The sequence below is a fragment of the Bos indicus x Bos taurus genome, chromosome 11, assembly GCF_003369695.1.
Source record: "Bos indicus x Bos taurus breed Angus x Brahman F1 hybrid chromosome 11, Bos_hybrid_MaternalHap_v2.0, whole genome shotgun sequence".
Lineage (NCBI taxonomy): Eukaryota > Metazoa > Chordata > Mammalia > Artiodactyla > Bovidae > Bos > Bos indicus x Bos taurus.
This window is the reverse complement of record NC_040086.1, coordinates 49831413-50408128: the sequence shown is the minus strand read 5'-3', so window position 1 is coordinate 50408128 and position 576716 is coordinate 49831413. Positions and strand designations below refer to the sequence as shown.

Sequence of the window (576716 nt, the reverse complement as noted above, 5' to 3'; positions counted from 1 at the left end):
TCTATTTCAGGTAATCCCAATCTCCCAAATCATCCTACCCTCCCCTTTTTCCCCCTTTGGTCTCCCTATGTTTTTTTTCTACATCTGTATCTCTATTTTTGATTTGTAAATAAGATCATCTCTACAATTTTTTCTAAATTCCACATGTATGCATTAATATACCAGAGAAGTCGATGGCACCCCACTCCAGTACTCTTGTCTGGAAAATCCCATGGACGGAGGAGCCTGGTAGACTGCAGTCCATGGGGTCGCAAAGAGTTGGACACAACTGAGTGAGTTATCCTTCTCTTTTCCCTTTCATGCATTGGAGAAGGAAATGGCAACCCACTCCAGTGTTCTTGCCTGGAGAATCCCAGAGATGGGGGAGCCTGGTGGGCTGCCGTCTATGGGGTCACACAGAGTCAGACATGACTGAAGTGACTTAGCAGCAGCAGAAGCGTTAATATACAATATTTGTTTTTCTCTTTCTGACTTACTTCGCTCTGTATGACAGTCTCCAGGCCTTTCCACATTTCTACAAATGATCCAAATTCATTCTAAAGAACGTAGTTTTGAATAATAGGCATACTATCAATAGATATTTATTATTCAACAAATATTTATTGGGTACTTACTCTGTGCCAGGCACTCCACTAAGCATTAAGCCATGGGACTCTGTCCCTCCAGCCAAAACTGGGCAAAATGATGAAAGAAATTCATACCCAAAATGTGCTCTTTGTATTCTTTCAATGATGCTTTAGCCAATAAAGCTATATCCTTCTACCCTGCACCCTCATTCTTTTTTTTATTTTTTAACTTAAAGAAAATTACTTTATAATGTTGTATTGGCCTCTGCCATATGACAACATGAATCAGCCATAATTATACATATATCCTCTCTCTCATAAACTTCCCTCCCCTCCCCCAATCCCACCCCTCTAGGTCATCACAGAGAGTCAGACTGAGTTCCCTGTGTTATATGGCAACTTCCCACCAACTATTTATTTTACACATGACAGTGTATATACATCAGTTCTACTTTCCCCATTCAGCCCACCTCTCCTTCCCTCACTGTGTCCACAAGTCCATTCTCTACATCTTCATCTCCATTCCTTCCCTGCAAATCGTTTCATCAGTACCATTTTTCCAGATTTCATATATATATGCATTATATATCTGTTTTTCTCTTTCTGACTTACTTCATTCTGTATAAGATGTTCTAAGTTCATCCACCTCACTACCACTGATTCAAATCTGTTCCTTTTTATGGCTGAGTAATATTCCATTGTATATATGTACCACATCTTCTTTATTCATTCATCTGTCTCTGGACATTTAGATTGCTTCTATATCCTGGCTATTGTAAATAGTGTTTCAATGAACATTGGAGTACACATGTCTTTTAGAATTCTGGTTTTCTCAGGGTATATTCATGCCCAGGCACCCTCACTCTCATATCTCTCTCAAGTAGTTTCTCCCTGGGCAGCATTCTAAAGACCTTTCCATATCCTCAGACCTCTTGCCCTGTTTCCCTCCCTTTGCTAAGTGATAGCAAGCTACTCTGGTTAAATTAGATGACAATTAGTTCTCCTCATGAAGAAAATAGATTAGGAATCAGTTAGTGTCCCAAAGGCAAGTTCAATCTAAGATTTTATGGTGACAATGGAATAGATTTCTAAACTGGATTATGACTTGGACCCTTCAAAATCTAAGACAAGTCAGTATGCTAAGATCATATTCTTGAAACTGACTCTAGTGCCGGGATTTCTTATACTGTTGGCACCTTAGAAGAAGCTGTTGGATAGAATTGAATGTTAGAGGTTACATAGCTTCAGTGTCCCTTCATCAACCATGACAGATGGCCAGCCTGCTCAGTATCTCTCATAGGGTCCATTTGAACTTGACAAAGTTAGATGCTTAGAGTTGCTATATGTTATTCTGGTAACAGAAGAGAATCTCTCTGTGGTGGATTTGATCCCACTTCTAAGTCTTAAATAATAAAATAGAAAAGTACTATGATGAGTTGAAGGCTTCCCCAAGGGTTCAGCAGTAAAGAATCCACTTGCAATGCAGAAGACACAGGAGACGCAGGTTCAATCCCTGATTCAGGAAAATCCCGTGGAGGAAAGCATGGCAACCCATTCCAGTGTTCTTGCCTGGAGAATGCCATGGACAGAGGAGCCTAGTGAGCTTAATTAAGTCTACACGGTCACAAAGAGTCAGATATGACTGAAGTGACTGATCACACATGATGAGTTGAAGACAAAAATGAAGTTCACACAGTTAAGTAAAGCCAGTTTTAGTTAAGTAACCTCACCCTTTTCCTCCAAATCCTTTAATGGTCCAATCCTCATCCAGGTTAGATAACACTCTGTGTTTTCAAATTGATCCCTTATTTCCTCTAAGCATGTTTGAATCTCTTTCCTTCTCCTCCCAGGCAAATTGTTAGAAAAAGCACTGGTTTACTGCCTTCCTTCCTCGCCTCCCTTTTACTCTTTGCTCTTCAACTGATGACAAGATCTGTCTCCCACCTCGCTTCAAGACCACTGAGTGCATTTGATATGTCATTTTATACCGCTGCTCTGCTATCTTATATGAATTGTATTTGCATCCTTTCTCTGAGCTTTTTTCAAAAATTCAGCCTTTTCATTTACATTCCTAATGCTAAAGCTATCCTTGTCAGTCCAGAGGTGCTGTTTCTCAAGTTTCTGTCATAGAGTTTGGCTACAAGTAAAAGCAGGAAAATGAAACATTAGTTGGGAGTGGGCAGTAAGGTGAAGACATAGTTTTCTTCAAAAGAGATATAAGAGATTTAGCATCTTTGATACTGGAAATGTTCCAACAGAAAATGAGAAAATTAATAATGTAGAGAGAGAGAGTTCTTGCAGGAGCAAATTTTTCACAAAAAGCAATCAGTTAAGGGGAGAAATTTAATCTTCCTCCAGAAAAATGAAAGATCTTAACCTGACAGCATCTGATATCCTGAGCAGTCTTTTAAGAATTTTTAATTTTCACAAAAAAAGTTCTTTCATCGTTGTCATAGTTTCTTTCAATGTGTCTGTACACAAAACCATTCAACCAGCTCACTCATCAAGTCTTCATAAAATGATTGCTTTCATGTTGAGAAGGGTAAAAGTCCCTCTAGAGCCCCACAGAGTTGGTTGGTTCACCCAGAATAGAGTGAAGCAAAGCCTCTGCAGTCTCAAGTTCACTGCAGTTGTCTGTGAATCCAGAGGTAAATTTGACCAGCATCCCTCCCACTCCTAGGAGAAATCAGATCGATGGTTCTTTTCCTTTGCCTCTGTCAAAACCACTAGCGTGTGCTTTCAAACATTCACATTCTTGTGCTCTTACCCCAGACTTGATGAATCAGAATCCCCAGGGAATAATGGACACAGAAGGACAAGACGTAGGTGCATGATTTTTTTTGCAAATTCCTCCAGTTATTATTATGTGCTCACGTCCATGCTCAATCGCTAAGTCTTATCCAACTCTTTCAACCCCATGGACTGGAGCCTACCAGGCTCCTCTGTCCATGGGATTTCCCAGGCAAAGAATATTGGAGTAGGTTGTCATTTTCTCCTCCAGGAACTCTTCCCAATCCAGGGATCAACCCCATATCTCGTGCATCTCCTGCATTGGCAGGTGGATTCTTTATCAGTGAGTCACGTGGGAAGCCCATTATTATGTGCACTGAAACTCAATCCTAAATAAAGAAGCACAAATGATGGTCTTTATATTCATTTTTTTTTTCCATTCTTGCTTTTCATAAGCCTGTGTGCCAGCTCTGTGTTCAGCCTCAAGTATACAATGTTAAAAACCATGGCCCCTGCCCCCAAGGAGTTCATAATATAAAGGGAGAAAAAATGGGAGCTAATCAAGGGCAACTCAACACTGTGAAGTCTTGTGACCAAGATGGTCCAGATATGCTGAGGCAGGATATCCAAACCCAGCTCAGAGCATAAGATACCGACAAAGGCCAGGAATATTCCTGAGATGAGTTCTAAAGGATGAACAAGAGTCACCTAAGAAATGTCATGAAGAAATACAAATAGATATATTTCTAGTTTTTAAATAAGAAGATTTTGGGGGGGGGCATTCCCTGGCACTCCACTGGTTAGGACTTCACATTGCCACTGTTGGAGGTACAGGTTCGATCCCTGGTCAGGAAACTAAGATCCTGCAAGCTGTGTGACACAGCCCCCAAATTCTTTTGTTTGAAATTCTGCATTTAATTGAACGAACACATATGTGAGTTCAAATCTTAAAATTGTTTGAAGCCACAAAGTCACTTTGATATCCCATCCCCAGCCCAGAAGTAATAGCTGAGGGCCTAATCCACTCTAACCGATGGGAGGCATTAAAGGGACCATAAGACACACTCCTTGTACTCATACATAGGAAGGATGGCTTTGGAGAGGAAGGGAAATTTCAGTTCCACCTTGAAGGGAAGAAAAGAACTTTTAGTTGGAGTAGAAAGAGCAAGATTGAGGTGGGGCAGGTCAAGAAAAACAAAATTTACATCCCAAGTTGAAACATCCTATTCTGTCTATGGACATAGGAGGCAAATTAACACAGAAGTTTCTTTTGAAGCTTTTGAAAGCTCAGAGGTGACAATGAAGACAAATTCCTCTTTAACCGACAGCACCCCCACCCCACAATCAACTACCCTTCCCAAGAGGCTCTGGCTGTCCTGGCAGCTGGAGTTGAGTTTCACAGGATGACCTTGAATTACTGTTGAATCCAACTGACCTTGAATTACACATCTCCAAGTTCAATTTGATTTTTCTAGGACAGACTCAGCTTTGTGGGAAATCAGTGAAAACTTATTATAATAAACTGCATTGCATAGGAGATAAGCTATTTTCACAGGTCAGAGTTAGCTAACTGTAGACAAAACTTTGTTAATCTAGTTGCAAACAATCTCTCTTAAAAAAAAATTGTGTATAAATAAAAACCTGGCTTTAAAGAGTAATGGGAGGGAGGCCTCACTCTCTTCTGCATTGTTTAGACCGCTTTTGAATTTCTATGTGCAATTTTGGAAAAGCTGGAAAAGTGCCACAGCTTGGTCACTAATAAAAATACATGACAGACAGTTAAAGACACCCTCAGGAAATAGATGGCACATTCAGAAAAGGTGAACAGAAAAGGACAGTATAAAGAGAAGAATTAAGGAAAGCAACAAGGGAGGTGAATTACTCTCAGGAGACAGATGGAGGGGTTACCAGACCCTATGAGTCCTGTAGCTCAAGGAACCTGTCCCCTGCAAAGTGGTGCCATCCCATGGCAGAGAAGGACCCAGGAGAATAAATGTCATGACTACTAGTTCCCTGCCCAGAGCTCCTGCCAGCACCTTCCATTAGTCAAGCCAGAAACCAAAGAGAAAGCAAAGCCCACTAACATCAGCCATATATGTCAGTTCCTAGGGAGCAAAGCAGATTGCAAAAGACAGAGGGTGAAATTTTTCAGATTATTTTCCATATAATCCATTATAATACCCAATACTTTGTAGGTTATTATAAGATATTGAGTATTATTCCCTGTGATATATAGTGAATCTTGCTGCTTAACTTTTATGTATAGTAGTTTGTATCTATGCATCCCATACTCCTAATTTAGCCTTCCTCCTCCTTTTCCCCTTTGGTAGCCAGGTACAAGTTAGTCTTCTATTTCTGTGAATCTGTTGCTATTTAGTAAATAGATTCATTTGTCTTATTTTTTAGATTTTACATGTATATCATATAATATTTGTATTTCTCTGATTTACTTCACTTAATATGATAATCTCTAGGTCCATGTTGCTGCAAAAGACAATTTTTTTAATTGCTGAGTAATGTTTCATTGTCCATGTGCGTGTATATATTCACATATAAAACATTTTAAGCCAGTCATCTGATGATGGGCACTTAGTTTGTTCCCATGTCTTAGCTATTGCAAACAGTGCTGCGATGATCATTGGGCTGCATGTATTGCTTTGAATTATGGTTTTCTCAAGATACACGACCAGGAATGGGATTGAAGGATCGTATGGTAGCTCTGTTTTCAATTTTTCCAGGTACCGCCATACTGTTCTCCATTATGTCTGTACCAATTTACATTCCCACCAACAGTATAGGAGGGTCCCCTATTTTCCACAAGGTAGAGGGTGGATTTGAGGAGCCAAGAGAATTTAGACAAAGGATCAAAATTTGGCTGTTGGCTAGCCATGAAAGCTGCCTTTCAGTATTTGAAATTTACACAGTTGCATCCCAAATTTATTCACATGTAAACCTCTAAATTGTCCCTCTTTGACCAACTACTATGCTCTCACCCAGAATTCCAACAGCTTGCCAGCTTGTGAGCTGATCACATACCCTGAAGCCCCTCTCCTTCCCTTGGCTTTTAAAAATGCTTTGCTGAAATCCTTCAGGGAGTTCCAGGTATTCTGAACACAGGCTACCGGTTCTTCTTGCTCAGCCCTGCATTAAATCTTTCTCTGCTCCAAACTCCAGCATTTTTTGTTGGAGGTCTGTTTGGCCTCACTATGTATCAGGCACACTAACTTGCAGTCAGGATATGTAATGGGGATGTGTTCAAGGGACATACCAAGTTTGCTTAACCATTATTTCTTTGCTGGGAAAATTATCAATCAGAACAGAGGGTAAGAGACCTTCATAGAACCAGGACCCATCTCCATGCACCAGAATTTATTATTAGACTGTGTCTCCGTAGATCATTTGTGATTCTTGGCAGGCAAGTGTTATATTGAAGTCTCTCCACTTACAGTGACTAAAGGAAAAATTTTGTAAGATTTAATAAGCATACCAACTTCTTTAATGGTTTTTCACATATGCTCAGATACTGCCATCACAGAATAAAATTCAAGATTCTTTTGAATATATTTCATGCTTCTTTTTAATGACCTCATTAGACAAATCAGATTTTTGGCAAAGAAAGGCTAAAAAAATTAATCTTACAGTGATCTGTGGTGCCCAGAGATCAGATAATACAGAATACACACTTTTAAAATTGCCAGTCTATTACAACAATGAAAGAAAAGGCACAAAAAGAATAAGAGCAAGATATTTACCTTACCCTTGAGGGGTTTTATAATCTAGGTGTAGAGATGATATGAACCCAGAATATAGCAGTGAATGATATATAATTGCTCATAACCAAGAAGTACAATGATGTGGGGTGTGGGGACGGGGGTGGGCGTGGGAGGGATGATGGCTTACAGTTAGATGAGTAAGATTGAATCCAGTTTTGTTTCTTACTTGCTGTGCATCTTCAGAACAGTTACCTAATCTCTCTGAGCTACTGAGTCCGGTTCTAGATTAATACTTTCCTTCAGTAAGTTCAGTACAGTTCAGTCACTCAGTCATGTCCGACTCTTTGCGACCCCATGAATCGCAGCACGCCAGGCCTCCCTGTCCAGCACCAACTCCCGGAGTCCACCCAAACTCACGTCCATCGAGTCAGTGATGCCATCCAGCCGTCTCATCCTCTGTCGTCCCCTTCTCCTCCTGCCCTCAATCCCTCCCAGCATCACAGTCTTTTCCAATGAGTCAACTCTTCTCATGAGGTGGCCAAAGTACTGGAGTTTCAACTTCAGCATCAGTCCTTCCAATGAACATCCAGAACCGATCTCCTTTAGGATGGACTGGTTGGATCTCCTTGCAGTCCAAGGGACTCTCAAGAGTCTTCTCCAACACCACAGTTCAAAACATCAATTCTTCGGCACTCAGCCTTCTTCACAGTCCTACTCTCACATCCATACATGACCACAGGAAAAACCATAACCTTGACTAGGCGGACCTTTGTTGGCAAAGTAATGTCTCTGCTTTTGATTATGCTATCTAGGTTGGTCATAACTTTTCTTCCAAGGAGTAAGCGTCTTTTAATTTCATGGCTGCAGTCACCATCTGCAGTGATTTTGGAGCCCAGAAAAATAAAGTCTGACACTGTTTCCACTGTTTCCCCATCTAATTCCCATGAAATGATGGGACCAGATGCCATGATCTTCGTTTTCTGAATGTTGAGCTTTAAGCCAACTTTTTCACTCTCTTCTTTCACTTTCATCAAGAGGGTTTTCAGTTCCTCTTCACTTTCTGCCATAAGGGTAGTGTCATACAGAGTCATTTTGAGAATCTAAAAGAGAAATAATGAGTGTGGGGAAAAAAAAAAAAAAAAAACTTGATAAGCTATAAACCTCCATACATACAAATCCATTCACTTCACAGACTTTATTGGAAACTCACTGTGTGCCAAATATCATTCCCAGCATTACAGAAATACGAAGATTTAAAAGCTATAGTGCTTTGCCTCAGAGAAGTCAATGAAGCCAAGTGTGTCCAACAGACTCCCTTTGGAGGAAGGACTGGGAACCGTGAGAACAGAGGTAATAAGAGGAATCAAGGAAGGAGGGTGAGACCTGAAACACGTAGGTCTTAGGATATGTATAGTATAGAGAGTTTATCAATGAAAAAGATGTTGCCTGCCATATTAATAAACAAAGGATGTTGTAGCCATCAAGCCACCACATTACAGCCACCCTGATGTGAGCCTTGAGGAAACTCAGGATAGAAATAGGATGCCGCCATTGAGCCATCAGCCCCTGCAGGCACCCCACAATGGAGCACCCTGAGGAGACTCAGGATGAGAAAGCTACTCCCTCCAAGCTATCTGAGAAGCTGCATTCTGGGTTTAAATTCTGTTTTGTCCACCAAATAAAACATAACTCTCATCTGTTAAGTTGTACAATTTCTTTTTCAGTAGACAGAATTGGGAAAAAAATAAGAGGTTTTTAAGACAAATAGACTGTTTATACTAGAGATGGGCAAGAAGTTTGGCTTTTTTTTTTTTTTGAGTGCAGATCCTGCCTAGAAGAAAGGAAATAAACTGTGTGTCTACTTTGAGACCAGGATTATTGAACTCAACCAATGCAAAGTAAAATAATTCAATTACTCAATTAAATTAATGGTAACACTTTAAGGTAAAAGCATATGAAGCAAAAGAATCTGCTGACCATGCTCAGATTTGGAGTGGCTTGCTTAGGCAAATGGAGTTCATCTCAGAAATGTGAGTGGATATTAAGAAGTTAGTCAAAAAGGGAGTTTTAGAGGACATCTGTGGCTCAGTCCCCCTAAACTGGCAAACAGACTTCATCTCAGCTGCCACTTCCCATCCACTGTTAGCATATGCCTGGAGCACCCCCTCCAGAAGAATGCTAAGGCTTTGTCTGAGCTCAGTGGGAGAGCCATGTTGTGATAAAATATTGATGGTTGCTTTGGACACTGGATGGCAGAGGTGGAAGGCACTCAAGCCTTCTCTTTGCGAGGCTTATTTATACCTGCCCCAAACCCCTCCCGAGACAAGTACAAAGAGGTGAGTTTCAGAATAATGGCTCTGAATGCTTTCACAGTCAGTTACACTAGATTAGATTCAATAAAGCTGGAAACCCTTCATATCACCTACAATGTTCACAAAAATGAAGAGAGTTTCAACTGAGCTTTCAGAAAAGCAAACCACTGCTTTCTTTAGAACCTCCTAGTAGAAGTAGAGAATAGGTAGTATAAATAGAGATTTTGCTTTTACGTAGATAGCTCATCTGAAGATGTGGATGAAGGGCTATTCCTAACCTTGGAAAGTTCACAGCCTACTGGGAGAAAACAATATGAAAACAAATAATAACATAATAAACTGTGTGGTATATAACAACATTTCTCAAAGGGATTCATGCCCTTACTTTGCTTAGGTTAATTTGAAGTGCAGTAGTACAGAAAGGAAATACCAAATCCATTTTTTATCTCCAGACAGTCTACATGCAAATGTAATATGTTTTCTAATGGGTCCTGGAGCAGATGACTTTATTTATTTAAAAGATAAAGTCACAACCTGAAAATAGAGAGTTTTATTTGGTGGAAATGTTCAGGACTCTTGAGCCTGGGAGATAGCATCTCAGTGGCTCTGAGAAAGCTGCTCCAAGGAGGCAGGAGGGGAAGTCAGGCTATGTACAAGTTTGCAGCCAAGGGAACCGGCACTCTGGACATCAAAGATCAGCTATCAAGTTAAGGAATGTAGTATTCTATGCACTGGAAGATGCAAGCCTCAGTGGATCCATTCCTTTCGTATGCACTGCAGCTACCTGGGGCCAGCTTGTTCACCTTGCTGCTTGCATTCTCCCAGCTCCTCAGCGGTCACCACGGGGGAGTCGCAGCATCTGCTGGCTCACAGTGTTGGGAGTTCTCATTCACATTTGGAGTCTAGAAATCGCTGATGGCTGTGACATTTCTTATTTATTAATATGGCAGGAGATATGTTCATTTCACAGAGTTAATAGCAAGAGTCCCTCCCATTTTCTGTTGGTCCCACTTATAACCACTTGCCAGGGAGAAGCCCTTTCTTACTCTCTTGCCAGACCACCTCCAAATTCCTAGATAACCTCAACTCCAGAGGTGTTGCAAAAAAGTTAGACTAACTAAACAACAACAGAGAGCTGATAACTCACTGCCCATGTGTGAACTTCTCAGATGTAAATTTACCATAACAGCAGGTTATGGATATAGAAGAAATGAGTTTAAAAGAGCAATATTTCCAAAAAGGCACATTTTCCCTCTTCAGAATCATGAAGGCAAAATTTCCAGGGACCCAGAATGCCTTTATTGTGGATAAGTGGGCTTTCTGATTCAGGATGATCAGTGCTGATGCACGGAGCAAGGGCTGTGGAGGAGGACAGGGAAAGGTCAGAGGATGAAGGACAGGGGGAGAAACAGATAAGTTACTGACCTGGTTGCTCCAGCAACTGCTGATCCAGCCCCTCCACAGTGGCCTTAGGCCAGGTGGGCAGTGACTGGGTAGGGAGCAGCCAGGGTCCAGCTTCAGCTGCCACTTGGTGTTCTCAAGTGAAACACCACCTGTGGCTTCTTGGTGCCTGTCTCCAGCAGAGGACAAAGGACCCTAGCAGCACTTGCATAGGCCTCAGAAAATCCCCCTAAGTTCAGTCAGCAATCACCTGAGCAAAGGCTGGAAAGGTTTCCTGCCCTTCAGAAAGAAAATAAAATGCAAGATCTCTCAGAAAAATATACTCCCCAACTGATAAAATGAAGCATGAAGAAACAAATGCCACTAGACACTGCTGCCAGCGACTAGATACCTACTATGTGCCAAGCATTTTGCTAGAAGTTTTCCACTTGTTATGTTTCATGTTTGCATGTGTGATTAACCCCATTTTGTCCGTGAAGAAACAGAAGGTGAGTGAAGTTAAGTCACATCCACCGCTGGCACGGTCAATAATGATTGACTTGGAATCTGAATCCAAAGGCAAATGATACCAAATGCTCTTTTATTTTCTTGTGTTTAATCAAGTTGCCATTTTTTTTTTTTTTTCATTTCAGGCTGAAGGACTTCCTTTAGTATTTTTTTTCTGGCAGGTCTCCCACTGATAAACTCTCAAAATTGTGGTTGGTATCAAAATTTCTTAGTTTCTTATTCATTTTTTAAAAAATTTAAATTAAAGTGTGAAAGTGTACTCAGTCATATTCAACTCTTTGAGACCCCATCAACTGTAGCCCACCAGGCTCCTCTGTCCATGGAATTCTTTAGGCAAGAATACTGGAGTGGATTGCTGTTTCCTTCTCCAAGGGATCTTCCTGACCCAGGAATCGAACCTGGGTCTCCTGTACTGCAGGCAGACTCTTTACCGTCTGTGTCACAAGGGAAGCCCTAATTGAAGTATAGTAGTTGATTTCCAATGTTGTGCCAATCTCTGCTGTACAGCAAAGTGACCCAGTTATACACATAGAGACATTCTTTTTCTAATAGTCTTTTCCACTGTGGTTTTGATCAATTGTTTTGCTGTTTATAAAACTCTTAGTTGACAGCTTTAATGCTTCTCCAACATAGATCACATTCTAGATCATTTGGTCATGGTGCATAATCTCATTTGCTAGTATTTTGTTGAGGGCTTTTATGTCTAGATATATAATATATATTTTGGTCTGTAGTTTCTAGCATTTTTGTCTGGTTTTGATATTAGGGTAATACTAGCCTCATAAAATAAGCTAGGAAGTGTTGCTTCCTCTGCTATTCTTTTGGGAGAGCTTATGAAGACAGCATTAATTCTTTAAATGTTTGCTGACATTCACCAGTGAAATCACAAAGTCACAGGTTTTTCTTTGTGGGGAGTTTCTTTTTGTTAATATTTCAATGTACTTTTAAAAGCTTCAGACTTTATATTTCTTCCTGGTTAGTTTAAGTATGTCTTTCTTTCTATGAATTTGTCCAATTCATCTAAGTTACCTAATTTTTGGCATACCATATTTTGGTTCATATTACTCCCTTGTCATTCTTCATAACTCTGTAAGTTTGATAGTAATGTTCTCTTTTATTTTTTACTTTGGTTATTCGGCTGCTCTCATCTTTCTCTTGGTCAGTCTATCTAAAGACTCATGTATTTCTTTTTCTTTTTAAAAGTCAGTTTTTGGTTTAATTAATATTCTCTACTGTTTTTTATTCTATATTTCATTTATTTCTATTGTGATTTTATTATTTTCTTTCTCCTGCTTACTAGAATTTTATTACCACTTCTTTTTCTAATTTCTGGAAATTGAAGCTTAGGTAAATAATTTGAGATCGTTCTTCTTTTCTGACACAAGTATGTACCACTACAAGCACAGCGTTAGCCGCACATTATAAGTTTACGTGTGTATGTCTTCATTTTCATTCATCTCAAAGTGTTTTCTAATTCACCTTGCCATTTCTTCTTCAACCCTTTGGTATTTTAGTTTTTCCACATATTTGTGGATTTCTCAAATTTTTTGTTACTGATGTTCAATTTCATCCATTGCAATCAGAGGACATACTTTGTAGCATCGGCATCCTGGAGAATGCTTCATGTGTACTTGAGAAGAAAGTAAATTCTAACATTATTGGGTAGAGTGCTCTAGAGATGTCTGTTAAATCTACATTGTATATAGTATCGTGAAACTTTTTATTTCATTGTTGATCTGCTTTGTCATTGTTATTTAGTCTCTAAGTCACATCTGACTCTTTGCAACCCCATGGATCTCCCAATCTTCTGCTTACTTTTTCTTTAAATATTTATTCATTTATGGCTGCTCTGGGTCTTTGTTGCTGCGTGCAGGCTTTCTTTAACTGTGATGAGCAGGGGCTATGCCTCATTGCAGTGTGCCAGCTTCCTATTTTAGGAGCTCCTCTCATCTTGGAGTACAGGCTCTAGGCAAGTAGGCTTCAGGGCCTGTGGCCCATGGACTCGTAGTTTTGGCACACGGACTTGGTTGCCCCGAGGCATTAGGGATCTTCCCCAACCAGGGATCAAACCCATACCCCTGCATTGGCAGGCGGATTCTTAACCACTGAACAACCAGGGAAGCCCATCTTCTGCTTGTGTTTTTTAAAATCATTATTGAAGTAGGGTATTGAAGTCTCTATTATTCTCTGTTTTTTCACTCAATAAAATCAGTTTTTATTTCACATATTTTGATGGTCTGTTCTCAGGTGCATATATGTTTATGGTCATTATAGATGGATTGAAACTTTTATCACTACAAAATGCCCCTTTTTAACATTTTTAAAGTCTGTGCCTGTGTGCTTAGTCACTTAGTCATGTCCAACTCTCTGCTATAGCCCATGGACTGTAGCCCACCAGGCTCCTCTATCCATGGGAATCTCCAGGCAATAATATTGGAATGGGTAGACGTTCCCTTCTCCAGGGTATTTTTCCAACACAGGGATCAAACCTGGGTCTCCTGGTTTGGAGGAGGGAGACCATTACAGGCAGATTCTTTACCATCTGAGCCACCAGGGAAGCCCTTTTAAAGTCTATGTTGTCTTACATTAGTAGAGCCACTCCAGCTTTCTTATGGTTACTGCTTGGATAATATATCTTTTCCCATTTGTTTTCTTTCAGTCTTTGAATCTAAAGTATTTCTTCTATTGATGGGATACAGATGGATCATATTTATTTATCCAAGCAGACAATGTCTTCATTATCATATTGCTTAATTCATTAACATTTAATATTGTTATTGATATAGTTTGATTTATATCTGATATTTTGCTTTTGTTTTCTAGACATCTCTGGTCTTTTTTGTTCTTCTATTTATCATTTTATGTGTTCTTTCTCATTAAGTGAATATCTTCTAGTGGAACATTTTAATTTCTTGAATGATTTTTTTCAAGTAATTTTCTTAGTGTTTGCTCCAGGGCATTTTACATATGTTTTAACTTAGTAACTCTACTTCAGATTTATACTAACTTAATTCAAATGAGATACAGAAATTTTCTCCTAATGCTTCTATTCCCTCTTAATTCTTTTTCTGCTGTTATGGGCTTTCCTGGTGCCTCAGACTATAAAGAATCCAGCTGTAATGCAGGAGACCTGGGTTTGATCCCTCGGTTAAGAAGATCCCCTGGAGAAGGGAACAGCTACCCACTCCAGTACTCTGGCCTGGAGAATTCTATGGACTGTATAATCCCTGGGGTCGCAAAGAGTCGGATATGACAACAAATATGGAAAACTCAGCAGTGGCCGCAGGATTGGAAAAGGTCAGTTTTCATTCCAATCCCAAAGAAGGGCAATGCCAAAGAATGTTCAAACTACCACACAATTACACTCATTTCACATGCTAGCAAAATAATGCTCAAATTTCTTCAAGCCAGGTTTCAATAGTACGTGGACCAAGAACTTCCAGATGTTAAAGCTGGATTTAGAAAAGGCAGAGGAACAAGAGTTTAAATTGCCAACATCTGTTGGATCATAGAATAATCAAGAGTATTCCAGAAAAACATCTACTTCTGCTTCACTGACTATGCTAAAGTCTTTGACTGTGTGGATCATAACAAACCGTGGAAAATTTTTAAAGAGATGGGAATACCAGACCACCTGATCTGCCTCCTGAGAAACCTGTATGCTGGTCAATAAGCAACAGTTAGAACTGGACATGAAACGATGGACTGGTTCAAAATTGGGAAAGGAGTACGTCAAGGCTGTATATTGTCACCTTGCCTATTTAACTTCTATGCAGAGTACATCATGTGAAATGCCAGGCTGGATGAAGCACAAGCTGGAATTAAGATTGCTGGGAGAAATACCAATAACCACAGATATCCAGAAGACACCACCTTTATGGTAGAAAGCAAAGAGGAATTAAAGAGCCTCTTAATGAAAGTGAAAAAGGAGAATGAAAAATCTGGCTTAAAACTCAACATTCAAAAACCTAAAATCATGATATCCAGTCCCATGACTTCATGGCAAATAGATAGATAAAAAATGGAAACTGAGAGACTTTATTTTCTTGGGCTTCAAAATCACTGAAGATGGTGATTGCAGCCATAAAATTAATAGACACTTACTCCTTGGAAGAAAAGTTATGACCAAACTAGACAGCATATTAAAAAGCAGAGACATTACTTTGCCAACAAAGGTCCACCTAGTCAAAGCTATGGTTTTTCAAGTAGTCATGTATGGATGTGAGAGTTGGACTATAAAGAAAGCTGAGCACGGAAGAATTGATGCTTTTGAACTGTGGTGTTGGAGAAGACTCTGAAGAGTCTCTTGGAACACAAGGAGATCAAACCAGTCAATCGTAAAAGAAATCAACCCGCATATTCATTGGAAGGACTGATGTTGAAGCTGAAACTCCAACACTTTGGCCACCTGATATGAAGAGCCAACTCATTAGAAAAGACTCTGATGCTGGGAAAGACTGAAGGCAGGAGGAGAAGGGGGTGACAGAAAACAAGATGGCATCACTGACTCAATGGACATGAGTTTGAGCAAGCTCTGGGAGATGGTGAAGGACAGGAAAGCCTGGCTTGCTGCAGTCCATGGGGTCACAAAGAGTTGGACACAGCTGAGCTACTGAACAGAAAAATATATATAAGTGAGTGTGTGTGTGTGTGTGTGTGTGTGTGTGTGTGTGTGTGGCTCAGACGGTAAAGCGTCTGTCTGCAATGCAGGAGACCCAGGTTCAATCCCTGGGTTGGGAAGATCCCCTGGAGAAGGAAATGGCAGCCCACTCCAGTATTCTTGCCTCGAAAATCCCATGGACAGCGGAGCCTGGTAGGCTACTGTCCATGGGGTCGCAAAGAGTCGGACACAACTGAGCGACAACAATTTTATATAGGCTTACCTGATATCTCAGATGGTAAAGAATCTGCCTGCAATGTGGGAAACCAAGGTTCAATCCCTGGGTTGGGAAGATCCCCTGAAGAAAGGAATGACAACCCACTGCAGTATTCTTACCTGGAAAATCCCAGAGACTGAGGAGCCTGACGGGCTATAGTCATGGGGTCACAAAGAGTTGGATGCGACTGCTGGCTAACATCTACAGATGTTACAAATCCATCAATATGTTGTCAAAATTTTGATTTCTGTGTCTATTAGAGAAATTAAGAAAAGAAAGAGGAGCAATTAGTGACAGAGTTTGATGTATTTACCTTTTTATTTACTGTTTCTCATTCTTTTCATTTGTTCTGGTGGGTTTGAGTTACCATCCAGTGTCATTTCCTTGGTCCCAAGGTAGGGCCTCTATCCTATGATTGGGAACTAGATGGAGGAAGGGAGCCTCTGACCTCATCACTATACTCACTAGGAATTAAACCTGTTTATCTTGGAGTTGAAGGGGATGGAAAATGGTCACTGCCTGCCCTTTTCAGTGAGACAGGTAAGCTTTTATTAGAGCTGAGGGAAGAGGATGCCCCATCTTCTTGAGTACCCCCACCCAGAATAGACCTTTAGTCAAGCTGAGCTGGGGTAAAGATAATGAGGGAGAGGTCCATGGTTCAAAAGCCACAGATTCTCACCATTGTTACAAGATTTTAGTAGATTTTCTTGAATATGCAATTTCTTCCTTTGTTGAATATCTGAAAGATTATTGCCAAAGACTTAAAATGTTTTCGTTTAATAGTTTTCAGCACGTGCTTAGTCGCTCAGTCATATCCAACCCTTTGCGACCCCATGGACTGTAGCCTGCCAGGCTCCAGTAGTTTTCAGTAGCTCTGCTTATTGTGCTGAGCTTCTTGTGCTATATTATTAAAAGTGAACCCTGTCCTCCTATATTCTTATTTTTTAATCATATTTGTTTTTGTTGTTTAATCACTAAGTTGTGTCCAACTCATTTGTGAACTTATGGACTATAGCCAGCCAGGGTTACTGTCCATGGGATTTCCCAGGCAAGAATACTGGAGTGGGTTGCCATTTCCTTCTCCTTCACGACCTTCACAACCCAGGGATCAAACCCATGTCTCCTGCATTGGCAGGAGGGTCCTATACCACTGAGCTACCAGGGAAGCCCTTTTTATCAGATATATTCCTTTTTTCATCTTAAACATATTTATCATTCATTTATTGCTCTCTGGCTTGATCATATTGACAAAGTTTTGAAAATTTTGTTCATTATTTCTAAGAAAAATATTTTAGTTTTATTAAATATCTTTTGGGCTTCCCTGGTAGCTTAGCCTTAAAGAGTCCTACTGCCAATTCAGGAGATGCAGTTTCAGCCCCTGGGTTGGAAAGATTCCCCGGATAAAGAAAATGGCAACCCACTCCAGTATTCTTGCCTGGAAAATCCCATGGACAGAGGAAACGAGTGGGCTATACTCTATGGGGTTGTAAAAGATTTGAACACAACTTAGTGACTAAACAACCACAACAAGATGTATCTTTTACCTTTTGTTTTCTATTTCGTTCATTTCTACATTCATCTGTACTAATTTCTTCCAGCATATGTCTATATCAGTATTTATCCTATGCATTCTTTTGATCCATTTTATTACCCTGTTTTAGCTTCTGGAGTTGAAATCTTAGCTCACTGATTTTCAGTCTTTCCTGTGTTCAATTAATTCAATAAATGGATTATTTAAAAACTATCCATTTATATATATATATATTTCTTATTATTTGTTTCCATTAAGCAATTCATAAATCCCATCTTAATTGGTCTTTAAATTGCATGATGTTCAAAGGTTTTGTTTTAGGTGAATTGACAGGACTGTCTTTTACTTCAAAAGTCAATGCATTTTAACTTTTTAAAGACTTTTTTGACATGAACCATTTGTAAAATCTTTATTAAATTTATTACAACATTGCTTCAGCTTTATGTTCTGGTTTCTTGGCTGAAAGGTATGTGGGACCTTAGCTCCCCAGCCAGGGACTGAACCCACACCACCTGCATTAGAAGGCAAAGTCTTAACTGCTGGACTGCCAGAGAAATCCCAATTCATTTAAAATAATGATTCTAACCAAATTTCTGCTTTGGGGAGTTTTTTATCATTTTATTTGCAAACATCTACATGGCTACATTTTATAAAATTAAGGTGCAGACTGTGGAGGAGTGAATTTCAATAGAATTGACTTCTGCTGCAGAGGAATTACTTTATGAATTTCTTACAATGTGCTGTGAATATAAATATTTTCCATTTTCAGAGCGTTTGCCATTCTCAGATATATATCAAAACTGACACTGTCTGTTTGCAACCTCTTTGTTACTCTTCCCCATCTCTTATACCTTTTTCTAGGGTCTAATATAGGATTGATTTTTTTAAAAATCAGTGTTATGTTTCCTTTTCTGGAATAGATCCATTATTCCTGTTTACAGTGAGACTTTAAAAGAAAGATAAAATCTTTGATTGCCTTTCACAGAGATTATAAGAATGAAATTACAAAACATTAAGCAAAATGGCTGCTGCTGTTGCTAAGTTGCTTCAGTCGTGTCCGACTCTGTGCGACCCCATAGACAGCAGCCCACCAGGCTCCCCCGTCCCTGGGAGTCTCCAGGCAAGAACACTGGAGTGGGTTGCCATTTCCTGCTCCAATGCATGAAAGTGAAAAGTGAAAGTGAAGTCGCTCAGTCGTGTCCGACTCTTCGAGACCCCATGGACTGCAGCCTACCAGGCTCCTCCATCCATGGGATTTTCCAGACAAGAGTATGGAGTGGGGTGCCATTGCCTTCTCTGAAGCAAAATGGCTAGGCATACCCTAATCCAAAGACTTCAGACATAGGATCTGTGATGAAGAATAAGTAGAAAATTCACCCATGCATCATCCCACATGCCTCAGAGCAAGCTCACATCCTTTTCTACAAACAAGAGACCAGAGAATGGAAGAGTTTATTAAGTACTTAAGCAATACCTTCTGGTCATGTTTAAGTGATTGGGCAAATAGTTTTTTCTTCAGACACCAGTAACCTGGCAGTCTTGAAAGTCGATTTCTTTGCCTAACCTACTACTTTACTTAAAAGGATTACTGTTTAAAGATCAGCACTAGACATAGCTATACTCAAAGTAAAAAAAAAAAAAAAAAAGTATAGATAAATATCTTTACATTTAAATCAAATTCGAAGGTAGTCTGGTGGCAATTTATTTTGACATCCAGAAAAGTATTAGAAATTCCTGAATAAAACTGTGTTAGAGAAAATGTTAATGCAAACAGCAAGGGTTGGGGTCTTCCCCCAGGGATGCGCTTACTAGGGTGCATTAGAGGAGAGAAGAGTTCTCAAGAACTAAGAGAACTGCTTGTAGATGTCCCCATGTCAGCTATCCAGCTCAGACTCTATCTATAAGGACTTCATTTGAATGATCTGCTCACCAGGCTGGATAGCATCACCAACTCAATGGATATGGATCTCAGCAAACTCCAGGAGATAATGAAGGACAGGGGAGCCTGACATGCTGCAGTCTATGGGGTCTCAAAGAATTGGGCCTGACTTAGTGACTGAAAAATAGCAAAGGCAACCATATAAATATTGCCTACTGTAGCTTACTTATAAATGTGTCAAAGCACCCTGGGGCATTTCCTAGGAGACAGTAAGCATCCAGCCATCCTATTTTGGCTCATTCTGAAACTTCCATCCTTTGTCCCAGTCTTCAGGATGCCATTACTATCCCATGACTGGCCGTCATTCATTTGTTTGGGCTATTAATAGTAACTTGACATCCTGGGGAAGATAAACACTTCCCGTTTTAACACAGAAATCCCAAAAGTATAGTATATCATCTCAAAGACATGAATTTCTAAAGTTAGGAGTTGGGAACACCAAAACATTTCTCGGTTGATCCTAAATCACATTGCAGAGGTTCCTTGGGACAAACACAGGGCCTCCTCTTCTGCTGGCTTCTTGCAGCTGAATTCCTCACTCACTGTCCCATGCTGCTGCTGCTAAGTTGCTTCAGTCGTGTCCGACTCTGTGCGACCCCAGAGACAACAGCCCACCAGGCTCCCCCATCCCTGGGATTCTCCAGGCAAGAACACTGGAGTGGGTTGCCATTTCCTTCTCCAATGCATGAAAGTGAAAGTGAAGTTGCTCAGTTGTGTCCGACTCTTCATGACCCCATGGACTGAAGCCTACCAGGCTCCTCCGTCCATGGGATTTTCCTGGCAAGAGTACTGGAGTGGGGTGCCATTGCCTTCTCCAATAGCAACTACTAACTCAATACACCCACCTCCAGAAGACTTGCCACTAGAATATACAGCATCACTGGCTCCAAAGCTGAACAGCTCCATTTGTGACGCATAAACCATCTACAAAGTAGGGCACTGAATTGTATTGATTGAGCAATAGGAACAACAAGCCACTTAGCATGCAGATAAGGTCCACTGGTTTTTGCATCTATAGCAAGCACTTCTCTCTTTAACTCTCTCTGTCAATGCCTAGCAGATATTTACTAGTGCTCATGCTCAGTAGCTCAATTGTATCTGACCCTTTGCAACCCCATGGACTGTAGCCCACCAAGCTCCTCTGCCCATGAAATTTTCCTTACAAGAATACCAGAGTGGGTTGCCATTTCATTCTCCAGGGGATCTTCCAGACCCAGGGACTGAACCCATATCTCCTGCATTGTCAGGAGGGTTCTTTACCACTGAGCCACCAGGGAAACCCAGTTCTCACTTTAGTCATCCCTTAGCACCCCTGTCAGTGCCATAATTCTGGATTGGTAGGACCATGGGGCATAACCAAGATGGTCATTCTGAAGGTGCATTCATCCTATTGGGAGGAACAAGATGGCAAAAAGGCATCAAAGTGGTGAAGTGATTGTTAGGGAAAGAAAGGAGTAAACTGATCAACTGGATAATGTTGATTGAATCCAATGCTCATTATATGTACCATAATGAGTATTTGTACGCTCAAAAGTGGACAGTAATCTGTTAGGCAGGCAAAAAACAAGTCATAGAAGGGAAAAGCTTCTTAAAAGGCAGGAGAATTTGTTGCAAGCATTTTGGATGAACTCATGTACCATAAGGCAGTATTGCATTTTTAGCACCTTTCTCAAGAGGAAAAAGAAAAGTAACATTCTGTAGCTCTATATCAAGAGAGTTTAGGAAGGATTGAATTATAATAAATGAATTTACATGAGGACTCGTTTTTATCAAACAGGAATGCTTAAGATGAAAGAATAAGACATTATACAACCAAAGAAAGATAAGCCTCTTTAAAATAATCCTGTTAGCATGTGAATTTTAGAATCTGATAATTTATAAATGTCACCAGTCCCTGGCCTGTCACCTGTATCTTCAACTCCATGCCAGTCTATTCAAAAGAAGCAACTGCTCATTCCCACATGTATCTGAATTTACATTTCATCTACTCTCTCATTCCAAGTCCAGTAGCATGGGCAGAAAAGACTGTCACCCTGAAATATACTCCAAGGGCTGACATGAGCTCTACAGGAGGCTGTGGCCTGAAGGATATGATATGAACAGTGTTTTAAAGGGCTTCTCACAACCACAGCCACTCACACACAGCCCCACAGGCTGACACAGAACCTGGAATGGCATCCTTCTTTTAACCCTAGCCTTGTCTCCGGAAGTTATCTGTTAACACATGCAAATAACCTTCTGTAAAGCAGTCAACTAGTAAAACAATTGCACCCACCAAAGTCAACCTTTGTTGTTGTTACTCAGTTGCTAAGTCACATCCAACTCTTTGTGACTCCATGGAGTGTACCATGCCAGGTTTCCCTGTCTGTCACTGTCTCCTGGAGTTTATGCTCAAGTTCATGTCCCTTGAGTCAGTGATACTATCTAACCATCATCCTCTGCCACCCCCTTCTCCTTTGGCCTTCAATCTTCCCCAGCATCAGGGCCTTTTCCAATGAGTCAGCTGTTTGCATCAAGTGGCCAAATTATTGGCGCTTCAGCTTTAGCATCAGTCAATCATTGATTAGTCAGTCAATCATTGATTAGTTCCTAAATAGAAATCTGAAAGAATACAACAAAGAAAACTAAGTGGTGGAGGAGGATATTGATAAAAGTCTCAAAACTTGGCTGATCATCACAGTCACCTGTAGAATGTGTTTAAAACACAGAATCCTGTACCCTCCTGGATGAAATGCTGATTCATTAGCTCTGGAGTTGGTATGAGGAATAGTATTTTAACAGGCACCCCAGATGATTTTTTTCAGTTTTAAATTTTTATTGAAGTATAGTTGATTTACAATGTTGTGTTAATTTTTGCTATATAGTAAAGTGATTCAGCTATACACATATATACATTTTTATATTCTTTTCTATTATGGTTTATCAGAGGACATTGAATACAGGTTCTCTGTGTCATACAGTAGGACCATGTTGTTATCCATTCTGCATATAAATGTTTACATCTGCTAACCCCAACCTAATGGCCACCATGATTTAGAAGCCACTGCAGGTTATTCCTGGGCTTCCCTGGTGGCTCAGAGGTAAAGAATCTGCCTGTCAATGCAGGAGACTCAGGTTCGGTCCCTGAGTAAGGAAGATCCCCTGGAGAAGGAAATGGCAATACTTTCCAGTATTCTTGCCTGGATAATCCAATGGACAGGGGAGCCTGGCTGGTTACAGTCCATGGGGTCGCAAAGAGTTGGACACGACTGAACAACAGAGCAGGCACACAAGCAGGTCAATCCTGGAAGGGTCTCAACAGTGGAGAGCCTGCACAGCCATTAGGCAGCACCTAGGCAGTGGGTACCCTGAAAACCAGTTACTCCTCTCCTCTCCCTTACAGTAGGATCAGGGCATAAACACAGGGAACTAATGATAAAATGGGAGAACAAAACACCAACCTCATAAATGAAAGCCTGAAGTGCAAGGTAAAGCCTGTTCACGAGCCTAATCAGCAAAATGAGGGTCAAAAGCACAAGTGATGGGCAAATGCTATCTTTTCAATGCATTAGCCTCCTTGCCTGGGTGATGAGGCCTGAGAGGAGTCAGCCTCCCACCATCTCACCAATCAAATAAGTCATTCTTCTTCTTGCACAAAAGACAGAGTAAAGAGTTTACAGGAAGAAACAGAAATGTCCAGTGCCACCCCTATTCTGCTGGGAGGCAAGTGGATGTCTCCTTCTAAAAAACATGAATTAACAAAATACAAATTTCTCTAACAAAAACAATCAGAGTTTAACTCTAGGATACGCCCATGGTCATATCAGCACAGCATTTTGCTTTCAATGGACATCATGGGGGGGGGGGGCGCGCGGGGCGTGGAGGGGCGGGGGGTGGCGGGCGGTGCGGGCAGGGGAAGGAGGGGAAAGGGTGATGGGTGAGCTTGGCTTTGTCTTTGATCATATCCACAATATGTAGGAGAGATACACAGCAAACACAGAGCAAAAGTGAAAACAACAAAAACAAAATGAAATTGGAAGATTTATTAGACATCTTTCATCCAGGAGTTTTTTAAATGACCACAGCCTGTATCCAAGGTGTAGGCAAGTTATTCCCCTACCCCCTTAGTCTGAAGCCTGGTCTTGCCTGTGCAGACACACCCAGCTCCAACACAGGACAAGCCCAATTCCTGCCTTGAGTATCACATTTGATCTTTCTTTTTTGTGTGTGTGCCTGTGTCTTACAAGCAGTATTTTATGATTCAGCTCAATGCATTTAAGGGGAAGATAAAACAAAAATAATGTAACATAAAATATCAAACCCTGAGGCACACCAATGTAAGCACTGAGTAGCCTGTAAATATATGTGGAAATGTGAGCCTGGGGAGAATGGGGATGCTGAGAAACATTCACACAGAGTAAACCCAGGACAGGCTCTGACTTTTGAATGTTTGGAAAGTGGTTTTGAAGATATGCAGGCTTTCTCTTGTTGTCATCCTCTCAGTCCCAACAATTTCCCAGTGACTCTCACTGCTTGTGAGATTAGTGATTGTGGCTCCTTAGTGATTGATGTGGAGAAGGCAATGGCAACCCACTCCAGTTCTTGCCTGGAGAATCCCAGGAACAGGGGAGCCTGGTGGGCTGCCGTCTATGGGGTCGCACAGAGTCAGACACAACTGAAGTTACTTAGCAGCAGCAGTGATTGATGGCTCTTCCATCTAAAACAATCTTAATAATGGTCATGTTTAAAAAAAAAAAAAAAAAAACAAGCAAAATCTAAACTTCCTAACTTCTTCAACAAATGCCAATACTAAGAGAGGCTTCTAGATTTCTATCTCTTCCATAACTGCCTTCCTCCAAACTCACTCTGTGAAAGCACGTGTCTAAATCCTCAGAATATCAATCAATAAACACAGCATCCCAGGGCGCATGTGAGCCCTGCCCTTCCTCCATGAACTGATGAATCTAGACTGGGGAGTCTAGCATATTTATTCAATGAAGTTTTCAATTAAAAACTGACAAGAAGGCCTAAGATGAACTCAAATATTAGAGAAATAAGAAACCTGTCATGGATTAAGCAAGTATTTCCAATGCAAAATGGACCATGTGACGAATGAAAATCTAAAGGCAGCAAGATGCACTAGAAGCAAATGAATTCAAAAGAAAAAGCATGTACACTTTAAAAAAAAAAAAAAAAACTGAAACAAGGAGGAAGGGGCAATTTGCTTTTGTTCTATTAGTTAAAAATAGTATCTGTTCGTAATAATACTTTGATGGTTTGGCCCTCTCAAGAGATGACAAAATGGAATTTTTATTTGATTCAGAATATATTTTAGGTGCTTTATATCTTTGGATTTTAAATATGTTTCAGTCTATGCCCCATTTAAACAATTACCCGGGTTGGTTAAGGGGCTTCACAGGTGGCTCAGCAGTAAAGAATCCGCCTGCCAATGCAGGAGACATGGTTTCGATCCCTGGGTCAGGAAGATCCCCTGGAGAAGGAAATGGCAACCCACTTCAGTATTGCTGCCTGGAGAATCCCATGGAGAGAAGAGCCTGGCGGGCTATAGTCTGAGGGGTTGCAGAGCCAGGCTCTAAGCACGCAAGCTGGTCGGTTAAAACGGACAAAAAAAAAAAAAAAAACAAGGAAGAAAACTAGGTTTTATTCCTTTGGGGGGGAAAGCATATATTTTGAGTTCATTTATAAATTCAACAAATTAATAGAGTTAGTTCAAGGGTTCAGGATACAACCCACAGTTTAATTCATGGTCAACTTCCACACAAGAATCTAAAACTTAGAAAATCGTGACCATATTTTATGCATGTCTTATTTCTTGGCCTAACATTAGCCTCATGTGATGGCTCTACCCCATTTTTATAGGAAACAATAGGTCATTTTTATTTCTCCACATAAAAGTCGCATGACTTTTTTTACTACAATGTTTTATTTATACCTGGCAATTATGATACACAACACCAGAATTGTATCTTATCCAAGAACAATTTGTAATACATGCATGTAGGCACTGACAGTTTAACTTATCTCTTTCCCAAAATACTCACATCACTGCTTTCTTGGTTGTTGCCCCGTAAGTATAGTGTCGTGTATCAGTAATTTTTAAAATATACCATGTTTCTTCTTATGATGACCACCTTACTCTACTCCTTAAATCCCTAGTTATGGACTATAAAGCTGACACAAAGCGCATCACCATCCACCAATGGATTGTAACAAAGATAAGATACACAGCCACACCACTTTTTTTCCCCCCTTTTTCCTTAAAACTGTAGGCATTGCCAGACAGGCTTTAGCAAAACATAATATGACACAAAATTCTGAGGTCTAGAAAAATACTCTTCCAAGCAGAATTTCTCCTCTTGTCTTTCATGACATATGTGAGGGTGCTTTTCTTTCAGGATCCTGGATAGCATTTCTGCCTTAGGGCATTTATCTTGTCCACATGCTCCTAGTTTGTCAAGGAAGGATTGAACAGCTCTGAAAGGCACCGTTAGTGCCTTATTGCTTGGCTGCATTCACATACAGCACGGAGACGGTAGCAGTAAACCAGGGAGAAGTCAGCAATTCTTCATATCAGTCCTTTAGGCAGGTAAAAACCACTCCACCTTAGACTGCAGAACATGCCACTACACCCTAGATTGCAGTACAAATTCAAAAGCACAGGATCACAGCTCATAAGCAATGACATGTCCAGAGCATGCACATGCTGATTGCCCTAATTTCCTCTGAAGGGATCTACAGGTCCTTGCGTTTCTCCCCAACTGAAGATGATTTCCTGAAGTTCTAAAAGACTACATATCTTCTACATGGTTAATAACCATCCCTGATTCTTACTCCATCCTTGACACTCACCCCATTGTTCAAAGGCATCCTGAGATCTACTCGAAATAGATGCTGGTTTAGCCCAAAGACTGACAATTTTTAAAAGGTGAACCTGCCTGAGTAATATTCTTTTGTATATATGGACCACAATTCTTTATCCACTCCTCTGTCAATGGACATTTAGGATGCTTCCATGACTTGGCTATTGTAAACAGTGCTGCAATGAACATTGGGGTGCATGTATCCTTTCAGATCATGTTTTTCTCCAGATTAAAAAGAAAAATGAAATAATGCTATTTGCAGCAACATGGATGGACCTAGAGAGTGTCACACTGAGTGCAGTAAGTCAGACAAAGAAAGAGAAATATTGTATGGAATTCCTTCAGCTCAGTTCAGTTGCTCAGTTGTGTCCGACTGTTTATAACCACATGGGCTGCAGCATGCCAGGCCTCCCTGTCCATCACCAACTCCTGGAGCTCACTCAAACTCATGTTCATTGAGTTGGTGATGCCATCCAACCATCTTATTCTCTGTCATCCCCTTCTTCTCCTGCCTTCAATCTTTCCCAGCATCAGGGTTTTTCAAAAGAGTCAGTTATTCGTAACAGGTGGTCAAAATATTGTAGTTTCAGCTTCAGCATCAGTCCTTCCAATGAATATTCAGGACTGATTTCCTTTAGGATTAACTGGTTGGATCTCCTTGCTGTCCAAGGGACTCTCAAGAGTCTTCTCCAATACCACAGTTCAAAAGCATCAATTCTTTGGCACTCAGCTTTCTTTATAGTCCAAATTTCACATTTATACATGACTGTATGGATCACAATAAACTGTGGGAAATTCTGGAAGAGATGGGAATACCAGACCACCTGACCTGCCTCTTGAGAAATCTGTATGCAGGTCAGGAAGCAACAGTTAGAACTGGACATGGAACAATAGACTGGTTCCAAATAGGAAAAGGAGTACGTCAAGGCTGTATATTGTCACCCTGCTTATTTAACTTCTATGCAGAGTACATCATGAGAAAGGCTGGACTGGAAGAAACACAAGCTGGAATCAAGATTGCTGGGAGAAATATTAATAACCTCAGATAGGCAGATGACACCACCCTTATGGCAGACAGTGAAGAAGAACTAAAAAGCCTCTTGATGAAAGTAAAAGAGGAGAGTGAAAAAGTTGGCTTAAAGCTCAACATTCAGAAAACGAAGATTATGGCATCCGGTCCCACCACTTCATGGGAAATAGATGAGGAAACAGTGGAAACAGTGTCAGACTTTATTTTTTGGGGCTCCAAAATCACTGCAGATGGTGACTGCAGCCATGAAATTAAAAGACGCTTACTCCTTGGAAGGAAAATTATGACCAACCTAGATAGCATATTCAAAAGCAGAGACATTACTTTGCAAACAAAGTTCCGTCTAGTCAAGGCTATGGTTTTTCCTGTGGTCATGTATGGATGTGAGAGTTGGACTGTGAAGAAGGCTGAGCGCCGAAGAATTGATGTTTTGAACTGTGGTGTTAGAGAAGACTCTTGAGAGTCCCTTGGACTGCAAGGAGATCCAACCAGTGCATTCTGAAGGAGATCAGCCCTGGGATTACTTTGGAAGGAATGACGCTAAAGCTGAAACTCCAGTACTTTGGCCACCTCATGCGAAGAGTTGACTCATTGGAAAAGACTCTGATGCTGGGAGGGATTGGGGGCAGAGGGAGAAGGGGACAACAGAGGATGAGATGGCTGGATGGCATCACTGACTCGATGGACATGAGTCTAAGTGAACTCTGGGAGTTGGTGCTGGACAGGGAGGCCTGGCGTGCTGCGATTCATGGGGTCGCAAAGAGTCGGACACGACTGATCTGATCTGATCTGACTGGAAAAATCATAGCTATGACTAAATGGACCTTTATTGGCAAAGTAATGTCTCTGCTTTTTATTATGCTATCTAGGTTGGTCATAGCTTTCCTTCCAAGGAGCAAATCTCTTTTAATTTCATGGCTTCAGTCACCATCTGCAGTGATTTTGAAGCCCAGGAAAATAAAGTCTGTCACTGTTTCCATTATTTGCCCATTTATTTGCCATGAAGTGATGGGACCGGATGCCATGATCTTAGTTTTCTGAACGTTGGCATTCCTTACATGTGAAATCTAAAAAGAAATGGTACAAATGAACTTACTCACAAAACAGAAAGAGACTCACAGACTTATAAAATGGACTTATGGTTGCCATGGGGGAAGGAATAGTTAGGGAGTTTGGGAAAGTCAAGTATACACTGCCATATTTAAAATGGAGAACCAACAAGGACCTATTGTATAGCTCATGGAATTCTATTCAGTGAATATGCCAGCCTGGATGGGTGGGAGGTCTGGGAGAGAAAGTATCCATGTATTTATATGGTTGAGCCCCTTCATTGTTTACCAGAAACTGCCACAACATTGTTAATAGGCTATACCCCAATACAAAATAAAAAGTTTAAAGATTGAAAGAAAATCAAATTAAAATATACAGAATAAAAATTCCTTCCAGAAAATGAAAGGTGAAAGTTTAGTGGTTTGTTTTTCAGATTATATCAAAATGTTTCCATGCTAAAATGACTGACTTAAATCATCACAGCAACACGCCAAAATAAACATGCTCCTGGATACAGTTGGAAGTTCTAATCATGACTGATGCTGACTGAGATATTGTACCCCAGCAACTCACCCAGATCTCCCTTACCTCCAGAATAATTCTCACCATCCTCTCTCAAAACTTACCCATCATGGGTTAGATCTGCTAGCTCAATGAATGAAGAATCTGCTTGCAATGCAGAAGATACAGGAAATGCGACTTTGATCCCTGGGTCAGAAAGATCCCCTGGAAGAGGGCATGGCAGCCCACTCCAGTATCCTTGCCTGGGAAATCCCATGGACAGAGGAGCCTAGAGGGCAACAGTCCATAGGGTTGCAAAGAGTCACACATGACTGAAGCAACTAAGCATGCACACACTGGAGACCCAGTGCTGTAGTGATATAAAAATATGATTGAAGCTGATAGTTGGGAAATCCAAAGAAGGGATCATTTTGAAACACTTTACCCTTTGCAAACATTAAATAATTTACTACACACATACCTAAAACATGTAAGATACCACGGTACTCATTTCACAGATGAGAAAACTGAGGCCAGATATTCATATTCATTCCCATAGTCACTCCTCTAATAAATGAGAGTTGCTGTTGTTGTTCAGTTGCTAAATCATGTCCAACTCTTTGCCACCCCATCAACTGCAGCATATCAGGCTTCCCTGTCCTTCACTATTTCCTGGAATTTCCTCAAACTCATGTCCATTGAGTCAATGATGCCATTCAACCATCACAACCTCTGTTGTCCCCTTCTCCTTCTGCCCTTAGCCTTCCCCAGCATCAGAGTCTTTTCCAGCAAGTCAGCTCTTCGCATCAGGTGGTTGAAGTATTGGAGCTTCAGCTTCAGCATCAGTCCTTCCAATGAATATTCAGGGTAGAGTTCCTTTAGAACTGACTGGTTTAATCTCTTTTCTGTCCAAGGGACTCTCAAGAGTCTTCTTCAGTACCACAGTTCAAAAGCATCAATAATTGAGAGAGCCAGAATTAAGTGTCAGTTCAGTTCAGTACAGTCGCTCAGTCATGCCGGACTCTTTGCAACCCCATGAATCACAGCATGCCAGGCCTCCCTGTCCATCACCAACTCCCGGAGTTCACTCAGACTCATGCCTATTGAGTCAGTGATTCCATCCAGCCATCTCATCCTCTGTCGTCCTCTTCTCCTCTTGCCTCCAACCCCCCTCCAGCATCAGAGTCTTTTCCAATGAGTCAACTCTTCACATGAGGTGGCCAGAGTACTGGAGTTTCAGCTTTAGCATCATTCCTTCCAAAGAAGTCCCAGGGCTGATCTCCTTCAGAATGGACTGGTTGGATCTCCTTGCAGTCCAAGGGACTCTCAAGAGTCTTCTCCAACACCACACTTCAAAAGCATCAATTCTTCGGCGCTCAGCCTTCTTCACAGTCCAACTCTCACATCCATACATAACCACAGGAAAAACCATAGCCTTGACTAGACGAACCTTTGTTGGCAAAGTAATGTCTCTGCTTTTGAATATGCTATCTAGGTTGGTCATAACTTTCCTTCCAAGGAGTAAGCGTCTTTTAATTTCATGGCTGCAGTCACCATCTGCCATGATTTTGGAACCCCAAAAAATAGTCTGACACTGTTTCCACTGTTTCCCCATCTATTTCCCATGAAGTGGTGGGACCGGATGCCATGATCTTCGTTTTCTGAATGTTGAACTTTAAGCCAACTTTTTCACTCTCCACTTTCACCTTCATCAAGAGGCTTTTTAGTTCCTCTTCACTGTCTGCCATAAGGGTGGTGTCACCTGCATATCTGAGGTTATTGATATTTCTCCCAGCAATCTTGATTCCAGCTTGTGTTTCTTCCAGTCCAGCGTTTCTCATGATGTAATCTGCATATAAGTTAAATAAACAGGGTGACAATATACAGCCTTGACGTACTCCTTTTCCTATTTGGAACCAGTCTGTTGTTCCATGTCCAGTTCTAACTGTTGCTTCCTGAACTGCATACAGATTTCTCAAGAGGCAGGTCAGGTGGTCTGGTATTCCCATCTCTTTCAGAATTTTCCACAGGTTATTGTGATCCACACAGTCAAAGGCTTTGACATAGTTAATAAAGCAGAAATAGATGTTTTTCTGGAACTCTCTTGCTTTTTCCATGATCCAGCGGATGTTGGCAATTTGATCTCTGGTTCCTCTGCCTTTTCTAAAACCAGCTTAACATCAGGAAGTTCACAGTTCACATATTGCTGAAGCCTGGCTTGGAGAATTTTGAGCATTACTTTACTAGCGTGTGAGGTAAGTGCAATTGTGCGGTAGTTTGAGCATTCTTTGGCATTGCCTTTCTTTGGGATTGGAATGAAAACTGACCTTTTCCAGTCCTGTGGCCACTGCTGAGTTTTCCAAATTTGCTGGCATATTGAATGCAGCACTTTCACAGCATCATCTTTCAGGATTTGGAATAGTTCAACAGGAATTCCATCACCTCCACTAGCTTTGTTTGTAGTAATGCTTTCTAAGGCCCTCTTGACTTCACATGCCAGGATGTCTGGCTCTAGGTCAATGATCACACCATTGTGATTATCTGGGTCGTGAAGATCTTTTTTGTACAGTTTTTCTGTGTATTCTTGCCATGTCTTCTTAATATCTTCTGCTTCTTTTAGGTCCATACCATTTCTGTCCTTTATCGAGCCCATCTTTGCATGAAATGTTCCTTTGGTATCTCTGATTTTCTTGAAGCGATCTCTAGTCTTTCCCATTCTGTTGTTTTCCTCTATTTCTTTGCACTGATCACTGAAGAAGGCTTTCTTATCTCTTCTTGCTATTCTTTGGAACTCTGCATTCAGATGTTTATATCTTTCCTTTTCTCCTTTGCTTTTCGCTTCTCTTCTTTTCACAGCTATTTGTAAGGCCTCCCCAGACAGCCATTTTGCTTTTTTGCATTTCTTTTCCATGGGGATGGTCTTGATCCCTGTCTCCTGTACAATGTCACGAACCTCATTCCATAGCACTCTATCATCAGGCACTCTATCTATCAGATCTAGGCCCTTAAATCTATGTCTCACTTCTACTGTATAATCACAAGGGATTTTAGAATTAAGTGTGGTTCTGTCTAATTCTAACATTTATGTCCTTTGTACTACATTATGCTAATTAATCCATTAATATTCTCAAAGAACATTTGCATTTTATCCAAAGCTTTAACATTTTAAAGAACATGAGTGGGCTCCAGCATAAATGCGGCTAAGAAGAAGAAATGTCGTTCCCCAAGGAACCAAGACGAACTTCCCCTCGGGCCAGAAGTGGGGGCAGAATATGAATGACCCTCTCTCGGCCTCATTTAGACTTTCTTCAGTGAGTTCCAACCCATGTCTCTGTGATTCATTTGAGGGATGGGGGACAATGTGTCTAAGACAGCTGGCTGACTACCAATAAACTTTCTCTTCTCTTTCATAGTTATAGAACGTTGGATTTTTTTTTAAAGCTCAGTTTCATGTCTACCCAGAGAAAGAAAAAAAAGAAAAAGAAAAAAAAAAAAACCTGTTTCTTGTGCTTCTTTGCAATTATATAGAGCCAGAGGCCTAAGTGCTGCCTGATTAGACCTAAAAAATAATGTCACACCTCCGATGACCAGTTGGCATGCACCCCTTGCCCCAGCATTCTCTCCTTTCTGTAGACTGGAATGCAAGCCTGATGACTGAAGTTGGGCAGCCATCTTGGGCCATTGTTTTGTTAGGTAGGTAGAATAGGGGAAAGGAGTCCAAAATGGCGGTGAAGGCAATGGCACCCCACTCCAGTACTCTTGCCTGGAAAATACCATGGATGGAGGAGCCTGGTCACTAAGAGTCGGGCACGACTGAGCGACTTCACTTTCACTTTTCACTTTCATGCATTGGAGAAGGAAATGGCAACCCACTCCAGTGTTCTTGCCTGGAGAATCCCAGGGACAGGGGAGCCTGGTCGGCTGCTGTCTATGGGGTCGCACAGAGTCAGACACGACTGAAGTGACTTAGCAGTAGCAGCAGCAAAAGACAAGGAAGGGAAAAGCCCGCAAAAATAGAACAAAGGAAGGTCAAAGGAAGGTCCAAGGACCAGAGTGAAGACTTCAGGTAGAACAAACAGCACTCCTGGCTAAGCCCAATTTGCATAGGGCAGGCCCAGGTGGTGGAAAAAACATATAAAAGGAGGAGCCAAAGCGCTTTCTCACTCTCTTTCTCTCCCACGTGCGTGCGCTCTTTCTCTCTCTCTCTCCCTCTCTCACTCTATCCCCCCCCCCCCCCCCGCCCAAAGCACTCCTCCACTCTCTTCTCGAGTCTTTGGGTTGGCATGCCCTCACGCTTCAAGGATGGATTCTCCTGCTATCTTCTAAATAAAATAGAGCTGTAACACTGATTTACCTAAGAGCTATAACAGGGTTTGTCCAAGATCCGAGAGCTGTGACACGTGGAGGGCTTTAATGTCCGTTGCTCCAAATCTTTGTTGTGACGAGACAAAGAACCGAGGAACATACACTCACGTGACAGTTTGATACTAGGAAGAGAAGGTACAAAAATTATATCAGTATGTTGGAGGGAGCCTGGATTGCTCACAACTTGTAGAGCAGAGGAACCATACCTTAGACTGCCTGCATGCCTCCACACTTCCAAGTCAGAGAAAAATAAACTTCTAGTTTATTTAGCTTGGATTTCCTTTCCTGGTAGATGAAACTAACAAAGAGGATTTATACTAAATATTTTCCAGTCTTGTGGGCTTTGTGAACAATGATCTAGCCTAAGAAAAAATAATTTTGTTCAATAAACACTAGCTTTGAATATGAAGATTACAAAGAACATTAATGAGGAGGAAATAATTGCAAAAATAATGAAATGAAATTACTTCATAGTGGCCTTTTCCCATTCTTAATGCAACCAGCATAATCCAAATACTGTTGTGTCATTCTTGATAACCAATGCATTAGCATAAATGGAACATTCAAGTATAAATAGTAATTATTCAATTATAATGATCAAGGGGAAGAAGCTGCTGAAAACCATCTCCTGTGCTGAATTCCTATCTAAGAAAATACCATTACATTTTAAGAAGAGACCAGTCTCAATGCCATTAACAGAAATGTGCTATATTCAGAACTGTGTGTCTACCTTCCTTAATAAAAAAGAGTAAAACGTCATTTTATCGTCTTAACAGAGAGAGATAGAATATCCCATCATCTCTGAAAGTTTTGTGCAACTTTGACTGTGACTCTGACTGCAAATCATTCACTTTACAGGCATTTAGAAACAGATATGGAGGCCTGACCCTAAAGTCACAGATGAGACTGTCTGGTTGGACAAGATTTAAAGTTCCCAAAGATGATGAAGCTTTGTCTACTGTGTCTCTGCAATTATATCTGGAACCAAGCCCAGAGGCTGTGGTTCTTCATCCTCTGGGAATATTCCCTTGCCTCAGAAAGATGTTGATTATAAGAAACTAAGAACAATGTGTATTTTTGAAACATCATGAAAGCCTCTCTCTCAGATAATGGTCCAGACGGTTCAAAATCACCTAGGAATCTGTACACGATCACTACTCCGTACACCTTCTGTTGCAGACATGTGGGGAAGCAAAGTTGTGAGATGCTCCAGGATTTCCCTGAAGCCAAAAATCTGCCCACTTCTTCTCTGGGCAGATTTTCAGCTGCTGTAGCCCAATTTAGGGAAGGCAGCTGTCAGCACATTTGGCTATACACCTAAATGGGAGCCTCCGGCACTCTGAACTAAAAAGTGACATTGCTGAGACAGCGGGAGAGAGTACACAACAATGGAGGTCTTGGTAAGGGCTTAGAAAAGCAAAGCAGTTTTTCTTGATTTTTTTTTTAAGCTGTTCAGATCAGTCAGTCAATTGTGTCCAACTCTTTGTGATTCCATGGACTGCAGGATGCCAGGCCTCCCTGTCCATCACTAACTCCCGGAGTTTACTCAAACTCATGTCCATTGAGTCGGTGATGCTACCCAACCGTCTCAACCTCTGTTGTCCCCTTTTCCTCCTGCCTTCAATCTTTCCCAGCAACAGGTTCTTTTCTAATAAGTCAGTTCTTCGCTGACTTATTGGAGCTTATTGGAGCTGAAGCTCCAATAAAATCAGAAACAATCTGAACAGAAAGAGCTTCAGTGCCTGCATTTTAGAAGGCCAACTTTCTAAAAGCATGGTAAGAGCCAGAAATAGATAATTATTAGCTTCTCCTTAAAAAAAAAAAAAAACCCTAGAAAACATTTAATGTCAAGATACCTGAAAAACTAACCACCATTTCTGGTAGGAAGATTTAGAGGACTGTCTGCTGAAAAGAACTGAGAGAAGATGACATTAAAGGGAGTAAATAGTAAATTGGAAATAATTTACAGTCAGAAAGAAACACTAGAAAGTAGGTTTCTGGAAGGAGAGGCACAGAAGAAACAGAGAGAAGAGGAAAGTATCCCCTTCACTCAGATAATAATAAGGGTTAAAAACCTCACATAGAGAACCATGAAAATCCGTCAAGGAGAAATAATCACCAATTTATAAGCATTCTAGAAGACAGTGAAAGAGAAGACAGTGAATGCTTCTAGAAGCATTATAGAAGACAGTGAAAGGGAAGACATAGAAAATATCACAACAATTATTCTTTAAAATTAAATAGGGAAGAAAGAAATCATTATTTAAAAGACTTTCAAAACACATTAAATACAGATGCTATCAGACAAATATATTTTAAATTCTTGAATTAAAAATACAAATAGTATATTGTCAGAAGCATAAAAAAGGACATGTGGTATTATGGACTTTTTTTTTAATTTGAACATTATTCTAAGTCTAAAAACAGTGTCTCTTAGGTGGGTGGAGGAATGTAAACCAATCCTCACATAGAACAAAATTTTAGAAATAGATACAAAGCCCAAGGAGAAATCTTTACCTAATACTGTGTTATTAATTAAAGAAAAAACAAAGCAATTTTAGAAACTCAATAATTATTTCTAAAAAATATATAAAGTAAGCATGGTGGTTATTTGATGTAGTAAATAAGAAAATGTTTCTAAAAGAAATTAACAATATGAAATTTAGTGTCTACAAATGTAGGATCTTGTCCTTAGATCCAAAATTTTAACTGCATGGTACAGGACAGATGTGATTTAGCATCTGAGAAAGAGGGAAAGAGGGGATTAAAAAAAAAAAAAAACTTAGTTTAATGAATACGGGATATGATTCTCCTCTGATTTGCTCTGAGCTTCCAGGTAAACCATAGCTGGAATATTGGGTTCAAATCTAGGGATGACACTAAAAGTAGATGTTATGAGTAGAATAACCAAGGTGATGGAGGTCTAGAAACTCTATCAAATGAGCAGGTGATGAAGGCAATTGGGGGTGGGGTTGATAACTGAAGTGGAGAAGAAACCTAAGGGAGAGAAAATGGTTATAATCAAGATCTGAAGAGTGGAAAGGACAAATGATAGATAAATTTCCTTATAAGGATGTACTTTCAATATCCGTAAGTACACTGCCTCCTGAAGTTTTAGGTTCCCCATCCCTGGAGCTGTTCAGACAGATGCAGAGAGATATTTTCAAGATATTAGAGTGGGGATTATACATAGAGCAAATCACTGGACTACCTGGATTCCAAGATTTCTTCCAACTCTGAGATTCTCTAATTATATGATTGGTGTGAGATTAATATACTAAGTGAATGTCTCTGCAAGATCTTCATAATGGAACTGAATTAATAGACAAAAATTTGGTTACACACATACAAAAACAGAAGTTGCCACCCTGCAGCCCATTCCTTAGGGATGGCTGATGTGCACCCATTCATTTCCAAGGATTCTGTTGTAATCAAGCATTCTTCAGTGATATCGTTCTAATGACCTTGGGGCTAATCCCTGGGAAATAATGTAGCAGCGTGTACACATCTGCAGAATCAAAGGGAAGCAGTGGATGAATCTCACCTAGGTGATTCAGTGCCCTGCTTCTGCTTGTTCTGAGGTTAGCATTTATTATTGGCATAAAACTTCACCAGAGGAAAAGATGGCTCTAAGGTCATATGGACCCAACAAAAACATTTTTGAGAATCAAAGAAACATTACAAGTGGGCCTTACATTTATTTACAAAGCCCAGATCTCAATAGGTAAACTGATAATGCAATAAACTTGAAAGAATAGAAGCTGCAATTATTCCTTAAAAAATTTAATCACAAGTCACAATTTTATCAAGGTTACGGTTGCTTTTCATCAAATATCAGATCAGATCAGTCGCTCAGTCATGTCCGACTCTTTGAGACCCCATGAATCGCAGCACGCCAGGCCTCCCTGTCCATCACCAACTCCTGGAGTTCACTCAGACTCATGTCCATCGAGTCAGTGATGCCATCCAGCCATCTCATCCTCTGTCGTCCTCTTCGCCTCTTGCCCCCAATCCCTCCCAGCATCAGAGTCTTTTACAATGAGTCAACTCTTCACATGAGGTGGCCAAAGTACTGGAGTTTCAGCTTTAGCATCATTCCTTCCAAAGCAATCCCAAGGCTGATCTCCTTCAGAATGGACTGGTTGGATCTCCTTGCAGTCCAAGGGACTCTCAAGAGTCTTCTCCAACACCACACTTCAAAAGCATCAATTCTTCAGCGCTCAGCCTTCTTCACAGTCCAACTCTCACATGACCACAGGAAAAACCATAGCCTTGACTAGACGAACCTTTGTTGGCAAAGTAATGCCTCTGCTTTGGAATATGTTATCTAGGTTGGTCATAACTTTCCTTCCAAGGAGTAAGCGTCTTTTAATTTCATGGCTGCAGTCACCATCTGCAGTGATTTTGGAGCCCAGAAAAATAAAGTCTGACACTGTTTCCACTGTTTCCCCATCTATTCCCCATGAAGTGGTGGGACCGGATGCCATAATCTTCGTTTTCTGAATGTTGAGCTTTAAGCCAACTTTTTCAGTCTCCACTTTCACTTTCATCAAGAGGCTTTTTAGTTCCTCTTCACTGTCTGCCATAAGGGTGGTGTCACCTGCATATCTGAGGTTATTAATATTTCTCCCAGCAATCTTGATTCCAGCTTGTGTTTCTTCCAGTCCAGCATTTCTCATGATGTACTCTGCATAGAAGTTAAATAAGCAGGGTGACAATATACAGCCTTGACGTACTCCTTTTCCTATTTGGAACCAGTCTGTTGTTCCATGTCCAGTTCTAACTGTTGCTTCCTGACCTGCATACAAATTTCTCAAGAGGCAGATCAGGTGGTCTGGTATTCCCATCTCTTTCAGAATTTTCCACAGGTTATTGTGATCCACAGAGTCAAAGGCTTTGGCATAGTCAATAAAGCAGAAATAGATGTTTTTCTGGAACTCTCTTGATTTTTCCATGATCCAGCAGATGTTGGCAATTTGATCTCTTGTTCCTCTGCCTTTTCTAAAACCAGCTTGAACATCAGGAAGTTCACAGTTCACATATTGCTGAAGCCTGGCTTGGAGAATTTTGAGCATTACTTTACTAGCGTGTGAGGTGAGTGCAATTGTGCGGTAGTTTGAGCATTCTTTGGCATTGCCTTTCTTTGGGATTGGAATGAAAACTGACCTTTTCCAGTCCTGTGGCCACTGCTGAGTTTTCCAAATTTGCTGGCATATTGAGTGCAGCACTTTCACAGCATCATCTTTCAGGATTTGGAGTAGCTCCACTGGAATTCCATCACCTCCACTAGCTTTGTTTGTAGTGATGCTTTCTAAGGCCCACTTGACTTCACAGTTCATTATAGGGGACTGGAATGCAAAAGTAGGAAGTCAAGAAACACCTGGAGTAAAAGGCAAATTTGGCCTTGGAATACAGAATGAAGCAGGGCAAAGACTAATAGAGTTTTGCCCAGAAAATGCACTGGTCATAACAAACACCCTCTTCCAACAACACAAGAGAAGGCTCTATACATGGACATCACCAGATGGTCAACACTGAAATCAGATTGATTATATTCTTTGCAGCCAAAGATGGAGAAGCTCTATACAGTCAGCAAAAACAAGCCCAGGAGCTGACTGTGGCTCAGACCATGAACTCCTTATTGCCAAATTCAGACTGAAATTGAAGAAAGTAGGGAAAACCACTAGACCATTCAGGTATGACCTAAATCAAATCCCTTATGATTAATACAGTGGAAGTAAGAAATAGATTTAAGGGCCTAGATCTGATAGAGTGCCTGATGAGCTATGGAATGAGGTTCGTGACATTGTACAGGAGACAGGGATCAAGACCATCCCCATGGAAAAGAAATGCAGAAAAGCAAAATGGCTGTCTGGGGAGGGCTTACAAATAGCTGTGAAAAGAAGAGAAGCGAAAAGCAAAGGAGAAAAGGAAAGATAAAAACATCTGAATGCAGAGTTCCAAAGAATAACAAGAAGAGATAAGAAAGCCTTCTTCAGCGATCAGTGCAAAGAAATAGAGGAAAACAACAGAATGGGAAAGACTAGAGATCTCTTCAAGAAAATCAGAGATACCAAAGGAACATTTCATGCAAAGATGGGCTCGATAAAGGACAGAAATGGTATGGACCTAACAGAAGCAGAAGATATTAAGAAGAGATGGCAAGAATACACAGAAGAACTGTACAAAAAAGATCTTCACGACCCAGATAATCATGATGGTGTGATCACTGACCTAGAGCCAGACATCCTGGAATGTGAAGTCATCAAATATAGGGAATCTCAACTTGCAAAGCAGATTCTATCTTTGATCTCAAGTCATCTCATATGTAGAATTCTGCATCATGCCCATTTTTGAAACCTTTCAGTATCACTTGATAGCCACATGATTCCAAAATTTTTTAAGAATCTTCCACAACTTACAAAGATTAAATGAAAAGGGATTGACAACTCAAATGTAAGCTCTGACACCATAAAAGTCTTAGGAAAAAAGAATAGTAAAAAATCTCCTTGACATTGGTTCTGGCAATGATTTCATGGATATGACATCAAAACCACAAGCAACAAAAGCAAAGGAAAAAAAAAAAAAAGTAAGTAGGACTACATCCAACCAAAAAGCTTCTGCTTAGCCAAAGAAATAATCAAGTGAATATAAAGGCAACTAATTGAATGGAAGAAAAACATTTGTAAATGATTAATCTGATAAGGGATTAATATCTAAAATATGTAAGAAATTCACAAAGCAAAAAAGCAAATAATAGAATTTTTAAATGGGCAAAGGACCTGAGTAGACATTTTTCCTAAGATACTATTCAAATGGCCAGGAGGTACACAAAAAGATGCTCACTATTATTAATAATGATGGAAGTTCAAATCAAATCCACTTTGAGATATCTGTTAGAATGACTATTACCAAAAAGACAAGTGATAACAAGTGCTGGGAAATATGTGGAGAAAAGGGAACACTTGTGTACTGTTGGTGGAAATGCAAATTGGTGCAGCCACTGTGGAAAACAGTATGAAGATTCTTCAAAAAATTTAAAATACAACTACCATGTGATCCAGCAACTCCACTTCTGATGTATATCCAAAAGAAATAAAGTCACTATCTCAAAAAGATATCTGCACTTCCATGTTTTTTGAAACATTTACAATAGCCAAGACATGAAAACAACCTAAATGTCTATCAATGGATGAACAGATGAAGAAAATGTGGGGCACATACATAATGGAATATCATTTAGCCATTAAAAAGAAAGAAATTCTACCACTTGTAAGAACATGGAAACTTGAGGGGATTATGCCTAGTGAAGTAAATCAGACAAAGAAATTCAAATACTATACAATCTTTGTATATATGCAACATTTAAAAAACGAACTATAAAAATGGAGAAGAGATCGATGGTTGGTAAGCAGTAGAGAGTAGGAATGAGAGAAATGTGTGAAGGTGGTCAAAGGGTACAAACTTCCAGTTGTAAGAAGAGTAAGTTCTGGGTAATGTAACATACAACATGGTGACCAGAGTTAAAAATCCTCTATTATATGTCTGAAAGTCACTAAGAGAGTAAATATTAAAAATTCTCACCAAAAAAGAAAACAACTATGTAAGGCAATTCTTGTATTAACTCACCTTATTGTGGTAATCATTTCACAATGTATGTGTATGATGATTTCAAAATCATCACATGTACATCTTAAACCTAGCCAATGTTATTTGTCAATTATATCTCAATAAAAGTTGGGAAAAAATCTTTTTAATTTACAAGAGAAGTTGCAGCATCATGAAAGTGATCTCTATAAAATGAAAAGAAATATTTACCACTTATCAAAAAAATTGAAACAAATTGTGCTTAAAGGAATTCAAGATTTTCTGTGCTTGGATTTAGATAAAAACAGAAGACAAAGAGCTAGACGATAGATACATACATCCATAATACATATATACATTAAACACATACATATATACATATTGGGTTGACCAAAACATTCATTTGGGTTTTCCCATAAGAGCTTACTAAAAAGCCTGGATGAACTTTTTGGTCAACCTAATATATAGATGACAGATAGATACTCTTGAGCTTAATGTGTTAATTAATTAATATTACACATTTACATAGCAATATACACAAACTCAAGAGAAATTAGGTTCTCTTCAATTTTCCTAGTTTTGACAACTAAGGTTACGGCTAAGATAGTAAAATAGTAAATGACATTCTCCTTAAAAAATAGTAGCAATATTCTCCACTTCTAAATTTAGAATATATCCACTGGGGGGCTCAGTAATCTCCTCAAAGTACTTGCTAATTTCAGCCAAAAGGTATACAGGCAGTCTGAGAAGAGGATGCTTAGGGGAAGCTTCAAGCTGAGGGTCAACCAGAGGCAGTGAACTGCCCCCAGAAGGGACCACCTGTGCCCAAAAAGTAATTTGGTTATGGACTTCTTGTCAGCAACCTGTCACATTAGCCCAGAGACAAATAACTAGATTAATGGTATGGATAAACACAGAAGAGGGTAGTAATCTTGCTGTGTAAGTAAGAACCTCAGCCTCCTCTTGAAACTGAGCTGAACCCTGTAGGCATCCAGGGCACAGAAGCTAATCAGGGAAAGGAGGGGATGCAGAGACAAGAGAGGGGCAGCCAAGAGCAATAGTGCGGTCTCGGGGCAGGGTCCTGGTTTCACCTCAAGGGATACACATAGTATCTTTAAGTTCTTCTGAAGAACTAAAACTCCCACCTCATGGAAGATGTTCCAGAGAAAAGGTCAGCTTGATAACCTCAAAGTTCATCAAGAGACTACCTGAGACCAAATTAAAGAAGCCACAGAAACTCATTAGATCACTTGAGGCCAGATTAAATAAGTGCAGGCCCTGCACACACTCTGATCCTTATCAGCAACCCTGCCCTTGAACCATTGCTATATCTCCTCACCAAATCCCTCAGGTTGGGCCACATTGCTTTTCAGGGACATGAGCCTGTTGTGTTCCCCTTTGCAGGCAAAGCAATAAAGGTATACTTTTCTACTTCACCTAAAACTGTCTTCAAGACTCAATTCAACACCACTGTACAGCAGCCGAGATTTTGACATCACTCTCTCCATCTCCTGATTCAACTTCAAGCACTGGGGAAAGAATGGCTTTGATTTATGCATGAAAATGAAGTTTTAAAATAATCAGGACTGAGTCTTACAGAGTTTACTTGAGACTGCTTTGTTAACAAAAACTATCTGAGAAGTTAAGAAAGCAGACCAAGGCCATAACAATGCTTGCTACCATGCAGAAAGGTTGGACAGTGCACAGCTGGTAGCAGTTGTTCAAAACAGCAAAACAACCTGTTTATACCCGCAATGAGGTGTGACTCTTCACTCAACTTGTCACATATATTATACATTCAGAAACTTTCCTAAACAAGTATAAGCTTTGCCTCTCCTGCTATTTCTCAATCTAATGCTATATGTATCTAACTGCATCTCCATGAAATAACTAAAAATGACTTACATTCATTTAATGTCTTCAATTTCACATGGTTCTCTCACTTTTTTAAAAAAAAATCTTACAACAGTAACTCTGGCAGTTAGAAGTGCACAGCTAGAAAACAGTAGATCAGGAGCTTATTCTCAAATCCCACAAAACTCTAAGTTGGAGTTCCCATTTCCATCTAGAGCTGACTTCCCCTCCCTGACTATCTGGTTTTGTGTTTTGAGGGGGGTGCTGATGTACCCAGTGGGGTCACTTGCTGTGCATCTCCCCCCCACCTTTCTGTTTCCTCCTTCACTGCCCCTTGGACTGCTTCCACCTCCCATTTTTTCCCTCATCGTTGCCCCTTCCCTCCCCCAACACCACTTCTGTTCAGTTCTTGTCTAATTACTCCCATCGGAAAGAAAACAGTCACTGAATCCAAATGTCATTGTCAGTGGTGGCCCCTGCAGAAAACAATCACAGAAGGAGAACTCATCACTCAACAGCGGAAAGACAAGGTTCTAAAGGGAATACTTCACAGCTGTTGAGAGAATCGAGGTTTTGGTGGGATGTTTCTCCCCCACTTCAGTGAGAAGGATAAGCTTGGCAAATCAAATCTGGCATTTCTTCTTTAGCATTTGATTTAGGAGATTACACATCAGAGGAAAGCACTTGTAAAAGGATTATAGCATTACAGAAAAATAATTGGAATGCTTCATCTCTGAATATCATATCTTGTTAAAGTTGCTGTAGGGACTAGCCAGATTAATTAGAAAGAAGGAATATTCAATTTCTCTAGCTCAACACTCTGATGGTCAGAGATATTCCTGTTTATACTATTAAATGTTAAGTCTAAAGATAAACCAAAGGAGTGAACTGAAGGAATTAGCCTGAAAAACTTGGCAGCTTCCTACCATGTATCCTCCAAAAAATGATCTATTCAGTATACATAGGGAAGAAGTTGGGTCATAATGTCCCCATTGTTCACAATTCTGTAGTCAGATATGGGAAGTAACAGAGCTAGGTACACTCAGAGCCAGACACTGACATGGGAGCTTTATTAATTTCACATCTTTTAATTCTCCTTGAAATCCCATGAGTTTATTTTCAGGGAACGAACTGACACTTGGATTTCAAACTCAGATCAATCTGATCTCATAGTGCCAGGTACCATCTAAGATAAAGGTCTTTATCATATATCCCCATCAATCATGCCACATATTCACATCATTTTCTGTCCCTGGACATTGTGCCATTTCCTTTGAACTAAAGTTGGGGTCACTGGACTTAATTCTGGCCAAGAGGAATGTAAGTGAAATGGATTCACCAGTCCCTAGTGCAGACAATTAAGGGCTTCCCTCATAGCTCAGTTGGCAAAGAATCCGCCTGCAATGCAGGAGACCCCAGTTCAATTCCTGGGTCAGAAAGATCCACTGGAGAAGGGATAGGCTACCACTCCAGTATTCTTGGGCTTCCCTTGTGGCTCAGCTGGTAAAGAATCCATTTGCAATGCGGGAGACCTGGGTTCGATCCCTGGGTGGGGAAGATCCCCTTGAGAAGGGAAGGCTACTCACTCCAGTATCCTGGCCTGGAGAATTCCGTGGACTTGTATAGTCCATGAGGTTGCAAAGAGTTGGACACAACTGAGCAAATATCACTTTCAATAGAGGCAATTAGAGTGGCTGTGTTTCCTGCATTTTACACTTCCTTTTGGGAACCACGTGGCAGTGAGATAAAGGAAGCAGACCCTAGATGACTGACTTAGCAGGTAGAAGAGAAAGCAGCTCACCTATTCACCCAAAACTCTATCTTAGAGATTTCATTCAACACCAGTGCACAGAGGCTGAGTTTTCAGCATCACCTTTGCCACACTCCAAATCACACATGAGCAGCTGCCCTCATGTCTACACCTGTGACCTCAACTGCCCTTCACAGGAAAGGCTGACCTTCTCCTCTGCGTAAGCCTTCCTGTGTGTTAGACACCTTGCCACTTGATTGGCCCTACATCTGGAAGCCTCTTACCAATGATACACAGAGAAGAAACATATCCCAAGTTCCTTTTAACTGTAGAATTATTCTCTTCCTCCCTCCCACTCCCCATAGACCAGCAATCCCAGTGAAATTCCCCTGGCTCCCTGCCCTACATTGCTCTGAAGTTTCTGTGGACCTTAGATCCCTGACTCCAAATACACAAAGTTCAAACTCTGTACTTATTTCACCTTAACAAAGGACAAGGAATGTGTCTGAGGGGTAAACATCGAACTGAAAACTAATGGAATAAAAACGACAGGAAGAATCTGAACTGCCTAAAGGCAGGATTAGAAAACTAGATGACTGAGCAGGAAAGAAGGCCACTGACAGCCAGGCTAACTACTTGACAACTTCGCCTCAGGCCAGCCCTTCCCAGACACAGGGAATGTGTCTTCTTCCATTACTGTCAAATGCTCCAATCGCTTTTTAAGATGTCTCTCTAAAGATCACGTTTTTTTTTTTTGCTTCTTAGTTAGTTCTTTTTTTTTTTTTTTTTTTTTGCTCACTCATTCAGCTATGCACAGCATGAAAGCAGTACAGAAGATGCATGGTGTTAGGATTTCATGTGGAGTGTGGTCTGCATTAGCTGTTAAGGCATAAGCTAAAGACCAGGAGCTGGGGTCTTTGATAACAGCTGACCTGGAGGGCACAGATGTGACTTCAATCATAAGTGTTCACCCCCATGTTAGAGCAGGCAGGTAGCTAGATATGAGTAAAGGGATACATGGGCCATACGGCAGGAAACCACGCATCTTCTAAACAACATCTTTGGGGTCCTTGGGCAGACAAAAGCAGAAACTTCTAGACGGACAGGAAGCCACACATTTTGGGGTGACAAGGGTCCTGGAGGCAGACAAAGAAAGGTGGGAAAAGGCAGGAATCTTTAGTATTAGAAAGTAGTCTTTTGCTCATTTTTCTCTTGTTACAAAAAAAATTAGTCTTGCACTTAAATTCCCATTATGCGCTGACACCATGGAGCTTCTGATCAAGACCAAATAAGGACAAAAATCTCTCCTCCCTTCAGGAAGGTGGCATTGGAATGAAAATCAGGGAATAAGACCCCCAAACTGCTCCCTCCCCAGTGAACATCTCACCCATTCGTTTTCACACCCCGCATAATCTATTTGCCAAAGAGACTCACTTGGGTCTGCCTCCTCTCCCCTTGAAAGCATGTGTGTGTGTTAGATGTTCAGTTGTGACTAACTCTTTGCAAACCCAAGGACTGTAGCCCGCCAGGCTCCTCTTTCCATGGAATTCTCCAGGCAACAATACCGGAGTGGGTTGCCATTCCCTCCTCCAGGGGATCTTCCTGATCCAGGGATCAAACCCAGGTCTCCTACTTTGCAGGCAGATTCTCAACTGTCTGAGCCACAGAGGAAACCCCCTTGAGAGCATACTATCACTTAATAAATCTTTGCTTTTCTTTCTTGATCTGTCTGTCTCATCTCTGAATTCTTTCTGTGATGAAACAAGAACCTACTTTCTGGTAACACACATACACACACACACACACACACACACACACACACTATTCTGTAAATGACTTCACTCCCTCCAGCACCAGAGATACTCAACTCAGGTCACAACAGAAAGAGGTCCAGAGAACCCTGGTATATAAAGTAGGAGAAAATAGCCTCCAGGTACAATTAGCACATAGGAGCAAAAAGAACCAAAGTAAGTACTGCAGCCTGTGTTGACTTTCAAAACACAGTGACTGTCCTCATAATTGATTCCCAGCCGATGAACGCTCAGAGTAGTAGACCCACCACTCTTGAGATCAGGATTGTCAATGGAAACTATCAATAAACAACCTATAATAGGAATAGAAAAGGGTTTTATTTGAACCAAAAAGAATTGGACACGACTGAGCATCTAAACAACAAGAAAGAGTTATAGCCCAGAAGACAGCCTCTTGGAAACTAAGGAACTGATGCAGAGCAGTGCGGTTTTCAGCAGTTTTATAGCTTGTCAGAACAAAGCATATTAAAGAGTCAGGGATACATTCTTTCAAGGTTCAAAGAAGAAAAAAAATAGATTAGCATGTACACAGTCAGTCATTACAGCCCTGGCACCTAGTAAGGGAGTATTATCATCAAAGGAATACCAACATTGGTGTCCCAGGAAGGGAGCCATTTAATCTTTATTTTTAACATGGACTTTTTTACTTCTGGTCAATGCACACTTTTCCTTAATAATTAAAGCAGATGTACAATGCATGCTTGATAGGCCACAAACAAGCTTTTCTAGTTAGTATCAAATTCAACTTAACTCATGTATAAGCCAGAATGACTCCATGCTCAGTTGCTCAGTCGTTCCTGGCCCTTTGTGACCCCATGGACTATAGCCCATCAGGCTCCTCAGTCCATGAAATTTTCCAGGCAAGAATACTGGAGTGGGTTGCCATGCCCTGCTTCAAGGGATCTTCCTGACCCAGGAATCAAACCCACTTCTCTTGTGTCTCCTGCATTGGTAGGTGGATTCTTTACCACTGAGCCACCTGGGAAAGCCCAAAATGACTTCCCCATACCTCAATATGTGAAAATTTCTACTATAAAAATATAGGGTAGAGGAAGGAGTCTTCCCACCTGGTGCTAGTGGTAAAGAACCTGCCTGCCAATGCAGGAGACATAAGAGATTCGGGTTCAATCCCTGGGTTAGGAAAATCCCCTGGAGGAGAAAATGGCAACCCACTCCGGTATTTTGCCTGGGCCAGCTACAGGGGAGCCTGGCTGGCTACAGTCCATGGGGTTGCAAAGAGTCGGACACGACTGAAGCAACTTAGCAGCAGCAGCATGGTGGAGGAAATGGGAAGGAAGACATGCAATGGGGAGAAGTAGGAAAGAGAGAGTGGAAAATTTGGAAGAATACACTACAGCGAAGAACAATATGGAACAGGCCCTCAAAACACCTCAAAATCAAACTGTAGCAATTATAAACAGGAAAGAATGAGAAATAGTCAATGGAAAATGAATAGAGTGTACAATAAATTCCAAGAGCTCAGAGGAAGAAGAAATCATAAAAAAAACCTGAGACAAATAATGTAGGATGATTGCTGTGAGAACTTGTGTAGATGCGACTCAGAAGTAACACTTAAAAACAGTAGTTGAAACCAGGAAAAAGATCCAGAGGTCTTGACAACCCAGGCAGGACTGGCCTTTCATCATTTCCTCCCCAGATCTGGTTTTATAAGTGCCATTAAGAACAGAAGCAACATGAGTCTATTTACCCTTCCCAGAGCTCAGCTGCTCTCCCAGTCACATTGTACGAGCCTCATCAGGGATCCAAAATGAAATAAATGCCTCTTACCAGTGCTTCTTCCATAATGGCTCAGATGATAAAGAATCTGTCTGCAATGCAGGAGACCTGGGTTCAATCCCTCGGTTGCGAAGATTTCCTGGAGGAGGGAATGGTTACCCATTCCAGTATTCTTACCTGAAGATTTCCATGGATAGAGAAGCCTTGTGAGCTCCATGGGGTTGTCCATGGGGTTGCAAAGAGTCTGATATGACTATCTAACACAGACCTTGGTTATGTGCTATGTGCTAAGTCACTTCAGTCGTGTCAGACTCTTCGTGACTCCACGGACTGCAGCCTGCCAGGCTCCTCTGTCCATGGAAGTCCCCAGGCAAGAATACTGGAGTGGATACCATTCCCTTCTCCAGGGAATCTTTGGAACCCAGGAATTGAACCCATATCATTTATGTCAGCCTTGGTTAAATAATTTTCAGTTCTCAGATGCAGAGTGGAAGGGCTTCAGCTTTCTCCATTCCCAGTTTCTTTTTTATGTCAACAAAACACATGCAGGTAGAAACTTAATAAAAGATCACATTTTGTAATTTGTTGATAAATTTTGAGAAGCAAGACCTGACTCTTTCCATCATGGCAGAACCTTAGATGTATCTGCCAAGCTAACGAAGCTCCCTCACAGACACTGACTGTGTGTTTCTAAAGCTTGTGCTCAAGGATAGTGGTGTCTGGCTTCTAATCTATTCTCTTCGTAAACCTGAATATGGGGTCGCTGTGTGCCATATTTTATTATTATTCTTAGAACTTGTATCAGAGAATATCTGGGATCAGAAGTAGGAGGTCAAGGTCAGGGTCAAAGTTGTAACAAAGTAGCTCTTGAATTCAGTGAATACTGAGATCTGAGACCTAGATGAACTGATTCAACTAGAGTAAGGATCCACAGCCAGCACTGAAATAGAAAGTGACAGAAGGGTGGGTGAACACGGCAAGTGACAGAGGTGTAATCAAGAAAATTCTCAAGTGCTATCTCTCCTTCCTTGTAGGAAAAGGAAATTGTTAGCTTGGATAGGTTGCCACCACCTCCCTGAAAGGCACACATCAGAGGGTTTTTCTGCAATGATAAGCCCATCTGTCCCTCTTGAAAAATCAACCTTATAACCATGCTATTACTTCCCTCATTACAGTAAGTCCCCTACATACAAACGTGTTTTGTTCCAAAAGCATGTTTGCAAATCCAATTTGTTTATAAGCCCAACAAAGTTAACCTGAGGACCCAACTAATACAATCAGCTATATAGTACTGCACTGTAATAGATTTATTTTTCCACAGACCCAGAGGAGGGAGGTGTTTTTGGAATGATTTCAGTGCAGTAGAGTCTGTGCTCCTATGAGATTCTGATACCTCCACTGATCTGATAGACTGCACAGCTCAGGTGGTAATGCAAGAAATAAGAAGCAGCTGTAAATACAGCTGAAGCTCTGCTCACTTGCCCACTACTAACCTTCTGCTGAGCAGCCCAGTTCCTAAGAGGCCACAGACAGGTACCAGCCTGTGGCCGGGAGGTTGGGGACCCCTGCTATACAGTACTGTACCATAAAGTGCACAAGAGCACAACCACCTGTAGAGGATGCACACATGTGACAATGTGCACCAGACATGTGAGCTAATTTACACCATTGAACATGCAAACACACATTCACATCTTTTAGAGTTCACAATTAGAGGGTTTGTATGTAAGGGACTTACCAAGAAGTAGGGCTGGTTTGACCTCCTGCCTGGTTGAACACCTAACTGTTGTTCCCAGAAGTTCCTGGGGGAGGTTGGGGGAGGAGGAGGTTTGCACAACCAACATCTGTCACCAACAGGAGCTAAATCTGAGAGAAGCAGAGAGTTCATCAAGATACTGAGGACTTGAAATGTGGAGAACAATCTACTTCCGAATCCACCAGGGACACTGTAAAGTCTGGGCCCTACCCTAGACCCATTCAATCAGAAAACCTGGATGCCAGCTCAGTAATCTGTACTTTAAGAAGCTTCCCCTACTCCTGATCCTTAATCCACTCCACTGATTTAGGGACTCATCCTGTTCTGTCTTCCCAGAATTAGCCACCTTCAAGAGAGAATCAGGTAAAATCCAACCATCTAGTTAATACCATGGGAGAGCATACATATCATTACTCATTTCATCCCTCAGGGAATAATGGGGAGGGGTGGAGGAGGGAATGCCAGGAAACCCTGGAAGAGGATAGGAGCCAATTATGAGACGCTAAAGTGCAACCTAGCCCAGAAGGATAGCTCTATTAACCTCTGAGACATTTGAAATTTGGAACCAGGTCTCCCAGGTATGGTAATATTTAGGTGCTTAATAAAATAAGGACAAGGAGAGAGAAGGAGTGGGTAGAATATGTCCAGTCTTACCCCAGTATTAACCTTAATGCCCCTGTATTCTATCCAGGTTGTACCCTCAGCTCTAACTCACTTGCAATCAACCTCTCTTTTCTCAGTGGGATTCTCATTCAGGATGCTGACTCCTTTTGAGGAAGGTCTCCTGACCTATGGAGCTAAGAGATTCTCAGTCCATGTTAATTGCTATTCCCTCTGAGTCTCCGATGTGTCAGCTGCTTAAAGAAGAAATCACTTTTCTTCTATTTTTATAGAAGATACTTCTGGAGGTCACAGCAGCTGGGGAGCATGCACAGAGAATAAGACGTGGATGGATGTGCAACCCTGGAGCTCAGAACATTCCGTGCTTCACTAGCCCTTTAGTTACCCTGCAAACCCAAAGTCCAAACCCAAAGTACAGTGGGTAGGGGGTAGGGGAAGCAGAGAACAGGAAGGGGGAGGGTGTGACTTCTGAAATGTTTCACAAATTGTCCCCACTCCTTGACCCATGAGGCCTCTGGGTCTTCCAGTCTGTCATGAATTCAGGGGCCATGGTCCTGGCATCATCCTCCCTACCACTGACATTCTTGTTTCCAGACTTTCCACTCCAATTACTAAATGTTTTAAGGCCACTGTATCTGAAAGTGCACTATGTGCTAGGCATTGAGGTTACACTGTTGAAATGGAGTACATATGTTTTAATTTTCAATTTCAAGTTTTTGGTTTCAAACTTGAAAACAACACAGAATAAAATTAAAGTAATCTCTAATCCTATCACAAGCTAGAATCAAGATTTCCAGGGGAAAAATCAATAACCTCAGATACACAGATGACACCATCCTTATGGTAGAAAGAGAAGAGGAACTAAATAGCCTCTTGATGAAAGTGAAAGAGGAGAGTAGGAAAGCTGGCTTAAAACTCAATGTTCATCGCAGCACTGTTTATAATAGCCAAGACATGGAAGCAACCTAGATGTCCATCAGCAGATGAATGGATAAGAAAGCTGTGGTACATATACACAATGGAGTATTACTCAGCCATTAAAAAGAATACATTTGAATCAGTTCTAATGAGGTGGATGAAACTGGAGCCTATTATACAGAGTGAAGTAAGCCAGAAGGAAAAACATAAATACAGTATTCTAACGCATATATATGGAATTTAGAAAGATGGTAACAATAACCCTGTGTACGAGACAGCAAAAGAGACACTGATGTATAGAACAGTCTTATGGACTCTGTGGGAGAGGGAGAGGGTGGGAAGATTTGGGAGAATGACATTGTAACATGTAAAATATCATGTAAGAAACGAGTTGCCAGTCCAGGTTCGATCCACGATACTGGATGCTTGGGGCTAGTGCACTGGGACGACCCAGAGGGATGGTATGGGGAGGGAGGAGGGAGGAGGGTTCAGGATGGGGAACACATGTATACCTGTGGTGGATTCATTTTGATATTTGTCAAAACTAATACAATTATGTAAAGTTTAAAAATAAAATAAAATTTAAAAAAAAAAAAAAACTCAACATTCAAAAAACTAAAATCATGGCATCTGGTCACATCACTTCATGGCAAATAGATGGGGAAACAACAGAAATAGTGACAGACTTTATTTTCTTGGACTTCAAAATCACTGTGATGGTGACTGCACTCATGAAATTAAAAGATGCTTGCTCTTTGGAAGAAAAGCTATGACCAACCTAGACATTATATTAAAAAGCAGAGACATTACTTTGCTGACAAAGATCCATCTAGTCAAAGCTTTGGTTTTTCCAGTAGTCATGTATGGATGGGAGAGTTGGACCATAAAGAAAGCTGAGCACCATAGAATTGATGCTTTTGAACTGTGCTATTCAATAAGACTCTTGAGAGTCCCTTGGACTGCAAGGAGATCTAACCAGTCCATCCAAAAGATCAGTCTTGGGTGTTCATTGGAAGGACTGATGTTGAAGTTGAAACTCCAATATTTTGGCCACCTGATGTGAAGAGCTGACTCATTGGAAAAGACATTGATGCTAGGAAAGATTGAAGGTGGGAGGAGAAGGGGACAACAGAGGATGAGATGGTTGGATGACATCACTGACTCGATGGACATGAGTTTCAGCAAGTTCCAGGAGTTGGTGATGCACAGGGAAGCCTGATGTGCTGCAGTCCATGGGGTTGCAAAGAGTCGGACACAACCGAGTGACTGAACTGAATCCATCAGTAATTCACTGTTAATGCAGGTCAAGAAGCAACAGTTAGAACTCGACATGGAACAACAGACTGGTTCCAGATTGGGAAAGGAGATGTCAAGGCTGTATATTGTCACCCTGCTTACTTAATTTATATGCAGAGTACATCATGGGAAATGCTGGACTGGATGAAGCACAAGCTGGAATGAAGATGGCCAGGAGAAATATCAGTAATCTCAGATATGCAGATGACACTACCCTTATGGCAGAAAGTGAAGAAGAACTAAAGAACCTCTTGATGAAAGTGAAAAAAGAGAGTGAAAAAGTTGGCTTAAAACTCAACATTCAGAAAACTAAGATCATGGCATCCAGTCCAATCACTTCATGGCAAATAGATGGGGAAACAATGGAAACAGTGACAGACTATATTTTTGGGCTTCAAAATCACTGTAGATGGTGACTGCAGCCATAAAATTGAAAGACGCTTGCTCCTTGGAAGAAAAGATATTACCAACCTAGATAGCATGTTAAAAAGCAGAGACATTACTTTCCCAACAAAGGTCCGTCTAGTCAAAGCTATGGTTTTTCCAGTAGTCATTTATGGATGTGAGAATTGGACTATAAAGAAAGCTGAATGCCAAAGAACTGATGCTTTTGAACTGTGGTGTTGGGGAAGACTCTTGAGAGTCCCTTGGATGGCAAGAAGATCCAACCAACCCATCCTAAAGGAAATCAGTCCTGAATATTCATTGGAAGGACTGATGCTGAAGCTCCAATACTTTGGCCACCTGATGTGACAAGCTGACTTATTTGAAAGAACCCTGATGCTGGGAAAGATTGAAGGTGGGAGGAGAAGGGGACGACAGAGGATGAGATGGTTGGATGGCATCACTGACTCAATGGACATGAGTTTGAGTAAGCTCCAGGAGTTGGTGATGGACAGGGTAGCCTGGCATGCTGCAGTCCATGGGGTCACAAGAGTCAGATACGACTGAGCAACTGAACTGAAATGATTCCTCCAGCAGATTTCTTACTTATGCTCTCTTCGTTGTATTCTACTGTATAAATTTATTAGACAGCCCTCTTTTCAGTGATTTGGGTAATTTCTAATTATTCATTATTATTTTTAAAACCACTGGGTAAACATATTCATTGATAAATCTTTGCAAACAATTTTGATCATTTCTCTAAGATAAACTCCTACAAGAAAAATGGGTGAATGAGCATGGCACTTTTAAAGCTTGTGATGACTATTATTAAATCACTCCTCATATGTAAGTATTTAAATTCTCATTAACACTGAAAGAGCATTCTTCTTTTCCTCACCATTATCAATACAAAATATTGCATTTTAAGTCTTTACAGATTTGTTAAATAAAACAAAAAAGACAGCATTTTTTTTCTTTGCTATCTTTTGCCAATTATCTATCCATATCTGTTGTTCATTTTCCTGATTTTTGACATTGACCTATAAACACGTTTTTATGTATTAAAGATCTAACCCTCAATTATATATATGACAAATATTTTTCTTTTTTTTCACTTAACTTATTCTCAACATTTTTGTATTAAAATATAAGCATGGTGGTCAAATCATTGATGTGATAATTTATGCCTTTGCCTTGATGTTGAAGAATAAAGGTTTTTCCCTCACACTTAGATAATTGTCTATATTTTCTTAAAATGTTATGTGATTTATTGCTTTACATTTACTCTTTAATTTGATGTTAGTATATTTTAGTGGACTGTGTGCTATAAGAATTGGACCATTTTTTCATATAAATAGTTAATTGTCTCAGCACCAGAAATTAATAAATCCTTCTTTTAACCATTAATTAGAAAACTCTCTTTAATCATATACTAAGTTCTTATGTGCAAATACTTGTTTCAGGGTCCTATTTTGTAATTTTTTCTATTCAACTGATTTATATGTATTTTTGCTTCAATATTGTAAAATTTTGTGTATTTTAGGCTTAACATATACTTTACTATCCAGTCAGGCAGCACTGCTTTTGATCTTCCAGATCCAGGGATCAAACCCAGGTCTCTTGCAATCCAGACAGATCCTTTACCCTCTGAGAACTCAGAATTATGTTTCAAAAAAACACTCCTGTTGGTATTTAATTAGAACCACATTATACCTATAAAATTTTGGGAACCTACAATATCTATACAAACTGAGGGTTCTCATTCATGAACTTTTATTTTTAATTGTTCAGTCAAATCAAACCTGTTGTAATAACTTTTATAGCATTCTGCAGTTTTCTTTAGGCTTTGCACCAAATTCATGATTGAGATAAACTCATAAATATTTTACTTTTGTACTGTTCTTATGGATAATATTTTCCCATTATACATCTAGAGGTACTAGATGTATAGATTAAAAAGATTGATTTTCCTATATTTATTTTAGATCCATTTATCTTTTTACACTCTTTTTACCCTAAATTTGTTTCCATAGCTTCCCTTAGTCTCTATTTCCTTTAGACAATTCTGTTTGCCCCAAACGTCATAAGAAAAGTTTCCTGCATATCTTTGTAGTTTGGGATGTCTGTGGTCTGTGGTCTCCTATAGCATGATTCAGTTGAGATAATCTAAAGGACCCTTTAGGTTTTCCAGGTGGTAAAAAACCTGGAAAAAACCTCGGTGGTAAAAAAAAAAAAAAAAACCCACCTGCCAATGCAGGAGATGCAGGTTCGATCCCTGGGTCAGGAAGATCTCCTGGAGAAGGAAATGGCAACCCACTTCAGTATTCTTGCCTGGAAAATCCCATGGACAGAGGATTCTCCCATTGCATGATCAGAACCACTTCTAATCCAATGCTCTGAATAAATATCTTTGTTCCTTTATTATGAATCTATTCACATATGCATATCTGTCTCCACATCAAAATCTAAACTAGAGAATGAATATTCCCAAAACCTAGCACTGTGTCTGGCACACTGAAGGTGCTCAGTAAATGTTCACTAAGTTGAATAAAACTAAGTGAAAGGCTAAGCCAGCTAAAAAGAAAATCCAATGGGATGAGAAGTGAACTCGCATATCCTTAGCCATACTGATATGTGCAAAAAAAGTTCTCTGTTTCCTTCTTCTATTCTTTTAAGCTAGTGTTTGCTTAAGTCCTATCCACCTGCTGCTCTACAGCTGTATCAGGGAATAAGTCTGTGCTCTAAATTACCAACTCAGAGCTTCCTGGTGGTTTTTCTACTAACAAGCTGCCAAGTCCAGAATGATGGGGTTTCTGTTTCAGCTGACAACCAAAACAAAATCTGGCTGCTCTAAACAGGCTTTTTTTTTTACTCCACTTGCTGCTTCTGCAGCTAAAGTGGAAAATGACATATGAACCACCGAAGTCTGAGGCCAGTATTTCTATGAAATTCCATGGGTTTTAACACAAGGAATCAAGAAGTTGTTTGCAGGTTAAGTGTTTACTTCTGTAGAAAGCACCCATGTGACGTATGAAAAATACTGAAAACCTTACACGCTGTCCAGGCACTTCCCTGGGTGTCCAGTAGCTAATACTCCATGCTTCCAATGCAGGGGACCCAGGTTCAATCCCTGATCAGGGAACTAGGTCCCATATGCTGCAGCTAAAGATCCTGCATGCCACAATGAAGACTGAAGACCTGGCACAGCCAAATAAATCAATAATTTTTAAAATAAAAATAAAAAGTGGCCCTTCCTGCCCAGGCACCCATCTCTGATAACAGTACCAAGAGCTGCGATGTAGAGGGACTCACTAGTCTGTGTGTTTTCTCACCTCTAAAAGGGAAGAACAAACTAGTCAAACTTAACATTTGCTTCTGCTAAACTTTCGTTGCCATTAGACAGAAGAGTGACCCATACTGGGAATCTCAGACACTGAGACAAATGATGAAAAGCTATTTGGGGACTAAGAGGTCTTTCAATCCCACTCACAACAATCTTGGTGTCAATTAAGACTCAATCAAAGTGTATTGAGAAAAGTATAGATGAAACGAGCATCACCTCCATATTGGATCACCTTGACACGCTTCTCATCTCCTTTGGGTGAACCCATTTGGTATGGGGACAGGGGGATAGAGGAGGGGAGACCTCAGAAGATCACAGCATTAGGGAGAGAGAGGAGACATTTTCAATTGTCAGATAGTTTTTGTGAATCATAAACAAGAATGGTGTGTCAGTAATAGCAACTTGAAAAGTATAAAACATTACATAGTATACTGAATATTTACTATGTGTCCAGCACAGTACTAGCATTTTAAATGCATTACCTTAAAATCTCACCTTGGGTTACACAATTGATAAAAATTTGAACAGAATTTGACTTAGGAAACCCTACACTCTTTGCTCTTATTTCATCTCAGGTGAGCAAAGTTAGAGGCTGTCTTCCCAGACTATCCCAAATTACACGTAGAAAAATCTACTTACTCCATAGGGAAGAATGGAAAAGAGAGGTCTAAATAGGCCAAATGAATTTTCAGGAAGAGTTCTCTTCTAGGGACACTAGAAATGCAACCTATAGGAAAAGGGCATAGACTCTGGGCTCCATCAGCCCTTGGGGACATCTGATCCTCAAATGAGTTTCTGAAAACACTTCTCCAGATATGACTCTCCCCCTTCCCAATAAAATGCCAAAATTTCCTGCCTCACTCATGGTAGACACCATCATAGATATTTTCAGTGAGTTTCAGCTTTAGATAAAGGAAGCTTTATAGTATTAAAAAGAGCATTCACAATGCTAATTTTAAAACACTGTTCATAGAAGCACGTCTTGGGTATATGATTTCTAGACTAGCCTAAGCCATTTATTTGGTTAAGTTGACAAAGATGTTTGCACATATTTTGAACAACTGTTTCCCGAAATATGTATTAATGTATTCTCCCTCAATTCTTTGTTGACTGCTGAGTCATTCTGTGTTTCCTGACAAAGAAATCTAATAGCAAAATGAATTTCCTTCCTAAAAATTTTTATTTCCAAATAATATTGTTTGAACTTAAGTGTTATCAGAATGTATTCTATCACATATTTAATAAAGGTCAGTTATTTAAAACTTCAGCTACTCAGAAGAAAATAATGTTTATCTGTTTGTTTTTAATGAGAGATAGAAAAGATAGAGGTCACAAATTTTCAAAATAGATATTATAAAGTCCATTAACTAATACTATTCATGACTTAAAGAAATGTGCCATAAGCCCTCATGCAAAGTCTGTTCACTCCTATTTTAGAGACTTTTAATAAGTTTAGTCATTTAGTATTTAATCTATACTTGGATTTTCAGCAGGAAATTCTAATAATTTTTTGACAAATTCTGACCCTAGTGAGCAACTGCCCCTAATGATAGTCAGAAGCAACTATGAGAAGCAGACACAAGAAATCCAGAAACAGGTCTGTCTGTGTCTACTGGGGGCCACGCTGTGCATACACCAAGGATCAGCAGGAGACATTCTACATCATTTCAAACACAAAACAATACAAAACAGATGGTGTTCACTGTTCAAGATCATATAAGGATTTATCCAACGGTTTGTTTTTCTTTGTTAATATTTTAAATGTTACCTAAAGGAGTGGGCTTAATTTATAAGCTCCCTGCCCCTCTTCATAATTCCCAGATCAAGCTCACTCTGAGACTTGGACATTTAGTTTTCTAATCCTCGCTGTTCCTGCTGGGTCTCAGATGCCAAATCAACATAATCTCTGCTGCCAGCCAAGATGTGGGTGGGGAGCCCTGAACGGAGGAAAGGACCGGTGTCAATTTGAAGTATGAGATTTTTAGCTAGACAAACCTTTAAACCTTCTCTTTAAAATAGCGCTAATAACTACTGATAACCAAGTCCCAAACATGCTCTTTTAAAAAAATTTTCTTCACATATACCCTGATGACCAAGGAGAATGCTGCATCTCTTAAGTGGGAACACTTGTCCCTTGTTGCCTTCTATTTCTGCCTAAGCATCACTCACTCTCCTCCCAAAGCCAGAAGAGTCCTGGTTCCCTCCCTCTTACACCGGCCTTCCAGGGGAGGGGCTCTTAGAATTAGTGACAGTGGTCACTGATTGGGCAGCAGCTCCAGGGGGCGGGGCCAGGGCGAGGTCCCCTGCACAGAAGCAGAGTGGATATGAATCCCTGGTTCTTGGCTGGCATCTGTGGGTGAATTAAGCTCAGCTCTACTGACAGGCTCCTTGGTCCAGAGTTTCAACTGTGTAAGTGGAGTGTCTATCCAGTGGGTGGAGGATACCCACTGCTTTCAGTACTCTCAGAAAAATAAATTAGAAATATAATTGCTTACTGCAGGCTGGGAGAGTTTGTTTCAAAGTCTCCTAGGCAGATCTCCCCAAACAGAATCCAAAATCATGAGGGGCAGAGGAATATAACCCCCAACTAAGCCACTAACCCTAACCCTAACATGACCAGGCATTTAGGTATGATTTTGCAATAGCCTAGATATTAACCCACAGCTTTGATCATGGTATGGCTAGTGGTTTTCATGTCTGTTATCAGTCAGAATCCAGAAAGCTGAGTATTGGGTTTCCCCAACTCAAGTCTCAAGTTCCTTACTTCGTAGGAGACCAGGAAAGAATCTGAACTTTTGTCTTCCTGTTCCAAATCCAGCTCTCTCACAAGTTGTATGTGATGCCATCAGGGTAATTTATAAGAATAAGAGGTTGAAGATGGAATGTCCCGTTTCTACTGACTGTTTTATCTAAGATTGGAGTCCCTGATTAAAACAGAGTTACCAATCTGTTTTAAAAAAAGTTTTTTTTAGAGTAACGGTTCTCAAGCATGGGTGATATTGTGCCACCCTAGGGCCATTTGGTAATGTCTTCAGACATTTGTGATATTTTTTGTTGTCCCAACTGGTAGATAAAGGATAGTAATGCTGCTAAACATCCCTACAATGTATGTAACAGCTCGCACAACAAAGAACGGTGGGCCCCAAAAGGCAATAACACTGAGACTGAGAAACCCTTGTTTAAGAGGCTCCATGAAACATGGGTGCTGACTATAAATTCAGCATCATATAAAAATGCACCAGAACCTCAGACTGTAGAGAAGGGAATTTCCCTGTAGTATGGTTCCTGCAGCTTTCTCATTAGTCACTGTGAATCTCTCAGCCTGGCCAGGTCATCACCAAAACAGTCCGGTAAGTGAAGCTTGTATCTACCCCTCTCTGCTTTATTTATCTTCTCTCCTTACAAAATCCTCAGCCCATCTGTACCTGCTACCTGTCCAGACTCTCTTTGGAGACACTAACTCTTCCATGCCTAGATTCAGTCCTCTCTAGTTTCTGAGCCAACACTGAGCAGGACAGAAAAAAAAGAAAAGAATGGCAAATTAATAGCTTTTCCCGAACAGAAACTTTCCCTAACTAGGAGGGAGTGTCTTCATTTTGCTAACTAGTGGCCTTACATATTGTAGCTTATTAAATTTAATAATAATCTTCTATAATACCCATAATTCCCATTTTAAAGTTAAGGAAACCAAGCCTCAGAGAGGTTAAATGATATGCCCACTATCTTAAAGATGGTAAGAGGCTGGTGTCTGTTCTGTATTAATTCCGAAGCATACTTTATGCCCCATTTAATCTGTACTTGCCTTTCCTGTTCTAATGTCATATCAAATTGGGCAAAGCCATTTTTCAGATTTACATTTTAAATTATTGGAAATAAATCCACGAGCCAAGTAAATCATCAGTGTCTTCTTTAAGCTGTGTTTTAGTTAGGATCCTTTGATTGTAAGTTACAGAAAACAGTTTGACCTAAGTGAAATAAATTGGGCAGTATATTACAGGGAAGTAGGTATTCTCACAAAACCCAAGGAGAAAAAAAAAGTGAAAAGCTGTTGCTGCTGCTTTTTCTGACTTCTTTACTCCAGACCAACTTTCTCAGCTTTCACTCCGTTGACTGTAGGGGAACATGGCTACCCCAAAGCCCTTGCCACTGCATATTTTATCTGTTCTCTTTCTCTCTGTGTCTCTCTCCATCTCCCTCTCTCTTCCAAACCCAGGAAAAAATATTCCCAGTTGGAGACAAATTTCAACTCCTGATAGAGTTTAGTCCTTCCCAGGGGAAAAGAGTCATGTCAAACCAATGTGGAACTGGAAGCCCATTACTATAGATAAGGAAGGGAGACTATTTCCCAGAAAATGGAAAGAGTCATTGTGCCATGGGCTCAGCTGGCCCATTACAATAACATCTAATGCTCCACAGGTCTTTTGTGGATGAACTCCAAAGCCCAGAACTGACCAGGTTTGTCTGCTTCTTTACAGAGAATCATGTAAGGTCAAAAAGAATTGACACAGTAAAAGGAGATGATAATTTATTCTAGTTTCCTCTGATTTTTGATGAGCTCAATAAACAGAACAGTTAACTGATTAGAACACCCTCTACTTTCTGAACTATGAGTCTTCTTAACTCCGCATTTCTTCAGAGGCTTAGCATTTGAACTCATGTCAGCTAATGAGCTTATTAGTCCTCTCCGGCCCTGTGTGACTCTCTGAATCAGTGTTGTTGTTGTTTAATCACTAAGTCGTATCCAGCTCTTTTGTGACCCCATGGACTGTAGCCTGCAAGGTTCCCCTATATTTGCGATTCTCCAGTCAGGAAGACTGGAGTCAGTTGCCATTTCCTTTTCCAGGGGATCTTCCCAACCCAGGGATCAAACCTGTGTCTCCTGCATTGGCAGGTGGATTCTTTGCCATTGAGACATCTGGGAAACCCTCTAAATCAGGGGAAGGGTTAATTAAGAATGAATGGAGGGTTCAGGATGGGGAACACATGTATACCTGTGGCAGATTCATTTTGATATATGGCAAAACCAATACAATATTGTAAAGTTAAATAAAATAAAATTTAAAAAAAATAAAAATAAAAAAATAAAATAAAATAAAAAGTAAAAAAAACAAATAAATAAATATTGCTAAGACTTAAAAAAAAAAAAAGAATGAATGGGTTTCTTTCTATAGGACATACAATGGCACCTTCCATAGAAAAGAGCTTTGACTATTTAAATGCAACCTGAGAGTAGCCCTAATAGTGGGCCCAGTACTTTTCCTATTTTGTAATACTACCTTATTTATTCTTTTTTTTTAATTAATTCATTTATTTTAATTGGAGGCTAATTACTTTACAATATTGTGGGTTTTGCCATACATTGACATGAATCAGCCACAGGTGTACATCTGTCTCCCCATCCGGAACCCCCTTCCACCTCCCTCCTCATCCCATTCCTCTGGGTTATCCCAGTGCACTGGCTTTGAGTGCTCTGTTTCATTCATCAAACTTGGACTGGTCATCTATTTCACATATGGTAATATACATGTTTCAGTGCTATTCTCTCAAATCATCCCACCCTCACCTTCTCCCGCAGAGTCCAAAAGTCTGTTCTTTATATCTGTGTCACTTTTGCTGTCTTGCATACAGGGTTGTCATCACCATCTTTCTAAATTCCATATATATGTCTTAATATACTGTTTTGGTGTTTTTCTTTCTGACTTAATTCATTCTGTATAATAGGCTCCAGTTTCATCCATCTCATTAGAACTGATTCAAATGCAGTCTTTTTAATAGTGAAATTTTCAGTCATCTGTTCTCATTTTTTTTCAATCTCAGTGTTGCCAAGCATTCTTATTATTCTTATTGTTATTCTTAGTAAAAATGTTTGGCAACATTGAGATTTGAAAAAAATGAGAACAAAGAACTGAAAATTTTACTTCTAGGGTTTTAGATTCACACAGATAGACATTTTGGTCAAAACTATAACACCAAGTCCTGCCTCTCCCCTATCCTCACACTCAGATTAGTCTTCTAAGCCAACCTGCTTCTTGGTCATTGTAAAAATAAAAAGAAATACATTGGACCCCAGAAAATGGTGTTGAGAGATGGAGTAAGTGCAATGAATAGAGGACATGTCAGAGCAAGTGAAGACACTTTCTCTTCTATCCTATAAAATGCAGAGAACTGAAGAGCTACTGCAGACATAAAGTGGCTATATTTTTAGCCCCTATTCATTATGGCTCTTAGTGAATAGTCTCTCTGTTGTCTTAAGCCATTCATCTTGGGAGAAATATGGCCCCATTTCTGTATTTATTTATCTCTTTAGAAATGGGAAAACATAAACTCTTGCACTATAATAAATTTTCTCACTTTTAATAGTTCAAATGATTCCACAGTAAAATGAAAGCCAAGCATTATTTTTATTCCTTGGATTTTTGTCATTTTGAGTATCCTTAGCACCAGTTAATGTCACAATCCCTAAGAATGGCCTCAATTTGATGATCTATCTTCTGAAGATGGTTTTCTCAAACTTCAGACAGTTAAAAGCGGACTAGCAAAGAACTTAATCGTCTCTGCTTTCTAAAAGTACAGAGAAAGCAGGTGTTTTTAGATAGTTTATTTCTAACTCATGCAAATTTCAAAATGTAGAAAAGCAAAAACTGAGAGGACTAAAATTATCCCAAAATAATAGTTTTATCTAGGACACAAAGAGCTAAACAACTCCCAGTTATTCTTAGCGTGACATTTAATTGGAAAATATAAACTTAACAGGATTTTGTATGTACCAAGAATATGACTTAGTGACACCTTTGCTATTAAGGAAGCGAATTGATTTTCATATGTTTTCATATGAAAAGACCAGCATTGGGTTCATCCATTCCATCTGCCTCATCTTGTTTTGTTTTTTTTTAATTTATTTATTTTAATTAGAGGCTAATTGCTTTACAATATTGTATTGGTTTTGCCATACATCAACATGAATTACAGCACAAGAGATGTTTCACATAAATGCATACTTTCTATTGCTCGGCAGAGCTTCTACCCCAAATGCCTGCCACCTTTCGTGAGCCAAGACAAACTAAAGGAGGTCTGAAAGTTCCCATCTCTTCCTTTAACTCAGTACCACAACTTAGTAGCCTACTTCCTTGTCTTTTCTGAGCTTTCCAGATTCAAAGGGGACCCTTAGGAAGAAGATTTAAACAGGTAAAATACTAAGAGTGAAAAAAATGACAGCCTCACAAAAGCATTCAGACCAAAATATTTCCAAAATTACAGGCCAATATCCACTGTCCTCCTCTCCCAAATCAAATGTCCAATTGAAATTTCTGATCCTAAATATCTTCACATTTCTATTAAAGATCTTAGATAAAACTTTGCAGTATTCAGAGAGAAGTAAAGAAAGGAAATATCTATCTCACTATTCGGGTGAAAGAATATCCTATCTCTGGATATTTCCCTGTGTAAGCCAATTTTAATGAACGTTTGATGAACTTTTTCATCTCACTTTCAATAGGCCACCAAAGTGTCACCTCATGTTGATTCAGCAAGCCAACTTTAGAGTTGTAAGCATTCATTTTTACTAGATTCTAAACTGCTGGAAGAGAGAAACTTGGTCTCCTGCAGCTCAGTAGTTAAGAGCAGACTGCCTGCTTGTTAATCATGGGTCGGCCCCTAACTAGCTGTCTGTGTTACTTTGCCTCCTGGGGTGTCAGTTTCCTCATCTGTAACATGAATGGGAATATTGCTGGTAACTGCCTCATGGCAAGGCGGAGAGGATAAAATGAAAATATGTGTAAAGAACTCAGAGCACTATGACACGTTGTTAGTGGTCACTTTACATGCTGCTGCTGCTGCTAAGTCACTTCAGTCATGTCCGACTCTGTGCGACCCCATAGACGGCAGCCCACCAGGCTCTGCCATCCCTGGGATTCTCCAGAGCTGTTCGTATTTCCTTAGTGTGTGGTGCCTAACAGCCATCTCTCGTGCATTGAAGGAATAAATGAATCCTGAGAAATGTTTGTATTCTCTCTCAGAAGAAAATTTGGCATTATTGAAAAAAACATGGGTGCTGCTAGAGAACTCTTTTGTGGCTTGAGAAAGACATATCCAGAGAGAATGGTAAAATACATATGTCTTCCCAGTCAAAGGTTTTTGACCTTTCCTAATGGGGTCCACATTTTCCCTGTTGCTTGGTTTAGCACTGTTTAGGAACCAAGGGAAATTTCCTTGAAATAAAACAGAATTCAGAGGTAGGGTGAAGTTAACAGAAAAGGAAAAACATCTTTCATAGCAGCTCTTTCTGTCCTGTCCAACCTGAAAAATGGTCTCTATCTAGGAAAGAAATGAGGTGCAGAGAAAATTAAGAATGCAAATAGTAAGTTGATTTTGGTCTTTGCGGGCATTTGAGTGGTATCTCAAAAAATTTAAAGGCCATCTAAAAGTACTTCCTCTTATTTACGGTCTTACTTCCTGAATGAAATACTGTCTGCATTAATCCCATCTGGAATTACAGGGCCTTTCTATGTTTGATGCCTCCAGAAACTTAGAACACAAACACCAACCAAAGAAAAATATATGGACAAACATAAATTAGACCTTTCCCCCATTGGGATGTATGCATGAATCGTAGCTTATAAATTTATATTATGTCTCTACTGCCATCATGTGATAGAATGGTTTTTAGTGAAGATATCCTAAAATGAGAGTCCAAAATTCAAAACACAAGGTGCTTCAAGGCAAAAAGCTGAATCCCTCTTTCCCTTGCCTATCAAACAGTATCACGGTTTCTGATGCTTGGGATCAAAGCAAAGATTTGGAAATACAGTTTTGTCATCCAGAACAGAGCAGGGAGACAATACAAGAAACTGAAAAGAACATAAAGACAAGGTCCAGCTGTTTTTCTCATTCATGTGCAATAAAAGAAAAATTCTACTTTGTCTCACTGTACATATAAAAGCTCTGATTTGATTATTTTATTTTTATTTTTTACAGTAGAAATCCTTGGCATCATTCAAAACAGGAAATAGCATTTTATGGAATTTTATTAGCTCTAGTTCCCACTTAGTCCAGGTGCATTTTTTTTCCCCCACAAAAGACTTTAAGTGATCTTTTATTGATTGATAATTTAACAAAAGGTATGAATACACATAACTATTGTAAGTATCTATTTTAAGATTGATCCCATTGTCAATTTATAACTATTGGCCTTGGTTGACTCTTCAATACTGCCCAGCCAAGGGGTCAGTGCTTAGTATTTACAAAAGATATTTCATATCTTTTTTTTATTTTATAAAAGAACTTTTTACTTTGTATTGGGGTATAGCCAATTAACAATGTTGTAATAGTTTCAGATGAACCGTGAAGGGACTCAGTCATACATATACATGTCTGCATTCTCCCCCAAACTTCCCTCCCATCGACGGCCACATAATGTTGAGTAGAGTTCCATGTGCTTTACAGTAAGTCGGTCCTTGTTGCTCACCCATTTCAAATATAGCAATGTGTACAGGCAATCATAAGTTTGTTCTCTAAGTCTGTGAGTCGCTTTCTGTTTTGTAAGTTCATTTGTGTCATTTCTTTTTAGATTCCACATGTAAGGGATGTCGAACAATGTTTTTCCTTCTCTTTCGGACTTCACTCAGTATGTATTGCTGCAAATGGCATTACTTCATCCTTTTTAATAGCTGAGTAAAATTCCATTGTATAAATGTACCACATCTTCTTTAATTCCTCCGTTGATGGACATTTGCAGACATTTACATTCATTCCTCTGTTGTGTCCGTGTCTTAGCTATTGTAAACAGTGCGTCAGTGAACATTGTGGTGCGTGTATCCTTTCGAACCATGTTTTTCTCTGGATATATGTCCATGAATGGGATTGCAGGGTCGTATGGTAGCTCTATTTTTAGTTTTTTAAGGAACCTTCACACTGTTCTCCATAGTGGTAATGGTTGTATCAACTGTTATTCCTATTAACAGTGTAGAGGGTTCCCACCTTCTGCAGCATTTATTGCTTTGGGATTTTTTGATGATAGCCATTCTGGCTGGTGTGAGGTGATATCTCATTGTAGTTTTGATTTGCATTTCTCTAATAATTAGAGATATTAGACATCTTGTCATGTGCCTTTTGGCCATCTGTATGTCTTCTTTGAGCTTTCCTGGTGGCTCAGTTGGTAAAGAGACTGTCTTCAATGCAGGAGACCCAGGTTTGATCCCTGGGACAGAAAGATCCCCTGGAGGAGAGCATGGCAATCTACTCCCGTATTCTTGCCTGGAGAATCCCATGGACAGAGGATCCTGATGGGCTACAATCCAAAGGGTCTCACAGAGTCAGACACAACTGAAGCAACTTAGCACACATGCACATGTCTTCTTTGGGAAGATCCCCTAGAGAAGGAAATGGCAACCCACTCCTGTATTCTTGCCTGGGACATCCCATGGGCAGAAGAGCCTGGTGGACTACACACTCCATGGGGTCTCAAAAGAGTCAGGCAAAACCAAGCATGCACATACGCACATATCTTCTTTGGAGAAATGTCTATTTAGGTCTTCTGCCCATTTTTTTTGATTGAGATGTTTGTTTGATGCTGTTAAGCCTAGTGTGCTGTTTGTAAATTTTGGAGACTAATCCCTTGTCAGCCACATTATTTGCAAAAGACACTCCATATCTTATCTATTCTTCCCCGAATGTTTATTTCCATTCTTTATCCCCTGACTTTGCTTACAACAGATGATTTACAGTTCTACTGTTGAAGAAAAAGATAGAAGCCTTCAGATGGACACTACCTCAGCTACATGTTTTATTATACCTGTAAATTTTATACATCTGCCTATCTCCTTCCTATTATAGTGGAAGAGGTTTTTGTCCTCTGTTGGGAGGCCAATCTTTTCACTTGTTCTTTATATGAACATCTTTGAGTTTCCTGTTCGTAATCAACTTCCCTGGTATTTCCTGTTTTTATAAATCACCTACCATTCACCCAGGTTCTCACACTGGAAAATCTGGATGTCATCCTTGACTCCATCTCTTTTCTCAATGTCGTATGTGCATAAATATTTATTGAATGCATCTTCCCCTTATCCTTATACCCACTGCCACTACATGACTCCAGGCCACTCTGATCTTCCAGCTGGATTATTGCCACAGTTTCTAATTTAAAAGCTCTAATTTTAGGATGATAACTCCCACCCAGCCCTCAGGAGTGTCCATCCTCCAGCCTAGAGCACTGCCCCATAATGGGTTCAGGTCATGCAAGAACCATTCTTCTCTCCTATGTTCCTAGACAGCCTTTCTCCTGAAGGGACCTAGGCATCCCCTTTCGTGTTCATTTTTATTTTGCTGCTTTGATGTCTGTCTTATTGGCAATTACTTCCATCACTTTCAGTCTCCTGAAAATTTGAGAAATCTGTCTCCTATGGACTTCTACAAATCATTGAGTCAATTCTTGACCTGGCTTTGAACATAGACCTCTCTCTTCCTCTGCCTGGATGTGGTGACCCCAAGTTTGCCCAGTTTTGCATAACTGGGAAATGCATGAAGATCATCTTGGGCACTCCCTCCCTTTTCCGTCTCCAAGCCTTAACTCCTGGTCACAGCCTTCCTTCCACTGCCTATAGAATGCCCCTTGGCTACTCCTTCCTACCACCTCACCTGGCCTCTCTGCTGGTGGTGGTGGTTTATTTGCTAAGTCAAGTCTGACTCTTGCAACTGCATGGACTATAGCCCACCAGGATTCCCTGTCCATGAGATTTCCCAGGCAAGAATACTGGAGTGGTTTTCTATTTCCTTCTCCGGGGGATCTTTCCGATCAAGAGGTCAAATCCAGGCCTCCTGCATTGCACTGCAGGTGGATTCTTTACTGACAAAGTCACCAGGGAAGCCTGGTCTCTCTGCTGCCCTTATCCTAAACTTGCCTCTCCACTCTCCCATGTCAAGAGCTTTCAGAACTTAGCCTCTGTAGAGAGGACAAACTAAGTCACATTAAGCTGCTAATAATGACTGATTATGAATCCTCTGTTTGTTTTGGCCATGGAAAATTTGTATCCAGCAGAGGAAAACAGACTGAAATAAATTATGCAAATTCCTGGCAGTCCAGTGGTTAAAACTCTGCACTTCCTTTGCACAAGGCGCAGGCACACGCCCTGATTGGGGAACTAAGACAACACATGCCACAAGCCGTAAGCAAAAAGAAATGTGGTATATATCCCGTTGTATGATTAGATTGGTTTAGCTCTTCCTGCACCCTCTCACTTTCACACTTTCTTATCAGATTTTTCATCTGTATCCCCTGAGTCCGTGACAAATATTACCCTCTGGGAAGAATTACCCAGAATAGAAAGAAAAAGAGTCTCATAATGCTTTTTAAAAAAAAAAAATTGGAAAATTATAGCCAAGACTTAAAAGTCATGGCTTTTTTATTTGCAAACCTTTGGGGGTTTTTAGTTTCAAGCCTAAGCCCTAAAGAATATGGAACATGAATGTTACCGTCTTCAAATAAAAAAGAATATGTGAGGTGCCAGGGTCCCCACCAATCTAGACTAGATTGGCTGAGGGAGAAATAAAGTCAGAGAGTGAAACAACAAATAGAAACTGTCTCGTGTGTCTCTTAGTCCAGTACTGAGCTGGGGGAGGGGTAGGGAGGCAAAAGGGTGTAGACGGAAGTTCCACATTTGGAACATTGTAGACAGACACATTTGGGGGATTTAAGAACACAGGACCCCAGTGCCTTACATCCTAGGGAAGAACAGCTGCCTGCACCAACCTGGTTGGAACAGCAAGTGAGAGGAGCTTAGAGTTTGATGTGGCTTGGCAGAAATGGGAATTAAGAGGGAGCCCCACCCCCTCTCCAAGAAGTGAAGGGCGGAGGATCTTGGAAGTAGGATGCAAAGAACTTTGAACCTCAGAAACAAAGAGAATGTGATTTGTTTCCCAAAAATTTACATCGTGCTTAGTCACTCAATCATGTCCGACTCTTTGTGACCCCATGGACTGTAGTCTGCCAGGCTTCCCTGTCCATGGCATTTCTCAGGCAAGAAAACTGGAATGAGTTGCCATTTCTTTCTCCAGGGGATCTTCCTGACCCAGGGGTTGAACCTGGGTCTCCTGCATTGGCAGACAGATTCTTTACCCCCTGAGCCATCAGGGAAACCCTGATTTCCATGTTAAAATCTTCATCCTCAAGGTGACAGCATTAGGAGGTGGGTTCTTGGGAGGTGATTAGGTCATGTGTAAAGGGCTTTGCCAGTGGCTCAGCAGGTAAAGAATCCACCAACAATGCAGAAGACACAGGAGATGCAGCTTCAATCCCTGTGTTGTTTATAAACCACACAGGCTCTGGTATTTTGTTATAGTACCCTGAATTGACCAAGACAGCAGCTAAAGCTACTTAAGTAATGTCTAACTGTAGAGAGGCTGCATCTCTTGCTAAGCAGCCCAGGGCTCTTTGCCCTGCTATGAGTCACCTGCATCTCACTGCCTCCTTCTGGGGCGCTATGTGTGCGCGCTCAGTCATGTCTGTCCATAGGATTTCCCAGGCAAGAGTACTGGAGTGGGTTGCCATTTCTTCCTCCAGCAAATCTTTTAGACCCAGGGACCGATCATGCATCTCTTGCATTGGCAGGCAGATTCTTTACCAATAGCGCCACCTAGGAAGCCCTCTGGTGCATTGGTTCCTATGTTATCCTTACATCACTTCTAGCATATAGCTCCTGAAACAGACATCAGCATTCATGGAGTTGGGGAAGGAGCTCAGCTGGTTCATTTTTCTGTCCGAACAAAGACTGCAATGATGGTAGAAATATGTACTTCCTACCGGAAAAGCAGGGTCCACTTTGTTACCAAGGACAAATTGGATCTTATGATTTCCAAACAGCAGGGAACAATTCCTTTCGGGCCTTCTTCCTGTAATGTCACTGTAGCCTGAAGTATCCTTCCCATCCATTACTGACAGCGGCTGACAAGCTTGCACTCCATGCAGTTATCCTTTGACCAGCTCCTGTCAGGCTGAACTGGCACTGCAGTGACCAGAGGTGCCCAGTGAGAACCGAGTGGCAAGAATGTTTGCCTCGCTCCTATTGAGAGGAGCATTAACATGTAGAATGGTACTCAGAGGCAGAAGGGAGGGGACAGTTAGTGCTGAAGTCCCTTCATCAGGCTGACAAGTCAGGACTGGAGCAGGAGAGGAAGAGGCAGGGGGAATGGAAAGATGTTGCATTAAAACAGAGGAAGGAAGCACAAACCTGGGTGTGGGGGTCCCTTATTCTCTTGACATGAACAGCCACAGTTGAGCCTCACACTTGGGGGTCCCTGCACACTCCCTTGCATCTCCATCTGGGTACCAGCTGATGTGTCAGGGAAAAGATCCATCTGTTTACCTCCACTGAGCTTGGAGTAGTTCTTGCAGGGTTTCTTGAGATAGTATCTCCTGGGCCTGGAGTCCCAAAAATTCCTACTGAATAAAACATAACTCTCGACTTCTAGGTTGTGACTATCTTTTAATAGTTATGGCGACTGACAAAGGGACCGGAGCAGATTCCTTTCTTCCGCCTGAACTCTAAGAGGATCCAGAGCCTTGGCAGCAGGGGTCCCTTGTGCCCATCCAACTGCTCTGGCAGTCTGTACAGATTTGAATGAGTCACTCCTGGTTTTTGGATATCCCGTATTGGTTGATGATCCTGAGTTTTGTTTGGTGGATTATAGTAGGTGGGCTTCCCAGGTGGCACTAGTGGTAAAGAATTCGCCTGCCAATGCATGAGATACAAGAAATGTGAGTTCGATCCCTAGGTTGGGAGAATTCCCCTGGAGTAGGAAATACTAGATCCCCGATCTAGTATTCTTGCTTGAAAAATTCCATGGACAGAAGACCTTGATGGGCTACAGACCCTGGGGTCGCAAAAGAGTCAGACACAACTGAGCAGAAGCAAGAGTTTGCGGGAAAGGACACCAGGAAATTTCCAGATCAACAGAGGCTCAGAGCCTGGAGGTCTGGCCCTCTGACACTGGGTTTATGACATTTGGACAAAGAGGAAACTGATGGATGACCAAACCACAGGAAGGATTCCGTGAAAGAAGACACCCCAGAAAGGCAGAGAGCACACTGGAAATGGGAGAGAGTCAAAGGGACCCATATGGTCTATGGGTATGAGAGTGGTTCTGATAGTGATGCAAGTGTCAAGCTCCCTTGAAAACTTGTTTGATGTTTCATAAAAGAAGGAGTAAGAAAATTTAAAGCACAGCACTTGAGATCTATCATTAATTGGATATTAGATCATACCTCGCTGGCAAAGATCTGCAGTCCCTTATAGGTGATGGAGATGGCAGTAGGGGAATGGGTTACTTTACAGTTGCAGAGCCGTGGGCTCCTGGAGGTGTAAACAGAGTCCGCTGATGAATGAAGATGCCCAGAATGACAGGAAAAAAATAGGAGAGATCACCAGCCTTTCGGTTCCTACCCAAGTCACCAGCCCCACGTGAAAGGTGCCTACCTTCTGCAGTTCTGCCTCAAAGAGCTCTCTTCCCCTGCTTAACCTCTTTGGTCAGCATGCTCTAGGTTTTGCTTCCTACCCAGATTACTAAACTCCTCTGTATTTACACTATTTCTGAGATGCTGTCTTTGGTTCCTCTTTGGTGTATAGCCCACACCTCCTGCTAACCCAGGAAGGCCAGACCTACAAGACCAGAAGATCAGGGAAAGTGGCCTACCACCAGGTTACCACAGAGGAGTAGAAAACCACACCTAAGGAGTGAGTGAACCACCAGAAACTCAAGCAGACGTAAAGAGTCCTGAGGATCAAATGGTGATGATTGTCAAGAGTCAAAAACCGTGTCATCATCAACCAAGACCAAGGCTACTTCAAGAGCGGAAAAGATCTGGGAAAACAATAATAATGTACAAAAGTATAAAGCACTCATTATGTGGGATGATCCTATCTACCCAATTTGAATTTTAGTTCCCTGAACGCATAATCCCAACCTTTAGGATGGAGTTCTACACTGTATACATAAAAAAAGTCTGTTCCTATAACAAGTACCTATTGAGTTAAACCAATTCAGTAATTTAAATAAATTAATGCTTGGACTAAGGTATTCCAAGTAGTCAGAAACAAAAGATTTTATTTTCAATTGTTTATTAGATGCCAAACAAGACTTTAGATAAAGATAAAACTGAAAATATTTAGCAGGGCACCTATCAATCACATGGATCAATCAAACTGTATGCTGACTGGTACACTGCTCTGGTACACGGGACCAGTTAAATTCTCAGGTGATGCTAGTGGTAAAGAATCCACCTGCAAGTGCAGGAGATACAAGAGAGAAGGTTTGAGTCCTGGGTCCCAAAGATCCTCTAGAGAAGGAAATGGCAACCCACTCCAGTATTCTTGCCTGCAAAATTCCAGGGACAGAGAAGAATGGCGGGCTACAGTTGGACACAACTGAGCACACACAGAGACATACATCAGTTAGATACACCTTGGTGTGGGAATCTAAGGAGAAGACTTCCTGAGTGATGAATATGTACTTATGAGTTATGGCAAATATTAACAGATGTGTCATATGACAACTGCCTACTGCCTGCCAAGTCGCATCAGTCGTGTCCAACTCTGTGAGACCCCATAGACGGCAGCCCACCAGCCTTCCCCATCCCTGGGATTCTCCAGGCAAGAACACTGGAGTGGGTTGCCATTTCCTGCTCCAATGCATGAAAGTGAAAAGTGAAAGGGAAGTCGCTCAGTCCTGTCCGACTCCCAGCGACCCCATGGACTGCCGCCCACCAGGCCCCTCCATCCATGGGATTTTCCAGGCAAGAGTACTGGAGTGGGGTGCCATCATCTTCCCTTATCATTAACAAGTATCATAATTGTTGCAAGAAGTATGAGTTACCGGGTCAGTTGTAACAGATATCACCTTGGATTAGTGAGTTCAATGGAGAAGGAAATGGCAACCCACTCCAGTATTTTTACCTAGAGAATACTGTGGACAGAGGAGCCTGGTGGGTTGCTGTCTATGGGGTTGCACAGAGTTGGACACGACTAAAGCAACTTAGCATGCGTGCATGCATTGGAGAAGGAAATGGCAACCCACTCCAGTATTCTTACGTAGAGAATCCTGTGGACAGAGGAGCCTGGTGGGCTGCCTTCTATGGGGTCACACAGAGTTGGACACGACTGAAGCGACCTAAGAGCAACAGCGGTGAGCTTAAAATATCTTTACTTATGGGCCAAAAAAAAAAAAACTGTTTGGAATGTAAAACTTGGGGTGAATGTTTATAAACTTATATGTTGTAAAGGAAAAAATGCTACCAATTTTAAATATGGAAATTAAAGGCAATCAGTTTCAGATTCTGAAGAGCATGAAAATATTCAAGGGAGAGAGGGGGAAGTTTGCTTTTCTGTTTGTTAAACATTCTGCCTGCAGTGCAGGAGATATGAGTTTGATACCTGCGTAGGGAAGATCCCCTGGAGAAGGGAATGGCTACCCACTCTAGTATTCTTGCCTGAAAAATTCCACGGACAGAGGAGCCTGGTGGGCTACAGTCCATACTGTCGCAAAAGAGTCGAACATGACTTGGTGACTGAAACAACAAACACCCTGTGGGGTTTTCTGGTGTGAAAATGAGTGAAAAGCCAAGGCTGTGCTGGAGAGAATGTTCAAGACAGAGGGAAGGATATCTACCCTGAGTAGTGCAGGACTAGGATTTGAGCTTTCTTATGAACAACCAGATAGGCAGGGGTGGGGGCTCTGAGTTCAGTAATGAACAAGGTGGAGAAGCTTTCTTTGAGAAGAAAACCCAACTCACCAATTCAGCAGCAGGGTGGGGCTCAGGTAAGACATGACTAGGGAGAGATTCTTTTGGATGGTGGCCAGCCAATTGGCGGAAGAGTTTCAAGATGCTTCTGTTCTAGAATTCTTCTTGGTGTCCTCAAGATTTCATCTAAGACTGCAAATATCAGGCTGGTGTTGCTAGAATTAAAGGAGAATTAAAGTCTGGCTCCTGTGCAGTGCATGGGAGCGGGGAACCTACCCCACACATTGGTCCCCAAACATGCTCTGTCTCTGGGAGATTAAGTATGGGGACAACAGTGTCTTACTGAGGGAGGGCTCTAGCCCTCAAGGGCCACAACATTGGTGACAAAGACCTGAAAACTGAGATGGAGAAGGGCCTGATGGTGGGGAAGTAAGCTGAGTATAAATCAGTTCAGGAACAGACGTGGAAGAAACTCATTTTACCCAGTGCATGCATACTTAGTCTCTCAGTCGAGTCCGACTCTTGCAACCCTATGGACTATATAGCCTTCCAGGCTCCTCTGTCCATGGGATTTCCCAGGCAAGAATACTGGAGTGGGTTGCCATTTTTTCCTCCAAGAGATCTTCCCAACCCCAGGGATCAAACCCGCATCTCCTGTGTCTCCTGCACTGAAGGCAGATTCTTCACATGCTGAGCCATAGGGGGAATTTTCCTGCAAATATGCTCAAAGATAGAAAAGGGACTGAATGTAGATACACTCTGCTATTACGTAGGCTGGCTACTCAGCAGCGATGGAACATATGTGATACATGTGCTTGCAAGAGAGAAAAAGACGGAGGGCCTGAGGGTGCCTACCTGGTATAAAGTAGCCAGACACCAAGTTAAAGTGAAATCTGACAAAGGGAGGATTTCAACGACTTATCAAAAAACATTCTTTCACTGAGAGGCTTTTGCAGAATTCAATCATGCCTAAAATGGAAGCAAAGGAAGTATTGAAAAAAAACTTCCTGCATCCACATGATAAGATATCAGGGCTTTCCAGGAAGACCAGAAATCCTAGGTTTGTAGAATAACTGTGTGGACAGCAGGCCATCAAAACGGCTGACAACTGTCGTGAGCAGCCCTCTCTAGCTGTGCACATAGAGGAAAGATGTGCCGCAGCTTTGGACTAAAGCAGATAGGAAGATGAAACGCCACTGGTGCCTGATGTCAAAACTGCAACCAAAGCTCCCTCAACTCTGCCACCAGTAGACTGCATCCTGGAGACATGCTGTATAACCAGTGAACAAAATTGGGACACGCTGGAACTGTGTGTAAATAGAGGAAGAGTGTGTATGTGTGGATGCGTCAGAGCAAGAACAAAATGTAGAAGCCATAAATATATTTACAAATCAGACTGTGGTTCCTATTGGTTTCTGTCAGCCGTTTTGATGGCCTGCTGTCCACACTGCTATTCTATGTCAGCTGTTTTCCTTTAGATGCTATACTGGAGGCTTCCCAGGTGGCTCAAGTAATAAATAATCCACCTGCCAATGCAGGAGACACAGTAGACATGGGTTCAATCCCTGGGTCCGGAAGAGCCCCTGGAGGAGGAAATAACAACCCACTCCAGTATTCTTGCCTGGAAAATCCCATGGACAGAGGAGTCTGACGGGCTACAGTCTATGGGGTCGTAAAGAGTCAGAAACAACTGAGAGACTTAGCACAAGTACAAGATGCTGTGTCAGACCAGATGTCAGTTACTCTACCAGGAAAGATATTAATATATTTAATTCATTTATTCATTCACTAAATTAACATATACTGAACACCCAGTAGGAGCCCAGCACTCTTCAGGCAGATTTTTATCATCACAATTAGTTTCCAGAATTCTGCAGGATGTATAAACTCCCTTTTTTTCCAACAAGGAAACCAGAGCTCAGTGAGTTAAGTGTCTGCCTGCTGTGGCAGCTACTGAGTGGCTGCAGACTGAAAGCCAGGTTTCCTAATCCAGGGGACATCAGATTGCATGCAGAGGGCACTAGACTATAGGGTGTAGGACAGCAGCTTCCAAATTTTCTCACTTGATTCCCAAATCAAGTGAACACCAGAATTGCCCAAGTTCAAAAATTACATATTATATATAAGAGCTCGTTTAAGAAACATTTGCTGAATGCCACCTATGTGACATGCATACATTTTAACATCAAGTACTTATTCTCAAATTGTTCATAGTATTGATGAGAGAGAAAAATGTAAGCAAAAACAAAATTGTGGCAACAAATCATGGTTTGAATAACTGAAATCAGTGCCAGAGACAGCATTGAATAAGTTAACGTGATAAGCTCAACTTCAGGGTTAAGAGAAGAAATAATCACAGAAAAGATAACAATTAAGCTTGTGTTCAGTCATGTCTGATTTTTCGTGACCCTTTGGGTTGGAGTCCACCAGGTTCCTCTGTCCATGGGACTTTTCAGGCAAGAATACTGGAGTGGGTTGCCTCCAGGGGATCTTCCCAACCCAGGGATTGAACCTGTGTCTCCTACATCACAGGCAGGTTCTTTACTTGCTGAGCCATTTGGAAAGCCCATAACAATTAAGCTTAGTCTTGATAGAAAAATGAGAATTTCCAAAGATAAAAATAGAAAATGAATTTTTCTGGAAGAGAGAAAGCCTTTGCAAAGGCACAGAAATATGAAACCTCTGGGCTGGAGGAATTGCAGAGAGTTCTGTTAGAAATGGAATGTGGCATGAGGGGTGGGATGAAGATGGACTGGGTAAACAGCCAAGAGTTTACAAAATGAGAGACGCGAAAGGAGCCAGGCTAGATCAGCCAGAGCTCTCAGCCCTATCTGAAGGCTGGAATTAGGTGCCTTTTCATCCCTACACAGAGGCTTAGAAAACTCCTGGGGGGAAAAAAAAATGAACCCTGTCCATTAGTGGAGGGGCCTCCCTGGTGGTTCAGATGGTAAAGAATATGCCTGCAAAGAAGGAGATGAGGGTTCAATCCCTGCATTGGGAAGATCCCCTAAAGAAGAGAATGGCTACCCACTCCAATATTCTAGTGGGTTTTGAACATGTTCAAATGTGTCTGCTATGACTTCAAAAGGCAGCAGATGGACTATAAAGTATATTTGAAAGAAGTTAAGGGATTATATTCTAAAAGTTCTGATTGCAAGGGAAAAAAATATTTTGGAATTATAGGAGAAGATGGATGTCAACTAAACTTATTGTGATAATCATTTTGCAAAAATATGCATAACAAATCATTATGTGGGACACTTTAAATTTACAAGCTGTATGGCAATTATATCTCAATAAAAGTGGAGAGAAAAAGAAAAGATTACAGATGGAATAAAGAGACTAATAAAGTAGTTTCCATCAGGGAGGAGGAGGCTGGCCAGAGCAGTCTAAAGATCAGAGCAGAGGGCAATTTGGTCATGGTGTAGCTGCTTGTTCCAGAACCTCTCTTAGCCTAGGCATCCAGTTCAGAGTTGTATCTATAAATTAAAAGAATTGGGTCACAAATTCCTGATGATGCATAAATTACTCTGAAATTTTGCTCAAATGAAGGAGACCAAGGAGCTGGTCTGTTTTTCTCTTCCTTATTCTCTATTCTTTATCCTATAAAAGCATCCTGCCTTCTACTCCATTTTGCAGCTCCCTGGACTCTTGGGAATGGAGGCTGTCTGCTTCTTGAAGTGTTAAAGTTTATTGTATCATCTCTAATCATTTTTAATGCAGACTTACACATGGAAGGAGAGCGGGAATCCACTTCCCCTGTGGCAACTCTTGACCGACAAGAGTGGAAATTCCACAGCCCAGCTTCCTGGCATCCCAAAGGATAATGCCAGGGAATCACTTACACTTCCGTGTCCCTTACAGCACCAGGCTGAACCTTCCCTGGAGGTTCCCTGAGGACAGATCTGTGCTTGTTTCTCTCCCCCTTACTATCCTACTTCCCTAAATCCTTACCTCAGGGAGCACTTGCTTTAAACCATCACTTGGGACTTCCCTAGTGGTACAGTGTAAAAGAAACTGCCTGCCAATGCAGGGGACACAGGTTCGATTCCTGGTCTGGGAAGATTTCATACGCTTAGGAGCAGCTAAGCCCGGCTGCCACAACTTCTGAGCGCACACTCCAGAGCCTGAGGTCTTCAACAAGAGAAACCACAACAATGAGAAGCCCAAGCACTACAATTAGAGAGTAGCCCACACTCACCACAACTAGAGAAAGCCCTTGCACAGCAACGAAGATCCAGTGCAACCAAAAATAAGTAAATTCTCTTTTAAAGTCACTTATCCATGAGTCCTAATATTAGAGTCAGCCTCTGAGGCTTTCAAAGTGGTCATTGTCTAGAAATGGGAGGAAGCAAGTGAACAGCAGATAGACGTGGCAGGAGAGGATGAGCTGGAGCAATGAGACTTCTGGAGATACAAAGAGCTTCCAGGAGCCTAGAAAGTCTACACTGAGGCTGCAGAGATGAATAGAGATCAGCCATGCAAAGGGAGGAGACATTCTGACACAACGTCAGAAGTAGTCCACACGAAAAAGCAGCAGAGCTAGTTGGGAAAATTGCAAATAAACCAGTATGTGTAGAGAATATATCATGAGAATATGTCATGAGAAGGGACTGGCAGGCAGTGGGCAGGGGCTGAGTTCAATGGCTTCATAAACCAGGCAAGGGGATTGGGCCATCCTGAGAGCCCAGAGGTAGTACCTTTGTGGATTTGTTTGGCAACAGTGAAGAGAGTGGATTAGAAAGGATAGGAAGAAAGGAGATAGGTGATGGAAGACCACTTAGGAAGCTTTAAAACCAGCCCAGAGATGATAGTGGCCTGAAGTAGAAGAATTGAGGCCAAAGAGAGGAAATAGATTACAACTGAGAGGCCACTAGGGATATCATAAGGTCAAGGCCAATGTACTAGTGACGGCAGAAGGTGGTCTGAGTATGTGGGCAAGTTACGGAATGTAAAAGCAGAGACAGCACGTGTAAGTTACATTTGTTTTAGAAGCTTGACAACAGGGAGAGGGAAAGGAAGTTCTGGGTTAAAGAAGGATTTGGCGGGGTGAGAAGGTATCCATGCTTTAAATGGGAGAGAGCTAAGGTAGCTTTTTAAAGTAACAAGGGAAATGAACCTTGCCTATCTTTCTTGCTCATATTTTTCTTCTCTTTTTACCCGCCTGAAGACCTGTAGTGACAGATAGTAAGTATCCTGATCTTGTGAGCAAGAAATGTCGGCAGCAAAATAGTAGTGGGACATAAAAAAAAAAAAAAAACCACTTCAAAAGTTCAGACTTACTCCTGTCTAAACATTTCTTTGCAGATAATTTGCCTTTTCCATTCTGGGCCTTGTAAAAAGGCCATAATGGCACACGCAGTCTTGCTATAGTTGCGAAGGGCAGAAGGTTGGAGGAAAAGTTCAATTAAAACCCTGCCTTCCTCAGCCTGATAATGGGTTTGACATTTGCAGAGGGTTCTTAGGCAACAACATCTACCATCGCGAACCCCACAAATTGGGAAAGGCTTTTTGTTGCAGGCTGAGAAAACACTGAATGAAAGGTCTCAGGGAGCATGGCTTTTTCATGTTCGAAGGGTCATCAGCTCAGCCCCATCTGCCTCCCCAGGCACATCACCTTCTCCTCTGAACTTCCTCTGAGATGATGCTTTGCATGGTTCCTCCCAAGTGAGCCCAAGAGAAAAAAACAACCATTTCCTGCAAGCTTGAAATAAACCCTCACTTAGATTTTGCAAAACCCAAAGCGGCTTCTGGTTACCTCAGTAAGATGCTGTGGATTCTTTGACTAATTTTCAAAAGGTGAGAGTGATTGACAGTATCAAGGAAGGAGTTCTTCAAGACAACTGAACTGGATGTTTGCCTGGGAGTTTCACAGTTTAAAAATACTTTAGACACATGATCTTCCTGGATTCTCACAGTAATTATGTATTCCTCCCATTCTAGAGATGAGTAAGAGGAGACTCAAATATTATTTTTGGACATTTGCTCTTTTTTGGTTTTTGATCTTTCATTTCACACTGCTCCTGAATGGAATAAATTGAAAATTTGAGGTGGCGTATCTCACAAAAGAGTCAGGAAGACCACTATTAAGTTTGAATGAGCCCAATCAAGGTGAGAGTTGATCTGAGACAAAATTACAAAGAATTAACTTTGTGGACATTACTCCCTATACTCTGATGCCCAGGACTCTTATTCTTCCCCTTTGCTAAACAGGGAACTCTTCTGGGTTGCCTGCATGAGTGGCAATCTGTATTCTGATGTTACTCACTCTTTCCCTCCCTTCAAACCTTACCTGTCCTTATCTGTGTCATACTGTCTCAGCCTCTCTCTAAGCAACTGATCTACTCTAATCTGATCATTAGACTTCTCAGCAAGATACTCCCACTCTGAGAATCATGATTCTCCTCTTGTGTGCTAAGATATTTAATTAAGAGGGAAAGTCACTCTAACGTTATCCCTCCCTGAGAGCTTTCCATTACTGAGGAAGGTTCTGTTGACTCAATAGGAACCCCACAGTGAGAGTTTCAGGCACTGCTGTGGCTAATGGGAATAGGTACCACTGAGTGGGAACTGAGACAGTTTCCAGCCTCCTTCAATCAGAGCATCATTACTGCCTATCCACCACTCTGACCATGATCATGGCCAATGCCCCAAAACAGTCTCAAAATAAAAACAGCCTATGAAACAAAAAAGCTAGCTGAGATAGTTTTGAGTTTGCAAAAGCTCTCCATGGCCTTTGTTGTTTCTGTTCAGAAATAGAAAGGTCACCTAAGTAATCCATGGTACCTTTCTAAATATTCATGGTGAGTTGTCATGATCAGGCCCAGCCAAGTGCTGGCCAAGAAATTAACACCTGGCCAGCTCCTGGAAGCTAGAAGTAGTTACCTGAAATAGCCAGAAACAGGTGCAGATGGGGAGGACTGTAAGCCTGTGCTAAGGAATGCCAAATCAAAATAGAATTGGTCAGATGTCACTCTTCCAAGAACTAAGGGAGAGCATGAGGTTGAGAATAAGGAATAGAGTTAATAGAGAAAGTTGCTGGGGTGAAGGAGTGGGTTCCAAGAATAAATGAGAGAGAGAGAGAGAAGTCAGCAATTTCAGAAGAATCAGTGACAATGTTGAGAGGCACACACTTGTTTTCCTGCCTGAAGGCTGGGTAGGATGTGGGACCAGGTTAGATGTGTAGGATCAGGGGACATCAACCAAAGACATACCCCCAGGATGGGCTAATAATAAGGCTACTGTCTTACTGGGGGAAATGCCCCCCAGTGGGACTAAGTGACCTTCCTCTCAGGATGTCATATGACAAAGGCTTTGCTGAGAGTCAATACCAAGAACTAGTTAAGGTGGTTAGGAGGACTCAGCCAAGTGGAGATGTTGACCCAGTATAGGCAACCCATCCCGCAGCCTGTGGTGAAGGCAGCCTTGACTATGCATCTGGGTTCAACTGTGATACTGGATCTAATGGTCCAAAGCCAATTAGAGAATAGTTCCAAAAAGTGGGATCATGAGAAGTGAATGTTCTCCTTAGGGCTCCAAGACCCTGGGAACTCAGGACCCTTGGGAGATGTATGGAGAAGGCTTTGAGCCCATCCAGAGGCCCCCAGGGCACTGCCTCCATCTAGGGCTGACCATAGCCCCCAAAACAAATCCCAGATGATTGGAATCTGTATCTGATGCTGAACTATTCTTCCTCAGAATCTGAGAAATACAAAGACAACTTTTGGAAATGAGCCATGAAGGTCAAGAAACACTGGAGGGCTTTCTCGGTGACTCAGTGGTAAAGAATCCACCTGCCAATGAAGGAGACACAGGTTCAATCCCTGATCTGGGAGGATCCCACATGCGGCAGAACAACTAAACCCATGCACCACAACTATTGAGCCTGTTCTCTTGAGCCCCTGCTCCGCAACAGGAGAAGCCGCTGCAATGAGAAGCCCACGCACCACAACTAGAGAAAAACCTGCACAGCAGTGAAGACCCAGAACAGCCAAGAAAGAAAGAAACACTGGAAAAGACGGTGAGCAGTCTCAGAGTCTGAAGTAGTGTGTTCCAGTCTCAAGTCAGCCAGTTGTCAGTGGAGAGTCCTTGGGCAACTCACAAAAACTCTCAGAGCCTCTCACTCTTCATCTAAAAGATGGAATAAAAAGGCCTTGCCTGTTCACAGGTCTGTCCTGAACTCCAAATAAGAATGGTGCATGCAAAAATGCATGGGAAATTCTACCACCACAATATACTTGCAAACTTTGCTCTTACCTAACTCGTGAGAAAGCTTCCCAGTGGTAAAGGACCCACCTGGCAATGCAAGAGATATAGAGACATGGGTTCAATCCTAGACATAAGATTCAATCCTTGGGTCAGGAAGATCCCCTGGAGGAGGGCATGGCAACCCACTCCAGTATTCTTGCCTGGAGAATCCCATGGACAGAGGAGCTTGGCAGGCTACCTTCCGCAGTGTCACAAAGAGTCGAATATGACTAAAGTGATTTAGCATGGACACACACAACAGGAGAGAAGCCAATGGCCTGAGGAAATTAAATGACACACATGCCTATTGTCTTAGTTTTGATCCCCCCAGAAGTAGACCCTGCAACAAAAGTTCAAGTGCAAATAGTTTATTTAAGAGATACAAGAAAAAACAGAGGAGGGAAGAAGTGAGCCAAGAATGAGAAGTCACCAGTAAAGGATGTCTTATCAGCCCAGCTACCACTGTGGGCAACTGAAAGTGGATTCCAAGAGGAAATTTTGGAAAAGGAGTAGAACTTGTCCAACTCCCACAGTGAGGGAACTGGAGGATTTGTACATCTACTTCCCAGAGTGGGTAGCTGAGAGCTCCTAGAACAGGGAGTGAGCAGAGTGGCCTTCCATGGCTCTTTATAGAAAGACTGCAAACCAGAGCAAAAAGATGCTGGCAGTTGGCGCTTGACCAGCATGCACTGAAGTGATAAGGCCAACTGAATATGTGTGTGGCCTCACAGTGGCTTGGACCACTGACCAGAACTCGGGTTACCTGACAGCCTCTTAGGGTCTCTCTCACCGTCCCATATCACATGCTCCTCTGACATTACTGAAGAACACTCCTGACCTCATGAGGTTTCTACCCAGATGGCTTCTTACCAGAGTCATCATTCTCATATATGGCAGCACCACTGGCTGGTCAGAGATGGGAGGCGGCATCTCTTAGCCAAACTGTTTCCTCCAGGGCTTCTGACATCAACCCAGAATGCCCACTCTTGCAAGGCCAGTACAGAATACTTGACATCAGAGTTCACAGATTTGGGGTCTGTTTCCAGGCCTAGGGATTCCAGATATCAGGGACACACTTTGACAGAAGGGAGAATGTGTGTTAGTCACTTAGTTATGTCCGACTCTTTGGGACACCATGGACTGTGGCTCACCTGGATCCTCTGTCCATGGAATTCTCCAGGCAAGAATACTGGAGTGGGTTGCCATTTTCTTCTCCAGGGAATCTTCCCGACCTAGGAGTTGAACCCGGGTCTCCTTCTGAGCCACCAGGGAAGCCCACTGTTGTTGCTGTTAAGTTTCTCAATCATGTCCAACTCTTTGCAATCCCATGGACTACAGCATGCCAGGCTTCCCTGTCCTTCACCATCTCCCAGAGTTTGCTCAAACTTATGTCCATTGAGTCAGTGATACCATCCAACCATCTCATCCTCTGTCGTCCTCTTTTCCTCCTGCCCTCAATCTTTACCAGAATCAGAGTCTTTTCCAGTGAGTCAGTTCTTCACATCAGGTGGCCAAAGTATTGGAGCTTTAGCTTTGGCATCAGTCCCTCCAATGAATATTCAGGATTGAATTTCTTTAGGATTGTCTGGTTTGATCTCCTTACAATCCAAGGGACTCTCAAGAGTCTTCTCCAACACCACAATTCAAAAGCATCAATTCTTTGACACTCAGCCTTCATTTGGGTCCAACTCTCACATCCATACATAATTACTGGAAAACCCTAGCTTTGACTATGTGGACCTTTATCAGCAAAGTGATGTCTCTGCTTTTTAATACACTGTCTAGGTTTGTCATAGCTTTTCTGGCAAGGAGCAAGCGTCTTTTAATTTCATGGCTGCAGTCACTATCTGCAGTGACTTTGGAGTCCAAGAAAATAAAATCTGTCACTATTTCCATTGTTTCCCCATCTATTTTCCGCAAGGTGATGGGACTAGATGTCATGGGACTGGGAAGCCTGAGGGGCAAGTAGACAGAAAGGCAAGTGCTTAAGTTCAAATTGCAGGACTATTAGGGCAGGAGAGGCTACAGGGGATTCAGCATCTGGTTCAGGTACTAAATCTGCAAACACTGGGCATCCCTAATGGTTCACAGAAGCACATCTGTTTGAACAAAGCTCAAAAGCCCAGAGCTAACCAGATCTGAGCTGGGCATACATGCTCAGGCATACAGGAGTGACCCAGGCTTCTGGGAGGAGAAGATGCAGATTCTGGGTCTCTCTACCCAGGCACCACAAAAGTGATCCATGATTTGCCTACCTGGCCCTGACAGTCCAAAGACTGGGTAAAAGCAAAGAGGTTCTTCAGGAAACATGCTGAAATTCTTCTCTGTTTGTGCTTTGATGGAGAATACAGGCTGAGAGGGAAAAAAGAACAAAAACAAAATCTCAAAAGCACCAAATAAGGAAAATTCTGACTTCTTAAGTCCTGACTCCTAAGTACAGTCCAGCTGCCCTGCTGCTGCATGTCATCAATTCTAAGACACGTATTATTTCACAGTTTATTATAGCATCTCTGAAGTTGAGTTGCATCTTGCAGTAACAGTGGCCTCTGTCTCTCTTCCAGCCAGAAGGCAATTATGGTGATTTTATTGCCCTCGTGCCCCATGGAGGTCAGAGCTACTCCCATTGTCTTCACTTACGTGCTGAGTCTAATTAAAATTTAAAATATCTTCAAACCAAAAGAGAAAAACGTTCGTAATTCTTAAAGTTAGAATAAAGGATTCATAGGAGTTTATTATTTTATTCTTTCCACTTTTTTATATGGTTAAACATTTCCAGAATAAAAAAAGAAAACTATCCTTCAAATACACGAGACAGCATTAAAGTAAAATGCTTATCGTGTTTTCCAGAAAAGGAAGAAATAGAGCAGCGATGTGTCACTCTGATATTGGTAAAAAGATATTTGACATTGAAGGAGTAACTGCAATTTTATATTTCTTAGAAAATAATAAGCTAGTTCTTCCTGGGATCTAAGAAAGAAAGATAACTACAAGTGGATGGGGGTCATGAAATATTTTGTTTCTGATGCTGAAAGTAGGAGAAATTCCCTAGATTTTTGAAATTTGTTAAAAAAGTTTTGAAAAAATGAGACCAGATCATGGGCCAGGCTGTCCATCTAAGACCATTTGTCATGGTTTAAATGATGCATAAACCAATGGTGCATCTTCCCATCAATGATGTCTTAGAGTCAATAAAATATAGTATTTCCAATCTAGACTATACTCAATGCTGACTATCCGGTGCAAATTTAAAAATATACATATTTATGGAAAGAGATGAAGAGGATTTCATTCACTAAAGTCCCTCCTCAGGAGAATCTTGTGTTTGTGCAGAAGAAATGCTTTCATGGGTGATGATAAAGTATTAGGGCCAAGAGCATGGACTCTGGAATCTGATTGCCTGGGTTTGAATCCCAAGTCAATGGTTTATCTGCCGTGTAACTTCCATTCAATCCCTCGGTCAGGAAGATCCCCTGGAGAAGGGAATAGCTACCCACTCCAGTATTCTTGCCTGGAGAAAATCATGGACAGAAGAGCCTGGTGGGCTACAGTCCATGGAATCACAAAAAGTCAGACATGACTGAGCAAATAACACTTTCATGTTCAACCTTAAACAAGTTCCTAGCTGCTCTCTGCCTCATTTTTCTCATCTGCAAAGAGAGAATAATGAAAGTGGATCCCTCATGAGGTTGAATGGAGATTAAATATTAATAAAATGATACATACAAAGAATGAAGACTAGTATCTGGCCCAGGGAAAGTTTTCAATAAACTGTTATGCTATGAATGTGATGAGAAGAGGAATTTATTTACTCCTAGAATAGATGTAGATGAGAGAGAGATGAGAAATTCAGAGAAGGAATCCAAGTGACGGTAAAAGTTTTTCCTGCGGTATGATGGTGCCCTCAGGATTCCCCAGGTAAAATCATGCAAGTGTATTTATTAGGAAAAATGTTAGACATGGATACTAGGTGAAACAGGGAAAGCACATGAAGACAGAGACAGAAAGCAGGGCCCTAAGAAAGTAAGTCTCCAGGAGTTCACAAAATCGAATAGAAGACTGTGAATCATCCCAGGCCATGCAATTTGGGGCTAGATTCGATTATACCCAGATTCTCTATCTGAACTAAAGGTATACACATTTTTCTTTCTCAGAGATGGAAGACCAGTTCCATCTTAGGTGCCTACCCTGGTCAGTTGACACATTATGCTAAGAAGGATTTTTCTTCTTGTTCTTAAGCCACTAGGTCATTTCTGACTCTTTGCCACTTCATGAACTGCAGCACACCGGGCTTCCCTGTCCTTCACTATCTCCCAGAATTTGCTCTAACTCATGTCCATTAAGTTGGTGATGCCATCCATCTCATCCTCTATTGCCCCCTTTTCCTCCTGCCCTCAATCTTTCCCAGCATCAGAGTCTTTTCCAATAAGTCAGGTCTTCACATCAGGTGGTCAAAGTATTGGAGCTTCAGCTTCAGCATCAGTCCTTTCAATAAATATTCAAGGCTGATTTCCTTTAGGATTGACTGGTTGATCTCCTTGCAATCCAAGGGACTCTCAAGTCTTCTCCAACACCACAATTCAAAGCATCAGTTCTTAAGTTCTCAGCCTTCTTTATGGTCCAACTCTCACATCCATACATGACTACTGGAAAAACCATAGCTTTGACTAGATGGACCTTTGTCAGCAAAGCAATGTCTCTGCTTTTGAATATGCTGTCTAGGTTCGTCATAGCTTTTCTTCCAAGCAGCAAGCATCTTTTAATTTCATGGCTGCAGTCACCATCAGCAGTGATTTTGAAGACCAAGAAAATAAAGTCTCTCACTGTTTCCATTTTTTCCCCATCTATTTGCCATGAGGTGATGGGACCTGATGACACAATCTTAGTTTTTGAATGTTGCATTTTAAGTCAGCTTTTTCGCTCTCCTATTTCACCTTCATCAAGAGATATTTTTAATTGTTCTTCACTTTCTGCCTTTAGCTTGGTGTCATCTGCATACCTGAGGTTATTGATATTTCTCCCAGCAGTCCTGATTCCAGGCTGTGCTTCATTCATCCTAGCATTTTACCTGATGTACTCTGCATAGAAGTTAAATAAGCAGGTTGACAATATATACAGCCTTGACCTACACCATTCCCAGTTTGGAACCAGTTCATTGTTCATGTCCAGTTCTAACTGTTGCTTCTTGACCTGTGTACAGGTTTCTCAGGAGGCAGGTAAGGTGGTCTGGTATTCCCATCTCTTTAAGAATTTTCCACAGCTTGTTATAATCCACACAGTCAAAGACCTTAGCATATTCAGTGAAGCAGAAGTAGATGTGTTTTTTTTGGAATTCTCTTGATTATTTTATGATCCAACAGATGTTGGCAATTTGATCTCTGGTTCCTCTGCCTTTTCCAAATCCAGCTTATACATCTGGAAGTTCTCGGTTCACATACTGTTGAAACCTTTCTTGAAGAATTTTGAGCATTACCTTGCTAGCCCGTGAAATAAGTGCAATTGTGTGGTACACATATCCAGATATAGGTCTAGAAATCTCAGCCAAGATCCAGCTATTCCATCCATTGGCAGAGAAATCAGTAGCAGCCAAATGAATTGAAAGTTGTAAAATCCACGTTGCTGGCTTGAAAAGTGTTCATTGAAATATGTAGAGAGGAAAGAGCTCAGATCAACCTTAATAGTCACTATATAAACTATATAGATGAAGAAATTAAAGCCCAAAGTTAACAGAGCATCAGAGGCAGCAGGAGAATTCTGAGCTCCTGGGTGTGCCTCGCCCAGGACCTCTCCTTCCGTAATGCTGGAAATTCAGGACATGCCAAGGGATGCAATCTCAATGCAACCTCAGCTGCAGCACCATTCTTGCTGCCTGCCCCTGAAACCCCAGGAGAAAACTGAAACAGTTGGGAAATAATTTGCTCAGAGAACACTGACTCCACTAAAATTTCAGCCACCCTCTGCCATGGCAGGCACATCCATGTGTGTTTCTTCTGAATCCCAAACCCAAAGGGATTGTCACAAATTGCATCTATTAGAACCTTATCTCAATTTAACAACAGAATGCAGAAGAGGTTTTAGATCATGCAGCCTCAAAATGAGCAAGCTGCTATTTCTGCTTGAATTGGTAGCTAGTTCTCAAGTTAATCCCCAAGTGGCCTACTGTTCTGTTTCATGCATTTTCTCCAGAAGACTCCTTTTAAATGTAAATATGATGGCTCAGCCCGTAAAGAATCTGCCTGCAATGCTGGAGATCTGGGTTTGATCCTTGATCCCTGGAGAAGGGAATGGCAACACACTCCAGTATTCTTGCCTAGAGAATTCTATGGACAGAGGAGTCTGGCGGGCTACAGTTTCAAAGGATTGCAAACAGTCAGACACAGCTGAGGAAAGAACACTTTCACTTTCATGCTACTTTCTGAGGGCACCTCCATAAACCATTTTGGACTTCTCTTGTGGCTCAGACATTAAAGAATCTGCCTTCAATGCGGGAGACCTGGTTTTGATCCCTGGATCCAGAAGATCCCCTGAAAAAAAGGGATCATTAACACTCAAGCAGGTTTCAGTTGGTGCAATTTACAGAACAGAACAGATCCACTACCTTGGGTGAGCAATCCCAGAAATTCTTGAGCGTTGCAGACTTTCTGGTTGGAGGGTACCAGAGGCTGCTTCCTGCTCCTCCTCAGCATCAGGGGAGTGGGGCAGGACTTGTGGTATTCTCAGTGGCGGAAGTGATGCCATTCATCAATCATCATTATGATTGTAATATTCATACATGTCGTTGTGTGTAGCTTTCATCCACTCCTTTTCAATGCTGGATGATATTCCATTGTATACATGCGGCACAATTCATTTATCCGCTTCTCTGTTAATAACCACTTAGGTGCTTCCAGTTGGAGTCACTTAGGAACTAAGCTGTTAAAAACATTGTGCATTGTTCATACATGTTTCCTGGTACACTTGTGCACACATCTCTGTGGGTATGGCTCCCCAGAAGGTTGCCCTGAGTGATAAGGTAAGAAGATCTTTAACTGTAGTTTTCCAAGACATTCACACCATTTTATGTTCCCTCCAGCATGAATTAGAATTTCCTCTGCTCCACATCTCACCAACATGCGGTATTGCAATGTTTTATTTTAGCTATACTGGTGAGTTTGTAATGCTAGTCCATGGTGGTTTTATTTTCCATTTCCTTGATGACTAATGAAGTTCAGCACATTCTTACATGTTTATCGGCCATTTGTATTTCCTTTATGAAAAGTGGGTGGAAATTCTCTGCTGGTTTTTCTTTTGAATTGTTTATCTTTTGTTATTGATTTGTCATCATTTATGTATTCTGGGTACTAACCTTTTGTAAATGATCATTCTTAATCTTTCCCACCCCCTCGTTGGGCTTTTCACTTTCTTGTTGATGTGTTTTGTTGAACAGAAGTCCTTAGTTTTAATAGTTGATTAGTTGAATTTATCAGTCTTTCCTTGAGAGAGATTTTGGAGTATTATTTAAGAAATCCCTCTGTACTATAAGAGCACAAAAATATTGTCCTATATTCAGTGAGAAAAGACTTAGAGTTTTACATTTCATATTTAGGTCTTTCATCCCTTAGGCATTCAACTGGAAAATGTCTCAGACTTCTTTGTCCAGTTACTATGGGGCCATAGCGTCATGGTTTGAGCACTGACTGGGAGGCAGGCTGCCTGTGTTTGAGTCTGTGTTTGGCTCAGTTACTCACTAGCTGTGTGACTCTGAGAAGCTGCTTAACTTCTCTGTGCCTCCGTTAAGCCAGCTGTAATAGTACCCACCTTATCAAGTTTTTATGAGACTTAAATGAGTTAATAAATGTACAAGAGGTTAGAATGAGGAAGGCCTGGCACATACTCAATGCTTTATGGCAGTGGTCCCCAACTTTTTTATGGGCTTCCCTTGTGGCTCAGCTGATAAAGAATCCACCTGCAATGCGGGAAACCTGGGTTCAATCCCTGAATTGGGAAGATCCCCTGGAGAAGGGAAAGGCTACCCACTCCAGTAGTCTGGCCTGGATATTCCATGGGCTGTATAGTCCATGGGGTCACAAAGAGTTGGACACGACTGAGCGACTTTCACTTTCCAACTTTTTTGGCACCAGGACCAGCTTTGTGGAAGATAATTTTTCCATGAACTGTGGTGGGGAGGGATAGTTTCAGGATGATTCAAGAGTACTACATTTAGGGTTCACGCTCCTATAAGAATCTAATGCCACCACTGATCCGACAGGAGGTAGAGCTCAGGCAGTAATGTGAGTGATGAGGAGCAGCTGTAAATACAGATGAAGCATCACCTGCTGGCCCGCCACTCACCTCTTGCTATGTGGCCCAGTTCCTAACAGGCCATGGACCAGAACCGAGTCTGTGACTCAGGAGTTGGGGACCCCCTCTTTATAGGACTCAGTGATATCTTTGTTCTGCTTTTAAAGTTCCTCTTCCAGCTCACTCAGACCCCATGATCAGTTCTGGCTACTCCCTAACAACAGCTAAGAAACAAGACCCTGTGAGGTTTCACGCTGTTGTGATAAATTTTCTGCCAGCAGCGCTTCTTCTCGCTGCATGATTTTCCTGCATGTGTCGATATTTATGTGCTTCACTTGCCATCTGCAGGTGCCTCAGCCTCCTACCAAGAGGACGGCCTAGTTCTGTAGATTTCAAGATCAGAGAGATGTGGAATTCAGTTCTCCCCAGACATTTCTTATGCTCCCTGTGAAGCAAAATAGCTCTGAAAAGAGAAAGATGTCTCAACTTTTATCAATCTGAAGTGCGCATTTGAATTTGGGGGGAGTTCACTCTGCATGATGTGTCAGTGTTTTTTTCCCATCCCTGGGTGGCACCTTTAAGACACCAAAAATGGCTTCAGGCCAGAAAAGGAGAAGAGCTAATATTTGTTGAAAGAGTTCTAAGTGCATTATACATGCTATTCATTTAATCCTCCCAATAAGTATGAAAAGAAGATAAGGGATGTGCAGACATGCTAGAACTAGTATTCAGAACAAGGTCTTTCTGGCATCAGTGTGAGAAGGTTTTATATCGTATAGCTTCCCACAGAGCCAGTGTCAGATAGAATTATTCAGAAGAATCAATCTTGCATTATTGAATGTTCTACTTTTTTTTTTTAATTCTGTCACTTCATCTGCCTCCCTGGTCACTTATCCTGGAGCCAGCTTTTGGTTGTACTTAATGCATAAGCTGGTCTCCCAGCAAAGTCAGTACCTAAATGTGAGAGTTCATCACACAACTCAGACTGGATTTAGCATCTAAGGTCTCCCTTTCCAAATTGCATGCTAGTGGTTGTCCCTGCAGTCTCTCTCCTAGGACTGGAAGCATACAAAATTCCTTTTTTTGCACAGATATACTGATGAATATAGGTCAGTTCAAATGGGTTTGTGTGCACATACATGTGTAAGCAAGGACATAAGTATAATAGCAATGACTTGATTAATACAAATGTTTGATCATTTGTTGTCATACAATTGTCTATGTGTTTGTGTATATGTGTGTGTGTATGTGACACATACAATTAAAAGTGAACAGTCAAGATGTGCACTTAATAACATTTTACATAACCTAACTAACTGGTATTAACTAATGAGAATATTTCTGCTGAACTCCACTTTTTTCTTTTAATTGAAGTATAGTTTGTTTACAATATTTTGCTAGTTTCAAGTGTATAGCAAAGTGATTCAGTGATATATTATACATATATATATATATATTCTTTTTCAGGTTCTTCCTCTTTATAGGTTAGTACAAAATATCAAATACAATTCCTAGTGTTATATAGAAGGTCCTCACTAGTTATTTTATTTATAGGAGTATAAATATAGTATATATGTTAATCCCAATCTCCCAATTTATCCCTCCCCAGTGAATTCCACTTTTAAAAGAATGGAAGTAACTGAAACACTTGCTGCCATTTTTAAGAATTCACTCCAATAAGTACGTTCCAGGTTGTGTCTTTAAACAACTCTCCAGGCTCAATATTCTCTGGCACTGTAGCCTTGGCTCTGGGGTAGGCAGATCCCAGACTACATTGCACAAGTCTGGCACACATAAGAAAATCTTCAACAAATGTTTGTTGTATAAACACTTGAAAGAATGAATTGGATTTGTTGACATGCAGCCCAACCGTCTTTCCATGGCTAGCTCCAGCGCACGCCATTAAGTCCTAGAAATAAACATTAGTGCCCCAAGGTTAGAGAAGCCAAGTCATCAGGTTCAGTCTTACAATCTAACTCAGACTCAATTAAGCAGAAAAGTCAACTCAGTCATTTCATAAATTATCTAAGTAGCAGGAGTTAAGATTGAAATTTTTCTGTACAACTCTTAACATGGGGCTTCACATGTAGCCAACATTTGATAATTATTAACTGATGACCCTTCAGAAATCTAGTAATTCTACTAACTAAATCCTTCCCTTGCTGAGTCTATTGATTAGCCAAGGTAAACACTCACAGACACACATGCGCACCATCCATCCTGCCTCCACTCTATCCTTGGCTTTCCCATCTCCATTTGGGAGCTGGTTGCTAAGGGACCAGGTCTCATTCTTAGAAACTGAGCAAATCCCTTCTCTCCAAACCATGTGAGTTTGTTTTGCTTCTTGAGAGCTTGGCAAAACTTACATTCCCACTTTACCTCTTACACAAGAAGCTGTTTCCTGCTGCAGGAACACCATAGCTTCAGCAGAGAGGGCACCAGATTGTGATGGCCTTCTGCCTCAGACCACCCTTTCCGGCCTCTTGCAGTATGCCTTCAGAAGACACTCAAGCAACCCAGTGTTATATAGAAGGTCCTCACTGGTCCTCATTGAGCCCCTCACAAAATTCATATGTTGGAATTCTAACTCTTAGTACTTAGTACTTCAGAGTATAGCCATATTTGAAGACAGAGTCTGGAAAGAGGTAATTAAGGTAAATTAACAGGAAAAGGATAAGTGGATGAGATGGTTAGACAGCATCACTGACTCATGGACATGAATCTGAGCAAAGTCCGGGAGATAGTGAAAGACAGGGTAGCCTGGCATGCTGCAGTGCATGGGGTCGCAAGGAGTCTGAACGACAACAATGAGGTCATGTGGGTGGGACCTAATCCAATCTGAAATGTGTCCTTTGAAGAAGAGAACAGGACACTTACATACACAGAGAAAGGACCATGTGATGACACATGGAGAAGTAGGCCATCTATGACAAAAAGAGAGGTCTCAGAAGAAAGCAACCCTGCTGACACCTTGATCTTGGACTTCAAACCTCCAGAATTGTGAGAAAATAAAATTCTGCTGTTTAAGCCACTTGGTCTGTAGTACTTTGTTATGGCAGTCTGGGTCGACTAATGCAGGCAACAAAGAGTCTAGGATTAATGGTGACCACCAGCACCATAAATAGACCCCAGAGGCAAAGAGTCATAATTACTAAAGAATAGAAAGTGATTAGAGGAACAGGTACCCATGTTCTTTGTTAAGAGAAGTTTCCCAATATCTCTATATCAGTTCTAGGTTGCTGGATCACAAACCACCTAAAGCTTAGACACCTTAGCAGCTCAAGTACCTACCATGGATACACTCACAAAGCTGGGGGTCAACCATGTGGGCTGAGGTCACCTGGGCAGCACTTCTGCTGGTCTCTCCTAAGGTCACTCTCAAGGCTGCAATCATCTGCAGCTAGACCAGGAAAGGATGCTAGAAGATGGCCTTGTTCACACATCTGGCAACTGCAATTGGCTATTGGCCACAGGGTGTGGGTTCTCACAGTCCAGAGAAGAGCTGCTTTCCATGGTGGTCTGGCAAAAGCAATCCAAAGGGGCAGAACCAGAAACAATAAGGTTCTTTGAGGCTTAGATTTATAAGCCTCACAATGTCAGTTGAAACACATCCACTTGGTCAACGTAAATCACAGGTTCTGATTCAACAGGAGGAGAATTAAACCCACTTCTTGATGAGAATGCAGTAAAGTTCCAGAGCAAAGGTGTATGTGCACAGGATGGAAGGTACAGCTGTAGCCATCTTTACAGACCTGTTCTTCCATTCCCTTTGGGCTGACTATCAGGATCATTTCCCTGATTATAAGGCAGGTGAAAGCTCTATGCCAAGCATTTAAAAGAACAGGTGCCAGACCCATGTGTGTGAGTGTGTCTTAAGGATTAGGAGATTGGTCATCCATCCATCCATTCTGCAAACACAAATGAAAATTAACTCTGTGCCCAAGTCCCAGGAATACAAAGATGAAAATGACATAACATTCAGCAAGGATATCAAACTAATCAATCCTAAAGGAAATCAACTCCGAATATTCATTTGAAGGACAGATGCTGAAGCTGAAGTTCAATACTATGGCCACCTGATGCAAAGAGCTGACTCATCGGAAAAGATCCTGATGCTGGGAAAGACTGAGGGATGAGGAAAAGGGGGCAACAGAGGATGAAATGGTTGGATGGCATCACTGGCTCAAAGGACATGAATTTGAGCAAACTCCTGGTGATAGTGAAGAACAGGGAAGCCTAGCATGCTGCAGTCCATGGGGTTCCAAATAGTCAGACACGACTAAATGACTGAACAACAACAACCAGGTCATAGAGATACAAATAAGTGGATCAAAGCAGATTTGCATACAAAGTAGTCAATCCTATGTGCTATATCCTCCTACGAAAGAGAAGACCAAGAAAGAGTGCATAAAGGAGGTGACTCTTGTCTTAAGTTCAGACAGATAAGGGGCCTGCTAGGTGAATTATGTAAGAGGGTAAAGGTTTGGAAGAGAGAAAATGCTTGAATAGGAGGTCATATTCATGTACTGGTAAGGTAGGCAGGAGACTTCTCTGCCATGACAAAGAGCCTGAGTTTTCTCTGTAGGCTACAGGGAAACATTACAGATACTCAGATTTGGGTTTGTTATACTCATACTTGCAATTTGGAAAATGTGCAGGGTTTCTAGGGCAAGGGGACCAGTGAAGGGGGACTTTTCATTTAAGGCATTGTGATTACAAACGACAGAATGCAACTCTGACCAACAGAAGCAGAAGGAGAATTTATAAAAGGATTTGGAGAATCTCACAGGGTTGAGGGGACTAGAGAACCAAGCTTGTAACCCCCAGAAAAGGGACAGCTGCAGAAACTGTGAAGATAAGACCTACTCAACTCTCTGCCTCCTACTGCTCATGTCTACACAAGGATTCTAGCCATTCCTCCCTTTTTGTCAATTTCCAGGCTTTGGAAGAGAAATTCCAGTTGACTGAGTTAATGTTGTATGCTACTGCCTGACTGTGCCAGGGCTTGAAAGAGAATCCCCAGGTAACTCAGAGAGGTCTGGGGTGGGAGGCTTGGTATCTACACTTTTGCTCCACAAGACAGAGAGATAATTCCCCAGAAGGAATCCAAGGTGCTCTTAGAAAGAGGAAGCTAAGCATCCCCAAATCAACAATATCCATTATAGGGTCATTCTAAGAGCCTGGGTGAGGGACATCAAGTCCCACTTGCTTCGCTGGGACAGAGGTTGTCCAGAGCAAGAGAATAAGCCCCAAAGCTGCAGGTGACCAGGACTTTAATTCAGTCCAACCTAGATGCTGTGGTCCCAACTCTAGCACCTTCCCGATGTAACTCAGAAGTCAATCAGTTTGTTCAGATTTATTTTTCTTCATCAAAACACAAAATTAAATACCTAACTCAATTTTTCCTTTGTAAGTACTTCTTTTGACAAAGTTTGAAGAGGTCACCTCTTTGTCACCAAGTTTCCCAAGGACTGGAGACTAACTTTGAACATGATCTTGTAAGTAGACACACATTCACAACCCAGGAGCTCTTCAAGGAAGAGGTTGGTACACAATATCTAGTTTTGTTGAAATTATTCTGACCTCCACCTGCAAAATAGAGCATTTATTTCTCTTAAACAATTTCCTAATACCATTCAGAAAGACAAGAGCTCAAGACCTTCCCATGAAAGTAATGAAGACAGCAGTTAATAGCCCAAGGCTATACAATGAACTGTGGTGCTAGAGAAGACTCTTGAAAGTCCCTTGGACAAAAAAAAAGAGACCAAACCAGTCAATCCTAAAGGAAACCAACCCTAACTATTTATTGGAAGGACTGATGCTCAAGTTGAATCTTCAATACTTTGGCCACCTGATGTGAAGAGATGACTCATTGGAAAAGACTCCGATGCTGAGAAAGATTGAGGGCAGGAGGAGAAGGGAATGACAGGATGAGATAGTTGGATGGCATCACCAACTCAATAGATATGAGCTTGAGTAAACTCCGGGAGATAGTGAAGGACAGGGAAGCCTGGTGTACTGCAGTCCATGGTGTCATAAAGAGTTGTTTTGTGGGCAGAGTCAGACATGGTGATTGAATAATACCATAGGTCATCAGCTCCTAATTCACCATTAATTCTCAGGCAATACCACTAATATAATGCTTTGCAATATCACTAGCTTCCCTGGTTGTTCAGACAGTATAGAATCTGCCTGCAGTGGGGGCGACCTGGGTTCGATCCTGGGTTGGGAAGAGCCCTGGAGGAGGAAATGGCAACCCACACCAGTATTCTTGCCTGGAGAATCCTCATGGACAGAGAAGCCTGGCGGGCTACAGTCTATGGAGTCGCAAAGAGTTGGACACGACTCAGCGACTAAGCACAGCACAGAGCACAGAGTGAGATTCTACAAATCATTATCTTAAGAAATGGTTTATTCCCCACTTGCCTAAAGCTGCTTTCAAGGATGCAGACAATTTCCCTCACCACAACACTCTCCAAATGTAATCAACTTGCTGAACAAGTGAGGGCAGAGCCAGTTTCTAAAGTAGATGTTATGGAACCATGGACTTTGAGTACCTGACCAACTTGTTATCACTTATGGAGTCTATGAAAGAATAGTAATGACTGATTTATAAATCTTGCTCTAATTTTAAACTTTAACACAGAGTCCCAGAAATGACTTTAGAGGTTTTTTATTTTATTTCCAACGACCTCCATTTAATAGCCATGGAATCTTGTGATAAGTATTTTGATTTTCATGTCCTTCTATTTACTAGTTTACAAAGTTAGCAATATCCATTCTGTCTACCTTAAGAAATTTCTCAAAAGGGTAAAATGAAAACAGAGTATACATACTTTATAAACTGTATCTCCCATGTGAGTGAATGAGAGGAAGCATTTGTGACTGTGCTGACATTTTCATAGCTCTATTAAGACATTTTTTAAAAACATCATATTGCTCTCGCTGAGCAGAAACTCCACATTACAGTTTCTCAATCTTAGCTTGCTAAGAAGCAAACTCTATGGCCCTAAGAATCTTGAAAGACAAAGTGGTTTAGAGTGGATTAAGCCATTTATTTGTACTTGGAAGAGCCTCCAATGAGAGCTGGTAGTAAGAACCACCCTCCTCATGAGTCTGAATTGTATCCTCCCTTCCTTCTGTCTCTCTGCTCTTACCTCCATTTTTCCCTCATTCTTTCCTGGCTTTCTCCTTTCACTCACCAATTTATGCACTCATTCACCATCTCTTGCACTGTCTATTGAGTCTCTTCCATGCTCCAGGCGCTACAACTGGCACTCAGAGGCTCACTTCATGTGGGTCAGCTGGCAAGTGTGGCAGCTGCTACTGCTGTGGCCTCTATCTTCCAAGGCTTACCAAAAATCTGATGGAGTCTGGAAAGCAGCCTGCCTATGAGGAGGGACAGGCCTTGGTTTCTGGACATCAGAGGGAGTGTCCTTTGATAACAAGGAATCTGAGTTATCTATACTTCACTAAGGCTGTTTGGCCTTTAAAACAATTTTGAAATGTCCAGAAGCTTCCCAGGTGGCACAGTGGTAAAGAGTCCTCCTGCCAATGCAAGAGATGCAGGTTCAAACCCTGGGAGATCCCCTGGAGTAGGAAATGGCAACCCACTCCAGTATTCTTGCCTGGAAAATTCCATGGACAGCGGAGCCTGGTGGACTACCGCTCAAAGGATCACAGAGTCGGACACAAGTAAGCACAGAGAAGTCGGACACAACAGAAGCCCATATTCTGAGAGGTGGTCATTTCCATACATCCTGCTGCTTCAATCCTATAAGAACAGACATCCAATCTATCAGATGTCTGGAATTCAGCCTGGAGAGAGGATCTGGATGAACATTCACAAACAATTTGAGCTTAATTGGTATACTCATATGCACACAATCTGATTTCAAGGCTAGAGATAGGTGTTAAGGCAGAGGGCAACCACCTATCATCTAACAAGTGGATATATAAGAAAAATGTATAATAAGCATATCAACAGCTGGCATGTAAATGAGAATGTAAAGGTAGTTCAAGCTCCATGGAGACAATCTGTTCTCCTAAACACTGTCTCATTCTTTAACATTCTTTTGTAGCCTCAACAAGAAAGATACCTATCTTCTATGGATATGATCACATTTAAATGAAGAAAGTGAAAATTAATGAGATTTTTTTTTCTTTAAATGACTATTTACAAACTTCAAATGGTTCTTTCGTAGTCAAATCAACCCCATGAGGAATTTTCAGACTCATAACTTTCATTCCACTGGGTTCATCTCCCAGATTAAAAGACTTGTTTATAAGACAGCATTTGTTATTTTCTTCTCTTACTAAATAAATAGTTATACGCACTTCAAAGTTAAAAAAAAATTAAAGGCACCAAGAAACAAGTTGAACTCACCCAGAAATGTTTAGGTAGAAATACAAATAAGAACAATTTGGAGTCTTTTCCTCCAGTCTTACATATTATGTAATATTTTTAGATGAATAATGATTCTGTTAAGAACCTGAATTACCCACACATCAGGGCAGAGTTCCATAATTAGTGGCGGGGTGAAGATGGAAGATGCTCTCTGACTACTGAATTGGCAAGATCAGAAATGAATGGCGCCATAAAGCTCCCAAGTCTTTCATTAATGCTTAAAGCTGAGACTTTATTTATAAGGAGATTCTAAATTCTAGTCTGGTCTCACCCGGCTGCCTTTGATAGAGGTAGCCTGCTTGTCATGCTCATGAAGAAAAAAGTCCCAAGCTCCATGAAGACTTTTCCCCCCACACCTAAAGGGGAGAGAAAGATATTGGCAAGTCAGGGGCAGAATTGGGGCAAACCCTAAAAAACTTTCCCTTTGGGATCAGCTGACCTAAAGTCAGGATTGACTATTCCAGCTGGGGTCAGAGCAGTGACTGCGCAGGGAGAGGTGATGTCCAAGGCAAAGTTGCTGTCCAGATTTTAAGCAGCCTGGACCATTGCCTATACCTTACGTGCATGCATGCTAAGTTGCTTCAGGCATGTCCAACTCTTTCAACCCTGTGGACTGTAGCCTGCCAGGCTCCTCTGTCCATGGGATCCTCCAGGCAAGAATACTGGAGTGGGTTGCCATGCCCTCCTCCAGTGGATCTTCCCAGCCCAGGGATTGAAACTGCTTCTTATAGTCTCCTGTATTGGCAGGTGGGTTCTTCACCACTAGCACCACCTGAGAAGCCCTTGTCTATAGCACTGCTTTCCAAACTTGAGCCAGCATCAAAGTGTATATGAAATACGTGTGTGCTTAGTTGCGAAGTTGTGTTTGGCTCTTTTGCGACCCCATGGACTGTAGCCCACTAGATTCTTCTGTCCATGAAATTTCCCTAACAAGAGTACTGGAGTAGCTTGCCATTTCCTTCTCTGGGATCTTCCTGGACCAAGGATAGAACCCACATCTCCTGCATTGGCAGGTGGGTTCTTTACCACTGAGCCACCAGGGAAGTATACATGATAATACATTTCTGTTTGTTTTTCTTTTGTTAAAAAAAAAAAAGAAAAGAAAAAAGACTCCCTCCGAGGGTTTTTAAACCAGAGATTGCTCAGCTCCGACCCCAGAGTCTCTGATTCAGCAGACCTTGGGCAGGGCCTGAGAATTTGCATTCCTATCAAGTCACCCCAACACCAGAGTCCCAGGACCACACTTTGAGAACCACAGGTCTACACTGACACTTGCTCTGTGGAACACAGGTTCAGAACTCAGGCTTTCAAGGCAGGCAGACCTGATTTTCATTCCTGGCTCCATCACCTATAACTATGTGAGCCTGGGTGAGTAATTTAATTAATCTGAGCCTCTGTTTCCTCATACATCAAAAAGGGATAATAAGGTTATTCCAAGAAATGGAACATATAGTTTATGTTGTGTTAAGCAGATTACCCAGCTCACAGTAAATACTCAATACATGATTTTGTATTCTTTTAAGTTTCATCTTAACACCCTCCTGGAATCTTTCTGCATCTGTTGGTACTGATCCCCCAACCCTCTAAAATGCTGGCTCACTCCCCTCCCTTTCCAACCGCCTGGTGTGAAGGAAAGCACCTGCCCCAACCAGGCCTCCCAAGTCAGCGAGCAAGTGCATATGACCAAGCTAGTCCTCTGCTGCCACCTTGTGGCCTGAACTCGCCTAACAACTTGCAGGTTAATCTGTTCAGCAGGTCCCTGGGGCTGCAATCCCAAAACAGAGGTTTTTCTTTGCAAAGGAGCCAGAGGTGGTGCCCACTCAGGCTGCAGGTGGTTAGGTGGATCCTGAGGGAGTCTTCTCAGCCAGATCAATCGAAAGTGCCATGCTTCTGGAAGACTGCAAAACAACACAGGTGCTCAGATCAGGACCAGGCAACTCGGAAGGCTACCTGCTGATCCCCAGGCAGGAATCTGGAGGCTTCCACTGACCTCACACCTGTCCTGGCCAGCAGCCTTCAGAGCAGTACCTCCCCCTGTGGTCATTTCTGAGGATTCCTGGGACCTCAGAGTTTGTCTCTTCAGATTCCTCTTGCTGCTGCCAAAGACATGTCGGGAACAAGATTATTATGGGGACCCCGGATGTCCCATGCTGGAACCCATTTCTGATGGACTGCTCATCATACTAAGTTTCTGGGATAAGCCCAATGCTTCAGTAGGAAAAGACACAGGACACAGGCATGTCGGCAGTGAAATGAATCCCCAAGGTGCTCTTGCCATCTTGTCTTTCATTCTCATTACAAGCAGTTCACTAAGGTGTCACAGCTCAACAGGAATTGTGGTTGTTCAGTCACTAAGTCATCTCCAACTCTTTGCCACCCCATGGACTGCAGCACTCCAGGCTTCCATGTCTTCCACAATCTCCTGGAATTTGCTCAAACTTATGTCCATTGAGTCGGTGATGCCATCCAACTATCTCATCCCCTACCACCCCCTTCTCCTCCTGCCCTCAATCTTTCCCAGCACCAGGGTCTTTTCCAATGAGTCAGCTCTTTGCACCAAGTGACCAAAGTATTAGAGCTTTAGCTTCCCTAATAGCTCAGTTGGTAAAGAATCCACCTGCAATGCAGGAGACCCCAGATCGATTCCTGGGTTGGGAAGATCCGCTGGAGAAGGGATAGGCCACCCACTCCAGTATACTTTGGCTTCCCTTGTGGCTCAGCTGGTAAAGAATCTGCCTGCAATATGGGATACCTGGGTTCAATCCCTGGGATGAGAAGATCCCCCGGAGAAGGGAAAGGCTACCCACTCCAGTATTCTGGCCTGGAGAACTCCATGGTCTGTATAGTCCATAGGGTCGCAAAGAGTTGGACCCGACTGAGCAAATTTCACTAATGTTTAAGATTCAGCATCAGTCCTTTCAATGAATATTCAGAGTTGATTTCCTTTAGGATTGACTGGTTTGATCTCCTTGCAGTCCAAGGGACTCTCAAGAGTCTTCTCCAACACCACAGTTCCAAAGTTTTTTCAGCGCTCAGCTTTCTTCATGGTCCAACTCTCACATCCACATATGACTACTGGAAAAACCATAACTTTGACTAGACGGACCTTCGTCGACAAAGTACTGTCTCTGCTTTTTAATACACTGTCTAGGTTTGCCATAGCTTTCCTTACAAAAAGCAAGTGTCTTTTAATTTCATGGCAGTGATTTTGGAGCCCAAGAAAATAAAATCTGTCACTGTTCACACTTTTTCCTCGTCTATTTGCCATGAAGTGATGGGACTGGATGCCATGATCTTAGTTTTTTGAATTCTCAATGGGGCAGAAAATGCAAATTGCTTTATTTCTTAACTACTTTATCCTTCCCTGCTGGAAAGCAGAGCTCTTAATGAGAGTTTGAACATAACTCATAACTTTGAGGACACTTCTGGTTATTAAAACTTACCTGGGCCAGTTTTAAACTCTTCTCATATTCTCCTATCCCATCTTTTCACTAAGTTAAGGCCCCTGACTCCTGGAGCAGAGGAAACAGAGGAAGACCTTGTCTAGCTTGGGTGCCTCCTTCCCCCTCACTCTGCAGGGCATGGGAGGAGGTAAAGATCAGAGCGCAATGTCCCTCTACTCAACTGCCATTCTCAGAGCCCTCTCTCCATTAGCAGCTTTCTTAGAAAGCACAAACTGACCCCTTGGCAGGAAGTCAAGTGCTGGCTCTTCCTTAGGGACCCAGCAGGGCTCTTTGGAGAGTGCTCTCAAGACGCCCTGGGCATAGTGCCTTGTGGGAGGGTGGGCTTCAACAGCTCCCCACCATCCATCTACCTCCACCCCTGCCTCCCAGGGACCAACAGCAGAAGTGGACCCAAGGAGAGTTTCTGCCAGGATCTCTGGCAGCCTTGGCTTGGGGTCTTGTGGATTACTTCTGTTCAGTTTCCTTTACCCACAGGAAACTCACATCGTTGCCCAAAGAGAAACATGAATGCAGGCTGTTTCCATAACCATGCTCAACCCCCCAAAACATGGCCAGACCAGATCAGTAAGGAGCGTCCTTCCAGAAAATGAAAAGCTGTCTGTCTCTTCTTGCAGGTCACCCAAAATCTTCACAGGTGATGTACTTGGAGACTTGCCTTCACCCAGCTCCCCACTTCACCTCCACTGGAGAGAGGAGAGATACACTGTCTCCTTTCCCCAACAGGGAGGGCAAGGAAGCACTCTCCTAGGGGCCCTCATGCCCTGAGGCTCTCAACACTGCTAGCTCTCCCTCCTTGCGTTCTCTCCTCCCAGAGCAATGAACTTCCCACCGAGTGGAGAATGAAGAATGTCACCCAGACAGCTGCCACCTCTCAGGAAGGCGAGGCTAGGAGTGGGGTGCACTTTGGGCTTCTCTCTTTAGAATGTGGGTTATTTGGTACCCCTTCATCCTCATTTTTTGGCCTCTAGGTACCAATTTTGGGCAATTGACAGGTCCCCTCAGCGTCTGCTCCCTAGACAGTTGGGTCCAGCACTCATGCAGGCCCTGAAAGGAGTAAAAGGCAAAGCATTGATTCTTCTCCAGTGGCTGCCACTAGTCGAACTGTTGACGACTAGTCTTTAAGACTTGGTGGTGGTGGTTGGTTTAGTCACTAAGTCATGTCCAACTCTTGCAACCCCCACCCCATGGACACCAAGCTTCACTGTCCATGGGATTCTCCAGGCGAGAATACTGGAGGGGGTTGCCATTTCCTCCTTCAGCTGATCTTCCTGACCCAGGGATTGAAGCCACGTCTCCTGCACTGGCAAGCAGGTTCTTTACCCACAGCACCACCCTCCCCAGCCTTGTGACCAAGGCTTCAAAGAGTAGGGGTGAGGATAGGTGGACATGGCACATACAATTTTGGGTGAAAGGAGGAAAGTTCCGGAATAAGAGCCCATGGTCAAGAAGAGTGCGCTCATTTCGGCAGCAGTAAGCAGTCAGAAGCATGAGTCCTGGGTGCCAGGACAGAGGGTAAGAGGAAGTTTATAGATTAACAATTAACCAACAAAAAGCACACTCATTGACTTCACATTTTTTCCTCCTTATACAGATACAACGGAGAAGGCAATAGCACCCCACTCCAGTATTCTTGCCTGGAAAATCCCATGGATGGAGGAGCCTGGTAGGCTGCAGTCCATGGGGTCGCTAAGAGTCAGACACGACTGAGCGACTTCACTTTCACTTTTCACTTTCATGCATTGGAGAAGGAAATGTCAACCCACTCCAGTGTTCTTGCCTGGAGAATCCCAGGGATGGGGGAGCCTGGTGGGCTGCCGTCCATGGGGTCGCACAGAGTCGGACACGACTGAAGTGATTTAGCATAGCATACAGATACAAACATGCCCAGGTGTAGAATGGGAAAATCTCTCCTCAATGCCAAAACTTTCTGAGGGAAAAAAAGAAAAACCTCCTGAACTAGTTTTAACCATCTTTGTATTGTTCTAATTTGTCTTAGAAGCAAAGAAACTTTCTTTTGTGAACTCAGGGCTTCAAAGCCGGCTTTGTTTTCATGCATGGTATTGATCTGGATTCTCCGGAGGGTGTCTTGACATCTCTCCACACCTTCCCTGATTAATCCAGCAACTCCAACAGGCCCTCCTCCACTGACAAGGAGAGGGAGGTACAGAGAAACTCAGAGCCTCCTCAGAGGCAACAAAACCTGTCCACAGTGGAACGTGAGCTGAATACTAAGTCAACACCAGGGCTGTGTGGGCACTTCTAAACATCTCAGCATCCCAGCTCTGAGAAAGCACTGAGGTTTCTCTGGTGAAAGGAACCATGGGATTTTCATGTTTTTTTGCTTCCTATCTGATGTCACCTCTTGGAAGGCAGCCCTTGTTTCTCTTCCCTGAGAGAGAACTGGACAAGCCGTCCAGGATCCTAGTTCCCAGCCTGGCCTCACTTACCCCATGGATGGCGCCCTGCCAGGTCCCCTCTCGTGGCATCAGTTTCCACATCTGTCAAGCAAAAGGCTGGAAGATTTCTCAAGTTCAGCTCATCTGCTGCTTCTCTCTGACGCAGTGTCTGATTGAATCCTCCCTTTGACAAGCCACTGGAGTCTTACCTCAATCATCCCAGGCTTCTAGAACAAAACAGGAGAGGCAGTGGCTTAAACAACAGGCATTTAGTCCAGGACAGGTCTTTAGACAGACATTAAACCCTGGCATGTCTGAAGGAATAGAGAGGAGAGAGAGGCTTACCAGATTGGTTTCAACAAAAATATCTTACATACCTGACAAATATTTATCAGCCCAAAAGGGATAAACTTTTTCCACTTATATGTCTGATATTTTGGCAGTTGAGTTCCTGAACATTCAAATCTGAGTTCTCAGCCTTGGATTCAGACACCTGGAAGCCAGAGCTCAGCAGAACTGTGTGATTTCCAGGTGCTCTGTTTGGCCTGGGGGTAGAGATAATGGGGTGTGAGATGATAAATCAGAGGAAAGCTTACTTTGTATCCTAAATATATTTATGAAAGTCTCATAGATACCAAGTCACAGAAGAAAGAAGAAAATACAAGAATTCTGTTGTCAGCTGTCTCCACTCGCTTCACTTAAAAAAGCAGCTGAGTCCTGAGTGAGAGGGACACTTGGCAGGTTTAACTAAGCCCGCTTATCCAAAATTTGACCCCCATCCTTCACCCCTCAAAACATATACTGTGAAGAAAGGGAGCTTAGAGTCTGTCTTAGTTGCTTCCCTGGATCCCTGTCCTTTTGGACCTGGGGTGTACTTACCTTGGGGCCTCAACAGAGTGGAAATGGAGAGAACAAGCAGAGAAGGTCAGAGAGGCTCCATGGCCTTGGAGAGGATAAAACCATGAACCCCTGGTTAGTGACTTGGGTTTCAGGCCATCTGGGGCCAGGCATTGAACCTCAGGCTTCTCATTCATAAAACAGGGACAAAAATATCCATCTCACAAGGTTAGAGTGTTTTCCTTCCTTTCCTCTTATGCCTCCATGCCTGGCATAGAGAAATAATTTGAGAGATGTTTACTGAATAAACTTCACATTTGTCCAGAGACAGCACTGAGTCTTCAGGTAAAATTTCAACTTATTAACTTATTATCACCTAAACACTGCTCAGCTATGCGTGTGTACTCAGTAGTGACTCATTCTCTGTGACTCCATGGACCGTAGCCCACCAGGCTCCTCTTTCTAAGGGATTTCCCAGGCAAGAATACTGGAGTGGGTTGCCATTTCCTCCTCCAGGGGATCTTCCCAACTTAGGGATCAAACCTGCATCTCCTGCATCTCTTGCATTGGACAGCGGATGATTCCTTACCACTGGGCCACCTGGGAATCCCTCTCACCTAAAGGTTCTCTCTCCAAGCTGAAAGATAAATCCAGAGTACCTCGATTGGAATGTTACCTAGATGTCTAGCTCCTGGCTTATCCTTTCATCTTTTGTAGTTCTAGGACCTCCCATGAGCACTGTGTTTCCCAAAACAGGCGATAGACCCACAGGCAACAGACAGGGCAGCTGCTGCTTCACTGAGAGATTGACTCTGGGATCCCACAGTCCTCATTGCTAGGATTTGGAAAAGAAGTTTTCCAGGTAATTTAAATGTACATGGAACTACCCAGGCAAGAATACTGGAGTGGGTTGCCATTTCCTTCTCCAGGGAATATAAATGCTCCACACCTCAAAACTCTCACCCACACCATAAACCTGGGATCTCAAGGACCAGCTTCTATCTAAGGGAAAAAAAGATGGACAGAAATCCCAGCTTCTTCCACTCCCTCCCCAAAGTCTCAGGAAACAGCAACTTTGGCCTGTGTCCCTTTGATTATAATTTATTTTAGTTCACTGTTTAGCAGAGACAACAGAACACCACATACAAATCTTGGACTATCCTTAGCCCTTCATCTGGAGCTGGAAATGAATTTTACTTCACTCTCTCACACTGCAGCCTGCAAGTAGAAGCAAGGGCTCTATTACAAGAAAGAGTAGGAAAGTAAGGGTGACTCTCCAGGAAGCCCTGCGGTAAAACAGCCAAGTGAGCAGGACCCAGGGCTCCATAATATAACACACAACTATAGCAGGAGATAACTCTTGTCCTCTGACTGGTCATAGCACGAAGCTTCCGGTCTTCTGCTGTGATACGATTGCTGGTAACAGAAAAACAGTGGTTCTGTTAATTTCCTTTAATTTCAATTTGCCTGTTTTCCTAAGTCACTAACACCACAGCCTTTTCTCCTCTTTACCTGGAAAACGCCTACTGCCCTTCCCTGCACTTTCCTGAACCCTTACTCTGTAGTTCCCCTAAACTCAGAACCTGGAATGGAGCACTGCCCAACAGAAATACAATACTAGACACACATGTAATTTTACATTTTTAATCACTGCATTAAAAAAAAAAAAAACTAAAAGGAATCAAGTGAACCTAATTTTAATAGTACATTTTATTCAACCCGATATATATATGTAACTATGGCCATACCACCCTGAACATGCCAGATGGCATCTGATCTCAGAAGCTAAGAAGGGTCGGGCCTGATTAATACTTGGATGGGAGACCACCTGGGAATACCTGGTGCTATAGGCTTGAAGAAGGAAATGGAAACCCACTCCAGTATTCTTGCCTGGGAAATCCCATAGACAGAGGAGCCTGGCGGGCTACAGTCCATGGTGTCACAGAGAGTCAGACACGACTTAGCAACTAAACACATAAATCTAAATGTGTGTGTGTGTGTGTGTGTGTGTATGTTTACAGGTGTGCGGGCACACCCAAACTGAGTTGTGTCTGACTCTTTAGGACCCCATGAATTGTAGCTCACCAGGCTCCTCTGTCCATGGGATTTTCTAGGCAAGAATACTGGAGCGGGTTGTCATTTCCTTCTCCAATGGATTGTTCCTGACCCAGGGATCAAACCCACATCTCTTGCATCTCCTGTGTTAGCAGGCAGGTTCTTTACCAGCTGAGCCACATGTCTTACCCATATATCTCAATATATGTATCTAGGGAAAGTCACTCAGTCGTGTCTGACTGTTTGTGACCCCATGGACTGACTGTAGCCCACCAGGCTCCTCTGTCCATGGAATTCTCCAGGCAAGAATACTGGAGTGGGTAACCATTCCCTTCTCCAGGGGATCTTCCCAACCCAGGGATTGAACCCAGGTCTCCAGCATTGCAGGTGGATTCTTTACCACCTTAGCCACCAGGGAATAGTATCAGTTCAACCTGGAATCAACATTTTTAAAATATTAATGAGATATTTTCATTCTATTTTTTCATTGTGCAACACAGAGTATCTTCTACTCTTAGGACACAAATCAATCCAGACTGGCCACATTTCAAGTGCTCAGTAGCCACCTGTGGCTGATGAATGCTGAACTGACAGTACAGCCTAATATAACAGCTCACACACTGCAGTCTAATTCTGTGTTGACACATTCATCTGCTCTCTTAGCATGCTGGACCTTAAAAACAGGACCATTAACAGTGACTCATAGCAGCTGTATAATAACTCCTTGTGGATGATTGACTGGATTAATAAATCACTGTCACCACTGCCCACTGGTAAAATCAGCTCTGCTGAAGAAGGGAAGGAGAAGGGGATGTGTTTGGACTTAGCAATTTTGAGTTAAAAGCTACTATGAGATTCTTGGATTATGATGCTCAGAAATATCTCAAAGATAGAGATGGGAGCTCAGAGAAAGAAAAGGATGAAAAATTAAAGTGATGAAGGCATGATTTGTGAAGGTTTTCTTTACTGCAGAGAGAATAAACACACCCATCCATTTCACATGAAAATGCTGTGGACCATTTCTAAGAAAAGTCACAATGGCATTGAAAAAAATAATAATCCTAGTGTGTAAATGAGCTATTTCCCTCCTGTGTTAGTTATCTGAAGTGAGTCCTACACAAGATGGAAATGGAGATGGGATCCATGTGCAAAGTCTTCCTATACAGGAGGATTGCCTACCTCTGCTGAGTCCATTTGCTTCATTCTCTTCCTCTTACCCATTTCTCCAAATGATCAATACTTTCCCTGATGGCTCAGATAGTAAAGAATCTGCCTGCAATGCAGAAGACCTGGGCTCAGTCCCTGTATCAGGTAATCCCCTGGAGGGCTACAGTCCAAGGGGTCTCAAGGCGTCGGACAGGACTGAGTGATTAACACTTTCTTTCACTTTCAAAGAGTAAAGAAGTCTCTTGGCTGCTGCTGCTGCTGCAGCTGCTAAGTCCGCACATCCGACTCTGTGCGACCCCATAGATGGCAGCCCACTAGGCTCTCCCGTCCCTGGAATTCTCCAGGCAAGAACACTGGAGTGGGTTGACATTTCCTTCTCCAATGCATGAAAGTGAAAAGTGAAAGTAAAGTCGCTCAGTCATGTCCGACTCTTAGCGACCCCATGACTGCAGCCTACGAGGCTCCTCCATCCATGGGATTTGCCAGGCAAGAGTACTGGAGTGGGTTGCCATTGCCTTCTCCGAGTCTCTTGGCAAACTCCCTCATATTAGAGCAGTGCTTCTCAAAATCTTTTTTTAGAGCAGTGCATATACATTGGCCAAGGATCTTGTTATAAAATGTGGGTTCTGACTCAGTAAGTCTGGGATGGAGCCTGAGATTCTACTTTGCTGATGTGTTCCAGGGGATAATAATGCTGCTATTCCATGGACCACACCTCGAGTAGCCAGGCATTAGGGGTTAGAGACTTTAACCAGGTTTGAATTTTGATTTCCATAAAAGAATCCCAGAAAGCACTTTAGCCTACAAGAATACAAGAAATTTCAGGGATTGGATAGGGCCAATAAAACCTCCCCCGAATCCTGCAAACAACCCCACAAAAAGCGCTCTGCTGAATATCCCTGCTGGTACAGTGGTTAAGAATCCATCTGCCAATGCAGGGGGCATGGATTTAATCCCCAGTGTGGGAGGATTTCACATGCAGGAAGGGCAACTAAATCCATGTGCCACAACTACTGAACCCCGCCGCAACTACTGAGCCCACACACTCCAGAGCCTGGGCTTTGCAACAAGAGAAACCACCACAATGAGAAGCCCGCACACCACAGCTAGAAAGTAGCCCCCTCTCACCACACTAGAGAAAACCCACACATAGCAACGAAGAACCAGTACAGTCAAAAATAAGATAAAAAAAACAAATTTAAAAAAGAATAAGCGCTCCGCTTATAGGTAAAGCTATCTAATTAATAGGTGGTAGTTGTGATATGTAGACTGAAATGGGTATGTTTTGTTATATGTAAATTATACCTCCATAAAACCGATCTAAGGGCTTCCCTGGTGGCTCAGTGGTAAAGAATCTACCTGCCAGTGCAGGAGACATGGGTTCAATCTCTGGGTAAGGAACATCTCCTGGAGAAGGAAATGGCAACCCACTCCAGTATTCTTGCCCGGGAAATCCCTTGGGTAGAAGAGTCTAGCGAGCTATAGTCCAAGGTGTCGCAAAGCGTCAGACACAACACAGTGACTGATCAACATTTGTGATACAATACAGTTCTTGCAGGAATTAAGAGTGGATTTTAATCCCATCTGTTACACTTATTGGCTATGTGATTTTGTGAATTTTCCTTTGCTTCTATGAATCTACGTTTCCTTATCTCTGAGATAGATATAATATCACATAACTCTCAGGAGTTCTTTGAATTCAAATAAAACAGCATATATGACATTGCCTGACATACGTTAGAGTTTTAGCAAACGCTCACTAAATCTCAACCAAAATATTTTCCAGTTACCATGAGAGGGTAGCACTGGAATAAACCTGAAAGGAGGAGAAAAAAATTCTTCAAGAGACATATGCTTGCTTTTAGGTTGAGTAAAGCTCAGTGGTTAGAATATTTATCTTCAACTAAGTGCATCCCCCTGTATAAAAGCAATGCAAATACATTCCAAGCAAATGTCTTCAGGGAAAGGGCATAATTTCATCTTTACCTATTTTCATATTTCTTTACAGTTGCCATGAGAGTATTTTAATAACCTCCATGGAGTTGAAAGTGATGCAGGTAATTGCCATAAGTAATTTAAGGGCTATTAAAGCTAACAAACCTCTCTTGTGAAATACCTTGTTAAGCAGTGATCAGCAGAAAACATGTAAAAATTGTGTGCAGTGTAAATTCAGGCTCTTTCTCCAGTTAAGCTGAAGTGAAAATGTAATTACATTACACATAAGAGGGGTACAGATATTATAGCTTTTCCTGCTCCAGCCTTGGGTTGACTCAGGCTGAAGATGCCTGTATTCTAATGAGATCCACTTCCTTCAGAAGAGGGTGCCTCATCTCTGGTGTCATTTCCCATTACCTGAACTGGCAGCTAATTTTCCATGAGCTCTTCTTAAGATTATAAATCTGAAGGTTTCTTGGCACAGTCCACAGGGATCTGGTTCCAGCCTTGGCTTCAGGCAATCACTAACTGTGTGACCTTGAGCAATTCTTTTTACCTCCCCAGGGATGAACTACTGTAACTATGAAATGAAAAGATTTTATGGTGTGCCTTCAAAGGTATCTTCCAGCTTTAAAATGCTTTGATCCTAAACAATATTTATACCCAGGTGCCCCTTTTTTGCCTATTTTAACTATTAAAAATATAACGATGGATCCAAAGTAGGGAGAAAGGAGGAAAGGAAGAAGGAAGGGAAGAAGGGAAAAGAACAGAAAAGAAAGGACCCATAAGTTGATGATACAAAGTTTACACTTTGTATACCTTCCAGAACCTTGTAGGCCATGCTAAGAATCAATTTATTCTTCCTTCATATACTAGCCTACTATTTGATTGCCGTATTTGCCAAGCTCACAACACATTAGAAGGGACAAATTACAAGAAACAGGCAAGAATATGGACAAAAATCGTAAGCGGCATTTGGCAGTAAAGAGCTTTCTACAGGAGGTCTCTTGTCTTGTTGCTAATTTTAGACGAGGCAGCCTGATGCTCTACTCATTTCCAGCCCCAGCACAATTTTCAAATCTTTTGATCACACAATCTTACCTAATCTATTAGTTCTTTCCCATAGATCAAAGAAAAAGAAATGAAGACTAAGTAATTAGCAGATGACCAGATCTCTTCCTTAGCTTCCCATCTTGCAAACAAACTATGTAACCAAGAGAGCACCTAAAGAAAACTCACACACACACACAAAAAAACCTCACGAGAAGTCGACAAGGCTGCACACCATGGGGGATGGTGAGGACTCTGACCTCCTGTCTCCATGATTAACTGAGATTACTTTCCTTTTTCCCTTTAAAATCTTTTATGGCTGAGCACAATCTTCGGAGATGGTTGTGGGAGGACTCTGAGTCCACCGTCTCCCCAGGTTGCCGGCATTCTGATTAAAAGAAATTTTCCTTTCTACCAGCATTTGTGAGTATTGATTTTTGAGCAGTGAGCATCTGAACCTGATTTGGTAACATAATATGTGAAAGCCCAAAGAAGAAAACAGAAAATTTCAAGAGAGCAGGATGTTATCTGGCTCATTCCTTATACCTAGCATCAAGCACATAGAATATGCACAATAATGTTGATTTAATTAATGAAAGCAATACTTACAAAAGACAAATACAAATTTTTTTAAGAATAGTGGTCAAGGAACACTTAGTACGGGTACAAATGACCATACACATTTTCTCCAAAGACTGTCTCACACACTGCAATTTATATCCTTCTGTGTAGCAAAGACAGCAAGGAAAATTAAAGTGTACTCTATAAGCTCTCAAGTGCCTCAGCTGGTAAAGACTCTGGGAGAAGAGAGAGAGGACCCTGAGGGAGACCTAGATTCAGTCCCTGAGTTGGGAAGATCTCCTGGAGAAGGGAACGGCTACCCACTCCAGTATTCTGTCCTGGAGAATTCCATGGACTATGTCCATGGGGTCACAGAGAGTCAGACGTGATTGAGCTACTTTCACTTCTTCTATTAGCTCTCATTAAGATGGTTAAATGTGGTAGATTGAGCACATGTGTTTATCTCTGTTCCTTCCTAATATCCTACTTAAAATGTGTGTAACGTGATCTCCAAAAGGAAAGAAGGGAAAGAATCCACAGTGAAAAAGAGACATCAGCCAATATTTGCAGGCGAGAAAGCATCAAATGAAATGATCAGAGCTGATAAAGTAGAGCAGCAAGGGCCTGCAGAAGGGAAATAAGAAGCCAGCCAGGTCAGCCCTCGGATCCCTGGAAAGACTCAGAAATCAAAGGCACTAAAACAAGGGGCCAAAGGACCCGAGCTGAAAACAGGAGGATTCATTTAAAGTCTGTTAAGAAAGTGGTTAAATTCTCAAGTTCCTTCTCCCACCTTGGCAGGAAACTAGAGGCTTATTTCACAAAGAAAAAAAATCTGGAGACAGCCCTGCTCCAGGATCAAAGTGGGTTGTAGGGAAAGGCACACATCAAAAAACAGGGGTGTGAATGAAAGTCCACATAAAGAAGAGTGAGGTCTAGGTGCCCCATCTCTCTGGCCTCTACAAACACTGGCAACTCAGGGAGACACCCCTCCCAGCACCACCCACCCAAGCAGGAAACTGGCGAGTTCTATCTGGGGAAACAGAATACATTCAAAGAAAAGAGCTCTAAATACTGACATTCAGTATTTACAGATACTAAGTGATACTGACACTTAGAAACTACACTTGTATACAGGATTTTCCTGCATCATATTTGACAAGCACTGCCTCTCCCTGCGGAGAAGGCAATGGCACACTACTCGGGCTTCCCTGGTGGCTCAGAGTTAAAGCATCTGCCTGCAATGCGGGAGACCTGGGTTCGATCCCTGGGTTGGGAAGATTCCCTGGAGAAGGAAATGGCAACCCACTCCAGTATTCTTGCCTGGAGAATCCCATGGACAGAGGAGCATGGTGGGCTACAGTCCACGGGGTCGCAAAGAGTCGGACACGACTGAGCGACTTCACTTTGCCTTTGCCTCTCCCTGCAGAGACCAGTACTCTTGCCTGGAAAATCCCATGGACGGAAGAGCCTGGTAGGCTGCAGTCCATGGCGTCACTAAGAGTCAGACACGACTGAGCGACTTCACTTTCATGCATCGCAGAAGGAAATGGCAACCCACTCCAGTGTTCTTGCTTGGAGAATCCCAGGTACGGGGGAGCCTGGTGGCTGCTGTCTATGGGGTCGCACAGAGTCAGACACGACTGAAGCATTGCAGCAGCAGCAGCAGCCTCTCCCTGAGAAAAAGCAACCAATTTGCTTCAGGTGGTGCTAGCAGTAAAGAACCTGTCTGTCAATGCAGGAGGCATAAGAGCCGTGGGTTCGATCCCTTGGTTGAGAAGATCCCCCAGATTAGGAAACGGCAACCCACTCCAGTATTCTTGCCTGGAGAATCCTGTGGACAAAGGAGCCTGACGGGCTATGGTCCATAGGATTACAAAGGGTTGGACATTACTGAAGTGACTTAGCACGTATGCATGCAATATTCTCAAGTATCAGATCAGATCAGATCAGTCGCTCAGTCTTATCCGACTCTTTGCAACCCCATGAATCACAGCACGCCAGGCCTCCCGGTCCATCACCAACTCCTGGAGTTCACTCAGACTCATGTCCATCGAGTCAGTGATGCCATCCAGCCATCTCATCCTCTGTCATCCCCTTCTCCTCCTGCCCCCAATCCCTCCCAGCATCAGAGTCTTTTCCAATGAGTCAACTCTTCGCATGAGGTGGCCAAAGTACTGGAGTTTTAGCTTTAGCATCATTCCTTCCAAAGAAATCCCAGGACTGATCTCCTTCAGAATGGACCAGTTGGATCTCCTTGCAGTCCAAGGGGCTCTCAAGAGTCTTCTCCAACACCACAGTTCAAAAGCATCAATTCTTCAGTGCTCAGCCTTCTTCACAGTCCAACTCTCACATCCATACATGACCACAGGAAAAACCATAGCCTTGACTAGATGAATCTTTGTTGGCAAAGTAATGTCTCTGCTCTTGAATATGCTATCTAGGTTGGTCATAACCTTCCTTCCAAGGAGTAAGCGTCTTTTAATTTCATGGCTGCAGTCACCATCTGCAGTGATTTTGGAGCCCAGAAAAATAAAGTCTGACACTGTTTCCACTGTTTCCCCATCTATTCCCCATGAAGTGGTTGGACCAGATGCCATGATCTTCATTTTCTGAATGTTGAGCTTTAAGCCAACTTTTTCACTCTCCACTTTCACTTTCATCAAGAGGCTTTTTAGTTCCTTTTCACTTTCTGCCATAAGGGTGGTGTCATCTGCATATCTGAGGTTATTGATACTTCTCCCAGCAATCTTGATTCCAGCTTGTGTTTCTTCCAGTCCAGCGTTTCTCATGATGTAATCTGCATATAAGTTAAATAAACAGGGTGACTATATACAGCCTATACAAACTCCTTTTCCTATTTGTAACCAGTCTGTTGTTCCATGTCCAGTTCTAACTGTTGCTTCCTGACCTGCATACAAATTTCTCAAGAGGCAGATCAGGTGTTCTGTAAGACTCCAACAAGAAAAACCAACACCAAATCAACTAACAAAAGAACCTCAAAGGAAATCAAAAGAGTGAAGGGAGAAGAAAACATTGAATGTATGTAACTGGTATCCTTAGAAGTAAGAAAAAATATTCCTCCACAGCAAAAGAACAAGATGCCATATTTTTAACAAAGAGAAAACAAATTAGAACTGTTGAAATTTGGAAATATAAAATTTGAAATAAAAGAATCAACAGAAAAAAAAATATGTCATGGAAAGTTTAGAATGCAAAGTCAAGATGTTTGAGATAAAGATGGCAGAATAAGAAGATGCTGAACTCACCTCCTCCTATGGATGCCCCAAAACTACAACTACATATAGCACAGTCTCTGAGAACAAACTGAAGCAGAACAGATTTTCTGCTACTACGGATATAAAGAAAAGACTACATCAAGACACATGGATAGACCCCACACCACACTTCAGACCCCACACCTCCAGTGCAGTGAACCCAAAAGCAGAAGGAACATCGTAACTGCAGAGATCCCAACTGAGGAGTGAGGGGTACAAGCCCAGCATCCAGCTCCCCAGCCTGGACACTTGCATGGGGAAGATGAGCTGCCATAACACCTGATTTGAAAACCAGCACAACTTATATCTGGAAGAGCTGGAGGGCAGCAGGAAACTGAGACTGTTCTTCAAGAGTTCACACACAAATTCACCTGACCCAAGTCCCAGAGCAGAAGAAGCTGCTTAAAAAGTACCTGGGTCATATGAGAAGATGGATTGACTAATTTTAGAGTATGTGTCAGAAGGACAGAAATCTGGTAGAATTTCTGTGGGGATAGAAGCACTGGAGGGTGCAAAGTTAGTAGAAGGAAGCAAAAATAAAGATCAGAATGTAAACAAATGAGATAGAGACCAACAAAACAAAAGATCAATGAAGCTAAGAGTGGTTCTTTGAAAGAACAGAAAAAATAATAAAAATTAGAAATGAAACAAGATAAATTACAAATGACACCAGTGAAATAAAAAGGATTTTAAGACATTCTAGAACAATTACAAGCCAACAAATTCAACAACCAAGAAGAAATGGATAAATTCCTAGAAAAGTACCATCTTGCAAGACTGAATCAGGAAGAAATAAAAAATCTGAACAGACTGATCTCTAGCAATGAAATTGAACCAGTAGTTTAAAAACTTCCAACAAACACAAGTCCAGGATGAGATAGCTTCATAGGTGAATTCTCCCACATATTTAATTAAGGATTAATACCAGTCCCTCTCAAGCTATTACCAAAAAGAAGATTGAAAGCTGCGAAACTCATTCTGTGAAGCCAGCATTATTCTGATACCAAAACCAGATAAAGACACTAACAAAAAGCTAAAGGCACTACAGAAGAGGTTAATGTCTCTGATGAACATAGATTCAAAAATCCTCAACAAACATTGACAAACTGAACTCTACAATACCCTGAAAAGATCATACACCATAATCAAGTGGGGTTGATCCCAGGAATGCAAGAATGATTCAATAGCTGCAAATCTATCACTGTTACATATCACATGAGCAAACTGAAAAATAGAAATGATATGATCTTCTCAAAAGATTCAGAAAAAAAGCTTTTGACAAAATTCCACATTCATTTATGATTTTAAAAAAATCTCAACAAAGTGGATATAGAGGGAACATGTGCTCAGTCACTCGGTCATGTCCAACTGTAACCCCATGGACTGCAGTCCATCAGGCATCTCTCTCCATGGGATTATCCCAGTAAGAATATTGGAGTGGGTAGCCATTCTCTTCTCCAAGGGATCTTCACCACCTGCGGATCAAACCCAGGTTTCCTACACTGCAGGCAGATTCTTTCCCATCTGAGCCATCGGGGAAGCCCAAAATGACTTGAGCCATCACCAAAGTCCAAGGGATCATGTCCAGAGGGGTAGGGCAAGGAGCACTGAAAATACTCTAGGGTCTGTGCTTGACATCAGGTGAGCATGTGTATTTTTAGTTAAGGTGCTAAAAATATAAAGTTCTGTCTTAGGAAAAATGGCCATGGGGAGGATGGGTTAAGCCTCCAGTTCTGCTACATAGCAATCAGCACTCCCAATTCAGTCTTTGGTGGGCAACTGAGCATATGCTCATGAAAAAGCTCAACAACATCTGCTTTCCAGGCATGCATTGGTGTAAGACTAGGTAGTGGCAGTTTAGTGATCATGAAGATACTCGGGGGCTTAATTTTTTTTTTTATCTTAATTTGGCAGAATCATGCAGTTTAGTTCCCCAACTAGGGATAAAACTCATGCCCTCTGCAGTAGAAGTGTGAAATCTTAACCTCTGGACTGCCAGGGAATTTTAGGGGCATAAGTCTATCCATATTTCAATAAACAAGTGGAGCCCCAAACACAGGTTCCAATTTCCTCCAAGGTAGGAACAACCCACTCATACCTTTCCCCACGGTTTCCTTGGCCCCAAGCCTGGGTAGGGTCATTTCTGCATATGGCAGACAATAATGGGGACAGAGAAAATAGGGCTGGCACAGAAGTGACAGACAGAACAAAACTATCTAACCCAAGTCAGAAAGATTCCCTTCAAAATGGTTAAGTTTTATGCTAAGCTTTAGTGCTTAAAGCTTCCATTACATGATATATTCACTTATGTAGAAGAGCTCATTCCCCAGTAATATGAGATTAATGAGGCATCACTGTACATAAAAACTACTGAACTGGTTCAGATCAATGGTCTGTCCTGTCCAGTACTCTGCCTTTTAGAGGGCATAAAAGAATAGGAAATTCAGAAACAAAAGAACCTGAATTTAGGGCCTGCTGTCACCACTTTGCATTGCGTGACTCTGGGCAGTTGTTTACCTGCTCCCACCCTCAGTTTACTCATCTATAAAATAGTTCTAATCATACCTTCTTGGTGATATGAAAATTCAATGAGATGATATTTTAAAAAGTATCTTTCAGACTGTAACACAGTCTAAATATGCTCATTAATTTAGCTGAATGACATCTAAATCACAGCTGTTGCTAGCATGGGTTTCTTTGATGTCCTAAAGAGTGTTAGTTTCTTTTTTTAAAAAAAAAAACTTTCTATTTTATATTGGAGTACGGTTGATTAACAATGTTGTATTAGTGTCAGTTGCACCACAAAGGGATTCAGTTATACATATACATGTATCTGTTCTTTTTCAAATTCTTTTCCCAACTAGGTCATTACATAATATTAAGCAGAGTTCCCTGTGCTATAGAGTAGGTTCTTGTTGGTTATCCATTTTAAATATAGCAGTGTGTACATGTCAATCCCAAATTCCCAATCTATCCCTTCTCCCTGCCCTTCCCCACGGGTAACAATAAATTTATTCTCTAAGTCTGTGAGTCTGTAACTGTTTTGTAAATAAATTCATTTGTATCATTTTTTTAGACTCCACATACAGGAAATATCATACAATATTTTTCTTTGTCTAAGTCACTTCACAAAATCTAATTACTGCCTTTTCTATGAATCTACTTTTTAAATTCCTAATCTGATCAGAATTTTGGGTCTCTGATATTCTGATGAAATATTAGTATGTGAGTGTGTGTGTGTGCTCAGTCGCTTCAGGCATGTCTGTCTCTCTGTGACCCCATGGACTGTAGCCCACCAGGTTCTTATTGTCCATGAGATTTTCCAGGCAAGAATACCCGAATGGGTTGCCATGCCCTCCTTCAGGGGATCTTCCTGACCCAGGGATTGAACATGTGTTTCCTGCATTGAAGGTGGATTGTTTACCCATTGAGCCAACTGGGAAGCCAAATATTAGTATATTCAGCTACAAAAAAAAGTATGGATTGGGATGTTTACAGATTCTTTTTTTTAAACCTAGGAAATCACATATCTTAATATTTTCCTTCTCACCTAGTACCTGAATCCCTCCATACCCATCCCCTGCTCAGCGGTACTCTTAGTGAAGATCTCCTAGAATAGGATGTTGTGGGTAAATCTGAACAGGTGCTGGAAGATAGAACTGGGCTAAGTTAAATGATTACGTTTCAATAGACACTCAGTGAAACTCTTTCTGGAAGGCTGAATGAAGCCCAGGACTTCTCACATGCCTTCAGAAGGTGATCTGCCCCAAAGGACTAAGCCAGTGGGTTTGACAGCTGGCTGAACTGGCTCTTCCAATTGGGACTCACCACAGGAGCGGGTGTCTGGATATGTGAAGGATCCAGTGTGTCCTTCACACATCCAGACACCTGGTGAAGGACAGGGAAGCCTGTCATGCTGTAGGCCATGGGGTCACAGAGAGTCGGACACAACTGAACAGACTGAACTGACAGGAGACAATGTGTGAATGTGTGGCGTAAAAAAGGAGGGAACTCTCAGTGCAATTTTGGTTAATAATCTTTTTACTTATACCTCTGTTAAGAGACCATAGGGCTTCCCTGGTGGCTCAGACAGTAAAGCGTCTGCCTGCAATGCAGGAGATCCGGGTTCATTCCTGGGTTGGGAAGATCCCCTGGAGAAGGAAATGGCAGCCCACTCCAGTATTCTTGCCTGGAAAATCCCATGGACGGCAGAGCCTGATGGGGTACGGTCCACGGGGGTCGCAAATAGTCAGACACGACTGAGCGACTTCACTTTCACTTTCACTTAAGAGACCATAGTAGAGAGGGACAGAAGCTAGGAGGGGTGTCAGATAATCAGCCAGTTCTAAATCTGCCTTTGCTACCAGCCAAGAGACTTTGAACAAGCTGCTTTTCCTTAATGGGTCTCAGCTCATACAAATAAGGGATATGCAGTACATCATGAGTTTTCAAATATTCTTTGTGGATTCTGGCTGTCCAGTTACACACTGGGTCATTTCTAGAGAGGCAGAGAGAAGGGTAAGGGTGTGGAGGCAAAGGCATGTCCGTGTCTCTCCCCAGATCCCGCGTAACACGAACAGCTTAACCACCATGCGTCAGCCATCTTATGCAAAGATTTCTGAAGACAGTGCTCCCTGGCTAAGAAAACATCTGAGGACCACTGGATCGTATGTCCCTAACTTCCCTTCCAATCCCATGTGAAAATGAAAGTGAAGTCGTTCAGTCATGTCCGACTCTTTGCGACCCCATGGACTGTAGCCTATCAGGCTCCTCCGTCCATGGGATTTTCCAGGCAAGAGTGCTGGAGTGGATTGCCATTTCCTTCTCCAGGGGATCTTCCCGAACCAGGAATCGAACCGGGGTCTCCCGCATTGAGGGCAGACGCTTTACCGTCTGAGCCACCAGGGAAGCCTGATCCCATAATTCCATAATCCCCCCATAAATGAACACCCTGTGGCACTGGATACATGAAACAGACAAATTCTGGTCTTGAAGATATAAATGGGCGAGTTGTATCCAAATCAGCACACCCAGGGTAGCAATGCTGACTGGAACCATCCCATGTATCTTCAAGAAAATTAATCTGTACTCAGAGTTTATTGTTATGTAAACATCACAATGTGTTCATAAAAGTAGGAAAAAACAATCTGCCTTTGTAGGACTTGACACTGTTGAGGAGAGAGACTGAAACACATAGGACAGTGACGACTCAACCTGTCACCTCCAACTACTCCTCCCCCAAAGTGCATAGTTAAATGAGACATTCTAGGTACAACTTCTGAACATGTATGCATGTAGCAGTAGGGGAAAGGAAAGGAGGACATGAGTCCAAGCAGTGAGAAAAGGCATCATGAACGAGAAGAGTTTTGAGTTAAGATTTCAAGACAACAATTAAAGTCCAAGAACTAAAGGCTAAAATAGCTTGGAAGGTTTCAAACTTCACAAGCTTAAGTTTAGAAATAAGATCAATGTTAATTAATCGTGCTGAACTGAAAAATACTTTTTTAATAGCTGAAAGAGTTTCCTTCCCAATCCTCCACCCTCATCCCTGGCTAAACACCATGCTTTCTTTAAACTTTATTCCAGGAAGAGTTGAGTAAAGATCTTGGTAAAGAGACTTAAACTGTGTTAGCCCAATTCAATAATCTATGGGAAATTATACTATAAAAGCTGTAAATATTAGCTAAAGGAAAGGTGTATCTTGTATATTTTCATACCACAGAATCTAAAAGAGATAATTTGGGAGCAAAATGTTACTCTGATTTCAGACAGAATCTCACCTACACCCCAAAACCATATACAAGCCTTCAGTTCAGTTCAGTACAGTCGCTCAGTCATGCCGGACTCTTTGCAACCCCATGAATCACAGCACGCCAGGCCTCCCAGTCAATCACCAACTCCCGGAGTTCACTCAAACTCATGTTCATCAAGTCGGTGATGCCATCCAGCCATCTCATCCTTTGTTGTCCCCTTCTCCTCCTGCCCCCAATCCCTCCCAGCATCAGGGTCTTTTCCAATGAGTCAAGTCTTCACGTGAGGTGGTCAAAATATTGGAGTTTCAGCTTCAGCATCAGTCCTTCCAATGAATACCCAGGACTGATCTCCTTTAGGATGGACTGGTTGGATCTCCTTGCAGTCCAAGGGACTCTCGAGAGTCTTCTCTGACACCACAATTCAAAAGCATCAATTCTTTGGCGCTCAGCTTTCTTCACAGTCCAACTCTCACATCCATACATGACTACTGGAAAAACCATAGCCTTGACTAGACGGACCTTTGTTGGCAAAGTAATATCTCTGCTTTTGAATATGCTATCTAGGTTGGTTATAACTTTCTTCCAAGGAGTAAGCATCTTTTAATTTCATGGCTACAATCACCATCTGCAGTGATTTTGGAACCCAAAAAAATAAAGTCTAACACTGTTTCCACTATTTCCGCATCTATCTGCCATGAAGTGATGGGACCAGATGCCATGATCTTAGTTTTCTGAATGTTGAGCTTTAAGCCAACTTTTTCACTCTCTTCTTTCACTTTCATCAAGAGGCCTTTTAGTTCCTCTTCACTTTCTGCCATAAGGGTGGTGTCATCTGCATATCTGAGGTGATTGATATTTCTCCCGGCAATCTTGATTCCAGCTTGTGCTTCTTCCAGCCCAGTGTTTCTCATGATATACTCTGCAAAAAGTTAAATAAGAAGGGGGACAATACACAGCCTTGACATACTCCTTTTCCTATTTGGAACCAGTCTGTTGTTCCATGTCCAGTTCTAACTCTTGCTTCCTTACCTGCATACAGGTTTCTCAAGAGGCAGGTCAGGTGGTCTGGTATTCCCATCTCTTTCAGCATTTTCCACAGTTGATTGTGGTCCACACAGTCAAAGGCTTTGGCATAGTCAGTAAAGCAGAAATAGATATTTATTGGGAACTCTCTTGCTTTTTCAATGATCCAGCAGATGTTGGCAATATGATCTCTGGTTCCTCTGCCTTTTCTAAAACCAGCTTGAACATCAGGAAGTTCATGGTTCACGTACTGCTGAAGCCTGGCTTGGAGAATTTTGAGCATTACTTTACTAGCATGTGAGATGAGTGCAATTGTGCAGTAGTTTGAGCATTCTTTGGCATTGCCTTTCTTTGGGATTGGAATGAAAACTGACCTTTTCCAGTCCTGTGGCCACTGCTGAGTTTTCCATATTTGCTGGCATATTGAGTGCAGCACTTTCACAGCATCATCTTTCAGGATTTGAAATAGCTCAACTGGAATTCCATCACCTCCACTAGCTTTGTTCGTAGTGATGCTTTCTAAGGCCCACTGGACTTCACATTCCAGGATGTCTGGCTCTAGGTCAGTGATCACACCATCGTGATTATCTGGGTCATGAAGATCTTCTTTGTACAGTTCTTCTGTGTATTCTTGCCACCTCTTCTTAATATCTAATGCCTCTGTTAGGTCCATACCATTTCTGTCCTTTATCGAGCCCATCTTTGCATGAAATGTTCCTTTGGTATCTCTGATTTTCTTGAAGAGATCTCTAGTCTTTCCCATTTTATTGTTTTCCTCTATTTCTTTGCATTGATCACTGAGGAAGGCTTTCTTATCTCTCCTTGCTATTCTTTGGAACTCTGCATTCAGATGCTTATTATATCTTTCCTTTTCTCCTTTGCTTTTAGTTTCTCTTCTTTTCACAGCTATTTGTAAGGCCTCCTCAGACAGCTATTTTGCTTTTTTGCATTTCTTTTCCATGGGGATGGTCTTGATCCCTGTCTCCTGGACAATGTCACGAACCTCTGTCCATAGTTCATCAGGCACTCTATCTATCAGATCTAGTCCCTTAAATCTATTTCTCACTTCCACTGTATAATCATAAGGGATTTGATTTAGGTCATACCTGAATGGTCTAGTGGTTTTCCCCACTTTCTTCAATTTAAGTCTGAATTTGGCGATAAGGCCTTAACCCCACTCAAAAAAAAAAAAAAAAAAAAAAAATATATATATATATATATATATATATATATGTATGAGTAGGGAACTATAAGCAGGGAACAGATGGAATAGGTGGAGAGGCAAGATTTAAAGAGTTAATGATGGCGTCTGCTTAAACAAACTTCCCTGGTGGCTCAGACGGTAAAGAGACTGCCTGCAATGCAGGAGACCCGGGTTCAATCCCTGGGTTGGGAAGATCCCCTGGAGAAGGAAATGGCAACCCACTCCAGTATTCTTGCCTGGAAAATCCCATGGATGGAGGAACCTGGTATGCTACCGTCCATGGGGTCGCAAAGAATCAGACACGACTTCACTTTCTTTCTGCTTAAAGAAACCTCTCTCAAAACTCTACTAAAATGACCATGAATGGGTTACTAAAGGCACAATCTACAACAAAGAGGAGAAGCAACTGTAATACTTACATATGTACATACATATATAAAAAGCTAAGAAGCAGATTATTGTTGTTGTTTAGTCACTAAGTCCTGTCTGACTCTTTGTGACCCCATGGACTATAGCCTGCCAGGTTCTCTGACCTGGGGATTCTACAGGCAAGAATATCAGAGTGTGTTGCCATTTCCTTCTCTAGGGGATCTTCCTGACCCAAGGATCAGAACCCACATCTCCTTCATTGCAGGTGCATTCTTTACCACTGAGCCACCAGGAAAGCTCTGAGAAGCAGATAGTTTGTAGAAACTGACTCAGCCAACCCAAGAATGCTGAAACCTGGGGAAAAGTAAGAGGCAAATTCATTTAGACTGTAGAACTCCGAAAGGCTCACGAGTTTGTTGCAACAGGTAGCTCTGAAAAATGAGGTAAATGTGAAGCTGAAAATAGTAAAAAAAAAAAAAAAAAAGTCAGTGATTCAGTTATGTTCGATTCTTTGGAACCCCATGGACTGAAGCCTGCCAGGCTCATCTGTCCATGGAATTCTCCAGGCAAAAATACTGAAGTAGGTAACCATTCCCTTCCCCAGGGGATCTTCCCAATTTAAGGACTGAACCTGGGTCTCCTGCACTGAGGCAGATTCTTTACCCTCTGAGCCACCAGGGAAGCCTGTTGAGAACAGGAAGGTTAATAAGTTGAATATGAAGTCAGATGCAAGAAAAGCTGGAGGTCAGAGACAGTAGTTAGTGAATCAGAGGCCCAGCCTAGGTAGAACCACTATTAATAAGACTTTTATATACTGGGCATCATGTAAAGTATTGTCTGAGGAAAGGTATTGTCATTGGGGAAAATGTTGTCCCTAAACCATCAACTCACACTATTGCAGACTAAGGGTACTGGCTTTAACATTTGGCTAAAATATCTTACTGAGTAATCAGGCAAATACATGAGGGTTCTGGCCTTAATTAAAAATATCAGAAAGGACTTAAAAGAAGAGCACAAGTCTGGGAAATGCCAACCAAGAGTCTAAAGATGAAAACTCCGCATTTCATTTTTTGAGTCAAAACCAAGAGTTGCTTTTGGAGACAAACCTAACGGGAGTTATTTTCATAGGACCCCTTCCTCTGGCTCATTCTGTCACCTAATGATCTTGTTTTGGGTGTTTTTGATACAAAAGAGGAAGCTTTAAAATGCCTAGAAAAAAAGGAGTGGATTTCAAGTTTAATTGTAAGCTTAACCTAACCTGAGTTTGTTGTATATGAAAAATGGAATATTTCCTGCCACGTCTGTAAACAAGGATGTCACAGTCACAGGCAATTAAAGCCTTCCAAAAGGAGCTAGTGAGCCCTGAGGGCACTCAGGAAGAAACGAATACCTTTCATCTAGCAGCCATCAGACTGCAGCCACTCCCTACATTAAGCCTAGAGGAAACTCAGTCTGTAAACACCGTATACTGGCCCCAGGATAGCTGAGGAGCGTATCAAAGAATGATTTCAGTGAACCCAGGCTCTTGCATCTTCCCATATGTAGAAAAGCACTAAATTCCCTAACTTGAGTTATGTGGTTTTCTTTAATTTACAAAAGCTTTTGATGTTCAGACGACCTTCCTTTTGTCATAAAACTTCTATATAACCTGGCTCCTCCCCTCACCAACTCAGAGCAGTTCTCTCAGAATTACTTGAGATGCTCTCTCTCAGACTTAAAGTCCTAAAAATTCCCACCAGATAAAACAACTCTCAACTTTCAGGTTGAGAATAGTTAACTTCACACATATTAATCAGAGATTAAACTGCATGGAGTCAGACAGTCAGAGTTGGGCTTCAGTGCTACCATTTATTAGCCAGGTAACACTGGCAATTTAATTATTCCCAGGGCCTTGGTTTTCTTGACTATAAAGAAATGAGAATATATATCAATACCTACATCAAAACGTTGATGTTAGGATTTAATAAGATAATGAGTAATAAAAGGGTTTAATATGTGTCTGGGATGTAGTAAAAAATTAGTTACCTTTATATTGCTTAAAGAGCCACAAACTTTAGAAGAAACACAAGCTATTAAGGTTAAAGAACATCAGTGGTTAGTGTTCCTAATTGAATAGCAAGGAAAGAGTTGAACATTCAAAATACAGTTGATTTTTATCTGTGTTTTAAATGAAAATTTCCCCCAATATCTTCTGTTTTGTCTTAAGAAAATCTAAAAACCTGAATCTTACCGCTAAATCAATGTTGTTCAGTACACATCAGATTTTTGTCTGGACCTATTTCTGCAAGAGGTTCTCCTTTCATATAGTGGGGAAGTATGTAATTTCCTTGATTCTGTCTCGCCGCAGGAAAAATTTGAAGTGACAAGCAGACAAGTGTTATAGCTCAGTTTTATTGACAAGCAAAGGAAAATACATTCTCGAGGTGTGAGGGCAGGCCGACCCAAAAGACACAAAGAGAAGAGAAGCTCCCCCCTCCCGGCTCAATTTTGGCTCCTCTCCTCCCCCTGAGCCTGTCCTATGTAAATTGGGCTAGCCAGGAAGGCTGTTTGTTTTTCCTGAGGTCCTCACTTCGGTCCTTGGACCTTTCTTTGTTCTATTTTCACAGGTTTTTCCCTTCTTTATCTCTTAGCCACTGCCATTTTGGATTCTTTTTCCTATTCTAACTACCCAACACATAGGAGCAGATAGCTGCAGGTAGGTGGTTGATGCTCTGGAGAAGGTTGAATACCATATCTTTTCTGCTGGACTCAGCTCTTGGCAGGGTCAATGTGGCCCCCTCACTAATCAATGGGCTTCCCAGGTGGCACACTGGTAAAGAATCTGCCTGCCAGTGCAGGAGACACAAGAGACACAGATTCAATCCCTAGATTGGGAAGATCCCCTGGAGTAGGAAATGGCAACCCACTGCAGTATTTTTGCCTGGAAAATTCCATGGACAGTGGAGCTTGGTGGGCTATATAGTCCATGGGGTCACAAAGAGTCAGACATGACTGAGTGACTGAGCAGGCATGCGCTAATCAATAAAAGCAATGCTAAATTGCACCACGGACTCAAAGTCCAGCTTGAGAGTTTTGTTTGCCCTGTCCCTGGTATTGTCACAAAGCCCCCAGGGAATCCAAATGTCACCACTCCTACCCTTATGGTTTTTCTTCCCAAATGGTCCCCAATATTCCTTCCCTTCATAGTATTAAAATAACATTTTCCTATAAGACTGAAACCAGGCCTAACATTAACTAATGAGAATATAAAGACTGGTATTAAAAGATAAAGATGGACTAGAACAAGTAAAACACGGGTTCTCAAAAAATGGTCCTTGGGATCTTGTTAGAAATGTGAATTACAGCGTCAGGACCACCTGGGAATCTGAAATGCAAATTCTTAGTTCCCACCCAAAATCTCTGAGGGTAGAGCCTAGCACTCTGATTTAATAGCCCTATTGATGATTTTAATGTATGCTTACATTTGAAAGCCACTTATGTAGAACAAAGGTTTTTAGTGGCAATTGAAGGGACTTTGGTTAGGCAAAGGAAGGTTTTTGTCAGAGAACTAATAGCAATTAACAGTTTTCAAGACTGAGTTGTGAGGACAAAAACAAGAGCTGCCATAGTCATAAAAGACTTACATAATTACTTTCCAGTGTTTATCTTTCTCACTCAGTCATGCTGTTGTTTTGTGGTTGCTAAGTCATGCCCAACACTTTGTGACCTCATGAACTGTAGTCTGCCAGGCTCCTCCATCCATGGGATTTCCCAGGCAAGAATACTGGAGTGGGTTTCCATTTCCTTCTGCAGGGTATCTTCCTGACCCAGGGATTGAACCTGAGTCTCCAGTGTCTCCTGCATTGGCAGGCAGATTCTTTACCACTGTGCCACCTGGGAAGCCCTCCCACTTAGCTATAAGCCCCAAGAAATCAAGAACAGCCTTGTTCTCAGTGTAGGGGTGTAATGGTCAATGTAAGCTCTGTTACACTTTAGTAACAAAACAGCCCTAAATCTTAGTGACTTTCAACAATGAAGGCTTCTGCTAATATTAAACATCCATCAAGGATTGGTGGTGCTGTGCACCATGTCTTTCCTATTCTAGAGTGACAGAGACATCACCAGTGGGAATTATTGTGACAGAAACAAGGAGATTTGTGGCTTTTGAAGATTCTTTCCAGTAAGGGCACTTACCATTTCTGCACACATTTCACTAATCAAAGCAAGTCAAATGGTCAATTTGAGTTCAATGGGGCAGCCCTGCCATTTCCCTTTGAAGAGAGAACTAAATATGTGTAAACAGCTAATAACTCTATAAGGAGTACCAGTCCCTCTGGGGTTGGTGTCCTCATTTCACAGAAAAGAAAAAGAGATAAGAGAGAAGTTATGTAATTTGCTTCCAAATTCCCAAGTGGCACTAGTGGTAAAGAACCCACCTGCCAATGAAGGAAATGAGACATGGGTTCAATCCCTAGGTCAGAAAGATTTGCTGGAGTAAGGAATATCAACCCACTCCAGTATTTTGGCATGGAAAATTCTATAGACAGAGGAACCTGGTGGGCTATGGTCCATAGGGTCTCAAAGAGTCAGACATGATTGAAGTGACTTAGCACACCTTTAGCAGATAGGTAGCAGAGTTAGAGTTCTGTTTTTAGACTCCAAAGTTCATGCTGTGAAACACTGCCACAAGCTAGATGTAGAGACAATAGGAAGGGGAAATTGTTTTGTAAGAGATTAATTGAGCTGTAGACGGTTGTTGGACTTAAATTGGAAATCCCCACAGCAACTCAGAATGTGGAACTAGAGAAGAGGGACAAGAGAACTCAATATTATAGAGACAGGGAACTTTCATGCCCAGTTCAGTTCAGTTCAGTTGTTCAGTCAAGTCTGACTCTTTGTGATCCCGTGGACTGCAGCATGCCATGCCTCCCTGTCCATCACCAACTCCTGGAGTTTACTCAAACTTAAGTCCATTGAGTCAGTGATGCCATCCAACCATCTCATCCCCTGTTGTTCCCCTCTCCTTCGGCCTTCAATCTTTGCCAGCAACAGGGTCTTTTCAAATGAGTCAGCTCTTCACATCAGGTGGCCAAAGTATTTCAGCTTCAGCATCAGTCCTTCCAATGGATGCTCAAGACTGATTTCCTTTAGGATGGATTGGTTGAGAGTCCAAGAGACTGTCAAGAGTCTTCTCCAACACCACAGTACAAGAGCGTCAATTCTTTGGCATGAGCTTTCTTTATAGTCCAATTCTCACATCCATCCATGACTACTGGAAAAACCATAGCTTTGACTAAATGGACCTTTGTTGGCAAAGTAATGTCTCTGCTTTTTAATATGCTGTCTAGGTTGGTCATAACTTTTCTTCCAAGAAGAAAGCATCTTTTAATTTCATGGATGCAGTCACCATATGCAGTGATTTTGGAGCCAAAAAAAGTAAAGTCTCTTACTGTTTCCACTGTTTCCCCATCTATTTGCCATGAACTGATGGGACCAGATGCCATGAGCTTAGTTTTCTGAATGTTGAGTTTTAAGCCAACTTGTTCACTCTCCTCTTTCACTTTCATTAAGAAGCTCTTTAGTTCTCCTTCACTTTCTGCCATCTGCATTTCTGAGGTTATTGATATTTCTCCCGGCAATCTTGATTCCAGCTTGTGCTTCATCCAACCCAAAATTTCTAATGATGTACTCTGCATATAAGTTAAGTAAGAAGGGAGACAATATACAGCCTTAACGTACTCCTTTCCCAATTTTGAATCAGTCCATCGTTCCATGTCCAGTTCTAACTGTTGCTTCTTGACCTGCATACAGATTTCTCAGGAGGTAGGTCAGGTGGTCTGGTATTCCCATCTCTTTCAGAATTTTCCAGTTTGTTGTGATCCACATAGTCAAAGGCTTTGGGATAGTAAATAAAGCAGTAGATATTTATTGGGAACTCTCTTGCTTTTTTGATGATCTAACAGATGTTGGCAATTTGATCTCTGGTTCCTCTGCCTTTTCTAAATCCAGCTTGAACATCTGGAAGTTCACAGTTCACATACTATTGAAGCCTGGCATTTTGAGCTTTACTTTGCTAGCATGTGAGATGTGTGCAATTGTGTGGTTGTTTGAGCATTCTTTGGCATTGCCTTTCTTTGAGATTGGAATGAAAACTGACTTTTTCCAGTCCTGTGGCCACTGCTGAGTTTTTTGAATTTACTTACATATTGAGTGCAGCACTTTCAGAGCATCATCTTTTAGGATTTGAAATAGCTCAACTCGAATTTCATCATCTCCACTAGCTTTGTTTGTAGTGATGCTTCTTAAAGCCCATTTGGCTTTGCATTCCAGGATGTCTGACTCTAGGTGAGTGATCACACCATCGTGATTATCTTGATCAGGAAGATCTTTTTTGTACAGTTCTTCTGTGTATTCTCGCCACCTCTTCTTAATATCTTCTGCTTCTTTTAGGTCCATACCATTTTGGTCCTCTATTGTCCCCATCTTTGCATGAAAAGTTCCCTTGATATTGCTAATTTTCTTGAAGAGATCACTAGTCTTTCCCATTCTATTGAAAACCCAAGAGAAACGGCCTTCAGGAAGAGCACAAGGTCAAGACTACTTGTTCCAACAGGAAGTTGGAAGGTGATAATAAACGTTTTTAATTCATTAAATTTGGATATGAAGAAATCTAAAGTGTCCACAGAAGAGTAGATTTAATAAAGTAGTGGAAAGGGAATCTTCAAATTTCTAGCACCAGAAAGAGAAAAGAAACTGCAGATGTGAGCCACAAAATTGAAGTATTTAGGAATAGAAACGATACTAGAACAAATAAATGGGTCAGTTGAGAGGAAAGCCTGGGGTTTCATATTTTACCAAGGGAAATGGACAAATGTAGGAAAGATGGAGCATTGAAGTGAATGAGACAGAAGCACACAGAGAGACTGCAAGGATGCAGTAGGAGTGGAATTGATTTGATCCACACGGCAGCCTGCAAGGATGACTTCAATAGACAGCAGGTCTTTTCTTCCTCTGAAATAGGGGAAGTGTGAGAGGATAAAAGGAGTGAAATTGCTGATAGTAGATAAAGTCAAGGGCTCTGAGAGTGCACAATTGATGACTAAATCTAGCCACAGGCCAACCCCAAATCACAAAAGATTTCATCTTCCTTCATTCAAATGCTCTATCTGCCCAGTCCATACCTGGGTATCTCCAGGGACTTTTTTCACTCAGTGTAACCATTTTTCTTTTCTTTCTCCCAATCACAAGATTATACTGGTTTAGAAAATTGATCACTCCTGTGGCCAATACAGCTATTTGTCACCCAATATCCATTTTTCTTATCTTCCTTATTAAATGGCCCAAGTTTTCTTGGAGAAGCAATAACTCACTTAAATTCTTGCTTTCCCAGCCTCCCTTACATTTCTAGCCAAAGAGACATTAAGTGGTAGCAGTCTTGTCCCTCAGTTGGCAAGTAGGGATATCTGATGGGAACACGTGTTGGGATTGGGGATTTCAGGGCACTGCAGTGTATGACTTCTGTATGTTAAAAAGCCATAATGGGGCAGGGGAAATCCTGACTGACTCAGTAGACCCAGACCTGTATTCTTCCATGGAAGACTCAGGTCAGCATCTTTCTGGTCACTCTCCTTTGTTCTTCCTGCTTGATCCCAGGGGTTTCATTTTGTGACCAATAGGGAACAACCAAGAGAAACAAATGTCATCTTCTGTAACCTATTTATGGCCAAGACCATAGAATCACAAGGTTCTCAGGAGATGCAGGTGACGGGCTGTTCTCAGAGAAGAACATTTGTTCTGGAAACATCTGAAAAGGCAATGAATGAATGCTGTTCAAATGTTGCATTTCAGTTCTCTCCTTAACTCTGCTGTGTTAGTAGGCTCTTTGAAGTCTTAGAAAACCCTGGACATAAAGAAGAAGATTCACTACTATTACTAATGTCTCATTTGTTAATTGTATAACTTCAGTTAAAAAGTAACATTCTTTTCAAGCAGTAAGCAGTCACTAGTCTAAATTTTCACATATAATTTTTGTAACTAATATCTGGATTTGGAATCTAACAAATTAGATTTCCCCAAACTTATTAATTGGTTACAAATATAATAAAATGTTAGAAATAATTTAATTAAAATTGTGATTTTAATATTCCATATTTTCTGAAAATTCTAACAAAATGAAAAATAATAAAACAAATTTAAATAATTTTTATGATTCTTTAAACTGGTTACAAAGGTGCTGGAGTCAAGATAAATTTTAATTTTATCATATATTCTTATGTTTCTTCCTTCCTAGAATTTTTATTTTTTATGTCTTACAAAGTTTTCTCAGGGCTGACATAGTTTACCAGTCACAAAAGAAAAAGATTGCCATCTTAGTGCAGTTGAGATGCAAGGTTCTGAAATTTTGTAACTAATAGATTTTGGTTAGCCATGAGTCCTAACTGGGTAGACCATTGATTTAAAACCAAGCCTTGGGACATTAGTCTGAGTCTCTTTTTATAATAATAGAGAAGGACAGGGAAGCCTGGTTTTGCAACTCCATGGAGTTGCAAAGAGTTGGACACAACTTAGCTACAGTTACACTACGAGACTTCTAAGTCTCTACCTGAGGCAGGTGATAGATGAGCTCCAGACTAGATATTTGCAACCAGCATCTTATTTATGCTTCAAGATAGAAGTAACAACAGGAAAGGGGTAAATAGCTGGACTTTTTCTCTTGGGTACACGTTAGGATAACAGTAATAGCAGGGACGCAAAGGGACTAAAGCCTGCTTGGGTAAAAGATCAAGAGGTGACATATTCTCATTCTTGGGGTCAAGGAGACCTTGACTACATACATCAGAAAGGCTCCTCAGGTATCAAAACGGAGAGAATACTAGGCCATAATAAGTTTTGCTAACTTCCCAGGGACCCTTGCACTGAAATCCATCTTGGCTAAAGGATGCATGCATACAAAGGGGAGGGCCCTGAGTCAAACAACAAAGCAAGATGATTGGCCAAAGGAAAACAAAGACCTGGAAGAACTCATCATATAAGTGACTTAACCCACTCCAAAGGTGGATTAAAATGCATTGCTCTCTCTCTCTCTTACTAAGCCTGTCCATGTGTCTATCCACACATATTCATCTCTTAATAAACACTCTACCTACTTTATTGTTTTCTCTTTGTTAAAATTCCTTTCCAAAGGGGACAAGAGCCAGGGCAGCTCTGTAGTTCCAGGTTCAACCCCTGGTTGGGGAACTGAGATCTTGCTTCATGTCTCTACAGCCATGGTTACCCCACAGCACCCCTGATGGGGTTTAGTGGTTTAGTTGCTAAGTCGTGTCTGACTCTTGCAACCCTATGGACTGTAGCCCGCCAAGCTCCTCTGTCCATGGGATCCTCCAGGCAAGAATACTGGAGTGGTTGCCATGTCATCTCCAACAGCACCTCTGAAAGCATACCTTTCAGACAGGTTTTAAAGTTTTGAAATGTGTTGCTTTTCCAGAAATAATGTTACTTAATTTTTGGATGACTAACATTTCTTAATATGAAGGTAATAAATGTCTGTCTTTGGGTATTAATTGAAAACTTATATAACCAATAAGAATTAAATATGCATGCTCACTAAGTAGCTTCAGTCATGTCTGACTCTTTGAGACCCCGTGGACTATAGCCCACCAGACTCCTCTGTCCATGGGATTCTCCAGGTCAGAGTACTGGAGTGGGTTGCCATGCCCTCCTCCAGGGATCCCAACCTTCCCAACTCAGGGATCAAACCTGCATCTCTTATGTCTCCTGCATTTGCAGGTGGGTTCTTTACCACTAAGACCACCTGGGAAGCCCAAGAATTAAATATATTCTATCATATTTATCTTCTTATTATAGCTACCTTTGTGTACTTGATATTAATTTTCATTTTGAGTATTTTAATGACCTCATAGCCTTAATAATCATAATTATCAGTGTCTTTCTGATGCTCAAGTTGTCTGAGCTTAACCAGTAGGAGTCCCTTTAAGCTAGTTCCTTTATTCTTTAAGTGCTACCTGGAATATTTTTAGCAAACACCCTCTTCCAACAAAAGAAGAATCTATTCATGGACATCACCAGATGGTCATGGTCATATAATTTCATTATAATATAATAATATCATCATTATAATATTATAATATAATATTACATACAATGTTATAATATAATATATTATAATATAATCAGATTGATTATATTCTTTGCAGCCAAAGATGGAAAAGCTCTATATAGTCAGCAAAAACAAGACGGCAGCTGACTGTGGCTCAGATCATGAACTCCTTATTGCCAAATTCAGAATTAAATTGAAGAAAGTAGGGGAAACCATTAGACCACTCAGGTATGACCTAAATCAAATCCCTTATGATTATACAGTAGAAGTGACAAATACATTCAAGGGATTAGATCTGATAGAGTTCCTAGAGAACTGTGGTCAGAGGTTTGTGAGCTTGCACAGGAGGCAGTGATCAAGACCATCCCCAAGAAAAAGAAATACAAAAAGGCAAAATGGTTGTCTGAGGAGGCCTTACAAATAGCTGTGAAAAGAAGAGAAGTGAAAGGCAAAGGAGAAAAGGAAAGATATACCCATTAGAATGCAGAGTTCCACAGAATAGCAAAGAGAGAAAAGAAACCCCTCCTCAGTAATCAATAGAAAGAAATAGAGGAAAACAATAAAATGGGAAAGACTAGAGATCTCTTCAAGAAAATTAGAGATACCAAGGGAACTTTTCATGCAAAGATGGGCACAGTAAAGGACAGAAATGGTATGGACGTAACAGAAGCAGAAGATATTAAGAAGTGACAAGAATACACAAAATAACAATACAAAAAAGATCTTCACGATCTAGATAATCACGATAGTGTGATCACTCACCTAGAACCAGACTTCCTGGAATGCAAAGCCAAGTGGGCCTTAGAAAGCATCACTACGAACAAAGCTAGTAGAGGTGATGGAATTCCAGATGAGCTATTTCAAATCCTAAAAGATGATCCTGTGAAAGTGCTGCACTCAATATGCCAGCAAATTTGGAAAACTCAGCAGTGGCCACAGGACTGGAAAAGGTCAGTTTTCATTCCAATCCCAAAGAAAGGCAATACGAAAGAATGCTTGAACTGCCACACAATTGCACTCATCTCACATGCTAGTAAAGTAATGCTCGAAATTCTCCAAGCCAGGCTTGAGCATTATGTGAACTGTGAACTTCCAGATGTTCAAGCTGGATTTAGAAAAGGCAGAGCAACCACAGATCAAATTGCCAACATCTGTTGGATCATCAAAAAGGCAAGAGAGTTCCAGAAAAATGTCTACTTCTGTTTTATTGACTATGCCGAAGCCTTTGACTCTGTGGATCACAACAAACTGGAAAATTCTTAGAGGGGACTACCAGACCACCTGACCTACCTCCTGAGAAATCTGTATGCAGGTCAAGAAGCAACAGTTAGAACTGAACATGGAACAACAGACTGGTTCTAAATAGGAAAAGGAGTACATCAAGGCTGTATATTGTCCCCCTTCTTATTTAACTTATATGCAGAGTATATCATAAGAAATGCTGGGTTGGATGAAGCATAAGCTGGAATCAAGATTGCCGGGAGAAATATCAACAACCTTAGATATGCAGATGACACCACCCTTATGGCAGAAAGCAAAGAAGAACTAAAGAGCCTCTTGATGAAGGTGAAAGAGGAGAGTGAAAAAATTGGCTTAAAACTCAACATTCAGAAAACTAAGCTCCTGGCATCGGGTCCCATCACTTCGTGGCAAATAGATAGGGAAACAGTGGAAACAGTGAGAGACTTTATTTTGGGGGGTTCCAAAATCACTGCAGATAGTGACTGCATCCATGAAATTAAAAGATGCTTTCTTCTTTAAGAGAAGTTATGACCAACCTAGACAGCATATTAAAAAGCAGAGACATTACTTTGCCAACAAAGGTCCATCTAGTCAAAGGTATGGTTTTTCCAGTAGTCATGTATGGATGTGAGAATTGGACTATAAAGAAAGCTGAGCACTGAAGAATGAATTCTTTTGAAGTATGATGTTGGAGAAGACTCTTGAGAGCTCCTTTGACAGCAAGGAGATCCAACCAGCCCATCCTAAAGGAAATCAGTCCTGAGCATCCATTGGAAGGGCTGATGCTGAAGCTGAAATGCCAATACTTTGGCCATCTGATGCGAAGACCTGACTCAATTGAAAAGACTCTGATGCTGGGAAAGATTGAAGGTGGGAGGAGAAGGGGATGACAGGGGATGAGATGATTAGATGGCATCACCGACTCAATGCACATGAGTTTGAGTAAGCTCTGGGGGTTGATTCTGACATGACTGAGCAACTGAACTTAACTGAACTGAATATTTTTGTAAAAGTGAAAATCAGTCCTGCTGCCTGTCAAGCTATGACAGACAATTTCTAACAAACATGGTCAAGTGGATAGAGCAGAAAAGCTCCCTGTGTAATTTTTGCTTTCTTACCAATGACATCCCCAGTCTAGCTTCAATCCTCCTGCCTTCTGAAAAAGGATTACTGAGATACTCAGTTGCTGAACTTCTAGCTACTTGACATTATTCAATTCAGAGTTGGTACTTGCTTCCTCAACCTTTCCATAAAACCATTCAGCATAAGCACAAATCATATAATAGCCTCTCTCATCTCCTTTATACCTACACACCCAAGATTCTCCTTGTGTGTTCTTTCCTGCTCAACAAACTAAATACATCTAAATATATTCCTGATGTTCTTTGACTAGGGTATTGACACTTTGATCACATTCTTGCTTTCTAGAAACAAGATGTTCTAGACCCATCCTGAATTTTCTGGCAAAAACATGGGAACTACCTACTTTTTAAAGAAGATGTAGATCTTTTAGTGGATAAAAGCAGAACAGATGAAACTCTGGCACTAGAGGCACATATGAGATTTAGTGATAAACAAAATTGCTGCTGTTGAAATTATTATTGCCATGGGCCACTTTTTTTCAACTAGAATATCTATTTCATTATACAGTTAAGAGGTCACATCAAGTTTTCCAATCTGGCATGTTTCCTTGCTGTACCTAACATTTTTAGGCTACAATTTTATTAATTGATAAGATTTTCTTCAACATGGGCTTTTGAATATTTGATTATTGTCATCTACTGTCCTCCACCTTCAGTTCTCACCAACTGAGAAAAACAGGAGGACAAAATACAGTCTTTCTTAACAACAACAACAAAAGAAAAAGCTACCTTACAAAACATACTCTGTAGAAAAGAGAGTTTTCCTCTCCCCTACCATCCCTTGAAATGAATCCAATCATATATGTTAAATGAAAGGAAGACTGCCTGCTAGACAAGATTCCTATCAAATAGGAAGAGAAAGGGGAGGAGAAGGAGAGAAGGAGCCAAATGAGGAGTGAGATGGAAGAAAGAGGAGAAAAAGCAGAGAAAAAGAGGAACAAGAAAAAGAGAGCTATTCCCTTGTATGTAAAAGAGGGTCTATGATATCCTCTCAACAGAGGATGAGATGGTTGGATGGCATCACTGACATGATGGACGTGAGTTTGAGTAGGCTCCAGGAGTTGGTGATGGACAGGGAAGCCTGGCGTGCTGCAGCCCATGGAGTTGCAAAGAGTCAGACACGACTGAGCGACTGAACTGACTGATGATATCTAAATAATTGTGTTGTCATTTGGGTTAAATTAGTTGCCATTTATAAGTACCAGGTATACATAAATACTCAAAATGGCAGCTGACGTGGATATTTCTCATAGAACAAGTTTGACTGTAGATTCAAATAAAGTAACACTGAACTCTTTGGGGGTCAATTTCTAGACCCAGAGGTTCTGAGCACAAGAGTATATAGCATAAAGTTTTCATATGTAGTTTCAAACATCCCTTTGGAAAAATCATCAATATATTAAAGCTTTTCCCATAGGATAGAAGAAAAAAAACTCATTCTTTTATTATCACTTCTTTTCAAAATGTAATCTAATTTTTTCAGTTACTAATAGACATAATTTAGAAAGTTGAATAGTTCTACAAGTTTGTTTTGTTTTATAAAAACAGCCTTTTGACCTGTCTCACCAACTTCCCCCTGTAGCCCCCCACCTACCATTCTCTGCTCCTTATAGGCAATTACTTTCAGTGCAAAATATTCAGATGAGTATTTTGGTATTTTCTTCCATTTTATTAAGTAATGATTATGTTAGGAATTTTTGAGGTTTCCTTTTTCATCATTGTTTATTAATTTCCTATATTAGTTTTCTTTTATATTACTGCCTCTTTTCCTAACTAAAGGCATGCCCATTTCTCCACCTGCCTGATACATATCTCATAATCTACATTATATAAATATTCAGTGTTAACATAAATGACAGTAAACAAGCTTTGTTCCTGGTGAACTTGAGGTTATTGCTTCATCACAAAAGAATTCAGAAAATGAAGTGGTAGATAAGAAGTGAATTTATTTAGAGAGAAACACACTCCACAGACAGAGTGTGGGCCATCCCAGAAAGTGAGAGAGCCTTGAAATATGGTGTGGTTAGTTTTTGCGGGCTGGGTAATTTCATAGGTTAATGAGTGGAAGGATTATTCCAATTACTTTGGGGGAGGGATGGAGATCTCCAGGAATTGGGCCACCACCCACCTTTTGGCCTTTTATGGTTAGCCTCATAACTGTCATGGCACTGGTGTTTGTGTCATTTGGTATGCTAATATGGTACAGTGAGCATACAATGAGGCCCAAGAATCATATAATGATGCTACTGGAAGTTAAATCTTTCCCCATCTTGGACCTAGTTGGTTCTAACCATGTCCTATTGCCATATCATTTTTTTTTTTTAATATATATATTTTTACAAGTTCCCTGAAAGGTTTAGCCTAACCAGATTGGTGAGTCCTGGGAATATATCTGCATTCAGACATCCTATTCGGTTGTTTTGTCAGATCCAATCTTTTTAGCGATGACAGTCCCCAAAAGGCACCTGGGTCTATACTACTAATAAGATTGTTTCGGAGGTCCAATCTTTCGAGGAGACTTAACCCAGAAAATGAGCCATTCTTCAGCTCGGATATTTTATTGTTACTCAGAATCAGGGTAACCGTGCGGTTCGGCAGCGTGTCCGGGGGCAGGACCTGCGCGAGCTCCAGGCCGCTGCACACCACCTTGCCCCTCGGAGCCGCCCGTCGTGCTCGCAGCCTGGGGGCAGCGCCACGGCCCCGCCGCCCAGCAGCGCGAGCAGCGCCAGCGGCAGCAGCAGAAGGGGCGGCGGCGGGCGGCCCCGCGGGCGCCCGGGCCGTTCCATGCTGCGGGCCGGGCGGCCGGCCGGGGCCTGCGGGCCGAGCGACGCAGCGCTGGCCTAGCGGGCCGCCCTGGTGCCCCGGCGGACTGGAGCGCAGCGCGGGCCCGGTGGCGCCCGGAGTCTCGTGGTGGCCGGAGGACGCCTGCCATATCATTAATTTAAAAGTTGTGGCCTGCCCTCTTCCCTCCTGTTTCACTAGTAGACTGATATAGATCCAACACCTGAATGTTTTACTTGTTTGGAGAACCAAACCCTCTTCACTCTGTAATGGCTATTTTTTTCAAATCTCCACCTTCTTTACTAGATCATACTAGACCAAGCAAGAAAATGATGCCAAAACTAACCACCACCAGAGCAATTTCTTACTGGTATGCACAGGTGACTTCAACAGTGGCCATTAGAGGAGGCCATTCTTTCTTAACAGGGAGATGCCAACATGATTATGTCCCTGGAGTAGCATCTTCATGCCACGAGATTATGGATTCCATAAGAAGATTGTGGCCCTTTATGGTAGCACAGGTAGCAATGACATCTCTGAAGATGAGGAGTCTGGGAGAGCAGGAAGCACCCAAGAGAATTATTACAAAAGTGGGGAGAGAAGCAAAGGCATGTCCTGGGAAAGGCAAATGGTTGCTGGTTTTGATGCAACATCAGCCAAAGCATTAGCCAGGGGAGCTAAGTCTCAATAAAAAAATTAACTTCTCATCTATTAAAAGGAAAACTCCTACAATTATGGGAAGGATCTACATGGTTAACACCAGGCTATGGTCATTGAAGTTTAAAGGCTCCTCTATGTTGGGAATGGTTAAATCATCCTAAAAATGATCAACCTGGTAATTATGAGACAAGGCTGGGTGCTTTATGGACTATGCCTGTAATTGCGCTTAGACAGAGTAATTGGTATGGAATTCAGTGGATTTGTGGCACTATGGCCTTGACATCTACAGGGATGATATGAAGGTGTAGCCTGGGATTCCCATGAATTTAAGGTCATACATGTTAACAAATTACAGGTAACCCCAACCAATCTACCATTGGTATGATCCCAATGGGTCAAAGATCTGTATCCTACTGGTATGACCATTTAGCAGCTTGTGTGTGTGTGTGTGCCTTTAATGGGGTTGGAGGATGTAATTGACCATATCTAAGCCTTGACAACTTTCATAAGCTTTAAATGATAGTAACTGGGCTATTCTTTGGAAGGAATGATGCTAAAGCTGAAACTCCAGTACTTTGGCCACCTCATGCGAAGAGTTGACTCATTGGAAAACACTCTGATACTGGGAGGGGTTGGGGGCAGGAGGAGAAGGGGACGATAGAGGATGAGATGGCTGGATGGCATCACCAACTCTATGGACATGAGTTTGAGTGAACTCCGGGAGTTGGTGATGGACAGGGAGGCCTGGCGTGCTGCAATTCATGGGGTCACAAAGAGTCGGACATGACTGAGTGACTGAACTGAACTGAACTGAACCGGGCTATTAGCCTATTGAATTCTGAGATCTCTATGATGAGAAAGGCAGTGCTACACGACTGCAAGACCCTTGACACCTTACAGCATCTCAGGGAGATATCTGTGCTATAATTCAAACTGAATGCTGTATTTTTGTACCTGATAAATCCTTTAATGTAACACATTTGAACCACATGAAAAATCAGATTTTTGCTCTAAGTGACCCATTCCCTAGTCTTGACAATCTTTAAAAAAAAAAAAAAACTGGTGTAGGAGGCTCATGGCTAAAATATTTACTTTTAATTCCACTAATGTTATTAACTATACAATTTGTATTTTGCTTATTTCACAGGATTATTATTTCTTGTAATACCAAGTATATGACTGAGCCTTCAACGGAAATGATGACTAGACTTGAAGCAGTGGATCAAATGTATAGTTCGATATATGATCAATGATTGTAATAGTGTAACTCTAGAAGACAATGGCAACCCACTCCAGTACTCTCGCCTGGAAAATCCCATGGATGGAGGAGCCTGGTAGGCTGCAGTCCATGGGGTCGTTAAGAGTCGGACACAACTGAGCATCTTCAAAATGGCAACCCACTCCAGTGTTCTTGTCTGGAGAATCCCAGGGACGGGGGAGCGTTGTGGCTTCCGTCTATGGGGTTGACACGACTGAAGTGACTTAGCAGCAGCAGCAGTGTGTGTAACCTCATCAAAGGCTCCTGCATGATCAATAAGCTTCATGTCAGTTTCAGTAGTGATATAAAAGACAAAGTACCATTCAAGATTGCTGTTTTCCAAAGGGAAAATCCATATTGATTCCACAACTGTGCATAATCAGCAATGCCAATACAAAGACTTATAAAAAGAAAACCTATCTCCCTAGGTTGGGGGTGTAGGAGAATTTGGTCCCCTGAGCAAAGCATAAGAAGGCAAAGAGAAACTTCTTCCTGCCTCATTTGGGGACCATCTTTCCCTGGTAGTCTTGGACAAGATCCACCCACCTACACAAAAGATGAGGTCTTTTGTGTAGATGGGGTGTCTTTGAGCCCTCATGAGATTTAATCAAATATGGCCTCCCTGGTGGCTCAAATAGTAAAGAATCTGCCTGCAATGCTGGAGACCTGGATTCGATGCCTGGGTCAGGGATATCCTGTGGAGAAGGGAATAGCAACCCACTCCAGTATTCTTTCCTGGGAAATCCCAAGGACAGAGGAGCCTGGCAAGCTACAGTCTGCAGGGTCACAAAGAGTCAGACACAACTGAGCAACTAACACTTTCAGTTAACTTGAAGATAATCATAAGGCTCTGGATCTTTTGAACCATAAAAATGAATAAAATGGGTTTAATGTGAGACAATGAGTGAGAGGTCTATGACCAGGAGAGAGAAACCAAACATTGCAAAATGAATTACATTTTGATCAAAGTGAAAGGGAGTGTTGCTTGAAAATGTTATGAATCATCTGTTTTAGTTGGATGTGATGAAACATTGTCACTGAAGCACATTACTGCATCCACTCCCCACCAGACCCTGTACATAAAAAGTTGTATGGAGTATACACCATAAGGTTACACAGGCAAGGATAGCTTCCAAACGGGAGGAGGAGAAATGTTTTTATTCTGCTGAGTTCAATCAGTTCAGTTCAGTTTAGTCGCTCAGTGGTGTCCGACTCTTTGCAACCCCATGAATTGCAGCACGCCAGGCCTCCCTGTGCATCACCAACTCCCAGAGTTCACTCAGACTCACGTCCATCGAGTCAGTGATGCCATCCAACCATCTCATCCTCTGTCATCCCCTTCTCCTCCTGCCCCCAATCCCTCCCAGCATCAGAGTCTTTTCCAATGAGTCAACTCTTCGCATGAGGTGGCCAAAGTACTGGAGTTTCAGCTTTAGCAGCATTCCTTCCAAAGAAATCCCAGGGCTGATCTCCTTGAGTTAACCATCTCCTAAATTACAACTCAGCAAAACCTTGACCTAACTACAGTTGTTCACCAGAGGTTTGTATAGCCTTGTGCGCTGAAGAAGCAAGCAATACGAAGGTATCTTATTTGCAGGCTTCTAGGAAGGAAAGTTATGACCAACCTAGATAGCATATTGAAAAGCAGAGATATAACTTTGCCAACAAAGGTCCATCTAGTCAAGGCTATGGTTTTTCCTGTGGTCATGTATGGATGTAAGAGTTGGACTGTAAAGACAGCTGAGCACAGAAGAATTGATGCTTTTGAACTGTGGTGTTGGAGAAGACTCTTGAGAGTCCCCTTGATTGCAAGGAGATCCAACCAGTCCATCCTAAAGGAGATCAGTCCAGGGTGTTCATTGGAAGGACTGATGCTGAAGCTGAAACTGCAATACTTTGACCACCTCATGTGAAGAGTTGACTCATTGGAAAAGACCCTGATGCTGGGAGGGATTGGGGGCAGGAGGAGAAGGGGACAAAAGAGGATGAGATGGCTGGATCGCATCACCGACTCGATGGACATGAGTTTGAGTGAACTCCGGGAGTTGGTGATGGACAGGGAGGCCTGGCGTGCTGCAATTCATGGGGTTGCAAAGAGTGGGACACGACTGAGCAACTGAACTGAACTGAACTGAACTGACGAGTATGTGTTCAGTTGCTGTCATAGCTGACTTTTTGGGACCCCCAGACTATAGCCCTCCAGGCTCCTCTGTCCATGGGATTTCCCAGGCAAGAGTACTGGAGTGGGTTGCCACTTCCTGCTCTAGAGGATCTTCCTGACCCAGGATTCGAACCCAAATCTCCTGTATCTCTTGCACTGGCAGGTGGGTTCTTTACCATTGAGCCACCTGGGAAGCCTAGGCTTCTAGGCAGGGAGAGGTTACACTAGGTCGCAAATTTATTGGACAAAAACAGAGTTTCCAGGGAACCTAATCTAATCTAGACCACTTTTGAGATTGGAGAAGGAAATGGCAACCCACTCCAGTATTCTTGCCTGGAGAATCCCATGGATAGAGAAGCCAGGTGGGCTACAGTCCATGGGGTTGCAAGACTCAGACATGACTAAGCAACTAAACCACCACTATTTTTAAGATTATGGATTTTAGCCTTGGGGAATTCTGGTAAAATGGGAGTCTTAATGGGAAGAAAGCAAATAGAAATTGTCTGTCAAGATGCATTATTATAAAAAAGTAAGTAGGACCAAGATGCATCACCAGAGCATCTGGGCTGTAGGTTGGGTTATGGCAGGAAAAGAAGGCAAGCCTGCATACACACCATTTGGAGATCCTATAGGAATGTGTGTCTTCAACAGATTTTAGGTTTTTAGCTGAAAGAACAAGGTAGGAAAAATGATTGACTCTAGCTGCAAACAATTTGAGGCAATGTGGGAAGGGCTTGGTAGGATTTTTGTTGATTTTCACTGCTGGGTAGAATGAATGAGTCTGGTCTCATTTATGTTTTGACCCAAAAGGGTGAGTGGGAAGATGTAGATACAAATATTTCTTAATGAGCAGAGGTTATTAGAAAGAAGGTTCTGGATAGGGAAATTAAGTAAGCAAGTACAAAGAATTCCTTCACAAAGGAGGGGCTTCCCATTTTACAGATCTAATGAGTAACATGGGAGAAAATGGTCTTTAGAGAAAAATATACTGGTCAGAAAAAGCCTGAGATGATGTGATGAGAAATTTACTACTGCATTAAATATTTCAGAAGCTAATGGATTATAAGGGAAATCTTGAGTTCTTAGGTCTAAAGAGATCAAAGACTGGTCCCTAAGTGAACAAGGCACTAAATTTCAGTATCACTGAAATAAAAGAAAATAAAAGATAATGTTACTCTTTCCTGAGCTGGTCTGTTATGAAGGAGGAAACCCAAGGAGTGAAGATTTGTAGGACAAAGATCACGTGATTCATCTTTTAACCACTGTTCAAATAACCTTCCCCTTGTTTGCCAGATATTTGGGAGCACCTCTACCTCTACCCCATCACCATTTCCATCCTTCCTTTAGTTTCCTACTCCTCTCCAGAATTTGAAATTTTTAGCTGGTAACATTAATTATCAACCATGGTTTCTGTTCTCATAATTTGGAAAACCAAGCAATATTCAGCTATGTAGCAAGTTCATTTAGTGATTTTTGACTGTCAAAGGATACCAATGGATTTATGTTGGGAGTTAAGCTAATCCCAGCTTAGCTGTGGAAGCAGCATTGAGTACAGCATGAAAGTCTATGTTTGTTCCATGTTTCATAGTCAGCTGTCCTTCCTCTTCCCTTTGCTCATGGTGGGGCAGTAAGCTGTCAGAAGTGGGGGCAGGACAAAGACACGTGGCTTCCAGGCTCAGTACTCTAATGCATCATTGCACGCACAAGTTGGTCATATCAGAGCACATGTAAGTCTCTAATTCTTCTTGAAACTTCTGACACTTTTTTCTGGTTGTAAATGAATACTAAATTTTTAAGTAAATTTCCTGCAGTCCAGGTGGCATAGAACCTGTTGTGACTCTAGACAGGAGTGTCATTTAGATGTCAACATATCTAAAGTAAAAGGAAGTAGCTTGGCATAAGTTTTAGGTGATGCCTGAGACATAGAGTTTTCAAACAAATGGTTGTTTGGCCCTGAAAACAGCGTGACGAAGTTCTGCAGAGAAGTGTAAGACATCCGTCTGGGGAACGATGGGGGTGGAGTGGGGAGTGCTAATGCTTGAAGCAGAAGATAATAACTCATCATTTGGCCAAGTTGGGAGCTATAGGAAGGCCATTTTAACCATATCCACATATCCTTGGAATCTTAATATTACTCTTACTTTTGGGTGGAGCCTGGAATTTATATACTACTTTTAGTGTTAGTGAAAGTGTTAGTTGCTCAGTCCTGTCCTACTCTTTGTGACCCATGAATTGCAGCCCACCAGGCTCCTTTGTCCATGGAATTCTACAGGCAAGAATATTGGAGTGGGTTGCCATTCCCTTCTCCAGGGAATCTTCCTGACCCAGGGATTGAACCCAGGTCTCCTGGAGTACAGGCAGATCCTTCACTATCTAAGCTACCAGGGAAGTCCACTTTGGTTGTTTGCTTATTTTTTCATTATCAGTCCAAGTAAGAGTTCCACTAAGTTTCAAGGACTAGAGATATCACCTACTACATCATTCAAAAGATCTTCATGGAGGTACCACTTATTATTTGTTAAGGAACTGACATGATGTGGCCATGGTGAATACCTAAAATATTGTGGTTCCTTTTGGAGAAGCAACACTTCCATCAGTCCTTTCCCCACATACTCCAACATAGAAAAAGAATTCAAATGTCCACAGAAACGGAGAACAAATTCCTTGAGCACAGAGGTCCCCAACAATCTTAGTACTTGGTCCACTTCAGAGGTTATAAGACTCTGAGCACTCAATAAGTCTAGTTTTAAAACACTCTTGGCTGGCTATAGAGTATGTGATGTAGTGAGTTCATTCCAGGGACAAGAGATTACCCTGAACATGGGAACTGGCCAAGGCTTATCTCCTGAATCCATAATGATCCTCCCAAAATTAAGCATCCATAATTATCCCACATCTGCCCTGAGGTGGGGCCACCTAATATGATTTATGTAGAATTCCAATTAGATCTGTTAGGGAGAGAGCCAAGAAGGCAATGGCACCCCACTCCAGTACTCTTGCCTGGAAAATCCCATGGACAGAGGAGCCTGGAAGGCTGCAGTCCATGGGGTCGCTGAGGGTCAGACACGACTGAGCGACTTCACTTTCACTTTCATGCATTGGAGAAGGAAATGGCAACCCACTCCAGTGTTCTTGCCTGGAGAATCCCAGGGACAGGGGAGCCTGGTGGGCTGCCATCTATGGGGTCGCACAGAGTCGGACACGACTGAAACGACTTAGCAGCAGCAGCAGCAGGGGGGGGAGCAATGTCTGCCAAGTACCCAAGACAAGACAATGGTCAGCATCTTCCTGTCTTTAGTTAATCAAGCTGTCATTTGAAGGTGTTCATAAAAAGGAAAGTACATTCAAACTGGGCAGCTATGAGGGTACCAACACTCACAGACATTACCTCCTTCACGTTTGTGAGCTCTGGAGCAGTTATTCTCAAGACTGGCTCTACAATGAAATAATGCAATCAACTGAGAACTTTTTAAAACATTTGAAGACACCTATTACAAAATAAAGTGTAACACAAGGACTTCCCTGGTGGTCCAGAGGTTAAGAATCCTCCTGCCAACGCAGGGGACACAGGTTCTATCCTTGGTCCAGGAAGATCCCACATGCTGAGGAGCAACTAAGCCAGTATGATACAGCTACTGAAGCCCACACACTCTAGAGCCTGTGCTCTACAAGAGCAGCCCCTGCTCGCTGCAACTAGAGAAAGCCCACATGCAGCAATGAAGACCCAGCACAGCCAAAAATAAATAAATATTTCTTTCAAAAAAGCATACCCGTGGTAATGGGTCCTAATGGAGAAAAATAAAGATCACACCAAACATCAATTAAATGAGGATTCCTAAAGGTAAGGTAATTATAATATTCAATCAAGGTTCATAATTCATCTCTCTGGGCTAGTTTTCAACCCTGGCATTACATGAGAACTATCCGGGCATTGATAAAAATGTAGACATGGACCCTACATATCCAAGGATTTAAGGTTGAGACACAGGCATTTTTTTTTTAATTCCTCAGATGATTATTATAAGCAGCCAGGATTGACAGTCATTGACTAGTGAAAATTCCAAGAAGGGTAAGTGGCCAGGGTTGGTGATGCGTGTATTCAAGGAGGCCTTCAGGACACTACACAAGTCTAGAGACAGTCTTGGACTCTAAAACCTCAGCTCAGAAAGAACTCAAGAAAATCAAGTTCCCTTCACTCTGCACAAACCAACCCACACCTGGGCTTTACCTGCCAAAGCTAATCCTCCTTAGGTAGAGTGGTTAGGAGGCTGAGGCAAACTCAGCCATTCTGCCTTGGCCTAGATATAATTAGTTCAATCTTGGCCTGAATGTTTATTTCAGTTAAAAATATAAGGGGCTTATATACTGATATTGGAGAAGGCAACGGCACCCCACTCCAGTACTCTTGCCTGGAAAATCCCATGGATGGAGGAGCCTGGTGGGCTGCAGTCCATGGGGTCGCTAAGAGTTGGACAAGACTGAGTGACTTCACTTTCACTTTTCCCTTTCATGCATTGGAGAAAGAAATGGCAACCCACTCCAGGGTTCTTGCCTGGAGAATCCCAGGGACAGGGGAGCCTGGTGGGCTGCCGTCTATGGGGTCGCACAGAGTCGGACACGACTGAAGCAACTTAGCAGCAGCAGCATACTGATATTACATTTAATTTTGTTGTTAGTCAGTCGCTAAGCCATATCCAACTCTTTGTGACCCCGTGGACTGCAGCACGCCAGGCTTCCCTGCCCTTCACTGTCTCCTGGAGTTTTCTCAGACTCTGTCTATTGAGTCGGTGATGCTGTCTAACCATCTCATCCTCTGCATTTAACTACCTTTCCCTTTTTCTTTTTTTCATTTATTGCTGTGCTGGGTCTTTGATGTTGTGTACAGGCTTTCTCCAGTTGTGGTGTGAGGGCTTCTCCTTGTAGTGGCTTCTCTTATTGCAGAGCATGGGTTCTAGGTATTCAAGCTTCCATAGTTGTAGCACTCAGTCTCAGTAGCTGCAGCACTTGGGCTCTAGAGCGCAGGCTCAGTAGTTGTGTCACACGGGCTTAGTTCCCCGAGGTATGTGGGTTCTTTCTGGGCCAGGAATCAAACCTGTGTCCCCTACATTGGCAGGTGAATTCTTAACCACTGAGTCATCAGAAAATTCTTTAACTACCTTTCTTATTAAAAGTGTGAGTCTAGCCTCTAGACTGGAGAAGGCAATGGCCACCCACTCCAGTACTCTTGCTTGGAAAATCCCATGGACAGAGGAGCCTGGTGGGCTGCAGTCCATGGGGTCGCTAAGAGTCGGACACGACAGAGCAACTTCACTTTCACTTTTCCCTTTCATGCATTGGAGAAGGAAATGGCAACCCACTCCAGTGTTCTTGCCTGGAGAATCCCAGGGATAGCAGAGCCTGGTGGGCTACTGTCTATGGGGTCACATAGAGTTGGACACGACTGAAGTGACTTAGCAGCAGCAGCCTCTAGACTCTAGCACAGATTCTGGCCATGATTTTTTGCATGATAGAATCACAGATGAAAAAGTTGACAGATACACATGGCTTTTCATCAAAAGCCCCCAGTAGAGGTTTCTGAATGTCTCTTACCTTATTATTTGGTTCCAGGTGTTCAGTGATGAATGATCTGTCCTTCTGCTGCTGGCTGGTGCACCCCTACCAGCCTCAACCACAGCTGTCAAAGAAAATGGAGCTTGGCATTGCATTTGGCTTGGCTTTGCCAGAGGCACATTATTGTGTTAAGTACAAGCATCTGAATTGAGAGATCCCTCCTGACATGAAAAACCACTGAATTCAGAGAATTTCACTTGGCAAACAAAACATAGACTTACAGGTAACCGAGGTGGAAAGTACCATTCCTTTGAGTTCACGGGTCCTACAGGCACCCATGAATGTATCTGGAGGGGATTACAAAGGGAAGAGCACCAAGACCATTGTCAAATGTACATGAGACACCCTTAAGAAAGTGATTTCTTTTAAGAATATGAGAGCCTTTATTATGTATGTGAGGAGAGAGTGAAATTTGACCATTGGTATAATCTAATTTTATCCTCAAAAGTGAATGAAGTCTGGGGAATCTTGGGTTTCACATACTGAGTTAGTAATAGAATGGAATGCCTAATGAAGGCTCCAGAATCCAAGCGTGATAGTCTAATTCCTGAACCATGAGCCAACATCACCTGTAGATGTTGTAGCTTAGCCTTCATCCTCAGAAAGGAATTAAAGATTCACCTTCTGGACTCTAAAAAACCACTTATGCATTCTAACTAAATAAGATGGCCCAGGTTATAGCAGTTGGAAGCCCAGAGAAATAGAAATTATTCTGTAATACACCAGAAAATCCTCCCAGAATAAATTTCTTATTCATCATCAGAGATTCACCCTGAGGAGAAATAAAAACACATGAACATAAGGATATGGAAGCACATATATCTTCTTGTTGTTGTTCAGCTGTTAAGTTGTGTCTGACTCTGCAATCCCATGGACTGCAGCATGCCAGGCTTCCTGTCCTTCACTATCTCATGGAATTTGTTCAAACTCACGTCCATTGAGTCAGTGATGCTATCTAACCATCTCATTCTCTGCCAGCCCCTACTTCTTTTGCCTTCAATTTTTCCCGTCATCTGGGTCTTTTCCAATGAGTCAGCTCTTTGCATCAGGTGGCCAAAGTATTGGAGTTTCAGCTTCAGCAACAATCCTTCCAATGAATATTCAGGGTTGATTTCCTATCAAGTAGGAATGGTAAGTGTGTGTGTATCTATAGGTACACACATATGCATTAGGGATCATTTGCTAATGCTACCACAGTAAAGATTTTTTAAGTTAATATTTTACTTGAATAATCTCATTTGACATTCCAATTAAATTTTTAGAAAAAAATAAACTTCAAAAGGGTATGATTTTTTATTAACTTGGATTTCCACTCTTTGTTATGATGTACTTGTCTTAGTTTTTCTGTGGCAAGTATGATAAGATGGTGTAATGAATCAGATGACAATGTCAATGACTATAATGATATCTGACCACCCTAAGATGTTCTACAATACATGAATGCATGCTGTATATCTTGCTTAAGCGTAATCCTAGTAACTCAGTACATAACTGAATGCTCAACTTGTTTGGAAATCTCATTCTGTGTAGTTTTCAAATTCATCACATGTGCTATTCTTCTGTTTCACTAAAAGGGTTTTTAAAACCCAATCAAAAAATTTCTATTTGGTTTGAGTGCCATCATTTGATTTTGAGCTTGAGAGTTGTGAATATTTTATTTAATATTGGCTTCTTGAATGACTTTCTTGCCACTCTCAAATTGTGTTCAGTTCAGTTCAGTTCAGTTCAGTTGCTCAGTCATGTCCGACTCTTTGTGACCCCATGAATCGCAGCACGCCAGGCCTCCCTGTCCATCACCAACTCCCAGACTCACGTCCATCAAGTCAGTAATACCATCCAGCCATCTCATCCTCTGTCGTCCCCTTCTCCTCCTACCCCCAATCCCTCCCAGCATCAGAGTCTTTTCCAATGAGTCAACTCTTCGCATCAGGTGGCCAAAGTATTGGAGTTTCAGCTTTAGCATCATTCCTTCCAAAGAACACCCAGGACTGATCTCCTTTAGAATGGACTGGTTGGATCTCCTTGCAGTCCAAGGGACTCTCAAGAGTCTTCTCCAACACCACAGTTCAAAAGCATCAATTCTTTGGTGCTCAGTTGTCTTCACAGTCCAACTCTCACACCCATACATGACTACTGGAAAAACCATAGCCTTGACTAGACGGACCTTTGTTGGCAAAGTAATGTCTCTGCTTTTGAAAATGCCCCATCTAGGTTGGTCATAACTTTCCTTCCAAGGAGTAAGCGTCTTTTAATTTCATTCTGTTAACAGGAACTAAAATAAACTTCATTTGATTTCTTGAAAATTACACTGACTGTCCAGTTGAATTTTAAAGTTTAGTAGGTAAAAAAGAAGAGAAGGAAGATATACATAATTGAAATATTGTGAATTACAGACTGGTATTTTGCAGAAATAAATTGTCAAGTATTGTATGCTTTAAATCAATTCACTGTGTACTATTTTTTGTAAAAAGATATTTTATTTTTTCACTGTTATATTATTTTTTAATATTTGCTTAACTTTTAGACAGTTAATTTTTAAAGCAATATTTTTATTTTTAAACGTTTGTAAATAATTGAAATTTTCTTAGTTTCTCCTGCTAATTTTTCACTTAAAGTAAAAACAAATACAAGTCTTTGTATTAAACATATTGTATATATAACATTTGATTTTAAAGGTTACTGCATAATTAATATTTTCTTTCTTATTCCTGAAGCAGGAGAATAAAGTTTTGTGTTTTGGTGCAAGATGATTCACCAATTTGTACAGTTTACATTTTCTATCACTTGTATATATGTTTTTTGTTCAATGTAAATATTTTATTGAGGTATAGTTGATGCACAATATTGTATAAATGTTTACATCTTTATATAAGGTGTACAGAAGAGTGATTCACAATTTTTAAAGGTTATACTCCACTTATAGATATTATAAAATAGTTGCTATATCCTCCTGGTTGTACAATATACCTTTTTAGCTTATTTTATACCAAATAGTTTGTACCTCTTCATCCCCTATCCCTATATTGCCCATCCCCACTACCATCTCCCCACGGGTAACCACTAGCTCATTCTCTATATCAGTGAGTCTGCTTCTTTTTTGTTACATTCACTAGCTTGTTGTAATTTTTAGATTCCACATATAAGTGATATCATACAGTATTTATCTTTCTCTGTCTGACATTTCACTTAGCATAATACCCTCCAAGTCCATCCATGTTGTTGCAAATGGCAACAGTTAATTATTTTATGACCAAGTAGTTCCATTGTAAATATATATCACACCTTATTCATCTGTTGATGGACTCAGGCTGCTTCCACGTCTTGACAATTGTAAATAATGCTGCTATGAACAATTGGGGTGCAGGTATATGTTTGAATTAGTATTTTTGTTTTGTTCAGCTATATACCCAGGAGTAGAATTGCTGGGTCATATGGAAGTTCTACTTTTAGTTTTTTGAGAAACTTCAATATTCTTTTCCACAGTGGTTGCACCAATTTTCATTCCCATCAAGAGTGTATGGGGGTTACCTTTTCTCTACATCCTCAACCAACATTTGTTATTTGTATTCTTTTGACTACCAGTAATTCATGCAATTCATTGTATATTATTTTCTACAAAAATACGTTTTAAAGGATAGGTCTATCAGCAAAATAAATGTAAATGAACATGAGAAGTTATTTCCCAATATTTAAAACACATAAAACAAATAAATTTTAAAAATTTATAAGCAGTTCAAATTATAGAGATTTGCTTTATATCTTTATATTTGAACTCAAAATAATCATGTAATCTCCACAAAGACTTGACCTTGATTGTTCTTATCACCTGTGTGTACTCAGTATGTAACACAGAGTCCGACATATCAGTTCAGTTCAGTTCAGTCGCTCAGTCATGTCTGACTCTTTGTGACCCCATGAATCACAGCATGGCAAGCCTCCCTGTCCATCACCAACTCCCAGAGCTCACTCAGACTCACGTCCATCGAGTCAGTGATGCCATCCAGCCATCTCATCCTCTGTCGTCCCCTTCTCCTTCTGCCCCCAATCCCTCCCAGCATCAGAGTCTTTTCCAATAAGTCAACTCTTTGCATGAGGTGGCCAAAGTACTGGAGTTTCAGCTTTAGCATCATTCCTCCCAAAGAAATTCCAGGGCTGATCTCCTTCAAAATGGACTGGTTGGTTTTCCTTGCAGTCCAAGGGACTCTCAAGAGTCCAACATATAGCAGATGCCTAATAAATGTTTGTTAACCTCAAAGATTAACCATTTTTGAAAGGTGAATTTATTTTTAAAGATGTAAATTCTATTTTTTCAAGCTTTGAAAAGTAAAGACCAAAATAACTTTTACATACATTCATAATTTAAACTGAGCTAAAATGCAATTAAAGACCAAAATTTGAACTACCAGGATGTTACCAGTCACTGCAGAGTGACAGCAACACAGGCACTTGCTGTATTATCTGAAAGTTGAGGTTGTGTTATCTGTATATTCCAAAATTATAACCTAATATTTTCCATGACTTTTAAAGAATTTAATTTTGTATTTGATTCTTCTTTCCAATAACTAATTTTTCTTGATGTCTTTTCTCTACTACAAATTGTATCTAGTCAGAAATAACTTTACTTTGCTCCCAAAGGACCAGAATAGCTTTACATCATAAAACAAATTTAAAATGATATCATCAATACTGATCAGACCTTTGTATTATTTTATTAGAATCAGTGATGAAAATGTACTTCTATTAAATCTTTTCTAGTAAATCATATTGATTTATTATTTTTCCACCCATGGAAAGTGACATTGTTAATGAAGACTATTTCTTTTAGTTTGGCAGGCAACATGAAACCATTTGCCATCTTTGATTAGGAAATTAGTACAGGAAAAATCCTATGTGTGTGATGGATGTGGGAAGTCTTGCCAGGCAACCTTTGCCACTACTTATTTCACCTGGTTTATAGAACATTTTATACATTCAAAAATTAACATCAAGAAAGAGGTTTGAAATCTAAGGACTGTGATAACCTTTCTGGCCAGAAAATTTCCTCAAAGTCTGTTCTACATCCTCTACAATACACAAAAGGCATTTCAAACACCACATCTAAAACCAAGTTTTGATTTACCACCAAATCTGCTCCTTCTGTCTTTCTGTTAGTAAATGACATCTGCATTTGACAAATTGCTCAGGTCCCAAAACAGAGGGTAACCTCTTAACCACTACATCCAATCCAACCACAAATTTTATTTGCTCTACCTTCTAAATAGAACCAGAATTGGCCATTTCTTATCTCCTCTATAGCCAACCCACTCCAGTACTCTTGCCTAGAGAATTCCATGGACAGAGGAGCCTGGTGGTCTGCTGTCCATGGGGTCCCACAGGGTGGGACATGACTGAAGTGACTTAGCATGCATGCATGCATTGGAGAAGGAAATGGCAACCCACTCCAATATTCTTGCCTGGAGAATCCCAGGGACAGAGAAGCCTGGTAGGGCTGCTGTCCATGGGGTCGCACGGAGTCAGGCATGACTGAAGTGACTTAGCAGCAGCAGCTATAGCCAAAGTCTGATCCTCTCTCATTTCTCACCTGCCATCACTCACCTGCCCTATTGCAATAGCCTCTTGACTCCAATCCACATTGATTGTTTTACTCAATTGAAAACTTTTTCTTCTTCCAGCTTTGTTCTGGCTCGGGTTCAGTTAAAAAAGAATCCTCAGTATTGGTGCCTTCATTCATTTCCACCTTGTTGGTCTGTTTCTCCTCCCACACTCTCTGTGTTCTGTCACCCCCAGAATCACTAGTAGTAATAGTGTTACTGAGTCCAAGCTCATACTGCTCACTGCTGCTGCTTTGCTTCAGTCGTGTCCGACTCTGTGCAACCCCATAGATGGCAGCCCACCAGGCTCCACCGTCCCTGGGATTCTCCAGACAAGAACACTGGAGTGGGTTGCCATTTCCTTCTCCAGTGCATGTAAGTGAAAAGTGAAAGTGAAGTCACTCAGTCGTGTCTGACTCTTAGCGACCCCATGGACTGCAGCCCACCAGGCTCCTCCGTCCATAGGATTTTCCAGGCAAGAGTACTGGAGTGGGGTGCCATTGCCTTCTCCGATACTACTCACTACACAGGCCCATAAATCACAAGACTAGTTGTTGGAGCAAGGAATAGCAACTTTATTTGGAAGGCCAGCAGACTGAGAGAATGGTGGCCTAGTGGCCCAAGGGACCATCTTATCTAAATTAGAATTCAGACTTCCTTTATACTAAAGGGGAGGAGGTGTGGCTGGGTTGTGGCAAACTTCTTGGTGCAGGAATCCTTTGTTCTTGCAGCTGTCCATATAAGTCTGGTCCCAATGCTTCTATAAGCCTCAAACAACATAAATATTATTTTCCATTTTGCAACTTTTTAATTTCTCTATGAAGGGAAAAGCATTATACCTTTAAAGATCAGAGCCTTGAGAATGAGCTATCATGTATATTTCAGGTTATAGGCAACATTATTTTACAAAAGGTACAGAGTCAGCATGCCTGAGCACAGGCAACAGAACACATGAGTTAGAGCTAAAGAAATAGATCCAGCTACGGGTGGTCCAGTGGCTAAGACTCTGCACTTCCAATGCAGGGGACATGGGTTCTATCCCTAGTCAGATAACTAGATCCCACATACTGCAACTAAGAGTCCATGTGCAACAGCTAAAAGATCTTGAAACAATGAAGATGGAAGATCCCTCGTGCCATAACTAAGACCCATTGGAGCCAAATAAATACATTTTTTAAAAGGAATAGATCACATATGGAGTTGGGTTTCTTCTTCTGTTACAATAGGAAAAACATGCAAAGAGGCTCTCACATTACTCTCCAAAAATCAAAAAGATTTGACCCTTACTGTAAAGCAATTATCATTCAATTAAAAATAAATAAATAAAAAGGTTTGATCCAAATGCTATTTACTTTCCAGATATAAACACAGAAGCAGCTGGATTATTTTGTCTTCTAACCTCCCAGTGTGCCCCTCATAGAAATAATGTCCAAAAAGACAGACAAGCTGAAGAAAGAAAATGATCAATGTCAGACCGAAAAGAGAAATAAATATAAAATATGGTTTTGAGTAGTGGTCATTTCTCAAAGTAAAATAAAACATAATGAGATAAAGAGTTACTCAAGTTATTCAAGGAGAGAAGGTGATTGGATCAAACAAAGAAGGTACAATTTTAGAAAGAAAGCCCAGGACCTTGTGATTTGAGTCAGGACAACAGGTGCCATCAGAAGTCTGATACAGGTGGATAAGGGTAAGAAATGAAGATAAAACAGGTTGCTATTCTTGCAAGGGAAGGAAATTTGGGGAGATTGCCAAGGAGATTTGCTTCCATACTGTGCTTGGACAGCAAAGATTAGAAGCCAGATTGCAGGAGTTAAGAAAAAGTATTAATTAAGTCTAATTACAGACTAGATGCATATAGGATTTCAGTATGATTTGATAGAGAAAGGAATGAGCACAAATAGGAGGCAGATTTTTAAAAAGTAGCAGAATCAAGCACTTCCCTGTTTTTAATGGTCTTGTAAATTTCTGAATAGGTAAGAAACTAACCATATAAATATGGGGACCTGGGGATAGTATGGAGTGAGTTAGGATTCAGGATAGTGAAGGTTTTATGAGGTACGGAGGGAAGGGATTCAGAGCCCCAGTGAAAAGAAGAACATAAATAAAGAGAGAAATTCCTTTTCCTGATAACAGAGGGAAGTGGAGAAAATAGACTTGGGGAGAGTGTTCTGGGAAAGAATGACAGCTGGCTTGGGTCTTGGGCAAAAGGAGAGATTTTCAAGAGGATTAGCCCCATCCCCCCCGTGCCTGAGTTTCCTCCTGTCTACAATGAAGCCTAAATGGCACCCACTTCATACTGTAGTTGTGATGATTAAACCTGTTCATGTGTAAAGAGGATAAGAACTGTAACTGATACAAAGTAACCTCTCAATGCATGTTAGTTTTTATTATTCAGTTCTATAGCTTTCCACATCTGCAAAATAATTCTTTCTGCCTAACAATTAATGGCTAGATAGAAGAGTCTTACCATTGACAAATTATTCTAGTGAAAACTATCCCACTTGTTTTTCTGCACAATTCAATTTAGATGCCAAGCAACATCATTTTCATATTGTACAGATGAGGAAACTAAGCTTTCAAACCAACTTGTCATGTTTCATGCAGCACAGTCACAGTCCAAACTCAAGTGTTCTGAATCTCAAGTTCTATTGTCTGGGCACTAAACTCCCTTTCTGAATATAGGAGAACTTCTGAACAGATCTTCACACTCCCCACAAAATTTCTGCCTCTGTCTGTCAGAGGCAGAAGGATGATTTCCTTAGTTCTAGCCCTTCTTGAGGGAAAGAATTCAGTCAAGAGGTATAGAGCAGTTTTAAGTAGCAAGAGTTTTATTAACAAAAGCAGAAGTATGTTCCTAATAAAAAATGAGAGTGGGCTGCCTGGAAACTAGAAGTGGCCCTGCAATGTGATAGGGTTGTGTTTTTTAGAGTGGTGGTCCCTCCCTCTGTCATGCATTACTTGACAGACAAATTGATTGACAGCTTTAGGTTATATAACTTTTCTCCTAATGCTCAGGCACTTACCCATAAGCACCCAAGCAAAATCCATAGGTTAGGGGGTGGGGAGAGGAGGGAATCACAATGCTAATTTATTACAAATACAGCATAATGAACTTTGGGTTACCTTGAGTCACCTTTGAGGTCTTAGTGCACCTGCACCAACCTGGGCTGGTGGTTTTATCTTGCTTCGTCCGGATAAGGCTGGAAACTTTGTGGTGGTTCTTGACCACAAAAGGGAGGATCTCGGGATGTGTTCTGATCATCCAGTGTGGGAGGGAAAGACTAACCATCCAGGATGGAGCAAGACCCATTCATGTCTGACCAGCTACCTAACACTATGACTAATTGTCGTCACCATCAGACCAAAGATTTTTAAACAACTCAACTTCAATAAATAAGTCCTTCATGTCCTTTGCCTGTTTCTAAAAGAATGTAAAAAGAGAGCCCTTCATATGATCAAAATGTGGTAGTCCAAACTCTGAAGTACCATGCCCACCTTCAAGGCAAGAATAAGGGAGGAAATGACAGAAGCGCCACCTGCTGTTTTAAACAGTAAAACAAAAGCTTCCCTGAAGTTCTCACAGCATCTTTATTTACATCAGAACTAGGTCACACGACCTAATCTTCACGACCTAGGGCTGGGCACATGGTCATCCCAAGCAGTCAGATCATCCCACACTGGCGATAAGAAGAGGGAATGAATATTGGGCAGTTAACAGTGCCAGCAGCAAGGTTACAGGATTCCCCAAATTGGCAGAAGGAGGAGAGCCAGGTTCAACAGAAGTAACCTGTAAGAGAACAAGAAATGAGGACAATAATACACTGACAACCAGGTCTTATCAAGAAATGAGGTTATTCTAAGAACTTGGAGAGACGGCAGGGTTGTCCCATTCATATTTAATTTCTTGCTAACACAAGTTTGAAGCTACACTTAATTTTATTTGTGAAATAGAATAGCATGAGCTTTTCATAGGAATACCAGATAACTGAGAGAACTGAACATCACCAAAGAACATGACGCTTGGGCTGCATACCCAACTGTCTTTATATGGACATCTGTGTGATCCTGGGAAATCACCTTATGACTGGTATCCTTATGAAAAGAGGAAATTTGGACTCAGAGACACACATGGGGAGACCACCATGTGAAGACAAAGGCAGAGATTTCGGTGGTGCATTTAAAAGCCGAAGATTGCCAGCAAACCCCCAGAAGTGGGACTTCCCTGGTTGTCCAATGACTAAGACTCCAAGCTCCCAAGGCAGGGGACCCGAGTTCAATCCCTGGTCAGGGAACTAAATCCCACATGCTGCAACTAAGAATTCACATGCTGCAACAAAGATCAAAGATCCCGTGTGCCACAACTGAAATCCAACACAGCCAAATACATAAATAAAACCACTTCAAGTAATCATTAAAAACAAATGAACTAACAAAAACAAAAGCTGAGGAGACATTCTCCCTGGAATAGAATCTTCCTCTTAACCCTCAGTGGCTTCCCTGGTGGCTCAGTGGTAAAGAACCCACATGTCAATTCAGGAGACATGGGATCAATCCCTGGATCAGGAAGATCTCTTGGACAAGGAAATGGCAATACACTCCAGTATTCTAGCCTGGGAAATCCCATGGACAGAGAAGCCCAGTGGGCTACAGCCCATGGGGTCAGAAAGAGTCGGACACGGCTGAGCACACACATTCAACCCTCAGTAGCAACCAACCCTGCTGACCCCTTGTGCTTGGGCCTCTCACCTCCAGAACTGTTTTTTAAGCCAGACAATCTGTGATACTTTGATACAGCAGCCCCAAGGAACAAATCCGCCTATATTTGAAGCTTTGGGACCAACAAAAAAGCAGTAATTTCACTCAGTTCAGCCTACATACTGGAGACAGAAATGGCAAACCACTCCAGTATTCTTGCCTAGAGAATCCTGTGGACGGAGGAGCCTGGTGGGCTGCTGTCCATAGGGTTGCACATAGTCGGACACGACTGAAGCGATTTAGCAGTAGCACCAGCAACCTACATAGAAGAAAAGAGACTGTTGGATTCTCCCTCTCCTCACCCCCAGCAGAGCCAGGCTTTAGTCTCTGGAGAAAGACAGGAGGTACTTCCAAACTCTTGTATGTTTGAGTTACAAACATACAATCTGAACTCAAGCAGATTAAAGATAAACAACTGCTATTTTAGCTGGTGGCGATTCATTTCATGATTTCGTGAATCTCAGCAGTGGCTATGTGGCAGGCAGAGGCTGGAGGAAGTATAGGCTTCTGAGAGGAAGACCAATTTGAGTCAAGACTGACAAGGACGTTTGGTGAGTATAAATAACTGTCGGGGAGAGGGGATGATGCCTGAGGAGTCTACAGAGTCTCCAATTTGTAATTCTGAAGAGCACTCCTCCTCGATTTCACATGCCTCGACTGCACTGGTGAAGTTTAAATGGTAAATTTAAGAATCAGAGTCTATGAAAAGATAAGCCACAAACTGTGAGAAAATATTTTCAAATCACATATCGAATAATCGACTCGTATCCAAAAATACATAAAGAACTTTCAACACACTATAATAAGAAAACAAACAATTCAGCTTTTTAAAACATTGGCAAAAAATTTGAACAGGCATCTCACCAAAGATATATGAATTTCAAATAAACGAAAAGATGCTCTGCATCATTAGTCATTAGGGAAATGCAAAGCAAAACCATAATATATCACTTCACAACTACTAGAGTGACTAAATTGGTTTTTTGTCTTTTCTTTGTAATTGAAGTGTAGTTGATTTACAATGCTGTGTTAGTTTCAGGTATAAAGGAAAGTGATTCAGTTATACATATACTGCTGCTGCTGCTAAGTCGCTTCAGTCGTGTCAACTCTGTGCAACCCCATAGACGGCCGCCCAGCAGGCTCCCCCGTCCCTGGGATTCTCCAGGCAAGAACACTGGAGTGGGTTGCCATTTCCTTCTCCAATGCATGAAAGTGAAAAGTGAAAGTGAAGTCACTCAGTCGTGTCGGACTCTTAGCGATCCCCTGGACTGCAGCCCACCAGGCTCCTCTGTCCATGGGATTTTCCAGCCAAGAGTACTGGAACGGGGTGCCATTGCCTTCTCCCTATACATATACATGTATATATAAATCCATTCTTTTTCACATTCTTTTCCATCATCAGTTATTACAAAATACTGAGTGTAGTTCCCTGTGCAATACAGTAAGCCCTTGTTGTTTATCTATTTTATATACAGTAGTGTGTATATATTAATCTCAAACTTCTAATTTATCTCTCCCCCCTTTCCCTTTGGTAACCATAAATTTATTTTCTATGTTCGTGGATCTACTTCTGTTTTTTTAAATAAGTTCATTTGTATCTTTTTTTTAGATTCTACATATAAACAATATCATATGCTATTTGTCTTTGTCTCACTTCACTTAGTATGATAATCTCTAGGTTCATCCATATTATAACAAATGACATTACTTCATTTTTTTTATGGTTGAGTGATATTCAAATGTGTGTATGCACCACATCTTCTTTATCCATTTATCTGTCAATGGACATTTAGGTTGCTTCCATGTCTTGGCTATTGTAAATAGTGCTGCTATGAACACTGGGGTACATGTGTCTTTTCAAATTACAGTTTTCTCCAGATACATGCCCAGGAGTGGCGTGGCTAAAATTTAAAAGACCAATCATACCAAGTGTTGGGCAAGATATAAAGCAATTAGAACTCTCATACACTTCTGGGAGGAATGTTCAAATGGTGCAACTCCTTTGCAAAATAAATTCAGCAATTTCTTAAAAAGCTAAATATGTACTGGCTTAACAATGCAGCATTCCACTCCTAGGTATATCCTCGAGATGAAAGAAAGCATATGTCCAAAACATATGACTTGTTCACCAAAGACTTGTTCACGAATGTTCACTGAAGCTCTTATTCATAATAGCAAAAACCTGAAAGCAACCCAAATGTCCATCAACAGCTGAACACATAAACAATTTGTTACATAGCTAATCAATGGATACAACTTATAAATAAACCATTAATACATAATTAATACATTAAGCAATAAACCATTAATACATGCAACTAGATGGATAAATCTCAAGATGATTATGCTGAGTAAAAGTAGTCCAACAAAAAAGGGAACATACTGTATTAATCAGCTTGAATAAGACTCTAAAAAATGCAAACTCATCTGTAGTAACAGAAAGCAGATCCATAGTTGCCTAGGGATGAAAAGGGACTGGGGAGGGGTAAGAGGAAGTGATTATAAAGGGACATGAAGAAACTTTTGCTGGTGATAAATAATGTTCATCATCTAAACCATGGTGATGGTTTCAGGGGTATTTATTATATCAAAACTTATCAAATGTTACCTTTTAACTATATACAGCTTATTGTATAATATAGCTTCCCAGGTTGTGCCAGTGGTAAAAAATCCACCTGCCAATGCAGGAGACTCAAGAGACATGAGTTCAAACCCTGGATCAGGAAGATCCCCTGGAGGAGAAAATGGCAACCCACTCCAGTATTCTTGCCTGGAAAATGCCATGAATAGAGGAGACTGCTGAGCTACAGTCCATGGATCACAGAGTCAGACACGACAGCAGGTATGCCAATGCCTACTACATGTTATTCCACAATAAAGCTGTTTTGTTTTGTTTTGTTTTTAAGCTAAGAAAAAAAGAATTATATTAAATTGAGATTTTTATGTTCACCCTTTGCTTCTTTAAAAAAAATATTTTGGAGTGCTTTAAAACAAAAGACACATAGAAAAATGATTAGATCACAGCTAAGCCATTATAGGAAGGACTCACATTACTGGTAATGTTGTTAACCACCCGAGGTTATATTTATTGCAAATAAGCATTATTGTATTTGGTTTTGAGGAGGACAGGAGGACAGGCAATGTAATGGGGTGCTCAGTACTCATTAGCTCACAAATGGAAGCATACCAATTATTCAAGAGAGATTCACTCTTGTATTCTGAAAGAAATTTATCCCATGGAGCTTTAGGATGGTCATTGAACAATTTAATGAGCAATTCCTCTAACAGCAATTCCATACTAACAGCCAAAACCATCTTATGTAGTTATTTCCTCAGTTCAGACAAAGAACATATCATTAGGACTAAACCAATATGGAGCTAAACCAATATGGTCAGAGAACATTCTTATCTTCTAGGGCTTCACTGGCAGCTCAGATGGTAAAGAATCAGCCTGCAATTCGGGAGACCTGGGTTCAAGCCCTGGGTCAGGAATATCCCCTGGAGGAGGGCATGGCAATCAGCTCCAGTATTCTTGCCCGGAGAATTCCATGGACAGAGGAGCCTGGCAGGTTGCAGTACATGGGGTCGCAAAGAGTCAAACACAACTGAGGAGGTAAATTTTTCTATGTATAAGAGCACAGTTATAGCCTCATATAATTAGTTACACAGATAAACTATGCCCTGAGTCTCCAGCCCTCACCTGCTGCTAGATATAGAGTCCAAGAAAACTTTATCTTGTTACCTGCCAATGTACATGATCTCAGCACTTTGACAAATCCACTGATCTCCCAGCCTGTCTACCAGAGAGGCAGGCCCTCATCCTATTGTGGCACAAGGCTCTGCAGGATGCTCACTAGAGCACTTACATTGCTGCCTCTCCAGCCTATAAGAGGCCTCAGTATGTGATGAAAAGGGGCCTACCTCCCATTATGTCATATGTCACGCTGTATTGCCAGTTCTGCTGGGACCGAATGCTTCACAGAGCTTTCACTGGAAAAGCACTTTATTTCTGCTCACAGTCCTCTCTCTCCCAAGGTTTGAGACTTGCAACCACGTCACTAGGGAAGGGACAGAGTGAAGTGAGTACCTGGGTGTACCTGACTCCTTCCACTCTCAGAATGGGATCTTTCCTAAGAGGCTACTCGCCGCACCTCCAAGTGGACCTAGGTTAGGTTTATCTGACTCAGTCTCTGTGAATGGCTGTGCTGTGTGCTCAGTCATTTCTGACTCTTTGTGACCCCATGGATTGTAGCCCACCAGCCTCCTCTGTCCATGGAATTCTCCAGGCAAGAATACTGGAGCGGGTTGCCATTCCCTTCTCCAGGGGATCTTCCTGACCCAGAATTCAAACCTGAGTCTCCTGCATTGCAGGCAGATTCTTTATTGTCGGAGCCACCAGGGAAGCTGTGAATGGCTGGCCATCTTTAAATCCATGTAGTTGACACAATGAGCATCAGTTCTCAAACTTGCCCATATGTTACAATCACCTGGGAATGTTTGAAAAATCACAATGTCCAAGATACATAACAATCTCCAAGTGATTCCAGTGTACAGCCAAGTTTAAGGACTTGTGTGGTCCAGAAAGAAACTGAAGTTCAGGCTACAAACGCATCAAAAATTCTATCTCCCAAGATAAATGGAATTGAGAGTTAACTTACTTTGGATGGCTGTCTCCTCATCTTTGGTCTTCTGCCTTTGCTACAAATTCATCATCTAGAAGTAGGGAAGCAGAGGAATATTTAATAGAAAGAGAAATACAAATTTGAAAGTTAAAATCAGGAACTGTGAAAAGTCCCAGTACAATCAGAAGAACAAATCTTATGCTTGGGTAAAACACATACCAGGAGTCACCTACTCCCTCCTTTGCTCTCTGCTGTTTGTTGTACTAAAATGATAAGTTCTATAAAGGAAGCATATTTCAGACTAAGCCTTTCCAGGCAGCCTTGTACATTTTCTGTTTAAATGACAGCACTTAGGTTGATGTATGAATTTCAAAAAGGCAAAGTCCAAGCTCATCTCAGGTTTACTTAGGCATTATTCAAGAAGCTCTTTCTGAGCTCTATTCAAGGGTATCTGTAAGCTGTTTCAAAGACCAGGGACCCCTACTGTAATAAACAAGTCATTTACACAGGGGAAATGAAAAATCTGCCATGTCTGCCAAATGAAGGCAGACATACCTGAGCAAAGAAGGATTGATGAAGCGAGATTACAGAAAGCTGAAAGCTGGGTTAAAATGCATCAGATTTGCCAGATGATGGAGAATATACCAACAACCACTGGGGATGGATATTAGGCCCTAGATCATGTGGAACTGATTTTTTTTTTTTAAGAAAGCAGAACATAACGAAAACTCTAAGATTTGGGCAAATTATGACCTGGGGATCTCAAACACCTGCTACATCCTGGTGAAGGATGATGCATGGCATTTCTTGTGCCTCCTTTCCAGGAATCTGAACAGCACAGGTGTCAATTCTGCTTAAATATATACAGGTGTCCTGTACACTGCAGGCATTGGCAGCCCAGTTCTTTCCTCGTCATCTGGGAGAACAGCCCTGCATGTTCTGATACACAGACAGTGGTCACCAGCAGGCACTAGCAAAGCCTCTTGTCAAGGGCTGTGACAACCCAGCTGTTCTGTGACCCTCTCATAGGGGCCTATCCCAGATCATGGAACTTTCAGCTTCATGTTCATTTATTTTATTTAACAATCACTTGCAGAGCACTTATTCTGTGCCAGAAACAACTTCAAGCCCCTATCAATATGATTTCATTCAGTGCTTCCCAACAGCTTACCCTCTAAGAGCATAATATTCCCATGATCACAACGCCACAGATGCTGAGAAGCTGAGTAATGTGTTCATGACTCACGGAGAAATGGCGAGGGCAGGATGTGAACATAAGCTAACTTCTGGTTTCAGACTATTTTCCAAAGAGTGTTCAATGCTGTCTTTTTTATTAACTCTGTGACCTGATCATGTCTTGTTCTATCACTGTTGTCTGACTGCTTATGAACAGGTCTGTGCTGCTTAAAGGTCTTTAAAATAAACATAAACCTAGATAGCCTATTAAAAAGAAGAGACATCACTTTGCCAACAAAGATCCGTGTAGTCAAACTATGGATTTTCCAGTAATCATGTACAGATGTGAGAGTTGGACCATAAAGAGGGGTGAGCACCGAAGAACTGATGCTTTTGGACTATGGTGCTGGAGAAGATTCTTGAGAGTCCCTTGGACTGCAAGGAGATCCAACCAATCATTCCTAAAGGAAACCAACCCTGAATATTCATTAGATGGACTAAAGCTGAAGCTCCAACTTTGGCTACCTGATGCAAAGAGCTTACTCATTGGAAAAGAACTTGATGCTGGGAAGACTGAGGGCAAGAGGAGAAGAGGAAGGCAGAAGATAAGATGGTTGGATAGCATCACTGACTCAGTGGACATGAGTTTGAGCAAACTCCAGGAGAGAGTGAAGGGAGCCTGGTGTGCCTCAGTCCAAGGGGTCACAAAGAGTCAGACATGACTTAGCAACTAAACAAAAGCAACAAAATGAACACAAAGGATAAATGGGGGAGGGTGGTATTATTCCTTTTAGACCTTTAGCCAAATGTTAAAAACTGTGGTTACCAAACTTTGGCATATCCCCTGGAGAGCTTGTTTGGACACAAGTTGTTCCACTTCTTGAGTTTCTGAGTCAGGTGGTCTGAGTAGGGCACAAGAATGTACATCAAGCTCCTGGGTGATGTTGAAGCTGACCCTCTGAGGACCACACTTTGAGAACCACTGGTCTAGAGACTATACCAGTAGAGAAACATTAGGCTATTAGACTTTGGCTATTAAAGAAATTCATCCAAAGTCATTTTCATGTCATTGGGAAGAAGGGCCCTCTCTCTTGAAGAGAAAAAGCAGAACCAAAGAGTACACTTGTGATTGTGTGAAGACTGAGAGGGAAGATACATAGTCTTAGATTTTATGTCTCTAAGGAGAAAAAGAAAAGACTAAAATTAGTAAGTACAAATTGGGAGAGCAGGATTGACATATATACACACCTTCTGTAAAATAGCTAGCTATCGGGAACCTGCTGTGTAGCACAGGGAGCTCAATTCACTGCTCCGTGATGGCATAGAAGGATGGGATAGTGGCAGGGGTAATGGGGAGATGAGATCCCCAAGGGAGGGAATATACGTATGCATATAACTGATTCACTTCTTTGTACAGCAGAAACTAACACAACATTGTAAAGCAATTATACTTCAAATAATAATAATGAGTAAACCTAAAAGAAGTTTCAAGATCCCCTGAAACTGGCAGGCTGGGCTCTAGGAGCCTGGGGATTGCTGGGAAAAGGTGAGAACTGACCACAGCACCTTGTGGCCTCATGACATTGACTGCACTGAAAGGAGAGTGAAGTTCTCCTGAGGCATTTGAATCTTTTTACATGCATCCCCATATGTCACCTTGTTCAAGTAACTAGTATATTGTAATGATTAGCTGTCACATCTTTATTTTAATAAAAAGATATATTGAGCTTCCCTGGTGGCTCAGATGGTAATGCGTCTGCCTACAATGCGGACACCCAGGTTTGATCCCTGGGTTGGGAAGATCTCCTGGAGAAGGAAATGGCAACCCACTCTAGTACTCTTGCCTGGAGAATCCCACGGACGGAGGAGCCTGGTAGGCTACAGTCCATGGGGTCACAAAGAGTTGGACACGACTGAGAGACTGATCTGATCTGATCTGATATATACAATATAAATGACAAGAATGTATGCTACATTTAGTCTGTCATCAATTAAACAGTATTTTCTGGAATTGTGCCATATGCTTATCACTGTTCTAAGGACCGAAGTGACACCAGCCAAGTATAAAACACAGCCTTTGCCCCGTGTAAAATTCACAGTTCAGCTGGGAAGGTGAGTCACTCTCACTGAGACAGAAAAAAGGCAAATGAATATCAGATGTGAGAGTGACGTTATTTATGATGTAGAAAATAATACCTTTGACTTCCCTAATGCCTCAGTGGATGAAGAATTCACCTGCAATGCAAGAGACACAGGAGACGTGGGTTCAATCCCTGGGTCGGAAATATCCCTTGGAGGAGGAAATGGCAACCTACTGCAGTATTTTTCCCCAGGAAATCCCATGAACACAGGAGTCTGGAGGGCTGCAGCCCATGGGGTCACAAGAGTCAGACACAACTGAGCAACTAAGTACAGCACATGTACTTTTTCTTTATAGTAATATATATTATTATTTTATCCACTTATTCAACACATATGAGTTGGGACAAGTACTCTGTTGAACCATGGAATAGTAAAACATGCTTCTTGCCATTAAGAAGCTCAAAGTCTACAGAAGAAAGACACTTCAACATGCATTTACCAAACAAATATGATCAAACCATAAGCAGGAACAGAAACATGGGCAGAATGTTATTAAAACAGAAAGGAAGATGTGGCTTAGCTTCCTAGGCTCAGAGAGTCTTTAAAGTTTCATACAGAAGGTAATCCTGAACTGAAGCATGAAAGGTGAGTTGGAAATTGTCAAGTATACAAGTTGTACACTAGAAAGAATTCCACATCTCACATGGAGGGGTCCCATGAGCAAGGCAGATTTCACAACTGCTACAGAGATCATGTGGCCAGGGCACGTGCCGTATGAGGGATTTGCAAGAGAGGAAGTCACCTGTCAGCATGATGGCGCTGGCATGCCATAGGAAGATTTAGACTTTTACCCAAAACAAAATGGAAGCCACTGAAGAGCTCTAAGCAAATGTCATATTTTAGAGTACTCTCAAAGAGAACGGACTTCCCTGGTGGCTCAGATGGTAAAGAATCTGCCTGCAATGTAGGAGACCTGGGTTCGATCCATGGGTTGGGCAGAGTCCCTGGAGAAGGGAATGCTTACCCAGCCCAGTATTCTTGCCTGGAGAATTCCATGAACAGAGGAACCCAGTGGGCTACAGTTCATGGGTTCACAAAGAGTCAGACACAACTGAGTGACTAACACACACACAAAGAGAATAGGGGCAGCAGAGGATGAGATGTTTGGATAGCATCACCAACTCAATGGACATGAGTTTGAATAAACTCAAGGAGACAGGGAAGGACAGGTAAGCCTGGCAGGCTGCAGTCCAAGGGCATGCGAAGAGTCACACGTGACTTAGTGACTGAACAACAACAGCAAAGAGAATCGAGAGTGGCGATGAAGAGAGAGAATACTGCAGTAATTGATGTGTAAAATGGTGAAGACCTGAATTCAGAGAGGAGGAGGGGGAAAGAGGCAAATGATAGAGCTAATTAAGAACATAGACTTGGCACTCAAAGCCCCTCTGAACATAGCTCAAGAAGGGGAAGTAAAAACTAACAACATTGAGAGAAAACCTTTGATACGTGTAAAGGAAAAAATAATTGAATAAGGAAAACAGGAAAATTTAATCCAAAAGAAAACAGAAGAAAAAATGTGACAAATGAAAAGCAAAACTTAAGATTTGCAAAATGAATCCAAATATATTAATAATTATGATAAATATAACTAAACTAAATTCTGAAGTTGAAAGACAAATATTTTCAGATTAGATTTTAAAAATCCAACTAAATGTCATTCACAAAGAAATGCTTAAAAGCATCAGTACTCTGGGAGAACAAGACGGCAGAGGAGTAGGTGGACGTGGAGTACATCTCTCTCCACAGATACATCAGGAATACACCTTCAGACACAGAAGTGCATGCAGAACACCAGCTGAGAGTGGACAGGAGTACCTGACCAGAGGAAAAGAATATATAGAACCACACAAAACTCAGTAGGATGAAGGAACTAGGGGGAAAAACAGGAGTGTTAGTAGGACTGGACCTAACCTCAGCGGGTGGGGGAACTGAAGCAGGGGTCCAATCCACACATTGGGGCAATTCTCTGAGGCAGAGGAGAAGCATTTAAGGCTGAGAGTGAAACACCTGACCTGTTGCAGCCTAAGTGGAATGAAAATCAGACAGTCCTTGCCACAGCCAGACATACCCCAGACAGGGATGAAGGTCCCCTGGAAGGTGCAGTGGCTGGAGTTTGGGGAGTGTGGAGTGATCCCAGGGCGAGGGCTGCTATTGACTGTGGAGGGACGGATGGTGGGGATGTGAGGGAGGAGACTGTGATGGGAAATGCCTGTGGAGGAAAGCCGGGCAGCCATGGAAGCAAGGCGATACTGCTGAGTCACGTAGCGGGTGGAGCCATCACCACAGCCTCTCTCTCCCCACAGGGCAGCTGAACAATAGAGAGGCTGGATGAACAATAGTTAGGCTGACCTATCAAATGCCTGAGGCACTGAAATACAGAGCAGGACCCCACCCAGGATACCCCTTAAGTGACTGATGCACTGATCTCCAGAGTAGGACCCCAGCTAGGGGGCCCCTTTTTGTTCCTGAAGCACCTGTATAACAGAGAAGGACCCCAGGTAAGGGAGCCCTCTAAGTTCCTGAATGGGCAGAGCTACGGAGAAAGACTGGCCAAAGAGGCCTTCTGATTGCCAGCTACAAGAGGCTCGAAAAAGGACTCTGATGGGCCATAGCTTCTGTGGTGGAGGCAGTCTATGTCCTTGCACATTTGTCATCGCCACAGTCCCTGCAAGCCAAGCAGCTGTGCCACCTTCATGCTCAACTCTCACTGGGGCAGAGCTGCCACAGGCAAAAAAAGTCTTGCATCTATACATGCAGTATTGCTTTCAGTTCAGTTCAGTTCAGTTCAGTTGCTCAGTCGTGTCCGACTCTTTGTGACCCCATGAATCACAGCACGCCAGGCCTCCCTGTCCATCACAAACTCCCGGAGTTCACTCAGACTCACGTCCATCGAGTCGGTGATGCCATCCAGCCATCTCATTCTCTGTCATCCCCTTCTCCTCCTGCCCCCAATCCCTCCCAGCATCAGAGTCTTTTCCAATGAGTCAACTCTTCGCATGAGGTGGCCAAAGTACTGGAGTTTCAGCTTTAGCATCATTCCTTCCAAAGAAATCTCAGGGCTGATCTCCTTCAGAGTGGACTGGTTGGATCTCCTTGCAGTCCAAGGGACTCTCAAGAGTCTTCTCCAATACCACAGTTCAAAAGCATCAATTCTTCGGCGCTCAGCTTTCTTCACAGTCCAACTCTCACATCCATACGTGACCACAGGAAAAACCATAGCCTTGACTAGACGAACCTGTGTTGGCAAAGTAATGTCTCTGCTTTTGAATATGCTGTCTAGGTTGGTCATAACTTTCCTTCCAAGGAGTAAGCGTCTTTTAATTTCATGGCTGCAATCACCATCCGCAGTGATTCTGGAGCCAAAAAAATAAAGTCTGACACTGTTTCCACTGTTTCCCCATCTATTTCCCATGAAGTGATGGGACCAGATGCCATGATCTTCGTTTTCTGAATGTTGAGCTTTAAGCCAACTTTTTCACTCTACACTTTCACTTTCATCAAGAGGCTCTTTAGTTCTACACTTTCTGCCATAAGGGTGGTGTCATCTGCATATCTGAGGTTATTGATATTTCTCCCAGCAATCTTGATTGCAGCTTGTGTTTCTTCCAGCCCAGCATTTCCCACGATGTACTCTGCATATAAGTTAAATAAGCAGAGTGACAATGTACAGCCTTGATGGACTCCTTTTCCTATTTGGAACCAGTCTGTTGTTCCATGTCCAGTTCTAACTCTTGCTTCCTGACCTACATACAGGTTTCTCAAGAGGCAGGTCAGGTGGTCTGGTATTCCCATCTCTTGAAGAATTTTCCACAGTTTATTGTGATTCACACAGTCAAAGGCTTTGGCATAGTCAATAAAGCAAAAATAGATGTTTTTCTGGAACTCTCTTGCTTTTTCCATGATCCAGCAGATGTTGGCAATATGATCTCTGGTTCCTCTGCCTTTTCTAAAACCAGCTTGAACATCTGGAAGTTCACGGTTCACATATTGCTGAAGCCTGGCTTGGAGAATTTTGAGCCTTTCTTTACTAGCGTGTGAGATGAGTGCAATTGTGCGGTAGTTTGAGCATTCTTTGGCATTGTCTTTCTTTGGGATTGGAATGAAAACTGACCTTTTCCAGTCCTGTGGCCACTGCTGAGTTTTCCAGATTTGCTGGCATATTGAGTGCAGCACTTTCACAGCATCATCTTTCAGGATTTGAAATAGCTCAACTGGAATTCCATCACCTCCACTAGCTTTGTTCATAGTGATGCTTTCTAAGGCCCACTTGACTTCACATTCCAGGATGTCTGGCTCTAGGTCAGTGATCACACCATCGTGATTATCTGGGTCGTGAGGATCTTTTTTGTACAGTTCTTCTGTGTATTCTTGCCACCTCTTCTTAATATCTTCTGCTTCTGTTAGGTCCGTATCATTTCTGTCCTTTATCGAGCCCATCTTTGCATGAAATGTTCCCTTGGTATCTCTAATTTTCTTGAAGAGGTCTCTAGTCTTTCCCATTCTGTTGTTTTCCTCTATTTCTTTGCATTGATGGCTGAGGAAGGCTTTCTTATCTGTCCTTGCTATTCTTTGGAACTCTGCATTCAGATGCTTATATCTTTCCCTTTCTCCTTTGCTTTTTGCTTCTCTTCTTTTCACAGCTATTTGTAAGGCCCCCCACCCCCACAGCCATTTTGCATTTTTGCATTTCTTTTCCATGGGGATGGTCTTGATCCCTGTCTCTTGTACAATGTCATGAATCTCCGTCCATAGTTCATCAGGCACTCTGTCTATGAGATCTAGTCCCTTAAATCTATTTCTCACTCCACTGTATAGTCATAAGGGATTTGATTTAGGTCATACTTGAATGGTCTAGTTGTTTTCCCTACTTTCTTCAATTTAAGTCTGAATTTGGCAATAATCCTTCAATTAAAAAAATAAATTAAAAAAAAAAAAGCATCAATACTCAGAAGAGTTGAATGTATGGACTTCCCTGGTGGTCTAGTAGTTAAGACTTTGCCTTCCAATGCAGGGGCTGTGGGTCGATCCCTAGTCAGGGAGTTAAAATAGGACATGCCTCATTGCCAAAGAACCAAAACAGAAACAATATTGTAACAAATTAAATAATTTTTTTAAGTTGAAAGTATAGGAATAGAAAAATTATAATAAGGAAAAAAAAACAAAGTGATCATAAGAATATTATTAATAGCAGACAAAACAAACACTAAGGCAAATAGTATTGTGAGAGATTAAAAAAAGTCATTAAAGATTTAATTGACAGAAAGATATAACAATCCTAAATTCATGCATCTCTGATAACAGCCTCAAAATGTATAAAGCAATATTTAAAAACAAGGAAAATCTAACAAATAGCTATTGAACTACAGAATTTTAAGAAGTTTCTCTCAGTAACTAAAAATTAAAGCTATAAGGAAAATTAGTAATCACATGAAAACATGAGGCTAGAAATTAAAAATGTAAACTGATGATATTAATAGGACACTACATTTAACAACTGTTGGCAAAATCAATCCAACATAAAAATGAGCAAGACATACATTTAGGGCATTTACAAAAAAAATAGAAAGCATAAATGGCTAATAAACATGAGATGCCCAACCTCATTAAAAATCAAGTGCAAATTAAAACTATAATGAGATGCCATATCAGCAGTACCATGATGTCAGTGAGGATGTGACACTGGAAGAGGTCCAGTGGTGGGAGCTTAACTTGCTTCCGCCATTTTGGAGGGTGGTGTGGCATTATTGCCTGAGGTTGAACTTGCAAGCATCCCTTCATCAGCAGCCTTACTCCTATGGGAGTGTATTAGTCTGCTCAGGTTCGGTTCGGTTCAGTTCAGTCACTCAGTCGTGTCCGACTCTTTGCGACCCCATGAACCACAGCACGCCAGGCCTCCCTGTCCATCACCAACTCCCGGAGTTTACCCAAACTCATGTCCATAGAATTGGTGATGCCATCCAACCGTCTCATCCTCTGTCGTCCCCTTCTCCTCCTGCCCTCAACCTTTCCCAGCATCAGGGTCTTTTCCAATGAATCAGCTCTTCACATCAAGGTCTGCTCAGGCTGCCATAACAAAAAATAGACTGGGTAGCTCAAAGAACAGAAATTGGTGGGACTAACAGAAATTGGTGAGCGAATACCATTGAAACATATACATTACCATATGTAAAATAGATAGCTAGTAGGAATTTACTGTATGATGCAGAAGGCTCTAATCTGGTGCTCTGTGACAACCTAGAGGGCAGGATGAGCTGGGAGGTGGAAGGGAAGTTCAAGAGAAAGGCTGATTCAATATGATGTATTGCAGAAACCAGCACAATATTGTAAAGTAATTATCCTCCAATTAAAAATAAATTTTTTTAAAGGAACAAAAATTTATATTCTCCCAGTTCTGGAAGCTGGAAGTCCAAGGTCAAGGTGTCAGTAGGGTCCTTCCAATCCTTCTCCACTTGGCTTTCAGACAGTCATCCTCTTGCTACCTCTTCACATGGCCTCCCCTCAGGTCACAACTCATGTCTCTCTGTGTGACCTAATCTCTTATTTAAGGAAACCAGTCAGATTGGATTAGTCACCACGCTAACAGCCTCACTTTTAGCTTAATTACTTCCTTCAAGTCCCTATCTCCAAAAATAGTCACATTTTGAAATACTGGGGGTTAAGACTTCAACTTATGTACTTTGTACAGACATAACACAGTTCAGACAAAGAGCTTCCTTGGAGAAACTCTCCCTTGTGGCACAAAGAAATGTGTAATCAGCCTTATTGCACATGTTGTAATAACATGTAACAAGATAGAAATATGGGAAAGATTAGAGTCTAAATGCTGATCATCAGAAGAGTGGTAACAAATAGAGGCATTTTAGAATAACACACTACTGTTAAAATGAACTATAGTTATATGTCAAAGTGGGTAAAAGAAATAAATATTTTTGAGTGACAAAAGCAAATTGAAAAAAAAATAAATCATGCAGAACAATACAATTTTAGTATGGATAAAATTGTAAAATATACAGAACAATGTATATTATTGAAGACATCTTTAAATATGTAAATTAAATCAAAAAGACATGATGGGAATAATAAATTCAGGGTGATACTTACATGAGGTGGGAGGATAAGGAATGCATTTTGAGGAAGCATCCACAAGGGCTTCAGCTGTGTCGATTATGTTTTTCTTCTTGAGATGAGAATCCTGGTTTTCATCGTGTTACTATGTGTATCTTTTGAATATCAAATACTTATCATAAATTGAAGTTAAAATCAAAATATAAGAATTATGCCTTTCTGTGTTCATTTTCTTGTTGTTGTTTTTCAGTAGCTAAGTCATGTCTGACTCTGTGTGACCGTATGGACCACAGCACGCCAGGCTTCCCTGTCCTTCACTACCTCCTGGAGTTTACTCAAACTCAGACTCAAGTCCACTGAGCTGGTGATGAATCATCTCATCCTCTGTCACTCCCTCCTCCTCGTGCTTTCAGTCTTTCCCAGAATCAGGGTCTTTTCCAATGAGTCAGCTCTTCACATCAGGTGGCCAAAGTATTGGAGCTTCAGCTTCAGCATCAGTTCTCCTAATGAATATTCAGGATTGATTTCCTTTAGGATTGACTGGTTTGATCTTGCTGTACAAGAGTCTTCTCCAGCACCACAATACAAAAGCATCAGTTCTTCAGAGCTCAGCCTTCTTATGCAAAGTATTTGATGCTTTTTGAGCTTTCTTTTACGTAATAAAGGGTTTAAATTTTTTTTTTTTTTTTTTTTGTTATTTTGGTGTTCTTTTCTTTTTTTTTTTTTTTAAATTTTATTTTATTTTTAAACTTTACATAATTGTATTAGTTTTGACAAATATCAAAATGAATCCACCACAGGTATACATGTGTTCCCCATCCTGAACCCTCCTCCCTCCTCCCTCCCCATACCATCCCTCTGGGTCGTCCCAGTGCACTAGCCCCAAGCATCCAGTATCGTGGATCGAACCTGGACTGGCAACTAGTTTCTTACATGATATTTTACATGTTACAATGTCATTCTCCCAAATCTTCCCACCCTCTCCCTCTCCCACAGAGTCCATAAGACTGTTCTATACATCAGTGTCTCTTTTGCTGTCTCGTACACAGGGTTATTGTTACCATCTTTCTAAATTCCATATATATGCGTTAGAATACTGTATTTATGTTTTTCCTTCTGGCTTACTTCACTCTGTATAATAGGCTCCAGTTTCATCCACCTCATTAGAACTGATTCAAATGTATTCTTTTTAATGGCTGAGTAATACTCCATTGTGTATATGTACCACAGCTTTCTTATCCATTCATCTGCTGATGGACATCTAGGTTGCTTCCATGTCTTGGCTATTATAAACAGTGCTGCGATGAACATTGGGGTACACGTGTCTCTTTCCCTTCTGGTTTCCTCAGTGTGTATGCCCAGCAGTGGGGTTGCTGGATCATAAGGCAGTTCTATTTCCAGTTTTTTAAGGAATCTCCACACTGTTCTCCATAGTGGCTGTACTAGTTTGCATTCCCACCAACAGTGTAAGAGGGTTCCCTTTTCTCCACACCCTCTCCAGCATTTATTATTTGTAGACTTTTGGATCGCAGCCAAATTTTTAAGACATTTTTTAAAGGAGGCTCAACTATGTATAAGAACCAAGAGAAGAAATAACATAAAAATGCAGAAAAAATAAAATAGACTATTTCCCCAAAGTTAAATGCTACATTACCAAGACAGAGAATGATGAAGAAAGAGTAGAAAAATCAGAAATGAGAAGAGAAAAATGTTTTAAGATGAATAAAATTGTGGAATGCCAATAATCAATATATGTAAATCAACTCAAAGTGCAAAACTTAGAAATATATTACAACAGTAAGCACTGCAATCAACTTGAATGTTGTTCTCATCCTATTCAGATCTCTAACTTCCCCATGAGGAAATGCAAATGTGCCTTTTATAGTCAAAACAAAACAATTTTCTTTTCATTTAGTTTTTTCCATGACCATTAACAAGTCATTGGCACAGATTTTTGAAAGTCTATTTATACTTTGCTAAAATTGAAATTAGATACAGACAGCTATTAATAACTCTCTTAAGAGTGTGAATATTAGACTCATTACTTATGTCAGAGAAGAGTGAGATTATGTACAATCAAATATGAATAAATAAATACAATAATACTTTATTAATGTGTTATTAAAGGTTTAATAAAATGCTAATATTTTATTAATGACAAGAGCCATGAGAGTGGTTTATGTTATAATGAGAACAGCTGGTAAAAATATAATCCTTTTTCTCAGCAGATTTCTTTACTGGTGGTGAAAGCAGGGTTACTTAGCACTGACTAATAACGTGCAAAGTGTCCTTCAATTTTCTCTTGAGTATGATGGAAATCTCAAGGTTCTGGCCCATTGCAAACATCCCCAACTGTTTCAGAAAGGCCACCAAGTTGTCTCCCCAGATTTGATTAATACCGACCCTTCTGATACCATGTGGTGCCATTTTCACCTCCTCTGTTCTCATTGTCAGTCTAGCTCTTTGAGCTCTCAGGCAAAACAATGAATCACGGTGCATTCTCACTTCCAGCTGACACACCACAATGCTGGGCCCACGCATGCTAAGTCACCTCATTAGTGTCCGACTCTGTGTGACCCCATGGACGGTAGCCTGCCAGGCTCCTCTGTCCATGGGATTTCCCAGGCAAGAATACTGGAGTGGGTTACCATATACTCCTCCAGGGGATCATCCATACCCAGGGATCGAACTCACATCTCATATGTCTCTTGCACTGGCAGGCAGGTTCTTTACCATAGCGCCACCTGGGAAGCACCCAAACCACCCCCCGACTCAAGGTTCCACAAGGGGGAAAGGCCAGTGACCAGTCTGTGCTACTTTACAGCATTCGGGGGGTGGTTGACTGTACCACATGCAGGTACCTGAGCCAAATACATTCAATCAGAGTTTTTCTCCTGTATTTTCCAGACTGGAGTTGAAAGAGCTGTGAGCTGAGAGGACTGGAAACTGGGTGGTTGTGTCTGTTGTTGATTGAGACATTGGCACATGGTGAGTATTCTCACTGAACAAAAGAAGGAATGAATGAACCGAGGTGCTGTCATTGGCACCGTTGTCAGCCTCACTCCCTCTTCCCTAGGGATGAGCTTTCCCTACAGGAACCTCATTTTCTCTTTCACAGGTGACATCCACCTACTAATCATCCAGACTTTCTCACACATGGTCAAATCTGGGTAAGCATGGTTAGGCTTAAATGAGGACCCATTTACCTGATAAATTACACCAAAAATGCAACCAGATGCTCTGTGAGGTAGTGAGTTACTCAATACTCAAAATACATGAGCAGAGAGTAGAAAACCGTCTCTCTTTTTTTAAAAAAGAGAGAAAATATTTTTTAAAAAAGGATGTCTTTTTGCAGAGCTGCATTAAGGAACTTACCTGCCCAGACTCATTTGTTACTAAATAGTGCCACTCTGAGGGAAAAGTCCACTCCCACAACTGTACAGTTCAGTTCAGTTCAGTCGCTCAGTTGTGTCTGACTCTTTGTAACCCCATGGACTACAGCACACCAGGCTTCTCTGTCCATCACCAACTCCAAAAGCTTGCTCAAACTCACATCCATCGAGCTGGTGATGCCATCCAACCATCTCATCCTCTGTCATCCTCTTCTCCTCCTGCCTTCAATCTTTCCCAGCATCAGGGTGTGTTCAAATGAGTCAGTTCTTTGCATCAGGTGGCCAAAGTATTGGAGTTTCAGCTTCATCATCAGTCCTTCCAATGAATATTCAGGACTGAGTTCCTTTAGAATTGACTGGTTCAATCTCCTTGCAGTCCAAGGGACACCACCTATTAAATATTTGAAAGATATTGCCAGGTACCCTAAACCCTTAGCTTGGAATTTTACCCCTCTTGTTCACAAAGAAACTTCTATTTCCTAAGTAGAAATAGATCCAGATTTAGTCTAAATTTTTGTCTTGTAATTTTCTCTTCTCAAAAGAGAAACTAAAATCTAGGGAAGAACTCCGAATAGTGTGAATCATTAACCAATCCAAAAGTTCCAGACCCTGAAAGTTTCTAAAATACATAAAGCTGGGGCCACCTAAGCTGAATCTCTTATATTCTGATTGTGAAATGGACGGTGAATTTCACAAGAAGATGAAATGTTTTAAAAACAAAACCCAACTTTCTCTTTCTTTGGCTGTTTCTGGGCTCCTGTGATGTACATACCCTAAGAAAGATGCTTGCTCCCTAGAAGAAAAGCTATGACAAACCTAGACAGCATATTAAAAAGCAGAGACATCACTTTGCTGACAAAGCTGTGCTTTTTCCAGTAGTCATGCATGGATGTGACAGTTGGATCATAAAGAAGGCTGAGCACCAAAAAATTGATGCTTTCAAACTATGGTGCTGGAAACTCTTGAGAATCCCTTGGACAGCAAGGAGATTAAACCCAGTCAATCCTAAAGAAATCAATCCTGAATATTCATTGGAAGGACAGATGCTGAAGCTGAAGTTCCAATACTTTGGCCACCTGATGTGAACTGACTCATTGGAAAAGGCCCTGATGCTGGAAAAGACTGAGGGTAAGAGAGAAGGGGATGACAGACAATGAGATGGTTGGATGGCATCATTGACTCAATGAACATGAGTTTGAGAAAACTCTGGGAGACAGTGGAGAACAGGGAAGTCTGGCATGCTGCAGTCCATGGGGTTGCAAAGAGTTGGACATGACTGAGTGACTGAACAACAACAAGATGATTCTTAATGAATGAACATCTTGGTATAATCCACTCCCTTTGAGTGTGGGCAAAGCCTAGACATGCTTCTAGCCAACAGAACATGACAGAGGTGATGTCATTCCCATGGTGGTATTATATTACATGAGACCCTGTGTCAGCAGACTGGAAAGTGACATTCTTTGCTGGCCTTGAAGAAGCAAACAGCCATGTTGTGTTTTGAACTGTGGGAGAACCACATGGCGGGGGCCTGCAGGGCAGCCTCTCAAACCTGACAGCAATCTCCAGCCAGTAACCAGTAAGTCCCAGGGATCTGCCAATAACCTGAGTAGCTCAAAAGTGGATATTTTTCTGATGGGCCTCCAGATGAGAATGCAGCCCAATCAGCATATTAACTGCAGTCTGGTAAGACCCTGAGCAGAGGACCCAGTCAAGCATTGCCCTTCAGATTCCACCCATGGACACGGTGAGATAAAAAAAAAAAATGCATTGTTTTAAGTGACTACATTTGTGATAATTTGTTATGCCACAGTAGGAAGCTAATGGTTTCTTCTGATCCACCCCCTCTCCCTTTTCTTTCTGTCCTTATGTCTGCAAACATTCATTTATTCATTAAATTTTTGAGAATCTACTCCATTTAATGCCCTGGACAAGACTCCAAAGATACAGCAAGGATCAAAACAGTCTTTGCTCTCTTGGAGTGTACATTCTGCTGAAGGAAGACAGATGATAAGCATATAAAAAAAACTATTTTTTGAAAAGTAGTTTGAGAAATAAAAATAACCAGGGGAATGTTACTTAATCCTCTCCAATTTTACATTGTTTTTAATTTCTATTCCCCTTTCAGGTTTCTTTTCAATGTGGATAAGTATGTTTTGGGCAAAACAATAAAATTTATTCTATCAAGTGGATGACCCAAGAATCAACAGAAAGATGGACTAAATAGATGAAAGATAAATTACTGCAAAAATAAAATATTCCAGTGAGGCTAACAAAATAAACATGAGCTGGTACCAGCACTCATGAAATACAAGAGTTTTTATTTGCGTATACTCATCCAACCTCTGTTTTTTGCTTTTCTTTTCCACATAAAGGTTTATATCATCATATTCTGCCACATTCAAATACTTCAACCTACCCTCTAAGACTATCTGAGGCCCATCCTCTCCCCTCCTTTCTTCTCTTTTTCTCTCAGCTAGTTGTAGACAGTGGTAAGAAAACTGGGAACCATCTTACAGAGAGAGAAGAATTTGGGGTTTTAGCTTGGGTAGGACTTTTTCTTCTCCAAGAAACTAATAGGAAACCAAATCAATTCACTAAAAGGAAACTAAATCAATGACCTCAAGTAACAAATCGATTTCAGAAAACTACAAAAAAAAATTTTTTTTAATAATGGGAATTTGTTCAAAATGTAATGAGATCCTAAGAAACTTGTCCCTAGAGAGATTCAAGCAGAGTTTATATGTCTTCCTCTTATGGTTGTTATGAACCATTTCTACAGTGGCTAGAAAAACTGATAATGAGTTTATTACCCCTCTGTATCCAGGTTCATTTGCAGAGGACAGAATTCTCTCCAGCTGCTTTAAGCAGAAAGAAATTGGTTAAGTGTTATTAGGTAGCTGGAAGATATACCTGGAAGGCAGGCTCAAGGCTGAGATTTTAGGAGCAACTTTCAGAACCACACAGCAGAACTCATCCTCTGAGGGAGCCTCAGCCATGTCAGAAAGAAAGCTGAGAACACAGGAAGCTTCCCGTTACATCTGTCGGCTCCAGGACCACACTGCCTCTCCCATGATAAGCATGTGGTAAGCTTGACCAGAACGGAAGCATCTGCCTCCATATGTCCACTCTATCTTCCCAGTCTCATGGAAAGGGAGATATCTGCTTGGTGGAAGCCAAGACATTTGCAGAGCCCAAGATACAAGGAAATGTGGGCTTTGTGTGCACGAGAAGCTCCATAGTATCTGTAAGCTCTCTCTTGGTTCTCTGAAACATTGAAATCCTCCCAAATGTGATCATTCCCAGTTTTAAGTTTCTCCTCCTTCCCACAAATGCTGCAACTTTGTAAATGACTTAGTGAGGCTATGAGCTCAACCTGTGTGGTCAGCACCCATCAGAATCTGGAGCTGATTTTGACTATATAAACTTCTGAGGCAACAAGAGATAAGAAATTCTCTTAGGGCAGAAGAAACTCACTTGGTCTCTGACTGAGCCTTGAAAAATTAGAAATCCAAGAGGGTTTTTTTGTTGGTTTAAAAATACTACTGGAGGGACTTCGATGGTGGCCCAGAGGCTAAGACTCCAAACTCCCAGTGCAGGGGGCCCAGATTCAATCACTGGTCAGGGAACTAGATCCTACATATCACAACTAAAGATCCCTCATGTCTCAATGAAGATCCAGTGCAGCAAAGTAAACAAATAATAAAAATTTAAAAATACTATAGGAAGAAGCAAGCCCATCCCCATGGTCCTTGTAATGCTATCCCAGCAACCACAGTTGCAATAGGTACTTTATTCCAGATGAACCTGGAATCTATGTAAGTTAAGTAATTTTGTCTCATGCTACCACTTCTGGTTTCAGTGCCCATGTTTCCAAATATACATCCTTTAAAATTACAGATCAAGAGAAGATCGCCTTTCTAACTTATAGTAATTTTCCATAATACTTAACTGAAGTATCAATATCCTCAGATATGCAGATGACACCACCCTTATGGCAGAAAGTGAAGAGGAACTAAAAGCCTCTTGATGAAAGTGAAAGAGGAGAATGAAAAAGTTGGCTTAAAGCTCAACATTCAGAAAACAAAGATCATGGTTTTATAGATGGGGAAACAGTGGAAACAGTGTCAGACTTTATTTTTTGGGGCTCCAAAATCACTGCAGATGGTGATTGCAGCCATGAAATTAAAAGACGCTTACTCCTTGGAAGGAAAGTTATGACCAACCTAGATAGCATATTCAAAAGCAGAGATATTACTTTGCCAACAAAAGTCCGTCTTGTCAAGGCTATGGTTTTTCCTGTGGTCATGTATGGATGTGAGAGTTGGACTGTGAAGAAGGATGAGCACTGAAGAATTGATGCTTTTGAACTGTAGTGTTGGAGAAGACTCTTGAGAGTACCTTGGACTGCAAGGAGATCCAACCAGTCCATCCTAAAGGAGATGAGTCCTGGGATTTCTTTGGAAGGAATGATGCTAAAGCTGAAACTTGAGTACTTTGGCCACTTCATGCAAAGAGTGACTCATTGGAAAAGACTCTGATGCTGGGACGGATTGGGGGCAGGAGGAGAAGGGGACGACAGAGGATGAGATGGCTGGATGGCATCACCGACTCGATGGACGTGAGTTTGAGTGAACTCCAGGAGTTGGTGATGGACAGGGAGGCCTGGCGTGCTGCGATTCATGGGGTCACAAAGAGTCAGACATGACTGAGTGACTGAACTGAACTGAACTAAACTGAAGGAGTTTCTGTTCCTTGCAACCACTGATCTTTGATTAGAGGTCATAATACAGCCATTATCTTATGCCATCATAGCAAATAGCCATTGAATACAAGAGCCAAAAGATAGCTGTTGAGTGAAGTATACAGTTAGAAAAGAGTGATTTCATGGACTCAGGAGACACGATTTTTAATCCTAGCTCTGATTCTATCTCCTAATGTACTTAAGCAATTCACTTTACCTCTTGATGACTACATTTTCTTACCTCTAGAATGGGAATAATATCAGCTGTCCCACTTGATTTCCTAAAGAGTAATACGAGATATTGAATGGGGAAATTTTTTAAATCTACTGAAATAAAATTACAGGCCCAAGCACATATCAAGCACTCTAGTTGGTCCTGGGCTTGAATTTAATAACCAGGGAAGTCTGGTCCGAGAAAGCACCTCTTGAGCAGGTGGATGCAACTGGTAGAGAGGATGAAGCAAGGCAGACAGAGCAGGATGCTATTATTCTGCACTGTCCTCTAAGAAAATCCATTCAAATGATGCTTCATTTCACCTAAAAATTTCAGGAATTGAGAAGTCAAAGCCAGAATAGTCCTAGGATAATAAGCCAGTGGTTTCCAGATGTGATTCCCAGGTCAGCAGCATCAACATCATCTGGGAGCTTGATAAAAATGTAATTTGGGGGCTTCACTCCAGAGCTACTATGTTAGTTACCTATTGCTATGTACAAATTACCCCAAATTTTGGTGGCTTAATACAGCTAATATTTATTATCTCACCATATCTGTGGGGTCAGAAACCTGGGTGTGGCTTAGACAGGTGCCTCTGCCTCAGAGTCTCTCATAGGCTGCAGTGAAGATGCTGACCAGGGCTGCAGTCATTCCAAGGCTGGAGTGGGGAGGATGTGTTTCCAAGCTCACTCACACAGCTGGTAGCCAACTTCTTGTCCTTCCTAGCTATTAGAGATGTCAGTTTCCTGCCACTTGGGTCCTCTCTACTGGGCAGTTCACAACAAGTAGAGCATCATGGAAACCACAGTCTCTTAATCACAGAAATGATATTAGACCACCATTGCTATATTCTGTTCATTAGAAGTGAGTCCCTAAACCCAGTCCACACTCAAGGGGAAGGGATCACACAGAGGCATGAACACCAGGAGGAGGGATCATTGGGCGGGTATCTCAAAGTATACCCATCAGACCCACTGACTCAGCAAGTCTGGGACGGGACCCAGACAACTGTTATAACAGCGCTGCTGGTGATTCAGACACATACTAAGGTTTAAGATGACTAGGCTAGGCTAGAAACAGGTCTCTGCTCAGGGGAATCTTCCTGAAGAGCCTTACTTCTCATTTCATCCCCAGCCTCACCGCAGGCAGAGAATTGCAACTCACTCCTTTCAGTTCTGCACACATGATTGCTTGCTTGCTTGTTTCCTTAGTCACTTCAGTCGTGTCTGACTTTTTGCAACACTATGGACCTTAGCAAGGCTGTATATTGTCACTCAGCTTATTTAACTTATATGCAGAGTACATCATGAGAAACGCTGGGCTGGAAGAAGCACAAGCTGGAATCAAGATTGCCAGGAGAAATATCAGTAACCTCAGATATGCAGATGACACCACCCTATGGCAGAAAGTGAAGAGGAACTCAAAAGCCTCTTGATTAAAGTGAAAGTGGAGAGTGAAAAAGTTGGCTTAAAGCTCAACATTCAGAAAACAAAGATCATGGCATCTGGTCCCATCACTTCATGGGAAATAGATGGGGAAACAGTGGAAACAGTGTCAGACTTTATTTTTTGGGGCTCCAAAATCACTGCAGATGGTGATTGCAGTCATGAAATTAAAAGACACTTACTCCTTGGAAGAAAAGTTATGACCAACCTAGACAGCATATTCAAAAGCAGAGACATTACTTTGCCAACAAAGGTCCCTCTAGTCAAGGCTATGGTTTTTCCAGTGGTTGTGTATGGATGTGAGAGTTGGACTGTGAAGAAAGCTGAGCACTGAAGAACTGATGCTTTTGAACTATGGTATCGGAGAAGACTCTTGAGAGTCCCTTGGACTGCAAGGAGATCCAACCAGTCCATCCTAAAGGAGATGAGTCCTGGGATTTCTTTGGAAGGAATGATGCTAAAGCTGAAACTCCAGTACTTTGGTCACCTCATGCAACGAGTTGACTCATTGGAAAAGACTCTGTTGCTAGGAGGGGTTGGGGGCAGGAGGAAAAGGGGACCACAGAGGATGAGATGGCTGGATGGCATCACTGACTCAATGGATGTGAGTCTGAGTGAACTCTGGGAGTTGGTGATGGACAGGGAGGCCTGGCGTGCTGCGATTCATGGGGTCGCAAAGAGTTGGACATGACTGAGCGTCTGAACTGAACTGAACTGATGGACCTTAGCCGGCCAGGTTCCTCTGTCCGTGGGATTCTCCAGGCAAGAATACTGGAATGGGATGCCATGCCCTCTTCCACGGTGATCTTCCCAACCCAAGGACTGAACCCGTGTCTCTTATGTCTGCTGCATAGGCAGGCAGGTTCTTTACCTTTAGCACCACTTGGGAAGCCCAGGCACACAAACAGGACCCACAGTAGGGGCTGGACAGAGAAACACAAGTGAAATAATTCCTGCTATCAAGGACCCCAAGCCTGGCCAGGTAGAGTTCAGAAACCTTGCACTTGCTTTTCCTTTTACCAACAGGTACCCTTTTGTTGGGTATTTGCTGGGCATCTGTTGCTATGCTAAGTATTTTACAAAAATTATCTGTTTAATCCTCACAACAACCCAGTGAGATATGTACCATCATCCCCATTTAGCAAAGAAGAATTTCAAGGCTCAGGCCATTGAGTGACTTGTCCAGAATCACACACAGTAAGTAGCCAAGTTGAGAAGCAAACCCAGGCCTGCTGATTGCAAATTGAATGACTACCTAGAATCCTAGCACCTTTGATTCTCCCAGTAACATCTCTCTCTTGAATACTCTGACACCCCAAATAATAAGCCTCAAAGCACCATGGCCCCACTGCCTACAGACCTCATAAATCCTGCCTGCCCCACTGATAAAAGGAGTGTAGGAAATCAGATGAGAAACTCCAGGTCCCAGAGTCCTATTTCCAGGCCACAGGGAGGGACTCTAGGGTCATTCTTTCCTTGTGTGAAGAAAAAAATTGATTGGGAGCAAAGCTTGCTTGTCATAGAAAACTTAAATTGGTCATCACTACAGTCACTATCCTGGTAGTTCAGACAGTCAAGAATCTGCTGCAGTGCAGGAGATACAGGTTGGATTCTTGGGTCAGGAAGATCCCCTGGAGAAGAGCATGGCAACCCACTATAGTATTCTTATCTGGAGAATTCCGTGGACAGAGGAACCTGGTGGGATACAGTCCATGGGGTCACAAAGAGTCAGACATAACTGAGCAACTAAGACTTTCACACACAGTCACTATAGCTGAGACTCCATGAACTCCTCTTCAGAATATGCGTCAGCCATGTTTATTCTTCCAGGGCAGTGCCTCAAACCTCGCTGCACATTAGAATGACCTGGGAGCTTTTATTTTTTCCCCAACTTTATTAAAATATAATTGATTAAAAAATGTGTAAATTTAAAATGTACAATTTGAGGTGTTGATTCATGTATATATTATAGAATATCTACCACAATCAAGTTAACACCCATATTGATCATGTTGCATAATTACCCTCGTGTGTGTGGGGGGGGTGTATATGTGTGTGGTGAGAACACTTAATATCTACTCTCTCAGAAAACTTCAAGTATATAATACAGAACATTACCTATAGTCAGCAAGCTGTATATTAGATCCTCAAAACTTACTCATCTTCTAACTGGAAGTTTCTACCCCTTGACAGACATTCCCCTTTCTCACCACTGGCCCCTGGGCAACCAGCATTCTACTCTCTGTTCCTAGACTTTGTTTTTGGATCCCACATATTAGTGACATCATGCAATATCTGTCTTTCTCTCTCACCTGGGAGCTTGGTGAGGGACCCTACCTTAGAGATTCTGCTGTGATTGCTCTGGTGTGAGATGCAAGCAGCAGTGCTCTTTCAAAGCTTCCCCGGAAATCCTCCTAGTGCCCAATTTGAGCATTGCTACTCCAGTGTTTCAGACACTCTTTAGAACTGACAACTAAAAGAAAAGGATGCCTTGCCTCCTGCTTTTAAAGCCCATCACCTATAAGGACAGGAGCAGAAAGCTGGAGAGCAAGGGTTTTGAGTCTCTCCCTAGCTTACTGTTTCTACTCCAGCAGAAATCAAACCAAGCACATGAGCGAGGCTCCAGATACCTCAGCAGTCACTGCATATGGACTGTGTAGACTGCACTAGTTTTTTAATTCTTATGTTTTTAAGTGCTTATCTATGTGCCTGATATATAAAACACATGGTCTGTTCTGTTATAGCAGGAATGTACAGTGAAATCATAATATAAAAATAAACCAAAATTAAGCCAGACAAATGAAAAGATACTCAACATTGCTCAGAGAAATGCAAATCAAAACTACAATGAGGTGCCACCTCAAACTCATCAGGATGGTAATTCTTAAAATGTCTGCAAACAATAAACGCTGAAGAGGGTCTAGAGAAAAGGGAACCCTCATCCACTGTTGGTGGGAATGTAAATTGATATAACCACTATGGAAAACAGTGTGGAGATTCCTTAAAAAACTAAAAATAGGGAGATTGGAGGGGATGCTCAAGAGGGAGGGGACATATGTATCCCTATGGCTGATCCATGTTGATGTATGGCAGAAACCAACACAATATTGTAATTATCCATCAATTAAAATCAATTAATTACGAAAAAACTAAAGCTAGAGCTACCATATGACCCAGAAATCTCACTCCAGAAGACAACTATAATTCAAAAAGATACATGCATCCCTATGTCCACAGTAATATTATTCACGATCGCCCAGACATGGAAACCACCTAAATGTCCATTGACAGAAAAATGGTTAAAGATGTGGTATAACATTAATATATAGAATGGAATACTACTCAGTCATAAAAATAAATGAATTAATGACATTTGCAGCAACAAATGGGGAGGGAAAGATTGGAAGCTGGGGATTAGCAGGTGCAAACTAGTATGCATAGGATAGATAAACAACAAAGCTCTAGCATATAGCACAGAGAACTATATTCAGTTGTTGTTCAGTCACTAAGTTGTGTCCAACTCTTTGTGATCCTATGGATTGAAGCATGCCAGGCTTCTCTGTCCTACACTCTCTCCTGGAGTTTGTTCAGATTCATGTCCATTGAGTTGGTGATGCTGTTTAACCATCTCATCCTCTGCCACTCCCTTCTCCTTTTGCCTTTAATCTTTCCCAGCGTCAGGGTCTTTTCCAATGAGTCAACTCTTTGCACCAGGTGGCCAAAGTATTGGAGCTTCAGCATCAGCCCTTTCAATGAATATTCCTTTAGAATTGGCTGGCTTGATATCCTTTCAGTCCAAGGGACTTTCCAGAGTCTTCTCCAGTACCACAAGCTGAAAGCATCCGTTCTTTGGCGCTCAACCTTCTTTACGGACCAGCTCTCACATCCATACATAACTATAGGAAAAATCATAGCTTTGGCTATACAGACCTTTGTCAGTGAAGAGATGGCTCTGCTTTTTAATATGCTGTCTAGGTTTGTCTAGCCCCCACCTTCCAAGGAGCAGCCATCTTTTAAGAAACATCTTCCAAGGAGCTTTCCTTCCAAGGAGCAGGCATCTTTTAATTTCATGGCTGCAGTAACCATCCACAGTGATTTTAGAGCCTAAGAATTTGGAGCTCAAGGATTGAGCACCTTACATTTGCCTTAGGAATTTTCAAGTTTGAGAAGATTTTAGGTCTCCTTTGTAAGTCTAGACAAGTGACCTGGTCACCATAGTTAATGACTTCCCAGAGAGTATCAAGTTCTATAAAAAGCGAATCTTGAAGACTCTCATAGAAAGCCTGCCTTGTGAGATAAATGGGTATGATCTCCAGCTTTCTATTGCTTGCTGCATTGTAAGCTCCTCTGTGTAAGACATTTTGGTACTTAGAAACAAGTTAGACTTTGTAGGCAGAGATAGAGACTGGTGAGGAAAGAAGGGGCAGAGTTTCCACATGTGGGTTTCTGGGTGTGTGGTCTTTGGCTTTCCCAGCTGAAGTCCAAGAGCAGGATCTGGCTGCAGCACTGAAGGCTGAATTCCCATGGCTGATCCAGAGTAAACCACTGCCCTAAAGTACCTCAGGTAATGACTCTGAGAGAAGAGGGAAAATGTTGGGTCAGCCCTCATTTTTTATAACAATGCTTTTACAGCGAGATACATCCTCAAATATTGTCACTATCTACTTTGCAGAAATAGTGTGTAGACTAATTTGAGTTCAAGTTGAAGGTTTTACAGACTGACACTGAGTGTTTCTGCAATGCTGGTGGCATGGAAAGGTTATAGGTTTAAATACCTCAGGCACAGAATTTAGACCATTCAAAATCTTCTGCTACTTTCTCCCTTTCCTCCCTTCCCTGAGTGTAACAGTATCTCCAATAACATATGTTCAATGACCTTCAAATAATGCCTGGATCAGAATGACGTAGTGTCGTTTCACCCACAGTAGTCCCAATCACCATTGTCCCAACTGGCTGATTTACATTCAACCCACTCAAAATTCCTGTTGCTTCCTTCCAGTGTGGATTAACTTTATGGCACAAGGTAAAAGCCTTTAATAAAATGTCTGGCACAGTCTGTTTTGGAGATCACTCAGACAGGTTTTGGTATATGACTCTAGGTGACCGGGGGCCCTGTACCCTTACATGTCACCTCCTTTCTATTAGGTACAACAGAAATATAAGGTAATTTGGAGTATATTAGAAGCATAAAGAATATGGAAAACCACACCTTAGAGACATCATCAAAATGAAGAATGCAAAAAGAAGCAATTTTGCTGGAGTTTGGCTTTTTTATTTCTGAACTTTGCACATAAAATAATCCCTTTGAGCCCTGCAGAATAGGGTTTAAGAAGCACTTTTTTTTTTCTGAAATATTTATTGAGCTCCAAGTAGGTGTAGGGCATGACTGCAGGAGACATGCAGAGACATAAAATGCAAGCTCTGCCCTTCAGAATAGACAATCTGCTTGGGAAGCATATGATAGAAAAGATTTTAAAAAGAGAGAGAAATCCAGTTGAACAGGAAAAGAAACTCAGATGATTTGTACTCTAGGAAGTCAAACACCAGCAGAGTACCCATGCAGTCTGGGGCGGGTAGGAGATTGAGAACACTGATGGAAAAGGAGGAGGAAGCATATACTAGGCTAAAGTATAGGACAAGCAATAAGCAATTTGTACTCATGTTCAGTCATGTCTGACTCTTTGCAACCCCCATGGACTGTAGCCCACCAGGCTCCTCAGTACATGGGATTTTCCAGGCAAGAATACTGGAGTGCCATTTCCTGGGTCTTCCTCTCCTGCACTGGCAGGCGGGTTCTTTACCACTAAGCCACTAGGGAAGATTCTATTTATAAGATGGATCTTAGGCGGGCGGGGTAGTCAGAGTGGAACAGAAGTGGTTTATCTCAGTGTTCGGCCACTGATGGCTCATAGACCACATCCAATCTGCTATGTGTTGCAAGGCCTGCAAGCTGAGAATAATTTTTACATTTGTTTGTGGTTGAAAACAATAAAAAATATTTTGTGATTCATGAAAATTGTAGGAAGTTCAAATTTCCAAGCAGATCAAGTTAGATGGGCACACAGATTTTTACTTGCTTAGAACTGTCCCTGGCTGATTTCTCACGACAACAGCAGAATTAAGGGCTCACTGTGTAGAGCTACCGCTGGCAAAGCCTAAAATATTTACTATCTGGTTCTTTACAGGAAAAAGTGCCACCCCTGGTTTCTCAGAGGAGCAATCCCTTGAACAGATCAAAGAGCAGGGAAACTGTCAGGGCCCTGATCCTGGTGGGGCTTATTAGGCTGTGGAATGTCAACTTCACTGTCTTAATAGGGACTCACCGAAAGTTCTTCAGCAAGAGTGGGGAGAGGTGTGACAGTCAAGATAGAGGAGAGTTTGGGGCAGGGAAACAATTGTGAGTACTTAGTGGAGGTGTGAGATTCCCAGATGGCTCAGTGGTAAAGAATCCAGCTGCCAAGCAGGAGATGTGGGTTCAGTCCCCAGGTCAGGAAGATCCCCTGGACAAGGAAATGGCAACCCATTCTAGCATTCTTGCCTGGGGAAATCCCATGGACAGAGGAAACTGGCGGCCTACAGTCTGTCGGGTCACAAAGGGTCGGACATGGCAGAGACTAGCAGCAGCAGCAATGGAGGTATAACAGACACAGACCCGAACTGTGTCTCTTCTCTGCTCTCCTGAGGACAGCCTCACCTGTGGCCCTTCCTCTTCAACCCTCCAACAACCCTCCCCCACGTTCACTTTTAGCTGATGACCTTGTCTACATTTCACTGAGAAATATGAAATAGGAAGAAGAAGAAACAAACAACAGCAACCCCATCCTCCTCCCACACGGGGTCCATGGACTCGGAGTCTTGTCTCCCTCCTGCCACACTGAAAAGCTGCCTGACCCAACACCTGGGGCTTTCAGAATAAGGTTCAAACCCAGACCTTGTAACTGAGCAGGACCCCATGGGGCCTTCCAGGGTCAGGCCTCTCCCCCGTGTCCTCTGCCTGCCTCTTACTTGTAAGAAAACTTTAGCTTCCTAGGCCTTCCCTGAGTTCCAAAGAATAAATTTCATCAGAGAAGTGAGAAAAATGCAGAAGCAAAGGAAAACAGTCAAGCAAGACAAAATAATCATAGTTTAGCCATTAAACAAAATCAAGGACTTATATTTCCTCCTCAAGGGCTATAGATAATATTCTGAGCCATATCCTTTGAGCTATTTTGCAGATACTGAAATCCCCACCAGGTAGAAGTTAACTGTATGCTGCCCTCAAGCATGTAGATCCCAGAACGACTGGAACCAGCAGCTTGATGAAGTTGACTCCAGGGTTCCTTCACCACCAACCAATCAGAAGCATGTCCACAAGCTAGTCACATCCTATCTTTAATAACCTTTCTTGTGGACACAGGAGGGGAAGGTGAAGATGGGACGAATTGAGAAGGTATCATTAACATACATACACTATCGTATGCAAAAGAAATAGCTAGCGGGAAGTTGCTGTATAACACAGGGAGCCCAGCCTGGCCCTTCATGTTGAATTAGAGAGGAATGGGGGGAGGGATGCTCAAGAAGGAGGGTATATATATATATATATATATATATATATATATATATATACACATATACATATATATATAATTATGATAGATTAGCATTGCTGTGTGGCAGAAGCCAACATGACATTGTAAAGCAATTTTCCACCAATTTAAAAAAAAAATTGTTTTTTAAGAGAAAAAAAAAAACATTCCCTGAAAGCTAGGGGAAGTTTGAGTCAGAGTTTAGTATTTCCAATTCCAAGCTATAATCAACCATTTCCACTCTCAGGTAAGGCTCCTGACCCCCACCAGCCCCACTTCCCTCCCCCACCAGGTCCAGGGCCTATTCTAGGAAGGAAGTCAATCAGCTGCTGTGGTGGGGGCAGAGTCAGATTCCTCATTACAATTTTCCTCACTTGTCAGCTGCTCTTCTCACCCTTCTGGGGTTGGAGCCAGAGAGGAGGAAAATTCTTACATGACCAACAAGGGGGTAGTGTTGGGGAATGATTCTTGCTTCCCTAGATACTTTCTTGGACTCAGCATCTCCTCCTCTTCACCCCACCCCTGAAAACTTGTCACCAGATGCCTTGCTAAAGTGACACTCTCTTCTCTGGATCACTGTGTGTTCCATCTCCAGCTGCTGGGAATCACCAAAGGCCCACAAGATAACATGACAGAGGCCTCCCTACCCTCCCTGGGGTCAAAATTAAAGTTCTCTCATATTGAACCACCATTAATTCAGCAGCTCAGCTGCTTTTCTTTCCAGTTCAGAATCCTAATAAGCTAAAAAGTTATTAAAAGATATGACATCTTTATTTGAATAAAAGCCATGAGTGCTGACCTTCACATTCTCAGCTCAGTTTTCCCTTAGGGTACAGCATACCCAACCAGTCTTTTGATCTTACTGTTGTTTAGTCGCTCAGCCATGTCTGACTCTTTGCCACCCCATGGACTGCAGCACACCAGGCTTCCCTGTCCTTCACTATCTCCCAGAGTTGGCTCAAACTCATGTCCATTGAGTCGGTGACGCCATCCAACCGTCTCATCTTCTGTCACTCCCTTCTCCTCCTGCCCTCAATCTTTCTCAGTATCAGGGTCTTTTCCAATGTCTCAGCTCTTTGCATCACGTAGCCAAAGTATTGGAGTTTCAGCTTCAGTATCAGTCCTTTCAATGAATATTCAGGACTGATTTCCTTTAGGATATCAGAGGCCTCCCTACCCACACTGAGGTCAAAATTAAAGTTCTCTTATATTGAACCACCGTTAAACCAGCAGCTGAGCTGCTTTCCTTTCCAGTTCAGAATCCTAATGAGCTAAAAAGTTATTAAAAGATATGACATCTTCATTTGAATAAAAAGAGGAAGCAAGAGAGTTCCAGAAAAACATCTATTTCTGCTTTATTGACTATGCCAAAGCCTATGACTCTGTGGATCACAATAAACTGTGGAAAATTCTTCAAGAGATGGGAATACCAGACCACCTGACCTGCCTTTTAAGAAATCTGTATTCAGGTCAGGAAGCAACAGTTAGAACTGGACATGGAACAACAGACTGGTTCCAAATAGGAAAAGGAGCATGTCAAGGCTGTATATTGTCACCTTGCTTATTTAACTTATATGCAGAGTACATCATGAGAAATGCTGGGTGGGATGAAGCACAAGCTGGAATCAAGATTGCCAGGAGAAATATCAATAACCTCAGATATGCAGATGATACCACCCTTATGGCAGAAAGCAAAGAAGAACTAAGGAGCTTCTTGATGAAAGTGAAAGAGGAGAGTGAAAAAGTTGGCTTAAAGCTCAACATTCAGAAAACTAAGATCATGGCATCCGGTCCCATCACTTCATGGCAAATAGATGGAGAAACAGTGGAAACAGTGGCTGACTTTATTTTTGGGGGCTCCAAAATCACTGCAGATAGTGACTGCAGCCATGAAATTAAAAGACGCTTGCTCCTTGGAAGAAAAGTTATGACCAATCTAGACAGCATATTAAAAAGCAGAGACATTACTTTGTCAACAAAGGTGTGTCTAGTCAAAGCTGTGGTTTTTCCAGTAAGCATATATGGATGTGAGAGTTGGGACTATAAAGAAAGCTGAGCGCTGAAGAATTGATGCTTTTGAACTGTGGTGTTGGAGAAGACTCTTGAGAGTCCCTTGGACTGCAAGGAGATCCAACCAGTCCATCCAAAAGGAAATCAATCCTTAATATTCATTGGTAGGACTGATGCTGAAGCTGAAACTGCAATACTTTGGCCACTTGATGTGAAGAACTGACTCATTGGAAAAGACCCTGATGCTGGGAAGGATTGAAGGCAGGAGAAGGGGATGACAGAGGATGAGATGGTTGGATGGCATCACCAACTCGATGGACATGAGTTTGAGCAAGCTCTGGGAGTTGATGATGGACAGGGAAGCCTGGCGTGCTGCAGTCCATGGGGTCGCAAAGAGTCAGACATGACTGAGCAACTGAAGTAAACTGAACTGTGTCTGGGCCTCCAGCTCCCCTACAGCTCATGTAGACCCTACTCTGACCATGCCTCCCACCAGGGCAAGCCTATCTCTCTTGTTTGCAAAATTCAAGGAGGTGTGTCACAGTCATAATTCATAATTCATAAAAAACCACTTGCATAAGTGGTTTTTTTTTAATTGAGGTATAGTTGCTTTACAATATTCTGTTAAGTTTCTACTGTACAGCAAAGTGAATCAGCTATATGTATTCATGCATCCACTCTTTTTTGGATTTCCTTCCCATTTAGGTCATCACACTGAGTAGAGTTGCCTGTGCTATCCAGTAGGTTCCCATTAGTTGTCTGTTTTACACAAGGTAGCGTGTATATGTCAATCCCAATCTCCCAATTTATCCCACCCCCACTTTCCTCTTTGGTGTCCATATGCTTTTTCTCTATATTTGAATAATTTTTCTGTGCCTTCAATAATCCTGAAAAAGTTGTCAATTCCATGCACCTCCCATCACTTCTAAACTGCTTGGTGAGGACCAGATCCCATGCCCTCCTATGACTCTTAAGTGAGACCCAGGTCTGGGGGCCAAGACAGGCAACCTGGATTCAAATTTCAGTTTTACAGCCAACTTGGCCTTCACCTCTAGGAGTCTTAGCTCTCCAACCTGAAAAGTGAGGTTAGATCAATCTTCAGATCGTCTCCATTACAGTTTCTCTGTGTCCATCCCAGAAACAATAGACAAAGGCAAACTGTCTAGAAATCACACAGAGAGATTCCTGGGCCAGTGCTACCCATGTGAGAGCCTCAGGTACAAGACCATCCTGTCCTCTGTGCCCTGGGCAAAATGCTGGGTGACTTTCCAAGAACCACTTTGAAAAGCCAGCCAGAGAGTGGAGCTCACAACTGCCCAGGCACCAGCAAGACTGAAAAACTACAGAGCACGGGTCCTGGACTCTCCAAAGATGTCAAGTTAGCCAGTCTCCTGAGCCCACCCTTCCTGGGTCTCAGGCCCTTTACCTCCTGGACCCCAGGGTACCCATCTGCAGCTGCAGCCCTCATCCCCTTACATTCTCCATTCATCTTCATCATCCCATGGAACACTAATACAAAACTATACTCACCTACAGTGGTCTTTTTATCTTTCAACACTTTAGAGATCGTGTGCGTGCGTGCATGCTAAGTCACTTCAGTTTTGTCTGACTCTTTGTGACTCCATGGACCATAGCCTGCCAGGCTGTCCACAGGATTCTCCAGGCAAGAATACTGGAGTGGGTTGCCATGCCCAGGGGATCTTCCCAACCCAGGGATGGAACCCCTGTCTTTTATGTCTCCTGTATTGGCAGGTGAGTTCTTTACCACCAGCGCCACCTGGGAAGCCCAGAGAGCACATCAACAATTAACTACTTCTTTCCTGAGGAATACCATCTAGCATAGGGTGCAATGCAATACTCCCCTAAGGATGTCATCAGATATTGCCCCGAATGTGCCCATGCTGACCTACCTGAAAGCTGCCTTCTCCCCAGCTTCTCCCACAAAGGGACCTGTGCTCTCCTGGTTGGATGTTGCCCAAGTGTTAAGAGTCAAGATGAATGGAATTGTACTCCTCTGGATCCTTCCTCTACCCTCCTCTGTTCTGATCTGCCCTGCTCTCTGTCCCCAGGAGGCTTCACTATGCACAGCATTCCCTGGGCTCCCCACCCCCTGCCTTCCTGCTGGGTTCTGCCAGTCCTGTGGCAGGAGATCAGAAGACCAGAGGGATGTGAGGCCAGAGTATTGATTCCTCTCACTTCCCCTGTGTCGGGTCTCAACTTAGGCAGTGCTTGCGCACCTCTATGCAGGACCACAGCTCCTGTCAGCCCAAACCCCACCCCCATCCTGGCACAGCTTCTGCTCTCAGCTTTGGAAAAAGCCTCCTCCTCTTGCCAACTTAGAGCCAAAGGTGGTGAGGGCTTCTCACTGTTCCTCATCTCAGGAACAGTGTCAGACACCTACAAGGGATGGCCCAGCATGCTGAAAGACAATGGAACATCCACGGCCAAGTCCACAGGAAAGAACCATTCTAGATGCCATTAATGCTTGTGATTCATGGGAAGAGGTCTGAATAGCACCACAAGCAGGAGTTTGAAAGAAGATGATTCCAACCCTCATGGATGGCTTGGAGGGGTTGAAGACTTCAGTGGAGGAAGTTACTGCAGATGTGGTAGAAATAGCAAGGGAACTAGAATTGGAAGTGGAGTCTTTAGATGTGACTCAGTTGCTGCAGACTCATGACAAAACTTTAATGGGTGAGGAGCTGCTTCTCATGGATGAACAAAGAAAGTGATTCCTTGAGATGAAATCTACTCCTCGTGAAGACGCTATGAAGATTGCTGAAAGGACAACAAATGATTTTGAATATTCCATAAATTTAGCTGATAAAGCAGGGGCAGGTTTTAATAGGATTGACTCCAGTTTTGAAAGAAGTTTTAGCTGTGGGTAAATGCTACCAAATAGCATTGTATGCTACAGAGAAATCATTCTTGAAAGGAAGAGTCAATCCATCTGGTAGATTTTGTTGCTGTCATATTTGAAGAAATTGTTGCAATGGCCCCCATTGTTCAGCAACCACCACCCTGATCAGTCAGCAGTCACCAACCACCATCCTGATCAGTCAGCAGTCACCCTGATCAGTCAGCAGGATCTTGAAGCAAGACCCTCCACCAGCAAAAAGGCTACGGCTATTCCCTGAAAGCTTAGATGACAGTGAGTATTTTTAGCAATAAGGATTTTTTCAATTGAGATATGTACATTTTTTTAAACACATAATTCTGTTAACACTTAATATAGTATAGGGTAACATAGCTTTTATATACACCAGGAAACCAAAAAATTTGTGTGACTCCCTTTATTGTGATTTTAGCTTTATTGCAATATTCTGGGACCAAATTCACTACAGACTGCCTGTATTTAACATGAGCCCTTTTAGGTCACACTTGAGTTGATGGCAACAAGTGAGTCATGGTAAGATCTTGGATATTTTCAAGGGAGAAGCTGGGCAGGCCACAAAGACGAAGCATGTGATTAGAGGGTCCCCTGCAGATCTCTAGGGAGAGGAGGGGGACTGGAGATGAGCTCAATCACGTAGCCATTGACTGACTCAATTACACCTATGTAATGAAATATCAGTACCACTCTGGACAGTGGCAGTCAGGGAATTTCCTGGTTAAGGAACATACTGATGTACCAAGAGGGTGATGCAACCCAACATTATAGGGACAGAAGCTCTTGCACTCCACACCCAGACCTTCTTATTTATCTCTTCCATTTGCCTGTTCCTGAGTTGCTGCTGCTGCTGCTAAGTTGCTCAGTCGTGTCCAACTCTGTGCGACCCCATAGACGGCAGCCCACCCGGCTCCCCCATCCCTGGGATTCTCTAGGCAAGAACACTGGAGTGGGTTGCCATTTCCTTCTCCAATGCATGAAAGTGAAAAGTGAAAGTGAAGTCACTCAGTCATGTCTGACTCTTAGCAACCCCATGGACTGCAGCCTTCCAGACTCCTCCGTCCATGGGATTTTCCAGGCAAGAGTACTGGAGTGGGGTGCCATTGCCTTCTCTGGTTCCTGAGTTGCAGCCTTTACAATAAAAATGTCATCACAAGTGTATTGCTTTTAGGGAATTCTGTGACTCATTCTAGCAAATTATTGAACCTGAGGGCTTTGTGGGATGCTCCAAATTTGCAGCCACACAGGACAGAAGGATGAGTGGCCTGGGGACAGCCAGGACTTTCAGCTGGTCTCTGAAGCGAGGACAGTCTTTTGGGACTGAGATCCCTAACCCATGAGGTCTGAGTTAATTCCTAGTAGCTTATGTCAGAATTGAATTAAATTGTTCAATACCTAATTGATTTTGGAATGCAATCTGGGAACGGAATCAGCCAGATTAAAGGCTGGGAATCATGAAGCAGGGCAAAAAGAGAATCCAATTTTGTACTGAGCCCAGAATTCCACCCATGGGTTGTCATTTTGGCTGTTTAGAACATTATTTGAAGGTTACTAAAAGGTCCGTCTAGTCAAGTCTATGGTTTTTCCAGTGGTCATGTATGGGTGTGAGAGTTGGACTGTGAAGAAAGCTGAGCACCGAAGAATTGATGCTTTTGAACTGTGGTGTTGGAGAAGACTCTTGAGAGTCCCTTAGACTGCAAGGAGAGCCAACCAGTCCATTCTAAAGGAGATCAGTCCCAGGATTTCTTTGGAAGAAATGATGCTAAAGCTGAAACTCCAGTACTTTGGCCACCTCATGTGAAGAGTTGACTCATTGGAAAAGACTCTGATGCTGAGAGGGATTGGGGGCAGGAGGAGAATGGGAAGACAGAGGATGAGATGGCTGGATGGCATCACCAACTCGATGGACGTGAGTTTGAGTGAACTCCAGGAGTTGGTGAGGGACAGGGAGGCCTGGCATGCTTCTATTCATGGGGTAGCAAAGAGTCAGACACAACTGAGCGACTGAACTGAACTGAACTGAATGTGAATGATTATGAAGACCAGGCCTTCCCTGAAGATCTGGGTTGTGCTGGGTCCATGCAGAGCAGCTTTCAGAGCTGGCAACAGCTACAGCTGGAGCAGTGGGCACAGCAGAACTACAGCAGTGGGTGCACACCACTATATATAAAATAGGTACCCAACAAGGGCCTACACTATAGCACAGGGAACTCTACTCATTATGCTGCAATAATCTATATGGGAAAGAATCTGAAAAAGAATAGATACATGCATGCATGCTAAGTCGCTTCAGTCGTGTCCAACTCTTTGCGACCCTATGGACTGTAGCCCACCAGACTCCTCTGTCCAAGGGATTCTCCAGGTAAGAATATTGAAGTGGATTGCCATTCCCTCCTCCAAGGGGTCTTCCCAAAATGGATCAAACCCATGTCTCTTATGTCTCCTGCATTGGCAAGCAGGTTCTTTGCCACTAGCGCCACCTGGGAAACCCAGATATATGTATGCTGCTGCTGCTGCTAAGTCGCTTCAGTCGTGTCCGACTCTGTGCGACCCCATAGACGGCAGCCCACCCGGCTCCCCCATCCCTGGGATTCTCTAGGCAAGAACACTGGAGTGGGTTGCCATTTCCTTCTCCAGTGCATGAAAGTGAAAAGTGAAAGTGAAGTCACTCAGTCATGTCTGACTCTTAGCAACCCCATGGACTGCAGCCTTCCAGACTCCTCCGTCCATGGGATTTTCCAGGCAAGAGTACTCGAGTGGATTGCCATTGCCTTCTCCCAAAATTAAAAGAAAAATTTTAAATAAATATCGAAAATATCTAAAAATTTACCATTAGCCAAGGGTTTTTATTATTTCAAACTACTCATTTCATTGTGAAAATACAGAAAAAAATAATTACAAACCTTATAGATGGGAAGGCAAATGTGACCTGATCAGAAATCAAAGACTGACAAGAATTTTTGAAAAACTACTATTTAAATATTTACCATTGGTTTAATGGTAGAAAGTGAAGAGGAACTAAAAAGCCTCTTGATGAAAGTGAAAGTGGAGAGTGAACAAGTTGGCTTAAAGCTCAACATTCAGAAAACAAAGATCATGGCATCCGGTCCCATCATTTCATGGGAAATAGATGGGGAAACAGTGGAAACAGTGTCAGACTTTATTTTTGGGGGCTCCAAAATCACTGCAGATGGTGACTGTAGCCATGAAATTAAAAGACACTTACTCCTTGGAAGGAAAGTTATGACCAACCTAGATAGCATACTCAAAAGCAGAGACATTACTTTGCCAACAAAGGTCCGTCTAGTCAAGGCTATGGTTTTTCCTGTGGTCATATATGGATGTGAGAGTTGGACTGTGAAGAAGGCTGAGCGCCAAAGAATTGATGCTTTTGAACTGTGGTATTGGGGAAGACTCTTGAGAGTCCCTTGGACTGCAAGGAGATCCAACTGGTCCATTCTGAAGGAGATCAGCCCTGGGATTTCTTTGGAAGGAATGATGCGAAAGCTGAAACTCCAGTACTTTGGCCACCTCATGAGAAGAGTTGACTCATTGGAAAAGACTCTGATGCTGGGAGGGATTGGGGGCAGGAGGAGAAGGGCACGACAGAGGATGAGATGGCTGGATGGCATTACTGACGTGATGGATGTGAGTCTGAGTGAACTCCGGGAGTTTGTGATGGACAGGGAGGCCTGGCGTGCTGCGATTCATGGGGTCGAAAGGAGTCGGACACGACTGAGCGACTGAACTGAACTGAAGGTTTAATGACCTTTTCACTATATGCCTGATATGGTGCAAAATGCTTTGCATGCATTGCATTACTCCCGTTATTTTCCCCGTAACTTGAATTTTTCATATTGGTAACTATTCAATGCTTGTTAATAACTTTACCAAATGATGCAATCATCACCATAAACTGGCTTTAGAACATTCTAATCCTTCCAATAAGCTCCCTCATGCTGAGTAGCATGAAAACATATTCATTACCATATGTAAAATAGCTAGTGGCAATTTGCTGTATGACACTGGGAGCTCAGCCAGGTGCTCCGATCTCACCCTATCTAGAGGGTAGGATGGGGTGGGAGGTGGGAGGGAGGAAGAAGAGGGAGGGGACACATGTATACTGATGGCTGATTCATGCTGATGTATGGCAGAAACCAATACAATATACTAAAGCAATTATCCTCCAATTAAAAATAAATTAAAAAAATAAAACACTGAAATGCTTGAATGGGGGGAAAAAAGATTCCTCATGCCCATTTATAGTTACCACCCCTAGATCTAGGCAATCACTAATCTACTTCTGTTTCTATAAATTTGCCATTTCTGGACATTTCATATGAATGGAATCTTCCAATTAAAAAAAGAAGAAGCAGCAGAACTACAGCAGGAGTGTTGGGCGGGCAGGAGAAGCCACATCTCCGCCTGAGGGGGAAGGGTTGGAGTGGGAACTGAAGAGACAAGATTCCTGCTGAGGATTTCTCTGAGGCTTTGGCAGGACTCCAGAAAAGGTGTGACCGATTCTTACTTGCGGGTTGACAGCACCCTGCTGTTTTCTCAGCAAGAGCCTACCACACACCCAGCCTCCTGAAGAGGGTGTGAAAAATCCAAGGAGAATCCTATTAAATTTAAGGAAGACACAGTACCAATTTTACACCAACTCTTTCAGAAAATAGAGGGAAAAAAGGAAAATTTCCCAATTACTGTATAAAGTCAGTATTATCCTGATACCAAGCCTGGCAAGGATATTACAAGGAAACAAAGTTTTGACAAATATCCTTAACAAAATATCAGCAAAGTATTCCAGCAACATGCGACAAGGGGAGGCTCATAATCAAGTGGTGTTTGTGAACAGGAATACAAGTTAACGTCTAAAAATCAAATTTTTTTTAGCCATGCCACACAGGATGTAGGATTTTAGTTTCCCGAACAGGGATTGAAACTGGAACCTCAGCACTGAGAGCATGGAGTCTTAACCACTAGACTGACATGAATTCCCCAGAAAGAAACATTTAAAATGATCAAATAAAGGAGGTGGGAAATAGTCATTTCAATAGATTCAGAAAAATCAGTACACAAACTTCATCACCCATTCACAATTTAAAAACAACAACAACAAAAAACATTCAGCTAACTTAGAATAGAGGGAAATTTTCCCCATGGGATAAAGGAAGGACATTTATGAACATCCTCAAGCTAGCATCACTTTAATGGTGAAATATGGAAAAAGAACCTCAAGATTGAAAAACCAGACAGACATCCGTTCTCACACTGATTCAACGCTGTCGTTGAGTAAGTACAACACATCAAGAAGAGAAACTAGGCATGACAGCTGGAACAGAAGCAAAACTCTACTCAGAGTTAACATGAATTTTTATATTAGAAAAGCTAAAAGAAAAAAATGTTTAAACTGCTAGGTCTAATAAATTCATTTTAGGGTAGAAGGTCAATGTACAAAAATCAATTTATGTTTGTATATTTTTGCAAGAAAGAAAACTGGAATATGAAACAGTCAATAAGGTTAACTGGCAACTCTTTCCAAAACAGTTTATAAAACTTAATTAACTCAATCCCAACCATCATCCTATAGAAATGAACAAATTTATTCTAAAGTTTTTATGATGCTACAAATTTTGAAGTAGTCAAACATGTCAGGATCAGAAAGCAGTGAATTAAAAGGGAAAAAAAGATATGTTGCTCTTTATTAAAAACTTTCATTTATCAAGATACCAGCAATAAAATGAGTGAACAAGTCAAAGAGTGTGAGAAAATATTCATAAGCTATTGGTATATATCTGAGAAAGGTCTTTTATCTAGGATATATAAAGAATTATCAGAACTCAGAAATAAAAATTCCAATGAAATAGAATATAGGCAAAAGACTTAAAAGATACTTCATAAAGGAAGAAATACCAAAAACATAAACATATTAAAAAATGTTCAACATCATTACTCTCCAGGGAAATGCTAATTGAAACACAATGAGATACCCCTCACACCTCTTACTAGAAATGGCAAAATTTTTAAAGCTCAAAAATACCAAATGTTGATGAAGATGTACAAAACCAGACTCATTTTGCTGGGGAGAACATGTCTTCTAGCAATTCCACTCCCAGTATCTGTTCAAGAAAAGAGTCTATGTTCAGAAAAAGACTTGCACATAAAGGATCACAGCAGCTTAATCTACCACGGCCGAAAGCTACAAACTCGAGGGCCAGCAAGCAGAGAAAGGGCGAACACAGTGTGGCATGTCCATACCATGGAGCAGGACTCAGCAATGAGAGGAGCGAATCTGGTACAAGCATACACTGTGGCATGTCCATACCATGGAGCAGGACTCCGCAATGAGAGGAGCGAATCTGGTACAAGCATTGACTTGGAAGAACATCACAGAGATCATGCTGAGTGAAAGAAACCAAACATAAAACCTGTATCTTTCTTTTTCCCTAGATTCCATACATATATGTTAATATATTTGCTTTTCTTTCTTACTGCACTCTGTATTAACTAGCTCTAGGTTCATCCACCACAGTTCAACTAACTCAAATTCATTCCTTTTTATGGATGGGTAATATTCCACCATAGGGGCTTCCCAGATGGCTCCATGGGAAAAGAATCTGCCTGCCAATGCAGGAGATGCTGGACACAGGTTTGATTCCTGGGCTGGGAAGATTCCCTGAAGAAGGAAATGGCAACGCACCCTAGTATTCTTGTCTGGAGAATCCCACGGACAGAGGAGCCGGCCATATAGTCCATGGGGGTCACAAAGTATCGGACACGACTGAGCAACCGAGCATGCAGCACAGTGCAGCAATGTTCCATTATATGTATGTACCACAACTTCTTTACCCATTCATCTGCCAATGGACATCTAGGTTGCTTCCATGTCCTAGCTACTACAAACAGTGTTGCAATGAACACTGGGGTACATGTGTCTTGATGAACTTTTTTGCAGGGCAGGAATAGAGACACAGCTGGGGAAGGAGAGGGTGGGAGGAATTGAGAAAGTAGCATTGAAAAACATACATTACCATATGTAAAATAGATAGCTAGTGGGAAGTTGCTGTATAACAGGGAGCTCAGCCTGGCACTCTGTGACAACCTAGAGTGGTGCAATGGGGAGGGAGGCCCAAGATGAAGAGGATATACGTATATTAGAGCTGATTCATGTTGTACAGCAGAAACCAACACAACATTGTAAAGCAATTATTCTCCACTTAAAAATACAAATTAAAAAAAAAAGACTACATACAATAGCAATCCTTTCATATACATTTCTATAACAGACAAAAACTAATTTAAGGTGAATAAAAATACAGATTATCTATTGGGGGAATAGGATGGAACTCTCTCACATGAAGAAAATGTTGTATATCCTCATTAGGGTGTGGTTACATACCTCTGTCCATTTGTTAAATATGCACAGCTAAGATTTATGCATTTCAGCAAATATAAATTTTACCGACAAAACACCTATCACAATAAAAACACTGGCAGGAATGGGTTTTTGTATGTCTGTATGGCAGGTAGACATACAGTAATAGCAAAATGTTGGTCATTGTCATAGCTGGGTGATGGGTGCACAGGAGTTCATTATATTACCAAAATCATTTTGTAAACGTTTGAAAGTTTCTGTAATAAAAGTTTTTAAAATGCACTGGGGTCATGAGTTAAACTTTTACCTTTTGCTTGTAAATATGAAATCAGAAAAACCAGAACCAAATATCCTGCTCAGGTATGTTTGAGTTGCTCAGAGCAGTAGTTGTAGGAGGAGAGAGCAGTGAGAGATGAGGAGTGGGTAACTTCTCAAGATGCTGCGGGGGTTGGAAAGGGAAGATGGGAAGCAAAGTCGAAGGGAAGTAGAAAGGGAGGATGGCAGGTGGGAGAGGGAAGGCGTCAAGAGGGCACTGAACTTCCCGGTTTAGGACCAGAGGTGTGAGGAGAGAGGGGTCATCTTGGGATGGGTGTTGGGGAAAGAATAGGGGGCTGAGCCTGGAATCTGGGACCCTCCAAAGGATGTTGAGGTCACTGGCCTCTCATCTGGATTGTCTACTTGTCACAAAGCCTCAGACAAAAGAAGACTTGTCTGCCCTGGAGGTGCCAACCAGAGAGACTGGAAGTGACTTCCTCCCTGGCCATCATGTCAGCTGGGCTGCCCTGAGCACAAGCAGGAGGCAAGTTCAAGAGTTTATGGAATAAAAAAGTAAGAAAAATAATTTTAAAAAATAACCCCCCACAAAAGTGTTATGAGGTGACATAAAGCCCTGGTAGAGTCCGCTTTCACATATGCACAATGCATGTTCTACCCAGGCACCCTGTGGGATGGGGTCATGAGCCCCACTTTCAAGATGAGGAAACAACTAAACAGGAACTAAAGTCTGCTTGACCCAAAGCCCATCAAGACACGGTCCTTGGCCCAGGCGGAATACTTGGGCTAAATCCATCCCCCAACACCTGCTCTTTGCACCCGCAGCAGCCTGTGCAGTCATGGGAGCTCCCAGAACACCTGTTTCCCCAGTCTTCCAAACCTCCTCCAGCCCCTCTCAGGCACCTCCCCAGAACAAGCTCTTTCCTGCTCCCTGCCTTTGCCTGAGTATGTGTCCTCCTTTTTCATGGCTGGTACCTTCCCAGCCCTGAAGTACCTACTCATCACTCCTCCCCAGAAAGGCCTCCCCAAACAGCCTTCTTGAGGGTCTTCTTCTATTACTATTTTCAGAAGCTCTTGTTTCCTTCAGGGCAGCTACACAATGTGAGAATATTTTCTTGCTTCTCCACTGGAATTGTTTGTTAACAAGCTCCTTTCAAACAAGAGGATGGCTAACTGCTTTCTCAAAGTGAAATGTCTGAAACCTCAAGCAGAGAAATGTAGGCTCTGGGTGGGGAAGGAAACAGCCCTCTGCAGAACCACAGAAAAACAAAGCATTATTGAAGACTCTCCACTCCCCAATTAGGCAAAAACTGAAACTTGGATGAGCTCCTACCTATAATCCTAGCGATAACTGATGGTGGCACTGGCATAAATTAGGTTGCCTTATCACATGCCAAGGACTTCATATATTTATCCCCAATCCTCAAAACTATCCTATAAGATGAAGACTATTAAATATGTAGATTTGAGAAAATTGTAATTCACTTAGTAACAACTAAGTTACTAAGAAACTTAGTCACTCTTTATCTATGATAAATGCCAAACTGAAATGTTTATACTCATTCTCTCGAAAGTTTTCATTAGAATGTCCTCTACAGAGCTCACTGAAAGACACATCCATGCACACAGGCACACATGTGCACACAAAGCCCCCTCCAATTCTCCCCCTCTCCCCATCCCCACAGTGGAACAATAAAAAGTCTCTAAAACCGTATTCAAATCAAGTAGTAGATTTATTGGCTGCTCCTCTTATTTAGTGAGGTGAAAACACCTCAGTGTAGGACACTCTAAACCTTGTTTTGGCTTCCTGTTGTGCTGAAAAGACCAGCGACAGGTGGGCGGGCGGACGGTCAGTGGACATCAGAAGCAAACAGCCACTGCTCCCATTGCTACAATGATTCATCCATAGGCTTAAGGAATTTTCTGTCTGTTTTTCTTTCAGAGCATCTTCCTCTTTTCAAACTCCTACAGGAACAGAAGAAAAGGAGAAGAGAGAGGGGATAAAAAGATTAAAGCCTCAAATTACATTCATGGTCAAAGTGATTCTGAAACCTCTTGTCTTTAGGATCCCTTGAGCAACCAAAAATTATAGAGGTAAAATATACCGGGATGAGGTGCTTGAACACAAAATGACAGCTTTCAAATGAGTCCGTGTCAGTCTGATTTCTCTAAGCTAGATTCAGAACTTAAGACTTTATGTCTCCTAAATGCAGAGGCTGAGAGGTTTTAAATTGTACTTATTTTCTACTGCAGTATTATAGTTAGGAGCTGACAAACTTGATTGTGCTTATCCAAACATGTAATGCTATGCGTGAGCCACAACAGCCCTTTTAATAAGGCAATGGAAACAAGTTTGTTTAGTTTCTCAGAGAATAAAATTAAACACAGATTTAGTTAAGATTTAAACAAAACGTCAAGAACCTCAGAAATATATGAAAAGGCAACAATACTGAAAATCAGTTTCTCTAGATTGTAATAATTTCTCTACATTGTGATAATTAGAATACAACAGGATGTGTAGGTGACTGCTGCCACCTACTGGAGTAAAATGGTAATACATGTCTTCAATAAGAATTTAAGCATTTGCTTTTTCCCTTCCTCACTCTTCTCTCAAATAAAGAAGATTCTTCCTCACAGTACTAACTACCTAGATTTTTTTTAAACACTATGGCACACAGTGGCATATTCCATAAGACAGGATCATGCAAAGATTCAATAAACCAATAAGTTTATTTTATTATCTCTAGGACAGTGCCAAAGAACACTATGCCAAAACATGTTCCCTCCTGGGAAGACTATCTGGGCCTGTTTTCAGCATGTGTACAACATTTTGGTTTTTGTTTGCCTTTTTTTTTTTTTGGTAAAGTCTATAATCATCATAAAAGTAAAGAGAAAGAGCCTTAAATGATCAATCAGAGATAGGCTGCCAAAAATCACTGCAAAGAGATTACAGAAGACACCAACTAAAAATCCCCATCCTTGTCTTTAGTCTCCATCCATCCTGACTCCCAGTTTTTATTTCTTCTTAGTCAGTTTTCAACCTCTCTCCCTGGAAAAATACCTATGGAGTCAGTACAACTATACCTCAAAGACTCTCCATGGAAAAATACAAAACACAAGGCAATTTTCTGCACCACTCCTAAAATGGAATTCACAGCATTTACGGACTCTGAAACCCTTTCTTATATATCCTATCTCACTACTCACAAAATAGCAAAGGGAAATGTTTAATGAATCAAGTTTTTGAATCAGAACCTTATTCCTGGTCATGCTCAATTAGGATATTAGGATTTTGGTGGGGTTGCTAGAGACCATTAAGCTGCAGACCAGAATGAAAGAAACAGAAGAGACTCAGAAGAAAAGACCATGGTTCCCAGGCCACCTGTGTGGCCTCCACTTTAAGGCCCATAACCTCGGAGCATTCAGGCCACTGCTCCAGCTCACCTTGTACATGGTGGTTCCCAGCTGTGCTGGGGACATGCTGACCACAACCCCAGCACTCTGCAGGGCTGCGATCTTCTCTTTAGCTCCACCTTTTCCTCCAGCAATGATTGCCCCTGCGTGACCCATTCTTCTGCCGGGAGGAGCAGTTAAACCAGCAATGAAGGACACCACAGGCTTGGCCTTGGGACCCTGGAAAGTGGGATTTTAAACACACCGATCAAAACTGGACCTCCAATTCATGACAGCCAGAAAATGACAAATGGTTGGGGCCAGTAACTCATCATCACTAAGAAAACCAACAGAAATACTGAGCTGTGACTGAAACTACTGCATTCTCCTTTGAGATGACTCAACTTTTCCTCCAAACTCACAAAAACAATCCTGAAGCAAAACTGTTAACTATTTAGATATTAAACTTCAACTTCACTGGCATAAGCTGATTTCCACATACACATGTGACGCTTCCACTTGAAAAAAAAAACTGAAAATACGTAAGTTCTATGATTTGTGATAACAAATTAAGACACAGATCAGGTTGTTTTGTCTTAATTCATTATTAGTTTACCTTTAATAAATTTGTTTAAAAGAAAAAGATAGCATATTGGAAAGGACTGAAGAGTGGGAGTCTCCAGTCTCAATTTCTACTTGACTAAAGCGACAGGACCTTCGACAAGGCCCATCACCTCTAGACCTCTGCTGCTTCATCTATGAAATGAAATAGCTAAATTAGATTGGGAGCTGAGGGTCCTTTCTCCTAACATTATAGGATGTTTAAGAAGGAAGATCAGGACTGGTTTTATTCAACAAAAATCCATTTTAATGCACAACTGCTACATGCATAAACAGCATAGCATAACAGTAGATTCTGAGGTTAAAAATAAAAACCCAACACACAGGAAATATAAGAATTCCTGTGGGAGGAAAAAAAAGAATTCCTGTGCTCTAGACTTATGTTACTGAAGAAATAATATAAAATACATATATATCTCAATCAGTTAATAGATGTCATGGAGCAACATATGAATATACAGTTATGTTTCACAGTGAGTGAAGAGACCATGTTCACAATAGTAACTCAGAGGCAGTAAGACATCCAGGTAAAACAGAGCGGCCTACAGAAAGCAGAACCCGAGCACAAGTGGAATCTGGGTGCCTTCAGGCACTATTATCTTCTCCCAGACCAGCAGTTCTCAAATCACTTGGTCTTGAGACCCCTTATACTTAAAAAAATGACTGTGGATCCCAAAGAACTTTTTTTAATGTAGATTATATCTGATATTTATAGTATTAGAAATGAAAGCTGAGAAATTTTATAAATATTTATTAATTCACTTAAAATAATTTTTTAAAACTATTTTTTAAAAACATTTTAGTGAGGAGAGTGGCATTATTTTACGTTTTTGTCAATCTTAAGTGTCTAATTTAATAAGAGGCAAATGGATTCTGATATCTGCTTTTACGTTAGATCTACTGCAAAAATGTTATTTTGGCTGAAGTACAAGAGAAAATCTGGCCTCACACACATATGTACTTGAAAAAGGGAGAAATATTTAAATATCTGTCAGATAACTGAGGATATTCTTTGACACTGAAACGGACCTCTTCAAGTGGTAATTTCTTAAAGGTTAGATGAAATGTTCCCTGGAGAAGGAAATGGAAGGCCACTCCAGTATTCTTGCCTGGGAAATCCCATGGACAGAGAAGCCTGGTGGGCCATATAGTCCATGAGGTCACAAAGAGTCAGACACGACTGAAGGACTAAAGAAGATGATGATGATGCAATGCTGGAATCCAGAACCACAGTCCTTTGTTACTTTAAAATCCATTCATTTTTTTGGATCTTTTACCTATAATGATTTTGTAACATTCATTGGTCAGAAGGAAAATATAGGTTCACTGAGTTATAGAGATCTTCTAAACACTGATACATTTCATCATTCAATATCAACAAATCATTCTTCATTATCACCTCCAGCCTCATTAGAGAAGTCTTTAGTAGGGGGAAGTTGTCAAGTTCATGGTGGCAGAAACAAGTATTCTAAAAATATTCATTTGAAAGTTCAAACTTAATCATTGTCAACAAATGCAATGAGTTGTTTTCCTTGACAACACACACAAACACAGCAGGACTGCTTTGTTCACTGTTGAGAAAAGATTCACCAAATAAATACCCAATAACCAGGGTGCCTGGCAGTCATTCTTTCCAGTAAAACTGGTGGTCCATGAAAAAAGCAGGTAATTTAGCTCACGATTCAAATAGGACAGTGCTTTACTTTCCATTTCACCACAAAACTACTGACTTGAGGGTCAAGACTTTATAAAATTAATAATCTTTACTACTTCATTAAGGACATTCTTAAATAAAATTGACTTTTTTTAAGCGCATGGCAGTGCAAGTTCACTAGCACAGTTTGCTTCCACTAACTTGACTCTCGTGAAGGCACCAGCATGCCAGATTCTACAGGTTCTACATGGTCTGACACTGCTGACTCCAGCCTCGTGCTCATCCCTCTTCCCTGCTCTTCATCCTCCAGTAATGCCAGACTGCTCTGCCTCTGGGCCTCTGCTGAGAAAGTTCTCCATCCTCCTTGGATACCTGGCAAATCCTGACTTACCTTTTAAGACGTGGCTCAAGTCTCTTCTTCCCTGCTAACCCTTCTGACTCTTCCTCCCACTCTCCCCACAAATGCCCTTCAGTTGCTCGTTTTCTGTTCAGTGACTCTGCTGTGCCTTTGACACTTTTCTATCATGACCCACAGCACACTGGCCGTGACTTATTCCCCACAGAGTCCCCTCCTAGACTATGACTCTTTGAATGCCAAGCCTATGTTTTCATTTACTTCTGTATGCCCAGCATCTACTATAGGAGAGAATTAAAAAGAAAAAGCTAAATCATTTATTCACCATGTGCTTTGCAAAGAATGTCAGCATCTGATACTTGAGAGGCACCACTTTCCACTGGATCCCTCCGTCCCCATATTCAAATAGTGAGAATATTACATTAGAAGGAAACATGATTAGCGTGAACCTAGGATGTCTGACAAATGTATACTCTGTCCTACTGTCAAAGAAGAGTCACTTGAGATTTTTTTTTTTAAGGACCGAAAAATACAATAGAAAAGACTATGAAGAACTGTAGTGTGAGAACAGGACACAGAAACGTGAACTGTGAAAGACTAAAAACAAAAAGATGAGTTAGGATGGCACGAGCAGAATCCGAACAGATGCCCAGGACTATGGCTTCGTGTCCCTGAGCCCTGCTGGTATAATGGAGAAGTCAGGCACACCTGGAGGGAACCTCAGCTCTGAAGTACTTACCATTGGCAAGTTGCCAGTTTCCTTACTCAAAAAAAGACAAAAACATCTACTCAAAGCATCAAGATAAAGGTTAAAAAACATTACTCCTGCAGATAACTACTGTCATTATAATGATGATAGTACAGTCCTCGCAGGACACAAGATTACCCTATTCACTCCGTGTCAGTTACCATGCTAAGCGTTTAGTATGTCACCTGCACCGTTCAACCTAGAAGCTTGTACACAGTAGGTCCTCAGTAAAATTTAGCTCCGTGAGACCAATCAGTAATAGGAAAACATGGCAAATGAAACAAAATGTAAAGTTTAGCTTTTCCCATCAAGGGATTTGTGTATTCTAAACACATTTTAAAATTCACTTTAACATAGTGTGCAGCTGGCTCTCCGTCAACCACGAGGTCTGCACACTGGAGAATTCAACCAGCCGCACCCGGAAAACGTCTGGTGGGGCAGGGGAGGAACCCCAGAAAGTTTCAAAAAGCAAAATTTAAATCTGCCAAACTAACAACTATGTACACAGCATTTACATTTTATTAGTTATTGTAGGTAATCCAGAGATGATTCACGGTATACAGGAGGGTATAAGTAGGTTATATGCAAATTCTACACTGTTTTATATAAGGGACTTGAGCATCCACGGATTTTGGTGTCAGCAGGGGTACTGCCCATGGACAGCAAGGGATGACTATGTCATATTAACTTAAGTGGTTTTTCTTTTTTTTTGTAAAATTAAGTCAGTTTTTAAATTTTAAACTTCACACTCTTTCTAAATTTGAGAGACGCATATCATTTTACTCCAGTCTCCTACCAATTTACCTACTCTTTCACTTATTCACCATTTATTGCCTCCTAATACGCCAGAGGACTGGGCTGGGCAGCAAGGCCATAGCAGTTGTTTGCTGTCCACAGGAGCAAGAGTCAGGTGTTCAGCATGCCTTGCAGAAGGAACAAGCAAAGGCAAGCAAGGATGAAAACAAGCAGCACATGAGACGGGACATGGGTCTGAAAAGGAGTGTCAGGGTAGTATGTAGGGGGCTGGAAAGCCACGCTAAGTCTGCCCTTTATCCCACATGGATGGCAAACAGCAGGTTGGCCAGGCGGGAGGGAAAGGAGCAGAGATATCAGGAAAAAATATTACTGAGATGGTCCAGGTGACATAAGATAAGAGACTGAACCGGAGCAGAGGGTCTAATTACAGATGATGATACTTTGAATCTCCACAAACTACTAAGATCTCAGAGACAGATCTCAGTAACTGAGGGGAAGCAAGAGCTGCGAGAGAAATAAAAGATGACTTTTATTTCTGCATGAAGTACAACGTTGTTTATACACTGTGAACAGTTACACTTAGGGAATAAGCACAAAGGGTAAATCTGGGAAAGGATAAAGATGAGAAGGGCCAGCAGGATGAACGGAGGCCACTGCTGGCTTCACCCAAAGCAGTGCCAGCGTGGAGAGCACAGCAGCAGCCCACCGAAAGTGCTGACCACATGCCCGGGGCAGCTCTGCGCCATGTATCTCCACAGCCCTACGACAGCACCGAGGGAAGCTCTACTGTGTCCCTATTTAGCCCGTGAGGAAACTGAGGCACAGTGAAGTTAAGGAACAAGCCCAAGGTCACACAGCTTCTAAGTGGCAGACAAAACCTAATTGCTGAGGATTAGGGAATGAATAGAATATAAAGAAAGAGATCCAGAGAGTAAAGTAAAAGCATTAGTCGCTCTGTCACGTCCGGCTCTTTGTAACCCCATGGACTGTAGCCCGCTAGGCCTCTCTGTCAATGCAATTCTCCAGGCAACAATACTGGAGTGGGTAGCCATTCCTTTCTCCGGGGGATCTTCCCGACCCAGGGATTGAACCCAGGTTTCCTGCACTACAGGCAGATTCTTTTCCATCTTAACTACCAGGAAAGTTCACCAGAATAAGAGGAACTCTTAAAATTACCACTGAAGAAAATCACGTAGATTCAAAAGAGCCTTTGAAAATTCCTTCAATTACATATAAATATGGAGAAGGAAATGGCAACCTGCTCCAGTATTCTTGCCTGGAAAACTCCATGGACAAAGGAGCCTGGTTGGGGGGCTACAGTCCATGGGGTTGCAAAGAGTCAGACACGGCTAAGCAACTAAACAACAGCAATGCATAGATATGCATCGTTTTGCATAGGCTATTCTGCAGGTAATATCATCCTTTCCTTTAACTCTCCGGTACTCATTATTTTTCTGTGGCATTTAATTTTGACACACTTACTCTCAATCTCTTTCACAAGCATAGACACAAGTTCTCTCTGCCCTCTTGCCCAGCCCCCTGAAGATTCACCTTCACTCTTCACTCATTCGTCAGTGTCATGGACACCCTGGAAGCCATCTGCATGAGCTCCCCAGGCCTTGGCCACAGTGATTCAGAGCACACACGCTCAGTGATGGGGGAGGGGACTGTCGGGCACCAAGCTGCTTCTGTCTTTACTATGCCCCCGCTCTCTTCCCACCACCCTCCTTCGCCCCAGAAACAGAGCTTAATTCCCTTGAGTTAAATGAAATTATGATACAATACCACACTATTCTTTTTTGTTTAATTCAAAGGGAGAGGCAACAAGGAAAGCCTTCATAGGACAGTCAATAAAGCTTTTCCACTTGACCTTTGGAGCAAAGTGCTACTCTATGAGGAAAGACTGAAGCTAGAGGGAGACAAAATCCTGGAAAAGGGTATAAAGGACAGGATCACTAGACAGCCAGCCTTGACAAAGAGAAAGAACACACATCCCCTGAGGTCAGGAGAAAGGACATCAATGACAGGTGAAAATGGAAATGTGCCGGTCAAGTGACAGGCTGATGGCCTGAAAGTTCTGGACCTACCAGGAAGGTAAAGGAGATGCCTGGAGGGAGGATTCATTAGAGAAGCCAAGAACAGGCATCAAGGGAAATGGGGAGGAGAATCAACCCAGACAGAGTCCTACATTCCCTGAGTGGCCAGTGTTCCAGGCTCAGCTCAATAAGATTTAATTTTACCTTTCATGTTTGCTTAAAAAATTCATCTTTAAACAAAAACAACTTCTAAAGCAAACCTGTGATATTATTCAAGAGCAGAGTGCTGTATTTTTCCACAGCCAAACTTACTGAATTATGTTGCTTCAAAAATTCTGCAGCATTTTCTTCGGCATTACCACCAATTTCACCAATCAATATGATGCCTTCTGTGGCCGGATCATTCAGAAAGATTTCAAGGCAGTCTGTAAAGTCTGTTCCATTGAAAGGATCGCCTCCAATGCCTGGAAAAGTCAAAGAAATTCAACACCCTCTGAAAATTAAGTCAGGAAATATTGTTTCAACAGGTTTCTTATTTTGCCTATGCCCTTCTTATGAATATTTTTAAATGTGTCATCACTCTTGCATTTAACATTTAAAAAATCATAAAATGCTAGACTTATTTCTGCTTATAATATTACATGAATGTTAAATGGTGGTTGGGTCTTGTTAGTCACAAAAAGAGTCATCTTTTTCTTTGGCTCCTTATCAGGACTCTTCCCTCCCCCAAAATTACTCCTACATAGCTCTTTAATGAGCATTCTATATAGTTCCCCTAATTAGAAGAACATGACTTTTGAAAACACATTAGCTTTTTAGTAAGCTGTAACTTTTAACCACTGAGTTCTGGTGAGTAGCTCAGTATCAGTACTTTGTATATAACAGGCAATTAATTCTGAAATTAAAAATAATTATACTACTTCATATTATAATCAAAAAGTTTCCTTTATAATCTCCTAGCACAAAAGGTTAATGAAGTATAATAGTATCTTGATTAGCTCATTTGGCAGGGTGGGTGGGTGTGTGTGAGGGTATGCTATTACCCTCACTGTGGCAATTTGTTGTGATTTGTTACTGTTCACATGAACTGCAAACCTTACTACCATATTGGACACTTAATGCCATATTAGAAATACCGGATATTTCTTCTACAGCAAAAAAAGAAAAAAAAATTTCTTTGCACTAAGTAACTGTCTGATGAGGGACACTGCAGAGGAATCACTCACAAGTTAAGACACACGTCTCTGCAGTGGGTGGAGTAGGTGTCCTGATCCCTCTTCCCTCTAACCTGGAGTGGGAGATGACAAAGACCACACACAGGGGCTCTACCACAAACACATGGCATTTTAGCACAAGTACTTAGATCGGATTCAAGTCAAGATTCCCTCCACTGGGGGCCACTTTCTAAATTTTTAAGTTATAAACTTCAGAGAAGGCAATGGCACCCCACTCTAGTACTTTTGCCTGGAAAATCCCATGGATGGAGGAGCTTAGTAGGCTGCGGTCCATGGGGTCGCTGAGGGTCGGACACGACTGAGCGACTTCACTTTCACTTTTCACTTTCATGCATTGGAGAAGGAAATGGCAACCCACTTCAGTATTCTTGCCTGGAGAATCCCAGGGACGGGGGAGCTTGGTGGGCTGCCATCTATGGGGTGGCACAGAGTCGGACACGACTGAAGCAACTTAGCAGCAACAGAAGCAGCATACTCTCTGTGAGAGGGGAATTACTACTCTCAATTTACAGATTAAAAACAGAGGCTAGAGAAGATGGAACTGGCCACTAGTTAAGTTACCTTGTCTTGAAGATTGTACTTTTGCACATAGAAAAGCTCATTTAATGTTTAATACTGATTTTATCAATTTGAGTCAATAAAAATACTCCAGGGTTATATTTCATAATTTTATCATCAAAAGCTGCCTTTGAAAAGCTTTTAAAAGATGGTCTAAAAACATGAAGGAATTGTTATAAAAATGAGAAATTTGCCTGGCTTTTGGCAAAAAATATCAAAATTATTTTAAAATGTAAAAACCCTTTTGTAAATGGGAGGCAGTACGATGGGGCAAAGAGAGAGGGTCCAGGGAGCTCAACCCTCCTCCACCCACCAATCAAGCTACCACAGGACTCTGTGCCAGCTCAGCGGTGCCTCAGAGGGTTGCCCTTAAAGAATGAGACAATGATTGGCAAAGAATTCGGTAACTGTGAAGCACTGAATGACAGCTGGCAATGATAACACAATGCCAAGACAGTGACCAAAGTCCTATCCTGAAGGACCACTGCTTCACAACAAGCAAAGTGAGTCCTGTTTTCAGGGACTACACCCCAGGATGTTTGTTCTGAAACATGGGAGTTAAATCCTGGACCGTGAATCTTGAAAATGTTAACAGCCAGCTTCATGTATAAGCAAATTAAACTCAAGATCATAACAGCTTTTTCATAAAATGACATCAAAATCTCTCACAAATAGTCAAACCAATAATTATTATTACACTTATTCAGTGAAGACACTGAACTCCAATAAAATGAGTTTAGAAAAAGTCCTCACCAACACACAAAGACTGCCCCAATCCAACTTGTGTTGTCTGGTGAACCGCTTCGTAAGTCAGGGTGCCGGATCTAGACACGATACCTTAAAGAAGCAGAACTCAGCAATATTAGAGAGTGCTCATGTGACTCTCATATAGTAAAATAAATCACAAACACATGTATATAAAGAACCCATTCCACAATTTGTCCTCCAAACAAACAACACCATCAGGTCATGGAATAAGCAGAAAAGGCCTAAATTATAGCAGGGAGGTTTTAAAAGTTAGAAAAAGAAAGGATTTTATTAGTTAGGGTTTTTTTAATATATAAAACATTTAATTTATTGTTTTTTTTGATGCATCACCAATGTATTACAACTGAGCCACTAGTTCTGTAGCCTCATCAACATTAACTGTGGTACATTTTCTTGACACTGCTGAGAAATCAACTGTTTCTTCAGAGGTTCAATGGAAAGGTTTTTTGGGAAGTTTGCAAGTTCCTTCTGTATATCTACAAGAGTTTGATTCACTCTTTGAACTTTTTAATCATTCACAGTGTTTATCTTCTTAAAATTAGTGGTAACTGGTTCACTTTATTTTTGAACCCTAAGTTTTTTTGGCTGGCTACGTGGAATACATTCCTGGACTTCTGCCCTTTTAGTTTGTTCCTGGTGGTTGTCCTTCACCGGGCCTTCAAGACCCTTGTATGGCTTCTCAAGTTCCAGGTGATGCCATCTGCATGCACGAGATCCAGCTAGTTAGGGTTGTTTTATGACTACAAAAGCAGTTTAAGAGATACCTGAAGTCTTCCACAAAAAATGACCTTCTGGTGCATACAAAGTAAAATGGAACAATAAATCTATATAAAGGTCCACATGGAAAAAAAGAAGGCATAAATTTCAAGTATTCAGTTCAGTTCAGTCACTCAGTCGTGTCCGACTCTTTGTGACCCCATGAATTGCAGCATGCCAGGCCTCCCTGTCCATCACCAACTCCCAGAGTTCACTCAAACTCATGTCCATTGAGTCAGTGATCCCATCCAGCCATCTCATCCTCTGTGGTCCCCTTCTCCTCCTGCCCCCAATCCCTCCCAGCATCAGGGTCTTTTCCAATGAGTCAAATCTTCGAATGAGGTGGCCAGAGTATTTCAAGTATTAACCTTTGGTTAATAACCCCGGTTTCAGAAAATACATTCATAGTTAGGCTTTCTGTCTCCTGACCACACAAATTCCTCAAGTCAGAAGTCCTGCTTTCCTACATTGATCAGTAGAGCCCACTAATGCTGTTGGAGATTCTGCAGTGATTATCTTTTCTGTTGGACTTGTAACTTCCAGGGGTTAGTAAATGAGACTGTTTTCCCCACCCATGAGTTCCCATATAGAGCACAGTTCAGGCACAAAAGGAATTCAGTAAATATGTACCAAATAGGTCAAAACTGAAAATTTATGGAGTACAATCACCCTCTTAAACAAAATCTAACTGGTGACAGTTTTAAAACCAATCACTATGTGGACCCTGTCTCACAACAAATGACAACCAATAAGACCATACCCCATGTGTCTCATTCATCAGTTTTCCCTACTCTCAAGAGCTTCCGGTCTATAACCTCTCTCTTCAACATAGCCCTTCCTTTATGAGACCTTTCATAAATGAGAAGGGTAGGTAGGTAACACCTATGTACATTTGGTGCATTTAGCTTTTAAATCAAAGACAATAAGTAACTTAGTTGTATTTCTTTGTATGTAATTACCTAGTCTCCTTTACATTTCTACTTGATTCTTATGATAGAATCATGTTCCTGTTCATGCAACACCCTAGATTACTGGGAAGCAAAACTATTTTATCTATTCTAGCCTTTTGATGATCAGTATAATAATCAGTGAATAGTGGTACTAGGATTTTATCATTCTTTTGAGGGGATTTCATCTAAAATGAAAGTGATATATAATTTATATACATACAAAAATGATATATAATTTATATAAATGCAAAGTACACACATTTAAGGTAATGAAAGCAATGTTTTTAGGGTAGATTACTCCTGCCATCCTTGAAGTATATATATAATAAAAGAGACTATCACTTAAAAATATCTACCATAGGGATACTTCTGCTTCCAAAAAGCAGAGGTATTTTCCTGTATTCTTCCTGCTAAATACAAGTAAAAGTCCTAGACACTACATATAAAACAAATACAAGAAATCTCTGAAAGTTAGATAGAAGGTAGAGTCCTAGAGACCTTGAAACTCAAGTAAAACAATGAAGTGTTTCCAAGTTTCCTTTTGCCTCATGTGTCCCAGATACAAAGATAAAGAAGCTCACATAAAGGCACAGAACTCCCCACCCAAACAGCAGCTTTCTTTAGCAAAAGAACCAAGAGAAGGACAATCTAGCAAAACAGAAAACTTTCAGACAACAACCACTCCATACCAACTATGCACTACAGAAAAAACTGTGGCTCTACCTCTACTCACATAAGCAAAGGCCGAAAAAGAAACCTAGACTTTACGTTTACAAGGCCGTAATGAGGCACCCTGGCAGCACGCCCACCAGCGTGTACACAACCAGGACTCTCATCTACACAAGCTGGCACTGAGTCCCGCCCCACCCCTATGGTGCCAGTGGGAACCAGGGGAAAAGCCTGGATGTCCATCCTCATCTGGCAGCAGTGAGGCCTCTCTCCATTTCCTGGGATCAGAAAAGGCCTAGTGGAGAGTCAGGGCTTTTACTACCACCCAGCAATAACAAGTCCATCCTCACTAGTGTCAGGGGAGACCGAGTAAGGAGCTGCAACTGTTATCCCCGGTGAGTAGGAGCCCACTTACTCTGGCAATAGAAGCAAGAAGGGACTTGACTTCTACCTCTACCTGGCAGGAACAAGGTACCTCCCCCACATTCCCTGCTGAAGCAGTGTGAATTAAGTCAGGTAAAACAGAAGGTTCACATAAAACCCAGACCTCATAATACAATAGCCCACACTTTCAGGTTTCAACCAAAGATCATCTGACCTACCAAAAATCAGGAAGATCTCAAACTGAATTAAAAAAAAAAAAAACAAAAAAAAAACAATCAATAGATGCTAATCACAAGATGAGGGGATATTAGAATTATCTGACAAGAAATTTGAAGAATTCATGATAAAAACTTTCAATAATTATGAACATGCTCTAAATAAATCAAAAAATAGAAGCTTTATCAAAGAAATTTGAAGGAAGCCTCACTTAAAAAAGAAAAAGAAGATATAGAGGGACCAAATAGAAATTTTAGAACTGAAAAGTACTATAACCAAAGCTAAAAGCTCAGTGGATGAGTTAAATAGCATAATGGAGAGCAGAGAGGAAAAAAAATCAGTGAAATGAAAGATAAAACAATGGAAATTACCCCACCTGAATAGCAGAGAGAACAGACTAGGAAAAAACAATGAGCAGAACCTCAGGGACCTATGGAATGGTAACAAAAGATTGAATATTCCTGTATCACAGTCCTGGAAGGAGAGAAAAAAGAACATGGGGCTGAAACAGTGCTTGAGGAAATAATGTTTTACCAAAATCTACATGTGAGAAGGTGAGCAAACTAAAAACAGGATAAATCCAAAGAAATTCACACCAAAACTTCTAATATACTTCAGAAAATCAAAGACTCCCCTCAAAAAAAAAAAAAATTTTGAAAGCAGCAAGAGAAAAATAACACCTTCCTATACATGAAAAAACAACTCAAACGATATCAGTTTTTTCATCAGAACCCATGGAATCAAGAAATGGGTCAGCATTTTTTAACTGTTAAAAGAACTGTAAACCCTAAATCCTGTACCCAGTGATGTTCGTCTTTATGAATGAAGGGGAAATAAAAACATTTTCAAATGAGGGGAAAGTAAAGAATTTGTTGCCAACAGTTCTACCATCAAAGAATGGCTAATATATTAATAAGGTCTCTAGAAAGAAGAGAAATGATATAAGAAGGAACCCTGGAGCCTCAAGAACGAAGAACACAGTAACAAGCAAAACATGGATAGTTAAAAAGACTTTCTCTTGAGTGTCCTAAAAGGAAGAAATAAAACTATCCCTATTTGTAGATAATGTGGGTTGTCTAACATAGAAAATGCTAAGGACTCTACCAAGAAATCCCTAAGGTCTACAGCAATATGGCAAGATATAAGATAAACAAAAATTAGTTGTATTTCTGTATATTAGCCACAGGCACATGGACACCAGAATTAAAATACAATAAAATTTACAATGGTTTTTTTCAATAAAAAGAAATACTTAGTATAAATCTAACAAAACACACAGTGGACTTTTATGTTAAAAACTGTACAATGCTCATGAAAGAAATCAAAGGCAATCTAAGTAAATGAAGATATACTGCATTCATGGACTGGAATATTCAACAGAGTAAACATGTCTATTCACCTGAGACTGACATACAGATTTAACACAATTTACATAAAAATCCCGGCAATAATTTCTGTAGATACAGACAAGATTACCTTGAAATTATATGAAAAAGTAAACTAGAAAAGCTAAAATAATTTTTAAAAGAGTAAAGTACAAAAAAGCAATCCATCCAATTTTAAGAGTTATTATTTCAACACAGTATTAAAGTTGTGCAGTACTGATGAAACCCAGAAATAGATCAACACAAATAAGATGTTTACTGACAAAAATACAAAAGCAATTCAATGAAAGAAAGATGATCTTTTTAATAAATGGTGCTGAAGCAACTAAACACAAATAGACAAAAAGAATTTTGATCTAAATCTCACACCTAGAAAAATTATTTGAAATGGACTATGGGATTTAAGTGTAAAACTACAAAACATTCAGGAATTCACTGGCAGTCCAGTGGTTAGACTCTGCAGTCTCATTGCTGAGGGCCTGGGTTCAATTCCTAGTCAGGGAACTATTACTAAAAACCCACAAGCTGCCGTGCAGCACAGGCAAGCAAATAAAAATACATAAAACTATAAAACTTTGAGGAAAAAATAGGTACTTAAGGCAAAGCAAAGAGTTATTAGACTTGAGGTCAAAAGCATATTTTACAAAAGAAAAAAGTCAGTAAGTAAGATTTCATCAAAATGAAAAAACTTTTGCTCTCTGAAAGATCCTATTAAAAGCATGAAAACACAAGCTACAGATTGGGAGAAAATATTTGCAAGCTACATATCCAACAAAGTACTAGTATCTAGAACATAGAAAGAACTCTCAAAACTCAACAGTAACCAATTAGACCAGGGGCAAAAAAACACAAAGAAACATTTCACTGAAGAAGAGATAGTGAAGTGGCTCAGTCTTGCCTGACTCTGCAACCCAGGCAAGAATACTGGAGTGGGTTGCCATTTCCTTCTCCAGGAGATCTTCCCAATCCAGGGATTGAACCTGGGTCTCCTGCATTGTAGGCAAACACTTTACCATTTGAGCCACCAGGGAAGAAGATATATAGATGACAAACAAATACCCAAAAAAATTTTCAATACCATTAACCATTAGGGGAATGTACATAAAAACCACCATGAGGTATCACTGAACACTTATCAGAATGGATGACTACAAATGCTGGCACGGATGCAGAAAAACTGGATCACGGGTACACTGGTGATGCAAAGGTAAACCAGTATAGCCACGATGGGTAATAATTTGGCAGTTTCATAAATAACACACAACTGTTATCCAACCCAGCAATTGCACTCCTGGGCATTCATCCCAAAGAAATGAAGATTTTTTGTGTTATATAAAAACTAGTACACAAATGTTTATAACAGACTTACTTTTAACAGCCCCAAACTGGAAACAATCCCAGTATCTTTCAACACGTGATTGGTTCAACAAACATTTGTACCCTAGAATACTACTCAGTCATAAAAAGGAATGAACTACTGATACAATAATCTGAATGAATCTCCAGAGAATTATACCAAGTGTACATAACCAATCTCCAAAGGCTATATACTATATGCTCTCATTTATATAGCATTCCTGAAATTTAAAAAATTTAGAAAAAAAAAAAAAAAATAAGAGGATTATTAGTTTCCAAGGATTAAAAAAGGAGTAGGAGTAGGAAGGAAGTGGATATAGCTATAAAATGTTAAGATGAGGGATTCCTGTAGTGATGGAAAAATTCCTTATGTCTCTCATAATGTCAATATACTAATTGTGACATGGCATTATCTTTTTGCAAGACATTATCATTGGGGGACAGTGAATAAAGGGTACACAGAGATCTGTCTGTATTATGATTACATGTGAATTTATAATTATCTAAATATGAAAAGTTTAATTAAAATAAAACTTGTAAAAAGATGTAGGGGTCAAGTATGTCACATGAGGTTGAGAGTAAAAATTCTAACATAAATGCAAAAATGCTGCATCATTAAATATCAGTTTGGAATCTAATCACTTTCTACAATTATACTCAATTAGCTTAAGCTGTTATACAATTTTAGTTATCATTAACACAAACTAGAAAGCCACTATACTATTGCACTGCTCTTATATTACATGATGTCCTATTCAGAAACACCCAAGGGACTGAAAATTCCTTCCTTTTCCTAAACACTTAGCTTAAGGACTGGAAGTTAATGAGGCTTCTGAGAATATTAGTAATGGTATCAAAATAGGAATAGTTAGTACAAAAAAAGTCATCTTTTCTCCATTACCTCCTTGAAAATCTTGTAGTGTCATGTATTTCTTTCAGGCGATTTTTTTAAAAGTCCTTTAAGTTAAAGGCAGTCTCCCAGAGGACTTCCTCATCAATGTGTTATGGCCATCTTGAGGACCAAGGTCTACAGAACTTTCCTAAACTTCTCTTAGTTGTTTTTGAGGTTTATGGGCCCCTCAGAAAGCAGGGTAGTGATCAGAAAGGCAACTCAGCACAGGGCCCATAAAGCCTAAGTACGGAGCGACTGGAACACTCACACATTGATAGTGGGAGTTTAGAACACAGTCACTTTGCAGATCTATTTGGTAACTTCTTAAAAAGTTGAACATACTTTGACCCTATGACTTAGCAATTCTACCTGTGCATTTTACCCAAAAGAAAGGAAAACGTACCCACAAAAAGGCCTGTACACAAAAGTTTACTTTAACCTTATTCATAATGACTCAAACCTGGAAATAACAGAAATGTTCATCAATGGGAGAATGGACAAATAAATTGTGATATAATCACTCAATAAAATATTACTAAGTGATAAAAATTATGGATACATGCAAATACATGGAAGAATCCAGAGTGTGCTTGAGAAGGAAAAGAATCTTTAAAAAAAACCCAAAAATATCTTGATTCTGTAGAGTTAGTGTTCCTCAAACATTAATTCAGGACACAGAATCAATTCACTATAAAACTTTCAAGGTAAACTCTCTTAAAGTTGAATGAATTAAAGTGAATTTGATTTGTACCATCAAATCTCTTTGGGGAGTTTTGAGCATAGGGGCAAGAAATTTTGTTTTCTAATCTATAAGAAATACATACTCACCGACTCTTCCTTTCTTGTGAATATGGCCAGGCATGATGCCAATTTTGCATTCTCCAGGCTAAAGGAAAGTAATTCACAGTATCAGAAAAGTGAAAAATATTAACTCCGAGATCATACACACAAATATACTTGGACTGACTCAAAGTTAGTTAGGCTTCAGAGGCTAAAATCGGGCTCGTTTCGTTTTGTACACTCACATTGATGACTCCAGGGCAGTTCGGCCCGACCAGCCTGGTCTTTCCCTGGCGCAGCAGTTTGTGCTTGACCCGCACCATGTCCTGCTGCGGGATACCTTCAGTGATGCACACGACCAGGGACACTTCCGCCTCTATAGCTTCATCAATGGCAGCAGCAGCAAAGGGAGGAGGGACATAAATGACAGATGCTGTCGCCCCAGTCTGTTCTTTGGCCTGAAACATTAATACAAAGCACTTTACTATAGGTTCAGTCAGACACTTTGTAAAACAAACTCAATACCATGGTTTTAATGATATCATGGGATCAGGAAAGGACATCACCAGGAGACACTCAATGTCTTCATTCTTCCCATTAACTAGGTCACTCTGCTGTCAGAAAACAGCAGAGTTAAGTGTGGCCTCCTCTCCGCCCCAATGGGACACCCCTCGAAACTGGAAGGTTCTGTGACCTCCCCTTCCTTCAGGCAATGTGGCAGCATGTCAGCACACATGAAAGCACTGACTGGCGTTTAGGTCCCCTCATTCCTGGGCCACGTTTATTTCTGTTCTTCTGCAAGGCACTTACCACCCATTCAGTACGAAAGGCCCTGCATCCTCAGGAGAAAAGGACTAGTGAGCCCCAAACCTCAGAATTCAGCTCTCAAACATGTTTTTAAAAATATTTTCAAACCATGGACCTTCTATGGTGGCCCAGTAGTTAAGAATCTGCCTTCCAATGCAGGGGACTCGGGTTCAATCCCTGGTCAGAGAACTAAGATCCCACATGCCACGGGGCTAGAACTAAGCCCGTGTGCCACAACCTCTGAGCCCAGGCACCAAAACCACGGAGTCCGCAGGCTGCGACTAAGACCCAGTGCAGCCAAAACAGATAAAATTTTTTAAATTAAAAAAATAAAAACAGATCAAAGAATAAATATTATCAAGAGGAAGCAAAATGAAGTGGTTTTATTCCTAACTGCTAATTTTTACTCTAACGCATGCTGACTACAAATGAACTAAAATACACACATAAATAGCCACAGAACAAGAATGGGTCATATAAGGTTAAGAGTCTATGCTACATCGCCCCTCACAATGCAAGGCACTTAAAGATCACCAATGTGACCACTGTTCTCTCTGTGATCTTCTATATATTTTGTACATGTATCAATACAGATGTAGCCTTCCACCCACTTGCACATATGTCCATGACTCTTCTATAATGGAAGCTCCTTGAAGACAGAGACGGTCAGGGTCTCTGACTCTCCAAGAGAGGCAGCACCTATTCTGTGAGAGGCCCTGAGAAAGACTATGTAACCCTGCCTGCTTACTACCCCATCTACAAATCAAGATGTAGAGGCCAAGAAATATTAAATAACTTGCATGAGGTCACAGAGCTCAGAAGTGGCAGAGCCAAGATTCAAACCTAAGTATATTTGATCCCACAGCGTCAGTTCTTTTCAGCTACAGCAGGCTACCTCCCTATAAATGTCAAAATGTAGCTTAATTAAGATATAAATCAAAACATTTTAAAAGGCTATGCCATGAGATTTTAAATGGATACAAATACCAAGTTACACAAAGTACAGGTACAGCTGGAAGGGGCAGAAGTAAAAGATGGTGTGTTTGAGAATCATCCCAAACTAACTGCCCATGTTCCCAGAGGCCGAGGAGCTTTCTCTACTGCACCCCTAATAAAGAGAGGTATCTTGACAGGGACAGATGAACAAGTCAATGGATGTTGACTTGCTAAGGGTTAAAAATAATTGAAATCACTGTTTTTAAAAACTGTTCAAGGTGGTAACAGGGAAGTGGGGACCAAAGGAAAAAACTAGGTTGGAACCAACAGAAATGAGATCATAGATGTGCAGGTATTTTACGGAAAATATATCCCATGGGTTCCTACCTCTTAAGGATACAAAGACTTTCAGAAGCTGGACTGTGACCACAGAATCTGCATCAGCAAGTAATACTACATGAAAGGTAACCATTGCACTCACTCAGAAATCTCTTTGTAAGAGCAGAACAGGTGAGAAATAAACCGCATCTGTCAAAGAACTTACATTATCTTCCAAAAGCCATATCTACTTGTATCAAAATGAATAATAAATGAACTGCTAGGAACAAAAACTTTTTTTTTAAAGGAAAGCAAAAAAAAAGGCTCATGACAAAAGTCAAATTTAACTAGGAAGTTTTAAAAAATGCAAAGCAAAACTTTAAATGATTATTCTACAGAATTTATGAATTTTTTACTCTCTAAAATATGACACACTCAAAACACACATACAGATATACAGTATACCCTATTTTCAAGTTTAAAGTAAAATGAAAATTCCAAATTTGAGTATTTGTTTTATCCTTTATCTTGATTTACATTAAGAATTCAAATTATCTCAATTTGAAGTTAGTATTCCAAAAAGATAGTAAATCTATAAATTTGTACTTTTAAAAAAAAATGAAATTCTTTAAAACATGCCTTAAAAGTATATTTAAGAAGAGGGGGAGTGCTACATTTTTATTTATTAACCTCAATACATCAATCCCAAGTACTAAGTTTATTTCTTTGATTTTTTAAAAATTAAATAGCCAAGAATATATACTATGGCTTCTTTCATAATACTATTATTTTTGTATATATTCATCTAAGTGTAGAAAGAGAATGAAAGAGGATACACTGAGGTGAAATAAGTTCTCTATGAAAGCAATATCCAAGAAGTGGAAAACACCATATAAAACTTAACTGTACATACCTTCATATCATCTGACTTTGTACCATAAGCACGTATTAGCCTTGTAACAAAGTTTAGCTTAAGTCATTCTAAAAGTATTGAGAAATCAGCAAGCTGAGGGAGAGACCAGGCCTCTGTGAGTTGCCCGTTGGACTCTAATCCACACAGGAACACCACCCACTACTAGTTACTCTGAGCCAGGCTAAGTCTGCCACTGATCAGCTGTGACACTATCTACAGGACCCTCAACCTCTGTACCTGTCGTATCCTTGTCTTTAAAATAGGGATGATAACAGTCCCTACCTGGGGGCTTCTGGTGAGGCTAGAATGAGGCCATGAAGATAAAGCACCTGGCACAGTGCCTGGCACAGCTCCCACTAACACTGAGCGACAGGGTCGAGCGTGGATGCTGACACGCGCACTTCTAACAGCCCAGAAGAAGAAATGGTAGAAGCCAAGCCACGGCACTTCTTCCCTGAAGAACTGATGTACGCGTATAAGCAAAAGTGACCCAGACTGCAGAGAGAACATCCTGAGCCTACGTGACTAAAGTGAACCCACTCGTTTTTACCATGGTTCAAATTTCTCTAGGTTACTGGAATTTTAGAAGGCATGTGACTCTTCCAAAAGGGGCACAGTTAAGATCTTGAGCCAAGGTGTGCTAACTCTTCCCTTGGTTTTTTCTTCTTGCCAAACTCAGGTACCATTAATTACCTCCTTCACAGTGTTAAAGACTGGTAAGCCCAGGTGCGTCTTGCCTCCTTTCCCTGGAGTGGTTCCTCCAACTAGTTTGGTGCCATATTCCAGTGCCTGCTGGCTATGAAAGGTGCCCTGAGAAGGAAAAGCACAAGACTAGTGAGAAAAGGCTGGCTAGGGAGCCTAAAGACAATCTTCAGCAACTTGGAAAAGAAAAACAAATATGTTAAGTATCTGTCGTTTGTTGTTGTTCAGTCAGTCACTAAGTTGTGTCCAACTCTTTTGCAACCCCATGGACTATAGCGCACCAGGCTCCTCTGTCCATGGAATTTCCCAGGCAAGAATACTGGAGTGGGATATCATCCCCTTCTCCAGGAATCTTCACAATCCAGGGATCAAACCCACGTCTCCTGCATTCGGAAGATTCTTTACCACTGAGCCACAGGGTAGGAATGCCATATTTCCAAGCATCCTCATCAACTTTCTGAACACAGCGTTCAACCTTGAAGCAAAACAGGTCTCTGCAGAGCCAAAATCACTGTTCTGTGTGTGTGTGTGTGTTTTTTATAGGAGGTCTCTTTTCAATCTGTTTTCAAATTTAGCTGGTTATCAGAAACTCCCTGGTGTTGATCAGAAAAGAACACCTCCTTCTCACTGTTCCTCAATCCCTGATGTCCTCACATCCCTCTTCTACTCACCACTCCATAAAGGCAGTGATTTCTATCTACTTTGTTCACTGAGAGATGGCACCCAAAGCAGTTACATACAGTAGGCACTCAGTAAGTAGTTGTTGAAAACCGAATGGATCTTCGCAGCCATTCTATGAGGACCAAAAAATGCTGACTCAACTACTCAAGTTCTGTTACAAGCATAAAAATTGGGGCTTTAAGAGACCCTTCAGAAATTTCCTGATTTCAAAGTCTTTATTCTTCAAAACAGGAAACCTAATCCCAAGCACATTAACTGACTTATCTAAAAGTCAATGATGGAGTTTTGTAAAGTACCACAGGCCAGTGCTCTTGTTAAAGCAGTACCATTCAAAGTGTTATCTGTAGACTCTTATGGGTGTGCAGTGAGGTAAATGCAAAAAGAGGGGGAAATAATGACAAAAAAGAAGAAAGAAAAAAACGAGAAAAATCTAATAAAAAAATAAGTGAAAATGTCTGCAAATTTTTATAGCAATATGACATTGCTATGACTTACTGTATTTTGTAAAAAGTACTGCTCTGCAATAAAGTGGAAATAAAAACACACACCCAAACTGGGCCTTCACTCCAGACAGTTAAAGAAGCACTGTGCTAGAATACTACCTGCTAAAAAAATTTAAATAGTCACACTTTTTAGTCCTAATGTAGTGCTGAACAGGGATGACATTTCCTATTAATGTCCTTGTTTCCGTTACTTTTCTCATTATCACCATCCAGTGTATGGTTAAAATAAGAATAGTTTTAGTGGCTCATAACAGCCAGTACAAGAAATATCACCCCTTGGGAAAACGGCATTGTTGGAATCTGCTCTGAAATATAAATATTCTTCATTCACATGTGCAATAATGTGCACAGTGGAAAAAAAAAGAACTAATGAGACAAGATTTACATTTTCTATGGAGATAAACTCTAAATTTCAGACTTCATCATTCTCTAGAAGCAGAAACTTAACCAACAAATAAACAATTAAGGCTCCCAGTGAATGAGAAACAATGTATTTTGAAACCAACCTTGGATCTCAATATTTAGGCAATCATCATCTAATTTAAGAAGCAGAGACAGTTACAAACAGTGCTTACAGCACAGACAATGGTTCTTTAAAAAAGGGCAGACGTTCAAATGTCATGTGCTCTGTTTAGTCGCTCAGCCTTGTCTGACTCTTTGCAACTTGCAACACCATGGACTGTAGCCCACTAGGCTCCCCTGTCCATGGGGATTCTCCCAGCAAGAATACTGGAGATGGTTGCCATGCCCTCCTCCAGGTAAAATGTCAAAGGGTCATATAAAGCTTAGCAAATAGAAAAACAACATTCTATATAATTAATTTATGTGTGGAATTTGGGTCAATCAAACATTTAATTATATGCTAATAAAATTAATACATACCCCAAAAGGGACTGAATATGATTTTAATTGGCAGAAGAATGATAAACTGTACTTCATGAGCATGAAGCATCAACTTTCTTTAGAAGGTATGTATGTGGAAGTGGTATTCATAAAATATATGGCTCTCAGAATAAGCAAACCAATTTTATCTATGAACAAAATTTCAAGGTTTTAGTTGTTTCTTTCTTCGTTGGCAGTGGCTATTTTTAAAAATAGTAGAAGAATGGGAGAAAAAGAAGAACGGTCCACTGCAATTCACATTTCTGTGCCCAGAAAAGTCAAAAAGCAGAACGACATTTCACCTGAAACAACTTCTAATCAAAATTCATTTTTCAAAAAAAAAAAAGAGATAAGTTTAAAGCAATTCTTAAGTACTTAAAAAAAAAAAGTTATAGAAGTTTGGATATTTGAGTATCCTCCTCTAGATCAGGAGTTGGTAAAGTATGGCCTGAGGGATCTGGCCAGCCACTGGTTTCGTGAATTAAGCTTCCCTGGCATACAACCATGTCCACTCACTGACGTATTACCTGTGGCTGGTTTTGCTGTTCCAATGCTATGGAGTAGTTGTAACAGAGACTGCATGGCCTACTAAGCCTAAAATGTTTACAATCTGGTCTTTACAGAATGAACTTGTCAATGCTAGATCACCAAAATATTGCAGAATGAATATTATAGTTCTTTTAATCACAGAAAAATCATTAACTTTAAATTACACAAAAATCATTCATCACTTTTATTCTGCCATGTCTCCCTTAATAACTGAGGAAGGGACAATTTGGGTTAAGGTTAGGGATTATCTTCTAATAAATTTGGTAGCATTCCTTCATATTTAAAAAAAATCTGAGCATCTACTATAGTAGAACTATAAATGTGTACATATGTTTTAAAGGGCAACTTGGTAGCACCTGCTACAATTTTAAATACAGAACCTTTGACACCCAATTTTACTTTCAGGAATTTATTTAACAGACATATATGTATGATATATATTATATATTGTATAATATGTTTTAAATACACACACACACACACACACACACACACACACACAAACGGAGAAGGCAATGGCACCCCACTCCAGTACTCTTGCCTGGAGAATCCCATGGACGGAGAAGCCTGGTGGGCTGCAGTCCATGGGGTCGCTAAGAGTTGGACACGACTGAGCGACTTCACTTTCACTTTTCCCTTTCATGCATTGGAGAAGGACATGGCAACCCACTCCAGTGTTCTTGCCTGGAGAATCCCAGGGACAGGGGAGCCTGGTGGGCTGCTGTCTATGGGGTCACACAGAGTCGGACACGACTGAAGCGACTTAGCAGCAGCAGCATACACATAAACACAGAGAAAGAGAGCACATCCTATGAACTCTGTAGAACGCCTATTATGTAAGTGTTTTGTATGAGTAAGAAAAGTATCTAGAAGGATATACTTCCAGCGGAGTAAAATGGTAGGAAGGAGAGAACGGAGATTCTTAGGTCGCACTTTACTGTGGAATCACATCACAGATATATTTAAACTTACGCAAATTCTATGATGTATGCAGAGGATAGGGAGGCAGCAAGGCCTAAACACAAGCCATCTACCTTGTTGTTGTTGTTCAGTCGCTAAGTCACGTCTGACTCTTTGTGACCCCATGGACTACAGCATGCCTGGCTGCCCTGTCCTCCACTATCTCCCGGAGTTTGCTCAAGTTCATGTCTATCTACCTTACTGAGTGCTTAATTAAAGAAACAGTGACCTGTTCCAATGTTGGAGAAAAATCAGTTGTGTTATACTTGCTGAAAGGAAACGTGGGTTTCCAACAAAATACTATACTCCTAGGGAGGGATTTTCAGGGTAACAAATACAATTTTTACTTGACTATAGCACTTAACCCCCTCCTGAGATACAACCCCACTGCTGTAGTGTTCCCCTTTCTGCTACAAACATGTGTTATGACTTTTGTGATATTAAAAAAAAAACCCAAAACGGATAATACTTCAATGTTTTTGTATCTCTAATATACATTTAAAAAAACAAAAATCTTGATAAACATACCTGCTTACCAGTGAAACCCTGGCAAATAATCTTCGTATTTCTATCAACATAGAGATGCTTCCTGGAAGTTGTATAAGAGCAATGCCGAATTCCATTCTGTTGCACTGAAAAGTAAAGAAAATATGACACATTACAATTTTTTCCAAACTTTTGGACTACGGACTTAACCTAGTGACACAAAAAAAATCCTCTAAAGAGGAACTATCACGTGATGGTGGCAGCTTTCAATGTCACTTTTTAAATAAGACATATTAAATATAAAAATTGATTAAAGAAACAAAAAAGGGACACTGTTCTGTTCTTCAGAATCCCCTTTCTACTGAGAACCCCAATCTTGTAGCTTTTTCTGAATGAAGAGAGGTTAAGTTTATAATTTTTATTCCTCAGAAAGAAATCTGGTGCTCAGATAAATAGCTCAAATTAAAAATGAGGTATCACTCTAATACTCTTTACTAAACAGCCATATGCTTTCCCTATTTGACCCACCATTTTCAAGCCCAACATCTCTAAACAAAAGATGAGCTAACAGGCCAGCTTTGTCAGAACTACTAAGAACTACTCTGCAACTCATTTCCTGGTAATAATATTAACATTAAATGTTAAGTCATAGAATAAGGGCTTCCCTTGTGGCTCAGCTGGTAAAGAAACCGCCTGCAATGCAGGAGACCTGGGTTCGATCCCTGGGTTGGGAAGAACCTTGGAGAAGGGAAGGCTATCCACTCCAGTATCCTAGCCTGGAGAATTCCATGGACTGTATAGTCCATGGGGTCGCAAAGAGTAGGACAAGATTGAGCGACTTGCACTTCCATAGAATAAAACGTGTCTAAAACAATCCAAAAATTACTTAAATTTGGTCTCTTCTGATGTAAGACTCAAGACCTCACATCTAAAAGAAATTGGGAAAATAAAATAAATAGGAAAAGGAGATGAGGGAGAAACATGTAAAAAACACCTGAGTTATTTTCACCTGAGTTAATTACACCTCAGTGAAACTGAGAAACCTAAGTAGCTCCCAGAGCCAGCTCCCTGTATTTCAAAAATCAGCAGGAAGCAGAGCACAGATGAATTAAAAATTGTGGGCTATCTTCTAAATCCCCATCAGAGCCCCAAAATGCTGTCTCCGTGGTCCACCCTGGCCCTTTTGAATTGCTAACACCTACCACTGAGGTAACCCATGAAAGTCAGGTCTAGAAAAGGACACCTATCTCATCATAAATTTGTCCAGAGTCCACTCAATGCTTTTTGTCCTGAATCACAGCTCATATCCTCCTAAGCCCTCAGACCTCAGATTCCACAACTGATCTGCCTCTGGCCCTTTGAGCACCCCTTGATTCATCTTCACTGATCTCACATGTAGCCCACCAGGCTCCTCTATCCGAGGGATTGCCCAGGCAAGAATACTGAAGTGGGTTACCATGCCCTCCTCCAGAGGATCTTCCTGACCCAGGGATCAAACCTGTGTCTCTGCATCAGTAGGCAGACTCTTTACCACTGAGCCAACTGGGAAGCCCATACTGACCTCAGCTTCCAACAACTTTAAATTTTGGAGTCCCCTGTATCTCGAGGGAAGAGAGAGGCCTGGAATTCACCCTGACCAACCCGGAGAGAAGTATTCTGTGTGCACACAGATGAGCTGCATTCTTGGACTAGACTATGCTGAACAAGGGGCCCGAGGGAGCGCTGAGGGTCAGTCCTGGCCCAGTGAGCATAGCTAAGCACCTGAACCCAGGACAGGGAACAGGAACTGGTGAGAGCCCACCCTCACCAGTGATTGCCCTTGGTTCCCCATTGTCCCAGCTGGAGACGCAGAACCACAAAACTCATAGAACAGCTTTCCTCCCCTCTGCTATGCCTGACAGAACTTGCCCAACAGTCCCTCCCACTCCTGGAATATTGAACACACAGCCCATCTGTCAGTTTTCAGTGAGGAAAAGTACAAGATCTGATTCCAAGAGCAAATAAGATGAGGATATCTGGAGCCCACACTTGCTTTCTGAAGGTACAGTTTTGTCCTCCACAAGTACTCTTACACTCCACCTTAACAAAGGCAGTTCACTTCTCCTTCCATGAGGCAGGAGTGGCCCTGTCACCTTGAGAAAGGACAGGTCAGCCTACATTTGTAAAGCACAGCTTCAATATCAGTACAACTCTGATCATGACCCTCTCCTACTTTTTCTTCTACTCAAAATCTCTAAGATCAGCTTTATGGAGCCCAAGAATTTACATCACCAGATCTCTGGTGCTTATAAAAACTACATCTGCAAGTGTGATGAACAGCAGCTCACCTCCCAGATAACCTCGGAGCCATTTAGTATTGCTCAGACTATGTGATGACCCTATCATTCTACAGCATCTAGAGAAGTGGATCTTGGGCGATCTATCATGTACATGTGGGTACATGAACTCTCCCCTTCCACTGTATGAGCTGATACCAACGCTGCAGGTAAGCTGGAACCAACAGACTATCGTCACCTTTGAGCCAACCCCAAAATACATGTTCAAAGATGAGGAAATGAAATTCTGACCACAATCTGCCCCAACAAGAAACCTGTAAAATGCCAGACAAAGGTATCACTCATACTGAAATGAGAGGAAGTGAGAATAATCAAGGATTTATGAAACTCAAAGGAAAACCTTGTGTTGCCCAACAAGCCATGATGTTCCATAATCATTAGAAACGCCTTTTAATTTGAGAAAACAGAAGACGAATCTGCCCCCTTCACTGGCCTTTTACAAAACTGCCACAGTTGTAAGGAGGACCCCAGACTTCCGCCACCCCAAGCCACCATGACACAGGTAAAGACAGGCAGCTCTATTTAAGGCAGAATCATAATCAAATCAATGATAAATCTTACCACTGGTGACATCAGAGAATCAAGGAAATTCTTCTGCTTTTGCCATTTGTTTGCATTCAGATGGACATAATGCAAAATATACTTATATTCCTAGTAAATCTCAGCAAATTTTAAGTTGCATACATCATTTTCCTTGGAGAAGGAAACTTGGAGAACCCACTCCAGTATTCTTACCTGGGAAATCCCATGGACAGATGATCCTGGCAGGCTACAGTCCATGGGATCGCAAAAGAGTCAGACATGACTTAGGGACTGAACAACAACAATGTCATTTTCCTAATTCTTCCCCACCATAGACAACCCAAGCTCAGAATCACAGGCTGCAGACTCCCCAAGGCAAGCAGCTTCTCCTTTTCCTCACCCCTACTATACCTCTTCACCTTTCCTCCCAACAATTCCACAGTTCTCTACTTTGGACTGACAGAGAGTGCAAGCCACTAGCTGCTAGAAATATTAAACCTGTCAGACTGGTCATTTTCTTTCCCTACTTGATTTCTTCTCCATCCAAATTCTCAATCAAATGTCCTAAATAATGACTTTTTTTTTTTTTAAGTTTATTCTATTTCTGCTGTCTTCAATGGTCTTGTCCATTGCTTCAAGAGGCCTAATCATATTTTGGTTTTAAATACAAACCTGATCTCTACAATACAGTACCCTATTTCCTAAAAATAAATCTAGAACATAGGGCATACTTTAGTCAAACCATCTGACGAGTATTTCTCACCTTTCAACGAGTCAATGTACTCATTCTCCCGAGAATTTCACATGCATTGATTCATGTAAGTTCATATTTAAATAAAATGTTCTGTGGTGAGGAATCTGAATTTTCACATGACATTTGTGACTTGTGAATACAATGGGGTGTTTGGAGGGGATCTGAGATTAAGAAGAATGGAAACGAAATACTTTCATGTGCTGTCTAATTATAAACACCACACCTGCAGGCTAAAGGGTGCACACATCTTGTTACTTTCTTTACTGCATTATTTCTGAGCAAAATTATATCTGGCTACGTTTCTTTTGGGGCTTCCCAGGTAGCACAGTGGTAAAGAATCCGCCTGCCAATGCAGGAGAAACAGGAGATGCGTGTTCAAATTCTGAGTCAGGAAGAGCCCCTGGAGTAGGAAATGGCAACCCACTCCAGTATTCTTGCCTGGAAAACTCCAAGGACAGAGGAGCCTGACAGGCTACAATCCTTGGATCGCAAAGAGTCGGACACGCCTGAGTTGGACAGGACTGAGTGACTGCGCACACGCACAAGTTTCTTTTAATATCATCTAAATATCTTCAGAACTTCTAACTGTAAATTCCATGAGTATAAGGACCATGTCTTGTACCTGGCATCTCCCATGGCATATGGTACAGGGCTGTACAAAGCACATATACAGGAAATGTTTGAATTTCGGGACAAGAGATGGGATCTATGAAAAGAAACACATACAGAACTAAATATCAAAAGTTCCATCTCTTTTTGTGTGAACTAGAAAAATGTCAATCCATTACCAGGAAAAGAGGGGGAGAAATCCTATATCTATTTTTGTACATGCACTGGTTTCCCAATAATTTGTATAAAAAATCCAGTCCTAAATACTACTAGCAGTCCTCAACGCTGCTACAATCTAGTACAAATTCCATGCTAACCAGGTTGTTTTGTTTTGTTTTGAACAAATGAAATCCAGGAAGCAGTAATGTAATACAAATTGACTATTCCACTACAGGATTGACTATTCCACTACAAGAGAAAAGAAAAACCTAAAGCAAAACATAGCACGGGCAGAGTTAAACGCAATGACCCACCAGGAGAGTGGTTTCATAACATGCGACAGGCAAGGAGGAAGATCATAGCAACCTGAGCAACCCAGGGGCCAACAGGAAGGAGGGGACGAGAGCCCAACAGAAAAATGGACAAAGGCCATAAACAAGAAACACAACTGGCGACAGACAAATCATAAAGCAACCTATGAGAAGATAATGACCCAACTAATATTATGGAACTGAGTATTTTTAATTAAATATTAGGGCAGCAGGAGGGCCTGAAGTCGGCCACCAGGCAGAATTTCCCAGTGGTGAAGGCCTTGGGACATCTCCAGGGAACGTGGTAGAGTCACCTTCTCTCCAGGTTCTCAGAAATGGGCCAACCTAACCTTGGGACTGCCTCTTAGAGCAGCTCAAAGCACAGCCAGGAATCAGACAGGCCTGGGCTTGAATTTATGGCCTGCCGCTCACCAACTCGGTGACCTGAGGCAGGTCTTTGGATCTCCCCTGGCCTCAGTCTTCCCTTCTGTAAGTGCAACAACAGCTGCTCACGAGGCTGTGATGCTGATGGGAGATGATGCCTATAAACTGGGTAGTGAAGTGCCTGGTCCTCCCTAAACTGGGTTCACATCCTACATGAGCACAAAGGCCAATCATTTCCTAAAAAGAGAGAACATACAATTCATATTTTAAAATCAAATAAGTCAGAAGGGTTTTACATTCTCATGCATAACCTATATATGCTTATATGTAAATATACTAATCCATGTCTACATAAAACACTCAGTAGGCAGACATGTACTAGTAAATTTCTACCATCTGAAATATTTTTAAAGATGCAGCCATACTGTAAAAAGGGGGATAACATTACACACCTCACAGGCAACATGAGAATTAAATGAGATAATAAAACAGAGAGGACTTCCCTGGTGGCTCAGACAGTAAAGCGTCTGTCTACAATGTGGGAGACCTGGGTTCGATCCCTGGGTCGGGAAGATCCCCTGGAGAAGGAAATGGCAACCCACTCCAGTACTCTTGTCTAGAAAATCCCATGGACAGAGAAGCCTGGTGCAGGCTACTGTCCATGGGGTCGCAAAGAGTTGGACACGACTGAGCGACTTCACTTTCTTTACTTTTCTAACATAGAGAGCATGCAGCATAATAATTAGGGTAGAGAAAGTGTGATTTCACTACTAGCTATTTATTACTGACATAGAATGAAAAGACTAGACTGAGATATTCATTGTGCCAGGCTCTCTCCCAGACACTAGAGATTCTGGGGTAACAAGATAGACTGAGGCCCACATGAAGCTTCCTGAGATATAAACATTAAACAATGAAACACAAAACCCCAGCAGTGCCAACTGTAGTAAAGGCTATGAACGAAAGAGACAAAGTAATCTGAAAAAAATGTGCATCAGCCAGCCACATGCAAGTCCTCTCCCTGCAGAATGACTACACCATGCACAAGATGGCCGCAGTGTGGATGCAAGTGTGGCCAAAAGCAGCTGCCACACGGGACTGTGACCACGGATGGTGCTATGTGACCAGTACTGTGCTCCTAACCAGTAGCCTGAGACTATTCATGAAAATACTCCCACTCCAACTGCTCTCTCAAACTATGCTCTTGTAGCTCGCTCATTTATTCAGGTATGTATTCCTGATTTTAACAAATGTATAGTTACTAATCATATGTATTATGCATCTATAATATGCAGACTATTGGGGTCCCTACCTATAGGGCCTTAAAGTATAGCAGAGTAGCTCAGCAGCCACTTACTTCTAAACCCCAATCTACTATTCAGATGTGAAATTATATATTCATTTAGTACACACTTACAGATGAAGTATAATGGGCTCTAAGTACTATATTTCATCAAATCTAAAACACTACCAATTTTAAGAAGTGCTATTAAGAACTAATGTGAAGAAAATGCTGCCAATTTACTGTAAGATACCATCAGTTATAAGACATCCCAATTTTAAGAATGTTATTAATATAAAATTTAAAAATGTGGGTTATGGCAACAAAATGCCTGCCTTTGGTGAAATTATATTCTTCCCCTATATTTGGAGAAATTACTTTTAATATCCCCAACTAAGTTTTTACAGAAAAACAAGTTTGAGGTCAGATAATCAAGTCACCTTCTCATGGCTACATTGATACATTTAGATCAAGGCCATTTTGTATTTCTGAAATAAAGATTTGGTTCTTAGATGCAATGACAACAGGTACTAGTTATCAGAAACACTACTGTTGAGGGTCCCCTTTTCCAAACTACACTTCTAAATATCTTCCCTATTCCCGAAACAGGACTGTACAACTTGGCAAATACATGGAAAAGGCAGATGACACCTCTGGGTAGAGTAGTAACCTTCTCAACAAACCAGTGAGGTTGCCAAAGAAAAAGAAAAATCAGAACTTCAAAAAGGAGGCTCAGTCTATCATCCAGCATGCATGTAGTAGAAAGGATGCTGCAGAGTCAGAAGACCTGAGCTCTGGTACCCATTCTGATACTGATGAGGAAACATTTGGGATTTATTTCCATATTTGCCAAACAAAGGAATGGGACCAGTTTGGCTGTACGGTTCACTTTTTGGCATCAAAACGCCTTACTTCTAAAGTTAAAAAATACTGGCTCTTGAATACATTTTTCCAAAGAATACATACAGATGGCCAACAGGTAACGTGAAGAGGTGTTCAACATCACTAATTGAGAAACACACAAATCAAAACCACAGTGAGATTTCACCTCACCCTGTTACAGGGTGGCTATCACCAAAAAGACAAAAAACAATAAGTATTGATGAGAATCTGGAGAAAGGGAACCCTTGTGTGCCTTTCCTAGGCAGGTTATTGGTGCAGACACTATGGAAAACACAAATGAGGCTCCTTAAAATATTAAAAACAGAACTGTCATGTGACCCAGCAATTCCACTTCCAAGTATTTACTAGGAATAAAGAATAAAGAAGCTCAAGCTCTGTGAGAACAGTATCATTAAGTATTGCTAAGGGTGGATTCAAGATCTTAATCTTTGAGACACTTTCTTCTATAGACTCTGCTCCTAAGACAGCAAACCTATCTGAGGCAAGGATTTTTCAGAAACTCAGAAAAGCAAGAAAGACATGGATATAACTAATTCCTTTTTTCTTTCTGCCTAAAACATCCTTGATTATCCTTTAAATTATGTAATAAAAATCTCCAGAAAACTCTTCCAAAGAAACCCAACTTCTTCCAATTTGCCAAAGTCTGTCCTCAGGTGATCTGGTAGCTAAGGGTAGCAACAGAGTGTACAATCATTGTTATACACTTTTAAAATGTAATTTTCTCAAGAAATGAATCATCTCATCCAATATTCAGTACCAGCAGCAGAACTAGCAGCAACGCAGAAAAAAGGGGAGGTAGAAAAAAAACTAACTGTGGTTGAGTATCTATTTCATCCAAGGTGCTTTACATAAATTGTTCCCTGTATTCTGCATGGTGAATCCTGGACTTCATCATTTTTAGGATGCACTTTTTTTTTTTTTTTCAATTTTTCTTTTTCTACATTTCTTAAACCAGGATGAGACTGACAACTAATGGTGTGTCACAATTTTAATTAGCAATCATTTCCCACTGTTAGTGGCAGACAGAACAGCAGTACATCTTACAAGGGACAGTGTTTCAGATTGATTAAAATATGGTAATGATTTCATGGAATGTGAACAGAAATTGAGAAACAGATTTAAAAACACCCCCCAGAGTTATTACCTACACTGTACAGAACCAGGCAGACTTCAAACTCTGATGTGGCTGATTCCAAAGTCTTTTCCTACACAACCTACCTAACACAGAGACTTTGAACATAGCAAGAATTTTCTACAGTCAGCGTTACTAGTAATCTTGGGTGTTAAGTTTTCAGGAACTGAAGAATTCAAACTGCCTGGTCTCGGAGACACTACAAGTAAGTTGGTTAAGGTCCTAGCCAACACTAAGCTTGTAGTTTTCTGGGCTGTGCTGACTCTAAATGCATCCTCCTGCAGATTCACCTTACAATCTAAGGAAAGGACAATTTAAAAGTATAGGACCGTCCTGTACAAGGCTCAGCTTGACCCTCCAATTTCCTACCGATTTCCTGCCCGTACTTCTCAACCCACTCACCCTCCCAGAGACTTCATCCTGGGCCACATCACTTCTCACTTTCCTAGAGAACCTGTCCAAATGCCGCCCCCATCCCCCACTCATCACCGGAGGATCAAGGGCGTGCAAGATCCAGACACCGCGTCTGCAGGTCTCCCAGACCCGAATCCTGGCTAAGTCGCTCTACTTCCCCACTCGCCAGCAGCCCAACAGGTCCCCGCCCCACATATCGAGTAAAGCTTCCTCCGTCCCTGGGGGTCCCAAGCTTGGGCCCTCCCCCGAGATCCCGCCCCGGAGGGCCCAGCCGCGGCCTGGACCGGGGCGCCGGGCCAGATGAGGCCGGGAACTCGCGGAGGCTTGGAGGACAGAGTCCCGGCCGGACTCACAGAGGAAGGCGCGGGACAGGAGGCGGGCGGCGGCGAGGCCGCTGCTGCCAGAGGCCATGGTCGCAGCGGCACGGGCAGCAGCGAGGGCTGCGGTCATCCGCCAATGACACTCCCAGGCCCCCGGGGAACCTGGCGGGGGCCGAGGCGCGAGGAGGAAACGGGTGGCCAGAGCGTTTGCCGGTATGAATTTCCCTCCACAGAGGCCTCTTCACCCAACATTGGTCCTCGCAGGTAGAGAAGAAAAGGGCTTCTTAACGGAAAAGTGGCCAATAACTTGGCTTTTCCCCGGAAACGTGGCTTTGGCCCGACAATAATTACAACTGGCAGCTCAGGGGACACCCCACCGATGCCGGTCGGCGCGGGGCATTGTGTGAAATGTAGTTCAATGGCCGCAGTTTGTGGGAAGTTTGGGTGGGGGCCTGCGGAAAGGGAAGCGAAAGAGAAAAGGGGGAGTCAAAACCACCGGCACGGTGTCAAAAGGAGTGAGGAAACAGTGAAGCGAGCTGCAAAGAGCAATGCAGAACCTTTCAAGGCCCTTCCAAGGCCAAGGTGCAGACTTCCTTCATTTCCCCATCTACCATATGGAGAGGGTGATACCCTTGCAAGGACCATCGATGAATCTGAACTCGTGCAGTGAAGACGAGGATGTGACGAGAAAGACCAAACGCTACCTTCCTGGCACCTAACTTCTTGGAATATGAAGCTTTTGGTTAAACAGGCTATTATGAAGCCTATAGAGTGCCTCCCCTGGAGATCCCGGAGGACTGAAGTTAAAGATCAAATGAGTGTTAGTCACTCAGTGACTCAGTCGTGTTCGACTCTTTAGGACCCCATGGACTGTAGCCCACCAGGCTCCCCAACCCATGGGATTCTCCAGGCAAGAATACTGGAATGGGTAGCCATTTCCTTCTCCAGCGGATCTTCCCGACCTAGGGATCAAACCCAGGCCTCCGGCGTTGCCGGCACGTTCTTTACCATCTGAGCCATTCAGTTCAGTTCAGTCACTCAGTCGTGTCCGACTCTTTGTGACCCCATGAGTCGCAGCACGCCAGGCCTCCCTGTCCATCACCAACTCCCAGAGTTCACCCAAACTCATGCCCATCGAGTAGGTGATGCCATACAGCCATCTCATCCTCTGTCGTCCCCCTCTCCTCCTGCCCCCAATCCCTCCCAGCATCAGAATCTTTTCCAATGAGCCAACTCTTCGCATGAGGTGGCCAAAGTACTGGAGTTCAGCTTTAGCATCAGTCCTTCCAATGAATACCCAGGACTAGTCTCCTTTAGGATGGGCTGGTTGGATCTCCTTGCAGTCCAAGGAATTCTCAAGAGTCTTCTCCAGCACCACAGCTCAAAAGCATCAATCCTTCGGTGCTCAGCTTTCTTCACAGTCCAACTCTCACATCCATACATGACCACTGGAAAAACCATAGCCTTGACTAGATGGACCTTTGCTGACAAAGTAATATCTATGCTTTTTAATATGCTATCTAGGTTGGTCATAACTTTCCTTCCAAGGAGTATGCGTCTTTTAATTTCATGGCTGCAATCACCATCTGCAGTGATTTTGGAGCCCAAAAAATAAAGTCTGACACTGTTTCCACTGTTTCCCCATCTATTTGCCATGAAGTGATGGGACTGGATGCCATGATCTTAGTTTTCTCAATGTTGGGCTTTAAGCCAACTTTTTCACTCTCCACTTTCACCTTCATCAAGAGGCTCTTTAGTTCCTCTTCACTTTCTGCAATAAGGGTAGTGTCATCTGCATATCTGAGGTTATTGATATTTCTCCTGGCAATCTTGATTCCAGCTTGTGCTTCCTCCAGCCCAGCGTTTCTCATGATGTACTCTGCATATAAGTTAAATAAGCAGGGTGACAATATACAGCCTTGATGTACTCCTTTTCTTATTTGGAACCAGTCTGTTGTTCCATGTCCAGTTCTAACTGTTGCTTCCTGACCTGCATACAGGTTGCTCAAGAGGCAGGTCAGGTGGTCTGGTATTCCCATCTCTTTCAGAATTTTCCACAGTTTATTGTGATCCGCACAATCAAAGGCTTTGGCATGGTCAATAAAGCAGAAATAGATGTTTTCTGGAACTCTCTTGCTTTTTCGATGATCCAGCAGATGTTGGCAATTTGATCTCTGGTTCCTCTGCCTTTCCTAAAACCAGCTTGAACATCTGGAAGTTCACGGTTCATGTATTGCTGAAGCCTGGCTTGGAGAATTTTGAGCATTACTTTATTAGCGTGTGAGATGAGTGCAATTGTGCAGTAGTTTGAGCATTCTTTGGCATTGCCTTTCTTGGGATCTGAGCCATTAGGGAAGCTCTAGATCAAATGAGACCTCGCCTTGTTTGAACAAAGCGTTCACTCCTCTGTAAGAGCTTTAGAAGGGACCTCCTAGAGTCTTAGAGTCAAAAGGTTAGCAAGAAATAAAGTAACCCACCTCCCTGCCTTTGACCTTGATCGTTAGTCCTCATCTTTATCATCAATGAAATTATAACCCTAACTTACTTAAAGTAATCATCATAATTTACACAGAGATACGTATAAAGTAGGAGTGGGATTACCCATTGAGATTGCCCAGTATTTGCTCTGTGACCCAGATATTGCAAGTCCCTGCTTGGATTTGACAGAATCCAAAATTCCTCCCTCATGTAATGGATTATGTCTTTGCTATCATTTAAATATTACCAGTGGTTTCCAGATAGGTCCAGAATACTCATTTTAAAGAGCAAAGTTTTACATGATAATACTTATATTTTTATTTCATTTAATTACTAAAATGAATGATGATGAAATATATAACTTTGGTATGATTTTAATGAATTTTCATCTCCACAAAGAAAGGGTTTTTTGTTTTTGTTTTTTGAAACTGATGTCTCTCCAGCACCTAGAACAATGCCTGGGACAAAGAGAGAACTCATTATTTACTGACTTAACATTTAAGAGAAATACCATTTACATTGTTTATTGAGTTCACCCACAGTGGTTAATGTTCCTAAAGATATTTCAACCCTCCTAATAACTACACCACCACCTCAAGTCCACAGCTCGTTAATGAGAGGCTACTGCATTAGACATGATCTATACCATTTATCTTTGTATGCAGATTGATTTTGGAGTCAGACAGATCTGGATTCCAACTCTGCCACTGACTATATGACCTCTGGGTCTAAGGTTTTCTCACTAAGAAGGGGATGAAACTCCCTAACTCATCATAGGGTTATGACCAGTTAATGTATTAGTATGTAAAGTTTTTAATACCTTGTAAACCTTCAATAAATGGTAGTTATTAAAAAATAGGAACTTTCTTCTTCACGTGGTAGGATGATATTGTGAGATTTTTACTAATATTAGTAACTGGATATGGAACAGGACATTTCCATTTGGCAGCAAGTCATAAGTACCTCCACATTCTAAGGAGGGGAGCCTAGAGGCTACCTCTCTCCCAACTTCAGTAAGAGGTGGCCAAACTTGTCTTTGGATTTTCACTGTCACTATCCAGAAGCTCCAATAAGCAAAAGACAGGAATTCATTCAGTGAGGGAATTCTTCTGAGTCATGAGTTGTCAGTTTGATGTGTGTTTTGTTTTTTTCCCCACTCCCAGACAAATTAGTGGGAGAGGGCTCCTAACAAGCAAACCGACAAAAATATGACATTAAATCCAAGGCAGAAATTCATGCGCACTTCACAGTGCCTGAAAGTAGATCTGGTCAAAAAATGCTCAGGAAAACTTGAGTTTGTTTGAGACTTACCTAGAAACTAATGTCTGCTTCCTAATTGGATAATTCCAGACAGGGGGCCAGCTGGAGCAGCCCTCATTGGCAGGCAGGGAAGTATTTGATGCAGCAAAATGCATAATAGTCCCATCGATGAAATGGATGTTGAGAAAGAAAGCTGAGCTTCCCCCTAAGAGGATCTACTGGAACAAAGAACCTTAGGATAAAAGACCATGGAAGACCCCCCTCTCCTCACCCCCAGGAGCAAGAGGGGGCAGAGGGAGTTATCGGAGTTCAGCCAAAGAGAGTAAAACTCCCATCAGGATGCTGTCCAGATGGAATTCCCTAGTCAGGAAAGGAGGAGAGGAGCTACTGAAAAATCCACAAAGAGCCAGAAACCTAGAGCATGTGGACCATCAGGAGAGAACCACAAACACCACATTCAAAGAGATTTTATCCAAACTGCGCCCCACCCCTGCAGGCCAAGAGCAAGGGAGTGAAGGGGGGAGGAGTAAATAGAGAAGAAAAGAGACCTTACTCCATCTAGCTGCAGATTGGGGGTCCATAGTTCATGCCAGACCTGGAAGGGGGAGGAAGCTTTGAACTAGGCATACAATTGAAGTTTTAAATTGGATCTAATGGGACATTATTATTCATTTTAAAAATAGGTTATTTATCCCCATGGGTCAAAATTCAAAAAGTATAAAAAATTTGTATAGTGAGAAAACTTCCTTCCACCTGTCTTTCTACCACCTATTTCTTATAACCTCACATGGCAGAAAGAGGGTGAGAGAACTCTCTGGGGTCCCCACTATGAAGGCACTAACTCCATTTAAGAAGGTATCACCCTCATGACCTAATAAGCTCCCAAAAGTCCCACCTCCTAAAACATCACATTGGAGTTTGGGGTTTCAACATACAAATTTGAGGGAGATGCAAACATTCAGAACATTCTATCTAAGCCCAGTTTTGCCCACTTCTTTCTGGAAAAAAAACCACCTTTTAAAGGGAAAAATAGCTGCCTTATCCTTTGTAATAAAAGTACATTTAGAGAGAACTGTGTTGTAAACAAGAGAGGCTAGGTCTTGGGGCTGGTGAGACAGCCTTAACCCTCAGTATGTATCATTAATCCCTTCAGAAAACAATGTTGAGAATTGGGAGCTTGTATTCTTGGCCTTGTTTATGGGAGATGGTATGACACAAATCAGAAACCCTTAACCTCAGAATAGCTTCAGCTTTTGGAAAATTGGGAGAAGGGCTGGGGATTATTTTTATCTCAAGTACAGCTACAGAGGCAGAATACATGTGCAATTTTGAGAAAGAACCAGCTTAACATCATTGACTGATGTGAGCAGAGGCAGGCTCTTTCCCTCTCCCATTACAGGAACTGGTACTGCTAGCTTAGCTACCTTTGCCTAAGAATGAGGACAAAGGACTTTCTGACTTAAAGAGCCTTTCTCAAAGCCTGTTACACTTCTTTGGGTTATAGCACCTCTGAAGGAGAGGTTTTATCTGCACTGTACCCTTACAGAAATGTCAAGAGCTTTGATCTTTCTTTTGGAAGAAATGGCTTCCAAATATAATTTCTTTCCGCCATACTTAAGCCCTATTGCAAATTTGGTCCCCTAGGAAGGAAACTTTGAATATCCCGTGCAAGAATACTCTAGGGACCAACTTTTGCTGAAGGGAAGAGAGCAAGACCGGGCAGAGAGAAACAGGTCCAGCTGCAGTGCAGGCCCAATGCCAATCTTGGCCAGTGCCCATAAGAATTGCCCTGAACCATGCAATATGCTGATGATGAAGCTGAAGCTCCAATATTTTGGCCACTTGATGCAAAGAGTGGACTTACTGGAAAAGACCATGATGCTGGAAAAGACTGAGGGCAGGAGGAGAAGGGGACGACAGAGGATGAGATGGTTGGATGGCATCTCTGACTCAATGGACATGAGTTTGAGCAAACTGTGGGAGATAGTGAAGGACAGGGAATCCTGGCATACTGCAGTTCAAGGGGTTGCAGAGTCAGACACAACTTAGCGACTAAACAACAACAAGGCAATATGGGTCATCAACATGTGTGAGCAGCCCTCGGAGGGGCATGATAATGGATCCATGAAATTCCTGAAAGTGTGGTAGTGGCTGGGGAGATAACTGAATATTCTCTGCCAACAGTGGTCTCCAGTAGGAAGACAGCATATCCATCAGTGTAGACTCATATGGGAGACCCATCATAGTATCAACCAGGTGTCCCTTCCAGGAGAAAACCTATTGGGAAATCGAGAACCCTTAACAAAGCCATGAAGAAGACAGCTAGGTTTGGGTGTCACTCCTTTGCCTACTCTGTGACCTCATCCTTCTGAAGCCCAAGTCCTTTCCTTTCTCAAGGTAATCAGTGCTTTCCCATGGTGTCCAGTTGGACCAGTCCAGGGTTGGACCAGTCATTCTCTCACAAAGTTTCTCATTACCTTGACAAATGGAATAATGCTATTGGCCCAGTTTAATAGACAGTCCCTCCCAAGTTACGCATTCATATATCAACAGTGATTGCCAACATCTTCACAAATAAGTGATTCATGTTGAGAATTTCTGGAATTAGAGCCAGGAGAGCTGCTTTTGCACCTCCTCTCTGATCCTTCTAGGATAATTTTCCTTCTTCATCAAATACAGCTTTAAAAGTTTTCTGTCTTTCTCTCTCTTTTTCTGTGTGTGTGTATTCATATATCTATATATATGTGTGTGTGTATCTCAAAAACAACAGAATGATCTCTGTTCATTTTGAAGGCAAACTATTTAATATTGCAGTAATCCAAGCCTATGCGCCAACCAGTAATGCTGAAGAAGCTAAAGTCGAATGGTTCTATGAAGACCTACAAGACCTTTTAGAACTAACACCCAAAAAAGATGTCCTTTTCATTATAGGGGACTGGAATGCAAAAGTAGGAAGTCAAGAAACACCTGGGGTGACAGGCAAATTTGGCCTTGGAATACGGAATGAAGCAAGGCAAAGCCTAATAGAGTTTTGCCAAAAGAACACACTCATCATAGCAAACACCCTCTTCCAACAACACAAAAGAAGACTCTACACGTGGACATCACCAGATGGTTAACACTGAAATCAGACTGATTATATTATTTGCAGCCAAAGATGGAGAACCTCTATACAGTCAGCAAAAACAAGACCAGGAGCTGACTGTGGCTTGGATCATGAACTCCTTATTGCCAAATTCAGACTGAAATTGAAGAAAGTAGGGAAAACCACTAGACCATTCAGGTACAACCTAAATCAAATCCTTTATGATTATACAGTGGAAGTGAGAAATAGATTTAAGGGACTAGATCTGATAGACAGAGTACCTGGTGAACTATGGACGAAGGTTCGTGACATTGTACAGGAGACAGGGATCAAGACCATCCCCATGGAAAAGAAATACAAAAAAGCAAAATGGCTGTCTGGGGAGACCTTACAAATAGCTGTGAAAAGAAGAGAAGCGAAAAGCAAAGGAGAAAAGGAAAGATATAAGCATTTGAATGCGGAGTTCCAAAGAATAGCAAGGAGAGATAAGAAAGCCTTCTTCAGCTATCACTGCAAAGAAATAGAGGAAAACAACAGAATGAGAAAGACTACCTCTTCAAGAAAATTAGAGATATCAAGGGAACATTTTATACAAAGGTGGGCTCGATAAGGGACAGAAATGGTATGGACCTAACAGAAGCAGAAGATTTTAAGAAGAGGTGGCAAGAACACACAGAAGAACTGTACAAAAAACATCCTCACGACTCAGATAATCACGATGGTGCGATCACTGACCTAGAGCCAGACATCCTGGAATGTGAAGTCAAGTGGGCCTTAGAAAGCATCACTACGAACAAAGCTAGTGGAGGTGATGGAATTCCAGTTAAGCTATTTCAAATCCTGAAAGATGATGCTGTGAAAGTGCTACACTCAATATGCCAGCAAATTTGGAAAACTCAGCAGTGGCCACAGAACTGGAAAAGGTCAGTTTTCACTCCAATCCCAAAGAAAGGCAATGCCAAAGAATGCTCAAACTACCGCACAACTGCACTCATCTCACACGCTAGTAAAGTAATGCTCAAAATTCTCCAAGCCTGGCTTCAGAAATACATGAACTATGAACTTCCTGATGTTCAAGCTGGTTTTAGGAAAGGCAGAGGAACCAGAGATCAAATTGCCAACATCCACTGGATCATCAAAATATCAAGAGAGTTCCAAAAAAACATCTATTTCTGCTTTATTGACCAGGCCAAAGCCTTTGACTGTGTGGATCACAATAAACTGTGGAAAATTCTGAAAGAGATGGGAGTACCAGACCACCTGATCTGCCTCTTGAGAAACCTGTATGCAGGTCAGGAAGCAACAGTTAGAACTGGACATGGAACAACAGACTGGTTCCAAATAGGAAAAGGAGTACATCAAGGCTGTATATTGTCACCCTGCTTATTTAACTTATATGCAGAATACATCATGAGAAACACTGGGCTGGAAGAAGCACAAGCTGGAATCAAGATTGCTGGGAGAAATATCAATAACAGATATGCAGATGACACCACCCTTATGGCAGAAAGTGAAAAGGAACTAAAGAGCCTCTTGAGGAAAGTGAAAGAGGAGAGTGAAAAGGTTGGCTTAAAGCTCAACATTCAGAAAACTAAGATCATGGCATCCAGTCCCATCACTTCATGGCAAATAGATGGGGAAACAGTGGAAACAGTGGTTGACTTTATTTTTCTGGGCTCCAAGATCACTGCAGATGGTGATTGCAGCCATGAAATTAAAAGATGCTTACTCCTTGGAAGGAAAGTTATGACCAACCTAGATAGCATGTTCAAAAGCAGAGACATTACTTTGTCAACAAAGGTCCGTCTAGTCAAGGCTATGGTTTTTCCAGTAGTCATGTATGGATGTGAGAGTTGGACTGTGAAGAAAGCTGAACACTGAAGAATTGATGCTTTTGAACTGTGGTGTTGGAAAAGACTCTTGAGAGTCCCTTGGACTGCAAGGAGATCCAACCAGCCCATCCTAAAGGAGACCAGTCCTGGGTATTCATTGGAAGGACTGATGCTAAAGCTGAAACTCCAATACTTTGGCCAGCTCATGCGAAGAGTTGACTCATTGGAAAAGACTCTGATGCTGGGAGGGATTGGGGGCAGGAGGAGAAGGGGACGACAGAGGATGAGATGGCTGGATGACATCACTGACTTGATGGACATGAGTTTAGTAAACTCTGGGAGTTTGTGATGGACAGGGAGGCCTGGCGTGCTGCGATTCACGGGGTTGCAAAGAGTCGGACACGACTCAGTGACTGAACTGAACTGATGTGTGTGTGTGTGTGCATATATATATATACACATATTCATGTATCTTTATATATGTGTGTATAGGTATATATTCATATATCTCTCTAGATGTGTATATGTGTGTGTGTGTGTTTACTTTTTTATTTTTTGTAGCAGATGAAAATCAAGACACCAGAAAAGAGCAACTTTCTTTGAAACTCTGGAACGTAGCTGAAGATCTAATATTGTGTCCCACTCTGCAATCTAGTGGACTGCAAATAAGAGTCCTGAGAATTAGTACTGAAAGGAGAGAAAAGCAAGGTGTTAGGCCTATGGAGAGGAAGGAAGAGAGACAGGAGAAGTCAGGTATGGCCTGAAAGAGGACTCCAAGGGGAAGAGAGTAACCCATGTTCTTGGAAGACAATGAACTCCTCAAAAAGCAACTCCAAAGGCTATCAGGTCATGGAGCCTCTGTCTCAGGTCCCTAACTCCTCTGTGTACAGCACTTGCATAGCTGGGGCTCTGAAAATTGCCTTTTTCATTGAGGCTTTACATATTAGTGAAATAAATGAGGGTATCGGGCTTTGAAGAATGGTATCACCTAACAGAAGTTGAAAGGATCTTCATGGACCCAAGAAGATGCAATTTCATTCTGGGAAATTGTCTCACATAGCCACCAGATTGTTACTTTATTCCCTAGAAGGATGAACCTATATTTAGCTTTGTTTCATGTCTCATACAAAGGTAATAAACTCACTCATTATACAATTTACAGATAATTTCTATTTTGAGATTCATCCTTTTCAGTGTCTTCTAAATATCCTCCAAGGTTAAACACATTACATCTCTAACCAGAAAGAATAATCAGTAGTTTGGGTTTTTATGGATGATCTGTGATCCTCTATGTTAGCTTATAGATTTTTGTCTTCCAGAGATACAAATTGTCTCTTTCCAGCAGAAAAAGTAACTCCAAAGTCTTGAACCCACTTCCCCCCAAGTTTTCTTGCCCTGCTGAGTATCTCCTATTTTTATTATGTCACTTGGGAATTTCTGTGCCTCGGTTGTCTCACTTATAAATAACAATAGTGGTGTTATATGCACCAGAGTTCACTGCAGCACTGTTTACAGCAACCAGGACACAGAAGCAACCTAAATGTTCATCAACAGAGAAATGGATAAAGAAGATGTGGTACGTATATACAATGGAATATTACTCAGTCATAGAAAGAAATGAAATTAGGTCATTTGTAGAGATGTGGGTAGAGCTAGAGACTGTCATGCAGAGTGAAATCAGAAAGAGAAAAACAAATATCACATATTGATGCATATGCGTGAAATCTAGAATAATGGTATAGATGATCTTATTTGCAAAACAGATAGAGAGACACAAATGTAGAGAACAAACATATGGACACCAAGGAGGATCAGGGAGGGGTGGTAGAATGAACTGAGAGATTGGGATTGATACATATACACTGCTGATACTACATATAAAATAGGTAACCAATAAGAACCTACCATAAAGCACAGGGAACTCCACTCAGTGCTCTATGGTGATCTAAATGGGAAGGAAATCCAAAAAGAAGGGATATATGTATACATACTGTGTGGTAGGAGCTAACACAACATTGCAAAGCAACTATACTCCAATAAAAATTAATTTTTAAAAAAAAGTAATAGAGTTTTTGTGTGGAGGAAATGAGATACTCCACGTAAAACACTAAGAAAACATTTGGTAAAGGTTGCCCATTATTATCACAGGCTCATTTAACTGAAAAATCTGGGGCATAGCCTTCAGGCATAACTCAAGTCATGAGGACTTGTCTCCCTCCAGACATACATCTTCAGAACTCCAACCAAATCCTTCACTGAGAATACTTCTGTCTTGATTTCTCTAGAAATCACACTGGGAGTAGGTGATTGGAAAGACTCGCACACACTTGAAGGTACAGGTGTCAGTGGAGTGGGCAGAGATGGGCAGCAGGTATCCCTGATAGAGGCAGAGTCATAGCAGTGACTGTGTGCCCTTGGAATGTGTGTCCTGCCATCACGGCTCAAGGCCCTAAAGTCATACACTAACCCAAATATCCCTGCTTACTCCTACTTTGTGATTTGAGCCTGAGACTTTCAAATGCTTAATCAATAACAATTAACGTGGTGTCTTTCCTTAAAAATGATTCCCTAAGAGTTTAGCTCAAAGAGACACAGGATGACATGGTAAATAGGAAAGAGACACAATTTAAATGGAAAAAAAAAAATATCCTCTACATGCCCATCCAGTGCCAGTGAAGGGGACAAAGCTCACAAATATATAGAACAGAATACACATGGACTTTACCATCAGACTGTGCAGAGTTCAGATCTCTGTCCCAGCTGTTTTCAAAGGATCCCAGGAGATTTCCTGTCCTGTGACATAGGTGGCAATTTCTTTTCTTAAAGAAGAGGAAACCTCCCTCCAACACACATATATACACCTTCACAAATTTAATCTCCAGAGAGTATCCCTCTTGTATGGCTTTCACAAGACATATAATTTTATATCTATATATAAAATGTAGATCATAATACCTGCCTCACAGGGTTATTATAAAGAATGGAAAGACCAACACTCACACAAAGTATTACATTGCACACTTCCTGGCACATGGAAGATCCTTGACCAATGTTAGTTCACCTTCCCTCCGATCACATGAAAGGTCCTTGATCAATGTCAGGTTACTTTCTCTCTGATCATGTGGAAGGTCCTTGGTTAATGTTAGTTCACCTTCCCTCTGATCCGACTAGTTTATTTTTACGGCAATATTGTAGCTGACATTTAAGTACCAATACCTCCAGGTTAAATAGAAGGTTAAAAGTTTTGGATCTTCCTGAAAGTAAAATAAAACCAGGCAGGCACTTTATGTATCAAGGTATTAAATAGCATCACCTCAAGTGAGGAGCTGAGAGCAGGTTGTCCTCCTGGAGCCTTAAACCAGTCTGGGGGCTCTGACCAGCACAATATTCGCTGTCTCACTCATGACAAGCAGCAACCCCAGATTTATAGTTTTATTTTTTTCAACCACCACTATTTAGGAGGCAGCTCCTCAGAGTAGACTTGATCTCACTTGTCAACACACCTGGTAGCCATGGTTCTGAATGACACTCTGTTTTTTGCAGTCAATGTGTTTTTGATTGTTCGGAGGCAACAATGATGTTCTGAGCACGATTTCCATAGAGGGGACTTGGGAGACCTTCCAAGCCTCCATGGCTTGCTTTCCTGCCAGCAGGATTCAGGCTCCCAGGAGGAGGCAGTCAAAAACACAGATGTCACACAAGTGGAGATGGTATTGAGGACAGCACATTTTATTTAACTCCAGGTTTTTCTTGAATTTTATTTTATTCTGATAATCCAAAAACTGGGGAAGTTAAACCCCTCTCTTATTCAAAACCAATACACTCATAAGAGAAAAGAAAAATGATATGTCCTTGGTCATCTATTTAGATCAAGCATTATCACCCACACCCCTTAACACCAAAGTTCAGCAACTGAGTCAGAGCAACAGCTGGAGCCAATGGGAACCTCTGTGTCATTGGCTCAGTGATGCTTCTGCAGGGTCTAAGCAGTCAGAACCTCCCAAGGGAAGCATCTCAGGAATTTGTATTTTCAAAAAGCTTTCCAGCTGATCCTCAGGTAGCCCCAGCATTTGGCATTTGCTTATCCTCTGAACGCCCTTTACATACAAGCCAGTCCTGCCAGCAGGTATTGAGAATAACTGAATGTTGCAGACAGCATTTCACACTATTTAACAGTTGGGAAACAGTTAGAAATGAGCTCAGTCATGTTGGGTTGGTCTCTCTGTCTTTATCTGCTCCCTTCACCTTGCCCCCCAGGTTGAGAACATACGATCACCTAGCACTATCATGCAGAGATGAGAAAGAAGACAACAAAGTTTTTATTTTTATTAAGAATTATAGACTTACAGGAAATGTAATGATGATTGAGGAGGTGGAGGATACCTTGTTATATTGGGTGATGGCAAAAGTTCTGCTTCTCATTTGGCCACCTCTGACACCACCCAGGAGAAAAAGAAGCGTGCTTCATTACTGCTGGGTGGGGGTGGATGTTTAGCATCCCACATGGCCTCCACTGATACCCTTGAGAGAGGGTTTTCTTATTAATGAGTAGAGAGGACAGTGCCAGCTCCCCGTAGGTCTTCTGGAGGGAAATGAGACATCTTGAGCAAGAATGGAAGTTTTGGTTACCCACCTGACCATGGTTGACAGGGGTGAGGGTAGGGTCATGTTTTTCCCATGATGTTTGGATGGAGTAGGTGGTGTCTTAGTCCATTCGGGCTGCTACCAAAGAATACAATAGACCGGGGGGCTTATAAAGAAGAGAAATGTATTTTTTGCAGTTCTAGAGGCTGGGAAGTCCAAGATCAAGGCACTGGCAGTTTCAGTATTTGATGTGCGTCCAGACTTCCTGGTTCACAGACTGAGGTGTCTTCACATTCAAAAACTTTCAATCACCCTAGGATAAATGCTTGTGAGATATACTAAGTTTTAAAAAAAAGATTAAGACTTCCCTGGTGATGCAGTGAATAAGAATCCCCTTGCCCATTCAAAAGAGCAATGAAGACCCAAGGCAGCCCAAAATAATAAATAAATAAATAAATAAATTGATTAATTAATTTAAAAATAAAAAAGAGGTTAAAACTGTGACTTTACACAATAATATTAACTTTGTGAGACATGGTGGAAAGCATTTTATCTTCTGTTCAGTTCAGTCACTCAGTTGTGTCCGACACTTTGCGACCCCATGAACTGCATCATGCCAGGCCTCCCTGTCCATCACCAACACTGGAGTCTACTCAAACCCATGTGCATTGAGTCGGTGATGCATCCAACCATCTCATCCTCTGTCATCCCCTTCTCCTCCTGCCCTCAATCTTTCCCAGCATCGGGGTCTTTTCAAATGAGTCAGCTCTTCGCATCAGGTGGCCAAAGTATTGGAGTTTCAGCTTCAACATCAGTCTTTTCAATGAACACCCAGGACTGATCTCCTTTAGGATAGACTGGTTGGATCTCCTTGCAGTCCAAGTGATTCTCAAGAGTCTTCTCCAACACCACAGTTCAAAAGCATCAATTCTTCAGCACTCAGCTTTCTTTATACAATTATCACATCCATACATGACCACAGGAAAAACCATAGCCTTGACTAGATGGACCTTTGTTGACAAAGTAATGTCTCTGATTTTTAATATGCTGTCTGCTGCTACTGCTAAGTCACTTCAGTCGTGTCCGACTCTGTGAGACCCCATAGATGGCAGCCCACCAGGCTCCCCCGTCTCTGGGATTCTCCAGGCAAGAACACTGGAGTGGGTTGCCATTTCCTTCTCCAATGCATGAAAGTAAAAAGTGAAAGTGAAGTCGTTCAGTCGTGCCTGACCCTTAGCGACCCCATGGACTGCAGCCTTCCAGGCTCCTCCATCCATGGGATTTTCCAGGCAAGAGTACTGGAGTGGGGTGCCATTGCCTTCTCCAATATGCTGTCTAGTTGGTCTTAACTTTTCTTTCAAGGAGTAAGCATCTTTTAATTTCATGGCTGCAATCACCTCTGCAGTGATCTTGGAGCCCAGAAAAACGAAGTCAGCCACTGTTTCTACTGTTTCCCCATCTATTTGCCATGAAGTTATGGGACCAGATGCCATGATCTTAGTTTTCTGAATGTTGACCTTTAAGCCAACTTTTTCACTCTCCTCTTCACTTTTCTGCCATAAGGTTGGTGTCATCTGCATATCTGAGGTTATTGATATTTCTCCCGGTAATCTTGATTCCAGCTTGTGCTTCCTCCAGCCCAGCGTTTCTCATGATGTACTCTGCATAGAAGTTAAATAAGCAGGGTGACAATATACAGCCTTGACGTACTCCTTTTCCTATTTGGAACCAGTCTGTTGTTCCATGTCCAGTTCTAACTGTTGCTTCTTGACCTGCATACAGGTTTCTCAAGAGGCAGGTCAGGTGGTCTGGTATGTCCATCTCTTTCAGAATTTTCCACAGTTTATTGTGATCCACACAGTCAAAGGCTTTGGCATAGTCAATAACGCAGAAATAGATGTTTTTCTGGAACTCTCTTGCTTTTTCCATGATCCAGCAGATGTTGGCAATTTGATCTCTGGTTCCTCTGCCTTTTCTAAAACCAGCTTGTACACCTGGAAGTTCATTTTATCTTAATGGCTACTAATGCTTAGGCCCCCCAGGTAGTGCTGGTGGTAAACAACCCACCTATCAATGCAAGAGACATAAGAGACGCTAATTTGATCCCTGGGTGGGGAAGATCCTCTGGCAGAGGACACGGCAACCCACTCCAGCTTTTTGCCTGGAGAATCCTGTGAACAGAGGAGCCTGGTAGGTTACAGTCCATAGGGTCGCAAAGAGTCGGACACAACTTAACATGCACTCATTAATACTTATCCCTGAAGTCTTCTGGGACTTATTCCCAAACTTCTTTTCTGCCTCATTTCCCATTAGAGATATTAGCTTTTTCTACATACATCCTTACACTACTCTTTCTCAAACATAGCTTAACATTTTCCACAATTCTGTATCTTTGCTTTAATTATAAAATATAAGGATTCAATGCCTTGTGGAGCCCCCAGTGGGGAATAAGACTTAATGGGTCCAAAACAAATTCAAAGTTCCGGGAAAGTATAAAAAGTTATTAAGCCACCCCCCAACCCCATCATCAGCTCCTGAGGCTGCTGCCCCTTTCCAGCTTCACTCACCCCTCAGCCTGCAGACTGCCTGCCAACTGGTGCCTTCCTCCACCTCAGCCTGTGTGTGCTTAGTTGCTCAGTCATGTCCGATTCTTTGTGACCCCGTGGACTGTAGCCCACCAGGCTCCTCTGTCCATGGGATTCTCCAGGCAAGAATACTGGAATGGGGTCTGTCCGAGCCACCAGGGAAGCCCTCGAGCTGCCAGCTATTGATTCTGACCTGTTACCACTCGAATACAACTTGGGGAGGAACTGACGGCAAATGCACGCTGTGATTGCCCAAGGCCTTAATCTGCTTTTCCACTTGGGGCTGGAAAAAGTTAGGAAAGGGAGGTGCCTGGAGTTTGATAAGGAGCTAAGTTATCTTGCCTGCTGGTTAATAGCTAACTGGTTAAGAGCTAACTTTATTGCCCAGGTTCGCATAGCTGTTGGCCTTTCCCATGGCAAAAAAAGAGGAGCTTTCTTTCACTGAGAAGGCAATAGAAGAACAAAATCTGGAACAAAGATGCCCAAGGAAACCTGATCTTTAGGGCTATCTGCAGTGTTCCCTGCACTCAGAGGTTAAGAAGCAATTTAATGATTAGAACCAATAGATCACGTGTTAACTCAACAAATGTTGATTCAGGATTGCTTGTGTGTCTGGACCAGCCCAAGGTGTTGAGCAAAGGGAACTTCCTGATACTGAGAGGCCTTCAACTGGGATGCCAGAGAACAGCTAGTCCCCAAGTCTGGCTTTTGGCATCACCCACTTATTTGTGTATGTATGTGTTCAATCTTGCCTGACTTTTTTGCAAGTCCATGAACTGTTGCCCATCAGGCTTCTCTGTCCATGGAATTTTCCAGGCAAGAATATGGAGTCAGTTGCCATTTCCTTCTCCAAGAGGTCTTCCTGACCCAAGGATCGAACCCATGACTCTTGCATCTCCTGCATTGGCAGGAAGATTTTTTAGCACTAGCGCCACCTGGGAAGCCCCAACATAAGAAAGATTTATTGCTAAAGTCCAAGCACTTGCAGATTGTCAGCAATGGTAAAGAAGCTGACTATGAAGTAGGAGCCTTCAGGGCCTGCCCTTGGCAAATTCCTGCTGTGCTGAGTGTTAAGTCACCTCAGTCGTGTCTGTCTCTTTCTGATGGACAGAGAAGCCTGTCCATGGGATTCTCCAGGCAAGAATACTGGAGTGGGTTGCCATTTCCTTCTTCAGGGGATCTTCCTGACCCAGGGATTGAACCTGCATCTCTTATGTCTCCTGCATTGGCAGGCGGGTTCTTTACCACTAGCTAGACTTTGGCAAACATGATTTGGGCCCAGTGGAAGAAGCAGTCTGAGTGCAAGGACTGGTCCACTTTCCCAGATCACAGGAGAACTAAGTCAGTACTGCCAGCCTCTTGCTGAGTTGCTGACAATACTCTTTGGACCTGGTCTCAAGTCCCTGTCTATGAGGAAAGCTCCAAAGAAAGGAAAATATATCTCTGGGGACAAACACCCCATTCTAGGACATCATGACCCTGTGGGATTTTTGTATGGGTCGAAGCTGTCTTTTCAAAGGGTTCTGTCTCTTGTCTTCTAAATTAATTGACACACTGCTTTCAAACTGTGATGCTGGGGAAGACTCTTCAGAGTCTCTTGGACAGCAAGGAGATCCAACCAGTCAATCCTAAAGGAAATCAACCCTGAATATTCTTTGGAAGGACTGATGTTGAACCTGAAGTTCCAATACTTTGGCCACCTGATGCAAGAGCTGACTCACTGAAAAAGACCTTGATGCTGGGAAATATGGAGGGCAGGAGGAGAAGGGGATGACACAGGATGAGATGGTTGGGGGCATCATAGACTCAATGGACATGAGTTTGAACAAACTCTGGGAGACAGTGAAGGACAGGGAAGACTGGTGTGCTGTAGTCCATGGGGTCAAAAAGAGTCGGACTTGACTGAGTTACTGAACAACAGCAATAATTAAGACTACAGCCTACCTTTACACTCAGATTTGCAAGTATAAATTGGGTACTCTATTCTTAGATATGAAAGGAGAAGTATCCTAAGAAAATAATTCAGGTGACTATGACTAGTTATTTAAACAGTTCTTTAAAAGCTTAGTCTGCCTTGCCAATTAATTATAGGACAGAAGCTATGTTTTACATTTACAGCTTGACTCTTTGTAAAAATAATTTTTATATTGAAGTATAGTTGATTTACAATGCTGTGTTAGTTTCAGGTATATAGCAAAGTGATTCAGTTATATATATATATATATATATATATATATATCTCCATTCTTTTTCAGATTCTTTTCCCGTATAGGTTATTATAGAATATCGAGTAGAGTTCTCTATGCTATACAGTAGGTCCTTGTTGATTATCTATTTTATGTATAGGTATATAGATATAGTGTAGATAGATATAGTATTAGTTGCTCAGTTATATCTGACATTGCAGCACCATGGACTGCAGCCCACCAGACTCCTCTGTCCATGGAATTCTCCAGGAAAGAATACTGGAGTGGGTAGCCATTCCCTTCTGCAGGGGAATCTTCCCCACTCAGGGTGGAGCCTGGGTCTCCTGCATTGCAGGCAGATTCTTTACTGTGTGAGCTGCCAGGGAAGCCCATATTTTGTATATGGTAGTGTGTATGTTATACAGTTGACTCTTTAAGTGATCAGAAATCTAAAACCAAGGTGTTGGCACAGCTGCATCACTCCTGGAGGCTCTAGAAGAGAATCCTTTTCCTTTCCAATTTCTAGAGGTCATCCCCATTCCTTGACATAAGGTCCCTTCCCTCATCTTCAAAGTGCATCTCTCCAACCTCTGCTTCCTTCCTCTCACTTCTTTTTTCCTTTGATCCTGTTGCCTCCCTCCTGTAAAGATTTAAGTTTACATTGGGCCCATCTGGATAATCCAGGACAATTTCTCCCATCTCAAGATCTTTAATCACATTTGTGAAATTCATCTAGGCAGGTAAAAAACTGCCAAATTGCTTTTCAAAGTGATTGTACCCTTCTAAAGTCCCACCCACCATATGTGAGAGTTTCAGTTTCAGCAGTATTTTTAACACTGTAACCTACTTACTTTGGTTCCTGTGGTAGGCATGCCTCCCCACACAGCATCACTTTGCCTGTCCTTCTGTGTCAATACCGCCTCATGGAGGAGGGCACATATGTCTAGCCCTAGGTAACGAATCATGACGGTACTGAGTCATTTGCAACAATCTTGTTTCCTACCTTCTCAGTCTCGTTTTCAGCTAGATGTAAACTTCGGACCCTGTTCCAGCCAAAGACACATAGACAGCAAAATTGTTAGTCACTTAGTCACATCCAACTCTTTTGTGACCCCATGGACTGTAGCTGGCCAGGCTCCTCTGTCCGTGGAAATCTCCAGGAAAGAATACTAGAGTGGATTGCCTTTCTCTTCTCCAGGGGATCTTCCCAACCCAGGGGCTGAACTCAGGTCTCCTGTATTGCAGGCAGATTCTTTACCATCTGAGCCACTAGGGAATCCCCAAGGGGAAATCTAATCTGATGTAGAGGCTTCTGGAAGAGCTTTTGCTCTTCCTCTGTAGAGATAAATACATCCTTTGACTTTATCCCCTTATTTCTCTCTTGTATGTGCACATGATGGCTGGGACTGCAATAACCCTATTGCTATCATAATGAAAAGGCTGAGAATCATAGGAACATGTGGCATTAATAACTCCCAACAAGTCTGTTCAATTAAGTCACTGTTAATTGGGTGTTCTGCTACTTGCTATTGAACACAATTCTTATGGATACCACATTTTCCCTTCACTACTATGAGGAAGACTAGCAGAGTTAATGCACAGTTTTCTTTCTTTTCTTCATTTCTGCTTTATGGTCCAGATTTCTATATTTCGGTCATTTATCTAGATTTTATTTTGGGGAGGACATCATCGTGAGAGATAATGAAAAGTTAGTGCGTGTTGGGTTTGCTAAAAGCATCCATTGTTCACTGAAATCTCATGTATTTTTACCTTCATGAGTTGGGCAATCTTTATTTTAAACAGGGGCAAAAGCTGATTTGGAAACTTTGTGGATATAGAGTATGGATTAAAAAGGCAGATGTGTAGAATGGGCAATGCCATTCATGAGGCATACCAGGACCAGTTGGTTTCAAATGACAAAAAAATCTGTTCAAACGTAAGCCTTTTTGGAAAAGTCTTGGAATTTATTGAGTCATACAACCAAACTTTGGAAAAAGAAAGACAGCTTTAGAGATAATGATCTTGGTATGAAGAGCCATGGGGACGCTAGGCTGAGTTCATTTCCCATTAGTGCATCTCTGTGTGGCCAACTGTGGCCTTCCCTTTATAGAGGAGAATAGGGCCTCCAGGAGCTCCAGACACATCCTAACAGCATATGGCTAGAGAGGAAGAGAAGATTCTCCCTCCAGGTGCATCTTTTGAGATCCAAGAGAAAGACTTTGACATGCCAACTTGAATCAGGTACTTACCTCTCCTGTTGCTTATCCTGTTTGGATGTTCTAGTTTCTGTCTTTTGTGTAAGACTTTCCCCGAATTGTCTAATAATTCTTAGTTGTCTGCTTATTTCTGAAAGAGTATCTAAAAACACAACTGGAACCTCCACGCGCCCATTTGGAGCTTGTTCAATGACCCTCCTACAAGGTTGATCTGACTGGACCACTAAGATGTAGAACCTCCACTCCCCGTATGTTCAGATTTTTCCCCTTGGGCTGGTAAAATTCCCCAAAGAAGATTCTCCCAGTCTCCTGAATGAAAGGGTCTAACTGCTAATGTTTTGAGACTAGGGTGACATTCTGGTTTGCTCAGGACTGTATTGGTTTTAAAACTCCAAGTCTCCATCCTGGAAACACCTGCAGTCCCAAGAAATTGAGATGGTTGGACACCCTAGGCCATTATTCTGGGAATTAAGTGGGGAAAGAGGGTTGGGTGATCTCATCATTTGGTATGCACATAGATCAGGTCGTATTCAGTTTGGTGTGCACGCGTGAGTGCTAAGTCGCTTCAGTTGTGTCCGCCTCTCTGTGTCCCCATGGAAGGTGACCCACCCTCAAATGTGCATATTATCTATCAGTCTAGAGGCTATTTTACTCCAGAGTATAAATTTTCACTCTTCTGCTGGGTTTGGGGAAGGTGGACCAGATTTGAAGACCTGACCACTTCCTTGTCAGTCAGCCAACATCCTTAATTAAAGGCCCTATTTCCAGAGATATCTGATACCATTGATTTCAGAGGCTTTGGGGATTCTATAGTGTCCATCAGATTGGACATTATCTTTCCCCACAAACTGCTTAGACTATACTTTTTGTGTTTGTTTAACCACTTACCACTCATATTTCTGCTTTCTAGAATCCAGATTTTTATACCTCTTGTCTCTTCTCCCATTCTCCTAATTTCTCTGAGTTTATAACTTTTAAAAAATACTTTTACAGTTGTAGGGAGGCATGAAAGTAGTTGGGTATATTCAAAATGCCACATTTGCCCAAGAGTCTATAAGAATAATCTTTTCAAACACTTTTTAGTCAAATATCTCAGTGTCTTGGGCAGTGTAAGTTTCAGAACTTCCTGCTATTGTCCACTGTGTCACTCACTGTATTCTTACCATTTGCAAACACAGTTAGTAGACTCTGGTATTAGCTTACCTATTTCCAACTTGTCTAAAGACCAAAAATGATGATATAAACTATAAAATGTTTACAGAGGCAAAAAAAAAAAATTGACAGCAATGAGACATTTCCCAGGAGATTTAATCTAACTGAAGTTAGAATTGTAGTTTATCCTGACTTGGTGAGTCCTTTTTTATATTTTTATTTACTACATTATATTTATTTACTATAGCAGGAGTCAGCAAACTTTTCCTTTAAAGGACCAGATAGTAAATACTTGTGGGTCGGATAGTCTCTGTCACAACTACATGACTCTGCTGTTATAGTGCAAAAATAGCTACAGTAAATATGTAAATATGATGACAGAAGACAAGGTGGTTGGATGGCATCACTGACACCATGGACATGAGTTTGAGCAAGCTCCAGGAGATGGTGAAGGACAGAGAAGCCTGGCGTGCTGCAACAGTCCATGGGGTGGCAAAGAGTCAGATGCGACTGAGCGACTGAACAACAAATATGTAAATAAATGATCATGGCTGTATTCCAGTAAAACTTGGTGTACAAAAACAGGCAACAGTCTGGATTTGACTCATGGGGTGGTACTTGCTATCCCTGCTCTATGCTCTTAAGATTCTGACCCCATTTCCAACATGTGGCAGGAGGAGGGGTGGTTCTCATGCCAACACAAAATTCTTAGACACCAGCCAAGTCTCCACAATCCAACTCAGTTCTGACAAAGATTTACCTGGAGGCAGTGTTGGACACCACAGGTTAAGGACTCAGTCCCACAAACCTGCCCCCTCTCTGCCACTCTGCACACTAGTGGGTGCATGCTAAGTTGCTTCAGTCGTGTCTGACTCTTAGTAACCCAATGGGTTGTAGACCGCAGGCTCCTCTCCATGGGATTCCCCAGGCAAAAATACTGGAGTGGGTTGCCATGCCCTCCTCCAGGGGATCTTCCCAACCCAGGGATCAAATCCACATCTCCTGAGTCTCCTGCAGTGCAAATGCTGAGCCACTGGGGAAGCCCAGATTGGAGGTTCCTATGGTCTCTCTGAGCTCAAGGGACCATCTGTGGTTACATGTGAATGACCTGAGGCTCTCTGGGACCATCAGCATTGATTTGTTTACTGAATCCATGTTCTTTATAATGTAACATTTAACAAAGATCCTAATATCTATTTTCAGGAAGAAAAAGGAGGCTTTAGTAAAATTTCCTGAGAAACCAAAGTCATTTTCCTACTATTCTTGTTATGTCACACCTCATCTACATTCTCACTTTCACTTCTGGGAGCCATTTTTAGGGTAGAATTACTAGGAGTTCTGCAAAAATATTAATACTATACTAAACAGACTTTATTTTGGGGGGGCTCCAAAATCACTGCAGATGGTGACTGCAGCCATGAAATTAAAAGACGCTTACTCCTTAAAAGGAAAGTTATGACCAACCTAGACAGCATATTGAAAAGCAGAGACATTACTTTGCCAACAAAGGTCCATCTAGTCAAGGCTATGGTTTTTCCAGTGGTCATGTATGGATGTGAGAGTTGGACTGTGAAGAAAGCTGAGTGCCAAAGAATTGATGCTTTTGAACTGTGGTGTTGGAGAAGACTCTTGAGAGTCCCTTGGACTGCAAGGAGATCCAACCAGTCCATTCTGAAGGAGATCAGCCCTGGGAGTTCTTTGGAAGGAATGATACTAAAGCTGAAACTCCAGTACTTTGGCCACCTCATGCGAAGAGTTGACTCATTGGAAAAGACTCTGATGCTGGGAGGGATTGGGGGCAGGAGGAGAAGGGGATGACAGAGGATGAGATGGCTGGATAGCATGACTGACTCGATGGACTTGAGTCTGAGTGAACTCCGGGAGTTGGTGATGGACAGGGAGGCCTGGCGTGCTGTGATTCATGGGGTCGCAAAGAGTCGGACACAACTGAGCGACTGAACTGAACTGAAAGAAACTGGAAGGTTGAAAGGAAGGGTTTCAAAGAAGGAAGATTAAAGGCAAGACATTTCTGCTCTCAAATAATTTTATTTTTTAATCTAAGTGTGTCACTGTTTTCATTCTAAATTTGAGAGATTTGTAATCTTGCAAGGTGTTTGTCTATTTCATTTACTTATTTTTGGCTGTGCTGGGTCTTCGTTGCTGTATGCGGGCTTTCTCTAGTGAGTGGCTACTCTCAAGTTACGGTGCGCAGGTTTCTCATTGCAGAGGCGTCTCTTGTTTCAGAGCAAGGACTCTAGGGCATATGAGCTTCAGTAGTTGCGACTCTCAGGCTCAGTAGTTGTGGCACGTGGGTTTAGTTATCTCTTAACATGTGGAATCTTCCCGGACCAGAGATAGAATCTGTGTCCCCTGCATTGGCAAGTATATTCTTAACCACTAGACCACCAGGGAAGTCCTTCAAATATTTTAAAAGAGATCATGGGGGCAATTTGCAGAACTGGCTAGAAAGTATATTTTGACATCTACCAAAAGAAAAGAATCTTTCAGACAACTAGAACTGTTCAGCAGTGGCATAGAAGCCACACATTTTTTGTAGCTGGAAGTGATCAGAGATGAAAAGCCCACCTTTTAAACACCATTCCTGCTTTGTGTATCCAGAGGACCTACTCTATAACAGAATTTAATTTGATATGCAGTGAGTCACCTGAGAATTATTAAAATACAGACTGATTCAGGAGATCTGGGGCAGGACCTGAGATCCCGCAATTTAACAAACTCCTGGGGTGGGGGGGCGGGGCGGTGCCAATGCTGCTGGCTCATGGAGCACACCTTGAACAGCAAGGACTTGTGGCTGAGGCCTTTGGACTTGGTTGGACATTGGAATCACATGGGGAAGAGGTCATTGGATAAAACCCTAATGCTTGGGTCTCTCACTCTTAGAGAGTTTAATTAGCATGGCATCTGGCCTGGGCATCAAGGTGTTTCAAAACTCTCCTAGTCAGTCTCAACACACATAATGTTTTTGGCCTTTCAGAAACACTCAACACTGGCTCAGAGATCACTTCTGTAAAATCTTTAATTGGAATATAATTATCTGGGCTTCGGCGGGTCTTCTCATTCATGAATAATTAATATTGGTTCAACATTTTGGAGGAAAACTTTGTAGTTATTATTATTAGATCTCATAACGTGTGGGATATTAGATCGTAGAATGCCCCAAGTCCCTTCCAAATCTAAGATGAGAAGCTATTTTTGTTGTTGCTGTTACTGTTTAGTGGCTAAGTCGTGTCTGACTCTGCAGCCCCATGGACCTTAGCTCACTAGGCTTCTCTGCCCATGGGATTGCCATTTCCTACTCCAGGGGATCTTCGGGAGATCTCCCAGAAATCGAACTCCTGCAGGTGGGTTCTTTACCCCTGAGCCACGTGGAAGTTCAAAACTGTGCTTCAAATCCATCTTTGGCAGTACATCCATTTGACCACACGGTGGCGATAGAGCAACAGAATATGATACCATCACCGCCACCACCCCCATCAACGCTTAGGGTGGGCAGAGTTCCCAACTCAGCTGCGATTGATCACAGACTCCTTTGAAAGTCAAACAGCTGGGAACAAAACATGATTACAATATTTTGTAGGTATTTTTAAAATTAGTTTTTATTGGAATATAGTTGCAACACAATGTTGTGTCAGTTTCTACTGTTCAGCAAAGTGAATCACCTAAACAAACACTTATCTCCCCTCTCTTGATTTCCTTCCTCTTCAGGTCACCACAGTGCTTTAAGTACAGTTCCCTGTGCTATACAGTAGGTTCTTATTAGTTATATATTTTATACACAATATCAATCACATCAATCCCAATCTCTCAATTCCTCCCACCAATGAACACAATTCTAAGCAGTTTTACAGACCCTGAAACTAAACTGTGAACAGTCAAGATTAAAGATGGGTTATCCCACCACCACCATATAAATTATAAGGAGCCTGACCACCCCCGTGTCCATTCTTATCTGCAGCTGAGCTTACTTCCTGCTTCACAGAGAAAAAGAAGAGATCTGGCCCAATTCTACCAATCCATCTAATCTACTTTCACGTTCCTTCCCTCCACATGGAGGAAAGTGTGTCTTGTTTACACTGAAGGCTAAATCCTCCACCAGTGTCCCTGCTCCCTTCACCCTGGCCTCCACCAAATTCGTGGTCCCTCTATTTTATGTGCTCATACATTTTCTTTGTTAACTTAAAATAACTCACTTTTCCAGACAAGAATACTGGAATGGGTAATCATTCCCTTCTCCAAGGGATCTTTTTGACCCAGGGATCAAACCTGGGTCTCCCGTCTGAGCCACTGTCTGTTTTTTTGTATACAAAAGCAGTATACAGCTTTTATTTTTAAATATACAGAAGAGCAAAGAGTATAAAATACCCACAAATCTCATAAACTACTATATTTTTCTTCCATATAGTTTGCTGAGTTTACATACATTTCTGCTTGAAAAAATATAATCATGTTATGCAAACTGTTTTATGACCTATTTAATGTAACATCTTTTAATCTTCATACATTTTCACCTGCAGATGTGATTCCTAGCCAGAGATGTTCATTTGATTCACATATAGAGATTTTTAAGCTTATATTTGCCTAAATGCCAATATCAAAGATCCCTATTTACCAGGTCTGGCATGAGCCTGGAAATCTGTATGTTTAGAAAAGCCTCATGATTTTTGGGCTTCCCTAGTGGTTCAGATGGGAGACCAGGGTTCGGTGCCGGGGTTGGGAAGGTCTCCTGGAGAAGGGAATGGCTACCCACTCCAGTATTCTTGCCTGGAGAATCCCATGGAAAGAGGATCCCCGAGGGCTACAGTCCACGGGGTGGCAAAGAGTCAAACATGACTCAGCGACTAACACGTTCACTTTCACACTTCCAAGTGATTTCGAAGTGTAATTCTAGGAATAATTGTTACTATTTGTAAAAGTTTGTGCATGCAATTTTATTATTTCTTGGATAAGTTTTACTAAAGTGTAACTTACACACAATTGGCTACACACACTTTACATATACAGTTTGGTTTTTTAAAAAAAACTTTTTTGCCATAACATTGGTATATGACATAAATCTCAAGTATATAACATTGTACACATTATTTCTCTACCCCATCGATGATGTTTATACTGGAATGTGCCTTCAGAAACTCAGCCTTGCTCCAGAGAGACACAAAGGCTTCAGGACATTTGATATAGAAGAGAAAAGCAGGAGTAACATTTGTTCCTATGTAGATTTGATGTTGGTACATAGTAGAAAACCTCAAGAGATGATTGATATTTGGTCTCAGTTGCAGAGTGCTCATTTAAAATGCTAAATTATGTGCAAATTACATTTTACATAGAAATGTATCTCAAATAGTTCTCATTTGTGTTCTCTTCCATTAGAGGTCATTTCTATGTAAAACCATCAAAATTGCCTGTATAGGTCATGTCCATTTGACGGCCTCTAAACCCTTCAGTTCAGACGGTAAAGTGTCTGCCTGCAATGCGGGAGACCTGGGTTCGATCCCTGGATCAGGAAGATCCCCTGGAGAAGGAGATGGCAACCCACTCCAGTATTCTTGCCTGGAGAATCCCATGGACGGAGGAGCCTGGGGGGCTACAGTCCACCGGGTCACAAAGAGTTGGACACAACTGAGCGACTTCACTCACTCACACGTTATTTCAACTTCTGTATACACTACAGTGTGCTCACCATCAAAAATTTAGTTTCCACCCATCATCATAGAGTTGACCCGCATTTCCTCCTCCCAACCACCTGCAGTCCCCCTGGCAATCACATCTCTGCTCTCTGTAATACCTCTGTTTTTGTTTTTGTTTGCTATGGATTGGTCATTTATTATTATTATTTTATATCCCATATATGAATGAGTGAAATAATATGGTCTTTGTCTTTTTCTGTCTTATTTCACTTAGCATAATACCCTCAAGATCTATACTTATTGTCTCAAATGGCAATATTTTGTTTTTTATGGCTGAGTAGTATTCCATTGTATATACATACCACATCTTCTTTATCCATTCATTATTCACGGACTTTAGGTTGTTTCCATATTTTGGCTACTGTAAATGCTGTAATGAACATAAGGGTGAATATATTTTTTCTAATATATTAGAAAATATGTATTCTTTGCATAAATAGCCAGAAGTGGAATAGCTGGACCACGCAATAGTTGTATTCTCAATTTTTTGAGGAATCTCTATGCTGTTTTTTATTCTATGGTGATTGCACCAATTTACATTTCCATCAACAGTATTCTATTGTTAAGATTCTCTTGTTCTTGTGAGTTCAGCAATACAGTTAAAATAATGTGCTTTGGAGTTTATACAAATACACAGGAGTTTTGCTTCAGGAATTTTTAAGGATATAGTCTACCATACCTCCAGTAGCAGAATTCCAGGACTAATATTTTGGGACTTTAACTTAAATTTCATGAATCTGAATGTGTATCTTAGCTCTACCATTTATCACTTCTGGAGTCATCTTGGGTAAATCAACCCCTTTAAGCCTCAATTTCCTTTTTGGTGGAGTAGGTACAATAATACCCACTCCAGTGTTCTTGCCTGGAGAATCCCAAGGATGGGGGAGCTGGTGGGCTGCCATCTATGGGGTCGCACAGAGTCCCACATGACTGAAGCGACTTAGCAGCAGCAGCAGGTACAATAATACCTCTAAAACAATATGAGCTGTTGCAATGAACAGTATAATAGTAGAAAACATTTCACAAAGGTCCAGCATATAAAACTTAACTTAGTGTTCAATAAATTTTAACCATTTTTCACTTAATATTACTGCTTTCATAATCTATTCTTGTAAATCTTTCTGTAGCTGCTGCTAAGTCACTTCAGTTGTGTCCGACTCTGTGCGACCCTATAGATGGCAGCCCACCAGGCTCCTCCATCCCTTGGATTCTCCAGGCAAGAACACAGGAGTGGGTTGCCATTTCCTTCTCCAAGTTCTTTAGCTATTAGATGGGAATTTCAGATTTGTTGGATGTCTTTGAGAACATAAATGAAAAATATATAGCATAGTACTTGGCACATCTGCTGCTGCTGCTGCTAAGTCGCTTCAGTCATGTCCGACTCTGTGCGACCCCATAGACTGCAGCCCACCAGGCTCCCCCGTCCCTGGGATTCTCCAGGCAAGAACACTGGGGTGGGTTGCCATTTCCTTCTCCAATGCATGAAAGGGAAAAGTGAAAGTGAAGTCGATCAGTCATGTCTGACTCTTCGCAACCCCATGGACTGCAGCCTACCAGGCTCCCCCGTCCATGGGATTTTCCAGGCAAGAGTACTGGAGTGGGGTGCCATCACCTTCTCCTACCTGGCACATAAGAAGCACTCAATAAATAAGAACAATCATTACTATTGCAGAAACTATGAAACAATTAACATGCAATAAACAAAGCTCCTATTTGTGTTGATACATTAAGTACTCAATAGAACTGAATAGCAATCCACTCCATTCTTGTCAGGAAAGTCCCATGGACATAGGAGCCCGGCGGGCTATGGTCCATGGGATGGCAAAGAGTCGGACATGACTGAAGCGACTGGGTATGTATGTGTTTGATAATGAAGATGACATCTTGCCACATTAAAAAAAAATAAATTGTGAGAGACTTGATGAGTAGTGTTCAATATAGCAATACCTTCATAAAACTATGTGTCCATGTCTCCTATCCTCACCATTCTTGGCTCTAGGAATGAAATCCTTAGCTTCATAAGCTAACATTAGAATATAGACACCTTCATCTACTAACAAAGGGATTCTTGACCTGAGGAGCAATAGATTTTTGTCTCCCACTGCATAAACTTTGAAAGGAACAGATAAAAATATTCATTGCACATCCAAAATGTAATCTATTTTGGGAGGTGTGTCTCACATTACATATTATTATAATATACTTTGATGTATATTGGGTTGGTTTGAATTTTTTTCACTACTAGTATTTTATTCTCTCTGACTGATTACCTGTGTGTACCTTATGATGTTTACATTTCAGTTTTTTAATTGTTTCTAAACTGAAGTTCCTCTATTGCTGTTTCCTAGTCCTGATTAAGAATTAGGAGATTTGTATTCTAGTTTTATCTCTACCAGGGCTAGGTGCCTGACCTGGAGTAAATTACTTGCTTTCTCTCTGGGTCTCAGCTCTCTTTTTAATGAAATGGGAAAGCAGTTGGATTGAGTGATCTGTTATATCCTTTCCAGCTCTAATGTTACATGTCTCTCTACTTTGTAGGCATGTAAAATACATACCTGAGTATCTTAAGATTGATAAACTGCAGGTTGTGAGTTTAATATGTCAAGCACTTCATATACAGCTTTGCATTCAAGGCAAGAAACACATATCAAGGTTAAAACAAAAAGGACCAAAAAGGAAAAAGTAAAACAATGACTTTCAGAGGTGATTATGTTATTTTGGAGGGGAGGCTGAAAACCAAGACTCTGTCATCTGGTGGAATATTTACCCTAGACAGGTGAAAGGACTGCTTCCCCTGATCACTAACTGGGATAAAGCATCTAAAGTAAGTAACTGCATGGGGCATCCGTGGGATTGCTTCCATATACCATTGCCAGCAGTCATTTGGAGAAGTGTCATTTGTTGTGTGTTTAATCCCTCAGTCCTGTCTAACTCTTTTTCGACCGCATGAACTGGAATCCGTCTGGTTCCTCTGTCTATTGGATTTCCCAGGCAAGAATACTGCCCCAAGTTACCATTTCCTCCTCTAGGGGATCTTCCCCATCTAGGGATCCAACCCTCCACTTTGAATCTTCACCATTGGCAAGCGGATTCTTTACCACTGCACCACCTTAATAGGTGGGTCTAAAAGCCATAGGGGCTTCCTAGGTGCCGCTAGTGGTAGAAAAGCCGCCTGCTAATGTAGGAGAGACATAAGAGATACAGGTTCAATCCCTGGGTGGGGAGGATCCCCTGGAGGAGCGCACGGCAACCCACTCCAGTATTCTTGCCTGGAGAATCCCATGGACAGAGGAGCCTGGAGGGCTACAATACATGGAGTCTCAAAGAGTCAGGCACGACTGAAATGACTTAGCACGCACGCAAATACCATACAAGATCCAGGGTCTGTTTTGGTGAATATGCACAGAGACCAAGTAATATAGGCTTGCTATGCCTGACACTAAGGACACTAAATTACCTTTCAGGTAGACAAGAACATAAGTAAAAAGGACAGGGTGGAGTTTGAAGGGAAGAGCCCGCATTCTTAGTGTTTTAGGACACTCTTGGGAGGAGGTCAATGGGAGGGGCAGAGATGCAGGACGGTCGCTCTCTCGGAGATCGGGGCCTAAACTGTCTACAAAAGCACCTGATTCTTCTAACCAGACAAAGCTGGATTAAAGCGAATGTCAGGCAGTCCCAAGCCTCTTGAAGAGGAACAGAACACACTACTGGAGGAGGGAGGGGTAGTGAGCGTGAACCGCTGACATGCGAAGGAACAAACAGACGTAACACCTCCTTTGGCTGCACCTCCTTCCAGCCAAGCCCTCAGGAGCCGGCAGGTCTAGTGCTGGCTCTCCACCAAACAGCGACGAAGAAAACATTCCGAGACAGTAATTGGCTCGACTGCCCAGCACAGTCCTGGACTCCGAATCTGAGCAGCAGTTGGCTGAGGGGTTGCCAATGGCGACAGATCGCGCACAGGCGCAGTAAGCATCAGTGGAGGTCCGGTGGCTGCTAGGCAACGGGAAACAGTCTAGGCTTAAGAGACAACTTTCTACTCCAGGATCTGTCTTTGCTCTGTCTCAATAGACCCTTTGAGGCGGCTGCTTCTCTAGTCTGACTTGGTGAGTCCTGAGGAATCGAGCTGTGGGGCTGAACTACGACTTCTAGGCAAAAGACTGAGCATGATCTTTGGAGTATAGAAGGAAAGGCTCAGAGAGGCAGAGGAAGTCGCATTTTAATGATACCTACCCCACTCCAGTACTCTTGCCTGGAAAATCCAATGGACGGAGGAGCCTGGTAGGCTGCAGTCCATGGGGTCCCTGAGAGTCGGACACACTGAGCGACTTCACTTTTTTTCTCTTTCATGCATTGGAGAAGGAAATGGCAACCCACTCCAGTATTCTTGCCTGGAGAATCCCAGGGACGGCGGAGCCTGGTGGGCTGCCGTCTATGGGGTCGCACAGAGTCGGACACGACTGAAGCGACTTAGCATAGCATAGCATAGCATACTACCTACCTACCAGTTTACAGGGCTGGAAGCTGAGGAATAGAGATACCAAGAGACTTGTCCAAAATCTCTCACTGGGTGGTCAGATCTGGACCTGTTTCAATATGGTAGCCACTAGCTACACGGGGAGGGGGGCTCTTCTGATTGAAAATGTGTCCTGAAGGTGAAATAATTCCACAATGTAGTAACAAAAAACTATCACATTAACAAATTTTATACTGATTATATGTTGAAATGATAATATTTTAGTTATGTTAAATAAAAAACATTATTAAAATTAATTTATTTTTAGACTCGCTGACTTAGAGAAGGAACCCTATGTTTGCTAGGGGGAAGCATGGGGGAAAGGGGTAGTGAGGGAGAAGCTGGGATGAAGACATATACACACTGCTATATTTAACATGGATAACAACCAAGGACCTACTGTATAACACAGGGAACTCTGCTCAATGTTACATGGCAGCCTGGATGGGAGAGGAGTTTGGGTAAGAATGAATACATGTATATGTATGGCTGAGCCCTGAAACTATCACAACATTGTTAATTGGCTATACCCTAATACAAAATAAAAAGTTAAAAAATTCTTTATATGTTCCTTTTTGTTTTTAAATGTGGTTATGTAAATTTTTTAGTTACATAGGAGATTTGCATTATATTTTGATTGGCCAGTGCTGATCTAGACTAAAACCTGGATCTGCTGACACCTGGTTTAAGACCTTGTGTGTGATAGTACTGTTTTTAAGAAAAGTATTTCCATCCATGTGATGGGACTGGAGTGTGAGTGCTGGTGAAAGTACAAGACCATTACAAAAGGCTGATAGTTCTAGTATTCTGGGGCCTTGCTACTCAAAGTTTATGAATTAGAATCTGCTTTTTCACAAGCTTTTCAAATGATTCTTATCCTCATAAAATGCTCCAAAGCACTATTTTATGAGTTAGCCATCAACTTTTTTCCCCTTTATTTGGTTTATCTATAAGTATCTAGGCTAGATATCTCAGATTGCCTGTGTTAGAATTACCTTTCTTTTGAACACCACTGCCACCCTCAGAAATATTTTGCACACTCATGTGTGAGAAAGGATCTCAATATGATTTCATTTCCATTCATCCTTCCAAATCTGGACTAGTGGGCTTCCCAGCTGGCACTAGTGGTAAAGAACCTGCCAGCTAATGCAGGAGAGATATAAAAGATATGGGTTTGATCCTTGGGTCGGGAAGATCCTCTGGAGGAGGACATGGGAACCCACTCCAGTATTCTTGCCTGGAGAATCCCATAGACAGAGGAGCCTGGAGGGCTACAGTCCATAGGGTTGCAGAGTTGGACATGACTGAAGCAACTTAGCATGCATGCTGGTATGTGGTCCCCAAATCAGAGGCAGCAACAGCATCACCTAAGAAGTTATTAGAAATGCAAGTTCCTGGGTCCCACCCAAGTTGTGGGTCTTCTAGAAGGCCAGGCATAGTTTTCATTACTCTAATTCAAGTACTTAGTTTGGGAAGAATGGGGTAACTTTGATAGGTTTTCTTTGGGGATAAGCAAATGCAGCTCTGCTTGGTTCTTAAAACACCTCTGCTTAACCCTACTTCCCCAATTCTTTCGCTTTACGTTTCATTTTTCTTTTCTTGACCCTGACCTTTCCAGGGAGGAAGATGGCTTCTCGTCTCTCAGAGAATGAGTTGGACCTGAAAAGTATTGGAGAGCTATCAGAAAACCCCATGCTTGCAAGACTAAATAGTATAAGAGCAAAGGGAAGACTGAGTTTTGTAACACCCACAGAAAATCAAGGTGATACACAAGTCCTGACATTTGAACACACTACAAAAGCTCAGGAGAGGACAAGAAAACGACAGCAGCCAAAAAAACTGGAGCCTTTGGTAAGGTTGAAAACCAGCATTTTAGCCACTTTTGGCTACAGAGGAAGTTGCAGAGTTGCTTTGGGGGATGGTAATAATTTCTAGACTCTTAATTAACACAGAAGGAATGAAAACTTGAAAGTTAAGACTTGTTTAAGAGCATGTAAACATAATTATTTATTTTAAAAAATGTTGAGTTCTAAAAGTACTGTTTGAGGTGGTGGGATGCTGTGATGAAAAAGTTCTCAAGCACATAAATCCTCTCTAGCATTATGTGCAATATGGGTACTTAATCATGTAGGTTGTAAGGCTATTTTAGGTACTTGGGTACCATTTCATACTAGAAACTTCAGTAAGAGTAATATGTAAAATTGTGTAATTTTATTATTTTCAAACAAATGCCTAGTGTCCTGAAAAATTTTGTGCATGTCTGAAAAATAATTTTAAGAATCCACGTCTTTGTCAAAACTGAGGCTATCACTTCTCTTTTTTTGTTTTTGTTTTTGTTTTGTTTTATTTTTAATTTTATTTAATTTTTAAACTTCACATAATTGTATTAGTTTTGCCAAATATCAAAATGAATCCACCACAGGTATACATGTGTTCCCCATCCTGAACCCTCCTCCCTCCTCCCTCCCCATACCATCCCTCTGGGTCGTCCCAGTGCACTAGCCCCAAGCGTCCAGTATCGTGCATCGAACCTGGACTGGCATCTCGTTTCATACATGATATTTTACATGTTTCAATGCCATTCTCCCAAATCTTCCCACCCTCTCCCTCTCCCACAGAGTCCATAAGACTGTTCCATACATCACTGTCTCTTTTGCTGTCTCGTTCACAGGGTTATTGTTACCATCTTTCTAAATTCCATATATATGCGTTAGTATACTGTATTGGTGTTTTTCCTTCTGGCTTACTTCACTCTGTATCATAGGCTCCAGTTTCATCCACCTCATTAGAACTGATTCAAATGTATTCTTTTTAATGGCTGAGTAATACTCCATTGTGTATATGTACCACAGCCTTCTTATCCATTCATCTGCTGATGGGCATCTAGGTTGCTTCCATATCCTGGCTATTATAAACAGTGCTGCGATGAACATTGGGGTACACGTGTCTCTTTCCCTTCTGGTTTCTTCAGTGTGTATGCCTAGCAGTGGGATTACTGGATCATAAGGCAGTTCTATTTCCAGTTTTTTAAGGAATCTCCACACTGTTCTCCATAGTGGCTGTACTAGTTTGCATTCCCACCAACAGTGTAAGAGGGTTCCCTTTTCTCCACACCCTCTCCAGCATTTATTATTTGTAGACTTTTGGATCGCAGCCATTCTGACTGGTGTGAAATGGTACCTCATAGTGGTTTTGATTTGCATTTCTCTGATAATGAGTGATGTTGAGCATCTTTTCATGTGTTTGTTAGCCATCTGTATGTCTTCTTTGGAGAAATGTCTATTTAGTTCTTTGGCCCACTTTTTGATTGGGTCATTTATTTTTCTGGAGTTGAGCTGTAGGAGTTGCTTGTATATTTTTGAGATTAGTTGTTTGTCAGTTGCTTCATTTGCTATTATTTTCTCCCATTCTGAAGGCTGTCTTAAAAATATGGAATGCTTCACGAATTTGCGTGTCATCCTTGCACAGGGGCCATGCTAATCTTCTCTGTATCGTTCCAATTTTAGTATATGTGCTGCCAAAGTGAGCACTATCACTTCTCTTTATTTTTGCCAGACTGATAGGTGAAAATGACATCACATTGTGGTTGTGGTTTGCATCTCATTAGTGAAGTTAACAAATTATGTAAAAATATATATTTTATGTAAAACATTATGCAAAATTTATGTAAAATTGTTTGAGCATGGAGAAAGGATAAATATCCGATTGTTTTAATGACAGTTATCATAGAAAAGAGAGTCAGAGATTGGAGAATTGAAAGAAGGAAAAGTGTAAAAGAAGAGTGGGAGGCAGTATATATGTGGTGGACATTGAGTGTATTTTCATTCATTCAGTGGCATGCATCTTACTTATTTCATGGATTCTGTTCATAACCATTTTTCACTTTAAAATTAAGTTGATTGCTTTTTTCCTATCAGCTTTTGAGGTTTTAAAAAATATGCATATGTATGTATATGTTTAACTGTATATATACATATATATGTAATGGACATTAACCCTTATTCCATTGCTTCTCAAATTTAAGTACGAATTCATACAGGAGGTAGACATTCTTGGAGATCCATAGTGCTGATTTCATTATTTTTATTTAAATGTTACTTTATATGAAAAAAGATTAACCTAGGGAAAAAAACCACTTCAGATGGTGACTGCAGCCATGAAATTAAAAGACACTTGCTCTTTGGAAGAAAACCTATGACCAACCTAGACAGCATATTAAAAAGCAGAGACATTACTTTGCTGACAAAGATCTGTCTAGTCAAAGCTATGATTTTTCCAGTAGTCATGTATAGATGTGAGAGTTGGACTATAGTCTAGGAAAAAAACCACTTCAGATGGTGACTGCAGCCATGAAATTAAAAGATGCTTACTCCTTGGAAGGAAAGTTATGACCAACCTAGATAGCATATTCAAAAGCAGAGACATTACTTTGCCATCAAAGGTTCATCTAGTCAAGGCTATGGTTTTTCCTGTGGTCATGTATGGATGTGAGAGTTGGACTGTGAAGAAGGCTGAGCGCCGAAGAATTGATGCTTTTGAACTGTGGTGTTGGAGAAGACTCTTGAGAGTCCCTTGGACTGCAAGGAGATCCAACCAGTCCATTCTGAAGGAGATCAGCCCTGGGATTCCTTTGGAAGGAATGATGCTAAAGCTGAAACTCCAGTACTTTGGCCACCTCATGAGAAGAGTTGACTCATTGGAAAAGACTCTGATTCTGAGAGGGATTGGAGGCAAGAGGAGAAGGGGATGACAGAGGATGAGATGGCTAGATGGCATCACTGACTCGATGGACGTGAGTCTGAGTGAACTCCGGGAGTTGGTGATGGACAGGGAGGCCTGGCGTGCTGCGATTCATGGGGTCGCAAAGAGTTGGACACGACTGAGTGACTGATCTGATCTGATCTGATCTGATGTATAGATGTGAGAGTTGAACTATAAAGAAAGCTGAGGACCTGAAGAACTGATGCTTTTGAACTGTGGTGTTGCAGAAAACTCTTGAGAGTCCCTTAAACAGCAAGGAGATCAAACTAATCAATCCTAAAGTCAATCCTAAAAGAAGTCAGTCCTGAATATTCATTGGAAGGACTGATGCTGAAGCTGAAACTCCAATACTTTGGCCACCTGATGTGAAGAACTGACTCATTTGAAAAGACCCTGATGCTGGGAAAGATTGAAGTCAGGAGGAGAAGGGGACCACAGAGGATGAGATGGTTGCATGACATCACTGATTCTATGGACATGAATTTGAGCAAGCTCCGGGAGTTGGTGATGGACAGGGAAGCCTGGCGTGCTGCAGTCCATGGGGTAGCAATGAGTCAGACACAACTGAGAGACTGAATTGAACTGAAGGAATTAATTCAAATATTTAATAAGAAAATTAACAGCTTAAATACAAAGAAAGCTATACAACGGATTGCAGTTCAGATTAACAAAAAATACAAAGTAACAGATGCTCTTGTCCTTGAAATTCCATTTGCAAGGTGGGTAGGGTACTGCCTGTAGCTGCTCTCTTCTCCAGAGAGCACTGTGCCCACACTATGTGTAGTGGGGAGTATCTGGGCCTCCCTACTATTTTTTCCCCATGAACTTTGTATGACTTTTAATAAGACTTTCCCATGTACTTTTACACTTATTTCTCTCTGATGGATTTACTTCACTTGGCAAAAGTGTATAATGAACCTTTGATGATTAAAGTAAGCTCCATTTGTTATCAGTGTGATAAATTCATATATGTTGAATATTCGACTGCTATCGTCTAGTCTCTGAGTCATGCTCTGGGGAAACAGCAATAAGCAAGGCAGACAAGATTCCAGTTGGCATTCTAATGATCCTAAGTAAATAAACTGAGCAATGTCATCTGATGATAGTTACTGTTAAGAAAATAATATCGGGAAACTAGTCAAGACAAACTGCAGGTGCCTTTAGATTGGGTGATGTCACCTGAATGAATCCTAGAGGAGATGTCATCTGAATGAGTCCCAGACTTTATCACCTGCCAGACTGAATGGACAAGCCTTCAGAGATGCCAGTCCCAAATTTTGGAACCCCAAAATTCATTTCTTCCCTGGAACAAATTCCACTTGATCATAGTGTATGTTCCTTTTAAGGTCTTGCTGAATTCTGTTTGCTAATATTTTATTGATTTCTGCATCTATGTTTGTCAAGAGTATTGGCTTGCAGTTTTCTTTTCTTGGTATTATCCTTTCCAGTTTTGGGGTTGATTTCCTGTAGGATTGATGTCCTTGGTGTCCAAGGGACTCTCAAGAGTCTTCTCCAGCATCACAATTCAAAAGCATCAATTCTTCAGTTCTCAGCCTTCTTTATGGTCCAGCGCTCACATCTGTACATGACTACTACAAAATATAACAGAGAGATTAAAGATCTAAATAAATGAAGAATGATGCTATGTGGTTTAAAATAAAAAATTTTAAGATGTCAATTCTCCCCAATTGACCTATAAATCCAGCACAATTCCAATCACAGTCCACACATTTCTTTTTTGGTAGAAATTGACAAGCTGATTCAATTCTACATTCTAACATTCTAACATTCATAGAGAAATGCAAAGGACTTAGAACAAGCAAAGCAACATTGAAAAAGAAAAAAATTTTAATCTAACACTCTTGATTTCAATACTTACTATAAAGCTACAATAATTAAGACATTATAGCATTGGTGTCAAGATAGACAAATTGATAGAATACATTATGCATAGGTTGGCATGCTTTATATTACTCCATATATCTTATGTGCTGCTTTTTTTTCCTTCATTTTTCTTTCTGACTGCCATTCTGATTGGGTGATTCCCATTATTCTGTCTTCCAGATAACTTATTCACTCTTCTTTGTTATTTAGTCTGCTATTTATTGCTTCTAGATTGGTTTTTATCTCACCAATTGAGCTGTCTAATTTTGATTGGTTCTTCTTTATACTTTCTAGTTCCTTGTTACAATGATCTGCATTTCCATCAATCATCTTTCTCAATTCCTTCAGCATTTTTATTATCTTCTTTTTGAACTTGGGGTCTAATAGTGTGGTGAAATCTGTTTCGTTATTTGTTCTTTCATGAAATTTCTCTTGTTCTTTTAACTGAGAATGGGTCCTCTGCTTTTTCATTTCACTTAAACTTTCTCTGTCTCTGTGAATTTAGGAGAAGCAGTTATCTAGTTGGTGTTTGAAGGAGTGTCCCTAGGTAGACTGTATTTTTGTGTAGTGGCTGGCTTGGTCTGAATGCCAGCCACATCTATCCTGAGTGTGTTTGCTGTTATCCCTTGATAGTAGCTGTGATAGTAGACACTGTGGTCTCCAGAGCTAGTGCTGGATGTTGGGTGAGGTCTCTTCTTTTCTCCATGGCTGTCACTGCCCTGTTGGCGAGGGGATCTGTTCTCTAGTTATTGGAGTAGAAACCCTGAAGGTTGGATTTAATCAGGATCCATTGCCCTTGAATATATGAAATAAAATTTGTATTTTATGGCAAAATAAGAAGAATTGAAACATAAAAAATTCTCTGCCCTTTGTCCTTCTCTCTCCTTGCACTGTGCTTTGTATATCTGCAATGTGTATCAACTAGACCTCTCTCAGAGGCAGGAATACCTGTTCAACCATAAAAACCAACATCTCCCAGAATCAACAAGACAGCTCCTTAAATGATAACATTCCTTCTTGATCTAATACATGGTCACATGACCCACTGTGACAATACTTGGATCTGGATCATGTAAACTGCCAATAATATGTCATTTGATGTACATCTAATGTACATCTCTGTCTCAAAAACACTTCTGTAACTGTGCCTTGACTTCTAACAAGTAGAAGAATTCTCAGAGCTTTCTGAGGTTCTCTGTGTTATAATCCTCAAATATGTCTTGAATAAAACTTTCCATTTCTTCATTAACCAACTGATTAATTTTTCATCAACAAGTGGATGCCCTGCCCCACAAGAGGTGACTGTTAAAGTAAGTGAAGCCCATATTGTCACAGTGAACCTGTGGATGGCACGTGCAGGCAGCCATGGTTCCACCCAGAAGCAGCCCATGATCATGCCTCTTTGTGTGTTTGTTCCACATCTACTGTTAGTATGAGGTGGGCTGGAGCTGGGGCCAGGGTGCTGGTGGCTGCAGAAATCTAAGTGGTTTTGCTGCCACCTGGGACCTGGGCTGCCTCTTTGCTGACATGTCCCAGAACTGTCCTCCCCAGATCCAGCTCCAAACTGCAGTGTAGAGTGGGCAGGGCCAGAGTCCTGCTGCCAGAAATAAGCAAAACCTGTATATTCCAGCCTCTGGCATGTCTACCAGGGACTCAGAGCCTAGTTGCTGTGCATTTCTATGGCACCACTTAGTATGCACGCTGACAGAGTCCACAAGGACCAGACCTGCCCCCGCCCTGTGTGTGCATGCAAAGGGATCCAAGGTTTGATCAGGATCACATTCTAGGCCTTCCAGGCTATCTCTCTGCAGGTAGATGGAGCCCTCTCCCAGGGTGTGTCTGTCCAAGACTTGGCACTTTGCCTTGGTGAGCCTGGTATGGTGTGTACTTGGAATTGGGAAGTGTGGTATGCAGCAGTGACTAGCAGTGGTCTCTGTCTGCCCTGACAGTAAGTCAGCACACCCACACTCCTCCCAAGTCCAATTAGCCTTCTCCAGGCCCTCTATCTGTCCTAGTGGACCTCCCGGCAGGCCAGGGGGTTTCCCGGGGTGAGAGTCTGACCTTGAGGAACTTCTCTCCTTTATGAATCCCTCCCAGGGGTGCCAGTTCTGTTCAGCATGCCATTCCCACCCCCTCCTCTTTCTACCCCTTTACCTGGAGATCTTTTTCGCAGCTTTGGTTGTGTGGATCTTTTGCAAGTTTCCAACTGGTGTTCTGTGAGACTCGTTCCACCTGTAGCTGGATTTTTGATGTGTTTTTAGGGAGGTGAGCTCCATGCCCTTCTACTCCACCATCCTGATCCCCCTCCAACATTTTATTTTTAGAAGCCCCAAAGTGGAAACAACCACAATGTCCATCAAGAGATGAATGAATAAATTGTGATGTTCCCTACTCAGCCTAAAAAATAAATGAATTATGGATGAAACAACATAGGGGAATCTCAGCATAATTAATTATGCTGAAAGATGGTTGGGCAAAAGATACATACTATTTTATTGCATTTACATAAAAGTCTGGAAAATGCAAATTAATGTATAATGATGCAAAGCAGATCAGTATTTGCCTAGGGAGGAGTATTGTAAAGGAAACTGAGAAGGTTCATGTTTGAGTTCTGTTTCATATATATAATTGGGTTGGCCAAAAACATCTTATGAAAAGACTAGAACATATATATAATATAAGTATGTATATAATAAAAAAACTAGAACATATATATAATATGACTTCTAAATTATGTCAGCATATCAGTTTGGACACTTTAAATATGTACAGTTTGTGTGTGTGTTTGTGTGTTGCTTGCTTAGTTGTGTCCAACTTTTTGCAACCCCATGGGCTGTAACCTGCCAGGCTCCTCTGTCCATGGAACTTTCCAGGCATGAATACTGGAGTGGGTTGCCATTTCCTTCTCCAAAGTACAGCTTAATGTATGTCTATTATATCTCAGGAGAAGGCAATGGCACCCCACTCCAGTATTCTTGGCTGGAAAATCCCAGGGACGGGGGAGCCTGGTGGGCTGCAGTCCATGGGGTCATGAAGAGTTGAACACGACTGAGCGACTTCACTTTCACTTTTCACTTTCATGCATTGGAGAAGGAAATGGCAACCCACTCCAGTGTTCTTGCCTGGAGAATCCCAGGGACCGGGGAACCTGGTGGGCTGCCGTCTATTGGGTCGCACAGAGTCAGACATGACTGAAGCGACTTAGCAGCATTATATCTCAGGAAAGCCGTTAGAATAATTTAAACTGTTAAAAAAATTCACATTTCCCTGATTGTCTTATAATAATTTTGTTTGCAAAGTCCTTGTTAAAATTTAGATCAAAATAAGATCTATGCACTAACTGGTTGATATTTTTCTTCTAACTGGTTGATATTTCTCTTAAGTCTCTTGATTTATAAGTTATCCATCAACTCTTTTACTTTTTCCTGGGAAAAAAATTTTAATTGATAAAATTTGTTATTTGTCTATATAGTCCCACAGTCTAGTTTTGTTGATTGCATCCCCACCATGGTAGCTAACCTATTTCTCTGGTTCTTATATTTCCTATATGTTGGTATTTAGATCTAAAGTCTTGAGTTTGATTTTCTGGGGCTGAATACTTCCATACCAAGTGCAGTGTTCTTTGATTAAACTGGCATATAGAATCTGGTTGTCTCTCTTTTTTTCTTCCAGTTTTATTGAGATATAATAAACATAAAGTACTGTGTAAGTTAGACATCAACAACATGCTGATTTGGCTTACATACATCATGAGATGTTTACCATGATAAGTTTAGTGAACAGCTATCAATTCATATAGATACAAAATTTAAGGAAAAAAATTTCTTATAATGAGAACCATTAGGACTCTTTTAACAACTTTCATATGTATTGCCTCTATCATCTTGCACATTACATCCATAGTACTTATTTATCTTATAACTGGAATTTTTTTGTATTTTATACACAATTTTTAAAGGTTGTGTAAACTCCATTTACAGTTATTAAAAAATATTGGCTCTATTTCCCATTTTGTAAAATATATTCTTATAGCCTATCTTATACCCAATAGTTTATACCTCCCACTCCCCAACCTCTGCGTTGCTCCTTCAGCCCCATTGATAACTACTAGTTCTCTATATCTATGAGTCTGCTTCTTTTTTGTTATATTCACTAGTTTGTTGTATTTTTGGATTCCACATGTAAGTGATACCATGCAGTATTTGTCTTTCTGTCTGACTTAACTCACTTAGCATAATACCTTCCAAGTTCATCCATGTTGCTGCAAATGGCAAAATTCTATTCTTTTCAATGGCTGAGTAATACTTCACGGGGTGTGTGTGTGTGTGTGTGTGTGTGTGTGTATTGATAGGTTCTTAGGTTGCTTCCATATCTTGGCTATTGTATAAAGCCTCAGTTGAACATAGGGTGCATATATATTTTTGAATTACTATTTTAATTTTCTTCAGATAAATGCCCAGGAGTGGAATTGCTGGGTCATATGGTAGTTCTTTTTTTAATTTTTTTGAGACTCTCCATACTGTTTTCCATAGAGGCTGCACCAGTTTACATTCCCACCAGCAGTTTTCCCTTTTCTCTACATCTCAGCAACACTTGTTATTTGTTGTCTCTTTGACAACAGTCATTCTGACAGGTGTGAGGTGATACCTCTCTATGGTTTTGATTTGCACTTTCCTAACAATTAATGATACTGAGCATCTATTCATGAACCTGTGGGTCATCTGTACTTCCTTTTTGGAAATAAGTCTATTCAGATTCTCTGCCCATTTAAAAATCAGGTTGTTTGGTTTTCTGATGGTCTTCAACCAGTTATGGCTATAGAAAGTGAACAGTGACTTTTGGGTAAGGTGGGAGGAATGTATGATCCTTCCCACGGTAGCTGTTGCAGTGAATGGTAGGGGGTTTGTACTGAACAATTAGTGAGTATGTCATTTCATGCTTATGCACTCTTTCTGTCATAACATCACCCTTAGAAGTATTCATTGGTGTTTAAAAGGCAGAATTAATGGAAACTAGGCAGAAAAGTCTTACTCATGCAGCAGGCCATGGACAAACTGGTGGCAGCTGCTATAATGATTGTGGCCTAGATAGGAAGTAGTCCTGGAAGGTGATCAATTTCCAACAGAACCAGAACCCAAAGGTAGTTAAGAATAAGACCAGTTCACATTAATTTTTAAGGGATTAACATGTCTCTTTATTTCCCAAAGCCAGTACTAAAAGTCCACCAAGATCATAAGATGCCTGATTACATATATGAACAGAACCGAAACCGGTTAATCGCTTCTGGTGTCCTAAAACCTCCAAGAAGTCCTGAAGAAAAAACTTCTACCAAATCTCTTGTTCAGTTTCTTGAGCATGGAGAGGCTGTGAAAAAGAAAAAACAGGTATAGTATTAAAGTGCTTCACTTTAATTTCTTTCAATTTTAGTTCCTACAGCATTGGTAACCTGAGTTAGCATGAGTTAACCTTTTAACTCATAATGATAGTGGCAAAATCTTTTTCTATTAAGTTATATAATGGATTTGGGCAACATATCTCCCAGTTCTTCTTAAGGGAAATTTGTCAAGTAGAGGTTAATACAACATTGTAAGTCAACTGTACATGTGTGTTCAGCCACTTAAGTCATGTCTGACTCTTTGTGACCTCAAGGACTGTAGCCAGCCAGGCTCCCCTCTCCATGGGATTTCCCAGGCAAGAATAGGATAAAATCATAAAGGAAAACTTTTAGCATCTGTTCACTGTCTTCTGATGTTCTCTAGAAAACATGTTAAAATAAGACATAATAGTGTTTTGAATGTTATTATAACTTTTATGAAATTTTCATCATTATTCCCCTAAATCTTTGAAGACCTTGGTGAAGGGCAATAAAATAGAAACTGAACCAGCTAGAGAGACAACTTTTATAATTGATGAGAGTTACAGACTGGGGAAGGAATAAGTGAATAGTAGATCTGGGGCAAAATCACTAGAGCCTGGCTTTACATGAATACCTGTAGATATTTAACAAGAACAACAAAAAACAGAAATGGGAGAAAATATGGAGGACACACCTTCAGTAAAAATACCAATAGAGCCAAGAATTCTCTGAGCTTTTTATTTAGAGGATCTTTCAGTGCCAGCTGTCTCTTTCAGGCTTTAGGCTGGATCGCTAGGAATGAAGAGTTGAGGACAAGCTGTGTCCTTGAGAATTATAGAATCTGGAGGTGGGAAATAGACAAGTAAACACTTAAGCCTAGTAGATGTGTGATAAGAGCTCTCACTGATCATTTAAAGAACAAAATAATGGAAAACTGAACAGAACGGATGCTTATATCTGGTGGCCAGAGTGACCATTGGTGGAAGAAAAACTATCCTAAGGAATTGCACTAAACTCAGAGGAATGAGTGGACAGTTAGCAAGGCAGATAAGATGGGACAACTGTGGACTTAAAAGCCAGCTGGAAGAAGGCTCACCCATGGGTTTGGTTGACATCATCCTGAGAGAATATCATGTAATAAATTGCATGAACTTGTGTGTGTGTGTGTGTGTGTGTGTGGTCAGTCGCTCAGTCGTTTCTGACTCTTTGTGAGCCCACCAGGCTCTTCTGCCCATGGAATTCTCCAGGCAAGAATACTGGAGTGGGTTGCCATGCCCTCCTCCAGGGGATCTTCCTGATTCAGGGATCAAACCCCGATCTCTTGCATCTCCTGCATTGGCAAGTGAAATCTTTACATGAAATTGTATAACTTTGGTTTCTCTGAATTAGAGAAAATGAGATATTTTAAGTGGGACTGAGAAAGATTGTTAATTAATTCATTTGATATAAAGTGAGTTGAATTTTAAAAAGAGAGAGATTATGCACACTATTATATATAGGAAGTATAAAAAACAAGGTCCTACTCTATAGCACAGGGAACTATATTTGATATCCTGTGATAAACCATAATGGGAAAGAATATGAAAAAGAAAATATATATGTTTGACTGAGGACTTCCCTGATGGCACTAGTGATAAAGAACCTGCCTGCCAGTGCACGAGATGTAAGAGACTCAGGTTCAATCCCTGGGTGGGGAAGATCCCCTGGAGAAGGTCATGGCAACCCACTCCAGTATTCTTGCCTGGAGAAACCCATGGACAGAGGAGTCTGGCGGGCTACATTCCATAGGGTGACAAAGAGTTGGATACAGCTGAAGAGATCTAGCATGCACACACATATGTATAACTGAATCACTTTGCTGTCCAGTAGAAGTTAATAAAACATTGTAAATCAACTGTGCGTGCATGCTTAGCCACTTAAGTTGTGTCCGACTCTGCAACCCCATGGACTGTAGCTGGCCAGGCTCCCCTGTCCATGGGATTTCCCAGACAAGAATACTGGAATGAGTTGCCATTTCCTTCTTCAGGGGATCTTCCCAGCCCAGGGATTGAACCTGCATCTTCTGCATTGGCAGGCAGATTCTTTACCCCTGAGCCACCATGGAAGCCCCCCAAATCAACTCCAAAAACAAATTTTTTAATTAGAAAAATTAAAGAGAGATTTTGTGCACATCTGGAATGAAGGAAGCAACTGAAAAGGAATACGTTACGAGTTATGTTTGGTTGTAACTATAACTAAGTGAAGAATTCAGTAAAGAGAGTTTGAAGGGAAATGTGGAAAAAGGGATGTTTCATTTAAAAGAAGGATATTTATTTTGAAAAATATTTATTTTTCTGGGTATTGATTTCTCAGAATGAGTTTAGAGTGGATATGTAACAATGAGGATTTCCTGGGAGATGAAGGAAGGAAAGAAGGCAGGAAGGGAGGGAGGGAATAAATGAGGAAGGAGGGAGGGAGGGAGGAAAGTTACAGGGTTTGCTTCTGGTAATTAAGGAAAATTGATTATCAGTTGGAGAAGGAAATGGCAACCCACTCCAATATGCTTGCCTGGAAAATTTGATGGCCAGAGGAACCTGGTGGGCTACAGTCCATGGGGTCACAAAGAGTCAGCCACGAATGAGCACATGAGCACATTATCAGTTGGACTGGGCATCCATCATAGAGGAGTATGATAGCTCTTCTACATTTTATTTCCCTCCCCCCAACCCCTGCAAAATCCAAACTTGTGTGACTGTTTACAGTAAATGACATCTTCATACCGAGTTACATAATTAGAAATAAAATGTAACTATCTAGGCCTATTATTGAAGAAATCTTTCACTTAGAATGCAGTATACTTTTCTATGGGATATAATAAAGAAAATAAAAACATTTCCTGTTAAAGTATTAGCACTCTTGTCTCATAAAAAAAAGTTGATCACAGCTCATGTTGAAAGGTTGAGACAAAGCAATGTGTATTTTCTCTGGTTCTGGCATCTGGTTTGGCCTCTTCTTTTACATAAGAAAACAGTATCTTTGCTACTATGCTTGGTCAGTAAGTGAAAGAAGCACGTTTTATATTTTGAGTTCAAAGATGTATGTCCTTTAGCTCTGAACTTCCCAGGATTCTCTTCTGAAACTCCTACTCGGTAGGGTATTTAATCAGAGATGGAGAATAATGACCTCTATGAATACACATCTTTTGGGGAGGTTGTTCCAGGGGGCTTATGGTAATAAATCTCCTGCGGAAATGGCACCTTCTACTAACTATGCTAATAGACAATAAAGATGTCATTTATATACGAACCTCAATTGTTCATCAAAGTGGGTCTGCAGTGGTGAGTTTTTTTATCTTAAAGCCAGTCAGTCCTGTCAGAGAGACAAAGGGTCGACTGTTGGAGTTGATGTCACATTCCCTCAAACACAGTCATCAACCTCCTCCTCAGGAAGAGAGGATTTGTGACGCTGTCCCAAAGGGGCAGGAGCAAAGGAGCAGGGGTGGAACTGAGGGCAGACAGTGGGACCCAGGAATTGGAGCAAAGCTCAACAGTATGAGCCTTGTGGGCTACCGTCCATGGTGTCGCAAAGAGTCGGACATAATTGAGCGCCTATGCACGCACTCAAGTTATGTGAACGTGGTGGGGCTGGGCCTTGGAGCTCCACTTGTGGTCAAGGACCAGCAGCATGGCATTTCTTGGGAGCAAGTGAGAAATGCAGAATCTCAGGCTCTGCGCCCCCGCGCCCCACTCCCCGCATCCCCCCGCCCCCCCACACACACGTGCACACACACTGGCTGGCAAATCTCCATTTGAACAGGAAGCCCCGGGGAAATTCTCATGCACACTGACCTGTGAGAAGCACTGACTCCAGAACAGCAACTGTAAGGTAGTTATATCTCCTTCTCTAAGGCTATGACATATTGATTCCCAATACTCAATGTACCAGCCCTTCACAGTCACTAAAAAATAGTTTATCATGAGTTATGATGACAGTGGTCCAAGATGTCACTCACAGGAAAACATCATGGTCTTCAGAAGGAAGAGGATGTTGAAGGGAAAGGCCATGGTCAGGGGAGATGCAGAGCAGCTGAGCAAGGGGAGTGCTGGGCTCCCATGAATACCAGGAAGCTGGGAGCATTTTGATGCGAGAAACACTGAAAAAGGAAGTGGAGAAGGCAATGGGAGTCGAGGCTGGGGCGGTTTGTGAGAGGAGGACAGATATCTGGGTAGGGGTACCGACAGGGATATATCACTGCCAAATGATAATTAGAATTTTTTCAGTTAAAAAGTGCTTGCCTTTAAGCCCTAGACGTAGGCAGTGTGGTAATTAGTCCTGGAGGTTAATAGTTGTCACTTATATATGTAGTTCCACGCCCCCTTCCCCCCACCCCCCGCCCGGCAAAGCTCATGTTTTTTACTTGGGTTTTATTTTTTTATTTTATTTTTTAAATAATTTTGTTTATTTACTTATTGGCTGGGTCTTCGTTGCCACTCAGGCTTTTCTTTAGTTGTGGCGAGCAGGAGCTACTCTTTGCTGCAGTGCGATCACTTTTCTTGCGGTGGCTTCTCGTTGTGGAGCACAGGCGCTAGGGTGTGCTGGCTTCAGTGGCTGGGGCACACGGGCTCAGAAGTTGCGGTTCCTGGGCTCTAGAGCGCAGGCCCAATAGTTGTGTCTATCAAGGTCTGTTGCTCCGCTACAGTGTGGAATCTTCCTGGACCAGGGACCGAACCCCACCCATGTCTCCTGCGTTGGCAGGCAGCTTCTTTACGCCTGAGCCACCAGGGAAACCCCTATTTCTTGTTAATTTTTATTGGAATATGGTTGCAAAGCAGAAACACAGATATAAGAGAACAAATGTATGGACACCAAGAGATGAAGAGGGAAGTGGGATAAATTGGGAGATTGGGATTGACATATATACACTTGATACTATGTATAAAAAACTCACTTTTTGAAAAATTGGCTTTGTTTAGACCCAGTGGCCCTCTGCTGACTTGTCTCCCTCTCCTGCTAAACTGTCACGTACCGGTGGCACTGGAAGAAGAGGCCTCTACGAGACTAGTTCCTTAACTTACCCTAAGTACTATTTCCATGACCGAGAAGAAGTCATTAAAGCCAACATTCGAGATCCCTTGCAGATCGTTAAAATAATCCGTGAAAACGAACACATCGGATTTCTTTATATGATCTCCGCGGTGCCAAGATCTTCCATTGAATATGATACATATAATCTGAAGTGAGTTCTCTTTTATGAAGCAATTTATTTAGCAGTAAAAATTACAAATAAGGTTGCAAGTGTTATCCATAATCAATTGAGTATTAATGATTTACAGGATAAGTTATAATTTTGGTTATCATCCAATGACAAATGAATCTTAATCAACAGTTTTACTTATTTTGCCCATTTATCTTTACTTATAGACTTTTTATGGAGTGATATACTGCTGTGCTTCTTATATGTTATATTAATGTGATACCGTTTTCTTTAATCAGTATTACAAACAATTTTGATATTTTGTGATTACTGAGAAAAGAAGAGGGCATGCATTGAAAAATGGATGATACGTGATTTTTTTTACTTGTCATTTCAGCTTTCCTTAATAGAGTAGAAATAAAGTTTTTTAAAGTAAAATGAACGATAATTTCAGGTATTTATATAGATTAATAGTACACACACACTCACATATACTCTCTATTGTTACTAAACATACATTTGTTGTTGAAATAATTTGAAGAGTCACCCAAACGTGAGTCTCCGAACTGATTTAAAGTTGAGCACAACAGGTAAATAGGGCTTAAAGATGATGCCAGCCTTCCTCTATGGTTGTTTGCATGTGTGTGTGCTAAGTCACTTCAGTCATGTCTGACTCTTTGCGGCCCTATACACTGTAGCCCTCCAGGCTCCTCTGTCCATGGGATTCTCCAGGCAGGAATACTGGCGTGGGTTGCCATGCCCTCCTCCAGGGGATCTTCCCACCTACGGATCGAACCCACATCTCATGTCTCCTGCATGGGAAGGCAAGTTCTTGACCACTAGCGCCACCTGGGAAGCCCATGGTTGTTTAGTTGGAATGAACACAGTTGTTGGACTTCCCTGGTGGCTAAGATGGTAAAGCGTCTGCCTGCAATACGGGAGACCCAGGTTCGATCCCTGGGTTGGGAAGACCTCCTGGAGAAAGAAATGGCAACCCACTCCAGTATTCCTGCCTGGAGAATTCCAGGGATGGAGGAGCCCAGTAGGCTACAGTCCATGGGGTCGCAAAGAGTTGGACACGACTGAGCAACTTCACTTCACTTCACAGTTGTTGAGATGGTCTTTCCTTGAAGGTCATTGTAGTTGAGCTTTGCCACCAAATTCTTTGAGCTGCCTACCCCAGTCTCTGCTGAACAGGAAGATATAAGTTTCTTCTAGGAGTTCTCGTCTTCCTTACTCAGCACTGTAGTTTCTTTTTTTGCTTTTTAGAGGTTTTTTGTTTGTCTTGGGGTTTTTTTTTTGGCCACACCCCATGACGTGTGGGATCTTAATTTCCCCACCAATGTTGTTTTAGTTTCTGCTATACAGCAGCATGAATCAGCTACATGTATACATATGCTTTTCTTAAAATAAGAGGTATATTTGTTTTTTTAAGATGGCAGAATTAACATACAACAGAATATAAAGCCATTTCATGTTTAAAAAAATCCCTTTAATAGTATTGTTATTCAGCCAGTACCTTATTATTTTTTTTCTAGTTTTTTGTAAGTTTTTGGAGAAGAGGTTATGAATCTTAAAGAGTGACTCAGAAAAAAAACTGTTTATTTGTTAATTTTTACAAATACTTCTTGAGTAATATGTGAAATGTTTTCACAGTTTCCTCTTTTTTTTCTGTTTATTTATTTATTTTACTTTACAATATTGTATTGGTTTGCCATACATTGACTTGAATCCACCATGAGTGTACATGTGTTCCCCATCCTGAACCCCCCTCCCACCTCCCTCCCCTTACCATCCCTCCAGGTCATCCCAGTGCACCAGCCCTAAGGATCCTGTATCAAACCTGGACTGGTGATTCATTTCTTATATGATATTAACATGTTTCCATGACATTCCCCCCAAATCATCCCACCCTCTCCCTCTCCCACAGAGTCCAAAAGGCTGTTCTATACATCTGTGTCTCTTTTGCTATCTCGCATACAGGGTTATCATTACCATCTTTCTAAATTCCATATATATGCGTTAGTATACTGTATTGATGTTTTTCTTTCTGACTTACTTCACTCTGTATAATAGGCTCCAGTTTCATCCATCTCATTAGAACTGATTCAAATGTATTCTTTTTAATGGCTGAGTAATACTCCATTGTATATATGTACCACAGTTTTCTTATCCATTCATCTGCTGATGGACATCTAGATTGCTTCCATGTCCTGGCTATTATAAACAGTGCTGAGATGAACATTGGGGTACATGTGTCTCTTTCAATTCTGGTTTCCTCGATGTGTATGCCCAGCAGTGGGATTGCTAGGTTGTATGGCAGTTCTATTTCCAGTTTTTTAAGGAATTGCCACACTCTTCTCCATAGTGGCTGTACTAGTTTGCATTCCCACCAACAGTGTAAGAGGGTTCCCTTTTCTCCACACCCTCTCCAGCATGTAGACTTTTGGATAGCAGCCATTCTGACTGGCCTGTAGACTTTTGGATAGCAGCCATTCTGACTGGTGTGAAATGGTACCTCATTGTGGTTTTGATTTGCATTTCTCTGATAATGAGTGATGTTGAGCATCTTTTCATATGTTTGTTAGCCATTTGTATGTCTTCTTTGTAGAAATGTCTGTTTAGTTCTTTGACCCACTTTTTGATTGGTTCATTTATTTTTCTGGAATTGAGCTGCAGGAGTTGCTTGTATATTTTTGAGACTAATTCTTTGTCAGTTGCTTTATTTGCTATTATTTTCTCCCATTCTGAAGGCTGTTTTTTCATCTTGCTTATAGTTTCCTTTGTTGTGCAGAAGCTTTTAAGTTTAATTAGGTCCCATTTGTTTATTTTTGCTTTTATTTCCAATATTCTGGATGGTGGGTCACAGAGGATCCTGCTGTGGTTTATGTCGGAGAGTGTTTTACCTATGTTTTCCTCTAGAAGTTTAGTAGTTTCTGGTCTTACGTTTAGATCTTTAATCCATTTTGAGTTTAGTTTGTGTATGATGTTAGAAAGTGTTCTAGTTTCATTCTTTTACAAGTGGTTGACCAGTTTTCCCAGCACCACTTGTTAAAGAGATTGTCTTTTCTCCATTGTATATTCTTGCCTCCTTTGTCAAAGATAAGGTGTCCGTAGGTGCATGGATTTATCTCTGGACTTTCTATTTTGTTCCATTGATCTATATTTCTGTCTTTGTGCCAGTACCATACTGTCTTGATGACTGTGGCTTTGTAGTAGAGCCTGAAGTCAGGCAGGTTGATTCCTCCAGGTCCATTCTTCTTTTTCAAGATTGCAGACTTCATTGCTAACCAAGACTTCTTGTGTTTCTGGATGGTTGACATCCACCGGGAGGGTCACAGCCAGAGATCAGCTCCCCAGAAGAGACACAGTTTCCTCTTTTTAAAAAAAATGTCCAATAATCCAGACATCAAGGAGTGCCATTTGTGATTAATTACCCATTATGAGAGGAGTCAGATCAGATTTTGCCAAACTTAAAATTGAGACCAAATTGCCAACATCTGCTGGATCATCGAAAAAGCAAAAGAGTTCTAGAAAAACATTTATTTCTGCTTTATTGACTATGCCAAAGCCTTTGACTGTGTGGATCACAATAAACTGTGGAAAATTCTGAAGGAGATGGGAATCCCAGACCACCTGACCTGCCTCTTGAGAAACCTATATGCATGTCAGGAAGCAACAGTTAGAACTGGACATGGAACAACAGACTGGTTCCAAATAGGAAAAGGAATACATCAAGGCTGTATATTGTCACCCTGCTTATTTAACTTCTATGCAGAGTACATCATGAGAAACGCTGGGCTGGAAGAAGCACAAGCTGGAATCAAGATTGCTGGGAGAAATATCAATAACCTCAGATATGCAGATGATACCACCCTTATGGCAGAAAGTGAAGAGGAAAGCCTCTTGATGAAGGTGGAAGAGAAGAGTGAAAAAGTTGGCTTAAAACTCAACATTCAGAAAACGAAGATCATGGCATCTGGTCCCATCACTTCATGGGAAATAGATGGGGAAACAGTGGAAACACTGTCAGACTTTATTTTGGGGGGCTCCAAAATCACTTCAGATGGTGACTTCAGCCATGAAATTAAAAGACGCTTACTACTTGGAAGGAAAGTTATGACCAACCTAGATAACATATTCAAAAGCAGAGACATTACTTTGCCAACAAAGGTCCGTCTAGTCAAGGCTATGGTTTTTCTAGTGGTCATGTATGGATGTGAGATTTGGACTGTGAAGAAAGCTGAGCGCCAAAGAATTGATGCTTTTGAACTGTGGTGTTGGAGAAGACTCTTGAGAGTCCCTTGGACTGCAAGGAGATCCAACCAGTCCATTCTGAAGGAGATCAGCCCTGGGATTTCTTTGGAAGGAATGATGCGAAAGCTGAAACTCCAGTACTTTGGCCACCTCATGCAAAGAGTTGACTCATTGGAAAAGACTCTGATTCTGGGAGGGATTGGGGGCAGGAGGAGAAGGGGACGACAGAGGATGAGATGGCTGGATGGCATCACTGACTCGATGGACGTGAGTCTGAGTGAACTCTGGGAGTTGGTGATGGACAGGGAGGCCTGGCGTGCTGCGATTCACGGGGTCACAAAGAGTCAGACATGACTGAGTGACTGAACTGAACTGAACTGAAAATTGATTCTCATCTATTTACTAGCAGAAGATGAAGTATTGAAGATGAATATGGAAACAGTTTTTTTTTTAATGTGATTCAGGAAATTAATTGCCTTTCTGGACTAATGAACTTTTACTAAGAGAATTGAATTGATGCTTTATACTTTTCTGGACTCATTTAAGAAGATATTGTTCTAATCACAGTTTGTTATTTTATCATGTTTTAGGTTGGATGTTAAATTTTCCTCCCAGCCTGAACTCCAAATATTATAAACCTTATGAGTAAAGATCATTATTTGGATGCTATGTAGTAGGAAGCAGCTAAATTGGAAGTTAAAAGTAGTAAATACTGGATCAATGAGATAAGGACACGTTATACCAACTTCCTTTTAAAAATAATGTGATAAAATATAATATCTTCACATAATTTTTTAAGTTTAGTAAAATACATTAAATGTGCGGTTCTACAATGTTAGTTTCTACCACAGTCCCTTTAAATGAGAAAAATAGTTACATTTATCAAGTTTATTCTAAAAAATCAATCTAGTAGAATATGTTAGGCATAACAATTTTGTCAAGAATAAGCTTTTGTAAATATGTTGGAATATTGCCCTGGTGGGACTTCCCTGGTAGCTCAGTTGGTAAAGAATCCGCCTGCAATGCAGGAGACCCTGGTTCAATTCCTGGGTCAGGAAGATCCTCTGGAAAAGGATAGGCTACCCACTCCAGTATTCTTGGGCTTCTGTCTTGGCTCAGCTGGTAAAGAATCCGCCTTCAGTGAAGGAGACCTGGGTTTGATCCCTGGCTTGGGAAGATCCGCTGGAGAAGGAAAAGGCTATCCACTCCAGTATTCTGGCCTGGAGAATTCCATGGACTGTATACAAGTATGCTGCAAATTATCTTGTCCAGCAAGAGGGCATAATGGTGACTCTGTTCAGGTTCAGGGCAAGTTAGAGGAAACTAGGTTAAAGATCAGAAACTAGAGAGGGTGAAAGGCATAGAGAACACAGATCAAGACAAAGTAATTCCATTTTGTTAGGACTTTGACCTTGAACAAGAGTGATTGTAATCGAGAAGTAGCCATGAGGTATGGAGAAATGGCTGTTGGTTATATACCCATTTTGTGAGAGGACACCTAGTGGAACCATCACATTTTCATGTCATAAGAGGTGATGATTTATTGGTGTTTACTGCATTCCAAGCAAAGTATATACATATATATATACACATATATACGTATATATTTTTTAATCCTCACAATAATGTGAAATAAATGTATTTATTACCTCTGTTTTACAGATAAGACACAAAATGGTTAATTAACTTGCCCCAGATTGTACAATAAGTAAATGACAGTCTGGCTGACTTTGGAATGTATACTCTTAATTTCTCTGCTCTACTGCCTCTCAAAATAAAACTCTGAGGAGTCCATGAGACCCCCATGAGACTGAGAATTTGCTTCAAAGAATAATGGAAGGCATGGAAACATTTTCTATCATTTCCAAATCTAGCACAATAATCTGTTCTCAGATAAACCTATTGAATTTTTCCAGAACAAATGCAAAATAATGCTTTCTTCTCAATAGAAAATTGATGAAGAGAAGTGGAACTGAGATACCAACTAGGAATCATTGGAAGTTGTACTCTCATAGCAAAAAAAAAAAAAACCCAAACAAAGATATGTTATACCATTACTGGACACCCATACAAAGTTATGCTCAGAGAGGAAATGGAATAAATTAATTAAGATAAACACAGTGTTCAAAAAAGAAAAGATTAGCAATTAGGCAACATAATTAGGATAACTCAAATTGGATTTATGAACCACAGTAATTTTCCTGTCCTTTTTAAAAATATCTCATTAGTATGAAAATGCTATCAAATGAATCAGCAGCACTGAGAAAGCTATATCAACACCTTACTGAAAGATATCCACCCTGCCCCTAAAGGGTTTGAACTTTCAAAGGCATGTGCAAGAACAAAATATGAAACCAAATTCCATTTTTAGATTACCATCTGGTCAAGAAGCTCAAGAAGCTAGGAATGCAAGAATTCAAATTTCAGAGACTTCCCTGGCAGTCCACTGGTTATGACCTCTGCTTCTACTGCAGGAGGTACAGGTTCAATCTCTGGTCTAGGAACTAAGATTCTTGCATGCCACTTTATGAAGTCAAAAAAAAAAATACAAAGTTAATATCTAATATTAGAAAGACATTCTTTTGCAGAATTGCGATTTTACCAGTCTGTGTGGAAATTATTTACTCTATTTGGAACCAGAAAAGCAAAGGAAATCAATCAGCAATACCATTAGCTCCACCTGTTACCTAACAGAGATGACCACAGCTGAGGACGTTATTAAAATTTTACTGCATATTGATGACTGTGCAGACATTAATAACTGCTAGATAACAGCTCCACAATCCCTGCAATGAAATAATTTGGAAGAAGTTTGTTCTTAGGGAGGAAAACTGCTGCTGCTGCTGCTGCTAAGTCACTTCAGTCATGTCTGACTCTGTGCGACCCCATAGACAGCAGCCCACCAGGCTCCTCTGTCCCTGGGATTCTCCAGGCAAGAACACTGGAGTGGGTTGCCATTTCCTTCTCCAATGCATGAAAGTGGAAAGTGAAAGTGAAGTCGCTCAGTCGTGTCCGACTCCTAGTGACCCCATGGACTGCAGCCTACCAGGCTCCTTTTCCAGGCAAGAGTCCTGGAGTGGGTTGCCAGTGCCTTCTCCGGGAGAAAAGCTACTGGGGTCGAAATATCCAAAGAAAATGAGATATTATGGAAATACTTCTTTAAAATATATTTTCCATGTAGAGTTTATTCTGATAATTCTGAGATTAAGATACATTATTTTATTCACAAAAGAACTCCCATATGTAAATGTTTCTCTGCAGTTATGAATTCCAAATTAAATAATATTATCAAAATTGTGACTATAATAAATTCCAAGTCACCTCCTGACCTTTTGTTTTTACGCCTTTTACAAAGATATAGGAACAGAATACCATTATTTGTTGTTTCAGACTTAAGTGCATAGGTGATCCCAAGGCAGAATTTTGTTAAGAATTGGAACATATTTTGCAAATGATTCAACTTTGTGGATTTAGTAAAAGTCAGTTTTTAGTTTCACAGCTGGGTTACTTAACTGACATTTGAGTACCTGAATGAACTTTATAAAAAATTATTAAAGGTTCCTGAAAACATATTAACACATACTGATGAAGATTAGGAATTCACAGCAAAAATTCAGCTTTGAAAAGGTGAAATTTCAAATGCTCTCTAGTGATTTTTTTAAGTTATTGTTAAGAATTTAAACTTAAGTAAAAGTTATGAAGTCAAACAGAGTAACATCTATGTCTGAGAGAAAGCTTCACCATTGTTTCTGAAATACTTCATGTGGAAATGCTTGACTAGGTTTTAAGTCATTTTGTAATAAGAAATTTCAACATGGCAATCATCAAAGAAAGAAAAGGAAAAGCTGTTAGAATTAAAGAACAGTGGTACCTTTGGTGCATAATTTCACATGAACAGGTGATCCAAATTCTGATCAGTGGTGAAGGGAGTTTCTATTCATTGGAGACAGAGCAATAAATCATCACCTGCCACTTGCTATCTCCCATTTCTATAAACAGTATTCCTTAGCAGTGGTGATTATTAAGAATTTGAACCGACTACCCATCATGTCTTGATTAAAAATGCAGTATCTACTTCAAAAAAGCCATGGTCACAGGTTCAGTTGTTTATGAGCTAAGATTTTATCTGGACTTTTCATAAAATTCAATATTGAATATTTCCCTGAATATTTCATGTTTTATTTTTCTTATTATAGTATAAAGCAATTATAATTAAGTCTTCGCCAGTGTGCCTTGTAAAATGTTATCATTGTTCAGACGTGTTAGAACATACAAATGGGGGAAGCATGAGAATCTGACCTTTGATTAACTCTGAAGCTCTGTTCCCCTGGTAACCTGATACAAAGTAGTATATCAGTTGTTTCTAGGCAACATTGCTTATGATAAAAAATGACCCCTGACTGCTAAATTATATCTGTATTGAGAGGAACTAAAAATGAATTATAAATAACTGATGGGGAGCCATAGCTTTGTACTTCCCATAGTACACTGGTTCTTTCTCTGGGCATGTCTCTGCAGGAACCCTAAAATCTGTGCTTAAACTTATTGGAAGAAATATTGACTCCTCTTAAGCCAGAGTGGACCCATTGTGTATCTCATGTCCTAGCATCTGAGTTGTCACCTTGGGAAAGGAGAGCTTGTGGTGGCCGTTGGATTGCTGCAAGGAGTCCCATGCAAAAGCAAAGCTTGATCCTGCTTAGAAGGCAGAAAGTACTTCCTGTCCTAGCCTTCTAGGTGCCTGCTGCTGCTGCTGCGGCTAAGTCACTTCAGTCGTGTCCGACTCTATGCAACCCCATAGATGGCAGCCCACCAGGCTCCCCCGTCCCTGAGATTCTCCAGGCAAGAATACTGGAGTGGGTTGCCATTTCCTTCTCCAATGCATGAAAATGAAAAGTGAAAGTGAAGTTGCTCAGTTGTGTCTGACTCTTAGCGACCTCATGGACTGCAGCCTACCAGGCTCCTCCGTCCATGGGATTTTCCAGGCAAGAGTACTGGAGTGGGGTGCCATTGCCTTCTCTAGGTGCCTGAGTGTATGCTAAATCAGTTCGGCTGTGTCTGACTCTTTGCAACCCTATGGACTGTAGCCTGTTTAACCAAAGAACCCATTCTTGTGGGATACCTGTTGGGATTAGAATTCTATGAAACATAGTTATATGACTTAGGACGATATAAAAGTCTATACTGGGCTCAGGCCATATTACTTTCTAAGTGATTGAGTTGGTTTTCGGATAGTCTCTAAGCCTGTTATGTTAAAATATTTTTTAGACAGCTTTTAAAATTTCAAACTAAAGCTATTCTATGCTTTCATCTAGATTACATGTTTAGTAGCCTAAAACAGAATATGCAGATAAATATCAGCTTTCTCAAGTGAAAGCGTTTCTAGTTACATGAAGTCATAACTATTAAAAAAACACTATAATGAGGCATATGTTATATAATAAGGAAAAGATCATTTTCAAGCCACATTATCAGAAACCTTCCCAGGTTGCCTAACACAGTGACAGCTTTCTTGGGCTAGTCCATGTAGAAATTTCAATCAAGTGGAAACACCATGGATCTTTAGTATTTTCACTTGGAATCATCAAAAATCCCAGTTTCAGATTGTCTTCCTTTCAATATACACACAGACGTACACACACACACACACACCATTTTGGCGATGTTGCAATTTAGTGGATGATTATTTCATTTTATACAAAAAATTTGAAGAACCTAGAGCAGTGGTTCTCAGCTTTGGCTTCTAGAATCACCCAGTACCCACCCCCAGAGTTATATTTAATTGGTTTGTTGTGCAGCCCAAGCAACAGCATTTCTTTAAAACTCATGAGATGATCCCAATATTCAATCAGAGTTGTAGGCCATGGGGCTAGAACAGTGGTTCTCCAGCAAGCCCTAAAGGGTTTGCTAAAATGTAGATTGTTAACCATCCCCAGTTTCTGATTCAGTTGGTCTGGAGGAGGCCTAAGAATTTGCAGTTCCCACATAATGTTGATGCTGCTGTTCCAAGGACCATACTTTGAAAACCACTGACCGTAGAGCACTGTACTATTGAAGAAACTTGGAAGTTATGCTTTAGTCTAATATTCTAGGAGTTCCTTATCAGTTATTTTTGCCATTTCTGGTTAATCAAACCAGAAGCAAAGCAAGCCATTACCCTTCTCTAGTTAAAGTTAGATCTAAATGCATACTGAATCATGATACTGACCATCATCAGATAGACTGAGGTTTACAAATGCGAAACTCAGGAAATAGCTAATTTCTTTCCAGGCTCTTGCTTGTTTACCTTTGTCCAATAAACATGTTCAAATCATAAAATTATGTAATAAACTGTGATTAAAACTGTGTAATAATGAGACAGCTTAGATTTGACTCATCTAATTCACCCCAGCACCTAAAAGCAGGTAAGGAATTAGTCACTTGTTTGTAGAAATCAGGAGGGGCAAAGGGAACAGGTGGACAAAGACATGCACACGCATTCTGGCACAGTCTAAGATGTGCTGAGATGACCATCTTAAGCCTAAGATGATTGCGAGACCAGCCTGATTAAAAAGGGCAATTGTGTGGGCAGAGAAGGAACTAACATGGACAGAAGAGTGCCACAACAGCCGGCAGAATAATTTGGATTTAATGACATAAGCAGTAGGGGGCTGTTCAAAATTCTCGATCAGAAGGCTCATACTTTTGCAGTCTTAGTCTAGTGCATCTGTTTAAAGATGAACGGATGCATGTTCTGTAACTACCAACAGATAAAGACGGATCCATGTTCTATCACTAACAACAGATAAAGATGCTATTTGAAATATCAAATCACATTGAGATTGTTTTAGAAAAATCAAGATAAAAAATTAATGCTTTTTAGAACCACAGTAGATTTTGTTCATCTGAAATGAAGAATAACAGGACAGTGGATGACCTCCCACGATAGGCCATGCAAGTCTCTTAACAAGACACATTCTTTGGACATTTATAGAAGCCTTGAGTCTAAGTTTCATTTCAGATGGACAGAGAGTCTACCAAAGAATAATTTGATAAGGAATTCCACGATTCTACATTGAACAGCAAGACAAGACAACAAGCATCTTTTTTTTTTCCAGTAAAACACAGTTAAGTATAATTTTATTCAAGACATTCTTCTCAGCCTGATTAACTGTCCAAGGATCTCTGTTTAAGTTAGTTGGGTCATAAAGTCATTTATCAGCAAAGTAGGAATTTTAGAGCACAGCAATTAAAAAAGTTAAGTTCTCTTTTGAGGTCTTAAAGGAAGACTAATTTTCCTGGTTATTTTCTCAAAGAAAGGCCTTGATGAAACAAACATCCAAAGGAGGCAGCTGAGGGCATTCCCTGGTGATCCAGTGGTTAGGACCCTACACTTTCAATGGTGAGGGCACGGGTTCATTCCCGGGTCAGGGAACTATCCTGCAAGCCACACAAAGCCAAAAAATAAATAAACAAATAAAAACAAAAACAAAGGAAGCCGTTGAAATTTGAGGCGAATTCTGAATGCCAAGAAGTCCTGAATAGGCAGCCCTCACTTCGGAGTAGAGGATCAATTCCTGAAACAGATGAATGTCGAGGTTTACAATGTGAGGAGTCCAGGAATCCAGCACAGCAGTCCAGGAGTATATTTAGGGTTCAGCCTCTCAGGAATAAACTACAGAGTCTCAGCAGAATAGGATTCCAGAGAACTGTGCATATGCTTCTTTAACTTTTGTAAAGCTTTCCTTGACCCTGCTGTCCCTTCTGCCTACCAAATGGATCGGGCTTAAAGGAAATTCCTGCTGATCCTCAAGAGAATCACTGTATTAGAGTAGTGAGGAACAAGACTCGTTTTCAGAAACTTTAAGAAGGAAAGCTATGACAAACCTAAACAGCATATTCAAAAGCAGAGACATCACTTGGCCGACAAAGGTCGATATAGTCAAAGCTATCATTTCTCTGGTAGTCATGTACAGATGTAAGAGTTGGACCATAAAGAAGGCTGAGTGTCAAAGAATTGATGCTTTCGACTGTGGTGTTGGAGAAGACTCTTAAGAGTTCCTTGGACTGCAAGGAGATCAAGCCAGTCAATCCTAAAGGAAATCAACACTGAATATTCATTGGAAGGACTGATGTTGAAGCTGAGGCTCTGATACTTTGGCCACCTGATGAAAAGACCCACTCATTGGAAAAGACCCTGATGATGGGAAAGACTGAGGGCAAGAGGAGAAGGGGGTGGCAGAGGATGAGATGGTTAAATGGCATCGGCAACTCAATGGACATGAGTTTGAGCAAACTCCGGGACAGAGTGATGGACAGGGAAGCCTGATGTGCTGCAGTCCATGAGTCACACATGACTTAGCAACTGAACAACAAGAAGGAATGGATGGGGTGGATACAACCATTATACAGGAAGTTTAAGAGAAGGACGATGACAGGGGGTTTTAAGTTAAGTGGGCAACAGGGTCAAGAAAATAAAGGAAGCTAAAGGAAAGCTTTCTGTAAGCTAAAGGAAAGCTTTCTACAACTTAAAGTGAAGTTCTATACATTTTCAAATGCAGAGAAAAAGTATTCAAATACAAGGAGAGGCAGAGAAAGGTGATGTGAAACCTCTCCATCTGTCTTTGGAGGAAAGCATGAAAAATGTACTCAAGGGGATAAAACACAGTGAAGGTACAGTGAAGTTTTTCTTTAAAAAAATATTTATTTAGCTGCACCAGGTCATAGTTGGAGCACGTGGGATCTTGAGTTGTGGCATGTGAACTCTTAGCTGTGGCATGTGGCATCTAGTTCCATGACCAGGTATCCAACATAGGCTGGGAGCATGTTGCCTTAGCTACTGGACCACCAGGGAAGTTCTGGGACAAGATTTTCAAGTGAAGGTACGAAAGAGAGCTCATCATGTCACCACCATGTTTTTGTTGTTGTTGATTTGCTTTCAAGTAGAATTCAGTGGTTACAAACATTATTGTGCGTCAGAATCACACAGGAAATGTGCCAAGCTAGACTTTCAAGTTCTATACATAAAGATTCCGGTTCTGTGTTGGACCCAGAAATCTGGATTCTTAAGCAGCCCAGGTGATTTTTATGCTGATGATCCAAATTTTAAAAAGACTCTCATGTGTGTGTTTGCCCTATGAGCAGTAGAGATGTAGAGTGGAGGAAAAGGCTTAAGGATTTGAGAATGAGAATCTTGAATAGGTCAGTCAGTCAGTCAGTTCAGTCGCTCAGTCGTATCCAACTCTTTGCGACCCCATGAATCACCCCACGCCAGGCCTCCCTGTCCATCACCAACTCTGGGAGTTCACTCAGACTCACATCCACCAAGTCGGTGATGCCATCCAGCCATCTCATCCTCTGTCATCCCCTTCTCCTCCTGCCCCCAATCTCTCCCAGTATCAGAGTCTTTTCCAGTGAGTCAACTCTTCGCATGAGGTAGCCAAAGTAGGTAGGAAAATGTAAATAAAAAGGATCTCTTTGTGGCACTGAGAACCAATAAGTTAAAATTCAACATCATGGACCATGCCTGCTATCTTCTATCAATCGAAGGGCCTTTAGTAGCATATAGACACACACAGAGTAAGTTTTCTAGACATGCACACACCAGGGCCATTAGTGAACAGTTTTTCTTGCTTTTAGGTTGGTTAGATGACAGAAGTTAATGAAACATCTAAGGTTGATTACAGTTTCAGAGACAAGTTGAAATTTCCCACTTTGTAGAGAATCACTTGAAGAATGTCCTAATTATATGTTAAGCTGTTAACAAAGAAAAAAGGAAAAACATTTCAACATTTTCTATACAACTTACCAGCAACATGTAGTACCTGGCATTTTCCCAACTGTTTCTGCTGTGAGTCAGTCAGAACACAGACAAAGTCAGACAGTGCTGTTAGGTAGGAGCTAAGCAAGTTGAAATTCTTCTGTTACAGCACTCAATTGGGGGAAAGACGTTTGAGATTCTCCCAGTCCACAGCCCACCAGCCCCCTAGTTCTCTTTTGTGCTCACTTGAAGAGCTCTTGCTTTGAGTTCACTTTCATTCTGGCCCTGTATGCCCTAATTTTTAAATATTTTTCTTAGTGTTATTAAAACAAAAATAGAAATTTAAACCTAAAAATCATTTTTGCCACTGGTTCATCATTTTTTGATTAACAGACACAAAGCATATGAGAATTTTGTTCCAATCCCTTAAACAATTTATCACGCATATCTACAAAAATTTATTTAAGTGTAATTTCAGGTATTTTACATGTTACCTGAAGGCTGTGCTAAAGATCATGAACTCAGGTTCAAAATGCAGAGCTAAGGACTGGAAGAGAAAAATAGAAACGGGAAACAGTTGATTTTTACTGGAGAGTTCCTGTCTGAATTTTGTTTAGTGATTTTTAGAATTATTGTATAACATAACTACAGTTTTTGCATAGTTTAACATAGAAACAATTTGAGGTTTTGTTTTTGCCATGTCATATTTTGCACTTTTGTCTGTTAAAAACATTTAAATAATATCCAATATTTCAGTGCTATAGCTAAAATTACAGAAAATATCTTTGTGTCTGTAAGCAAGATTTTAAGAAGTTTTAGGGAATCGCCCTATCTATTCTCATTCCTTTGCTTCCCGCTCCTATCCGTGCTCTGGTTTTTATCCAATTCTTGCTTTACTTCTTTGCTTGATCTATTTCTTATTATGAATGAGGCTGATGGATACCCTGAATGACAGTTGAAAGAGGAATATCTTGAAATAAGCAATTTCTCATTAACAGTTATTTTGATATGTGATGATAAATTGGACTTTTTAAAGTTTAATCTGGGTCTTGATTCGGATGTAATTCTTTTTTTTTCTGATGTAATTCTTATTTTCTTGTTTTGATCTTTTTCATAGTTCTGTCAATATTGGGTAGAGTAAAACTCTTTCACACTATTATTATTGAATAGCTTCTAAACAATCAATGATAAATAAAAACTTATTTCTAGTTATCTTTCACTTTAAAAATCCACAATTGGTTTGGTTTTGTAAAAATTACATAACTGAAATTATCAAACATATTGCCAAAATTGTAAAATCCGTAAGAGTTACTGTAAGTCCAACTGTTGTTAATGCAGCTCCCTTTTCTTGAATACTTTATTCAGTCTAAAAGTGGTCTGCTAGAATTTTTTAAATTTTTAAACATTTGTTTTCCAGAAATCTCTTACCTTTTTAAAACAAAATAGTAATGCAATTGCTTAATTTTATGTTGAATACTGTATTCACTTGCTCCAATTTTTATTTGTTCATAGGGTTGTGAATTATGAGAACATCAATAAAAATGACTATTATACCATTAGCAAAAAGGCAGTAACACATGTTTATAATAATGACATTGAATTTATCGAAATTGATCGATGGGAACAGGAATATCTATATCACAGAGAACTCACTAAGATTCCCATATTTTCACTTTTTCGGAAATGGAAGGCTTTTAATGTGTGGAAGAAGAATGTTCGCTCCAAAAAAATCAGTGGATGTCGAAAATCTCTACAAAAAGATCTGTTCATTGTTAATCATGTACGTATTTGTTAATCATATTTTAAGAGAATTACTAACAGAAAAAAATTAATCTCAAAAATAGAATATTTCCTCTATTAAGAGAATTGACAGTTCTTGCCCTATTTGTCATTTAAGGGTCTGGCGGTCTAATGTGTTTTTACATTTTACCTAGGGTTTGCACAGGTCCCCTTTGTTTAGAAGCAGCCTCAGAGGCTTAGGTTCACAATTCCCTTTGTTGTTGATCAGGAAAATTGTTTATCCTCTTGAATAGAGCAGGCTAGCAACTCCTATTACTTCTTCTCATCTTTGAGACCCTCTGGACTATATGGTCCAAAATAGTTTGTGGGCTTGCTTTCATGGGGCAGTATCTCCCAATGTAGCATGTGTTTTCAATCATGAATTCAAACAGTAGGGAAATTTTTAGTGTTTACTTTGGAGGAAGGGATAATCATGGGAAAGGAACTATTAAAGTGTATGTGACCATATTTAAAATCTCTACTTCTTGAATTTCAACTTGCAGTAGAAGTTTTCTGATTGGCCCCTGGGAGTGAACTGTAATCACGCTTATTTTATGTCTATTTTATGATACTGAATCACCACCCTCTCACATCAGAAACTTCAAGTTTGCATTTTACTGGTCATTTCCTTCTCTTTGCATATGGTAATCTGAAAGATAGTTATCAAGACATCAGTTGCACAATAAATGAACTTGAAAGAAATACAACTCACATAAGATGTTAGTACAAAAACAAGTATATAAGATGTACCATCTCAAGTCCTCCATCCAGTCAAGCATTCTGAGTTGTCGAAAAGATTCTAATCCTTCTTGATATCAAACTCAGCCCCTAGACCTCTAATTTCACTAAGGATCTATCAATCATTTTAACCTATTTTACCACTGTTTTACCACCTTTCATCTTTTACCATGTCTTGGACATTATATATTTCATTAATTTATTCCTAGATAAATAGATTAGTACTTCCTCCCTTTAACCTCTCAATCCTTAAGTTTGTTTTCTTATATCATGTGCTTGAGAGTTGTCATTCTCTTTGCCCACCATTCATACCAATAGTCCTTTGACCTTGATAATATCTTCTCTTTAATGTAGTCCAAGCAGACTAGAAAGTTCACATCATTTTAATCTTAGGTTGATACAACCAAAAGACCCATTGTGTTGGTTTAAATATCTATTAATATTAGATGCTATCATTACGACACACCACTAGTCTTATATTTACAAGTTAACTAGGAAGGCTGGTTCTTTTCATTCTTTTCTGACCATGTTGAAGGGATATCCTTGAAATTTTTCTTTTTATTATTTTTAGTAACCAACCTTATTAGCATCTGTGTCCACATTTCCTTATAACAACTTTGTTGAAATAGAATTCATACAATTCATTCATTTAGAGTATGCTATTGAATGGTTATAATATATTCATAGAATGATCAACCATCACCATGGTCTATTTTAGAACATTTCTATCACTCCAAAAAGAGTGATCACTCTCCCTGATTAGCATCACGTTTCCCTGACTCCCCCAAACCAACCCCTGCCCCAGCTCTGATCAACCACCAATCTACATATTCTCTCTTGATTTGTCCACTCTGCATTTCAAATAAATTGAAACATGCAATATGTGGTCCTTTGTGACTGGCTTTTTTAACTTAGCATGTTTACTACATAGATGGACCTATATAGTAGCGTGGCATTTCCTTTTACTGGTAAATAATATTCCATCGTATGGATACATATGTTTTATTTATCCATCCACCTATTGACAGCCTTTCCCTTCTCTAGGGGATCTTCCTGACCCAGGGATTGAACCTGAGTCTCCTGCATTGCAGACAAATTCTTTACTGTCTGAGCCACCTGAGAAGCCCCATATATAAATAGTGTGTGTGTGTGTGTGTGTGTGTGTATATATATACAGTCTATATAGCAATACAATTGACATTTGTATATTGAGCCTGTTTCCTAAAATTTTGCAGAATTTATTATTGACTCTAGTAGTTTGTGTTTCAGTTAATTAATTAAATTTTTATTGAGACACAATTGACATATAATATTACATGTTTCAGGTGTACAACATAGTGATTTATAATTTTTAAAGGTTATAGTTTACTTATACTTATTATAAAATATTAAAATCATGCTAATGCTTATCACCTTCAATGGACACTCTTGATATACCAGCCCAGGAATGAACCACCTAACCCAAATTCCATCTGAAATTTGCTAACAGCAGAAACAATGATGAGAGGAAAAAACAAAACACCTGCTGTCTCTCTTACATTCACAACAACTTTCACTTTTGTCCTTTATGCTGATAGCCAGATATTTAAGTTAAGCCAAAGTAATTTCTCAGGTTTTATATATATATATATATATATATATATCCCCCAAATTCCCACTGTCAAACTCTCACTTTTTGGCAGACCATCAATACCAGTTTTGCTGTCCACCTGGATCCTAGCTATTTATCCCTTTACCAAAAGAACTTATATTTTTGGTTCAAGGACTTTTTCTCCACAGTACACTGGACTTTCTTACTTTTGCTACCCAATTTTGATTACAGTCTCGTTTCTACTCCTGTTTTCATATTAATTCATTTAATATCTTATTTCAACTCAGAAACATAGCCTGTAAACTTCTGCTTTTTTTTAATTGAATTATAGTTGATTTACAATATTGTATTTTGTTTCTTTTTATCATGAAAATTCCTCCATGAAATGAATCTTAGGGGCTACATGACTTCCTAGATGTTTTCTCAAATAAATCTCTTCACTGAGGACTCTACTAATTGTAACTTCCTTTTATTTGCACTTAGAATAAATAATTAAAACACTATTTCATGAGGTCTAAATGACCATTGTTTGTCCTGTTTTAGACACTCCTGGAAAGGAGTCCAAGAGTGTGCTGTATATAATACTTAAACCAGCACCACATATAAGTAAATTAAACTTTTAAAAAAGATAATGTATCTGCTCCTCCTCTGATTAGATTAGAAGTGAGCAGGAATGACCTAGAAACAATCTTGGAACATATGCCTTCAAAGTCAACATCCTAGAACCCAGATTTATGATGATGGCATAGCAGAAGATTAAGTTACATTATGTGACATTATTCCACAAATAATCTACATTGCAAAATAGATTCTTAATAGTGACTGTTACCCACTGAAATTGTAGAGTTAAATTTGTCTTTGTTCTATATCATACCCTCTTAGATCAATAGATAGGCACCTCCATTATCGTGGTGACTGGACATTGTAAAGTCCTCAGGAACACTAAGAATCTTTTACTAGCTGTTAGTCAAACCTAGTGAAATTTAAGATATGGCCCACTCCTCTGTTTCTTGCTCTCAACTTTATAGCTAAAGCATGTGTATTCAAAATGAAAAGAAAGGAATTCAGACAAATTGAAAATGATAATTCAAAAAATACTTCCAGAACAGAACTTCAGAAGTATCCCTTATTAATGTATGTTCTTTGTAGTTGTAGCTGAAATTAACATATAGAGCTATTTATTTTTCTTAATTCCCATTCTTGCTTTCCAAATATTTTATACCTTAAAATTTCAGCTTTTTTTTTAACTAAACAATGATAATTTTTTTATTTTCATTCAGTATTTGCGACCAGCTCTCCTTAAAATAAATGAATTGTGTTATCAATTGAGTTTTATGGGACTATGTTCTATTGAAAAATATCATACCTACACCCTGCAAGAATTTAAAGCTGCACAAATTGTACGGGTAGGAGAGGTGAGAAAATTGTCTATCATTTTCAAGAGTTTTCCCCCATTTTTGATACTTTGGTGCCACCAATGATATATATTCATCAATGTCTAGGTGACAGAGCGCCTAGAAGAATTTCGAAACGAGGCAAAAGATGTGGTCAGAAAAGCTTGTCGAGTTGCTCTACGTGCTGCAGGATTTATTCCCGATGACTGTGCACGTGAATCTTCTGAGGGTATGAAAGGGAAAGAATGCCGCTGGACTAGAAGTGGTGGCTTTCTGAAATGTTAACTTGTTTCCTTTCTACTTTTCTTAAGTTTAAACTGCCGTTGTTTAGTTGCTAAGTCATGTCTGACTCTTTTACAACCCCATGGACTGTAGCCCACCAGGCTCCTCTTCCATGGGATTTCCCAAGCAAGAATACTGCAGTGGATTGCCATTTCCTTCTCCAGATCTTCCCGACCCAGAGATCAAACCCACGTCTCCTGCACTGCAGGCAGATTCTTTACCACTGAGGCACCTGGGAAGCCCTAAGTTTAAAATAATGATCCTATATTTCAGTTATCCCAAACATTGCTTGATAGATTATAAATTCATTGTATATTTTAAAGTGGGGAAAAACATGTAAATACTGAATCTTTCTTGCATTACCCCTGCTTATGTAATGGTATTTCTAAACTGGTTTACAGAACCTTTCTTTCACAAGCATTTTATAGTTGACTCAGGGTCTCTCTGCTTAAATGTATGTCCGACCTATTAGTATAGACAATCTCAGGACGGGCCCCACCTGGCAGGAAGGCTAAAGGAAAATTTTATGCAGGCAGAAAAGAAGAGTAAAAGTGTTCCTAAAAATCAGATCCTATTAAAAGGGATGTTAGCAAGCTGTCTAGCATCTTTTGTTGAGTTGAAATCCTTTGATGTGGAATTTGTTTGAATAACTGGGTTATTTCCTGGCGTCTGAAATATCTCATGAACCAAAGCATTTTGTAAGTTTTGAATTTTACTTGTCTCTTAATCCATATTGAAAGAAATGGAATTTTTACAGAAAGATTCTTGTTACTGCCTCTTCTGTTGTTCATAGGTCATTTTAAAATGCCAGAAAGCGGAAGTTTCATTGAGTTGCCTACAGGAGACGCTGAGAAAATGACCTACACAGAGCAGGCCAGCAAAAGGCATCACTGCATGAGGCTGACATGGTAAATGGTTATTCTTTCTTTCAAGAAAAACTAGAGCTTCCATCCTTCTCAGGTTTCATTAAAAGTCAAAGCCTTCGGGACTTCCCTAGTAACCCAGTGGTTAAGACTCCACACTCCCAATACAAAGGGTGAGGGTTTGATCTCTCGTTGGAGAACTGAGATCCCACATGCCACACAGCACAGCAAAAAAAAAAAAAAACTTTTAAAGTTAAAGCCTTTATCACAGGATTTGCTAGTAGTAATGAGGGATTGGGGGACCTGGTCACCTGAATGAAGGCCCCAGAAACCCACCCCTCCAGCTGCCACCCAGCAAAGCATCCAAAGAGAGTGGTGGGTATGTCCAAGGGCCAAGAACTCCTCGTTGATCTCTAAGGTTTTGTTTCCCTCTGGCCCAGTCAGGAGTATCAGGCAGGTGATAGTAATAAGCCAGGCACATAGAGATTTGGAGTCTTCTCCAGTGGATCTGACAGTAAAGAATCTGCCTGTAGTACAGGAGACTCGGGTTCAATACCTGGGTTGGAAAGATACCCTGGAGAAAGAAGTGGTAATCCACTGCAGTATTCCTGCCTGGAGAATTCCATGGACAGAGGAGCCTGACGGGCTACAGTCTATAGGTCGCAAAGATTTGGACACCACTGAGCGACTGACACTTTGACTTTCCAGTGATCTGGAGGGCCTGCTCCACCTGTCTTGATCCCTAAAGAATTACAGGCAGCTGTACGGCCACACCAAGTTCACCGCCTTTCTGAGTCAGGTTTTGTCACCAGGAGACCAGGGAAGAAAGTCTGCCTTCCAGACTTCACCAGGACCTTCCACCTGCTTGAAGTGAAGTGAAAGTGAAAGTCGCTCAGTCATGTCCGACTCTTTGCGACCCCATGGTTTCCTGCACTGCAGGTGGATTCTTTACCAGCTGAACCACAAGGGAAGCCCAAGAACACTGGAGTGGGTAGCCTATCCCTTCTCCAGCAGATCTTCCCAACCCAGGAATCAAACCAAGGTCTTCTGCATTGCAGGCAGATGGATTCTTTACCAACTGAGCTATGATCCACCTGCTTACCCAGCTGGATTCTGCATCATTCTAAAACCTCATCACTGCAAGTAACCCTTGCAAACAAAATAATCAAATATTACCTGAAGTGTATGTGGCACTAGAAAACACTGATGACTGTTACTCTGTGCTCACTAACTTGGTCCAACTTTTATAGCTATTTGATTAACCTTAATTGTGTCCCAGTCCTGGTGGCTGAGATGGTAAAGAAACTGCCTGCAATGCAGGAGACCCAGGTTTGATCCCTGGGTCAGGAAGATCCCCTGGAGAAGGCAATGGCTACCCACTCCAGTATTCTTGCCTGGAGAATTCCCTGACCAAAGGAGCCTGGTGGGCTACAGTCCATGGAGTTGCAAAGAGTCGGACACAACTGAGCGACTAACACTTAAATGTGAGATAATCGAATAATAATGCTTGTATTGCAACAGAAAGCAGTGAAGCAGTCCCTGAGGCTATTATCATAGGCTAGAGGCACCTTAGGCTCCCCTTAAGCAGAATAAAAAGTTATTCCTAGTGCCTTGCTGACTCAGTTTGCATTCTAAGCACTCAAGTAGGGAAGCATTAAATTTTCATCTTTGGGTTAGCAGTTGCTGTCCAGCAACAATTACTGAATAGCAAAGATTTCATTACCATTAGAGTGTAAGTCACAGATGTGTATTTACTAATTTCTTCTTTAAAGCATTTAAAAAAAAACCTCTTATGGCCCCTTTGGCTAGATGAGCTATGTGCTTTTTTTCATAACTATATTGCTCACTAAATATCCTATGGAATGGCTAGAACGTCTAGCTAAATTGATGCTATATATTTGAGTATATTTGTGTTTTAGAGTGAAGAATGTCTAAGACAACTCTTCTAGACAGTAAATCCCTGATATCACAATATAAATAGAAAGTCAAAGAGAAATTATATTTTAAAATTTAAATACTTGCTTTAGAGTCACTTTCAAAAATATGTAGTGAGTATAGAAAACTGAAGCTGTGTTTTTTTTCCCTTTTCAAGTTTTATTCGTCTAAATGACTATCTAATTGAGAATACAATGCATGTCCTAACAGTAAATTCTGCTAGCTCTCTTTTGAATTACCTCACTGACAAATTAAAACGAACACCTTCAGCAGATATCATTCAGAAATGGATTACAGAAGAGAAACCTGAAGTCACTGATAAAAAGGTAAATTCAGATACAATTAAAAAAATTCACTGGGCAACATTCATTGAGAAGTGCTTGCTGTGCTCTATGAATTATGCTATATCTTGTGTACTGGAAAAAGTAGAAGAAATGCTTAGAGGGTTTCACAGTATAAACAGTCTACTATGCACATATGGAATGGAAGAATGAAAACCAGCATATCAGCAAGTATCTAATAGCAGAGAAAACATCCACTGTGCTGAATATTGCAGTCACTCTCACAGGCATTTGCTAAAGGTTCCTCATGTGTTCACTCCATAAATATTCCTTAAGTATCTACTGTGTACCAACCCCTATGCTCAGTGTTGGGTACAGAGTGATGAAAAGCATAGACAGAATACTTGCCCCCAAGAAGCTTATAGTTCAGGGGTCATTGTGAGCATGAACTGGCAGAGAAGCAGATAAAGTGGTATAAATGAAAGAGATAAACAATGGTTTTAGAGGCAAGAAGAAGAAACTCATGGGAGCAAACCTTGGTGCTTTCAGTGCATAACCCCTTGGGAGGATGTTGATCTTAGAAACAGAGTAATTTGAGATGTTTGAGATTAAATAGTACAAATGAATAGTAGCAATGCATTCTAGAGAGAAGGCATGTTATCTGTTATCCCAATAAACTTTCCCCTAGTCGATCCTGGATTATGGCGCCATCAGTTCAGTTCAGTTGCTCTGTTGTGTCTGACTCTTTGTGACCCCTTGAACTGCAGCATGCCAGGCTTCCCTGTCCATCACCAACCCATGGAGCTTACTCAAACTCATGTCCATTGAGTCGGTGATGCCATCCAACATTTTATCCTCTGTCGTCCCCTTCTCCTCCTGCCTTCAATCTTTCCCAGCATCAGGTCTTTTCCAATGAGTCAGTTCTTTGTATCAGGTGGCCAAAGTATTGGAGCTTCAGCTTCAGCATTAGTCTTTCCAATGAATATTCAGGACTGATTTCCTTTAGAATTGACTGGTTTGATCTCCTTGCAGCCCAAGGGACTCTCAAGAGTCTTCTCCAACACCACAGTTCAAAAACATCAAGCATCAATTCTTTGGCGTTCAGCTTTCTTTATGGTCCAACTCTCACAGCCAGTATGAAAAGGCAAAAAGATGAAATCTTTTAGGTGCCATACCAGGTACCTAAAAATACAGCAAAACATGTTTATCTGGTTTCATCAAGCTTCCTACCTCCATATCTCTATATATCCCCAGGAAACCAACTAAGCAGTTTCTAGGGCTGGTGCTCTTTGTAATAGTTTTCATTTTCTCTAAAAGTTCAGTTTTAATTGCATATGCCTTTTCATTACTTTCCTCCCTTGTTCTTAGTTCCTTTTTTTCTCAATACTATCGCATTTTGAAAGTAACATTTATCTTTCTAATTATAAAAGTAATATACGCTAAGTGCAGAAAATTTGAAAAACACAGAAATACACAAAGAAAAGCATTCTCTACTATACCAAGACATCTATTTCCAAGGGTGAAAAGACAATCATACTTTACTTACGGCTTTATCAGCTGCTTTTTCTACTTTGCAATATATTATGAAAAATCTCCCAAGTCAATTTGTATTTTTTTCTATATAACATTCTCACATAGAAATGTATTATACAATCTTGTAAATAGTTTTCTATTGTTGATCACTTTTCCACTACTCTAAAAATGCTGCAAAGAACATCTTTGTTTATACATTTTCCATACATCTCTGATTTTTTTCCCCTTAGAAGAAATGTCTAGATCTGGAACTGTTGGGTCAAAAATATGTTCACTCACTAAGACTTTTGGAATTGATTCATAAATTCCCAGAAATTTTTGTGTCCGTTTACAACCTTTCTAGCAATGTTCAAGAATGAACTTTTGCTCACGTGAAATCTAGATGTTAGTATTCATCTCAGTCTTTGTCTATCTGATGGATGTAAAGTAGAGTTCAGTTCAGTTGAGTTCACTACTTTAAAATGCTATGTTCTTTAACTACCACCCCTGTACAGGACAGGGGGATAGGTGTTGTGACGAGAAAAACCTGGGTGTCTATTCTGGTCTGCCACTTATGAAGCAGTGTGTCCTGAATGAAATGTTTTACCTTCTCCAGATCCTACTTTCTCATGGGAGTAATAATGATACCTACTAAGACCCACTACATATGGTTGGTATAGAATTTACATGAATACTCAACTCTGTCTGGCAATCAGTAAATACTCGATAAATGTTACTGAATAAAGTATCAAGAGAAAGAGAAAGAGGAGGATGTTGACTGGCATTTCCTTTAAAAATTTTCAAATTATGATCTTGGCCCATTTTTCTATTTAAGTATATTTCTGTTTACTGTCAGTGATCATGTTATTAGTATATATTCCTTTTGACTATTTCAATTTATTTCTATTTAAATATAATCAACCTTCCATCTGCTATATCCGTTACTGATACATTTTTCCAGTTTGTCATTTGCCTTTCCACTTTGTTGATAGTTTTTTTACAAGAAGAAAAGTTTTACATAATTGCTTAATCTTTCCATATTTGCCTTTATATTTTAATTTCTTTGAAAGACATGCCAACGTTATAAAATCAGCTAATTGTATGAGTTTATGGGCCTTCTGTAATACAGAGAGTTTTTTATTTTAGACTTTGATACTTAATATCTTTATGGCCTCCTTGGTGGCTCAGCAGCGAAGAATCCAACTGCCAATCCGGGAGACTTGGGTTTGATCCCTGAGTCAGGAAGATCCCCTGGAGAAGGGAATGGCAACCCACTCCAGTATTCTTGCCTGGAGAATTCCATGGACAGAGGAGCCTGGCAGGCTACAGTCATTGGGGTCGCAAAGAGTCAGGCACAATTTAATGACTAACCAACAACAACTTATATCTTTATAACAATGCACATGTGCTCATTGCAGGGGGCCCCTGTGTTGGAGAAGCAGGAAGAAGATGAGTCTCTCGTTCCGATGTTTCTCACAGAACTGATTTTGACAGTCCAGTCACTGCTCTTTGAGCCTTCTTTGGAAGATTTTCTGGTATGTGTCTCCTCCCTTAACATCTGTGTATAAATAACGTCTTGGAAAATGAAGCAGTTGTTCTACTGTTAAATGATTAGCAGGTTCACTACTGTCACTTCTCCAAAGGGATCGTAAGAAAAAGAGCATTGGTTCTGTGCACAGCGTGGCTTCTACATAAAAGGTATCTGAAAGTTTAGCACGTTTTCTTTCATTTGAGACAGATTAGGGGCTTGATGGGGTATACTATCAGAAGAATATAGTCTGTATATGAATTTAGAGGACTTCCCTGGTGGCTCAGATGTTAAAGCGTCTGCCTACAATACGGAAGACCTGGGTTAGACCCCTGGGTCGGGCAGATCCACTTCCAGTTTCTCTCAAGTTGTTGTGAAAATTCATCTCTAAGTAGCTATCGGACTGAAGTCCCTGGTTTCCTGAGGGAAGTCAGCTGAGATCCATCCAGTTACATATGTCTGTCTGCTTCTTCAAGACCAGCTGGAGAATGTCCTTTGAGAAGGGTCCAATCTCTCTTTTAAGAACTTTCACTTGATTCAATCAGGTCTACCATGGATCATCACATCCTTTCTTTTTAAAATATGTCTATTTATTTGTGTATGGATTTTTGATTGCGCTGGGTCTTCGTTACTGCATGCAGGCTTTCTCTAGTTGTGGTGGGCAGAGGCTACACTCGAATTATGGTATGTTTGCTTCCCGTTACCGTGGCTTCTCTTGTTGCAGAGCACAGGCTTTAGGGCTTCCGGGCTTCAATAGTTGCAGCACGCAGGTTCCGTGGTTGCAGCACATGGGCGTAGTTGCCTCATAACATGTAGAATCTTCTCAGACCCGGAATCCAACCAGTATCCCCTGCATTGGCAGGCAGATTCTTAACCACTGGACGATGAGGGAAGTCCCATCACATTCTTGATTAACTCACAGGCAATTATGTCTGCAAAGTCCCTTTGTCTTTCCCTATGATGTAACCTCATCATGACTATGGCATCCATCATGTTCACAGATACTGCCCATACCCAAGAGAAGGAGATTATACAGGGCATGTAAACCAGGGAGGGTGGATTCTGGAAGACATTTTAGAGTTCTGCTTTCCTCCTTCAGGTACAAGCACAGATTAATAGACCAATCAGAGACTATATTTTCTGTCTTTAGCTGGTGTACTGTGGTGCAAAAGCACTAGTAATCAGGATCTCTAGATTCTAGTCTTGGCTTTTCAATTAGTAGGCTCTTTGACCTTAGGGAAACCACTTACCTTTCTGAGGCTCAGTACATGCATCTGTGAAATAAGGAGGCAGGTGAGTTTTAAGGTTGCTTCCTCTTCCAACAATTTTTGATTCTGTAATTTATGAGATCATCAGGCTTGTTTAGGATATTTACAAGGATGAGAAGCCTGCTGAGGTCCCTATGGTTGGACTCTCTCTCAGGAGTTCCCAATAAGAGAGGCACTGCATTTTCATGCCCTTTCCAGGCCAGAATATTCATAGTCTTAACATGGAAGACAGAGTACAGGAGATAACACAAGAAAGCTCTCTCCAACTAGCAGCTGTCTATTCTCCTTAAGTGCCAAGGGATAGGCCTTGAAAACCTCAACACTTAATCTTTCCTGTTGAAGGACCCTACTCCCAACATGAGTGTTAGTCAGTCATTCGTATCCAGCTCTTTGCAACCCCATGGACTGGAGCCTGCCAGGCTCCTCTGTCCATAGAATTCTCCAGGCAAGAATACTGGAATGGATAGCCTTTCTTGGATCTTCCCAACCCAGGGACTGAACCTGGGTCTCCTGCATTACAGATGGATTCTTTACCACCTGAGCCACCAGGGAAGCCCAACAGGAGTATTTTTAATTCCTAGATAAGTTGTAGGCTAAGCATGTTCATATGTTCACACCACACATAAGATTTTGCTTCATGTAGCCCCAAATTAGCCAATGGCAGTATAAACAGGACTATCAATCATGAATTTTCTATTTTTTTCTCACTCTTACTTTGGTCATTACTCTTAGCATTTCAAACATGCATACACACATAGAGTTTCATCTAAAGGAAAAATCATATACTTAAGTCTTGACATCTGACAGTGTTCTTGCTTGGATTAACTATGGTCTCCTACTACTTGATCCAAATACTTGATCCAAAAGATTATGCTGTGAAAGTGCTGCACTCAACCTGCCATGAGATGTTACATATGCATTTTAAAATGGGATTTATACACCAGTTTTATCCTGCTCTCTCTTTTTTTTTATAAGCTTTGTAACATTATATTATAAACTTTTCCCATGTCATTCATTAATCAATCTTTGGAGACACCATTTTGAAAAGGTACCTAATTTTCATTTGTATAAATATACTATAACTTAACCATTCTATTTTTGAACACTAAAGTATTTCTCTAATTAGTTTTTACTATAAGTATTGCTTCAGTGAGTGCCGTTCCACATGAATTATTGTTTACATACCTAATTGTTTTCTAAAGATAGATATCTAGAATGGAAATTACTGCTCAAAGAATATGAACTTTTATTGCTTGCTTGCTAGTCTGCCATGTCTGACTCTGCAACCCCATGGACCATAGCCTGCCAGGTTCCTCTGTCCATGGAATTCTCCAGGCAAGAATACTGGAGTGAGTTGCCATGCCCTTCTCCAAGGGATCTTCCTGACCTAGGGATCAAACTTGTGTCTCTTATGTCTCCTGCATTGGCAGACAGGTTCTTTCCCACTAACACCACCTGGCAAGCCCTGCTTCTGCTGCTGATGCTAAGTCGCTTCAGTCATGTCTGACTCTGTGCAACCCCATAGACGGCAGCCCACCAGGCTCCCCCATCCCTGGGATTCTCCAGGCAAGAACACTGGAGTGGGTTGGCAAACCCTAGCCACCCTTTAAACATTCCCTGATATTCTTAGGCCTGTCTTGGCCTTCTTTCCCTTATGACTTTTCTGGGTTTTGTTCATATTTCAAATGAATATAATATATTCATCTTAATGTGTTGGAATTTTTTGCTTATCAGTTTCTCTCTCAATTAGAAAACATAGTTCCTAAATACAGGGGCTGCGTCTTCTGATTTGTCATATACTTAGAGTCAATGTAGTACTTGGTATGGTTGAATGAATTATTCTTATTTATTTTAGTATTTTAGAAAATTCATAAATTTTTATATATATACGCTTATATGTATTTACATTTTTGTTTGTGCTTTTCTCTCTAACAGGATGGTATTTCAGGTGCAATTAATCATTTCCAAAACACTGTGTTATCAGTTCCTAATCTCGTGCCTGATTCATATTTCGATGCTTTTACCAGCCCTTACATTAACAACAAAATGGAAGAAAAAACTTGTGGGTTTGGTCCAAGCTTATCAGCAGTATTTGATGATGATAAGAATTTTCACACAATTATCTTCCAAATAAAGGTATATTTTCTTTTACTAAAGCCATTTTTACAATACTTTAAATTTTTAATTAACTGAGCAACATATTTTCTTCCTGTCTTATCTTTAAATTGAATGCTACTTAATCTCTAGATGGTTAAGAGATTTTTTTAAAGTCCTAGTATATCAGAGCACTGATGATAGGAAAGAGACATAAAGGCACAAGCTATTCAAGATGGCATAACTTCTAGGGGAGAAAATAAGGTAGATACAGGGTGCTCAGGGCTGGTGCACTGGGATGACCCAGAGGGATGGGATGGGGAGGGAGGAGGGAGGGGAGTTCAGGATGGGGAACACATGTAAACCCGTGGTGGATTCATGTCAATGTATGGCAAAACCAATACAATATTGTAAAGTAATTAGCCTCCAAAAAATTAATTTTTTTTAAAAAAAGGAAGAAGAGGCATTATTTGAACATTGAGTGGTGCAGAAGAAATAAAGCAACTGATGAAAAGTTAAGGTCCTGCTAAACAAAAAAGAACCAAAAAATCAGAATATACCTGACTCCCCACAACCAGATGATAAAATAAAGTAATCTGTACATTGCTACACTTACAATATAAAATGCCTTTGAATTATAAATCTTATAGATTACTCCAAATCCATGAACTGAATTAATTAAAATATATTAAACACATGAGAAGTTACCATAGGGAAAAATCATAAAAATGAAGATTAAAAAAGCTAATGAATATTCCTTCTCTTCCCCCTCAAAGCCATGAAACAAAGGCTGTACTGTAAACTCAAGTATATAACATCAAACACATATTCAAGCCTGAATATGTGTGAAATAACATATCAAAAATTCAGAATTTAAAATATAAATGGTATTGTTTTAAGACAAAATTATCTCAGAAATGTAGACTAAATTTCATAGTGTCCAAAGGAGAATAAACTGAAACTAAAGTTTAAAAGACAGGAAAACACCCAAGAGAATGCAAATAAGCTAGTGTTTCTGCATGTCTTCAGTTGCTCAGTTTTGTACAACGCTTTGCGACCCTATGGACTGTAGCCCACCAGGCTCCTCTGTCTATGGAATGTTCCAGGCAAGAATACTGGAGTGGGTTGCCATTTACTACTCCAGGGGATCTTCCTGACCCAAGGATAGAACCCACATCTCTTGTGTCTTCTTCATTGGCAGGCAGATTCTTTACCACTGTACAAGATATAAGAAAAAAAATGGTTAGGAAGAAAATAATCAAAATGGAAAACAGGCAAAGAAGAAATAATATACATATAATTAAAGTCTCTGAAGAAGAAAAACAAAACAAGGGGTAGAACAAGCATATAACTATAGTCCAAGAAAAGAAACTGTGAATCTATATGCAGAGTACCTTGGAAAATTGACCTAGACCAATTAACTCTGAGATACGTACTCTTGAAACTACTATCTTTCAAAGAAAAAAAAAAAATTTCCTCCAGTTCTCAAAGCAAAATAATAACATAACATATGGAACTAGCATCAGGCTTCTCAAAATGACATATAAAGAAAGGTGATGATGGAACAGCACTTTTTAATGAAACTCAAGGGGAAAAAGTGTGATCAAGAATTTTTATCTAGATAAGCCAGTCCTTCAAGTAGCAAGGCCATAGAAAAAGTAGTTTTAGAAAGACAATGTGACCTAGAGAACTTGATGCTGATCTGGAGTTTTTGTGGAACGAAGATGAGTTTCATCCAACCAAGAGATATCTGGTAAAAAGACTGATCTTTCTATTTGTAGATCCACATGTAAGGAGCTTGGAAGTTGCCACTCCATCCTAACAAGTAAAAAGCTGAACACATTGATTGAACAGACTGTTAATGGGTCTGGAAGAGAGGCGAAGGCATAGGGAAAACCACAGCCCTCAAGATTAGAGAGACAGAGTAATATATACCAGAAGGCATGGTTCTGAGAGCAGAGACTCATGGGCAGAAACCTCAGTAAGAACCAGTGCCAGGACGGGAAAACCAGAACTGTAATTGGTACTTTGCTGGAAGCTCAGTGTGAACAACTCAGAGTAGAACACTCCGGGGACCCAGTTATAGGAGACTCCCACAGTATTATGAAATTTACCTGCAGGAGCTCAACCAGGTTCTCACAGTAAATATTAGAAAAAGATCTCCTCATGCTTCCAGCAGGGAGAGGGGAAAAGGAATCATTTGAAATATATCAGAGCACTCTGTTCTTAACAAGGCCTGCCCTTAGAGGAAATTAGTTATCCAGAGTTTAATTTGCTAGTGTATTGTCAGGTCTTTACTGACCTGAGGGAAGGGAAATATACAACTCCAGCCTACTCTAGCCATCCTGTCTCACCTAAGGAGAGATGGGGGAAAAAAGCAAGAGACATTTATGATACTTACAGTGCAGAGGCACTGGCTCACTAAAAGACTGAGACCTAATCAAAGGATGAAGGTAAAATATATCCCCTTCCCTGACACATATCATCCTCTAACTAAGGACCTATTAACAGCCATTCCTTTTACCAAGTATATCATATCCAGTTATCAAAAAAAGTTACAAGGCATATTAAAAAGGGAAAATATTAGAAGACAGAGCAAGTATCAGACCCAGACATGGCAGGGGTATTGGACATATCAGACCGAGAATTTAAAGCAACTATGATTAAATAATCATACAACTATGATTAATAGTCACTGGAGAAGGAAATGGCAACCCATTCCAGTATTCTTGCCTGGAGAATCCCATGGACAGAGGAGCCTGGCAGGCCATGGTCCATGGGGTCACAAAGAGTCAGACACGACTAAAAAGACTGAGCATGCATGCATGATTAATAGAACAACTATGATTAATAGAATGGGAAAGACTAGAGATCTCTTAAAGAAAGTTAGAGATATCAAGGGAACATTTCATGCAAAGAAGGGCACAATAAAGGACAGACATGGAATGGACCTAACAGAAGCAGAAGATATTAAGAATAGGTGGCAACAATACACAGAAGAACTATACAAAAAAGATCTTCATGACCCAGATAACCACGATGGTATGATCACTCACCTAGAGCCAGACATGCTGGAATGGAAAGTGAAGTGGGCCTTAAGAAACATCACTACAAACAAAGCTAGTGGAGGCGACGGAATTCCAGTTGAGCTCTTTCAAATCCTAAAAGATGATGCTGTGAAAGTGCTGCACTCAATATGCCAGCAAATTTGGAAAACTCAGCAGTGGCCACAGGACTGGAAAAGGTCAGTTTTCATTCCAATCCTAAAGAAAGGCAATGCCAAAGTATGCTAAATGACTGCACAATTGCACTCATCTCACACGCTAGTAAAGTAATGCTCAAAATTCTCCAAGCCAGGCTTCAACATTATGTGAACCATGAACTTCCAGATGTTCAAGCTAGATTTAGAAAAGACAGAGGAACCAGAGGTCAAATGGCCAACATCTGCTGGATCATCAAAAAAGCAAGAGAGCTCCAAAAAAAAAACATCTATTTCTGCTTTATTGACTATGCCAAAGCCTTTGACTGTGTGGATCACAATAAACTGTGAAAAACTCTGAAAGAGATGGGAATACGAGACCACCTGACCTGCCTTCTGAGAAATCTGTATGCAGGTTAGGAAGCAACAGTTAGAACTGGACATGGAACAACAGACTGGTTCCAAATCAGAAAAGGAGTACATCAAGGCTATGTACTGTCCCCCTGCTTATTTAACTTCTATGCAGAGTGAAGTGAAGTGAAGTGAAGTCGCTCAGTCATGTCCGACTCTTTGCAACCCCATGGACTGTAGCCTATCAGGCTCCTCTGTCCATGGGATTTTCCAGGCAAGAGTGCTGGAGTGGATTGCCATTTCCTTCTCCAGGGGATCTTCCCGACCCAGGAATTGAACCTGGGTCTCCCACGTTGCAGGCAGACCCTTTACCATTTGAGCCACCAGGCAGAGTACATCATGAGAAATACGGTCTGGATGAAGCACAAGCTGGAATCAAGATTTCCAGGGAAAATATCAATAACCTCAAATATGCAGATGACACCACCCTTATGGAAGAAAGCAAAGAAGAACTAAAGAACCTCTTGATGAAAGTGAAAGAGGAGAGTGAAAATATTGGCTTAAAACTCAATATAGAGAAAACTAAGATCATGGCATCTGGTCCCATCACCTCATGGCAAACAGATGGGGAGACAATGGAAACAGTGAGAGACTTCATTTTGGGGGGCTCCAAAATCACTGCAGATGGTGACTGCAGCCATGAAATTAAAAGACACTTGCTCCTTGGAAGAAAAGCTATGACCAACCTAGACAGCATATTAAAAAGCAGAGACATTACTTTGCCAACAAAGGTCCATCCAGTCAAAGCTGTGGTTTTTCCAGCTAGAGGAGAAGGGGATGACAGAGGATGAGATAATTGGATGGCATCACTGACTGGATGGATGTGAGTTTGAGCAAGCTCCAGAAGTTGGTGATGGACAGGGAATCCTGACGTGCTGCAGTCCATGGGGTCACAAAGGGTTGGACATGACTGAGTGAACTGAACTGAACTGATGATTTAATATGCTGAGGGCTCTAACAGATAAGACACACAGCATGCAAGAACAAATGGGCAATGTAAGACAAAAAATTCAGAGAGACAAAATATGGAGTAGTGTTCAATATTGTAAAGGCAAATGTAACCACAGAAAACAAGACTTGTGGTCCCATGAGTCAGGGCTATAAATCTCTACGGACAAAATAGTACAGGAAATGCAAAAGGCAAAGAGATGCAATGAGACATATATGGTACATATACAGAATTACTGTGAACAGAAGTCTTTAACGTGGAGCTTTCATTAGAAGACAGATCAAGTAGGAAAAATGTAAATTAGGATATAGAATTCTTAACTAACATAATCAGTGATAAATAATAAGGAAATAACCATTGAAACAGAAAAAAAACAAGGGATTTTTATCCAAACAAAAATTGGCTTATCTAAATAAATATGAAAACCTTGCAGACATTTATCCAAATAAATTTGAAAACTTAGATTAAATGGATAGTATTTTTAGGGAAACATGGGTATCTAAATTAACAGCACTGGAAATAGAAAGCTTGCCAATATCCACAGAAACAGAGGAAGTTATTAAAGAAATACCTTGTAAAAAGCACCAGGCCCAAATGGGTTCACAGGGGAACTCACCAAAGATCATATATTCACAAAATACCATATATAAAGAGATTGACTCACCAAAGGCCATATACTCACAGTGTCACATAAATTGTTCCAGAATACTGAAAATGCCTGGTGGAAAAATCTCCATTTGTAATAGCAACAAAGCAGATAATATATTTAGGAATAAACCTAGTAAGAAATGCTAAAAAATCTATATAAGAATATCTTTTAAGTTTTCTTAAAGGCTTCTGGAAGACACAAACATGGATAAATGTTCTTAGATGGAATGACTCAACATAATAAAGGCTTCTGTTCTCCCTAGGTTAATTTATAAATGTAATACAAATGCCAATAAAATAATAATAATAATAAACTTATTGTAAAGCATGTTAGGTTTATCAGATCAGATCAGATCAGCCGCTCAGTCGTGTCCGACTCTTTGCGACCCCATGATTCGCAGCATGCCAGGCCTCCCTGTGCATCACCAACTCCCAGAGTTCACTGAGACTCACGTCCATTGAGTCAGTGCCTATAAGGAATAATAGACATCCATGGAAGCTAGGAAAACTCTAAAAAAGAAAAGCTATTTGGGGTACTATTCTAGCCAAGTATTAAATATAAACTCTATAATTAAAAGATTGTCATATTGGCACATGCATATTTATCAGGCCAGTGAAATGGAATAAAAAGCCCAGAAATACACCTAAGTAACATGAAAATTTATTATCTATGGAGTGATTTCCAGGATATACTGTTAGGTGGAAAAATCAAATTAGACAAGAATATCTATAGTGTGCTACTTTTTATGTCAGAAAATAGGGAGAAGGAAGAGATAAACCAGAAACTAAGGAAATTGGTTCCCTAGAGAAGACAGTGGGAATGGTGTAGACAGGATGGGTTTGGAGTAGAAAAGATGAGAAGAGTCACACGTAGTTCTGAGCATACCTTTTAGTATAGTCCAGTATAGTTCTTTAAAAATCGATGTGCTTCCCTAGTGGTAAAGAATACATCTGCCAATGCAGGAGACGTGGGTTCGATCCCTGGCTCAGGAAGATCCCCTAGACAAGGAATCGGCACCCTACTCCAGTATTCTTGCCTGGAAAGTCCCATGGATAGAGGAGCCATGCAGGCTACAATCAATGAGGTCAGGAAAGAGTGGGACCTAGCTTAGTGTCTAAACAACAACAGGAAAGCTATGAGAATGAGGAAAAAAAAATCTTAAAATAGATGCATTAAAAAACAAATGTACTATTCTATATTTCAAATGAATAACCACACTGTGAGGAAGGGGAAAACACTCAAACAAGTAACTTTTAAATACAGTGTTTTCTCATTATCAGAGAAATGCAAATCAAAACCACAATGAGGTACCATTTCACGCCAGTCAGAATGGCTGCTATCCAAAAGTCTACAAGCAATAAATGCTGGGGAGGGTGTGGAGAAAAGGGAACCCTCTTACACTGTTGGTGGGAATGCAAACTAGTATAGCCACTATGGAGAACAGTGTGGAGATTCCTTAAAAACTGAAAATAGAACTGCCATGCTGCTGCTGCTGCGCTGCTTCAGTCGTGTCTGACTCCGCGCGACCCCATAGACGGCAGCCCAGCAGGCTTCCCCATCCCTGGGATTCTCCAGGCAAGTACACTGGAGTGAGTTTCCATTTCCTTCTCCAATGCATGAAAGTGAAAAGTGAAAGTGAAGTCGCTCAGTCGTGTCCTACTCTAGCGACCCCATGAACTGCAGCCTACCAGGCTCCTCCATCCATGGGATTTTCTAGGCAAAAATACTGGAGTGGGGTGCCATTACGACCCAGCAATCCCACTGCTGGGCATACACACTGAGGAAACCAGAATTGAAAGAGACGTGTACCCCAGTGTTCATCACTGCACTGTTTATAATAGCCAGGACATGGAAGCAACCTAGATGTCCATCAGCAGATGAATGGATAAGAAAGCTGTGGTACATATACACAATGGAATATTACTCAGCCATTAAAAAGAATACATTTGAATCAGTTCTAATGAGGTGGATGAAACTGGAACCTATTATACGGAGTGAAGTAAGCCAGAAAGAAAAACACCGATACAGTGTACTAACGCATATATATGGAATTTAGAAAGAAGGTAACAATAATCCTGTATGCGAGACAGCAAAAGAGATACAGATGTATTGAACAGTCTTTTGGACTCTGTGGGAGAGGGCGAGGGTGGGAAGATATGGGAGAATGCCATTGAAACATGTAAAATATCATATGTGAAACAAATCGCCAGTCCAGGTTTGATGCAGGATACAGGATGCTCGGGGCTGGTGCACTGGGATGACCCAGAGGGATGGGATGGGGAGGGAAGTGGGAGCGGGGTTCAAGATGGGAAACACATGTATACTCATGGCGGATTCAAGTCAATATATGGCAAAACCAATACAATATTATAAAGTAAAATAAATAATTTTTTAAAAGTAAATTAATAAATTAAATCAAGGTCTTAAAAATAAATAAATACAGTGTTTTGCCTATATACCCTTAAGCTAAAGATCACTGTAATTATAACAAATATTAGATTCCAGTTAGTTTATTTTTCACAGTGGTATTAGTGCATTAGCAATTCTGAAATGACTTTCTGTGTATTCTGTAGTTTAGCAAACAACTAAATATATTGTGGATAATGAAATGAGGTTATCATCCTCAGAAAGGGAAGTACAAATATGGAAGAGAAAAGGCCAGAATGGTGTTATATTGAAAATGGAATTATGAACTCATAATTTTTAATTAATCAGTAGAAAGAGAACTATATATAGGGTTTTGTGTATGTATGTATATTTGTGGGGGGTGTGCGCGTGTGCGTGTTTCTTGTTCTGCTCACTGAGATGGTCTGGAAGCAGTGACATCCTAAAAGTGATGAGCACATTGAGTGTCCACACTTTGGTTTCTATGTATCATTCCAAAGCGAAAGATCCTTATCTCTGAAGAAATTGCTTATTCCTAGAACAAGGGAGAAGGCAATGGCACCCCACCCCAGTACTCTTGCCTGGAAAATCCCATGGACGGAGGTGCCTGGTAGGCTGCAGTCCGTGGGGTCGCTAAGAGTCAGACACGACTGAGCGACTTCACTTTCGCTTTTCGCTTCCATGCATTGGAGAAGGAAATGGCAACCCACTCCAGTGTTCTTGCCTGGAGAATCCCAAGGACAGGGGAGCCTGGTGGGCTGCAGTCCATGGGGTCGAGAAGAGTCAGACATGACTGAGCGACTTATTTTTCACTTTCATGCATTGGAGAACGAAATGGCAACCCCACTCCAGTGTTCTTGCCTGGAGAATCCCAAGGATAGGGGAGCCTGGTGGGCTGCCATCTATGGAGTCGCACGGAGTTGGACACGACTGAAGCGACTTAGCAGCAGCAGCAGCAGAACAAGGGAAGTACAAGAATAGCCCAGAGCATACTGTTGAACCAAAATATGAGTGAAAGTGAAAGCGTTAATTGCTTAGTCATGTCTGACTCTTTGTGACACCATAGACTGTAGCCTGCCAGGCTCCTCTGTCAATGGAATTTTCCAAGCAAGAATACTGGAATGGGTTGCCATTTACTTTTCCAAGGGATCTTCCCGATCCAGGAATTGAACCAGGGTCTCCTTCACTGCAGGCAGATTCTTTACCATCTAGCCACCAGGAAAGCCCCTCCACCCCGACCCCTACACACGTAAATAAAATGTCTAAGAACTAATGGAGACATGCATAAAAGATTAAAAAGCCAACTTGAAGGGTCTCTCTAGAACAACCTGACCATTAAAATAAGTAATGGTTATAACAGTGTTTGAAAATGAGAATACATAAGCATATTTTATGAGTAAATGAATGAATCGATGGAGTGAGAATGGAAAGCTATTCCTTACAGTAAAATGCCAACTAATAAACGTAGAAGGAAAACCTAAAAAAAGACGACCACTTTATAGCACTTTATCACCACTTCTACAGCAACCATAGAAATAGGTGAGAATCTCCAATGATTACTGAAATGGATATGCAAAGGTATAGTGAGAAAAAGGACTTTTATCTCAAAACATTTCTGCATAAGATATTTATTGATTTAAAGAGAGAAAATAGTACATTTACAGTGACAGACTTCACAGATACCACTTTAGTATGTTAACATCGCTAGTAATGGGACATATCAACATTATGTGCCTTTAAACATGATACATGGAAAACATACATCATTTCTGTCATATTACTGCCAAAGTATAACTGAATGTAAGCATTAAGAAATGTTACACACACACACACACACACACACACACGATACTCTTCAAAAAGGTAAAGATCATGAAAGACAAAAATTGAGAAATTGGTCCAGATTAAAGGACACCAAAGATATATGACAAGATACAATATCTGATACTGGATAGGATAGTGGGCCGGGGCGGGGGGGGGGGGGGGAGTTTTTTATTTTGCTATGAAAGACATTATTGGGAGAGATGGCAAAACTTGTATGCTGCTGCTGCTGCTAAGTCGCTTCAGTCGTGTCCAACTCTGTGTGACCCCATAGACGGCAGCCCACCAGGCTCCCATCCCTGAGATTCTCTAGGCAAGAACACTGGAGTGGGTTGCCATTTCCTTCTCCAAAGCATGCAAGTGAAAAGTGAAACTGAAGTCGCTCAGTCATGTTTGACTCTTCTCGACCCCGTGGACTGTAGCCTACCAGGCTCCTCCGTCCGTGGGATTTCCCAGGCAAGAGTACTGGAGTAGGTTGCCATTGCCTTCTCCCAAAACTTGTATAAAGGCCTGTAATTAGATAATAGTATTAATATCAATGCTAATTTCCTGATTTAAGTCATTATATTAATATTATGGCAGTTTAAGAAAATATTTTTGTGTTTATTAAATAAACCCTGAAATATTTAGTGTTAGAAATATCTTGTGTCTGAAGCTTTCTTCCAAATGGTTCAGAGTAAAATAATGTATAGAGAGAAAGTCATAAAGCAAATGTGATATATTATTAAAATTTAAGGAATTCAGTGACCGTATATGGAATTCTTTGAACTATTCCAGCAACTATGCTGTGAGGTTTTAAAAATCATATTTGAACATGTTGGTGGAGCTTTCCATTTTGGGGTCACCCATTGTGTTTCTGTCTAACACTTGCATGATCATGTACCAGAGACACTATTAAATCTGCTCAAAGGAGATATACTTTGACATGGTATCTTCCCTTCAATTTTTAATGTAAAAAAATAAACAGCAGAAACATTCTGGAAGGTTATATACGAAGCTTATTGAAAGGAAATAAATGAACAAATATCTAAATATAGCCATCTAGGGTATGTACTATTGTTTGTAATTAAAATTTCTACCACTACCCACTAAGTATGTAAAGCAAGCGTCTGAGCCACCTACCCTAGCATTGGTGTGTTGGGAATGAGCAATTCCATTGATCATCTCTAGTTTTCCTTGGGGCAAATTGCAGTCATTTGCAAGAAGTCTTAGTAGGAAATATTAAGAGAAGGCAGTGGAGTGTAGCCAGGGACTAACAGGCTAAGATCAACAAGAAACAAGTCCTGACTGCCATTTGAAGGCATTATGATGCCATTGAACTATGATAATGTGTACTGACATGGTATTATAGGAAACGTCTTGTAGGAAAGTGGAGGTTTGCGCCAAGTTTAAGCAAAGTGACGGAAAGTATTTATTAGGGCAAATTCTGAAGACAGTTTGAAATAGGAGACTTGCCAGCATAGAGAATTTAATAATGAGATTAGGCAAGTAATTTTGCATATATGCTAAATGGTTTTGCCTTCACTCAAAAACACTTAAACCAAGATATAAACTTTGCAATTTGGAAAATAAGTAGACATTGTCTCTTGCCATATACCTACTAGTGATGTATAAGTTCACCATGAAGCTAAAAAATTACAAGTTTACTTCTTTTTAATCATAAGGAACAATTCTTTGAAAGTCACATTTAAAGATGTATTTTTTTTTTAAGTTTCATAAGAGAATTTATTAACTGCCCTTTGTCATCAAGGATGGTACCTTTTCTCTCACTTATATATCCCCAGGTCACAGCATAGTGTGCATCTTCATTTTTTAGTTGTATAGAATTAAATTCTGCTCAGGAAAAATATAGTTTTGTTTGTTTTTATTTTATATAATGTTTAGGAAGCCATACAGGCAGCATTTGAATCTGCCCAATTCTATGCAGCTACATTTGAAAAGTTTCAAATATTCTTCAAGGAAAATGAAAGTCTTGATTTACAAGATCTTAAACTTCAAGAACCTGGTAAGTTTTCATTTGTCCTTGCTAATTATATCTAAGAGTCATATCAAGCTTTATCATGGTCTGCTGCTGCTGCTGCTGCTGCTAAGTCGCTTCAGTCGTGTCCGACTGTGTGTGACCCCATAGATGGCAGCCCAGCAGGCTCCCCCGTCCCTGGGATTCTCCAGGCAAGAACACTGGAGTGGGTTGCCATTTCCTTCTCCAATGCATGAAAGTGAAAAGTGAAAGTGAAGTCGCTCAGTTGTGTCCTACTCTTCGCGACCCCATGGACTGCAGCCTACCAGGTTCCTTTGTCCATGGGATTTTTATCATGGTCTAGGTTTCTGTTTTGTGGTGTGTGGTGACAGAGATGGTAGCCCAAAAGAGTTGGCCTGACAAAACACAAGAGTTTATTCATTTCTAGATTATTTTCTGTAGAACCACATTTTTCTTTAGTTTTACTGTTATGTTTTATTTCAGAATATTATGGGAAGGAATTCTTCCCCAAGAGCTTATCTTTTAGTATGAAGCTGTGCCAGTGCCAAGGTCATATAGCCTCTATATGGAAAGGAGTTGAAAGGAATGTTTTCCCCTCAGATTCCTTAAAAAATGTTTACATAGGTAACATGTATCTCAGGAATTCATTCTGTCTCAGGAATTCAAGTAATTCTATTTGTACAGCCTTATTGCAACCAGGTAGGTATGGATCGACACCTTAGTCATGAGATTAGAACCATGGAGAAGTTATTTTATTAAACTTATTTTATTCAACCAAAGAAAATAAAATACAATGCCCAAGTGAAATTTCAGGCAAGAAAGTTTCCAAATGATTATGAAAATTAAGTATATAGCATTCATTATTACCATTTAAAAATGTGAAGCATATCATTCATATTCTCTTTTTTGTTTGTTTCATTAATTGATTTCATTTTTTTTCTCATGCACGAAAATGTTTACTCTGATACTTTGCCTAATGAATGAGCACTATTTTTTTCCTGTAAATTCTTGTGTTTTTCTTTCAATTCATTATTTTTATTACACTGAAGTATTATAAAGTAAACTATACATGCCAGTCCCTAAATGAAATACTTCAATATGCATCTTCAAAAAGCATGTCCCTACAGAACCAAAATATTTTCACACCTGAAAAAAAATCTCTAAAATCAACATTTAGTCCATATTCAGAATCTGCCAAATAAAGCAGTTTGCAGCTGGTTTGGCCCAGAATCTAATCCAAGAATAGACACTGTATTTACTTTTTATGTCTCTTAAGTTTTCAAAAGTTGAAACAGACCTTTTTTTCCAAAGCACTAACTTGCTCAAGAAACAAAAGTTGGGTTCTACTTAAAAATTTTTTTTAAAAATGAGACAAGTTCATTTCTACCGTTCTTCACCAACACTGTCGCACTGAGACTTAGTGTGTGTTGAACTGAAGGGAACTGATCGGTACTATGGTGGCACCATGGTAACAGTAAGCTGTGGAGCCTGGCATTTCAGCATGAAATAGACTAATCCAAATAACCAGTTCTAACCATCTAGATCATCTACTCACAAGGCCTCTGAATCTCCTGTTATCATGTTCCTCATGTTGGATAACTTTACTCCTTCACCAGTTACCTAACTGGATAAGGCCACCAAGCTCCCAGATTGCCCTTCATCTAGTCCTGCCTTGGCTTGTCAATCCTGTCTCAATCTCCGAACCAGGGTATCATAGGTATTAGCCATTTGTTTTCTGGGAATCCTGAGTAGATTGGCCTGGACTCCTAAAAGTTGTTTTCTTCCTCTTTTAGGAACTTTCTGGTACTTTCTAAACCTCTGAACCCAGTTATTTCCCACCAGAATGTAGCTTTGCCCCTTGGATACCATGCCTTGCCTGTTATACCATATTCCCTCAAATTACTATAACACTGCCTATGACATATTGTGCTCAGATGCTCAGTCATGTCCAGCTCTTTGTGATTCCATGGACTGTAGCCCTCCAAGTTCTGTCCATGAGATTTCCCAGGCAAGAATTCTAGAGCGGATTGCTGTTTCTTCTTCCAGAGGGATCTTCCCCACCCAGGGACTGAACCCGCATCTATTATGTCTCCTGCATCGGCAGGGGAATTCTTTACCACAAATGCCACCTGGGAAGCCCTAAGATATATTATAGTTTATTATACTTAATAATGGAGAAGGCAATGGCACCCCACTCCAGTACTCTTGCCTGGAAAATCCCATGGATGGAGGAGCCTGGTAGGCTGCAGTCCATGGGGTCGCTAAGAGTCGGACATGACTGAGCGACTTCACTTTCACTTTTCATTTTCATGCACTGGAGAAGGAAATGGCAACGCACTCCAGTGTTCTTGCCTGGAAAACCCCAGGGATGGGGGAGCCTGGTGGGCTGCCGTCTATGGGGTCACACAGAGTCGGACACGACTGAAGTGACTTAGCATAGCATACTTAATAAACGTCTGTTTAACCAAACTTTTAGCCAGACTGCCCTTTGTTTAGCTCTAGAAGATGATCAGAAGACAGACTCTGGCTTTCTGAAATAATCAGCCATATCTCACCACTAAATTTCTATAAAAGTCAGTGTCTACTAATATTTTCCATACTTGCTAAGCACTTATGATAGGTACAGTGCTGTCTCATCTAATCTATTTTATCTAATCCTCATAATTCTATATAGGCAAGTATTCTCATTTTACAAATAGGTAAGTGGAAATATAGAGATAAGGCAACGTCAAGATTACACAGTGAGTAAGTGGTTTAGAAATTGTTTCCCCTGACTTGAGAGTTTGTTATACAAACCATCCCTCCTCCATCTCAAGACAGAGCTCTTCTGTTGGCTTTACTCTTTTGTTTCCCTTTGAACATGGATAAAAGTCATTTAACTTAGAGTGATCTAAATTTATTTATGTATAAAATGAAAGTATTGGACTAAATTGGTGTTCCCCAAATTGGTATTCCTTGAACCACCATTCTGAAGGATATTACATGATACTATGAAAAAGACTCTGTGTTCAAATAAATTTGGAAAATACTAGACCAAGCAACATTATACAGCTTTCCTCACCAGGGGTTTTCTCAGATCATTTGATATCCTAATTTTTTCATTTCTCAAAAATAAACACATCAAAACCTTCTAAAATGAGTAGGACAGATAATTGTCATCCCTTTTTTTGTATCTTGAGGAAGGTGAAGTTCAGAAAGATTAAGTAGCTTAGCCAAAGCAACAGGTGGGTTAAAGACTTGGGCCTAGGTCTTCTAAGACTTTGTCTGATGTGTTCTTTATACTGTGTCAAACTGCCCCTTGTGTCCAGAACAGAAGGTGATGGAAATAAAAGCAGGGATCAACAACTTTTTCTCTTAGGGATGGTGGAAGACGGTTAGAGAAGATCAGGAAACAGTAGGAAAAACAGTCTGACTCAAGTGGAGGGACCAACTGGAAATAAAGTTAGCTGAATTTTTAAAGACAAGGAGTTGTTTTGTATTATATGTGTATTAGTAAAAGTTGTTTTTGACCAATAGTATGATTTCAAGATAATCAGACTTCCACTGGTGATTTCCCAATCCAAATAGATTGCTGCTGCTGCTGCTGCTAGGTCACTGCAGTGATGTCCGACTCTGCGCGACCCCATAGACGGCAGAGAAATTGGAGATAGGAAGATTATCAAAATGCAACTGCAGCATTGGCCGACAAAGTTGACAATGGCCTTAACTTTGATGTGGGGAGCAGAGTTGGCAGAGGTGTTGGGAAGAGGAATGGAAATAACTTTAGCTATGCCTGATCTCTTGAGTTTCAAACCTTCTCTGTTGTTAATATCCTTATATACTTGGTAAAGAATCTGCCTGCAATGCAGGAGACACAGGAGACGCAGGTTTAATCCCTGGGTCAGGAAGATCCCCTGGCAGAGGAAATGGCAACCCACTCCAGTATTTTTGCCTGGAAAATCCCATGGATAGAGGAGCCTGGTAGGTTATAGTCCATGGGGTCACAAAGAATCAAATACAACTAAGGATGCATATTCATACTTATTTTGAGGTATGATGTGGAAGAACCGTTAGATTAAGCCAACTTCAAACCAGTCTGATTCTAGAATCTACTCCATTATAGACTAGATTCTCTAATGCAATTACAAGTTATTTTCATGAGCTATTCTTAGCAACAGCCAGAAAATATATTTACATTATGAAATGTTTGTTTCTTCATTATAAGAATAAAATATAAGGCACCATGAATTAACATTTTAAAATTATACAAGGTTCTCTACCTATGGATAGTTCATTTTAAATACATATGTAAGTGTATTAATGCAATGATTTTTGATATATCTGTGTAATGGTCCTTTAAAATCTAATATGTATATTTTGCTGTATATGAATTATTCTATGTAGGTGTTAAGTTCTTTAGTGAACAACTGGAAAAATATCACAGACAGCACAAGGATGCAGTGGCTCTGAGACCCACCAGGAATGTAGGACTGCTGCTCATTGACACTAAGCAACTGAAAGAAAAACTAATTCCATCACCTTTGCGATGCTTGGAGGTAACTGTGAACTAGGAAAAATGTTAATTATGGTCTCTTAAACTATTTTACGATTTTTCTCCTGCAAATAGCATATCTTTATTTTCTAGTATTGCAGCTATTTAAAATTAACTTAAGTCTATTCAGCATCTTTAATTTGTAGGAAAAGTTCCATGTTTTTCTTTCTGTCTCAAGCATAGTCAATTTCAGGTGAGGGGAAAAAAAAGTCCTTAAACTAGCCTTCTACATCCACTCCTTTTTCCTTTGTTGGAGCATTTCAAGATTTCCTCCAGAGGAGACATTGCTGTAACAGCTCAGGGTCCTAGTAGGAATGCTGGTTGATTCTAGGATACTGAGGTATCCTAGATACTGAGGTTTCCTGATCTGAAACTGTCCCTAAAGATCTGATTGTATTTTAGTGAGTGGTAGAGCTGAGGAGATTTGATTGCTTCTACAATAACTTTCAGGTCGTCCTTTAGTCATGAAGTGAAGTGAAGTGAAGTCGCTCAGTTGTGTCCGACTCTTTGCGACCCCATGGACTATATCCTATCAGGCTTCTCCATCCATGGGATTTTCCAGGCAAGAATACTGGAGTGGGTTGCCATTTCCTTCTCCAGGGGATCTTCCCTACCCAGGGATTGAACCCAGGTCTCCCGCATTGTGGGCAGACGCTTTATCCTCTAAGCCACCAGGGAAGTCATATATATCATATATAAAGTCATATCCTTTAGTCATATATACAATCAAATACCACCACAAAGGGACTCCCCTGGTGGTTCAGTAGTTAAGACTTCACGTTCCAGTGCAAGGGACCCAGGTTCAATCCCTGGTCAGGGAGCTAAGATCGCACATGCCTCACAGCCAAAAAACCCCCAAAAAACGTAAAACAGAAACAATATTGTAACAGATTCAATAAAGACTCTAAAAAATACCTTAGAGACACAATGGTATAGAACAGATTGGCAAACTCTATCCCACAGGGTCATTCCAGCCTGCCACCTGTTTTGTACCATGACAGTTCGCTTATGTATTGCCTATGGTTGCTCTACGAGGGCAGAGCTGAGTGGTTGTGACAGAGACCGTATATCCTGAAAATCTAAAGTATTTACTATTTAGCCCTTACGGAAAACCTCTGCTGACCCCTGGTGCAGATAAAAGAAGACAGTGCTCTGTCTAAAAGGCTACAGGCCTGAGTGCTAATATCTTTTCTGTCACTAATTAGCTGTATAGTACTGGACTCCTTTCTAGAGCTTTGCTGCTTCATCTGTTGAAAAAGAAAACAATAGAGAATTGAAGCAAAGTCAATTTCAGCAAACATTTCTGAGCACTATGAGTACTACTGTATACTAAGCCAAAAACAAAAAACAAACAAACAAACAAACAAAAACCACCCTCAAACTGGCTTCAGCAATCAGAAAATGTATGGATCTAAACAGTCCAGAGGGTGGATGGGCATCAGGAAGTTGTGATCTAGTGACTCAGTGGTTACTAAAGACCTGATTTTTTCCATTCACTGTGTGCCAGCTTCCTTCTGATGTGCCAGCTTCATCCTAAAGCTCATGCACCCTCACTTTTCTGAAATGGTAGTCAAAGGCTCCATTGGATAATTATTTCCGTATTCATGTCCAGAGAGAGAGAGAGAGATCTCTCAGCCTTAAACAAAAGTCTTGGGTTTCTACTTAATTGGACCAGCTAATGTCAGAGGTTCACTCTAATCCAATCACACTAGCCAAAGAAAGCCATGCTCATTTTACCTTACGACCAATCAGACTCAATCTTTGTTTCTGAAGGAGAGATCACCTTCCTCCAAATCATTACTACCACCCAACACGAAAGATACTGGGGATGGTACCACAATGTTCACTATGCAGGACAAAGTAACAGAAAGGGTACTTACAAAATATCAGACCATTTAGGCAGATTTTTTTTTTAATTATTTATTTATTTGGCTGCATCTGTCTTAGTTGCAACATATGGGATCTTGGTTGAGTCATGTGGGATCTTGCCTGTGGCACATAAACTCTCTAGTTGTGGCATATGAGCTCTCTCATTTGTGGTGCACAGACTCCAGAGCGCACAGGCTTCAGTAGTTATGGCGCTCGAGCTTAGTAGGATCTTAGTACCCCAGCCAAGGATCAAATCCATTTTCCCAGCATTACAAGACAGATTTTTAACCACTGGACCACTAAAGAAGTCCCTAGGTAAACTTTTTAATAACTTGTACAATCTAATTTATTCTGGAAATAATCTTCAAAACTAATCCTATTGTTTCAGTGTGGGGGAAAAAAATCCTTTTCATATACTGTGCTTTCGTTACCTGCTGATTTAACAGACATTTAGTTAGACTTTATCTAAAATGTATAATAAAGTAGAAATACTCAAGTAGTTACGATTCACAGTTCCTTCTTCTTTCCTAGGTGCTGAATTATATGCTTCCTCGTCTAAGCAAGAAAAAAGTGGATGCCATCATCTCCGAGGCACAAGATGCAGAATACAAGCTTGAATTTGTCCCAACTACTACCATAGAATATGTTAACAGCTTAGTATTTCTTGACGAAATTCAGGAAAGGGTGAGTTGATTCTTGTGTAACTCACTATTCCAAATCTTGTGGGAAGGAAGGCAAATAAGAGAAACTGAGGGACTGAAGGTCAAGATACAGCTGTCAGAATATCAGAAACACTTTCAGGCAAAGGAAGTGGATGGCTTACCTTACAGTAGTAATGGCAGCTAGCATTGATCACTACTAGTCAGGCATGTACTACATTTTCTACATATGTTACATTTTTTATCCTTACAAAAGCTTAAGAAGTATTGTTGAGTCTTTCAGTCGTGTCTGACTCTTTGCGACCCCATGGACTGCAGCATGCCAGGCCTCCTTGTCCTTCACCACCTCCCAGAGTTTGCTCAAATTCATGTCCATTGAGTCAATGATGCTATCCAACCTCTCCTATGGCGTCCTCTGTTGTCCCCTTCTCCTTCTGCCTTCAATCTTTCCTAGCATCAGGGTCTTTTCTGATGAATTGACTCTTCACATCAGGTAACTAAATTTTAGATCTTCAGCTTCAGCATCAGTCCTTCCAATGAATATTCAGGATTGATTTCCTTTAGAATTGACTAGTTTGATCGCCTTGCAGTCCAAGGGACTCTCAAGAGTCTTCTCCAACACCACAGTTCAAAACATCAATTCTTCAGTCCTCAGCCTTCTTGATAGTCCAACTCTCACATTCATACATGACTACTGGAAAAACCATAGCTTTAACTATACAGACCCTTGTCAGCAAAGTAATGTCTCTGCTTTTTAATACTGTCTAGGTTTGTCATAACATTTCTTCTATATAGAAGAAAGGAGCAAGAGTCTTTTAATTTCATGGCTGCAGTCACCAGAAAGAAGTATAGATAATTTTTATTCTTATTCTGCAGATAAGCAAATGAGGACCAAAATAGGTCATTGTGTCCAAGATCACAGACCTGTATGCAGTACATCTGGAATTCAAATTTGGGTCTCTGACAACAAAGCCAGTGCTCTCAACCCCAGTTTATTGCATTTCTTATTTGTAATGAATGATAATACAGTAAGTCCCCTAAATTCAAATGAGTTCTGTTCTGAGATTGCGTTTGTAACTCCCATTTTTTCCTAAGTCCAACCAAGTGAGCCTAGGTACCCAACTAACACAATCAGCTATATAGTACTGTACTGTAATAGGTTTATAATACTTTTCACACAAATAGTGCATAAAAAAACAAAGAAAGCATTTTTAATCTTACAGTACAGTACCTTGAAAAGTGCAGTACAACAGCTGGCATATAGGGGCTGGCATCAAGCGAACAGGCAAGAAGAGTCTCTATATCTGCTGTTGTCTCCCTAACCCACTTGCCTACTTAAGCTAGTTTAACTTGGGTTTCTTTCATTCCTGCTAGTAAGTTTCCTGACTATTATGAAAGTATAGATTAAGAAGGATCATGACTTCCATTATAACTAATATCTAGATTGCAATTCTACAGTGAATCCCTTACATGCAAACTTTCAACTTGCGAATTTTCAAAGATGTGAATGTGCGTTTGCATGTCCAATCACGGTAAGTTAGTTCACATGTCTGGCATACATTGTCACATGCGTGCATCCTCTATAAGTTTTTTGTGTACTTTACTGTACCATACTGTACAGAGTACAGTTGTGTAGTATTGCCAGGGTGATTGGGATGCAGCTCAAGGTTGAGAACCATCTCTCTCAAGCCTCTCCGCAGTTTTCTTCCCCTGTTTAGGACCTGTTTTGTTACCCCATGAAAGCAAATGGCCTCTGCCCACAGATACAATCTAACTCTTCCCAAGGTCAAGAGAAAGGTCAGACTGAGCTAGATTCACTCTGTCCCAATTTGATGCTCCCTGGTTAAGTTGTCACCAGGAGGTGGGTCAAGTTATAGAACCTGGATGCTTCCTCTATAACCTTGTGGCAGAGTGGTGGCATGCAGGGTTCCCTTCAAACCGGGGAGACCTTGCCAGAAAATTAGGAAAGACACTGTGCACTGAGGCAAGGCATCAGAGCAGAGATGTTTAGGAGTCAGTAATAGTGGTAGTAAAAGCCTTTATTAGAGGGTAGCACGATGCTCACCATCGATCAGCGTTCTGAATCTACACAGAGAGGTACATGGTCCGCACACCTCAGGGGCTGCCCTGGGACAGTCACTGCTCAGCACACGTGCCTGGAATCTCAGATGTTACAGTTGAGCATGCTCACAGCACCTGCCGTCTCTGAAAACTTTCAATATTGGCACTGTTTAATCTGAGGCTTACCAGGTGGTGCTTGTGCACCTGCTTCCCAAGGCAGGAGACATAAGAGATGCGGGTTCCATCTCTGGGTTGGGAAGATCCCTTGGAGGAGGAAATGGCAACCCACTCTAGTATTCTTACCTGGAAAATTCCATGGACAGAGGAGCCTGGTGGGCTGCAGTCTAAGGAGTTGCAAAAGGGTCAGACACGACTAAAGCGACTGAGCACTACTCTTTAATTTACTAGGGAACAAGAGAGAGAAAAAGTAAATATTAACTGTGCTCAGTTCTGAACAGTTTACCTCCTAGGCCTCATTGTCTACATCGTAGTAATGACTGTATTTGTCATCCAGCCAGCTCCAGCCAACTTGATCTGCATTAAATGCACTCCTCTGTGTGCTGGCTCTTTACAACGTGGTGCACAGCGACTGTCTCCTGTCAGTCACTCTTAACAGATATAACAGGACACTGATTTATTTAATGAGCAACTCATGTTTCCATTTAGATCGAAAGCCTTGAAGATGAAGGGAATGTTGTGGTTCAGATGTACAAGCTCATTGAACAGTATCAGGTTCCCACACCTCCTGAAGACTTTGCCGTTTTTGCAACTATGAAGCCATCCATTGTTGCTGTTCGGAATGCCATTGATAAATCTGTGGGTGACAGAGAAACAAGCATTAAGCAATTTTGTCTGCATTTGGGTAGAGATCTTGAAGATCTAAGCAATGAAGTGAATGAAGTAAAGATGCTAGCACAGGTAAGCTGAAGCAGAATTTTTAAAATAATCTATATAAAGGCCATTACATTTTAATAAACCGTTTAGAAAGCATATTTCATTTTAATCGGGTTTAATTTTATTTTGTTTATGCTTCCTTCTAATCAATTAACAATGTCTTTAAGCAGCTACTGAAAATTTAAAGTGTTTCTGAACCTCTCTGAGGTACTGAATAAATTCCAGGCCACTGCAACTAACAGATGTATGTATTGCTTTAGTGTTTATAATCAAATGTACAAAATGGAATATTACTCAGCTATAAAAAGGAATACATTTGAATCAGTTCTAATGAGGTGGGTGAAACTGGAGCCTATTACACAGAGTCAAGTCAGAAAGAGAAGGGAAAATACTGTATATTAATGCATTTATATGGAATATAGAAAGACATAACAATGATCCTACATGCAGGGCAGCAAAGGAGACACAGATGTAACGAACAGACTTATTTGGACTCAGTGGGAAAAACAAAGGTGGGATGATTTGAGAAAATAGCATTGAAACATGTACATTCCGTTCAGTTCAGTTCAGTTGCTCAGTCATGTCCAACTCTTTGCAACCCCATGGACTGCTTCCCTGTCTATCACCAGGCTTTCCTGTCCATCACCAACTCCTGAAGCTTGCTGAAACTCATGTCCATTGAGTTGGTGATGTCATCCAGCCATCTTATCCTCTGTCATCCCCTTCTCCTCTCTCTTTCAATCTTTCCCAGCTTTAGGGTCTTTTCAAATGAGTCAGTTCTTTGCGTCAGGTGGCCAAAGAATTGAACCTTCAGCATCAGTCCTTCCAATGAATATTCAGGACTGATTTCCTTTAGGATGGACTGGTTGGATCTCCTTGCAGTCCAAGGGACTCTTCAAGAGTCTTCACAGCACCACAGTTCAAAAGCATCAATTCTTCAATGCTCAGCTTTCTTTATGGTCCAACTCTCACATCCATACATGACTACTGGAAAAACTGTAGCTTTGACTAGATAGACCCTTTGTTGGCAAAGTAATGTCTCACTTTTTAATATACTGTCTAGGTTGGCCTTAGCTTTTCTTCCAAGGAGCAAGCATCTTTGAATTTCACGGCTATAGTCACCATCTGCAGTGATTTTGGAGCCCAAGAAAATAAAGCGTGTCACTGTTTCCATTGTTTCCCCATCTATTTGCCATGAAGGGATGGGACCTAATGCCATGATCTTTGTTTCTTGAATGTTGAGTTTTAAACCAGCTTTTTCATTCTCTTCTTTCACTTTCATCAAGAGGTTCTTTAGATTCTCTTCACTTTCTGACATAAGAGTGATGTCATCTGCATATCTGATGTTATTGATATTTCTCCCAGCAATCTTGATTTCAGCTTGCACTTCATCCAGCCTAGCATTTCTCATGATGTACTCTGCATATAAGTTAAACAAGCAGGGTGTCAGTATACAGCCTTGGTGTACTCCTTTCCCATGTATATTACTATATGTAAAATAGAAGACCAGTGCAAGTTTGATGCATGAAGCAGGGCATCCAAAGTTGGTGCTCTGGTACAGCCTAGAGGGATGGGGTGGGGAAGGAGGTGGGAGGGGTTTCAGAATAGGGGGACACATATATACCCATGACTGATTCATGTTGATATATGGCAAAAACCATCGCAAAATTGTAAAGTAATTATCCTCCAATTAAATTAAAAAAATTTTAAAGTCTTATGGTCAAATCAGAAAAAAATGGGAAAAATTCAGTTCAATAGTAGTGAATTCTCTTTTTCCTAGCGTCTATTTATTATTTTGAAATTAGTGTTTTTACATCCTATTAGCGTATTTTATAGCTACTGTCACAATTTTAGAGTTTTCTTAGTCACACGTTAGAAAATTCCCTCTTAGAAAGAGGCAGAGTATAAATTAATAAGTGATAAAGAATGTTTGATTAACTTGCACCAATTTTACTATCCTAAAGATATAAAAGGAATTTTTAAGAACTTAGAATAACACACACAGAAGTCACTCGGTCGTATCCGACTCTTTGCAACCCCATGGATTGTAGCCCACCAGGCTCCTCGGTCCATGGGATTTTCCAGGCATGAATACTGGAGTGGATTGCCATTTCCTTCTCCAGGGGATCTTCCTGACCCAGGGATCGAACCTGGGTCTCCCACATTGTAAGCAGATGCTTTACTGTCTGAGCTACCAGGGAAGCCCATCAAAAACACAGAAGAGTAGTAGTTAAGTTTCAAAAGGATGTCAGTTGAGATGTTTTATAGATGAAATCTACTTCCTAGAAGTCAACTCGCTAATTATATGCACAGCTGGAGACAAGAACTTAGAATAGACATCTTTTTTTTTCACTATCTTTCTTACTTTATTTTTTAATATAAATTTATTTATTTTAATTGGGGGCTAATTACTTTACAATATTGTATTGATTTTGCCATACACTGACATGAATCCACCACAGGTGTACATGTCTTCGCCATCCTGAACCCCCCTCCCACCTCCCTCCCCATCCCATCCCTCTGGGTCATCCCAGTGCACCAGCCCCAAGCATCCTGTATCATGCATTAAAACTGGACTGGCGATTTGTTTCACATATGATAATATACATGTTTCCATGCCATAGAATAGACATCTGGATAATTCTTAAGTGAAACAAACATGAAAATAGATCATATAATAATGATCTACTCTTTAATTATTAACATTGACTAAATCCTATCCCAAAAGTTTAAAGCAATATAAAGTGAACTGAAAGTGAAAGTTGCTCAGTTGTGTCTGACTGTTTGTGACCCCATGGACTATAGAGTCCATGGAATTCTCCAGGCCAGAATACTGCAGTGGGTAGCCATTCCCTTCTCCAAGGGATCTTCCCAACCCAGGGCTCGAACCCAGGTCTCCCACATTGCAGATGGATTCTTTACCAGCTGAGCCACTAGGGAAGCCCCAAACCATATAAACTTATGATAAAATCAGAAAAAAATGGGAGAAGCTCAGTGTCCTTCAACAGAATAATAAAATGTGTTGGGGTACTTCCACTCAAAGGAATATAATACCGATGTTGAAGATTACAGCATGCATTTATATGTGTTGACATGGCTAAAAGTAGCTAACATTTATTGTGTACTTATTATATGTCAACTTTTAGTCTAAAGGACTTTGCATTGCTTTTACTTTTGTACTGAAGTATTTTTGTATTTTGCAAGAGAAAGCTGTATATAACTGTAATAACTGTACAACTCAGTGAGTTCTCAGAAAGTGAACACATCCATATGTCTACTGTTCAAGTCAAGAGCTATTGCTCTTGGTATCCTTAGGGTGCCCTCTAGTCACTAACCTTTCCTTCCTTTCCAAAAGCAACCACTACCCTGAATTCTAAAGCCATAAATTGCTTTTGCCTATTTATGAACTTCAGTCAAATAGAATCCTACCTTTGTTGTACATATAATGATTATAAATCATTCCTTTACTGTAAAGTGATAAATTTCCTTATATTCCCTTCATTCTTTTCCATATAGCATTCACTTCTCCTTAACTGAAGTCTTGTTAGTTGGGAAAAAAATGTAATATAGGAAAAAAGATGAAGGAAAATGCATTAGGTACTCCTTAAAAACAATATTATCCCCATAGTACTTCCTTATACATTTCTGTACTTTTTACAATGTATCTGCATTGTTTTAAAATTCAAGAAAAGCAACCATTTTCATATATTTTCTAAAAATTCGAATGAAAAAGGAATTAGCAAAAATATGTTTTGAAAATGTTTATTCATGTAATTTGATGGTGTACATCAAAAAGTAGGAATGACTAATCAAAAGCTATCTTAATTTTACAGGATCCACAGATTTTGGACATTAATGCTGACCAAGAGAAAATAAAGGTCATGTTGAATGAGCTGCTGTTAGTTCTGGATGATCTTCAAAAACGCGCATTTCAATATAAATCCTATCAGAAGAATTTTAAGGTAATGACAGCACTATACATCTGTTCCTAAAATATAGAACTATAAAATATATCTTTGTGTATGCACAGAAGTGACATTGATGCACACTCATTTTAATAATGCTCAACGTTTAGACACCTATGTGCTAGTCACTGTACTGGAATAATCTGAAATACAAAATATGGTATATTCTCTGCCTTTGAAGTGTTTAAAGATTAGGACACATGAGAGACAAAACATCTTTCTTTATTAAAAAGTAATTGTGAATTATAGACAAATACTCAGACCAGGAACTGTAGTTACTATGTTAAAATGCATGTGGATTTTAAATGTAATCAATTGAAACCCCTTGATTCTTTATTAATATTCTACTTCTTTTGCATTCATTCATGTGTATATTGGAATCAGCGAACTAAAATGGACTGGGATGGGTGAATTAACTCAGATGACCATTATATCTACTACTGCGGGCAGGAATCCCTTAGAAGAAATGGAGTAGCCATCATGGTCAACAAGAGTCTGAAATGCAGTACTTGGATGCAATCTCAAAAACGACAGAATGATCTCTGTTTGTTTCCAAGGCAAACCATTCAATATCACAGTAATCCAAGTCTGTGCCTCAACCAGTAACGCTGAAGAAGCTGAAGTTGAACGGTTCTATGAAGACCTACAAGACTTTTTAGAACTAACACCCAAAAAAGATGTCCTTTTCTTTATAGGGGACTGGAATGCAAAAGTAGGAAGTCAAGAAACACCTGGAGTAACAGGCAAATTTGGCCTTGGAGTACAGAATGAACAGGGCAAAGACTAATACAGTTTTGCCAAGAGAACGCACTGGTCGTAGCAAACACCCTCTTCCAACAACACAAGAGAAAACTCTACACATGGACATCACCAGATGGTCAACACTGAAATCAGATTGATTATATTCTTTGCAGCCAAAGATGGAGAAGCTCTATACAGTCAACAAAAACAAGACCAGGAGCTGACTGTGGCTCAGATCATGAAGCCCTTATTGCCAAATTCAGACTTAAATTGAAGAAAGTAGGGAAAACCACTAGACCATTCAGGTATGACCTAAGTCATATCCCTTATGATTATACAGTGGAAGTGAGAAATAGATTTAAGGGACTAGATCTGATAGATAGAGTGCCTGATGAACTATGGATGAAGGTTCGTGACATTGTACAGGAGACAGGGATCAAGACCATCCCCATGAAAAAGAAATGCAAAAAAGCAAAATGGCTGTCTGGGGAGGCCTTACAAATAGCTGTGAAAAGAAGAGAAGCAAAAAGCAAAAGAGAAAAGGAAAGATATAAGTATCTGAATGCAGAGTTCCAAAGAATAGCAAGAAGAGATAAGAAAGCCTTCCTCAGTGATCAATGCAAAGAAATAGAGAAAAACAACAGAATGGGAAAGACTAGAGATCTCAAGAAAATCAGAGATACCAAGGGAACATTTCATGCAAAGATGGGCTCGATAAAGGACAGAAATGGTATGGACCTAACAGAAGCAGAAGATATTAAGAAAAGGTGGCAAGAATACACAAAAGAACTGTACAAAAAAGATCTTCACGACCAAGATAATCACAATGGTATATGATCACTCACCTAGAGCCAGACATCCTGGAATGTGAAGTCAAGTGGGCCTTAGAAAGCATCACTATGAACAAAGCTAGTGGAGGTGATGGAATTCCAGTTGAGTTATTTCAAATCTTGAAAGATGATGCTGTGAAAGTGCTGCACTCAATATGCCAGCAAATTTGGAAAACTCAGCAGTGGCCACAGGACTGGAAAAGGTCAGTTTGCATTCCAATCCCAAATAAAGACAGTGCTAAAGAATGTTCAGACTACCGCACAATTACACTCATCTCACATGCTAGTAAAGTAATGCTCAAAATTCTCCAAGCCAGGCTTCAGCAGTATGTGAACTGTGAACTTCCAGATGTTCAAGCTGGTTTTAGAAAAGGCAGAGGAACCAGAGATCAAATTGCCAACATCTGCTGGATCATCGAAAAAGCAAGGAAATTCCAGAAAAACATCTATTTCTGCTTTATTGACTATGCCAAAGTCTTTGACTGCGTGGGTCACAATAAACTGTGGAAGATTCTGAAAGAGATGGGAAGACCAGACCACCTGACCTGCCTCTTGAGAAACCTATATGCAGGTCAGGAAGCAACAGTTAGAACTGGACATGGAACAACAGACTGGTTCCAAATAGGAAAAGGAGTACGTCAAGGCTGTATGTTGTCACCCTGCTTATTTAACTTATATGCAGAGTACATCATGAGAAACGCTGGGCTGGAAGAAGCACAAGCTGGAATCAAGATTGCCAGGAGAAATATCAGTAACTTCAGATATGCAGATTACACCACCCTTATGGCAGAAAGTGAAGAGGAACTAAAAAGCCTTTTGATGAAAGTGAAAGTGGAGAGTGAAAAAGGTGGCTTAAAGCTCAACATTCAGAAAACGAAGATCATGGCATCCATTCCCATCACTTCATGGCAAATAGATGGGGAAACAGTGGAAACAGTGACAGTCTTTATTTTCTTGAGCTCCAAAATCACTGCAGATGGTGACTGCAGCCATGAAATTAAAAGACGCTTACTCCTTGGAAGGAAAGTTATGACCAACCTAGACAGCATATTGAAAAGTAGAGACATTCCTTTGCCAACAAAGGTCCGTCTAGTCAAGGCTATGGTTTTTACAGTAGTCATGTATGGATGTTAAAGTTGGACTGTGAAGAAAGCTGAACACTGAAGAATTGATGCTTTTGAACTGTGGTGTTGGAGAAGACTGTTGAGAGTCCCTTGGACTGCAAGGAAATCCAACCAGTCCATTCTAAAGGAGATCGATCCTGGGTGTTCTTTGGAAGGAGTGATGCTAAAGCTGAAACTCCAGTACTTTGGCCACCTCATGTGAAGAGTTAACTCACTGGAAAAGACTCTGATGCTGGGAGGGATTGGGGGCAGGAGGAGAAGGGGACGACAGAGGATGAGATGGCTGGATGGCATCACTGACTCGATGGATGTGAGTCTGAGTGAACTCCGGGAGTTGGTGATGGACAGGGAGGCCTGGCGTGCTGTGATTTCTGGGGTCGCAAAGAGTCAGACACGACTGAGCGACTGAACTGAACTGATGTGTATATTATTGATTTCATCAATATTGCCTCATTTGCTCTCATTTTGATGTGCAGTTTGATGAAAGAAGAGAATTGACTAAGCCAGGGCAAAGATGGATCCCTCAAAATTAAAAAGCTAAATGATATGCCCCCCCGCAAAATGAAAAGAAATGAGTGAGAGTTATAAGTGCTCTGAACAGATATTGTTGTTGTCCGATCACTAGGTCATGTCCAGCTCTTTGTTACACCGTGGACTGCAGCATGCTAGGCTCCTCTGTCCTCCACTATCTCCTGCTCAGATTCATGTCCATTGAGTCGGTGATGCCATCTAACTATATCATTCTTTGTCACCCCCTTCTTTTGTCTTCAGTCTCTCCCAGCATCAGGGTCTTTTCCAATGAGTAGGCTCTTCGTATCAGGTAGCCAAAATATTGGAGCTAAAGTATTGGAATAGCTATTAGAGAGAACAAAGAGAAAAGCAAATTGGAAAGATTCCTGGGACCAAAACCAGAGGCCACCTGCAATGAAGGAGTGTTAATAGTCTCCCCTAAATTTCAGAGAAGTGCCTGGACGTCACATGGAGATGCATCCATTTCTTCCAGAGCCCCAAATGGATGACCAGAAAGTGGTCTGAGGGCTCTGAGACCTGAGCCCTCCAAGTCTCCACTCCAGACCTGAGGCTTGGTAGAGCAACCTGCAAAATAATAACCTGGACACTAGAAAATGCAACTGCCATAATACTTGAGGCAGGAAGTTTGTGCGTCAGAGAATTATGGTTCAAAGTTGTCCCCAGATTGAATTAACTGACATATAAGACAGGAAAGTGTGAGGTAGGAAGGGAACTATGGATGAAACATTACCTAATAAAAAGCTATACCAGGTAAGCACTCCTTTGGGTCAGGGAGAATAGTGTAGCTTGAACCAGAGCCTGAAATAGAAGTGTGTCTCCCTCCTTCCAGACTCCATATCTATATTTTATGATTCTTTAGGATGACCTCAGGCTGTCCTGGTGGCCCAGATGGTAAAGAAACTACCTGTACTGTGGGAGACCTGAGTTCAATCCTGGGTTGGGAAAATCCCCTGGAGGAGGGCATGGCAACCTACTCCAGTATTTTTGCCTAGAGAATCCCCATGAACAGAGGAGCCTGAGGGGACTATAGTCCATGGGGTCACAAAGAGTCGGACATGACTGAGTGACTAAGCACAGCACAGCATAGGATGACCTCATATCCAACCTTCGTCTCCAGCTCTTGGTTATTAGGGGGACAGGAGTGAAGGCCTAAGAGGTGTAGGAAATCATTTCTAATTCTTAATGAAGACAAGGCTAGATCCCTATCATCAGGGTAATGCTGACCTTGTAAAATGAGTTGGAAAGTGTTCCCACCTCTTTAATATTCTGGAAAGGTTTGAGAAAGATTGGCATTAATTCTTTCTCCCACCCCCACTATAGATGTTTGGTAGAATCTACCAGTGAAGTTATCTGGTCCTGGGCTTTTCTGTTCTCGGAGGTTTTTTATTTCTGATTTGATCTCCTTACTCCTTATTTTTCTGTTCAGATTTTCTCCTCCTTCCTGATTCAGTCTTAATAGGTTATGTGTTTCTAGGAATTTATGCACTGCTTCTAAGTTATCCAGTTTGTTGGTATACAGTTAGTTTTTCATAGTAATCTCTTATGATATGGCTTCCTATGTGGCTCAGTGGTAAAGAATCCTCCTGCCAATGCAGGAGATGTGGGTTCGATCCCTGGCTCAGGAAGATCCCCTCGAGAAGGAAATGGCAACCCACTCCAGTATTCTTACCTGGGAAACCCCATGGACAGAGGAGACTGGTGGGCTACAGTTGGACATGTCACAACGAGTTGGACATGACTGAGCATGCATGCAGGCATAAGATCATATGTATTTCTGTGGTGTAAATTGTAATGTATCCATTTTCATTTCTGGTTTTATTTATTTGAGTCACCTCTCTTCTTTTCCTTAAATCTTTAAAAAGATTTATCTTTTTAAAAAATGCTTTTAGTTTCATTGATCTTTTCTATTATTTTTCGGATCCCTATTTTATTTATTTCCACTCTGAACTTACTTCTTTTCTTCTGACAATGTTGGGCTTAGCTTGTTCTCTTTTTTCTAGCTCCTTGATGTGTAAAGTTATGTTATTTGAGATCTTTTCGATTTTCTTAATATATCCATTTATCACTATAAACTCGCCTCTCAGAACTGCTTTTGCAGCATCTCTTAGGTTCTAGTGTGCTGTTTCCACTTTCATTTGTTTCAAGATTGTTTTAATTTCCCTTTGATTTCCTCTTTAACCCATTGGTCGTTCAGGACTGTGTTGTTTAGTTTTCACACATGTGTAAATTTTCCACCTTTCCTACTGTTGTTGATTTCTAGTTTCACACCTCTGTGGCTAAAAGAAGTACTTAGTATGATTTCAATCTTCTTAAACTTGTTAAGACTTGTTTTGTGCCCTGTCATATGATTTATCCTGGGGAATGTTCTGACTGCTCTTGATAAGCGTGTGTATTTACTGCTGTTCTATGGAATGTTTGAAATCCTGGCTTATCTCAAGGTTCATAATTTCTGTGCAACTAATCTCCAAGCCATGAAAACAGCTTCTTTAGATTTTCTTGGAACCTTTCTCTCTATAGGGTTCATAATCAGTCCATTAGATTAGAAATAGGTGAGAAACCAGAATGTTCTCTCCATCTTAAATCTCCCCATCCCCTCCACCAATTACCACACAAAAATTCTCTCCATCTTCTATCATCCCTCTTCCATCATCTACATATAAGCCCTAAAGGATATAGGATCCAACATCCGTTGGATCGTTGAAAAAGCAGGAGAGTTCAGAAAAACATCTACCTCTGCTGTATTGACTACGCCAAAGCCTTTGACTGTGTGGATCACAACAAACTGTGGAAAATTCTTCAAGAGATGGGAATACCAGACCACCTGACCTGCCTCTTGAGAAATCTATATGCAGGACAGGAAGCAACAATTAGAACTGGACTTAGAACAACAGACTGATTCCAAATCAGGAAAGGAGTATGTCAAGGCTGTATATTGTCACCCTGCTTATTTAACTTATATGAAGAGTACATCATGAGAAACACTGGGCTGGAGGAAACACCAGCTGGAATCAAGATTTCTGGGAGAAATATCAATAACCTTAGACATGCAGATGATGCCAGCCTTATTTCAGAAAGTGAAGAAGAACTAAAGAACCTCTTGATGAAAGTGAAAGAGGAGACTGAAAAAGTTGACTTAAAACTCAACATTCAGAAAACTAAGATTATGGCATCCAGTCCCATCACTTCATGGCAAATTGATGGGAAGACTTTATTTTGGGGGGCTCCAAAATCACTGCAGATGGTGACTGCAGCCATGAAATTAAAAGATGCTTGCTCTTTGGAAGAAAAGTTATGACCAACCTAGGCAGCATATTAAAAAGCAGAGACATTACTTTCCCGACAAAGGTCCGTCTAGTCAAAGCTATGGTTTTTCCAGTAATCATGTATGGATGTGAGAGTTGGACTATAAAGAAAGCTGAGCGCTGAAGAATTGATGCTTTTGAAGTGTGGTGTTGGAGAAGACTCTTGAGAGTCCCTTGAACAGCAAGGAGATCCAACCAGTCCATCCTAAAGGAAATCAGTCCTGAATATTCATTGGAAGGACTGATGTTGAAGCTGAGGCTCCAATACTTAGGCCACCTGATGCAAAAAACTGACTTATTTGAAAAGACCCTGATGCTGGGAAAGATTGAAGGTAGGAGGACAAGGGAACAACAATGGATGAGATGGTTGGATGGCATCACCAACTCAATGGACATGGGTTTGAGTAAACTTCGGGAGTTGGTGATGGACAAGGAGGCCAGGCGTGCTGCAGTCCATGGGGTCGCAAAGAGTCAGAGATGACTGACAGACTGAACTGAACTGAACTGAAAGGATATAGATCCTTCTGAGGACTCATCTGTCTATGTGAAAAACCAGTCAGATATGATCCAACTTAAGAGTAAATGCCCTTAAACCTCCGTAATGCCTCTTGTGTCTTTTGAGAATTTCTAAGTTCTAAGGATGTATAAATAGTGATATTTTGTCCCTCAAATAGAAATTTGAATGTATGTGGGGTTTTTTCACTTGTTTTTTTCATTTGTTTCTCTTAGATAGAAACAAATGAAAAGACAAAAATTACTAATAGGAAGATAACATAAGATCTCTATATCTGAAAATTAAATTGTACATTTTGCTTATTATATTTTTAAAGGTAGAAGTGTCAAAGTTTGATGCTTTGGAAGAAGTTAGTGCTGAATTGAAGCTTAAACAATTGCTCTGGGATTCTTTATCTGAATGGGATCAACTCCAGCAAGAATGGTTAAAGGTAAAAAAGAAAAATTCTTAATTCTTAAATAATTTTTATATCATTTAACTTTAAAATCATGGTAGTATGGATTATAGTTTTTAAATAATCTGGTGTCTTTCAGTAAAATATGCAATATTATAATTTTGTGGGAATTTATCAGCTTTCCAATGAAATGCACAGAGGTCTTTCTGCTACACAAATATTTAAGTACCACAAAAAAGAATGCTTTATTGTAAGGCAGGCTTCTCAGGTCCTCTGTTTAAGAACACTAAATGAAGGAGGGATCAAAGGACCTCACCATATGGCATTTAACTGCTTTGTGGTTTCTGAATACAGTGTTGTCCTGATACATACAGCCAAGTGTTACTAAGGATCGTAGAATTTTATTTATGATCTACAACATTAGATTTCTGTTGGCTGAGGTTCTGTTTTCACTGTCTTTTTTTTTTTTTTTAGAAAAAATAAAGCCATTTTTTTCCCCTGTGATAGAATAGAATCATGGTAATGAGATCTAGGATCTTTCTTTGAGAGTTCAATAGTAAATTCTAATCATAGTAAATTAGGGGGACAAGTATCATAAGGCTTGGTTCTTAGGGTCTACTCTTGTATTCAAACATTAACAAGGATTAACCCTCTAGGAGACAGAATATATGACCATCTATTCTTTCCAGTGTGATATGCATATACTAGAAATACCATCAGCTTCACAAATATTGCTTTACACTTGCTGGTTCAGCTTCCCTGTGCTGGTACCCATAATTAGAAGTCATACATCTAGGTTAAACCACAGTGACACAAGAATGATTCCTAGGTAATGTTCTGGACACAGTGGATACCAGTGGCGAATAAAAGGGAAGAGTCTAAACTCTCACAGAATTTACCTTTTGGTGAAGAAAGCAGAAAACAAACATGTATATGCTATTATAACAGAGACTTTTAAGTGCTGTTGTATAACTCATTTATTGGTTATCTCAGAAGTAGAAAATGCTCCTGAATAGTAAAGAGGAAGCTTAGAAAGTTCTTTGATTCCCACCATAGATTAGAGCAGTGGCTTCTGAAGTGGGACAGATTTACCCAGGAAATGCACAAAAAGTAGACATTGTATCTAGAAAAAAATGAATGTTTATAAATTTTTAGTTGAGGCATATTTGACACACTGTATTGGCTCCAGGTGTATAATATGATGAAACTATATTTGTGTGTATTGTAAAACGATCACCACAGTAAGTTTAGTTAACATCTGTTACCATTCACAATTATAATTGTTTTCTTATGAGAACTTTCAAGATCTATTCTTTTAGAAACTTTCAAATATGCAATACACTATTATTAACTAGTCACTATTCTGTACATTTCAGAGAAGGTGAGGCACCCCACTCCAGTACTCTTGCCTGAAAAATCTCATGGACGGAGGAGCCTGGTAGGCTGCAGTCCATGGGGTCGCTAAGAGTCAGACACAACTGAGCGACTTCACTTTCACCTTTCACTTTCATGCACTGGAGAAGGAAATGGCAACCCATTCCAGTTCTCTTGCCTGGAGAATCCCAGGGACGGGGGTGCCTGGTGGGCTGCCATCTATGGGGTCGCAGAGAGTCAGACACGACTGAAGCGACTTAGCAGCAGCAGCAGCATTCTGTACATTACATTCCCATGTATAATTATAATTATTTTATAATTATAAGTTTGTACCTTTTGACTTCCTTCACCCATTACATCCACCCATCCCTTTTCTCTGGAAACCACCCATCTATTCTGTTTTAGTTGTTTTACTTTAGACTCTTGCTTTGTTTTGTGTTAGATTCCACATATAAGTGAGATTATATGGTATTTTTCTTGGTCTGACTTATTTCACTTTACATAAAGCCCTCATGGTCCATCCATGTTCCCCAAATGACAAAGTTTCATTCTTTTTATGGTGGAATAATAGTCCATTGTATACATATAACACATTTTCTTTATCCATTCATCCATTGGTGAACACAGTTCAGTCGGTCAGTTCAGCCTCTCAGTCGTGTCCGACTCTTTGCGACCCCAGGAATCACAGCACGCCAGGCCTCCCTGTCCATCACCAACTCCCAGAGTTCACCCAGACTCCTGTCCATCGAGTCAGTGATGCCATCCAGCCATCTCATCTTCTGTCGTCCCCTTCTCCTCTTGCCCCCAAACCCTCCCAGCATCAGGGTCTTTTCCAATGAGTCAACTCTTCGCATGAGGTGGCCAAAGTATTGGAGTTTCAGCTTCAGCATCAGTCCTTCCAATGAACACCCAGGATGGATCTCCTTTAGGGTGGACTGGTTGGATCTCCTTGCAGTCCAAGGAACTCTCAAGAGTCTTCTCCAACACCACAGTTCAAAAGCATCAATTCTTCAGTGTTCAGCTTTCTTCACAGTCCAACTCTCACATCCACACATGACCACTGGAAAAACCACAGCCTTGACTAGACAGACCTTTGTTGGCAAAGTAGTATCTCTGCTTTTCAATATGCTACCTAGGATGGTCATAACTTTCCTTAGGTTGTCTCTATTTCTTGGCGATTGTAAGTAATGCTGCTGTGAATATATCTTTTCAAATCAGTGTTTTCGTTTTCTTAGGATAAAAGTCCAGGAATGGAATTGCTGAGTCATATGGTAGCTCTATATTTAATCATTTGAGGAATCTTAATACTGTTTTTCATAGTGGTTGTGCCAATTTACATTTCTACCAGCAGTGCACAAGTATTCTTTTTTTCTCCATATCTTTTCTCCACTGCTTATTTTTTGTCTTTCTGTTACTAGCCATTCTAACAGGTATGAGGTGATATTTCATTGTGGTTTTCATTTTAATTTCCCAGTGGCTAGTGATGTTGAGTATATTTTCAGGTATCTTTACCTGTTGGATATCTGTTACATCTTTTTTGGAGAAATGTTTATTCAGATCCTCTGCCCACTTTTAATCAGGTTATTTGTTTTTCTGCTATTGAATTATATGAGTTCTGGATATTAGCCCCTTATCAGATATATAATTTGCAAACATTTTCTCCCATTAAATAGACTGACTTTTTCTTTTGTTGATGGTTTCCTTTGCTGTGCAGAAGCTTTTTAGTTAGATTCTCATTTGTTATTTTACTTTTTTTCCTTTGCTTTCAGTGTCAAATCCAAAATATCATTGCCAAGACCCTTCTCAAAGAGCTTAATACCTATGTTTTCTTTTAGGAGTTTTAAAGTTTTGGGTCTTATATTCAGATCTTTAGTCCATTTTGAGTTATTTGTGTGTGTGATTCAATTTCGTTACTTTGTTTTTGCCTGTGGCTGTCCAATTTTCCCGACACCATTTATTGAGGAGACTGTCCTTTCTGCATAATATATTCTTGACTCTTTTGTTGTAAATTAATTGACCATATATGTGTGGGTTTATTTCTGCTCCATTAATCTATGTGTCTGTTTTTGTGCCAATACCATACTGTTTTGATGACTATAACTTTGGAACATAGTCTGAAATCAAGGGGTTGATCCCTCTATCTTTGTTTTTCTTTCTCAAAATTGTTTTGTCTATTCAGGGTATTTTGTGATTCCACACAAATTTTAGGATTGTTTGTTGTATTTGTGTGAAAAAAAATGCCATTGGAATTTTGATAAGGATCATACTGAATCTGTAGATTGTTTTAGGTGGTATAAACATCTTAACAATATTAATTCTTCCAATCCATGGGCATCAAATATCTTTTCATTTTTATAAATTTTCTATTGCCTTCAATCCATATGACCATCTGACATGATACGTATATGCTTATATGTTTATGTAACTGATAAGTATATTTATAGATGCATGCATACATTGAAGTGCATGTTTAAATAAGTTACATTAAAGGGATATGTAATCAAATATAATAGGAGACTACTGGGTAAGAAGTTTCTAGGTCACAAGAATAAAAATTAGCTATTTGTAACTTTACAATGATTGGCCCTCAGGAATAAATTACAGGGATTGCAATACTGCATTTGATGGTATGTGAGAAAAGGACATGAAAGTAATAAACAATGCCTGGTCTACTACTAGAAATCTTCATAAGTAGAGTCATTTAAAAAAGCATAAAGTTGACTTGATTGACAACATAGCTACCAGAAAATCTGAGTAAAGAAATTTTTACTATTTCAAGTTTGCCTTTTATCATATGTCTTAACTTCTTTCCCCCTAATTTTCATAGTCCAAATTTGACTCCTTGGATCCAGAACTTCTAAATAGTCAAGTTTCTAAATATGCCAAATTTGTGACTCAACTGGAAAAAGGCTTGCCACCCAACAGTGTTGTGCCCCAGCTAAAAAGTAAGGTGGAAAAAATGAAAGAAAAGGTAAGCTTGGATGAAATTATCTCAGAAACTCCAGGTCAGTCATTTATACTTGAGGCTAATGAGACCAAAGCTAGGAATTCTTCCCTGTTTAAGTTACCTTTGCAGAGAGAAGAAGCAACAGACAAATTCAGTTACTGCAGAGGCACAAACTGCATCCTTTTCCTTAGCTGGGCAAATCATGCAACTGAGTAGTATGAGAATTCTAGTTGTTTCTCATCCTCACTAGCACTTGTTATCTATCAATAAGGAGTTCTTTTAAAATTTGGTTTGCTTTGTTTTCAATTTTAACTATTCTAATAATGTGTAGTAATATCTCATAATGGTGATTTACACTTTTCTAATGATTAGTGATGTTGAGCATTTTTGCCCATGTCTATTTGCCATTCATTCACCTTCTTTGCTGAAAGGTCTGTCTGGCTATTAGCTCAATTTTTAATTGGCTTGTTTGTTATTAGTGAATTTTAAGACTTTTTTATACAGTCTGATATAAATCATTTTTCAAATATGTAACTTGAAAATGTTTTTCCCAGTGACTTTAGTCCCTAAATAGTGACTTTCACAGAACAACAGGCTTAAATTTGAATAAAATCCTATTAATATATTTTTTTCTTTTACATATTACTTTTTTAGTTAGTATCTGACAACTTTTTGCCAAACCTAAAGATCATGCAAATTTTCTCTTGTATTTCCTTCTGGAAGTTTTATAGTTTTGCTTTTTTTAAATTAAGGTATATGATTTATTCTGAGTTATTTACATTTTGCATGTAGATATTCAGTTGATCCAGCACCATTATTTGAAAGGAGTATTCTTTCTCCACTGATTGTCTTTGCATCTTTGTGAAAAATCAGCTAACTATATTTTTTAGTCTATTGCTAAATACTTTATTCTATTTTGTTGCTCTGTAAGTCTGTTCTTTCACCAGTACCACACCGTGTTGATAACTGTAGCTGGAAAATCTTAAAATCGGGTAGTGTAAGTTCTTCATTGTTCTTCTTTTCACAATTTTGTCAATTCTAATTCCTTTACCTTTCCATATAAATGTTAAAATTAGCTTATCAATATGTACAACAAATTGCTTGGATTTTGGGGGAGACTGTGTTAAGTCAATAGATCATTTTGAGGAGAACTGACATCTTCACAAGATAGAATTTTCTAATCTCCTACCAGCCTATCCCTTCATTTAGTTAGGTCTTATATTTCTTTTCATTAATGTTTTGTAATTTTCAGCATACAGACTATACACATACTTTGTTAGATTTAAAACTATTCTTTTATGTTATCTTAAATGATACTGCTTTTAATTTCAAATTCCAATTGTTCATTTCTGGTAGGTAGGAATACTGTTGACCTTTGTATATTGGTCTTATATCCTGTAATCTTGCTAAATTTGCTTTTTAATTTTAGCTTTTGTACATTATTCAGAATTATAAACATAGAAAATTCCTTCAGCTGTGAATTGAGACAATTTTATTTCTTCATTTATAATCTGTGTGTCTTCTCTTTCTTTTTCTTGCCTTCTTGCACTGGGCAGGATATTCTATACAATATTGAATAGGAGTGATGAGAGAAAACATCCTTGTCCTGTGCCTGATCTTAAAGGAGAAACGTTCAATCTCTTTTTAAGTATGATGTTAGTCAAACATTTTTATGGATGCCCTATATTAAGATAACAAAGTTTCCTAGTTTTCTGAGAGGCTTCATTTATTTTTTATAAGATTTCTTGTTCTAAAGACTGAATTGTCTGAAATTAATATAATTATATATTAATTTGTATATATAGTATAGCTTTCTTTTGCACGATATGCACGATATGACTTTCTCCATCTTTTTATTTTTAATTTTTCTGTCTTTATATTTAAAGTGGATTTTTGAACAGTGCATAATTGGTTCCCGATTTTTTATACAATCTGATTTTTTAAGTCTTTTAACTAACATGTTTAGACCATTCACATTTAAAGCATTATTGATGTGATTACACATTATTGATGTGTAAATCATATGTGATGTGATTAAAAGTGCTGTCACGCTGTTTTTTTAATTTGTTTGTTTGTTTTTTTCCCCTCTCTTGAATTAATTGTATATGTTTTTTTATTCCATTTTATCTTCTCCATGGAATTATTGTTCACACCTGTTCTAAGCAATTTTTAGATTTTCAGTTAATCCAAATCAACCTTCAAACAATATTATACTGCTTAATGTAGAGTATAAAGATTTTATGATACCATATTCCCCATTCCTCCCTCTCATCTTTTTTATTAATGTTGTCATGTATTTTACTTTTATATGTAGTATAAACACAACATGTTGCTATTTTTGTTTTATATAGTTACATTTTAAGGAGTAAAAATGGGAAATAAAATGAAATTTATTTTACATATATTCCATTTTCAATATTCTTCATTTCTTTGTAGAGATCTAAATTTCTGACTCATAGCATTCATGCTGCCTGAAGAACTTCCTTTAATATTTCTTATTGAGTAGGTATGCTAGCAATGAGCTCCCCAAATTTTTGTCCTTATCCTTTATTTTAAAATGATATTTTCACTGGCATATAATTCTGAGTCGGCAGATTTTGTGTTTTCTTCCAGCAATGTAAAAGTATTTTCTTACTATCTTTTTACTTGCATGTTTCTGACCACACCATAAGATAGGCTTTCTTAGGGTTCTTCCAATCTTCTCTGTGAAACCCTCTATGTATTTGTTGCCCCTGAGACTTCACACTCTCATGCTACCCTACACTCACTCTTAGCAATTTATTTTTAAAATTCAGCTACATCTTCTAACTGGCTTAAATGGCAACCCAAGGTATCTCTCCTAGGTAAACAAATTCTCAGAAACTTCTTTCTGTGGAGAAAACTATGGATACCAGTGTCTCTCTAAATTTTGAGTTAGCTGGTTTTGCTGCAACCTCACTTTTCTGATGGATTCAATACAAGTCATTAATTTGCAGTTTGTCCAGATTTTTCATTGTTTACATACATCAGAGGTGTTCTTTCCAGCTTTTTACATTTCCAAATTGGACTGTATTTTTAGGATAAAAAGAATGGTGCCTCAGAGAGTGTGTGTTTTCCAGCTTCCAGTTATCATTGACCTGAGGAACCCAACTCTGAAGCCTAGACATTGGGCAGCTATTGAACAAACTGTTGATGCCACCCTAGTGGACCTTGAAGTTCCATTAACCTTGGAGAAGCTCGCTGAGTTACATGTTTTTGACTTTGGCCAAGAAATTCAGGACATTTCTGGACAGGCTTCTGGAGAAGCTGCCTTAGAAACAATCCTTAAAAAGGTAAACCTGAAAAATGTGTATTCTGAAGGTCCTGAGATATAAAGGTTTTCATATTCAGTGGGAAGATTACAAACTTTGTTTTTCAACATGGCAAGTTCCACCGTCTCATTATCAGTTATCTTTCTGCTGATTCTTTACATTTATTATCATTATTATTGTTATCACCGCTATACATATCTTCTTTCTGCTTAGCTTATACTCCAATAGGAACTTGATGGCAACACATTTGCATGCTTTGAATAAAGAACCATACAACAAGGAAGATCTTTTACGACAAAATATATTATCTTTCAAAGTACATATTAGAGAAGACTAACTCTATGAAGTGCTTCAAAAGCACATTGAGAGGATTTCTCTCCGTAGGATGTTTAACCTCCTTACTCTAAAAATACACATCTACCAAGGATCTATGTAAAAAGACTTTTTTCCTTTTAATTAAGGAATAAAATGGGAAGGAATACACATTAAAGTATTACAAGTTTTCATATGTATTAATGCTCTGCAATAAAATTAAGCAAATTAGTACCACCTAATGGAGAAGAGGATTTTAAGAATTTTAAGGCAATTAGGAGATTAGGATAATTATGGAGTTTTCCATTATTTCATTCCATATTCATTTATCAACCTAATAAATGAACTGAGATATACTAAGACTTGATCAATCTCCTAGGTGGAAGATTCTTGGAAAACAACTGAATTTGTTGTCCTGCCTCACCGTGATTCCAAAGATGTGTTTATCCTGGGTGGCACAGATGATATACAGGTGGGTAAACTGGATTATCGAAACTTATGGTGAAGGTTCTTGCCAGACCTAGTCCTAAATATCCTATGGGAGATTATAATGAAGGACTGAAATATGAAAGTTGTTAGGGAGAAATCTAATTGAGAAGGCAAAATATGAATATGAATATTTGTTTAGTCATCAAGTCGTGTCCAACTCTTTTGAGACCCCATGGACAGTAGTCTGCCAGGCGCCTCTGTCCATGGGATTCCCCAGCAAGAATACTGGAGTGGGTTATCATTTCCATCTCCAGGGGATCTTACCAACCTAGGGATCAAACCCACATCTCTTGTGTTGGCAGGCAGGCTCTCTACCACTGAGCCACCAGGACATGAATGCTTGTACATGAAATACTTATCAAAGCAATAGATATGACATAAAGAATTTTTTCCTTTTAATCAAAGCATGAGATAGAAAGGAATACACATTAAAGTATCACAAGTTTTCATATGCATTAATGCTCTTCAATAAAATTAAGCAAATTAGTGTCATCTAATAAAGGGGATGACAGAGGATGAGATGGCTGGATGGCATCACCAACTCGATGGACATGAGTTTGAGTAGACTCCGGGAGCTGGTGATGGACAGGGAGGCCCAGCATGCTGCCATACATGGGGTCGCAAAGAGTCAGACACAACTGAGCGATTAGACCAAACTGAACTGAATGGAGAAGAGGATTTTAAGAATTTAAAAGGCAATTAGGAGGCGATTAGGGTAATTATGGAGTTTCCATTACTTCATTCTATATTCATTTATCAACTATACATATATATATGAGTTAAAAGTCTTGTAGTCAGTAACTGCTGGAGAATTTGGAATAGCAAAGAGATCAGTTGTAGCTGAAGTGATCAGAGAATCCTTGCTAGACCAGCCAAGACATTCTAGACCTTAAAAATATGTAGGTTTGATATTAATAGTTGAGAATAGAAGGCACTTCAAACCATTTAAATAAGGCAAAGAAGCATGAATAAGCATTTCAGGTTTATAGCACACTAAGAAGCTAAATTCACTTGAAATTTTTGAGATTAGCAGTAGATGGTCATGCTCTATTAACAGCAAAAGAAGATAAATCTGACCCATGTGTTTGGAATATTCTTAGTGACAATATCCAAAGGCATATTTGTTTAGCACAGGAATATGGGGATTATGACTCAATTTAAAAAACAAATCCCACACAGGGAACTATATTCAATATTGTGTGATAAGTCATAATATAAAAGAATGTTAAAAAGTATATATATATATATATGTATAACTGAATCACTTTGCTATATAGCTAACATTAACACAACACTGTAAATCAGTCATACTTCAACAAAATATTTTTTTAAAGCAAAGACCCATTCTCTTAGTGTGTCCCCAAACTAGAATTGGAGATGAAATGTCTTTGCCAGGTGTAGTTTGGAAGAGCAAGACCAGACAGCATTCTGGGTGGTGAAGGGGAGAGCAGACCCAAGATGGAAATCAGTCAGTATGAGACCAGGTAATAACAGGTGATGGGGCTTCTGCTCTGAAGAAGTTTGTAATTTAAATAGAACAATGAAAATTCTTTAGATTAGAAGACACGTTTTTTAAAATGTACATGTTCTGCAAGGGTTGCTGTGGCATATGGAGAAGGAGTAGGGGAAGGAGGTAGATGAAAACTTGTCTATAAACATCCAGAGCTTGACATGAATGAGCTCACTTTTCCTCTTCCTCAAGATAATTGAGGGAGAATGATGTTTCATTGGATAAAGCAGGCAGCTACTTTTTCAAGTTTTGAGCACTTTGAGAAATAAAGTGGTGTAAAGTACCAGATAACTTGTAGGGGGAGATTGAAGAAAAGGGCTGAGCTAAACAGAAATGTGTGCCATTAATAAATGACAGAAATAGCCATGATTTGACAATCAGAAGTTCCATGGTGACGCTGAAGAAAACATCATAATGGGTTGTAAATCCTGGTGAAGGGAAGAAGGAGAGGAAGTGGTTAGGTGGGAAATAATGGGTGGGACTAAGCTTTTAATTCAGAAAGTTGGCTTTTAAGTGGTTTGGGATTAACACATACACACTGGGTGTGTGTGTGCTAAGTCACTTCAGTCACGTCGGACTCTGTGCAACACTATGGACCCAGGGATCGAAGCCACATCTCTTGTGTCTAACTTGCAATGGCAGGCAGGTTCTTTATCACTAGCACCACCTGGAAAGTCCCAGCATATACACACTGCTGCTGCTGCTGCTGCTAAGTCGCTTCAGTCGTGTCCGACTCTGTGCGACCCCATAGACGGCAGATCACCAGGCTCCCCCGTCCCTGGGATTCTCCAGGCAAGAACACTGGAGTGGGTTGCCATTTCCTTCTCCAATGCGTGAAAGTGAAAAGTGAAAGTGAAGTTGCTCAGTCGTGTCAGACTCTTAGCAACCCCATGGACTGCAGCCCACCAGGTTCCTCCGTCCATGGGATTTTCCAGGCAAGAGTACTGGAGTGGGGTGCCATTGCCTTCTCCACATATACACACTACTATATATAAAATAGATCAAATACATAAAAACAAAAATTTAAAATCTCAAAATGGATTAAAGATCTAAACGTAAGACCAGAAACTATAAAACTCCTAGAGGAGAACATAGGCAAAACACTCTCCGACATACATCACAGCAGGATCCTCTATGACCCACCTCCCAGAATATTGGAAATAAAATCAAAAATAAACAAATGGGACCTAATTAACCTTAAAAGCTTCTGCACATCAAAGGAAACTATTAGCAAGGTGAAAAGACAGCCTTCAGGATGGGAGAAAATAATAGCAAATGAAGCAACTGACAAACAACTAATCTCAAAAATATACAAGCAACTCCTACAGCTCAACTCCAGAAAAATAAATGACCCAATCAAAAAATGGGCCAAAGAACTAAATAGACATTTCTCCAAAGAAGACATACAGATGGCTAACAAACACATGAAAAGATGCTCAACATCACTCATTATCAGAGAAATGCAAATCAAAACCACTATGAGGTACCATTTCACACCAGTCAGAATGGCTGCGATCCAAAAGTCTACAAATAATAAATGCTGGAGAGGGTGTGGAGAAAAGGGAACCCTCTTACACTGTTGGTGGGAATGCAAACTAGTACAGCCACTATGGAGAACAGTGTGGAGATTCCTTAAAAAACTGGAAATAGAACTGCCTTATGATCCAGCAATCCCACTGCTGGGCATACACACTGAGGAAACCAGAAGGGAAAGAGACACGTGTACCCCAATGTTCATCGCAGCACTGTTTATAATAGCCAGGACATGGAAGCAGCCTAGATGTCCATCAGCAGATGAATGGATAAGAAGGCTGTGGTACATATACACAATGGAGTATTACTCAGCCATTAAAAAGAATACATTTGAATCAGTTCTAATGAGGTGGATGAAACTGGAGCCTATTATACAGAGTGAAGTAAGCCAGAAGGAAAAACATAAATACAGTATACTAACGCATATATATGGAATTTAGAAAGATGGTAACAATAACCCGGTGTACGAGACAGCAAAAGAGACACTGATGTATAGAACAGTCTTATGGACTCTGTGGGAGAGGGAGAGGGTGGGAAGATTTGGGAGAATGACATTGAAACATGTAAAATATCATGTAAGAAACGAGATGCCAGTCCAGGTTCGATGCACGATACTGGATGCTTGGGGCTAGTGCACTGGGACGACCCAGAGGGATGGTAGGGGAGGGAGGAGGGAGGAGGGTTCAGGATGGGAAATACATGTATACCTGTGGCGGATTCATTTTGATATTTGGCAAAACTAATACAATTATGTAAAGTTTAAAAATAAAATTAAATTTAAAAAAAATAAAAATAAAATAGATCATCAACAAGGACCCTACTGTATAGCACAGGGAACTCTACTTAATATTCTGTATAACCTAGATGGGAAAGAATCTGAAAAGGAATGGATATATGTATGTGTGTAATTGAATCACTTTGCTGTACACCTGAAACTAATACAATGTTGTAAATCCAACAGAAATTTCTATTTCAATATAAAATAAAAATTTTAAGGTAAAGATAAAAATAAATAAATAGATTCTCAGAGTTAAATATCTGTAATTATCTTTGAGAGCACTAACATACGATGTTGCACATACTTTCTTCACCCTTCCTGAAAGGTCCTTCTTGATGACAGCACCATCAACATTGCAACCATTGCCTCATCACGTTACGTTGGCCCACTGAAAGCTCGAGTAGATGAATGGCAGAAACAGCTTGCTTTGTTTAATCAAACACTGGTGAGTAAGGGTAATTTCAATTCACGGACTCAGAGAATTGGAAAGTCACAGGACCTTAGAAGTCATTTGTTCACTTAGGGTTAGGCAGTATAAAGTTTAGATGTAAGATTCAATACTGACATTTTATTATTCTCAGAATATAAGGAGAATGCAAATACCTTGAGCTCTTCTTTATAAGACTGTACCATCAATAATTAGTTATTATTGCTGTGAAACAAAATACACAAACGTTAGTCATATAAAACAAGATACATTTATTATCCCACAGCTTCTGTGGGTAAGGAGTTCATGGCTTAACTGGGTCTTATGTTTAAGGGTCTCACAAGGGTTCAGTCAAGATGTGGGCCAGGACTGGGTTCCCATCAGGGGTTCAACTAAGGGAAGATGCTGACAGATATCATTTCCTTGCAATTCCAGGACCAGGGGCTTCAGTTTCTCACTGGCTGTCAGTCAGAGGCCATCCTCAGCTCCTCCATGTTGCTCAATTTTTTTCCATGGACTTCCTCAACAAGATGACTTGTTTCATCAGTAAAGCAGGGAAGAGAAAGTCTCTAGGCAAGATGGAGGCTACAGCCTCGTGTATTTACACCTAATTGTGTACATCCTATTACCTTTACCATATTCTCCATAACTAGAAGCAAGTCGCAGGCGGCACCCACACTCAGGGGGAGAGGATCACACAAGGGCATGAAGCCCTGGTCCTGGGGCCACCTTAAGGGTCTTATCACAGCAAGCTCATATTTACTGGACTAATACTGTTCCTCGAAGTCTCCGTGGTGCCCTTCCTTTCATACACACTTCCTTTTTATTTTACTGTACCTCAGATTATCCCATAATAAAACAAAGAGCCCACTTATTCTGGTCTAATTTTTTTCCCATCCAATGTCTTTCTTTGACTTCAGTTTTTTCTGTTGAATTAATTGTGTTGGGGTTCCTCTATGTTCTGGGGCTTCCCTATATCTCAGACAGTAAAGAATCTGCCTGCAATGCAGGAGGCAGATCCTTTGATCCCTGAGTCAGGAAGATCCCCTGGAGAAGGAAATGCCAACCCATTCCAGTATTTTGTCCTGGAGAATTCCATGGACAGAGGAGGCTGGTGGGCTACAGTCTAGGGGATCACGAAGAGTCAGACATGCCTGGGTGACACTTCCCTATATGTTCTAATATGAAAAGTTATCTATGACTTAATACAGGCACTAAGTAGGAAAAGACAATTTGTCTCATCTTTATTTCATAGAGACCTTTTTCAGGAATCCATCCTCTTCAATGTACACCTTATAATCCGATCCCTGAGTAATAGGGACCCTCCAGAGAATTAACTGCATAGAAAGTATGAACCTGAAATAAACCAGGGAGTGGTTGGGATATTAGGGATTTGGCATAGCCCCCAAATCTAGAGTGAGGTGAGAGATGCTCTTTTACGGATCTCAGGGTTATGGCAAGAGGCACAGTGGAAAGGTGAGGTCTACAGACTTTAGATCTGACCCTGCACTTGTGGTTTCTTTGATTAACAGTGATCATCTCTAAGAGGAGAGACAGTATACGGTTTTCTTATTCTTCCCAGTCTTATGTCTTTGCCACATGTTCTGTTATAAGCAGGTTTTACTCTTTTAATTGAAAATGAATTATATTTCTTCTTTAAAAGGAGGGAGAGGGAAGAATATAGACATCACTGAGGCAAAGAATCTTTTTTATATATTTGGAAACAGTCACTAAACAGCTTCCCAACCCTTCAGACTCCTTGAACCATCTTGTTTCCCCCTAGAATGTCTCCTCTGGGCATTTTAATCCTCTTTATTTGGGTCCATTCTGGTTACCACACGGTAGTAGACTCATTATAACTCTACTCATACCAAAAAATGAGTTGGAATTAGGCTGAGATGAGTCTTGGATATTTTAAAGAGGTTTTATTTCAAAGGAGCTGTGAGGACATAAAGAATGAACTTATCATTATGGGGGTGGGGGCCAGGGGAGGGATAGATTGGGAGTTTGGGTTGACATGCACACACTACCGAATTTAAAATAGATAACCAACAAGGACCTACTACACAGCATAGGAAACTTATTTCAATATTCTGTAATAACCTTGATGGGAAAATAATTTGAAAAAGAATTGATGCTTCTGTTGGTTTAACTCAGTCACTTTGCCGTATACCATATCATTGCCAATCAACTATGCTCCAATATAAAATAAAAAAAAATTTTTAATGAAAAATTAAGGCCTGTGAGACACCGCCAAAATGTAAAAAATACAGTGAATCCTCATGTAGTTATTTTTAACATAGCTGTGTATTTTCAACTTTGGGTTAAAACATTTGATAATGTCCTTATTTTTCTCCTAGGAAGAATGGCTGAACTGCCAGAGAAACTGGCTCTACCTAGAGAGTATTTTTAATGCTCCAGATATTCAAAGGCAGTTGCCTGCAGAGGCCAAGATGTTCCTTCAAGTGGACAAGTCATGGAAGGAAATCATGAGGAAGGTTAACCGGCTGCCTAACGCTCTCCGAGCAGCTACTCAACCAGGTAGAAAAGAAACACACAAAAAGACTTTACAATCATCCACAGCATTCATCACCTGTAAGATTCTAATAATATGTGGTACATTCAACCCTTGATCTAGTCAGCACTGATGACCGGGAATATTTGTAGTACCTTTGACACTCTTGCTAAGCAATGTGAATTGAACACCTGTCATTTTATTACTATTAATGTATTGTCATCATTATCCTTCAGCTCAGTTGATAGTTTCGGCACACAAGCATCTACTTCTTTTGCAGTGTGTAGCATTGGGGAATGTTTCCCCATACAGTATCACTGATGCTTCCATCTCACAATTTAGGTTACAAAACGTACATTTCCATTCAGTTGACCCATTCTTACAGACTTCTAACCATACAAATTTCCACACTTTAAGTAATTCATTATAACCACTTACGAATAATGCCACTAAAGTAATTCTAATCTCAGGGTTGAAATGTGTTTTATTTATTTTTTAGTTGACTTTTATTGGAGTATAGTTGATTTTTAATATTGTGTTAGTTTCAGGTATACAGCAAAGTGAATCAGTTATACATATACATATATTCACTCTTTTTAAAATTCTTTTCCCATATAGGTCATTATAAAGTATTGAATAGAGTCCCCAGTGTTTTACAGTTGAAATGTGTTTTAATAAGTTCTGTTTCTAGGGATGTAGAATCAAAATCTTTCGGGGTACACATACTGAGTGATTGAACTTTATGTTTTCTATTAAAGCCTCAGCTCAACAACTTGTTGTTCTGTAAATGGCAGCACATGGTCTGTCATGGTGATAATCCCAGAGAGCTTCCTTCAGGCAGAAGCAGCTGCTGGGCTGTGGTCTCTGCCCAAAGACTCTTACAGAAATAGACAGGGAAAACTCTATGGGATGATAGAATTGAAAACCTTAAAACTTTGGGGCTTCCAGCAGCTCCCCATAATCCTTGGTTCCTAGTCCCCTTTCAGCCACAACTGTTATCACCCCAGTCTATGTTTCTGCCATCACATCTGCCTCTCTACCTCTTATAAAGACCCTGTGATTACACTGGGCCCACCGCATGATCCATGATAATCTCCCCATCCTGTGATCCATAGTGTAATCACATCTGCCAGGTGCCTTTTCCCATAAAAACTAACAAATTCTCAAGTTCTGGGGATTAAAACATGGATATCTCTGAAAGACCTTTTATCTTGTCTAGCACCCCCCACTAAATGTGCATATTCAAACCTCTTGCTGCAATAATATTAACGTGTCTTATTGCAGAGTGCTGCCCCAGTCCCAACTTGACTTTTGTTGTATAACTTTTGGAATTTAAAAAAAAGATTTCAAAAATACATTTAGTCCCAGGGATTTCAGATACAGAAGTGTGGAGAGAGATATATATATGATTTCTCTGGTGGCTCAGATGGTAAAGAATCCACCTGCAATGCAGGAGACCTGGATTCAATCCCTGGGTCAGGGAGATCTCCTGGAGAAGGGAATGGCAATCCACTCCAGTATTCTTGCCTGGAGAATCCCACAGACAGAGGAGCCTGGCGAGCTACAGTCCATCAAGTCACAAAGAGTCAAATACGACTAAGCGACTTACACTCTCATATATACATATATATATATATATATATAATTTCAGATGATGATAAAGCTGTGAAGAAAAATTAAGTAGGGTAATGTGGCAAGTGGAGAAAGCAGTGGCAACCCACTCCAGTACTCTTGCCTGGAAAATCCCATGGACAGAGGAGCCTGGTAGGCTGCAGTCCATGGGGTCACGAAGAGTCAGACATGACTGAGTGACTTCATTTTCACTTTTCACTTTCATGCATTGGAGAAGGAAATGGCAACCCACTCCAGTGTTCTTGCCTGGAGAATCCCAGGGATGGCAGAGCCTGGTGGGCTGCCATCTGTGGGGTCACACAGAGTTGGACACAACTGAAGCAACTTAGCAGCAGCAGCAGCAATGTGGCAAAAGAATAGCCAGGGGCTGCTGTGTATGTGTGTGTGTTGAAAGGATATTTTGATAAAGTGACTACTTTTGAGTAGAAATCTGCAAGAATGAAGGAATGAAATATGTTTGTGGATATAAGGGAGTATTGCTAACATCAGAGAGAACAAAGGTAGAGACCCTGCAGTAAAAGCACGCTTAGCGTGTACTCCTGTAAGGAAGGAAGCCAGAACAGGGTGGAGAGCAGCACACAGGAGAGGGCTTAGGAGTGAGACCAGAGAGGTAAGTGTGCTTGGGTAATGAGTTGGAGATTGGATTGGGAGCTTCTCTGGTGGCTCAGAGGTTAAAGTGTCTGCCTGCAATGCAGGAGACCTGGGTTCAGTCCCTGGGTCAGGAAGATTCCCTGGAGAAGGAAATGGCAACCCACTCCAGTATTCTTGCCTGGAGAATCCCATGGACAGAGGAGCCTGGTGGGCTACAGTCCATGGGGTCACAAAGAGTCAGACACGACTGAGCGACTTCACTTTCACTTTCACTTTCTTTTCACTGATCACATAGAGCCTTGGAGACCATGGAAAAGACTGGATTTGATTCTTGAACAGGTATGGAAGTCAGGTAGTGTGACAGGCACCAAAACATCAATGTCAAGTGAGACATGAATCTTGCTTCTTAAGGTGCTACTGTTTAGTGATGAAGAAATAGGGTGCGATTGCCACAATTTCAGCATCTAAAGAGGGCAGAAGAAATAGAAGACATGAGTAAGGAAGTGACAAAGAAAATGTAGCATTTAGAGAATGGCTTTGTTTGGAGGGTCAAGAGGAGGCAGTTGTTTGGCTTTAGTTTGTGCACCCCTAATCCCCAAAAGTGGATGATGCCAGATAAAAAGGTTTCAAATTAAATGCTTGTTCTTCAGTGGCAGATATTAAAATTAATGTCATCATTAAGGGATAGACTTGGAGCTTGGAGTTGGTAGACGCAAAGTATTACACTTAGAATGGATAAACAACAAGGTCCTAATGTATAGCATAGGGAACTATACTCAGTATCCTGGGGTAAGCCATAATGGAAAAGAAGATAAAGAAAGGAATGTATATATGTGTATAACTGAGTGATTTTGCTATACAGCAGAGATTATCACAACATTCTAAGTCAACTATACTTCAATTAAAAAATAGAATAAGATAGATGCTAAAAAAAATACTTAACATTCTTAACCAACCTTCCCAAATTTTATTAGACCATTCTTTTACCAAATAAAACCAAAGCTTTTAAAAAAGTTAATATCATATTTAAAATTATATTCTCTATTTATTTCAACAAGACTTTACCAATACCTTTTTTTCAATGAACAGGGCTTCTGGAGACTTTTCAAAATAATAATGCATTACTTGATCAAATTCAGAAGTGTCTAGAGGCATATTTAGAATCAAAAAGAGTTATCTTTCCAAGGTAAGTTTATAAGGCTACCAACAACATTTTTAGTAGTTGAGTTTCCATGAATTTGTGAAGATACACTTTAAAACAAACCATAACCTCAAAACATCAGGGGACCAAAAAGGGAAGCAGGAAATATATTTCATAATAGCAATGTAGCTCATCTTGTCAAGGATAAAGATACAGTGTTTGGTTTAAATGGGTAGGCGCTGGAAGAACTTTTGATCACAGCACCATTTCACTGCTGGGTGTGTATGTGTGCACCTGCATGAGTGCATGTGTCCACGGATGTATCTGTAAAAAGTTAGAGACCTTTGTTGCCTGAGCTGATTTCTTTAGGCTAATTGATGGCCTAAGAGGGTCACTGTAGAAGTCATCTAAAAGGTCATTTCACAAATTCCAAATGAAATTTTTTACTCATCCATTCATTCTAGAAACATACCAAATGTTTTGCTCAGTGTTAAAGATATAAGAAGAAAAGGCCAGATCCCTGCTCTAATGGCGCTCGTGGTTAGCACGTGGACAGTCATGTAAATAAACCGTTTCAGTGCAATTATATACGAACAGACTATGACTACCTGATGATCACAAGAGCTCCAGACTTCATTCACTGGGGCACATTGTACCGTAACATAGACAATATCACAAAATGTTCATCTTCTGTGGATTTTTCCTGTTAGCTATAAAAGAAATGGCTGGTAAGTTCTGTCCAAGTCAGCCAGTGTTACATGCTTATGTTGGTTATTTGGTTAAGAGGGTTTGTTGCTGGGTACCACTCCAGGGTATGTATATACACGAGACATCCAAGATCTGGAAGATTTGATTGAGTTCAACAGATTCAGGCAACACAGGAAAAGATAGAGGAATAGGTTTGAGATGTGCCTTTTATTTCACTCTTAAAGCAGTGGCTCCCAGCTTGGGTCTCCCCAGTGTAGAGAAAATCTGTACACTACTTCTGATATTTAAAGAAACCTGGACACAAATTTACCTGTGATAATGCTGAACACCAAAAGCATCAGCTTTTGTTTTTTCCTTTTGTTTAGAATTATGTCAACTAGGCCTGCAGTGTTTATTAGGTCAAGAGGCTCTGTGCACCATTGATTTCACTTTCCAAGCCTTAAGAAAGACATGTTATGAACCATATGAATTAGTTCCTGGGGCCACAAGTTAGGTCCTGGGGACACAAGAGGAATGCAGCATGGTTCCTGCTTTGTCAGGGTTCATAGTCCAATCTTGACAGTTGTCTGTTTCATTAGTTGAAAAGGGAGATGAATTATTCTGTATCTGGTAGGACTGATAGAGTGCAACCCCAAAACATCTTTATTTCTAAGGACTACCTCTGCATTCCCTACAAGGGGCTAGTTTCTTCCTGCTCAGAATCTTAAGCAGACCCCATGAATTTTCTGGCCATTCTCAGATAATAATGCCAAAAAATCTCTTGTTGTCTTAACCCACTAAACAATCTGTAATCATCGAAATTCTGAAATTCTTTCAAAGTGAAAACATCTCCCTTCTCTGGCCCAGATCTGTTGCAAAGCTGAAGCCTTTAGTGATGATAAGGATGTATAATGGTCAACCCTCCCTACTTTCTATTAGGTTTCTGGGATCTCCAGGTTTGGGGCAGGGAAGGGAGGAGAGGTAGTACAGCAGGAGAAATCTGAGTTGGATGGTACCCAACTGGCCCCCTCTCTCACATGGGGCCTTCCATGAGCTCATGAGATGCCTCCAGTCCTGAGGGATCTCTCATAGGCAGTTTCCTCCATAGGAGTAAAGTGTCTTCTCCAGCCAGACCCTCATCCCTCTCTCTCATCCCTCAGCATCCAGGTATGCCCCTTCTCCAGGTTTTTTTTTTTTTTTTTCCATAGAATATCTTCATGCCTTCAAATGGCCCTGTTGGGCATCTAAGAAAATCCCTTGCCAGCTCACATCAGCACAGCCCACATGTGTGTAGTCACAGAATCAAATAAGTTTCCAGCAACCACACATTCATTTAGTCAACAAATTATGTATTGAATACCAGGTATATATGAGGTACAAGGCTGAATTCCAGGGAAAACAAATAATATACCTTCACTTTAGGAGCTCAAAGCCAAGTAACAGACATGTGACCAAATCAGTATCATAGCAAGTGCTAGCATTTTTACAAATTTTATGAAAAATCTCTACCTTTTATGTACCAGGCACTAACTCCAGACGCTTGAGATGCAGCCACACTAATCTTTATAATAATCATATTTAGAGATGTGTGGCTTCCCCAGAAACCTAAAACCAATAGGTCCAGGAAATCAGTGGATGGGGAAGAGATGTGGGCAAGGGATTCATCTATCATGCCTATATAAGGTTTTGCTTCAATTTCAAGTTACATTTTAAGTATATTCTTTAATCTAGATTTTACTTCTTGTCAAATGATGAGCTCTTGGAGATTTTGGCCCAGACACGAAATCCCCAAGCTGTGCAGCCTCACTTAAGGAAATGCTTCGACTCCATTTCAAAGCTTGAATTTGCTCTCCTGCCTCCTACTGAGGGAAAAATTCCTGGAATGGATGCAGAGCCAGAAAAGGTTTACACTAATGATATTTTAGCGATGCTATCACCAGAGGGAGAAAGGGTAAGGTATTCTTGTTAATAATTCTTTATGGGTAAACTTTGTTACTCTTCCAGGGTTGGAGAATGGAGATTTTATTCATCAGCATGCTAAGCATTCACAAAGTGCTACATGCCCTGGTCTTGGGCTGGCTCAACAATTTCAAAAATAACCATGATTAAATTCTTGCCCTCAAAGAATTCAAAGTCCAGCAGAGACATAGTCAAACAACTGAAAAGTCCCATACTAAATGTAATAACAGAGGTGTGTGCTCTGTTCTTGGAAACAGGGTGGAAAGAACTGGAGCCAAGTCTTAACTCTCCACAAGGAGCAAAGGAGTAGCCTAGATAAGAGCTGGTTCTACTGCCTGGTCACCTGGATTCCACTCCCAATCTTTAATCTCAGCTATAAAATGAGGATTAGTAATAGTGCCCAATTAATGAGTTGCTGGGGATTTTTCAGGTGTTCCTGTATGTACATTACTTTAGAATAGTACCAAGCGGGTGCTATGAAGTATTAGTTGTCACTGTTTGACTGCAGTGTCTCCTAGGCTCTGCACAGTACCTGGAATACAGTAGGCATCAACCAAGTGAATGCACTAGCAGACTATGGGGAACCAAGTGACATCACAGAGGAGAATCACACACAGACAGACACACACACAGAGGCAGCCAAGGAAGATGGAGAGCAGACAAGTCACTCAGGGAAATGCCAAGGATTTTAATCCAGTTAGAACACAGTAGTATATCTATGGGATCAGTAAGAACCCATAGGCATTTTACTTGTACTATACAGACACCCCTATGTTCATAGCAGCATTGTTTACAATAGCCAAGACATGGATGCAAACTAAGTGCCCACCAACAGATGGATAGTTAAGAAGATGTGAATATATATGTATATATATCGTTGTTGTTGTTCAGTTGCCAAGTCCAGTCCAACTCTTTGTGACCCCATGGACTGCAGCACATCAGGCCTCCCAGTTCCTCAACATCTCCTAGAGTTTGCCCAAGTTCATGTCCATTGCATCAGTAATGCCATTCAGAGTAATGGGATATTACTCATCCATAAAAAAGTATAAAACTTTACCATTTGCAACAATATACGTGGACCTGGAGGGTTTTATGCCAAGGGAAATAAACAAAGACAAATATTGTATATTTTCCCTTAATAGGGGATCTAAAAAATAATACAAACTAGTAAATATAACAAAACAGAAACAGATTCACATATATAGAAAACAAATTAGTTACTAGTGGGAAGAGTCAAGGAGGGTAGGGTATTATAGGGGTAGGGGATTAAGAGATACACACTACTAATACCACATATAAAATAAATAACAAGGAAATATTGTACAGCACAGGGCAGTATAACCATTAAAGTAATAACTTTAAATGAAGTAGAATCTATAAAAATATTGAATCATTATGTTGTATTCCTGAAACTTATAGAATATTGTAAATCAAGTAGACCTCAATAAATTTTTTTACTTGACCTAAATTGATTCTCTGGCAAAAGACTTTGCTCATCACTAGTGCAGATTAAAGAGGAAAGACCCCTAAATCTGCCAGGATTTAGGGAAGACAGGACATGTAAAGCGAGGGTAGAAGAAGTGAGCAGATTCTGGAGCCCAGATAAGCAAGGCAGTCAACCCACTCCAGTACTCTTGCCTGGAAAATCCCATGGACGGAGGAACCTGGTAGGCTGCAGTCCATGGGATCAAGAAGAGTCGGACACTACTGAGCGACTTCACTTTCACTTTTCACTTTCATGCATTGGAGAAGGAAATGGCAACCCACTCCAGTGTTCTTGCCTGGAGAATCCCAGGGATGGTGGAGCCTGGTGGGCTGCTGTCTACGGGGTCACACAGAGTCGGACACAACTGAAGCGACTTAGCAACAGCAGCAGTAGCAGCAGCAGCAGGTCATTGAAAGTCCAAGAAATAAATGTGAAAAGGACTGAAAAGTGTCAATTGGAGTGAACAATTGGGAGAACACTGGTTACTTTAGGGGCTTCCCAGGTGGCTCAGTGGTAAAGAATCCACCTGCCAATGCAGGAGACGCAGGTTTGATCCCTGGATTGGGAAGATACCCTGGAGTAGGAAATAGCAACCCACTCCAGTATGCTTGCCTAGAAAATTCCATGGACAGAGAAGTCTGGCAGGCTGCAGTCTGCTTGGATCCGAAGAGTCAGACACTACTGAGCACGCACCCACCTGATCACCTTAATAACCTGACCAGGTTTAGAGGAATGGTTGGAGCCAAAAATCATATGGCAGCAGGTAGGCAAAGAAAGTGGAGGAATTCGTTTAGCACACATAAACTCTTCTTTGGGCTTTCCTGGTAGATCAGACAGTAAAAAATCTGCCTGCAATGCAGACCATATTCCATCCCTGGGTCAGGAAGATCCCCTGGATGAGGGCATGGCAAGCCACTCCAGTATTCTTACCTGGAGAATTCCAAAGACAGAGGAGCCTTGTGGGTAAGATACAACTGAGCAAAGAGTTGGACACAACTGAGTGACACACATATACACACACACACACGGCTTCTCTTTCCACACAACTGAGTCACACACACACACACGGCTCCTCTTTCCACACAACTGAGTCACACACACACACACACACACACACACACACGGCTCCTCTTTCCACATAACTGAGTCACATACACACACACACACAGCTCCTCTTTCCAAGAGGTGGCCCCAAAGGGAAGCCGTGAAATAACCCACTAAGTATAGGTGGGTAGCGGAGAAGGCAATGGCACCCCACTCCAGTACTCTTGCCTGAAAAATTCCATGGATGGAGAAGCTTGGTAGGCCGCAGTCCCATGGGATCGCGAAGAGTCGGACACGACTGAGCAACTTCACTTTCACTTTTCACTTTCATGCATTGGAGGAGGAAATGGCAACCCACTCCAGTGTTCTTGCCTGGAGAATCCCAGGGACGGGGGAGCCTGGTGAGCTGCGGTCTATGGGGTCGCACGGAGTCAGACACAACTGAAGTGACTTAGCAGCAGCAGCAGAGGTGGGTAGGTACTTCCCTAGAGGTTCCTTAGCTAACACTCCATGCTCCCAATGCAGGGGGCCTGAGTTTGATCGCTGGTCAGGGAACTAGATCCCACGTGCCACAACTAAAAATTCTGCATGAGGCATAGCCAAACAGTTTTTTTTTTTTTTTAAGTAGAAGTGGGTAAAGTGAGAGTGGAATATCAATAGAAAGTTTCAGTGTCTGTGGCCACGCTGCCGTGTTTACCGAGCTCAGGATTCTGTTAGGGATGTATGGAGGATGTTATCACCTCTCTGATTACCTCCCAGGTGAGCCTGGGGAAAGGCCTAAAGGCCCGAGGCAACGTGGAGGAGTGGCTGGGCAAAGTGGAGGAAGCCATGTTCACGTCTCTGCGCCGCCTGTGCAAAGCCGCCATCGCGGACTATCTGGGGAAACAGAGAACAGTGTGGGTGGTCGCAGGCCACCCTTCTCAGGTAACAGGCTCCTTTCAGTCTCCGCCGCTGCATCTTACTCGGCTGAGAGGAAGCCCACACTGAAGGAGGGTGTTTCCCTGCAGGTGATCCTGACCGTTTCTCAAATCATGTGGTGCCGCGATTTGACGGAGTGTTTGGAAAAAGAAGAGGGGAATCACTTAGAGGCCCTGGAAGATTTTGAAAAAGTGAACTTTGAGGTGAGATTACGGGCAGGTCAATATCAGACGTATCGCTGGGCAAGATGGTCCCAGTGGCTCTTATGGGCGTGGTTGATACAAGTTCATTACTTCGGAAATTGTAAGGCTCTTCTCCTAAGGATAAAACAGTGACAGGTTACTAAAATCTTTCTGCATCTTTCTAATATCGACGAGAGAAGTCATAAACATTACTTAACTAAATGATTAGCCTCCGTTTTGTAAATCATAGAAATCATGAAGTGTCATTACATCATTATGTCACATAAAAAAATGTTTCTGAAGGCCTGTAATCTGTATTTTAATCAAGGATCACAGAATGAATTGTAAAAGGCTCTATTTCAACTATGTATGAAATAAATATATATTAATTAATAAAACTGAATGGCTTTTAACTGTTTAAAAAAAATTTGTAAGGCTCTGAGATGACATCCAAAGATTTGGGGTGCTCACAAAAACTCTCTGTTCAAGTTTTCTCAGCAATACTCCCTTGATGTTTGCATAGTATTTATGTGTGTGGTCAGTCGCATAGTCGTGTCTGACTCCTTGTGAACCCATGGACTGCAGCTGTCCAGGCTCCTCTGTCCATGGGGATTCTCCAGGCAAGAATACCAGAGTGGGTTGCCATGCCCTCCTCCAGGTGATCTTCCCAACCCAGGGATCAAACCCAGGTGTCCCACATTGCCATATTTATATGAATACTTTTAACAATAGAAGGAAAAAAAGAAATTCAAAAGGAAAAATGTCAGGATTATCAGGGTTTGCCACCTTTAAGGAGAAATGGTATACTGGATCCTGATGTCTCTCCCAGAAGTTGATTTGATCCAGGAAAACCACAGGATTTGTGCCATTTCTGTTCTTCAGCCCAACACATGCTTTTCTACTGTTTTATAGAACCCTTAGGCAATGATAAGTAAAGCCATAAGATTGAATTAATTAAATAGCATTCTACACAAATTTTTGAGCTATCCTTAAAAATTGCAGCTTACAGCAGGGCCAGATCTTCAACTCCAAATTCAATTCTACTTCCAAGCAATGTTGCATTTTTAAAGACTCACCCTTAGGGGAATTTTCTGGTGCTCCAGTGGTTAGGACTCTGCTCTTGCACTGCAGAGGGCACGGATTTGATTCCTGGTTGGGGAACTGAGATCCTGCATTCTGCATGGCATGGCCAAAATAATTTTTTTTAGAAAATCACGCTTAAAACAGAAAAAGGAGGAAACAGCTTCCTTGAAATAAAACTCTCTTAGAAGGTTCTCAATAGAATTTCACCTCAGAGAGCTCCAGAGAGAAGACACTAAGGAAAGTCCCACTGATCTCTTTACAGAGGTGACCCTTGATCAGGATGAGCCTGAGTGAAAATTCAGCCAGTCAAGGTTTTCAGAGTCACTGCCCTTCTTTGAAAAAGATTTAATGACTTAACATGAATGCTTTTGGTTAATCAGCCATTGGCTTGGTTAAAATGCCTGAGTTTTATGAATATCCAAAAATAAAAGAACCTAGCCCTATAAATGAGAAGCACTACCTTAATCACATTTAATTTTTGAGAATAGTCTTCTCTGGAGACATCATCACAGGATGGTTAAGAGCTTTCCTCAAGGCAAATGTCTACCTGAGTCTCATTTTTGCCACTTTATTGACTGTGACGGCCACCAGTTTACTTACCCTCTCTGACCTTCAGTTTCCTCTCATGTGAAATGGGGGTAAATCTAGTATGTATTTCATAGAAGTCTTATTGGAATCAAAAAAGTTAAATTGTTGTAGTATTTGGTCACAGAATTACAGATTTTTATGAAATTTGGAATTGCCATTTGTCAAAACTGTTTAATTTTTTAAATATTAATAAATTTGTCATCTTTATTTTATTTTATGTTATATTTTCTTGGCCATGCCACATGACATATGGGATCTTAGTTCCCCAACCGGGGATTGAACCTGTGCCCCTTGCATTGGAATCCCAGAATGTTAAACACTGGACCTTCAGGGAAGTCCTAAAACTATCTAATTTTATAGATACTTAGTTATATAGATAATTCTGGCAAATATATATTCCAAACCTAGTAGTAAAAAGATATACATGTAAACTGATTTTTGAAAATTAATGATCATATTTTTTTTCATTTGTAGAGATTAAATGCCCTGGCTGCAATAGTCCGAGGCATCCTTCCTAAATTACACAGAAACATCATAACTGCCTTAATTACTATTGATGTACATGCAAGAGACATAGTCACTGAACTTGTTCAAGCCAAGGTAATTGTTTCATTCAAATAAAATCATATGTTTCTTTCTAAAATGAATGCATCTACCAAGTGTATCATTGTCATCACTTCTGCAGGTGCAGGTAGTTGACTCCTTTGACTGGCAGAGACAGCTGCGCTATTACTGGGATGTAGACCTGGACAATTGTGTGGCGAGGATGGCGCTCTCTCAGTACACCTATGGCTATGAGTATTTAGGTGCATGCCCAAGATTAGTTATTACTCCTCTCACGGTAAGTTACTGACCGTTAGGTTCATGACTGTTTTTTTTCCCCATCATAATAGTTCTGAAACATTTCTAAGATTAAACCTTGAAAGAATTTGCTGTGAATACATCTTCATATTGCAGAGATTTATTTACTCTATTTGATCATGTGCCTGAATTTTTTAGTATGTTTCAGTTGCTGTAGAACCTTTCATGAGTGAAGCAAGTCAGAAAGAGAAAAACAAATATTACATATTAATGAACATATATAGCATCTAGAAGAAAATGGTACCAATGAACCTACTTGCAGGGCAGGAATAGAGAAGCAGATGTAGAGAATGGACTTGTGAACACAGGGAGGGAAGAAAGGGTGGGATGAATTGAGAAAGTAGCATTGACGTACATTTTACTGAATGTAAAACAGATAGCTAGTGGGAAGCTGCTGTATAGCACAGGGAACTCAAATTGTTGCTCTGTGATGATCTAGATGGGGAAGGATGGGATGAGGAGGCGGGTGAGAGGGAGGCTCAAGAAGGAGGAGATATGTATATATATAGTTATGAGTAATTCACATTGTTGTACAGCAGAAACCAACACGACATTGTAAAGCAATTATCCTCCACTTAAAAATATATTTTAAAAAATAAATAACAACCCTCCTGCTATAGAAAGTACTTACAAATTTGTGGCCAGTGTCAGTTCCCTTCAATAATGACAATTTATCCATTTCTTCAGGATCGCTGCTACCTTTGCCTCATGGGGGCTTTGCAGCTGGACCTGGGAGGTGCACCAGCCGGTCCTGCTGGAACTGGGAAAACAGAGACCACCAAAGACCTTGCAAAAGCCCTTGCCATCCAGTGTGTGGTCTTTAACTGCTCTGATGGTTTGGACTACAAGGTACAGTCTTGGCGTATAAACGCTAACATTAAGTGCTTCATTGTGGCTTTCTCTGTTTGCACTGTGACACAGAAAAAGGAGGAGAAAAAGGGGTGATAGCAAACTGGGGAAAACTGGTGGGGCCAGAAGGAGGTCCAACCAGTCCATTCTAAAGGAGATCAGTCCTGGGTGTTCATTGGAAGGACTGATGCTAAAGCTGAAACTCCAATACTTTGGCCACTTCATGCAAAGAGTTGACTCATTGGAAAAGACTCTGATGCTGGGAGGGCTTGGGGGCAGGAGGAGAAGGGGACGACAGAGAATGAGATGGCTGGATGGCATCACCGACTCGATGGACGTGAGTTTGAGTGAACTCTGGGAGTTGGTGATGAACAGGGAGGTCTGGCGTGCTGCAATTCATGGGGTCGCAAAGAGTCGGACACGACTGAGCAACTGAACTGAACTGAGTGGGGCCAGGAATGATTAAAGTGGAATAAATAGAGCAAGGGAGACTAGTCAACACAAGGCAATCTGGGTGGGTCAGGTAGGAATCAAGGCCCGGATTTGTCAAATGGTGGTAAAAATGAGGTATAAAACACAATAGCAGGGAAATCTAGGAACAAGGAATAAGCTTACAGGAAGAGAAGAGTAGGGACTTCCCTAGTGGTCCAGGGACTAAGATTCTGTACTCCCAATGCAAGGGGCCCTGGGTTTGATCCCTGGTCAGAGAACTAGACCCCACATGCTGCAACTAAGATCCACTGTAGCCAAATAAATAAATTAATATTAAAAGAGAGATGAGCAATTCAGAGTTGTGTATTAAAAATGAAATGAGACACGTGTACCCAATGTTCATCGCAGCACTGTTTATAATAGCCAGGACATGGAAGCAACCTAGATACCCATCAGCAGATGAATGGATAAGAAAGCTGTGGTACATATACACAATGGAGTATTACTCAGCCATTAAAAAAAATACATTTGAATCAGTTCTAATGAGATGGATGAAACTGGAACCTATTATACAGAGTGAAGTAAGCCAGGAAGAAAAACACCAATACAGTATACTAACGCATATATATGGAATTTAGAAAGATGGTAACAATAACTCTGTGTATGAGACAGCAAAAGAGACACTGATGTATAGATCCATCTTATGGACTCTGTGGGAGAGGGAGAGGGTGGGGAGATTTGGGAGAATGGCATTGAAACATGTATAATATCATGTATGAAACGAGATGCCAGTCCAGGTTCGATGCACGATACTGGATGCTTGGGGCTGGTGCACTGGGACGACCCAGAGGGAGGGTATGGGGAGGGAGGAGGGAGGAGGGTTCAGGATGGGGAACACAGGTATACCTGTGGCGGATTCATTTAGATATTTGGCAAAACTAATACAATATTGTAAAGTTTAAAAATAAAATAAAATGTAAAAAAAAAAAAAAAGAAATCCATAGGAGGTGAGAATTCAGGGAAAGATTTTTTCATTGAGTAGTTCTCAAACTTTTTGATCACAGGACCTTTTTACACTCTTAAAAATTATTGTGGACACTGCACAGAATCTTCAGAGTGTGGGACATCTGCTAACTTAGGGTGTGGAGTGAGGTGGTTTTCCGAAACACTTTTTACATAAGCCTAGAGGGCTCTAGAGACCATGCATGCCCATATGGTATGTATGAAATAGTCCTGAAGGGACCACTGTCTGGGTGACATTGAGGAAAGTTTGCATTCATATGAGTGTTGGGTCCAAATACTTACCCAAGGACCTGCTACACCAGGAAGAAACCTTTTTGTTGTTAAATATTCAGGCTCTTGGGGGGTCCCCAGCTCTGTCCAGACTGCTCTCCCAACTGTACCCCACCTATAGCCACAGGAAGACTGGAGACAGAATGTTTATCAAAAAATAATACCCACTTTGATGATCTCAGCAAACAATGTCTCAAGAATGGTTAGTCATGCAATTCCCAGCCTGGATTCAGTCTGGCCACAAAAGCTTCTTCTATTCCACACGGCCATTAGTGACCTTGAAATCAATACATAGCCCATGCCAGCCCCAAGAAATGCAAAAACAATAATAGCCACAGCACAGTTGAGAAAAAAAAGAAAAAAAAAATTACTGAGACCTCCAAAGAATTTTTGTTTATATGTATGGGTTATACCTGTTGATATTTTCCATGTTATAAGTTAAAATTGATGCATCTTAAATATTTATCTGTTTTAAAATAACCATAATAAATTATTACATGTTAGCATAAACAGACATTTTGAGAAAAATAACCATTTTTCAAAACAAAAACTTTAGTGAGAAAAGTGACAATATTTTATATATTTTTAAATCTCTTGTTTGGTATAATGGAATATGGCCAGATTCCCTATGGGAGAATATCTGCTTCTGCATCAAATCTTTTGAGATATGTTATTTTGAATGAAGTATTTGAAGAGAAATCTAGCCTTACACAGATATACACACTAAAAGAGAGGAATAGGTTAATAGCTTCTTCAGATAATTGCTGATATTCTTCTTTGAAACTATACCAAAACTTGACAAGTGGCAGTTTCTTAAAGATTATTTGTGATGTGGAAACTGAAACAAAATACTGAGAAAAACAAACTCTGTTCTCTCCTGAGAGAATGAGACTGAAAAGGCAAATAACATTTTAGCATTATAATGAGTCCTTTGACCTCACAGACCCCCTAAAAGAAACTCTGGGACTTGCAGGGGTCCCCAGATGACACTTTAGAAACTGCTGTTTTAGCATCAGTTCAGTTCAGTTCAGTTGCTCAGTCATGTCCGACTCTTTGTGACCCCATGAACCGCAGCACACCAGACCTCCCTGTCCATCACCAACTCCCAGAGTTCACCGGGATCCATGTCCATCGAGTTGATGATGCCATCCAACCATCTCATCCTCTGTCGTGCCCTTCTCCTCCTGCCCCCAATCCCTCCCAGCATCAGGGTCTTTTCCAAAGAGTCAGCTCTTCACATCAGGTGGCCAAAGTATTGGAGTTTCACCTTCAGCATCATTCCTTCCAATGAACACCTAGGACTGATCTCCTTTAGGATGGACTGGTTGGATTTCCTTGCAGTCCAAGGGACTTTCAAGAGTCTTCTCCAACACCACAGTTCAAAAGCACCAATTCTTTGGCACTCAGCTTTCTTTATAGTCCAACTCTCACATCCATACATGACCACTGGAAAAACCATAACCTTAACTAGACGGACCTTTGTTGGCAAAGTAATGTCTCTGCTTTTTAATATGCTGTCTAGGTTGGTCATAACTTTCCTTCCAAGGAGTAAGCGTCTTTTAATTTCATGGCTGCAGTCACCATCTAAAGTGATTTTGGAGCCCCCCCCAAATAAAGTCAGCCACTGTTTCCACTGTTTCCCCATCTATTTGCCATGAAGTGATGGAACCAGATGCCATGATCTTAGTTTTCTGAATGTTGAGCTTTAAGCCAACTTTTTCACTCTCTTCTTTCACTTTCCTCAAGAGGCTCTTTAGCTCCTCTTCACTTTCTGCCATAAGGGTGGTATCATCTGCATATCTGAGGTTATTGATATTTCTCCTGGCCATCTTGATTCCAGCTTGTGCTTCCTCCAGCCCAGTGTTTCTCATGATGTACTCTGCATATAAGTTAAATAAGCAGGGTGACAATATATAGCCTTGATGTACTCCTTTTCCTATTTGGAACCAGTCTGTTGTTCTATGTCCAGTTCTAACTGTTGCTTCCTGACCTACATACAGGTTTCTCAAGAGGCAGGTCAGGTGGTTTGGCATGCCCATAGCATGTTAATATCTAATTTGGAGAGTTGTATATCCCCTGAAGGGTGTGGAGCAGAGATCCTCAACCTTTGGGCCATGGACTGGTACCTCCTGTCAGACCAGCAGTGGCATTAGATTAGAAATTAAGTGTACAATAAATGCAATGTGTTTGAATTGTCCTGAAACCATCTCCCCTCCCCAATATGTGGAAAAATTGTCTTCTACTAAATCCATCTCTTGTGCCAAAAAGATTGGGGACCACTGGTGTAGAGGACCTTCAGAAAAAAGACAAAGCTCATTCCTGGCAACTTCCCAACTTCCCAGTCAAACATGGGGGAGGAGAAAGACTTCTCAGTGTGAAGGAGACATTGTGCCACCTCCACCTCGTCCATCCCAGTAGGGCAGGTGGATGTGGATGCCTCTTCCAGGAGCAGAAACAAGAGAAGGACAAACCAGCTGTCAGTTCCCACACAGAAGTAGCTGACAACAGAAGCAGTTACTGACATTAGACATTAGTCCTTTTGTGGACTTTTATGAGGCATGCATGAAGGGAAAGAGCTTCCAGTGTGCCCCAAATATATTAGCCTTGAGTTCTGAAACTAGGGGAACCTGTATGTCATGCTAAAACAGCCTAGGGAATAAAATTAAGTCCCTTTTAAAAATAGTAAAATTAAGTGATTCTAAGAGAGAGAGCTGGAGGAACCCACCTTTATTGAAAAATGTCTTTTCCCCCTTCTTGGAGTCCTACTTCTTATGCTCACTTCAGCAGGTAGTAACTTCAGGTGGTCAACAGAGATGGTACAGACTGTGTAACATCACTCTGATGGAGACACATTTCATTTTCTTCTTTTTGTCTCCTGTTGCCCATCAGTCCTTGTATACCATCAAAAGCTCTTCCATGAGCAGGTTGTGACTGGATGACCAACATCATTGTGAGCTTTCTGTCCTCTGTCCCTTGGTTGGGGATTTAAGATCCTACAAGCTGCTCAGCCAAAAAAGAATGCCAGCTTGGTCTTTAGTTGTTCCATTGTTCAGTCCATCTATTTCATTTTTGTAATCTAGGCTGTATTATAATTAAGTTCCAAGGATTGTTTCTTATCTCTGGCTCTTTTTTTTTTTTTTTTTTAGAACATCTTGTTTTATACTATAGTAATGTAATTTCCTCTAAAATCTCTCTGAGGATTCCATTTAAATTTTTACATTTTTTGTTTTGTCCCCCAAATCACCTCCATTTTCTTCAGAGTTGCTTATTTTGTTTATTTTTCTTCTCTCTTTCTTGATGTTGATTTTTCTTAAATGTCTGTTAATCTTTACTTTTTAGTTCATAAGCATGGATAGGGGACTGAGTTGATCATTTAGAATAACTTGTTTCACCCCTGCTTTCAATGAAAGAGCTCCTGTGATCTCTGTGAGAATGTAAGATATTTGGCTGGCAGGCTTCCCCATAGAGTGTGTGGGCATGGGCAGCCAGGAAGCCAGAAACCTTTTATAAATACCAAAATAACAAGGATTTTTTTCTACAGTAGTAGAATTCAGTGGGTTTCACTCATGGATGGAGCCGTCTGTCCTTTTGACTCTCAGTTGAGTAATGTGGAGGTCTGAAGTTATCTGTCTTTTCTTTTCTCTACTTTCGTTTTCTCCCAAGCCTAATATCTTCTCCCAGTATCTCCTAATGTCTCCCAAAGACAGATCTCCCCCTTTCTCAACAAAGTAGTCCTTGGGTATTATTCTGGAGGGAAAATTCAGTAATGCCAGCCTCAAGAACCCTGTTTAGTCTACTTGGAATGAGGAAAGAGAAGCACAGAGAAAGGCAGGGCCCACAAACCTGATCACTGCAAGTACTCACCTTTGACTAATTTCCAAGGATTGCCCTGGGACCTTCTCTGCTTTCCTTGCATGTATTGCTGATGGGTTCAGAGTTTCTTGGAGACCTTCCTGAAGGGTAGGTAGTTCTTCCTTCCTTCTGGCTTGGGCTGAATTCTGCCTTTCTCAGCTGAGTAATCAGTATTTATGAACTTTCCATCTTCCAGGATATTTTTTCAAAACTTTCTTTCTGCTGCTGGTTTTCCTTTCCATTATATTTTTATCGGGTAGGCGCAGGTACAAATGCAGACACAGAAATGGAGAGAGTTCTGTCTTTCATACATGGTCATTTCAGAGAAAGGGATGTTATCCCTATGTGCTCAATTGACCACCTTGAAACAAAAAAGCCATTAGCTCTATTTTCAAAGAGATATAGATATGGTATGATGCAATATTTGTACTAATGCTTAACCCCAAATTCAAATCTCTAAAGGAACTTTCCTCTGTAGATAGCCACAGGTATGTATTCACTCTCCTGAACCACTAGGATTCTGCTGTAGAAGAAATTAACCACCATTACATTACCCTGTGTATGGGCTTCCCACGTGGCACTAGTAGTAAAGAAGCTGCCTACCAACGCAGAAGATGTAAGAGATGTGGGTTCAATCCCTGGATCAGGAAGATCCCCTGGAGGAGGATCTTCCACAGCAGTCCACTCCGGTATCCTTGCCTGGAGAATCCCATGGACAGAGGAGCCTGGCGGGCTACGGTCCATGGGGTCTGCACAGAGTCAGACATAACTGAAGCTCAAGTGACTGTGCTTCTGCTCAGTTGTTCCTGCATGTTGCCTGCCATGTGTAGTACCTGGTAAAGATGATGAAAATTTCCATCAGCAAAGTTTTCAAGGTTTTCTTAAGTAATTAAGTGTGTCTATTCTGTGTGTCAGTTTCTTTGAGAACCTGTATTTACATAGATGAATGAGGATTATGAAAAAGTAGGTCAGATTGTCATTTTATCTAAAAATAAAAATAAGTTTCAAATCATTCAGAGAGCGGCAAAAACATATTTCCTCTAAGAAAAAGATGTTAACTTCTGCCATGGCCCAGGAGTCACACAAACCTATTGCTTGTTTGCAGATACCACCTCTTGTCTTTTTAATACCTCAGCTCAGAATTTAACTTTGGCAGGAGTTCAACTCTACAGTACAGAGCTGAGTGGCATTGTTTTGATTTCAGATGATGGGGCGCTTCTTCAGTGGTCTGGCACAGTCAGGAGCCTGGTGCTGCTTTGATGAATTTAATCGGATTGACATAGAAGTTTTGTCTGTCATTGCTCAGCAGCTCATTACCATCAGGAATGCCAAAGCTGCAAAGGTAAGGGGTTGGGCATAGATATCATGTTTCTAGTCTGTAGATATCATGTTTCTTAAGTTTGTAGTATTCTTGCCTAGAACATATCATGGACAGAAGAGCCCGGTGGGCTACAGTCCATGGAGTCACAAAAGAGTCAGACGCAACTTAGCAACTAAAGAACAAGAAGAAGTTCATAACGAACTTACATCATGTTGTATTTTAAGAAGGGCAGTGCTAACTTCAGCCTTTCTAGCCCATGTTTCCAATGTCATTGGTGAATGCAGCAGTGGAACTGAGCTGGGTGAATTAATTGCTCATCCAGGCAACACAATAAACAACTGTATGGCAGACACTGTGCTGGGACCTAGGGATATAGAGTTGGTGAGACTCAGTCTGTGCCCTCATGGAACCCTCTTATTCTTTGCTCCCCCAACACACACACATGCATGCTTGTACTCCCTTGTTCTTCTGTCCTCCGCCTCTTATTTTCCTCTTATTTTTCTTCTTCTTGCCTTTGACATTGATTTCTCTGCTCTGTTTCTCTAACTCTGCCTCTTTTGGGCTCTACTGCCTTCCTCACAGCCCCTAGTCTCAGCCTGTTGCTGGTAAAAAAAAATGAGAGAGGAGTCCTGGGGGACCCAAAGGGGTCTTGACTCTCCAGAAGTCACTGGACTGGAAAAGCCAAGGAGTGTAGGGACAGATGAAGATATTAGGGTGGCTTCAGTATTTAAAATTTGTTTTAGCCCCTTTGAACATGTTCCTGGAGAAGGATTTTGTACCGGGAAGGTGATGGCAGTGAAGGGTAGGACCAAGCCCCCCACCATTCTGTTGTGTTGACCTTGCAAAATTATGGTCATGAGGGCACCAAAGGGCAGGCGGGTATTCAGCTGGTACAAACCAGAACCTTGCGAGTTGTTTGATTTTTTTAATTATTTTATTTTAGTTATTATTTATTCATTTATTTTATTATGACTGGGCCAAGAAGGAGGAAACACCTGGGGCAAGGCAGGGGCAAGGAGGCAGACAGCAGGAAATACTAAGCCCAGAAGAGAGGGAGAGTGAGTAGGACAAAAGCAGGAGGAAAACATTCCCAACAATAGAATTCAGTAGTTTTTGCTTGAATGCACGTCACACAAGTTTTGTACTCGAGAAATAATTATGGGGAAGAATTTACAAATATATGGCAAAGTGTTAACTTATATCTTCTCTTTCTTTTCAACAGCTCTCTAGATTCATGTTTGAAGGGCGAGAAATAAAGTTGGTTATGACTTGTGCAGCCTTCATCACAATGAATCCTGGATATGCAGGCAGAACTGAGTTGCCAGATAATTTGAAAGCCCTATTTAGACCCTTTGCAATGATGGTTCCAAATTATGCCTTGATTGCAGAGGTGAGCTTCACATTATAAAGCAGCAAAACTTTAAACTTGTTTCTTTTATTTAGTATTTGATTTCTATCATGATAGAAAGTTTCCATTATGAATGTACTCTGGCCAAGGTTATACAGTATTGTTTCCTCTTAAGTATGTAGATATGATTGTTACCACTTAGAATGTTGTGTGTGTGTGTGTAACTGCTGTATCCCCAAAGTCCAGTTTGCCATCTGGAATATTGTAAGCCCTGAAAACTGGAATAAATAAATGAACTTAATTAACCATTTCATTGGAATTTATCAGTTTGTCTCTAGGAATTAAAATGTCTAGATTATCCTAAAAAGACTATATTATTCTCACTTCTCTTGCTGCATTATTTTTTTAATTAGAGTCAAGAGGTGTTGAGTAGAAACAATACCAATCACTAATGATGAAAGACAGTGATTTGTTTCTAGTTTTATCAATACAGTAAAAAAGATAGCCATCATTAATAAGCTAATTATGATTGTATTTGTTTCTTCTCTATCTATCTAGGAACCTTTCTGTTTAAACCGGTTTTTTTGTTTGTTTGTTTCTTCATACTAGCTAATAACCAGTGTATTTAAATCTTATATGTATTTTTCTTGACACTTTTTACTGAGGTATAATTTACATATAGTAAAGTGCACAGATCATAAGCGTACAACTGAGTGAATCCTTACATATGTATTCACCTGTGTGATCACCAAGACCAAGATGTAGGATATTTTCAAGACTCTGGAAGGCCCTTCATGCTCAATGCTACAGTTCACAAGGGACAGCACCTCTTTTAGAATGGAGTTTCTCAGAAAGCACATATTACTCCCACTGCTAGTAAATTTCTGACAACAGCTAATTTAAAATTTTCCTCTAAATGAAGTAAAAGTAACTGCCTAAGAATAGACCATGCCAAATCCTATCATTAGAAAAATTACAACTTTTAATAGTATTAATATAATGCCTACAGCGTCTCATGAGTCTTGCAGCACACCTGTGGGTAAGATGGGGTGCTGAGCAGCTAAGACACACATCCCAATGTAATATCCCACACCACTCTTACAGCAGAAAGTGAAAAAGAACTAAAGAGCCTCTTGATGAAGTGAAAAAAGAGTGAAAAAACTGGCTTAAAACTCAACATTAAAAAAACTAAGATCATAGCATCCGGTCCCATCACTTCATGGCAAATAGATAGGGAAATAGTGGAAACAGTGGCTGACTTTATTTTGGGGGGCTCTAGAATCACTGCAGATGGTGACTGCAGCCGTGAAATTAAAAGACACTGGCTCCTTGGAAGAAAAGCAGTGACAAACCTAGACAGCATATTAAAAAGTAGAGACATTACTTTGTCAACAAAGGTCCTTATAGTCAAAGCTATGGTTTTTCCATAGTCATGTACAGATGTGAGAGTCGGACCATAAAGAAGTCTGAGTGCCAAAGAATTGATGTTTCTGAATTGTGCTGGAGAAGAATCTTGAGACTCCCATGGACAGCAAGATCAAACCAGTCAGTCCTAAAGGAAATAAATCCTGAATGTTCATTGGAAGGACTGATGCTGAAGCTCCAATACTTTGGCCACCTGATGTGAAGGACTGACTCATTGGAAAAGACCCTGATGTTGGGAAAGCTTGAAGGCAGGAGGAGAAGGGGACGACAGAGGACCAGATGGTTGGATGGCATCACCGACTCAATGGGCATGAGTTTGAGCAAGCTCCGGGAGATGGTGAAGGACAGGAAAGCCTGGCATGCTTCAGTCCATGGGGTTGCAAAGAATTGGGCACAACTGAGAGACTGGACACAACAACAACCGCTTGGAGAGATCTAATATCTTAACTAGATTTTGAATGCATTGGTATTATGCTACTGTGTTATCAGTATAATATAATCAGGCATTGCATTATATTTTTCCATTCTAGGTAATTCTATATTCTGAAGGATTTGAATCCAGTAAAATATTAGCAAGAAAAATGACCCAGATGTATAAGCTTTGCAGTGAACAGCTCTCTCAGCAGGATCACTATGACTTTGGCATGAGAGCTGTAAAGTCCGTACTGGTCATGGCCGGGTAAGAAACCAAAGTGGGCAAGAGTTGAGTTCCAAACTGTGTCATGCATTACTCATACATTTCATGAGTAATTCACAGATGGCTCTTAAAGCAACATGTTGTTGTTGTTCAGTGGCTAAGTCATGTTCAACTCTTTGCGACCCCATGGACTGCAGCACACCAGTCTTCCCAGTCCTCCGCTGTCTCCTGGAGTTTGCTCAAATTCATGTCCATTGAGTCGCTGATGCTATCTTACCATATCATCCTCTGTTGTCCTCTTCTTTTGCCTTCAGTCTTTCCCAGCAACATGATTAATAAGTGTTAGCTGCCACTGTTATCATTCTTACCTTGACACACCCCCTGCCACAGTGAAAGGGCATCTCTCTTCATCTCACAAGAGTTCTTCCCTGTGAGAACCAACATAGCTGCCATTAAGCTTTGGCTAGCATTTTTTTTCACCTGAATGCATCCAGTATAATGGGTTTCAGCATATTAAAGGCTTAACCACCATGAGCCAGGATATGAAAGTGAAAGTGAAGGTCACTGAGTCATGTCCAACTCTTTGTGACCCCATGGACAGTAGCCTACCAGGCTTCTCTGTCCATGGGATTCTCCAGGCCAGAATACTCGAGTGGGTTGCCATTCCCTTCTCCAGGGAATCTCCCCAACTCAGGGATTGAGCCCAGGTCTCCTGCATTACAGGTAGATTCTTTACTATCTGAGCCAACTGATAAGGCATTCACTTTGTTATGCACATACACAATTAAGTCATCCCCATCAACTGACAAAGCCTAAAGCATTCAGAGAAACTTCAGTTTTATCTTCAGTACAAGCTTATGTCCTTGATCCCCTTCTCTGTCATTACAGTCTGGTCCAATGCTGAGCTTCTTACTAGTTTCTAGTGGCATGCACACATGCTAAGTCGCTTTCAGTCATGTCCAACTCTGTGACCCTACAGACTGTAGCCTGCCAGGGTTAGCCTGCCATGTCCATGGGATTCTCCAGGCAAGAATACTGGAGCGGGTTGCCATTTCTTTCTCCAGTGGATCTTCCCAACCCAGGGATCGAACCCACCTCTCACATCTCCTGCATTGGCAAGCAGATTGTTTACCCCTAGCACCATCTGGAAAGCTAGTAGAGCAAGAGCCTTTTCTCTTAAGGCCTTAGCTTCTCTCTTTATAACCTCTTGACACCCCTACCTCTGGAACCCCCCAACTTGTCCAGAGTCTCTCAGGGAATCTGTCTTTCATCTGCTCCTTCCTATCAGGCAATGACTCTCTGGCTTAGATTCTATTCACATAGGGCCCCTTCTGCCTGCCTCCCATACCCCTGGCTTCTGCACAAATCACCCTGCCTTTCCACCCTCTGTTCATTCCTTCAACCTCTCAGATACAATATTTCTACTCTCTACAGGATTGCCATTGAAGGAAGAAGGATACTGAGAAGTTCAGACATGCTTGTACTCAGAGAACATGACTGCAACCCAGGGGCAAGACAGACAAATGAGCAGTCATGTAGATTAGACTAGTTAGTGTGTGAGGGGAACCATAGTGCTGTGCCCTGGGGTTCCCTGAGGTGGGGGTGGAGGGAACTTTCTAGAAGAGGGAATGATTGAGCTGGGTTTTGAAGGAAAAATGAGACCCAGGAAAAAACCATTCTGGGATAAGAGAAAAGAAAGTGACAGGGATCTGAACCATCATAATGTATTCAGAGAACTATAAATTCAGGTTGAATAAAGTCTGGATTGATAGGAGGTCCTTGAGAAAATGTTCCTATCATTCTCCTCAAGGCAAAGCAGCCTGTGCTTGACTTGTCCATGTGTTGTTTTGGAGATGGATCCTGGGCATGCCAGGGAAAATGGTCTCATCCTTCCAGTAGGAATCGGCAGTGGGGTGCCCTCCACAGCTTTCTGCAAGCAGAATCCCCAGCCCAGAGATTTAGAAAATCATGTTCAACATTATGTATTTACAACGTCATCTGAATTATTCCTTTAAATTTAGGTCTTTAAAAAGAGAGAACCCAGACCTCAGTGAAGATGTGGTGTTGATAAGAGCTTTGCGGGACTCTAACTTGCCAAAATTCCTAACAGATGACGCTATTCTATTCAGGTAAATGTCTAGGTGTTATAGAGAAAGCATAACTACTATGTAGAGGTAAAGGATAGTTTATCTTCAAACATGTCAGTCTCTAGTAAGGTATTATCTTTTCTAGAGATATTTATTGCAATTTTAAAATGCTAGTTTAAAAAAAAAATACTAAAGTTTTAGCATCAATCCAATCATTTATTTTTTTTCAACTTATTGACCCTCAAGCTGCCTGCTATGCAAATTAGCATTTGGTTACAAATTCCTGACCTAAGAGAAGTTCCAGACTCAAAAGAAGTAGATCGGGGTCTCAACACAAATGTGATTGCTTTTATCTATTTCTACTTTCATTACTGAGTTTTATGTTTATTCAAGTCATATATGTATGTGGTTTTAAAAATGAAATGCTGTTTTAAGTTACTCTCAGGGAAGACAATAGTTTCCTGCCCTTTACAACTCCCGCTTCCTAAAGACAATAACTTTTTAATTCATCTATTCATCCTTTCATTTTCCTATTTCTGTCCATATCTTTTGGTACCACATTTGTGTCATTTCATGACTTTTCAGTTTTAGATGTTATTAAGTTACTAACAGAGAGACGAAGATATGGACACACTTCTCTGCCCACCAACCCCTCCTCTCTGGGTAGTCATGTGACAATATAACCAGAGCTAAATATACAGGATTTCCGTAATTTATTTTAGAGATATAAATATTACCCAAAGCTGAGCTGTCTTTCCCTTGTTATTAAAGTACCTTGCTTCTTATTTTTCCTGCATTTATTATTTATCTTAATTTTTGTTTTTTATGCCTTCACCAACTTTTCTATACCTCTATCACTAATTCATTTCAAAATTCTGCCAGAGTATAAATCTCCTAAAAACAAAAACGACCTTCAGTCATACACATCTGTCATCCTGGGATGTCTATTTATGACCTGACTGGGGATACTCTTTGTCTTTGTCCACCATCAGATCCCCTGATTGCCGGAATATGTGTCTTTGCACTTTTGGCAGAACACAGTGATGAAAATTCCTATATATTAATGATCGCTCACTTATGATATTGCTATAAGTGAGATTCTAGGAAGTACATTCCTGAGATCATGGGGTATGAACATTTTCAATTTAGATAGATCCTATCAGTACATCCTCCAAAGGCATTTTATATTTATAGATACAGATTTATGAAAATATGCATTTCCTTTTATATGTTTTAGAGAAAAATACCAAAATAGTAGCCTATTTTATATACATTATTCTGTTAGTACCACTGAGCATCATTTCTTCTGTTTATTAGTCATTTATATTTATTATTCTTAGAGCATTATTCTATTGTACTCTTTTACTTAGCAATTTGTGAGAAATCATGAACTTTATCTGGTAAAACATTGGAAATATTTCTCTAAGTATATAATTCACTCTAAGTTACGTTTCAAGCCTCTTACCTCACAGAAGTTTGATTTTTCCTTGTGTGTTTTTATTTTTTCACTTTATCAACTTTTTTAAAGTTATAGAATTTTTATCTTTTTGAGATAGACTTTCTTAACATAATACTATAAATTCACCTCTTATATTTTCTTCTTGTATTTTTCCCTTGCTCTTTTTTATTGAAGTATAATTGATTTACAATATTGTATTAATTTCAGGTGTATAGCATAGTGATTGAATATTTCATAGATTATACTTCATTTGAAGTTATTATAAAATATTGGCTATACTCTGTGTGCTGAAAAATATATTCTTTAGCTTCTTTATTTTATACATAGTAGCTTGTACTTCTTCACCCACTACCCCTATCTTGCCCCTGCCACTTCCTCTCACCACTGGTAACCACTAGTTTGTTCTCTGTATCTGTGAGTCTATTTCTTTTGCTATATTTACTAGGTTGTTTTATTTTTTTAGATTCCACATATAAGTAATAACAGATTATTTGTCTTTCTCTGTCTGACTTATTTCACTAAGCATAATACCCTCCAGGTCCACCCATATTTTTTCAAATGGCAAAATTTCATTTTTTATGGCTGGATAATATTCCAACATACATTCCATACATACAAAATCTCCTTTATCCATCTATCTGTTGGTTGACTCTTTGGTTGCTTCCATACCTTGGTTATTGTAATAATTCTTGATAATGTGACTATAAATATTAGGCTGCATATATCTTTTCAAATTAGTGTTTTCCTTTTCTTCAAATATATATCCAAGAGTGGAATTACTGGATAATATGGTAGTTATATTTTTAGTTTTTAAGGACCCTCCATACTGTCTTCCATAGCAGCTGCACCAGTTTACATTCCCACCAAAAGTTTACAGGGTTCCCTTTCCTCCATATCCTCACCAACATTTGTTATTTGTGGTCTTTTCATTGATAGCCCTTCTGACAGGTGTGAGGTGGTATCTCATTGTGGCTTAGAGTTTCATTCTCTGAGAATTAGTGATGTTGATCATCTTTTCATGAAGCTGTTGGTCATCTGTATTTCTTTGGAAAAATGTCTGTTCAGGTCTAATGCCCATTTTTTAATTGGGTTTGTTTGTTTTTGATATTGAGTTGTATGAGCTATTTATTTATATATTTTGAGTATTAACCCCTCATAATTTGCAAATATTCTCTCATTCAGTAAGTTATCCTTTCATTTTGTCAGTGGTTTCCTTTGCTGTGAAAAACTTTTAAATTTAAGTAGGTCCCATTTGTTTAATTTTGCTTTAGTTTCCTTTGCATTGGGAGACCAATTCCAAAAAAATGTTGCTACAATTTGTGTCAAAGAATATTCTGCCTATGTTTTCTTCTCAGATTTTAATGGTTTCTAGTCTCACATTTATGTCTTTAATCCATTTTTAGTTTACTTTTATATGATGTGAGAAAATGTTCTAATTTTATTGTTTTACATGCAACTGCCCAGTTTTCCCTGCAACTGCCCAGTTTTCCCTGCACCGCTTATTGAAGAGACTATCTTTTCTCCCTTATATATTCTTGCCTCCTTTGTCTTAGATTAACTGACCATAAGTGCATGGGTTTATTTTTGAGTTCTCTATTCTGTTTCACTGATTTATGAGTTTGTTTTTGGGCCAGTACCATACTGTTTTGATTACTATCATTTTTTAGCATAGTTGGAAGTCAAGGAGGGTGATAAGTCCAGCTTTTTTCTTCTTTATCAAGATTATTTTTGGCTATTTGGAGTCTTTTAGATTTCCATACAAATTTTAAAACTACTTGTTCTATTTCTGTGAAAAATTGCCATTAGTGTTCTGAGAGAGATTGCACTGAATCTATAGGGTAGATGATCATTTTGACAATATTGATTCTTCCAGTTCATGAACACAGTGTATCTTTCCATCTGTTTGTGTCTTCTTCAGTTTCTTTCCTCTGTTTCTTAGAGTTTTCTGAGTATAGGTCTTTTACCTTTGTAGGCAAGTTTGTCCCTAGATATTTTATGCTTTTTCATGTGACTGTAAATGAGACTGTTTTCATAATTCTATTTCTATAGAATTTCTATAGAATCCATATTCTATTTCTGATAGGTTGTTGTTAGTGTATAGAAATGCAACATGTTTCTGTATGTTAATTTTGTATCCTGCAACCTTACCAAATTCGTTGATGAGTTCTAGTAGATTTTTTTGTGATGTCTTTAGGATTTTCTATGTATAATATGATGTCATCTGCAAAAAGTGACAGTTTTACTTCTTCCTTTCTAATCTGGATTCTCTTTATTTCTTTTTCATATCTGATTGCTGTGACAAGGATGTCCAATACTATGTAGAATAAAAGTGACAGGAGTGGGCATACTTATCTTGGTCTGATTTTAAAGGGAAAGTTTTCAGCTTTTTGTCACTGGGTATAATGTTAGCTTTGGGTTTGTCATAAGTGGCATTCATTATGCTGAATTCTATTCCTTCTATGTAACATTTCTTGAGAGTTTCTATCATGAATGGATTTTGTATTTTGTTAATTTCTTTTTCTGTGACTGTTGAGATGATCATGTGATTTTTATTTTTCCTTTTGTGAATGTGGTGTATCATATTGATTGAATTGCAAATATTGAACCATTCTTGCACCCCTGGAATAAATTCAACTTGATCTTTGGTGTATCATTGTTGAGAATTTTTGCACGTATAGTATCAGAGATATTGACCTGTAATTTTCTCTTTGGCTAGAGCCAGAGTCAGATGTGAGCCATGGCTTGTCCTGTTCTCAGTGGTCAACGCTGCCCTCTTGGAGCAGGGGCAGGTCCCAAGATACTGGAGCAGAAGCCCTGAGGGTTGGGTCTGAGCTGGTTCTCTTCCAAGTGTGTGATCTACCTCTCCCAGCATCGGTACCTTTACTCTAGAGGAGCAGTGATGGAGAAAGAGGGGCCAGACTGGGTACCAAGTGCAGGCTTGGGCAAGCACTGGGGTAGTCCCAGCACATCAGAGCTCCAGAACACTCCCAACCCACTGCCTCCAAGAGCTCCAGTAATAGCCATTCTCGCCCTACTCAGATTCAGTGCTGGATCCAAGCCTGCTCCTTCCCCCTAACTGTGCACTCTCCTTAGAAGTAGCACTTTTCACCCTACTGGGAAGCTGTGCTAGAGCAGGCAGTTCTGTGGCAGGTGCTCATTGTGAGTTGGGGCACATAGTCGAGGATGAGGATTGTGGGAGACAGCCAGAGCCTCAGGCAGTTTCATTCTGTTTCCTCTCTCTTGTTCTTGGAATAAACAACCACTCCTCACAAGTGGGATATAGATTTCTTACAGCTCTGCTGTTAGTTTCACTGGCTTTCAAATCAGCTAAGAGGCTTGTCTTCCCAGTATCTGCTCCTAGGATGGCGGTGCCCAATGTGGTTCAAACGCCTCACTCTCCAGGGAGGATCTCCAAGCCCATGTAAGCCCCCTCCTCTTCTGTGTCCCCTCCAACAGGCACAGATACCAACCTGATTGCTTCTTTCTCTTCCCTTCCTACCCAACTCTTTGTGAATCTTTCTTTATAATCGAGTCTTTTTGCAAGTCTCCAGTTTGTTTTCATGAGAGTTGCTTCACATGTAGATGTTTTTTTGATGTATTCGTAGAAGGAAGTGAGCTCAACATCCTACTCCATCATCTTGATCTCCCCCATCTTGTACTTTTCTTGTCATTTTATATTAAATTCTTTACTGCTTCTCAAATGTTTTTGTGTGTTTAAGAGTTTCACTTCTTTTTCACCCGTACAGCCATTTGGTTTCCCATAGAAATAGTCCATTTTTTCCTTTACTTCCTTTTTCACATAGTACTAGTTTTCTATTTCCATCTTTTTTTTCTAAATATTTTTATACCATTATAAGCACACATAAGTGCTTTTTGGGAAAAGTTGAGCTATAAATATAATTTTTAAAACAAACTGAAAAAATCATTGCCTGTATGTTTGATACTATGCCATGTACTGTGTATAACACAAAAATGTAAGAAATATTCTCTATCTCAAAAAGCTCCCAATATGCTTAAGAACATTGGTCCACTGTACAAGGAACAAGAAAAATCATACACAAATCAGAGAAATGATAGATTCTGGTACCACACATAAGATAATATAGCACTGTGTGTTTAGAAGAAAAGATAATGAGAAAAATAAGAACCTTGGTAATGTTTAAAAAATTAATTGTAACATGGGTGGATATCAATGGCCAGTGATTCCTAATTTATTTTATCTTATTATTTTTCCAGTGGAATCATATCTGACCTTTTTCCTGGAGTCCAAATTCCAGAACATGATTATGGTATATTGCAGTCAACAATTATAGATGTCATGAAGAAAAAGAATCTTCAGCCTGAAGCATGTATGGTTAAAAAAGTGATACAGTTCTATGAAACGATGCTAGTAAGGCATGGTGTGATGTTAGTTGGGCCAACAGGAGGTGGCAAGACCACAGTTTACCAAGTACTAGCAGAAACTTTAGGGAATTTGCAAAAACTTGGTGTAGACAATCCCTTTTACCAACCAGTTAAAACATATGTTCTTAATCCTAAATCAATTACAATGGGTGAATTGTATGGTGAAGTTAATAACATAACCTTGGAATGGAAAGATGGTTTAATGGCACTAAGTGTCCGAGCGGCTGTGAATGATACTTCAGAAGACCATAAATGGATCATCAGTGATGGGCCAGTAGATGCTCTTTGGATTGAAAATATGAATACGGTGCTGGATGATAACAAGATGCTTTGCTTGGCTAACAGTGAGAGGATTAAACTCACACCTCAAATCCACATGCTTTTTGAGGTAAATATATATTCCTTACTGTGGAGTGAAATCATTTGTTAGATTGGCATAACATCATTAATTTTTTTTTCTCTTAGTGATGTATCTTTGATTATCTGTAAGACCTACCATGGTGTTTCATTTATACACTAAATATTTATCAAATTTTCCTTTTATAATAGATTTTCCATTCTGACAACCAGAGTCTCTCAAATGTTCCTATCTCTCTATAAATGGGAAATAAAATAAATTCTGTGTTCACCAGTACTTGTTTCTTTCCCTTTAAAGGTAGTTATATATATTAGTGTCTTTACATGATTTGAAATGCTTTCCAAGTTAAAAATAATTGTTCCACTTAAGAAGAATAAGTCATCCCTCTGTGGTATGACTATTTGGTAATGGGATTGGAAAAGGAATGCCAGTCAAATACACTTTACAAAATATTACAGAAGATACCACCCCTGCTGTGTTCATTCACCAAACATTAATTGAATACCTACTGTGTCCTAGGTACTAGGCTATGCATTGGATATAAGAATAAAAAAGGTAAGAAGGAAAAAGAAGGGAATAACTATGTACACCTTCCCATAAGAATTTGACAGCATCCTTCATTTCAGTCGTTTTCCAACTCTGTGCCACCTCATGGACTGTAGCCCACCAGGCTTCTCTGTCCATGGGATTCTCCAGGCAAGAATACTGATACTGGAGTGGGTTGCCATCTCCTTCTCCAGTATCCTTCTATACTTACATATATTTATGTATATTTCTCCTTATGCCTCATTTAACTTTCCTTCTCCATTTTAAATCACTTATAGCTCGCCCACTCTCTTGCATGCAAAACCTAACAGTGTGTTACCTTAAACTTTAAATGCATGATTTATTAGCATTGAACTGGAAGGGACAAGGAAGTATCATGTTAGCCATTTCTTGTTCAACTTTTTAAAATTTTAGGTGCAAGATCTAAAGGTTGCCTCTCCTGCAACAGTCAGTAGATGTGGAATGGTATTTGTGGATCCTGAAGAGCTGAAGTGGATGCCTTATGTTAAAACCTGGATGCAGAGTGTTTCTAAAAAAGTAAGTGCAACTGGACACTCCCCACCCTTTCCATCTGTCAGGGCTCACCCTTCTCTCAAGAGCCCAGATAGCAACTGATTAAGACCTCACTGTGCTTGATAAAGGGAATCCCAGTGTTGGTATCTGGCCCTCTCCCTTGAATTCTTGGGATTCTCCAAGGAGGTTGTATACTCCCCATAGCTGTCTTCATTATTTATGACCTCAGCCCACCAGCCCACCTAGTCAGTCTGGTTTCTGCCTACCCTGCCTTGTTCCTCTTCTACCCTCAACTGGGTTCTCTCAAATACAAACAGAAACACTTCCTTTAGTTTCCCCAAACACAGGTAGAACAAGGAAGGGCATTTAAAATAAAAAAAAAAAAGACTCTGCAGAAGGCTTGAGTTAATGAGGGGGAAGCACAAGAAAGGAAAAGAATACTTAAATCCAGGCCAGGTCTTTGTTTTTAGATTTTAGAAACCCTAATGCCGCTGAGGGGCTTCCCTCGTGGCTCAGTGGTAAAGAATCCACCTGCCAATGCAGGATATACAAGAGACTCTGGTTTGATCCCTGAGTCAAGAAGATTCCATCTAGAAGGAAATGACAACCCCCTCCAGTATTCTTGCCTGGGAAATCCCATGAACAGAGGAGCCTGGCAGGCTACAGTCCATGGGGGAACAAAAGAGTCGGACAGGACTTAGCAACTACACAACAACAATGCCTCTGAGAGCCAGAAGGAAGAAAAAACCAGTTTGGTTTCCCATTCAGCCTTGTTGTTACTGTTGTTCAGTCGCTAAGCCATGTCCGACTCTTTGCGACCCCATGAACTGCAACACGCCAGCCTTCCTGTCCGTTGTCTCCCAGAGTTTGCTCAAACTAATGTCCATTGAGTCTGTGATGCCATCCAACCATCTCATCCTCTGTCGCCCTCTTCTCCTCTTGCCCTCATCTTTCCCAGCATCAGGGTCTTATCCAATCAGTCAGCTCTTCACATCAGGTGGCCAAATTATTGGAGCTTCAGCTTCGGCACCAGTCCTTCCAGTGAATATTCAGGGTTGATTTCCTTTAGGATTCACTGGTTTGATCTCACTATCCAAGAGACGCTCAAGAGCCTTCCAGCACCACAGTTCAAAAGCATCAATTCTTTGATGCTCAGTTCTCTTTATGGCCCAATCTCACATCCATACACGACTGCTGAAAAAACCATAGCTTTGACTTGATCTTAGGCCCCTTATCTAAGACGCATTCTAACCTTAGAGGTAGGATTCCATCCAAAGTGAAGAAAAACTTTTATATTATTATTCAGAACAATGCAGTTCCATATTATCTTCTATATCCTCTCCATTCTAAAATAAGATTTCTCTTTACCTTAACTTAACAAGGGCTTCCCAGGTGGCTCAGTGGTAAAGAATCTGCCTGCCAATGCAGGAGATGCAAGAGACTCCAGTTTGATCCCTGGGTTGAGAAGATCCCCTGGAGAAGGAAATGACAGCCCACTCCACTTAACTTAATAAGCAATCTTTTTAAATGTTTTTCACCATCTCATCTCAATTGCCATTCTGAGAAAGCCATCTTTCTGCCTCTCCCCTCCAAAGATGAGTCAGAGAATGATTGTTTTCCTCACTCTTAGGCATCAACATTTTAAGAATATTGTGACCTACCCTCAGGGCACCTTACTTTTTCCCCTGTAATCAGCTTCTTTAAAAACACCTTTATTGAGGTACAATTGACATTTTTTGTTGAAGTATAGGTGCTTTACAAAGTTTCTGCTATATAGCAAAGTGAATTAGCCACTCATATACATATATCCCTTCTCACTTGAATTTCCTTTCCATTTAGCTCACTATAGAGCACTGAGTAGAGTTCCATGTGCTATACAGTCTATTCTCATTAGTTATCTATTTTATACATACTGATGTGTACATGTCAATCCCAGTCTCCCAATCCATCCTATACCCTCTCCCAACCTTAGAATCCGTATGTTTGTTCTCTATGTTTGTGTCTCTATTTCTGCTTTGCAAATAAGTTCATCTATACCATTTTAGAGTACCTTAATTTTTTTGAAATTTTTAATGAAGTATAGTTGATTCACAATATTGTGATTTACAAAATTTGTTTCAGGTGTACAGCAAATGAACAGAAAACCTTGTTAAAGAAAGTAATTCTCAGAATTGAGACCATCATGTCCTGCCATAGGATGTTAAACCTTTCTGAATTTACTTTTTAAATAGATTTTATTATTCAGAACACTTTTAGGTTTATAGAAAAATTTAACAGAAAGTACAGAGAGTTAGCATATGCTTTCTCTCCTCCAAACATAGTTCCCACTTTTATTAGCATTTTTCTTTGGTGTAGGTGGGCTTCCCTGGTGGCTCAGATGGAAAAGAATCTGCCAGCAGACACCGGTTTGATCCCTGAGTCAGGAAGATCCCCTGGAGAAGGGAATGCCTACCTACTCCAGTATTTTTGCCTGGAGGATTCCATGGACAGAGGAGCCTGGTGGACTATAGTCCATAGGGTTGCAAAGAGTCAGACAAGACTGAATGACTAAGCACATTTATGTGGGTACATTTGTTAAAATTGATGAACCAATATGGATACATTCTTATGAACTAAAGTCCATGGCTTACATTATGATTCACCCTGTATTGTGCAGTTTTATGAATTTTGATAAATGAATATATCATGTATCATGCAGAATAGTTTCACTGCCCAAGAAATCTGTGCTCTCCCTGTTTGTCCATCCACACCCTCTCCCAACCCCTGACATTACTGATTCCCCTGTCTCCATAGTTTAGCCTTTTCCAGAACATCATATAGTTGGAATTATATGGTCTGCAGCTTTTCCAGATTAACTTCTTTCACTTAGTAATATATATTTACAGTTCCTCCATGTCTTTCTGTGGCTTGATAGCTCATTTTTTAGTACTGAATAGAATTCAGTGTTATTGTATGCTGAAGTTTATCACTTACCAAGTTTATCCACTCACCTACTGAAAGACATCTCAAAGTTTCCAAGTTTTGGCAATTACTAATAAAGCTCACATAAACATTCGTATATGTTTTTGTGTTGACATAAGATTTCAGCTCATGTGGATAAATACCTAGGACTGTGATTTCTCAATCATTTGGTGAAACTGTGAAGAAACTGCCGATCTGTCTTCCAAAGTGGCTGTACCATTATGCATTCCAAAGAACTTCTTTGTTACTCCACATCCTCACCAGCATGTAGTGGTGCAGTGTTTTAGATATTAGCCATTCTAATATGAAGGTAATGGCAATCCACTCCAGTATTCTTGCCTGGACAATCCCATGGACAGAGGAGCCTGGTGGGGTACAGTCCTTGGGGTCACAAAGAGCCAGACACAACTGAGCAACTAACACAACTCATATGTATTTGTAGCTCATTTTGCTTTCAGTGAGTAGTTTTCTTATATAAGATGTTGAGTGTTTTTTCATATGTTTATTTGCCACCTATATATCTTCTTTGATGAGGTGTCCACATCTTTTGCCCATTATTTTTGGGTTGTATGTTTCCTTGTTACTGAGTTTTGGAAGTTCTTTATATATTTTGGATACAGGTTCTTTATATGTATTTTGCAAGTATTTTCTCCAAGTCTGCCTTTCTTTTCATTTTTTTCAAATAATACCTTTCACAGCGCACACATTTTTAATTTCAATGGTCTAACTTGTCTTGCATGGTTTGTGCTTTTGGTGTTGTATCTTAAAACTTATTTCCAAATTGAAAATCACCTAAATAAATATTTTCCTCTGTTACCTTCTATGAGTTGATGGTTATGCATTTTACGTGTAGGTTTATGATCCATTTGGAGTTACTTTTTCTGAAAGCCATAGTATCAATGTCTGGATTCTCTCTCTCTGTCTCTCTTTGGCATGCAGATGCTGAATTCCAGCACCGTTGTTGAAAACACCATCCCTTCTCCACTGGATTGCTTTTGTTCCTTTGTGAAAGATCAGGTTGCTGTATTTGTATGAGCCTTTTTATGGGCTCTAACACCATTAACCTATTTGTCTAATTTTTTTGCCAACATCACACTGTCAGTTACTGTAGCTTTACAGTAAGTCTTGTCAGGTAGTGTCAGTTCTACTTTGTTCTACAATATTGTGTTCACTATTCTGGGCCTTTTCCCTCTCCTTATAAATGTTGCTCTCCCCAAAGTAAATTACTGGGATTTTGATTCAGATTGCATCAGCTCTATAGATCAAGTTGGTAATAACTAACATCTTCACAATATTGAGTCTTTATATCCATGCACAGTCTCTCCATTTACTTAGATGTTCTTTGTTTTCTTTCATCAGAATTGTGTTGTTTTCCTCACATTTCCTCTTGGAAATATTTTGTTTAAAATATGCCTATCTTATATTTTTTATACTAATTAAATGATTTTGTATTTTCAGTTTCAAATTCTAATTATTCATTGTTGATACATAAAAAAGCAATTGATTTTTGTATATTTACCTTGTATCCTACAACTTTACTATCAGATCAGATCAGTCGCTCAGTCGTGTCCGACTCTTTGCAACCCCATGAATCGCAGCACGCCAGGCCTCCCTGTCCATCACCAACTCCCGGAGTTCACTCAGACTCATGTCCATCGAGTCAGTGATGCCATCCAGCCATCTCATCCTCTGTCGTCCCCTTCTCCTCCTGCCCCCAATCCCTCCCAGCATCAGAGTCTTTTCCAATGAGTCAACTCTTCGCATGAGGTGGCCAAAGTACTGGAGTTTCAGCTTTAGCATCATTCCTTCCAAAGAAATCCCAGGGCTGATCTCCTTTAGAATGGACTGGCTGGATCTCCTTGCAGTTCAAGGGACTCTCAAGAGTCTTCTCCAACACCACAGTTCAAAAGCATCAATTCTTCGGCACTCAGCCTTCTTCACAGTCCAACTCTCATAACTACTTACTAGTTTCAGGAGTTTTGTTTCAATTCTTTGGGATTTTTTTGTATGGATAATTGTAAAGACAGCTTTTTTCTTTCTTCTCAATCTGTATACTTTTTTCCCCTTTTATTGTCCTATCATGTTAGCTAAGACTTTCAGTACTATGTTAATAAAAGTGGTGAGGGGACAACATTCTTTTTTAAATCTTTGGTCCTTTACCTTGAATAAATATTTAAAATGCTTCTTTTTATACTTTTTTCATTGTTCTTAATTATGGAAGATAATCATCAGTATAGAAGACTATGAAATACTTGTTGCCAGTTTAACAAATGATCATAAAATAAATACCTGTGTGTGTGTGTGCGTGTGCGCATGTGTGCGTGTGCGCGTGTGCGTGCACTCAGTAGCTTCAGTTGTCTCTGATTCTTTGTAACCCTATGGACTATAGCCTGCCAAGCTCCTCTGTCCATGGGATTCTCCAAGTAAGAATACTGGAGCTGGTTGCCATGCCCTCCTCCAGGGGATCTTCTGGACCCAAAATACCTATATACCAACTACCAGATCAAGATCACTTATCAGTGACCCAGAATCTTCCCATAGAATGTCTTTTTTTTTAATGTAACTTGTTTCATATCATGTGATGCTTACATCCTATAGTCTAAAAGTCACAGGATATAATGTAGTATACAAGTTTGAACCAACTACTTTTACACTTAATTATGTATTTTATCTGGTCTTGCTAAAATATCATTTGTTTGATTTTCAGCTAAGTGAAGAAACTCAAGAATATATATTGAATCTTTTCCAGCGTTATGTTGATGATGGTTTAAATTTTATCAATAAAAAATGCCACCAAGCAATTCCACAAGTGGACATCAGCAAAGTTACTACACTCTGTTGCTTATTGGAGTCTTTAATACTTGAGAAAGATGGAGCTCATTTGACAATGGTAGGAAGAGTTTTCTTACTGCTGTAAAGCTAGGAAAATGTGATTATCATATAGATTCTTTGCAAATAAACAATTCCAAACTTTATGTCATGCAGTTATTTGATTTTCAAGTTAATTTTTTAGGGGACTAATGAATGTGAATAGATTTGTAGAATCTCAAATTGGAAGGAATTTTACACTATAGTTTACTCCTCTACTCAATGTTTAAATTTCCTTAGAGTCTGTAACATATTCCCAGTGTGTGTCTACTTAAATAACTTCCTACAAGCATAGACATAGTTATAATAGTTGAAAGACACCCTTGAGCTTTTGTTTTCCATGCTTCTTGCCATTCATTTTCTCATCAGAGTATTAAATGTATGCCACTATAAAACATCACTTGGTGCACTATTGAATGAAATATAAGAAACATGCACTGTGCCCTTTTAAAAATACATGTATGGCAAAACCAATACAATATTGTAAAGTATTTAACCTCCAATTAAAATAAATAAATTTATATTAAAAAAATAAAATAAAAATACATAAGCCTAAGCAAGAGAAAACAGTCTTTAGACTTTGCAAATTAGGATTCTTTTATGCTAACACTAAATATTAAAAGTTTTTCTCTTTGTTCTTTCAGGAGCAAACAAAATTGAACACTGTTCTGTGTCAGACTTTTGTATTCTGTTACTTATGGTCTTTAGGTGGAAATCTAACTGAAAATCACTGGGATTCTTTTGATACATTTATTAGAACACAATTTGATGATAATCCTGATGCCAGGGTAAGAGCCAAATAAATTTAATTTTAACATAACTCTGAATCATTAAAATTAAATTTCAAGACTAAAACTTTCAAAGCTTTAGTTCTAGTATAAATATAAATTCTTCATTTGAAAGGTTTTTTAATTATTCACTTTCTTAAACTAGCAATAGATAATTTATTGTATTAAAATTTTTTAAGAATTCTTTCCAGGCCATATGAAGAATGTAAGGTGTAAAAGTGAATAAAAACTCCCTACTATTAAGAAAAATATTGAATTATAGCTAGTAAATTTATGTTTTCACAGTGCTATGGTTTAGCAGTTGTGAAATTACTTTGTGTGTGTTCTAAAACTGAGCAAATGAATCAGTATATTGAAGGTAATGGCAACCGGGCTTCTCACTGTTAAGAGAAGGTATATTACAAATATAGAGGAGAAAGATTAGAATGTATTTTGTGTTATTGGATTGGAATTAGAGGTTTTGGGACTCATGGAATAGATAGATAGATCATATGTATATGGTGTATATATCCATACATACATAAATTTCCTAGTTCTGTGTGCTGAGAGGAACTAGAAGCAATGGCACATCAGTAGCAATGAGCATACTTAGTTGCTGATTTCTGAATACTCTTCTCCATGAAAGGGAACCAAAGCACCTTAGTGAAATGACTGATTCCAGGGGGTTGAGGAAAGTTCAAAATAGGCTCAGAATATCTTATGTCGGATAGTGAATACGTGCTTGAAGAACAATGGCACCTGTCAAACGAGCACAGGAGCCAATTTAAGTGATTCCCATTGGACAAATCTAGGCATATTTGAGCATCAAGATAATGATGGTGTGGATCACAAGCTATTGAATGAAATAAAAGTCTGTGAGTTGATGCACATAAAAATACATGTGAATAAATAAACTAGGGAGAAAGAGCTCTTCCTTACAGGAGAATACCAGCTAATCTATGTAGGAGAAATGATGGGATTAGAAAGTTATTACTTTGAAACCATTGTAGTAATAATTGATTCAGGCAGGAATCACCAATGGTTGCAAAAACTAGTAGGTGAAGGTTTCTTATTTACATAGTTTCAAAACATCTTCTACAAATTACTTATTAGTTGTAAAGAGAAAAATAGTGTCGTCATACTGAAAAACCTTGTAGACACCATATTAACTAGGTGACCGATTTATCATCAATATTAGCACAAACCTGTGCCTTCTGATGTGGTACATGGAGAAGTATACAGCCTTGCTTCCAAGCTATTCCTTCCAAAATGCATAACCTTACTCTGACTACAACAAAGCTAGTGGAGGTGATGGAATTCCAGTTGAGCTATTTCAAATCCTGAAAGATGATGCTGTGAAAGTGCTGCACTCAATATGTCAGCAAATTTGGAAAACTCAGCAGTGGCCACAGGACTGGAAAAGGTCAGTTTTCATTCCAATCTCAAAGAAAGGCAATGCCAAAAAATGCTCAAACTACCGCACAATTGCACTCATCTCACACGCTAGTAAAGTAATGCTCAAATTCTCCAAGCCAGGCTTCAACAATACGTGAACCGTGAACTTCCAGATGTTCAAGCTGGTTTTAGAAAAGGCAGAGGAACCAGAGATCAAATTGCCAACATCTGCTGGATCATTGAAAAAGCAAGAGAGTTCTTATTTCTGCTTTTATGACTATGCCAAAGGCTTTGATTGTGTGGATCACAATAAACTGTGGAAAATTCTGAAAGAAATGGAGATACCAGACCACCTGACCTGTCTCTTGAGAAACCTGTATGCAGGTCAGGAAGCAACAGTTGGAACTGGACATGGAACAACAGACTGGTTCCAAATAGGAAAAGGAGTACGTCAAGGCTGGATATTATCATCCACCCTGCTTATTTAACTTCTATGCAGAGTACATCATGAGAAACACTGGGATGGAAGAAGCACAAGCTGGAATCAAGATTTCTGGGAGAAATATCAATCACCTCAGATATGCAGATGATACCACCCTTATGGCAGAAAGTGAAGAAGAACTAAAGAGCCTCTTGATGAAAGTGAAAGAGGAGAGTGAAAAAGTTGGCTTAAAGCTCAACATTCAGAAAACTAAGATCACAGCATCCGGTCCCAGCACTTCATGGCAAATAGATGGGGAAACAGTGAAAACAGTGAGAGACATTATGTTTTGGGGCTCCAAAATCACTGCAGATGGTGACTGCAGCCATGAAATTAAAAGACGCTTATTCCTTGAAAGGAAACTTATGACCAACCTAGATAGCATATTAAAAAGCAGAGACATTACTTGGCCAACAAAGGTCCACCTAGTCAAGGCCAGGGTTTTTCCAGTAGTCATGTATGGATGTGAGAGTTGGACTATAAAGAAAGCTGAACGCCGAAGAACTGATGCTTTTGAAGTGTGGTGTTAGAGAAGACTCTTGCGAGTCCCTTGGACTACAAGGAGATCCAACCAGTCCATCCTAAAGGAGATCAGTCCTGGGTGTTCATTGGAAGGTCTAATGTTGAAGCTGAAACTCCGATACTTTGGCCACCTGATGCAAAGAGCTGACTCATTGGAAAAGACCCTGATGCTGGGAAAGATTGAGGGCAGGAGGAGAAGGGGACGACAGAGGATGAGATGGTTGGATAGCATCACTGATTCAATGGACATGAGTTTGGGTAGGCTCCGGGAGTTGGTATTGGACAGGGAGGCCTGGAGTGCTGCGGTTCATGGGGTTGCAAAGAGTCAGACATGACTGAGCAACTGAACTGAACTGAACTGAACTCTGACTATGGATACACCAAGACTACTCAAACTGATGAACATTCCGTAAAATAAACTGGCCCATATTCTTCAACAGTGTCTGTCATGAAAGAAAACTGAGGAACTTTTTCAGTTAAAGAGACTAAAGAGATATAATCAAATGCAATGCAATATCCTGGATTGGATCCTAGACTGAAAAAAATATGGCTATAAATGACATTGTTAAGACTGTACTTGAATATAGAATGTAAATTGGATAATAGCATTGTATTAATATTCAATTTTCTGATTTCAATCATTTTAGTGTGGTTGTAAAATATCCCTGTTTTTTAGGAAATGCTCACATACTTAGGGTAGTATAGAATAGTGTATATAACTGACATCTTAGAGTAAGATAAACACTAAATCAAGAGGCAAAATGTGAACAGTCAGTTAATCTATATAAGGAATATATGGGAATTCTTTGTACTATTCTTTTAACTTTTCTGTAAGTTTTGAATTATATCAAAATAAAAAGTTACCAAAAGAAAAATCCCTAAGATAAGAAACTAAGGCCTATGGATTAGAACCTTCTAGTGGATATGAAACCCTGCTGGATCTTCAAGATCATTGTATCATAATTGGACAAGATGAACCAGGTTGAGGACAACTGAGAATCTGAGACAGAGAGACAGATCCCTCTGGATGAGGGGAAATGATCTGGGTTCATCAAAGGTCTGTGGGAGATGGCCCTCGGCAAATATTCAGTTCAACAAATATCTGTCAAAAATCTCTTACATGGTAGACACTATTCTGGATATGGGAGCTAAATCAAGTAACCAAAGTCCCTAGCTGCATAGACCTTACATTACAGTCAGGGGAGTCAGCCACAGACATATATACATCATTGACAATTCAGTGCCATGGAGATGAATAAAGCAGAGTAAGGATGACAGTACTGAGGGCAGGGGGAAACTTTTGTATATTAATATTAGTCAGGAAAGCTTTGCTAATTAGGTCATGTACAGAGTTCTGAAGAAAGTCAAAGTTCTAATGGTTCCGTAGGGGAAAGCATTCCAGTCAAAAGAAAAAGCAAATATGAATGCCTTTACTCAATGAATGATTGCTTGACAGTTTTGAAAAACAGCAGACTTGCGAGGTCAGAGTGGAAAAATCAAGTGGGAGTGTAGTATAAAATGAGGTCATGGAAGTAAGCAGTGGGACAAAAAATATAGCTTTATGGGCCATTGTTAGGACCTTGATTTCACGGTGGGTGTGATGAGAAGCTATTGAAGCATTATGACCTAAGATGTTTAGAAGGACAGTGCCAGCCCCTGTCCTGGCAGTGGTAATGCTACTTGGATAACAGGAGGGAGTCCAGATGAAAAGGTGGATTCCTCCTTCTGTCTGCAAGCCCCAAATGAATGGGCTGTTGGTTTTTTGTTTCTTGCCTCAATAAATGGTCTGACAGCCACATGGTAGTAGCCAGAGCTCAATGACTGTTATAGATTCTTCCTTCTTTACTCATCTGAGTTAAAGTGAGTGAATTTTTTCTTCTAATAAATTTTTTTCAAATATGGCTTCTTCTCTTCATCCTTGCATGCATGCATAGTAAGTCACTTTAAGTCGTGTCCAACTCTGTGTGACCCCATGAACCTGTAGCCCACCAGCCTCCTCTGTCCTTGAGATTCTCCATGCAAGAATACTGGAATGAGTTGCCATGTCCTCCTCCTCTTCATCCTTATTGCCTCTCAATAACTCAGATTCTTTTCATTTCTTTTCTGGGTTGTTAAAATACAAATTCATTATTCCCTTGCTTTTGGTCCTATCATTTCTGATTAAGCTATACACCATTATTTTTTAAAATTACAGTTTGCAATGCATTAATTGACATGAAATCAGTTGAAAGAGTCACAACCCAGTTTTTAGAAATGAAATAGAAATTAAGGAAACAATTCCATTCACCATTGCAATGAAACGAATAAAATAGTTAGGAATAAATCTACCTAAAGAAACAAAAGACCTATAGAAAACTGTAAAACACTGATGAAGGAAATCAAAGATGACACAAATAGATGGATAATAATATACCATGTTCATGGATTGGAAGAATTAATATAGTGAAAATGAGTATATTACCCAAAGCAATCTATAGATTCAGTGCAATCCCTATCAAGCTACCAACGGTATTTTTCAGTGAATTAGAACAAATAATTTCACATTTTGTATGGAATTACAAAAAACCTCGAATAGCAAAAGCAATCTTGAGAAAGAAGAATGGAACTGGAGGAATCAACCTGCCTGACTTCAGGCTACACTACATAGCAACAGTCATCAAGACAGTATGGTACTGGCACAAAGACAGAAACATAGATCAATGGAACAAAACAGAAAGCCCAGAGATAAATCCACGCACTTATGGACACCTTATCTTTGACAAAGGAGGCAAGAATATACAATGGAAAAAAGACAATCCCTTTAACAAGTGGTGCTGGGAAAACTGGTCAACCACTTGTAACAAATGAAACTAGAACACTTTCTAACACCATGCACAAAAATAAACTCAAAATGGATTGAAGATCTAAATGTAAGACCAGAAACCATAAAACTCCTAGGGAAAACATAGGCAAAACACTCTGACATAAATCACAGCAGGATCCTCTATGACCCACCTCCCACAGTAATGGAAATAAAAGCAAAAATAAATAAATGGGACCTAATTAAACTTAAAAGCTTTTGCACAATGAAGGAAATTATAAGCAAGGTGAAAAGACAGCCTTCAGAATGGGAGAAAATAATAGCAAATGAAACAACTGACAGAAAATTAATCTCAAAAATATACAAGCAGCTCATGCAGCTCAATTCCAGAAAAATAAGTGACCCAATCAAAAAATGGGCCAAAGAACTAAACAGACATTTCTCCAAAGAAGACATACAAATGGCTAACGAATACATGAAAAGATGCTCAACATCACTTATTATCAGAGAAATGCAAATCAAAACCACAATGAGGTACTGTCTCACGCCAGTCAGAATGGCTGCTATCAAAAAGTCTACAAACAATAAGTGCTGGAGAGGGTGCAGAGAAAAAGGAACCCTCTTAACACTGTTGGTAGGAATGCAAACTAGTATAGCCCTATGGAGAACAGTGTGGAGATTCCTTAAAAAGCTGGAAATAGAACTGCCATACAACCCAGAAACCCCACTGCTGGGCCTACATACTGAAGAAACCAGAAGGGAAAGAGACACGTGTACCCCATTGTTCATCGCAGCGCTGTTTACAATAGCCAGGACACGGAAGCAACCTAGATGTCCATCGGCAGATGAATGGATAAGAAAGCTGTGGTACATATATACAATGGAATATTACTCAGCTATTAAAAAGAATGCATTTGAACCAGTTCTAATGAGGTGGATGAAACTGGAACCTATTATACAGAGTGAAGTAAGTCAGAAAGAAAAACACCAATACAGTATATTAACTCATATATATGGAATTTAGAAAGATGGTAACGATGACCCTATATGTGAGACAGCAAAAGAGACAGAGATGTAAAGAACAGACTATTGGACTCTGTTTGAGAGGGGAGGGTAGGATGATTTGAGAGAATAGCATTGAAACATGTATATTTGTCGGGGTCCAGCCCCAGCAGGATCCAGGGGTACCCTCAGGATGCTGGCGCTGGTGATAAGAGAGAAAAAAAGAGAGAAAGAGAGAGAGAGAATGACATGGGGAGACCAAGCTTCGGTGAAAGAGGCCCATAACTTTATTTTCAAAAGGAACTTTTATACCTTGACTTGTACATAGAGGGAAATGAAAGATGCAAAGTCATGCAGAGTCAGCCCAAACATTACATCTGTTTTGTCTTTATTGAAACCAGGATTTTTTCTGCATGCCTTTCCCATAAACAACGTTGTGTACATTATCTTCTGGCCTTGGAGGCCTGTGGACATTTTATGACCGTTTTTTGATAAAGGCTGCTCAACCAGAAAAACTTATTTTCCCTTGAAGTGTTTTTTCTTTATATTTATAATTTATGTCAGCCTCAGAAAGTGCTAAAGAGAGTTACATTCTCACGGAGCAAAGGTGCACCAAAGAACTGATGCTTTTGAACTGTGGTGTTGGAGAAGACTCTTGAGAGTCCCTTGGACTGCAAGGAGATCCAACAAGTCCATTCTAAAGGAGATCAGTCCTGGGTGTTCTTTGGAAGGAATGATGCTAAAGCTGAAACTCCAGTACTTTGGCCACCTCATGCGAAGAGTTGACTCCTTGGAAAAGACTCTGATGCTGGGAGGGATTGGGGGCAAGAGGAGAAGGGGACGACAGAGGATGAGATGGCTGGATGGCATCACTGACTCAATGGACATGAGTCTGGGTGAACTCCAGGAGTTGGTGGACAGGGAGGCCTGGAGTGCTGCAATTCATGGGGTCGCAAAGAGTCGTACACGACTGAGCAACTGATCTGATCTGATCTGATACATATGCCATGTATCTGTATGTTTTATAAAACTTATAAAACTATTCCCATTCTATGACTTTTAAAAATTATATACACATATGCACAAGGGCTAGAAGAGAACATGGACAAATAAAAATCACTTTTAACTAAAAAAAAAAAAAAATTAAATAGCCACCATCAAAACTTTTAGTTACCACTATATTGGAGATATTAGCCTGTGCAGTAAGGCGGGGGAACAAAATAAAATATAAACTTTAGAAATGAAATAAAGCTGTCATTATTTGAAGGAAACAACTGAATATGTAGAAAATCCTAATAAGGTTTTTTTTTTTTAATAGAATAGAATGTGAAATAGAGTGATACTTGGGGTAAATATTATACATATTTAAACAAACACATCTATATGTATGTACCAGATCACCATGTGAAATTGAGTCACTGTCAATATCAGCAAGACCCTCTTTGACCCACCTTATAGAGTGATAGAAATAAAAACAAAAATAAGTAAATAGGACCTAATTAAACTTAAAAGCTTTTGCACAGCAAAGGAAACTAACAAAATGAAAAGACAACCCTCAGAATGGGAGAAAATAATAGCAAAGCAATTGACAAAGGATTAATCTGAAAAATATACAGGAAACTCATGCAGCTCAATATCAGAAACACAAGCAACCCAATCAAAAAATGAGAAGACCTAAACAGACATTTCTCCAAAGAAGTCATACAGATGACCAATAATACATGAAAAGATGCTCAACATCACTCATTATTAGAGAAATGCACATCAAAAGTACAATGAAGTATCACCTAACACTGTTTAGAATGGCCATTATCAAAAAATCTACAAATAGATGTGGAGAAAAGGGAAGCCTCTTGCACTGTTGGTGGGAATGTAAACTGTTAACAGCCACTATGGAGAATGTATAGAGTTTCCTTAAAAAACTAGGAATAAAAAATGACATTATGACCCAGCAATCCCACTACTGGGCATATATCCTGAGAAAATCAGAATTGAAAAAGACACATATACCCCAGTGTTCATTGCAGTACTATTTACAATAGCTAGGATATGGAAGCAACCTAGATGTCCATCAGCAGATAAATGAATAAAGTAGAAGTTGTGGTACATATATACAATGGAATATTACTCAGCTATAAAAAGGAAAGAATATGAGTCAGTTGAACTGAGGTGGATGAACCTAGGGCCTGTTTTACAGAGTGAAATAAGAATCGGAAAAATAAATATCATATAGTAAATGCATATATATGGAATCTAGAAAAATGGTACTGATGAACCTATTTGCAGGGCAGGAATAGAGATGCAGACATAGAGAACGGACTTGTAGACACAGCAGGGGAAGGAGAGGATGGGATGAATTGAGAGTGTAGCATTGAAACATATACATTACCATATGTAAAGTAGATAACTAGTGGGAAGCTGCTATATAACACCGGGAGCTCACTCCGGTGATGACTTCTGTGATGACCTAGAGGGGTGGGAAGGGGCATGCTGTTGTACAGCAGAAACCAACACAACACTAAAGCAATTATCCTCTAATTAAAAATAATTTTTTTAAAGGTCACTGCCCAGTAAGCTTGAAACACCACTGTTTTGTGCAGCTGCCAGAATGAACCTTCTGAAATGCAATCTGATCATGTTACCCACTTAGAATTCTTCACTGAACTCTTGTTGCAAGCTCTTTAACAAATGAGGTTTTTATAACTTGGTCACATCTGTATGTCCAGACTTATCTCTTACAGTTTCCACATGCATGCCACTTTCCATGACTTCCAGACCTGTTTTCTTAGTGTGAACCCTGACTCCTTTTTCCCCATCCCCATTTCATCACTTCTCTGCCCATCTGACTCCTGCTTATCCTTCAAGTCTGAGTTGTAGCATCACCACCCCCTAGTGTGTTAGGATACGTTAGTAACTCAGTCATGTCTGACTCTTTGCAACCCCATGGTCTATAGCCCACCAGGCTCCTCTGCCCATGGAATTCTCCAGGCAAGAACACTGGAGTGGGTAACCTTACCCTTCTCCAAGGAATATTCTCAACCCTGGAATGGAACCCGCGAATCCTAGAGTGCAGGCAGATTCTTTATTGTCTGAGCCCCCAGGAAAGTCCACCTAAATCTCTAGCCACTGGTACAACTCCCCTGTGAGTAGAAATGAGCCATCCCTCCTCTGTGGATGTACTAAACTCTATTAGAACCCTTATTTCTCCATGAGTATTAACTAGTGTGTTTGTGTCCTCGAGGTGGGTTATAAAGTCATTGAAGGCAAAGGCTGGGTTTTGTTCAGCATTTTCCCCCACACCGAACACAGTATTTGGTGTAGAGTAATCCCCTGAATGTTGGGTCTTAATGTTGAATTAAATATTTTTTTACATAGTTTTAACAGTCAGTACATCAGGCTTTTACTGTATAGTATTTCATGATTAAAGAATTGAACTCTGATACTTAAGCAACTACTTCTCTACAAAGCAACAAGAAATCCAAACCCATCCATGTTCTATGACTACCTTTGCTTCTATGTAACTATTTCTATGACCGTGTGTCAATCCTTTCAATAGTGGTGTTTAATTTTGTATCCTAGCTTCCCAGTTCTGGTGACCTGTGGAGCATTCACATGGATTTTGACACCAAACGGCTGGATCCCTGGGAACGAATCATACCCACCTTCAAATACAGCCGAGACACTCCGTTTTTTGAAATGCTTGTCCCCACAGCTGACACAGTGCGCTTTGGGTACCTAATGGAAAAACTACTGGCAGTCAAGCATTCAGTGTTGTTTACCGGAATAACTGGAGTTGGCAAGGTAGGAAACCCACATCAAACAAGAAAGTGTTAGTTGCTCAGTCATGTGTACTCTTTATGATCCTGTGGACTGTAGCCTGCCAGGCTTCTCTGTCCATGGAATGCTCCAGGCAGGAATTACTGAAGTGGTTAGCCATGCCCTTCTCCAAGGGATCCTCCCAACCCAGGAACCAAACCTGGGTCTCCTGCACTGCAGGAAGATTCTTTATCATCTGAGCCATGGGGAAGCCCCACCTCATACAAGAAGCTCTGTCCAGAAGGAGGGCACGATGAACCTAGAATTGTGAGCCCCATAAATAACACCTTATATCTCAGGGGAATTTCTTCTGAATTTGTGTCACTTTTTCAGGAAGAATATAACTATGCTGAATCTGTATCAGGTCCACAGTTTGCCACTTTCTGAATAAATCCTTGGTGTCAATAATGTATATAAACCAGAGGGCCCTGTGAACCAGTCTTTTGTGTTTGGGAGCTTTTATGTTGTGTCCCTGGAAATTTCTGGGGCTGCCACTTCACAAGTTAGGGTGGGAACCTGTCAAGGCAGTTTGTGTCCCTGCAGACTATTAATGAAGGTCAGCCTTTCGCCTCCTGCCCATTTACTTCTACTCGGCACAGTGTTTAGGAAAAGTAGAATATAGAGGAAAATGCTGATTATTTGGTCTTCTTGATTTGGGGGCAGTCCACATGAACAGGGACTCACTGTTTTCCCTCTAAATTGTTTCTAAGTCTCTGACTCTTGCTATCAAATTAACTTGGATAGTAACCAAGATGGATTTTTGTATAAAACTAAAATAAAAATTTTTGCTGAGATAGAGCTGATTAGAATGTTTCCTTGGTTCTGATAACTGTAATTAAATGGAATCTCCAGGAAGAAAAAGACATTTCAATCTAGTTTTAACCTCCCTCCCTCCTCTTATCCTGATTTTACTCATTGTACCAGATTATTACTGATATACATAATTGAAAGATATTGAGTATAAATCAATTAACATCTTTTTTTAAAATTTTTAAGTCTGTTATTGCAAAAGGATTGCTAAATAGAATTCAAGAATCAGCCGGCTATGTCCCTGTTTATCTAAATTTTTCTGCTCAAACTTCATCTTCAAGAACACAAGAGATCATTGAGTCAAAACTGGAAAGGAAAAGAAAAAATATCCTAGGTAAGATTTATTCTTGTCATTTGCCTCACACAAACTATTTATTAAGCTAATTCAGAAAAACAGTACACGTAATAAAGTTACAATTGGATATTTCCTTTGCTTAATTTATTTGTAAAGGTAATTCTGTTCATGCTACTCTTTCATGGCTTTACATCTAGATATCTTACTGTTAGCAAGCAAGTCGTTTACGTCTGTCATCACCTGCAACTCAGAACATCTTCTATCTCTACCTCTCCAAGGCTCTCCCTCTCTCTACTCTCTCTTCTTTCAAACATGCATTGATTTCCCTTTATTTAAAGCAAGCAAACCTCTTTATATCTGGTGCATTCAGTTACCTGAACCCAGTAGGGAATAAGCATGAAACCACTTTGGGGTTTCTTCAGGCAGCACTTCCCCCCAGGCTTTGTGGGATCTCCCTCACGCTTCCTTTTCAACTGTTTCGATCAATACCATAACTTTCTGGTCACTTGCAGTCATTTTGAGTCTTCAATCTTCAATCCCAAACCTAATTTTTTTTTTTTGTCTTTTTTTTAAGTATCGTCCTGTTAATCTCTGCTGTACAGCAAAGTGACTCAGTTATACACATATGTACATTCTTTTTTATATTCTTTTCCGTTATGGTTTATCCCAGGAGATTGGATCTAGTTTCCTGTGCTCTACAGTAGGGCCTTGTTGTTTATCAATCCCCAATCCAATTTAAAACTCCTCCCGGGGACTTCTCTGGTGGTCCAGTGACGTAAGCAGGTGGTGCGGGTTTGATCCCTGATCAGGGAGCTAAGATCCCCACATGCCTCGCAGCCAAAAAGCCAAAACATAAAACAGAAGCAGTGTTGTCAGAAATTCAATAAAGACTTTTTTAAAAAGCTCTTCCTCTCCTCTGTTTTAAGCCAGGTTTGTGGCTGGAGGTGCTGGAGGCAAAGAGGGGCATGGGTGCTCTTTTACTCTTCACACCCTGCTCTAGTGTATCGGGATGGGAGGAAAAGGGAAGGACAAGGTTCTCTGTAAGTGTGGGTTGTCTTTGCTTCTCTGCTGGCCAGACGGCTGTCCCCGCCCTTGGTGTGACACACTTCCAGGAGCAGGCCCTCTGAAGGATTTCTGAAAGAACTGTGTGTAGGCCAAGCCCTGACCTCCCCACTGGAAGCTTCCCTGACCTCGCCAATGGAAGTTTCCCTGACCTCCCCAGTGGAAGGTTCCCCTGATCTCCACAATGGAAGGTTCCCCTGACCTCTGCATTGGAAGGTTCCCTGACCTCCTCCCCAATGGAAGATTCCCTGACCTCTCCATTGAAAAGTTCTCTGTTGGCAATGAGTCTCAGCCCCACTCTGTCCCACCCTGAGGCACATCCTGTAGCCTCTTGCGCTATGGTCCGCTTGTCCAGCCCACTGCCTTCCTGGTGGAGCACTAGGCCAAGCTCAGGCCCAACTGCCTTCCACATGCCATCATCTCACAGGCCTTGCTGTACCAGCTGCTCTACCAACCCCTTTTTGTTCCTCCTTTCGTGCTTAAGTAGATGCAGGGCAATAGATGCCAGTCTTTCTGGTGGGGGCCCCAAATTTTTATGAATGATTGTCTTAGAACCCTTCCATACCCGTGACCTGCTACTTGACTTCCAGAGGCCAGAAAATGAAGTGAGGCCATGGGATTTACCTTATTTTCTTTGCAGTTGTCACTGATGCCAGATACCGGCATGCGTGGAGTCACTTCCTCTGCTTAAGTTGTTCTCTTTTCTCTGTTTATCACTTTTTTTTTTTCTGAATGTACATATTGACTCTCTTTAGGTTAAATGTGACATTGTACAGCTCCAGTGGATTTCCCTTTGATGTAGTTTGTTGTTGTTCAATTACTCAGTCATGTCCAACTCTTTGCAACCCCAGGGACTGCAGCATGCTAGGCTTCCTTGTCCTTCACTATCCCTGTTTTGATGTTATAAAGGTGCTTTTGAAAATCCAGCCGTGCTTTCCCTATAGAGGGTAGTGGGATGGCATTTATGTAAGGAAACCTGGAGATTGGTCTGCTTCCTAGTGTGAAAACGAAATGACCTTCTTCACTCTGTGCTGAGGCTGCACAGTTGGTGAGGACGGTTGGGAGTCGTTGGGGTTAAGGAAGGTCACCCAAAATGCTGGCATCATCCTGCACCAGGATGGTGAGAGTGAGTGCTGTGCTTAGGACGCACTTCATTTCCTAAGCTGGAGGTTCTTAACCTAGAATTACAAAATCATATCTGGGAAAGCACTCATGCATTTTCTAAGAAGGCCTGCAACTTTCAGCATATTTTCCAAAGGGTTCAAGCAATCAAAAAGAATCCCTCAACACTGTAAATCAGTTATGTATGCTCAGTTGCTCAGTCATGTCTGACTCTTTGCGACCCCATGGACTGTAGCCTGCCAGACTCCTCTGTCCATGGGATTTCCCAGGCAAAGGTACTGGAGTGAGTTGCCATTTTGGTGAGGGACCATCTGATAATGTGGGTATCCTGGCTAAGTCTGTAACTCCCTGTCAGAGCCTGGATGGGGCCAGAGGGAGGACTCTCCTCCTCAACTCAGGATTCCCCTGGGGCCCTCCTCACACTTAAAAGCTGAGCTCGTTATGACCTACATGGTGTACATTGAGTCCAAAGCCATACCTAAGCTTTGTCTTATGTTTTGAAAGTTTCAAAAGTGAGTCACTCATTTGTTTCCAACTCTTTGTGACCCCATGGTCATTAGCCTGCCAGGCTCCTCTGTCCATGGAATTCTCCAGGCAAGAATACTGGAGTGGATTGCCATTCCCTTCTCCAGGGGATCTTCCCAACCCAGGAATCGAACCTGAGTCTCCTGCATTGCAAGCAGACTCTTTACCATCTGAGTCACCTTACTGAAGACAAATCATAATTCTTAAACTCATTTTCTTTCCCTAGGAGCGCCAGGAAACAAACGAGTTGTGATTTTTGTTGACGACCTAAACATGCCCAGGCTGGATCGCTATGGCTCTCAGCCTCCCATTGAATTACTTCGGCAATATCAAGATTTTGGTGGATTTTATGACAGAAACAAACTCTTTTGGAAAGATATACAGGTTACTTTAGGTTTTAAATGACTTTGTGTGTCTCTATGTAAACGGCAATGAAATGTGGTGCACTCATTTGTTAGAGTTGCCATAACTAAGTACCATAGATTGGGTAACTCAAACTGTAGAAATTTATTTTCTCCCAGTTCTAGAAGAGGAAAGTCCAAGGTCAAGATATCAGTAGGGTTGCTTTATTCTGTGGCTTCTCTCCTTGGTTTACAGATGGCCATGTTCTCCCTATGTCTTCTTATGATTTTCTCCTTGTGTCCATCTTTGTTCAAATTGTCTCTTCTTATAAGGAGACATCAATCATATTGGATTAAGGCCCATCTTAATGACTTCCTCTTAACTAAGTTACTTCTTTAAATACCCATCTCCAAATATAGTCAGATTGTGGATACTAGGAATTAAGGCTTCAGCCAAAAGGAGGTTCAGTTTAGTTCAGTTCAGTTCAGTCACTCAGTCTTGTCTGACTCTTTGCGACCCCATGAACTGCAGCATGCCAGGCTTCCCTGTCCATCACTAACTCCCAGAGCTAGTTCAAACTTATGTCCATTGAGTCGGTGATGCCATCCAACCATCTCATCCTCTGTCTTCCCCCTCTCCTCCCACCTTCACTCTTTCCCAGAATCAGAGTTGTTTCAAATGAGTTAGTTCTTTGCATCAGGTGGCCAAAATATTGGAGTTTCAGCTTCAGCATCAGTCCTTCCAATGAACACCCAGGACTGATCTCCTTTAGCATGGACTGGTTGGATCTCCTTGCAGTCCAAGGGACTCTCAAGAGTCTTCTCCAACACCACAGTTCAAAAGCATCAATTCTTCGTCACTCAGCTTTCTTTATAGTCCAACTCTCAAATCCATACATGACTACTAGAAAAACCATAGCTTTGACTAGACAGACCTTTATTGGCAAAGTAATGTCTCTGCTTTTTAATATGTTGTCTAGGTTGTTCATAGCTTTCCTTCCAAAGAGCAAGTGTCTTTTAATTTCATTGCTGAAGTCACCATCTGCGGTGATTTTGGAGACCAAAAAAATAAAGTCTCTCACTGTTTCCATTGTTTTCCCATCTATTTGCCATGAAGTGATGGGACTGGATGCCATGATCTTAGTTTTCTGAATGTTGAGCTTTAAGCCAACTTTTCCCTCTCCTCTTTCACTTTCATCAAGAGGCTCTTTAATTCTTCTTCACTTTCTGCCATAAGGATGGTGTCATCTGCATATCTGAGGTTATTGATATTTCTCCCGGCAATCTTGATTTTAGCTTGTGCTTCATCCAGACTGGCATTTCACATGATGTACTCTGCATGTAAGTTAAATAAGCAGGGTGACAACGTACAGCCTTGATGTACTGCTTTCCTGATTTGGAACCAGTCTGTTGTTCCATGTCCAGTTCTAACTGTTGCTTCCTGACCTGCATACAGATTTCCCAGGTGGTCTGGTATCCTTTAAGAATTTTCCACAGTTTGTTGTGATCCTCACAATCAAAGGCTTTTGGTGTAGTCAATAAAGCAGAAGTAGATGTTTTTCTGGAACTCTCTTGCTTTTTCAGTGATCCAACGGATGTTGGCAATTTGATCTCTGGTTCCTTTGCCTTTTCTAAATCCACCTTGAACATCTGAAAGTTCATGGTTCATGTACTGTTGAAGCCTGGCTTGGAGAATTTTGAGTACATGATTGGCCAAAAGGAGATGGAGACACTCAGCCCATGGCTAATGGCTTTGGTGTTTCTTATATGTGTACTCAGTTGCTCAGTCACGTCCAACTCTTTGCCACCCCATGGATGTTGCCTGCCAGGCTCCTCTGTCCATGGGATTCTCCAGGCAAGAATACTGGTATGGGTAACCATTTCCTTCTTCAAGAGATCTTCCCAACCCAAGGATGGAACCCATGTTTCTTGCATCTCCTCCATTGGCAGAAAGATTCTTTACTGCTGCACCACCTGGAGTTAAGGCTTTAGCACATGAGTGGTGGGAAGGAGGTACAAACACATAAGTCAGCCCATGACATATGGCTTTAATGTTCCTATGTGTAACTTCATTCAATCTATATTGAGTTTGTGCCATGCTTGATTCATGAGATTTATAGACAAGTGTGACAGCCCTGGCCTCCTTAGCTTCAGAAGACAGAAGAGCATGTGTTGTAATGCAGGGTTATATAATGTGGAGAGAGACTGGAGGGAGGCAGGAGTGGGCAGTGGGTTGATGATCAGAGAATCTTTCCCAGAAGAGGTGATATCAGAACAGGATTTTGTAGGCAAGGCAGGGCAAACCAAGGAAAGGGAGCTATTTGCATCTGAAAGCAGATAGTTTGGAACACTACTTGTAGGGTGTAGAACACTACTTGCAGGGTGTGGAATGTGGGCACCAAAGCAACAGGAGAAGCAGAGGTCAGACCAGGGGATCATAGTACCATGAAGAGGAATGTAGATTTATCTTCTAAGACAGGGGTCCCCAACCTCCAGGATCTAATACCTGATGATCTGAGGTGGAGCTCATGTAATAATAATAGAAATTAAGTTCACAGTAAATGTTATGCTCTTGAATCATCCAAACTGCACCCCCACCCCCCGCCCCCACCACATTGTAGGTGGAAACATTTTTTTCCACAAAACTGGTCCCTGGTGCCAAAAAGGTTGGGGACCACTGGTCCGCATAGGGAGCCTCTGAGGAAGCGTTATAGAAAGATCCCCTTGGCTTCAGGGAAGGTGTAGACTAATGAAGAGGCAAGATCAGAGGCCCCTGTGATATCATATACTGACCAACTGAACATGTTATGACCAGAGGCTCACAGGAACCTAGCTCTGTTTTTCCCCTAGGAGCAGTGGTTCAGGATGCATTAAGTCAGTGTTCCTGGTGATTTTATAGAACATGCTGCTGCTAAGTCACATCAGTCGTGTCCAACTCTGTGCAACCCCATAGACGGCAGCCCACAAGGCTCCCCCGTCCCTGGGATTCTCCTGGCAAGAACACTGGAGTGGGTTGCCATTTCCTTCTCCAATGTGTGAAAGTGAAAAGTGAAAGTGAAGTCGCTCAGTCGTGTCCGACCCTCAGTGACCCCATGGACTGCAGCCTTCCAGGCTCCTCCGTCCATGGGATTTTCCAGGCAAGAGTACTGGAGTGGGGTGCCAACTACCACAAATAATAAGAATTGACTATTCTTAACTATTTGTTGAATGAATGTACTTTAACCTAAGGTACAAATTTTTACAATTTTTTAAAATTCAGTTTTTACATAGGAGTATTTCTACAAGGTCAGTGAGTTAGCTGAATGACCTTGAATAACTAATTTAACCATCTGGGGCCTTGATTTTTTTTTTTTTTTTTCATCTATAAAGTGGAGGTAATAACAGTGATCTCCTAAGGTGGTTGTGAGAATTAAGTTGGATAACATGTAGGAAAATACAACACAATATCATCCTATGATGGTGGTGGTGTTGTTTAGTCACTACTAAGTCTTGTCCAACTTTTTTTCCAACCCCATGGACTATGGCTCACCAGATTCCTCTGTGCATAGGATTTCCCAGGCAAGAATACTGGAGTGGGTTGTCATTTCCTTCTCCACAGGATCTTCCTAACCCAGAAATCGAAGCTATGTCCCCTGCATTGGCAGGCGGGTTCTTTACCACTGAGCTACCAGGATGTCCTGTGATAGATCCTCCAAAAATGTTGGTTGAGTCCTGCCATTGGGATGGGTAGATCTCATCTGCATCTTTGCTGGGTGACCCAGGTGGATTTCTCTCCATACAGGATGTAACAATCGTATCGGCATGTGCACCTCCAGGTGGTGGCCGCAACCCTGTGACCCCTCGCTTCATCCGGCACTTCAGCATGCTCTGCCTCCCGATGCCCTCAGAGCACAGTCTGAAACAGATTTTTCAGGTGAATGTGGATTCCAATCTGGGCACAAAGGGTAAAGAAAATTTATTTGTTCCAAGGCTCACACAATCAGCACAGCCTGTTGTGTTTCTAGGGAGCCCATCCATTCTGCCTGATCAGAAACCAGGTAAACACAGGGGCATCTGGGCAGTAGTTGATAGGCATTTGCATCATGACCTTCTGTGTTTATAGTCTCAGAGGTAGTCTTATAAATGAGGAAAGAGAGTCAGAACACCTCCCATACCTCTAAGGAAGGCTGTATTCTGGGCCCTTGACTCTCAGGAGATATCATCCCCACCTAGCTCCCACTTCGGTGCTCATCTCCTCCCTGACCGCCATGTCTGTGTCCACTTGCCCAGCAAATGCCAGCCCCAATAACCAACAAGTTCAAGCGCAGCATACCTAACCCAGAATTCATCACCCCTGCTGCCCCCACCCTCCCAAGAGAAACAACCACCGATATTTCTTCCATCTGTACAGACTTTCCCAGGAGACCACTTCTTTATCCTTTAAAATGGGTAAGTAACTGTGTCTGCCCTGTAAATGCTCAACAGAAGTGTTCATTAAGTGCATGGCATTATTCTGAATAGAACAATGAGAGACCTTGAAGCAGCATGACCAAGCCGAGTATGTCATGCCAACTATTAATAGCAAAGATGCTTAGAGGAGACAGCCGGTGAGCCGAGTCCTGCAGGGTGAAATTGACAGAGAGGATCAGAAACACACTGGTGAATGTGGTCACAGAGGCCAGAAGTGGTAATGTGAGCATCCAGGTAAGTTAAGACAGGTGACTGGTCAGGAGAAACTGGCTTTGGTGGCCATAGCCCAGGAGTCAGAGAGGCAGTGATGCTGGCATTAACCAGCCTCTACATTTACCAGCATCTTCCTCTCCTTCCAATGGGGCCTTCTTAGAGGAGAGAAAGGACCAGACCCGGCACATACACAACAGTTTATAGAAAGTAGTTTTCATATTGAAATAACTTACATCCGTGGGAAATTATTTTTAATAAATTTGAAGTCATTCCAATAAGCTGTTTAGGATCTAAGGCCAAAAGGATACGTGAGAAATGCCACATTTGGAAAAACTTTTAGAGAGTACTTTAGAATAGGGGAGGATGGGAGCTTATCTCCCATAATTAAGCAACAAGTAAAAAACGTGACAAGAAGCAGGTAACAGGGACCAGTACAGGTATTAGGAGACTTTTAACCCCCTCTTTTTGTTGAGTACCTTTCTGTATATATTCTAGTCTGAAATGAGTGATTCACAACCATGCTGTCCTAACACACCCTTGTGATATGATCAGTGGTGAGGGAATGTCCCAAGTAACTTATGCCTGATGATAAAGTACTGAATTTGTAAATTGTTTTACATTTTAATCAATTCAAGCAATTCAGAGTTATCCCAACAACAACAACAAAAATGGCATTTTTAACTCACTCCAAAATGCTTTCTTGGGTGGGAAGAAGATAAGAGTCTGGGCTCCTGGAAATCAAATTGATCCGAACCCTCAGCCTCCTGCCTCTGCCTGTAGGAATGTTACATCCACAGAAATATGTCACTTACAGGAGCATCATGCAGCAAATACGTCACAGCTGAAAATGAGCAGCAATTACTTCTTCCTACTGTAACCTGGAGGCTAGTATTTAAAACTCGCACTAACCAAGGCCACAATGGAAATGCAAAGCAGCAAAATTGAGATTCTGGGGGCCACTAAGTTGGACTGTATTCACATGGGAACATGTGTTTTCCTCATTACCAGAATGGACTGCATATTTTATCTGTAGAAGAAAGGACTTGGATTCCAAGCTTTCTTTTTAATCACAACCCATCTAAGCAGAGTTCAAGAGTTCACAGTCCACCTTTCCTGTCCTTTGTGTGGAGGAGAAGGAACTTGGGGATAAACAAGAATTGAAAAAAGCAAAATCAACAAGTAAAAGTAAATTTGTTGATAGCAACATAAATAAACTGATTTATGTTTACTACATAAAAGAAACCTATGAGTCTACATAGTATATGTATCAGATCAGATCAGATCAGTCACTCAGTCGTGTCCGACTTTTTGCGACCCCATGAATCGCAGCACGCCAGGCCTCCCTGTCCATCACCAACTCCCGGAGTTCACTCAGACTCAAGTCCATCGAGTCAGTGATGCCATCCAGCCATCTCATCCTCTGTCGTCCCCTTCTCCTCCTGCCCCCAATCCCTCCCAGCATCAGAGTCTTTTCCAATGAGTCAACTCTTCGAATGAGGTGGCCAAAGTACTGGAGTTCCAGCTTTCGCATCATTCCTTCCAAAGAAATCCCAGGGCTGATCTTCAGAATGGACTGGCTGGATCTCCTTGCAGTCCAAGGGACTCTCAAGAGTCTTCTCCAACACCACAGTTCAAAAGCATCAATTCTTCGGCGCTCAGCCTTCTTCACATATATAATATATAATATGCTTATATTTATGTTTTTAATCGTCTCTTAGTTCTAAAACAATCAGTAATATCACAACTTTCTTGAGAGTCTATTTTAAGTTAGTTAAACAACACATATATGCAGGGAGATACCCATTAACAATGGGTCATAATTTGGATTATGTACAGTTGTAGGTGAATCAAGAACCATGGTTCACACACATTTTAGTTGTTTATCTGCTGGAATTTTTGTGCAAAAATATGCATCACTATATATTCTGAAGGTAAATTGGATAGCATACAACAGATTAAATTGATAATGTCACTAAATTAGATGTAAATTCTTTTTTTTTTTTTTTTTGGCCACTTGGCATCTGGGATCTTAGTTCCCTGACCAGGGATCAAACCCACACCCCCTGCACCGGAAATGCAGAGTCTTAACCACTGAACCATCAGGGAGGTCCCTGAACTTAGTTGTAAATTCTAATTAGAAAGATATAACAGCAGTGATTAAAAGCCATGATCAACTCCATAAAACATTACTAATGTCCTCATGACAAATCCATCTTTCCTTAAACTGTGGAAATTCTGTCTTTGTCTTGTATGAATATTCTCAGTAAAACTTTTAAAAGTTGGCAAACATGTCATATAAGCCAGATCTTCGGACAGAATACCAAGCTGTGATCCTCAGTAAACTCGATAGCCACCTGATAGTTTTAATTTATGAATATCAGTTTAATAGCCCTTCATTCATTCACTAAAGAAATACTTGATGAGTATCAACCGTGCACCAGATGTTGGTACATCACTTTAAGCAAAACAGATGCCACCCCTGTCCTCATAGATCTTCTACCATAGAGACAGATAATACAGATAAATGAACTAACATATATGTAATTATAAATATATACTTTATATATATATAACTGTACTTGCATATATACAACTATATTCATATGTAAAATACTATATTTGTATACATACAACTGTTGTTGTTCAGTCGCTAAGTCATGTCCTACTATTTGCAACCCATGAACTGCAGCACCCCAGGCTTCCCTGTCCTTCACTGTCTCCCGGAGTTTGCTCAAACTCATGTCCATCGAGTCAGTGAAAGTGAAAGAGAAGTTGCTCAGTCGTGTCCAACTCTTTGTGACTCCATGGACTGTAGCCTGCCAAGTTCCTCCATCCATGAGATTTTCCAGGCAAGAATACTGGAGTGGGCTGCCATTTCCTTCTCCAGAGGATCTTCCTACTGCAGATAGGACTGCAGTAGGACTTTATTGTTTATCTCTTTTATAGACAGTAATTCATATATGCTGATCCCAAGTGCCTGATTTGTGAAAAGTGTTAGTTGCTCAGTCGTGTCCAACTCTTTGCGACCCTGGACTGTAGCCCACCAGACTCCTCTGTCTCTGGATTCTCTAGGCAAGAGAATCCAGAGAATCCACTGGAGTGGGTAGCCATTCCCTTCTCCAGTGGATCATCCCAACCCAGGGATCAAACCCAGGTCTCCTGCACTGCAGGTGAATTCTTTACTGTCTGAGCCAGCAGGGAAGCCCAAATGCCTATTTCACCCCTTTCTCCAGAAAAGAAGACTTTTAACACCCACATGTCCTTGCACTGGAATTTGATCAGATCTGGAGTATTTGAAAGATAAATTTTGGTTAAAAACATTCCAACTCTCTTATGTTACATTTCTGATTCTAGGCCATCTTAAACGGCTTCCTGAATGACTTCACACCAGCTGTAAAGCAAACTGCATCCAACATTGTGGAAGCCTCAGTTGAAATCTACAACAGGATGAGTGTTGATCTTCTGCCAACACCAGCCAAGTCTCATTACGTCTTTAACTTGAGGGATTTATCTAAATGTGTGCAAGGTAGTGTATGGAACTCTCGTTCCCTGGCCTGCACCCTCCTTCCATTTCCATTCACCCACACATCCCTGTGTAAAAGTGTATGGACATGGGTGTCTGAGATTTGCCTGGAAATTCCATTACAGTATCCCTGGTTTAGTCACCCTCCACCCCCACCCTTCACTGACTGCTCCACAACTTTCCTCAAACCACCATCCCATTTCTCACTCCCAGCTGGTGGCCTGTCTTCTTTTTCACTGAAGGAAAAAAAAAATAGAATCAAACCAGAAGGGGCTCCTCTTCCAAATCTCCCAGACACCCTGCCCCTGCCTTCTCTCCCACTGCAGTGGTTCAGCTGTCCCTGCCCCTAATATATGCCAACAGCCTCCAACCATACCTGAGGGTATGGTACTGAACCCATACCCTCCTGCTGACTCGAGGATTTTGCTTTATGTGTCCCCCTTCTCTTCTGCGTTGTCAGTACTTCTTCTGTCAGATCATCCCTAACAGCATACGATTCTGCTATAATACCTCCCATCTTAAAAGACACAGTTCTCTTGGGACTTCCCTGAATGTCCGATGGTTAAGACTCTGCCTTCCAGTGCAGGGAATGTGGGTCCTATCCCTGGTCAAGGAACTAAGATTCTACATGCCACAGTGGTGTGGCCAAAATTGTTTTAAAAATAAAATAAGCTACGAAGATATTAAAAATAATAATAATAGTTCTCTTTAGGCCCCCATATCCCCCTCTGCTACCCTCCTCATTTGCACTGATAATGTGTCCCCAGTTTTGCTTTCAAAAAATGAGGTCACAATGACTATATGTATATATCCAACTACCCATTTCCTTTAGTGTGGGATAAAGTTGAACTTACGGATTTTCTCATTAATTAAACTATCACTAGATATTCCACAATTGTAGAGTTTTTCTTTTCTCCTTTTCTGAAAAAACAGGTATTCTTCAGTGTGACCCAGGAACAATAAGAGAAGAAATACAGATCTTCAGACTCTTCTGCCATGAATGTCAAAGAGTCTTCCATGATCGTTTGATTAATAATGAAGATAAGCACTATTTCCATGCTATTTTGACAGAGATGGCCAGTAAATATCAATGTTTATATCAATCTATCCTTCTTTATTTACTTAGGTTTTTTCAGGGGTTATTTTTATTGTTTTAGTAGAAAAACAATTTGTTTTCTAATCCTAGCCATTAGATGACCAAGGAGACACAATTTGGTTTCTAAAATGAGCAAAATAAATTGTAATCATTCATTAGTATAAGTTTTTTCTTTGATGACCCACATATATAACAACATGTGAATTATTATGAAAATCATTTTATTGAAATTCAGAAAGGATTAATATTCCTAATTCAGCACAGAATTTTAAGTAGAAGAGGGAAAGTAGAAAACAAACAGCATTTTGTCAGGTAAGAAGCCAGGATACTTCTAAAGTATTTATTTATTAATATGTATTCATATCTGTTGTTTAATAAAAATGATTATTAATAGTAAATATTCATAATCTTAAATTCAAGAGATTATCAATCAAACCAAAGTGGTGTGGTGTTAACATGGGCTTTCTCTCAGTTTCATGAGGATTAATTAGGCTTCTAAGTAAAGTACCAGAGGTAGTTATTGTGTGTATCTTACCATTAATACCCTGCATTCAAGCTAATCATTATATTAAAAATTGATTTTATTTTTTGAATAGACAAACATTTTGGAATTGCTATAGGCCTGGAATATTTTTTGACTAGGCCCATCATATTTGGAGATTTCATTAAGGTAAGTAAGTGTGTTGTAGTGACTTGACTACATTTGAAATTTATAAAAAATTTACTGTTTTCTAGTTCAAGTTCATATTCTACAGGAGCTTTGCCCATGTGAAGATTCAAGACCTAGACTAGGGGTGGGGGGTGGTCAGCAAACTATGGTCCATAGTCCAAATCCACTCACCACTCATTTTTGTAAATGAAGTTCTATAGGAACACAAGACCCATTTGACTCTGTCTTATTTATCTGGTTGCTTTCTAATGACCAAACAGACTGAAGTACTAGCAACAGTTACTATATGACCTGCAAAGCCTAAAATATTTACTATATGGCTCTTGAGAGAAAAAGATTGCTGACTTCTGATCTAGTTATATTCATTTTGATAATAGTGATTCAGAGACTGAATTATCAGATATTCCATTTGAAAGGAAGCAAAGAAGTTTAGTCTCTTAACTCAGAACTGGAATTCTCTTACCATATTCTATGTAGCTCTTCAGACTCTGCTAAGATATTTCCAGTGATGAGAAGCTAATTAGTTAGCAGTTAGCTAGCTAGTTAGTTAGCCTTCTTCATTTCAGGGTAGCTCTAATTAGTAGCAAAATTTTCCTTTTACTAAGTGCTTCAATCCTGGGTGTTCATTGGAAGGATAGATGTTGAAGCTGAAACTCCAATACTTTGGCCACCTGATGCAAAGAGCTAACTCATTTGAAAACACCCTGATGCTGGGAAAGATTGAGGGCAGGAGGAGAAGGGGATGACAGAGGATGAGTTGGTTGGATGGCATCACCAACTCAATGGACATGAGTTTGGGTAAACTCCAGGAGTTGGTGATGGACAGGGAGGCCTGGTGTGCTGCAATTCATGGGGTCGCAAAGAGTCGGACACAACTGAGCGACTGAACTAAAGTACCTCAAGTCTGTCCCCCCTAATAACATCTACATGTAGGCCCTAATTTTACCTTCTAGACCCACCTAGAATATACTTCTTATAGGTGAATAACCTTAGTCTAGGTTAAAAGACTTCTATCTAACTAACTACCGTACCTATGTTGACAGGTAGCCATCTTGTTTTACCAAGACGACTCTTGCTTGGGCACACACAACACTACTAGTGTCTCTACGAAAGCAAGGGCCATGTCTGCTTAGTTCAACTTAAATCCTGTTTCCTACACAGAGCTGCAGCAGTGGCTCTCAACCAGTGGTGTTTTAAACAAATGAATGGATTCATCTTTATATTATATTTATGCAATATCTCACCACTCTGGTAACCCTAGACAACAAAAAATGGTAATAATAAACAATTTATTCTATGCACTATATATATTTAATATTTCTTTTTAAAAGTTTAAAGCTTATTTTCAGGTGGTGATTATATTTCCTATGTGTTTCTAATGGTGGTATTATCAAATGGGAAAATGAAGCAAAGCAAAGAGCAGCTGGACTCTTCTTCCATTGCCTATGTGTATTTTAGTCAAAGATTTCAAAAGAAAATGTCCCCAGGACAGTTGCTATGGCAAAGACAATAAATTATCAATAGGTCCAAACAGGAACTCAGTGCCCTATAGTTTGTACCGAATATCATTCTCAATGATTTATTTAAACAAATGACTAGTATGTAAAAACTACATATAGTTCTAGCATGATTTTTTAATAAGCAGTCTGCCAACCTAATTTTCAACCATTTCACTTTTCTGATATCAACAGCTTAGGAGCAAAAGTATGAAACCAGAGTTAAGTTAAATGAGAGAGAAGTAAGAAATTTTTTAAAATTATTTCTGAACTTTTGTGTGAATTTTATTGCAAAGATCATTTGAAATTCCAGTGTCTCACTTGAAGCTGCTGCTGCTAAGTCACTTCAGTCGTGTCCGACTCTGTGCAACCCCATAGACGGCAGCCCACCAAGGCTCCCCCATCCCTGGGATTCTCCAGGCAAGAACACTGGAGTGGGTTGCCATTTCCTCCTCCAGTGCATGAAAGGGAAAAGGGAAAGTGAAGTCACTCAGTTGTATCTGACTCTTAGCGAAGAGGTTGAGTTAAATTAATTTTTCAGTTAACCATGAATATCTGAGTTGCTTTAATCCCATTTCCTTCATTTTACAGCCCTGCTAGCATATATAAACAAATGATTAAATAGAAATAGAAATAATGACCCCCTCCTAAGGTTATGTATATTATATATGTTTATACATCAGAATTGATCCAACTTGGTTCTTATCCAATAAATCGTCTTCTAGTTTGGAGCAGATAGATCTGACCGGATTTATGATGACATGCCTGATATGGAGAAAATCGCAAATGTTCTACAGGACTACCTTGATGATTATAACCTTATAAACCCCAAAGAAGTAAAGCTGGTGTTCTTCCAGGATGCTATAGAGCATGTTTCAAGGTAAAGTGCCATCAAGTACCCAATAATGCATTGATCCATTTTCTTTTATATTAAAAGGTACGGATTAAGTTATACAAACTCTTAAAATTGACTGCTAGATGGACAAAGGTCTATTACCAAATCTTGCTATAACTTAAAAGTTATTTTTGATATCTTTAAAATATGTATGGCATGAACTTTGTATGCAATCTCGAAAGTCATTATTTTTGCAAAATATTAATAGATTGCTTTTGTTTTGAAAATGTCCTGTCTCATTGCAAAACAATTTTTAAAACCTAAATGTGGTTTACAGAAATATACAGAGTAGCCAGGCTGATTTAACATGCATGCCTAAAGAAATAGGAGATTTTGCTTTGTTTGTAGCAAAACAAGTCAAATGCAAGGACTGTAGATTCCATCTGCTTATGAGTCGGACTCATACCCACTGCAGGTATCCTGTGAGGGTCATCCCTAATGTCTAGGTATCGAGTCTGAATATCTGCAGTCCTTGGGGCACACAACTTTTTGAAGTGGCTCTTGTCGTATTGAACAATTCTGAAATTGTAAATATGTGTTAAAAATGTTAAAATGACAAGGTTATACTGTATAGCACAGGGACTTATATTCAACATCCTGTGACAAACCATAATGGAGAAGAATATATAGGTGTGTGTATAACTGAGTCACTTTGCTCTACAGAAGAAATAAACACAAAATTGTCAATCAACTGTACTTCAATAAAAAAATTTTTTAAGTGTTTGAATGACCCTTCAAAGGTAAGTTAAGATCTGCTCCCCGTAACTTCTGATACTCCATCTTCTGGAGCAGTATTAATGATACCAATGGCACTGAGTGTGACTATAAACCATGATATGGAATATCTCATTTAACTTCGGTAACACTTATCTGTGGCTCAATATCATGATCTTTCTAAATATAAGGCTCAGAGAATGTTCCAATGGTCTGATGCTATATAATAATCCACTGTAATACTTAGTAGCTTCATTTTTTTCATTATTTCTCATGGGTCCCAGCCATTCTCCCCTGGGATCTCTCACACAATTGCAGTCAGACTCCGCCTAGAACTCTCTGCCTCCATGTTGACTCCACTGTCTCTGCATGGGCATCATGAGAGTGTTGGGACTTCTTACACGGTAACTCAGGGCTCCAAAGGCTTGTGCCCCAAAAGACTACCAGGCTGAAGGCAAATGGCCTTTCACAACACAGCCTTGGGAGTTACTCAGCATTGCTTCTGTCATACTCTTATCAGGCCAAAGATTCATACGGATTCACAAGACAGGATCAGAGACTCTACCTGTTTGTAGAGTCAAAGCAAGTAGAATCAGGAACATTACTGCAGCCAGTTTTGGATAATATTTTGTGTCACAGAGAGATTAAGTCCACTGTCCCAAGCCCTCTTGCTGGTGAGTGGCAGGCTGAAGATCATAAGCAGTGTTTCCGGTTTCCCAGGTGGTTCAGTGGAAGAGAACCTGCCTGCCAATGCAGGAGGAGGGTTGGGAAGATCCCCTGAAGAAGGAAATGGCAACTGGCAAGAAGGAAATGGCCCACTCCAGTATTCTTGCCTGGAGAATTCCATGGACAGAGGAGCCTGGCCAGCTTTAGTACATGGGGTGCAAAGAGTCAGACACAATTTAGTGACTGAACAACAACAGCCTCTAGCTGGCCAGTGATAGGCTACAGGAATTGTAACCAGTGCTTAGATTCTAGCTTCACTGGTAGATGCCTCGGCCCAAAATGGATCCACTCTTTTTCATAACAGTTCCTCCAAATACTTGAAAATCATTACCAAGCTCCTCTTAGCTTCACTTTCTCCAGGCACAATTATGCCAGACTTTTCACTGTTTCCTACTAGCAATTATTTCCAGTCTTCAACATACTGAGCCCTTTATCATTTTTCAATGTTTCACTTAACATGTGATACCCAGATTTGATGTAGCATTCTGTGGAATAAGCTGTGCAAAATGTGTGTGAGGGCAAGATTTCCCATAGGCTACTACCATGGAAGACAACAATTGCTTTGTTTGTTTCCCTCGTCAACTATATTTTAGTATTGGACCGTATTAAGATTGACAAATCTCCAGAATTTTTTTTTCTATAACCATAAACAAGCCAAGTCTTTTGTGCTTCCCATACTTCTGCTATTTAATTAACTCTAATTCAAAGATTCATGTTCATCACAGCTCAAGGGTTGTAAAACACAATAGTTTATCATTGGGTTGTCAAGATACCACTTGCTTCCCATCTGCCCCCTGCCAAAATACCCACACGCTTTCTCCTAACAACTTTTATTCCCATGGCTCAGGCAATCCCTAAGCCTGAAAGAAAATAAACTAACAGCAGAATCCTGGTCTGAGAAACTTCCTGAAGAATAGACCAGATGATAGGAAAAGTCGGTTTAATTATATTTATAACCTCTCTTACTTTCATGAATGGGAATCACCAGGCTACTTAAAGTTTGCTTAAATTATTACAGAAGGAAATTAAAAACCATTTGTAGAATGGGGGAGATTTGGTTTTCTGACAAAAAGGACTGCCATGTGAATAACGATGTAGATGTTTTCTCTAGAGAGGACTGGTAGTTAGGAATTAGAGGAAATAAGAGCCTTCAAACACCTACTGCTGATTAGCAATGAACAGGGCTTCCATGGTGGGAAGCAGTTTGGGGGCAAATACCAAATTTTCAGTTATATAACAGATAGTACATTTCCATTTGTTAACATTCTAGGCTTTTGTTGCATTGAATAACTGAATAAAAGCTTTCTCAACTCAGAAAAAATTAGAACTGACTTCAGAGCCTGTGCTTTCAAAGAGCAGTTTGCATCAGACAATTTATACGTTCAGTCAGTTCAGTTCAGTCGCTCAGTCGTGTCCGACTCTTTGAGACCCCATGAATTACAGCACGCCAGGCCTCCCTGTCCATCACCAACTCCCGGAGTTGGTCCATCACCAACTCAAACTCACGTCCATCGAGTCAGTGATGCCATCCAGCCATCTCATCCTCTGTTGTCCCCTTCTCCTCCTGGCCCCAATCCCTCCCAGCATCAGAGTCTTTTCCAATGAGTCAACTCTTCGCATGAGGTGGCCAAAGTACTGGAGTTTCAGCTTTAGTATCACTCCTTCCAAAGAACACCCAGGATCCATCTCCTTTAGAATGGACTGGTTGGATCTCCTTGTAGTCCAAGGGACTCTCAAGAGTCTTGTCCAACACCACAGTTCAAAAGCCTCAATTCTTCAGCGCTCAGCTTTCTTCACAGTCCAACTCTCACATCTATACGTGACTACTGGAAAAACCATAGCCTTGACTAGACGGACCTTTGTTGGCAAAGTAATGTCTCTGCTTTTGAATATGCTATCTAGCTTGGTCATAACTTTCCTTCCAAGGAGTAAGCATCTTTTAATTTCATGGCTGCAGTCACCATCTGCAGTGATTTTGGAGCCCCAAAAAATAAAGTCTGACACTGTTTCCACTGTTTCCCCATCTATTTGCCATGAAGTGATGGGACCAGATGCCATGATCTTAGTTTTCTCAATGTTAAGCTTTAAGCCAACTTTTTTACTCTCCTCTTTCATTTTCATCAAGAGGCTTTTGAGTTCCTCTTCACTTTCTGCCATAAGGGTGATGTCATTTGCATATCTGAGGTTATTGATATTTCTCCCAGCAATCTTGATTCCAGCTTGTGCTTCTTCCAGCCCAGCGTTCCTCATGATGTACTCTGTATATAAGTTAAATAAGCAGGGTGACAATATACAGCCTTGATGTACTCCTTTTCCTATTTGGAACCAATCTGTTGTTCCATGTCCAGTTTGAACTGTTGCTTCCTGACCTGTATACAGGTTTCTCAAGAGGCAGTTACATGCCCCCAAAGTTGTCATCATACTCCAAGGATGGTCAAATGGATCTCTATAAAGCCATTAACAGGACTTCCCTGGCAGTCCAGTATGCTTAAGACTCCAGGCATCCACTGCAGGGAGCATAAGTTTGATTCCTGGTCTGGGAACTAAGATTCCTAATGCTGTGTGTCATGGCCAAAAAAAAATTTTAAGTAATAATAAAATTAAACAACTAATTAGGAAATGTATCTCTTGCCTCTACAGTAGAGAAAATGTAATTTTGGAAGATTCTCAGTGGAGGGAGGTTTTTATCCATTGATATGTAAGTTGACAGAAAAAAATAACACTAGGAAGCAGATGGACAAGTCATTTGTTTTCTCAATCTCAAATGGAAGTAACAAATTACTATAATGTAAAGGAAAAAAGGAAAGAGTAACATAAATGATGCAAGATATTAATAATATTCAATATTTATCCACTGTAGCACCCTGATGCATTATGGGGAAAAAATAACAAAACATTGGGACACATCCATTGAACCCTCAATTTTATACTCTCAGAGGTAACTGAGGAAATATAAGCAAACAGATGATCTAACATGTCTTCTGTTAGATGTATGTTGTGACAGAGACATAGCAATGGAGATTGTACCTGTGGGTCTTAGTTGCTTTGGGGGAGGAATTAGCAAAGGATCTGTCAACTGGAAAAAAAAAAAAAAACACTGTGAGAGTTGCAAATTAAGTTTTATCTAGGGAAAAATGAGGACCGTAGCCCACAGACAGCCTCTCAGATAACTCCAAGGAACTGCTCCAGAGAGGTAGGGGAAAGTCAGTATGTACGTGATTTTAGTGAAGGGGGATACATGCAGTCAGGCGCACATTTTGACAGAAGGCTGCTGCTAGTCACAAGGAGCAGATGTCTCCTTTAATGATTTTAGTGCTCTTCTAGATATGAGAAGATATAAGAAATTGAGTTCATAAAATCTCCTGAAAATGGATATCTAAGCCCTGTCCTACCAGTTTTTCCCAGAGCACAGAGTGCCTCGTTCCTGATTGTAGTGGGAATTTCTAATAATGTACTTTCACAGCCTTGAGAAATTCCACAGAAATAGCACCTGGAAAAACAGCATATATCAAGAAACTGTGTTAATGATTGTCTTTCATGTTTTTCTTAAGAATAATCTCCTTGTTACAAACCCCAAGGCCAGACCCAGAAGGGAGTATGACTTCGAGCATGGACCTTGGAACACTGGGTCAGCATTAGGCATGAACACTGCCTACGCACTTGCTGATTGCTCCTGAGACTATCCTAGAAGGGAACGACCTGGGGTATAAACAAGGAGATCTGGACTATGTCGAGGTAGTGTCTTGGGAAAGATAGAGCAAAGAAAGTTTTGTAGTCTGTAATTAGAAATAAAAGCTGGACTCACGGTGGACTCTCAACCTCAGTACAATAGAGGCTGCAGGTCCCCTGACCCATTGCACCAGATTTTGTGTTCTGTTTTCATTCTTGTCGCTCGCTCCCGGACCTTTAGGGCAACACCTGATCTCCACCCTGAACTCCTTTCAGGGTGTGCTGAAGGTCAGCAATTGCAGTGACAAGTGACTCCATCATTGTAGAACCAGATGGCAAGCATCAGTTTTAGCTGGCAGTTCGTAAGGAAAGGAGCCACGCTTTTTTTTTTTTTTTTTGGTAAATAACCAGATGGTAAATATTTTAGGCTCTGCTATACTCCCTGTCACACCTACTCAACTCTGCCATTATAACTAGCATGAGAATGTCCATAAAGCATTATTTATCAAAAAATCACAAAACAAAATGTAGTATAGAATTTAAGTCCATTTTTGCAAACACACACATACAAGTCAACAGACATAAATTTGTTTATGAAGCACTTACTATAAGCCATGAAATTAAAAGAGGCTTGCTCCGTGGAAGAAAAGCTATGACCAACCTAGACAGCATGTTAAAAAGCAGAAACATCACTTTGCCAACAAAGGTCCGTATAGTCAAAGCTATGATTCTTCCAGTAGTCATGTACAGATGTGAGAGCTGGACCATAAAGAATGCTGAGTGCCAAAGAACTGGTGCTTTCAAACTGTGATGCTGGAGAAGACTCTTGAGAGTCCCTTGGACAGCAGGGAGATCAAACCAGTCAATCCTAAAGGAAATCAACCCTGAATGTTCATTGGGAGGACTGATGCTGAAGCTCTAATACTTTGGCCACCTGATGTGAAGAACCAACTCATTTGAAAAGACCCTAATGCTGGGAACAACTGAGGGCAGGAGGAAAACGGGGTGACAGAGAAGGAGATGGTTTGATGGCATTATCGACTCAAAGGACATGAATTTGTGCAAACTCCGGGAGATGGTGAAGGATAGGGAAGCCTGGCATGCTGCAGTTCATGGGGTCAAAAAAAGTCGGACATGACTTAGCAACTGAACAACAACACACTACTGCCATGGAGAACAGGACAGCATCCAGACCCTCATGATGGAGTGTACATGTGGTAAAGGGTTAGCAGTGTTTTTTTTCCTGTCGGTTACAGTGATCATATTTTACTTTCTTAATTAAAAAAGTAATAAAGCCATTATCCTTCTCAAATATTTGAAACTTTTTTTTTAGTTATAAACATTATGAATTAGAAATAGATAAAGAAGATGGATAGAAAGATGCTTTCCTTAAAAAAACAGAGATTGAGAGGGAGAAATTAAACCTTTTACATTTCTCTCATGATTTCCTGGGCTTTCCCCAATAGCTCAGCGGTAAAGAATCTACCAGCAATGCAGGAGACTCAGGCTCGATCCCTGGGTCAGGAAGATTGCCTGGAGGAGGAAATAGCAACTCACTCCATTATTCTTGCCTGGAGAATCCCATGGACAGAGGAGCCTGGTGGGCTACAGTCCACAGGATCACCAAGAGTCAGACAAGACTAAACGCACAACAACATTTCATGATTTTTCTAGTTTCTCATGACCCAGTTGGGGCTTCCCTGGTGGCTCAGATGGTAAAGAATCTGCCTGCAATGAAGGAGACCTGGGTTCAATCCCTAGGTTGGGAAGATCCCCTGGAAAAAGGAATGGCAAACCACTCCAGTATTCTTGCCTAGAGAATCCCATGGACAGAGGAGCCTAGCAAACTATAGTCCAATGTGAGATTTTCAATGATAATTTTTCAAAGAAAATTTTTACATTTGCAACTTCTTTTTAAGGAGAGTTTACTGACCTTTTAAAATATTTATTTCATTTATCGGGCTCTATCAGGTCTTAGTTATGGCTTGTGGGGTCTCTCATTGTGTACAGTTAGTTGCTTCTCAGCCTGTGGGATCTTAGTTTCCCCTGCTGCTGCTGCTGCTGCTAAGTCGCCAGGGATCAAACCTGTGTCCCCTGCATTGCAAGGCAGATTCTCAACCACTAGACCACCAGGGAAGTCCCTACATTTTTATCTTAACAGCAGTGAACTTGACTCTCATACAAACTGCTCACTTTTATACTGACATCCTTTCCCCTTTCTTGAGTGTTTGAATTTTATTCATGCTTTTCTATATACCTCAAGGAACCTTTTAGGATAGGTTTGCAGGTGGTTTATTCTCTGAGAAATAACATGATAGTTTTCCCTCTTAACCACTGTGGACTGGCATCTTGTAAAAGAGATTCTTGAGGCCAGCCTATAATTATTTGACCCCTTAGGAGTAATCTAGTGTATCTATTTTTTAGATCCCCACACATTTTTAGTTATGTCTAAAATGTAGATTTCTATTTCATATATTGATTCATGTATGCATGCTAAGTCGAAAGTGTTACTCACTCAGTCATGGTAGACTCTATCCTGTGGACTGTAGCCCACCAGGCTCCTCTGTCCATGGGATTCTCCAGGCAAGAATACTGGAGTGGGTAGCCATTCTCTTCTCTAGCGGATCTTCCCAAACCAGGGATCAAACCCGGATCTTTTGCATTGCAGACAGATTCTTTACAGTCTGAAACACCAGGGAAACCCCCTTGGGAGTAGTCTATTATATCTACTTTTTAGATGCTCGCAAAATTATGTCTAATATAGATATATAGATTTCTATTTCATATATGCATGCCTACATCCATTCACCTACACACACACACACACACACAAACACACACACAGAGTTTATTTTATATTTATATCTCTCTTAGAAAACATTGTGTTTTGCTTCTCTTCTTTGACTTTTTTTCCTGACCCTCAGTAACTTCCTCAGATCAATGGGTTCAACTCCGAGGTTTTTTTCTTTTATTTCAACTCTGTCCCTTCGTTTCTTCTACAATTCCTATAGTGTGGTCTCTGTGATTCCATTTGTTTCTCCTAGATTTGTCATCCTTATATTCCATTTTCTCTCATCATTTTTAATATCATTTTTTTTATTTGAGTTCTGGGTAAATGTCTTGAGTTTGTCTTCTACTCTACCCATTCAGTTTTTCACTGTATCCTATTTTCAAGATCCATCTTCCACTAATGTTTTCACTTTGGTAGTCAGGTTTTCCATCTTCAATCAGTTTTTCCTAAACTTGGATTTTTCCCCCCATTTCTGAGTGCTCACTCCAGTATCATGATGGCATTTAAAAAAATCTTTATTGTTAACATGAATCAGAAATTGTACATAGTAAATCCACTTCAGATTGTTCCTGTTGATCTTTTCTTGAGCTGCAGTCTCTTTTCTTATGTTCAGTGATTTTTCTGCTTTCTCACCCTTAGAAAAAAAGACCTGCTTGCCAATATAATGATTAATGTAAGTCGTGGCCTAAATCAGCATTCCTGATAGACCCTTCACACTTTAAAGGGAGAAGAGATTTTTTTTTATTGGAATATAATTGCTTTACAATGTTGTGTTCATTTCTGCTGTATGATGAAGGGAATCAGCTATATGTATTCACATATCCTCTCCCCCTTGAACCTCCCTCCAACCCGCCCCTCTAGGTCATCACAGAGTACCAAGCTGAGCTCCCTATGCTATACAACAGCTTCCCACTAGGTTAACTGTTTCACATATGGTAGTGTATATATGCCAATCCTAATCTCCTAATTCATCCCACCCTCCTCTTCTCTGCCTTTGTCTACGTGTCTGTTCTCTCCGTCTACATTTCTATTCCTGCCCTGCAAATGGGTTCATCTGTACCATTTTTTTTATTCCACATGTATGTATTTAATATAGTATATTTGTTTTTCTCAATTTTCATGACCAAGGTCAACTGCCTATAGGAAATGGACGAGAGATAGCTATAAGGAAACCCCCAGGGTTTTTCTCCCAACCATGAACCTCAGACATACCCTGTTCTTTCCTGTGGCCTTTGGCTGGGGAATAACCCTCCAGCATCCACTAGCCTTCCACTCTGGGGTGGGGCCTCAGTGCAGAAGCCACATTTGTACCCCATAACTAAACCTTTTTCTGCTTTGTCTCCCACAGGATCGCTCGCATGATTCGTCAGGAGAGAGGCAACGCCCTGCTGGTTGGAGTGGGAGGCACAGGAAAGCAGTCTCTTACAAGGCTCGCAGCTCATATATGTGGTTATAGATGTTTGCAGATTGAGTTGAGCCGGGGGTATAATTATGACAGTTTTCATGAGGACCTGAGGAAGCTGTACAAACTGGCTGGTGTAGAAGACAGGAATATGGTTTTCCTCTTCACAGACACCCAGGTACCCATTTAAATAACCAAAGAGCAAGAACAGGAAAGGGAAAGGCTACCCTCTCCAGTGTTCTGGCCTAGAGAATTCCAGGGACTGTATAGTCCATGGGGTCACAAAGAGTTGGACACGACTGAGTGACTTTCACACAAAAACAAGAACAGGAAAAGGACACTTGTTATAATCGCATGTGTCCTTCGAATAGCTTGTATGAATGATGTAGTTCAGGGAATCTTTCCATCTAATAACAGAGTTCTTGGACCCTATAAAATACTACTTCTTTTAACAACTATTACTTCCACCTTTAAATTCTACATAAGAAAATGTAATCAGAGGTTAAGAGCATTAAGAAGGGACTTAACTTGGAGAGGAAGGACATAGACAGCAGAAGGTGATAAACTATTTCTGTGGAGGCAAATATAAAAAAGTAATTCCCTAAGTGAGATCAATTAGAGACATATGCTTTACTCAAGAAAAGGGAAAAATAATGGCTATATTTTAGTTAAATTAACTTTAAAGTAGGATTACATCCATGTCTACCACAACCAATTTAACTGATTTTGAATTTATTCTCTAATAAAGTGGCTCAACTGCTAAAGAATCCACCTGCAATGTGGAAGACCTGGGTTTGATTCCTGGGTTGGGAAGATCCCCTGGAGAAGGGAAGGGCTACCCACTCCAGTATTCTGGCCTAGAGAATTCCATGGACTGTACAGTCCATGGGGTTACAGAGTCAGACACAACTGAGCGACTTTCACTTCACTTCACTTCATTTTCTACATTGATTACACTTGGGTATTTTAATATCAGGGAAAATAAATAACTAATAAGGACTTACTGTATAGCACAGGGAACTCTACTCAATACTCTATAATGGCCTATATGGGAAAAGAATCTAAAAAAAGAGTAGATAAGTATATGTATAACTGATTCACTTTGTTTTACATCTGAAACTAACACAACATTTTAAATCAACTATACTCCAATAAAAATTTTAATACATATATATAAATTTTTTAATTAAAATTTTCTAATAACAGAAATCAGCCAAAGAATAAATGATAAATCTTACACATAAATATTTTAACTTCATTTTAGTTTCCCAAACACTGTAAACATGACTAAGTATGATCACAAAATGGGAAAAATATTTTTAATATATGTTACACGCAGTGAGCTTGTATCTGAGTTTGTAAATACCTTTTACAAATGAGAATTGAATATGTGGCCACCACCAGCTCCCCACTGGGCCCCGGGAGCTGCACGTGGAGGCACTGCTGGGGACGTCAGTGAGCCTTGCCACCTCTGCAAACGTTCCGCAGTGTTCGAAGAGTGCACATGCAGTTGATCCTGTGGATCCCAGTAGCCAGAGTGGAAGAGACATGACCTTCACATACCACATGCCCCCATATTTGATGCCCTGCCTCCTAGACCTGGAGTCTAACACCCCAGTGTGCCCCAAGCTACAGGTAAAAGTCTCCCCTTACTAAAATCATCCCATGAAATCTGAAAGAAGTGATTGCTTCTTCGAATGCACTGACACTACTTAAGTCTACAGGGATTGCGAAGAATCGGGGGAATGTAACTCCACAGTAAACCTCCTATAACTGGCCCCAAGAAATGGAGATCCACAAGTTGGCCCACAAAGAATTCAAAATAATCATTCTAAAGATTCTCTGAGAGTCACAAGAGAACACAGATAAACAATTTCATGACATCAGGAAAATAATGCAAGAACAAAGTGACAGCAAGTGACATCACCAAGATGGCCATATAGCTCAGTCCCCACTTTGCTCCGCCCCACAAGAACAACTAACAGTTATTCATGGATAAGACATGGAGAAAGTCCTAGAACATGAGGGTGAAGCTGAAGCATACCCCTGTGCCACAGAAACTGAGACAGACCATGTTAGAAGGATAAGAGGAGCAGTTACACACTGACCACACTGCCCTACCCCCAGGCCATCACAGCACCACATTAAGAGGTCTCTCCCGAGCCTACCAGTTCCTCCAGTGGAAAGAAAGAGGCCAGGATGGACATCCTGCTCCCCAATGTTCTGGGCCACACTGGGGTTTCACTCCAGTCTCAAATCACAGAGATGGTGAGAGACTCTGCAGCACTTGACCCCTAGGAATCCAGTTGTGTTATAGAAGGCCTGAGGATATAATAGCCAGCACTCTGATCATGACAGACCAAGTTCTTACCCTCAGCACCCAAGTAGTGGTCCAAGCCAGCAGCTTTACTCATCTGCAAAGTCAGTCTGACCAAGGAGCTCAGCAGATGCAGATCTGCCTGATTCGAAGTCCTCAAAGGAAGTGCCTTGCCAGCCCTAGAGCCTGGTCAGGCCCCCCACTCACCCAGGCAGGGGAACTGAGTCACACCCTGCTCTCTGCTGAGTGTAGCTCTTGGCCCTTCCCAGCCAAAGAACCTGACCAGAACACCTGGAAAACTGTGTAGCCCAGCAGTGCTTAGGAGAGTCTGGCAGGAAGAGCAGATCACCCACACAGCAAAGCCAGTGACCCACTCAGCCAGGCAGGATGGCTAGAGTCAAGACCACAGACATCCTTGCACATGAAGCCAGTTATTCCACTCTGCCACGACAGGAAAGCTAATTCCTAGCCCCACCTACTGCTAAGTATAGTACCCAGTTCTGATAGTCTAGGAAACCTGATCAGAGAACCCAGGCAATCACTAAGTTCATCCTATAATCAGCAAGTTCATCCTTGCTCATTCAAAACCAAGCCGGAAGTCCTGTCCAACTGTTCTCAGCCAGTAGCATCACCCATGACCTCAGAGCTTAGGCATTGTCCTCACCCCAAAATAGACACTGATAGCAAGTCCCACGGGCTCAAAGACGTTACCAGTTGACATGTCCAGAAACGCAAACTGAGCTGACTGGCCAAGAACAATCTCTGCCGAAGTGAACCAGTAAAATCTGGAAGGGGACATCGTTTACTCTTCTTCTGGAATTTTATCTCATTCCTGGAAATGGCAATCCACTCCAGTATTTCTGCCTGGAGAATCCCATGACTAAAGGAGCCTCGTGGGCTACAGCCCATGGGGTCACAAAGAGTCAGACAGGACTGAGCTTCTAACACTTTCACTTTTCTTTTATTTGCAACATACTCTTCTGTTGCCTCATTTTGCCTAATTCTGTTTTTATTTCTATGCACTAAGTAGGTCATTCTCATTCATCATTGCTCTGTAAATAGTTGTAATTTTGGTGTCCCCATGGGAGGAGGTGAGCTCAGGGTTATCCTGCTTTAACATCTTGGCTACTTCCCAAGATTGTTGTAGTTGTTCAGTTGCCAAGTTGTGTCTGACTTTTGCAACCCCATGAACTACAGCATGCCAGGCTTCCCTGTCCTTCACTCTCTCCTGGAGTTTACTCAGATTCATGTCCATAGAGTCAGTGCCATCCAACCATCTCATTCTCTGTCGCCCCCTTCTCCTCCTGCCCTCAATCTTTCCCAGCATCATGGTTTTTTTCCAATGAATCAGCTCTTGGCATCAGATGGCCAAAGTATTGGAGCTTCAGCATCAGTTCTTCCAGTAAATACTCAGGGTTGATTTCCTTTAGTATTGACTGGTTTGATCCCCCAAGGTTATCTTCTTTTAAAGATAAAATTAACTCAGTGTGAATTTTAGATCATATATTTGCTTTATAATGTATAGGAAGTAAATGTAAAATGGTTGACTAACTTATAATGACCACTCTGCTTTCTTCTACAGATTGTAGTGGAAGAGTTTCTAGAAGATATAAATAACATTCTGAACTCAGGTGAAGTGCCTAATTTATTTGAAAAGGATGAACTGGAGCAGGTTTTAGCAGCCACCAGACCAAGAGCAAAAGAAGTAGGAATTTCCGAGGGAAATAGAGATGAGGTAGGACGTGTCAAAATGGTAATAAGATTTTGGAAAAGAAAAAGTTGTCTCAGCCTTTTTCCAGTCATCCACAAACCCTTTTAAGCAGTCCATGGATAGAATTTTTTCAACGTAATTTGTTTTTAATCCTATGTACTTTATTTCCTACATTTAAAGCATTGGTTCATGAGACTTGCAGAGATGATTAGGGAAAGCACAAAACAGAATCCCTACTACCTACAGAGGGTCATGCTGCTGCTGCTGCTAAGTCGCTTCCGTCGTAGCCAACTCTGTGTGACCCCAGAGACGGAAGCCCACCAGGCTCCCCCGTCCCTGGGATTCTCCAGGCAAGAACACTGGAGTGGGTTGCCATTTCCTTCTCCAATGCATGAAAGTGAAAAGTGAAGGTGAGAGAGTTTGGAAAGATGGCGGAGGAGTAGGACGGGGAGAACACTTTCTCCCCCACAAATTCATCAAAAGAGCATTTAAACGTCGAGTAAATTCCACAAAACAACTTCTGAATGCCGGCAGAGGACATCAGGCACCCAGAAAAGCAACCCAACTCTTCGAAAGGAGGAGCTCATCAAATGCCTCCATACCGACACTGAAACCAAGCACCACACAAGGGCCAATAAGTTCCAGGGCAAGACATACCAAGCAAATTCTCCAGCAACAAAGGAACACAGCCCTGAGCTTCAAGATACAGGCTGCCCAAAGTCACCCCAAAACTATAGACATCTCATAACTCATTACTGGACATTTCATTGCACTCCAGAGAGAAGAAATACAGCTCCACCCACCAGAACACCGACACAAGCTTCCCTAACCAGGAAACCTTGACAAGCCACCTGTACAAACCCACACACAGCGAGGAAACACCACAATAAAGAGAACTCCACAAACTGCCAGAATACAGAAAGGACACCCCAAACTCAGCAATTTAAACAAGATGAAGAGACAGAGGAATACTCAGCAGATAAAGGAACAGGATAAATGCCCACCAAACCAAACAAAAGAGGAAGAGATAGGGAATCTACCTGATAAAGAATTCCGAATAATGATAGTGAAATTGATCCAAAATCTTGAAACTAAAATGGAATCACAGATAAATAGCCTGGAGACAAGGATTGAGAAGATGCAAGAAAGGTTTAACAAGGACCTAGAAGAAATAAAAAAGAGTCAATATATAATGAATAATGCAATAAGTGAAATTAAAAACACTCTGGAGGCAACAAATAGTAGAATAACAGAGGCAGAAGACAGGATTAGTGAATTAGAAGATAGAATGGTAGAAATAAATGAATCAGAGAGGATAAAAGAAAAACGAATTAAAAGAAATGAGGACAATCTCAGAGACCTCCAGGACAATATTAAACGCTACAACATTCGAATCATAGGGGTTCCAGAAGAAGAAGACAAAAAGAAAGACCATGAGAAAATACTTGAGGAGATAATAGTGGAAAACTTCCCTAAAATGGGGAAGGAAATAATCACCCAAGTCCAAGAAACCCAGAGAGTCCCAAACAGGATAAACCCAAGGAGAAACACCCCAAGACACATATTAATCAAATTAACAAAGATCAAACACAAAGAACAAATATTAAAAGCAGCAAGGGAAAAACAACAAATAACACACAAGGGAATTCCCATAAGGATAACAGCGGATCTTTCAATAGAAACTCTTCAAGCCAGGAGGGAATGGCAAGACATACTTAAAATGATGAAAGAAAATAACCTACAGCCCAGATTATTGTACCCAGCAAAGATCTCATTCAAGTATGAAGGAGAAATCAAAAGCTTTTCAGACAAGCAAAAGCTGAGAGAATTCTGCACCACCAAACCAGCTCTCCAACAAATACTAAAGGATATTCTATAGACAGGAAACACAAAAACGGTGTATAAACTCGAACCCAAAACAATAAAGTAAATGGCAACGGGAACATACTTATCAGTAATTACCTTAAACGTAAATGGGTTGAATGCCCCAACCAAAAGACAAAGACTGGCTGAATGGATACAAAAACAAGACCCCTACATATGTTGTCTACAAGAGACCCACCTCAAAACAGGGGACACATACAGACTGAAAGTGAAGGGCTGGAAAAAGATTTTCCATGCAAATAGGGACCAAAAGAAAGCAGGAGTAGCAATACTCATATCAGATAAAATAGACTTTAAAACAAAGGCTGTGAAAAGAGACAAAGAAGGTCACTACATAATGATCAAAGGATCAATCCAAGAAGAAGATATAACAATTATAAATATATATGCACCCAACACGGGAGCACCACAGTACGTAAGACAAATGCTAACAAGTATGAAAGGAGAAATTAACAATAACACAATAATAGTGGGAGACTTTAATACCCCACTTACACCTATGGATAGATCAACTAAACAGAAAATTAACAAGGAAACACAAACTTTAAACGATACAATAGACCAGTTAGACCTAATTGATATCTATAGGACATTTCATCCCAAAACAATGAATTTCACCTTTTTCTCAAGCGCACATGGAACCTTCTCCAGGATAGATCACATCCTGGGCCATAAAGCTAGCCTTGGTAAATTCAAAAAGATAGAAATCATTCCAAGCATTTTTTCTGACCACAATGCAGTAAGATTAGATCTCAATTACAGGAGAAAAACTATTAAAAATTCCAACATATGGAGGCTGAACAACACGCTGCTGAATAACCAACAAATCACAGAAGAAATCAAAAAAGAAATCAAAATTTGCATAGAAACGAATGAAAATGAAAACACAACAACCCAAAACCTGTGGGACACGGTAAAAGCAGTCCTAAGAGGAAAGTTCATAGCAATACAGGCACACCTCAAGAAACAAGAAAAAAGTCAAATAAATAACCTAACTCTACACCTAAAGCAACTAGAAAAGGAAGAAATGAAGAACCCCAGGGTTAGTAGAAGGAAAGAAATCTTAAAAATTAGAGCAGAAATAAATGCAAAAGAAACAAAAGAGACCATAGCAAAAATCAACAAAACCAAAAGCTGGTTCTTTGAAAGGATAAGTAAAATTGACAAACCATTAGCCAGACTCATCAAGAAACAAAGGGAGAAAAATCAAATCAACAAAATTAGAAACGAAAATGGAGAGATCACAACAGACAACACAGAAATACAAAGGATCATAAGAGACTACTATCAACAATTATATGCCAATAAAATGGACAACGTGGAAGAAATGGACAAATTCTTAGAAAAGTACAACTTTCCAAAACTGGACCAGGAAGAAATAGAAAATCTTAACAGACCCATCACAAGCATGGAAATTGAAACTGTAATCAAAAATCTTCCAGCAAACAAAAGCCCCGGTCCAGACGGCTTCACAGCTGAATTCTACCAAAAATTTAGAGAAGAGCTAACACCTATCCTGCTCAAACTCTTCCAGAAAATTGCAGAGGAAAGTAAACTTCCAAACTCATTCTATGAGGCCACCATCACCCTAATACCAAAACCTGACAAAGATCCCACAAAAAAAGAAAACTACAGGCCAATATCACTGATGAACATAGATGCAAAAATCCTTAACAAAATTCTAGCAATCAGAATCCAACAACACATTAAAAAGATCATACACCATGATCAAGTGGGCTTTATCCCAGGGATGCAAGGATTCTTCAATATCCGCAAATCAATCAATGTAATACACCACATTAACAAATTGAAAAATAAAAACCATATGATTATCTCAATAGATGCAGAGAAAGCCTTTGACAAAATTCAACATCCATTTATGATAAAAACTCTCCAGAAAGCAGGAATAGAAGGAACATACCTCAACATAATAAAAGCTATATATGACAAACCCACAGCAAACATTATCCTCAATGGTGAAAAATTGAAAGCATTTCCTCTAAAGTCAGGAACAAGACAAGGGTGCCCACTTTCACCATTACTATTTAACATAGTTTTGGAAGTTTTGGCCACAGCAGTCAGAGCAGAAAAAGAAATAAAAGGAATCCAAATTGGAAAAGAAGAAGTAAAACTCTCACTATTTGCAGATGACATGATCCTCTACATAGAAAACCCTAAAGAGTCCACCAGAAAATTACTAGAAATAATCAATGACTACAGTAAAGTTGCAGGATATAAAATCAACACACAGAAATCCCTTGCATTCCTATACACTAATAATGAGAAAACAGAAAGAGAAATTAAGGAAACAATTCCATTCACCATTGCAACAGAAAGAATAAAATACTTAGGAATATATCTACCTAAAGAAACTAAAGACCTATATATAGAAAACTATAAAACACTGGTGAAAGAAATCAAAGAGGACACTAATAGATGGAGAAATATACCATGTTCATGGATTGGAAGAATCAATATAGTGAAAATGAGTATACTACCCAAAGCAATTTATAGATTCAACGCAATCCCTATCAAGCTACCAACAGTATTCTTCACAGAGCTAGAACAAATAATTTCACAATTTGTATGGAAATACAAAAAACCTCGACTAGCCAAAGCGATCTTGAGAAAGAAGAATGGAACTGGAGGAATCAACCTACCTGACTTCAGGCTCTACTACAAAGCCACAGTTATCAAGACAGTATGGTACTGGCACAAAGACAGAAATATTGATCAATGGAATAAAATAGAAAGCCCAGAGATAAATCCACGCACATATGGACACCTTATCTTCGACAAAGGAGGCAAGAATATACAATGGATTAAAGACAATCTCTTTAACAAGAGGTGCTGGGAAATCTGGTCAACCACTTGTAAAAGAATGAAACTGGACCACTTTCTAACACCATACACAAAAATAAACTCAAAATGGATTAAAGATCTAAATGTAAGACCAGAAACTATAAAACTCCTAGAGGAGAACATAGGCAAAACACTCTCCGACATACATCACAGCAGGATCCTCTATGACCCACCTCCCAGAATATTAGAAATAAAAGCAAAAATAAACAAATGGGACCTAATTAACCTTAAAAGCTTCTGCACATCAAAGGAAACTATTAGCAAGGTGAAAAGACAGCCTTCAGAATGGGAGAAAATAATAGCAAATGAAGCAACTGACAAACAACTAATCTCAAAAATATACAAGCAACTCCTACAGCTCAACTCCAGAAAAATAAACGACCCAATCAAAAAATGGGCCAAAGAACTAAATAGACATTTCTCCAAAAAAGACATACAGATGGCTAACAAACACATGAAAAGATGCTCAACATCACTCATTATCAGAGAAATGCAAATCAAAACCACTATGAGGTACCATTTCACACCAGTCAGAATGGCTGCGATCCAAAAGTCTACAAATAATAAATGCTGGAGAGGGTGTGGAGAAAAGGGAACCCTCTTACACTGTTGGTGGGAATGCAAACTAGTACAGCCACTATGGAGAACAGTGTGGAGATTCCTTAAAAAACTGGAAATAGAACTGCCTTATGATCCAGCAACCCCACTGCTGGGCATACACACTGAGGAAACCAGAAGGGAAAGAGACACGTGTACCCCAATGTTCATCGCAGCACTGTTTATAATAGCCAAGACATGGAAGCAACCTAGATGTCCATCAGCAGATGAATGGATAAGAAAGCTGTGGTACATATACACAATGGAGTATTACTCAGCCATTAAAAAGAATACATTTGAATCAGTTCTAATGAGGTGGATGAAACTGGAGCCTATTATACAGAGTGAAGTAAGCCAGAAGGAAAAACATAAATACAGTATTCTAACGCATATATATGGAATTTAGAAAGATGGTAACAATAACCCTGTGTACGAGACAGCAAAAGAGACACTGATGTATAGAACAGTCTTAAGGACTCTGTGGGAGAGGGAGAAGGTGGGAAGATTTGGGAGAATGACATTGTAACATGTAAAATATCATGTAAGAAACGAGTTGCCAGTCCAGGTTCGATGCACGATACTGGATGCTTGGGGCTAGAGCACTGGGACGACCCAGAGGGATGGTATGGGGAGGGAGGAGGGAGGAGGGTTCAGGATGGGGAACACATGTATACCTATGGTGGATTCATTTTGATGTTTGGCAAAACTAATACAATTATGTAAAGTTTAAAAATAAAATAAAATTAAAAAAAAAAAAAAGTGAAGGTGAAGTCACTCAGTTGTGTCCGACTCCTAGTGACCCCATGAACTGCAGCCTATCAGGCTCCTCCGTCCATGGGATTTGCCAGGCAAGAGTACTGGAGTGGGTTGCCATTGCCTTCTCCACAGAGGGTCATAGTCCTATTTTTACTGGAAAACTTCTCTTATCCTTCTTTAATACAAGTTTATTTCACACACCCCCAGTGCCCTGCCTGAGGAGTTCAGTGCTTTTGACTCCGTGTCCTGTCAGCAAGAGGCGTCCCAGGTGACTCAGTGGTAAAGAATCCTCCTGAAAATGCAGCAGACTCACGTTCAATCCCTGGGTCCATCATGAAGATCCCCTAGAGAAGGAAATGGCAACCCACTGCAGTATTCTTGACTGGGAAACCCCATGGGCAGAGAAGCTTGGCAGGCTATAGTCCATGGGGTCGCAAAAAGAATTGCACATGACTTCACAACTAAACAACAACAATAGCCTATCAGCAGAATAATGAAATGCATTCTCTTTCTCTCTCTTACACACACACGCACAAAACACAGCTGCGGTCCACTCTCATTTCTCCAACATTGTGCTAGATTCTCTAAGCCACTGTTTGTCTATCCCAGGTCTTTCTCTTCTTTCTGCATCTTATCTTTTTTGGCCACTCTTTCTCATATTGTCTCTTCTGTGTCCTTTCATGAGAATTCCCTCCACTGCTAGGTCAGGACTTATGGGCACAGACAACTATTATAAGCAGAAGTGGCTTTAACATTGGAAGGGCTAAACAAAGGGCTAAACAAATTCATGCCATGCTGAATTCCTTGGAATGATTATGAAATGACACTGTAGAAGTCAACAGTCAGGGACACTGCTGTGTCTGCCACAGTCATTCTGCTGAGCCAGGAAGCCTCTACCCCAGAATGCTCCTGCTTCAGCTCCCAAGCCGTGTGTCCCCCACCATGTTGGGAGCAGCTGAAGTAAGGAGCCACATCCAGGGATAGTGACAGGAGGTCCATGCCATTTCTGCTGGGCTCTGCACCTGCAAAAATACTTGCCCTGCCCCGTGTCTCTCTCTCCCAGTGGTCTTCTACCTCAAAGCAAAATTTTGTATGAACACACCTCTCCACTTTATTCAAGGGGTCTCTCAAATCCACTGATGAAGAGTGCTCATCTCACATCCCAAACCCAACTTGCAACAGAGTCTGAAAATTTTCATTTAATCTTTTGAGGCTGCATGAGAAGAAGGGACTTGGAATGGGATGTTAAAACAATTCACGCGTCCACTCCACAAACTTTTTAAATTTGGTATTGGTAGAGTCAGATGCAATAGCCAGCACTTCTTTTCATCATGGGTTCAGCCTTATTCTAAATTGAAAGTATCTTTCTTTTTGTCAGGTGTTTCAATATTTCATTAGCAGAGTCCGTCAGAAGCTGCACATTGTGCTCTGCATGAGCCCTGTTGGGGAGGCCTTCCGGTCCCGATGCCGGATGTTTCCATCCCTTGTGAACTGCTGCACCATTGACTGGTTTGTCCAGGTCAGTGACATCACAACATATATCTTTAAGAAGTTGGACTTGCTTGACTTTAACTTTTTTTTATTAAAGTGTAATTGATTTACAGTGTTACAGGTGTATAGCAAAGTGATTCAGTTACATATATATTCAGTTATACCTATGTACACATATATATATATATATTGGATTATTTTCCATTTAGGTTATTACAAAATATTGAATACAATTCCCTGTGCTATACAGTAGGTCCTTGTTGTTTATCTGTTTTATATATGTGAAAGTCTTAGTCACTCAGTGGTGTCCAACTCTACAACCCCATGGACTGTAGCCCACTAGACTCCTTTGTCCATGCTATTCTCCAGGCAAGAACACTGGAGTGGGTGGCCATTCCCTTCTCCAGGAGATCTTCCCAACCCAGGGATTGAACCCCAGTCTCCTGCCTTAAGGGAAGATTCTCTACCATCTGCTGCTGCTGCTGCCAAGTCGCTTCAGTCGTGTTCGACTCTGTGCGACCCCATAGATGGCAGCCCACCATCTGAGCCACCTATATATAATTGTATGCATATGTTAATCCCAAATTCTCAATTTACCCCTGCCCCCACCTCTCCCCTTTAGTAACCACAAGTTTGTTTACTACGTCTGTGAGTCTGTTTCTGTTTTGTAAGTTCATTTGTATCATTTTTTTAGATTCCACATATAAGTGACATCATATGATATTTGTCTTTCTCTGTCCAACTTCACTCAGTATGATCATCTCTAGGTCTATCCATGCTGCTTTTAAATGGCAATATTTCATTCTATTTTATAGCTGATTAGTATTCCATTGTGTATATGTGCATATGTGTGTGTATACATGTGTATATCACATCGTCTTTATCCATTTATCTGTATATGGACAATTAGGCCACTTCCATGTCCTGGCTATTGTAAATAGTACTGCTGTGAACATTGGGGGCCGTGTATCTTTTCGAATTAGAGTTTTTATCTTTTTCAGGTATGTGTCTGAAGTTGCTTGATTTTAAAAAGGTAACACCCTGTCCACTAAGAACTCAAGGGTACTTACATTAGCTTCAAAACCCACTGGGAATTTACTCACATACAAGTGTTGACAATGACAATCATTAAACAAACACAAATAGAATTTGTAAAGAAGAGGAAACTATTAAATTTGTCAATGTAGAGGTTATCAGTGATCTTGACAAGAGTTATTTCAATGGAGTGATGGGGGAGATGATGCTGTGAAAGTGCTGCACTCAATATGCCAGCAAATATGGAAAACTCAGCAGTGGCCACAGGACTGGAAAAGGTCAGTTTTCATTCCAATCCCAAGGAAAGGCAATGCCAAAGAATGCTCAAACTACTGCACAATTGCACTCATCTCACACGCTAGTAAAGTAATGCTCAAAATTCTCCAAGCCAGGCTTCAGCAATATGTGAACTGTGAACTTCCAGATGTTCAAGCTGGTTTTAGAAAAGGCAGAGGAACCAGAGATCAAATTGCCAACATCTGCTGGATCATCGAAAAAGCGAGAGAGTTTCAGAGAAACATCTATTTCTACTTTACTGACTATGCCAAAGCCTTTGACTGTGAGGATCACAATAAAATGTGGAAAATTCTGAAAGAGATAGGAAGACCAGACCACCTGACCTGCCTCTTGAGAAACCTGTGTGACATGGAACAACAGACTGGTTCCAAATAGGAAAAAGAGTGCATCAAGGCTGTATTTGTCACCCTGCTTATTTAACTTATATGCAGAGTACATCATGAGAAACGCTGGGCTGGAGGAAGCACAAGCTGGAATCAAGATTGCTGGGAGAAATCAATAACCTCAGATATGCAGATGACACCACCCTTATGGCAGAAAGTGAAGAAGAACTAAAGAGCCTCTTGATGAAAGTGAAAGAGGAGACTCAAAAAGTTGGCTTAAAGCTCAACATTCAGAAAACTAAGATCATGGCATCTGGTCCTAGAACTTCATGGCAGATAGATGGGGAAACAGTGGAAACAGTGGTTTTATTTTTCTGGGCTCCAAAATCACTGCAGATGGTGATTGCAGCCATGAAATTAAAAGACGCTTACTCCTTGGAAGGAAAGTTATGACCGACCTTTAATATGACAGCATATTAAAAAGCAGAGACATTACTTTGCCAACAAAGGTACATCTAGTTAAGGCTATGTTTTTTCCAGTGGTCATGTATGGATGTGAGAGTTGGACTATAAAGAAAGCTGAGCACTGAAGAATTGATGCTTTTGAACTGTGGTGTTGAAGAAGACTCTTGAGAGTCCCTTGGACTGCAGGGAGATCCAACCAGTCCATCATAAAGGAGATCAGTCCTGGGTGTTCATTGGAAGGACTGATGTTGAAGCTGAAACTCCAATACTTTGGCCACTTGATGCGAAGAGCTGACTCATTGGAAAAGACCCTGATACTGGGAAAGATTGAGGGCAGGAGGAGAAGGGGACGACAGAGGATGAGATGGTTGGATGGCATCATCGACTCAATGGACATGGGTTTGGGTGGACTCCGGGAGTTGGCGATGGACAGGGAGGCCTGGCGTGCTGTGGTTCATGGGGTTGCAAAGAGTCAGATATGACTGAGTGACTGAACTGAACTGATGGGGGAAAAGGTTCAAGAGAGAAGAAGGAAGCGGAATCAGAGACAAAGCTTTCAAGGAGTTTTGCCCCAAAGGAGTACCAAGAGATGGGTAATAGCCAGAGGGGTATGTGAGGTCAAGAGAGAAGTATTTTTAAGTGGGGAACACAAGCAATGCACATGTGCTGATGGAAATGATTCAGAAAACAGAATTATATTGATGATGCAGCAGACAGAGTTAGGCATTGCTGGACCAACGTGACTGAATAGACAAGAAGAGATGGGACAGAGTTCCCAGTGAAGGAGCTGACCTGGGCAGGGAGCATGCACAGCTCACCCCAGAGCATAAAATGCAGGTAGAGGGGAAGACAGGGTGGAAGCTCACTGAAGTTCTATTTGCATTGCTTCTATTTTTTTAATGATGTAGGGAGCAAAGTTATGAATGGTAAAGAAGAGAGAGGAAGTGTTAGCAGTCTTAGGAAGTAATATAGGGTGTGAAATACTCGGAGGAATCAGAAGTGATGGGTGAGACAACACAGAAGTTTTTCCGGGCTGCACTAAGAACTCGCTTGAGCTAGTTGTCGTGAATTGACAATGAGACCAGTTAGCACAGCTATGGGTTTTTCTCTAGCTGTGCTAGCTGCATGATTGTAGACATGGGGTAACAGAGAGTTGCATTTGACTGATGTTCAATTGAGCTCAAAGAGTTAGGAGAGGAGCAAATGAGTTGAGATGAACAGGACAGTGATTATACCAAGTTCAAATTGTATAATAGGCAGAGTGAGGACATGAGATCCTTGTAATGTATGTGATTTTAGTTATGAAATTAAAAACAGCCACATTTATTCATTCAACCTAGACATTCATTCAATCAACCTAGACAGCATATTAAAAAGCAGAGATATTACTTTGCCAACAAAGGTCTGTCTAGTCAAAGCTTTGGTTTTTCCAGTAGTCACATATGGATGTGAGAGTTGGACTATATAGAAAGCTGAGCGCTGAAGAATTGATGCTTTTGAACTGTGGTATTGGAGAAGACTCTTGAGAATCCCCTGGGCTGCAAGGAGGTCCAACTAGTCCATCCTAAAGGAAACCAGTCCTGAATATTCATTGGAAGGACTGATGCTGAAGCTGAAGCTCCAATACTTTGGCCACCTGATTTGAAGAACTGACTCATTTGAAAAGACCCTGATGCTGGGAAAGATTAACGGTAGGAGAAGAAGGGGATGACAGATGAGATTATTGGATGGCATCACTGACTCAATGGACATGAGTTTGAGTAAGCTCTGGGAGTTGGTGATAGGCAAGGATACCTGGCATGCTGCAGTCCATGGGGGTCACAAAGAGTCGGACACAACTGAGCGACTGAAGTGACTAACTTATTCATTCAACCAACAGTAGTTATTGAGTAACTTCTATGTAGCAGACACTGTGCTGGGGTCAGCAAATGCAGACCCAGGCCCCTGTCTGATGAACACAGCCATTCAGTTCATGAAACATCATGGACACAAGTAGGAGTTACAGTGAAGGGAGGCCAAGGTGAGGAAGAGTTGCAGAGAAATGCATTTTTCTTAATAGTTAAACCATGCATTGTGGAAATGAACAACTGACTTTCCAAATCATATCTTTATTTACAGTGGCCCAGAGAAGCACTTCTTTCTGTATCAAAGACGTTTTTCTCAAATGTTGATGCCGTAAATGAAGAACTGAGAGAAAAGCTTTCCCTCATGTGTGTGAATGTCCACCTGAGTGTCTCCAATATGGCAGAACGCTATTACACAGAGCTCCGGAGACGGTACTACACAACACCCACCTCCTACTTGGAACTCATCAATCTCTACCTGTCTATGCTGACTGAAAAGAGGAAGCAGTTGGTTTCTGTAAGTTTAATATTATTAATTAAAAAAAAAATTTTTTTTTGCTTGATCTCAAAACCTTTACCAGAATGTGTGGAAGATCTATGTGCCATCTTGCCTGTTGGACATCTCTCCATCCTAACATGCCCTTGACAACCTACAATATGACCAAAAACTATATTGTGCTGGTCATCTAGAGGCCTTGCCCTTATTTAATATTTTGTCTTCTATCATTTACATAAGTGTCCTTGACTCAGGGATGTGATATGGACATTGTAACAGAATTAAAGTTAAGCCCATATCTAGCCACCTCTGCAGTGTTTAGTAAGAAGGAAAACTTTTGGTTTAGTAATGGAGATGGGAGTTTGGTTGTCTTACCTATCAGTGGTTCCCATTCAGAGCAAGGACTCTGGTGTCAGGCAGACCAGGTAGCACCTCATTTCTGACTCTTTCTTCCTGAACAACTTGGAGAAGGTTTTGTAACTACTCCAATCTTAGTACAAAATAAGGTTTTTAAAAATCTGTATCTACCTCTTGGATTGTGGTAGAATTTAAATAAGATACTGCTTGTAAAGTATTGGAATATGATCTGATACAAATAAGTGCTCAAAATAGTGACTGCTTACTACATCGTCATCATTGTAATCATCATTAAGCTATTAACATGACCTAAAATTTTCAACATTTTAAATAACAAAAATGAAATCATTTATCATTTAGATATTTTAAGTGTTTTTCAATGGATATTACCTGGTAAATGTATGCCTAGTAAAATAATGTGACATATTTTTGAAACCAGCCTATTTGAGCCACCTTTTCTGTCTCATCCTCAAAAAAGTTATTCCCAGGTGGCTTATTTACCATATACTGCCCTTTGATTCTAGTCAAGGGTTTCCTACCCCTGTGGACACGTCAGCAACCAGAGATAAGTATCTGGGACACTGTTTGTCTCCAGTGGGCCTCAGCCCTGCTGGTCCATCCTAAGGAAACAAGCTCCCAGAGATGTGAACTCCAGGAATTTCTATCTGAATTTGTCCTTAATTCATTCACCATGCTACCAAGCTACCACAGAAGCTAAAAATAATACAGTGTGATCCCTCAGTGATGCCCTACTCCCGTGGCCAGGGGACAGGGATCCAAACCCACTGTGGTGAACTTCAGGGCCATGTGTTCCTGTACATTCAGTGTTAAGTATTACAAACTGATTCACTAATTCTGCCAATGCAAAATTCTAGTACATAAATCAGATAGAGATACCAATAAACTCATAGTTTGTAATACTCAACATAATAGTTATTTTCTTTGTCGTGTAGGCACGTGAACGGGTGAAGAATGGTCTCACCAAGCTATTAGAAACAAATGTACTAGTAGATAAAATGAAATTAGATCTTTCAGCTTTAGAACCTGTCCTTTTAACAAAATCACAAGATGTTGAAGCCCTGATGGACAAACTGGCGGTGGATCAAGAAAATGCGGATCAGGTATGCAGCATCACCTGAGGGTGGGTGAGGACGCTTTGACTACCAGCTGACCCCTTACGTACAATGATAAAGAATGGACTTTTTAGATGTGTTATTAAATTTAATTTCAATATGTTGTTAAAACAATGAACTGGTAGATCAGTTTAGCCATGCTTTTAATCCTGGCTCTCTCCCTGATAATCAGGAAATGCAATGAATGGGACAGAGAAAGTTGTAAGAAAAGTACAAGCTACAAATATAAAGCATCCAATCTTCTCCCAAGAATGAATTAGTTGTTCGTTCTTATAACTCTATCTCCATTATTTTATCATCATGGCATGAGATGGACAAAGAAGAGTGTAAAATGCAGTATACCTAATCTTCTTTCATCATTGGTCTGATTCAAGAGTAAATATAACTCACTATTATTTGCCTTATTTTGTTTTTTTTTTTAACTTTTTAAACTTTTTATTTTGTTCTGGGGTATACATATACATATATCCATTCTCCCCCAAACCCACCTTCCATTCAGGCTGCCACATAACATTGAACAGAGTTCCATGTGCTATACAATAGGTCCTTATTGGTTATCCATTATTCACTTTGTTTTTAAACATTGAAATTCACATACTGAGATCACTTGAGCAGTCATGTTTCAATGATTAGGTCCGTAGCGTTGTGCAAGAAGATGAAGCGATAGCAAAAGTGAAAGCCGAAGAGACCCAAGCCATAGCTGACGATGCTCAGCGAGATCTTGAAGAAGCGCTCCCTGCCCTCGATGCTGCTAACAAAGCGTTGGATTCCTTAGATAAAGCAGATATATCTGAAATCAGAGTTTTCACAAAGCCCCCAGATATGGTCATGACCGTGATGGAAGCCATCTCCATTCTCTTGAATGCCAAGTGAGTGCCTCACAATCACCCAATACAAAATGCCTGGTGGAATTTCTTTGCTTTTTTCCTTCATTCTCATTTACATGTTTTCATTCTTTTGTTCACCCTCTCATTGATTCGATCAGTCATCCAACAAATTGGTTGGTACTTTAATAGTATTTTTTTAATTAATTAATTTATTTTTATTTTTGGCTACTTGGTCTTCATTGCTACGCGGGCTTTCTCTAGCTGCAGTGAGCAGGGGCTGCTGTCCAGCTCGGTTATAGTATGCCGGCTTCTCGTTGTGGTGGCTTCTCTTGGTGCACAGCACGGTCTCTAGAGCAGGCAGACTTCAGTAGTTGTGGTGCTCGATCTTAGCTGGCCCATGGAACATCATGGAATTTGCCCAGACCAAGTCCCCTTCATTGCCAGGCAGATTTCCAACCACTGTACCACAAGGGAAGTCCCAATAGTATTTTTTTTTTTAATTATAAGTGACACACAGATGGTACATCACTAAACACCTATCTTTATAGCTTCTTTAGATTATCTTCGATTTTCTCTCTTGCTTAGAAATAACAATAGTAATAGTAGCAGTAAAACAAAACTCATTTGGGGTGGAAATTAACACAAATGTCATTCTACAAATTTTGCAAGTCAGTTAGATACAAACAAAGTGAGTTTTTATAACTATAGCTCAACCAGTAAATGGGGCTTCCCTGGTGGCTCAGATAGCCTGCAATGCAGGAAACCCACGTTTGATCCCTGGGCCAGGAAGATCCCTTGGAGGAGGAAATGGCAACCTACTCCAGTATATACTTGCCTGGAGAATTCCATGGACAGAGGAGCCTGGTGGGCTACAGTCCATGGGGTCGCAAAGAGTCATACACAGCTGAGCACCTAACACTTTCAACCAGTAAATAAGAACATTTTCGGAAACATCATTGTAAATATTAAAAAGAAAAAACAGGCTATACACACTATGAAAGTAAACAGCATAAATATATGCCTAGAAAACAAAAGTAGTAAGTCATGGTGCTCTTAAAGCCTAGCAAAATGCTTTCAGTAAATTGTGTTGTATTTCCTTTATAATAGGAAGAGAGCAAGTTAAATTGTTACATAACTAACGACATAGACAGTTGACGTTGTTGTTGTTCAGTCATTAAGTAGTGTCCAACTCTTTGCAACCCCATGGACTGCAGCATGCCGGGCTTCTGTGTCCTTCACTATCTCCCAGAGTTTGCTCAAACTCAAGTGCACTGAGTTGGTGATGCCATCCAACCATCTCATCCTGTCATCCCCTTCTCCTCTTGCTCTGTCTTTCCCAGCATCAGGGTCTTTTCCAATGAACTGGCTCTTTGCATCAGGTGGCTAAAGTATTGGAGCTTCAGCATCAGTCTTTCCAATGAATATTGAAGCTTGATTTCCTTTAGGGTTGACTGGTTTGATCTCCTTGCAGTCCAATTCCATGAAATCATGCATAATTGACATATAGTCTTTTTTTAATCTGTAGAATAATATCTTAATGTTCTCAAAGGAATACATTTCTCTTGTTGTCACATTCCTTTATTCCAATGCTATTAACTTACCATTTGTGTCTTTTAGACCTGACTGGCCAACAGCAAAGCAACTTCTTGGTGACTCTAACTTCCTAAGAAGACTTTTAGAATATGATAAGGAAAATATTAAGCCTCAAATCTTGGCAAAACTTCAAAAATATATTAATAATCCTGATTTTGTGCCTGAAAAAGTTGAGAAAGTGTCCAAAGCCTGTAAATCCATGTGCATGTGGGTAAGAGCCATGGATTTGTATTCCCGAGTTGTCAAAGAAGTCGAGCCAAAGAGACAGAAACTCCGTGCTGCACAGGTATATTGTCTGTGTTGTGATATCTTATAGAATCAATGACCATGATCATCATTCAGGCTTCTTTTGTGGTGCCACTGAGACCCTATGCAATACAGACAGTAACCATGCTCTTGAAGATTATTTTTCGTTTTCACAAAAGTGTTAGTTGCTCAGTCGTGTCTGACTCTTTGTGATCTTATGGACTCTAGCCCACCAGGCTCCTCTGTCCATGGAATTCTCCAGGCAAGAATACTGGAGTAGGTCACCATTCCCTTCTTTAGGGGATCTTCTCAACTGAGCAGTTGAACCTGGGCTCCTGCATTGCAGGCAGATTCTTTACTATCTGAGCCATCAGGGAAGCCCAGAATAGCTAGTAGAGATTGTTATTTCATGTTCCCAATGCTGTGGGCCCGGTTTGATCCCTGATTAGGGAACCAGATCTCACATGCTGCAATTGAGAGTTTATATGCTGCAACTAAAGATCCCACATGCCACAACTATGACCCCACATAGCCAAATAAATAAGTAAACATTTAAAAAAAAAAGATTCAAACATGAACAAGTGTGGCTGTGTTTCAATATAACTTTATTTATGGTCATTGAAATTCAAATTTCATACAATTATCATGTGTTATGAAATACTATCCCTTTGATTTTTTTCCCCTAACCATTTAAAACTGTAACCACACAAAAATTGGTAGCAGGCTGGATTTGGCCTGCAAGCCATAGTTGCAGACCTCTGCTCTAGAGAACTAGTTAGGAAAGATTAGTTTTCACTATTGCATGAATATTTCATTTGCTTTATCATTTTTTAAATACTTATTTATTTTTAGCTGTACTGAGTCATCATTGCTGTTCAGGCCTTTTCTCTAGCTGCAGTGAGCAGGGTCTACTCTCTCGGTGCACAGCTTCTCACTGCAGTGGCTCCTCTTGTCGTGAAGCATGGGCTCTAGGGCTCGTGGTGCTCAGTAGTCGCAGCACATGGGCTCAGTAGTTGCAGCTCCTTGGCTCCAGAGTTACAGGGAAGCCCTGTCTTATCATTTAAAGTTAATAGTTCATTATAGTAACTAACTCACCTCCAAATGCTTAGTATATCTGTTTTGCTAATCTTTCTATGATTCACTGGGCTTTGTTTTGTTCTGTTTGGTCCTCCTCTTATATTTTATTCTATTTTATACTTGGTTTAATTTTGTATATCATATCAAAATCTTTTAGAACAAAATCTTTTGGGGAGAAAGAGAAAGTAAATCTGATTTTTTAAAAAATAGCCCATTATAAATGGGCAAATTCAACCCTCTTTGGAGCTTATTCTTAAAACATTTACTTGATTTTATTAGGCTGAACTTGATATCACTATGGCTACTTTGAAAGAAAAGCAAGCATTACTAAGACAAGTGGAAGAACAAATACAAGCCTTACAAGATGAATATGACAAAGGCGTGAATGAGAAAGAAAGTCTGGGTAAGTAACTCATAAAATTTGTGTTGGTTAGGAAATGCCAGATTTTCCAAAGGAGACAGTGTTTTCAGGCAGTCAGATCTCAGCTTCCATCCAACATATGGCCATATTTGCATTAGATGGATGGTCTTAACCTTCAAGTATAACATTAGAAGAACTGAGTATATTGTATGTATTCACCTTCTATGTCTGAATAAGACAGAGCAGCACGTGAATTTGATCCAGAAAATAAATACTACAGGGGCAAAAAGAGAGCTCTGTCTTCAGGCAGAAGAAAGGAGTATCAAAAAGGAGCTCTCTGTCACAGATGTGAAGAACAAACATATGGATACCAAATGGGAACAGGGAAGGATGAATTGAAAAGTTGGGATTGACATATACATGCTGTTGATATTATATATAAATTCATATCAGACTCTTTGGGACACCGTTGACTATAGCCCACTGGACTCCTCTGTCTATGGAATTCTTCAGGCAAGAATACTGGAGGGGGTTGCCATTTCCTTCTGCAGAGGATCTTCCTGACCCAGGGATCCAACCCAGCTCGTTTGCATTGCAGGCAGATTCTTTACTGTCTGAGCCACCAGGGAAGCCCCCATAAAATAGATTACTAAGGAGAACCTACTGTATAGCACAGGGAACTCTACTCAGTACTCTGTGGTGATCTAAAAGGGAAGGCGATCCAAAAAGGATCACCTTCCCTTTTATATATAAAAAAATATAAATATATTTATTTATAAATTTATAAAATTATAAATGTATAAATATATAAATATATTTTTATATATGGCTGATTCACTCTGTGGTACAGCAGAAACTGACATAGCTGTGTAAAGCAACTAGACTCCAATTTAAAATTAATTAATTTAAAATAAAGTGAAAGGAACTCTCTGCATAGGCGATTCAAAGAACTTGGACTTGGCTTTGAAGTGAGAACTTGGGCTAAAGTGGCCTGAGGACCAGAGATGTATTGACATCATTAACCAAATAATGGTCATTCTGCTATAAGCAGAAGCAGATGAGTAAACTTCTTATACTGTAAGAAAATACTGAATGAAATAACCTGATTTTCTTTCGATTTTCTAGCAAAGACGATGGCACTGACCAAAGCACGTCTGGTACGTGCTGGAAAGCTGACGGCTGCGTTAGGAGACGAGCAAGTCCGATGGGAAGAAAGCATCCAGAAATTCAACGAGGAGATATCGAATATCGTTGGGAATGTGTTCATAGCAGCAGCTTGTGTGGCCTACTACGGGGCCTTCACAGCCCAGTACAGGCAATCGGTGAGCAAACATACTTCCTGTGAGGACTGAGAAGCAGCTGATACTGCTTTCGCAGGATACAGCAGGATGTGTGCATCGTTTTTCTGGGTTTAGAGGGAGGTTCTCCATGATGGAAACTTAGGTCTACATTCCACTACCCACCACCTCCCCTATTGTTGTTGTTCAGTCACTAAGTCATGTCTGACACTTTGCTACCCCATGAACTGTAGCACACCAGGCTTCCCTGTCCCACACCATCTCCCAGAGTTTGCTCAAACTCATATCCATTTAGTTGGTGATGCCATCCAACCATCTCATCCTCTGTCACCCCCTTCTCCTCCTGCCTTCAATCTTTCCCAGCATCAGGGTCTTTTCCAATGAGTCAGTTCTTCCCATCAAGTGGCCGAAGTATTGGAGCTTCAGCTTCAGCATCAGTCCTTTCATTGAAAATTCAGAGTTGATTTCCTTTAGAATTGACTAGTTTGATCTTGCAGTCCAATGGACTCCCCTGTATCCCTAGGCTTTCCTTAACACAGTCCTTCTTTTCCTCTCATGCCTTAGAAAGTTACTCACAGCTTTGCTTACACAACACAGCAACCTGGGAGAAGAAAAAGAGACAGAGAGTCTCCCACCCGTAGGATCAGAAGTGGCACCAAATTCAGCCAGGATGAAATGTTCTGAACTGGCGAGGCTGCTACACAGGCTCAGCAATGGGCAAGAGCAGGGATTATTTGGAGATATTTGCAAAACACTTTTATGAAACGCCTTTCAAGACATGTTTTGCCCTGACCTTGAGTTCTAAAACCTAGTTGGTGTAAGACTCATAGAGATTCTCCAGGACCTCAGGGATCAACTGATTCTAATCAAGCAGGAGGGCCAGAAGTGCTGTTGGGGGAAACTGTTGTGCATGTCTGCACCGTTCATTGAAGAAGGTGAATGCTAATAGCCCTCTGCCTCATCTGCTAATTCCCAGGATCACCCAAGGTCATTGTGGGAACCCCCAACTTCTCCACGTGGTCTCAGACTCTCCCCAGAGTGAAGACTACTATGACAACCCCTGTGTTTTATACTTGAGAAACCTGGGGTCCCAACAGCACATATGATGTGCCCAAAGCCACACCTAGCTAATGGTGTAGTTCTAGCCCCCGGATCTCCTAATTCTTTGTCCACTTCTTATGTCCTGGGCTCGGATTCCAGGATGCCTGTGGAACCTGGTAGGACTTGTTTTGTGAATCCTCATTTACTAAGTGTTCCTGACTCATATACAAGTAAGCTTTTCTCCTTCAACAGCTTATAGAGTATTGGATCCAGGACTGTCAGTCTCTGGAGATCCCAATCAATCCCGACTTCAGTCTCATTAACACTCTCGGCGATCCCTACGAAATACGGCAGTGGAACACAGACGGGCTGCCCCGGGACTTGATATCAACAGAAAATGGCATTCTGGTTACTCAAGGCAGACGGTGGCCTTTGATGATTGATCCCCAAGATCAGGTGTGTAACCAGTGCTTCAGATGAAGAGCAGCCTATTAACTCTGCTTAATATCATTCTATTACAAATTCCAAAAGTAGACTTCAGTGTACTTGTAAGGTCTTGAACGTAAACCTACAAGGCCATCAAGATGTCTTATAGTTCACATCCCTCATTTTATGGAGAAAGTAAAAAGGGAAGAGTCCAAGTGCTCTGCACACTTGATTTTGGTTGGTTTTATTCAGAGAGTTGACCATTTGTTTTCTGTTTTCTATGGGAGCTGAAATTCATTCCTGTATAGTCTTTGTCCCTAAGAGTTCTGAGGAGTCAGAATGAAGTCAGGGTATGATGAATTTGGCGCTAGTGGTAAAGTATCTTCCTGCAATGCAGGAGACCCGTGTTCAATCCCTGGGTCAGAAAGGGAGTGGTTACCCACTCCAGTATTCTTGCCTGGAGAATTCCATGGACAGAGGAGCCTGGTGGGCTACAGTCCTTGGGGTTGCAAGGAGTCGGACACAACTGAGCAACTAACACTTTGATGTGATGAATTTGGGCCAGCTTTCCTGGAATTTACTAAATTCCATTATCTGACTCCTAAGTCCTTGGATCAGTTGTCCTAAATGGCTGTTGTTTCATCGCTAAATCGTGTCTGACTCTTTGCAACCCAATGAACTGCAGCACTCCAGGCTTCCCCTGTCCTTCACTATCTCCTGGAGCTTGCTCAGATTCATGTCCATTGAGTCAGTGGTGCTATCTAACCATCTCATCATGTTCTAAATGGGGTTTAGAAAATGGAGTCCATTTGAAAGCAAGGGAGACAATCTTGAACACCTTGTATGAGCTTTATTTTCATAGATGGCTCTTGAAAACCTTGTGTGAACTTTTTTTTTTAATCTAGATGGAAAAAGGAAAAACAAAAACAAACAAACCTTTATTTGTCCCAAGTTTGAACAACAACAAAAAAGAATCCCAAACATAAGAATTAAAAAGTGTTTTTATTTGCAAGGGGAGTTATTTTTCTTTTATTTTACATTTTTTTTAAATCAGGGTATAATTGACTTACAATGTTGTATTAGTTTCCAGTGGGAATCTGTTATACATTCACTCTTTTTTAAGATTCTTTTCCCATATAGGCCATTGCAGAGTACTGAGTAGAGTTCCCCATGCTATACAGTAGGTCCTTATGAGCGACTTCACTTTCACTTTTCACTCTCATGCATTGGAGAAGGAAATGGCAACCCACTCCAGTGTTCTTGCCTGGAGAATCCCAGGGATGGGGGAGCCTGGTGGGCTGCTGTCTATGGGGTTGCACACAGTCAGACACGACTGAAGTGACTCAGCAGCAGCAGCAGCAGCAGTATGTATATGTCAATCCCAATCTTCTGATTTATCCTTCCCCTACTTACTCTCTTGGAGAAGTAAATGGCAATCCACTCCAGTACTCTTGCCTGGAAAATCCCATGGATGGAGGAGCCTAGCAGGCTACTGTCCATGGGGTCGCAAAGAGACACGACTGAGCGACTTCACTTTCACTTTCACTTACTCTCGGGTAACCATGTTTGCTTTCTAAATCTGTAATTCTATTTCTGTTTTCTAAATAAGTTCATTAGTACCCTTTTGTTTTAGATTCCACTTATAAATGGTATCATATGATGTTTGTCTCTGACTTACTTCACTCAGTATGGCAATCTCTATATTTATCCATGTTGCTGCAAATATCATTATTTTGTTCTTTGTTTGGCTGAATAATATTCCATTGTATAGGTGTACCACATCTTTTTTTCATTCCTCTGTGATGGAAATTTAGTTTGCTTCCATGTCTTGGTGATTGTAAATAGTGCTGCCAAGAACACTGGGATTCATACATTGATATATTTTTGAATTATTGTTTTCTCCAGATAAATGCCCAGGAGTGGGATTGCTGGATCATATGAGAACTCTATTTTTAGTTTTTTAAGAAATCTCCATACTGTTCTCCATAGTGGCTGTACCAGCTTACATTCCTACTACCAATGTAGGAGGGTTCCCTTTTATCCACACCCTCTCCAGCATTTATTGTTTGTAGATTTTTTTGATGATAGCCATTCTGAAGTGTATGAAATGATACCTCATTGTAGTTTTGATTCTGCTCTGCTGCTAAGTCGCTTCAGTCGTAGCCAACTCTGTGCAACCCCATAGACGGCAGCCCACCAGGCTCCCCCATCCCTGGGATTCTCCAGGCAAGAACACTGGAGTGGGTTGCCATTTCCTTCTCCAATGCATGAAAGTGAAAAGTGAAAGTGAAGTTGCTCAGTCGTGTCTGACTCTTACCGACCCATGGACTGTAGCCCACCAGGCTCCTCCATCCATGGGATTTTCCAAGCAAGAGTACTGGAATGGGGTGCCATTGCCTTTTCCGAGTTTTGATTCTCATTTCTCTAATAATTAACAATATTGAGAATCTTTTCATGTGTATTTTTATCTATTTGTATGTCTTCTTTGGAGAAATGCTATATCTTCCACCCATATTTTGATTGGGGTGTTTGGTTTTTTTCTTGATACTGAGCTGCACCTGCTGTTTATATATTTTGGAGATTAATTCCTTGTTGGTTGCTTCATCTGCAAATATTTTCTTCCATTCTGAGGGTTGTCTTTTCATTTCGTTTAATGAATGAAAACATTAAACAAAATATTTCCTTTGCTGTGTAAAATCTTTCAAACTTGTTTCTAGATTGAACATAGTTTCTAAACTTTAAAAACTTTCACATTTTTACAAACTGAAATGTCCTACTCTGTGCTTTCTCATACAGGCAAACCGCTGGATAAGAAACAAAGAAAGCAAAAATGGGTTAAAGATCATCAAGCTCACAGATAGTAATTTCTTACGCACACTTGAAAATTCGATCCGACTTGGTTTACCCGTCTTACTAGAAGAGGTTTGCTTTTTCACTTTTTCTTTTCCTTGTGTTAGTTTCCAACCTTCAGACCATATCTGAAATCCTCTACAGGCAATGCCTACATTATAACAAAGACACCAGTCAGCTCCCTTTTCTAAATGGTCAAACCTATTGCTTTGCTCCTTAAACAATACATTCTCATAATGGTCTGTCACTGAACCAGTTTTTGGAAGACACTGCTTTGGTGTGAAGTGGGATGGTCACTGTCTTCTGACACTGCTGATTCTCAGGCCTCCTGTGACTCTTGATCATTAGCCAGAAATTCAAAGCAGCAACCTCATCAGGGCATGTCTCCTTGAACCAGTGATGTGAAGCCAGTAAAGCACCCCAATAAGTATAAATATTATTTTCCACTTAGACATAAAGTTAGAATTCAATTAAGTGGTATGGTATAAACTTTCACTTTTTAAAAAAAGTATATATATTTTTAAGTCTTTGTGCTTTATTTCTTCAGAATCAAATCACTCCAAGAGTGGATGTTTTTGAAACTGTTCATTCATTCAACACACATTGTTTGAGAATCAATGGCAAATAATACAAAGATGGTTCTTGCCCTTAATAAGTTGACTATCTAGTTGGGGACAGAGACAATAAACAGAGAAAAGAGAGAAAAAATGAGACAAAGGAGACGAAGAGAATTTGTAGTAGGGACTTCGAAGAGATAAACCCAGTGCAGACATAGCTAATAAGGAGGTAGGGTGGGGAGAGCTGACTACCGTCATGGTTACCAATGGTAACATTTAAGCTGTGACCTATATGAAGAGTTCACCATGAGCACTCAGAAAGATAGGCTTTCCAGGCAAAGAGGACAGCATATACAGCAGCCTTGGACACAAAAGAAACTGGGTAACAATTGTAGTTTATTTCCTTAATTTCCCATACTAGTTGTATAAGAGAAGAATGAGTAAATGAATACTGTGAGCTTAGTCTCAGTGTAACTGTGTCTAGAAGGATCTCTGTAGCCACAGAATGGCGAGAAGCTCAGAACAGACCAAGGACCTGAGGCAGCTTAGCTGCAACCCTGGCCTGGTGCAGCTAATATTAGAAACAGGTACCACTCACTGATGGGCTTCCCCAGTGGCTCAGCAATAAAGAATCCATCTGCAATGCAGGACATGCAAGAGATGTGGATTTGATCCCCTGGAGGAGATCATGGCAACCCACTCCAGTATTCTTGCCTGGAGAATTCCATGGACAGAGGAGCCTGACAGGCTACAGTCCATGGGGTTGCAAAGAGTCAAACACGACTGAAGCAACTTAACACACACGCATCACTCACTGAATGCTTCCTACACACCGGACTCTGATGTTGGTGTTTTATGTGTATGAACTCTTTAATCCACACTGCACCTTACAAGGTGGTTACTGCTATTATTCCATTTTACCAATGAGGAATCTGAGGCACAGAAATGTGAAGTAAACCATCTGAGCAGCCTTGATTGTATAGAAAACCCACAGCAAGTTACCAGGCTCTCAGTCTGAGCTCCAAAGAGCACAGGAATCCTCCGTGTGTGGCTGTGACCTTGACCAAAATGGGCAAGGTTCTGTAATGGGTCCTAGGCCCCCATTTAAAGTCTGAAGCTACAGGAGAGGGTGAGAGCTCCAAAACTCTTTGGCAGGGAGTCTCTCTTGCTTTCTGTGAGTTGGTGTCACTCAGATTATACACCTAACTGCTTTCTACATTTGTGGAGTGGTATTTTCAAACTTTGCCTCCACCCATTCATGGGTGTGAAATAGAGTTAACCAATCTCAATCACTATCTTTTAATGAAATAGATTTTTATGTATTTTTAATTCATCTGCATTTGTTATGACTTTTAAAGCTGGAATGTGATTTAATCACTACATTCACAAAACTTGCTCTGAGTTACTTTTCAATGGCTTTCCAACATTCCTAGGTAGGCTTATAAATGTGCCACTCTAAAAAAATATTTTTCTTTGGAAAACAAGCCCTATAGGTATTTATTTCCATTAAGTTGGTTCAGTTTAACATACTAATTTCTAGAGGCTTGGCACATGCAGTTGATCACTACAGGGGATGGGAGGTTTAAAAAGTCGATTCCAGAAGATGAAATTCACTTTAACAAGTTGTCATTGTTCTTGTTTAACTGCTCAGTCCTGTTTTGTGATCCCTTGGACTATAGCCCCCCCAGTCTCCTCTGTCCATGGGATTTCCTAGGCAAGAATACTGGAGTGGGTTGCCATTTCCTTCTGCAGGGGATCTTCCTGACCCACCGATTGAACCTGAGTCTATTCATAGAATAGACTTTAAAAAGCACAAAACTGGGGACTTCCCTGGTGGTCCAGTGGCTAAGACTCTATGCTCCCAGTGTAGGGGACCTGGGCTCAATCCCTGGTTGGGGAACTAGATCCCATATGCTGCAACTAAAAAAAGAAGATTGTATGTACTACAACTAAGACCCAGTGCAGCCAAATAAATAAATATTTTTAAAAAAATAAACATAGTAAAAAGCACAAAATTGTATTGTGGGTGGTAAGGGAAACTTTTATCTCATAAACTTTTGTTTTAAGAAATTGCATGCTCAGGTACCACATCGCAATTTAAAATAGATTTGTTAGCTATTGTTGTTGTTTAGTCTCTAAGTCATGTCCAATTCTTTGTGACCCCATGGACTGTAGCCCCCCAGGCTCCTCTGTCCATGGGATTTCCCAGGCAAGAATACTGGAGTGGGTTGTCATTCCCTTCTCCAGGGGATCTCCCTGACTCAGGGATTAAACCCAAGTCTCCCGCATTGCAGGCAGATTCTCTACCACCTGAGCCACCAGAGAAGTCCAGGTCTGGTTAGCTATAAATTACATCAAATTTTGGCAGCTCCCAAGCCCCCATCACATACAAGCTGATATAAAGATGTTTATCATGGGGGTTGTTGGCAATGTCTACATGTCCATGTTCTTACCACAATCAGATTTGCTTTGAGGGGGGTACAAATTACTGTCACGTAGAGTAGAGATCTACAAACTTTCTGTGAAAAGCCAGATATTTGGGTTTTTTCAGGTCACATACTGTATTCTTGCCTGGAGAATCCCTTGGACAGAGGAGGCTGGTGGGCTGTGGTCCAATGGATCACACAGAGTCAGACATGACTAAAGCAACTTAGCATGCGCAGTCTGTCTACAAACATTCTCTGAACAAATACTCTTCTTTGTTTTGTTTACTTTGAGGGTTTTGTTTATTTGCTTTACAATCCTTTAAAAAGGTAAGAACCATTCTTAGCTCAAGAGCTATACAAAAACAGGCCCCATTGGCCAGATTCGGCCTGCAGGATGGAGTTTGCCTGTTCCTGACCTAGAAAAACCATGAAGGTGAACAGAGTTTCCTTTGTCTGGGGCCTGTTCAAGGACCACCCTATGGATTCTTCTTTCTTAGCTGCTTTCTCTTCTTTCTTAGCTGCTTTCTCTTGGGGATGAATTGTGTATAAATTTAGCCCAAATAAATATATGACCTTCCCATGTTCTTATCTCTAAAGTATTAAGGAAACAAACTCTGGAAAATGTACTCTGTTAGAGGGAGTGAGTGGAGTTTAAGAAATATCCATAAAAGCATTGAAAATTTGCCTGTTCAGAGTAAAGTTTGAATAAGAAATTTGAAAAAGTTGCTGTCATGCATTTAATGCCTTTTGAAAATATATTTTTTAATGTTTTAACGTTTAAGCTTAGAGAGACCCTGGATCCAGCTCTGGAACCCATCCTATTGAAACAGACTTTCGTCAGTGGCGGACGACTGCTGATTCGCCTTGGAGACTCGGACATTGATTATGATAAAAACTTCAGGTTCTACATGACGACCAAACTGCCAAACCCCCACTACCTGCCTGAGGTACAAGCCACAGGCCTGGAACCCCCAGCCTGAGAGGATTTTGCTAGTGTGATGGGTCTCCCCTTGCTGAAACGAATGACTCCTCCTAACGCCTCTTCCCCTCTGTCACTCCCTCCTCCCACCATCTTCTACTCGCTTCTCTTCAGAGTCCTGACTGATTCCAGTCACCCTTCTCCTCACCTTCTGATTGGGACTCAAATCCCTCCCAGTGCTGGGTCCCCTGTCTCACTTCCCTGTGCTCCTTTTCTGCTCTCCAGTCATTCTAATGAATCATCTAATTCTAATGAATTCTAATCATCTAATCATTCTTCAAGAAAATTAGAGATACCAAGGGAACATTTCATGCAAAGATGGGCTCGATAAAGGACAGAAATGGTAGGGACCTAACAGAAGCAGAAGATATTAAGAAGAGGTGGCAAGAACACACAGTAGAACTATACAAAAAAGATCTTCACAATGCAGATAATCACGATGGTGTGATCACTCACTGAGAGCCAAACATCCTGGAATACGAAGTCAAGTGGGCCTTAGGAAGCATCACTACAAACAAAGCTAGTGGAGGTGATGGAATTACAGTTGAGCTATTCAAATGCTGAAAGATGATGCTGTGAAAGTGCTGCACTCAATATGCCAGCAAATTTGGAAAACTCAGCAGTGGCCACAGGACTGGAAAAGGTCAGTTTCATTCCAATCCTAAAGAAAGGCAATGCCAAAGAATGCTCAAATGACCACATAATTGCACTCATCTCACATGCTAGCAAAGTAATGCTCAAAATTCTCCAAGCCAGGCTTCAAAAAGTATGTGAACCGTGAACTTCCAGATGTTCAAGCTGGATTTAGAAAAGGCAGAGGAACCAGAGATCAAATTGCCAACATCTGTTGGATCATTGAAAAAGCAAGAGAGTTCCAGACAAACATCTACTTCTGCTTTGTTGACTATGCCAAAGCCTTTGACTGTGTGGATCACAACAAACTGGAAAATTCTTCAAGAGATGGGAATACCAGACCACCTGACCTGCCTCCTGAGACATCTGTATGCAGGTCAGGAAGCAACAGTTAGAACTGGACATGGGACAACAGACTGGTTCCAAATAGGAAAAGGAGTACGTCAAGGCTGTATATTGTCACCCTGCTTATTTAATTTCTATTCAGAGTACATCATGAGAAACGCTGAGCTGGAAGAAGCACAAGCTGGAATCAAGATTGCGGGGAGAAATATCAATAACCTCAGATATGCAGATGACACCACCCTTATGACAGAAAGTGAAGAAGAACTAAAGAGCCTCTTGATGAAAGTGAAAGAGGAGAGTGAAAAAGTTGGCTTAAAGCTCAACATTCAGAAAACTAAGATCATAGCATCTGGTCCCATCACTTCATGGCAAATAGATGGGGAAGCAATGGAAAGAGTGATACACTTTATTTTGGGGGGCTCCAAAATCACTGCAGATGGTGACTGCAGCTGTGAAATTAAAAGATGCTTGCTCCTTGGAGGGAAGGTTATGACCAATCTAGAGAGTATATTAAAAAGCAGAGACATTACTTTGCCAACAAAGGTCCATCTAGTCAAAGCTATGGTTTTTCCAGTAGTCACGTATGGATGTGAGAGTTGGACTGTAAAGAGAGCCAAGGGCCTAAGAATTGATGCTTTGAACTGTGGTGTTGGAGATGACTCTTGAGAGTCCCTTAGACTGCAAGGAAATCCAACCAGTCCATCCTAAAGGAAATCAGTCCTAAATATTCATTGGAAGGACTGATGCTGAAGCTGAAACAGCAATACTTTGGCCACCTGATGTAAAGAACTGACTCATTTGAAAAGATCCTGATGCTGGGAAAGATTGAAGCGGGAGGAGAAGGGGTCGACAGAAGATAAGATGGCTGGATGGCATCACCACCTCAATGGACATGAATTTGAGTAAACTTCGAGAGTTGGTGATAGACAGGGAGGCCTGGTGTGCTGCAGTCCATGGGGCCACAAAGAGTCCGACGCGACTGAGCGACTGAATTCGACTGAACTGAATCATTCTTCTCTCTCCTCGGAACCAAGGCCATTTGTCCCCTCTTATTGTGGCTGAGAAATGACTCAGAGCCTAAGACAGCCTCCAGGGGTTGGGGGGGATCTGTCAGTGTCTGTGTGTGCTGGAGCCCACCCGGCAGACAGCCTCAGATGAGAAAATGGCCTGCTTAAGAACTCTGGTGACCGATGACATTAAAGGGTCATGATTCTAATGTTTGAAGTCTGTACTCAGAGCTCTAGGGGAGGGGCATCTTGTCCCCTTCCTCGTACTCTCAGACTATTGAGGGGAGCTGTGTGAGCCCCACATCCATCCACAAGTCTCTGAACCACAGTAAGATCCAGAAGATTCCCTCCTCTTGTGCTGCAGAGACAGAGGCAGTTGTAACAGAAAAGAAGACAGCTGGGATTCCTCTCCTTCCCCGAAGGGAGCTCTGCGGAGCAGCTCCACCTACCCACCTACCCATCCCCACTTCCCTCCTCCACCCCCTCACAGCCTGGGGCTGCCTCTGCTCCAGGCACAGCCACTAACTCTGTAGGATCTTCCCAGCCCCACAGGTCCCCACTCCTTCTCTAATGGTGTCCAAGGAGTGAGAGAAAGGAATTTTCCTCAGAACTTCACTCCTGTAAAACTCCCACTAAAAGTCATCTTGGAACATACCATTCCAAAAAGTATCATTTTAATTACTGAATCCTGAAAGCTGCCTGTCTTCCCTGGATGTATTCAGGTTGAATGAAATTGACACCCTTCTTGCATAAAATGAGGGAAATGCTCTTAAAAGCCTAGGTCAGGGTTTTGCTTGTCAGCCTCAAGGGGTTTAAATGTGAAGCCGCTGCCAGAGCTCACTTCTCAAGGGCCCTTTTAGATTTAAGGAAGCTCAGTTGGCAATGGCACCCCACTCCAGTACTCTTGCCTGGAAAATCCCATGGACGGAGGAGCCTGGTGGGCTGCAGTCCTTGGGGTTGCTAAGAGTCAGACATGGCTGAGCGACTTCACTTTCACTTTTCACTTTCATGCATTGGAGAAGGAAATGGCAACCCACTCCAGTGTTCTTGCCTGGAGAACCCCAGGGACGGGGGAGCCAGGAGGACTGCTGTCTCTGGGGTCACACAGAGTCCGACACGACTGAAGCGACTTAGCAGCAGCAGCAGCAGTTGGTAAGAAAGCTCATCCACCTGCAATGCAGGAGACCCTGGTTCAATTCCCGAGTTAGGAAGATCCCCTGGAGAAGGGATAGGCTACCCACTCCAGTATTCTTGGGCTTCCCTGGTGGCTCAGACAGTAAAGAATCTACCTGCGATGCAGGAGACCTGGGTTCAATCCCTGGGTTGGGAAGATCCCCTGGAGGAGGGCAAAGCAACCCACTCCAGTATTCTTGCCTGGAGAATCCCCATGGACAGAGGGGCCTGGCAGGCTGCAGTCCATGAGGCAGCAAAGAGTCGGACACAACTGAGTGACTAAGCACTATTCATGTCCTGATTCACAGCCTTCAGTTTCTCACTTATTTAACTTTTGGGAGAACATCACACACCTCCCCAGTCCGAGCTCTGTGACTACAGGTAGATTATTCCACCTCTTGGATCATGGGTCAATCAGCTAAAGTGGAGATAAAGCTTACTTCAAGGATTTGTCTGTGAAGATTAAATAAGAATAATGTGTGTAGATAAAAAACAAGGTCCTCCTTAGTACATGGAACTGTATTCAATATCCTGTGGCAAACCATAAAATGGGAAAGAACATAAAAAGGAATGTGAATGTTTACATATATGTATATATATAAAACTGAATCACTTGCTGTGCAGCAGAAACTAACACATTTTAAATCAACTATGTGTCAACAAGTGTTTAAAATTTTGTAAGAATGTTTATAAAATAAATGACATTTAAACACTACATGTATGATTTTTGCTGTTGACTTATCCCCTGGTAGCTCAGATGGTAAAGCATCTGACTGCAATGCAGGAGATCTGGGTTCAATCCCTAGGTCAGGAAGATACACTGGAGAAGGAAATGGCTACCCACTCCAGTATTCTTGCCTGGAGAATTTCATGGACAGAGGACCCTGGCTGGCTACAGTCTATGGAGTTGCAAAGAGTCAGACACAACTGAACGAGTTTCCGTATCCAAGTGATGTCAGAATATTATAGCAACAATTTGTCATAAAAATAGTATGATGAGACAAAGTATATAAAACTCTAGTATCAACAGTTTCTTTTTAACACAGGCAAACTATCTGAAAGTCATATAGCTTCTTTTTAAAAAAGGTAAACAATGTGAAAGTCACTATAAGTGATTTTTATTAGCCCATTTAGCCTCACAAATACCCTATGCATTCTTGCTTCCTATTTTCCCAGTTTTTCTTTTTTTAAAAAAAAAAACTTTTTGGCTTCACCACATGGCATGTGAGATTTTAGTTCCCTGACCAGGGATTGAACTTGCACTGGAAGCACTAATCTTTAGCCACAGAACCAGCAGGGAAGTCCCCTATTTTCCCAATTTTTAAGGAACAGGACCTGAAGCTCAGAATGGACTGGCTTGTTCTACATCACATACACACTGACAGGTACAGCTAGAATTTGAGCCTGCTTATTTCTAACCCTTCGCTGGCTCACCTTTCCATAAAATACAATTCTCTAATGGTGGCGTTTGAGGAGCAAGATTGTCACTCACAGCAGTAGAGAAAATTGCATTATAATTTTGTGAGACATGAGACTTCCCTGGTGGTCCAATATCTAAAACTCCACACTCCCAATGCAGGGAGCCTGGGTTTGAGCCCTTATCAGGGAACTAGATCCCATATGCCACAATTATGCCGCGGCTAAAGATTCTACATGCTGCAATGATCAAAGATCTCACGTGCTGCAACTAAAACCCAGTGCAACCAAATAATATAATTAAATAATTTTTTAAAAAAAAGAACTTAGTAAGACTAGGATTTTATTGCTTGCCTTGTGTGGGTAGCAAGTGTGTTCACCATTAGACCTGGAATACATCCAGCTGGGCAATAATGAGCCCTGTTCTAATAAAGAAAGCCGTCCATATATTATTACTCTGAACCAGTTACTCTCTGCTTCTCTTCTAGGTGTGCATCAAAGTTACCATCATCAATTTCACTGTAACCAAATCAGGCCTGGAGGATCAGTTGTTAAGGTAAAAAACAAAGGGCAGGTGGGGAGGGAGTGGTGGGGAGAGCAAAGATTTCCGAATATTTTGTTTAGAAATTTTGACTTAAGAAAAAGATTAGCTTTCAAATAGAGGGATGGGGGCAAAGTGAGGGAAGACATCAGTTTGCATGTTTAGACTAGAGAAGCTAGAGGTATAGCCCCTTTATTCTTTTCTTTTTCTTTTGAGATTTATGTGTTATTTGGTGGACATTCTGAGAGCTTCAAGCCTGGGAGACAGGACTCTCAGATCACTCTGAAGGACTGCTCTGAAGAGGCTAGGAGGGGAGCCAGGATATATAAGAGTTTTTGCAACAAAGTAACCAAAAGATTGCTGTTAATTAAAGAAAACTTCCCTTTAAAAAGGCTTCCTCATGGCTTAGTCAGTAAAGAATCTGCCTGCAATGTAGGAGACCCAGGTTTGATTCCTGGGTCGGGAAGATCCCCTGGAGAAGGAAATGACAATCCACTCCAGTATTCTTGCCTGGAGAATCCCATGGACAGAGGAGCCTGGCGGGCTACAGTCCATGGGTTACAAGAGTCGGACACACCTAAACGACTAAACCACCACCAAAGAAAACTGGATTAATTCAAGTTAAGGAATCTAGTGCTTTTCTATGTACGGGAAGATGCAAGAATCTGGGCTCCCTGAAATCATTCCTTTGATATGCACCTTAGCTATCTTGGCTTCCCTGGTGGCTCAGACGGTAAAGCCTCTGCCTGCAATGCGGGAGACCCATGATGGATTCCTGGGTTGGGAAGATCCCCTGGAGAAGGAAATGGCAATCCACTCCAGCACTCTTGCCTGGAAAATCCCAAGGACAGAGGAGCCTGATAGGCTACAGTCTATGGTGTCGCAAAGAGTCGGACACAACTAAGCAACTTCACTTTTCACTTTCACTTTAGCTATCTGGGGCCAGCATCCTATACTTTCTCATCATGAATAAAGCCCCCTTTTTAGATCCAACCAAGAATTGTTTCAGAGAGGTGGTGGGATTTCATGAGTCTCTCCTCTTAGTAGGAAAAGAATGTTCCAGGCACCATTTTCAGCTTGGGACAAGCAGCCATTAGAAACAGAAATTGAATGATTAGAGGGATGAAGCACTGAGCAGATTTCCCTAAGATGAGCAGAAGCCATGGGAACTGTGGTCAGGTGCAGGTCTCTGAGATCTAAGATAAAGAATTAAAGCGTATATGTCACTGAGGGCACCCAGCAGAAGAGGGGCCTATGCACTAGGATTTGGCTGGTAGCATTAATATTCAGGTAAGTAGTATTCAGGATACAAACAATGAGAAATTCAGAAAGAAAAATAGAACCCTAGAGCCCTGAGAAAGACCTAACTTAGAGATTCACTTTGGCACCAGTGATGTCGTGCGACTCGAGAAGCCTGAGTTGGAAGAACAAAGGATCAAGCTCATCGTGAGGATCAACACTGATAAAAACCAACTGAAAGCTATTGAAGAGAAAATCCTGAAAATGCTCTTCACATCTGAGGGAAATATTCTGGACAATGAAGAACTCATTGACACACTCCAGGATTCAAAGGCAAGTCAAATATTTTTATTATTTATAAACAGTGTGTTACTTCAAAAGATATAACTGCACCCTTTAAGGGTCCTACCAGTTTTTTTATTTTATTTTTAACTTCATGGGGTCTTCATTGCTGTGCATGGGCTTTCCTAGTTTCACGAGTGGGGACTTCTCTCCAGTATCCTATCATCTGTATCTGTAAACTAGTTTCTGTTTGCAAGGCATTGCCTTGAAGACATCCTTCCTATAGAGTAGAGACATCATTGTTGTACAGTAGAAACCAACACAACATTGTAAAGCAATTTTCTTCCAATTAAAAAATAAATTTAAAATTTGTCTTTTTTTAAAAAAGAGTAGAGTCAGGATTGATTGCTCCCGGGCTGCACTTATTGCCACTTCCTGCCTATAGCTCATAGGTCAGCAGTTCCATAGTGATTGCTCATGGTCCCTGCCCTGGACCCTGTGATTTCAAGACAGAGGATTTCCCAACCTAGGGATGTCCACACCTAAAGAAGATGAGAGAGTGGTGAACAGAATAGGGGCAGACACCAATAGGGAAAGGCAGAGAGACTGAAGGAGACAGAGAAGGGAATCTTGGAAACCCGACTGGCCAGAAGGCTCCCTAGAGCCACAAACCCAAAAGACAGAAAACCAAGAGAGCAGCGGGAGAACTTGACAACATCTCTAGCTTACTTAGGATTATGCTGTTATTGTTTGGTCACTAAGTTGTGTCCAACTCTTTGCGACCCCTTGGACCCTTCCTCTGTCCAAAGCCCCAGGCAAGAATACTGGAATACTGTATTACAATTACTGTAATACAAGAATACTGCAGTAAATTGCCATTTCCTCCTCCAGGGGATCTTCCCAACCCAGGAACTGAACCAGTGTCTCCTGCATTGGCAGGCAGATTCTTTAACACTGAGCCAATAACCCTTCTCAAACAACAGCTTCTACCCCCGGGGTTTCACTGTAGGTACACCTGGAGTACCGGAAAAAGAGAGAAAACATTAGATTTCCTTGTTATTCCAGAGTGGGATGTGGTACCGCTGCCTTCCCGGTTCTCTCCACCCCCTCTCATGAGCAGTTTTGTGGATATCCTTTCTCCCCTCCTATCTCCTTTCATTACAGGAACACTGGATCGCTTGAGGACTGCTGATGATGAAGCCAGGGAGCAACTGGGTGTTTGTGTTTCCATTTCAGAAGGCACCCAGGTTCCAGGCTCAGAAAAATTCTGCTGTGCTTCTCCCGCAGTCTCCTGTGTTGCCTGTTTTCTTCTGGCCATCCCTAACTCTGCCTGGAAAGGAGGTCAGCTCAGTTAGAAGGAAGTCACTGAGTCCTGAGACTGAGTCATGTGTCTGGGGAGCCTCCTTATTATAATCATGAATTCTTTCCTAGACCTAACTGGATATGTTCCCTAAATCCCACCATTTTTTGGAAGCACATCCTCAAGGACTTGTGTTCTTTTGTTTATTCAGATCACTTCCGGCGCCATTAAAATCAGACTGAAGGAAGCCGAGTCTACTGAGCAGATGATAAACATCGCCCGTGAGAAGTATCGTCCTGTGGCCACTCAAGGCTCTGTTATGTACTTTGTCATTGCAAGCCTCTCAGAAATAGATCCCATGTATCAGTACTCACTAAAATATTTCAAACAGGTAAGTGCATGGTTGTTGTTGTTAAAGAAATGTATCAGTGCCTCATGAGCGAAATGGAGAAGGGCATGGCAACCCACTCCAGTATTCTTGCCTGGAGAATCCCATGGACTGAGGGGCCTGGTGGGCTATAGTCCATAGGGTCACAAAGAGTCGGACATGACTGAAGTGATTTTCACTTCCACTTAAGGAGCGAAGAGGCTATTTCTGACCCTCCATAAAAATAAGTGAGGGCTTCCCTGGTGGTCCAGTGGTTAAGACTTTCAACTCCTAACACAAGGGACATGGGTTCAATCCCTGGTCAGGGAACTAAGGTACCCTCAGGCTGCAAAGTGTGCCCCCCCCCCAAAAAAAAGACACAGTATGGCTACCAAGTGGGCGAGGGAAGGGTGGGATAAACTGGGAGATTGAGATTGACATATACACATGATTGATACTATGCATAAAATAGATAATTAATGAGAACCTATTGTATAGCACAGGGAACTCTATTCAGTGTTCTGTGGTAACCTGAATGGGAAGGAAATCCAAAAAAGAAGGGATATATGAATGCTTATGACCGATTCACTTTGCTCTACAGCGAGAAACTAACACAACATTGTAAAGAAACTATACTCCAATAAAAATTAATTTTAAAAAAGACGTTGAAATATTCAGACACTTTTTATACACTAGACCAAGCTTGGTTTTTCCTCTAGATGTCTTGTTTAGTCCCCTTGGTATGGTCAGGGGGCTGGCAGCAATAGGAGCTGCAGGAGAGAGTGGTAATGAACTGAGAGAAATAGGAGGCACGTTGTGTAGACACACCTGGGCTCTCTTCCAACAAGATGTGCATCTGTTGTAGCAGCCTTTACAAGCCATTTTCACTTGTTCCTAATGGCAGGGTTGCTGTTCTCACAAGGGGTTGCCATCTCCCCCTTTACTTGGTGGATATTAAACCAAACTTCCCAGGTAACACAGTGTTAAAGAATCCACCTGCCAAGGGATGAGACTCAAGAGACACAGGTTCGATCCCTGGGTCAGGAAGATCCCCTGGAGAAGGAAATGGCTACCTACTCCAGTATTCTTGCCTGGGAAATCCCATGGACAGAGGAGCCTGGCAGGCTACAGTCCATGGGATCACAAAAAGTTGGACACAGTTGAGCACAGACACAAACACACACACACACACATATTAGACCAAGCAAGGTAAGGAGAGGTAAATCCTTTCATTCCACCTAAATGACTCTGATAATGCTTTTCTCATCCTGGGTGTTTTGCAATTCATGCTTTTCAAGGTTTTTGTTTTTTCATTTTATCATGCCTCACAGCTTGAGGGATCTTAGTTCCCCGACCAGGGATTGAACCCAGGCTCTCAGCAGTGAAAGCACTGAGTCCTAACCACTGGACCACCAGGGAATTTCCATGTTTTTCAAGATATTAAAATATCCTTCAAGCAATAAAAATGAAGATGCTCTGAAAATATGTTGGACTGACAGAAAAAAAAAATTGTAGGATGAATCATCAAAACACTGGAATTTTGCAGTTTGGAAGGGAAACTAGAAACCCAAAACACAACTGCAGGTGACAGCCCTAGCCAACATCCTCTATCAAACCATCCATGAATCCGTTTCACACTGAAATCATTTAGGATGTGTCAAGATTCACTATGTTTTATTTGAGCACCAAACTTACCACCTCTTCCCTGGACTTTAAACTCTGCCTATTGTCAGGTTGTTAAAGAACGCCCAGTCCTCTCTTTTCTGAGTGTGTTAAAGTAACAATTCCATTATTCTTTGTTGACCAAACTCTCCCAGTTCTCTAGAATAAGGGTATGCCTCCTTGAAGCTCTTTAAAAAAAAAAAAAACAATTTTTATTGAAGTAGAGTTGATTTACAGTATTGTGTTAGTTTCAGGTGTTTATCAAAATAAATCAATTATCAGATCAGATCAAATCAGATCAGTCGCTCAGTCGTGTACGACTCTTTGCAACCCCATGAATCGCAGCAAACCACGCCTCCCTGTCCATCACCAACACCCAGAGTTCACTGAGACTCACGTCCATCGAGTCAGTGACGCCATCCAGCCATCTCATCCTCTGTCGTCCCCTTCTCCTCTTGCCCCCAATCCCTCCCAGCATCAGAGTCTTTTCCATGAGTCAACTCTTCGCATGAGGTGGCCAAAGTACTGGAGTTCCAGCTTTAGCATCATTCCTTCCAAAGAAATCCCAGAGCTGATCTCCTTTAGAATGGACTGGTTGGATCTCCTGGCAGTCCAAGGGACTCAAGAGTCTTCTCCAACACCACAGTTCAAAAGCATCAATTCTTAGGCTCTCAGCCTTCTTCACAGTCCAACTCTCACATCCAAATATGACCACTGGAAAAATCATAGCCTTGACTAGACGGACCTTTGGTGGCAAAGGAATGTCTCTGCTTTTGAATATGCTATCTAGCTTGGTCATAACTTTCCTTCCAAGGAGTAAGCATCTTTTAATTTCATGGCTGCAGTCACCATCTCCAGTGATTTTGGAGCCCAAAAATATAAAGTCTGACACTGTTTCCACTGTTTCCCCATCTATTTCCCATGAAGTGATGGGACCGGATGCCATGATCTTCATTTTCTGAATGTTGAGCTTTAAGCCACCTTTTTCACTCTCCTCTTTCACCTTCATCAAGAGGCTTTTGAGTTCCTCTTCAATTTCTGCCATAAGGGTGGTGTTATCTGCATATCTGAGGTTACTGATATTTCTCCCGGCAATCTTGATTCCAGCTTGTGCTTCTTCCAGCCCAGCGTTTCTCATGATGTACTCTGCATAGAAGTTAAATAAGCAGGGTGACAATAGACAGCCTTGACGTACTCCTCTTCCTATTTGGAACCAGTCTGTTGTTCCATGTCCAGTTCTAACTGTTGCTTCCTGACCTGCATACAAATTTCTCAAGAGGCAGATCAGGTGGTCTGGTATTCCCATCTCTTTCAGAATTTTCCACAGTTTATTGTGATCCACACAGTCAAAGGATTTGGCATAGTCAATAAAGCAGAAATAGATGCTTTTCTGGAACTCTCTTGCTTTTTCGATGATCCAGCAGATGTTGGCAATTTGATCTCTGGTTCCTCTGCCTTTTCTAAAACCAGCTTGAACATCAGGAAGTTCACGGTTCACATATTGCTGAAGCCTGGCTTGGAGAATTTTGAGCATTACTTTACTAGCGTGTGAGATGAGTGCAATTGTGCAGTAGTTTGAGCATTCTTTGGCATTGCCTTTCTTTGGGATTGGAATGAAAACTGACCGTTTCCAGTCCTGTGGCCACTGCTGAGTTTTCCAAATTTGCTGGCATATGGAGTGCAGCACTTTCACAGCATCATCTTTCAGGATTAGGAATAGCTCAACTGGAATTCCATCACCTCTACTAGCTTTGTTCATAGTGATGCTTTCTAAGGCCCACTTGACTTCACATTCCAGGATATCTGGCTCTGGGTCAGTGATCACACCATCGTGATTATCTGGGTGGTGAAGCTTTTTTTTGTACAGTTCTTCTGTGTATTCTTGCCGTCTCTTCTTAATATCTTCTGCTTCTGTTAGGTCCATACCATTTCTGTCCTTTATTGAGCCCATCTTTGCATGAAATGTTCCCTTGGTATCTCTGATTTTCTTGAAGAGATCTCTAGTCTTTCCCATTCTGTTGTTTTCCTCTGTTTCTTTGCATTGATCGCTGAAGAAGGCTTTCTTATGTCTTCTTGCTATTCTTTGGAACTCTGCATTCAGATGTTTATATCTTTCCTTTTCTCCTTTGCTTTTCGCTTCTCTTCTTTTCACAGCTATTTGTAAGGCCTCCCCAGACAGCCATTTTGCTTTTTTGCATTTCTTTTCCATGGGGATGGTCTTGATCCCTGTCTCCTGTACAATGTCACGAACCTCATTCCATAGTTCATCAGGCACTCTATCAGATCTAGGCCCTTAAATCTATTTCTCATTTCCACTGTATAATCATAAGGGATTTGATTTAGGTCATACCTGAATGGTCTAGTGGTTTTCCCTACTTTCTTCAATTTAAGTCTGAATTTGGCAATAAGGAGTTCATGGTCTGAGCCACAGTCAGCTCCTGGTCTTGTTTTTGCTAACTGTATAGAGCTTCTCCATCTTTGGCTGCAAAGAATATAATCAATCTGATTTCGGTGTTGACCATCTGGTGATGTCCATGTATAGAGTCTTCTCTTGTGTTGTTGGAAGAGGGTGTTTGTTATGACCAGTGCATTTTCTTGGCAAAACTCTATTAGTCTTTGCCCTGCTTCATTCCGTATTCCAAGGCCAAATTTGCCTGTTACTCCAGGTGTTTCTTGACTTCCTACTTTTGCATTCCAGTCCCCTATAATGAAAAGGACATCTTTTTTGGGTGTTAGTTCTAAAAGGTCTCGTAGGCCTTTATAGAACCGTTCAACTTCAGCTTCTTCAGCATTACTGGTTGGGGCATTAACTTGGATTACTGTGATATTGAATGGTTTGCCTTGGAAACGAACAGAGATCATTCTGTCATTTTTGAGATTGCATCCAAGTACTGCATTTTGGACTCTTTTGTTGACCATGATGGCCACATCATTTCTTCTGAGGGATTCCTGCCCGCAATAGTAGATATAATGGTCATATGAGTTAAATTCATCCATTCCAGTCCATTTCAGTTCACTGATTCCTAGAATGTCGACATTCACTCTTGCCATCTCCTGTTTGACCAATTCCAATTTGCCTTGATTCATGGACCTGACATTCCAGGTTCCTATGCAATATTGCTCTTTACAGCATCGGACCTTGCTTCTATCACCAGTCACATCCACATCTGGGTATTCTTTTTGCTTTGGCTCCATCCCTTCATTCTTTCTGGAATTATTTCTCCACTGATCTCCAGTAGCATATTGGGCACCTACTGACCTGGGAAGTTCCTCTTTCAGTATCCTATCATTTTGCCTTTTCATACTGTGCATGGGGTTCTCAAGGCAAGAATACTGAAGTGGTTTGCCATTCCCTTCTCCAGTGGACCACATTCTGTCAGATCTCTCCACCATGACCCACCCATCTTGGGTTGCCCCACGGGCATGGCTTATTTTCATTGAGTTAGACAAGGCTGTGGTCCTAGTGTGATTAGATTGACTAGTTTTCTGTGAGTATGGTTTCAGTGTGTTTGCCCTCTTATGCCCTCTTGCAACACCTACCGTCTTTCTTGGGTTTCTCTTACCTTGGGCGTGGGGTATCTCTTCACGGCTGCTCCAGCAAAGTGCAGCCATTGCTCCTTACCTTGGACGAGGGGTATCTCCTCACTGCCACCCTTCCTGACCTTGAACGTGGGATAGCTCCTCTAGGCCCTCCTGCGCCCGCGCAGCCACGGATCCTTGGACGTGGGGTTGCTCCTCCCAGCCGCCGCCCCTGGCCTCCAGCTTAGGGGCGTGGGATAGCTCCTCCCGGCCACTGCCCCTGACCTCGGACGCGGGGAATACATACACATATTTTTGTTTTGTTTGTTCAGTCTTTAAGTCATGTCCAACTCTTTGCAATCCCAGGGACTGCAGAACATCAGGCTTCCCTGTCTTTCACTGTCTCACAGAGTTTGCTCAAACTCATGTCCATTGAGTCAGTGATGCCATCCAACCATCTCATCCTCTGTCACCCACTTCTCCTCTTGCCCTCATCTTTCCCAGCATCAGGATCTTCTCCAGTGAGTTAGCTCTTCACATCAGGTGGCCAAAGTATTGGACCTTCAGCTTCAGCATCAGTCCTTCTAACGAATATTCAGTGTTGATTTCCTTTAGGATCGACTGGTTTGGTCTCTTTGCAGTCGAAGGGACTCTCAAGAGTCTTCTCTAGATTCTTTTCCCATGTAAGTCATGACAGGGTATTGAGTAGAGCTCCCTGGGCTTTTAATTTTAGGGAATGGAGGTTTGTCTTTTGGTGAGGAGCCTGAGAATCAGCTCTTGTACTCTATCCTATTGGCAGGAGAATTGGATACAGCAAGGCCTGCACAAGGGCTGTGCAGCATTTTTAGGGGCGAGTGAAGCACACTTCTTGACCCCCATCTGCCTTGGTCCTCAGCTGGCTTCCAGCAACTAGTCACCTTTGACCTACCTGATCTCCCCACGAGCAATGCATCTTGACCCCTCTAAAGGTGACCAAAAGATTGGGCATCCTGATCTCACCTCACATCGTTGCCCTTTGTGCTGTGGATCCTCAAGGCTGAAGCCACATGAACGGTCCTCCCCAGTCACCACTGCAAAATGCCCTTGCCCGCGACTTCCAGGCAAGCCCATCAGTTCAGGCTCTGCTCAGCTTTATCACACAGCCTGAGACCCTTGGGAATTTTTGGATCTTCTCTCCCCCATCCCCTTGTGCTACTTGGAAGTGGCAGGAAATGGGTGGGGCTGCTTCTGTCCCTCTCACATGAAACCTCAATGCTAGCATCTCTGCTGCCTTCCTGATATTCTTGTAATGCGTGTAGGGAATCTTTTGGGAAGTAGACCTGTTCCCAGAATTTCTACGTGGGAATCAAGGTAGAAGTCTCCTTTAAAATTGAGAGTGTATGCTCAGTTGTGTCCAGCTCCTTGAGACCCCATGGACTACAGCCTGCCAGGCTTCTCTGTCCATGGAATTTCCCAGGCAAGAATACTGGAGTGGGTTGCCATTTCTTTCTCCAGGGGATCTTCCTGACCCGGGTATCAAACACATGTCTCTTGCATCTCCTACATTGGCAAGCAGATCCTTTACCACTGAGCCATCCAGGAAGCCCCCTTTAAAACTGGTCTCTCTTAAATTTCAAAGAAAAGTCTTGCACATTCTTCCCACACACTAAGAATTATCTTGTGGAAATGCCAAGAAGAGGGCATGACCCTGACATCCTGCCCTGCTAAAACCATGCAACCCAGAATGGGACTTGAACTTGCGGTCTTTTAACGGAGATCAGGTCTGGTCTCAGGGCCTAATGAAGCTCACGTTTTTTGATGTCTTATCACAGAAAGAATTCAGTGATAGACAAGGTGATAGGTAAGAAGTGAATGTATTTAGAGAGAAACATACTCCACAGACACAATGTGAACCATCTCAAAAGACCAGACTGGCCCCAGGGTATGGGGATGTCACTTTTTATGGGTGTGGGTAATTTCATGAGTGGGAGGAGTATTCCAGCTATTATGGGGAAGGGGTGGATTTCTAGGAACTGGGCCACTGCCCACATTTTGACATTTATGGTCAACCTTGGAATTGTCAACTTCCCTGATAGCTCAGTTGGTAAAGAATCCACCTGCAGTGCAGGAGAAGGGATAGGCTATTCACTCCAGTATTCTTGGGCTTCCCTTTTGGCTAAGCTGGTATAGAATCTGCCTGCAATGCGGGAGACCTGGGTTTAATCCCTGGGTTGGGAAGATCCCCTGGAAAAGGGAAGGGCTGCCCACTCCAGTATTGTGGCCTGGAGAAATCACAGAGTCCAACGCAACTGAGTGACTTTCACTTGGAATTTTCTTGGCACATTTAGCTTGCTGATGTATTACAATGAGGCTCAAGGTCTAGGAGAAGTCAACTAATCCACTATCTTGAACCTATTTGATTCTAATCAGTTTATGTTGTGTCCTCGGGCTATGTCATTGTTTTAAAGGTTGTGCCCTGCCCCCTTCTCTCCTGTTTCACTTAGACCTCTCATCCAAGTTCAGTTCAGTTCAGTTCAATCACTAGTCACGTCCGACTCTTTGCGACCCCATGAATCGCAGCACGCCAGGCCTCCCTGTCCATCACCAACTCCCGGAGTTCACTCAGACTCACGTCCATTGAGTCAGTGATGCCATCCAGCCATCTCATCCTCTGTCATCCCCTTCTCCTCCTGCCCTCAATCCCTCCCAGCATCAGAGTCTTTTCCAATGAGTCAACTCTTCGCATGAGGTGGCCAAAGTACTGGAGTTTCAGCTTTAGCATCATTCCTTCCAAAGAAATCCCAGAGCTGATCTCCTTTAGAATGGACTGGTTGGATCTCCTTGCAGTCCAAGGGACTCTCACTCAAGATTCTTCTCCAACACCACACTTCAAAAGCATCGATTCTTTGGCGCTCAGCCTTCTTCACAGTCCAACTCTCACATCCATACATGACCACTGGAAAAACCATAGCCTTGACTAGACGGACCTTTGGTGGCAAAGGAATGTCTCTGCTTTTCAATATGCTATCTAGGTTGGTCATAACTTTCCTTCCAAGGAGTAAGCATCTTTTAATTTCATGGCTGCAGTCACCATCTCCAGTGATTTTGGAGCCCAAAAATATAAAGTCTGACACTGTTTCCACTGTTTCCCCATCTATTTCCCATGAAGTGATGGGACCAGATGCTATGATCTTCATTTTCTGAATGTTGAGTTTTAAGCCAACTTTTTCACTCTCCACTTTCACTTTCATCAAAAGGCTTTTGAGTTCCTCTTCACTTTCTGCCATAAGGGTGGTGTCATCTGCATATCTGAGGTTATTGATATTTCTCCCCGCAATCTTGATTCCAGCTTGTGCTTCTTCCAGTCTAGCGTTTCTCATGATGTACTCTGCATATAAGTTAAATAAGCAGGGTGACAATAGACAGCCTTGACGTACTCCTCTTCCTATTTGGAACCAGTCTGTTGTCCCATGTCCAGTTCTAACTGTTGCTTCCTGACCTGCATATAGATTTCTCAAGAGGTAGGTCAGGTGGCCTGGTATTCCCATCTCTTTCAGAATTTTCCACAGTTTATTGTGATCCACACAGTCAAAGGCTTTGGCATAGTCATTAAGCAGAAATAGATGTTTTTCTGGAACTCTCTTGCTTTTTCGATGATCCAGCAGATGTTGGCAATTTGATCTCTGGTTCCTCTGCCTTTTCTAAAACCAGCTTGAACATCTGGAAGTTCATGGTTCACATATTGCTGAAGCCTGGCTTGGAGAATTTTGAGCATTACTTTACTAGCGTGTGAGATGAGTGTAATTGTGCGGTAGTTTGAGCAATCTTTGGTATTGCCTTTCTTTGGGATTGGAATGAAAACGGACCTTTTCCAGTCCTGTGGCCACTGCTGAGTTTTCCAAATTTGCTGGCATATTGAGTGCAGCACTTTCACAACATCATCTTTCAGGATTTGAAATAGCTCAACTGGAATTCCATCACCTCCACTAGCTTTGTTCATAGTGATGCTTTCTAAGGCCCACTTGACTTCACATTCCCAGATGTCTGGCTCTAGGTTAGTGATCACACCATCGTGATTATCTGGGTCTTGAAGATCTTTTTTGTACAATTCTTCTGTGTATTCCTGCCAGCTCTTCTTAATACCTTCTGCTTCTGTTACCTCCATATCATTTCTGTCCTTTATTGAGCCCATCTTTGGGCTCTGATTTTCTTGAAGAGATCTCTAGTCTTTCCCATTCTGTTGTTTTCCTTTATTTCTTTGCATTGATCGCTGAAGAAGGCTTTCTTATCTCTTCTTGCTATTCTTTGGAACTCTGCATTCAGATGCTTATATCTTTCCTTTTCTCCTTTGCTTTTCGCTTCTCTTCTTTTCACAGCTATTTGTAAGGCCTCCCCAGACAGCCATTTTGCTTTTTTGCATTTCTTTTCCATGGAGATGGTCTTGATCCCTGTCTCCTGTACAATGTCACGAACCTCATTCCATAGTTCATCAGGCACTCTATCTATCAGATCTAAGCCCTTAAATCTATTTCTCATTTCCACTGTATAATCATAAGGGATTTGATTTAGGTCATACCTGAATGGTCTAGTGGTTTTCCCTACTTTCTTCAATTTAAGTCTGAATTTGGCAATAAGGAATTCATGATCTGAGCCACAGTCAGCTCCCGGTCTTGTTTTTGCTAACTGTATAGAGCTTCTCCATCTTTGGCTGCAAAGAATATAATCAATCTGATTTCAGTGTTGACCATCTGGTGATGTCCATGTGTAGAGTCTTCTCTTGTGTTCTTGGAAGAGGGATTGACTTGTCAATCTCATCCAAACTAGTCAATCTCATCCAAAGTGATTATCAAATGTGGTTTGAGGATATGAGAAACTGGTTCCACCAGCTCACCTTCATTTTCCATTTTCTGTCCCGCATCAAGATGGTCCCTACAGAATAGTCAAGAATTTGGCATTGGTCCATTTAAGGAGAGGAAAAGGAGTGCACAGAACACTACATATAAATGTGTCAATTGGGGATGAATCCTGTGCTGCTACACATTTAGTCACTGAATTTGGGGGAGTCCAGGTAAAGAGCAAGGATTTTTTTTTTCCTTCACAAAATTGAATTAATCAGAGACACTGATAGAGTTCTCTTTCACAGTTGTTCAACACAACAATTGAGACGTCTGTAAGGATAGATGATCTACAGCAGCGCATGGAAATACTGCTGGAACAGACTCTCCTAACTGCTTATGTCAATGTGTCAAGAGGACTTTTTGAACAACATAAACTGATCTACAGCTTTATGCTCTGTGTTGAGATCATGCGTCAGCAAGGAAGATTAACTGAAGCTGAATGGAATTTCTTTCTCCGAGGTTCTGCAGGACTGGAGAAGGTACCTGTTTCAAGTTTAGACAGTGAATGTTATTAGATAGAGCTCATAAGCACCTAGCAATGCTCCACAGTGACTCTGGTAACTGAAAGTTTTACCTTCAGCTACTTAGCCCACTGGGAGTCTGGGACCCAGGCTACAACTTAGTCCTGTCTTTAGTAGCTGTGTAGTGACTATAACATTTGACCTCTTTATGCAGCAGTGTCCTCACCTATAGAAAAGGGATGTTGGAAGTAACCAGTGAGCTAGCATACGGTGAAGCCAAATCCAGCCTCTCCACCCTGACACCAAGTTAAATCTTGGAGACAGAGTTTTGGGTGAAGTAGAAAAAAATAACTTTATTGCTTTCCAGACAGAAGGGGCCACAGTGAACTAACACTGTGTGTCCCAACCTAGAGGGGATAGGGAGGAGTTTTAGAGTAATGGTTCAAAGGGGTGTGATCAGCTTGTGGACATTCTTCTGAATGGTTGGTGGTGAGGTGAGTGGGAGTCAGCATCATCAGCCTCTGGTTCCAACCCTTCTGGTGTCTCCATGCTTATGGGCAGCCTACCATCATTAATATTTAACTTCTCCCACCTGGTGGGAGTTTCAGTATCTGCAAAACACCTCAAAAATACTGCTATGTATATCCCTTGAAGGGGAACCAGGCTTTGCCCCAAGGCTGCACTACTGTTTCTTAACTGTTTCCCCCTTGTCTGCACATCCCCTCCCTTCCCTTATTAGCAGCTGATTGAACCTGCTTCTTGCTGACAAAGGTCCATCTAGTCAAAACTATGGTTTTTCCAAAGTCACATATGGATGTGAGAGTTGGACCGTAAAGAAAACTGAGTGCCAAAGAACTGATGCTTTTGAACTGTGGTGTTGGAGAAGACTCTTGAGGGTCCCTGGGACAGCAGGGGAGATCCAACCAGTCCATCCTAAAGGAGATCAGTCCTAGGTGTTCATTGGAAGGACTGATGTTGAAGCTGAAACTTCCATACTTTGACCACTTGATGCAAAGAACTGACTCATTAGAAAAGACCCTTATGCTGGGAAATATCTCTTGAAGGCAGGAGGAGAAGGGGATGAGATGGTTGGATGGCATCACAGACTCAATGGACATGAGTTTGAGTAAGCTCCAGGACTTGGTGATGGACAGGGAAGCCTGGCATGCTGCAGTCCATGGGGTCTCAAAGAGCTGGACATGACTGAGTGACTGAACTGAACTGAACTGAACCTGCTTATTGGAATTCATGGAAGGTTATAGAGGCTAAATGAAGCCTATTTCCTGTAATCAAGAAATGAAGGACACAGAAAGGTTTTGGGCCTATGACACCCAAGGGTCCTGCTTGGTTTCTATTGGGAACATGTTTTGAAAAGTTGACCATTTACAAATGGGAGAGTTAAAATCCAGTAAAAGTAGTAATTCACAGATCTGACCATAGTGTTTGTGAAGTCATGATCCTCTCTTGCCTGGACACATCTTTCATTATAAAACATGGGGAAGAATAGAACTTGCTTGTTGCCTTCTGTAATAACATAATGTTTGTCTAACTTGCTCCAGTCCCTCTAACTGGCCTAACCCACCCACATACCATAGACCTGGTCACTCACAGAACAGAAGCACAGCCACCCGACCCTTGCCTACCATCCAGCCCAACTCTAAACTCTTGGCTTTGTCCTGTCCATCTCAAGCCCTGCCCTTGGCCCCTACAGACCTGACACCTGCACAAGCTTGCCAGTATTTGAGCCTCAGTGTATCACTGGGACATTGGACTTCAGGCTTTTGTCTGACCCAGCACTCTGAGTCAAGCCCAGGCAAGACCTCTCCACCCAACAGTCCTGCTTCCCTGACCCTCACCCACCCTGCATACATATATATTCTATTAATCCTTTCCTAACACTGTTTTCTTGCCTTTTCCTACTGTTCATGGGGTTCTCAAGGCAAAAATACTAGGGTGGTTTGCCATTCCCATTTCCAGTGGACCATGTTTTGTTAGACTAAAGGTCCGTATAGTCAAAGCTATAGTTTTTCCAGTAGTCATGTTCTGATGTGAGAGTTGGACCATAAAGAAGACTGAGCACTGGAGAATTGATGCTTTCAAGCTGTGGTGTTGGAGAAGACTCTTGAGAGTCCCATGGACAGCAAAGAGATGAAACCAGTCAATCCTAAAGGAAATCAACCCTGAATATTCATTGGAAGAACTGATGCTGAAGCTGAGGCTCCAATACTTTGGCCACGTGATGCAAAGAGCTGACTCATTTGGAAAAGACCCTGATGCTGGGAAAGACTGAAGGCAAAAAGGAGAAGAGGGTGGCAGAGGTTAGATGACATCAATGACTCAATGGACATAAATTTGAGCATACTCTGGGAGTTAGTGAAGGACAAGGAAGCCTAGCATGCTGCAGTCCATGGGGTTGCAAAGAGTCAAACATGACTTAGCAAATGAATAGCAATATTCAGACCAGGCAAATCTATAGAGATAGAAAGCTTTCAAAGTTTAGTTCCCAAGCACTAAATTTTCAAAGAACTAGTTTTAGCTGTTTAGGGCTAGAGGGTATGAGCAGGTGGGAGGGAAATTGCTAAACACATCATGGTTAGTGTGTGTGTGTGTGTGTGTGTGGAGATGAAATATTCTATAATCTAAAATTGACTGTGGTCATGGTTACAAAAACTGTGAATTTACTAAAATACACTGGATTGTATGCTTTAAACAGATGAACTCCATGGTATGTGTATTGTATCTCAATAAGCTATTTTAGGGCTTCCCAGGTGGCTTAGTGGTAAAGATCCCACCTGCCAATGCAGGAGACATGGGTTTGATCCCTGAGTCAGGAAGATCCCCTGGAGAAGGAAATGGCAGCCCATGCCAGTATTCTTGTCTGGAGAACCCAATGTACAGAGGAGCCTGGCAGGCTGTAGTCCATAGGGTCGCAAAGAATTGGACATGACTAAGCCACTTAGCATGCATGCAAAGCTATAAATGTAATATAAAACCTCCTTACCTGCCTCCTGAGAAATCTGTATGCACATCAAGAAGCAACAGGTAGAACTAGACACGGAACAACAGACTGGTTCCAAATTGGGAAAGGAGTACGTCAAGGCTGTATATTGTCACCCTCCTTATTTTACTTATATGCAGAGTACATCATGAGAAATGTCAGGCTGGATGAAGAACAAGCTGGAATCAAGATTTCCGGGAGAAATATCATAACCTCAGATATGCAGATGACACCACCCTTATGGCAGAAAGCGAAGAGGAACTAAAGAGCCTCTTGATGAAAGTGAAAGAGTGAAAAAGCTGGCTTAAAACTCAGCATTCAAAAAACAAAGATCATTGCATCCAGCCCCATTCAGTTCAGTTGCTCAGTCATGTCCAACTCTGCAACCCCATTAACCACAGCATGCCAGGCCTCCCTGTCCATCACCAATTTCCAGAGTTTACCCAAACTCATGTCCATTGAGTCGGTGATGCCATCCAACTATCTCATCCTCTATCGACCCCTTCTCCTCCTGCCCTCAATCTTTCCCATCATCAGGGTCTTTTCAAATGAGTCAGCTCTTTGCATCAGGTGGCCAAAGTACTGGAGTTTCAGCCTCAACATCAGTCCTTCCAATGAACACCCAGGACTGATCTCCTTTAGGATGGACTGGTTGGATTTCCTTGCAGTCCAAGGGATTCTCAAGAGTCTTCTCCAACACCACAGTTCAAAAGCATCAATTCTTCGGCGCTCAGCTTTCTTTACAGTCCAACTCTCACATCCATACATGACTACTGGAAAAACCATAGCCTTAACTAGATGGACCTTTGTTGACAAAGTAATGTCTCTGCTTTTTTATATGCTGTCTAGGTTGGTCATAACTTTCCTTCCAAGGAGCAAGTGTGGTTTAATTTCATGACTGCAATCACCATCTGCAGTGATTTTGGAGCCCAAAAAAGTAAAGTCTGACACTGTTTACACTGTTTCCCCATCTATTTGCCATGAAATGATGGGACCAGATGCCATGATCATAGTTTTCTGAATATTGAGCTTTAAGCCAACTTTTTCACCTTCATCAAGAGGCTCTTTAGTTCTTTGCTTTCTGCCATTAAGAGTAGTGTCATCTGCATATCTGAGGTTTTTTATATTTCTCCTGGCAATCTTGATTCCACCTTGTGCTTCTTCCAGCCCAGAGTTTCTCATGATGTACTCTGGATACAAGTTAAATAAGCAGGGTGACAATATACAGCCTTGACATACTCCTTTTCCTATTTGGAACCAGTCTGTTGCTCCATGTCCAGTTCTAACTGTTGCTTCCTGACCTGCATACAGGTTTCTCAAGAGGCAGGTCAGGTGGTCTGGTATTCCCATCTCTTTCAGAATTTTCCACAGTTTATTGTGATTCACACAGTCAAAGGCTTTAGCATAGTCAATAAAGCAGAAATAGATGTTTCTCTGGAACTCTCTTGCTTTTTTGATGATCCAGAGGATGTTGGCAGTTTGATCTCTGGTTCCTCTGCCTTTTCTAAAACCAGCTTGAACATCTGGAAGTTCATGGTTCACGTATTGCTGAAGCCTGGCTTGGAGAATTTTGAGCATTACTTTACTAGCATGTGAGATGAGTGCAGTTGTGCGGTAGTTTGAGCATTCTTTGGCATTGCCTTTCTTTGGGATTGGAATGAAAACTGACCTTTTCCAGTCCTGTAGCCACTGCTGAGCTTTCCAAATTTGCTGACATATTGAGTGCGGCACTTTCACAGCATCATCTTTTAGGGTTTGAAATAGCTCAACTGGAATTCTATCACCTCCACTAGCTTTGTTCATAGTGATGCTTCCTAAGGCCCACTTGACTTCACATTCCAGGATGTCTGGCTCTAGGTGAGTGATCACACCATCGTGATTATCTGGGTCATGAAGATCTTTTTTGTACAATTCTGTGTATTCTTGCCACCTCTTCTTAATATCTTCTGCTTCTGTTAGGTCCATACCATTTCTGTCCTTTATTGAGCCCATCTTTGCATGAAATGTTTCCTTTATATCTCTAATTTTCTTGAAGATATCTCTAGTCTTTCCCATCTGTTGTTTTCCTCTATTTCTTTGCATTGATCACTGAGGAAGGCTTCCTTATCTCTCCTTGCTATTATTCGGAACCCTGCATTCAGATGCTTATATCTTTCCTTTTCTCCTTTGCTTTTCTCTTCTCTTCTTTTCACAGGTATTTGTCCCATTACTTCATGGCAAATAGATGGGGAAACAATGGAAACAGTGACAGACTTTATTTTCTTGGGCTCCAAAATCACTGCAGGTGGTGACTTCAGCCATGAAATTAAAAGACACTTACTTCTTGGAAGAAAAGCTATGACCAACCTAGACAGCATATTAAAAAGCAGAGACACCACTTTACCAGCAAAGATCCATCTAGTCAAAGCTATGGATTTTCCAGTAGTCATGTATGGATGTGAGAGTTGGACCATAAAAAAACTAAGTGCTGAAGAATTGATGCTTTTGAACTGTGTTGGAGAAGACTCTTGAGAGTTCCTTGGACTGCAAGGAGATCAAATCAGTCAATTGTAAAAGAAATCAGTCCTGAATATTCATTTGAAGGAATGATGCTGAAGCTGAAGCTCCAGTACTTTGGCCACTTGATGGAAAGAAGTGACTCATTAGAAAAGACCCTGATGCTGGAAAAGATTGAAGGCAGGAGGAGAAGGGGTCGAGAGAGGATGAGATGGTTGGATGGCATCACAGACTCGATGGACATGAGTTTGAGCAAGCTCTGGGAGTTGGTGATGGACAGGGAAGCCTGGCATGCTGCAGTCCATGGGGTCACAAAGAATTGGACATGACTGAATGACTGAAATGAACTGAACAGAACTGATAGAAGCCTGAGGCAAATATTCATTAAATTTTCAAAGATCTAGTTTCAGTCTACAATTACAGCTGTTTCTCTGTCTCTTTTAAAACTGTTTACCCACATGTAAGAGCTTCATGGAATATTGCCAGACGGCATAATATTGATACTTTTCCCTGAAATTGCTGGGAAGATGTGAAATGATTAGACATATACACACTCATCCCAGCTGGAAGGAGAGTACTACTTGTCTTGCTACTTATTTGGCTCTACTTCTCAGATTTCCCCGTCTCCTAGAAGTGTGAACATCTAGGAACTGGATTTGGAAACTAGTTCTCTAGGAAAAAAATCATCAATATAAGAATATTTGAGGGGTGGGGAGAGACCGGTGTGGCATGTTGGAGAACAGGCTACAAGTAGACTTTACAGATTTATTGTTAACCCTTCACAAGATCAATGACTTTCAGCACATGTCAACATGAAAAGCTTTCATCAGCTGCACTTAATTTCAAACACCAACAGGTAGAATTGATTCAACAGCATATCTATTTCACCATATCTTATATCTGTCCTGGGAAAATGGTTATTTTTAATATGCTGTTAGAGCTTGGTTTTTCACTTAGACAAGGTGAAGGCGTATTCTTTGGTTGTCTTTGTGAATTACTATTCACTTTTTTTCTGTCTTCTAACAGGAACGCCCACCTAAGCCTGAATTTCCCTGGCTGGTTACTGCCACGTGGTTCGCCTGCTGTGACTTAGAAGAATTATTTCCAGTTTTTAAAGGACTTACACAATATATAGTGTTATTTCCTATTTCCATACGCATAGGTAATACATCAAAAATGATGATTGTAAACAAATTCATGAATCCTAACTTTAAAAGTCTTCTTTAACCTCTTCTGCAGTATCAGTATTTTTCACTAGGAAAGTCTTCATTTTTAAGAAATTTTGAATTACTTGTTTTCCAAGTTTCTTGAGGTAAATGCTTGGCCCGTGAATTTTCAATATTTCATGTTTACAATTATACCCATTTTAAGGAGATGCATTTACCTCCAAGTATTATTTTAGCTTCATCTCATACTGGTTTTGGCTTCCCTAGTGGCTCAATGGTAAAAAATCTTCTTGCAATGCAGGAGACACAAATTCAATCCCTGAGTCAGGAAGATTCCCCTAGAGAAGGGAATGGTATCCCACACCAATATATATTCTTGCCTGGAGAATCCCAAGGACAGAGGAGCCTAGGGGCTACAGTCCACAGGGTGGCAAAGAGTCAGACACAATTGAGCATGGCAGGTTGTACTTTTTTTTAACTTCTTACTGAGGGATAGCATACATATGGAAAAGTACACAAATCAAAATCAACAGCTTGTTATAAAATACTGACCAATTCTGAGCTACCACCCAAGTCAAGAACTAGACCAGCACTAGCATTGCAGAATTCCCGTATACTCCTTCATAGACCCCTTTCCCTCTTTCCCAAGGGTTATGCCTGCTCTGAATTATAACAGTCGATGTTACTCTCCCCCCATGTTTTACTATGTGTATGTGATCTTTGCTGTTGTTGTTTAGCCAATAAGTCATGTCTGACTCTTTTGCCACCCCATTAAAAGTAGTTTGCCAAGTTCCTCTGTCCATGGGATTTCCCAGGCAAGAATACTGGAGTAGATTGCCATTTCCTCCTCCAGGGGATCTTCCTGTCCCAGGGATTGAACCCACATATCCTGCATTGACAGGCAGATTCTTTGCCACTGAGCCACCAGGGAAGCCCCATGTAAACTTTAATTCAAACCTATTAATTGTGGTATTTATTTTACTGTTTTTTACACCTAACCAGTCATTTCTAAGAGAGATATATTAAGGTACACCACTATGACAATTTCTCTGTAATTCTAGAATTTCTCCCATTATATCTTGTGGAACTGATGTTGTTAATTAAGCATAAATAGGTTTAGGGTGATTATCTTCCTAACAAGTAAAATACCTGAATAGTGCTTTTTGCCTTAAAATATATTTTCTAATATTAGTATTATTAGATATTATTACAGCAGAATTGTCTTCATTAGTATTCCCTCTGTATATTTCTGCATTCTTTATTTTTATCTCTTCTGGGTCATCATCATGTTTCAGTGTATCTTTAGTAGGATTTTTTTGTTTTGAGCAACATGGCAGTCTCTTTTTAAACAAGCAATTTTTAATCCAACTATTGTAAAGTTGGTTATACCTCTATTTCAGTGGCTCTCAACTAGGGGAGATTTTGTTCCCCAGGGGACATTCTGAAGATATTATTGGATCCCACAACTGGGGTGGTGCTACAGGCATCCAGTAGGTAGAAACCAGAGATGTAACTAAACATCCTACAACCAGAACAACCCTCCACAACAAATGACCACTTGCAAATGACCACTTGGACCAAATGGCAGTAGTGGCAGAGTTGAGAAAATCCTCATTTATTTGGACTTACTTCCGTCACCTTATTTATAGGGATTTTTTCCTTGGCATGCTTTTCTTTATTTTTTACTTCTTCTTTCTTGCCTTCAGGTCAGTTGTCCACATTCTTTTTTTTTTATTTTCCTTGTACTTATTTGAAGTTGTGTGTTCTGTTATTATTTTTAGTAATTATTCTTCTACTTCTCATATGAATGGGTTTTTTCCTGAGTACACCCAGTAACTGTGGTGGTTTAAAGGCTATGTGGACCAGAAATTCTGGGATCCTTACATGCTCATTTGATTTCTAAATAAAGACTAGGAAAAATAAAATACTCTTCAGTAAATAAACCAAGTGAAAATTGTGTTTCTATATTGTGGACCAATTAAACAATATGGCTAGAGGAAGAGGTAGAATACAGAAGAAAAATACTCATAGGAGAAGTCTAGTGATGGACAGTAGGGGAAAGACCCAAAGCAGAAGGGCTAGATGGAGCTTCATAAACATAGAGGCAAAGAAAGAGGTGAAGGTTGAAAGACAAAGTAATTCTGAAAACAACTCATCATGTTTGGACAAAAGACACTATTTATTACTGTCATCTGAGACTAAAATTTTAGCAATTTAAAACAACTTTCTTGCTTTCATTTGTTAAATTTCAAGGTTGATTCTGGAAATCCTGCAGAATCACGAAGGTTTGTGTGTGGTAGGATGGCTTGTGTTCTAAAAGTGAGCTTTAGATCTTTGCAGGTGAAATTTAATAATTAATTTCAAAGCCACTCACCTTCAATGGCTTCCTAATTGCCTTAATCTTGTGCCTATGTGTTTCATGTTCTATTAGTTGGGAGTTAGAATTTTAAATTATCCTGCCTTATTAGCCAAAGCCCTAGTGACCATTACATTACAATAATGAGAACCTGAGGAGAAAAGAAGTCCTTTTGGAATAAATGTTTCCACTACCTGGTTCTCAGAATAATGCATCCAGTAAAAAGTGCTGTGGTGTGCTCTACCCTGTGGTCTCACGCCATGTGATTGTCTATATTTCACACAGAAATTAGAAGTCTTACAGAATTACCTACTGCTCCAGGGGCATGAGCTTAAGTGGCACTAAATTTCTGTCACCAGCTCTGTAGCTGCTATTGTTAGGCCCTCAGAGGAGAGCCCCACAGACTAGCTGGAAAAAGTCATTTTCCAGCCTGCCGTGGAAGCCAACCATTTAGTGTAATATTCAACCCCAGCAGCCTATTTCATCACTAGATGGTCGTGTTGGTCTGCTGAGCGGCTTACAGCAGCACATTATGCACCCTGCAGGAATTTCAGTGCTAAGTCTTATTCAGTCACTCAGTCATGTCCAGCTCTTTGCCACCTTGTGAACTGCAGAATGGCAGGCTTCCCTGTCCTTCACTATATCCCTGAGTTTGCACAGATTCATGTCCCTTGAGTTGATGATGCCATCCAACCATCTCATCCTCTGTCGCCCCCTTCTTCTCATGCCCTGACTTTCTCAGCATCAGGGTCTTTTCCAGTGAGTCGGTTCTTCATATCAAGGTAGCCAAAGTAGTGGAGCTTCAGCTTCAGCATCCGTCCTTTCAGTGAATAGTCAGGGTTGATTTCCTTTATGGTTGACTGGTTGGATCTCCTTGCAGTCCAAGGGACTCTCGAGAGTCTTCTCCAGCACCACAATTCAAAAGCATCGATTCTTCAGGACTCATGCATAATGCACAATTTATTCATATGTTATTTATATGGTAAAAAAAAAGTATATATGCCTGAATATTTTATTTGCTTCATCTGTCTCACACATATTTTATTTGCTTCATCTGTCTCACACTAATAATTGTGTTATTTTCTATCACTGCTATGTTTTTTTCTGCTTTTTCTTCTTCCTCCAACAGTGATGGGGGTTCTGGGGGCATTTTTGGGGTGGGGCTACCCAGGGTCTTTGTTGTGGCACTCGGGCTTTCTCTAGCTGCAGCACTCAGGCTTAGTTGCCCTTTGGCATGTGGGATTTTAGTTCTCCAACCAGGGATTAAACCCACATCCCCTGCATAGGAAGGCAGATTCTTAACACTGGACCACCAAGGAAGTCCCAGCAGCGATAGTTTGATGTATTTTTATGCTATTGTCTGACACATATTGACTTATTTTATTATATTTTTATTATTGGGTCCATATTGTAATTAATATAACTTGACCTATTTTGTCCCATTTAATTATGTTTGCCTTGAATTCTAATATAGCTAATATTACTCATCACTTCTTATCACTTAGGGTTGGTTTTTTTTTTTGCTCACATTTGATTGATAAATCTCTACGCATCCTTTAATTGGTAACTTCTCTGTCATTTGTTTTAACTTCATGTTTTGTAAGTGGTTTGAATTCATTTTCTGATCCAATTTTCAATTCAGTATTTCCTAATTAGGTTGGGTAGAGGGAGATTAATATATTTACATTTGCAGTAATATAAAAAACTGATAGTAAACGTAGAAATTTTTTCCTTACCAAATATACTTATTTAATGGGTTTCCCCAGTGGCTCAGTGGGTAAAGAATCCACCTGCAACACAGAAGACACAGGAGATGTGGGTTCAATTCCTGGGTCAGCAAGATCCTCTGGGGGAGAAATGGCAACCCACTCCAGTATTCTTGCCTGGAGAATCTCATGGACAGAGGAACCTGGCGGGCTATAGTCCCAAGGGTCGCAAAGAGTCAGACACAACTGAGCAACTAAACACACACATTTATTTAATATCACAGTCATAGCAACTGTAATTAAAGCATGTTTTAAAATTGTGTTTCCAGGGTCTTTTGAGACTTATATTAACCCACCTGATCAGGACGCCTATTCTATAATGAAGGAGAGTGATCAACTCATAACAACGGAAAAGGTGCCCACAAGCTATAATTTTTGGCGTCCAGAACTAAGTTCTTTCCACAAGTTAATCCTTATTAAATGCTGTAAAGAAGAAAAGGTAGGATATTTTTCATTAAAGAACTGTGTTATAATTATTTCTGCTAAAGCTCACCAGCCAGTTATGATTCATGGACTGATTAGATTTATTTAGAAAGTAACAATGGCCAAATTTGGGAAGTGGTTTGTGACTTTGTGTTGTTAGTAAGAAATGGAGACTTTGTGTTATCAATAGAGCACAATATTTTATACAGGAAATGATGAGAGAAAAGGCTGGAGAGTCATCCAGGGACCTAGAGGAACTTCCTTAATGTTGCCATGGGGAACTTGTGCTTCCTGCCAGGGAGGTCAGGGCTCTGCTGGATGGTGTTAGCAGAGGACTGGTGAGCCTCTCAGAACTTGGCAGCAATGGGAAGGAGGCATTTGAACAGAAAAATAACATAGTCACCAAGACCAGTGTGAAGATGGTTGACATAATTATGTAAGAAATTATGACAGCTTGCATAAAATAGAATGAAATAGCACCATTTGCAGCAACATGGATAGACCTAGAGATTATATTAAGTGAAGTTAAGTCATACAGAGAAAGAGAAATATCCTATGATATCACTTATATGTGAAATCTAATTTAAAAAATGATACAAATGAACTTATTTACAAACCAGAAACAGACTCATGTATCTTGAAATCAGACATTTGATTACCAAAAGAGAAACATGGAGGGAAATAATAAATTAGGAGGTTGGGGTTAATATATACCCACTACCATATATAAACTAGATAACAAGGACCTACTGTACAGCACAGGGAACTCTACTCAATATCCTGTAATAACCTATATGAGAAAAGAATCTGAAAAAGAATGGAGATATATACATATATACGTATATATATAATTCACTTTGCTGTACACCTGAAGCTAATAAAACATTGTAAATCAACTGTACTTCAATAAAAATTGTTTTAAAATTATGGCAACCTGCATTAAGATAGAGGTAGTAGATTAAAGAGATGGAGTGAGATGTGGAGATGAGGCAACTAGTATGGCTCTTGGTTTTTGCGTGGGGGCCAAAGGGGAGAGTTGTATCAACAACTAAACAAATGTGAAAGGAGAAACATGTTAGATAAAGACGTCACTGAGTCTGCAGTATCTACCAATATCAAAATGTATAGTAGTCTGGGGACCAATTAATATCTGGGTAGAAAACTTTAGAGAGAAATACAGCTTAAAAAATAGAGATTGGGGAATCATTAACATTGAGTTGGAAAGTAAAACCACAGGAGTTGTTAAAATCGTAGAGGAATAATAGGTTAAGAGGACAGATGGGCAAAGGATGAAACCCTGAGGAGCACCAACTTTGAAAAGACAAAGAGAAAGGATGAAGAGCCCTTAAGAAGGAAGAGGCAGAGGGGCAAGAAGAACATCAGAAGAAAGAAATGATGTGGAAACCAAGTAGGCGTAGTGTTTCAATACAGCAAGAATTATCAACAGATTGTAATGAATGGAGGGTGTTCTATGAGAAATGGGAGAAAGAAAATGCACTGGAGAAAGTGAAACCATAGTTTGGAGATATTGAGGCTATACTGTAGGATTTTCTACCGTCTCTTTAGGAAAACAGAAAGGCTGTGGGGTTGGCCTGGGCTACTGATAATTGAAATAGATGAATGGAAGATAGAAGGTCATTGAGATTGTTGGTAAAAGTAGTTCTATAAAGGGGAAGAGCTCTAAGAAAAAGCTTATAGACTGGGAGAAGAGGGAAAACCTTGAAAGTTTCTTTGGAAGCAAATGTAGTTGGACTAGGAATGTAGCACAGTTAGAAGGACAGGAGAGGTTGGGATCAAAGTTGAGCTTAGAACTTCTAATGAGAAGTTCCAAGTGGTGACCATGTCCTGAGGGTGGCCATAGGTGTGGGTGACTGAGAAAGTGATGAGATGATGTGCACTAGAGTTTGAGGTGAAGGCACTGTGCAGTTAGGATGTGGGAGGTCCTTCTGGACCCTGAACCTGGGTTGTGTCACCCCAGATGATGACAAGACAATGCCTGAGACACAGTTGATAAATCACTGGAACAGACATAAATGCAGAGGAAGCTGTAAGCTAGGTGGCAAGTCTTCAGTGGATATGGGACAGTGGCTACAAGGTCGGATACTGACAAAGATGAAAGGATGATTAAACAGCAGTAGTCCCAAAGAAGGAGTTTTAAAGATTGAGACATAGGCTAGAAAATTCTAGACTATGGGAAATTTTTGTTATTTTTGTTTCAGGTTCTGTGTCTCCGTGTATGAGCTAAGGTTCTTAAGGTTGCAGCCATATAGAACAAATTTAATAAGTTCAAGACTAAAAAGGATATATTAAAATAAAAGGATACTGGGGTAGCTCATTAAATTTGAGGAAAAGCCAGTTAATCACACTTCAGGAGGAGCAGCTCACTGGGCAACTCACTGAACATAACTCTATAGTATTGCCATTGATAGCACTCAACTCTCAATGAAATTGTTCCTCTAGTTTCAAATTCTCAAGAGAGAGATTCTGATTGGTCCAGCTCAACTTAAGTTTTGTTCCTCATCCAATCAGCTACAGATAGGAAAATTGCATCATGCAGTAGAAATATGACTACACAAGAGTTCTTGGGAAGAGAACAGATGCTGGTGGGCTACATCCATGCAAGATTCCACCTGCTATGGGGCCTTGTCTCACAGCCAATATTCGCATTTCTCGGATCCAAAGAAGATCAGACTCAGGAAAAGACCTAAGACTCACTTTCTATCATTTGAAGACCAGTACATGTCCCTCAGCTTCTGTCCATAAAATATTTAACAAATACCTTGGTGAGTAATTGTTGTATTCCAGGCACTGAGGATACAATTGTGAAAAATAAAATTCTCTTTTTCTTATGAAAAATAAAAATTACTCCCAAAGGCTTGTATTCTAGTGGGAGAGAGAAGGGACAGAAAGAATAAAATACTTTCTGCTTGCAAAAAGTTCTAAGAAGGACATGAAAGGGAAGTTTCAATAAAAGTAGTACAGTGGAAACTAGAGTAGGAAATCAAGGAGGACCTCTTCGAAGAGGTGATAGTCTCAACTTCTCATATAAGTCATTTCCTGTGTCATACCAACAACCTGTGGGGGCAGACTGGAGGGTGTTGGGCAGCAGCAGGGAGACCTGAAACAGTGCCCCTGGGTGGGGAAGCCTAGCAGAAACTCAAGGGCAGACCAGTTGGGAGAAGGAAGAGGGTTCCAGAGGAGAAGGACCAGGAAGAGCTGAGAGCCAGGACTTCAAGCTGTGGTTAGAGTGATTGCTCATGGGAACAAAAAAGAAATAAATAGAATGAGAAATGGAGTCGAGCCCTGCACCAGAAGTGGGCGGAGTCACTCCCCCTCAGGCACCACCTAGGCTTGGAGAGGGGAGGAGCAAAGGGGCTTGGTAGAAAATGATTTCCTACCCCTCCCAGTCATGAAATCAGGTCAGCCTGAGGACAAGGATTTTTTGTTTGTTTGTTTTTAATTAATTTTTTATTGGAGTATGGTTGATTTACAATGTTGAGAGGTTTTTTTTTTTTTTTTTTTTGTCTCTTGGACCCTCTGAAGAATATGATGAAAGTTGCAAGCCTTCTTAGAAAATACACAAATGCTCTACCATGTATGATTATGTAATTCTAGTTAAGAATCTCAATCTTGGGAAATGAAGTGTGTTCTCTCTTTCACACACACACATTTATTTTTTACATTTAATTTTTATTTTTACCTTTTCACCCTCTGCATCCATTTTCTGCTCTCTGGCAAACAACGGTGTGTTCTCTGTATCCAGAAGTTTATTGTTGTTGTTGCTATTTTTTAAATTTATTTTTAATTGGAGGGTAATTGTTTTACAGTGTTGTATTGGCTTCTGCCACACAGCAACACAACTCAGGCATAAGTACACATATGTCTCCCCTGCAGGAGTTCCCTCCTACCCCCTATCCCATCCCACTCCTCTAGGTTGTCACAGAACAGTGTTGAGCTCTCTGTGATATATAGCAATCTCCCATTAGCTATCCATTTTACACATGGCAATGTATATGATTCAACGCTGCTTTCTCAGTTCATCCAACCCTCTCCTTCCCCCTCACTGTCCACAAGTCCGTTCTCTACGTCTGCATCTCTATTCCTGCCCTGCAAATAGGTTCATCAGTACCATCTTTCTAGATTCCATATATATGTGTTAATATGTGATATTCATTTTTCTTTTTCTGACTTATTTCATGCTGTGTAACAGGCTCTAGGTTCATTCAACTCCCTAGAACTAACTAACAAATGCATTCCTTTTTATGTCTGAGTAATATTCTGTGTATATATGTAGCACTACTTCTTTATCCATTCATCTGTTGATAGATATCTAGGTTGCTTCCATGTCCTGGCTATTGTAAATAGTGCTGCAGTGAATACTGTGGTGCATGTATCTTTTAGAATGATGGTTTTCTCATCCCCATCTCAATCCCAGTGCTGGGATTCTTGGGTCATGTGGTAGTTCTATTCCTGGTTTTTTAAGGAATCTACATACTGTTCTTAGTGGCTGTATCAATTTACATCCCCACCGACAGTCCGACAGGGTTCACTTTTCTCCACATCTTCTCCAGCATTTATTTTTTTGTAGATTTTTTGTTGGTGGCCATTCTGACCCACGTAAGGTGATACTTCATTGTAGTTTTGATTTGCATTTCTCTAATAATGAGTGATATTGAGCATCTTGTCATATGTTTGTTGACCATTTGTGTGTCTTCTTTGGAGAAATGCCTGTTCAGGTCTTTCAATCACTTTTTGATTGGGTTGTTTGTTTTTCTGATATTGAGCTGCTTGTATATTTTGGAAATTAGTCTTTTGTCAATTGTTTCACTTGCAATTATTTTCTCCCATTCTGAGGATTGTCTTTTCATTTTGTTTATAGTTTCCTTTGCTGTGCAAAAGCTTTTAAGTTTAATTAGGTCCCAATTGTTTATTTTTGTTTTTATTTCCAGGAGTTGGGTCAAAAAAGATATTGCTGTGATTTATGTCAAAGAGTATTTTGCCTTGTTGTTGCTATTTTTAAGATTCCACATATGAAAGATAATATGTTTGTTTTTTTCTGTCTGACTTATTCCACTTAGTATAATGCCCTCAAGGTCCATTTGTGTTGTTGCAAATGGCAAGAGTTCATTCTTTTTTATGGCTGAATAATATTCCTATATGTGTATGTATCACATTTTCTTTCTTTATTTATCCATTGATAGACACAGGTTGTTTTCATGTCCTGGCTATTGTAAATAGTGCTGCAGTGAAGACAGCGGTGCATGTATTTTGTTCAAGTTATTGCTTTCATTTTCTTAAGATAAATACCCAGAATTGTGAGTGCTGGATCATATGGTAGTTCTGGTTTTAATTTTTTGCAAAATATAAATACTGTTTTTTAGTGGAGACATCAATTTACATTCCTAGCAACAATGCCTCAGGGCTCCCTTTTCTCCAGATCCTCACCAACATTTATTCCTTGTCTCTTTGATAATAGTCACTTTAACAGGTATGAAGTGATATCTCATTGTGATTTTGATTTACATTTCCCTGATGATTAATGATGCTAAGCAGACAGATATATGTCTTTTCTGGAAAAGTTCCTATTCAGATCTTCTGCCTGTTTTTTAATTTGATTGTTTGGAATTTTTTTGCTATCGAGTTGCATGAATCTCTTATATATTTTTGGATTTTAGCACCTTATTAGGTGTATGGCTCAAAGATACCTTCTCCCATTCCATAGGTTGTCTTCCTATTTTGTTGGTTGGTTCTTTTGCTGCACAGGAGCTTTTTTATTTTGTGCAGTCCCACGTGGTTATTTTTGCTTTCGTTATTTGCTTTTGGTGTCATATCCAAAATCTCATTGCCAAAGCTACGTCAAGGAGCCTTTCCCCTCTGTTTTCTTCTAGGAGTTTTATGGTTTGGAGTCTTATATTTAAATTTTTAATTCATTTTGAGTTCATTTTTATGAGTGGTGTAAGCAGGAATGTAAATTGGTATAGCCACTACAGCAAACAGAATGGGAAAGCATAGTCTCTTCAATAAATTGTGTTGGGCAAATTGGATATTCAGATGCATAAAAATGAAAATGAACCCATATCTTGGGTCAAATTCATGTTGTTCGAGGGTTGACTCTATAAGATCATATCATCTGCAAATAAGGACAATTTTAATTCTTCCTTTCTGATTTGGATGCCTTACTTCTTTGTCTTGCCTAATGGCTCTGGGTAGAGCTTCTGATACTATGTTGAAATGGATCCTCATCCAGTAGCCTTTTAATGTTTTTTCTTTCAACTTTCAGGTGGTTTTTGCTCTTACAGACTTTGTCATAGAAAATCTTGGGAAAGCCTTTATAGAGACACCACCTGTCGACCTCCCCACTCTGTATCAAGACATGTCATACAACACTCCCCTGGTATTTATCTTAAGCACAGGCTCAGATCCCATGGGTGCATTTCAGAGGTTTGCCCGGGAGAGTGGATATTCAGAAAGGTAAGGTCACATTGTTCAGTTTTAATCATTCATATGAACATCGCCTAGTTAAAATTTGCCTTTTTTTTTTCCTTCCCTCTGTGGAATGTGAATTCCTAATTCAGGTATCCCTTACTAAATAAGTTAAAATATGTAATAGTTAGCTATGCATGTGATTAAAGTGGTAGTAAATTCATACAAGCAGATGTAAACTTCATTTGAGCAAAGGGGAGATTGTTTAAATATTGAAGCATGATTAATGAAATAATAATTAAAACATTTGCTATTTCAGACATTATTTTAATGTAACTATAAAAGGACTGTAGTTTACGCCTTATGCTCAAATGTACAAAAAAATCCCATAGCTCTTTAGGTTGTATTATTAATCTCTTCTTTCTCCTGAGCCTCTATTCTGCTGAGTAAGAAAGGGAGGGGGAAGTTTAAACTTGTGAATTTACAATATTATATTTTCTTCAGATGTAAATCTCTCCAGAGTAAGCTGTTTTGACTCCTTTCTCACAAAAACTCAGTGTTCCTGACTCCTTCTTTCCCAAGTCTTCCCCAAGATGGTGTTCTGATGGGTAGGAAAGTACATAAGACCACGGGATAGCAGGGGAGAGTAGGGGTCTCATATCTATAGGAGGTAATCTCCAGCTCCGACAGGCCATTGCATGGAGAGTACAAGACAATGAATTCCATCTGTTCTTTGAAGTTCAAAGAGTTGGACACAACTGAGCGACTAAACAGCAACGATCTTTATTAGTGAAGCTTCTCTAGAGAAACAGATATATATGGATATATATATACACACACACACATGTAATACAAATTATATATATTGTGCAAATAACATATATATATTACCCTATTGTTGTTGTTGTTCAGTTGTTCCATCATGTCCAACTCTTTGCGACCCCATGGACTGCAGCATGCCAGGCTTCTGTGTCCTTCATTATCTCCTGGAGTTTGCTCAGACTCATATCTATTTAGTCAATGATGTCATCCAATCATTTCATCCTCTGCTATCCCCTTCTCCTCCTGCCCTCAATCTTTCCCAGCATCAGGGTCTTTTCCAGTGAGTCAGCTCTTCGCATAGGATGGCCAAATATTGGAGCTTCAGCTTCAGCATCAGTCCTTCCAATGAATATTCAGGGTTGATTTCGTTTAGGGTTGGCTGGTTTGCTCTCCTTGCAGTCCAAGGGACTCTCAAGAGTCTTCTCCAGCACCCGGTTCAAAAGCATCAGTTCTTTGGCACTCAGCCTTCTTTACGGTCCAACTCTCACACCTGTACATGACTACTGGAAAAACCATGGCCTTGACTATATTATGCTATATGTGTGTGTGTGTATATATATATATATATATATATATATAAAATACATAAAATGAGATATTTGCTTACAGGATTATGGAGGCTAATCTCCAAAATCTGCAGTCAGCAAGAGAGAAACACAGGAAAGTCAATATGTAATTCTAGTCCAAGTCCAAAGGTCTGAAAACCAGAAGTAATAATAATACAAGTCCCAATCTGAAAGCCAGCAGACTCAAGACCCAAGAAAAGTCAGTGTTTTCATTTGAATCCAAAAGCAAAGAAATACAGTGACCCAGCTCAGTCAGGCTGAAGGAGTTCCCTCTTCCTCAACATTTTCATTCTGTTCAAGTCTTCACTTGACTGGGTGGGCCCCATCTACATTAAGGAGGAAAATCTGCTTTACTCAGTCTGCTGATTCAAATATTAATCTCACCCAGAAACAACCCCACAGACTCATTCAGAATGATGTTTGACTTAATGTCTGGGCGCCGTGTGACCCAGGCCAACCTCACTAGTAATTAGGAAACAATAAGTTAAAACCATTAAGAAGATATTTCATACTCATCAAATTAGCAAAATCGTGCCAAAGATAGGGAGCTATAGAAATATTCATATTGCAAGTGGGAGTGAAAAATTAGTTAAAATCATTTTGAAGAGAAATTAGCAGTATATCAGAGTTGCAGAGAGCATTCCCCATATCCCAACAACTTACTACTGAATTTGCATGTTCAAAGTCAGTCATGGATGGGCAAAGAGCCATATTCAGGAACATTCATAGAAACATGTTTATAATAGCAACAACAAAAAAACCCTGGAAACAACCAAAATGTCCATCTTAAAAAAATATATAAATTGTGGCATATTCATATAATTGAATACACTATAGCCATGAAAATAAATAAATTAGGACTATGTTTATTAATATGGATGGGTCACACAAACTAATATTGGGCAAAATAAATTAAGTTGCACAAAAATTATATAATATTGGAGAAATTTGATAAATCATATAAAATTATTAAACAGATATATATTAAATATATTAATAGATAAACAGATATATATTATATACTGCTTATGAGTTCACATTTTTGCAATAATAGTATAAAGAGAAGTACAAAAGTTATACCAAGTCCAGGAGAGCAGTGACCTTGTAGAAGGTGAAGCTTGGATAATAAGAAAAGTGAACAGGGAGGGGCATAATGCAAGCTCAGATCATATGTTTTACTTCTGAAGCTGGGTATGGGTACATAGATACTTATATTAACTTTATAACTTTTGTTATAAAGGTTATAAAGGTGTTATAAAGGTAAAATACTTGGCTGATGAAATTAATAGTGAAATGAAGAACCTTAATCTTTATGCTCAACAAATAAAACAAATGCAAGATCTTCAAATACATATGCATCATTTATAAAATTAATGATTTTCTAAGAGATAGGTATTTCAAAAAGAATAAAACATATTCCCTGACCACAATAAGTCTTAGAAATCTTAAAAGTTAATTTTTTTAATATTTGGAAAGCAAAAAAAATGTTCTTCTGAACAGCTTGTTTGTTAAAGAGAAATCATACTGGAAATTGTCCAATAAATGGACAATGACAAAACAATATAACCTATCAAAAACCAGGGGGATTTAGTAATAAGACACTTAGTGTAAATTTATACATATGTAATGACTTCTGGTTCCAGAAATGTCAGACTAAGAACTCAGGCTAATATTCCCACTAAGAAAAATTAGGCAATCTAAAACTTAGTTGTTAAACTCTAACAGAAGGAAAAAATAATAAGCTAAAAGCAGAAACTAGTGACAGAAAACATTCATTCAATAGACAAGATCTAAAAGAACAGAAGTTGCTTTTTTGAAAAATTTAATAAAATATAAATCTCTGTTGAAACTGCTAATACAGAGAGAAAGAAACAGAGAAATTCAAAAAACCTATATCATGAATGAGTAAGAGAATATCACTATAGACCTGCAGACATTAAAATAATCATAAAAGCATATTATTTAAAAAGAAAACTTTGCCAATGAATTTGAAAATGTTGATAAACAAGAAAATTCCTCCAAAAGCACACCTTTAAAAAACTAATAAGAATAATTAGAATATCTAAATAGTTCAATAATTTTTTATTGAATTCATTATTAAAAACCTTCCCAGAATTCTGGGCTTATTTCAGTAATATAAGCATTAAAATACTGAAAATAAATTAATTTAATTCACCACATTGAAAGAGTAATGGCAAAATATCCTTAAAGAAGAAAACTATTAATTCAACATATGCAGAAAAAGCATCTGTTAAAATTCGACATGAATTCATGGTGGGAAATGTCCTAATAAACCAAGAATCTGGAAATCATGTCTTAAAAAGAGAAAAACAGAAATAGGACATTCTTCTACTCTGATAAAATGTATCTTAATTTGTAGTGGATTTAGCAAGGTTACTGGACTTAAAATAGATTGCATTAATGCATACTAGCAACAGAAACTCTCATTCATTGTTGGTGAGAATACAAAATGGTACAGCCACTTTGGAAGACAGTTTTGTGCTTCATATGATCAGCCATCTGGCTTTTACCCAAAGGAGTTAAGAACTTATGTTCACCCAAGAATCTACGTTATACTAGAGCCTACATTAAATGCATAGCAGCTTTATTCATAATTGTCAAAACTTGGAAGCAACCAAGATGTCCTTCAGTAGATGAGTGGATGAATAAACTGTGGTATATCCATATAATGGATATTGTGCTTTGCTTTCTTTTCTTTTTTTGTGCTTTGCTTTCTGTGCTTAGTCGCTCAGTCAAGTCTAACTCTGCTACCTCATAGACTATAGCCCGCCAGGCTCCTCTGTCCATGGGGATTCTCCAAGCAAGAGTACTGGAGTGGGTTGCCATGCCCTCCTCCAGGGGCTCATCCCAACCCAGGAATTGAACCCAAGTCTCCTGCATTGCAGGTGGATTCTTTTACCATCTGAGCCACCAGGGAAGCCCAAGAATACAAGAGTGGGTAGCCTATCCCTTCTCCGGGTGAACTTTCTGACCCAGGATTTGAACCAGGGTCTACTACATTGCAGTTGTATTCTTTACCAGCTGAGCTACCCAGGAAGCCCACAATGGATACTATTCAGTGCTAAAAACAAATGAGCCTATCAAGCTATGAAAAGACATGCAAGAACTTTAAATGCATATTACTATGTGATAGAGGCCAATCTGAAAAGGCTATATATACTGGATGGTTCCAAGTATATGACATTCTGGAAAAGGCAAAACTATGAAAACAATTTAAAAAATAATAATAACAAAGAGTTTATATCCAATGTAAAGAACCCTTAGAAATCAATAAGAAAAAAGACAGGTGAACCAGTAGGAAAAAAGGGGAGAGAAGAATATAAAAGCAAATATCCAAATGTCCAATAAATAAACCTATGAAAATGGGAAATAATTTAAAACCTCAATGAGATACCATTATATATCTATCAGGTGTTAGCAAAGTTGTGGAAAAATAAGTACTCTCACCCATTGCTGGTACAAGTGTGGAATGATGGCATCACTCTGAAAAACAGTTTGATATTATAAAAAAATTAAGCGTACACATACTCTGTCAAACAGCAGTTCCATTCCTAAGAAGATACACAACAAAATGGAGTACACATGTATCCCAAGAGATGTCTGTGAGAATGGCTATTGCAGCATTATTTGTAATAGCCAAGAACCAGAAGTAACTCAAAAGTCCAGCAAGAGCAGAATGGATAAGCATACAGTAGAATATTATGAAAATGAATGACACACAGTAATATGAATTAATCTGAAGAAATAATGTTGATTGAAATAGACCAAATATAATATACACTTTATGATTCCATTTATATAAATTCAAAAACAAGCAAAATTAATCTATGGTGTTAGAATTCAAAATAATTGTTGCCTTTGAGACAAAGGGAGGATACTAATTGACAGGGTACTAGTAATGTTCTCTTTTTGTTTTTGCCCTGGGTGGTGGTTCTTCTGTACATTCTCTTTGAGAGAAATCATCAAGCTAAACACTAATGATTCGTGTACTTTTGTATATATGTTGTGACCCCATGGACTGTAGCCTACCAGGCTCCTCTGTCAATGGGATTTTCCAGGCAATAGTCCTGGAGTGGATTGCCATTTCCTTCTCCAGGGGATCTTCCCAACCCAGGGATTGAACCCGGGTCTCCTGCATTGTAGACAGACACTTTACCATCTAAGCCACCAGGGAAGTCCTGTATATATGTTAGATTTTGGGTTTTCAAAAGCTTTTAAAAAAACTGACCTATAGCATTAGCAGTCAGGACAAAGGATGCCTTTGGGATGGAGGAAGAGAAGATGATTGGAATAGAAAGGAGATAAAAGAGATGTCTCTGGGGTGTTAGGGAAGTTCTCTTCTCAAGCACAGATGTTTATTTCCTCTATGCACTTTTATTTGTATATTTGAATACACAACTGTATTTGTCTTATGCACTTTTGTGTGTTATAGTAAAAAAACAAGAAAATAAGAAAAATTATTTTTACATCTATCAGAATGAGAATTTGAAATGTATGCATATTCTAGAAGCCTACCATATTTACATTTCTTAATAGTTGCATTACTTAAAAGTAATAAGAAACAGCATTTCATTGTTTTTGAATTCAGGGTGCAGTCAATTTCACTGGGACAAGGACAAGGACCTATTGCTGAAAGAATGATCAAAGATGCAATGAAATCAGGAAACTGGGTGTTTCTGCAAAACTGCCACCTTGCTGTTTCTTGGATGTTGGCAATGGAGGAGCTAATTAAAACCTTCACAGATTCAAGTATGTTGAGCATATAACATTTATATAATAATACCATTTTTATGTGGCCTTTCTTATTGAATCCAATCCTTATAACAATTATTATTGGCATTGTTTATCCTATATTAAAAGGAAAGATTTGAAATCTAGAAGGGTTAGTTAGGTTACACGACCCAGATTCAAATAAAAATGTTCAGACTACAAATTGAACTGGGTCTTTTTGTTGCATGTTACCTTCTTTGGGAGACCATTTGAATTCAAAATAAATAACATCTAGGCATGATATTAATAAAAAAAGAAATAGAAAACGGACTTGGGACAAAAGAAGAAAATTATATTTTTCACTACAGAATGAGAGAAGTTCAGGAACAGAGTTCAAGTTAACACCAGTTCTCATGGTGGTGTTTTAGCACTTTTTATCCTCTATAACCCACATGACAATTAACTTTCACATGTGTCTCATAGACACATACACCCCCACGGGTGTGCCCAACATAAGTCATACTTGCCACCACTAACTATACTATCACTGCCTTCTTTCCCACTCGAGTAAGTATAATGGGCTGCAAAGAGAGAAGATGTGGAGTTGGAATTGACTCATTTTTATTCAGTAGTATAAAAATAATTGAAACCTTAGGAGCTGTATGATAGGTAATAAGCTATGTGGGGCAAACTTCCTCACTGTCCCAGGAGGTCATGGAAGAGAACTGCCTGCCTGGGATATCCAGGGCCTTTTCTCTGGTGTCTTCCTTTGTGTCCTGACAGAGGGCTTTCTAGAAAGGTGAGAACTATGCAGATGACTTTCCTTATTGTTGCCTGTTAAGATGAAGACCTTCTCTGCCAGGGTCCAGCCCCGGTGGATCCAGGGAATTCGAAGGGGAGATGGCATCGGCAATCAGGAAACAATTGCTTAATCAAACGTTAATTAAGGATATAAAGAGTGGTTAAATAAGGATAGCTCAGTGAGGAAATTCAGTGGAGAAAAGAGGCTGAATAATTCAGCCAGAAGGTGAGAGAAAGAACGACATGGGGAGACCAAGTTTCCGTGAACAAGGCCCGCACTTTATTTTTCAAAGCAGTTTTTATACCTTAAGTTACGCATAGAGGATAATGGGGGAAGGGGCAGAGTCATGCAGTAAGCCAGGCTTTCTCTCTGCAAACTTATCATATGCAAAAGTTTAGGTGATTTGCATCATCTTCTGGCCCGGAGGCCTGTTAACATTTTAAGACCCTTTCTTCAGAAAACTTATTTTTCTCTAAAGGTAACTAGTCAGGCGCCACCCTCCAAAAGCATTAAATAAAGTTGCATTCCTACAGGGCAAAGGTGTGGTGGGCTATAACAAGAAAAAAATTAACTCAAGGGTCCAAGGTTACAAACATTAAAGCTACTACTTACACCAATTGTATTAATCAATACACTGCCAGGGACACAGCAGGTAAGGGATATGGAGACTTAGCAGCAAACATTGGCCCAACAAGTGAAAATTCAACCCTTCACCAATACAATTTCTAATCAATCTTTTAACTGCTCAAAGGAATCTGTATTCAGACAGTTTAGAACATCTCATGCCTCTCACAGTTGGGAGGATCTGAGCAATCACATGTGGCCGGAAAAACCTATTCAGGCAGGCTAGAGAGGACTTCCAAAGGAGTTTGTAGGTTGAAACACTATCACACCCAGGAACTTTATTAACTGGAGCTGTAAGTTAACTCTTTTTTTTTTCAGAGAGAGGTAGTGGGGGGACAGCCCCCCATAAAGTCAGAGGTGTAGGTGAGAGCACAAAGCAGAAAGTAGGCAGACTCTGGTTTTGGGGGTAGATGCTCGAGAATTTCCAGGGGGATTCCTGAGGCTCGATCCCGCCTTGGCGTATGTCCAGCCTCCTTCCTCATGACCTTTGCCAGGGGCGGAGCTCCTGCTCCCGGCACTCCTCCTTTACAGAGCAGCCAGCCTGCACTGGTCACCAAGCCACCAACAGGGCTTAGCAGCCTTCCCCAAAGATCCCTCACTCCCTGATTGCCCCGTGCCCTGCCTTCTACAGACTGCTTCCATCAAGGACAGAGTCTGTAGCATCTGCCAACCAGAATCTCCACTCTTTCCACTCTTTGCAAGACGAACAAAAGATGGCTTGCTTCCTGTGAGGTCTGTGACTTACTTCTATTTAAATAAGTAAAGAAAAATGATATGGTGTTTACTACTTGAATCATCAGGTTCCTTATCCTGATGATTAGGATTATGATTAAGAAAAAATGCTAAAGAAGGCATCTAAAAAGCAGTTTGCTGCAGAGGTACTATGGGAGCCTTCTGAATAAGGACCAGTCATTCACCTTCACAATGACCTCGCCAGACCTGCAAAGAGGCTGGATGGGCCACGGAAGCCAGAAAAGTTGTTGATGAAGTTTAAGAGCTTAAGTGGACAGAAAAATCCTCTTCTGGTCCTTGTTACAACTGTTTACTAACATAAGCATTTGGGTTCTAAGGCTTAACCTGAACCAGTATAAAATAAAATACATTCAGGGAGGGACTTCCCTGGTGGTCCAGGGGCTGAGACTCCATGCTCCTAATGCAGGGGGCCCAGGTTAGATCCCTGGTCAGGGAACTAGATCCCACAGGTCACAACTAAGACCAGGAGCAGCCAAATAAATAAATAAATATTTTTAACAATTACATTCAGGTAAGAAGTTGAAAAGAGAAAGTGAATGAAAGAAAAAAAGAAAGAGGGAAAAAGCCTCTGGACTTGAAATTCTAAGACCTGAGTAGAGTTTGGCCCCCACCACTGCCTGACTATATATATCACACCTCGTCTCTAGGCCTCTGCTTCCTCAGAAATAAAGTGACTACACAGCCCCATTGCTAGAAGTCCCATACTAAGATGATTTCTATTCTATTCCAGTTCTGAACTTCTATGATGTCTATAAATGTTAAGATCCTTGATGCTTTTGCAGTCATGAGAGAAAAAAATGATTTTTAAGATGTTTCTCTAAACCTGGCCTTTTTCACTCTTCAGTTTGTGTGTGTGTGGGGGGGGGGGGGGCGGGGGCGGTTAGTTAATGAAATCATTAGCCCTAAGATTTTATGATATCTGACTTCTATGCTAATCAGTCAGTCAGTTCAGTCGCTCAGTAGTGTCCAACTCTTTGCCATCCCATGGACTGCAGCACGCCAGGCTTCCCTGTCCATCACCAACTCCCAGAGCTTGCTCAAATCATGTCTTTCAAGTCGGTGACGCCATCCAGCCATCTCATCCTCTGTCGTCCCCTTCTCCTCCTGCCTTCAATCTTTCCCAGTATCAGGGTCTTTTCTAATGAGTCAGTTCTTCACACCAGGTGGTCAAAGTATGGGAGCTTCAGTCCTTCCAATGAATATTCAAGACTGATTTCCTTTACGATTGACTGGTTTGATGTCATTGCAGTCCAAGGGACTCTCAAGACTCTTCTCCAACACCACAGTTCAAAAGCATCAATTCTTTGGTGCTCAGCTTTCTTTATGGTCCAACTCTCGTATCCATACATGATTACTGATAAATTTTTACCATAGAAACAACTTTAATGTTGCTCTGGAATTGCATTGAGTTGGTCAAAAAGTTTGTTTGGGTTCTTCCCTTGAACCAAAAAGTGGACTAACTTTACTAAAACAATACTAGAACTAACTTAATCTTGGCTATTTAATGTAGCTCATTAATTTAGATTACTAAACCAAGAAGTATAAATACAGCTTTAATCTGCAGCCATTCATTTAATAAATATTTGAGAACCTACTGTGTACCACACACTGTTCTAGCTACTTAGGGCATGTTGGTGAACAAAGCAACCACAGTCATCTGCCCTCCTCAAGCTTACATGCTAGTGAGTAGAGACAGACAAACCACATAAACAAACCACATAACAAATAAGTAATGTATATCATATGATATATGATATACAAACCACATAAACAAACCACATAACAAATAAGTAATGTATATGGTATGATAGAATGTGGTCAGTGCTTTGGGAAAAATTAAAAGTAAAGTCAGGAGGAACAGGAAGGTCGGGGTGGAATGGGAGTAAGGAGGAAGGGTGGAGAGTAGTTTTAAATGGGGTGGTCTGGGTAGACCTCTTTGAGAAGTTGGCATTTGACCAACACTTGAGAAAAGTCGGGGAGTCTAAAGGAAGAGCATTCCAGGTAAAAGGAACAGCTACTGCCTGAGGGCTCCTCCTAAAGAAGTAGGGGGAGCATGCCAGAGGAACTCCGTCACTTGTGCTTAGAGGCCAATGCCAAGAAAGGCCTCCTTGGATGATGTTTGTGTCTTCCTGTGACAGGAACAGTGGCTTTCCCAGTTCTGCTCTGGCCTTTTGAAACCGGAATGCAGCTTGTTTTTTCTTAGGTTCTCTGTGCACAACTCAAAAAGGAAGCATATTGACTTCTTGATGCTGCCTGTGAGGTCTCTCCATTTCCCTGCTCACTGAGTTCCCCTTGCTTCTTCTCTGAAGAAGGAACACATTCCTTTATTCTCCATAATGCTTTCTGACCATTTTCATGGAATTTTCCCTACGTTGAATGGCTAACAACAAACAAAAATTAAAACAACTTCACAAACATAAAGATAGTAACTGTCCTTTTTTTTGTTTGCAAAACTACCAATTTCAGAGGAATGATCCTTAACATTTCTATCAAGAATTGAAAATTAACATTCCTGGACTTCCCTGGTGGTCCAGTGGTTAAGAGTCTGCCTGCCAATGCAGGGGACACAAGTTCGATCCCTGGTCTGGGACGATTCCACATACCTCATGGCAACTGGACCTGTGCACCACAACGATTGAAGCCCTTGAGCTTTAGAGCCTGAACACCATAGCCAGAGAGTAGCCCCTAGTCGCTGCAACTAGAGAAAGCCCATGCACAGCAATGAAGACCCAGCACAGTCAAAATAATTAATAATTTTTTAAAAAGAATAGAACAAGTTCTTAATTTCTTTATTTGACTGTGCCAACATCCAGACTGCCAGGCTCACCTGGGTGAAGAGCTTCTAGAAGGAGTCCCCTCACCTCCATTCTGAACATTTTACAACATCAAATATTTTAAAAAGATAAACTAGTCCTTAAACAGAGCTTATCTTTTTCTATCCTATAATAATTATTTCTTATAGAAAAATATTACTGAGTTAAGCATTTTCCTTTTTGTCTTTGTTTTAAACAGATGTTGTTATCAAGGACACATTTCGACTTTTTTTAAGTTCCATGCCTAGTAATACATTTCCTGTGACAGTCCTTCAAAATTCGGTCAAGGTAACATATGTTCGTGGTTGAACTCTGTGACATGATTGGCCTCAGGGCACTCCCCGAGTGAATCCATGGAGCCCACTGGGCCTGTGCAGGGTTGTGTCAGGGTTTGGTCAGCCAAGGTGGGGAGGTGGGAATCAGTGTCCACTCACCGGAGAGTGAGTAGGAAAACAATTTTCCAGGCCACTGCCCTTCCTGTGTGCCCTTCTGCTAGTCATTCAACACCTCCCTGCTTCCCCTCTTCAAGAAAATGTCTAGGATGCAAAGAGATGAGAATAGAACCCTTCCCAGAGTTAAGAATATGTTTCAGCATGTGGGAGACAGGAAAGCCCAAAGGCAGTATGGCTGATGGATTGAAACCTCAATTATTTTTCACATAATTCAGAAAACTTGGATAGAGAGACTTACTAAGTAAAATAGACCTTCAATCTGAGGGCTGGAGACCCTATGGCAAGTCCTAGAAGGCATCTTTTTTTTTCTTTTTTGGCCATGCTGCACAGCATTCAGGATCTTAGTTCCCCAACCAGGGATCAAAGTTTCCATATATGGGAAACCTCTGCATATGAACCTGGAGAAGGAAATGGCAAGCCCCTCCAGTATTCTTACCTTGAGAATGCCATGGACAGAGGATCCTGGTGGGCTACAGTCCATGTGGTCACAAAGAATCAGACATGACTGAGCAATTAACACACACTTCTGCATATGAACGATCACTCAGGAACCAGAGTTGTCTCTTCCCTGGTGCCCTGTGCCATCAAGGCAAAGTGTAGGGTGGACATTGAGAGGACCAGAAAATCCAGTGCAGAAGGCCTGAGCATACTTTCTGGCCTGTGGTTAAAAAAATGGACACCAAATGGAAAGGTCTGAGATTCTTGTGGAGGTGGTTCACCCACCCACTGTAGGCCTGAGAACCCCGTATTTTCCAGAGGCCAAGGCTGAGAGAGATACAGAGCTGGCAGGAACAGGGCAGGAATGCCTCCCAGGCATCAGTTACCTGCATCCCCTCACTGGCTTCTATATGTGTTATTTGGAAAAAATGCAAATCTGTACAACCACACTCTCTGCCATGTGTCTCTAAGTACAGGTAACCAATGAGCCTCCAAAAGGTTTACGTGCAAATATCAGACGAGCATTTACCGAAATGATGCCTTCATTTTTTGAAGAAAATATACTTGGAAGAAAATGGAGACAAATAATATTCGGCATTTGTTTCTTCCATGCAATTATTCAGGTACACTTAATTTGCTAATTTTTTAAATATAGACAAGGAGAAGTGTATTAGGTTAAAAATCAATAAGGGGCTTCTATGGTGGCTCAGATGGTAAAGGACCTGCCTGCAATGCAGGCGACCTAGGTTCGATCCCTGGGACAGGAAGATCCCCTGGAGAAGGGAATGGCTACCTGCTTCAGTATTCTTGCCTAGAGAATTCCATGGACAGAGAAGCTTGGCAGGCTACAGTCCATGGAGTTGCAAAGAGCTGGATATGGCCAAGTGACTAACACTTTAAATCAATAAAAAAAGTAAAATTAAAAGCTTACAAATGACATTGTGAAATGCTGAGGTCTTTGTTCTATCTGAACCCAAGTTGTTTTAACTCAGTCCCTAGACTTCCCTGGTAGCTCAGATGATAAAGAATCTGTCTGCAATGTAGGAGACCTGGGTTCAATCCTTCGGTCAGGAAGCTCACTTGGAGAAGGAAATGGCTACCCACTCCAGTATTCTTGCCTGGAGAATTCCATGGACAGAGTAGCCTGGCAGACTACAGTCCATGGGGTCACAAAGAGTCGGACATGACTGAGTGACGTCACTTTCACCACCCTTAATGGCTTCCTCCCTGGGCATAGGGAAAGCTTCTAACATAGATATCAGAAGTGGGTAGAGAGTGCCCCACTCAATAGTCTTATCAAGGCCTTATATACTTTTACAATTGGTTTCTACAATAGAAAGGTCTTACCAGACCCACTCCCACATAAGATAACAGGATTAGACAGAAGGTTCTCCATAAGAAGGAGAAACATGTCCTTGAGCAAGATACATTGTTGCTATATAATCATTAGTACAGAGCTTAAGGAAAAACATACCCTTGATCAAGATGAGTTGTCTTGCTGTATAATAATTAGCTCTGGGCTGAAAAAAATAATAATAATAATGTTTTATGTGACTAAGATAAAGGAATGTAGAAAAAAAAACTTTTGCCCTTTTCTCATCCTTGAGAGCCAGGGACTCCTTATCAACCTATCTAAGAATTAACTCTCTCAGGAGGTACAAACTATTGAGTATAAGATAAGCTCAACAATGTATTGAACAATATGGGGGCTGTAGCCAATATTTTGTAATAACTGTAAATGGAGTGTAGCCTTTAAAAATTGTATAAAAGATAAGTTTAAAAAAAAAAAAAAGAAGAGGGAACATGGCACCCATCCTCTGATATAATCAGTTTAGAGTTAAGAAATTAGGTGGGAGAGGGCGATAACAAAGAGTAGGAAAGATTTCCCTGTGGACAGTCATGAAACAGGAATTGAGATTCTGGATACCAGTTTTTTAAAAAGGTCTCTGTGGAGAAGTCAGTGTATAATCAACCCATCAGGCATGACTGAAAAGCCTACATGATGGACAGACTTCTGAGAAGATTTAGGGGCAGCTCTCTCCATCAGACAGGTGATTAGCATCAGTATTTTTATACCAAGAAGACTCTAAGGTGGGATATTTTTTCCTATTTTGATGGGGAAATATTTTATTTTACCATAAAGAACAAATGTTCTTTTGTCAGGTCTGTCGCGATTTCACATTTCCAGTAATATCTAATTATCTTTTGGAAAGTTGGAAAAAGACCAGAGTTGGAGGAAGAGGTGCCTGCCCTATTTGATGAAAGTCAAACTGAAAGCCTCACTCAAGTTGAATGGCATTTTGCACAATGAGGATGCCAAACTTCAACAGAAACTCTGGTTTTCAGTATTTTATGCAGAATAAATTTATCAAATTTTAAGACCATTTTCATTTTCTGTTCTAGGAGAGAAAAAAGTTTGGCCCTCTTGGTTGGAATATCTGCTATGAATTTAATGATAGCGACAGGGAATGCGCTCTACTGAACCTCAACCTTTACTGTCAAGAAGGAAAGATTCCCTGGGATGCACTGATTTACATCACTGGTCAGTATGTCCACATGGTCTGATGTCCAGCTCTCCACCACATGGTTGTTGGTTTACACCTACCTGGCTTATACCAAGGTGGTGTCCGCCCAAGTGTGTGGTGAGGGTGGTGATGACTTCTAATATTCCGTTTGAGAAGATAAGACCATGATAAGAATATCGTAAGAATGTTTATACAGAGAAGACGAGACAGATATTTTTTCCAGATAATAATAGAGAACGCTTAGATAGTTCTTGCTACATACCAAGTACATTTCAGGCACAGCCCATGAATTAGCAGATTTAATCCTCATAAGAACCCTATAAGGTAAAGACTGTTATATCCCTATTTTACGAATAAGGAAACTGAAGCACACAGTTTACAAGTGTGAAGCCAAGATTTAAGCAAGCAATCCAGCCTCCAGAGTTGTGCTCTTAAATTCAAAAGAATCTGAACATAGTTGACCAGTAGAGACCTGTTGAGTCAGGGGTACTTACAACAAAGGAAAAAATATTTTATGAAGTATGATTTTTAGCAAATATTAATTGTGGCCCTGTGAGATCTTACTGGTAAAACTAGATCCAGTTTAGACCATGCAGGCCCAAATAATGAAGAAAAGATTCCCATTAGGAGGTGGGGGAGAAAGAGAGCCTGAAAAGGAGCAGAATGGGAATGGATGGTTTTCATTGGTGAGCAAAGGAAATGAGGAACAGCAGAGAAGGGTCAGCTGATCTAGAGACTTGAACAGCATGTGACACCTTGGAACATGCTTGAGTGAAGGGCAGTGAAACAATAGTGAAAATGGATGAAGACCTATCTCCAGGCTGGACCGAGAAGGGTGGGCATGGAACCTGGGAAGCTCCTTTGTACTTCTGCCCCCAGCCACTCCTGTGGGGCTAAGATTGCTTAACATAACAGCGAACTAGACAGTATTCTCCCTGCCACCCTGTACATACCCTGAAATTCCTGCTTCCCAGCTTTTCTCTGCTTTCTTTCTTTCCTAGAACCTTTGACCTTTCCTTTAGCTCAGTTGTTTCTACTGCTGTGAAAGTAACTGGGTTTTGAAAAGCAAAGAAAGGAACAAGACAATGATATATCTTTTCTCACTACTACTGTTCAACGTTGTGCTGAAGTTTCTATCCTGGGAAATTAGACAAGGAAATAAATAAAAGGCATCAGTTTAGAATGGAAGAAGTAAATTATTTGCAGATGACATCTTGAATGCAGAAAATCCTAAACAATTCACACACACACACTGGAAGTAACAAATGAGTTCAGCAAGGCAGTAGGATACAAAGTCAATATACAAAACTCAACTCCTTTTCTGTACACTGGCAATGAACAATTTGAAAATATTTGTAATTACGTTCATGATAACATCAAAAAGAATAAACAGCTTAAGAATAAATTTAATAAAAGAAGTGCAGATTTATACACTGAAACCTGCAAAGCATTGCCAAAGGAAATTAAAGATAATCTAAATTAATGAAGAGACATGACATGCTTATGAATTGAGAGATACAATATCGTTAAAGTGATAACATTCCCTGGACCGATCTATAGATTTAACACAATCTATAGATTTAACATGGGCTTCCCTGGTGGCTAAAATGTAAAGAGTCTGCCTGAAATGCAGGAGACCTGGGTTCAGTCCCTGAGTCGGGAAGATCCCCTGGAGGAGGGCATGGCAACCCCCTCCAGTATTCTTGCCTGGAGAATCCAGTATTCTTGCCATGGACAGAGGAGCCTGGTGGGCTACAGTCCATGGGATTACAACAGTCAGATATGACTGAGCAACTAAGCACAAGCACAACATAGGTTTAGCACAATCGCTGACAGATTTAACAGCTAAAGCTGATCATAAAATCTGCGAAAATGTGAAGGGCCCCAAAAAACGAAAACAATCTTGAAAAAAAAAAATGAATGAGTCAGAAGAGTTATAATTCCCAATTTCAAAAGTTATACAAAACCACAATAATCAAAACAGGATTTACTGTATAGCACAGGGAGCTATATTCAATATCTTGTAACAAACTATAACAGAAAAGAATTGGAAAAAATATATATACACATATATGTATAATTGAATCATTTTGCTGTACACCTGAAACACAATATTGTAAATCAATTAAATTCAATTAAAAAAAAAAAGACTATATAGTACTGGCATAACGTTAGACATATAATCAATGGAACAGAATTGAGAATCCAGAAATAAACTCTTATATTTATCATCATTTTTAAGAAAGGCACCAGGACAACTTAACAAATGATGCTGGGACAACTGGATACCTAGCTGCTAAAGAGAGAATTTGAATCCTTATCTCATAGCATACAAAAAAATTAATTCAAACTGAGTGGTATATCTAAATGTAAGAGCTAAAACTATAAAACTCTTAAGAGAAAGCATATAAATAAATCCTCATGACTTTAGGTTAATTATGGCTTCTTAGATATGGTGCAAAAGCCACTAGTAATTAAAGAAAAATAATAAATTCAACTTTTTCAACATGTAAAGCTTTTACACCTCAGCAAATACTATCAAGAAAATGAAAAAGCAAGACATATACTGAGATAAAATATTTGCAAGTCATGTATCTGATAAGGAACCTGTCTATGAAGTGTGTAAAGAACTCCTACAAGAGTAAGAAAAAAAATCCAATTTTAAAATGGGCAAAAGATTTGAATGTACATTTCACCAAAAAATACATACAGATGCCTAATAAGCACATGAAAATATGCTCAATTAATCACTAGGAAAATGAAAATTGAAACCATATTGAGATACCACTTTATACCTATTAGGATGACTATAATAAAAAAAAGACCATAACAAGTGTTATCAAGAAAGTGAAGAAACTGAAACTCTCATACATTGCTGGTGGCAATGCAATGAGGTGCCACTGCTTTGGAAAATATTTTAATAGTCTTACCATATGACCTATAAATTCCATTCCACTGCTGCATATATATCAGGGAAAAAGAAAACACATGTCCACACTAAAACTTGTACATAAATGCTCATAACAGCATTCATGTTCATAACAGCATTATTCATAATACCAAAATGTGGAAACAACCTGAATGTCTATCAGCTGATGAATGGATGAATAAAACAAGGTATATTCCATACAATGTAATATTGACAACGTGTGTACTCAGTTGTGTCCGATTCTTTGTGATCCCATGGACTGTAACCCACAGGCTCCTCTGTCCATGGAATTTCCCGGGCAAGAGTACTGGAGTGGGTTGTCATTTCCTTCTCCAGGGGATCTTCCCAGCCTAGGGATGGAACCCATGTCTCCTGCTTCTCCTGCATTGAACGTGAATACTTTACGGCTGAGCCAATGGGAAAACCCCACAATGTAGTATTGAAAAGTGAAAGTCTCTCAGTCGTGTCCAACTCTTTGCAACCCCATGGACTATATAGTCCATGGAATTCTCCAGGCCAGAATACTGGAGTGGGTAGCCGTTTCCTACTCCAGGGAATCTTCCCAACCCAGGGATAGAATCCAGGTCTTCTCGAATTGCAGGCAGATTCTTTACCAGCTGAGCCATAATTGCTCCATAAAAAGAAATAAAGTACTGATACATGCTCCAACATGGATAAACTTCAAAAACATGCTAAGTCAAAGAAGCCAGACACAAAATATCACATGCTGTATATTCCATTTATGTGAAATTTCCAGAAAAATCAAATATACAGACAGAAAGTAGAAGACAGACAGAAAGAATGATTGCATGGGGCAGAATAGAAAAGGACTGTGACTGCAAATGGGCACAAGATGTATTCTGTGGAAGATGATAGAAATGTTCTAAAATTAGATTATAATGATAGTTATATAATCTTGTAAATTTACTAAAAACTAGTTATACGTGTGAAATTTAAGTGATTTTATGATCTTCAAGGTATAGCTCATTAAAAAGTTTTTTTTAAAGTAGGAGAAAAAAGGCAATGCTGGGGACTTCCCTGGTGGTCCAGAGTGGTTAAGAATATGCTGCCAATGCAAGGGACACAGGTTCAATCCTTGGTCTGGGAAGATTCCACATGCCTCACAACTACTGAAGCCCAGAGCCTGTACTCTGCAATACGAGAAGCCACTGCAATGAGAAGCCCACACACCACAACGAAGAGTCACCCTCTCTCTAGCTGCAACTAGAGAAAGCCTGAGCATAGCAATGAAGTCCCAGTGCAGCCAAAGATAAAATAAATTTTAAAACTTTTTATTTAAAAAAAAGGCAGTGCTGTATCCAGGCAATGATATTTGCTCATGGTGAGATTTTAGACAGCCATCTATGGACTAATCCAGAAAATACAGCTTAGTAATACTATGTTAAAGGCTGGAAATACAAAGATGATGTAGCCCCCATCTACCAAAAACTCATGGATGGAGATAATAAATAAACTATAATATGGTATAATTACCAAAATAGAAGTTGTAAGGACAATATTATGGGAATTCAAAAGGAGCAAATAACGCTACCTGGAGGAATCTAGGGAAGCTCCACCGAGGTGTGATGGTTGAGCAGGATGCTGAAAAGTGGGTTGGGCTCAGTGGAAGAGAAGAGGCAGGAGAGCACTCTGGCAGAGAGAACACAGCAAGCAGTGTCAGGATGAGCTATGCCTGTAGACACTGTGAATAGTTCAGTAGTGCTGGAGCAGGCTATAAAGAGATGATGTTGTCTTCCCTGGTGGCTCAGTGGTAAAGAATCCACCTGCCAGTGCAGGAGACAAGGGTTCCATCCCCGGGTCAGGAAGATCCCTTGGAGGAGAAAATGGCAACCCACTATAGTATTTTCTTGCCTGGGAAACCTCATGAACAGAGGAGCCTGGCAGGCTACAGTTCAGGTGGGGGTCACAAAAGAGTTGAACACAACTTATCAACTAAACAACAACATATACTAGTCTTCTTTCTGCTTTTTAAAAATTGACTTTTATTATCTTTAGGGATAGGTTAGTGGAAAGACACTCAATGTGCCAAATGTGTAAATAAACCTATTAGAATGTGGGTATGCATATCAGTTAAAAACAAACAACATTTTTAAATGCAAACTCCTTTTCAGGTGAAATTACCTATGGTGGAAGAGTTACAGATACCTGGGATCAAAGATGCCTTCGTACTGTCTTGAAAAGATTTTTTTCTCCTGAAACATTACAAGATGGTTATAAATATTCTGAATCAGGTGAGTGACTTTTCAATACTATGGAAAAAGACCTTTTCCAAGAAGTCATTAACAGCGTCCTCAGTTTTCCATCCAGGAGCTATCTGTGTCCAGTCCGCACCACCCAGACCCCCACACTCACCATCCCCATGCTTTGTTCCTTTTTCAGTTGCTGAGTCGTGCCTAGCTCTTTGTGACCCCAGGGATTGCAGCAGGCCAGGCTTCCTTGTCCTTCACTATCTCAAACTCATGACCGTTGAGTCAGTGATGCCATCCAACCATCTCTTTCTCTGTTGCCCCCTTCTCCTCATGCCCTCCATCTTTTCCAGCATTGGAATCTTTTCCGATGAGTTGGCTCTTCCCATCAGGTGGCCAAAGTATTGTAGCTTCAGCATCAGTCCTTCCAATGAATATTCAGAGTTGATTTCCTTTAGGATTGACTGGTTTGATCTCATTGCTGTGCAAGGGACTCTCAAGAGTCTTCTCCAGCACCATAGTTCAAAAGCACCAATTCTTTGGTCCAATTCTCATGTCCATACGTGACTATTGGAAAAACCATATCCTTAACTATATGGACCTTTGTTGGCAAAGTGATGTTTCTGCTTTTTAATATGTGGTCCAGGATTGTCATAGCTTCAGCTTTGGTTGTAAGAGTACAAAGATATCTATTCTATGATAACCGTTTTTAACTATTTCTGGTCTAAAGTAGATTGCATTCTGTCTAAATGTGTTTTCAAAGTTTTATCACTTCAGAGCACACCTTTCAGCAGCACATGCCTGAATTCTTAGAATCTTGGAATGTTCTGCAGATGACACCTTAAAAGGTTAGGACACTGATAGATGCTAAAGGCCTCCAGAAAACGTAAAGGAATTTGACACAGCAATGAAAGCTAGGGGGCTTGCAAAAAACCATCCCTGTTTCTCCATGATGCAGCTGATGACAGCCACCATCTGAACAGACAGAGAAGCACCAAACTTGGCGGTACTCAAAAGTCATCTATTTAAGACATATTTGCCTTCTGTGTTTTCAATAACAGGTATCTATTTTGCACCCTTGGCTGACAGCCTGCAAGAGTTTAAAGACTACATTGAAAACCTGCCTTTGATAGACGACCCAGAAATATTTGGAATGCATGAAAATGCCAACCTAGTTTACCAGGTATGTGGCCTTTCAACTTAAATGCATATTCATATTGTGTATGTAAACCTGAAACATCCATAAGCATCTCACTGGTTGTGTAAATTATAATCTTCTTAAATAAATAAAATAAATGTTTCACCTCAGCTTTAGCATTTGGTTCCAATTTAGCCACCTGTTGTCTCTGGATCTTTCATGGAATCCTAAGATAGTTAGGTATCTTCTTGTCACTGACCACCTCCTCACCTTCCAGCCTCTGCCTGGTCCATAATCTACCTGCTAGTCTTCCATAATACGGGGATTTGGATGGTAATCCAGACAGTCCTTTCTCTTTTGCTCTTCTCTGTCCATTCTGGGGATATTTATATCATATTATACAAGGATTTATGGATCCACAGATGAATAGGTTATAAAAGTATAATAGCAAATATCCAAGGCAGATAAATCAAACACTGCTCTTCAAAAGCACGGATCATTGATTTTGCTGTTTGCAACAGCAGGTTGGACTTGGAGGGCATTATGCTGAGTGAAATAAGTCAGAGAGAAATATTGTGTGATATCACTTATATGTGGAATCCAAAAATTACGACAAACTTGTGAAGGTAACAAAAAAGAAGCACACTTACAGATACAGAGAACAGACTAGTGGTTACCAGTGAGGAAAGGAAAGAGTGGGGGGCAAAACAGGGGTAAGAGATTAAGAAGTATAGACTATCATGTATAAAATTAGAAAGCTATAAGGGCATATTGTACAACACAAGTAGGAAATATTTTATGATAACTATAAATGATGTATAACCGTTAAAAATTGTGAGTCACTCTGCTGTACACCTGTAACATATAATATTGTACATCAACTATATCTCAATTTTTTGACTCAACAATTTAAAAACATTTATTGAAGTGTAGTTGATTTACAATGTTAATTTCTTCTGTATAGCAGTGACTCAGTTATACATATATATATATAATTTTTCATATTCTTTTCCATTATGGTTTGTCACAGGATATTGAATATAGTTCCCTGGCTATTATATATTAATTTTTTTAATAATTTAAAAATTTTTAAATGAAAGCACAGTTCATCAAGGTCATAGGACCAGATCACTAAAATCATGGCATCTGGTCCCATCACTTTATGGCAAATAGAAGACGAAAAAGTGGAAGCAGTGACAGATTTTATCTTCCTGGCTCCAAAATCACTGCAGACAGTGACTACAGCCATGAAATTAAAAGACACTTGTTCCTTGGAAGAAAAGCTATGACAAACCTAGACAGCATAGTAAAAAATAGAGACATCACTTTGCCAACAAAGATCCATATAGTCAAAGCTATGGTTTTCCAGTAGTCATGTATGGATGGAGAGCTGGACCATAACGAAGGCTGAGAATTCATGCTTTTGAATGGTGGTGCTGGAGAAGACTCGAGAGTCCCTGGGACTGCAAGGAGATCAAGTAAAGTCAATCTCAAAGGAAATGAATCCTGGATATTCACTGAAAGGACTAATTCTGAGGCTCCAATACTTTGGCCACCTGATGAGAAGAGCTGACTCACTGGAAAACACCCTGATGCTGGGAAAGATTGAAGGGAAAAGGATAAGGGAGAGGCAGAGGATGAGATGGTTATATAGTGTCACCAATTCAATGGACACGAATTTGAGCACACTGGGAAATAGTGGAGGACAGAGGAGCCTGACATGCTACAGGCCATGGAGTTGCAGAATTAGACAGGACTTAGCAACAGAATAACAACAACCTGACCACAGCAGTAGGTCCAAAGAACAAAATGGATAATTTTACTCCTCCATGACCCTCTGATGCCATGCCATTACTTAAGGGTAGTCCAAGTTCCTCAGCATGGCACTCAAGACTCCCCCATGACCGGTCCATTCTATATCCTTCCAGTTTTATTACCTATCGTGTTCTGGAATCTTTAGGTGAACCAAAGCCATGAAAAGAGGTATGTCCCTGGGGCCCTGGAATACTCTAAATGTTGGAGACCACGTTGGCCTCATGAAGCTGAAGGGAATCACCTTTCTTTGCAATTTAAATTTTGTCTGTACAAATAAGAGACAAATTAGAGGGTAAAATCAGCCTAGATATCAAGGAACATGTACAAAACAACTGTGGAACTTCTCAGTGATCCAAAACCTATGTCATGCTCTCTGCCTTAAAAATTGGTTTGCTATTCAATGAAGGGCTTCCCTGGTGGCTCAGATGGTAAAAGAATCTGCCTGCAATGCAGGAGACCTGGATTCGATTCCTGGGTTGGGACGATCCCCTGGAGGAAAGCATGGCAACCCACTCCATTACTCTTGCCTGGAGAATCCCCACGGACAGAGGAGCCTGGGCTAGAGTCCATGGGGTCACAAAGAGTTGGGCATGACTGAGCAACTAAGCACACACATTCAGTCAAGAGTTGGAATATCTCATTTTTCCTGATTCTACTTTCAGGAAGAAAAAGAGGTGGCCAAACCTAGTGTTAATATTCAGTCATCTGACTGTTTGCTCTAGAGTGGGTGGATGTGGAGGTGAAAGAAGAGAGAGAAGACTGTGGAAATGACAGACTTGCTGCATTCAGTGAGAAGTCAGGACTTTGGGGAGGAGTAGCATTCTTGGCAATGTATACCTGTGAATGTAGTTTTTTGTGTTTTCCATCAGTTCTAAATGACTGAGAATAAGATAATAGGCATGTGGTCAGGCCCCAGGTATATTTTTCTGTCCAGCCTCCCTTCCTTCATTTTTCTGGCACAGTACACACCCGACTCCTACCTCTTCCCTTTGGGACAACTTCCACTTCCTCAGTCTATTAGATTCTGGAAAAACCTCCAACCACTCTTTGCCTTCACAGAGGTGGGCATGTGACCCAGGCATCACAGCATCACCCAGCTACTAGACCTGGTCCAAGGAGCAGGCCCATGGCCCATGGTAGGAGAATGAGAGTCCTTTCCTGTGAAAAGATACATAGATGCTGGACTGGGAGAGGGTTGTCTTTCCTCTGGAATGACTGACTAAGATGCTGCACATCTGCAGCATTCTGTGCCCTTATCCCTGATGCCCTGACCCCTTCTCCTACCACATGAAGAAGGTTATCTGCCACAGGAAAGAATGAGAGAAACAACCAGACATGAACAGGAGAGAGAATGCCAGATCCATCCATGCCTGAAACCCACATGACTTGAGTTCTCTTCTTCCCAGCTATATATGCCAACATATCCCTTCTTTTTGCTTTAGTTGATTTAGGTTAGATAATTCTGTCTCATCAATAGAGTATTAATGGACAAAATATGAATGATTCCTTCCTCAGCTCAGCAAACTACACTTATAAAGGTGCATACTAGAGACCAGTAAAGAAAGCTGGGCCTGGCTGTTCTAAATGTTTCAAAACTTTTGACTAACCAAGAAGTCAAGAACTAAAACAGTGTATGTGCTCAGTCATGTCCGACACTTTGTGGCCCCAAGGACTGTAGCCCACCAGGCTTCTCTGTCCATGGAATTCTCCAGGCAAACGTACTGGAATGGTTTGCTATTTCCTCCTCCAGGGGACCTTCCCAACCTAGGAATCGAACCGACATCTCTTGCATTTTCTGCACTGCCAAGTGGATTCTTTACCACTAGCAACACCTGGGAAGCATAAACTAAAATGGAAAAGTCACTATTAAATGGTTGGCACTGAGCAAGGAAATCAAACTATTCAACTATAGCATTAAGTAAATAACATTACAGTTGTTTAGGACCTAATGAACATGTCAAAAGTAATGTTTGAAAGAAGATCTGTCATGTAGAATATAATTTTTACAATCAAGATCTGTAATTCTAGGTTCTGAATTCTTTTCTTGGGTAAGTGAATGATAAGTGTTATGACCAGTATAAAAAAAACCTCTAAGAGATTCCAACAAATATACATGAGAAGTTACCATGTTTCTGAATAAAGGAAAAATCTAGAAAAATTAACAATATTTAACTGATCTTGAAATAGGAATTTCTAAGCATAAAATCAAAGGAAAAATAAACCACATTAGAAAGAGCCAGTGAGGACTTCCCTGATAGTCAGATGGCTAATTCAGGGGTGGGGCAGGTAAACTAAAGTTATAAATAATTCTTAAAAGCAAAATCATGAATATTTTTTTTTTACTTTTCTGTTTTCTAAATTTTTAATAATGTTCTATAATACTTTTCTAATTGAGGTAACATTATTTAAATAAAAGTATGTTCTTTTTTTATTTTTATTTTTTTTACTTTACAATATTGTATTGGTTTTGCCATACATCAACATGCATCCACCATGGGTGTACATGTGTTCCCAAATTCTCATTATTTCTTCCTCACTTTCATAACTACCTTTTAAAGAATTAGCCAAAAATTGTTTAACCATTTTTTATTGTGGTAAAACATATAACATAAAATTTATCATTTTAACCATTTAAAAAACTGTGATTAAATGACAGTTACATTAAAGTGTTATTCAACCAGAAATGTTTAACTATAACACCACGGATGAAATACTATGCATTTCCAATGAGCACATTTTACCAACTCTGTCTTCAACATAAAAAAATAAAATGTCCTTGGTTTTGGCAACAGCTATTATTTCTGTAATAAACTGTATGTGCTGCAAAATTATTTTTTTGAGAATTTGGGTCCTCACTGTTCTGTTTCTTCTTGTAGTACAAAGAGACCAACACTTTGATCAACACTATACTTGAGGTTCAACCAAGGTCCTCTTCTGGTGGAGAGGGAAAGAGCAATGATGAAATTGTCCAAGAACTTGTTGCTTCTGTCCGGACTAGAGTTCCAGGTAGTAAATAATTGTTGGCTTATGTGGGTAATGGGACTCTTAGGAATAAACTCAGAAAGCTGAGTGATTGGCAGGTGTCCATATCTGCTTAATATGTAGAATTTTTTCTTTATGTAGAGAGAGAGCTCTTTCAATGTAGAGGCCTCTATAGATTAGAAGCCTGCAGCCCCTGAAGCCTGCAGCCCCTTGACATCTCAACTGCCAGAAGCATGAAGAGAAAGTTGGTTTCTAGCCCAATATAACTTTAAACAGACTTTTTTCTAAGGTTCCTAATGTCTTTAGACCTGTACTGTCCAAGACAGTAGCCACTAGCCACATGTGGCTACTTAAACTTTAAAATTCATTTCCTCAGTTGCACTAGTCACATTTTAAGTGCTGCCATATTGGACAATGCAGATGGAGAACATTTCCATCTTCATAAAATATTCTATTGGAGAGCCCTAGAATCCATTTCACTTTTTGTCTCCAACAAGAGAAGTGCCTGCATATATGCTAAGTCATTTCAGTTATGTCCATCTCTTTGCGACCCCATGGACTGTAGCCCACCAGGCTCCTCTGTCCATAGGATTCTCCAGGCAAGAACACTGGAGTGGGTTGCCATACCCTCCTCCAGGGGATCTTCCTGACTCAGGGATCAAACTTGCATCTCCTATGTCTCCTGCATTGGCAGGCAGGCCCTTTACCACTAATGCCACCTGGGAAGTGAGAAGTAGAGAAGAATAATTTATTATTTCACTTCATTTTCTGGTGAGTTAAGGGATCTTCCTGAATGATCACGAAGATCCACTTTCACGCTTTTCTTAGAGTGACTATAGATTTAGATGTCTTAATCTATTGTTCATCGTTGGAAATGTCATTATAGGAAAAAGAAAGATGAGGCAGAAAAAAAAATGAGTGACTATAAAAGCAAACTGTGCTTCTGTCTCTATTCACAATACTCTGATATCAAGTGTATGGGTTACACAACATTAAGCAATTCTCCAACTCTCTGGACACCAACTCGATGTCCTACAACTCTGTTATGACATTAACTATCCAGAGTGGGCACAAATCCCACAAGTTAAGGGCTCAGACCCATAAGACTGTCTGCACTTTAAAAGTCAACTGCAAGTCCTCAGGTTGTGACCTTTATTTCTGACCAACCAGCCACAGATCAAGGATTCCCACAAGCCCCTCTGGGGTTCAGTAATTTTCTAGACTGGCTCACAGGACTCAGGGAAACAGTTAATTACATTTACCAGATTATTTTAAAGGATATTATAAAGGATAAAGATAAGCAACAAGATAAAGAGATACATAAGACAAGGTCCAGAAGAGTCCCAAGGACAGGAGATTTTGTCCCTGAGGAGTCTGGGTACACCACCCTCCTGGCACATGGATGTGTTCACCAACCCAGAAACTCTCCAAACCCCTTCAGTTAGGTTTTTATGGAAGCTTCCATACATAGGCATGATTAGTTAAATCATTGGCCCTTAATAAGTAACTCAACCTCCAGCCCCTCCCCTCTCCCAGGAGATCAGAAAGTAAAGCTAGAGTGTACAAATCTCTAATCACATGGTTAGTTTGCCTGACAACCAGCCCCTCATCTCTAGAGTCAGTACTAGAGTCACCTCCTTAAAATAAACTCAGGTGTTTGAGTTTGAGGTTGAAAGGGGCTTGTTATCAATAATAAAAGACGCCCCTTTCACCTTTACTGATCAAGAGCTATTTCAGGAGTTGGGGTCAAAAACCAATAATTATATAAAAGATGCTCCTATCACTCTTATCAATGAGGAAATTATAAGGGTTTTAGGCACTCTGGCCAGAAGATGGAGACAAAGACCAAAATGCGTATTTCTTATTACATCATAGTAGCGCACGCAGGTGGTGCAGCGGTCCAGAATCCACCTGCCAGTGCAGAAGACTCGGGTTCAATCCGTGGGTCGGGACGATCCCCTGGAGTAAGAAATGGCAATCCACTCCAGTGTTCTTGCGTGAAAAACTCAATTTCAGAGGAGCCTGGTGGGCTACGGTCTGTGGGGTCACAAAGAATTGGCCACAACTGAGCACACATGCACACAATCACACTAAGCTTTACCAATATTCTTGAAGTGAAAGTCGCTCAGTTGTCTCCAAATTTTTGGGACCCCATGAACTGTAACCTCTGTCCATGGAATTCTCCAGGCAAGAATACTGGAGTGGGTAGCCATTCCCTTCTCCAGGGGATCTTCCCGACCCAGGGATCAAACCCAGGTCTCCCGCATTGCAGGCAGATTCTTTACCATCCAAGCCACCAGCAAAGTCCCACCAATACTCTAAAGGCCCCCCAAAAAAGACCTATGTGACCTCAGACGCCAGTTATGTTCCTCCTAAAGCAGGCCCTCAAAAGAATCTCTTCTTGAGTAGAGAGTTCTATAGATATCAAAGCAACTGAATTATTTTAGAAAGCATTTTTTAATAAACACTAGATGGAGAACTGGGAGGAAAAAGGGATGAAGATGGATGGATGATGGGTGGATGGATGAACAGATGAATGGAGAATAAAGGTTCTTGTTTCATAGAGTTCCATTGACACCTAGGAGGTTTTTCTCTCCATGCTTTATGAAGTTTGTACTTTTGCTGTGAAATGATAAACAATGCCATCTGTTGAGACTGAGGGGGCAGGGGTTCAGTTGGCTAAACAAGAGAACTGAGATTCGGAATAGCCCAAGGGGACAGACAGAAGGAGAAGAACAGGGGCCTGTAACCACAGCCCTATGGACCCAAGAGCTTGCACTGACCCACACTGCTGTGTGATTTTTCTACAGCAGCCAAAATGAGTGGTTAGAAGGAACTTAATGTCCATAGCTCAGAACCACTCATCTTCTCATGCTTTGCTTAGGTATGTCAGGAGAATGCAGGTCCTTCTTTGTTCAGAGCTTATATGAGTCCCCACTGGGTGGATTATAGGAAAAGAGAAAAGCACAATTTTTCATCCAGTTTGAACCATGGAATCATTCCAGAATCCAGTCAGTCCCTTTGAACAACAGTAAGATAAAAGCCAAATCTCTTCTCTCTTGGGGGGTGTCTTTCCCCCAGCCCTTCCGCTCCTAGATACCTAGATGCAAGGTGGAGGGCTTCCCCAGCATCCCAGTGGTAAAGAATCTGCCTGCAAAGCAGGAGACACAGAGACATGGGTTCAATCCCTGAGTCAGGAAGATGCCCTGGAGAAGGAAATGGCACCCACTCCAGTAGTCTTGCCCAGAAAATCCCATGGACAGAGGAGCCGGGTAGGCTAAAGTTCATGGGGCCACAAAAAAAGTCAGATAAGACCGAGTGACTAGATGCAACATGGGCGTGCAGGGAAGAGTGAGGCTTACACACCCTGTGTACACACAAGGCAGAGGAGACAACTTGAGACCCCTGGCACCTCTGGTCTCAGGGATGTCCCTTGTCTACCATGTAGCACTTGCCCCTGAAGTGTGCACAGCCTGCTCCCGTTCAACCTGGGCCCAGGGACAAGAGAAGTGGGCTTTAAGAAAGCTTAAGATAAGTGCAATGTTATAAGAGAAATCAATGATAATCCATCTGATGAATCTGCCGTGTGTATTTCAGAAATTCTGGAGACGGAAAATGCTTCGGAGAGCCTTTTCGTCAAGGATCCTCAAGGACGCCTTAACTCCTTGACCACTGTTCTTGGACAGGAAGTGGACCGGTTTAACAATCTGCTGAGGCTAATACACGTATGAGTGCTCACTGCCATCCTTGCTCTTGGGAATCAAAGTGTTTTGGAGCATGTATAACAATGTGACGTTTCCATTCCCATCACTTGAACATTTCCATGTTGATGTGCTAACAACCATTCAAGCCCAACTTGTCTAAACCTTAATTCACCTTCCTCTCACTAGTCTGTGTTCCCTTTCTGTAATAATGGCTTATGACTGCAGGGCATTACAAACCCTTCATTATCCTAACTTGCACCCTTAGAATTTGGTTGACACTTTAGGAATTTGAGCAGGGACCTAAGCACTCAATTAAGAGAGATTCAGACTCAGTGCTTGTTCCCAGTGTCTGCTTGATGCTAAGTCGCTTCAGTCCTGTCCTACTCTGTGGGACCCCAGGGACTGTAACCTACCAGACTCCTCTGTCCATGAGATTCTCCAGGCAAGAACCCTGGAGTAGGTTGCTGTGCCCTCCTCCAGGGGATCTTCCTGATCCAGGGATAGAACCTACGTCTCTTATGTCTAACCTGCATTGAGAGGAAGGTTCTTTACCCCTAGCACCACCTGTGAAGCCCAATGTCTAGTTAGCATTTAATACCATAGTCTTTGTGAAGACTATGAAAACCAAGTTTCTCTAAGTATGGGCCATAAAACACCTGCATTAAGATCCACTATGCTGTGTGTTCCAAGTATAAATTCCCTGATTCCACTCCAGACCTACCAAGTGAGGATTCTTGAGTAATTCCTGCAACTGTGAATTTTAAATGAACACCCCCAGACAATGTCATTGCAACTAAAATTTGAGAATAACTATTTAAACTTTTGCCTTATGCTCAGGAATATTTTCCGAAGGCCCTTGACTTTGTAATGATGGCTACAGGACTTCCTGGTTTCTCTGTGCATGACTTTAATAAGAGAAACAGAGACTGACTACTGAGCAGTAACAGGGGAAGTTTTACTGCCAAGCAGGGAACCAAACACCTGGCACAGGATTAAGGCTCAGTTATAAGACTGGAGAGGACAGCCACGGTAGATTTTTTTTTATGTGAATGAACTTTATTTTTATTTTTGGCTGTGTTGTGTCTTTGTTGCTGCTTGTGGGCTTTCTCTAGTTGTAATGCATGGGCTTCTCATCACGACGGCTTATCTTGTACAGCATGGGCTCGACACATGGGGCTCAGTAGTTGTGGCACGTGGGCTCAGTAGTTTCGGTTCCTGGGCTCTAGAGCACAAGCTCAGTAGTTGTGGCTGACAGGTTTAGTTTCCCTGTGGCATGTGGAACCTTCCCAGACCAGGGATTGAACCCATGTCCTCCGCATTGGCAGGTAGATTCTTAACCACTGGCCCACCAAGGAAGCACTAGGGTAGATCTTTTAAAGACTGACTATTCCCTATTAGGAAATCAAGTCTCCAAATGTTTCTGGTTGTCTGACAATACCCACGCTCGTGGGATGGGGGTGAGGGGAAACTAGGTCAGCTGAATAAGTGACATCTTCACCTTGGGTCTACTGGGTAAACAGCAGCACCAGAAGGCCAGCTAGTCAGGTCAGAGCTTATCACCTTTTCAGTTCAGTCACTCAGTCATGTGACCCCATGGACTGCAACACACCAGGCTTCCCTGTCCATCACCAACTCCCAGAGCCCGCTCAAACTCATGTCTATTGAGTCAGTGATGCCATTCAACCATCTCATCCTCTGTCATCCCATTCTCCTCCTGCTTTCAGTTTTGCCCAGCATCAGGGTCTTTTCCAGTGAATCAGTTCTTCACATCAGGTGGCCAAAGTATGGAAGCTTCAGCATCAGCCCTCCCAATGAATATTCAGGACTGATTTCCTTTACGATTGACTGGTTTGATCTCCTTGCTATCCAAGGGACTCTCAAGAGTCTTCTCCAACACCACACTTCAAAAGCATCAATTCTTTCACACTCAGCTTTTATTATGGTCCAACTCTCATACTCGTCATACATGACGACTGGAAAAACCATAGGTTTTGACTACACAGACCTTTGTTGGCAAAGTGATGTCTCTGCTTTTTAATGTGCTGTGTAGGTTTGTCATATCTTTTCTTCCAAGGAGCAAGCATCTTTTAATTTCATGGCTGAAGTTACCATCTGCAGTGATTTTGGAGCACAAGAAAATAAAGTCTCTCACTGTTTCCATTGTGTCCCCATCTATTTGCCATGAAGTGATGTGACTGGATGCCATGATCATAGTTTTTTGAATATTGAGTTTTAAGCCAGTTTTTTCACTCTCCTCTTTCACTTTCATCAAGAGGCTCTTTAGTTCCTCTTCACTTTCTGCCATAAGGGTGGTGTCATCTGTGTATCTGAGGTTATTGATATTTCTCACTACAATCTTGATTCTAGCTTGTGCTTCATCCAGTCTGGCATTTCACATGATATACTACTCTTGCATATAAGTTAAGTAAGCAAGGGGGCATCACCTTCTACATTGAGTGAATCAGGGTATAGATTAAACTGCTGTGATAAAGATTCCCAAATACAGTGGCAAAAACAAGATTGGAATTCACTTCTCTCTCTGAAGAGCCCAGAGGAACCCCTGCCTAAGGCAAGTAGTTACTCTTGCTTTGTCAGTTTAATCAGGAATCCCACTGGAAGGCTGGCTCTTCCAGCCTCAACAGGTGACTTCCACCTTTGGTACTAAAGGAGCTGTTCCAAGTGTTTCCTTTTGCCAGCCACTGAAACAGGGGAAAGAGGGCCAAGGGACAGCAGCTTCTTCATAAAAATGTCACACAGAAGTGGCATACATCATTTATTCTTATATCCCTTAGCCAAAACTTGATCACATGGCAGCACTCCAGCTGCAAGTGTTCCTGGGAAATGTAGTCTCTGTGTTGGATTGTTCTGTGCCCAGCTAAAACTAATGCGGTTGCTGTTATTGTTTAGTCGTTCAATCATGTCCGACTTTTTTGCAACCCCGTGGACTGTAGCCTGCCAGGCTCCTCTGTCCACAGGATTTCCCAGGCAAGAATACTGGAGTGGGTTGCCATTTCCTTCTCCAGGGGATCTTCTCAACCTAGGGACTGAACCCACATCTACTTGGCAAGCAGATTGTTCAAAGGAAGAAGAGATGGATTCTGCTCATCTCTGGCCTCTTCCACCTCATGCATGGTCACCCACTTAAGGATGGATGAGTCCAAATGTCACTTCCTCATAAAGTCTTCCTGGAATACCTGTCCTTCCCTCCACCACCAGATGACAGGGCCCCCTTCTCAGGGCTCCATCACCTGAGATGTTTGTGTCCATCACTGTATTTGTGTACAACATACCACCTTGCTTTGTAATTACTCCTCCACGAGTATGGCTCCCCCAGCAGACAATGAACTTGAAGACAAAGGGACTGGTATTAATACATAATTCATATCTGTTTGGGGACTTTCCGAGTGGCTCAGATGGTAGATAATCTGCCTGCAATGCAAGAGACCTGGGTTTGATCCCTGGATTGGGATGATCCCCTGGAGAAGGGAATGGCTACCCACTCTAGTATTCTTGACTGGAGAATTCCATGGACAGAAGAGCCTGACGAACTACAGTCCATGGGATCACAAAGAGTCAGACACAACTGAGTGACTAACACTTCATCTCTGTCTCCCCAGTGCCTGACACCTCCTAAACCTTCCATGAATATTTGAACATGCAAGTGAACTAATGTGGCTCTCAGGAACAAAGTGATCCCCTCTGGTCAAACAGTAGTGTCCACCACTAACGGAAGAATTCACCTAATAAAAGCAGAAGAAAGAGGAGCCCAGGGAGAAGCAGGCTGCAAGGCAATCAGGAGTCAGAGCTGAGCACTCCCATTAGAGGCAGGGTAGTGGCCACCATGGGGTGCTGGGCCTGCACCAGAGAGCTCCCTCATCCTGACCCCTGCCCACTCCTGCCTGGCTCTGGCTGTGTCGCAGCCTCACCTTCACTTCACCCAGCAAACAGCAAGGTTGCACTGTGGCGGCAACAAGGCCAAGGGAGGGTGGGAGCATCCGGGGCTTTGGGCTGCCATCTTGGTGAGCTCACTGGCCTCCTGATGGTTCAGGACCATGAGACCAGGCAGGTCCTGGGACAGATGAGGTCCCTCAGGGATGTAGGCTTCTAAATATAAGGGAGAAAGATCTGAAGTGCATTCTTCTCACTGAACATGACTGCTTGTCAGCCGCTGCCTCTGGGAGAACTGGCGGCAACGTGACCTCTGTCTGCTTTCCACTGATCTAGACAGCACTGGAGGCCTGCTCCTTGCAGCGATCTGACTCAAGTGTTCTCCACGCATCTTAGATATGTCTTCTGCTACCTTCTTCCATTTTTGGTGTCTAAGGTCGAGTGGTGTTTTGGCCCTGGCCGGTCCCATCACTTCATGGGAAATAGATGGGGAAACAGTGGAAACAGTGTCAGAATTTATTTTGGGGGGCTTCAAATTCACTGCAGATGGTGACTGCAGCCATGAAATTAAAAGACGCTTACTCCTTGGAAGGAAAGTTATGACCAACCTAGATAGCATATTCAAAAGCAGAGACATTACTTTGCCAACAAAGGTCCGTCTAGTCAAGGCTATGGTTTTTCTTGTGGTCATATATGGATGTGAGAGTTGGACTGTGAAGAAGGCTGAGTGCCGAAGAATTGATGCTTTTGAACTGTAGTGTTGGAGAAGACTCTTGAGAGTCCCTTGGACTGCAAGGAGATCCAACCAGTCCATTCTGAAGGAGATCAGCCCTGGGATTTCTTTGGAGGGAATGATGCTGAAGCTGAAACTCCAGTACTTTGGCCACCTCATGCGAAGAGCTGACTCATTGGAAAAGACTCTGATGCTGGGAGGGATTGGGGGCAAGAGGAGAAGGGGACGACAGAAGATGAGATGGCTGGATGGCATCACTGACTCAATGGACGTGAGTCTGAGTGAACTCCGGGAGTTTATGATGGACAGGGAGGCCTGGTGTGCTGCGATTCATGGGGTCCAAAGAGTCGGACACGACTGAGCAACTGAACTGAACTGAACTGAAAGGCTCTTTTCTTCTGCTCTGCTACATATGGTTCCTCAGATCCTAAGGGCATATCTACTTAAAACTCCTCTTTTCTAGCACTGCCTCTTGTGAGAAGAGATGCGAAGAGGGGAAAAACTCCATGAAGGAATAGAAGGATGACTAGCCCTGTCTTATCCGCATGTCACCTTGTCTCTAAAACTATTTGCATCTGGTCCTAGGACTTGGGCTTCCTAGGTGGCACTAGTGGTAAAGAACCCGCTTGCCAATGCAGGAGAGGTAAGAGATGCGATTTCGATCCCTAGATCAGGACAATCCCTTAGAGCAGGGCATGGCAACCCACTCCAGTATTCTAGCCTGGAGAATCCCATGGACAAGAGAAGCCTGGTGGGCTATGGTCCATGGGTTCTCAAAGAATCGGACACTTTCATCAACATAAATTTGCCCTCTAATATCTTCCTGTAATATTTCCCCTGTATATGGCAGCAGTTTTCACAAAACTGGAACCCATGAGAGCAATATACAAATCTATGTTGTTGTTGTTCAGTCACTAAGTCGTGTCTGACTCTTTTGAGACCCTATGGACTATAGCCTGCCAGGCTCCTCTGTCCATGGGACTTCCCAGGCAAGAATACTGGAGTGGGTTGCCATTTCCTTCTCCAGGAGCAGGAGATCTTGCAGACCAGAGATTGAACCCACATCTCCTGCACTGGCAGGCAGATTCTTTACTGCTGAGCTACTGGGAAACCCCTATACAAATCTATACACCCTGCCTTTACCTTTAGCCTGGTAGCAGATAGTGCTTTTTATTTCCCATGGCTGCTGCTGGCCCAGTGTCTCCCAGGACTGCTGCCAGCCTCTGTCTTTTGTTGAGATGAGGGGAGGATAAGGAGTGTACCTTTAAAGAAGTATTTCCAGTATAAGGAAGCTCTCTGGTATCAACTGAAAGACTGGTCTCATCTAAGAATCTCCCCTTCCTGCTATAACTGCTGGGGCTGCAGGCACCCTCTGGATAGAGTTGGAGGTACTTCCCATGACCCCAGCCCCCTCCATGGTTCCCAGATCACTAACCGTAAGGCTCATTCTTCCTTCAGCCTGGAGGAGAGCTGGACAGTGGCATTTCTCAAAATGCTTGGGGGACATTTCTCCACCTTCCCTTCTCCATCCACTTCACTGTATCATGCTACTAACTGCCTAAACCATGCCCACTCCAAGGTCTTACACCTCTGTGTCACAGGTTGTAAAAACTGCATGAAGATTGGAAGGTCTGACCCAGCAGAGTGTCTGCATAGAGGACACCAGCCACCAAGCGGGCCCTTCAGCCCAAGGCAACACCTGCCATCATGAACGAGGGTCATCCCCATCTGATAAAAACATCTGTGAAAGGCACCAATCCTTTCTTGTTCTTTCAGACCTCTCTAGATACACTCAACAAAGCCATTGCTGGATTGGTGGTGATGTCTGAAGAAATGGAAAAGGTGTATAACAGTTTCCTCAACAACCAGGTTCCCTCTCTATGGTCCAATACCGCCTACCCATCCCTGAAGCCACTAGGATCTTGGGTCAAAGACCTTATTCTGAGGACTGCATTTGTGGACGTAAGAAAATTTACTTCTTTGGGGTGTGATCAGTCTGACAATATGGTTGGCTCTGGGGTCCTTAGGAAGCCCTCACTAACTGAAATATTGACAACCATTGAGGGATCATCTGAATCCAAACAGAAACTTCTGGAATAGCATCACTTTGAAAATCATGCACTGATTATAGTGTAGTTTGCCCTGTGCCCTTATCCCCACTTTTCATTTTAATTCCAGGCCATCCTTGGGGTTCAGATCTCGTTCATGGGACCCCCATCATGAGGTACAGAACCAATCTGACATGGGTCCAAATGGCCAGGCGTGACCTTGCTGTTATCGCCTTCTTCTAGAACCTCCATAATAACCAGGTTCTGGGTTTATGGTCAGCCTGGTAGGTGAGGAAGGGGGACAGGGCAGGCAGTAAGAATGGGGCTGGTGATAACTCAGGATCGGTTTAGATTCTACCTCCTAAGAGACCCTCAGAAATATAACTCTGACTTAAATGACAGTTGCTATCTCAGAAAAAAAAAAAGTACATTATAGTATAATGTTTCTCCTTTAGCTGTGGCTCAAAAGAGGACAGCCCAAGTCCTTCTGGATCTCCGGTTTCTTCTTTCCTCAAGGATTTCTAACAGGTATCACTGCTTTCCCTAGAAAAATCCCCATAGGAAAAAAATCAATAAGTGTGTGATGAGTTGTGCTGGGTTTCTGGGAACTGGGAAAATGGCATGATTGCTGATGGCCTAAACCAAGGGGAATTGATTATACAGCAGCCCAACAAGGCCCTGCTCTTCCTCACTTGCAGAGGAAAAGGATGGCAGAAATAGCAGGCATTCCCCCAACAACTTAATCCCTGCTGCTCTCAGTTTACAAGTCTAAAAGCTGCTTCCCTGAGAATGCACACAGCTGCCCCAAGTCCCCATGGGACCCATGCTCAGGACACCACCTGCTCTCCAATTTCTTTGGCTCCAACTCTGAGCAGCTTCCTTCTCTCTAAAAAAATATTTTTGCTGTTCCTCCAGTGGTCCTCAGAGATTCTGGCCAGTGAGCCCCAGAGGGCATTAAGGCCTCTGGGCTCCTAGATGCTAATTTTGTTGTTGTTTAGTCTCCAAGTCCTGTCCAGATCTTTGCAACCAATGGACTATAGCCCGCCAGGCACCTCTGTTCATGGGATTTCCCAGGCAAGAAGTACTAGAATGGGTTGCCATTTCCTTCTCCAGGAGATCTTCATGACCCAGAGATTGAACTCACATCTCTTGCATCTCCTGCATTGGCAAGTGGATTCTTTACCACTGAGCCACCAGGGAAGCCCTAGATGCTAATTAGCCCAGCTCTTAATCTGTCTCATCCCGAGTCCATCATACACAGCCCAGAAACAGGCCATACAGGACAAGCTAAGCAAGATGTTAAAAGTTGGGAAGATCGGTTTCTGAAATGCCCTTGCTGGCTTGTCTCCCCCATTGGCAGAGCAGTGCACTTTAGACTTGGCCCTCCCTCTCTTTCCCACCAGGACCAAAATTTTGACTCCACCCCTCTCAGTAATTCAGAGTAAGATGTTAACGGTTGGGTCTTCTGGATGGAGAGGAAGCTCTTTAATGCTAGAGCATCCTGGTCCAAGCAAGTGGAAGCTATGTTTGGATAATAGCAACTCAGCTTTCTGGCTTTTGTATTTATAGGAACTCTTCAAAATCACGCTCGGAAATACAATTTGCCTATAGATGAGCTGAGCTTCAAGTACAACATGGTTCCTGTCTATCGGGATCAAGCCACAGTCATAGAAGCTGCCAAGACAGTGCAGTTTGGACAAGAACTGCCCATGGACACAGAGGTACTGTCCCCCTGACCGTTGTTACAGCACAGCAGCTTCTATCTACTGTCATCAGGATCTCGAGCAATCTCCCCTCCCTCACCCCTTCCACTTTCCATTCGCAGGAGTGGGAGAGGGCAGGATGGGTCTACACCTCCAAGCATGCATGCATGCACACATACTAAGTCGCTTCAGTCATGTCAGACTCCCAAGACAAGCTCCCAATTACCAGTGACTGGATGGCAACCACCTAAATTAGTCTGATCTGTAGAAATATATTTTACATCAATACTGCTTATTTCTTTAGATACTTAGAGTAACTTTCTCATTCATGTGGAGGCAATATTTGTTGTCTAGTCACTAAGTCGTGTCCGAATCTGTGCAACCCCATGGACTGTAGCCTGCCAGGCTCCTCTGTCCATGGGATTCTCCAGGCAAGAATACTGGAGTGGGTTGCCATTCCCTCCTTCAGGGGATATTCCCAACCCAGGGACTGAGCCCACATCTACCCACATTGGCAGGCGAATTCATTACCACTGAGCCACCAGAGGAGGCAATATAGCAAAAGGTTGAAAACCAGAGTTTCAGCATCAAGCAGGCCTGGGTAAATTCTGCCTTCCCCTCCCCAGCTGTGTGTGCTAGAGCAATGATTAACATGTCTGCACCTCAGTGTTCACATTTGCAAAATAGGGTTCATGCCACCAACTTCAGAGTTGTAATGCATTGTCAATGAAACTGCGGGTGTCACGTGACCACCATGTAGCGCACTCACAGTATATAACTGTTATCAGAAGTTAAACCTTCCTGCCTCATTCACTCAGCTGTCTCCTAGCAGAACTGATATGCTAACTTCACACATCATGTAACTGTAACTACATTACATAACCGGCAGGAATGCACTAAGGAAGCAGTTCAGGCTCTTTGCTTACATGGTTTACTCCCTCTAGAACAGAGATTCTTGAAGTGTGATCCCCACAGCAGCAGCCTCAGCATCACCTGAGCACTTATTGGAAATGAACTTATTTGCAAAACAGAAAACAGACCCACAGATGTAGAAAGGAAACTATGGTTACCAAAGTGGGGAGAGGGGAGGAGGGATAAATTAACAGGTTGGGATTAAGACATATACACTGCTATATGTAAAACAGATAAGCAACAAAGACCTACTGTGTGGTACAGGGAACTATACTCAATATTTTATAATGATCTGTAAGGGAAAAGAATCTGAAAAAGAATATATATATACAAGTATATGAGGCTTCCTCAATGGCTCAGTGGGTAAAAAATCCGCCTGCAACGCAGGAGACACAGGAGATGCAGGTTTGATCCCTGCCTGAGTCAGGAAGAGCCCCTGGAGGAGGAAACGGCAACCCACTCCAGTATTCTGGTCTGGAAAATTCCATGGACAGAGGAGCCTGACGGGCTACTGTCCAAAGGGTCACAAAGAGTCGGACACGACTGAGCAACTAAACACATACACATATACAAGTAGATACACACATGTACATATATATACACACACATATATATGTATAACTGAATCGCTGTGCCTGAAACTAACACAACATACTTAATTTTTTTTTAAGTAAAGTAAATTAGCATTTATTTATGGGTCCCAAGGACCCATTCCAGATAGAATCAGAAACTCTGGACTGGGATCCAGAAATCTATATTTTAATAAGTCCTCCAGGGGGTTCTTCTCAAGTTTGAGAACCCCTACTCTAAAATATCTCAACCTGGATTGCAGGTTAAAATCGTCTCTGGAGCTTTAAAAACATCCTGATGCCCAGACCACATCAAGTTGCATCAGAATCACCCCAGTGACATCAGTCATCTACTTGTTAAAGCTCCCTGGGTGCTTCCAGCATACAGCCAGGGCTGAGACTCACTGCTGCCCATCTGAGCTGGCCGCCTCCAATGTACTGAGATATCAATGGGGATGGGGGGGGGGGGCCTCCAGAGCACCTGTCCATCCCAGTGGGGCTTATAAATGTCATTTTCCGGCCTCCAGAGCACCTGTCCATCCCAGTGGGGCTTATAAATGTCATTTTCTATGCGTGCTATGACATCAAAGATCTGTTCCAGATTGCTTTTGCTAAGAATGTATTCACTAGCCGGTCAGTGTATATGGGGTATGTGACTTTTAGTGGCTTTCCTTGAAATATCATAGTATTAATAGGAATTTCTCCTGGGTAATTTAATCAGTATCCACCCCACTCAGATCTGCTTGATCTAGTCTTTGCTCTGAATAGCAAAGATGCACAAAGGTAAGATTGACCCCATATTCATGGATTACTCTACAAAATACTGTAATTCCCCATGCCTCTTAATTGCCTTTATCTTAAAATGCCAATGAAAGAGTTTATGTCTTTAAGAACATTTGTTTTAGCATCAAAATTTTTTTATCTTAAAGTATTAGCTTGTAAAAGTAGGGAGGAAATCAATTTTGAAATGCACTCACTGTTATTTTGAGACCCTTCTCAGCCAGGAGAGTGTCGCAGGCCCAGGTCAGGAATAATGAGTCTGCAGGAGGGCAGGACAATACCCACATAAAAGCCTTCATCCAGGCCATTCTGGATGTTGGCCCTGCTCTGTGCCTGGCATGCTATATCTGCCACATAGGCCAACTGACAGACAGAAGTTCACAGTAGCTACTGGTGTCTCTGCCCTCCAGCCATACCAGTACACACACGTCTCCACATGGGTCATGTTCAGTGAGCCATAGCGATGCCTGGGAATCTCTGCCTTCTGTGGAGGCTGCAGACTGTATAGTCAGCCCATCTCTTGGTCCTCCCAGAAAACACAGCAAGAGACTGTTAGACAACTGGAGTTCTGTTAGCAACAACAGGGCCACTGTCAGCCCAGTGCTGCCTTCATGCCGTTTAGGAAAAGGCACTCCTCTTGGAGGTGTGTGCAGATGACTCCTACACACAGCCTGACAAGCGCATGGCAGGATGGTTTCAGCCTCTACTCAGGCAAACCTGCACAAGTGTATATGGCAGCCCCGATAACAGGAAGGCCCACTGCACCACGCTGTATCCATGGGACAAACTACAAGATGCGAGAAAGTAAAGTCCAACCCAAAAGAGCTTATCATCCTTTGATTCACTATAAAACATACCACTTAAAACCACACTGCTTAGTCCTCTGTCTGCAGGTGTGAAGCTCCAATTGTAAAAAGATCTAGGGCCCCAGGACTGGCCAGATTCACTCAGTGTTTGAGGAAGGATACACAAAGCTCACACCTGGCAAAAACTAGACGCTAGTGATGACATCTAATCACAGGACATTGAGGGATAGGGTCTCTGTCTCTTTCTCTCACAAAATTTCTTTTAAAAAATTCTCCATAAGCATTCTGCAAATATTGTCACAGATACATAATCTATCGTCTGGAAGAGCACTCAGATCCTTGAAAGGCCTTGCTAAAAATAACAGATGATAATCACAGCCCCCGTGGCCACTTTCCATGAGAAGGGGAAAGTCCTAACATCTTGGTATCAGAGACTGAAGCCCATCAGTGGGTTTCCCTGGGGTACCATGTACCAGACAGCCTTGTAGAGTGTGAACAGTATGAGATTTGGTGACAAACTGAAAAGCAAACTATATCACCTCTTGGAGCCTTGGCATTTTCCTCCCTAAGATGTGAGGGATAAGAGAATCTCTAGAATAGTTCTTCAAACTGATTGAGGATGTAGGACTAGGATGGGGCCCAAGAGGGCGACCCCTCCTGCTCTTCTGACCTCTGAACGTCTACGTATCTTTCAGTTGCCCTCTCCTGAGGATGGCGTTCTTGTCCATGGGATGTTCATGGATGCTTCTCGATGGGATAATAAGGACATGGTGATAGAAGATGCACTGCCCGGACAGATGAATCCGATGCTGCCCGTGGTGCATTTTGAACCACGACAAAATTATGAGCCAAGCCCAACACTCTACCACTCCCCGCTTTATAAGACAGGGGCTCGAGCAGGAACCCTCTCAACCACAGGTGAGGACATTCTTACATTGGCATATAAATAATGACTAAATGCAGACTACAATCAAAATCCAAATGCTTTTTTGTAATGTACAAATGGTGATATTGGATCAATTAGCCAGTTTTAAAATAAGGCCGCTTATAACATACAAATTTATCAATGCTGTAAATTCTATTCATTTTAATGCTGAGTATAGATTAATATTATAAAATCAATGCTTGCTTCCATTAGTCTGGTGGTGGTAATGAGTTGAAAATAGTTTATTGAGCAACATCTCCTAATTTCAAAATGAGTAGACACTAAAACATTGAAACTCAGCATAGAAAGAGATTTTAAAATAAATAAATGAATGCCATGGTACAAAGGGGGAGATCTTAGTAGTCCTGAAACTGAGATACAGCCCTGAAAAAGAGGAACCAGATCTTTAGAAAGCCATTATCAACAGATAAGCTGAAAGACTGAATGCAGATAGCTAAAGAGTGAGCCAAGAGAATGCACTGAGGAAATCCCTAAAAATACAGCTCAAAGCAATTTTTTTTTAACATAACACTGTGGAAAGAGTCAAAATTTCCAACATTTATCTAGTAGGTAATCTGTAAAGAGAAAAGAGAGAAAAATGAAAGAGCAATAATATTTGAAAAAGTGGCTGATAATTTCCCAGAACCGAAGAAACACTTGAGTTCTCAGGTTAAGAGAGCTCACAAAATAGAAGAGGTAATTTTTTAAATATACAACAAGCCAATAAACAATCAAATTTTAAAAGAAACCTAGATATATCAAAGTGATACTTATGATTATCAGAAAGAAAATTCTCAAAGAGATAAAATTATTAATAGGCTGGAAATAAAATTTCAGAAAATGAGACTCAGATTGACTTCAGACATGTCTCATTATCCACAGTGCATATAAAAAGAAAATAGAGACACCTCTTCAAAGTGTTGAAGATAAACAAGCTTAAACTAGAATGGCAAATGCAACCAGATTACCATCTGAAAGGCAAGTTGTAATAACAACTGTCTTGAACACACACAGTCTCTATATTAATCACTACTGATCCTCTATTTAAAACTCACACACACAGAGAGTTAAATCTTTAATATTTGATGATAGAAATGAATTTATAATAACTTGGAACTAAATTTCCAAATGACAGAAATATGGGATGGGAGAGCAGGGCAAAAAGAACTGAAACAGTTGTTTTCATTTCAATGGAGGATGTGTAGATACTGATGATATTTCTTTTTCTCAGTTAAAGGATGTCCTCTCAGGGCAAGGTACAGAATAGAACTAAGGTAGCCACTCATGTCACATGATCTACCACTCCCATGACAAGTCTAAAACACACATTATTCAAAGGTATTTTTTAAATTAATATGGTATTTACAAGTTTTTGTAGGGATATATGCTTTATTTACCTTGGATAAGTATCTAGGAATGGAATGATGACTCATGCAGTAGGTATATGTTTAACCTTTTAAGATACAGCCAAAATGTTTTCCAAAGCAGCCACAGCACTTAACATCCCCACCAGCAGTATATGGGGGTTCTAGATCCTCCAGATCCTCACCACCACTTAGTATGATCAGTCCTTTTAATTTTAGATGATAGATGACAGACAGATAGCTTGATGATAGATGGATAATAGAATATGCTGCTGCTAAGTCACTTCAGTCATGTCCGACTCTGTGTGACCCCATAGACGGCAGCCCACCAGGCTCCCCTGTCCCTAGGATTCTCCAGGCAAGAACACTGGAGTGGGTTGCCATTTCTTTCTCCAATGCATGAAAGTGAAAAGTGAAAGGGAAGTCGCTCAGTCATGTCTGACTCTTGGCGACCCCATGGACTACCAGGCTCCTCTATCCATGGGATTTTCCAGGCAAGAGTACTGGAGTGGGGTGCCATTGCCTTCTCCGATAATAGAATATAGTGGTATCTAATTTTCATTTCCCTAATGATTCAGAGAAGGCAATAGCAACCCACTCCAGTACTCTTGCCTGGAAAATCCCATGGACGAAGGAGCCTGGTGGGCTGCAGTCCATGGGTCGCTAAGAGTTGGACATAACTGAGCGACTTTACTTTCACTTTTCACTTTCATGCATTGGAGAAGGAAATGGCAACCCACTCCAGTGTTCTTGCCTGGAGAATCCTAGGGACGGGGGAGCCTGGTGGGCTGCCGTCTATGGGGTCGCACAGAGTCGGACACGACTGAAGCGACTTAGCAGCAGCAGCAGCAATGACTAGTGACAGTAACCATCTTTTCTGGTGCTTATTTACATCTTCTCAGATGTGTCTGTTCCAATCTTTTGCCCATTTTTTAACCGACTCATTTCTCCTCTTATTTATTACTGGCTAAAATTCCAACAGAAACTCTGTGGTTTTCAGGAAGAGGATGACAATGCACTGGCACAAGACTCAGTGAACAGATCAAATTTTGTACTGGATAGACAGCCCAGAAACACACTGTGCATATGGGGAACTTGACATGTAATAGCAGTATCATTTAAAATTGGTCAGGAAGAGGGAGATTATTCCATAAATGATCCTGGGACAACTGGTTATGCCAAACTAAGATCTTTATCTCATATCACTACAAATATTAAATCACAGATGGACTTAATCATCATTAAAATTTTAAATAATTAACCTAAATGAAATAATGGCTTTAAGTAGTAATTGAGCTTCCCTGGTGGCTCAGTGGTAAAAAATCCACATGCCAGTGAAGGAGACGAGAAGATCCCCTGAAGAAGGGAATGGCAACCCACTCTAATATTCTAACCTAGAGAATTCCATGGACAGAGGAGCCCGATAGGCTACAGTCCATGGGGTCACAAAGGAGTCACATAACTTGGCAACTAAACAAGTAATAATTAGCTTCTGTGGACATTCCTTTCAAAAAAAGACAACCAGACACGAGGCGTTTCCTGATGGCAATGCACACCACTTAGGAAGTATTCTTGCCAAAAAAACCTCAACCCTGAATGTGATCACACCTCTAGATCTAACTACTCTTAGAGGGATAGGGGAACATGTGTAAAATCACCAAAGGGACACTGTCAACAAAAGCCAGACTCCGGGAAGCGCTATGGGACAAACAGCCTGTTTGTTCCAACAAATATATTACAAAGGAGTGGCAAAAGAAACACAGAGGGAGACTACCATCGAAAGAGATCCAAGAGACACATCACTGTTGCAAGGTGTGGACCTGATTTGTATCTCAAACCACACAAATGGTTGCTATACATATATCTACTGTAATACTGCTATAAAATGTTACCTAAGCACTCACCAAGGCACATGCAGGGAATGACATACAAAGATAAGGAGAAGGGAGGTGTAGGCATTCTCTGCTGGGGACACCCCCAGTCTCCCCAACTTCCAGGCAGATGAAGTTTGCTGTGAATGCCAGAAATAGCAGCACCCATCTTGAGGGCAAGGCTCTCTTCTTCTCATCCTGGTCTTGAGGTCTTCTCATCCTCATCCACACAGGCCCATGATGAAGAAACTGCAAAACTGGTCTCTTACTTCAGATGTCTCAGAGGTGAGGACAAAATACCTCTGACTCAGGACTCCAGTGCCTACCTGCTGGGTGGAACAAAGGGCAGATGGATGGATGGATGGATGGAGACAAGCATATCGACAAGTGGATGGATGGGCAGATGGATAGATGGATGGATGGATGGATGGACAAGCAGATGGATGGATGGATGGATTGAAGGATAGATGGAAAAGCAGATGGACAAATGGATAGATGGATGGACAGACAAGCAGATGGACAAATGGATGGATGCCTAACCTACCAACCACATCCCCTGAGTCTCACTAAAAGCTCAGGCCTCAATCCTAGTGCAATGCTCAAAGACAGACTGAAGGGAGATTGAAACATAATTTCTAAGGTTATACAAGGTCTAAACTGGACAAGTCCTAAAGGATCATTTGTTCTAACATCTTCATTTTATGGAGCATAAAACTGAAATCCACAGATGATTGTTGCCTCTTTAGAGGCACAGACAGGTCTAGAACCCAGATGTCTTGACTCCTGGTACCATGATTTTTATATTAAGAGGTTGTTCTTTAACACTTTTTTCCTTGTATCCTTAACTAGGTCATTCAACCAACTTTGTGGTGACCATCCTCTTACCCTCCAAGCGGTCGAAAGATTACTGGATTGCCAAAGGATCGGCTTTGCTCTGCCAGCTAAATGAGTGAAAACATCCCACCTCTGTGCTGAAAAAGAACAAGACCAGAGATCTTTCCCTAATGGGGAGAAAATTCTGTATAACTTACAAATAAGCAAAAGGGCTTTACTTGTAATCTGGCGTAAATGCAGCAAGTGTGGCTTTTATTTCTTTTATACCTAGAATAAAGTGTTTGGGTTCTTTCTTTCTGCTTGTGATTTAAACTCTGATGCGAAAGCAGTGGGTTTAACCCTCACATCTTAAGCCTACTCCCCCTCCCGCATGTGAGAGGCAGCTTCCCATTTGTAAGGAGTTGGGCCCAGCATGAAGGGGCAGAGAGGGGTTGGGCAGAGTCAGAGCCCAGGACTTCCTCATCTATCAGGGCTTCCTTCCTCTTTACATGAATATGAAAGGCCCAGTGTACATGTCAGTCACATGGCCCTAGGTCCTTCCATTTCTGACCAGATTAAGAGCCCAATGCATGAGATCTGGGCCCATGGTGACATTCCTCCACCCTGTGGGGCTGGATTGCAATTCTTAGAAGAGCCTGTGGTGCTCTCAGGAAAGAGCAGGTCACTCCTGCCCAAGTACAGAGGAACTTTCCACTTTAGGATAAAACTACTGGGCTTCCCTGGTGGCTCAGATGGTAAAGATGGCTCAGGTGCCTGCCAAGCAAGAGACCCAGGTTGATCCCTGGGTCAGGAAGATCCCCTAGAGAAGGAAGTGGCTCCCTACTCCAGTATTCTTGCCTGGAGAATCCCATGAACAGAGGAGCATGGCAGACTACAGTCCATAGGGTTGCAAAGAGTCAGACACAACTGAGCCACTAACATTTTCAAGTGAAAACTGGCCAAGTCCCCCCCAGGTGCACTGGCGCCCCTGCCACCTCAGAGGTTGCTGGGCCAGTGCTGACATGGAGCAGCCACTTTGGGGTGGTTTGTTTTTTAAATTTTTATTTATTTGGCTGTGCTGGATCTTCTTTGCTGTGCACAGGCTTTCTCTAGTTGCGGCGAGTGGGGGCTAGTTTTGGTTGCTGCGTGTGGGCTTCTCCTTGTGGTGGTTTCTCTTGTTGCAGAGCACGGACTCTAAGCATGTGGGCTTCAGAAGTTGCAGCACACATGCTCAGTAGTTGTGGCATTCAGGCTTAGTTGCTCTCTGGCATGTGGAATTTTCCCAGACCAGGGGTCGAATCCATGTCCCTGAACCCATGTGCCCTGCATTGGCAGGTGGATTCTTACCCACTATACCACCAGAGAAGTCCAACGACTGTGTTTTGCAAACCATTTTGCCAATAGAATCTGTTGCTTCCTTGCCCTAATATGAGCCAAGAACTTGGATACCACTCAACTAGGATGTGGACCTCTGGAGAAGGCCATGACACCCGCTTAACAGGAAGTTGAAAGAACAGCATCAGCCACAGTAATCCTTCCCTCCTGTTTACCTCCCCTCTTCCACCTTCATATTAAAAAACAGAGACATCACTTTGCCGACAAAGGCCAGTCTAGTCAAAGCTATAGTTTTTGCAGTAGTCATGTACGGATGTGAGGGTTGGACCATTAAGAAGGCTTAGTACCAAAGAATTGATGCTTTCAAACTGTGGTGCTGGAGAAGACTCTCGGGAGGCCCTTGGAGAGCAAGGAGATCAAATCAGTCAATCCTAAAGGAAATAAACCCTGAATATTCATTGGAAGACTGATGCTGAAGCTCCAATACTTTGACCACCTGATGTGAAGAGCCGACTCATTGAAAAGACCCTGATTCTGGGAAAGAACTAAAGCCAGGAGAAGTGGACAACAGAGGATGAGATGATTGGATGGCATCACGGACTCGGTGGACATGAGTTTGAGCAAACTCCAGGAGATAGTGAAGGACAGGGAAGCCTGGTGTGCTGCAGTCTATGGAGTGGCAAAGAGTCAGACATGATGGAGTGACTGAACAGCAACAACAACCCCACCTTCATCCCCCTACCTACCAAAGTTAAGAACAGACTCAAGTCACTGAGAAGCGAGGAGCACCACTTATATCAGTGCAGAAATCAGCAACTCCTCTTGGTGCTTCAAGAAGGAAGAGGTACTTCCTAAGCTATAGGAGTGGCTGCAGCTGCAGAAGTCAGATGGTTGACATTAGGCACCTGAGCAGCTATAATCCGAGGTCTGAAAGCTGCAGGAAACTGTGCCAACCTCACGCAGAGCCTAGCCACTGCACACACTTGTGTCTGCTGGAGCCGGCACATAACTGCCACCACTATTGAAGAAAACGGTCTTCTGCCCCTTTCGCCTTCTGAATCTCCCTCAGTGTATCTCATGAGAAGACTCTCGATCACAGCAGCAAGGGTATCTGTGAGAGTTCAGCCCTCCCACCCCAGCCCTCCCACAGGGGGCACGGAGTGGAGCAGAGGTGGTGGACGTGGGTCCTGATTGCCATCACGTTACTCTTTCTGTGGGAGCCCAAAGACGTTCCCGGCCCTGGAAACGACAAAGAAACCCTTTGTCATTTCTGAACCCACAGAAAGTCTCTGGGACTCACAGATTTAGAAAATAAACTTACAGTTGCCAGGGAGACAAGGATAGGGAGTTTGCGATGGACATGTACACACAACTATATTCAGAATGGGTAACCAACAAGGACATGTATAGCACATGGAACTCAATATTATGTGGCAGCCTGGATGGGAGCAGGGTTTAGGGGAGAAAGGATACACATACATATGGCTGAGTCTTTTCGCTGAACACCTGAAACTACCACAACATAAACTATACACCAATACAAAATAAAAAGTTTGAAAAAAAGAGAAAGTCTCTAGAAAGGAAAGCAGAGCTGCAAGCCCAGGCAATCAAGGTAACCAAAACAAGATTAGGAACAAACACATCTGCTGCTTATCGGCCCCGTCCAAGTCCTGGGTAGGCCCTCTCGGGTTTCTGTGAGCTGCTCAGAGGCCCAGGAGAACCATGAAAAACCTCGGCCACATGTAGGAGTTCCTGGTCGGTAACCAAGGTGGAACACAGGGAGGAGGATGGGAGGCAGGGTGGAGGGAGTGCGTGGAGTTTCCATTTCAGACTCAATCAGGGCAGTTTGGCTCTTACTCATTTTTTAGAGATATTCTCCATAAGACTTTATTTGGAAAACACAAAGACATATAAATTATAAATAACACACAGGACAAGGGTAGGGGGAGAGTTTGAAAACCACTTTCTCGCACAGCACCTCTGACAAACCCTACCATCCACCAGTCTTCACACATGGATGAAACATCCTCACACACTATACCCGGTGAAAGCATCTGTCAGAGTGTGGGAGGCACCCTAGTCACCAGACCTTGAACAGAGAGGAGCAGAATAGAAGTCCCAGGGCCTGCTGACTCCACTGCAGCCAGAACCAGGAGATGATAGAGAGAAGGGTGGCAGGGTCCATGGCTTCAGGCAGGCCTAGGTGTGGGGCTAGGAGTGCAGCAGAGGTGGGATTCAGAGCGTGTGAGAAAAACGTTGCCTGATTGATATACACAATGTAGGGGGGGAAATCTACACAAAAAAATGATTTTCATATAATTCATTTACAATTAATTAATATCACACAGCTCATTATGTTACAAGACTATACACTTCCCCCAAACACTGGTAGATAACCCAAAGTCATTCCTTGGAAAAAAGAATCAGTGCTGGCTTTTATTCTGAGTCTCTTTTGGGTTGTGCCTCTCAGGGCCAGCCCAGAGTGTGGAGTACAGGAAGGGCTGTCCTTCAAGTCCAAGGGGTCAGGGCCTTGGCTTGACTCCTCTGGTCAATATAGGAAGTATGTCTCTGTTTGGAAAGCCAGCACCAGCTCCCAGAATGCAGGAGTCCAGAGAGACAGGCAGGCACTGCTGGCCACCATCTAGCTGTGGGGTTATTGCCTGGGATGAGGAGCAACAGATCAGTGGAGGGGGCCTGTCCAGAACAGGGACCTTGAACTGTGGGGCTGCAGCACTCGTTGACAAAGAAAAAGAGTCTTCGGGCACAACAGGAGCAACTAGACACTCCAAGGCCCCCAGAGGCCTGCACGGCTTTTTTTCACCTCTCTCCTCCAAAGACAGGACTGGATTTCAGTATGTTAATAGGGTTCCTACATCCCGGCCTTTTTACCCCAGCCACAAGAAAACCAAATGGTACAGGTGCTAAGACCAGCACGACATCTCTCCCTCAGCTCTCTGCTTCTTGGTTCAAGGATTATTAAAACTAGGTTACTCAAACTTGCTAGTCATCAGCATCTGGGCAATGTCAGGCAAGGACCCTGACCACACACAGGCACCGCCAAGCCAGTATGATTCTTCCCTGGCTCTCTGGCTCTCTCCCCTATCCCAGCGTGGATCTGGTGTGAACACCATGAAGCCATCTCAGGTCAAGACAGTAGGAGCCAAGAGGCCCATGACCTCAGGCTCACTTGGTCCTTTCAGCTCAGCTCAGGTGTAACATGCCCAACGCTTGCATGGTCACCTTGAAAGAAAAGACCCCAGACTGAGAAGGTAATAAACAGGTCAGTGTATACCTCCATCAGTGAAGGATGGTTAAATTTAATCTGGATTCCCCTCCATCAGAGTGGACAGAAGACCTCCCCTCCATCACTGCCCCAGGGCTGTGAGGAACAGGAAAGGCTGCTCCCTAATGGTGGGGACACTCACCCCAACCACAGCCCTGAACCTCTGCCTAAGCAAATAAGACCTACATTCCTGGACTGCTGCTCATTCGCACTTAACGGGGTGAGGACCCATCAGGGGATGGGCTTCTGGCCGGCCCAGTTGCCTCACTTCTCTTCCAGTCAGACCCACTGGTCGCTAAACTGCTGAAAGCCCTGCATCTGCTGCAGCTGCCTCCACTTCTGGAACTTTCCTGGCGCTTCCCCTGGCAGGTGGGCACTTCTGGGCAGAGACATGTGTGGCAGCAACAGTGAGCACCCCTTAGACCCAGTTTCTGGTACTAACGCTTCAGGGGCGGGCACTTCCGTAGCCAAGATGGCAGAAGAGGCAATGGGTTTCTGGAGAGGAAGGGCGAGGGATTGAAGGATGGTCCCACAGCATGATGCCTTCCCACACCTTTAAGACGCAAGACCTCACAAAGCAGATAATGTGAAAGTTTAAGAAGGCTGGGGAGGCAGGGGTCTGGAAGCCACCTGGAGAAGAAGAGACCACTTTTGAAGCTTTATTATTCCTTCATATGCCATCATTGTATTCTCTCCAGATCCCCTAGCTCTGAGGAAGAAATGTAAGATTCCTTGTTAACTGCTTATAATTACTGCATTTGCCTAACAATGGATCATCACCATCTGGAAAGTCACTGAAGATTACAGCATTTAAAGAGGGATGAAAAATATTTAAAATGCTATTTACTTAGAACAACTGAAGTGGCCCTTAACCCTGTTAATCCCTCCCGAATCCCTGTAATGGCCCTGCTCTTAAAGAGGCTCTTTAACACCCACAGAGCCCTGCCCAGATTCAAGTGTCATATGCTCAGAATCATCCTTAAGGATTATCACAGGGCTGCCAAGAAGGGGAAGAAGGAAGGTAGTCTCTCCACAGCCACTGCCCTGGGCCCCCTCACCCACCCCTTCACTACGGGTGTCTCACTGGCTCTGGGTTGTTAGCCCCTCATCTCTTCTTCTCCCTGAAAAGGAGCGTCTTTGGAGACCTCATGCTCCCTTGAGGCCTCACCTAAGAGAACTCCAGACAAGATCACCACAGAAAACCCTCTGATGCAACCCTCATAGAGCACAGTCAGGACAGCTGCTGCAGCCACATACACCAAACTGCCCAGGATCACATGAGAGAGGAACCTAGGTCTTTGCACTGGTTCTCACAGACTCTGATAGAATTAGGGGTGGGGGCACTGAATGGATCTGTTGCAGGAAGGGGGACCCCTTCTAGGGCCTGTAAGTGGTTGTCTAGTACCCAGAAATGAATTATCCCAAGGAGACACTTGAGCTGACAAAGCAAGAGATTTTATTGGAAAGGGTGCCCCGGTGGAGAGCAGTAGGGTAGGGGAACCCAGGAGAACTGCTCAGCTCCTGGCTCGAAGTCTTGGGTTTTATGAGGACGGGATTAGCTTCCAGATTGTCTTTGGCCAATCATTCCGACTTAGAGTTCTTCTTGGTAGTGCATGCATTGCACAGCTAAGGTGGATGCCAGTGAGAGGGATTCTGGGAGGTGGTAGGACGTGTGATGTCTCCCTTTGACCTTTCCCGAACTCTTCTGGTTAGTGGTGGTTTATTAGTTCCACGTTCCTTAACAGAACCTCCTGTCCTAAAATAACTCACGCAAGTGGTTACTATGGTGCCTGGCCAGGGTAGGCGGTTTCAGTCAGTGTGCTTCCCCTAACAGATCCCGGCAGGGGAAACTGCACGAACAAAGAGGAAGGGGCTGGAAAGCTAAAAGTAGGAGAAGAAAAGGCAAAAAGAGAAGGGCAGTACAAGCAAAGGTTCTGAACTGTCTCCTGACTTTGATGAGCTGCGTCACCTTCAGTTTTTTCATCAGTAAAGGAGAAGAAACTACCACCTCAGAGGTTGGTTTTGTTACAGAGTCCAAGCCTGCTCTGGTCCCCACACGAAAGGCCAATAAATCTGAGACAAGGTGTTAAGACAAGGAAGGGACTTTATTCCAGAGCCAGCTGACCAAGAAGATGGTAGGTCAGGACCTCAAAATAACCATCTTGTTGGGGCCTGAATGCCAGGTTCTTTTATGGATCAGAGATGGGGAGAGGTGAGGAAACAAAGTTAAAATACCATTTAATTCCTGCAAATATCTCCTAGAATGGCAAGCCTCAGATATGGGGATGTGTTAGTTTCAGTTCCTTACAATCATTTCATGGGTGGTGTGAAATGGAATATCTCCTGTCATATCAACAAACAAAGATGTCATATCTATCTGTGATTCTGGCCTCCCGAAATGTGAATTTCTGGGCCACTAAGTGGGCAGACAGGGGCACCGGGTGCTGCTCCATTTGCCACACAAAGAATTCAAGAATGTCACAGTCCTTCTCAGGTAGATGGGGTAAAGTTATCTCCCTGAGGCAGGTCATTAGGTATGCCCATAATAACAAAAGTGGCAAGGTAAGGGTTAAAGCCACAGAAGCAGAACCAATGTAAATTCAGAATTAACCCTTCCTGGTTACAGTTTTAAGGATTGAGAGTCTGTGTGAACCAGTTAGCACCAATCCATAAATATTCCTTCCTCCCCTGGGAAGCGTGAGCAGCCAGTAAATGATAGGGCTGGTTCTTAGCCCCCATTGGGTGTCAGAATCTCATGGACAGATTTTTTAAATATTGACTCCTGAGCTCTCTTCCCTCAGGGGCAGGTGTCAGGGTTAGAGGCAGATTTAAGGAGTCTGGGAGCAGGCAGCAATACACACACACACACACACACACACACACTCTGACAACCCAAAGAGAGAGTGACAAATCCCAGCCTTGCCAGTCAGCCTGGGGTCAGAGGCTGAGAAATGATCAGAGGGTCCAACCCACTCTGCTTTGCCCAAGCACTCAGTCCAGGGGGTGAGGAAAGATCCACGGATTCTATTCCTCTCTGGCTTTCCCTGCAGAGCTGAAGAATAGGAGAGAAAGATGGCTGGAGACCTGGGGCCGGATTTTCTCAGTGCGGGAAGGAGAGGAGAAGGCACTGCAGACAGTGGAAAGGAAGAGCATTAACAAAGGTGGAGAGGCAACGGCAGGGACGTAAGGTTTCTGAGGCAGAATATCAGAGGCAGAACCTGGAAAAACATGGGGTCTGGGTGCGAGGGCATCAGCATGAAGAGAGCAACAAGAAACCCTGAAAGCTTCTGGGTAAGAGACACTTGCAAGATTAGTCCCACAGAAAGGTAGGAGGAGGACCAGAGGACGATGACCTTGGGATCAAAGGGGGCAAATCCAAGAGACGTTTTACTAGAAGAAGCTAGAGGCCTGGTGGAGGTGGAAAATGAGAAGTCTTAGGTGAGGGCTTTTGTAAACTAGAAAGTACTGTGTGAGGAACTGTTGTTACTGATACACGGAATGCAGGATGCCAAGAGAGGTGGGGGTGAGACAAGCCCAGGATGTAGCCAAGTTTTCCCACTGAGGGAGACCCAGAGAATCCTGGCTCCTAAGATGGAAAGTGGACTCCCAAGGAGGAACTTCTAGAGTGAGGGGATAGCGGAGGACGTGGTCTGAGACAACATGAGGTGAAGGTGGGTCTTCCGAAGAGAAAGAGGGCACCTGGAGAAGGGCAGGCATCAGGCAGACACCACCACCAGCTGGATCCCGCCTCCACCCCCTCAGCCCAGCCAAGGGCTGGCATTTTCTTCCTGGATTCCTCTCACGACAGCCGAGGACTGCCAGGAGGGGGCGCTGGCGACCACGATCTAGAGGGAGTGAGCCAGGAACGGAAGGTATGCTACAGGCTGAACTGTGTTTCCTCAAAATTCACATGCTGAAACCCTAACCCCTGAACCTCAAAATAGGACTGTGTTCGGAGACAAGAATTTTAAAGAGGAGATTAAGTTAAAATGAGACCTTTAGAGTGGGTCCTGGGCCAATCTGACTGGTGTCCTTAGAAGAGGAAATGTGGACACAGGGACACCAGGACTATATTGAGGAAAAGCCACATGGGGATAGTGAGAAGGTGGCCATCTGCAAGCCAAAGAGAGAGGCCTCAGGAGAAGCCAGAACTGCCGACACCTTCATCTTGGATTCTGACCTCCAGAACCATGATAAAATTAATTTCTACTGCTGAAGTCACCCAGTCTGTGGTGTTTTGTTATGGCAGCCCAATCAGACCTACAGAGGTGGGTGGGAAGGGCCACCCAGTGCCCACAGGGACTGGACACGGGGCAGAGACTAGCAGGGTGGCCAGCATGGGGCGGCAGCATTGCTGAGAGTAGGGGATCCTGGCCTCCTGAATTCTTTACAGAAGGGTCCACAGGGAAGGAGGCTGACTCTGCATAAAAAATGAGAAATAAACAGACCTGGAGGGAGGAAACAGCTCAGAGAAAGAGAAAGGGCTTTGCTGCTATCTCAGAGATGAGTCTGCAGGCATCCTGCATCTCTGCCCCACCACCCCACCACCACCACCCACCACCACCCTCCACCTTACTTTATGACTGACTCTACCACATGCCTCCCTAAAACTTCACAAATGTCCAGGTCAAAGACAGAGCATTGAGCTGAATTACTCTACCTGGGACCCAGGACCACAGAGCAGAATTAGCTTCACCTTCGTGTCTTCCCCAAGCTCTGCTGACAAAGGCCACTAGAGCCTCTGCTGCCCAAAGTGCTCCACCCGCCAACTTGTCTGACACAGTCCCAGCCACATGGGGGCACCAGCTGGCCCGGGGGCCAAGAGGTTGCTTACTGGCCCATTGTTGGGGCCCTGGAAACCCCTTGGACACCTCTCGCTCTGGTGCCCAGGCAGCCCCATAGGGGACTTGGCTCCCCTAACTGCTCCCCAACCGGGACTGAAGCACAGGAAGGTTATTTGTTGATGGGTCATCCAATGGGGGAATGTTCTACTTCACAGCCTTCCCACCACAGAACACGGAAAACTGTGCTGTTGCCCATGAAATGCCCTGTGGTGAGACAAACGATCAGAAATGTAGCAGCTCTTGTGGCCCCTAACACACCCCCCAAACACATGCCCAAGGACCAAGAAATAACCCTGCCAACCACCTCCCTCTGTCCAACTCAGAAGTTCGGAAAGCTTCTGCCATGGGGCCAGAGCGTGCAATAAGCAGTGTCTCAGAGATGAGAACTCTGAGGATCAGAGCTGGGCAGTGCACTGCCCTGAGCCAAACAGGTAAGGAGACACCGAGTCCCAACCTTCCACCTCGGAGTCCAGTGTTGAAAGTCCTGACCATTCTGTGTAAACTGAGCATCTCAAAGACCCCAGCCCCTTTCTGCCCTAGGTATACTTAAAAATGCACAATAAAATCCTCCATTTAGCAGAAGCCACCATAGCTGGAAATCTCAACCTGAATTTCATATTGCTTTTTTCTTTTTCAATAAAAAGCCTCAAAGATCAACCAGACAAGCTTACGGTGGCATCTTAAAATAAGTATTTTCACGGGGTAGATCCTGGGGTTCGTATTCTTCCATTTCAGTCTTTGATGCTCAGAACTGACATGATCTTCCGAGGTCACGATGTCCCCTTCTGTAACAGTTGGCACATTAATGTCCTAAATAGCTAATTAAATTGCAGCATACCATCCTCTGATCCAGGAAAAACACTTAGATGGATTGTTATTATCTCCACTTGAAAATGGAAAACAGGTAAAGCAGGTTCAGGACTTCACACACAAAGCAGCAGCAAAGCAGAATCTAAATCCAGGCAGCTTGGCCCCAGGGTCTATGCCATTTTGACAACAGAATACTTAAGAGCCAGAGACCAGGAAAACAAATGAAGGTCCATCCGTACTCTCCCTTGTCCCGACTCCACTGCGATAAGAAGCAGAGGAAACTTAGAACCTGGGGAGCCTGAGGGTGGTATTTAGAGGCCAAGGTACTGGGCTCTACTGCATTCTTGGGTCCAACCATAGTCTAGGAACCCAAGATTGAAGAGGGGCAACTGACTCAGAGCTTCCCAGGTGGCTCAGTGGCAAAGAATCCGCCTGCCAATGCTGGTGACACAGGTTCAGTTTCTAGGTTGGGAAGATCCCCTGGAGGAGGAAATGGCAGCCCACTCCAGTATTCTTGCCTGGGAAACCCCATGGACAGAGGAGCCTGGATGGCTACAACCCATGGGGTCACAAAGAGTCGGACATGACTGAGCGACTGAGCATGCATACATGCAATGGACTCAGAAGAAAAGAACATTGGCAAGGCCCAGTGTAGAAGTGAGCAAGCTCACGTACAGAGTATGCCCAGACTTGGGGAGGAGGACTGAGCTTTCAGAGTGCTGCAGTGATGGCTCTCACCCCCTGCCCCCCTAGCTATTACCCAGTCCATGTTAACAAGGAGAAGCCACAACAATAAAAACAACTAACATTTCCTGAGCATTACAAGGTGTGCGGCACGGTTCTTGGTGCTTTACACAACATTCTGCCTCCCCCCAACCGTCCTATAAGGCAGGTGTATTATTAACCCCATTATCCAGATGAGGAAGAGGCACAGACAGATTAAGCAAATTGCAACTCAGACCCAGGTGGTCTGGCTCCAGCGTCTACACTCTCAACCAAATAGGAATGAAAACAGTAATTGTCCAGTGAATGAACAGTCCATATCAGCAACTGTTATCATTATGGAACATACTATACTACATGACTTCAATTTCCTCCTACTCTAAAGAGAAGCACCACATCTCATCTTTCACCTACAGCAGGTCCCCATGACAAAAGCTGCTGCTTCCTTTTAAACCTCTGGAGCTTTCAGTTTGGACTTATCCTCACTTTACAATTAAAAGTGTGCTAACCACACAGGTTTTTAAATCTCACACTGGCAAGGCGAAGAGTTTGGGAGCAATTTCTGAATTTCTGTGGTTCCTTCTGATCAACTCAGCTTTCAGAAAGGCACCAGGAGAAATGGACACATGCGGGGGAGGAAGCCGCCCCATGAGGACTCAGGACTGCTGAGCCCTGGTGGCTTTCCAGGACACTCCCGACACCCGGAGGGCCCGCGGACTGTGAGGTCTCTACCCAGAGCTGCAGCTGTATGAAGTACCACGCCTGAGAATCAGGCGAGCCCAGGTGTCTCAGTGTCACCTGTGCCATCCATCCAGCACAGTCTCCATCTGGAGGGCCGGCCCTCCTCACATCAGCAGGCCGATGTCATCTCAAAGCCTCTCCTGGTGCCTGCTCCCAGCACCCCATCGTCCCAGCACTGGACATCTGGGAAGCTCTTAAAACATCAGCCAAGTCAGCAGGAGTGGGAGGCAGAAACCCACAGTAAGGAGGCAGGCAGCCTTGAGCACCCAGCTCTCTCGTCTTTCATCTCTCAGACCTAGCAAGGCTACTGGAACAAAGTCACCAGCTCCGAATCCTAACAGAGAGCCTCCACCACCAACTAGGGGACAAGCCTTTGAGACCTGAGCCTTGTCAGGGTGCCTGCAGAGCAATGGTTCACAGCTCATTGAGACAAGCTTGACGAGGGCAGTACAGCACAGTCTGCCATCCGACTACAGCATACAGGACTCAGGAGAAGGAAACTCGCTCCCAGACCCACCCAGGGCTACCAAGCCATTTGTTTCAAGTAGAACTTTTCAACAAACAAGATGAAGAAATCTGACTCTTTATTTTTTTCTAAAACAATTTTATTTGAACATTACATTCATAACATAAAATTCATTGATTTCGGGATTTGGAGAACATTCATAAAGTGTGTGCAACCCTTACCACTAATTTTAAAACATTTTCATCAGCTGAGATTATGATAGGGCTTGCACTGAATGTGTAGCTCAATTTGAGGAATACTGCGTCTTAACACTATTTATTATGTCTTCCAATCCACAAACATGAGATGTATTTCTATTTATTTAGATCTTCTTTAATTCCTTCCAATGATGTTTTTAGTTTTTCTTGTACATCTTGCTCATTACTAAATTGAGTCCTAAAAATTTTTTGTGCAGTTACATCTGGAACTGGTTTCTTTTATTTTTAACCTTTTTTTTAAATTGAAGTATAGTTAATTTAGAATATTAATTCCAAATGTACAGCAAAGTGATTCAGTTGTACATAGATGGGTTCTTTTTCTGATTCTTTACCATTATAGTTATAAGATATCGAATCTACTGGAAATGGTTTCTTTATTTCCCCATTATTCATTGCTAGGGTATAGAAATACAAATAATTTTTGTATTGATCTTATATCCTGAACTCAGTTAATAGTTTTAATAGGTTTCTCTGTGTGTGTGTGCGTGTGTGTGTATATTACTTAGGATTTTCTATACCTAAGATGATGTCTTCTGAAAACAAAAACTTCACTTCCTCCTTTCCAATGTGAATAGCTTTTATTTCTTGTCCTTGTCTAATTCCCCTGAAGGCTACAACTTTCAGCACAAGGTCAAAGAGAAGTGGTGAGAGCAGACGTCTGTATCTTGTTCCTAATCTTAGAGGGATTCGGTCTTCTTCATTAAATATGATATCAACTATGGGTTTTCATAGCAATTTTTTTAACAGGTTGATAAAGTCCCCTTCCATTCCTAGTCTGATGAGTGATTTTATCTGTAAGATTCCATTTTGTCAAAAGCATTTTCTGCACCTACTGAGATGATCTTGTCATTCTTGTCCTTGATTCCATCAATATGAGATACTACATTAATTGAGTTTCAGATGTTGTGGTAAACTGATTGTATAACCCCTAGAACCTGTGAATATCTTATTGTTGGTTTAATCACTAGGTCATGTCCAATTCTGCAACCCCACAGACTGTAGCCCGCCAGGCCCCTCTGTCCATAGGATTCTCCAGGCAAGAATACTGGAGTGGATAGCCATTCACTTCTCCAGGGGATTTTCCCAACCCAGGGATAGAACTGGGGTCTCCTGCATTGGCAGGTGGATTCTTTACCGCTGAGCCACCAGGGAGAAATCTTACATGGCAAAAAAAAAAAAAAAAAGCAGGTAGGTAGTTTGCAGATATAATTAAGCTAAGGATCATGAGACCAGGAGATAACACTCGATCATTCACTCTGCCGCTCTGGAAGTGCTTCTCTCCAGTCACTGCATCTGGTAAGAAAAAAAGACCGAGCCGGGTGACTGGTCCAATTTCAAGAAGCAAGTGGAAGAACTGAAAGAAGAAAGCAAATATTCCTTCTGCATATTACCCAGCCTCCGGCATTTCCATCCTTAATTCTGGAAGCTGCCAAGGTATGTTAGAATCGCTCAAGAAATACAGGAATATATTTCAATATTCCCACAAAAGAAAATAATTTTTCCAGTCTATCTCCATGTATACTACTAATAGTTAATAATAGCTGATGTACCTTAGGCTTGGGAGGCTCACAGGTAGCACAGAGAAGAAAAATTTTAGGGGAAGTTAAAACACAGAAAGGTGCCAGGAAAAAGTTGGAATTAAGTGCCAGGTAAATGCCTTTCCAGCCAGGGAGTGTATCAGGAAACCCTCGTGGAAAGAGAGCTAACGTAACAGGCACCAGCCCATCCAGCAGAGTTTCACACCATTAAAGGGACAGTTAGGGAGTTTGGGATGGACAAGTACACACTGCTATATTTAAAATAGATAATCAACCAGGACATACTGTATGGCAAATGGAACTCTGCTCACTTACTGTTATGTGGCAGCCTGGATGGGAGGGGAGTTTGGAGAACAGATACATATGTATGTATGGTTGGTGCTCCCCAGGTGGCGCTAGTGGTAAAGAATCTGCCTGCTAATGCAGGAGACAAGAGATGAGGGTTCGATCCCTGTGTTGGGAAGATCCCCTGGAGTAGAAATTGGCAATTCACTCTAGAACTCTTGCCTGGAAAATCCCATGGGCAGAGGAGCCTGGAGGGCTACAGTTCACGGAGCTGCAAAGAGTTGGACATGACTGAGAACACAATACACATATGTATGGCTGAGTTCCTTTGCCGTCCACCTGAAACTATCACATTGTTAATCAGCTATACTCCAATAGAAAATAAAAAGTTTAATTTTAAAAAAGTCAAAGAAGGCATCACTCCTCTCACATATACCAGGGCCCTCCTCAACATCCCCTCCTTGGCAGAAGCAGCAGAGTCCTGAGTCTGATCAGAGAGAACCTGCAACTCACCAGCTCCAAAGGCAAAGAAAAAGCCTTTGTCAAGGGAACGCCTCCAAACGGGCCTTCACCCACTTCCCCATCTTCTACTTTCTCTTGTAGATAACCTTCCCGGGAGGAAGTAGCTGTCAATCTCCTGAGCAGTGAAGCGAGCCTACAGTGGTAGTGTGGCGTTAATAAAATTGAAAACGTCCGTCAATATAAAGAGAAATAAGGACAACAGAGTTATGAACGAAGCTGCTTAATTTTGAGCATCATATCACGCAGCCCAAAGAGTCAAGACATTGTCAAGAAAAAGAAAAATATTGACACACCATTCTGGGAGCCCCCTGCCTGCTGTTTTTCCAGACTGTGGTATCATTCCCTGTAACCCAAGTGAAAAATATTGAATAAAGTGCCCTGAAAGAACTCTTAGGCTATTTCAAACAGTATTTGTTTTTCCGCTTAAGTGATTCTGTTTGATGCCACATGTTTCTGTAAGGAAACAATTTTTTCTTTTTTTTTTTAACTTTAAACTTTTTATTTTGTACTGGGGTATAGCTGATTAACAATGCTGTGATAGTTTCAGGTGAAAAGCTGAAGGGACTGTATTAAAATGGATAGCTAACGAAGACCTATTGTATAGCACATGGAACTCTGCTCAGTGTTAAGTGCCAGCCCTGATGGGAGTCAGGGGTTGGGAAAGAAAGGAAACAATTTCTGTGCACAGCACATCCACAGTTGTTTGGTTTTTTGGTTTTTTAATTGAAGCATAGCTGATTTACAACACTGTGTTAAAGTATGTAGCAAATGATTGTTATACATATATTTTTTTCAATCCTTTTCCATTATAGGTTATTAGAAGACATTAATATAGTTTCTTGTGCTTTATAGTGAATCCTTGTTGTTTCTCTGTTTTATGTATAGTAGTTTGTTAATCCCATACTCCTAATTTATGCCTCTCTTCCTTCTTTCCCTTTTGGTAACCATAAGTTTGTTTTCGATGTCTGTGAACCTGTTTTGTAAATAAGTTCTTCTGTATTATTTTTTAGATTCCACATATAAGTGATATATAATATTTGTTCTCTGTATGGCTGACTTCATTCAGTATGATGATCTCTAGGGCCATCCATGTTGCTGCAAATGGCATTACTTCATTGTTTTTACGAGAGCATAATATTCCATTGTATTTATGTACCATCTCTTCTTTATTCATTCATCAATGAACACTTGGGTTGCTTCCAAGCACATAGATGGTTTTAACTTGTTTTCAGATCAGATCACATTAGTCGCTCAGTCGTGTCTGACTCTTTGTGACCCCAAGAATCGCAGAACGCCAGGCTTCCCTGTCCATCATCAACTCCCGGAGTTCACTCAGACTCACGTCCATCGAGTCAGTGATGCCATCCAGCCATCTCATCCTCTGTCTTCCCCTTCTCCTCCTGCCCCCAATCCCTCCCAGCATCAGAGTCTTTTCCAATGAGTCAACTCTTCGCATGAGGTGGCCAAAGTACTGGAGTTTCAGCTTTAGCATCATTCCTTCCAAAGAAATCCCAGGGCTGATCTCCTTCAGAATGGACTGGTTGGATCTCCTTGCAGTCCAAGGGACTCTCAAGAGTCTTCTCCAACACCACAGTTGTTCAAAAGCATCAATTCTTAGGCGCTCAGCCTTCTTCACAGTCCAACTCTCACATCCATACATGACCACAGGAAAAACCATAGCCTTGACTAGACGAACCTTTGCTGGCAAAGTAATGTCTCTGCTCTTGAATATGCTATCTAGGTTGGTCATAACTTTCCTTCCAAGGAGTAAGCATATTTTAATTTCGTGGCTGCAGTCACCATCTGTGGTGATTTTGGAGCCCAGAAAAATAAAGTCTGACACTGTTTCCACTGTTTCCCCATCTATTTGCCATGAAGTGATGGGACCGGATGCCATGATCTTCGTTTTCTGAATGTTGAGCTTTAAGCGAACTTTTTCACTCTCCATTTTCACTTTCATCAAGAGGCTTTTGAGTTCCTCTTCACTTTCTGCCATAAAGGTGGTGTCATCTGCATATCTGAGGTTATTGATATTTCTCCCGGCAATCTTGACTCCAGCTTGTGTTTCTTATTCACACACAATTTTTTCATAAAAATAACTACATATTTACATACTTTAGAATCAACCATTATGATTCAATTACCAAATACATGAAAATTCTATAGACATTCAGCTGATTTATAAATTCCATACCTTTATATTTTCCTTATTTCTTTAATTCCTGTTTCTCCCTCATGCCTTCTCCAGTGTTCTCTACCCTACTGGTAAAATATTTCACCTGATTCTGCTGCACATGTTAACCAGTTTCAGTATTTTGGCTAACAACAGGGTGCTGTTACACCAAAACTGTGCCAACCAGGGGTGGTTCTGGCAACACAGTGGCTGTGGGTGAGGCTGACACACTACTTTCTCTCTCCAGCCCCAAACCTTGGCCTCCCCGCCCCGCCCCTCCTCTCCTCCTCTTAACCTTTGCCCTAGCCCAATACAGAAAAAGACATCCACCTTCCTCCTTCTCCAACTTCCAGCAACCTCCAAAAGACCTTTTGAAAATCCTCACTCTCTGCAAATGGGTGTGCATGTTCAGTCATTTCAGTCGTGTCTCACTCTTCGTGCCCCTAGGTAGGGACTGTAACCCACCAGCCTCCTCTGTCCATGGGATTCTTCTAGCAAGAACACTGGAGTAGGTGCCATTTCCTAGCCCAGGGCGTCTTCCCGACCTGTGGATCAAACCTGTATCTCTTATGTCTCTTGCATTGGCAGGAGGGTTCTTTAGCACTATGCCACCTAGGAAGTCCTCACTCTCTGTAATGTAGCCATCAGCTTCCACTTTATGGATAACAGCTGTCCTGCTATTGCCTTGCAATGATATTCTTTCACTTTCAAGTCAAATACCTTCATCTTCCCCTTTGTCATATTTTTTTAAGTCATGTCATTTATATAAGATCCTCTTGTCCGTTTCCCAAAAATCTCTTCTCTTCTGCACAGCACTCCCTTTGCCCCAGTATCCTCTCCACAGAAACAGCCCCAAATGTGCAAGGTGGTTGCCTCCTGCCATCCTGCCCCACCTTCTAAACGCCAGACATGACCTAGAACCTACACCACTCAGACACCTGCCTGGCCCTCATTCCACAAGGGCAGGCACCTTCCACACCCCACATCACCCACAGGGGCCCTGGGAGCAGGACAGGCATTGAAGAGCCACAGGAGAGCAACACATGAGACATCTTCCCACTAACGGCTCTGTCAGCCTTGCCATCTGCCCATTGTAACTTGCAAGCCCCACCCCCCACCCCACCCCCCGCCCATGTTAACTTCTATCTACAGCTTCAAATTTTAATTTGCCAGTTGATCTTGACCCTTCGCCCCACTTCCCCCACCCCCACTCAGAGTGCACCATAAACTCTGCTGTGCTTTCTGGAGTGTATTTCTTGTTTTTCCCTTCCTCTTGTTTGCTTTGCCTTGGTTCTACTTCCTCCCACTCTAGACTCCCTGGAAAGGTCATTTTCTCTTTTGACATTTGCAGGGCAAGTCCCTCTCTGTGGGACATTCCTTTTTTGCATCTTACATTCACTCACATTGGATATGACAGGATTCCCAGATCTAACAGACACAGACAGCATCACTCACACCCACCAGCCCCCGCCCTTTCTCTTCCTCCTACAAGTGGGGGAGACAATATACTCCCCCAAATCAGAAGCTCAGCTGGATCACCACTTGCATTTGATCTTAGTAGAGGAGGGAAGGAAGCCAGGGTCTGTCTAAGGGACGCTTGTTGATCAAAGCATAACAAATATCCATCCATCTCCCTCCTGTAGCGAGGCCTCCTCTGAGGCCTAGTCACCCACTTTCTTCCCTAGATGGTCCCCAGGTAAGGCCTGTCCTGTGTCTACACTCATGGCAGTAGCTCCACCACCTTCACTGTAACACTGCAGGATGCAATCCACATCTAGAAATGCTAGCAGCGTCCCCAGCTTCTTCTGTGTGCCCCCCCCACCCCATTGTAAGAATATCATGAAGACTTCCTGTTGTATTATGCTCACATGTTTCTGAAAGCCACCAAAAGCCACAACCAACACTCTGCTCCACCATTTCTCAAACGTTACCTAAGTCAGCCAGGAAGCTGTCAGACTCAGACCCCTTCCCCTCTCTGCAGGCTGGTTCATGATGCCTGCTGCCCAGTCCCATGAAGCTTTATCCTTTGACTTCATCTGGAATGAATTCTCCCAATGTTCCTCGGTTTCCTAAAGAATGTCTTTGTTGACTGCAGCATCTCACTCAACACATACATCAGCACGGTTATTTTCAGAGCCCTTCCTGACCTCAATCTTTTGTACACAGGATGTCCCGGTGTCGGCAGGTAATGTCCTTATTCTTGCACTTAAATGTGTGCTGAGCTGGGCAGGAGTCAAGGGCTCTCATCTGGGAGCTGTCACGGCTGAAGATGATGGAGCCGAGGTCCCCACAGTTCCAGTGTTTGAGGAGGTCCTCTGTGTGTAAGGGACCTGAAAGCTGCCTGCTCGCAGGCTCTCGCTGCAGGCGGGTCTGGTTCAAAGCAAAGATGATCTGAGGGGAGAAAACACAGGTCTTTTTAAGTCCACTGACGCAGCAAAAATAAGCTGCCATCTTAATTCTTCTGTCCGTGGTTGGCAAATAGTCTCACCTGTGTTGGTTATGTAAGGACATGGACCTTTCTGTGTTGGTTATGTAAGGACATAGACCCTGCTGCTGAAAAAAGGAACTCAAATCCTTGGATGGTGTCCAAAGAAAAAAAAGAGGACAGTTCTGCCCACATCAGCCCATCAGATGACACCTGAGAGACTGACAACCTGGAACTCTCTCATGAGAGTGACCAAGACGGGAGGGACCCAAAGAGCTGGCTTGTGAGGACCGGCTGAAGCGGGGGAAGTGAGGTAGGGAGGGACACACAGACACATACCAACAGGTTCAAATTATATGAACAACCAGACAGGATTATACACAATACACACAGGTCTTTCCCAACCATCAGGGCAGCATTTGCGGGCTAATGAGTTCATTTGGTCCACGAAATGTTAATGAAAGTTATTATGGCAGTGTGTGTATGTGTGTGTGTGTGTGTGTGCGTGTGAGCACTGTCGTGTCCGACTCTTTGTGACCCCCATGGACTGTAGCCCACCAGGTTCCTCTGTCCATGGGATTCTTCAGGCTAGAATACTGGAGTCAGTTGCCATTTTCTACTCTAGAGGATCTTCCTGACCCAGGGATCAAACCCACATCTCTTGCAGCTCCTTACCACTAGCGCCACCTGAGATGCCTCTATTATGGCACAAGAAAGGAGAAATGAGGGCTACACAAAATCAAACAGGTTTTTATCTTTTTACATTTTCTTTTACTTGATATATAGTTTGTTTACAATGCTGCTGCATAGCAAAGTGATTCAGTTATACATATATATATAGATTCATTTTTTAATATTCTTTTCCATTATGGTTTATCACAAGATACTGAATATAGTTCCCTATGCTATATAGTAGGACTTTGTTTATCCATTCTATATATAATAGCTAGCATCGGCTAACCCCAACCTCCCACATCCTCCCGCCCCCTTGGAATCCACAAGTTGGTCTCTACATTCATGAGTCTGTTTCTGTTTCAAGGACAAGTGCATTTGTGTCATATTTTAGATCCCATGTATAAATATGGTATTTGTCTTTCTCTTTCTGATTTATTTCACTTAGTATGATAATCTCTAGTTGCATCCATGTTGCTGCAAATGGCATTATTTCGTTCTTTGTCGTGGCTGAGTAATATTCTGTTGTAGATATGTACCACGTCTTCCTTATCCATTCATTGGTCAATGGACATTTCGGTTGCTTCCATGTCTTGGCTATTATGAATAGCGCTGCTATGAACATAGGGTGCATGTATCTTTTCAACTGTAGTTTTGTCTGGATATATGCCCAGGAGTGGGATTGCTGGATCATATAATAATTCTATTTCTAGCTTTCTGAGGAACCTGCATGCTGTTTTCCATATTGGCTGTACCAACTTACATTTCCACCAACAGTGTAGGAGACAAACAGGTTTTTATCCTTACAAAACTCTCCTAGAGTCTCGACACACTAAAGTGTGCTGTGCTTCTCCCTGAGGAGGGGAAGGGTATGCTGGGTTTCCCAAGCTGATTTTGGATACACATCACGAGAAGGTTTGCCCAGAACATCTTTGGGGACAATCCAGACTCAAGGAGTTTTACAAAGCCGTGAACTCTCTGTGGCACTGGAGAGCTAGATCAGAGAGGGAAAGACAGAGAATATGGCACCAGGTGGGAACTGGGTCAGACACCTACCACAGGGCTTCCCTGGTGGCTCAGTAGTAAAGAATCTGCCTGCCAATGCTGGAGACACAGGTTCAATCCCTGTGTCAGGAAGATCCCCTGGAGGAGAGCATGGCAATCCACTCCAATATTCTTGCCTGGGAAATCCCATGGACAGAGGAGCCTGACGTGCTACTCTTTGCAACCCCATGGCTATTTTGCATCCATCGGTCACAAAGAGTCAGACATGACTTAGCAATTAATACCACCACCACCCTCCACAAGACTTCTGACAGCACCAGAGATTCTGTGGCTT

The 576716-nt window shown here is 41.1% G+C and overlaps 2 protein-coding genes, 1 non-coding gene and 2 pseudogenes across 3 annotated transcripts; 2 read left to right on the top strand and 3 right to left on the bottom strand.

Annotated features, from left to right (window-relative positions):
- The first annotated feature begins 107526 nt into the window (after window positions 1–107526).
- LOC113901939 lies at window positions 107527–107645 on the top strand (annotated as a pseudogene).
- Window positions 107646–206113: 98468 nt separating this feature from the next.
- Window positions 206114–240964, bottom strand: SUCLG1 (succinate-CoA ligase alpha subunit). Its single transcript, XM_027555567.1, has 9 exons — window positions 240808–240964; window positions 231691–231794; window positions 227579–227695; window positions 224157–224369; window positions 223960–224017; window positions 216509–216592; window positions 214275–214426; window positions 207844–208032; window positions 206114–206364 (listed from the first exon to the last, which is right to left on the bottom strand). The coding sequence occupies exons 1-9, from the start codon at window positions 240902–240904 to the stop codon at window positions 206338–206340; spliced, it is 1041 nt and encodes a 346-aa protein (XP_027411368.1). The 5' UTR covers window positions 240905–240964; the 3' UTR covers window positions 206114–206337.
- LOC113900673 lies at window positions 216599–219065 on the bottom strand (annotated as a pseudogene).
- Window positions 240965–271866: 30902 nt separating the features above from the next.
- DNAH6 (dynein axonemal heavy chain 6) lies at window positions 271867–555604 on the top strand. Its single transcript, XM_027555566.1, has 77 exons — window positions 271867–271960; window positions 273989–274221; window positions 284223–284399; window positions 289324–289586; window positions 305050–305317; window positions 308926–309060; window positions 309148–309268; window positions 310115–310229; window positions 312277–312445; window positions 315331–315447; window positions 318644–318844; window positions 330101–330221; window positions 334578–334729; window positions 337126–337278; window positions 339981–340232; window positions 344042–344170; window positions 351532–351645; window positions 355811–355954; window positions 359029–359241; window positions 359912–360004; window positions 364168–364287; window positions 366630–366810; window positions 370097–370193; window positions 372567–372786; window positions 376084–376248; window positions 376332–376445; window positions 378570–378695; window positions 378781–378936; window positions 379644–379805; window positions 386587–386724; window positions 387926–388093; window positions 390007–390155; window positions 392135–392242; window positions 397896–398451; window positions 399382–399504; window positions 405149–405331; window positions 405954–406097; window positions 415856–416077; window positions 417089–417236; window positions 420133–420290; window positions 424029–424160; window positions 428264–428435; window positions 429366–429512; window positions 430125–430198; window positions 432420–432574; window positions 441838–442069; window positions 445791–445943; window positions 453397–453537; window positions 457748–457990; window positions 459280–459447; window positions 460093–460328; window positions 461904–462165; window positions 463482–463605; window positions 464689–464885; window positions 466155–466358; window positions 469125–469250; window positions 472944–473108; window positions 478203–478270; window positions 479647–479827; window positions 481288–481467; window positions 491747–491980; window positions 498483–498618; window positions 503014–503183; window positions 509448–509638; window positions 515588–515748; window positions 520901–520989; window positions 522068–522214; window positions 523995–524133; window positions 529178–529297; window positions 530314–530435; window positions 535082–535211; window positions 538785–538912; window positions 545289–545474; window positions 546016–546088; window positions 547130–547281; window positions 551026–551248; window positions 555340–555604. Exons 2-77 carry the CDS (start codon window positions 273997–273999, stop codon window positions 555441–555443), a joined length of 12465 nt encoding a protein of 4154 aa, XP_027411367.1. The 5' UTR covers window positions 271867–271960; window positions 273989–273996; the 3' UTR covers window positions 555444–555604.
- LOC113901995 lies at window positions 275794–275900 on the bottom strand. Its single transcript, XR_003513643.1, has one exon. It is a non-coding gene; the product is annotated as a U6 spliceosomal RNA (small nuclear RNA).
- Window positions 555605–576716: the final 21112 nt, after the last annotated feature.

Excerpts from the sequence above, each read along its gene's own strand:
- SUCLG1 (XM_027555567.1), bottom strand. The coding sequence starts at position 240,904 with ATGACCGCAGCCCTCGCTGCTGCCCGTGCCGCTGCGACCATGGCCTCT. Across the intron at positions 227,696-231,690 it reads AGGGTTTCACTGGTAAGCAG|GGCACCTTTCATAGCCAGCA; the intron begins GTATGTTTATCA and ends TTTCCTTCTCAG. Across the intron at positions 216,593-223,959 it reads TCACAAGAAAGGAAGAGTCG|GTATCGTGTCTAGATCCGGC; the intron begins GTGAGTATGTAT and ends TGCTTCTTTAAG.
- DNAH6 (XM_027555566.1), top strand. The coding sequence starts at position 273,997 with ATGGCTTCTCGTCTCTCAGAGAATGAGTTGGACCTGAAAAGTATTGGA. Across the intron at positions 405,332-405,953 it reads ATGGAGCTCATTTGACAATG|GAGCAAACAAAATTGAACAC; the intron begins GTAGGAAGAGTT and ends TTGTTCTTTCAG. Across the intron at positions 529,298-530,313 it reads TTATAAATATTCTGAATCAG|GTATCTATTTTGCACCCTTG; the intron begins GTGAGTGACTTT and ends TTTCAATAACAG.